This window comes from Elephas maximus, chromosome 8 (genome assembly GCF_024166365.1).
Source record: "Elephas maximus indicus isolate mEleMax1 chromosome 8, mEleMax1 primary haplotype, whole genome shotgun sequence".
Classification (NCBI taxonomy): Eukaryota; Metazoa; Chordata; class Mammalia; order Proboscidea; family Elephantidae; genus Elephas; species Elephas maximus.
The window spans coordinates 10,958,354-11,535,069 of record NC_064826.1 but is presented as its reverse complement, the minus strand read 5'-3'; the positions used below and the strand labels follow the sequence as shown (position 1 = coordinate 11,535,069).

Genomic DNA, 576,716 nt, shown 5'->3' with positions numbered 1-576,716 from the left:
AAACTGGTGACAGGCTGGATTTGGTCCACAGGCTGTATTTTGCTGAGCCCTGGGTTATAGCCAAAGCAATTATCATAGGAAAATTCTTAGCATCAAATACTTAAGTCATTATGAAAATAAATTGAACAGTCAGCTAAAAAGGCAGAAAAGCAACAAAATAAACCAAAAGAATGCAGAAGGAAGGACTTACAGTGATAAAAGTAGTAATGAGGCTTCGATAACAGGAAAACGGTAGAACCAATACATCAAAAATCTGGTTCTTTCAAGGCAGGTGGGGGGAGGGGGCAGAGATAAACCATCAACTGTCTAATTTTTAAATAACACGCAGTAGTAACCATCAAAACAAGAAATTTAAACCTTCACAAAGATGACTTTATAAAAATGGGTACAGATAAATTTGAAAATTGATGATGAAAGAAATCATTTTATAGGAAAACATAATTTAGCAGTATTGACCCCAGGAGAGAGAGTAAGCTTAAGTACACCAATATCCATAGAAGAATGCTGCAAAATGACTGTTCTGTACAAAAGTACCAGATCCCAGATGCATTCATAGATGGAATCAGATAATCCCCAAACCCACCCACTGCCATGGAGCTGGCTCTGACTCATAGCAACCCCATAGGGTTTCCAAGGCCATAAATCTCTGTGGAAGTCTTTTTCCCGAGGAGCCACTGGTGGTTTTGAACCTCTGACCCTTCTGCTAGCAGTCGATTGCTGTAACCACTGCACTACCAGGGCTCCTTCAGATAACCCCAGTGCTCCATAAATCATATTCAAAAGGAAGGAAACATCTAAACTTCTAAATTCTTTTTGTGAGGCAATTATTGATTCCAATCCCTGGCAAATAATTTCACAAAAATAGAGAACTAAAGACCGATCTCACTAATGACTATATTAATATTAATATAAAAATCTTAAATATGAGAAAGCAGAATCAAGCAACACACAGGGATAAAAAATTTATCCTGACAAAGTGAGATTTATTCCAGGAATGCAGGGGTCAATATTTGCTTTTAGAACCTAGGGAAAAAAATCACATAATTATCTCCATAGATGTAGAAGTAATCTGACAAAATTTAGCTACCTTTCGTTAAGAATAATCAGTAAAATAAGAATTTATATATACTTTTTTATAAACATGATGAAATAGATTTTAGCCCCAAAGCAAGCATTTTTTCTTCTTCCCACGTCTCCTCTCCCTAGTAACCATCAAAGATTGTTTCTTTCTGTGTGTAAACCTTTTCGTGAGTTTTTATATTAGTAGTCTTGTACAGTATTTGTCCTTTTGTGATTGAGTTATTTCACTTAGCATGATGTCCTCCAGACCGATTCATATTGTGAGATGTTTCACGGATTCATCGTTGTTCTTTATTGTTGCATAGTATTCTGTTGTGTGTATGTACCATAGTTTATCCATTTATCTGTTGATGGGCACTTAGGTTCTTTCTATCTTTTAGCTACTAGAAATCATGCTGCAAGGAACATGGTTGTGCATATGAGCAAAGCAAGCATTTTCATGGGGGAAACCTTAGAGGTTTTTCCTGTAAAATGAAGAAAAAGACAAGCATGCCCAGTGTCTCCACTCTTTTCACATACTGGCTAAGAGAAAGCACTTAGGGACATAAGAATTAGAAAGTAAAAGGTAAAACAGTCTCTTTATTTAGGTGATACGATTATATGTCTGGAAAACTTAAAAAGAATCAATGGAGCTACTACAAATAATATCAAAATGTAACGAAGCAGGATATAAACTTAACGTACAGAAATCAGTGTGGTTGTTAGGTGCCGTCGAGGCAGTTCCAACTCACGACCGACCGCATGTACAGCAGCACAATACTCTGCCCAGCCCTGTGCCATCCTCACAGCCGTTGCTGTGTTTGAACCCATGGTTGCAGCCAGGGTCTCAATCCATCAGGTTGGAGCTCTTCCTCTTTTTCAGTGACCCTTTACTTTTCCAAGCATTTTGTGCTTCTCCAGAGGCTGGTCCCTCTGATCCCATGTTCAAAGTACATAAGACAAGTCTTGCCATCCTCCCGTCCAAGGAGCATTCTGGCTGTATTTCTTCGAAGACGGATTTGGTCGTTCTGGCAGCCCACGGTATAGTCAGTATTCCTCGCCAACACCTGTGTGATGAAAGCTGTCAGGTACTTCTAAAGGAATGGAACCAAATGAAAAGGCCTGTCTCGTTCTTGAATAGGAAGGATAGGATATCGAAACATACTATAGAAGTGATGCCTGGAAAATAGTGTATGTGGTACTGGTGAGTTAGTATACAGACCCAAGGATCATGAGAGGAAATCCAGAAGTAGGCCTGACGTGTATGAAAATTTAGTATATGATAAAAGCTGCACCTTAAAGGCAGAGGGGAAGAGAAATACTCTTTTATTAAAAATTTTTTTGTTGAAAATAAACACAGCAAAGCATAATCAGCATTTTCTACATGTGCAATTCAGTGACATGGATTGTATTCAAGTTGTGAGACCATTTTTACCCTCCTTTTTGAGTTGTTCCTCCTCCATTAACATAAACTCACTGCCCTCTAAAGTTCCTATCCAATCTTTGAGTTGCTGTTGTCAGCTTGATCCCATACAGGTAATTCTTAAAAGAGCACAATGGTCAAGGCAGACATTTTTTTACTAATTCAGCTAAACTGTTGTTTGGTTTTAGAAAGACTTCAGGTGATATTTTTGGTTTAAGGTTATCATCTCAGGGCTGTCGTTTTGGGGATTCATCCAGCCTCCATGGCTCCAGAAAGTCTGAAGTCCATGAGAATTTTAAATTCTGTTCTGCATTATCCCCCTTCCACACTCTGTTAAAGACTGTGTCTTTATAATAGATTTTATTATCTGGTAAAACAAGTACCCGTGCAAACCCCAACCTCGTTACTCTTCAGAAATGTCTGTTTTTATCTGTTTGTATTATCATACAAATTTTAAAATCTACTTGTCAAGTTCCACAAAAAAAGCTGATGGGATATTGAGAGGGATTGTGGGAAATTGGTAAATCAATTTAGAAAGAATTTATATGTTTGTAATGTTGGATTTTCCAATCCACAGCGGAGATAATATCTTATTATTATTTTTTAATGACTCATTAAACATTTATAATTATTCCCATAGGGATTTTGCACGTTTTCTCTTAGGATTTTTCCTAAGTACTTGCTAGTTTTTGATTCTGTTATCATTGGTATCCTATTTTTATTTCATTTTTACCTTTTTGTTCTTGGTAACTATAAATACAAATGTGTTTCACATATTTCTCTTGAGCAACTTTGCTGAATCTTCCTATTTCTAGTAATTGCTCTGTCGTTTCTCTTTGGCTTTTCTGTACATGGAGTTGTATCATCTATCAATAAGGACACTTTTTATTTCATCATTTCTAATCCTTACACTTTCCTTCCTTCTTCGTGCTTCACTTTGTGGACTGAAATATCCAGTACATTGTTGACTAGAAGTGGTGCCGGTGGGCATCTTTGTTTCCTTTCTCAGAATGCTTTCAAAAGTACATTAAATATGAAGCTTGTAGGTTTTTTTTTAGCTAGCTTTTATAAGATTACAGGTGGTTCCACTTATTCCTAACAGACACAGAGGTTTATATATATATATATATATAAAATGAATTTTTTAATCACCTTTTTTGCATCAAATGATAATAATTTTCTCCTTTAATCTGTTAAGTGATGAATTCTAAACATTGACTTTCTGATAATAAATAATCTTGCAATCTTGGGCTGAAGTCCTGTGTACTTAGTGCTGGCATGTTATCCTTTTTAAATGTTGCAGGATTTAGTTTGCTAATAATTTGTTTGTTCTTTTGCTTCCTTGTTTATGAGTTATGTTGGCCTGTGGCTTTCCTTTTGTATACTGGCCTTGTGAGTTTTTCTGTAGGTTAGAGGTATGTGAGTTTCCTAAAATGAATTGTAGAGTATTACCTTTTTCAGCTCTCTGAAGGAATTTGTGTAGGATTAGAATTAAGATTGTTTCTTTTTGAATATATAGTAGCAATCAGGGCCTGAGCTTTTCTTTGTGGGTAGATTTTTGACGCCTGATTCACTTACTTTCATTGTTGCTGTTAGGTGCCCTCCAGTGGGTTTTTACTCATAGTAACCCTATGCATAAAGTAACTAAACACTGCTGAGTTCTGTGCCATCCTCACAATTGTTGCTAATCTTGAGCCCATTGTTGCAGCTACTGTGTCAGTCCATATTGTTGAGGGTCTTCCTCTTTTTCGCTGACCCTCTACCAAGCCTGATGTCCTTCTCGAGGGACTGATCCTTCCTGACTAACATGTCCAACGTATGTGAGACATAATCTTGCAGTCCTTGCTTTTAAGGAGCGTTCTGATTGCACTTCTTCCAAGACAGATTTGATTGTTCTTTTGGCAGTCCATGGTATATTCGATATTCTTCTCCAACACCACAATTCAAAAGCGTCAATTCTTCAGTCTTCCTTATTCGTTGTCTAGCTTTTGGATACATATGAGGTGATTGAAAACACCATGGCTTGGGTCAGGCGCACCTTAGTCTTCAGGGTGACATCTTTGCTTTTCAACACTTCAAAGAGGTCCCTTGCAGCAGATTTACCCAATGCAATGCGTCCTTTGACTCCCTGACTGCTGCTTCCATGAGTGTTGATTGTGGATCCAAGTAAAATGAAATTTTTGACAACCTCAATATTTTCTCTGTTTATCATGATGTTGCTTATTGGTCCAGTTGTGAGGACTTTTGTTTTATGTTGAGGTGTATTCCATACTGAAGGCTGTAGTCTTTGACCTTCATCAGTAAGTGCTTCAAGTCCTCTTCACTTTCAGCAAGCAAAGTTGTGTCATCTGCATAATGCAGGTCATTAATGAGTCTTCCTCCAATCCTCGTGCCCTGTTCTGCTTCATATAGTTCAACTTCGTGGATTATTTGCTCAGCATACAGATTGAATATGTTATGTGAAAGGATATAACCCTGGCACACACCATTCCTGACTTTAAATGATACAGCATCCCCTTGTTCTATTCGAATGACTGCCTCTCTCTTTTTTTTTTTTAGTTTATTGTGCTTCAAGGGAAAGTTTACAAATCAAGTCAGTCTCTCATACAAAAACTTATACACACCTTGCTATGTACTCCTAGCTGCTCTTCCCCTAATGAGACAGCACACTCCTCCTCTCCACCGTGTATTTCCCGCATCCATTCAACCAGCTCCTGTCCCCCTCTGCCTTCTCATCTTGCCTCCAGACAGGAGTTGTCCACATAATCTCATGTTTCTACTCGAGCCAAGAAACTCAATCCTCACCAGTATCATTTTCTGTGTTATTGTTGAGTCCAGTCCCTGTCTGAAGAGTTGGCTTCAGGAATGGTTTCAGTCTTGGGCTAACAAAGGGTCTGGGGACCATGACCTCCGAGGTCCATCTAGTCTCAGTCAGACTGTTAAGCCTGGTCTTTTTATGAGAATTTGAGGCATCCCACTGTTCTTCTGCTTCATCAAGGACTCTCTGTTGTGTTCCCTGTCTGGGTAGTCATCGGTGGTAGCCGGGCATCATCTAGTTCTTCTGGTCTCAGACTGATCGAGTCTCTGGTTTATGTGGCCTTTTCTGTCTCGTGGGCTCATCTTTACCTTGTGTCTCTGGTGTTCTTCATTCTCCTTTGCTCCAGGTGAGTTGAGACCAATTGATGCATCTTAGATGGCCAGTTGCTAGCTTTTAAGACCCCAGACGCCACTCACCAAAGTAAGATGCAGAATGTTCTCTTAATACTTTTTTTTATGCCAGTTGACCTAGATGTTCCCTGAAACCATGGTCCCCAGACCCTCATTCCTCCTACCCTGGCCTTTGAAGCATTCAGTTGTATTCAGGAAACTTCTTTGCTTTTGGTTTAGTCCAGTTGTGCCGACCTCTCCTGTATTGTATGTTGTCTTTCCCTTCATCTAAAATATTTCTTGTCCATTATCTATTTAGTGAATACCCCTTTCCCTCCCTCTCCACCCTTGTAACCATCAAAGAGTATTTTCTTCTGTGTTTAAACTTTTTCTTGAGTTCTTATAGTAGTGGTCTCATATATCCTTTTGCAGCTGACTAATTCGGAAGACCGAAGAAGAATTGATGCCTTTGAATTGTGGTATTGGCGAAGAATATTGAATATACCGTGGGCTGCCAAAAGAACGAACAAAGTCTGTCTTAGAAGAAGTACAACCAGAATGCTCCTTAGAACCAAGGATGGTGAGACTGCGTCTTACATACTTTGGACATGTTGTCAGGAGGAATCAGTCCCTGGAGAAGGACATCATGTTTGGCAGAGTACAGGGTCAGCGGAACAGAGGAAGACCCTCAATGAGGTGGATTGACACAGTGGCTGCAACAGTGAGCTCAAGCATAACAACGATTGTAGGGATGGCTCAGGACCGGGCAGTGTTTCATTCTGTTGTGCATAGGGTCGCTATGAGTCAGAACCTACTCGACGGCACCTAACAACAACAATTTCACTCAGCATAATGCCTTCCAGATTGCTCCATGTTATGAGATGTTTCACGGATTCATTGTTGTTCTTAATCGTTGTGTAGTATTCTATTGTGTGAATATACCATAATTTATCCATTCATCTGTTGATGGGCACCTTGGTTGCTTCCATCTTTTTGCTATTGTAAACAGTGCTACAGTGAACATGGGTGTGCCTATATCTGTCGAATGACTGCCTCTCAATGCATGTACAGATTCCTCATAAGCACAATTAAGTGTTCCAGAATTCCCATTCTCTGCCGTGTTATCCATAATTTGTTACAGTCTACACAGTCAAATGCCTTTGCATACTTGATGAAACACAGGTAAACATCTTTCCAGTATTCTCTGCTTTCGGCCAGGATCCGTCTGACATCAGCAGTGATACCCTGGTTCCACGTCCTCTTATAAATCCAGCTTGAATTTCTGACAGTTCCCTGTTAATGAACTATTGCAGCCACTTTTGAATGATCTTCAGCAAAATTTTGCTTGTATGTGATATTAAATGATATTGTTCGATAATTTCTACATTCAATTGGATCACCTTTCTTGGAAATAGTTATAAATATGGATCTCTTCCAGTTGGTTGGCCAGGTAGCTGTTTTCCAAATTTCTTGGCATAGACGAGTGAGCACCTCCAGCGCTGCACGTGTTTGTTGAAACATCTCAGTTGGTATTCTCTCAATTCTAGGAGCCTTGTTTTTCACCAGTGCCTTCAGTGCAGCTTAGACCCCTTCCTTCAGTACCATCAATTCCTGGTCATATGTTACCTCCTGATATGGTTGATCGTTGACCAGTTCTTTTTGGTATAGTGACTCTGTGTATTCCTTCCATCTTCTTTTGAGGCTTCCTGCATTGTATAATCTTTTCCCTGTAGAATTCTTCAGTATTGCAACTCAAGGCTTGAATCTTTTCAGTTCGTTCAGCTTGAGAAATGGTGAGGGTGTTCTTTCCTTTTTGTTTACTATCACAGGTCTTTGCACATGCCATCATAATACTTTACTTTGTCTTCTCGAGCGCCCTTTGAAATCTTCTGTTCAGCTCTTTTACTTCATCATTTTTTCCCTTTGCTTCAGCTACTTGACATTTAAGAGCAAGTTTCAGAGTCTCTTCTGACATCCATTTAGGTCTTTTGTTTCTCTCCTGTTTTTTTAATGATCTCTTGCTTCATGTATGATGTCATTCCAGAACTCTTCTGGTCTGTAGTCATTAGTGTTCAACATGTCAGATCTGTTCTTGAGATATTCACTAAATTCAGGTGAGATGTATACTTTGGCTCTTGTGGACTTGTTCTAATTCTCTTCAGTTTCAATTAGAACTTGCATATGAGTAATTGATGGTCTTGCCTGCAGTCGAGCCCTGGCCTTGTTCTGTCTGATGATACCAAGCTTTTCCGTTGTCTCTTTCCACAGATGTAGTCAGTTTGATTCCTGTGTGTTCTGTCTGGTGAGGACCATGTGTATAGTTGCCGTTTTATGTTGGTGAAAAGGGTATTTGCAATGAAGTCGCTGGTCTTGTAAAATTCAGTCATGTGACGGCATCATTTCTATTAGGCCGTATTTTCCAATTACTGATCCTTTTTTGTTTCCAGCTTTTGCGTTCCAATCACCAGTAATTACCAGTGCATCCTGATTGCCCATTCAATCAATTTTAGATTGCAGAAGCTGGTAAAAATCTTCAGTTTCTTCACCTGTGGCTTTAGTGGTTGCGTAAATTTGAATAACAGAGGTGTTAAATGGTGTTCCTTGTAGACATATGGATATTATCTATCACCAACAGTGTTGTACTTCAGGATAGATCTTCAGATGTTCTTTTTGACAATAAGTGCAATGCCATTCCTCTTCAAGTTGTCATTCCTGGATAGTGGACAATATCATTGTCCAATTCAAAATGGCCAGTACCAGTCCATTTCAGCTCAGTAATGCCTAGGATATTGATGTTTATGCATTCCGTTTCATTTTTGATGATTTCCCATTGTCTAGATTCATACTTTGTACATTCCAGGTTCTGATTATTAATGGATGTTTGCAGCTGTTTCTTCTCATTTTGAATCATGCCACATCAGCAAATGAAGGTCCGGAAAGCTTGACTCCATCTACGTCATTAAGGTCGACTCTACTTTGAGGAGGCAGCTCTTCTCCAGTCATATTTTAGTGCCTTCCAACCTGAGGGGCTCATCTTCCACCACTGTATCAGACAATGTTCTGCTCCTATTCATAAGGTTTTCACTGGATGATTCTTCTCAGAAGTAGACCTCTGGGTCCTTCTTCCTAGTCTGTCTTAGCTGGAAGCTCAGCTGAAACCCGTCTGCCGTGGCTGACCCTGCTGGTATTTGAATACCAGTGGCATAGCTTCCAGCTTCATAGCAACACACATGCCCCCATAGTAAGACAAACTGACAGATGCCAGGGGAGTTGCAGTTACTTTGAGGGTTTATATATAAGACTTCTCAGGTTTTCTTTTTCTACTCGAGTTACTATAGTAAGCAGTCGTCCCCCCCCCGCCCCCCAAATTTGTCCATTTTATGTAAATTTTTTTTTTTTTTTGGCACAAGTGTTTCATAATATCCTCTTAGTAATTCTTCATATCTGTGTTTTCTAAAGTGATGATGTCCTCTTTTTCATCCCTGGTTTTCTTTGAATAACTACATTCTTTCTGTTTTGTTTTATTTTTTTTATTTCTTTGATGTATTTTAGTATGCTTTATCAGCTTTCTTGAATACATATTTAAGACTTAGCTTTCAGCTCATTTTTCTTTGAAGTATTTGCATTTAAGGATATAAAGTTCCTTCTGAGTGCTGCTTTAGCTACTTTGCATAAGCTTTGATAGGTGATATTTTTGTTACCATTTAGGTGAAACTTTCCCAACATTCATTTCTGTGTTTTAATTTCCATTCATGAGACTTTTTTTTTGTTTTTTAAGGGGATTCTCTATTACCTTCATCGTGCTCAGGGAACACATTCTGGTTTTAGTCCCTTGAAATATATTGATTGCCTTATTCTTTGACCTACCCCCCAAAAACCCCGTTGACTTCGAGTTGATTCCAACTCATAGCGACTATATAGGACAGAGTAGAACTGCCCCATAGGTTTTCCAAGGAGCAGCTGGTGGATTCGAACTGTGCCACCAAGGCTCTTTGACCTAATGTGTGGCCAGATTCTTCGTGTTTGTTTCATATTCGTTAAATCCTTGAAAGGAATTCATGAGTTTCTGCAGTTGTTGGGTACAGTGCATTACATATACCCCTGGGGCCAATTTTGTTAGTTATGCTGTGCAAATCTTTTATCCCTTTATTTGTGTGTGTGTGTGTGTGCGTGCGTGCATGCGTGTGTGTTAAAATCTTCTGTTATAATTGTAGATTTCTTTATGCCCCCTTGTCAGTTTTTCCTTGATATATTTTGAGATTATGCTTTGAGATAGATCATTGTTTTCCTGGTGAATTCAACCATTTGTCAATATGAAATGACCCTTTTTATTCCTTTCATTTATTTTTTTACTAAATGTGTTTTAACTGCTAAAATACAGTATTATTTTGGTTAACATTTTTAAGGTATATCTTTTTCATATTTCTGATTTTGATCTTTGGTATTTTTTAATAAGTATGAAAATTTAAAAAAAATTACAGAAAGGTTAAATATTTGGAAAAATAGAATCGTGCATTAAATATCCATATACATACTGGCTAGTCACCTCAATTATTAATATTTTGCTATATGTTTTTGCTGCCATTTTAAAGCAAGTCACAGAGAACATATTTCATCCTTAAATACTTTAGCATGCATCTCCAGAAAATAAGGACACTCATCTTGATAATCCCAATATCTTTATCACAGTTAACTAAAAAATCGCTATTATTTTCCAGTATTTTAATACCAGCCCATATTTACATTTCCCTAATTATTCCACAAAATGTCCTTTTTAGCTGCTTTATTAAAACCAGCGTCCAGTCAAGTACTGTGTATAAAATTTAGCTATTATGTGTCTTGAGTCTTTCTTAATCTAGAAGAGTTTCCTTTCTTTACGTGGTACAGACTTGTTGGATAGAACAAATCGGTTGAATTATAAAATATCTACATTCTGGATTTCTGTGATGTTGCCTTATATGCTCCTCTAAGCTGGAAGTTAAAAGCTTGATTAAATTCAGGTTAAACTTTACTTGGTGGTGATACCTCATGTTCCCATCTAGTCGGCTCTGACTCATGTTGACCTTATGTGTAACAGGACAAAATGTTCCCTAGTCCTGTACCAACTTCACGATTGTGGTATGTTTGAGTCCATTGTTGAGGCTGTTGTGTCATTCCATCTCATTGAAGGTTTCCCTTGTTTTCGCTGACCCTCTACTTTGCTGAACATGATGCCCTTTCTAGGGAAGAATATCTCACAGAAGATGCTGTGTTCTTCATATTGGCTCACATTAGTAGGCATATGAGTGAGATGCGCTGTAAAACGGTGTCAAGGCTGACCAGCCAGAATGCCTATTATAAACTTAACGCTTTTCTCTTTGTGAACTAGTAAGTAAACTGTGAGCAATCCTTGGGGTCCGTGTAACTGCCCTGTTCATCATCCGTTCCCTAACGGTTTTAATATTATTGAGGCTAAATCGGTGAATCATTTTCTTCATTCGAGCTGCAAAATGGTGATTTTTAAAATTCCATTGGCTGCATTCTTCTGTATTACAGAGTTCTTCGTTGACTGGATGTCTTAGTCCTCTAGTACTGCTATAACAGAAATACCACAAGTGCATGGCTTTAACAAAGAGAAATTTATTCTCTCACAGTTTAGTAGGTTATAAGTCCAAATTCAGGGTGTCAGCTCCAGGGGACACAGCCTTCTCCCTCTGTCAGCTCTGGAAGATTACTTGTCATCAATCTTCCTCTGGTTGAGGAGCTTCTCCGCCACAGGGACCCTAGGTCCAAAGGACACGCTCTGCTCCTGGTGCTGCTTTCTTGGTGGTATGAGGTCCCCAACTCTACTTGCTTCACTTTCCTTTTTATGTCTCGAGAGATAAAAGGTGGTGTAGGCCACACTCCAGGGAAACTCCCTTTCCTTTGGATTAGGGATATGGCCTGAGCAAGGGTGTTACATCCCACCCTACTCCTTTTTAACATAAAATTACAATCAATAAATGGAAGACAACCAATGAATATTGGAAATCATGGCCTAACCAAGTTAATACACACATTTTTGGGGGGACATAATTCAAACCATGACACTGGGTTTCCTACTTCCTGATAAGATTGTAGGATAAATGTGTAATTCTCGCCTCGACAGCAACGGTTTGGTTAGTTCCTTCTAATTATTAATTTAGGAGCTCTGGTGGCACAATGTTTAAGTGCTAGGCTGCTAACCAGAAGGTTGGTTGTTCGAACACACCGAGCACCTCCACGGGAGAAAGACCTGGTGATCTGCCCCTGTAAAGATAACAGCCTAGAAAACCCTATGGGGCAGCTCTGCTCTGTCACATGGGGTGGCCCTGAGTCTAAAATGAACTAGACGGTACCCAACAACAACAATTATTGTTATTTTTCAGAGATACAAAGTTCAGATCATAGTCACTGCCACTGTGGTTTGTTTTTTGAGTATCGTATGAACTCATGGATTATTATTTTTTTTAATATTAAATACATTTTTATCAGTTGTTTTTCCTTTTGATTTTCAAATTGTCCCAGTTTGACACAACCCTGTTTCTCTTTGTTCCTTGCCTTCTAGCAGAGTGAGATGCCCCCGCCTCACCATGTATTTATTTTCTCTGCTACAGACTTAGGTTGAACTGTTTCTTCCCTTTAGTTGGGGAAGGGAGTGGTATTTGGAAACCAGATGACCAAGATATTCCTGGAATGTGATTGCCTCTAGGCCTTTTGATTTGACAGAATTAGGAAGTGATTTTTAAAAAAATTCATGAGTTCATATTGATAATTCCAAGTCAATTTTATACTTCATGGTTTTTACTTCTTTGGTTTCATGTTTGAATTTCTTTTTCAATTACAGGGATAAGTTTGGTCCTGATAATATTAACACAAATAATGTGTCTGTATTATCTACAGTAAATATGTTTGTTTCATAATAGTGGTACCAAATTATCAACAACAATAAATTTAGAGTGTAGTTTAAGATTTCTTTGCAGTTTTTGTCAAAACAAAACAGGAAAGACAAAACCAACAACACACTAAATACAAATATAAATGGCCCTCATGAATAGATGGTGTCTTAGTTATCTAGTGCTGCTATACCAGAAATACCACAAGTGGGCGGCTTTACCAAACAAATTTATTCTCTTAGTTTAGGAGGCTAGAAGTCAGAATTCAGGGCGCCAGCTTCTGGGAAAGGCATACACTCTCAGTCGGCTCTAGGGTAAGGCCCTTGTCTCCTTTCGACATCTGTGGGCCATGCATTCCTAAGAGATCTCCATGTATCTTGGTATCAATTTTCCCCTGGGTCCAGGAGGCTCCCAGAGCAGGGACCTTGAGTTAGAGGGATGCGCTTTGCTCCAGGGTCGTCTTTCTTGATAGTGAGATCGCTTTCCTCTCTGCTTCCTTCTCTCTCCTTTTATCTCTTGTAAGATAGAAGGTGTGACTCGGGCAAGGGTATGATTTAAATAAGGGTGTGACTTAAGTTAGGGTTTGATTTTAGTAAGGACGTGACTTCAGTCACTTCCCCTTGTAAGACCGTGACTAAAAATACATCCCACACTGATCCTGCTCCATTAACATATAAAGGTTAGGATTTACAACACTTCACAAAATAGAGAGTAATTACATCAGATCACAAAATGGAGACCAACCATATATACACTGGGAATCATGGTCTAGTCGGGTTGGCACATATTTTGGGAGGCACAATTCAATCCATGACAGACAGTAACCTTGTAATAAGGGAAATGCGAATTAAAACTGTCCTGAGGGGGCTATTTTTCACCTACCATCTGGGCAAAAATTCCGAAGTTTGATAACATACTGTTTTTGTAAGGCTTTGAGGAACTGGATACAGTCGTAACATTTCTAGGGAGGGTGTACTTGGCAGTTTCTAACAAAATGCAAATGCTTTTATTCTTTGACCTGCAAACCCACTTCTTAGAATCTATTTTAAGGGTGTACGTGCCACTGGAATAAAGGGACATGTAGACAAGGTTATTCATTGTGTCATCATTTGTAACAGCAAAAGATTGGAAATAAGCCATCAGAGGATTGGTTATATAAATACATGCAATCCACACAATGAGGAAAAAAGAAAAATGAGAGAAGATCTATGTATCGCTGTGGAGTGGTCTCCAGGATATATTGTTAAGTGAATAAAAGCAAGCTACAGTACAGTGTATATTGTAATTTGCTACTCTCTGTGTAAGACAAAAGAAATGAGAGTATTTAGTCATTTTTGCAAAAAGAAATTCTGAGGAAAGAAAATAATGCTAGAATGATAAACCAGGAACTAACGGACAGAACAAGGGGATACTGATTGGTTTAAAGTCAGGAAAGGTGTGCATGATGGTTGTGTCCTTTCACCATACCTACTCAATCTGTATGCTGAGCAGATAATCCGAGAAGCTGGAATACATGAAGAAAAATGGGGCATGAGGATTGGAGGAATACTCATTAACAACCTGCATTATGCAGATGACACAACATTGCTTGCTGAAAGTGAAAAGTACTTGAAGCACTTACTAATGAAGATCAAAGACCACAGCCTTCAGTATGGATTGTACCTTGACATAAAGAAAACAAAAATCCTCACAACTGGACCAATGAGCAACATCATGATAAACGGAGAAAAGATTGTAGTTGTCAAGGATTTCACTTTACTTGGATCCACAATTAACAGCCATGGAAACAGCAGTTAAGAAATCAAACGATGCATTGAATTGGGTAAATCTGCAAAGGACCTCTTTTAAAGTGTTGAAAAGCGAAGATGTCGTCATGAAGACTAAGGTGTCCCTGATCCAAGCCATGGTATGTTCAGTTGTATCATATGCATGTGAAAGCTGGACAGTGTATAAGGAAGACTGAAGAAGAATTGACACCTTTGAATTGTGGTGTTGGCAAAGAATACTGAATATACCATAGACTGCCAAAAGAACGAACAAATCTGTCTTGGAAGAAGTACAACCAGAATGCTCCTTGGAAGCAAGGATGGCGAGGCTGTGTCTTGCATACTTTGGACATGTTGTCAGGAGGGATCAGTCCCTGGAGAAGACATCATGCTTGGCAAAGTACAGGGTCAGCAGAAAGGAGAAAGACCCTCAGTGAGGTGGGTTGATACAGTGGCTGCAACAATGAGCTCCGGCATAACGATTGTGGGGTTGGTGCAGGACTGGGTGATGTTTCATTCTATTGTGCATAGGGTTGCTGTGAGTCGGAACCGACTGGACGGCACCTAACAACAACAATAACATAGGGAAGTTGTGTAGGGAGGATGAAAATTGTGGAATAGAGATTGAAGTGAGACTTCTGGTGTACTTTTTAATACTGTTTTTGATTTTTTGAACTGTGTAAATGTTTTACAAACTCAAAAACAAATGTAGATCAAAAGGAAAAAGTAAAATCTAAAACTAAGAATAAATGAACTGTAAACCTAAAAATACATCAGATTGGCAGCGTAACAACGTATTGTTGAATTTTTATTATCCAGTCTGACAGTCTTTCAAGTAGTACATTTTAAAATTTACATTTAATGAGCATTTGTGTTTACATCTGATATCTCTGTTTCTTTTTGCCTTCTCTGTTACCATCTTGGAAACCCTGTTGACATAGTGGTTAAGAGCTATGGCTGCTAACCAAACGGCCGGCAGTTCAAATCCACCAGGCGCTCCTTGGAAATTCTATGGAGGCAGTTCTGCTCTGTTTTATAGGGTCGCTATGAGTCTGAATTGACTCGACGGCGATGGGTTTGGTTTTTGTTTTTATTGCCGTCTTTAAATTAGTATTTTTTGGTTATTCCATCTTTTCCCTCTATTAATTTGGAAATTACATGCTCTCTTCCAGTTCTTTTAAGCCCTAGACATTTCAGCACACATACTTAAATTTATCAAGGTCTAAAGTTAAATCAGTGTCTTCACCCTCCTGAATAATACAAGACCTTTAGAACAGGGCAGACCACAGCTGCAGGACAGATCTATCCCACTGCCTTTTTCTTACAGCTTGAAAGCTGAGAATGGTTTTTATATTTTTAGATAGTTGGAAAAAAACTATACATATAATATTTCATGGCACATAGTAATTGTATAAAATATGGATTTCACTGCCCATAACTAAATTTTTATTGGAAGAGCTGTGCCAATTTGTTTATGTGTTGTCTATGGCGCCTCTTGCACGACAACAGCAGAGTTGAAGGGCTGCCTTAGAGATATGGCACCCCATCACTGCACATGGCTGCTCAGTGCGCCACAAATCACAGTGTAGCAGTTACACTGACTCCATTTTGAATGACACACGTATTGCCATGCTATGAACCAGTATTCATATTTTTATTATCAGTGCATATTCACCATGTTGAAACAGGGAAGTGGAATGTCACATTTCTGAGTGACAGTGGAGTGTTTGTATTATTATGGGATACTATAAAAAACTTGTTGCTGTCAAATCGATTACGACTTCATAGTGACCCTAGAGCTTTGTTAAAATAATGCAATATGCATCAATTTTCTTTCTTTTCAGTCTTTAAAGATATTTTTGCTGTGTTTAGAATTCTAGCTTGACAATTACTGTCTTTTATCACTTGGATGATGTCTTTCTGCTATCTTCTAACCAGGACTTCAGACCAGTTCTGCCCAGTTCAGTCCTTGCTGAGGAAGCAAAACCAGAACAGGAAAAATTATGTGTCAGAGCCCTTCTAGAAACTTAATCTCTGCTTTAGAAAACAAGGGCAGCATATGTGTTGCATAGTAACTAAATCTCTGTCCTGTTGGATTTTGAGCAGAGTAGGAAATACAGCTGCTCTGCTCAAAGATGGCGGCTTACTGCACATTCTGCTCTCCACATTCCGGCCAATATCCCATCTCCCACATCAGGCTTCTAAAAGGGCCCACAATTGTCTTTCGAGTCTCCCATACCAGGGCTTCAACCTTTAACCGTTCCTGTTCACTCGTATTTTAAAACTTCGGGTATGTGCACATTTCACTTCCTTGGCTAGGGCTGAATCCATCCAAAGCCCTGCTTCTAGCTTCCATTGTTGTTGATAAGAAGTAGGCTGTCAGTGTTACTTTGTCTCTTTTGACGATAACCTTGTTTTTCTTTACCTGTAAAATTTTCTCCTTTGTCTTCTGTTTTTGCAGTTTCAGTGGAATATATCTAGATGTTGGGTTTTTGGTTTTTTTTTTTTTTCTATTTGGGATTTATTCATTTTGAAAAATACATAGGATTTGCCACTTCAGTTCTACAAAATTCTTGTCTGTTGTCTCTCAGTTGATTGTTTTGAGTTGATTAAATCCTTGATAGACATTCTATATGCCTGTTTCTGTTTCTGGGCTCTTTGTACCATCCCACTATTCTGTATTTTCATCCTTACAGGAATACTACCCAGTCTTACTTTCCTAGGGCTGCCATAACAAAATACCACAAAGTAGGTGACTTTAAAGAACGCAAAAATGTATTTGCTTCACAGTTACAGAGGCTAGAAGCCCAAATTCAGGGTGTTGGCAGGACTCTTCTCTTTCTGTTGGGTTCTAGGCGAAGATGCTTCTTTGTCTCTTTTATCTTCTGTAGTCCTGGGTGTTTCCAGGCATTATGTGGCTTGCAGATGAATGCTCACATGCTGTCTTCCCCCTCTGTATGATTCCATTTCCACATCTGACCTTCTCTCTTATACAAAGCCATAGGGTTGGATTAGGATTAGGACTAACCCTACTCTGGTATGACTTAATTTAATCTAACTGATTACATCTGCAAAACAAAACAAACAAAAAGAACCCGTTTTTCCTGAACAAGGTCACATTCATATCTTTTGGGGGGGGACACAATTCAATCCATTGCAGTTAATGTAGCTTTATAGTAAGTCATGAAATCAAGTAGCATAAGTCCTCCAAATTTGTTCTTTTTCAGATTGTTACTTGCTGTTTTTGGTCCTTTGCATTTTCATATAAATTTTAGATTCTGCTTGTCAGTTTCTACAGAAAGCCTGCTAGAGTTTTGATTGAGATTGGATTGAATTTCTAGATCAGTTTGGGGAGAAGGAACATCTTAACAGTACTGAGTTTTACAACCCATGTTAATGTCTCATTGTATTTAGGCTTGCTTTAATTTTTGTTTTGTAGTCTTCACTATACAGGACTTGCACATATGTTTTTAAAAATTTTCCCTAAGTATTTCAAGTAGCTTTTTTATGGATCCCTTAGTCTTTTTTTTTTTTTTTTAACACACAGTCATGTCACCTGTGAATAAAAAGTTTTACTTTTTCTTTTCCATTTTATTTGCCTTTTCTTTCTTTATCTTGCCGTTCTTATTGACCAAAACAGCTTTGACTAGAAGTGGTGTGTTCCTGATGACTGCAGGAAGCATTCATTCTTTCACCATTAAATACTACATCAGCTGTGGGGTTTTCACAGATGGCCTTCATCAGGTTTAGGACGTTTCTTTCTATTCCTGGGTTGCTGAGAGTTTTTATCATGAATAGGTGTTGACTTTTTCAGATTTTCACCACCCCCCCTGGATTTATTGAGGTTGTTATATGGCTCTTCACCTTCATTTGATAATATGGCAAATTAATTTATTTGAATGCTCAACCAGCCTTGTATTTCTGGGATAAACCCTACTTAGTCATGATGTATTATTCTTTTTATATATTTCTGGTTTTGATTTTCTAGTAATTTATTAATGACTTTTTGAAAAAATCTTTATTCATGAGGGATAAAACCCAGTGCCGTCAAGTCGATTCCAAGTCATAGGACCCTGTAGGACAGAGGATATTGGTATATAATTTCCTTGTAATCACTTCATCTGGTTTCAGTTTAGGGCAATACTGGCCTCATAAAATGAGGTGGGAAGTGTTCCCTCTGTTTTCTAAAAGGGTTTGTTTATGTTTGGTATTATCTTTAAGTGGTTGATATAATTCATCACTGGAGCCCCCTGGGCCTTGACTTTTCTTTGTGGGAAAATTTTTAATTATGATTTCTTTAGTTCAGGGCTGTTCAGGTTTTCTCTTTCTTCTTGAGGTTTTGGTAATTGTGTCTTTCAAGGAGTCAGTCCGTTCAAGTTGTTCATAATATTCCTTCACTACGTTTTTAAGGCCCTTAGGATCTGTAGAAATATCCTCTATTTTTAGTCCTTATTTTGGTCATTTTTTTTCTTAGTCTGGCTGGAGAGTTATTTTTTCTCGTTTTCTATTTTATTGAGTTCTCTTCTTTATTTCCTTCCTTCCACTTTCCTTGTCGTTAGTTTACTCTTCTTTTCTAGCGTCTTGAGATGGAAGCTTAGACTCTTGGGTGTTCAGACCTTGCCTTGATGCATGGGTTATTTGGAAGTAAGTGGCTCAGTTTCTGAATATTTGGGATTTTCTAGATTTTTCTGTTACTGATTTATGAGTTGATCTAATTGTGGTCATGGAACATAGTTTGTATGTTTTCATTCTTTTAAATTTACCTAAACTTGTTTGTTTTGCCCTGCGTGTGTTCTCTCAGTGAGTATTCCATGCACGGCTAAAGGATGTGCATTCTGCCAACGTAGGCGAGTTCTTTAAATGTCAGTTGTATCCAGTTATTCTTTTCTTCAAGTCTTTTATATCCTTACTGGTTTTCTGTCTACCGCTCTGTTGATTATTGAGAGAGGAGAATTGAAATCTCCAACTATAATTGTGGATTTACCTGCTTTTCTTTTCAGATATATCCATTTTTATATTACGTATTCTGAAACTTTGTTAATTAGGCACATGCACATTTAGGATTGTTATGTGTTCTTGAAGAACTGACCCTTTGTCATTACGTGATGTTTCCATTTTATCTCTGGTAATAGTCCTTGTTCTGAAGTCTACTTTGTCTAATATTACTATAAGCTCCTCTATGTTTCCTATGAAAAACTGTCTTTAGAGTGGGTTTCTTATAGACAGCATTCATTTGGGCCTTTTGCAGGGCTTCCAACTGGTTTATTCTGGTTCAGCCTCCTGCTGAGAATTTGCGTTTCTACTCCATATACAGTGAATCAGATATACATTATATGTATATATGAGAATCACCTGGGATCTTGTTAAAATGTGGATTCTGATTCAGTGTATCTGGGGGTGGAAACAGAAATTCTCAGCAGTGGGTCAGATCAGAGTGAACCAGGTTTAAACCCTGGTTTTTTATTGTACAGTAAAACTTGAGAAAGCTGGAGCCTGTGTAAGGCAGAAAGAAGGAAAACTCAAATATTTTCCACTAATAGAGAGCGATGGAAAAGTGGTAAGACTGTACCCCGTCAAAGGTGGAAAGCTTGGGAGACCCAGAAGAGAACAAAGCAGCCTCTTAGAGTTCTGCTGTCTTGGCTTTCACTGTATATGCACGTATGTGTGTTGAGTAACCATCCAGCAATGATGTCGACAGGACCATGGACAGAGCACTAGTTTGCATTGTGTAGCTCTTTTTCTGCAAAGATTTTGAAATATAGTTCCCTGACTGGTTCTGATCTATCTAGTGTTCCTTTCATCTATCCACTCGTCCATATGATCCACAGTGTGTAATACTGTTGTTGTTAGTTGCTGTCGAGTCTATTCGAAAGATGATGCCCTACTTGCATTTCTGATTTCACATTTTCGCTTTTCAAAAGGGGGAGTTGAATTGTTTTCACAGTATTTCCACAGTTTCCGGGACAGCATGTCAAAAGACTCATCCTCGTCATATAGGCATTCCAACACTTACTTTTTCACGTGTGGTGCCTGGTTTGTCTTGTACTGAAAAGATACATCTGGGTCTTGGGAACAAAGTATGGGTAGGGACACAGATCGGGGATTCAACATTTAGGTACCGTGAATTAAGTTCCGATTATTTCCTGTTAGGTGGAGATTCACCTCTGCCTCAGAGTGCAATTGTAGCCCCAAGAGGCAATACTTTGAGGAAATCGGGTAGATGAAGTGTTGCTGTTCCTTCTGGAAAGGGCCAGCCCTTGTTACCTGAAGGCATTTACTCCTATAATCCTCTAACAATCCTGCCTCACGGTTGTTCTAATGAATGTTAAGTATTTAGTACAATAACTGGAACATGGCAAGTTTCAATATGGTAGCCATCCTCATCATGACTATCCTGTATTACTGTTTTACAGAAGAGGAGACAGACTTCAGAAAGAGCCCTGGTGGTACAACAGTTCAGCACACATCTGCTAATAACCAAGAGGTTAGCGGTTTGAACCCACACAGTGGTTCCGTGGGCAAAAGACCTGACGATCTGCACCTGTAAAGATTTCAGCCTATGGACAGTTCTACTCTTGTCACATGGGTTTGCTATGGGTCGGATGCTAGTCGAGGGCGTGCATCAACAATTGTGTGACCATGGGCAAGTCATGGTGCTGAGTTCCTTAATATGAAAATGGGAATGATACTTAAGCTGGCTTGCCGGGAGGGTTGCTTGTCCTCAGGCTGTTTTCTAGCTCAGATGAGAGCTCTGGCAGAAGCTAGCTGGTCTCGGGCAGGACCCCAGGCCTCATTTGTATCCGCTCACCCCCACCTGACTCATAGTGACCCTATAGGACAGAGTAGAACTGCCCCATACGGTTTCCAAGGAGCGGCTGGTGGATTTGAACTGCCAGTCTTTTGGTTAGCAGCCGTAGCTCTTAACCACTGTGCCACCAGGGCTCTAGGGTCTTTGTGAGTTGGAATCGACTTGATGGCAGTTTTTTATTTTTTAGACCCCACCTGCCCTCAGGCCTGGTTTGGTTCAGGGAAGATAGATGGGCTGAATTCAGTACTGGAGGGGAACTGCTTCCTGTTTCCTCCTTTCCAAGCAGGATTTTGCGTTAACCATTTCTTTGCTTTTCTTTATAGTTTTATCAGCTGTGTATGCTTTCTGATACAAGATTTTATTTGGATTTGACCATTTGGGGGAGGGGGGGATTTAGTCATGTTGGGAGCCCTGACGGCACAGTGGTTAAGTGCTTATTTGGAAGTAGTTCAAACCCACCAGCTGCTCAACGGGAGAAAGATGTGGCCATCTGCTTCGCAAAGATTAGCGCCTTGGAAGCCCCGTGGGGTGGTTCTACTCTGTCTTACAGGGTCGGAATTGACTAGATGGCAGTGGGTTTAGTTTTGGGGGGTTTTTTCAGTCGTGTTGATATTTGTAGTTTAAGTGCATTAATTTCTATTGTACAGTGTTCCATTACTTGACTATTCCACAGTTTTTTGTCTCACTATTGTTAGACATTTGGCTTGTTTCCAGCTGTGTGCTTTACAAAAAATGCTGCTGTGCCCGTTGTTGCACGTGTTCTCTGCCGTGGAACTATAATACTTTCTCTGTGGTGGCATCGTGGATCACAGGGTATGTGAATTACAAGGGAGTTTGTTCACTCACTCAACAAATACCTATTGTTGGTGCTTTGTGCTACTGATGAACAAAACCAACAAAAGTCTCTGCCCTCCTGAAGTTTATGTTCTGCTGGTGATAGCCAAACAATAAACACTAAAATAAGTAAGTTTGTTTCAAGCTAGTTAAATAAATAACATAAAGAAACAACTATGGCCATTAAGTACACAGTGATGAATGATGAAATTCAAAATGTCCATACTTCTGGGAGAATTTTTTCTTTATTCAGATTTTAATTGCTCCAGTTTCTGGGGGGCTATATTCTAGGTGCTGCCCACTTCCAGTTTGTTTGGAGGAACCATACATGTACACAGACTTGGAGGAATAGAAATTCCATTTTACCGCTAACTTTATGGGTAAAAAGGTATCGTTGAGTTAGTATTTATTTGGGTTCAAATTAGCCTAGATGAAATTCACCAACATGTACAAATGGGATTCTTTGTAAATTCATGGACTGACACCTGTCAGAGTAGTGGTGTGGTCTATTATCCCATGGTTGGCTAACCCGGTTTTTGTAAAGTGCAGTCACACACAAGGCATGGGCTTGTGTGACCGTGGTCAGGGTCACCAGATTCTCTGATCTCAGTCTGCTCATCTGTGCGATGTGGAGAAATCAGTGCACACCAAGAGAATGTTAAATGTTAGTTCTTTTTAGCCTTTTCCTAACTTTGGAGATATTTATAGTGTCATAGGAAGATGTGGAGAGGTCCCATGTACCCTTTTTTTCTGTGCACCCCATTTCCCCCAGTGGTTACATCTTACATAACTACAGCACAGTGGCATCTGCTGGCATGGAGCCGTTACGGTCTAAAAGTTTTCTGTCTGCTACATGCTACATGGTCCTTGGGCTAGAGAACAGGCTTGTGGTGATTTTCTTGTCATTTGCACCTGTTGGCATTTCTGGGTTATCAGTTTCATGAGCACTCAGTCTGGGATATATGAGGTTAAAAGAAAGCCCAGGAACCTCGCCACCATGTGGGCCTTTGGGTCCTGAGGTCTCTGGCAGGTCTGCCTTCTTTCCACCTTTCAGAGTCGTCTTATGTTTCTTTTATATATGTGTGTGTGTGTACACACACACGCATACACTCACAGACACCTATAAACATACACACACTGTCTAGAGTTTTTAGCTGCACTTCGCAGGAAGAATAAAGAAAAATAGGTTTACTTTGTCTTTTCTGAAGTAAACCAAACCCAGTGCTGTCGAGTTGATTCTGACTCATAGCAACCCTATAGGACAGAGTAGAGCTGCCCCATAGAGTTTCCAAGGAGCACCTGGGAGATTTGAACTGCCGACCCTTTGGTTAGCACCCGTAGCACTTAACCGCTACGCCACCAGGGTTTCTTTCTGAACTAAGCACCTTTAGATATGTTTATTAGGTTATGTTTTCTTTTCTGTGAAATACATCCTCATATCTCTACAGATTTTAAGTATTAATTGTTCCTCAGTACTTGGTGTTGGCTATGTCTTCTCCCAATCTGGGGTTTGCCTTTTTACTTTTTTCATGGTACTCTTTTCACTAACTAGTCCTTTACTTTGATATAGTTGAATTTCTTAATCTTTCTCTTATGGCTCTGCTTTTTGTTTTGTGCTTAAGAGGTTCATTCCTGCTCTAAGGTCGCACAGATATAATCCTATATTGCCTTGTGCAAGTTTTAAAGCACTTAATCCATCCAAAATTACTGTTTTTCTGGATGGAGTAGAGGGAGGATCTGATTACATTTTCTCCCCCACGTGGATAACTAGTTGTCGGCGCATCGTGAAAAGTCCACTGATTTCTGCGGCCACGTCAGTGGTATATAGTGTGCATGTGTGTGAGCCTTGTCTGGGATCTGATCTGCTCCATTTTTGTTTATCCTTACACAAATAACACACTGTCTTCATTGCAGTCACTTTATAGACTCTCGTTGTCTAATAGGCATGCCCTCCTCCACTGCCCAGCTTTTAAAAATTCCGTTGAATTTCCTGTGGGGGTTACAATTAGAACAGCTTTGAATTTATAGATATGTTTGGGGAGAATTGGCATCTCTCCTGTCAGAAACTTTTTTTTTTTAAAGATATTTTAAAATAGTTTTAGATTTAGTTTAGCATTTTTTTTTTTCCACAATGGCCTTGCACATTTTTTAAAAATTTATTCCTAGGTACTTTATATAATTGTTTATATTGTCAAATGGAATTTTTTTTTCGTTAAAATTTTTGTTTGCTGTTTGCATATATACCTGAAATTGACCTTTAGATTTTTTTGTGTTTATTCTTAAACATATCATTTTATAGAAAATATATCTGGAACCTTTACTGTGGTCTCCTGGGTACAAATTGCAGCATCATTCGTAGTTATTAATTATTTATTGTTTTTACTAAACACTAACTATGAAAGATGATCTTTTTTTTCCCAAAGGAACATGATTTACAGTTGTTAAAGAGGAACAGAGAGAACAGTATTTCTTATTCTCTCATGGAGATTTTAAATAAAACGAGTATGTCTGTGTTCCACTCCCAGAAATCCTGATTCCATAGGTCTCGAGAGAGAGACCAGCATTCTCTGTTCTTTTAAAAATGTCTCATGTCATTCTCTACATCCGTGTTAGAAAATCACTGCTAGAAAAGATGCAAACATTAAAAAGTAGCCCATGGGGATGTTTCTTTGCAGGGGCACCTCATTTCAAATTGTGAAGGTGTGTGCATTGTTTAATATAATGCGTCTGTGATATATTTAAATAAAATTCACATATCTACGCATACTGAATTGCTTTGTGTTAACTGATAGCAGTAGGAATTTGAGGAGATTGGGCATTGTAAAAGAGCCCAGTCACAGTGTGGATGGATGTGATGGTTTAGTACTCAGTATATTTGTATTAAAACTTAGAATGCAATTTTGTCTTTCCCAGTTGGAGTCATTCGTTGTCCAGTTTGCAGTCAAGAATGTGCAGAGAGACACATCATAGATAATTTTTTTGTGAAGGACACTACTGAGGTTCCCAGCAGTACAGTAGAAAAGTCTAATCAGGTAAGTACGTTGAATTTTGAAACTTTGGCCTCCTCCTCCTGGTGAGGCGGCCTAAAAGCTGGAGGACTCTAAAATAAAGGAGTCAAACTTTAGACCGTCGTAGTTTTGAAAAGTGCTGGGCTGCTAACTGAAGATCAGCAGTTCAAACCTGCCAGCTGCTGCTTGGGAGAAAAATGTCGCAGCCTGCTTACTTAAAGATTTACAGACTTGGAAACCGTATGGGGCAGTTGTGATCTCTCTGTCTTGTAAGGTCACTGTGAGTTGAAATCAACTTGATGGCAATGGGTTTAGTTTGGTTTGATTTTATAGAAGGAATAATAATGCCAACTTAATAAGTAAGCAGTGCCAATATAGAGACCCCTGATTGCACATCTGCCCCCCTGTGCCCCCCAGAAAAAAAAACTAAAGCAAACTTGTTGCCATTGAGTCGGTTCTAACTCATAGCGACCCTATAGGGCAGAGCAGAAGTGGCCCGTAGAGTTTCCAAGGAGCGCCTAGTGGATTTGAACTGCCGACCTTTTGGTTAGCAGCTATAGCTCTTAACCACTACGCCACCAGGGTTTCCATGGCTTCCAGAGATACCCTTTATTCTACACTTGGCATTTTTTTCCTCATTTTTTTTTTTTTTGTACTTTTACTATTTATTAATTGGATATTTATTTCAAACTCCTTTTCTCATTTTTTTTCTATTTTAATGATAAACTCTATAATGATACATATGAAAAACACCATGTCTTTGATTAGTTATGTTTCTGCATTTTCAAGAACGTCTTCTTTTCTACATGTGATTACCTTGAAAGTGTCGTTTAAGAGAGACAGCTTTATACCCTTATACAATCAATTAAGGAGCCATGATGACGAAACTGTCAGGTGCTCAACTGCTGAGATTTGTGGTTTGAACCCACCAGCCACTCCAAGGGAGAAAGATGTGGCAGTCTGCTTTCATAAAGATTACAACCTTGGAAACCCTATGAGGTAGTTTACTCTGTCCTATAGGTCGTTATGAGTTGGAATCAACAGCACCCAACAATAATAACAATAATCAGTTAATTTTCAGTACATCCATGTTTATTTACTCTGCTTCTGCTGCAGAAACTTAATAGGGAAAAATTATAATCATTTGAACTAGAGAGTCTGGTTGTTGTTGTTGAGTGGGGATAGAAGGTACTATATCTGGTGTGGGACTAGAGTACACGTCAGGGTGTGGTAGGATGAACTGGAGCTGGGAAGCATGAGGCAAGAGGTGTGAGAGCTAACCTAGCATGGAGGGAATAAGGAACGGAAGGGGCCAAGTGACAACCCATGCAGGGTGGATATGCCTGATCGGATGTGGGGGGTAAGAGACGATTGGTTTAAACTACCACTACCAGGATGGTGGAAACCCTGGTGGCAGAGTGGTTAAGAGCTACCGCCGCTAACCAAAAGGTTGGCAGTTCAAATCGACCAGGTTCTCCTTGGAAACCCTGGGGGGTGGTTCTGCTCTGTCCTATAGGGTCGCTCTGAGTCGGAATTGACCAGACGGCAGCGGGTTTAGGAGATGATGATAGCAGGTTTAGGAGACTTACAGAGCAGGTATCCTCAGGGATCAGACTGGAGCTCTTGAGAGAGTTCATAGCTGGAGGTATTTTTATTTTGTTTTAACTTTTTTTGTGGGTAATTTCGAGCATTTACCAAAAAGCATTCCCAGATATCCATCACATAGCTCAGCGGTCAGCAACTCTTAACCTATGTCCTGACACTACCCCTACCACCCCACCACCGCTGAATTATGGTGAAGTTAATCCCAGACATTATATCATTTCATCCATAAATATTTCAGTCTGTGTTTCTATTAAAAAAGGGTCTTTCTCTCATAAACATAACTGCCATATCAGTTTCATATGGAAGAAGTTAACAGTAATTCCTTAATATTATCAAACATCTGGATAGTGATCAATGTCTCTAATTGTGGTAATGGTGTTTTGTTTTTTTTTTTCGGTTTTGTTTTTGGTAAAACCATAGTTTGTTTCTGTTGGGTGAACTGGGTGGTTCAGTAGAGTTACTCTTAATCTTGCTAATTCCATCTCCATAATATCATTTTCCAGGCTTCCGTCTCCTGTATTTTGTAAGCTGGTAATGAAAGTGTAGAGTTGTGTTTAGATTCAGGGTTCTTTGAGGGAGGAAGTGTAAGAATATTTTCGTCATGTGTGCATGTGTGTTTCCATCAGGAGATACATGATATGATGTCTTTTTTTCCGTGATACTGATGACCATTAATGATTTCGCCAAGATCCCTTATTTCATTGTTGTTGTTAGGTGCTATCTAGTTGTCTCTGACTCATAGTGGCCTTGGGTACGACAGAACGAAACACTGCCTGGTCCTGCTCCATCCTCACCTTCGTTGCTATGCTTTAGCCCGTTGTTGCAACCGCTGTGTCAGTCCATCTCATTGAGGGTCTTCCTCTTTTTCACTGACCCTCTATTTTACCAAGCATGATGTCCTTCTCCAGGAACTGGTCCCTCTTGATAACATGTCCAAAGCATGTGAGATGAAGTCTCTCCATCCTTGCCTCTAATGAGTATTCTGGCTGTACTTCTTCCAAGACAGATTTGTTTGTTCATTTGACAGTCCATGGTATATTCAGTATTCTTCACCAAGCTTATTTCATTAGGGCTTTGAAAAATGGTGATGTTCTCATTCTGTCATTCCCTTTACTTCTTACCTGGAGTAGGGAGAGAAAACTTCCTTTATCAGTTTTTTGGCTACCCTAAGGTATAGTTTATACAGAAAAGGATTCTTTCCCTTTAGTTACCAGTTTTTAGAGTAGTGAATTTTTTAGCATCCTTCTGGGGGTGACCAATGAGGTAGGTCTCTCTGTGTGTGTATGCATGTGCGTGTATGTATGTATATTATTTCAAACTCATGGATTTTTGAAAAAAATATGTTGTGGTTGTTATTAGTATTCAAAGTGTACCGTCTGGGCAATGGGAGCCTCACGTTGATTCCTGAGTCCTTCTGATCCAGCTACAGTAGTCACTGCTGTCTTTCTTGCTTTCTGTTTTGACAAGATACTGTTCATTTTTTGCGATAGACCTGAAACCAGCCATTTCTCCAAGGAGCTCTGTTCCCTTTTAGTGGGAAATGGTAATTGGAGACCATAATATGGATGCTGGGGGTGCTCCTTGCCATTGAGTTGGGCATTTTTCCTGATCTTCCATGGGAATGATCTAATGAATCCTTTTTAGAACAAAAAGAAGTATAGGGTTTTACTTTCTTGATTTTATATTTGTATCTCTTCTCTGCTGGAAATCTGGGTTCTTAATGACATGGATATATTCACTTTATACTACAGGTATACCCAGTATCCTCTTGTATGTAATGTTGTTGTTTTAGCTGCTGTCCAGTTGTCCCCAACTCATGGCGACCCCTCCCATGCTCAGTGGGATTAAACTTTATATATGCATAGGGTTTTCATTGGCTGACTTTTTAGAGGTAGATTGCCAGGCCTTCCTTCCTAGTCAGTCTTCATCTGGAAGCTCCCCTGAAACCTGATAACATCACAGCAACGCACAAGCCCCCACTGACAGACAGGTGGTAGCAGCACATGAGGTGGTTGGCCAGGAATTGAACCCAGGTCTCGCACATGGAAGGCAAGGATTCTACCACAGAAATTCTACCACAGAAATACCAGTGCCTCATTGTATATAAACGAAAACCCGTCGTCGTCAAGTCGGTTCTGACTCAGCTACCCTATAGGACAGAGTTGAGCTGCCCCATAGGGTTTCCAAGGAGCGCCTGCTGATTTTGAACTGCTGACCTTTTGGTTAGCAGCCGTAGCTCTTAACCACTACGCCAACAGGGTTTCCTTATTATATGCAGTACTGTATATATATGCATGTGTGTGTATGTGTGTGTGTATTTGTTGTTGTTATACATATATAGTTAAGGTTCAATCTGGAACCATTTTAATTCTTAAAACTAAGAATTGTTCCCCTGAGCAGTCTGCTAACTCAGACCTGAAGCCATTCCCAAAGCCCAGTTTTCAGACAAGATTAGACAGGCCTATAAAATAAAAAGTAACACATGTGAGGAATGTGCTTTCTAGTTCAGTCAAATCTATGAGACCAAATGGGCAGATCCTGTCCAAAAGTAAAATGAGAAGGCAGGAAGGGGCAGGAACTGGACAAATGGACACAGGGAACTCAAGGTGGAAAGGGGGAGCCAGCTGTCGCGTGGGAATTGCAACCAATGTCACAAAACAGTATGTGTATAAAGTTTTGAATGAGAAATTAATTGGAGCTGAAGGCTTTCACCTAAAACACAATAAAGTTAAAGAGAAAAAAAAAATTGTTAACCATCACAGAAGTAGCAACTGAGGAAGCAGCCAAGGGAACAAAGGCAAAAGGTTGGAATTATTAAAACTTAGAAAGTTAGAGCAAGGCCCTGCTGGAACTTAGACTCAGACATCTGAGGAGGCGTTACCGTTCGGCACTGGTGTCTCAGGACATGGGACTCAGACTTTCGAGTGATGGTTTCCCTGAAGTTGGCCGCAGCAAAGCTCCTTCTACAAGTGTGGGAAAAATGGCAAACTAGATGTGGCTGCTGCTGTAGGAAGGAGCTGCTGCTGCTGGGGTGAAGAAGCATCGATGGACTGCTGCTCAGAAACTGCAAGGGCTTAGGGGGCCAACCGGAAGGCAACCTGGAAGGTCAAGTCCCCTGCCCTTAGGCCTTCCGTCTCCCACAGCACCAGCCAGCTGGTGAACCATGGCGGTGGTTTGCAGAGTCCTAGTGCCTGCATCACAAAACAGCTTAAACAAGAGTAGAGTTGGTCCCGAGAGTAGAAGTTATGGAGCTGTTTCTGTCAAAACAGAGCAAGCAACGTGGCGTGGCAATCGCTGCCGGGTACACTGGGGGATGTTCAATCAAATCAGCGTGTTTCAGGCTGCTCAGAAAAAATAATCCTTATCTCTGTGGTAAAGCCACCCACTTGATAGGCACTCATTGGTTTCAGTTTGGTTTTGGTGTTCAGGGATTTTTAAAAAGGTTTTAAATTTACATTTGTATAACTTACATGTAAAACATTTATATGGTTCCAAAATAAGATCTAAGAAACAGTGTATCCGGAGAACTCAGACTTCTGCCTTTGCCCCCACTACCTTATTTCTTCCCTACCTTACAGGGAACCATTTAATTTTTTTACGGTTTGCCCTTCCTTTTTCAACATTTTTTATGTGTAATTTATTTATAATTCATGTAATTTTAAAAATAAAAGCAAATATGTATATATAGTTATCCATTCCACCCCATCTTCCTTAAACAGTAGCATGTTTTTTATATATATATATATATATAAAATTTCCACCTTGATTTTTTGTTCTCTAACTGTATGTACTAGCCAGATCTCTCTTTACAGTATAAATGGAAGATTCCTCCTTCATTTTTACAACAGAGTAGAGATTACATTTTTAGGTGGGATCTTTATAGAAGGTGGTAGTTGACACTGAGTAGATGAGACCAATTTCCAGGGAAAAGACTACTGAGATCTAATAAATTGACAGCACCTGACGAGGATGAGAAGTGAGTGGAGGATCCAGAAGGGGCGTTGGGAGATAAGTGGATGGGGAGGTAGAAGGGAATCTAGGTGATTTCTAGAAAGCAGGAGCCAGTGGTGTCAGATGAAGTTAGCAAGGTTGAAGATGGTAAGAGCTGAGAACAGGTAGCCTTTGGTTTGTGGAAATGTTATCCAGGTATCTGGAATTTGGTTACCACAAACCACTGAGCGAGTGAGGAAACAATTCCCGTTCTTTTTACTCAACCACAAATGCTGTCATGAGCACTCTGTAGATGGTGTATGACCTCAGTGCCCGTTCTCAGAGGGTAGCATCCTCATCTGCACAGGCACAAGCCAGAAGCAGAGGAGCCAGCTCCGCTACCTCATCTGCCGGCCTATCAGTGCAGCCGCCTAAGTTGCTCCCAAACTGTCCTCTTCTCTTCAGCTCCGCTTCCTCTACCCTCACCTAAACCACCAACAAAGCCACTTGACTCATCTCGATGCAGAAACACTTGCCCTTTTTTTAATCTTTTTTTCACACTGCAACCAAAACAATTTTTAAAATGCAAAGCTGGCCACCTCACCTTATTTAAAAACTTTGAGTAGACTTACACAGTTCTCAAAAGACCTGCTTGATCCTGCCCCTGGCTGCCTTCCCTGGTGTAAGGGCTCTGTCTGGCCGGTCTTCGCTTTGGCCTCCACTTCAGTCATGCTGACCTTCTCTCCGTCTTTGAACCTGCCGTGGTCCTTCTGCCCTTTGTACTTGTTGCTATCTGCCAGAGAGGCTCTCCATCCAGGCATTGACACCCAACCTTCAAGACGAACGTGACCCCGTTAGGGGTTCGCCTTCCTTGGTAATCCTTCCTCTGCTTTCCCCAAGCCTCCACACCCACTGACACAAGCTCAGCTCCCCATCATGTGCTCATAGAGCTTGTACGTTTCCTTTAGGGTACTTCTCGGTTTGTAGGTTGATACATACCAGTGTGAGTATTCCAGTAATGTCTGTCCGCCTCACACTTGTGAACTGTATATAAAATTGTCTATTGAAAGGGTGATCTTCACAACTGCTCAGTACAATTGTATTATCACTCTCACTTTAGAGATGAGTGAGTACTGTAAGTAACGTGCCCAAGACCACTCAGCCAGTAAGTGGGGGACCTGGGACTGGAACCTGCACTCCACCTGTGAGACTAGGTATCACAAGGGCAAGGACCATGTTTGCTTTTCCTGATTGTTGTATCCCTAACACTTAGCACAATGCTTGGACTATTTGACATACTGAACTAAGGAGAAGATGTACTTAGATTGTTGCCTATTCACAGTATTTCCATTTTATACACATGTATGTAAAAATATATAAACATTACTTATACAGTATATATTATATAATCACTGTGTGTCTGTATTATAAATATTTAACTATATTATAAATACTGTATATACATAAAATTTAACACTTAATGTCAGTTTAAACTTGTAAACACTATTAAGATAGCTGATAGAGGCAAGTATAGTTGGTAAATTCATTTATGTATGACTAATGGCGACCAGCTCTTCATTTTCCCTCAAAAATTCCTGTGGTGTGTTCCTTTTATGACCAGGTGTGTACAAGCTGTGAGGACAATGCAGAAGCAAATGGGTTTTGTGTGGAGTGTGTGGAGTGGCTCTGCAAGACCTGCATCAGAGCTCATCAGAGGGTCAAGTTCACAAAAGACCACACTGTCAGACAGAAAGAGGAGGTGTCTCCAGGTAATCAGTTAGTGCTGTTTTGTTTTTTTTTTTTTCCTCTTCTATTCCTTCCACCTTCTTTTCTCTCCTATACTGATTTGTTATGATACATTTGTAAGTATTAAATACAAAGGAGGTCTATGCAATAGTTGAAATTTGAGTAGTTACAAATGTTGGTAAGCATGGATGGATACAGAGTCGGCCTGCCTCACCGCACACGTCCAACCCTCCTGCCCCTGTAAACGTCTTGACTTGGTGTGAGCGCACAGCAAATGAAACAGAAAGTTCCCTTTTAAAAGGTTCGCTCTTCTTTTTTCCTTTGTCTCTTAAGATGACAAGGGATAGGCTTAAAGTACAGTTTTACAGCTCTTCCTTCTGATATTCTTGTAGTAAACTAGCTTCATGATACACCAGAGAAGCTTTTTATAGAATTTTTTAGTTTCTGGGTTTTATTGTATTGCTTTTAATGTAAAGTTCATTAATATATTTTTGCTTGAAAATTATTTTACTTTTTTTATTCATTGAGTCAACTAGTGTTTGTATGCCTACTCCGTATTCCAGGAACTTTGTTAGGTACTGGGGATGAAAAGGTGAGTAAAACAGATCCTCCCTGCCTTCTGGGAGTTTACAGTGTAACCAAGACTAGAAGCTCATAAGCAATCACAGTTTGGCCTGAGGAATTCTCCTGGAACAGATGTTAGGACGGCCAAACTCAGAATTGGGACTCAGTTTCAGGCTGAATCTGTAACTCGAGGATGAACGGAAGCTCGTCTGAATCTGTAACTCGAGGATGAACGGAAGCTCGTCACGTGAAGGAGAGGGTGGGGAAAACGATGAGCTCGTGCAGACGTGCAAGGGGAGAAAGCTGGGTGTAGCTGGAGAGCGGCTGCTAGAGGAGGGCTTGTGAGGTGACATGAGTCTGGAGACAGGAAAAGGGGTGTAATTTCTGAGGACCCGGATGAAGGAAGACACTGAAGGAGAAGGCCAGGTGTGTGTGCAGGCAGGTTTAATAGATGAATGCTAGAAAGACATCTGGTACTCTGTAAAGTCGGACACCTGTGGAAAATGAGAGCAGAGGAAATGGCATTCCAAGTTCAACATTGGGTGAATGTTTGAAATCACCCCAGTTGAAAGAAGCCCCAGCTCTGGAAACAGAAGGATTGCCTGGGAACATTGAGGTTACATTTGGAATGTAATCCATTAACCTTCCTCCGGCAGCCTCAGCAGTCGAGGTGTGGGTGTAGAGAAGGATTGGACTTATCTAGGGTTGGGGGTTAGCTGGACAGGTGTTACAGAAGCTCAACAGAGTAAGAGATGCAGATCATGGCATGTGCTAAATGAAGGATTCTCGAATTTTAACTGGAGAAAGGAAGGAAGTGGAGCGTGCTAGTCAACAGGGTAGAAGGAATGGTTAAGGGAGCAGAGATATAATTGAGGAATAGTGAGAGCAGTAACCAGGGACTGGAAGGTTAGAAAGTGGAAATCATTGGAGTAGCATGCTTCAATTTATGATTATAGTAGTGGAACAGTTACTCAGTTATGAACGCTGAAAAATCTGGGGTGTGACCGTGGAGTAAGTAAGTAGCATGAGGGGCAGGTCTCTGGAATGAGAATGTCTGACAGGCTTGTCTTCCTATAGAATCCACGTGCCTTCATCCAGGGTGATGATGAGATTTAGGATTAGCAGGATGACTGCAAGTCAGGACCCAGACCAGTTGATAAATACAGGAAATCTATAAATGGAAGAAAATATTATTTACTGTCTAAACCAGGACACCATAAATGATTATTCCTGAACCGCAGGCACAAACCAGGATGTCCTTGCAAACTGAAGATGTACACACTCTCTCTGTGTATGATGCCCAGGGGACACAGGCAGTTCTCGAAAACTGACATCATAAAGAACAAAAATGGATAAATTTTCCTATTAAAAAATTGTATGTATGTTTGGAAAAATCACATAAATGAAGTCAAATAAGCTGGAAAAAATATTTCTGAACTCCTTTGGCAGATAATATATCAAATATATTTACATATCAATAAGGAAAGACAATTGGACAGAATAATAGCAGAGGATATGAACAGATAGTTCTAAAAGCAAATAGAAATAGCTGATGAATGTGAAAAATTTGTTCTCTCAGCGATCAAAGAAATGCATTTGAGACAGTGAAGTCTTTCTGTGTTTAATCCTATCAAATTGGCAAGGTTGATTAAGGAATACCCCATTGTTAAAAACACAGGTAGCACTATAAATTGCTACAGTTTTTTGAAGGACCATTTAGTTTTGTCTGTATAAACTACCCTGTGACCCAACAATTCTACCATAGGAATTTATCTTATGGAGACATTGCAATGATTTATAAATTTCATGTTTATTGTAATCATACAGTAGCGATAAATGAGAAATATCCAAACATCTGCTGTTGCTGTTGAGTTGATTCTGACTCATAGCGACCCTATAGGACAGAGTACAGCTGTCCCATAGGGTTTCCGAGGAGCTACACCCAGCTTTCTCCCCTTGCATGTCTGCACGAGCGCATCATTTTCCCCACCCTCTCCTTCACGTGACGAGCTTTTCCATTCATCCTCGAGTTACAGACTCAGCCTGAAACTGAGTCCCAATTCTGAGTTTGGCCGTCCTAACATCTGTTCCAGGAGAATTCCTCAGGCCAAACTGTGATTGCTTATGTGCTTCTAGTCTTGGTTACACTGTAAACTCCCAGAAGGCAGGGAGGATCTGTTTTACTCACCTTTTCATCCCCAGTACCTAACAAAGTTCCTAGCGGATGGAATATTCATTTGGTGAAATACGATACAGTTAATAGGAATAAAATGGGTGTATGTACTAACACAGAAAGATGATTAAGAAAAAAATTCTTGTATGACAGTAAGTATATAGTCCCATGTTTTGCCCCATTTATCTACATATAACTATATACATAGAGGAGCGTGGTGGTGCAGTGGTTAAAAGCTCAGACTGCTAACCAAAAGGCCGGCAGTTCGAATCCACCAGCTGTTTCTTGGAAGCCCTATGGGGCAGTTCTCCTCTGTCCTTTAGGGTTGCTTTGAGTTGGAATCAACTCAGTGGCATCGGGTTTGGTCTTTTTGGTTTGAATATACATAGAAAAACAGCCAGAGGAACATACGTGTTTCTTCATAGTAGTTAATGTCTGCAGGTGGGATTATTTCTGAAATGTTCCAGCTTTACCTTGAATTATTAGTTAGGTGACTGGTGTTTACTGTTTTACTGTTTAATCAATTGTTACATCCACTTATATTCTGATTTTTCCATTTAACATTATAACCATTTCCCAGTTTTATTCCTACTCTGGAAAACTATTGAAAAGTCACATGATGACTACAGAATACTAGTGAAAACCGATTATTTCTGTGTTGATGGGTGCGTTCTGTTAGGATTTTGCATTCGTCAGGAAATAATTTACTACCCCTTCTATATGTTTTTATTAGATTTTCTGAATTGCATTTAAAAACAAACAAACCTAGGATTGACTCATCCTTGTTTACCAGGGTTATTTTCTAAGACTTTAATTCCGTAAAGCATCTTTTAACCACACACTTAGCCCTGTCCAGGTGCTTTCATTTCCTCCTGAATTAAGGTGGATTTCTGCTTTGGAGCATGAAAAGCTCACTTAACCTTTTCCTTCTGAAATGCTGAAATACTTAGCCTTTGCATTTGTAAAACCGAGTGGTAATTATCCTGTAGGTGAAACTGTTTGTAGCTCTTTTATATCTTAAGGAGTTTGAATTTAAGTGGACAATCTCATAGTATTCAATTATGTTAATTTCCTTCTTTTTTGTCACCCATTATTTCTACAGAGGCAGTTGGTGTGACCAGTCAACGACCAGTGTTTTGTCCTTTTCATAAAAAGGAGCAGCTGAAGCTTTACTGTGAGACATGTGACAAACTGACGTGTCGGGATTGCCAGTTACTAGAACATAAAGAGCATAGGTACCAGCGTCTTTGGCTCTGTACAGAGAGGTCCCTGATGCAGTTTTATGAGGGCTAGAGGAGGACTCCAGAATGGCAGCGGCAGTCTGCAAATATGTTTTGTTTGGCCAGCGTTGTGTTGGCCTACACCTGGGTTTCTCAAACTTAGCACTGTTGACATTTTGGGCCAGATAATTCTGTGTTTTGAGAGGTTGTCCTGTCATTATAGGATGTTTAGCAACATCCGTGACCTCTGCATCCTAGGCGCCAGTAGCATACCCCTAGTCGTGGCAACCAAAAATGTCTCCAGATAATACCATATTTTCCGGGGAACAAAATCACCCGCATTTGAGAGCACCTGACCTACACCATGCTTTAAACTATGTGGAATTAGTTTCCAGTGTTTTAAAATGAGATTTCACATTTTTTAAAAATGTAGATTTCTGGCCTTTTTTTTGAGAAAATGGAAAGTTTTGTAGCCCCGGGTCCATACACTTCCATGTCAACATTTGGCTTCAGTTGACTTGAGCAATCTTTAGAATGGGACATGGCTTTTTCAGCTCATAAAAGTATGTATAATTACCAAAGTAACAGAGGAGGGAAATGAAACCATTAAAAACAATCAGTCTAAACATAGCCAAAAAAAGTGAGGAAAAAGAAATAGAGAAGAGATGGAGTATAATAAAGTCTTAGGAAATTGGTAGGTGTACAAGTATATTAGTAATTTTAGGAAATGTAAATGGACAGACTGTTCCAAATTAAAAGATTTCAGGCTGGATAAGGAAAAAAACAAAATCTACTATTTGCTTTTTATAAGAGAAATATCTGAAACCTAGGTATTTAGAAAGGCTGATGGGAAAAGATGTGCCATATAAGCATTAACCAAAGGACAGTTGGTGAAGCAAATAAAATGGACTTCTAAGGCAAAATACACTGTTAGAGATAAATGGGCAGCCCTGGCGGAAACCCTGGCGGCATAGTGGTTAAGAGTTCGGCTGCTAACCAAAAGGTCGGCAGTTTGAGTCCACCAAGTACTCCTTGGAAACTGTATTGGGGCAGTTCTACGCAGTCCGGTAGGGTCGCTATGAGTCGGAATTGACTCGGGACAACAGATTTTTTTGTACACACACGCACACACACACACACCAAACACACACACCATACACACACTAATTAAAATGACATCGTGTCCTTTATTTCAAACTGCCGACCTTTTGGGTAGCAGTGAAAAAAAAAAAAAAAAACCTGAAACCTGTCCTGTAGAATTTCCAGGGAACGGCTGGTAGAGTCATACTGCTGACCTTTTGGTGAGCAGCTGTATCTCCTAACTACTGCATCACCTATATATATCTCCTGAAGACATTTTTGAAAATTAAAATATGTTAATAAACTTGGAAATGTTTATGTGAAATGGAAAATTTGTAGGAAATATAGCTTACCAAGACTACATAAGACAAAATAGAAAACCAGAATAATTATTGAAATTAATTTCATAATTTAAAACTTTCCCACAAATGGGAAAGTCCCGATAACTTTACTGACATTCTACCAAATAGTTACAGTAAAAATAAGACCTTTCTCTACACAAACGTGTTCAGAGAGTAATAAAAGAATGACTTCCCTCCATTTGTTTTATGAAGCCAGCAAACCTTGACACCAAAAACTGTGAAGAGGGAAGATATTATGAAAATGGAAAATTACAAGCCAGTCTTCAGTCATGAAATATGAGAAAATAAAATCTAGCAATATATTGTAACTTTTAGACAATGTAATTACAACCGAGTTGGCTTTATTTTAGGAATGCAAGTTTCATTTAGCAGTTGAAAATCATTCATGTAATTCATCATATAAAAAGAATAGAGGCAGAAAAAATATTCAATAAAAATTGACCATTCATGATCTAAAATCTTAGCAAACTAGAAATAAAAGGGAATTTCCTAAATCTCATAACGACTATTTCTGAGAAGAGCTAGAAAACATATTAATGATGGAATATTGAAAGCTTTCACATTGAGATTAGGAAGTTTAGTAAGAAAAAAAAATCCACTCGAGTTGCCTAGGAAAGAATTTTAAATGTCATTCACAGATGATAAGGTTATGTACAAAGAAAATCCACTGGAAATATTGATTGGGTGTCTTTTTCTAACTCTGGCAACCCTACTTATAATACTTATTTAATTATACTTAACTACATTTTTAAAAATCACGTTATGTAAAATGTATTAATTTAGGAATACTATATTTCTGTGTTGGGAAACCCTGGTGGTGTAGTGGTTGGCAGTTTGAACCACCAGGCACTCCTTGGAAATGCCATGGGGCAGTTCTACTCTGTCTTATGGGGTTGCTGTGAGTTGGAATCGACTCGATGGCAACGAGTTTGGTTTTTTGGGTTTATATTTTTGTGTATTTTACGAAAAAAAAAAAAAAATCAAATTCTCTGTATGTGTCTTATACATACATCCTTAACTAGTTTTCCAGAGCAAACATCTTCACTTTCAAGTTAAGTAATTTTAAAATAACGATCCTGTTGGCTTGGAGCTTCACCTAAAGGCACAAAATCAGGAGGTCTTTTTTTCCCATTTATCACAAAGACCTATATTTGCGACCTCAACAATACCTGTTGTTTTCGAAAAGTAATCTTAAATGTTTATTTATAGCGTCAAACTTTCAAGATCCTAAAATTACAAAATAGTTAAAGTCAATTGCATTGCTATCGAGTTGATTTCAACTCTTAGTGACCCTATAGGACAGAGTAGAACTGCCCCACGGGGTTTCCAAGGCTGTAAATCTTTATGGAAGCAGACTGCCACATCTTTCTCTCACAGAGTGGCCAGTGGGTTTGAACCACCAGCCTTTTGGTTAACAGCCGAGAGCTTAACCACTGTGCCACCAGGGTTCCTTTAATAGTTAATACCAAAAAAACCAAACCCAGTGCCGTCGAGTCGATTCCGACTCATAGCGACCCTATAGGACAGAGTAGAACTGCCCCATGGAGTTGCCAAGGAACGCCTGGTGGATTTGAACTGCCAACCCTTTGGTTAGCAGCCATAGCACTTAACCACTATGCCACCAGAGTTTCCTTAATAGTTAATAAATCTCCTTAAGTATCTTCTACTGCTTTTTGCCAGATCTGCCAAGTGTGCTCTGTAAATGTCTAAAACTATGAATAGTGGGTGTATGTCTTTCCCAAACTCTCAAAATAATTTAAAGAGGGTGCAGAAATAACATATCTCAAAGACTTCCTCTTTCTTAAGGGATAATTTTAAGAGGAGGGAAAAACCTGCCTTATAGTGTATATTTGTTACTTTTAGAAGATTCCTATTTATGTCCCTTAAGATCTTATATTTTTCACTAAGCATTTTTTCATTGCTTTTGGACTTTTCCTCATTTTACACAGATATATTTGTGTGAAATTAATTTACTTATTTATTTCTTCAGATACCAATTTATAGAAGAAGCTTTTCAGAACCAGAAAGTGATCATAGATACACTAATCACCAAGCTAATGGAAAAAACAAAATACATAAAATTCACAGGAAATCAGATCCAAAACAGGTACATTTATATTTATGGTATTGTAATAAATCATTTTCTGTAATGTGTTGAGTACATTCACTCTCAGAACAGGGCATTCTCCTTTACTCACAGTGAAGCAGGCTAAGCGAGCTTTCAGATGGCTCTACGTAACACATGAGTGATAAGGCTTTGCCAGAAACTCTGTTTTTGGAATCTTTGGGCTAGAAAACATCCTTTTCAGCCATAAAATCTCAAAACTAATAGGATAATAAACTGTATTCAGTAACAGTTTATTTATATGGTAGGTATTGGTAATCTGTAATTATCTGATGTTTTCCAATTTCAAAGAAAGCCAGGATTTAAAAACAAAATCAGCTGTTTTAGGCAGTAATATGAAATACTTTAACATTCAATTATATACTTAATAGCTATTTTAAGGATTGCTCAGATTTGACGTGCTGCTTATCTCTGGGCTGTGAGCTTTTTTTTTTTTTTAATTACAGCGAGGTAGAAATTTTAGGATACCATGAGACAGAGGCCATTAAATGGTTTCGCACACCTTTTATTCCTTGTCAGATAAAATATTTAGAGGCGTTTCCAGATATCACCTGCAATGCGTTTTGTCCTCCAAGGAAGGAAATATCAACTATCTAGAGCTTCTTGTCTCAGAATTCAGTGACTGGGGAGCGAATCACTACCCTCTATGAGGGAAAGCTGCTGTCAAGCTCCACAGTGACATTTAATGACAACTTTTACACATCTGTGAAATCCCATGGTCCCTTTCTTTTGTTGTTTTGCATGCAAAGGGAACATGCCACTGCCTAAATAGGTCACAAAATGCTCACTACAAAGAGCATGAACAAAGAGGCCTCAAGTAGGAAATTTGAATACTGTTCATTGGGACAATTATGTCCGCCTTTTGTGGTCTTCCTTAGGTCCGATAATTGTAATCTGTTTTTCTTATCATTTTGTAGCATGGCCAGGTTCTAAATTTGGAGAATTTTTTCCAAAGAATTCTCTTTTATTACTTGATTTCCTTAAAGGAGAATCTTCCGTCAAATCTGTTGCCTGGAAACAGCTTTTAAGCCTTGATCCAAAAAACTATACCATGAAGTCACCTTCGAACTAAACAATTTAGTTCATTTAATAAAGATTGTTCATCTTAAGCATTGTGCTCTTTTAAAGAAATATCTATATGAGATCAAATTGACAGCAGTAACTCTTAAAGCAGAGATGAGAACTTTAAGGAGCAGAGTCTCAGTGAACGGTGGTGAAACAGTGTGGTTAGAGATAGTGAGAACCGTGACACAACGTGAAGCATGTAACCATCGTCCTTGAACTAACTGCACATATAGAAATTGTGAAGGGATAAGTATGTTTTGTTCTCCATGTTTTCACCAAAAATAAGAGATTCTTATACATAACCTCTTCTCGATGCCCTGTTGTTATATCTGTTTTTACACGTTGCAGTAAAAACAGTTTTATTGTATGTCTTTTAATTTTTCTTATTCTTCCTATCAGCCCTTGTTTCTTTTCACCTTCCTCTTTCACCTCTCTTTCATTCGCATTTTACAAAATAACCTTTCTCTTTCGTATAACAACTATAGTTTGCCAAATATTGTTTCCTTAATCAGGATATAATATTTTGCCAAATAATTGATAGGTTTAAAAAGTTTTGTATCTGAGTAGCTGAAAATTCGTAATGAATATTTATTAAATGAATTAGGAGAGATAACTATAGGCATTTCTACCCTCTAGTGACAAAAGGTAGTAATTGTAAAATAATTAATTTTAAGTAAAACTTCCACCCTTAATGAAATTTACCTTTCCACTTTTTTTTTTTTTAACCTTTTCACTAGCGTTTGTGGTATAAATACGCATCTAGGTTCACATTTTTTGCGTACGGGTGTCCATTTGTTCCAACACCGTTTGTTGACATGACTATCCTTTATTTAATTGTCTTGGTACCTTTGTTGAAAATCATTTGCCCACGGAAGTGTGAGGTTGTGCCCTCAACATTTTATAGTCTTAATTCTGGGCCTTGCTGTTCTGTTCCGTTGTGTTTTTGTTAGTACTCCACTCTATTTATTACCTTAGCTTTTTTTTTTTTAAACAGCAGTAGTTTATTATCTCATAGTCTTGGAGAATAGTAGTCCAAATTCATGCTCCCTCTGAAACCTCTAGGGAGAGGATCCCTCCTTTGTCTTTTCTAGATGTTCCTTGGCTTGTGGGAATATCACTCCAGTCTCTGTCTGTCCTCTCTCTGTGTCTGTTTCTTCTTCTCCCTTCCTGAGTTGTTCCTCCTCCATTAACGTGAACAATTGCTTCCTTTGCCATGAGACTGGGTCCTGGCTACCATTACTGAATACCTTGACTGAAAATTCTCTAGAAGAATTCAGATCAGCAGGGGAAAATGCAGAACAGAATTTGAAATTTACAAGGACTCCAGACTTTTGGGAGCCGTGGAGGCTGGATGAGCCCCTGAAACTATAGTCCTGAGATAATCTTTAAACCTTAAGCAAAAAATACCCCTCTTGTCCTCTTAAGGCCAAACAGTAGTTTAGCTTAACTAGTAAAGAACGTCTGCTTTTTAAAAACTATCCTTATAGGATCAATTGATGACAGCAACCCAGGAAAGATTAGATCGGAACCTTAGGGGGAGGTAAGTTTATATCAATGGAAGAGGAACAACTCAGATGACCATAGTTTTTTTATTAAGTCTTGAAATCTGATAGTGTTGAGGTCTCCAGATTTGTTCGTTTACTTTTTTAAATGATTTGTGTTGCTTTTACAAAATAATATATTATCATCCTGTGGAAGGATTTTGGTTTTTTAATTGTATTAATTGCTCATATCTTTACAGCCTATTTGTAAAAAAAAAAAAATTTGTAGAAGGTTTAAATTTACTGGACTGATTTATTTTGCTATCCATCCATTTTTATGTATTGTAAACATGACACTATTTTCCCCTTGTTCATCCTATCCTTCCATCCCCAGGATTTAAATGAGTTTTTTGAGGTCTGTTGCTTCCCAAGTCTGTCTAGTTTCCTTGATCCTGGAGCCAGTGTTGAAGTCAAACGATTATTTTTGAAGAATTCCCAGCAGAAAACAAAGTCTGCCCTTTTGGTCTTAAGTTTTGGAGGATAACTATGGCAGAAGCAGATAGGAGAAATGAAGCTTTTATCTAATCTCATAATGATTGTTGGGTGCTTCATTATTCTTTTTTACTTCTTAGCTGGAGTGAATACAATAGAACTTTTTCACAACCATGGTTTCATCATCTTGTTTATAAATCCTGTTTTTTAGTCCACCCCCTCATCCTTTTAGGTATTGATTTTCCTCAGTGTCATCATAATCTTCCCACCCTGTATTTTCTTAAAATATATTCATTCTCTTTCAGTATTGTACATTGTGATTTGAAGTTTGAATTCAGTGACTATGTCTTTCAGAAGAATTCTGTTTTTCCCATCTCATCTTCAAGAAAGCAGTTTAAACTGAAAGACCTTCAGAAATAGCAGAGCTTTTCAAGGCTGAAAACATTTTGGTGTACTTTAGACATTAAAAAAATCAATTTAAAATATTGTAAAACAATTTCCTGCCATAAATTTTAGATGTTTTTCCCTCTTTCATTTAATTTTCAGAATAATTGAAGTAAATCAGAATCAAAAGCAGGTGGAACAGGATATTAAGGTTGCTATATTTACACTCATGGTGGAAATAAATAAAAAAGGAAAAGCTCTACTCCACCAGCTCGAGGTAAGTCACTGCCGGTGAGGCAGCACGTTGCAGCTGTCTCGTGCCTTTGTGGATTTGAAATCAGAGCCTTTTAACATTTTTAAATCTTGGTTTTTTTCTTTGTAACCTTGAAGCCTATACATTTTTGCACATAATTGTTTCTTTTTATGATTCGACAATATTTCTTCCTCCAGTCCAAGTTTTTATAATACACTAGGAATGTCCTGATCCACCCTGTTGACTTCGTAGCACAAAGCGTGGCGCCTTGCTTGGAGGAGCTCAGTGAACGGAGGCATGAAATCATGTCAGAGATTGATTGACGTTATACTACTTTGTCATCACCGAAAGGGTGTAATTGAGCAAAATTTTGTAGAAAGATACACTGACAAGTTCACTACACTTAGTTCTCAAATCTATACATTTAACCTTGTGAGAAATTAGGTAAAAGGATATGGATCCTGCCCTCAACATTTGATAGTCTTTTAACTCTGAAGTAGCACTTGAGAGGCCCACAGCTTCAGCAGATAGTCGTTCCTCACAGCAGGCAAGAAAAACATGACTCTCTGCTTCTTTATATGTGTTCAGGTCAAGATCTAAGGCTAACGTTTGGCTTAAATAATAGGAATTCACAACTTTCACATGGCATATGAACATAATAGTAATTACATGGTCTTTTAGCATTCTTTTAATATATTGATGCAAAAAGAATTCACAGTGAAAAAGCCACTTAGAATGAGAAGAGAGTAAAAGAATTCTAATGTTTAAAGATTTTTTTAAGGCTCCTAGAAATAATATAGTTCAACCTCCTCGTTATATTATAAGATCTCTGTCAGAAAGCTTTATCCATCCCAGGGAAGTGTGGTTGCTAAGTGTACCCATGGCTTACGACTGGGAAGGAAAGTGAGACTGAAATAATTCTGTACTCTTGTGGAAGCAGATGCTTGTTTAGTGAGGAAGTATTCTGGGCAGGAGGAATCAGACCCTAATTTACAGTAACTATTTTTTCAAGGTTCTGTGATTTTTTTTTCCCCCAATAAAAACATCTGAACAGAAGTTTTTAAGTTTTCAAAGCTCTGCTAAAAATCAGACATTTTGCTTTGCCTTCCGAGAGATGAGCAGTGCACATAGTACTCTGGCTCTTTTTCTAAACTTAACTGTACATGAGAGTCACTTGCAGGGTTTTCAGAAAGAGAAAAAAAAGAATATGCCCAGATCCTAGCATCTTTAGGAGTGAACTTGGTAATCATATGATTTGTAATCGACTTTTATGGTAAATAATTTTCACAGCACCTTTTAAATCTGCTCTAGACCTATCCTCCTGATTCACAAAACACTCCTTTCAGGCAGATGAATAGAACCGTTTTCATCTGCTAAGACTCACGAGAAATCAGCTTCAATAGTTATCTTAGAAGACCAAGAAACTAGGGCTTCTGAATCTCAATTTGCAACCACCCCAAAGGCAACAGAATTTCTATTCTTTATAGACCATTTCCAAAGAAACACTCTTTTCTTTTTCTCTCTCTCCTCCCCTCTTCCTTCATATGTATGAGGTTTAGTTTATTTTTTAAGCTGACTTGTTATATTAGGTTAGCAGCGCCTCTTCTTCATTTCCCTTCCCTGGCCTCATATTCTTTGTACTTAAATGGATAGTAACAGATTAGTTTAGTGATGTCCATAGTGAGCCAGAGCTTCCTCAAAGAGCACATTCAGCAATGCAGTAGGGTGCAAGAGAAATCCTAGATGTCTTAATTTTTTGTAGACTTTATTTTTTAGAACAGTTTTAGGTTTATAGAAAAATAGTACAGAGAGTTCCCATATGTCTTAGTCATCTAGTGCTGCTGTAACAGAAATACCACAAGTGGGTAGCTTTACCAAAGAGAAGTTTACTCTTTCACAGTCCAGTAGACTAGAAGTCCACATTCAGGGCGCTGGCTCCAGGGGAAGGCGTTCTCTCCTTGTCAGCTCTGAAGGAACGTCCTTGTCATCAGTCATCCCTTGGTCTGGGAACCTCAGGTCCAACGAATGCAGTCTGCTCCTGGTACTGCTTTCTTGGTGGTATGGGGTCGCCCTGTCTCTCTGCTCACTGTCTCTCTGCTCACTTCTCTCTTCTATATCTCAAAAGTGATTGGCTTAAGACACTACCTGATCTCATAGATCTCATCAATATAACTGCCACTAATCCATCTCGTTACATCATAGTGATAGGATTTAGAACACATAGGGGAATCACATCAGATGACAAAATGGTAGACAGTCATACAATGCTGGGAATCATGACGTAGCCAAGTTGACAGACATTTTTAGGGGACACAGTTCAATCCATAACACCATGTACAGCCCCCCCACCCCAGTTTCTCCTGTTACTAACATCTTGCATTAGTTACACTTGATGACCCAGTATTGATACATTATTAACTAAATTCCTTAGTTTAAGGTTCACTCTTCATGTTGTACAGTTCTGTGAGTTTTGACAAATGCATAATGTCATGTATCCACCATTACAGTATCATGCAGGATAGTTTCACCGCCCTGAAAATGCTGTGCTCCACCTGTTAACCCTTCTTCTCCCCCTGGAGCCCTGGCAACCACTGATCATTTCATTATCTCTATAGCTTTGTCTTTTCCAGAATGTCGACAGCTAGAATCGTCCAGTATGAGGCTTTTTCAGCACTCACTTTTTTACAAAGGTCAGGAATAGTCTAATAGGCGAGGCATCTTCTCTCTGAACGTACATTAGATATGACAAAGCCACTGACTGCTGCCAGTCCGTTACATAGACAGACTCACTGCAGTTCTTCCCTTAAGTCACTTTTGTGCATGTATGTTTTCCAGCCTTGGAGTTGACTAGGGCCAGGGTCTTGGCTTTTTATCAAAAATGTAAGTCCATGATGGGGTGTAGCGTTTTACTTTTAAACTTTTCTAAGTTGTCTGAGCTCATTGAAAGCCCTATTCTCTTCCTCCTTCCTTTGGCCAGTCAAGTGTGAAGTTTTTGGATAGGAGCCTTTAACCCAAGTCCAGTGCTCTCGGGAAGGTTCTCTGTTCTGCTCTTACATAGCTTTTCATTGACTCCCAAGGTAATTCTCAATAGACAGAAATAATATGATGCCTTTTTACGGCATACAAAGGGGAGTGTCCTGTACCACATGGTGCAACTTTTGGCACAAACTGCTTACAATGGGGACTAGAATGCCTAAAAGGTAAAATCACGTGATTGAGCAAGTCACGTGATCTGATAACTTTACTGGATTGTGGGTTGGTGCACCTGGTTTATATTTCCGAGTACTGAATTGGGCACATTTGCTCTGTCAGGGCTAGTCCATGCTTTTGGCTTTTTTGTACATTGGGAAGAGCATCAGCAGAGACCTTAGCCCCAGAATATGTCAGACCAGACCTTGGGACTGGGGTTGGGGGGTGTTTGCGACAGTGTTTGCTGCAGTCAACGAGATCCTTTGTACTAAGGGGGGAATATCCGCTAAGAGTTTCTGTCAGTTGCATCCTTAGAGGTGGTGGTTATTCTAATTTGGTAATCTGAAAATGACAATTAAAATGTATATGCGAAAACTAATTTTGAGAATTATCTTGTTTTCAGAGTCTTGCAAAGGACCATCGCATGAAACTTATGCAACAGCAACAGGAAGTGGCTGGACTTTCTAAGCAGTTGGAACATGTCATGCATTTTTCTAAGTGGGCCGTTTCCAGTGGCAGCAGTACAGCACTGCTTTATAGCAAGCGCCTGGTAAGACAGACTAAGCGTGGTACTTAACGTGCCGTAAAATGGCAGAAGGGAAGAATGGAGTCATTGGAATACTCAAAATTCAGAACTGTACCTTTCGTGGTTTTAGTCTGTTTCTGCTTAAGTGTCTTATTTGTTTCTAGTTTTAATGAATCAAAATATTTTGGTTTTAAAAATACTTTTAGCTCACAAGATTTAGAGGTAACTTTGATCTGTGATTTTCAATCCTGTTTTGTTCTTTTCCAAGTCATCACTCAGTCTTAGTAGCAATTGAACTTAATACAACAATAATGATAATAGTAGACATTACTGAGCACCTATAGTGTGTCACCCACATGTCTGTCAGTTTGTCGTACTAGGGGGGCTTGCGTGTTGCTGCGATGCTAGAAGCTATGGCACCGGTATTCAGATACCAGCAGGGTCACCCATGGAGAAGAGGTTTCAACTGAGCCTCCAAACTAGGACTAGGAAGAAGGACCCGGCAGTCTATATCTGAGAAGAATTAGCCGGGGAAAACCTTATGAATAGCAGCGGAACATTGTCTGGTACAGTGCCAGAAGATGAGAGCTCCAGGTTGGGAGGACAGTGGGCTCAAGCATAACAATGATCGTAAGGATTACACAGGACCAGGCAGGGTTTCGTCTTGTGGTACATAGCATCGCTATGAGTCAGAACCGACTCGGCGGCACCTAACAACTACCATAGTATGTCAGACACTAATTCTAAGCAATTTCCAGGTAATATTTCATTTAAAACTTTATGTTAGTGCTATGAAATCAGCACACTTATCCATCCCCATTGTACAGATGATGAAACTAAGGCACTGAGGGAAGTAACATGCCTAAGGTAACACAGTAAGGATAGCCAGGACTATGACCTTAAGTCCCTTGTCAGTTCTCCATTACTGACTGTGGACAACAGATAGTGCTGGCGATTCCAACCCCAGCTGTTACAGGGAAGTGACTGTGATTTGGTGGACTATTTTGCATAGGAGTCACTGGTTTAGTAGGTCTGGGGTGGGGCCCGAGAGTCTTCCTTTCTAACAAGTTCCCAGGTAATATTGATGCTGCTGGTCTGTGGACCAGGCTTTGAGTAGCAAGGCTCTGTCTAGAAGAGAGTTAGCTGTTGGAAACCAAGCCCTAAAAACATCCTTAAAACTTCTGCTTTACTTCTATTTTTTTTTTAAAGATTCAACAGAGATTTACACTCTGAAGTCCAGTCAGGATCTCCAGATGAGTTTTCTGTTACCTACTCTAGTTTTTGGAATCAAATGACAGAAATGTCCTATTATGGAGAACTGTGTTCCCCAGAAATATGTGTTGTAAATGCTAACCTCTGTGCCTGTGGTTATAATCCCATTTCGGAGGGGGTTGTCTTTGTTACATTAATAAGACGGGATTAGTGTAGGGTGTATCTTCAGTCATTCTCTTTTGAAATGTGAAAGAGATAAAAACCAAGCTGAGATGGGTGAGATAGCTGCCAAGACACGTGAAGACCTTCAAGGAACTGGAAGCAGAAGCTGAAGAGGCGAGGACTTTCCTCCAGAGCCGACAGAGAGAAAGCCTTCCCCTAGAGCTGGCCCTCTGAATTTGGACTTCTGGCCTCCTGAACTGTGAGAAAGTAAAGTTCTGTTTGTTAAATCCACCCACTTGTGATATTTCTGTTATAGCGGCCCTAGATGACTAAGACATTTCCTATGACCATTTTTTAAATAAGAAAATGTAGTTCTGAATACTCTTTTATAAACTAGGTTCAAATACTGAGTGACTTACAATATTGATTTGTAACTGTTTCTAGAACTGTTCCTAATCCTGAATTACATTCAACTTTTAGGATTTTTTTTCCCCCCTTTCTTTCATAATTTTCTGTAATGTAGTCTCTCAGTCTTTTTAGTATGTTCATTGGGCTTAATGAAAAACACCTACATAGCACATACCTTCCCTGTTACCTACATTTTTCTGAAAGTCAAACAGAAAAGGGGTGGATGGAGAAAGAAAATTTTTTTCAACTAGACTTACAATGAATGTTTTTGGTTGTGTGTGTATAAGACTGCATATTATTTGCACAGTCAGATGAGGATTCAGTGACCTCCTATCAGTTTAAAACTGGTTCTGTAATTGTGTATTTCTTCTTTGTATCTCATTAGACTTTTTGCTCGTAGTGGTAGGCACTTTGTTTCCCAATCATTTGGCATACAGGAGATCAACAAAAGATGGCTGGAAAAAATGAGAAACCAGATGTCATCTATTATCAGAAGCTAATAGCAAAGTGTAGACAAAACCCCATGTTGTTTTACAGAATTGTAAACTCAGAAGTGTATTCTTTTTAAAGCTTAATTTAACTTACATAGAAAGGAGACAGCATATAGTATTACCATTACAAAAGCTGTTTTGACACCTTTTTTTTTTTGTCTTTTCTTTTTGAATAGTGTCTAAGTTTTCAATGTGAACCCCGGGTTTAACTTCAGGTACATCTGAAGGGATTAACATTTTCATGAATCATTATCTTTTACACTAGCCAGGCTTTATGACTTCTCATAATTGTCTAAAACATGCGTCAGGAGTTTTGGCAAGCGTACTAGTTTACATTTTAGGTGGGTAATAAAACGTTTTGATAGCAAAACAACCCATATATCTTTATATTGAATAGCAGTAAAATATGGCACGAAAATGTGTTACATAAGATACGGAGCAGAGTTTGGCCAAGTTTGACGTTACTTTTAGACTTTGCCATGACTTAATTAACATAGAGATCTTAGCTGTCTAAGTTATAAACTCTGACTTCTAGCTTCTCATCAGCAAAAGAGAAGGGATTTACAGTATAGTACGAAGCACTTACTGATGAAGATCAAAGACCACAGCCTTCAGTATGGATACACCGCAACATAAAACAAAAATCCTTACAACTGGACCAATAAGCAGCATCATGATAAATGGAGAAAAGATTGAAGTTGTCAAGGATTTCATTTTACTTGGACCCACAATCAACACCCATGGAAGCAGCAGTCGAGACAATTGAAAGACATTGCATTGGGAAAATCTGCTGCAAAGGCCTCTTTAAAGTGTTGAAAAGCAAAGATCTCACTTCGAGGACTGAGGTGTGCCTGACCCAAGCCATGGTATTTTCAGTCTCCTCATATGCATGTGAAAGCTGAACAGTGAATAAGGAAGGCCAAAGAAGAATTGACACCTTTGAATTGTGGTGTTGGCAAAGAATATTGAATATACCGTGGACTGCCAAAAGAACGAGCGAATCTGTCTTGGAAGAAGTACAACCAGAATGCTCCTTAGAGGCAAGGATGGCGAGACTGCGTCTCACAGACTTTGGACATTTTGTCAGGAGGGGTCAGTCCTTGGAGAAAGACATCATGTTTGGTAAAGTAAACAGTCAGCAAAAAAGAGGAAGACCCTCAATGAGATGTATTGACGTGGTGGCTGCAACAGTGGGCATAAACATAGCAATGATTGTGAGGATGATGCAGGACCAGGCAGTGTTTTGTTCTGTTGTACATAAGGTCACTATGAGTCAGACCCAAGTTTATGGTACCTAACACAACAGCAGTAACACTTATTTATTTATGTATGTATTTACTTATATGATTACAGACTCATATATTCCTGTTTAATTCAGTGGGCTGTAATTCATTATTATCATTATTTTAATATTCAAATTAATATTTAGGAGCCCATTTAGGCTGGATTGTGGTCCTTTTGGTGTGTCCTCTTCATTCTCTTGAGCATATCTGTACTTTCTAATATCCAGGCATATCTTGGACTTTCCCTCACCCAGCCCTGGAATTGGTCGTTTTTTTAGGGAGCTCTAGCTCTTTTCATTGGAGAATGGTATTTAGAAATCAATATTTGGAAGTACAGTGTGCTCACTGCTGAGGTATAGCATATAAATATTTGTCTCATAAAACCAAACCATTGCTGTGGAGTCAATTCTGATTCATAGCAACCCTATAAGACAGAGTAGAACTGCCTCATAGGGTTTCCAAGGAGCACCTGGTGGATTTGAACTGCTGACTGTTTGGTTAGCAGCCATAGTTCTTAACCACTACACCACTACGGTTTCCATTTGCTTCATAGCTTCTTCTAATTAGAGCTGATTTCCTTTAAAGGATGTACTCACATTTCTGATTTAGTGTTTTATTTCTTGGCAAGAAAGCTTATAATATTTAATTTCCATACTATAAATTATAAGGTATTCAAACTACTGAGTCACTGTGCCTGAGAGGCTAGGGGAATATATTTTTCTTTTCAATAAAAAATGATCAAACATTTTCCCTTTCCATCATCCTTTCCTGGCACAGAGGTGTCAGCATGGTGACTGAGGATATAAGGTAGTGAAGAGGGCTGGGGGCCACAAAGAAGCACGAAATGGGTAGCCAGGGGGGTGCAATAGTGAGTGGGGACTACAAAGATGGCATCAGAGACAGCCACTGTGATTTGGGTTTGGGTTACATTAAGCAGATAAGTAAAAATATTGAGGCTAATGGTATCCAGGTTTCTCACTACAAAAGAAAATGTTTAGAAAGAAAGGGAGAAAGAGGGAAGCTAGCAAGTCCTGAGGTATGTAGAATTGGAATGGAGGATTGTCTTAGTCATCTAGTGCTACCATAACAGAAATACCACAAATGAGTGGCTTTAACAAAGAGAAATTTATTTTCTCACAGTCTAGTAGGTTACAAGTCCAAACTCAGGGTGTTGGCTCCAGGGGAAGGCTTTCTCTCTCTATTGGCTCTGGAGGAAGGTCCTTGTCTTCAATCTTCCCATGGTCAAGGAGCTTCTCAGGCACAGGGACACCAGGTCCAGAGGACGTGCTTTGCTCTTGGGGCTGCTTTCTTGGTGGTATGAGGTCCTCAACTCTCTGCTTGCTTCCCTTTCCTTTATCTCTTGAGAGATAAAAGGTGGTGCAGGCCACACCCCAGGGGAACTCCCTTTACCTTGTATCAGGGAGGTGACCTCAGTAAGGGTGGTATTACAATCCCACCCCAATGCTTTTAACATAAAATTACAATCACAAAATGGAGGACAGCCACACAATACTGGGAATCAAGGCCTAACCAAGTTGATACATATATTTTGGGGGGAGCATAATTCAATCCATGACAGGGATATAAGTGTGAACGCAGGGTTTTATTTTATACATATACAAATAGATCGAAAAATGGCATATGTGTGTACATAAGTTTATATGCTACACTTCAGCACAGAGCTCACTGTGCTTTCAGATACCATCCTCCACTGAAAAGAGCCAGAGCTCCTTAGAGAAATTACCAATTCCAGGGCTGGATGAAGGAAAGAACAGGATACGCCTGGATATCTTATTACACCAGAAAGTACAAACATGCTCATAGATGATGGAGATGTGCCAAAAGAACCAGGATCTGGCCTAAAGGGGCTCCCACTGGAAAAACCAGGAACAAATTTGAGTATTGATTAAATAATGATGATAATGGATTACAACCTATTGAGTTAAATAGAAATATGTGAATCATAAATAAGTAAATAAATGGGGGAGAAGTTTATGGCAGAATGTAAATTCATAAGTGTAGAAAGAGTGATGGACATAGAGAATTTCATTAGATCACTGTTTTCAAGGTAATTCAGGAGGAGTGGTCCATGAAGAATGGAATATTCATCAAACCTTGGGATACCTCTGCATAAAATATTAGTCTGTTACAAAGGGAAAAAATGAAGAATTTAAGGGGGAAAAATCAGGCAGCAAAATGACCATGTGATAAAGATCATGTCACCAGTGGGGGACCAGATGACCCCCTGTGTTTGTGATGTGCTGCGCTGAGAGAGCACATTGTCCTTTCTGTGATGTCCTGATGAGCCTGCCTTACCATAATCTGATCTTGAGGACCTGTCATCCAGATGCAGGCTGAAGGTCATCATCTTGTATAAGGCCTGAGCTTTTTAAAACCACCAAGGACACGAACGACAGGGAAAGACTGACGAACTGAGGTGACTGAAGAAAGGAGGAAAAACTTAGGGAAAGGAACATTTATTGAGTGGTTGCTGTTTACTAAATACTGCCACATATTCTACATAGTCCCTAAATAAATTATGTTTTACTCAGAATTAATTTATTAGAGTTCTTTGATAGGACTTAGCTATTAAAAAGTTTTTTGCTATTAAAAGTTTATTTACTCATCAGTTATTTGTTGAACACCTGCTATATGCTAGCCGCAGCCTAAATGCTGAGGTAATAGTAAACAAAACCTCTGTCCTAAAGAAGCTGCATTTTTGTCAACACCACAATTGTTAAATATATAGATTGTTGCCTGCCACTAAATGCTCTGGAGAAAAATAATCACGGAAGCATGTGGGAACATCAGGGTGGATGCTGTACTTTTACATAGGGGCCGTCTATCTAAAGAGAGTGATTAGTGAGGAAGCAAAACACCCAGGTATCTGGGGAGAACATTCCTGGCAAAGCACACCACAACTGCAGAGACCAAAGTGGAGTGTCTGTGAGGTACACAGGAAGGGCACCAAAGGAACTGGCACAGAGTGAGTGGACAGAGAGGTAATGGAAGGCCAGACAGCACAAGCTTTGTAGTTTATTATGAGCAACATGGGAAACCATCGGAGGGATTTGAGGGGAAGAGTGACATAATCTGTCTTCTATTTTAATACAGTCATTTTCTTCCGGCTGCTATGTTGAGAGTAGGCTGTTGGTAGCTGAGGGCCAGAGAGAAATAAGGGAGACCATTAGAACCTCACTACAATAATCCATTGCCTGGTGGCTTTTCCAAGGTGATAGCAATGGGGTTGATGAGAATTGGTAGAATTAGCCATATATTTTAAGGTAGAACCAACAGGATTTGCCGGCAAGTTGAATGTGGGGCATGAGAAAAAGAAAGTCAAAGGCTTTTACCTTAAGCAGTAAGAGGAATAGTATAGCCAATAATTGAAATGGGGAAGACAAGTAGACTTGGGAAGAAAAGATTATGAGTTCTCTTTAGGGCATGTTAACATTTGAGATGCCTGACCAAACGATAGCTTAGCTTAACCAGTAAAAAATAGTCTATATTAAGCATTGCGCTCTTTCGAGAACTATCTGTATGGGACCAAACTGATAAGAGCAACTCGAAAGATAGAAAACTCAGTGGGTAGTGAGTTTATGTTAATTGGGAAGGAACAACTTGGAAAAGGAGAGTGAGAATGGTTGCACAATTCAAAGAATGTAATCAATGTCACTGAATTGTACATGCAGAAATTGTTGAATTAGTGTACGTTTTGCCGTGTATATCCTAAACAACAACAAAATAAGAAAATTTTAATTTTTTTTTTTTTTGAGATGCCTGCTAGACATGTCAAAATATAAAATAACAAGAATCTGTAATGAGAGAAAATGATAGAGTTTTACAGAGGATTTGTTACAGCTGAAGCTGGGCAGCACTTGGTAAAATAACAAGTGCTCCAAAGTCCAAAAGGGGAGAGGAATTTTTATATGGGAGGGCTGGGGCTTACACATGAATCACAAATAACCTTTCATAATATCAGTTAATCTACAGACTTTATCTGGGGGCAAACTGCATAGGCAGTTTCCTGAGAACACCCTTACATGAACATCTTTTTTTGGGAACATTCTTGTCATTCTCTTTCCAGAGCATTCTTATCATTTGCCTGCATACATCAACTATAAGCATTCTTTCTGAGAACAGAACATTTTTATCACAATCTTAAGTAAGCATAACCACATACTTGGTCGCTCAGGGAAGGGGGTTTTGGTGCAGCTATTTTTTATTCCAAAAGCAGAAGCAGGGGTCTGGGGTCAAAGGGGTAGTTTGATTCAGACCTGTATCAGCCACTGTAGTCATGCCCAGTGCCTCCATTTTAAGGTGTTCTTACACATTTACCGCTTCTGATCATGAACCTCTGTAGAGATTCCTTGATCACAATTGTAAGAGTGCGTTTTTCTGCATGGGCTTACTCTATGGGTGCTTTTCTTCTGTACTTATATCATAGACAGATAACCCTGCTTCAGCATGGCCCATAGCTCAGACCCTGCTTCTGTAATCTTCTGGTTGGGACATGTGTAGAATAAGGCCATATTTAGAGAAACAACTTGGCGTTTCTAAAAGACTTACTCTAAAGCGAGAAAGTGGTCTTTTTTATAAACTTGGTTTTTTAAGATACATTATTTTATGCATTGCCTGGGAAAACAGCAGCTCGATTACAAATGTTGGAGAAACGATGCATATAGTTAGTATTTGATTACTCTAAAGAAAATTATTACAGCAATCAAGGTAATCAATTTATGTCTTTAATAAAGAATGTAACTAAGAGTTTGTACCATTAGGTAACCAGCTAAAAATACCAAGAAAAGGAGGCATAGGAGGTATTTAATGAAGCCATGTAGCTTTTTGATGAGTTTTTCTGGTATCTTGTTCTATTTCTCTTGTAGTATTGACCTAGACATGATAGCGATGGCACAGATTTTTCATTAAGTATGTAAGAAAGCTAAGGTCCCTAGAATTCAGCAACATGCATGAGGTTTTGTTCTGTGATCTTGGGATTAGCTGTCTTCTTCAGATGTCATCTGTTTCTGTTTCCTGGGACATTTGAATGTAATTTTTAGGCCTCCAGAAGGCTGGCTTATCCAAAAAAGGAGTTTTGGCTTTCTTAAGATGAGATAAATGGATCCAAATTCTAATTCTTTCTAGTTCGGCTGCACATAGGTTGGTGAGAAGAACGAAGTATGGTCATTCTGATAAATCCGACATAGTTCATTTTAGAAATACTTTGGTCTGGTGTTTTCAGTGTATCAGTAAGGTAAAACTTATCTGCAGATGACAACTTTAAAAATGGCCATGATTAAATCTAATAATAATTCTTGAAAGTGAAAGACTTCATGGTAATTAACTATACAACTAATGCAAAGCTAAATAAAGCCTATTTCAAAAACACTTTAGATGAAAATAACTTTACACATAATGATTAACTTTATTTTCATGTTTCAGATATAACACATAATAATCTCGAGATATAATACAAAGTAGCCGGGATATGCTAAGAATATATTAAGATTTTTGAGTCTCTAATCATCGAATAGTAAGTTATGTGAACTCCTTAGTTAAAAACATTGACTTGAATGATGCTTTGCTTTTGGGGCAGATTGCAAAAAGAATAAAATGAACTCTTCAACCTAGTAATCAGGGAAAATTTTATCTCAACAGTGAAAAACCTAATTCTTTATATGCTATTTCACATTAAAGCCCTTTTTTTAAATTCTCTTGAGTGTACCCATCAAACCTTTAGCTGCAGTAAAAAAGAACTTCAGCTACATCAAACAAATTCCTCTTTAATAAACCTTCCAGCTTTCTTGTCTTTGTTATATATCTCGCATAGAATAATCTTCCAAGTGGCAAAAAAATGAACACATTCAGTATTAGACCTAAATATATGTACATATACTTTTTCTCTGTGTCATTAGTTTAGCCTTCCTCCTTTAGCATAACATTTCCTGTAACTTTCTACTTAACCTTTTACACCTTTCTATATCCATCCACATTCTTTTTCTATGCTTTTCTCTTTCTTGGAACAACCAGTCTCTTTCCATGAGATTTGGAAACTCCTTTTAAGATGGCATACTATAAAACCTAAAAACTTCTGTCATAACAAATTCATTTTCATTAATTCCTGGGAATATTAGGACAATTCAGTTTATATAAGAACTTACTTATCATTAAATTAGTCAGAGTAAGTTTTTTGAAGAAATATAATCTAATTTAATAATTCATCCAGAGATAGGAAATTATATTTTCTTAACTCTGTCCTTTGCATGTTCTATGGGATCCTTTAGAGAAGCATTTTAGAATAATTTGCCCTTCTTTAAAGCCTTGTTATACTAATTAAATAATTTATCCTTTTTTTAGTGCAGTTTTTAAATAGACTGATCTATGTGACAGTTTCTCAGAACAAGAAGCAGTGTTTCTTGGAAAAGAGCTGAGATTTTTAGACAGCCCTATGAAAAAATATCAGCAATGGCCTTCTACCTGATGCAAAATAGAAGAAGAAACAATGTTTTAGACTAGAGGCAAGCTTTTTAGAACAAAATGAAGTAGAAAAACTATATAAATTAATTGGTCTGTGAGACCAGCTCAAAAATTAAGCTTATACAATACCGTATAATACAAAGAACCCAGTTTCTTAAAGTATATACAGTAATTCTTAGATGAGATAGATTTGGAAAAACAGGTTCTAGATAAACTCATTAATTTTCCAGAGTCTCAAATGGAGGGATTTTATTCAGACTTTTTAACAAAAACTGAATATCAAACAAAAGTTCCCCAGAGAAGATAATGCAAATGAAACTCATTTTTCCAGAGTGATCACTGAGATTTTTAATTGTTTCAAGTATATTCAGTATATAGTGTTTTTGAACATGAACTGAAAACCAGTGTCCGCATAAGGGGCGAAATCCGGGCTCATTTATCAAGGATGTTTTAAAAGTATAAAGTTAATTCACAGAAATTAGAGTCATCAATAAACACATTTGGGGAAGTTCTTTCCTTACTCATCATAAGGGCAAGAGTAATTTGAGAAGCAGCTTGTTCAGCTGCCTTGTCTGCAGAATTGTTTCTCTTAATTTTCTCAGTTTTAATTATTTTTGAAGGTCAGAAAAATCTGGGGAAAATTGGCAGAGCCCTCAGTCATTTGTGGAGCCGGTCTCCACCATTTCAAGTGCAAGCAGCATGGGTCCAGCCGTTTGCCAGGTAACACAGAGGCAGCCCCTCCAAATTTAGTTTTGCCCGTACTATTGCAGTTGCTTATCTTGGTGGGGCAGTTATAAGAGAACTCCAGAGAAGAAGGTCTTTAAGATCTCTTCAAGACCGCTCAACATAAACTATCTTGAAGGGCTTTTTATTCTTCTTTTTTCCCCTGTTTTAACTGGGTGTTTTCAGTTCTCAGGATTCAGAAAGCTGTTATATGGGAATCTAAATTTTCTCAGTCCTGTGACCCTTCTATTTCTTGTTTTTTTGGCTTGAGTCATATCTTTCATTCCCAAAATACAAGGGACTTTCCTCTACCTGATTATCATGCGGACTAGTTGGTATAAATTAGGTAATCCAGGCTGGTGGTGGTGGTAGGTACCGTTGAGTTGGTTCTGACTCATAGCGACCCTGTGTATAACAAAACGAAACGCTGCCCAGTCCTGTGCCATCCTTACAATCACTGCTATGTTTGAGCCCGTTGTTGGAGCCACTGTTTCAGTCTCCTCATTGAGGGTCTTCCTCTTTTTTGCTCACCCTTTACCTTACCAAGCATGATGTTCTTCTCTAGGGACTGGTCCCTTCTGGTAACATGTCCAAAGTACATGAGATGAAGTCTTACCATCTTTGCCTCTAAGGAGCATTTTGGCTGAATTTCTTCCAAGGGAGATTTGTTTGTTCTTCTGGCAGTCCATGGTATATTCAATATTCTTAGCCAACACCATAATTCAAAGGCATCAGTTCTTCTTCAGTCTTCTTTATTCATTGTCCAGTTTTCACATGCATATGAGGAGACTAAAAACACCATGACTGAGACTGGAAGGACCCCGGAGGTTATGGCCCCCAGAGGTCATGGCCCCTGGACCTTCTTTTAGCCCAAGACTGGAACCATTCCCAAAGCCAACTCTTCAGACAGGAATTGGACTGGACTATAAAATAGAAATTGATACTGGTAAGGAGTGAACTTATTGGCTAAAGTAGACACATGAGACTGTGTGGGCAGCTTCTGCCTGGAGGCGAGATGAGAAAGCAGAGGGGGACAGGAGCTGGTTGAATGGACATGAGGAATACAGGGTGGAGAGGAGGAGTGTGCTGTCACATTAGGGGGAGAGCAGCTAGGGTTACATAGCAAGGTGTGTGTTTAAGATTTTGTATGAGAGTCTGACTTGAATTGTGAACTTTCACTTCAAACACAATAAATAAATAAATAAAAAGAGAACACCATGGCTTGAGTCAGGCACACCGTAGTTCTCAAAGTGACACTTTGCTTTTCAACACTTTTACAGCAAATTTGCCCAATGCAGTGTGTCTTTTGATTTCTTGACTGCTGCTTCCATGGGCGTTGATTGTGTATCCGAGTAAAATGAAATCCTTGACAACTTCGATCTTACCATGATGTTGCTTATTGGTCTAGTTGTGAGGATTTTTGTTTTCTTTTATGTTGAGGTGTAATCAATACTGAAGGCTGTAGTCTTTGATCTTCATCAGTAAGTACTTCAAGTCCTCTTCTCTTTTCACCAAGCAAGATTGTCATCTAAATATTGCGGGTTGTTCATGAGGCTTTCTCCAGTCTTGGTGGCACGTTGTTCTTCACACAGTCCAGCTTCTTGGATTACTTGCTCAGCATACAGATAGATTAAGTACAGTGAAAGGATGCAACCCAGATGCACATTGTTACTAATTTTAAACCACGTGATATTCCTTTGTTCGAACTACTGCTTCTTGGTCAGGTTCCTCATGAGTATAATTAAATGTTCTCAAATTCCCATTCTTCTTAGTGTTATCCGTAATTTGTTATGATACACACAGTTGAATACTTTGCATAGTCGGTAAAACCCAGGTAAACATCTTTCTGGTATTCTCTGCTTTCAGCCAAGATCCATCTAACATCAACAATGATATCCCTTGTTCCATGTCCTTTTCTGAATCTGGCCTGAATTTCTGGCAGTTCCTTTTTGATGTACTGATGGAACAATTTCTGAGTTACCTTCAGCAAAATTTTAATTGCATGTGATATTAATGATATTGTTTGATAATTTCTACATTCTGTTGGGTCACTTTTCTTTGGAATGGGCAGAAATACGGATCTCTTTCAGTTTATTAGTCAGGTATTTTTGTCTTCCAAATTTCTTGGCATAGATGAGTGAACACCACTAGCGCTGCATCCATTTGTTGAAACATCTCAATTGGTATTCCAACAATTCCTGAAGCCTTGTTTTTCGCCAATGCCTTCAGTACTATCAGCTCTTGATCATATGCTACTTCCTGAAATGGTTGAACATCAACCAATTCTTCTTGGTGCGGTGACCCTGCATATTCCTTCCATCTGCTTTTGATGCTTCCTACATCATTCAATATTTTGCCCATAGAATCCTCCAGAATTACAACTTGGGGCTTGAATTTTTTCTTCAGTTCTTCCAGCTTGAGAAATGGCTGAGTGTGCTCTTCCCTTTTGGTTTTCTAACTCCAGATCTTTGCATATTTCATTATAATACTTTGTATTGTCCAGCCACCCTTTGAAACCTGTTCAGCTCTTTTACTTCTTCATTTCTTCCATTCTCTTTAGCTACTCTATGTTCAAGAGCAAGTTTCAGGCTGGTAAGTTTCAACAAGAATCTTAAATTCTTCATCATAACAGGCATTTCTGTTTACTTGGCTTTAAATTACTCACAGACAGATGAACAAGCAAACAAACTAATCAAAATAGGTATCTTACTGGAACTGCTTAACCCAGGAGCCTGGGTTCTCTAACTTACTGCATAGAAAGTGAACCAAAAGAACTGAAAGTAGACACTGATTTAGTAGAGTGTCATTAGGGAGCTCAAAGCAAAATCCAGATACAAACAAAACCAGAGTTCTTGACCATGTAGCAAGCCAGTGTTGTAGGAAAATCAGCTGCTTTCTTGGATTTTGCATACCCTATACTGAGACAGTTACAACAAACAAACTTTTACTTGAAAAGTCCAAAACACATCCACAGTAAAATTTGAAAAGCTTTGACGCAAGAAAGCAGAGCTTGAATTTTAGGAGTTACTTACCTTAGGACGACTCTAAGAAATCAAGGAAGTGGAGACCAGGTCCTGGTCCTCAACGTCTCGGGATCGTGAAAGATAATGCACCTTTGGAATGTCAAATTTCTGGCACCAAATATGTCAAAGGGTATGATAACACTTTGTATTATTTTAAGGAAAGAAATGATAGCGTTTCATTGAGGATTATCAGCCAGTGCCAGGGCAGCATTTAGTAAAATTCCAGGTGCTCCAAAGCTCAGAAAGGGGGAGAGGGTTTTCATGTGGGAGGGCCGGTGGTTACACACGAACCACAAGTAAACCCTTCACACTGTTGGTTAATCTGCACACTTCCTGGGGTGACTGTAACCAACTCTTAAGACTCATTCTTACATAAAAATCTTTTTGGGGAACATTCTCATCATTCTCTTCACAAAACATTCTTATCATTTGCTTATATATGTCAGTTTATAAGCATTCTTTTTGAGAACAAAACATTTTTCATCAGTGATAGTAAGCATAACCACATAACTTGTTCATTCAAGGGGGGAGGATGTACCTGTTCTGAAAGCAAAAGCAGGGGTCTAGGGCCAAAGAGGAGCTTGATTCAGACCTGTGTCAGCCGCTCAGTCACGCCAGGCACCTCTGTTTTAAGGTGCTCTTACACAGACAACCAGGCAGAGCTGTTGATTAGGCAGTTGGAAATGCAAGTTCAGAGGAGATACAAGCTAAGGAACCATTTAAGTATGTGACTGGAAGAAATCGATAAAAGTATGTGAGTGGAGGTAAGAGAGAGGGGGCCTTGGCCGAGCCCCAGAGCTTTCCAATACATTGAGATATTTGAGAGAAGGGACCCACTGCAGACACCATGACGGTGCCATGCCCACAGGCTGGTTACAAGGGAGTTCAAAAAGAGCTTTCCACTGGAGCCTGTGATAGTTAAAGCTGGGCCATCATTCTCAGTGGTTTGGCAGTTATGATATAGTCTGGCAGTTGTTTGATGAGGGGATCACTTCCATGATGAGATTTGATCCAGTGTGAACACCTTCATGATAGGATCTGATGTGACTAGCCATTCAGTTGAAAAGGAGTTCCTTGGGGATGTGGCCTGCGTTGAAGGTAAATGGACTCTCTGACAAGGCTCGCGGGCTCTTGCTCACTCTGGATCCTGCAGCTGGCTCCTATTCTTCTGACCTCTGGTTCTTGAGATTTGAGCTAGCAGCTTACCTGTGGTCTTGCCTGCCCATCTTGGGATTCATCAATCTCCGCAGCCTGTGAGCAAGAACCTTGCTCTCCGGTCTGCCAATCTTAGGTTCACCGGCCCCTGCAGCTACATGAATTAGGAGAAGCCTGCAGCCTGACCTACATATTTTGAAAGTTCCAGCCTCTACAACTGTGTGACCCATTTCTTTGATATAAATCTCTTTGTATAGATATATGTGTTCCTGGTCTTGTTTCTCTAGAGAACCCAGCCTAAGACAGAGCCCAAACCTGTTCTTAGTGGCTGGAAGAGCAGCAGCTAGTGAAACAGGGAAGTCATGAGATTTTGGTGACCTCAAAGCCAAGTGAAGGGAGTTTTTCCATGAGGGCAGAATGAATGGAAAGCTTCTGGAACCCAGATTGGAGTGGTTTCAAAAAAGAATGGATGACAGTTGATACATAGTAATGTACTGCATAGTGTCCACTTGGGCAACAGCTAACTGTATATATGTCCGTGGTCCGGCCCGCTCCCTTCGGGGGATGCCCACAGCTTGACTCGGCAGCGAGCCTACCCTACCACTACCCCACCTGTGGGAACAGGCACTCCTGCTGCTGGAGGGGTGGGCACTCAATTCTGCTCCCAAGCGCCCGAGGTCACCAGACATCACGGGGGCCCTGCCAAGGCACGGCTGCCAGGTTGCCAAAACCACTACCCTAGTGCCCTGGCCTGCCCCAAGCCTTCCTGCCGTGGCCTTAATGGGTCCGTAGAGCTGCAGGTGAGGCGGGACCCAACACTCACCTGAGGAGTCTGCTGTGGGAGGTGCTCAGGCCGTGCGCCCTGGAGCCCAGCATCTCTCAGATCCAGGTGCTCACACAATGTCCAAATCATGTAAGGTCCTATTTCACAGAAGGTATCATGGACGTTAAGCGATGCATGACTGTAGATGAGTCTTTTGAAGAGTTTTGGTTTAAAAAAGAGCAGCAAAAGGGGGCAGTTGATGCTGGGGGAAGAAAAGTCAAGAGTTTTTGTTTTTAGCTGGGACACAAAATCAAAACCTAGTGCCGTCAAGTCGATTCCGACTCATAGTGACCCTAGAGGACAAAGTATAACTGCCCTGTAGAGTTTCCAAGGAGCACCTGGAGGATTCGAACTGCTGACCTTTTGGTTAGCAGCCGTAGCACTTAACCACTATGCCACTAGGGTTTTGTTTATATACTGATGGGAGTGATTCAGTAAAATGGAAAATTGGTGATGCCGGACAGAAGAACATGATGAGCAAAGGTTTTGAGTAGCTAAGAGAGGCAAAAGAATGTTTTAGCTGGAAGTGTGCACGTTTCCTCAGGAGGGAACACGGATGCTGGTAGGTGGTGGGAGTTTGTGTAAGGTCCCTGGCTGAGTAGGCAAGAGGGTCAGAGGATTGCCTTTAGCTGGAAATGCGAACATGGATGCTAGTAGGTGGTGGGAGTTTGTGGAAGGTCCCTGATTGTTACTGTTTTCTCCCTGAAATAGTAAGGCCATCAGCTGAGATTGGGAGTGTGTAGGAGATATTAGGGACTTGGAAAGAGAAAAGAAGGTAGGAAGTAGTAACTTAGGAAAATAGTGAAGTGAGTGAACTGGGCAATGTTGTATTAGGCAGTTAGCCAGCGGGCCCCACCTGAGGTGAGTGGTCACGGGCTGTATCAGCCAGTCAGCCTGCGGGGCCCACCTGAGGTGAGTGGTCATGGGTTGTATCAGTCAGTCAGCCTGCGGGGCCCACCTGAGGTGAGTGGTCACGGGCTGTATCAGCCAGTCAGCCTGCGGGGCCCACCTGAGGTGAGTGGTCATGGGCTGTATCAGCCAGTCAGCTTGCGGGGCCCACCTGAGGTGAGTGGTCATGGGCTGTATCAGCCAGTCAGCTTGCGGGGCCCACCTGAGGTGAGTGGTCATGGGTGTATCAGCCAGTCAGCCTGTGGGGCCCACCTGAGGTGAGTGGTCATGGGTGTATCAGCCAGTCAGCCCTGTGGGACCCACGTGAGGTGAGTGGTCATGGGTGTATCAGCCAGTCAGCCTGCGGGGCCCACCTGAGGTGAGTGGTCGTGGGTGTATCAGCCAGTCAGCCTGCGGGACCCACCTGAGGTGAGTGGTCATGGGTGTATCAGCCAGTCAGCCCTGTGGGACCCACCTGAGGTGAGTGGTCATGGGTGTATCAGCCAGTCAGCCTGCGGGGCCCACCTAAGGTGAGTGGTCATGGGTGTATCAGCCAGTCAGCCTGCGGGCCCACCTGAGGTGAGTGGTCATGGGCTATATCAGCCAGTCAGCCTGCGGGACCCACCTGAGGTGAGTGGTCATGGGTGTATCAGCCAGTCAGCCTGCGGGCCCACCTGAGGTGAGTGGTCATGGGCTATATCAGCCAGTCAGCCCTGTGGGACCCACCTGAGGTGAGTGGTCGTGGGTGTATCAGTCAGTCAGCCTGCGGGGCCCACCTGAGGTGAGTGGTCATGGGTGTATCAGCCAGTCAGCCTGTGGGGCCCATCTGAGGTGAGTGGTCATGTGTTTGCAGTAAGAGCACTTCCTATATCAGTCCAGTTACATCCAGGCCAAAGCTGGGTTTTACCAGAGTTGTTTATTCTGGAGAGGGAGGGAATTGGGTATGTGAGAGAAGGAGGAGCTGAAGGTATATGCAAGAAAATGATTATGTTGATTGACCCTGTAATGGTTAAGTGCTTGACTATTTGCTGAAAGGTTGACAGTTTGAACCCATCCAAAGGCACCTCGGAAGTAAAGCCTGGCAATCTGCTCCTGAAAGCCTTGAGAACTCTATGGAGTGGTTCTACTCTGCACACGTGGGGTCACCATGAGTCGGAATCAACTCCATGACAACAACGAGGAGGAGTTGAAGGACAGAGGGGAAGGGTAAGAAGGTGATATTGCAGGACAGGGAAACTTTGTAAGAGCAAAGGCTTACAGGACCCAGTGGGATTGTAGGACTGCTGGTATTTGGGCACAAGGGGAGATGAGCTTCAAAGAAGAATGGAAATTAAATTCACCATGAATTATGACAGGAGTAATGTTGGCGATGGTGAGAGTGAGCCAGGGGCTCAAATCTTCAAGGACTGAGGGAGACTGGCCGGGGGTCCAGTGAGGGCTGCGGTGTGGAGAGTGGATGGCTGGTGTGGTATGATGATCTGGGGTTCAAAGCTGGGTGTTTTCAGGGAGGCGGTAGGGACAGCAGCTGTGAGGAGCTGAGACCAAGGAGGGTAACTGCAGGCCTGGGCCCTGTCCATCCTTCTGTGTCCTGAGCAAGGAGGTTGATTTGTATTCTCTGTCACCCACTAGCCCCTAATCTAAATTCTGAATCCTTCCTTTGAAAGGGTAAGTCAAATGAAAGAGCAAGCTATATTAAATTTTTTATTTTTACAAATACTTGAGTTGGTGCTTCTGTGAAATTTTACTAATAATTCAAAGTACTGACTTCAACCTACCTCTCACTTTAAGGTACTTTTTGGTTTTATATTCAACAGTAGGACTGAGTTATACCATAAAATTTTTGTTTTGGAAAGAGAAATTATGTTGTATGTCCTATATGTGATTGTATCACCTATATGTGATTGTTTGCTATGTGTTGGCGTACGCACCGGAGACCATTTTTGTGTACTTACTAGACACTTCATAAGTTACTTGCCTGATGAAGATATTGATGCTTCATTGTCTCTCCTTTCTTCTAGATTACGTACCGGTTACGGCATCTCCTTCGAGCAAGGTGTGATGCTTCCCCAGCGACCAACAACACCATCCAGTTTTACTGTGATCCTAGTTTCTGGGCTCAAAATATTATCAATTTAGGTAGGCCGTTGTCTACTTTTTCTCAAAGTGTCATTTGTTTATGGAACCCTTAATGGTTATGACATGATACTGACATGTGTTCCCCTCTACCCCCCAGATGTGTTCATTATCTTGTTTTAAAGGCATGTCATTTTTGCTAATACTTCATTAGCACGCAGGAGCCTGTGTGTGTTTGTCTCTCTCTTTCTCTCTGTCTCACACACACACCCGACCCCTACGTGTATGGATAGAAGATAGGAAACATCTTTTATACTGACCTACAGAGTATCCCGGCTTAAGGATTTGGGAGTTCTTTTTTTCATGGAGTCCTGTTCGTACCGTTTGCTTGAGATATATCAGAATGGATTAACTTTTTTTTTTTTAGTTATAAACCTCAGTTTTAGTATTTGTGTGTACTTTTTCTTTTAAATAATACTGTGTTTAAGGTTAAAGTTTACACAGCAAATGAGGTTCCCATTTAACAATTTCTACACAGATTATTCAGTGATATTGGTTACACTTTTCACAGTGTCAACATTCTCATTCATTCCATTCTGGTTGTACCATTTCCAGCACTCTAGTCTCCTTGCCCCCTTACCTCCTCCTCTTTGCTTTCAAGCACTTTTTGACCATTTAATCTCCTATAAGTGGTTTTTGAAAGCTCATTACTCAGGGGTGATCAGAATGGGTTAACTCTTGACTGCCACAGAGATAGGATTTGGGTGTTGGTTTTCAGAATTTTTTGTTGTTGTTAAATAGTGTTTCTCATCCTCTTAAAGGCTTATTCCTTAGATCCGCTCACTAGGGGCCTGAGTGGTTCAATGGCTTTATCTTGCTTAAGGAAGACTCCACCCCCAAACTTTTTTCATTTTTGCCTGTCGGGTAATAATTATGTATTTATTTTTCAGTGTCCTTGTTGAAATGTAATAAATATTTAGAAAAGTGCCAGGCCGCAAGTACAGAGCTCACTGGGTTATCACAGAGAGGCAGCCGGCAGAGAGTTCTCACCTCAGCTTTCTCACCACGTTGTTTGCTGAGTAGAAACAGTCTTAATTTGTTGCCTCCTTGATTTCTTACAGGGAAACTGTGACAAACAGAAATTTAAGAATTCCGTATATATTTTTAAAGAGTCCTGGTGGCACAGTGGTTAAGCACTCGGCTGCTAAACGAAAGTTTGGCAGTTTGGACCTACCAGCTGCTCCGCGGGAGAAAGATATGTCAGTCTGCTTATGTAGAGATTTATGCCTTGAAAACCCTATTGGGTAGTTCTGCTCTGTCCTGTAGGGTCGCTATGAGTCAGAATTAACTCGGTGGAAGTGGGTTTGGTTTTGGTTTATATGTTGTTTGTTCATTAACAACCAATATTCCCTTTTATGGCTTTTTTTTTGGGGGGTCTCATTTCTTTTCAGGGGTAGTTGCTCTCTCATTCCCAAGGCTAGATTCTGGGCGGGAAAGAATGGCTAGAGTGCCACTGCTCTCAAAACACACCAGAAAATGAAAAATGTGTTTATACACAGGAAGAGCAAAAAAGATACAAAAAGAAAAGGTGATAAGGAGATTCCCGCAGGGCGTGTAGAAGTACATGCAGCAATCTCCCTGCAGGCGCAGGTCAGGCCCCTGGAACCACACACTATCACCTCCTTCACTAGAGAAGTATCTTGGGGGAGTTACAGAGCATGTTTACAAGTCACTCTGCCTCTCACCACACGCTTCCTACCACCACATACTCAGCTATACAGAGAACCCATCGCAAGTGTCAGCCCACCCGGATAGCCATGTATGTGGACGTGTGCACTTATCAACATACCACTTACAGTATGTAAATGCACCCGCATGTAGACACAGGTACATTTAAGAGTTACTTTACAACTCTACACACATAGATGGGTATAGTTTTAGACAAATCGACATCATGTAGCATCTATATCAGCCCCCCCACCCAAAAAAAAAAAACAGGGTCTCTTATTGTAAAATGGTAGGAGTAGTATCCTCCAAACCTGTCTGACCTCATGGGGGATAATGAGAAACACCATCAGCACACAAGGTGGAGGTCAGACATACTTCCACCCTCCAACCTTTGGACTTATTCTAACACCAGTCGGGCCCCCCCTAGCACTCTTCGCTTCTCTTTTGAGTTCAATAATCTTTTGTAATGGCCACAGAGAGCTCACAGACCATACTTACAGTTAAGGGGTTTATTCAGGAACAGGGTATAACTCAGGATCAAGATTAAGAGGCTGCAATTTAGGATCAGGATTAGGAAGCCTGTAGGCAGTCTCCCTTCCTCAGTGCAGGACAGTTCTCTCAGCTTCTCTCGGCCTTGTGGGCCTCCTCTCAGCCCCCTCAGGACAGGCTCCTCTTGTCCTTGCCATCTGTCACCACTGCTCTGCCTCAGGGCCCCTTCTGGGCCTGTCACTGTCTTAAGTGTTAACAGCCCTTGACCTGTGTTACAGCTTTTTTAGGAGGTTCCTTGCCTCCTTTCTGTCTACCTCTTCTTTCTTCTCTATTGCTTTTTCTCCTTTCTGCTTCTTCCTACTTCCTGTCTGAAAAACCTCTTTGGGGTTGGCTGCATATATACCCAACTACTTGTCAATTTCAAGACATAGCCCTCACTCTAGGGCCACGAACTGATCAATTCGCTCTCCAAGTGACCAGTCCCCTCTTGGTAGGCCATAGGCACTCCATATGCATAGCCTATAGTCACTCCAGTTGCATAGTATATTGACCACTCTCTGCATACCAGTCACAGAGGAGGTTGCAGCCCAGGACCAGATGAAAAGTGTCAAACTAAGTAGTTTACAGTTTACCCAAAAAATGTAACAAACCCTTGGGTAGAAAACTAGGGCAAGGAGAACTCCTTAGGGCTTAGGGGGAAAAACTCTTATGCTGTTTTTCCAAAGACCCAAGGCAAAAAGGCCAATAGAAGAACTCATTTCCCCACACTGTTGAGATAAGTTAATAAGTAGAATAAAGTTAAACACATTCTTTACGGTGCACCTCTAAGAGCTGTCATTGCACAGAGCCAGTCTCCAAAAGGAGACAGTTCCCAGGCTTGTCTATTCAAGCCTTCTGGGAATCATCGTAGAGAGGAGCCAGGGAAATACCGGCCTAGGTGAATCTTTGCTTAATCTCTTGGCATCTGTGGTCAAAACATTAAATTGTTTTTCTGAACCATGGGTCCTTTCTCTGTAAAAGAGAATTTAGCAAGAATATACCTATGTATGGATTGTACTTCAACATAAAGAAAACAAAAATCTTCACAGCTGGACCAGTAAGCAACATCATGATAAATGGAGAAAAGATTGAAATTGTCAAGGATTTCATTTTACTTGGATCCACAATCAACACTTGTGGAAGCAGCAGTCAGGAAATCAAATGACATATTTCATTGGGCAGATCTGCTGCAAAAGACCTCTTTAATGTGTTAAAAAGCAAAGATGTCAGTTTGAGAACCAAGGTGCCCCAGCCATGGTATTTTCAGTTGCCTCATATGCATGTGAAAGCTGGACAGTGAACAAGGAAGATCAAAGAAGAATAGATGCCTTTGAATTGTGGTGCTGGCAAAGAATGTTTAATATACCATGGGCTGCCAGAAGAACAAACAAATCTGTCTTGGAACAAGTACAGGCAGAATGCTCCTTAGAAGTGAGGATGGCAAGACGTTATCTCACGCACTTTGGACATGTTATCAGGAGGGAGCAGTCCCTGGAGAAGGACATCATGCGTGGTAAAGTAGAGGGTCAGCGAAAAAGAGGAAGACCTTCAAAGAGATGGATTGACACAGTGGCTGCAACAATGGGTTCCAACATAGCAATGATTATGAGGATGGTGCAGGACTAGGCAGTGTTTCATTCTGTTTGTCCTATGAGTTGGAACCAACTCAACAGCACCTAACAACATACCCGCCTGTCACAGTGCCTGACACATAGTAGGTCTTCAGTGAATGAGAACTCTACTTTTTACAATACATAGGCTTACTAAGTCAGAAACAATTCATGGAGTCTCTACTGTTGAAGAAGATATTCTTTGCCTTATGCTTCTATCAAACCTGTCTGTCAAAATGTTCTCTAGCAGAGAACTCCCAGGGTATGAGTAGTGGAGGCACAGGAGCTTGGGAGATCACCAGGTGCCGGTACTACAGAGTCAGAATACAGTGCTGGATTGTGTAGATCAGTGGCAGTGCTTAATTTTGATGTACAATAGCAGTTCTCAAAGTGCAATCGGAGGCCTTTTCAGGGGACCACAAAGTCCTCCCTTCCCCAGCTATGTGTCTGCGTGAGGCTTGGTTTTCCTCATCTGTCCCAACCTAAGCATTATATTATGGCAAATAATGCTTTTAAGGGTGCAGAAGGGGACCCTGAGACCAAAAAGATCCTTGGCAGTTCTGAAATTCAGCAAAAATAGCCTTATAACAATGTGGTATTTTACTCACTGTCAGAAAAACCTTACGACTTGACCTTTTCTCTCTAACCAGGTTCTTTAGTAATCGAAGACAAGGAGAGTCAGCCACAAATGCCTAAGCAGAGTGCTGTCGTGGAGCAGAATCCACAGCCACCAGGTGGCTTATCTTCAAACCAGTTATCCAAGTTCCCAACACAGATCAGCCTAGCTCAGTTACGACTCCAGCATATGCAGCAACAGGTAATGGCTCAGAGGCAACAGGTGCAACGGAGGCCAGCACCTGTGGGTTTACCAAACCCTAGAATGCAGGGGCCCATCCAGCAACCCTCCATCTCTCATCAGGTAAATTTGGAAGCAGGCCTGTCCTAACTTAGATAATTACAGTGCAATTGTGTTCAGCAGCTCCTGACATAACCAAGACAGCCACCATCCATGCTTGAAATACGAGTTGTAAAAACTGATCACATTCCAGACCCCTGATTCAACCTGTACTTTTAGCCCTTCTCACAAAGGGTTTTGCGGTTTAGTTAACCAGTGCCTGTATTTCCATCTCATCTTCATTGCCCTCAATTATAGCAGGGGGATGAATGTTTGCATTCCATGATAGTCCATGCCTGTGACTACGGACAGGAACATTGGGGTCCCTGTAACTCACGATCTTTTTGTAGTGCTTCAGAACGACTAAGACTCGCTGTGCATTCCCACTGGGGGTGCGCTGTGTAGAAAGCACATTGCATCATAGGAGCCGAGGGCAAAGTGAAACAGACAAGGCCGGGAGTATGGTGCTTTCAGCAAGCTGCCTCTCCTTCTAAGCACATATTGCCTGGACCGTTCTGCTTTTTGCTAAATATGAAGTGTCTTGTTAACTTTGAATCCAGTTTTTGAAGATAAAGGCTTATATACTTTTGCTAAATAGTTTAACAGTCCCACTCAGGTTAGGTATAGGACCGTTTTTGTTGTTGTGTGCCATCGAGTCGATTTTCGACTCATAGCCACCCCATGTAACAGTAGAACTGCACTGTAGTGTTTTTGTAATCTTTCCGGGAGCGGATCAGCAGGTCTTTTCTCCCGAGAGCCGCTGGACGGGTTCTACCCGCCAAGCCTTTGGCTAGCAGCTGAGCACTTAGCTGTTGCTCCACCAGGGCTCCTTTTAGATATAGGCGTACTTGTATTTAATATAGGTTTAGTAAGGTATATAAAGTCTAATTAAATAAATCTTTATTTCAGTGACATTTATTAATTTATACTCTTCCTGTTTTGAGAGTGATTTGAAGTGGCTTACCATAAATGGGACAAATGAAATGGAACGGGGTTTAATAATAGAGTCAAATAAAGTGTACAGACCTAGGCTAAGGATTAGAACTATAAAAAAAGCAAAAAGGAAATACGTTGAGTTGTATAGATATTGCTATCTAATAAAAAGGAAACATGCCGGTTAATTAGGGGAGGAACTTTTTTACTACTGTTTTACCAGCACTAAGAAGAATATATAATGAAAAATCAATTAAATGACATGATAGCATTTTTTAGCAGTTTTACAAAACATGGAAATGGTCATCATAGGACACTTATTTCAACCCTCAGTAAAACTTGCGGGCATATGTGGACCCTGGTCTTGTTAAGTCATGTCTGTGAGCGCCTGAGGTAATATATTTGAGTGTCTTGGCTTTCGAGTGATTTTATGAAGAAGGCATGTGAAAAGGGGCAATTAGCATACCACCCAGGTTACTCCTCTCGAACTTCATTTCAGTCCAGGTTTTTACAGGAAGTAAATGGGAATCCATTTAAGATGCCTTTGGGGAGCATGTTGTGGGCGGGGGATTTTACACTTTAGATGTCAGGAGTGCAACTGGCAGAGCCAAAATTTTAGGAAAATTGAGGAATAATATTCTCATAACTACCTTTGCAGACTGCTGCAGATAGACTCCAGAGAGTAATTTTTCTGAGGAGAAAGATGAAGAGGAGAAAGAAATAATTAATGTTTGTTGAGTGCCTACTGCTAAGCTAAGCATTGGCACGTATTAATATTTATTTCAGGTGTCTTAGAGATGACAAAGTGATTTTTACTTAGTAGCTCACTAACCAGAAAGGGATGCATCCATCATTTGTGTTAAGTGCCTTTTCACGTATAAATGAGGAAGCCAAGGCACTTGATAGACACGGTGTGACTTGGTCACATTCTCATAGTTGTTTACATGAGCAGTGACAAAGCGGAAGTGACCTGAGCCTGTAGCCTGCCTTTCTCAGGAGTATGCTTGCTTTTGATCTTATTTTCAGTCTCTGGGGTTTAGTGCTGTAATCTACATAATGTACACGGCATCTGTTTTTCCCACTTAAAAATAATTTTTGCATCTTGGGGTCATTCACTCGTATAGTGTTGTTTTTCTGTCTCCTCGCTCTGACTCCTGGACCCCCTTTTACACTCTTGTCTCTCATTTTCTACCCACTCAGATGTTTTTCACCCCTCGGCGTGCCCTCTTGTCGACTTCACTCTGCCCCACCCACCTACATTTGTAGTTTCCTACTACTTAACGTGCACGTGCACGTGCATAGGGGGAATGCCTTCTGTGGGTGGGTGTGTATGTTGCGCCTGGCTTTGTGGGTATGTGCATATCACAGTCTACATCTGTCCACAGGACACAGATACACTGAAAGGTCTGCTCGGAAAATCTCTCGTAATAGCCTTCCTCCTCCTGTGAAGGCCTGACTATTCTGCATGGTTACAGAGTTGGGCAGTAACTGGTGGAATGCTTAGTTATGTGACTGAGTGCGCAGACATGGCAGACGATGTACGTCTGTTTGTTTAGCAGGAGGTGGCACCGTTACAGAGCACCGTCAAACAGACCATTGTATACACGGCTCCCAGCAACAGTTTTCGCTGTGGAGGTTTTCTCGTTCATCCGTGCACAGGAATGTCCCTGGACAGTGGGTGGATCTCAGAGGGCATCTCCTATCCTTCGTGGTTGTCACACAGTGCTTGGGAACTTCTGACCTAGAATCAAGTCAAACCTGTAATCACAGAGGAGGACTGAGAGCGCTGAGGAGGACAATGAGGACTTCACACCGATTTGCTTCAGCGCTCAGTTATTTGTCAGTTCTCTCCCTTTTTGCCTTCTGAGTCTTGCAAATGAATTGATTCCATTGAATCAAAGTAGTACTAGTTTTGCTGTTTCTTTTAGACTGGTAACTGGGTCCCCATCTTATCCCTTCCAGTTACTTCCCTTATCATAGGGGTTCTTAGGAATTAACTCTTATCAACTCTACCTGTTGAGGAGAGAAAAAGTTTCACCTTACATTTTACCAGGCTGTGAACACCCTGCTGGCGGGGCCCATACCTGGTTCCCCCTCATCTAACACACCACTGCAACTGTTAACGGCACCAAATGCCATTTTGTTGACTGAGTCAGTACAGAAGCCTCACCCTGGCTAGAGATGTGAGGTTAGAACAGGTGAAGACTTGGGTGGCCGTCTGTACTGTCCTTCAGGCCCACTGTGGGTGCTTGTCCACTCTTTCAGTGTATCCCTAAGAAAAATTGATGAGTTTTCCATTCTTTCCATTTTGTTTCCCCAGCTATTTTATATTATTTCTACGATACAGCATTCTTTAAGTCATACAACTTTTATAGTAGAATCAAAAAGAATTGCTGTGGCTTCAGGCTTATGCTTCTGTGAAGTTTTAGAATGATCTCTTATTATTATTTTTCCCTAATAATGTTTTTATACTCTTCACCGACCAAACTGCAATTGGTCTGTAATTGCTGGCCACTCGTGAAAGTTACTGTGAACCCAAACAAACAAACAAAAAACAGACCCGTTGTTCAACTCATAGCGACCCTACAGGACAGAGTAGAACTGCCCCATAGGGTTTCCAAGGCTATAAATCTTTACAGAACCAAACTGTCACATCTTTCTCCCTCAGAGCGGCTGGTGGGTTCGAACCACCAGCCATTCAGTTAACGGCTTGACCACTTAACTGCTGCACCATGCGGGGGCTTCTAGGGTGTACCCAGTACCAACTAATTTGTAAGAGAGGGAAAAAAGAAGCAGTTGCCCCAGGTCAAGAGAGTGAATTCCCAAAATGAGAAGAAGAAGGAAAGCGGGGAGGCCTATACCCTACAGCCACCTGCCTTCACCGTGTCCAGGTTTAGGTGTTGTTACTTCCATCTTAGATTCCTCATTTGAGAGGAAATAGTTGTCTCTCTTGATCATATACAGTTGTGAGCACATATACTGAAACGGACTGTTGCCTTTGCAATAAATTGCCAGCCATGAAAGGAAGTAGAGGAGACTGGCATTCAATGTTACCTTTTTGTAAAACTCTGGTCTCGGTTTCCAGCTGGCTTCTATGAGTAAACCAAGTAGACTCGCCTGCCCAGCCCTGCCCAGGTCTGATTCCCACACTCAGCCCTGCTGTCCTGTAATCAACCACTATTGCCCTTGGAGGGTTCCTTTTCTAAATCTATTTTCTTTAGGAAGACTTATCCTCTAAGCTGTAATTAGTCGGCACCTTAGTCAACAGCCGGCTAATGCCAGAACAAAATTAAAAAACCCATGATGTGGCAGCCTAGATTGGGATTAAAGTCTTGGTGTACTGCCTTTTACGAGCTGTGTGACTCTTTTCAAGTTATCTAAGGTCTCTGATCTTTAGTTTCCTGATACTAAATGATGATAATAATGTCTGCTTCATAGGGCTGAATGAGATGATACATGTATAAAATGCTAATCGCAATGCATGGAATATAGCTAGATCACATTAAGATCTCAAACTCATTATTTTTAATGTTTTTAATATCAAGTCATGATTAATGAATGAGTTGTGGGTTAAGAGCGTAGACTTTGCAGCCAGACTGCTTCAGGTCAAATCCCAGCTCTGTTGGCTACTATCCTTAGTAATCTTGGTCAAGCTCCTAAGATTATCTATATTGTAGATTCCTTCTCTGTAGAACGGAGAGAATAATCCCCAGCTCCTGGGACTGTTGTCAGGACTAAATAGGTTGATGCACATAAAGCTCTTAAAGCGGTACCTGGCACTCGGAACAGCCTGATAAATGCCAGCAGTTATTACTCTGCCCTAACTGTGCTAGGGGCTTCGAGAAGGGTAACATCAAGGATTTAGAAGTATACCAAAGACAAGTTTTACCTACTTCCCAACATGGCCTAGGTCTAATCCTGGTGGTATTGTTAGGTGCTACTGAGTCAATTCCAACTTGGTGACCCCACGTGACAGAGTAGAACTGCCTCGTAGGGTTTTCTAAAGGCTGTAAACTTTACAGGAGCAGATGGCCAGGTCTTTCCCCTATGGAACTGCTGGCTGGGTTTTAACTGCCAGCCTTTCGGTCAGCAGCCAAGCACCTAACCATTGTGCCATCGGGGCTCCTTCCAATCCTGGCACAGCCTACTTATCTTTAGTTAGCAACTGCTTTCCCAAGGCTTCTTCCTAAGAAAAAATTTTTTTAATTGCTTGTGCCAATTTTAGGAGTTTGTGCTCTGCCCCCTCCGCAGTACCCTTGTCGCAGTGTTGATAAAGTGATTCATCTGTGGCAGGGTTCATGTCTTTCTGTATAAATTGATAAAATAGAGTTCTCTGTGACCTGTCTTTCAGGAGATAATTATTAACAAATTGGTTTAATCTCTTTTTTCCAGCAACCCCCTCCACGTCTGATAAATTTTCAGAATCACAGCCCCAAACCCAATGGACCAGTCCTTCCTCCTCACCCTCAACAACTGAGATATCCACCCAATCAGAGTATCCCCCGGCCCGCAATAAAGCCCAACCCTCTGCAGATGGCTTTCTTGGCACAGCAAGCCATAAAACAGGTATGTGTCTGCCTCCTCTTCTCAGGTGTTTATTCTGCCTCCAGATCCCATGATAGTGATAGATGAAGCAACAGGTTAGGACGAGCAGAACAAGCTTTCTTATTTCTTATTGTTAACAAATGTGACTTTCAAGGTTTATTACAGATGGACCTGTAGAGACAAGAGAAGGGTCCTGGTGCTTTGTGACTGACCAGGGAGATCGAGCCACTTATGTTGGCATCACAGCACACAGTCACCAGTGAGTCGTAGGGACTGAGTTTATTTTTGCAGTAGTGTTGTGTAACTTTTAGGTAAGTTCATTAAAATACACACAGAAAGAGCATAGCGTTGGATTACGGGTTACAGTCCACAGAAGGGAATAATAAATACATCTTTAAAGTATTTCAAGGAGACTTTCTGGAAACAAACTGTGACACAGTTTCAATATGAAGCATAGATAAACCTGATAAGGTTTAAAATTATGTTCTTGATGTCTTCAGGTAAAATTTTTTCTAGATTTTATCTGTTCTTTATAAAGGTAGAAGTTAAACCTCTGCGCTCTCTTCGTAGATTGCACTTATGTAATGTAAAGCACTGTGTTTTTCTCTAACGCTGCTGATGGAGACCCTTTTCTTCCCCCCTTGCTACCACAGTGGCAGATCAGCAGTGGGCAGGCTGCCCCATCGACTGCCAACAGCACGTCCTCCACCCCGTCCAGCCCCACCATCACCAGCGCAGCCGGGTTTGATGGAAAGGCTTTTGGTTCTTCTATGATCGATTTGAGTTCACCATTGGGAGGGTCTTACAATCTTCCTTCTCTTCCAGATGTAAGTATACACAAAATGTGAACTAGCCATTTCCTTTGAGAATTTTAAGTGAATTTGGATCTGGTAAAAGGCGTGGGTGTGCTGGATTAAAGGACAGAGACGCCAGCATACTACAGAATGTCTTCCAGGGCACCAGAGTTAAAAGTGTTTGTAAATGAATGATTGTAATGGTGGGTTGGTGGGTCGTGGAGGCTAAGTTGAGAAAGGAGGGAAGTGAGGCCAGAGGAGGAAGTACTAGACAGCTGAATTGCAGGGATGTGATATGTTAAAATAAGCTTAGGGAGGCTTGAAATTAAGGAATCAGGAGAGGAGGCAAGTTCAGTAATAGAAATCAAAACATTTTTCTGAGAGATCTTGGTGACCAGTACAAAATCATCTCTGATTTATTTTACGCTTAAATTAAATGTATTCACTATGTCAGTACTTTTTTTTTTTTAATCTTTTCCTAAGGCAGAAAGATATAACATTCTGTAGATAGATCTTTATACATAAGTTGACACTTGTTTTACCTTTTCTTATCCTGTGTATATACACAGTGTGTATATAGGTATATCCACACACACACAACCAAACGTTAAAAACTTATCTTGAAATATCTTGTGTACGTTATTTGGAAGGTATGGCCTATAAGATTGTTAAAGAATGTTTTTATTTACTTTAAAAATTGTTTTTCAAGTTACTGAGATCAACTAATATTTCCTAATACTTGCATTGGTAACCTTTTCAGATTTCATTTCCGTTTTACCATTTTATGTACTTTAAATGGGTAGAGTGCGTGTATTTTTTCATGCATAGGTGGCACATAGGAAAACTTGTCTCATCCCTACAGTTTTATTTTAGTTTTTATGATTGACTCCATAACACAAATAATTTTCCTTAAGAACTACACAAATGCAGTTACTCCAGTACTTTTTATACTTTCCGGAAAATATTGGACAAGATAATTGGTGGTAAACTCGAAAGAAAATTAAAATGTAAATGACCTTCTGTACTAACCCACAGAATAAAAGAGGGCCCGCAGAGAGCAAAACTTTCCTGCTTTTCTCAACTGAAATTCCTCATCTGAACCCCAGAATAAAGAAAATGGTTTGACTTCATCTAAAGTACAATAAAAAAAAAAGAGAGAAATAAAAATAGAAAAGTGTGAAGAATAAAAAAAAAAAAAGACTTAAGAGATATATCAGCCAATCATATCAGGCCTATAAACCTTACTCAAATTATAAAAAACACATGACAAATAAATATGAACACTGACTAGATATTTTCTGAAGTCAAAAAATTATTGTTAATTTGTCTTGGTGTAATAATAATTTTCTGGGTACATTAAAACAAGAGTTTCTAAAAAAAAAAAAAAAAAACAGAAAAGAAAGTGGTTTGAATGACTGTGCTCAGTCCTCCCAGGACCAGCACATTCTAGAGGGCAGGCGGATAGTTCATTCCGCACAGTCACCGCCGCAGGTGGAAGACTTTACTCTCCCGCAGAATCCTGGCTGAGGTGGGCTGGAGCTGCTAGGGGAGGGTGGAGCTGGATTTTCATCACGTTTGAGAAAGGCTGGAGCTGCTAGGGGAGAACGGAGCTGGATTTTCATCACGTTTGAGAAAGGCTGGAGCTGCTAGGGGAGAACGGAGCTGGATTTTCATCACGTTTGAGAAAGGCTGGAGCTGCTAGGGGAGAACGGAGCTGGATTTTCATCACGTTTGAGAAAGGCTGGAGCTGCTAGGGGAGAACGGAGCTGGATTTTCATCACGTTTGAGAAAGGCAGGAGCTGTGTTATGGAAGAATCATGCTGGATTTTAATCGCAGAGGTGTTTTTGGTCAATTTGGTGCATTTAAGGCATAAAAGGATGTTTGCCTCGAAAGCATTAAACTCTTAGTAGAACTTTATCAGTGCTCTAGACTGGTTGTGAATTAGGAAAGAAGTGTGGTCTATATACTTGTTACGTTAAAGCAAGACTCTATAAGAAATCAATTTTTTTTTTCCAAACAACGATAACGAGATTAGCGTCCTAGGAGTTCGTTACACATGAATTTGCTGCATCCATCTAGTGCTTATCCAAAGCATCAGTTCTCAAAATGCAGACCAAGGGTCTGGGGGGCCCCTCAGACCCTTTCTGAGGCCCTTCCAGGTCCTCCCTGTGTGAGGCCAGCTTGTCTTCACAATCTTCAACTAAAACCACACTGGCCGCAGATGGAGCACAGAAGCAGAGAGGGGCCCAGCTGGCTGCTGCTGAGCCAGACACAAAGGAGAATGTAAAACAGCTTTTCTTCTCACCAAGCTTTTTTTTTGGTTGTTTGTTTAAATACAGCTATTTGTGTGTGTGTGTGTGTGCTATTTTTAAATAAGTTAATAAATAATTTTTTAAATTTTAGTTTTAATTTTTATGAGCATGAATAGAGTTCTGAGACCCAAAAGCTTGAGAACCGCTGCCCTGAATTTTGAAAGCCAGTGAAAGTAACTTGTTTATATTTGTTTTATTTGGGGTGAGAAGAAACATTCAAAATTCAAACTAATGAAGTTTGTTTTCGTGAAGATTATATTATCATCATTTTCTCAACCTGGTTTTAGTAACCTCTCAGGACTGGCCACAGCTAACTAAGCAAGCTCGTTTGACAGGCAGCCCTCTGGTGTCCTGCGGCGTGGCCTCAGTTTACTAAGGTGGAACATTAAGAGTGAGAGCAACTGTCCAAGGTTGTTTATGGGGAAAACATGCGCCAGAACTTCTCAAACATGAGCCCTGGCGGCGCAGTGGTTCAGAGCTTGGCTGCTAACCAAAAAGTCAGCAATTTGAATCTACCAGCTGCTCCGTGGGAACTCTATAGGGCAGTTCTACTCTGTCCTGTAGGGTCGCTGTGAGTTGGAATCGACTCAACGGCAATGGGTTTGGTTTTTGGTTTTGGTAGTAATTAAGTTATTCAAGTCTTATAAATTTAAAGTAACTTTTCACCTGCAAAGTCAGGATGCCCTGAAATAACTTCTTTTCTTGTAAGATTGACTGTTCGAGCACTATTATGCTGGACAATATTATGAGGAAAGATCCCAACATAGACCACGGCCAGCCAAGACCACCCTCAAACCGCACCGTGCAGTCACCGAACTCCTCCGTGCCGTCCCCTGGCCTGGCAGGTAGAGTGGGCGCCGCTGGGTTTTGTGAATGTTTCTGCAGCTTCTGCTCTGCAGATGGGAAGCGGATGTTCAGCTTGTTCGCCTTTTCAATCTCAACACAACTTAGAGGCCTCGTAGCACTTCCAGGAGGAAATTAGCTTACCGTTACGCTTTCTCTTTATTGTAAGTTTCCTGCAATGTGGTCTCTTTCTGGTTATAATTTACCTGAGTCAAAATTTATTCACACCAGAGCACAGCGAGATTACTCTCTTGGTGGTTTTGTTTGATGTTTGTGTTTAAGAACTTTTAGCATGCTTTATGCATTTCCTTCGAGAGAGGAGCACTCCAACTAATGCTACTCCTGGTGACCTTGGAAACACAGGTGCTTTAGACCAAACTAAGGAAGAAGGAGAATTTTTCTTACATCATTCACCAATCACATGAACATAATAGGCAGTTACAGAATTATGAAGATGCTTATCTTTAAACTAAACAGAATTTTCAATCTGACTAAGCTAAAACCAAACCAGTTGCCCTCGAGTCGATTTCAACTCATAGCGACCCTATAAGGCAGAGTAGAACTCCCCCATAGGGTTTCCAGGAAGTGCCTGGTGGATTCGAACTGCTGACCTTTTGGTTAGCAGCCCAACACTTAACCGCTACACCACCAGGTTTCCATCAATCTGACTAGTAGTCATAAAAAAAGAAAATCAAAACAAGATATAATTTCTGTTTGTCAAATTAGCAGAGATTTAAAAAGTGAAAATACTCTGTGAGAATGTGATGAGAGCAAGAGGCTTCTCATCCATAGCTGATGAGAGTATAGTTTGCTTGGCAGACCATTTCTGGAAACTATTTAAGCAATATTACTAAAGCTAACATTTATCCAGGGCACGGTGGTTAAGAGCTTGGCTGCAAATCAAAAGGTAGGCAGTTTGAATCCATCAGCCACTCCTTGAAAACCCTTTGGGGCGGTTCTTCTCTAGTCCTGTAGGGTTACTGTGAGTCACAATCGACTTGATGGCAACAGGTTTGGTGGTGTTTTGGAATTACCTACCAGGCAGTAGGCCGAATGCTTTGTATGCATTACCTGGTAGGATACTTGTTTCAAAGCCTTAGAAAATGTATGTACCCTTGAACCCAGTAACTCCATCTTACTATTCTTACTATAAGGAAATAATTAAAAGCTGGACAGACCTTTACGTGCAGAAAATATTTGTCAAAACACTGTTTGCAGTAGTAGAAAATTGGAAACAATAAAATTCCAAATATACAGGTATAAAAATAAAAGATTGTGTATCCATAAATAGAATATTACTTAGCTGTTGGAAGAATGTTTAAATAACAAGTTTCTCACAATCGATGGCTGCCCTGACAGGGAGCACAACAGAGAACCCCTGAGGGAGCAGGAGATCAGTGGGATGCAGACCCCAAATTCTCATAAAAAGACCAGACTTAATGGTCTGACTGAGACAAGAGGAATCCCGGCGGTCATGGTCCCCAAACCTTCTGTTGGCACAGGACAGGAACCATTCCCGAAGACAACTCATCAGACATGAAAGGGATTGGATAGTGGGTAGGAGAGAGATGCTGATGAAGAGTGAGCTAATTATATCAGGTGGACACTTGAGACTGTGTTGGCATCTCCTGTCTGGAGGGGGGATGGGAGGATAGAGAGAGTTGGAAGCTGGCAAAATTGTCACGAAAGGAGAAACTGGAAGGGCTGACCCATTAGGGGGAGAGCAAGTGGGAGTACGGAGTAAGGTGTATATAAACTTATATGTGACAGTCTGACTTGATTTGTAAACGTTCACTTGAAGCTCAATAAAAGCTAATAAAATAAAATAAATAAAATAGCAAGTTTCTAATGGCATGTTTATAGCAGACTGTTCAGTGAGAACTAGCATACAGAATCATACACTAAATACAGTGTAAAAGGTGTAAATGTGTGTTTCAAGCTGGAAGGAATTATATGAATTTTTGCAGTGTTTCGGTAAAGGAGTTATGGATCACTTAAGTTTTACTTTTATGTCTTTTCATGGCTTTCAAATATTCTAAAATGAAGCATGTGTTACTTTATCATTAGAAGATAACAGCCGTTGTGTGTGTGTGTGTGTGTGTGTGTGTTTTTAAAGGAAGTTCTCTAGAGTTTCAACTAATGAAATGGAGTTTTTTTCACTTTATCACTTCTATCCTGTTAGTCATCAAACCCTTTAAACATTTTCACTTTGTGTCTTACTTACTTAGTTCTGCTATAACAGAAATACCACAAGTGGATGACTTTAACAAACAAATTTATTCTCTCACAGTTCAGGAGGCTAGAAGCCAAGTTCAGGGTGTCAGCTCTAAGGCTTTTGTCTCTTTGTCAGTTCTGCAAGAAGAGCCTTGTCTCTGAGCTTGTGCTCTTGGGCAATCTTCATATGGCTTGGCATCTCTCTTCCCCTGTCTCCGCTTCTGCTCACTTCTTTAATCTCTTTTATATCTCAAAAAAGATTGACTCAAAATACACCCAACACTAATTCTGCCTCATTTACATAACAAAGACAACATATTCCCTAAGTGGGATTGTAACCACAGACATAGAAGTTAGGATTAACAACACATATCTTGGGAGGACAAAATTCAGTCCATAACATTTTGAAATTTCTGTTTCCTACTTGGCATTGTATTCCTGCTGTCACCATTTAGTTTGGGCCCTCATCACTTCAGTCTGGGGTTAGTACAGCAGTTTCCCCTCTTTTTCTTGGCCTGGTGTTAACTCCAACTTTTCCTTCCTCGAATCTGCACTCCTTCAGAGCACAGGTTGTTTATCATTGTTTTCGTGGCAACCGTCCAGTACCTTCCATTTGTTTACAGCTACAAGTCTGAGTCTCTCTATCAAAATCGTCTGTTAATTGGTCTCACTATACTTGTGTAGTTTTCTTTCTTGGACTGCTTCCCTATCAGCCCCACCATTTTTATTTTCTTCTACAGCTTTTATTGGTACGAGGGTCCTCACTGAGACCTTACTTTGATCACTCTCACACAGGAGGCATTTGGCAATGTTGGGAGACATTTTTGATCGCTACAGCATAGGGTGGGTTAGTGGAGAGATACTATTAGCCTGTAAGAACTAGTAGAGGCAAAGGATGCTCTGTGGGACATAGGACCATCCTCCCCCTCAAACTCAGAATTATCTGGCCCAAAATATCAGTGGTGCCAAAGTCGAGAAGCCTTGCTAGTTTAGTTTTGCAGAACAGAACAGACTGTGTTATGACTGTATTACATAATTGCATGATGTGCCCAGTTTGAATGTAGTGCTGAGTGAGTATATTCTGTGAGAACTTGGTCCATGATTCCTCATTCATTTGATGACTGTGTGGTTCCCTCCCACAGGGCCTGTCACTATGACTAGTGTCCACCCCCCAATACGCTCACCCAGTGCCTCCAGCGTCGGCAGCCGAGGAAGGTAACTAACTGACCTTGTTCTCTAGTACGTGACACTCTCCACTAGCCTTCTCTTGCCAGTGCACAACATGCTTTGGTACTCTATATGTTTTAAACAATTTCCTTTATTTTTAATTTGCATATTACATTTAATAAATTAGTTAAGGGATTTAAAGTATGAATTTACCCTTAAAGATAGAATAATATTTGTCTATATGTTGATCATAAAATGCAATGTTTGACGGTAGCATAATAAGGGAAAAGTCAAAATGAAATAGGTGTAACACTGTACAGTATAGAGACACTCGCAGATGAAAACTTAGGGGAAAATCCAAAGAAACAATAATTTTATGCTGATTTTAATACTCTGACTTTCTAATGATCAAACATTGGCTATATAATAAAAGAAAAAAATTACAGTTGTTGAACTTCTAGTTTTAGTTATTGCCTTGGCTTCTCCCGCATTATACTTGAAAATATCTGTTAGTGAACCCAGTTCATACTTCCCTAATCATATGGAAGGAACATCCTCCAAGGGAAAGTATTTGCCTTTAATCCCAGGAGAACACAGTGACCATCTATAAATGCCCCATTATCCTCTTTAAATAGCAGCACACCAGTAAATGACAGCCCTTGCTAATTGTCCTCAGACTTAGATTGTGACAGCAAATCATTCCAGTGAGCCTGGAGTTCTCCATCACTGACCAGAGAGGGAAACAGAGAAGCCTCAAGAGGATGCTAGTTCTAAAGTACTCAGTCTGATTGCTCAATTTTGCAGCCCCAGAATATGGAAATCAGTTTTATTTCAATTCAGATTTTATTTAACTGTCTTTCCAGATGTATAATGTAACTACTTAGATAGGTTTACATGTAAGCCTGTATTATCCTGAATGGCACTTCGTTTGCGTCTAGCCTCTTGTACTTCGGTTATGTGTAGTTTATTGCCCATGCAGGCAGTTATCATTATTGTGAAGCTGTAGCACTCTCCGATTCTCACCTCTCTTCTCTTACAGCTCTGGCTCTTCTAGCAAGCCAGCAGGCGCCGACTCTACACACAAAGTCCCAGTGGTCATGCTAGAGCCGATCCGAATAAAGCAAGAAAACAGTGGACCACCACCTGAAAATTACGATTTTCCTGTTGTTATAGTGAAACAAGAATCAGATGAAGAATCCAGGCCTCAGAATGTAACTATTCACGTCAGTGATTATAATGCTGTTCTGGTTGAGGGGTCGGGCGAGACTGTGAATACCTCTTCGTAGGCAGAAGTGTTAACACTTAAAAGCAGAGAAATAGCACAAGGGTTGAAAGAACAGTTGAGGAAATCTCTTAGTAAAGCAAATGAAAGGACAGAGCGATGGGAACATGAGAGAAAAGTTAGGAAAATCAGAAGCTCAGATGAGGACTTTCAAAAAAGAGAATACATAAGACAGACGGAAGGTAGTTGCCAAAGAGATAATATAAGAAAACTTCCCACCACTGAAGGGCGTGAGCACCTGGATTGAAAGGACCTGCCAGGTACCAGAACCATACATGAAAAATACAATCCATCATAAATTCCAGAATGCTAGGGAACAAGAGACGATTCTAAACGCTTGCAGAGAAAAGAACACCTTATATAAAGATCAGACATGATAATGGCACCAATTCTGAACAGCAACACTAGAAGCTGGAAAACAGTAGAGAAATACCAAACTTGTGGGAAAAAAATACTGTCTAACCAGAATTCTATACTGGGCAAATTCCCTCTCATGCTTGAAGATTAAATAAACATTTTCAAGTATGCAGAATCTTATTTTATTTCCACGCATTCATTTTCAGGAAGATATTTGACAGTTTGCGTCATCAAAAAAAAAAAAAAGGTAAACCAAGAAGGAAGAAGACATAAGATCCCAAGAGTGGGGTCTAACACAGAAGGAGACAAAGAGCATGCATGTCAGGGTGGAAGGAAGACCAGCCTCCAGACCACAGCTGCCCCGCAGGCAGTAAAGAGGCCTCCAAGCGGATGCCCCGAAGAGGAGTAAAGGGCATTAAGAAGCATTGTACATCCCTGTTGGAGACTGTGAGAATGAGAGGTTGTTAGGTGCCATTGAGTTGGTTCCGACTCATAGTGACCCTATGTACAACAGAACAAAACGCTGCCCAGTCCTGCACCATGCTTAAAATCATTGGTATGTTTGAACCCATTGTTGCAGCCACTGTGTCAGTCCATCTCACTGAGGGTCTTCCTCTCCTTCGCTGATGCTCTACCCTACCAGGCATGATATCCTTCTCCAGGGATTGATCCCTCCTGATAAAATGTCTAAAGTATGTGAGACCTAGTCTCGCCATCCTTGCTTCTGAGGAGCGTTCTGGTTGTATTTCTTCCATGATGGATTTCTAAGTTCTTTTGGCAGTCCGTAGTATATTCAATATTCTTTGTCAATACCACAATCCAAAGGCGTCAATTCTTCTTCAGTCTTCCTTATTCATTGTCCTGCTTTCACATGCATATGAGGCGATTTAAAACACCATGGCTTGGGTCAGGCACACCTTAGACTTCAAAGTGACATCTTTGCTTTTCAGCACTTTAAAAAGAGGTCTTTTGCAGCAGATTTGCCCAGTGCAGTACATCTTTTGATTTCTTAACGCTGCTTCCATGGCTGTTGATTGTGGATCCAAGTAAAACGCAATCTGTGACAACTTCAATCTTTTCTCCATTTATCATGATGTACCTTATTGGTCCAGTTGTGAGGATTTTTGTTTTCTTTATGTTGAGGTGTAATCCATACTGAAGATGGTGGTCTTTGATCTTCATCAGTGCTTCAAGCCCTCTTCACTTTGAGCAAGCAAGGTTGTGTCATCTGTGTAACGCAGGTTGTTAATGAGTCTTTCTCCAATCCCGATGCCCCATTCTTCTTCATATAGTCCAGCTTCTCAGATTATTTGCTCAGCATACAGATTGAATAGGTATGGTGAAAGGACACAACCCTGACGCACACCTTTCTTGACATTAAACCACAAAGTATCCCCTTGTTCTATTTGAACAGCTGCCTCTTGATGTATGTACATGTTCCTCATGAGCACGATTAAGTGTTCTGGAATTCCCACTCTTTGCAGTGTTATCAGTAATTTGTTATGATCTGCACAGTTGAATGCCTTAGCATAGTCAATAAAGCCTAGGTAAACATCTTTCTGGAATTCTCTGCTTGTAGCCAGGATCCATCTGACAGTGGCAATGATATCCCTGGGTCCACATCCTCTTCTGAATTTGGCTTGAATTTCTGGCAGCCCTCTGTCTGTATACTGCTGTAGCTGCTTTTGAATGCTCTTCAGCAAAATTTCACTTTTATGTGGTATTAATGGTTTTGTTTGATAATTTCCACATTCGGTTGGATCACCTTTCATGGGACTAGGCATAAATATGGATCTCTTCCAGTCAGTTGGCCAGGTAGCTGTCTTCCAAATTTCTTGGAATAGATGAGTGAGCACTTCCAGTACTGCATCCATTTGTTGAAACATCTTAATTAGTATTCCATCAATCCCTGGAGCCTTGCTTTTCACCAGTGCCTTCAGAGCAGCTTGGATTTCTTTCTTTAGTACCATCAGTTTCTGATCATATGCCACCTCTTGAAATGGTTGACCGGCGACCAGTTCTTTTTGGTATAGTGACTCTGTGTCTTCCTTCCATCTTCTTTTGATGCTTCCTGCTTCATTTAATAGAGATAGGTACCTAGAAAGAAAGCAAATGGAAAAAAATGAGGTCATATCAACTCTTAGTAAAAACAAAAAGCTATTCATAAAAGGAAATGTAGTCTTACTCCGTTCTGTGGTTCTGCAGTGAACAGTATTTACAGTCACAAAGTGTAGACCCTAATATAGATGTAACTAAAAACTGATCTAACCAGAATATAACCTGAATGTGCATTTAACCAGGATTGAGATTTTCACTCTACTTGACCAGTACAATAGAGACAGTGATCAGCTGGAATAGATGCTAGCCATAAACAAAAATACTGGCCCCTACCAGCTAAAAAACCAGTGCTTGATTAAGCCTGCTGACAGAATGGGATGAGCTGAGAGTGTGTGCACGTGTGTTAGGAAGGAGGCGGAGGGGAGAGTGTCAGCAAGCAAAAACAATCTTCTGTGGTAGGAATCCAGCGTAACGGCTAAAACTGAAAAACAAAGAAATTGCAGTGGAAATGCGTTATAGAAATTTGGAGGTAAACAGTAAAAGGAAAAAGGTAAGTGATTTGAAAATGTCTTCCTCCAGGAAATGAGATTATATGCCCATGCTTTTCACTATATCTACATTTATAACTTTGAAACTTAAAAATATATGTATTTGGAGGAGGTAACAGTTTTTGTTACTAATTTGAAATTTTCACCATTCTAGGCTCCAACAAAAATTTTAACTTCATTCTAAAGTTATTAGTGTCCTTTGCAGGGGTGATTCGCTTGTAAGAATTAAGACACCGTATCTTTCTGTGAACAACAAGAAGCCTACACTAGGCATAGTTTGTGTTTAGGTGTAGTGTTTGTGTCTAAATATGATGTGAATTAACAGCCCCACTAAAATCTATTGAGAGTTCATGCAGTTGACTTCCACACTGCTCACCCAGTCTCCAGAGTCTATAGCCATCAGCAAGCTCAAGCGTTTTCCCTCTTCTAGCTCCACCCCCTTATTACCAGTTGCCTTAGTTATCTAGTGTTGCTATAACAGAAATACTGCAAGTGGATGACTTTAACAAACAGAGGTTTATTTTCTCACAGCTTAGGAGGCTAGAAGTCTAAATTCAGAGCACTGGCTCTAGGGAAAGGCTTTCTCTGTGTTGGCTCTGGAGGAAGGTCCTTGTCTGTTCAGCTTCTGTTTCCTGGTTCCTTGGAGATCTCCATGTGGCCTGGCATCTATCTTACCCCTTCTCTACTCTGCTTGCTTGTTTAATCCCTTTTTTGTCTCAAAAGAGATTGACTTGGAATGTCAAATGGTACAACCACTTTGGAAATCAATTTGGTGCTTCCTTAAAAAGTTAGAACTACCATACGATCCAGCAATCCCACTCCTTGGAATATATCCTAGAGAAATAAGAGCCTCAACACAAACAGATATATGCACACCCATGTTTATTGCAGCACTGTTTACAATAGCAAAAACATGGAAGCAACCAAGGTGCCCATCAATGGATGAATGGATAAATAAATTAGGGTATATTTCACACAATGGAATACTACGCATCGATAAAGAACAGTGGTGAATCTGTGAAACATTTCGTAACATGGAGGAACCTGGAAGGCATTACGCTGAGTGAAATTAGTTGCGAAAGGACAAATATTGTGTAAGACCACTATTATAAGAACTTGAGAAATAGTTTTAAACTGAGAAGAAAACATTCTTTTGTGGTTACGAGAAGGGGGAGGGGGGGTGGGAGAGGGGTATTCACTAATTAGATAGTAGATAAGAACTACTTTAGGTGAAGGGAAAGACAGCACACAATACAGGGGAGGTCAGCACAATTGGACTAAACCAAAAGCAAAGAAGTTTTCCTGAATAAGCTGAATGCTTCGAAGGCCAGCATAGCAGGGGCAGGGGTCTGGGGACCATGGTTTCAGGGGACATCTAAGTCAATTGGCATAATAAAATCTGTTAACAAAACATTCTGCATCCCGCTTTGAAGAGTGGCGTGTGGGGTCTTAAACGCTAGCAAGCAGCCATCTAAGATGCATCAATTGGTCTCAACCCACCTGGATCAAAGGAGAATGAAGAACACCAAGGACACAAGGTAATTACGAGCCCAAGAGACAGAAAGGGCCACATGAACCAGAGACTACATCATCCTGAGGCCAGAAGAACTAGATGGTGCCCAGCTACAACCGATAACTGCCCTGAAGGGAACACAACAGAGAACCCCTGAGGGAGCAGGAGAGCAGTGGGATGCAGACCCCAAATTCTCATAAGACCAGACTTAATGGTCTGACTGAGACTAGAAGGACCCCGGTGGTCATGGCCTCCAGACCTTCTGTTGGCCCAGGACAGTAACCATTCCTGAAGCCAACTCTTCAGACATGGATTGGACTGGACAATGGGTTGGAGAGGGATGCTGGTGAGGAGTGAGCTTCTTGGATCAGGGGGACACTTGAGACTATGTTGGCATCTCCTGCCTGGAGGGGAGATGAGAGGGTGGAGGGGGTTAGAAACTGGCGAAAAGGACACGAAAAGAGAGTGGAGGGAGGGAGCGAGCTGTCTCATTAGGGGGAGAGTAATTGGGAGTGTGTAGCAAGATGTATGTGGGTTTTTGTGTGAGAGACTGACTTGTAAACTTTCACTTAAAGCACACTAAAAATTATTTAAAAAAAAAAAAAAAGATTGACTCAGGATACACCCTACACTAATTCTGCCTCGTTAACATTACAAAGATAGCCTATTATCAAATGGAATTATAACGACAGGCATAGAGGTTAGGATTTACAACACATATCTTTGGCAGTCATAATTAAATCCATGATGCCGGTCTCCTGTTGTGATGATATTTTTCAGTAGAGGTCCTTGTCTTCTGTGTCTTTGGGGACCACTGTAGGTAACAAACATATTCTGCTCTCATGCATATTCACAGACTCCTTTGACACAAGCAGAAGGCCACGAGAGAGCAGTCTACAGCTCAGAATTGCCATAGGACTAATAAAAATACTGATTAAAAAATATGTGTCTCTGTATACTGTTCCCTCTTTCCACTGCAGACCAGCTATCCTAGAAGCATCCTCACCTCTCTGCTCCTGAACAGCAGTCAGGGTTCTGCCTCTGAGGAGGCAGCCCCCAGGTCAGATGCTCCAGACAGCACGGGAGACCAGCCTGGCCTCCACCAAGAAAGCCCTTCCAATGGCAAGTCCCAGTGGCTGGACACCGCCCAGAAGTCACCCCTCCATGTTGGAGACACGAGGAAAGAGGACGACCCCAACGAGGACTGGTGTGCAGTGTGTCAGAACGGAGGGGAGCTCCTGTGCTGTGAGAAGTGCCCCAAAGTGTTCCACCTGTCCTGCCACGTGCCCACGCTGGCCAATTTCCCCAGGTAGGAGTGCTGCTGCCCTCCCACAGCCTCTCGCTGTCAGTGAGAGCAGCAGTCAACTTCTGGAGATGATTGTGACGCAAAACCTGCCCATGCATTCCACGGGTCCTACCTGCTTCCTTTGCTTCTCTCCAGAAACTGCTCTGTCATGAGCAGGAAAACAGCAGGCCCTTTACGTTCCCACACGGAGTTAGGTGGGACGGTGGTCCTCAGACCTAACAACTACCACAGCTATTGAATCTTATTTGTCAGGCATTGAGCTGTGTAATTGACAAATAATCTCAGTTCAGTTCCCAAACACACCGAACAAGATGATGATAAAGACCCTTGGGTTGATCTCTCAGTTCTTTAATGGTTTTACTTTTTAAAAATTTCGTGCGTTTTTCGTGAATCATTTGAGAAGCAGTGCTATTAACACCTCACGTCATCCACAGTTTCACCTGTGTTTTTTTTATTTGCTGTATGTGTTTTATACATGCATCTCATGCCTCCGTAGCTAGACCATGCTAACTGCTTAGGCCCTTGCGTTGTATTTCTCCTGCTGTTTCCACATGCTGCTGTGCGCATAACAGATGTGCGCTAAGTGCTCAGTAAAGAATCCATGCCAGACGCATGGTGCTGTAGGTGGGGGGTGGCGGAGGTGGTGACGAGAACTGATGCCTCAGGAACTCATTAGCGCATTGTTCCCCTGCAGCGGAGAGTGGATTTGCACTTTCTGCCGAGACTTATCGAAACCAGAAGTGGAATATGATTGCGATGCTCCCGGTCACAGCTCGGAAAAGAAGAAGAGCGATGGCCTTGGTAGATTAATGCCAATTGATAAAAGGGTAAGTTCCCGAGCATTTCCAACCTCGAGTGTTCACCAGTTTTCTGTTAGATTTGTGATGGTGATGCAGGTGTGCATTTCATCACAGAAGCAGATGTTCAGTCAAATTTCATACTGATTTCCTTTTTTGTTAGAAAAAAATAAACACTGCTATAGGGTCGCTATGAGTTGGAATCGACTCGAGGGCAGTAGGTTTTTTTTTTAAATACGTGTTTTGGAAACCCTGATGGTGTAGTGGTTAAGTGCTACAGCTGCTAACCAAACAGTCAGCAGTTGAGTCCGCCAGGCGCTCCTTAGAAACTCTGTGGGGCAGTTTTGCTCTGTCCTATAGGGTCGCTATGAGTCGAAATCGGCTCGATGGCAGTGGTTTGGGGTTTTTGGTTTTATACATGTTTTAGAAAAGTTTAAGCTATTGTACCTGAACAAGATGGAACAAGTAATTTTATGTGACCTGACTTTTGAATTTAGTCTCTCATGAGTAAACTTTATTTTGTTTTATTTCTACCACAAGTATGTTTCTTCCTCAAAATTTGTTGACAGTCGGCAGCAAGGAGAGATGGATTTTTCTATTATACTCTTCCTCAAATTTCTTTCACCATAAGGTACTAGGTTTATACACCAAAGCCAGTTAATATATTTAACTGGAATTAACATTTAAAGCTACTAAGTCAACACCTTTTTATTAATAAATAACCTCCTTTGCTAAGTTATTAAGTAGAACAGCCAGTACAACAGTTGTCATGCAGGAGGGGGACCAAACGCACACACTGCAAGACCTGCCCCGGGTCCACTGGCGCCCAGGCTGAGAAGCCACAGAGCCTTATCCCCACCCTCCCACCCCACATTCCACAGCCTCCGGGCACTCCATGGGGAGACCTCGCACCTGGATCTCTGAGTACATGCTTCTTCCTACATCACCTGTAACTGATGCACGGTATACAGACTGGAATGAGAGGTGGAAATTTGTTTTTGAACTTCAGATGGGTTTCTAGTGACACTGTTTCCTGGTTTAATTACAGGGACTGCTCTCAGCGATCACATACTCCCCAAACTGCCCACCAGTACAGCTCAGGAGAGCAAAAGTCCAAGCGTCCTAATTTTTCTTCTATTCGTCGTGTTTTCATTTTTATTCTGGTACTCTGAGACCTTTGAGATTATTATTAAAAATAAGCTGTGGCTTCATGGTTTTTGTTTATTTTTTGTTCTGTTTTAATTTTTATTTGTTTATTTTTGCTTAGAAGTGTGAACGGCTACTTTTATTTCTTTACTGCCATGAAATGAGCCTGGCTTTTCAAGACCCAGTTCCTCTAACCGTAAGTATTAATGATACTTTGTGCTTTTTTCACACATCGCAATGACTTTTCTGAAATTTGATTTATGAGAATCTAGTTTCTACACCATTTTCCAGCTGTTGGTTAATTATATCTAATTCAAACCTAAGAGGTTATTAGTATATAGTGAATGCTCTGATCCTAAATAGATACATTTTAACATTACTAATTGGCCCAAAACTTCCATTCATTCTGATCTTATTGATGTTGCCTAACTATTCCCTGGAACGATTTCTATCAGTTTTTTTCCCCTCAGGAGGTATAGGCATAACCTAAGCTGTTGGAAAACTTCTTCATTTGAGATAAAAGGCCAAAATTCTCTGTACCGTATTTTTACACAAATAACGTGCCTTCTGTGTGTGTTTGGCAACCACACCCTTCCCCCTTCGAGGTATTTTCATAAGCACCTCTATGCCATTTTTTTTACATGTTGCTATATAAAAAATTAGCATAATGCACTTATGAAAATACTTTTTGGCGGGGGGGTGTGGTTGGCAAACAAAGGTAGAAGGCACGTGTTACTTGCGTAAAACGCAGTACTTATCTTGATTTATAGGCCCAGATCCATTGCCATCCAGTTGATTCCGACTCACAGTGACTCTATAGGACAGAGTAGAACTGCCCTATAAGGTTTCCAGGGAGTGGCTGGTGGATTCAAACTGCTGACCTTTTGGTTAGCTGCCGAGCTCTTAACCACTTTGCCACTAAACGCAAAACCAAACCCACTGCCGTCGAGTCAATTCCGACACATAGCGACCCTATAGAATAGAGTAGAACTGGTCCATAGAGTTTCCAAGGAGCGCCTGGCAGATTCCAACTGCTGACCACTTGGTTAGCAGCCGTAGCACTTAACCATTATGCCACCAGGGTTTCCACTGTGCCACTAGAGCTCTTTTATAGACCCAGAATTCAAGAAATAAGACGATTTTAACAATGGATAAATGTGTGTTAACACTGACTTCAAAAGGTCCACATTGAAAGTTTGATACGAACTTTATTGCGTGGTTTTAGAGCGCTGGAAAGGGCCTACTAGCCAAAATATACTCTCCTGTTATTTTCTGATGTCTGAAATTCCTGAAGAAATTATTACTAAATTTATTCTACAGTTTGAAAAGTTTAGAAACTTAATGCCAGATGAGAAAACTAGCTTCGTAAATATACTGAGCTGGTAACAGTCAACTACATTCTTGAGAACAAGTTTTGAGAAGGTGAGATGAGGAAAGGAAATAAATACTTCCAGGGGAGGGGCCTTTTACGCCCAAAGAAGAAGGAGAAAATAAGCCCAAGGAAAGAGCCTTGTAACGCCAGTACCAACGCTGTCTACTCAGAAGCTCTTCCTAGTACCAACAGCAGCGGCAGCAAAATGGGTCCCTTTTTCTTGATAAATTGTATCTCATTATAAAATCCTGTAAGGTTGTAGGATTATCGTGTTTGGAGTATGAGGAGGCAAGGGTTCAGCGAGGTTAAGTATCTGGCCCAGGGTCCTGTTGTTGAGCAGCAGAGCTGGGGCCTAACCCAGATGCCAGTCCTCGTTCTTCCCCTCATGTGCTAACGGGGCAGCAGAAGCATGTCACATCTGTACTCTTTCTAGTAATTGCCCTCTGCTTCATCATGAAGACAGAGAATAGAGGTTTAAGAGGGAAAATGTGAAGACAAGTTTTTCATTAAAAATAATTGGCAAAAAAATTTTAAAAGGAATGACACAAAACATTCACTAATGTGGGGGAAGCAGTGGGCACTTGTAAGTGTTGTTGGATAGGTTTCCTTACCAAGGACAGAATAATGCAGAGAAGCAGTGAGAACAATCTGACTTGTATACACGAGAAGTAGGATTTATTTAGGACCAGGTAGAAGTCCGTTATTTGTATTATAGCATCTCATTTATTTTGAAAGGTGCCTGATTATTACAAAATAATTAAAAATCCAATGGACTTGTCAACCATCAAGAAAAGACTACAGGAGGATTATTCCATATACACAAAGCCTGAAGACTTTGTTTCTGACTTTAGATTGATCTTTCAAAACTGTGCTGAATTCAATGAGGTGAGAGAAGAGGGGAAAAAACAAACCTGCCATAGCAGTGTGAAAGTAACCTGCAACCAAACGCCATGTCGGCAAATGAGGAGACCGAGATACCTATGCTAGCATAAATGTCCAAAAGGTCGCCTCTGTCAGATGTAAATATAGGAAGATTTTATCTACATTTATATTCAAAGGTGTATTGTATGGTGAGTGGAAATGTAAATTATAGCTGATAGCTTGTAGATAATTTAGAAAATAGTTTCATCTAACCTAGAAGGATTATTATTCTACCCTTATTTCTTGAAATGTAGCCCTTTCAGACTTTAGTCTTCCTGATGCTGGTCTTGAAATATTAAGATGTGGTCCATGTGGCTCTAATTTAAAAATCTTTTATCTGTCCATTTACCTAAACATCTGACTGACCTACAGCCCTTTGTGGATGGTTTGATCTGTGTGTTGGTTACTCATCCTGAGGACCACATTTCATTTCATTTGTTCTAGAAATACCTGTTCCATGGTTCTGGACTGTGGCATCTCTTTGATCTCTCTTTGGAAATCCAGGCTTACCACTGCTACCTCTTTTCACAATAATCCTGAGAGGCCAAAGCCTGTTAGTCACTCGTTGGCTGACTTTCTCTAGACTTTTTCCAACTCTAGACTATTAATTTGTTTTATATCAATTACTAGAAAAATGCATAAACATTTTTCCAAAACAATCCACTCACATTCACAGTCTCCAGAGTCACAAGCATGCTGAGGGAACAAGAGTGTGAGAGATTCATTCCTTGTGCTGAGTGGCAGTTTTTTTTGTTCGCTTTTAATGCGTGGTTGGTTGGTTTGTTTTAATTCATGTTTTCCTTTTCATCCAACAGCCTGATTCAGAAGTAGCCAATGCTGGTATAAAACTTGAAAGCTATTTTGAAGAACTTCTCAAGAACCTTTATCCAGATAAAAGGTTTCCTAAGGTAGAATTCAGGAATGAACCAGAAGATAATTTTAGTGATGATTCAGACGATGACTTTGTACAGCCCCGGAAGAAACGCCTCAAGAGCATCGAGGAGCGCCAGTTGCTTAAATAGGCAGCACCACTGTCATGTGCTGCACTTTGGACTGTTTTCGTTTGCGGTTTCAAGAACATTTTGTCAGTGATTACAACATTACAAAGAAGAATTTGTGACCACTCTGATCTCTAAGTTTTTGATGTTTACTAGACTTTGATTTGCTTAATAATCCATTTCTTTTAACCTCTTACGAAGGAAGGAAGGGAGAGCGAGAAAGAGAGAAGCATCAACAATGAAATAAAAAGACATTTTTCCCACTTCTTGGATTTCGAAATGGCAATCTGGGGCTATAGCTACTATAGAAAGGAAATAGACTTCGTATAAACTCTTAAGTTGAAGTTTTAATGTGGTTTGAATGTGTGTGTTAATCCATTTTTAGAAAACTAATACCACTACCCATTAATGACGGCCCGACCGTGTGAGTTCGGCGAGTGGTACTGAGAGCAGTACTCTGTGAACGTGAATGGTATGAGAGTTGTATCCCGGGAAGCCGATGGTGCCACGAAAGGGTAGATGAGATGCTGTTAAGAAGGCACCTAATAGTATATCATGTAAGATGGCAACTGTATTAAAGAAAAATCAGGAAAACAAATGTTTGGTTTTTGTTTCTACCTTGTATACAGAGGCGTTTTGTAGAGCAGGTTTTCGAGGCTGTTTTTTATATGTTTCTAAAGCTAGACTTTCTTTAGCTTCGTCCACGGAGGAAGTCAGCGTCCACACGTTTGGTTTTGCTGTGTATCTCTGTGTGGCTGGTTGGTTGGTTTTTAGCTGTGCGGGTGGTCCTAAGGTCACCACAGTCCTTGTCGCAGTCTGACTTTTGGTGGAGCCACCCTAAGTTCCAGATGCAGCCATGGGTGCTGTACTTGCTGTGAGGGTTCTTCATCAGATTCCCTTTGGGTATTAAATATAAGTTGCCCTGAAAGGAACTAGTTTCTGTGAGTTTCAATTCGGAACGAAAGTGTGTTGTGGGATTTGGGAGCAGGCAGTTGGGGGAAATTATAGTGAAAATTAAGTGTTGTCTGAAGTATCTGTTTCCTGTTTTTAAGAGTCAGAGTTTCAGATCGAACCTTTAGTCTGCCTTAGCTCTGAGTGTCATTCTCCCGATAAACAGACACAAAGGGTTCATCTTCTGAGGGCAAGGCCAGTGCTTCGTGGGCCCGGCCCAGCTAGCGTGGCTGACTGACGGCACCTAGTCCTCTGAGGGCAGGCCGGTGCTTCGTGGGCCCGGCCCAGCTAGCGTGGCTGACTGACGGCATCTAGTCCTCTGAGGGCAGGCCGGTGCTTCGTGGGCCCGGCCCAGCTAGCGTGGCTGACTGACGGCATCTAGTTCTCACCCTTGTTGCTCATTGCTTCCCAGGATCGTGAACCGTCAAGGAAGGGAATTCGGTTAGTGGAGGAGAAGAAAATTGCTGTTCCATTTGTTAATCAAACATTTGACTAAATATTTATGCAGGAGTATTTTTAGTTTGCCAAAGGAAACCTTTATAAAACATTAGTTGACTGAAGGAAATTTCTTTCTCCTGGCCGATAGAATAGAATAGAGCTGACGTGAAAGACCGCCAGCCTCTGGATTGTCTCGTCTCCCGTTAACTCATTGCTGAGGACTTGCTCTTACCCACATGGCATCACTTCTTAAAATGGACAGCTTGCAGATATTCTATAACTAATTCACTGGGTTGTCAGGTACTGCAGAAGGTCAAATACAAGGAGAACATAACTTATTCGCAACCGTTTCCCACTTTCTATTTAGACTTAGGTCTTGTCCAGTATGTCAGTTAAGTATTCACTGTTAAAGTCTCAGTCACCTTTCCAAATGTGTTGTTTCTTGTTGTTGTGCTGTTTTGAATATGCGTCTGACATTTGTTCTCCAAAGACTATTTGAACACATTTTGATAACAATGCATATCGTTTATTAAAAAAAAAAAAAAAACTTTGCCATCGAGTCAATTCCAACTCATGACGGCCCTGTGTACCTTTAAATTGTCTTTTTTTGCTGAAACATCTTTAGCACAGCAGCTATGGACCTTTTGCTAATAAGTTTATTGTTGATATCTTAGAATACTGTTCTTTTGTCAATTTGTTCTTCCAGACTTGTCCCTGGGCTAAAACAGAGCAACACAAATACATTATTTTGAGGAGCATCCAGAAAGGAGGTAGAAGTTAAGAGAAGAAAAAATAGTTTCCTAAATGGTACTGAGCCAGAATTTCTACCAGTACCCAAAACTTTCACTGTTACATTCAGTGCCGTGTTACGCTTTTTAGTCAGTATACCTGTTTCACCTTCCACACTTTTGCTGAATGAAAGGCAGTTGAGAACCATCTTTCCTGTAATTGTATGTAATATAAATGACCATGTTAAAAGTAAATGTCTTGGGTTTCTCTCTCCAAATAGCCTGTTTATAATGGTGTTTAAGATTAAAGCTCTGTTACCTTATTAACAAGTACCCACGCCTGGGTGAATCCCAGCTAAGTAGCCCTTAAATTCTGATAGCAGTCAACTGTGAGATGGCCCTACTGTTGTACCCCATGACCATCGAGATCTAGAGCACATCCCCCAGAAAGCTCAGGATGACTCAAGCAATCCTCACTGAAACTTAAGCACCCCATTCTTTACTTACGATCAGAAGCTCTGGGAGAGCCCCCATAGGCTTTGGACTAAGAGCCCTTGTTGCCGCTGTCATAGCTGCAGGTCCACCGTTGCTGAATGTGGCCACACCTTGGCCAAGGCTATGAACAGGCAGATGTTTGGGCACCAGGGTTTGCCCAGTTCCCACTCCTGATGAGCTTTCCCGGTGCTGGCAGTGAGGAAACCCAGGTGCACTCCATTGTAGGAATGGACCGAGGTGTACCAATAAGGAAACCCAGGTATACATCATTGTAGGAATGGTCTGAGATACATTGTATTAAAAGTAGAGAGTATTTTACATTGTCATATGGCAGTACAGTTATTTTGCCCTTTGAATTAACAGGCTTTGCTTGTCTTTTCTGAATGGAGGGCAGGAAAGTGGAGGCTACTAAAAGAAAAGAAAAGTGTCCCCTCCCCAGGGAAGTTTTACTCTCTTCCAAGCTGAAGGATAGGCTGTACGTTATACTACCACACAGTAATACAGGTGTAACCTGACTCAGGAATGCTTTCGAAAAGGTTAACTCTGCAGTCCAAAGGGTGAGTATGTACACAATTGCTCGGCTTATGAATTTGCATTTCAGAGTGCTTAAACTTTAAATTTGGGTTCCTTGGAGAGACACCTAAAGGAGAAACTCTTCCTTTTACCGAGGCCTGATCCACAAGCCAGTGTGAATCCCAAAAGTAGGTTTCTGCATGTGAAGAAAAGGTGTTTAGGTTTAAATTGCAGATGTACTCGTTATCTGTTTATCTGTGTTCCTTATGAATGAGAGAAACAGAGTGGTCTGGTTGGCCATTAAAATGACAGACATGACCGTGATGAGCGCAACCATCTCATTTCTTATTGAAATTGAGCCCTTCCGTGTACATAATTTATAACCTCATGCAAATGAATACTTGATATCTTTACAAACGTTTATTAACCTTCATCTGGGGTATCATATTCACATGCTGGTGACTCGTGTTCCTGAGTGAGGAGCATGCTAGGCAGTCAGATCATAGAGTTCTTTCTCCATGAAGATTCTTCTTGTTGTAAAGGACATCTGAGGGCCGTAGTCTTTGTTATCTTTCTTCCTTTTTTTAAAAAATTATTTGGTATAGACTGGTGCATTGGTGTTAATAAAAACTAACTGATGGATTTTTACTGTGTTTTACCGATAAGGATTCTTTCCTGGCAAGATTATTGTATGTCACTCAGCAGTATCTTGACTAGTTTAAGAGTCCCTGTTGCTGTCTTTGTGTATTCCTCTAGCCATAATATTGATACACATAGGGACTAGCTAAACCAAACCAACTCCATTGCTGTCGTCGATTGCTACTCATAGCGACCTGTAGTACAGAGTAGAACTGTCCCATAGGGTTTCCAAGGAGCAGCTGGTGGATTAGAGCTCCAACCTTTTGGTTAGCAGCTGAGCTCTTAACCACTGCACCACCAGGGCTCCAGGTACTAGCTACTAGTTCATAAATTACTGTACTAGGAAAAGATTCTCTTATTATTGTAACACATGTATTTCAGTTTTCTCACCAGTCTTGAAGGATAAGCAAAGAAGTAATTTGACAAGCAGGAAGGAAAGTGGGTGATATCTTCCATCACTGATTTTTTTTCCCCTAAGGGAAACCAGGCCCTGAAAGTGGGAGAACCAAAAATGTCAGGGAAGATTCCACTTGTCTGTGATCCATGGGGGTGGGACAGGCGGGAGGGGAAAGACCCAGCGTGGGGACTTGTGCAGGTCATTCTGAAGCGTGCCTGTGTTAATGTCAGCTATAAAGCTTGGACAGTTTTAATTTTCAGAAATTATAACTACTATTTTTTAAAATCACTTTTAGATATCTAATAGCCTTTACTTTGGTGGGGTGGAGACAGCCTTCTCTTTGATTGTTAAATTAGCTTTTAAATAGCATAATTGTTACCACAAATCTCGGATTTGAGCCGCCTGACGCAAAGCCAATACTGAGACAGGAGGAAGTAAGCAGCAAGAGAGAACGCCGGTGTCCAAGAGACAGAGGGGGTTAAATTTCTCCCAAATTCTGTCTCACTCTAAAGGGCTAATGGGAGGGCTTTATAGGGGGAAGGTCAGGGTTACCGAATGTTTTTAAGCACGTAGCCCACAGATGGTCTTATACATCACAGAACAACTACAAGAAACTCTTTATTAAACTAAAGATATGCATATCAGACATCTGGACTCTAATCTGTATGTTTGGAACAGGCTGAAAAAAACTTAAGTAAGAATCTCGGCTAGTGGAACTGCTCTGCCAAGTCCACTCTGACTGAGATAAGGAGCAAGAAAATTGCAGATCAAAAGCGCAGGGCAGCCTTCCTAGCTGCCATCCTGCAGGCTGAAGGCCGTTTTTCAAAAGAACAAAGAGGAGAGAGACCAAGGCCACAGGAGCTAAGAGAGCTCTACACCCCTTTGGAAGAGACCAGTGCAGCTGGTGCAAGAAAAAATGCTTAGAGATTACTTAGAGCATCATTATGGCGTTAGTTATGTCAAACTCTCAATCACCCATTTTGAATAGGAGGAAACATGTCGTAAGGTATTAGGGTCACAGGACATTTTCAATTTTGAGATGCCAGTAGGTTTAATTGGGGGGAATTTCAGAACTAAAATTAAGTGCTCTATAATCAAATTAAACTTAAATTACTTCTACTCTCATGATAACATTTGACTTCTGGTAAAGTTTACCATTTGCAAAACAAAGCTCAGTCATGCTTATTAAGAGTGGAACAGGCTGCTCAGCCATATCTTGAACAGAACCTGCGCCATTTTTCAAAGACTAGAGATTAATTAGGAAACCCTGGTGACATGGTGGTTAAGTGCTACAGCTGCTAACCAAAGGGTCGGCAGCTCCTTGGAAACTCTATGGGGCAGTTCTACTCTGTCCTGTAGGGTCGCTATGAGTAGGAATCGACAGCACTAGGTTTGATTTGGTTTAGAGATTACTCACAGCTTATACAGCTATACTAAAACAAACTAGAAAATATATCCCCTCTAATATTAAAACACTAAAGAAAATATATTTTTTCTACTTCATAATTAAGTCCTATTTTGACTCCTCCAACAACCCTTCCTTGGAAGTTAGAAGTAAAATATTTAACAAAGTGCCATCCTTCCCACATTTTCAACTGTGGTGTGGAAGAAAGGCTACTTTAACATCTTCTAACATGTATCAGGATAGTCGTGAATGTGAATTCTTTGCCCATATTCTAAATTGTAGGTATTAATACCTTTAACCCTAAGACAAGTGACCCAGAAAATTCAGTCAGGAATCTTTCCATTGCAATGGACTGAAACTCAGTTGTTTTGGAGGGAGGGGGGAAATGGAGTATACTGGTCCCCCAGGGTTGAGGGGTGGAGTATACTGGTCCCCCACGGTTGTGGGGTTGGATGGGGTATACTGGTCCCGAGGATTGAGGGGTGAATGGAGTATACTGGTCCCCCAGGGTTGAGGGGGGTAGAATATACTGGTCCCCCAGGGTTGAGGGGGGTAGAGTATACTGGTCCCCCAGGGTTGTGGGGGGTGGAGTATACTGGTCCCCCAGGGTTGTGGGGGGTGGAGTATACTGGTCCCCCAGGGTTGTGGGGGGTGGAGTATACTGGTCCCCTAGGGTTGAGTCTTCTCCCCTGCAGTGTGAAAGCATTGATCTGAAGAGTGGCATTTTCCAGAGAATGCTGGGGTGTTTGTAACGAGAGGAGGGAAGAACAGATACGAAGCAGGCACCAGGCTTTGACAATGATGCCGGTAAAGCTCATCCTCTGAGGGGTTTACTAATGAGTGTGTGTTTTTAAGAAAGCCCAGTAACAAAAAGCCCCAAACGTAAGTTTTGGCATTCATACTACAGAAGGGTTTTTTGCCATTACTATGCTTTAAAGAGACTTAAAAAAAAAACCAAATCCGTTGCTGTCAAGTCAATTCCGACTCATAGTGACCCTGTAGAACAGTAGAACTGCTCCCTAGGGCTTCCAAGGAGTAGCTGGTGGATTAGAACTGCCGACGTCTTGGTTAGCAGCCATAGCTCTTAACTGCTACACCACCAGGGTTTCCTTAAAGAGACTTAAGGGAATCAAATTCAACCCTTCTGAACTCTATTGGATAAAAAGCAAAATGTGCTTGTACAGAGATTCCAGTTCTGTCACTGTTTTAATACCCCAACCAGGATTGTCTCCAGGTCTTTTGGTGGGCTGTGAAACCAATCCCAAAAAGGGCAAGTTCTCACAGATGAGTGGCTTGACATTTGTTGGCTTTATTTTTCACTGATGACTAATACTGAGAAGTAGCATAAGCAGCATATGAGTTACTGAAGACGTCTCAAATTCAGTGCCAAGTAAATTATGTTAGTAGTGTTTGCTGTAACTCACTTAGATCTGAGGAAGCCTGGGCGTGAAGCAGTGTGGACATCAAGCTCCCTGAGCCTGACACTCCACAGACACTTGGGTGTGCCCGTGGTTGTCAGTGGGCTGTGGTTTTCAACCACTCCTACCTGTTGATTTTCATTATAAATTGATGTTAACCTCAGCTTTCAATTTTCAGTTAAGATTTGTGGTAGATTGTTTGGCTAACCGTATACGTGTAGCCAAAACATCTTTGCATCAAAAATACTGTGGCCTAAAATCTCATAACTGGACTTCGAGATGGGCCCGCACACCATGGCACATAGGCCAAGTGTAGCTGTGGGCTGCTCTTGTGCAGCCTGAGAGCTGAAAATGGATTTTAAACTTTTAAAGGGTGTGGGAGTGTGTGTGTGTGTGTGTGTGTGTGTGTGTGTGTAAAATATTTACTCTGGCCCTTTACTGAAATAGTTAAATGACTTTAAGACATGTATGCCCTGTGGTTTAAATGCAGTCATCACTCGCACCCTTGGTGAAGCAGTACATGGCCATGTCATTGGAGTTGGCAGAGAGTCCTTTTCCTGGTGGCAGGAGCAGGTGCACAGCCTTGGGATCCCCAACCTCATGGCCTCAACAAGAAGCCTGAACAACAATAGAAGAAATGAAATGTAACTGTCAAAGCCTTAGGTCTTTTCTGTCCACAGCCACCTGACTTAGGAGGGCCACTTGCACCCATGTGGCGTCTCGAGCATTCCAGGTCATCTGTGACACAGGAAAACCCGCTATGTTCTTGCGTCTTCATCGCAGCATGACAATCAAAGATTACTCCTTAAAGTAATGAAATTAGAGTAGAAATAGAGAATACCTGGAAGAAATTAGTTTATTTCCAGCTTCTTGGTATATACAAAGGTCATGCTAATTTAAGCAGATTATTTTATTAATAAGAAATTGTGGTTAATAGACAATGGAGGCCACAGTTGGAATGAATATGCTAATTAATTTCAAACATAATGCCCATTCTAGTTGGCTTGAAAGGCTTGCTGGTACCAGCTCAAGTTCTTGCCTCAGCCACAAAATTTCAGCACAAATGTATATGCATTTTGTTAGATTCAGTATTTATTCATATGAAAGTTAGCAGAGTAGATATCAAAGGAGAAAAGCCACCCTCTCCCCACCCATCTCCCACTTTTCCAATCTTAAACTCTGTCTTACAAAAGTTTTTCATATTGTCTCCCAGGGAAGAGTCAATATATAGTTTCCTACCGCATCCCCGTATTAGCTTCATTTGTAAAAAATGCAGGATCACTTTCTTGATTACCTAGTAGCACACAGAAAAATTAAAAAAAAAAAGTACCAAAGCTCTTTGTGAAGCCTAAAATGTTTTTCTTCTCTGGTAGGCAGTCTGCAGGCCTTCATTTAATTTGCTAAGGGAAAAAAAGTGATTTAATAAATTAATACGTTTTATAAATCTGTTTATATTCAGCTGTCTGACACTGTAAACTACAGAACTAGCAATAAAAGATTGGTCACTTAATACATTTGCAAGGAATTAAGATCCTAGCATTTACCTTTGTGTACCTGAAAATGCAATGCTAGCTGTATATTCAGTTACTCTAGTGCAGTACAGACATCATTTAGAAAAATTCACGTTTAAACACCCTCTCGCCAAGAGTTGGTTGGGACTGGGCTGAAAAGGAATTTCATAGAGTAGTGTAAAATGGAACCAATACCACTTTTAAACTCTTGGCCAGGTTGGCTCACCCAGCCCAATTATCGGGACGCTGTCTGCATGTTGTTGGAAGGGGAAGAAGATTTTGGCACACTCCTTTAGCCAGGTGGTTTCATAAGTGTTCACAACACTGCAAGGTACACCTTAGACCTTTTTTGCAAAAGAGAAATAACTCATACAGCGATTCAGTTCCAACCCGAGAATCCTATGTCTACACTTCCACCGTGTTACTGCAACCTTGTCAGTCTTTAGGTTCACGACATTTTAGAGTGAGAACACAACATTTTTAGGAATCATCTGGTCAAACTTCTTTCAAAAATGTATTTCTTCAGTTTGTCTAAAGACAGGTAGCAGAGCCTATGCACTTGTATTTATTGAATCAACATGGGAAAGTTGTAAGACAGTGGCCCTCAAAAGACTTTTAAGCAGACATGCAATATTATTTTGCCAGGGTCCTAAAAAGTATGTTCCAGTCAACAGAAGAGGAGAAGATAGTCCTTAATAAGGGAACTTGAATTCGAAGTCTGTGGGGCACACTAGATGGTGAGCCAGGCTTGTTCTATAGGTATTGTCACTTGTAATACTACCTAAAAAATAAAACTAGCCTGAAAAACTGGAAGGGAGTGCAGAGTCATAAGGCCGCTCGACTGGTATGTTCCTTTACACAAGTCACCTGGCCTCCCTGTGCCTGAGCCTCCTCATTCGTGTAAAGGGGGTGATAACCCTTGTTGAAGATCAAAGGAGAAAGCATAGGAATCATGTCATTCTGACTCTGGCTTTCAGAGTGAGTGGGTCACTTCTCCAAGCAGGGAGGCTGCTGGATTCGTGGACACATGACATGTCAGCTAACCAGTGATTAAAGTGCACATCGCCCTGAAGATAAGAAAAAAATGGAACAGCACGTTTGGACAGAGGGCAAAACCCGTCAAGACTGACGTGGTTTTCCTTTACTCAGTAGTGCCTGCCTTACCTGTATGTACTCACAGCATAGTGCCCGTGCACCCATGCAGATACATGTCCACAGTACACTCTGGGTGGGACCTGGGAGCTGGCGAGGGTCGTGTTCAGCCACAGCAGTGTCCTGGCCCCCCACGAGCCTCATTTAGAGGTGGCTGAGGACAAGCCTAACTGCGCACCCTCCCCAACGCCCCCTGCACACACGTGCTCCTGCGCAGCAGCAGCAGCAAGCCTGTGCTTGGTGTCAGGAACGCAGCCGGTGGCCGTGCTCTGAGCTGACCCCTCTTCACTGACACAAGGGCAGAGGGGTGGGAGAGGCCTCTCTCCGACAACCTTGCCCTTGCAAGCAAGCCTGACATTTGGGGTGTCCCTTCGTGAAATAGAGGGAACAGGCAGTGTCCACTGGCCCCTAATAGCGTTGGAGGGCAGCTGGTGCGGCACGCGATGGTTAAGCGCTCTTGCTGTCAACCAAAATGTTGGGGGTTCAAACGCACCCAATGGCCCCGCGGGAGAAAGAACTGATGATCTGCTCCTGTAAAGGTTTACAGCCTTGAAAATTTTATGGGGCAGTTCCGTTGTGTCACATGGGGTCACTATGAGTCCGTATCGACAACACCCAACAACATCCTTTCTCGGACAGCGGGTGCTGTGAGGGGAAAGAAGCCAGCTGATATGTGGAGACCTGCCATCCTAAGTGTGATGCCCTTGGCCATCTGCTCCCAGGCCACCTTCCACTCTGCAGTGATGCTACCATCCAGAGGGACAAGTGGAGGGAAGAATGCCACAGCCTGACAACTCTCACCCATCCTCATCCCTGTTATTCAGGTCACAGCTTCTACAGTTAACAGAGCTTTGGCTACTTTCAATGTCAGTGCCGCTCAAAGCAACATGCAGGAAGAAGCGGGCACCCCAAAAGGAGCGTGACAGGCCTGCTAGTTAAGGTCAATAGTCTGTTCACAAGTCTGCTGATAAGAAGGCTGTCCACACCAACTTCCTTTCCTTGGGTCAAAGCGGTGGCTGAGAATCAGCATTCCTCATGTCACTTACCTGTAGGGCCCGTCCTTTGGTCTCAATGGGGAGGGTAAATGCAGAAATGGCGCAGATCACACAGACGGACGAGAACAGACACACGGCCCCCAGGAACGAGGCACTCATGAGGACCTACAAGTCATAGGGAATGGCTCCATTTATCATAGCCCAAGCCACCTCTCACTGAGCCTTTAGGTCAAAGGGAAAACAAGGATCCCCCTCCCCCAAATACATCCATGAGGTCCTAGGCAGCCACAATGTAACAGCATCTTGGCATCTCAGGTCTGCGATTTGGGCTGAGCTGGGGTGGCCATGTTGTGGCTTCCTCCACGAGCTGGGACTCACATCACCTTATGCCTCTTTTACACCCACCCCTCAGGCATCTCCAGTGGGGCGTCAGCATCTCCCATGCCATTTCAGCTTGCTTAGCTTCTAACCCTCTCACTCCATGCTATGCCCCCACAAACACCCATGCTCCCCCTCAGTCCCAGCAAGATGAGCCAAAAGAAAGTGTTTTGGGGAGAGCTGTAATCTCCAAGTCTCTGCAACGATGACCAACATTTCTCGTCTCTGTTCAAAACACTTCATGCTTGACAACCAATCAAACTTTCTGCTGTGTGGCTGTTTTTCTGCATGCAGTTGGATTTCTGCCTATCCATACATGTCCTTTGACCCGGCCCTTCTCTCCCTGGTCCTGGCTAGTTTGGATGTCTTCTCATACTGTGGTTACCCCCAGACTATGCCCAAAGTGGGCAGAGCAAACATGGTAGTGCCACTACTCTCAAGGACTGCTAACTGAAGTGACTTAAGAAATGGCAGAGCTCTCTAGACACGGAATATGATATTGCCATTTGGAGAGACCTTCAAAATCACCTGGTCTGGTCCAGCCTCCTCAATTTACAGGTAAGCCTAGAGCAGGGGCTAAATGATGGCTTGTCCAAGTCACACCCAGGTCCCTGACACAAAGCATAGCGTTCTTAGCACCACTGGGTTCCCTAAGATCTGCAGTTGGGAGCTCAACCCCTGTGTATAAGGCCTGCTGCCTTCCCCATCAGCAAATGATTCCACGATATTAACATCATTATCTATTTTGTAGTTGAGCTAACAAGTGATAATAGGTACTACTCTCTGATCCTGTCTCCAGAAATAGATTACAAATTTCCCCAAACAGCAGCTTCTATAACTAGCACATATATGTTTGCTTCTGGAAGGTTGGAGAATGAGACTCGGAGAAGGGGTAGAAACCACAAGAAGCCAGGCAGTTTCAGCCACAACCAAACCATGACATGGTTAGGCATGTGGCTGGACTCTGCCATTGCTGCCACCTGTTACTGGACACTGGAGCTCTGGCCACCACCAGAACAAACTCTAAACTATCACCATGTCATGTCCTTTGCACCAGATTCGAAGTCCTGGGTGGTGTGGGGCCCTGGTGGATGGAATTTAGGCCACATAACTGTTACACTGGCCAGGGTCGGGGAGAAACTGCTTAGTCTTGTTGTTGGCTTCCCCCAAGGGAGGCAAGGTTCCACTGCCTACCAGGACCAGCAAGCCAGTATAAGTGTCACTGGATATCCATCCAGTAAATTCCTTTTCTGCCTAAGTCACCAAAGGCAGCTTCTATTGTTTGCAAACAAGAACCCTGAGTGACACCTCATTATAATAACGCTGGGGCGGGGAGGGGGGCTAAATGCAGATTCCCAGGCCCCATGCCAGACTCAGTATATCAAAAGGAAAGAGATCTGTTAATCACTGCTTTTAAAAAGCAGCCCGGGCCAGGGACAAAGAGGGACATCAGAGAATGATAAAAGAGTCAATCCAACAAGAAGATGTAGCAATCCTAAATGTTCACGTACTAAGCAAAAGAGCTTCAAAATTTCATTCAGCAAAAACTGATAAAACTGGAAAGACCAATCCACATGTCATTGGAGACTTCGACAGCACTCTCTCAGCAACTGATAGGACTATTAGAAAGTCAACAAAGATCTGGAAGAACTTACCACCACCATCAGCCAGCAGGACCTTACTGGCATTGATAAAACACTCCACCCAGCAATAGAATATACATTCTTTTCAAGTGCCCAAGGAACACTAACCAAGCTAGACCACATCCTGGGCCATGAAATGAACCTCAACAGACTTAAAAGAATTGAAATCACACAGCATGTTCTCCAACTAGAATGGAATCAAACGAGAAGTCAATGGGAAACGTAGCAGCGAAATCTCCAAATACTTCTAAATCTCCTGCGTATGTGATTCCCTGTTGGTGTCACCTCCTGGAGGCCCCAAACTGATCCATAAGGTATTTGGGTAAAGAAGTTGGATAAAAAATTAAATATTAAAAATATTCTCTATAAAAAATGAATAGAAAAATTATTCATTTAATGTGCCGAGTGCCCACTATATGCCAGGCACTGTAGTGGGAACCAGGAACACAACGGTTAGTAAAACAGGCACACATCCCTCCCATCCTGGGGCTTAAAGTTTATTGGGAGAGAGAAATTTTAAATAGCCCCTCAAATTAAGAGGCAATTACAATCTGACAAGTGGAATGAAAGAAAACTTAAAGGCGTCGTAAGAGCTCAGAGCAGGGAGGTCAGCCTCAGTCTAGGCCAGGGAGGGCTTCCTTAAGGAAGTGATGAGTCATAGCCAACTAGAGGGAGAGATGGGAGAGGGGCCAAACTAGCAAGTGAGAAAACCCCAAGGAGGAAATAACTGGTGCTTTGGATGAACTGGAGTTCCGGGGTGGTGTAAAAAGGTTAAGTGTTCAACTGCTAAACCAAAAGGTTGGCAGTTCCAGCTCACCTAGGGGTGCCTCAGAAGAAAGGCCTGGTGATCTACTTAGAAAAAATCAGCCACTGAAAACTCTCTGAAGTTCTGCCCTGACACACAGGGGGTCGCCATGAGTTGGAGTTGACTCAGTGGCAGCTTGTTCGCTTTTTTGGTTTGATAGACTACAAGAACAAGAACGTCTACAGCTAGTAAACGTGGGAAAGAGTACAAGATGGGAGCCTGATTACTAGAGCCCTGCAGGTCATCTTGAGGATTTTGGTCTTTTTCTATGACGAAGGGGAAAAGGATAAAGAGTGATCAGACCTGCATGTATGCAGGAGGAAAGTAAGTTGAAGGGGAGTAAGAATACACAGAAAAAGGCCAGTTAGTGTGCTGTTTTAGCAGTCAGTGGAACAGTGATGCTGGTGAAGGACATGGAGATAAGATGAGTGAATCAGGATCCATTAGAAGGTTAAACCCACATGGTCTGGGATTGAAGGTGAGGATGAGACAGAAGGAAGTGGAGAAAGCTCACTCCTAGCTTGGACAGCAGATGAAACTCTGGCAGAGGATGGTTTTGGGAGAACCGTCATGATTTTAATTTTGGACATGCTGAATTTAAGATGCTTTTGACACATCCAGGTGGCACAGTAGTTAAGAGCTCGGTTGCTAACCAAAAGGTCAGCAGTTCGAATCCACCAGCTGCTCCTTGGAAACACCATGGGGCAGTTCTACTTTGTCCTGTAGGGTCACTATGAGGTGGAATTGACTTAACAGGCAATGGGTTTGGTTGTTTTTTTTTTTTTTTTCTTTTTTTTGGTTTGACACATCTAAGTGAACATGTAGAGAAGACAATTAGGTATATGAATCTGGAGCTCAGAAGAGAGGCCTGAGCAAGAGATATAAATTGGGGAGTCATAAGCATATAGTTGGTAATTAAAATCCTAAAAATGGATGAAATCACCTATATGAATGGTAGACTAAGATGAGAATCTAGTATTGAGCAATAAGAAACTGCCAACAAGTAGAGGAAGATATGCCACAAAGACATTGAGAAAGAGCAGTCAACAAGGTACAAGTGCAAGGTGGTGGGAGCTTGGGAAGAGAGTGTTAGGGAGGGCAGGGCCACCCACCCTTACAGTGGGTGATAATTGGTTGCCATCATGTTGATTCCAACTCATAACGACTGTATAGGCAGAGTAGAACTGCCCCATATGGTTTCCAAAGAGCAGTTGGTAGATTCGAGCTGCCAACCTTTTGGTTAGCAGTCAAGTTCTTAACCACTGCACCACAGTGGGCAAGGAGGTCACAGGAAATGAGGTTGAAAGGACCACTGGACAGAGACTGGGAGGTCACTAGGGACATTATCAAGGATCATTTGGTGGGATCATGCCTGCAGCCAGGCTGGAAACGGTGAAGGAGGGCGGGGAGGGGAGGCGATGGGACAGCGAGGAGAGGAATCCTTAGAAATGGTTTGGGTGGGAAGAGGAGGAAAGAACTGGTCATCAGTCAAGTTTGTAAGCAAATTTTCCCTAAATTAATCCACACATTTAAGGAATTAACAATTAAAATCTTTCTAGGATCTGGGCAGGCAAGGAAGGCAGATCACAAATAAATGATTCTAAGACATATCTGAGAACGCAGAGCAAGGAGCTAGACTCAGAAAGACAGTTTTGAAAACGGACTATGAATCTCATTAGATTCATAGAGTGATGAAAAGAATAGAACAATGAGAGACCCAGACAGATCAATGGACTAAAACAGTGAGGTGAGAAACAGACCAGGTGATGGTGGAAGAAAAATCAAACAGACACTGCAAATTCATAAGTACAAATGGATTGGTCAATAGTGTTGGAACAAGGCCTGCCATTCAGGGAACCATAGAGCTGTTTCCCATGTAGATCGCACACTGACAGGAACCCCGATGGTCTAGGGCTGATGTCTCAGATGCATCCATGTTGTGAGCATTGGCTAAGCTGCATTTATGACTTGGACACGTTTATGTATGTTATACTTTCCCAAAAAACAAAAAAGAAGAAGCCACAGAAAAACTGGAAGAAAAGCTATAGATTTGCATAAACCTAATCACAGAACCCAGAAATTATAAAGGAAGAGATTGATAAATCTGGGTCTCTGTAAAGTTAACCTGGGGGTGCAAATGGTTAAGCGCTCAGTGGCTAACAGAAAGATTGGAGGTTCGAGTCCACCCAGAGGTGCCTTGGAAGAAAGGTCTGGTGATTTACATTTGAAAAAGCCATTGAAAACCCTATGGAGCATAGTCCTACTCTGACACAAATGGGGTCACCATGAGTCAGAAACAACTTGATGACAGCTGGTAACCACAAATACACAAATGGACAATCACAGGGAATATCTGCAATATCCCCCATGTGTCTGTCAGTTTGTCATACTGTGGGGGCTTGAGTGTTGCTGTGATGCTGGAAGTTATGCCACCAAATCAAACAACAGTAGGGTCACCGATGGTGGACAGGTCTCAGCTGAGCTCCCAGACTAAGACGGACTAGGAAGAATCCAGTGGTCTACTTCTGAAGTGAATTAGCCAGTGAAAACCCTATGAATAGCAGCAGAACATTGTCTGGTACAGTGCCAGAAGATGAGCCTCCCAGGTTGGAAGGCACTCAAAATGCAACTGGGAAAGAGTTGCCTCCTCAAACTAGAGTCAACCTTAATGACGTGGATGGAGTCAAGCTTTCGGGACCTTCATTTGCTGAGGTGGCATGACTAAAAATGAGAAGAAACGGCTGCAAACATCCATTAATAATAGGAATGTGGGATGTATAACGTATGAATCTAGGAAAATTGGAAATTGTCATAAATGAAATGGAATGCATAAAGATTGATACCTAGGCATTAGTGAGCTGAATTTGGACTGGTAATGGTCATTTTGAATTGGATGATCATATAGTGGGTCCGTGGGTTATAGTCTACTATGCTTGGAATGACAATTTGAAGAGGAATGGCATTGCATTCATTGTCAAAAAGAACATTTCGAGATATATCCTGAAGTCTAACACTGTCAGTGATAGAATAATATCCATATGCCTACAAGGAACACCAGTTAATATGACTGTTATTCAAATTTACTTACCAACTTCTGCAGTCTGAAATTGATGGAACATGCAATCAGGATGCATTGATAATTACTGGTGATTGGGATGTGAAAGTTGGAAACAAAGAAGAAGGATTAGTAGTTGAAAAACTATGGCCTTGGTAGTAGAAACGATACCAGAGATTGCATGGTAGAATTTTGCAAGACCAAAAACTTCTTCACTGCAAATACTTTTTTTAACAACATAAACCTTTTTTCTATTTGGACCTTGCCAGATAGATTACAGAGGAATCAAATCGACAACATCTGTGGAAAGAGACGATGGAAAAGCTCAATATCATCAGTCAGAACAAGACCAGGGGCGGACTGCAGAACAGACCATCAGTTGCTCACACACAAGTTGAAAATGAAGAAAATTAGAGCAAGTCCATGAGAGCCAAAGTATGACCTTGAGTACATCCCAGCTAAATTTAGAGACCATTTCAAGAATAGATTTCATGCACTGAACACTAATGATCGAAGACCAGACAAGTTGTGGAATGACATCAAGGACATCATACATGAAGAAAGCAAGAGCTCATTAAAAAACAGGAAAGAAAGGAAAGACCAAAATGGATGTCAGAAGAGACTTTGAAACTTGCTCTTGAACATCAAGTAGCTAAACTGAAAGGAAGAAATGATGAAGTGAAAGAGCTGAACAGTAGATTTCAAAAAAGGTGGCTTGAGAAGACAAAGTATTATAATGACATGTGCAAACACCTGGACTTAGAAAACCAAAAGGGAGAAACACCCTCAGCATTTCTCAAGCTGAAAGAACTAAGGAAAAAATTCAAGCCTCAAGTTGCAACACTGAAGGATTCTGGGGGAAACTATTAAACAGCCCAGGAAGCATCAAAAGAAGATGGGAGGAATACACAGAGTCACTGTACGAAAAAGAATTGGCCGATGTTCAACCATTTCAGAAGGTAGCATATGATCAGGAACCAACGGTACTGAAGGAAGAAGTCCAAGTACTGAAGGCACCGGTGACAAATGAGACTCCAGGAACTGACAAAATACCAATTGAGATGTGTCAACAAACAGATGCAGCGCTGGAGGTGCTCACTCGTCTATGCCAGGAAGTTTTGAAGACAGCTACCTGACCAACCTACTGGGAGAGATCCGTATTTATACCAGTCCCAGGAAAGGTGATTCAACCGAATATGGAAATTATTGAACAATATCATTAATATCACACGCAGGTAAAATTTTGCTGAAAATCATTCAAAAGTGGCTATAGCAGTATATCGACAGGGAACTGCCAGAAATTCAAGCTAGATTCAGAAGAGGACATGGAACCAGGGATACCATTGCTGATGTCAAATGGATCTTGGCTGAAAGCAGAGAATGCCAGAAAGATCTTTACCTGTGTTTTATTGACTATGCAAAGGCATTCAACTGTGTGGATCATAACAAATTATGGATCACGTTGCAAAGAATGAGAATTCCAGAACACTTAATTGTGCTCATGAGGAACCTGTACACAGATCAATGGGCAGTTGTTCAAGCAGAACAAGGGGACACTGCATGGTTTAAAGTCAGGAAAGGTGTGCGTCAGGGTTGTATCCTTTCACCATACCTATTCATTCTGGTGGTGTAGTGATTAAGTGCTACAGCTGCTTAACCAAAAGGTTGGCAGTTCAAATCCACCAGGTTCTCCTTGGAAGCTCTATGGGGCAGTTCTACTCTACTCGCTATGAGTCAGAATTGTCTTGATGGCAATGGGTTTTTTTTCTTTTTTTAATCAATCTGTATGCTGAACAAATAACTTGAGAAGCCGGACTATATGAGGAAGAACAGGACATCAGGATTGGAGGAAGACTCATTAACAACCTGCGTTATGCAGGAGACACAACCTTGCTTGCTGAAAGTGAAGAGGACTTGAAGCACTTACTGATGAAGATCAAAGTCCATAGCCTTCAATATGGGTTGCACTTCAGCATAAAGAAAACAAAAATCCTCACAACTGGACCAATAAGCAACATCATGATAAATGGAGAAAAGACTGAGGTCGTCAAGGATTTCATTTTACTTGGATCCGCAATCAACACCCATGGAAGCAGCAGTTAAGAGATCAAAAGATGCATTACGTTGGCCAAATCTGCCACAAAAGACCTCTTCAAAGGGTTGAAAAGCAAAGATGTCACCTTGAAGGCTAAGGTGCTCCTGAGCCAATCCATGGTGTTTTCAATCACATCATATGCATGTGAAAGCTGGACGATGAATAAGGAAAACCAAAAAAGAATTGAAACCTTTGAATTGTGGTGTTGGCGAAGAACACTGAATATACCATGGACTGCCAAAAGAACGAACAAATCTGTCTTGGAAGAAGTACAACCAGAGTGCTCCTTAGAAGCAAGGATGGCGAGAATAGGTCTCACAAACTTTGGAAATGTTGTCAGGAGGGATCAGTCCCTGGAGAAGGACATCATGCTTGGTAAAGTGGAGGGTCAGTGAAAAAGAGGCAGACACTCAGAGAGATCGATTGACACAGTGGCTGCAACAATGAGTTCAAGCATAACAATGATTGCAAGGATGGCGCAGGACCAGGCAGTGTTTCATTCTGTGGTACATGAGGTTGCTATGCATCAGAACCGACTTGTCAGCACCTAACAACATTTGCAATATGTCAGAGAAAAACGCTTAAAATCCTTTATATATATGAAGGCCTCTTACAAATCAATGCTTCAGGAACCAAAGTGAAAAATGGGCCAAGGGCCTCAATGGGCAAGCTAGAAAAGATAAAATGGCCAATTAAAATACTAAAAGAACATTCAGTATCATTCCTAATCACAGAAATGCTAATTATAATAACAAAGAAATATCATTTATTGCCAATGAGATTGGCCGAGATGGAAAAGACAAACAAAACCAGCTGGCAAACATGTAAAGCAACAGGACTTTCACACATTGGTACAACCTTCCCAAAGAGAATTTTAGCACCATGTAGCAAAATACTAAAATAAGCAGACCCCTTGACCTACCAACCCAATTTCTAGGAATTTATTCTAAAGAGATAACTGCATAGTTGGATTAAAATGTAAGCACCAGGATGTTCATTACTGTTGCTTATAATAGACAAACATCTGAAAGAGTCTAGATGTTCACTAATAGTGAGCTTATTAGGTAACTGGGAACTAATTTTTGGATATATATAAATGGAATATCTTTCATCATTAAAAAGAACTTGTGTTTCATGCTTATTTACCTGAAAAAAAGTCCACAAAATATTGAGTGCAAAAAGCAGGTTATAAAAATAAATGAGCTATGATCATTGTTGTTGCTAGGTACCGTCGGGTTGGTTCCAACTCACTATGCACAACAGAACAAAACACTGCCTAGTCCTGCACCATTCTCACAATTGTTGCTATGCTTGAGCCCATTGTTGCAGCCACTGTGTCAATCCATCTCTTTGAGGGTCTTCCTCTTTTTCACTGACCCTCTACCTTACCAAGCATGATGTCCTTCTCCAGGGATGGATCCCTTCTGACAACATGTCCAAAGTATGTGAGATGTAGTCTCGCCATCCTTGCTTCTAAGGAGAATTCTGGTTGTACTTCTTCCAAGACAGGTTTGTTGGTTCTTTTTGCAGTCCGTGGTAATTCAATATTCTTCACCAACACTACAATTCGAAGGTGTCAATTCTCCTTCAGTCTTCCTTACTCATCACCCAGCTTTCACATGCATATGAGGTGACTGAAAACACTATGGCTTGGGTCAGGACCACCTTAGTCTTCAAGGTGACGTCTTTGCTTTTCAACACTTTAATAAGGTCTTTTGCAGCAGATTTTCCCAATGCAATATGTCTTTTGATTTCTTGGCTGCTGCTTCCAAACTATGATCATATTTGGGTAAAAATATATAAACATTTTTATATACATGTTCATAGAAAGATATATTGAAAGAGTTTCAAAAAACATGTTTATCTCTTAGTAGTGAGAAAATGAGCCCTGGTGGCGTAGTGGTTAAGCAGTCTGCTGCTAACTGAAAAGTCAGTGGTTCAAACCCACCAGTCACTCCTTGGGAGAAAGATATGGCAGTCTGCTTCCATAAAGATTTACAGCCTTGGAAACACTGTGGGGCAGTTCTACCCTGTCCTATACGGTTGCTATGAACTGCCTCAACGGCGACAGGCTTGGTTTGCTTTGGTAAATAGTGAGATATTAGATGTTTTTTAACCCTACTGTAATTTTTTGTTTTCAATGTGGAAGAAAAAAACCAAGTGTGGTCAAAATTGCCTTTAAAAATCTCTTAAATCACCCAAAAGCCAATAAACACAAACTCCTTTATGAATCACACTTCACATACAGTTTCTCAACAAGTCCATCTCTCAGAGGAAGTCATGGAACTACTGAGTGGGTGTAGTTTTCATTCCTATCAATTCGTGGCTTTCTCTGCCATCTCACCATTGCTTCACCAGGCTTCTCCGCTTCTGGAGAAGGGCAGGCATTTGATAGAACAACAGAACCATTGCTCGGCTGCCACACTTAAAAACTAGGGCGGGTTTCCTTCGGGAGCAAGGAAGAATGAAGAAAACTAAAGATACAATGGAAAGATTGCTCCAAAGGACTAGTGGACCACACATACCATGGCCTGTGCCAGGCTGAGTCCAGCATAACTAGATGGTGCCCAGCTACCACCGCTGACTGCTCTGACAGGGATCACAATAGAGGGTCCCAGACAGAAAGAAAAATGTAGAACAAAATTCTAACTCAGAAAGAAAGACCAGACTTGCTGGCCTGACAGAGACTGGAGAAACCCTGAGAGTATGGCCCTCAGATACCCTTTCAGCTTAGTAATGAAGTCACTTCTGAGGTTCACATTTCACCCAAAGATTGAACAGACCCATGGAATACAACAAGACTGAAGGGGTCCACCAGCCCTGGGGCAGGGACTGGAAGACAGGTGGGAACAGGAAACTGGTAATAGGGAACCCAGGGTTGAGAAGGGAGAGTGTTGACATGTCGGGCGTTGTTAAACAATGTCATAGAACAATGTGTGTACTGTGTGATGAGAGACTAGTTTGTTCTGCAAACCTTCATCTAAAGTACAATAAAAAGAAAAACTAGGAGGGGTTCGAGACCCTTGAGAGAGAGGGGTGTCTCATCCTTATCTATGATGGTTTCTTTTTTTGTGCAGAAATTTAAATTTGTTATACAGTCCAACTCAGCATCTTTTCCTATAGCTTCATACTAAACAGAAAGGGTTCCCAGAATTTCTGAAATCTCCCTTCACTTGGCAATGTGAAATTATTGTTGTTAGTTGACATCAAGTCAGCTGAACTCATTGCAACTCCATGCATAACGGAATGACACGCTGCCCAGTCCTGCACCATCCCCAAGATCGGACCACCGTAATCCACAGGGTTTCTACTGGCTGGTTTTTAGAGGTAGATTCCCAGGCCTTTCTTCCTAGTCTGTCTTAGACTGGAAGCTCCACCGAAACCTGTCCAGCATCACAGCAACATTGACAGACAGGTGGTCGCTGCGCATGAAGTACATTGACCAGGAATTGAACCCAGGTCTCCTGCATGGAAGGCACCAATTCTACCCTTGAACCACCCCTGTCCCTCAGTTACAAAGCTCATGGCAGCAAAATCCCTCCGTTAAATTGTGGTAACTGCATTTTAGAGTCTGCTTGGCCCGTACAGCCCACTCTTCATTCTCTGAAATGGCTCCCTCCCCCGCCCCCCCCAGCCAGCCTCCCCCCGCCCCCCCAGCCAGCCTCCCCCCGCCCCCCCAGCCAGCCTCCCCCCGCCCCCCCCAGCCAGCCGCATCTGTACGTGACCCTGACTATTGGCCACAACTGATGTAGCTCACGCATGGACAGTGGCCAGACCTGGGCAATCAGATCCCTTTCTAGAGATTCAGAGAGCTTCTCAGTGTCTTCTGGGGGCTGGACCTGAAGGTGTGCTTGGGATTTGGGGCTGCTACGCACACAGGTGAGCAGGGCACTGGCCTTCAAGGAGAGGGGAAGAAGAGAGGCAGAGGTGAATGGCCCCAGCCCCGGGCAGACACGGGAGGGCAGGGCCTGGGTTCCTGGCAGCCTCTGCCTCTTGTGCCCCACCTCAGGGCACAGCCACATTCCTGCCTCTGCCCGGCAGCCGACTCAGGTGGTTTCTGTTTCAGTGGCCAAAAAGGATGCAGGGTCCAGGCAGCAAAACGTCCAGCCTGCTGAAGAACCATGGCCCTGTGGGTCATCTCCGTCTCCCCTCCTAGACAAGGCTTTGTCCACGATCCCAGGTCACCCTGGATTTTAAACCACCTGTGCTGGGTTTATCCCGCCCCATGCCACCTCGCTGAGCCTCAGCCCAACCTCCCTGCACTTCCTGCTGTTTCTCAGCCATGCACCTGGATGGCGTCAGGGTTGGAGACCACCGTCACTCAGCCGCCCAAGCTCCCCAGGTCCCCCAAAACAAACTCGGCACCCAGTGCAATGCATCCTACTGGCAGAATGGCAGTCTAGAAGCCTGCGGCATCCATTTAGCTCCTCTCCCTGCCCAAATTCACCAATGGGAAAACGGCACATCAAGAAAATTCATTAAGTCAACAGAAATCCTTGAGTAGAGCCTTAACCTGCAGAGACCCTCCCCGGGGGGGTGGGGGGAACCATTACCGTCAAGTCAATTCCGACCCATGGCACCCCATGTGTTACAGAATACAACTGCTTCATAGGGTTTCCTTGGCTGCAGTCTTTACAGAAGTAGGTCGCCAGGCCTTTCTTCTGTGGTGCTGGTGGGTGGGTTCAAACTGCCAACCTTTAGGTTAGTAGTTGAGTGCAAACCATTTGTGCCACCCAGGGACCTTTTCTGCAGAGACCCAAGGCTCCTCTGTCCCCACCTCCCTGAGCTGTACCTGAGATATAAATGGCGCCACCATCGCACCAATGCGACACAGGGAGCCGCTGGTTCCCATCCCCAAGGCACGCATGGTGGTGGGGTAGACCTGGAAGGGCAGAGGCAGAGGGAGCACCAGTTAGTGAGTCTGCACCTCTGCTTCCCCGAGTTCTCCCCTTCCCTTCACTCCCGGGTCAGGCTCTGGACAAAAAGGTAGACTCCTGAGTCAGACAGAAGATTCCCACTTCAGAGCTATGAATGTTGTGGAGCTGCATGAAGGCAGTTTGACTGAGTGGAAAGAAAACCCTCCCCAAGTAACAACAATCCCATGAAACCTTTAACACAGATACAGTGAAAAGAATGGACTAGAAGGCCAAGAAAAATGACTACATTCTACACTGTTCACCTCCTTCTCTTCCAATTCATTCGGCTCTTGGCCCTTCCGTATCTTACGGCACGTTCTACTTTCTTGCTGCCACATTTATTTTTATAAATTTATAGTATTTTATACATTTACATTTATAGTAAAACCTCACTCATCTCTATGTTACCACTTAGGAGGAGCTGCGTGTGTCTGTTCAGGGTGATGAAAATATTTTAAAAAGAGTGGTATTGGTTGCACAACTTGGTGAATGTAACTAATGCCAGTGAATTTGTCCACTTAAAATTGGCTAAAATGGCATATTTTATATTACATATCTTTTACCACAATAAAGATAAATGACAACAATTTATCCTTAAAATGGAACAGAAACCAAAATATTCCCTGAAGTCTTCTTAAAACCAAACGATAGTTTAGCTTAACGAGTAAATAATGTCAGCCTTGAGCACTGTGCTATCTCAAGATCTATCTATATGGGATCGAACTGTCAAGAGCAACTGGAAAGATTAAATGGGAAATTTAGAGGGCAGTGAGTTAATGTTTATGGGGGAAGAACAACTCAGAGAAGGAGGGTGAGAATGGTTGTACAACTGGAAGAATGTAACCAACGTACTGAATAGTACGTGTAGAAACTGTTGAATTGGTATATGTTTTGCTGTGTATATTCTCAATAACAACAACAAAATACAATTTTTTAAAACATCAACAGAAGCCAAGTTTTATGGATTGAATTATGTGTCCCAAAAGTCTGTGTTGTAAATCCTAACCTCTATGCCTCTGGTTATAATCCCATTTGGGAGTGGCTTATCTTCGTTACGTTAATGAGGCAGGATTAGTGTCGGATGTATCTGGGAATCAATCTCTTTTGAGATATAAAAGAGATTAAACGAAAGCTAGCAAGCAGAGATGGGGAAGAAAGATGCCAAGCCACATGAAGATCACCCAGGAGCAGAAGCTCAAAGATACAAGGACATTCCTCCAGAGCCCACAGAGAGAGAAAGCCTTCCTCTAGAGCTGACACCCTGAACTCGGACTTCTAGACTCCTGAACTGTGAGAGAGTTCTGTTTGTTAAAGGCATCCATTTGTAGTATTTCTGTTATAGCAGCACTAGAACTAAGACACCAGAGATGCGTTATTTATGGACAGACGCCCTCCCTAGGGACAGAAGAACACCCTCCGAGTTGCCCACTTTGCACGGCCTGCTGGAAGAAGCCGCTTCTCGGAAACTGACCTCCGCAGTGTAGATGTAGATGGTGTTGAAGTTGGCGGCCACCAGAGCCCTCAGCATGAACAGGAAGCCAATCAGGCCGGCACTAGGGGACAGGAGGGAGGTCATGTGAGCAGCATGGAGGACCCCATGTGGCCCCGTCCAAGTGCATTACAGATGCCAGGACACACTTCAGAGAACCCAGATCCCAGGGGAGCGCTGCTTCTCCACTGGCCTGATCTCGTGGTCCCAAAGCAAACACCTGACCCAAACCTTCCTGCAAACCTCCTCCCTGTCCTCTCCACTCCCCAAATGTGCCATCCCAGCCTCAAAAGATGGTGCTTACAATTTGCAGAGTAAATGGTATATATTAGAGTTGAGGCCACTCTAGGGTTGCAAAATAAGAGTGAAATGAATTTTCACACCACAGATATATTATATCGCTAAACTCCCTTGTATTGGTCCACACAATTTGGTAAACAACCAGAGTCTTGGTTCTCCAGGAAGCTGTACCGGAAAACCCTAAATGTTTTGGTGGTAAAGTGAGTCCACCCACATTGGCACCCATCCTGTGATAGCTGCAGAGGGGTGGGGCCATGGGAAGAGGGCGTGGGACCTGGGCCAGGCAAGACGGCTCTAGTACACACAGCAGCCCCGGTCTCTACTGCCCCTGGTAGGAGGGACATGCCCCAGCCCCTTCTGAACACCAGGGGTCAGGAGACCACACTGAAAGCTCAGTTGTTGTGCAGACCCCTGAGACAAGTACCTTGAAGTGCAGATATTGAGGAGCAGGAAGAATAAGGCAGTACACCCCATGGTGATGGAAAGGCTCAGCCGTCTTCCCAGGAAATTGATGCCCAGAATATTTAAAGGATTCACTAGAAAGCAAGCAACAAAGACAATCCCAGTACCTTGAAAAGCAGGAAGCATTTATCAACCCTGGTGTGGGGCCATTCTCAGCATTTTGCAAAGAGGCCACTTCATCCAAACACCAGGAGTGTTGCAGCCGGAATCCAGTCAGATTTTCATCAACTTCAAGCCTCCTTCAAAGCAGTTTTCACACACAGGTCAAAGGATGACAAGCCCCAGTGTGTGCAAAGGCTTTTGTATGCCCAGGTGGCTGATTCGATTATGTTTTACCTGGTGCAGCTGGGTTGATTGTGACTCATGGCGACTCCACGTGTGTCAGAGTAGAACTGCGCTCCACAGGGTTTTCAATGGCTGATTTTTCTGAAGTAGATTGCCAGGTCTTTCTTCCCAGGTGCCTCTGGGTGGACTCAAACCTCCAACCTTTGGGTTAGCAGCTGAGTGCTTAACCCTTTGCACCACCCACAGACGCCATTATATCCTGTGGGCCTATTGTAAATCGTCGACTTGATAGACCTATATTTTAAATGTTGTTACACCGTTCTGAATCAAATTCAAGGTGCTACTGATTTTTTTTTTTTAAATAATATTTTATTGTGGTTTCAGTGAAGGTCAGGGGCTGCTGATTTTTAAGTACCATTATTTTATGTCTTGAAGTCCCTGGGTGGTGCAGTTAAGTGCTTGCCTGTCCACTGAAAGGTTGGAGGTTCAAGTCCACCCAGAGACACCTCAGAAGAAAGGCCTGGAGATCTACTTCTAAAAAATCAGACATTGAAAACCCTGTGGAGCACGGTCCTACTCCTGTGCACACAGGGTCACCAGCAGTCAGAACTGACTTCGTGGCAGCTGGTTTATTACATACCTACTAACACAGAAATACTGCTGCCAGTTAAAGTCTAAGAAATGATTGTAAGACACATTTTTTTTTCCAGTTAAAGGTAATGTATTATTCACTACTATTGTCATCACCATTATTATTAGGTATAATAGAAGCACTTCCATGTAAGGGAAAAAATCTCACTTGAAGGTGACATTATTTATCCCTTGAAACAGCAGACTCTCTCTTAAACAACCCCCACTGGCCCCGTTTGCCAAATTAATCAGTGCTTTTTATTCCCTCTAGCCAGACTACTTACTAATGCCCACGGCACACTGCAGGCTCACAGCTAGCGGGATACTCCTTAGTACGCCTGAGTGCTTCTGGTCCCACTCCTTGTACGTTTACCAAAAGTCAGCGGTGCTTGTACCCAAACCAGCTATACTGTTATTATAATTACAGAATTTTATTAAGCAATATGTAAACTGATTAACTATAAGTGCGAAAAAAGATGTGAACATTTCTATGTAAAGTAATTGAGATACTTTGGAAAAACTAGATGAAGACGAGCCACTAAAAGTATTGCCCAATTTAATTGTCTGTGAGATATCTGTTAAGGACTGGGGGAAAGTCTGCAGTATCTGGAAGACCTCTGCATACGGATTGTTCCATAAACATTCTTAGTGTCTCATTCCATTAAACACCTAGATGGTAAATCATAAATGGTGCAATGTGGGTGTGGTTTATACTAGAGTTTCCTATCAGTAGATTTATGCTTAATAAAAGGCAGGCCATATCTATATATTAAAAAAAAATCAAATGAATGTTTCAGTGTATATCATTTAGATTGAAGATAAATTTAAGATACGTATATAACATTTTTTACATTGCCATTAAAAACTGACTGACATTCTCAAATTTTCTTTTCCAAAAAATTTCCTCTCTTAAGTGAGAAATTGTTGTTGTTGTTAGGTACCATCGAGTTGGTTCTGATTCATAGTGACCCTATATACTATAGAACGAAACACTGCCCGGTGCTGCACCATGCTCACAATCTGTAAGACACACTTTAACACAGAGATGTTAAAATGTGAAAAAAAAAAAAAATGCATCTGAGAATTGGTAAAACGTGGTAATTCAAAGCTTCCCTCTCCAGACTCCCCTGCCCCACAAAAATCCAAGCTGGAAACATGCCACATGATGTGAGGACCTGCCCAGTCCTACTTGGCAGGAGCCGTGTCCACGGCAGGGTTACCCCTCTGTCCCCTGAGAGTCTGAGTTGCACCCACCCCACCCGAAACCACGGCCCCCTGCCTGAGAGAGAGACACTTACGTGCAATCTCGCCAATGGTGCTGATGATCATGGTGCGGTAGTCGGAGGGGGCGAACAGGTGGCAGTAGCAGGGACTCTGGCTCTCCTCCGAGTCCCCCACAGTCATGGCTACCTCAGACTCTGACTGCGAACCGCACACCAGGTCCCTCTCCAGCAGCTCAGCGCTGGCCAGGATGACGCCATAGTAGGCGAAAGAGATCCCCAGCCTGGAAAGGAGAGAGGGGCATTGTTGGGAAGAGCTGACGCCAAGCCTGAAGGATGGTGTATTCGTCTCCCAGGGCCGCTGTGCCAAGCACCACAACTTGGGGGACTTGTCAGGGCCAACATGTATTCTCTCACAGTTTTGGAGTCCAGGAGTCTGAAATCAGGGTGTCAGCAGGGCCATCCTCCCTCCGAAGGTTCTAGAAGAGGATCCTTTCTGGTCTTTCTCAGCTTCTGGAAGCCCCAAGTGTTCTTTGGATAACGGAGCCCTGGTGGCACGGTAAGGAGCCCTGGTGGTGCAGTGGGTAAAGGGCTTGGCTGTTAATGAAAAGATTGATGACTTGAACCCACCAGCTGCTCCGCAGGAGAAAGATGTGGTAGTCTGCTTCTGTAAGGACAACAGCCTTGGAAAACCTATGGGGCAGGTCCACTCTGTCCTATAGGGTTGCCATGAGTCGGAATTGACTCAATGGCAACGGGTTCGGTTCCGGTGTTTGGTTCCTTGGCCTGCAGCTGCAAGACGACTCCATCGTCACATGGCCTTTTTCCCTGTGTCTCTCTCTGTGTCTCTTCTCTCTTACAAGGACACCACTCAGATTGGATCAGGACCCACCCCCCTCCAATATGACCTCCAGGTAACTGATAACATCTTCAAAGACCCTATTTCCAAACAAGGTCACTTTCACAGGTACCAGGGGCTCGGGGGACACAGTTCAATCCTTCACAGTTGGGGGTGCCATGAGAGGCACGGATGTGCTGGACGGCTTTCCAAGTGGAAGGCAGGGTGCAGGGAGGTGAAGGTGAAGGAAAGCTCAGCTCACACACCAGGGAGAGAGCGGAGGACAGAGTCCACTGGAGGGGTCGGCTCTGCAAGAGCAGGTGGGACTAGATGGTGGAAGGCTGGCACACCGGGCTGCGGAGGCTGAAGTCTGGTTCTTTTCCAGTTTGACGTCTTAACACACACTTATCAGCTCAGTTCTGCAGGTCAGAAGTCCGTGAGCTCAGCTGATTTCTCTGCTCCAAGTCTCACACAGCTGAAGTCAGGTGTAGGCAGGGCTGGTTCCTCTCCGGAGGAGAATCCTTTCCAGGTTCATTCAGCTTATGGGCAGAATTCCATTCCTTGTGCCTGTGGGGGACTGGTCCCCATGTCATTGCTGGCTGTCGACCAGAGGTGGCCTGCATTCCTTGGCTTGTGGCCCCTTTGTCTTCAAGGATAGTAACCGTAGGCGAGTCTTTCTCATTCTTTGAACCTCTCTGACCTCCCTTCTGTTTCATCTCCTGCTTTCTTTTCTACAGGGTCTCTCTGATTCCAGCCAGAATCATTCCTCAGCTTTTCTTTTTTTCTAATCTCTCAAGTGATTAGATTGGGGCCCACCCCCCATAATCCACATAATCCAGGATAATCTCCGTTTTTCAAGGTCCCTTCACAAGAGTACCTGGATTAGTGTTTGAGTGAATAACCCAGGGCAGGAACCCTGGGGGGACACCTTTAGAATTCTGACCACCATAAAGTGTCTTCAAGCAGGCCATGAAAGCCACTGAGGGTTTCTGCTTTTGCTTTATATTTTCTTCTTATCTTTTTTCTGTCCTTTAAGAAATATTTTTATTGAGGAAGCAGAGTTTCCAGACTAAGACAGACTAGGAAGAAAGGCCTGGCGATATACATCCAAAAATTAGCCAGTGGAAACCCTATGAATCCCCATGGCCCAGTCTGAAACCGATTTGGGGGATGGCGTGGGACCAGGCAGTGTTTTATCTCGTTCTGCATGGGGTCGCCATGAATCAGGGGCCAACTTGACGGCAGCTAATAACAACCCATTGACCCTTTGCCATTGAGTTGATTCCCACTCATGGCGGCCCAGTGTGTTACAGAGTAGAACTGGTCTCCATTGGGTTTTCAGTGGCTAAAGTTTTTTTTTTAATGTTTTAGAAGCAGATCGCCAGGCCTTCACAGAAATTTGTATGGCTTTTCTAGTTTGCTCAACAGAAAGGTTAGTCTGAAATGGCCAAGTCAGGCATTTCTGGAAGCAAAACTCTGGAAGTTTTTGAATCACTGACCAGCTTTGGTAGAGTCAAGGGAGGTGGCCGCCAGGGTAGAGTTTGGAGGCTGCCGCAGCGAAGTCAGGAACTCCCATGGCAAACAGAAGAAGAGCAAGCATCTCAAAGGCTGCAGAGAAATGAGGTATAGAGAGGGCCCCAGGGGCTGACCCATTGGATTTGAATACTGGTGACTTCCAAAAGTTCATTTCTGGCACGTGACGAGGACGAAGACCAGGCTGCAAACCCTTCAGAAGTGAGCACATAGCTTGCGCGAAAAATTAAAACCTGGTGTGGACACCTGGGTTTGCTCGCACTCTCTCTTTTTTTTGCAGTTGGTGGAATGTTATGGATAGAATTGTGTCCCCCAAAAATATGTGTTGTATATCCTAACCCCTATATGATTATGAACCCTGGTGGCACGGTGGTTAAGCACACTTGGCTGCTAACCAAAAGGTCAGCAGTTTGAAATCACCAGTTGCTCCTCGGGAGAAAGATATGGCACTCTGTTTCCGTAAGGATTGAAAAAGCCTTGGAAACCTGATGAGGCAGTTCTTCTCTGTCCTATAGGGTCGCTATGAGTCACAATTGACTTGACGGCAATGGGTTTGGCTTTGGGTTTATACCTATGGTTATAATCCCATTTGGGAATGGTTGACTTTGTTTTGTTAATGAGTCAGTATTAGTGTAGTGTGTGTCTTGAGTCAATCTTTTTTGAGATATAGAAGAAGATTAAGCTAGAGAGCAGAGATGGGGGAAGAGAGATGCCACGCCACATGAAGATCACTAAGGAGCCAAGGAAGAGAAGGTGAAAAGAGACAGGGACCTTCCCCCAGAGTGGACAGAGAAAGAGGCTTTCCCTAAAGCCGGTGCCCTGAATTGGGATTTCTAGCCTCCCAAACTATAAGAAAATAAATTTCTTTTCATTAGAGTCACCCACTTATGGTATTTCTGTTATAGCAGCGCTAGATAAGTAAGACGGTGGTGTTAGCAGAAAGGTAAGACACTTCTGGAGGTAATCTTTGGAGCCTGGCTTCATGGTTTTCTCCCTAGTAGCACTCAGAGTGGATTTATATACAGAGGTTTTCTCCAGGTGCCTGTTTACTTAAAAATAGTTTGGAAATAATTCCATTCTTACCATATGACCCAGATCTGCAGTGTGGTCCGCAAATATTTGGCATTCAGTAGGTCGGCAAATCTTCCTCTTTTGTCCTGGGGTAAGGAAAAGGGAAAGCAGAACTCATTTAGTGGGTGAAGGGTGAGCTAAGGTAGCCACCCCAGTATTTTAGATCATGTTGTTGTGTGCCATGGAGTCAATTCCAACTCATAGCGACTCTGTAGGGCAGAGCAGAACTGCCCCATAAGCTGCGATCTTCACGGGAGCAGGTCACCAGGTCTTTTCTCCCACGGAGCGGATGGTGAGTTTGAACAGCTAACCTTTCCAGTTAGCAGCCAAGCGCTTAACCACTGCACCACTAGGGCTCCTTCTTTAGATCATACCATGGAGTGAGATAACTCTCAGCTCCCCTGAGAACAAGTCACCCGAACCTATAGATGTTTGTTTTTTACCGCCTCGGCCCATCAGCCTTGCACAATTATGATTGCCACTGGCAAATACCAAACCTCATGGAACTCAGGATTCTAATCCCTTCCCTCTTCCCCTTTTCACCAGTGCCGGCGGAAGGGTGGGGGCTGGCGTGGGGAAAAGACGGGGTGGGCACATGAAAAGTAGCTGACAGGGAATGGTGGCCCTTAATCCTGAGGGGAGATTATTTTAACATGAATATTAAAAAGAAAAACCTTGTATTAAAAATATATATATATGAGGCATGTGTAAGACAGAAGAATGGCGTACATTTAGAAAGGGACAGAATGCCCAATTTCTGTCTGTATCACAAAGGGAGTAGTTTAGTTTTTACCTATAGCAGGCGCCTAATGACCATTTTTGGGTAAAAATAAATAAGGATGGGTTACATGGAATTGAGCAGTCATGGGTTTTTCTGTGAAGCTGGGGATGCTTCGGGGGTTACAGGTGGAAGCTAGACTCCCGAGTTTGGCACCAGATATCCTGGAGTTTGCTGCCACAGAAAGTCGGAGCTTGAAGGGACCTAGAGGCCTTTTGCTCCTGTGGCTTTGGGACTCAGTGTCTCAAGGTCACTGTGGGTGAGGTGGATCTACAGACACTCCACCGCTCTGTTCTACGTCTCGGGGCTACGGTTCCTCCTCGTGCGGAGCCCTGTGATCAAGTCCTAGCTCCCCATTTTCCGATACAGAACATGTGACCCAGAGATGGTAAGTGACTTGCCTAAGATCACACAGCCAGTTGGAGGCAGAACCAGCCTAGAGCCCAGGTCTCTGGAGCACCAGTCCTAGGTCTGGCCCATCCACCTCTCAACCATGTCCCCTTGGGTTTAGACGTGACTGTGGTCCCCAAGTCATATGGGGGTTCAGAAAGCTGAGTCTACAAAGAATCACAATCATAAACTTTATGCTGATAAGTCGGGTGGTGCGAGACCATTGGCCTCACTCCAAATAGGTGGGCCCCCTCTCACCTCCTCTGTGGTGTGGCCGACCCCAGCTGGTTCCCAAAATCATCTCCACGTCCTCACTGTGAGGAGTCCAGTCCAGCCTCCTGTAGGTCTGCTGACATGGCCAGTCTGACCAGCCCCTCTGCACACTTCCCTCCAGGCTTCCCTAGCTTCATTCTACCTGCAGCACCCTTTCCCCCCAACAGGGCTCACTCCCCTTCAGGGCACTATTCCCATCCCGTAGATCCCCAGCAGGTGGCGCAGACCACACTGCTTGGTCACTGTCTCTGTTCTGCTCGCACAGGCCCAGCTGTCTGCACAGAGCTGGCTCCCCACATCTGCAGTTGGTACTGTCGTTGATTCTCTCATACGTGACTCTGGCCTCTAAGCAGATTGTCAGTTCTGAACCGTTTGCCTTCAAGTCGATTCCAACTCCTGGCAATCCCACGTTTCCCGTGTTTCAGTGTAGAACTGTGTTCCACAGGGGTCTCAACAGCTGTAATCTTACGGAAGTAAATCACCAGGCCTTTCTTCCATGCCACCACTAAACACTAAAAAACACTAGGTGGATTCAAATCCCCAACCATACAGTTGATGGTTGAGTACAAACCGTTTGTGTTACCCAGGGACCTGAGAGTCTGGAAGGCAGGGTCTACTGCTTGTGGCTGTGTATCCACAGGGCCTTGCTCCATGGGTGATGGTGGGGAAAGATAAGACCACTTAGTGGGCATGATGGATGGAGGCTGGAAGCTGAACGCTTGAGGAATAAGCAGAAGGAAGAAGGAGGCAGGAAGAAGAGAGGAAGGAGGGGAGAAAATGTGGAGAGAAGAGGGGAGAAGGAGGGGCTGGAGGGGGGGAGATGGGATGTGGAGGGAGGAGGCCAGTTGGAGGAAGGAGCATGGAGGAGGCAAGAGGAAGACTGAAGAGGGACAATGCTGGATGGAACAGTGTGTGGATGGAGGAGGAAGGGAAAGGAAGGAGGAGGGGACACCCTTCTGGGCCTCAAGGTCTCTAGTAATGGAATTACAACTACTGGGTCCATTTCACAAATACACACCCAAAATGGGGGAGCTTGGTCCCCCATGCTCATGCAGCTCTCTGTGGTTTTCAGTTAATTGTCTCTACTAAGTTTTTTTTTCTCTTTGAAACCATCTTTATTTTTTATACTGCTGACCTCAAAATTTCCTAGGCACATAAAGATTTTGTGCCAGTCTTTACAAAGTGTAAATAACTTCTTTCATTTAATCACAGTTGTGTGACAACCAATTAGCCCCATACCGTCTTTTGCCCAATAAGATGTAGCTGTCAGCATCTTGGTAGGAAGGCTCAAGATATCCAAGGCTATCTAATAGCAGCCTCCAGAACTCTGAACCCTCAATAGCTACTTCCAAAATTCAGAGAATAAATTAGAATAACGGAATCATCCTTAATTTCTTGGAAGAAAGCTCAGGTGTCTTGTTCCACAATTAGATTTTGAGAAATGCGTAATAATTAGGGGAAAACACCCCATAAAGCAAGATGAAAACACCCGAGCAGGACACAGTCAGTAGTGGTGACGATCGCAGAACATGGCGAACGTGACCAATGTTGCCTGATTACACATGGAAAAACGGTTAAGATGGCAAATGTTTTGTTATGTGCATTTTACCAGAGTTAAAAAAAAAGATTAAATAAAATTAAAAATCTACTTCCTCAAAAAAGAAAAAAAATACGATTAGGAGTTTGCAGAAGGTCTGGGGTATTGTTGTTAGGTGCCGTCAAAGCGGTTCCAACTCACAGCAACCCTACATACAACAGAATGAAACACTGCCCAGTCCTGTGCCATTCTCATAATCCTTGCTATGTTTGAACCCATTGTTGCAGCCACTGTGTCAATCCATCTCATCGAGGGTCTTCCTCCTTTTCACTGACCCTCTACTTTACCAAGCGTGATGTCCTTCTCCAGGAACTAGTTCCTCCTGATAACATGTCCAAAGTATGTGAGACAAAGTCTTGCAACCCTTGCTTTTAAGGAGCATTCTGGTTGTACTTCTTCCAAGACCGATTTGTTCCTTCTTCTGGCATTCAGTATTCTTCGCCAACACCATAATTCAAAGACATCAATTCTTCTTCCATCTTCTGTATTCGCTGTCCAGCTTTCACGCGCGTACGAAGTGATTGAAAACACCATGGCTTGGGTCAGGTCCACCTTAGTTCTCGAAGTGACATCTTTGCTTTTTAACACTTTAAAGAGGTCCTTTGCAACAGATTTGCCCAATGCAATGCGTTGTTTGATTTCTTGACTGCTGCTTCCATGGATGTTGATTGTGGATCCAAGTAAAATGAAATCCTTGACAACTTCAATCCTCATGATTTTTGCGTTGTCAGTGAGCACACAACACCTCACCGGTAAAATGCCCAGCACCAGCCGGGTGCAGTGGGATTGGCAGTAGTTTGTCATCACTGGTGTCCAGGGAACCAATCAGGAATGCCCAGAGCAGCCCCCTGGTATCTGTGTGGGGGACACTTGAGGACTGGACACTCAGACATGAACCGTCCTGGGTGGGCCACAGGCTCCTTTGGAGAGGGAGGTTTCTGTGGAAGGGGGTGGGCAGGGCAGCTGCTGCTTGGGGCATCGTCTCAGACCCAGAGCAGAAGCAGGGTCAGGAACAGGCACACCCATGGCTACGCCAACAGAATATCAGACTGGGTGGGAAAAATAACACCAGCTCTATATTTATAAGCAGTATACTTAAAGCAAAACAATACGGAAAGGTTAAAAATAAAGGGCTAGAAAAAGATATGCCAGGAAAATACTAGCCAAAGCCAGTTTAGACATATTAACATGAGAGAAAATAGAATTTATGGTACAAAGCAGAGTGGGAATAAAGACATACTTCAAATAATAAGACTAATCCATGCCCCAAAGAGCTCAAGCATACATTAAGATGCAACAAGAAGCCAGCCTTAAAACACATGGAGCAAACTGTCAGAACTATGAGGAGATATGGACAAAGCCATCGCCTTGCTGGGGAACTATTACCTCAAGCAGACAAAATCTAGTACAAGTATCAAATATTTACGCAACAATTAAATAGAAATATATGTATGTATACTCACACACACACACACACACACACACACACTCGTGCATGTGTATGTTGTTACAGAGAAACTGTAATGCGGCTTTAGAATAAAACAGAAGGCTTTAAAAGCAGTCCAGACCGGGAACAACGCGGCTCATGAGCGTGAAACCACAAATCCGAGTCTCAGTAACTACACCAACCTTTTTATAGGGTTTAGACAAGGAAGAGGGCTTGTGCTATTTTGATTGGTGGTTAGTGAGGTAAGGGGACTAAGAATGTGTTACAGAAGTTAATCACAGGAGTTACAGAGATACCAAACTATAGGCACAGGATGACATGTCATAAAACTTGGTTTAATGAGAAGTGTCTCTAAGGGAGGTTGGGGACCAGACTGATGACGGACATTTGGTGCCAGGACTCTTCTTCTCAGGATTGCTCGTGTAACCAAAATCTGTGTAAGCTACTCGGGGAATTTCAGATACGGCTAACTCCAAGGTCCTCTCAGAACACTGCTATCACATCTTTGTCATAAGGAAATAGTTTCTGGGCCCTCTGTACACAAAATGCTCCTATGTCAATATTATCTTTTCTGAGTGCTTTGCTTTTACATCTCAACCTTGGCCCAGGGGAAACATTCTCCTGTGTTTCCATGGTTGCTAAACAATTAAAAGAGTTTAATGATAGCATTGTGAGCACTCTGGGTTGACTCAGTTAATTAAATAGGGAACCCCGGGCAGGCAGGTAAAAAGACCAGTTTAATTCAGCAAAAACTGGGTTTAATTCAATCATCTAGTCCTGGTCAAAAAAAAAAAAAAAAAAACCTTGATAAACTTCTCCTTTACAATGTATATACACACACACACATGTTTAATGAGAACATCCATTTTTTTTTAAGCACACGTGAAACATAAACAAGAAGTGGCTCTGTAAAGGACAAAAGAAAAGCCTCAATAAATTCCAAATATTTGATAACATCTTCTGACCAAAATCCAATTACACTGGAAACAATAACAATTAAAAAAAAAAAAGTTAGTTAAAAGATAACTCACTGTTAAAGACAAAATAATAATGGAAATTATGAAATAGAAATAAAAATACTCTGTAACAAAACTTTTTGAATGCAGCTTAATGGTTTATTAAAAATCAAAAAGACTAAAAGTAAATGAGCTAAGTTCTAAACTCAAGAAGCTAGAAGAACAAAAGAAAGTCAAACAACACAGAAGAGTAGAAGTTAAAGAGACAATGAAAAAATCAATAAAGAGAATCAGTTCAAAAAAAGTTTATTCTTTGAAGTCTAATAAAACAGACTTCTAGTAAGAGGGACTGAGAAAAAAGAGAGAAGGCACAAATAAACAACATTTCAGATGAAAAACAGTACATACTTACAAAGCAGAAAGTTTTGAAACTCCTAAGAGACCACTCAGAACAATTTTACATCAATAACTTTGAAAACTTAGATGAATTGGACAATTTTCTAAAAAAAACTATAGATTACTAAAATTGACTCAATCAAAAGATTAAAACATAAGCAGACTATAAGCTTAAAATAAATTGAACCAATATTGGAAACACTCCCCTCCCAACTTGTTAGTCGCCATGGAGTGGACTCTGACTCACAGCGACCCCACGTGTTACAGAGTAGAACTGCTCCATAGGGTTTTCTTGGCTGCAATCTTAATGCAAGCAGATTGCCAGGCCTTCCTTCCAAGGTACTGCTAAAAAAAAAAAAAAAGGTACCGCTAGGGGGGTTTAAACCACCAACCTTTAGGTTAGTCCAAAAACAAAAACCACACCCATTGCCATCAAATCGATTCTAACTCACAGCAACCCTATAGGACAGAGTAGAATTCCCCCGTAGGATTTCCAAGCCTGCAGTCTGAGGCAGTTCTACCCTGTCCTATAGAGCCGCTATGAGTCAGAATTGACTCAGCCGCAAAGGGTTTGGTTTTTTTTTAATCTGTACGGAAGCAGGCTGCCACATCTTTCTCCCTCTAAGCGGCTGGTAAGTTCGAACTGCCAACCTGTCAGTTAATAGCTGAGCACTTAACCCCTGCATCACCAGGGCTCCTTTTAAGTTAGTGGTCACTGCAAACTGTTCGTGCCACCAGGGGTCTTCTGTAAGATTACAGCCTCTGAAAACCCCATGGCCTGCGGTTCTACTCTGACACACGCGGGGTCGCCATGAGTCAGGGGTGACTTCATGTAACCAGATTGGTTTTGGGTTGACTGTACCCCAGAGTCTATGCTCCTAGCCCTCTGCCTCTAAGGGCAGGATGAGAAAGCTCAGGTCCTCTGGCCGCTGGCTCCCATGACTCCATGTGGGACCAAGCCAAGCCAAGCCAGTTGCCGTGGGGTCGATTCCAACTCACAGCAACCCCATATGACAAAGTAGGTCGGGTGGGACGCCACCTGGACATCTGTCACTCACCTGCACTGGCTCCACCAGCCTGCCCTCCGGCATGACCGAGCTGTTCGTCCTGGCAATGCGCTCCAGCGTGGCCAGGGCAGCCTGGGTGTTCCCAGTGGAGACGTTGAAGCGAGCCGACTCAGGAATAAACTGCACGGATCACAGAGAGCTTCAGGATCCAGCTCCAGAGACCCCAGGGCCTGACAACTGCTGCTGCACACATTCCCCAGACGGGAAGGGAATGTGAGAGCTTGAAGGCATAAAACACGCAGGCCTTCTAGAATTGAAGCTGGTTTAGAACAAACATGGCCATGTTCTGCTCCTGCCATCCCATCTGGGAGAAGCACCAGGCTGGTACTGAGCTTCTCACCTTGTTAACAGGATAAAGTCTTACAGCTAGGTGGTGACGCCCGCTGCCCCAGGTCCCCAGTGCCCACTACTGCTCTGCCACCAAAGCCCCTTGCCAGGTCCCCAGCCTCCCCATAGTGCAGCAGCCCAAACGTCAACAACAGAGGGGCCCCCGAACCCATGCTGTGAGGCCTTGGTCCTCACTCCAGGCTAGTGTTGTTCGGTGCCGTTGAGTTGATCCCAACTCATTGCGACCCGATATGATAGAGCAGAACTGCCCCAAAGGGCAGATCGTCAGCTCTTTCTCCTTTGAGCTGCTGGACCACCAGGGCTCCCTCCTCCCTCCATAACTGTTGCATTTCTTTTCTTTTCTTTTTTAATTGTGCTTTAAGGGAAAGTTTACAGTTCAAGTGAGTCTCTCATATAAAAACTTACACACACCTTGCTATGTACTCCTAGCTGTTCTCCCCTTCGTGAGAGAGCACACTCGTCTCCACCCTGTATTCCCCGTGTCCATTCAACCAGCTCCTGTCCCCCTCTGCCTTCTCATCTCACCTCCAGGAGCTGCCCACATAGTCTCAGGCGTCTACTTGAGCCAAGAAGCTCACTCCTTACCAGTGTCATTTTCTGTCTTACAGTCCAACTGTTGTATATTTTGAGCATCACACTCGGAAAGCAGGATAGGCCTCCCCTGGAGCCGGGAACCTGAGACTCAGCGTGGATGGCTCCCTGCCCTCGAGCCTCATCCACTGGGGACCACTGGTTTTTCCTCAGAAGAGCCTCACACACACCCGCCAACAACACCTCCACCCCACTGCATCAATCGTGGGCAGGGCAGGTCCTCACCACCTCCCACAGGGACTGTCCCCATGGTCTTCTTACTGCTTCCAGGTCCTGGTCGGGCCACCCTCCACCCAGCGGCCCCTGCACAGACACTATCCCCTCCTTAAACATCCAGGCCCCCCGCCCAGGTCTGGCCGCAGGCCTACCTTCCCAGCCCACCCTCCACCAGCACCCCCTCAGCCATCCCAGCTCCATCTCCTCCCCAAACGTGTCCTGCATCTTCACACCTTCATGAGTGGGCTGGGGTTTACCCTGCTGTGGATAGCTGCCCTCATGTCACCCCCCAGACTCATGGCAACCCTGTGTACAACAGGACGAAATACTGCCCGGTCCCGTGCCATCCCTGTAATTAATTGTAGATCTGGGTTTTCACTGGCTGATTTTCAGAAGTAGATCACCAGGCTTTTCTTCTTAGTCTGTCACAGTCTGAAAGCTCCGCTGAAACCTACTCGGCACCATAAAACCATTAAAACCTAGCCCACTGCCGTCAAGTCAATTCTGACTCATAGTGACCCTATAGGGCAGCGTAGAACTGACCCATAGAGTTTCCAAGGAGCACCTGGTGGATTTGAACTGCTGACCTTTTGCTTAGCAGCTCTAGCACTTACCCCATACGCCACCAGGATTTCCATCACCATAGCAACACGCAAACCACCACAGAGTGATGGGTGGAGGCTGCACAGGGCGTCTCCCACATGGAAGGCAACAGCCCTGACTGTAGCTGGGACAGCATTTACCCAGTGCTTTCTCTTCACATCCAGCTTCCACTGATTGGCTGGGAGCTCCTGGGTGGCATAAACTGTCTTCTGCCTCTCTTTGGCCTAGGAACCTAGTACTGAGCCTGGCACTTGCTCAATGCGAGTGTGACGAACTAAAGGGTAAGCTCAAGATTCAAAGTAATAGTGATTTTTTACAAGGAACTGACAAAGCTCAATAGCTAACACATACTGAGCACTTATGCTCCATGGGCTACTTGGGGAAAGGAGCCCTGGTAGCACAGTGGTTACGCACTCAGCTCCTAACCAAAAGGTTGGCAGTTCAAACCCACCAGCTGTTCCTTGGGAGAAAAATGTGGCAGTCTGCTCCTGTAAAGATCACAGCTATGGAAACCCTATGGGGCAGTTCTACTCTGTCTTACGAGTCACTGTGAGTTGGAATTGATTTGACAGCAGCAGGCTTACCAGACAGCTTGGGGAGTCTTACATGTTATCTTTATCCTCACCACAGCCCTGTGAAATACACACTATGCATTCGGCACTCAGGAGTGGACTGACTTTCCAGGCGCTGGTGCTGAGCTCTGCTCTAGACAGCTGGCTCTGGAGCCAACATACTACACTGCCCCCTAGAGGCCAGAGCAGGGAAAATGGGACACCCAGTTAAACCAGGTATGTACCATGTCTGGTGTCGGACAGTGGAGTCCTACATGTAGATTCCAGAAACCCCGTTGAGCGCACAATTACAGGCTCCACATGTCTTCAGGTGCCTAGGCTTGGAAACAAATCACGGAGGCAGAGCTCAGGGTTGAGGGTCCCACTGTGGGTGCTGCCGGCTGGACAGCAGTGCCATGTGTGTGCTACATCAATGGAGACGGGAGATCCACTCGGAGGAACAGAAGGCTGTCTGAGTCACAGCCCCAGCGCACCCTCTAACCTACTGCCTACAGGACAGGGACCCCCAGACAGGGCTCCAGGCCAGGGGTCGGAAGACAGAGTGGAAGGTGTATGTGACGGTTAACGCGATGTGTTGGCTTGGCTGGGCTAATGCCTGGTTGCTTGGTTAACCATTGGTCCAGATGTTGCCCGGAAGGCGTTCTGTAGATATGCTTCACGTTTACTACCAGCTGACCTCTAAGGGAAGCAGATTACCCTCCAAAATGTGAGCCGGCCTCATCCAATCAGGTAAAGGCCCTGAGAGCAAAAACTGAGGTTTCCCCGAGAAGGAAGGCATTCTGCCTGGACTGCAACATAGAAACCCTGCCAAGTTTCCAGCCTGCCAGCCTGCCCTGCAGAACCCCGACTCAAGACTGCCTGCTGTTTGGACTCGCCAGCCCCCAACAACTACGTGAGCCAATTCCTTAAAATAAATCTCTCCTCTCTCTCTCTATTCCCTCTCCCTGCAGAGAAAGAGATGTATCTCCCATTGTTCCTGTTTCTCTGGAATTGCTATATTTAGAGAAAGGAAGGCTTGGAGGGCCCTAGATTATTTGATATTTAAAGGACTCTCGTGGTGAAAAATAGACCTCAGGTTTTCCGGAGAGAAGGACTAGAACAAGCAGGTAAAATTACAAAGTAATAATTCCACTCAATTTAGGAAAGGACACTCCAACAACCACAGCTGCCTGGAGGTGGAATATACCGAGCTGGGAAGGTCCCGGCAGAAACCTGCTGCCACAGGGAATGCCTGCTTTTGGATAGATGACCACTAAGGTGCCCCTGGATGGTGCAAATAGTTAAACTCCTGACTACGAAGCACAAGGTTGGAGGTTCAAGTCCAGCCAGAGGTATCGTGGAAGAAAGATCTGGCCATCTACTTCTACTATTGAAAACCCTATGGGGCACTGTTCTACTCTGACATACATGGGGGTGCCATGAGTTAGAATCTGCTCAAGGGCAACTGTTTTTGCGTGTGTGTGTGTGAAAGCCCCTCTGAACTCTGGACTTCTTTGATTCCACGGGGTAGGTGACACAGAACAGTAAGCAGAGTTCTACTAAAAAAAAAAACCCAAAAAAAACCAAACCCAGTGCCGTTGAGTCGATTCCCACTCATAGCGACCCTATAAGACAGTAGAACTGTCCCATAGAGTTTCCAAGGAGCTCCTGGTGGATTTGAACTGCCGACCCTTTGGTTAGCAGCCGTAGCACTTAACCACTACTCCACCAGGGTTTCCAGAGTTCTACTAGAACCCAGCAATTCTGCAGCTGAGGAGCTTATAGATTCGCGGGCAAGCAAGAGGCCACCAAGTAGGTATGAGGTGGCTGAGAACATGTAAAAAGCACCAGCCGGTGGGCACTGGAGATCCCAGAAGGGCCAACACAAAAACCTCCAGGATTACACGATGTATATGAGGCAGGCAAGGGAGGCAAGCTGGTTGGGACAGACTGTTGAGTGAAGGGAAGGGGTGGACAAGAGGAGGATGTTTGTGGTCCAAAGGCCCCTGGGGCGCTGGAGGAGGCACCAGGACCGCAGGAGCATCCTCACCTTGAAGACCATGATGAGGATGATGCCGGGGATGGAGGCAATGCGAATGAGCCAGCGCCAGCCAACGGTGGGAATGACCACAGACGCCAGGCCAATGATGAGCAGGGAGCCGGCAAGCCAGAACACCTGGGGAGGAACACAGACCAAACCCTATCAAGCTGGCTGGTGGGTCCTCTCTCCAGCCACTCTGCCTGCATTTTACCATGCGGATGGTCTGCTGAGAGACCATGGATGCAGGGGTGCCCGGTGCAGGTTCTACTCCTGGTACAGCTACCAAGATCCCCACCTCTCCACCCATCTCTCTATCCCATCCCTCCACCCACCTATTCAGCCACCTCTCCACCCACCTCCCCACCCCCCACCCACCTCTCTATCCCATCTCTCCACCCACCTATTCAGCCACCTCTCCACCCACCTCACCACCCACCTGTCCATGGCTCAACTTGCTTGTCCACACAGGGGACCGCCAACTAGAGTAAAGTCACCAGAATCAGCGATACCATGGAGGGTTAAAATCTGGGCCTGACACAGTCTCAGATGTTGGGAGTGCCCTACATTTTTTTTTTTTTTAACATTTATTTTCTTGAACAGATAATACATTCTCATGGTTTTTAACTCAAAAGGTACAAAGGACAACACAGAAAATCATCTCCCACTCCTAACCCCTGCCATCCAATTTCACTTGCCAGAAATAATCAATTAACCAATATTACCAGTTTCTTGTGTATCCTTTCAAACCATTCTAAGCATATACATGCTAACAAGGATACATATACAGTCCCTAGGTGCTGTAAAAAGTTAACATGCTCGACTGCTAACAGAGAGGTTGCTCTTTGGAGTCTACCCAGAGGTACCTTCAAAGAAATGCCTGGTGATCTACTTCCAAAAAATCAGCCGTTGAAAACTCCATGGAACACAGTTCTACCCTGATCCACATGGGGTTGCTATGAGACAGAATCAACTCCCAGGCAACTGGTTTTATATATATATATAATAAAAAAACACACACACATATATTTATTCTGCTTTTTTTTTCACAAATGGTATTATAGTACACATATTGCCCCACATTTTGCTTTTTGTACTTAAAATACTCATCCTGTGGGTCATTTTATATGTGTGGCCAGGCCCCATGGGTTGGGAAGCAGAACGACTCTGAGTGTTGAAGTGAGCACTATTTTCCCCATCTGAAGATGGTGTGGACAATGGCCCTGTACCACCTGAAGAGATGGAGAGAGGGTGCCACGATAAAAGACCCTTCGGGAGGATTCAGCACGGGAAGACTATTTCATCACCAAAGGAGTCTACGACAAAAGTAAATAGCTGGAGTGTACATTCATTCAACGAACACACAGAAATTAACGGTTGAGCTCTTGCCGTAAGCCACACTCCATCCAAGGCGCAGAGAACGACTCCATCCAGAGAGCTCAGGCCTGCTGTCTACCGTGTGTCCTGTAGAGAAGAGTTGTTTCAGGAGGACTAACTGCTTATTTAAGGAGCCCTGGAAACCCTGGTGGCGTGATGGTTAAGTGCTACTGCTGCTAACCAAAACGTCGGCAGTCTATGGGGCAGTTCTACTCTGTCTTATAAGGTCACTATGAGTCGGAATCGACTCTACAGCAAGGGGTTTTTTTTTGATGGCACAGCTTTAAGAGCTTGGCTGCAAACCCAAAGGTTGGAGGTTCAAACCTACCAGCTGGATCGCAGGAGAAAGATGTGGCAGTCTACTTCCCTAAGGATTAAACCAAGCCAAACCTATTGCTGTCCCGTCGATTCTGACTCATAGCAACCCTATAGGACAGAGTAGGACTGCCCCATAGGGTTTCCAAGGCTATAGTCTTCATAGAAGCAGGCTGCCACATCTTTCTCCCAAGGAGCTGCTGGAGGGCTGGTTAGCAGCTGAGTGCTTAACAACATCAGGGCTCCTTGTGACTTATGATGTTGCTTATTGGTCCAGTTGTGAGAATTGTTGTTTTCTTTATGTTGAGGTGTAATCCATACTGAAGGTGGTCTTTGATCTTCATCAGTACTTCAAGTTCTCTTTGCTTTCAGCAAACAAGGTTGTGTCATCTGTATATCACAGGTTGTTAATGAGTCTTCCTCCAATCCTGATGCCTCATTCTTCTTCATATAGTCCAGCTTCTCGGATTATTTGCTTAGCATACGGATTGAATGTTGCCGTTGTTTTTAGGTGCCGTCAAGTTGGTTCTGACTCATAGCGACCCTGTGTACAACAGAATGAAACACTGCCTGGTCCTGCACCATCCCCATAATCATTATGTTTGAGCCCATTGTTGCAGCCACTGTGTCCATCCATCTCATAGAGGGTCTTCCTCTTTTTTGCTGACCCTCCATATTACCAAGAATGAAGTCCTTTTTCAGGGACTAATCCCCGCTGATAACACATCAAAAGTATCTGAGACATAGTCCTCGCCATCCTTTGCTTTTAAGGAGTGTTCTGGTTGTACCTTTCCCAAGATAGATTTGTTCGTTCTTTTGGCAGCCTGTCGTATATTCAATATTCTTCACCAACACCACAATTCAAAGACGACAATAATCCGTCGTCTTCCTTATTCATCATCCAACTTTGACATGCATATAGGTGATTGAAAGAAAACACCATGGCTTGGGTCAGGTGCAACTTAGTCTTCAAGGTGACTTCTTTGCTTTTTAACAATTTAAACAGCTCTTTTGCAGCAGATTGCCCAATGCAATGCATTCTTGGATTTCATGACTGCTGCTTCCATGGGTGCTGATTGTGGATCCAAGTAGAATGAAAACCTTGACAACTTCAATCTTTTCTCCATTTATCACGATGTTGCTTATTGGTCCAATTGTGAGGAGGTTTGTTTTCTTTATGTTGAGGTGTAATCCATACTGAAGGCTGTGGTCTGATCTTCATCAGTAAGCGATTCAAGTCCTCCTCACTTTTAGCAAGCAAGTTTGTGTCATCTGCATATCACAGGTTGATGATGAGTCTTCCTCCAATCCTGATGCCCCGTTCTTCTTCATATAGTCCAGCTTCCCAGCTTATTTGCTCAGCATATAGATTGAGTAAGTACAGTGAAAGGATGCAACCCTGACACACACCTTTCCTGACTTTAAACCATGCAGTATCCCCTTGTTCTGTTCCAACGACTGCCTCTTGATCCGTGTACGGGTTTCTCATGAGCACAGTTAAGAGTTCTGGAATTCCCAATCTTAATGTCATCCATAATTTGTTACGATCCACACGGTCCAATGCCTTTGCATAGTCAATAAAACATCTTTCTGGCATTCTCTGCTTTCAGCCAGGATCCACCTGACATCAGCAATGATATCCCTGGTTCCACATCCTCTCCTGAATCTGGCTTGAAGTTCCTTGTCAATGTACAGCTGAAACTGCTTTTGAATGATCTCCAAAAAAATTTTACTGGCGTGTGGTATTAATGACATTGTTTGATAATTTCCACATTCTGTTGGATCACCTTTCTTGGGAATAGGCATAAGTATGGATCTCTTCCAGTCAGTTGGGCAGGTATCTGTCTTCCAAATTTCTTGGAATAGATGAGTGAGCACTTCCGGCGCTGCATACGTTTGTTGAAACATCTCAATTTGTATTCCTTCAATTCCTGGAGCCTTGTTTTTCACCAAAGCCTTCAGTGCAGCTTGGACCTCTTCCTTCAGTACCATAGATTCCTGATTATATACTCCCTCCTGAAATTCTTGGACATCAATCAATTCTTTTTGACTTTGTGTATTCCTTCCATCTTCTTTTTCTTTTTTCTCAACACAGGCATAATTTTCTATATTTAAAAATATTAGTGACACCTACAGTATACACTCATATCACATATTAGTTAATGGCAGCTACTTATTCTGCTGACAGTTTTTTTGGAACATAGCTCAGAACAAGAAAATAAACATAGAAAATCTCTGATTGGTTAAAAGAGACTGTGTCAGTCCATCTTGTTGAGGGTCTTCCTCCTTTTCACTGACCCTCTACCAAGCATGACGTCTTTCTCCAGGGACTGGCCTCTCCTGATAACATGTCCAAAGTATGTGAGACAAAGTCTTACTATCCTTGCTTCTAAGGAGCATTCTGGCTGTACTTCTTCCAAGACAGATTTGTTTGTTCTTCTGGTAATCCATGCATGGTATAGTCAATATTCTTCACCAACACGATAATTCAAAAGCACCAATTCTTCTTTGGTCTCCCTTACTAATTTATTTATTTTTTAAATTAATTTTTATTGTGCTTTAAGTGAAACTTAACAAATCAAGTCAGTCTCTCATACAAAAATTTACATACACCTTGCTATACACTCCTAATTGCTCTCCCCCTAATGAGATGGCACAGTCCTTCACTCCACTGTCTCCTTGTATCCATTCAGGCAGCTTCTGGCCCCCTCTGCCCTCTCATCTCCCCTCCGGACAAGAGATGCCAACATAGTCTCATGTGTCTACTTGATCCAAGGAGCTCATTCTTCACCAGTATCATTTTCCATCCCATATTCCAGTCCAATCCCCATCTGAAGAGTTGGCTTTAGGAATGGTTCCTGTCTTGGGTTAACAGAAAGTCTGGGGACCATGGACTCCAGGGTCCTTCTAGTCCCAGTCTGACCATTAAGTCTGGTCTTTTTACGAGAATTTGGGGTCTGCATTCCACTGCTCTCTTGCTGCCTCAGGGATTCTCTGTTGGGTTCCCTGTCAGGGCAATCATCAGTTGTGGCCAGGCACCATCTAGTTCTTCTGGTCTCAGGCTGATGTAGTCTCTGGTTTATGTGGTCCTTCCATCTTCTTTTGATGCTTCCTGCGTCATTTAATATTTTCCCAGTAGAATTCTTCAATATTGCAGCTCAAGGCTTGAATTTTTTCTTCAGTTCTTTCAGCTTGAAAAATGCTGGCATGTTCTTCCCTTTTGATTTTCTAACTCCGGCTGTTTGTACATGTCATTATAATAGTTTACTTTGTCTTCTCAAGCTGCCCTTTGACATCTTCCATTCAGCTTTCTTGCTTCGTTATTTCTTCCATTTGCTTTAGCTAGTCAGCATTCAGGGTCTAGTTTCAGAGTCTCTTCTGACATCCGTTCTGGCCTTTTATTTCTTTCCTGTGTTTTTAATGAGCTCTTGCTTTCTTCATGTATGATGTCCTTGATGTCATTCCACAACTTGTCTGGTCTTCGGTCATTAGTGTTCAGTGTGTCAAATCTATTCCTGAGATCGTCTTTAAATTCAGGTGGGATATACTCAAGGTCATACCTTGGCTCTCGTGGACTTGTTCTTACTTTCCTCATCTTCAGCTTGAACTTGCATATGAGCAATTGATGGTCTGTTCCACAGTCGGCCTCTGGCCTTGCTCTGACCAATGATATTGAGTTTTCCATTGTCTCTTTCCACACTTTGCAGTCTATTTGATTCCTACGTATTCCATCTGGTGAGGTCCAGGTATACAGTCACTGTTCATGCTGTTGAAAAAAGGTATTTGCAATGAGGAAGTCGGTGGTCTTGCAAAACTCTATCATGTGATCTCTGGCATCGTTTCTGTCACCAAGGCCATATTTTCCAACTACTGATCCTTCTTTGTATCTAACTTTCACATTCCAGTCACCAGTAATTATCAATGCATCTTGACTGCATATTTGATCAATTTCAGACTGTCAAAATTGGTAAAAATCTTCAGTGTCTTCAACTTTGGCATTAGTGGTTGGTACATAAGTTTGAATAATAGTTGTATTAACTGATGTTCCTTGTAGGTGTATGGATATTATCCTATCACTGACAGCATTGTACTTCAGGATAGGTCTTGAAATGTTCTTTTTGACGATAAATGAGATGCCATTCCTTTTTGATTTGTCATTCCCACATAGTGGACCATACCATTGTCTGATTCAAAATGGCCAATATCCGTCCATTTCAGCTCACTAAATGCCTAAAATATCGATCTTTATGCATTCCTTTTCATTTTTGACAACTTTCAATTTTGCTGGATATATACTTTGTACATTCCACACTCCAATTATTACTGGGTGTTTGCAGTTGTTTCCTCTCATTTTGAGTTGTGCCGTGTCCACAAATGAAGGTCCCAAAAGCGTTAGTTCGTCCACAGCATTAAGGCCAACTCTACTTTGAGGCGGTAGCTCTTTCCCGGTCATGTTTTGAGTGCCTTCCAAGCTGAGGGGCTCATCTTCCAGCACTATATGAGACAAACATTCCACTGCTATTCCTAAGGTTTTCATTGGCCAATCTTTTTCAGAGCCAGGCCCTTCTTCCTAGTCTTTCTTCGTCTGGAAGCTCCACTGAAACCTGTCCACCAAGGTGACCCTTCTGGTATTTGAAATACCAGTGGCTTAGCGTCCTGCATCACAGCAGCATGCAGGCCACCACAGTATGACAAATTGGCAGATAAGCGGTGGCCACAAAGATTACAGCTTTGGAAACTCTATGAGGTAGTTCTACTCTGTCCTACAGGTTTGCTATGAGTAGGAATTGACTTGACAGCAAAGGGTTTGGGGGTTAATTACTTGTTTATAGATTATTAACCACAGAGTCTAAAAAAAAGAAAGGACAAAGAACTTGAGTTGTCCCCCCACCCTGTTGCTAAATATGCCCTAGAAGATAAATTCCCATGAAACCCAGCTCCTGTCCTCTACCACGCTGTGGGAAGATTTCTACAGGGTTGGCCACCCAAGGAGTGGGCCATTATCATTTGGCTTTGAATACAACCAAGGAAGCAATGAAGCCCAGGAAGAATGCCAAGGTAGGAGGGACAGGTGAAAGAGAAAATGCCCACCGATGGGCTTCAACAGGATCTCACTCATTAAACAACATCAAGTGTAAAGTGCAAGCACTAAGTATTAAAGTTGGCATCTGTCTTCACGAAGTTCGGAAGGAATGTGAAAAGTTAACATTAGTGTTTCTTAAAGGAGCTCTGGTGGTGCAGTGGTTAAGCACTCGGCTACTAACCTATAGGTCAGCGGTTCGAACTCACCCAGCAGCTTTACCAGAGAAAGAATTGGCAATTGGCGATCTGCTCTTTTAAAGATTAAACCCCTTTGCCAAAGAATCCATTCTGACTTATACCAGCCCTATAGGACAGAGGAGAACTTCCTCTTATGGTTTCCAAGACTGTCACATCTTTCTTCCATGGAGCAGCCGGTGGGTTTAAACTGCTGACCTTTTGGTTCGCAGCCGAGCACTTAAATCTCTGCACCACCTGGGCTCCTTCCCCATAAAGATGAAACCACCCAAACCCAAACACATTGCAGTCAAGTCAATTCCAACTCATACCTACCCTGTAGGATAGGGTAGAGCTGCCTGTAGTATTTCCAAGGAACAAATCTTGTATGGAAGCAAGCTGCCACATCTTTCTCTTAAGAAGTGGTTTCTTTGATTAGCAGCTGAGCACTGAACCACTGAGCCACCAGGGGTCCTTCCCATAAAGATTACAGCCTAGAAACCCCTATGGGGCAGTTCTACTCTGTCATAGGGTCACTGTGAGTCAGAATCCACTGAACGGCACCTAACAACAACAGTGTTTGTTAGGTTCTTTTAAATTTTGTTTTCCTGGTATGCTGCCTAAGTTCATTGTCAAAAAATGTAAAAATAAATTTACAAGTATTCTCCTACTGTTTTATTTACTATCAATTGCACAGTGCTCACTGGGAAGGGTCTTCTCTTCCCTGGACTCTCTGAAACGCCAGGGCTTTGTGTAGTGATGGTATCAAAGATGGTGCACCTAGATCGACATATCTTATGGGGACGCAGATTCTAATCAAGAACCATCTGGGGACAGAGAAGGGCTTGGAGTTTACCTGTTTTATCACCTGGATAAATGGTTTAGCTGGGGGCTGGAGAGGGGGGCAATGATCTCTCAGGCATGGTCTAGTTATCGACTGGCAGACTCCAGTATCCCTGAAAGGGAGGCCACCAGTACTGCGGCGTCAACTCTAACTCTTGGCTACCCCATGAGTGTCAGATGGAACTGTGCTCCATAGGGTTTTCAATGGCTGTGTTTTTTGAAAGCAGACCACCAGGCCTGTCTTCAGATGCACCTCTGAGTGGATTTAAACCTCCAACTTTTAGGTCAGCAGCCATGTGTGTTAACCATGCACCACCCAGGGACTCCTGGAAGGGTCAGTATTACTAAAAGGGTGGTAGTTGTGCCCCTGCCTCCACTATTCATCACAGTTCAATGACATTGCCCTGAAGGAAAGAGAGAAGGAGAACCTTTTGTTAAAAATAAGATTTCCACAAGATTAAATCTATATATGACTCATCAACTTTATTTGCATTTCATGAACTGGGAAGTGTCTCATCTGGAAGTCAGCCAAGAACTCCAAAGGATGAATGGATAGGAAAAAAGTTATATAGGCAAGGTGGTATAAGGAAAAGGAAGTAACACTGGGCAAAAAGTGATTGGCCAGTTCTAAGGTACTTTCCTTATATGGCGTGTTGGGAACTTTTCAGAGCCAGGTCATATACCATAGCTGAGGCAGGCAAGCAAATATTGGCTGACTTAGATCTTGGCATCTGGGAAGGCCAGGCATGTACAGGAAATACAAAGTTAGGTTTCAGTTTGCTGCCATGGGGCTTAGCATAAATGACTCTATCTTAAAAAAAATCTTGGGCCTAGTAAAATCAGGTCAACACCACTTAGACCCAGAGTTCTGGGGCTTCCTTTGCGGGGTTGACCTCGAGTGAAGCCAGCTATGGGCATGTTTCTTGGGTGCAGAAGAAGGAGTTGCTGCGTTCTAAATAGCACTATTGGATGGCAGAAGTTCTGGACGTACAAACAATGGAACTGGACCTCTGGCTTCAAGTATTCCCAGTGTTCTTTGGTTGGAGCCAAGTACTACCGGTGTGTTAACCAAAGAACCATCAACAATTGACCAAATGCCTGGCTGGCAGAAAAACCATGCCTGTCCTATCCTATAGGATGCAGAACGCTGGATGGAATTCCCATTTTACCTTACCTGAGACAAGGGCAGCATGTAGCCTCGATATTTTGTGGGCAAAAACTCAGTCTTTATAATTAGCCTAAACAGAAAGGGGGAGAAAAACACGAGAATTTTGTTTTTATAAAACCAAATAATGGTTTGTTTTTAACAATCATAATTTTTCTTGTCACAGGGATAAATAACTCAAGAACATAGAAGTTCTAAGCAAATATGTAGAAACCAGAGATTATTAATGGTTACCAGGGGTAGGAGGGAGGGGGAAGCCTGGAGTTTTCGTTTGGGGAGCATTGAGTTTGTGGTTAACATAAACCATGGGGTGGTGGGTTATTTTGGAAAAAGACAGCGATAATGGTGGCACAACATGAAAAATGTAACCAACGTGTTAATTGAATAGCAAACGAGGAAGCTGTACTGGCAAATGTTTTTTGTGTGTATTTTCACCACAATAAAAAATAAATCAACATATAATTGTTACAGCTAATATCCATATACAAGAACAATAAGTAAACTTAACAACTGTTCCTCTGTTTACACGTCTGTTGCCAAATTTATCTGAAATCTTCTAACATAATAATAATATTGAAGTTGTTAGGGATTTTATTTCACTTGGATCCACAATCAACACCCATGGAAGAGCAGTCAAGAAATCAGACGATGCATTGATTTGGGCAAATCTGCTGCAAAAGACCTCTTTGAAGTGTATTAAAAAGCAAAGATGTCTGGTGAAGGGTAAGACAGTACACAATACTGGGGAAGCCAGGACAACTTCTACAAGGTAAGGTCATGGAATCTCCATAGACACATCCCAACTCCCTGAGGGACTGAATTGCTAGGCTGAGGGCTGGGGACCATGGTTTCAGGGAACATCTAGCTCAACTGGCATAACAGAGTTTCTAAAGAAAATGTTCTACATCTGACTTTGGTGAGTAGCGTCTGGGATCTTGTAAGCTTGTAAGCAGCCATCTAGGATACTCCACTGGTCTCACCCCCTCGAGAGCAAGGAAGAATGAAGAAAACTAAAGACACAAGGGAAAGATTAGTCCAAAGGACTAATGGACCACATCTACCACAGCCTCCACCAGACTGACTCCAGTACAACTAGATGGTGCCCGGCTACCACCACTGACTGCTCTGACAGGGATCACAATAGAGGGTCATGGACAGAGCTGGAGAAAAATATAGACCAAAATTCTAACTCAAAAAGAAAGACCAGACTTCCTGGCTTGGCATAGACTGGAGAAGCCCTTTGAGCATGGCTCCCGGATACCCTTTCAGCTCAGTAATGAAGTCACTTCTAAAAGGTGAAGAAAAAAACAAAATGAAACTAATGGGACACTCCAGCCCTAGGGTAAGGACTAGAAGGCAGGAGGGGACAGGAAAGCTGGTAATAGGGAACCCAAGGTTGAGAAGAGAGAATGTTGACATGTCATAAAACAATATGTGTACTAACTGTTTAATGAGAAACTAGTTTGTTCTGTAAACCTTCAATCTAAAGTACCATTTAAAAAAAAAAAGAAAAGGTGTCACCTTGAAGACAAAGATGTGCCTCGCCCATGTCGTGATAATTTCAGTCACCTCATATGCATGCGAAAGCTGGACAATGAGTAAGGAAGACTGAAGAAGAATTAATGTGTTTGAATTATGGTGTTGGCAAAAAATATTGAATATATCACTGACTGCCAAAAAAAAAAAAAAGAACAAGCAAATATGTCTTGGAAGATGTACAACCAGAGTGCTCCTTTGAAGCAAGGATGGCAAGACTTGTCTCCTGTACTTTGGACACGTTATCAGGAGGAACCAGACCCTGGAGAAGGACATCATTCTTAGTTAAGTAGAAGGTCAGCAAAAAAGAGGAAGACCTTCAAGGAGATGGACTGGCACAGTGGCTGTACCAATGAGCTCAAACATAGCAAAGATTGTGAAGATGGCACAGGACTGGACAGTGTTTCGTTCTGCTTTGCATGGAGTCACCATGAGCCAGAATTGACTCAACAGCACCTGACAACAACACCAGGTTAAGAGATATCAGCCTATGAAAACATGTGCCAAGCCCGATTTACTTTTCTAAAACGTACTTGGACAATTAGCACACACCCAAGAGAAGGCAGGAGCCCTGGTGGCACAATGGTTAAGAGCCTGGCTGCTAACAAAAAAGCTCAGCAGTTCAAATCCACCAGCTACTCCTTGGAAACTGTATGAGGCAGTACTGGTGTGTCCTATAGGATCGCTATGGGTCAGAGTCAACTCGGTGGCAGTGGGTTTCTTTGTTTTTTTTTTTTAAAGAGAAGGCAAATAGTTTCCCTGAATAACGACTGTCATGACACTGATTTCTAGTTTATTACATGTTAATTTTGTGCAGAGGAGAATAAATAGAATCATATTCCATTGGTTTTCCAATTGCTCTTCTCTGATGCAGTTATTAGCAAAAGTTTGGGTTGTTAACGTACTCATTGAGTTAGTTCCTAAAGGATGTTTCAAAATCCAACTTAACTTCTACTCCTCCAGGACCCCAAGGTTCAAGAGACACTTAATTGGTGCCTTAGGGAAGAGCTATTCTTCCTGTAACACGGGAAGGTAATAATTAGGTGCTTTTTTTTTTCTACCTTTACCCTGGTGGCGTAGTGGTTAAGTGCTACAGCTGTTAACCAAGAGGTCGTCAGTTTGAATCCGCCAGGCGCCCCTTGGAAACTCTATGGTGCAGTTCTACCCTGTCCTATAGGGTCATTATGAGTCAGAATTAACTCGACGGCAGTGGGTTTGGTTTGGTTTGGTTTGGTGGCATCTCCTGATGGAGCCTAAGGATAACTTGCACCAAATCACCCAAGAGAGAAAGGCCTAAGGGGCCCATTTAAGGGAGGCACCCAGAGACCAGCACATTTAGCTTAACAAGTCTGGTGCCATCTGCACAATAAAGCACTCCTGGGAGGCAGAAGAAAGAGAAGAAACATCACAGCTACTTCAACAGTGTCCCACCCTGTTCTGCAAATTCACTTTGATGCAGTCTTGAGGGACAGGACCCCAAAACCCACTGCCGTTGAGTCAATTCCTGCTCATAGCGACTCCACAGGGTTTTCAAGGCTATAAATCTCTACGGAAGCGGACCGCCACATCTCTCTCCCATGGAGCCACTGGTGGTTTCGAACCGCCAACCTTTTGGTTAGCAGCCGAGGGCTTTAACCAGTGCACCACTAGGGAGAGGACAAGGGTGTTTTCAAATGGTTATTTCTAAATGTTACAAGGACTTATGGTCAAAGCTACTATTATGACGAATTCTCAAGAAATTAGTAGCTTGTGTTTGCGTTGACGTTTTTGGTACGTACTTAATATGGTACTTTTTGTTAGAATCTAGTCTAACCAAATGTCATTCACCTAGAAAATAATGATTTTTAGCTAAATAACAGATTAGCTCATAAAATAAAGAATATCACCTGTGAGCACTGTGCTCCTTTAAAAAATCACCTATATGAGACCAAACGGCCAACAATTACTCTAAAGCAAAGATGAGACAGTAATGGGGCAGGGAAACTAGAGTACTGGAAACGGAACGATCTGAATGGAAATGAGAATGATGACACATTGTGAAAAATGTAACCAATGTCACTGAACAATTTTTGTAGAAATTGTTAACTAGGAACCTAATTTGCTGTATAAACTTTCACCGAAAGCACAATAAAATGTTATTTAAAAATAATAATAATAGTGATTAGTTTCAGGAACATGGATTTGAACACATCCTCAGTCTAGCACTCTGCTGGCCTCAGCATCAAGCATCGTTCGTTGAGCAAATCGCTCCTAGTGGAAGAAGGACCACCACTTTAGGATTTGTAGCTCATTGCCGATGGCGTTGATCCAGTCACCATGGCATACATGTATGCTTAAGCGTCTGTGTGTATACACTTTTCTCCCTCAGGGTTGGAAGGGGCCATCTTTACCCTTGTGAGTGGCCAGACACACCACAGCCCACCATCGTCCGCAGGAAGACAAACCAGATGTACGAGGGAGAGAAAGAGGTCAGCAAGGAGAAGTAGGCACCCCACAGGAACGAGATGAACAAAATCTGAAGAAACAAAAGAGGACTTATTAATGGGACCTGTCTCAACTTGGGGGGGGGTACCCTAACTTTCAAAGATGTCTACATAGAACGTATTATCTATATATCATTAACATTACCAGTTGCTGACGAGTCCATTCCGACTCATAGCGAGCGACCCTATAGGACAGAGTAGAACTGCCCCATAGGGTTTCCAAGGAGCCTCTGTTGGATTTGAACTGCCAACCTTTTGGTTAGCAGTCTGAGCTCTTAACCGCTGTGCCACCAGGGCTCCATTAGCTATATGGGAACAGAAAAGCAAAAGTCATAGTCCTCAGACAATGGCTTCATGCTGATGAGAACCTGGGTGAGGAACAGAACCTCCTAGTTTCTATCCAGATATTTGCTTCTGGGAGGAGCTCATCGATAGCCAACACACAGTGCAATACAGGCTAGTCTGTTGTCTCAAAGGAGGCCCTGGTGGGGTAAACAGTTAAGGCGCTTGATTATTAACTGAAAAGTTGGAGGTTTGAGTCCACCCGGAGGTACCTTGGAAGAAAGGCCTGATGATCTATTTCCAAGAAATCAGACATTCGAAAATTCTGTGGAACATAGTTCTATTCTGAAGCCCATGGGGCCTCCATGAGTCAGGACTGGCTGGACAGTCATGGGTTTGGTTTCTTGTCTGAAAACCCAGACCTTCCAAGTTCAGATCAGTCTTCAGACCTGCCCAACTGACCCTACCCTCATGGAGCTGGAGCTTGTCAGAAGCACACTGAAGCACCGTGTCTGTTAATTCTGACTCATAGCCACCCTATAGGACAGAGTAAAGCTTCCCCATAGAGTGTCCAAGGAGTGGCTGGTGGATTCAAACTGCCAACCTTTGGTTAGCAGCCAAGTTCTTAACCACTGTGCCACCAGGGCTCCAGGACGAACATAAAGAGATTTTTTTTTAAAGACACTTGCTTTTTTTTCTAATAATAATAACACAGTTCATAGTAGAAATTTTGGAAAAATCCAGAAAGAATTAAAAGGAAAAATCACCCTCAATCCTATAACCAAGAGAAAACACTGTTAACACCATTTTATCCTATTTTCCAAGTTTGTAAGGAAAAACATATTTTTAATGCCTGCAAAATGCCCCAGTGGAAATACGTACTACTGAAATGTCTTTAACCGCTCCCCTGTTGCCAAACACAGAGGTTTCACGTTTTCTCACCGTTAGAATAAATTGTGGTGCAATGGTTAAGCGTCCGCTGCTGACTGAAAGGCCAGAGGTTCAAACCCATCAACAGCTCTGCAAGAGAAAAGACCTAGCAATCTGCTCCCATAAAGACTACGGCCTAGGAAACCCTATGGGGCAGATCTACTCTGTCTGATACGGTCGCTGTGAGGAATGGACTCAATGGCACCTAAAAACAGGCTAAACTGTGATGCTATCTCTCTGCATATTATCTTTGTGGCTCCTCTGATGATCTCAATAGGCTAGATTTCCGGAAGGCAAAGGATCAGATTAGGAGAAAGAGGTGTTTTCAAGGCTCCTGATTCATACAAGGTCTCTGGATGGCACAAATGGTTTGCTCGTGACTATTAACCAAAATGTTGGAGGTTCAAATTCCCCCAGTGGCACCATGGAAGAAAGCCCTGGCAATCTCCCTCCAAAAATTCAGCGATTGCAAACCCTGTGGAGCGCAGCTCTGCCCTGATACAGACAGGGTCACCACGGGTCGGAACTGACTCCATGGCAACCGGATTTGGATTTTTGATTCGTACTGCCGAGTTGATCATCAGAAAAATTATACTGCTAGTATACAAGGTACATGAAAATATCCACTCCAGCAGTGCAGGGGTCTTTAAGTTAAAGAAAAATTCCTTATGGCTTTGATATTTGAAATGGATTTGATAAGGAAAAATCTCATCTTGCTGTATAATTTTGCTTTCAACAACAATTGTGATTGCATATCTTCCAAGGTTTCTCGGCTATTCGCATTGTTTGTTATAGAATCCCTGTTCTTGCTTTTCACGTGGTTTTCTGAGATACTCATATTTTCATTTTAATTTTTAAGAGTTTATGATATTTATTTTATGTACTTTGAAAGATACAGCCAATTCTATTAATGTTTTCCTTTGAGGTTTATCTCTTTGCATTTCTGCTTAGGAAGCCCCTCCCCTTCAGAAATCAGGCAAGAAAAGAGAGTCTTGAGTTTGTCATCAGAAGACATAAGTTTATGTCTTGATATTTAATCTGAGGAGTCGTGTGAGTTGGAGCGAGTTGTTTATAGTTCCAAAACCATCGCGAAGTTAACTAACACACAGCTGCTTATGTTTGTCGCTGCTGTTCTTGTTAGTTGCCACTGAGTCGATTCAGACTCATGGCGACTCCAGGTATGCAGAGTAGAACTACCCCAAAGGGTTTTCAAGACTGTGACCTTTTAGAAGCAGATCGCCGGGCCTGCCTTCCAAGGCACCTCTGGGTGGGTTTGAACTGCCAACCTTTTGGCGAACAGTCGAGGACTTAACTATTCATGCCAGAGCAAATTCCCATCCAATGGGTTTAATATTGTATCCATGCATATCCATCAACTCCACACCTAGACTGCTGGAGCTCGGGTGTGGGGCCAGGTACCTCAAGAAGACAAGCCCAGAACTGAGGAACGCAGTGTCAAAGGAAATCTCCCCGTGTTCTGCCTTGGGGAACAGCAGAGAAATGTCCACTAAGGAGAAACAATAGTGATTTTGCCACGGGAGAAAATTTCTGATCATACTCCAGGGCCAAACCTACCTTCCTGCGACCATATCTGTCCGCCAGGAGGCCAAAGAAGATGCTGAATACCATGTAGCCAAAAAACACCATCTGGGGGACGGGGGAGAGAAAAAAAAATGACTCTCCAAGCAGAGCATTTACAATGTGTTAACTTACTACACTAAGCATTCATCCTTCTTACCTGAAAGTAGACTGGAAAATGGATGAAGGTAGAAGTTAAAGATTGGGGGTTCACATGTCCCTTTCCCCCGACTTCTGGTTAACGTTTTCAAGACCTCAGAGTCTGAGGGTTAAGGTTTTTGTTGCTGATTCCACACCGAGATATCCCGGAGCAGGTAACTGCTTCTCTCAGATCCAGGAGGATGGATTTGGCTGGTGGCTCAGTGGTTAAGAGCTACGGCCGCTAACTAAAAGGTTGGCAGTTTGAATCCACCAGCTGCTCCTCGGAAACCCTATGGGGGCAGTTCTACCCTGTCCTATAGGGTCCCTATGAGTAAGAATCAACTTCATAGCAACAGGTTTTGGTTTGGTTTTTCTACTCAGATAGATAATTGCAGATTTCCATTTTACTTTTTTACAAAAAATCCATGCTCTGCCTTATTCCACACACGACTTGAGGCCCCTAGAAGCCATCTTCCTTTATGTTGTTATGTTGTTATAGGTAAGTATAAACTTGAAACACCAAAACCAACCATTGATTAAAACAACTCTGCAAAACAAATATAAATCCTACAATAAACCTACCCTGATAAAATTCAAGGGTCGGCTAAGATGCCAGGTCCCTTTGTGGCACAAATGGTTTGTGCCCAACTACTGACCTAAAAAGATCAGAGGTTTGAACCTCCCATTGGTATCACAGATGAAAGGCCTGGCAATCTGCTTCTGTAAAAGATGATAGTCAAGAAAACTCAATGGAGCAGTCCTACTCTGTAACTCATGGGTCGCCATGAATCAGAATTGACTCGATAGCAGTGGGAGCAGGTGTTTTTTTTTTCTTTGGTTGCTCCAATGGCTTGTCCCACCCTGATAATATTAAGGGCCTGCCATGATGGTAGCACTTTAACTCAGCTGAGCTGTAATCTGATGTCTTCACCTTGACGGGACTTGTTTTTCTACATTCGACTAGTTCCAAGTTTCAGACTTTCTTCCTCTCCAGCAAGATCCCTGACAGACGCTTTGAGGGTAATCAAAGGAAAGGTGTCAGCTTGCCTTTCTAACTCTCTTTCAGTGAAAAAGCTGTTTCTTCTTTGCTGCTTTGCTTTCTTATCTTTTCCTTCCCTTTTCCTTCCCAAGGAAGAGTCAAACATATTTCTTACTCCCCCGCCCCCAAAAAACCACTAAACCCACTGCCATCGAGTCAAATTCCAACTCATAGTGACCCCATAGGACACAGTAGAGCTGCCCCGTAGTGTTTGCAAGGCTGTAATCTTTATGGAAGCTGACTGCCACATCTTTCTCCCTCGGAGCAGCTGGTGGGTTCAAACCTCAGACCTTCTGGTTAGCAGCTGAGAACTTAACCGCTGCACTACAGCACTCCTGTTGATTCCCCAGGGAACTCTAAAAGCCATCATGTCTATTCTTGAACCACGAAAGCTGAGACGTCACCCCTAGGACCATGTTTTCTAGAATAGGAATTGGGAAGAAAAAAAAGTCAGTGATTTCCGAACGTTTGTCCTGGAAAGATGCTGCATCATAATAAAATGTAATCGGTCTTCAGAAAATGGTAAAAAATAAGAACGATGCCACATGTTTTGCATAAATCTAAATTTGTTAAGTGCAAAGGGCTCTCTTAATTTTGGGATATTTTATTCCTAATTGTTGATATTAACAGGTCTCTCTTTTTCTGACAGGATGGTGGGGGGCAATGGCAGGATTTTCTTCCTCTTTCTCCTTTTCTTTCAATGTCCTTACTTGATTAAAAAAAAAAAAAAATGCCAGCCTTATGTCAGTCACTCAATTTAAAAAAAAAAAAAAATTTACCAGTTGGTGAAGCCCCAAATTTGGGTGCTGCTGAAATTAACTTCTATTGTTGAATTACAAATTCTCAAACATTATTTAATCATTATATAATGTTTTTCCTTGTTTTTTATGGTGGATTTTGTTTTAAAGTCTATTTTATCTGAATTAGTATTGCCGGTCCTGCTCTTTTTTGGTAGCTGTTTGCTTGAAATATTTTTTTCCATCCTTTGATTTTTAATATATTTATATCTTTGTTTGAAAGATGTGTTTTTACGTTCAGTGTGATTATTGATAGGTGTGACTTCATTGCTGTAAATTTGTAGTGCTTTTTTTTTGTGGTGGTTATGTTTTCTTTGTTCTTCTTATTCACCTATGCTGAGATCCTTTTGTTTGTGGATTTTTTTGTTTGTTTTTTTCATATTTATAGATTTTGTGTTTACTGAGACTTTGTTTTTCTTCTTTACTTTGATGAGTAGGTTTGTTAACTTTAAATTTACCCCTAACTTCCTAAGTTTAAACCAATCTTTTATTACTTGATATCACCTTGACTTCCTCCACATTTGAAAGTTCTATACATATACCCTTTATTCCCTCTTTTATTTTTCTGACATTGTTGTTATTTACAGATTGACCTTTCTGATTCCCTGTTGTAAATCTTTTAGTTTTGTTTTGTTTTATCCTGGAGATTTCATTACTCAGGTTGGTATCTGGCTGATACTGTCTTGCGTCCTAGATTCAGGTTGTTGTCTGATGTTGTTGGTACTCTAACCAAAGGACTCTCTCTAATAAATTCTTGAAGTTTGGTTTGGTTTTTACATATTCTCTTAATTTCTGTTTATCTGGAAATATTCTAATTTTGCCTTCATATTTGAGTGAGAGTTTTGCAGGATATATTACTCTTCGTTGGCAATTTTTTCTTTCAAGGTTTTATGTATGTCATCCCATTGCCTCCTTGCCTGCATGGTTTCTGCCAGTTAATCAGAGCTTAGTCTTATTGTTTTCCCTTTGTATGTGACTTCTCGTTTTTCTCACGCTGCTCGCAGGATTCTTTTTTTGTCTTTGATTTCAGCAAGAGTGATTATGATATGTCTGGTGGTTTTCTTTTGGAGTCTATCCTACATGAGGTTCATCGAGCTTCTTGGATGGTCAGCTTTTCATCTTTCATCATACTAGGGAAGTTTTCTGTCAGCAAATCTTCAATGGTCCTTTCTGTGTTTTGTTTTCTCCCCCTATTCTAGAACTCCGATCACACACAAATTTTTGCTTTGATTGTATTCCACATTGTTTTCAGGGTTTCTTCATTCTTATCTCTGATTTTTTTCCTCAAACAAATTGGTAGCCAAGGATTTGTCTTCAACTTCACTACTCTTGACTTCCATTGTTTCAAATTTGCTCCTAAAGCTTTCTATGGCAGTGTCCATTTCCGAAATCTTGTTTATTTTTTGGATTTCTAGTTGCTGTTTCATATGATTTCTAGCTGTTGGTTTATTTTGACATTTTGTTCCTGTATTATTTTCCTGAATTCTTCCATTGCTTTGTCTGTGGTTTCCCTGATTTTGTCTATTTTTTCCTTATTTTTTTCTGTGTTTTTCTTCATCTCTTGGAGAGCCTGAATATTAAAGTTTTAAATTCCCTATCAGGTAATTTCAGTGTCTTTTCTTCTACGGGAAAGTCATCTGGTGTTTTATTTTGGTCGTTTTCTGAAGTCATCTTCTTCTTCTTTTTTTTAATATGTTTTGATATTGTCTGCTGTCATTAGAACATTCGGGAATTTTGTTGGTTTGTTTATTGATTGTAGATTTGATTGTTTTATCCAATTTTTTTCTCTTATTTTGTTATGTCTGGGCAGATGGCCTGGGCATACTTGATTGCTTGCTCATCTGTGGGCATGATGCTTCTCATCACCTTGTCCATGTGGGCAGGGTCAGCTCAGCTATGGTGCAGCTGGGCAGGTCCATAAGAAGGGGAAGTGTGGGATGGGTCGTTTGCTGCACGAATTGGGGCTGACAGGGTGGTTGGGGGACAGTGCAGGTCAGGGTCCAGTGGTTCCTGTCAGTGCTGCTTGGGAGCATGTGCTCAGCCCACGGTACAGATATGCAGGAGGGAGGGGAGAGGATGTGATATGTGCAGGTAAGTGGATGAGAGAAAGAAGAGAGAGAGAGAGAGAAACAGGAGCAAACAAACAAAAAAAAAGGAATTAAAATTGTGGCATGGTAGAATTCAGCTGGTGGGGACAGAGCAGATCTTTCTAGGCTGTGTGCTGGTGACTCTCTGGCCAAGTGGTGTGGATCAGCTAGATAGGCAGGAGAAAGGAAAGGAAAGAAGGGAAAGAGGGAGACGAACTAGCAAAAAGACAAAAACAAACAGAACAACAGCAACAACAAAAGTAAATAAATATGGTGCTGGGGAGCTGGCCATTGGGGGCAAGGCAGAACTGGGGTGGTGCTGAGCTGATGTCTCTCTCACTAGACAGCATGGTATGGCCCATCAGGAAAGGGCAGAGGCAGCACAGGGCCTAGATGGGAGGGAGAAGGAAAAGGGAGAAGGGGAAAGATAAAGAAAAATAAAAAATATGACACTGAGGGAGCCAGCCTGTGGGGGGTGCACAGACCTGGGGAGGCTGTGTGCCAGAGCTTCTCTAGCAGGGTGGTACAGCACAGCCTGTCAAGAAGTGGGGGTGGCACACAAGGGTAGGTGGGTGGGAGAAAGGAAAGGAAGGAAGGGAGAGAGAGAGAGAGAGAAGAAACAAAAAAAGCAAAACAAAGAAAAAGAAAGGGAAAAAAATTGGCACCAAGGGAGCCTGGAGGTGGGGGTGGCATGGACCCAGGGAGGCTGTGTGCCAGTGGCTCTCTAACTGAACGATATGGCACAGCCCATCAAGAAGGGGCAGGGACCACACATGGGGCTAGCTGGGCAGAAGAAATGAAAGAAAGGAAGGGAAAGAGAAGAAACAGAAAAAAAAAAGTGGCACCAAGGGAGCTTGCCAGTGGGAGTGGCACAGACCTGGGGAGGCCATGTGCCAGTGGTTCTCTAGCTGAGTGGTGCAGTTCAATCCATCAAGAAGGGCCAGGGATGGCACATGGGGCTAGCTGGGTGGGAGAAACTAATATACAACAACAGAAGATAAGTTATATAACTGGGATCTTCTGAAAGTTAAACACTTATGCTCAACAAAAGACATCACCAAAAGAGTAAAAAGAGAATCTACAGGCTGGGAAAAAATTTTTAGCTGTAACAAATCTGACAAAGGTCTAATCTCTAAAATTTATAGGAAAATCTAACACCAATACAACTAAATGATAAATATTCCAATTAAAAAATGGGCATAAGATATGAACAAACACTTCACCAGAGAAAACTTTCAGGCAGCTGACAGGCACATGAGGAAATGCTCGAGATCACTAGCCATTAGAGAAAAGCAAATCAAAACTACAGTGAGATACCATCTGTCTGGGTCATCTAGTGCTGCTATAACAGAAATACCACAAGCAGATGTCTTTAACAAAGAGATGTTTATTCTCTCACAGTCCAGTAGGTTAAAAGTCCAAATTCAGGGAGCTGGCTCCAAAGGAAGGCTCTCTCTCTCTGTTAGCTCTGGAGGAAGGTCCTGGTCATCAGTCTTCCCTTGGTCTGGGAGCATCTAAGCACAGGACACACTCTGCTCCCAGCGCTGCTTATTGGTGGTATGAGGTCCCCATGTCTCTCTGTTCGCTTCTGTCTTTTGTATCTCAAAAGAGATTGGATAAAAACACTATCTAATCTTGTAGATCTCATCAATATAACTGCCACTAATCTATTTCATTACATAGGATTTACAACACATAGGGAAATCACATCAGATGACAAAGTGGTAGACAATCATACAATACTGGGACTCATGACCCAGCCAAGTTGACAGATATTTTGGGGGGATACAACTCAATCCATGACACCATCTCACCCTGACATTACTGCCACTAAAAACAAACAAACAAACCAGAAAATAACAAAAGTTGGGGAGATTGGAACTCTTATATACCACTGGTGGGAATGCAAAATGCTACAACCATTTTGGGAAACCATATGGTCCTTCCTTAAAAAGCTAAAAATAGAAATACCATATGATCCACCTATCCCACTCCTAGGAATATATTCTAGAGAAATAGGAACCATCAAAGAAATAGACATATGCATACCCATGTTCATTGCAGCATTATTCACAATAGCTAAGAGATGTAAACAACTTAAGTACCTATCAACAGATGAATGGATAAACAAACTGTGGTACACACACATAATGGAATACTGCACAATGATAAAGAACAATGATGAATCTGCAAAACATCTCACAACGTGGATGAATCTGGAGAGCATTATGCTGGGTGAAATAAGTCAATCACAAAAGGTCTTATAGTACAATTATAAGACCACTATTATAAAAACTAGTGAAAAGGTTTACACACAGAAAGAAACAATCTTTGATAGTTATGGGGGACGGGAGGAGTGGGGATGGAAAAACATTAAATAGACAATTGATAAGTGGTAACTTTGATGAAGGGTAAGACAGTACACAACACTAGGGAAGTCAGTACGATCTGACCAAGGCAAGATCATGGAAGCTCCACAGACACATCCAAAATCTCTGAGGGACTGAATGGCTTGGCTGAGGGCTGAGGACCATTATCTCAGGAGAATCTAGCTAAATTGGCATAACATAGTTTAGAAAGAAAATGTTCTACACCCTACTTGGTGAGTAGCATCTGGGATCTTAAAAGCTTGTGAGTGGCCATCTAAGATACTTCACTGGTCTCACTCCTTCGAGAGCAATGAAAAACAAAGAAAGCCAAAGACACAAGGGAAATATTAGCCCAAAGGACTAATGGACCACATCTACCATGGCCTCCATGAGACTGAGTCCAGTACAGCTAGATGGTGCCCAGCTACCATCAATGACTGCCTTCCGAGGGATCACAATAGAGAGTCCTGGACAGAGCTGGAAATAAACGCAAACAAAATTCTAACTCACAAAAAAAGATCAGACTTACTGGCCTGACAGAGACTGGAAAAACCCTGAGAGTATGGCCCCCACACACCCTTTTAGCTCAGTACTGAAGTCATTCCTGAGGTTCACCCTTTGGCCAAAGATTAGACAGGCCCATAAAACAAAATGAGACTAAATGGGTGCACCAGCTCAAGGGCAAGGATGAGAAGGCAGGAAGTGACAGGAAAGCTGGTAATAGGGAACCCAAGGTCAAGAAAGGAAGAGTGTTGACACTTCTTGGGATTGGCAACCAATGTCACAAAACAATATGTGTATTAATTTGCTCTGTAAACCTTCATCTAAAGCATAACAAAAAATAAAAATAAGGGGTGCTGGAACAACAACAGACAGACAAATGGAACAGAATTGAGAACCCAGATATAAATCACCCAGCTACCAACACCTGATCTTCTACAAGGGCCTAAAGTGCATCAAATGGGGAAAAGGCAGTCTTATTAACTAATGGTGCTGGCAAAACTGGAAGTCCATCTGCAAAAAAATGAAACAGGACCCATACCTCACACCATACACAAAAACTAATTCAAAATGGATCAAAGACCTAAATATAAAGCCAAAAACCATAAAGTTCATAGAAGAAAAAAATGAGATGAATGCTAGAGGCCCTAACACACAGCATTAACAGGTTAAAAACCATAACCAACAACACACAAACTTCAGAAGATAAGCTAGATAACTGTTATCTTCTAAAAATTGAACACTTATGCTCATCAAAAGTCTTCACCAAAAGAGTAAAAAGAGAACCTACAGACTGGGGAAAAAAAATTGGCTGTTACAAATCAGACAAAGATCTAATCTCTAAAATGTACAGGAAAATCCAACAGCTCTACAAAAAAAGAGACAATCCAATTAAAAAATGGGCAATGGAAATGAACAGGCACTTCACCAAAGAAGACGTTAAAGAGGTCAACAGTCACATCAGGAAATGCCCACAATCACTAGCCATTAGAGAAATGCAAGTCAAAATTATAATGAGATATCATCTCGCCCCAGCATTACTGGCGTGAATCAAAAAAACAGGAAATAACAAATGTTGGAGAGGCTGCAGGGAGCTCAGAACTCTTATGCGCTGCTGGTGGGAATGCAAAATGATACAACCATTTTGGAAAACAATATGGCACTTCTTTAGAAAGCTAGAAATAGAAATACCATGTCCAGTAATCCCACTCCTAGGAATATGTCCTAGAGACATAAGAGTCATCACATGGACAGATATATGCACTCCCATATTCACTGCAGCATTATTCACAATAGCAAAAAGATGGAAACAACGTAGATGCCCATCAACAGATGAATGGATAAACAAACTGTGGTATACACATGTAATGGAATACTACACAGTGATAAAGAACAATGATGAACCTTCGAAGCATCTCATAATGTGGATGAATCTGGAGGACATTATGCTGAGTGAAATAAGTCAATCACAAAAGGACAAATATTGTATGGGAACACTACTGTAAAAACTCATGAAAAGGTTTACACACAAAAAGAAACAATTTTTGATGGTTATGAGGGAGGGGAAGGGATGGAAAAACACTAAATAGACAATGAAAGGTAAGACAGTACACAATACTGGGAAAGCCAGCACAGCTTGTACAAGGTAAGGTCATAGAAGGTCCATAGACATATGCAAACTCCCTGAGGGGCTGAATTACTGGGCTGAGGGCTGTGGGGACCATGGTCTTGGGGAACTTCTAGCTCAACTGGCATAGCATAGTTTATAAAGAAAATGTTCTACATTCTACTTTGGTGAGTAGGGTCTGAGGTCTTAAAAGCCTGTGAGCGGCCATTTAAGATATTCCACTGGTCTCACCCCTTCGGGAGCAAGGAAGAATGAAGAAAACTAAAGATACAACAACAACAACAAAACCCCATTGCTGTCGAGTTGATTCCGACTCATAGTGACCCTATAGGTCAGAGTAGAGCTGCCCCATAGAGTTTCCAAGGAGCGCCTGGTGGATTTGAATTGCTGACCTTTTGGTTAGCAGCCATAGCACTTGGCCAGTACGCCACCAGGGTTTCCAAAGATTAATCCAAAGGACTAATGGGCCACATCTGCTATGGCCTCCAACAGAATGAGTCCAGAAGAACGAGATGGTGCCTGGTTACCACCAATGACTGCTCTGACAGGGATCACAATAAAGGGTCCCAGACAGAGCTGGAGAAAAATGTAGAACAAAATTCTAACTCAACAAAAAAAGACCAGACTTACTGGCCTGGCAGAGACTGGAGAAACCCCAAGAGTATGGCCCCTGAACACCCTTTTAGCTCAGTAACGAAGTCACTCCCAAGGTTCACTCTTCAGTCAAAGATTAGACAGGCCCATAAAACAAAACAAGACTAAAGAGGCACACCAGTTCAGGGACAAGGACTAGAAGGCAGGAGGGGACAGGAAAGCTGGTAATAAGATTAACCAGTTAGCAAAGTACACATGGGCTTATAGTAAGGTAAGCAAAGTATGAACAGGCTTAATTGTGTTTACTTAACAATCTATAGTGCGCAATTTCACGTAAGTTTCACCACGTCTTTGAATGAATTTCACAGGTGAAATTGTGGACGATAGTAAGTAAACACTAGTACGCCCGTGCATACCTTGCTTATTGGGTACTCCTCCCCTGGGCACCAACAGGAAACAACATAAATGCCGGTGCTGCAAACACAGAGACTGTGCCACCAGGGATACAATCCTGGGGCCATGACAAAAGCGAATGCTGCCCCTGGATGTCCAGCACCCTCAGGAACGAAGATGTGCACCCATGAGTCAGCTTGGGGTGTGTAGTTATAGTTTAGTTAGTTATTAACTACACGTAAAGTCACAGCACTCAGCCCAAAGGGACAAGGGAGGATAGCGACACTTCCTAAATTGAACTATGTTTTAAAGGTGTGTGAAGGAGCCCCCAAAATCTAGGTGCTTGGCGTAAGGAGAGGTTTCTGCCAAAGATGTAGCCTGGACTCCATTTTTTGTTGTTTACTGCCTATTCCAAGCTAATCTCAAAAGTCAGCAAGCCAGAATACCTCAGGAAACCTTTGGGGTCCCATCCCCTTCCTTCCTTTCACAGCATGCTCCTAGGAAGGTACTAACTCAGGCTGGCCCCCCAAATATCCATTGATTAGCATGAACTTAACCATCTCAAGCTTTATGATAAACAAAACAATGCTTGAGGGATTTCATTATTGTCTGGTGTCTGTTAAAGCATGATTTTGTAAATGTCAACCAATCAGAATTTTTCCTTGTTAAGTTCCTGAATTTCCTGTACTTAAACTCTGTGAAAAAACCTTTCACCTGAGTACTTCTGTAAATTCTCACAAAGTGCTGCCTGATCTCGATTGCTTTATTCCTTCATTAAAACTCTTTGCCTTAATCTTAACAGAGATTCCAGTTTGCTCTTTGACAGTTGAAAGAAAATGAAAAAGAGTGGAGTCACTTAACTACAAGCCCAAGTCAGACCTTCAGTTTTTTGTTTGCCTGTTTTTAAATATTTTCTCTTTTCTAAAAGTATCAGAGGCAGCTTTAAAAAAAGGGGGGGGGGGGGGAGGGAGTGGGGCGAGTACAACAATTTCAAATTTTAAAGAGGGGAATGGGGCTGAGAGCAGATTTGAGGCAGAGATTGGACATAAGCCTGGGTTCCATGTTTCTTAGCCTCCAAGACACAGAGGCAGCACAAATGGGCATTGAACACATATTAGCTGAGAGGAGAACTCAGATTATCCCCTTGTGTGAGCAGATACTTATGAGGGGGAATTCTTCCTGGTACCCAACACAGGTTAAATTTGACATGAGTTAAGGGCAGGGAGTGAGAGCAGAACTATTCACCGTGAGAATATTCCCTCCCCAGCAGCTCCCTAGCAGCTCCCCAGCAGCATCAAGGGATGCCCCTTTGTCCACCCCCATAATGTCTTCCAGCATCCTCCACTACCCATTCCAGAACACACCTGTCCCTCTCCTATATGCCCTCAAGGCCTCTGCCAGTGATGATACCACCCTCCATCCTTCACAGTCCACCCACTTCCAGACATCCTGCTCTTATAGCGAGGACACTATCGGCTCATGGTATTTCCTTTCTAGTAAGTTCTACCATTGTGTAACCGACTTTCAATACCCAAGTAAACCAAGCCTCCACTCCTCACCTTGTGGCTCTTTGACCTCCTCAGCTGACCTGGCCACCTCAGTTGACACTGCCTCCTTTCCAGAAGCACACTCTGACACTTAACCTCTGCCACCACCTCCCAACTGGTGTTCCACCCTCCAACCTCATCTTCTCAGGGCTCTTAGAAAATCAGCCTTGTCCCTCCTTAAAGCCCTTCAACAGCTCTCTATCATCCACAGCCATGGCTTCCAACATTTCACATAAAAAGAGCCTCTTCCAGATAAAAAGAAACTTAGCAGAGCTCTACAGGCTAGAAGCTTTAATATCCATTTGATGAGAAATACGTAATGACTATGAAGTCTATACTGCTTTCACACAAAATTGCTATTTGTTAAACAAAATGATAATTTGAAAACGAGTAATACAAAGAAGGAGAGTCAGGACTAGGAGGAGGATACGGAATGTGTGGCTAATCGCCTCCATGAACAACTGCCTCCTTTGCCATGAGACCAGAAGTGAATGGTGCCTGGCTAACATTGCTGAGTATTTTGATCAAAGATTCCATAGAAGAATCCTAATGAAAAGGGAGGAAATGCAGAAGAGAATTTCAAATTCTCACGGACTCCAGACTTTCTGGAGCCGCAGAGAGTGGACAAACTCCTGAAACCATTGCCCTGAGATAATCTGTAAATCTTAAGCCAAAAGTAACTCCTGAAGTCATCTTAAAACTGAGAAATAGTTTAGCTTAACTAGTAAAAAAGGTCTGCCTTGAGCATTGCGCTCTTTTAAGAGCTGTCTATATGGGGTCAAATTGACATCAGCAACTTGAAAGATTAAATGGGAGCCTTAGGGGGCAGTGGGTTTATGTTAATGGGGGAGGAACAACTCAGAAAAGGAGGGTGAGAGTGGTTGCACAACTCGAAGAATATAATCAACGTCACTAAATTGTACATGTAGAAACTATTGAATTGGTGTATGTTTTGCTGTGTATATTCTCAATGACAACAACAAAATAAATAAAATTTAGAAAAAAAAAAACCAGTAAGACATGTGTGTGCCAGATATTTTTTATCAAGTCTGTGGATGATGCTGGGAGAAAGTGTGGACTCTCGCCCCAGCTGGGGAGCAGTGACCCACAGAATGGACTCCATGAGCAGACTATGAGGTGCTCTGGCCCCTGTCTGTGTCTCCAGCCCCCTTCTCACTTTCCATTTAAGCAGCGTGCAACTGCTTGTGCGCCCCCCCACACACATACAACACATATGCACACGTACACGCACACGCACACACGGTGCTGGCAAAGAATTGGCACTTAAAAAATGCTTTTGAGGGAACAACAGATAATATCCTTAATTCCACTTTAGAGCAAAACTTCATGTGTAATTCATAAGGCTGCTTCAGTGGCCTTGGAGGAAAGTCAAATGCACGACACAGTGCAATTCAGCGCGAGTGGTTTGGTGGTTGGTTAAGTCACCAGGGTCCAACTAGGTGGCCTCGTAGTGAATTCACTTAAGCCATGGCTAGAACCTATGGTTTAGGGTCAATTCTTGTTTGCATTTCTCTCCACGGGGCTCTTGCTCAGTCCAGTGTTACACTTTACCTCGGGGAAAGGGAAAGGGGAGAGAGCTCTGAAGGCTAGTTTCACCCTGCAAACCCATGAGCTGTGGTAGCCAGCCCACCAGGTGGGGAGGTGTCCTGGGCTCTCTGCCCTGTGAGATGGAGAAGCAGAGTGGAAGTTCCCAGCCTCAGCTGGCTCCCCAACAGCACAGGATGCAGGTACTCACCGTGGTCACCAACGCCACCTGCCAGTTCTCCAGTTGCCATTCACAGCGGATAACGGGGGACACCACAGCTATTAGCATGATCTCCATGGCCTCAGCAACCTTAGAGAAAAATGTCATGACTCAGGGCTGGTTTGCTACCATTTCTTCCCCGATCTCCCTGTCCCTCGTCCTCCCTACCCTCATTTATGAGGTGCCTATTGTGTACCCAAGACCCTAGGTGGAGTAAATGGTTAAGTGCTCAACTACTAACCTAAAGGTTAGTGGTTCAAACCCACCTACTGGAGACATGGAAGAAAGGCCTGGTGATCTGCTTCCATAAAGATTACAGCACTCCAGAAAAAGGTCTTAGAAGACCATATAAAAGTCCTGGCCACTGACTAGGCTGGTGGAGCGACCGGGATGCTGTTACATACATCCCAGTCACGTGAGGCCCTGAAACCTGCCTACTGTTCCCACTGCCTCTCTTATTTTCTTGTTTTAAATAATATTTATTGCATTTTTGGTTAAATTTTACACAGCAAATTAGGTTCTCATTTGACATTTCCCACACAGATTGTTCACTGACATTAGTTATATTTTCCACGATGTGTCAACAGTCTCTTTAATTGCATTTTGTTTGTCGCATTGCCAGTGCTCTAGGTTTCCTGTCCCCTTATCATCTCATCATGCCTTTAGGGTAAATGCTGACCTTTCGATTTCATGCAGATGGTTTTAAGCAGAGCATGGTTCCTACAGGTAATATCCTTTATTTGTGTGCCAGTCTGCTATTGCGCTAAAACGTGATCTCGGGGCATAGTTTCAGTTCAAGGTTTAAAGAGTATTTCAGGGCGATAGTCTCATAGAGTCCTCTGGTCTCCACTGGTCCAGTTAGTCTGGACTTTTTTTTTTAAGAACTTGAGTTTTGTTCTACATTTTTCTGACATTCTATCTGAGACCATCTATTGAGACCCTGGTCAGAATGGTCTGTGGTGGTAGTCGGGCATCATCTAGTTCTTCCCCACTGCCTTTTCACAAGTGCCTGACAGGAGCCTGCCATGGCCCATCCCTGTCCACGCATCTGATGAGAAGACCCTGGTCCACAAAGCATCGTCCTACGACCAGGGAAGGGATTTGGTTTCCACACCAAAATAAATAGTGTTGTTTTCCTTTGTGTGTGTGCAGGGGGAAGGGGAGGACTGGTAAAGACCCTTTCTTAACTGGGGGCTGGGAAGAATTGAAACAGCCCTCAAGACACTCAAATCAAACCTGAAGCCATTTTGCACCAACATCAAGCGTCAAAGTGCAGTAGACATACAACCTCCATGGACTTGGGTCTGAAGATGGACACAAGGGGGTGACCTATCTAGTAATACATAGTGCTGACAATTATCTTTTGGAAAAGAGTTGAAGAGCACCCTATTCCTAATCCAGATAATATCTCATGGAGATGCTTTTGAGTGGTTGGTTTGGTTGATTTGGGAAGGTAAAAAAATTCTACATTGACTTTTCATTCAGTGGAGGATTGTTATGGAAAACAGGGCTCACATATATTTGAAAGAGAAAGAGACACCCTAAAACAGAGAGTTTCTAATTTTTTTTTTTTTAGCCTAGGGAACATTTCTCCTAAAGAAACAATACTAGGAGACCAATTATGCAAAATATAAGTGGAGATGTTTGGTTGGCGGTAGAAGGCAGTGGACAGCAAAACCCTACAATTTACCCCTACTTGTCCTTTGAAATATAGGGTCTTACAATTTTTGGAGTCTATATGCTAAAAAAAAAAAAAAAAATTTTTTTTAGCATAGACCTCAAGCACATTATACACAAAGAAAGCAAAAGATCGTTAAAAAGATAGAAAAGGAATAAAAGGCCAAAATTTATATCAGAAGAGACTCTGAAACTTACTCTTGAATGTAGAGTAGCTAAAGTGAAAAGAAATGATGAAGTAAAAAAGCTGAATAGAAGATTTCGAAGTGTGGCTCAAGAAGACAAAGCAAGGTATTACAATGAACCGTGCAAAGACCTAGAGTTAGAAAACTAAAAGGGAAGAACACACTCAGTATTTATCAAGCAGAAAGAACTGAAGAAAACTTTCAAGCTTCAAGTTGCAATAGTGAAGGATTCTACTGGCAAAAAATTGAAGGACTCAGAAAACATCAAAGAAAGTTGGAAGGAATACACAGAGTCACTGTACTAAAAAGAATTGGTCGACATTCAACCATTTCAGGAGGCAGCTTATGATCAAGAACCAGTGGTACCGAAGGAAGAAGTCCAAGCTGCACTGAAGGCACTGGAAAAAAACAGCGCTCCAGGAATTGATGGAATACCAATTGAGATGTTTCAACAAATGGATACAACGCTGGAAGTGCTTGCTCAAATATGTCAAGAAATTTCAAAGACAGCTACCAGGCCAACCAATTGGAAGAAATCCATATTTATGCCCATTCCAAAGAAAGGTGATCCAATGGAATGAGGAAATTATCGAGCAATATCATTAATATCACATGCAAGTAAAATTTTGCTGAAGATCATTCAAAAAGATTGAAGATCTGCCAGAAATTCCAGCTGGATTCAGAAGAGGGCGTAGAATGAGGGATATCATTGCTGATGTCAGATGGATTTTGGCTGAAAGCAGAGAATATCAGAAAGACGTTTACCTGTATTTTATTGACTACACAAAGGCATTCAACTGTGCGGATCATAACAAATTATGGATAATATTTCGAGGAATGGGAACTCCAGAACACTTAATTGTGCTCACGAGGAACCTGTACACAGATCAAGAGGCAGTCTCTGGAACAGAACAAGGGGATACTGCGTGGTTTAAGGTCAGGAAAGGTGTGCATCAGAGTTGTATCCTTTCACCGTACTTAATCTATATGCCGAGCAACTAATCCAGGAAGCTGGAGTATATGCAGTAAAACTTGGCATCAGGACTGGAGGAAGACTCATTAACAACCTGTGATATGCAGATGACACAACCTTGCTTGTTGAAAGTGAATAGGACTTGAAGCACTTACTGATGAAGATCAGACTGCAGCTTTCAGTATGGATTACACCTCAACATAAAGAAAACAAAAATCCTCACAACTGGGCCAATAAGCAACATCATGACAAATGGAGAAAAGAGCGAAGTTGTCAAGGATTTTATTTTACTTGGGTCCACAATTAACATCCATGGAAGCAGCAGTCAAGAAATCAAATGACATATTGCATTGGACAAATATGCTGCGAAAGACCTCTTTAAAGTGTTGAAAAGCAAAGATCTCACCTTGAGGATTAGGGTGTGCCTGACCCAAGCCATGGTATTTTCAATCATCTCATATGCATGTGAAAGCTGGACAATGAATAAGGAAGACCAAAGAAGAATTGACACCTTTGAATTATGGAGTTGGAGAAGAATATTGACTATACCATGGACTATCAAAAGAAGGAACAAATCTGTCTTGGAAGAAGTACAGCCAGAATGCTCCTTAGAAGCACAGATGGCAAGACTTCATCTCACGTACTTTGGACACGTTTCCGTGGGGACCAGTCCCTGGAGAAGGACGTCCTGCTTGGTAATGTAGAGGGTCAGTAAAAGAGAGGAAGACCCTCAACGAGATGGAGTCACACAGTGACTGCAGCAGCGGGCCCAAACATAGTGACAATTGTGAGGATGGTGCAGGACAGGGCAGTGTTTCATTCTGCTGTACATAGATAGGGTCTCTAGGAGTCAGAACGAACTCAACGGCACCTAACAACAACAACAGCAGAGAACTCACAGTGTAGATGTAGAATGTTCTACACTGTACTGTTGGTTGTTACAAAAGTTGGGGGAGGATGAATCTTGCCTTTCTCTCTTTCTATGCTAGACCGCCTCCCTAGAGAGCAATGCTTCTGAGAGATGTAGCAGAACTTGTCAGGTGCTGCCTCCAGCTCATGTTACACAGGTTAGCTGAGTGGGGAAGGTCAGAGCTCCTTGGTGTTTACTCACTGCTCTCCCTCTTAGGTATTCTTACTCCCAGACCATTGTTATGTTGACCACTTGTCCTAGATGTTCCATTCTATCTCATTATCATTATACATCTTGATATGGGTTCTTCACATACTGTCACTCCAACTATAAAAGGAGAATGTAGCAGTGGTTCTGCACTTGTACTTCACACTGTTGGGGAAAGCTCTGGGGCTGTAGTATTCCACTGTGTGTATGTACCATAATTTGTTTACCCACTCATCTGTTGATGGGCACTTAGGTTGTTTCCATCCTTCTGCTATTGTGAATAATGTTGCAATGGACATGGGTGGGCATATGTCTATTCGCGTGACAGCTTTTATTTCTCTAGGATATATTTCTAGGAATGGGATTGCTGAATTGTCTGGTATTTCTATTTCTAAATTTTTAAGGAGGCATCATATCGTTTTCCACAGTGGTTGCACCATTTAACATTCCCACCACCAGGGCTGTAATCTTTATAGAAGCAGACTGCCACATCTTCCTACTGCTGAGTGGCTGGTGGGTTTGAACTCCTGACCTTTTGGTTGGCAGCTGAGCACTTAACCATTGTGCCCCCAGGCTCCTTTCTTTGCTCGAAATAACAGATGGTAAATAATAAGTCTTCACTGGTGTCTGTTAAAGAATCCGGAAATCCGTAATTACAGCAAATGACCCAGTTGATTCTTGGGCACCATATGTTTTGAGAACTATTGTGTCAAATATTACATAGAACAAGGCCATTGTTTTCTCCTCTCCTCCCAATACCTTGATTTAAACCAATTTTTAAATGAGTATTGAATTCCCAGAACTTAGAGACACAGATATTCATTTGCTCATAATGGATCACCTGTGTGGGGTTCCTCCTCCCTTTCACATGCCTTAGCCCCTGGATGGACCACCAAAGACTGGAGGTCAGGAATAGGATTGCGTGTCCAATGATGTAGCCAGCTTTGGGGTGTGAAATGATCACCAAGTGCGCTCACCCCAGTGCTGCCCATGATCAGGAATAGGGCGATGTGGAAACGCCCGAACCCAATGGTCTCCACAGCATCCTCCACGGTGAAGGTCTTTGGCTCTAATGAGGAAAGACAACATGAAAGGAACAGCTTCCGGTGGGAAGGGGATGTGTGTGGAAGTATTGCTCACACGAGGAGCAATAATGAAGGGTGTTGGAAAGCCAATTCATTATCCTCAAAACTAGTAAATACAGGGAGGAATTAAGCAGCAGCTTGAGTGCTGGAGACATCTGTGATACGCTTACCTTTGGGCTGTGGCTCTGGGGCTGTCAGGCTCAACTTCCGAAGGCTAATGATAGTGACCGGCTCTGTCTGCTTGGCTGCCATCTTGTTAACGGTTCAAATTCCCCACACAGCTTCCCTGATTGAAGTGAGGCTGGGAAGAAAGAAAAAAAAATGATGGTTACTGAGAGATATTATATGGCAGGCACATTACACAAAGAATTTCATTGAATCTTCTGTCAGACATTGGGCTAAGCTTCTATGAACTAATTCCTTTAACCCCCACAACAACCCTCAGAGCTAGGTACTCTTATTAGCCCCATTTTAGAGATAAGGAAACACAGCCACACAGCTAACAAGTAGCAGAGAAAGAATTTCAACACAGAGCAGCCACGTGTAAATGAGGGTACAAACACTTACCTCCTAAGATTGTAGTGTGGGTTCAGTGAAATTTTGTGTGTAGTGTGCCTGCCATGTAACAGGCACTCGGTAACCATTATGTTTCTTTCCTTCCTCCCTCCCTCGCTTCCCTCAGAGAAAACAGCTTTTGTTACAGAAAAATAATCATGTTAACCAGCAGTTCATATCTCTCTGTGTCCTAGATTTCCAGTATGCACTTACACCCATTGCTTTGTTTAATTCTGACAGAAATCTGCGGCACCTTGCTCTTTACTCCCTGCCCCCCCCCTTTTAAATTAAAAACAGATTCTTAAGCCGAAAAATCAAAAGAAAAGAAATCTGTGTACCAAGTTGGTGGCCCAAACACCCAGAGAAAAAGGTTTCAAATGACTTTGAGACACTGTAGTTTAACTGTAAGGAGCCCTGGTGGTGCAGTGATTAAGTACTTGGCTGCTAACCGAAAGGTCAGTGGTTTGAACCCACCAGCCGCTCAGTAGGAGAAAAGATCTGGCAATCTGCTCCCGTAAAGATTACAGCCTAGAAAACCTTATGGGGCGGTTCTACTCTGTCACATGTGGTCACTATGGGGTAAAAGTGACTTGACAGCACCCAACAACAACAGCAACAGTTTAACTGTACATTGCTAGCAGGATAAAGGGAAATTCTGACGTTCTCTATGAATTAACTGGGTGGCACACAACAACAACAAACTCTTCTCAGTAATTATATCATTAGTATTGGAATCACCATTTTGATACTAGTACATATTATATACCGTAGGGTAAAACAAGTGTGTAATTATGTTAATATTATCATTGTTGTTAGTAGCCATCAAGTCAATTCCAACTCAGGGCAACCCCATGTGTGCCCAGTAGAAGTGACCCGTAGGGTTTTCAAGGTTGAGAACTTTCAGAAGTAGGTTTCTTCCAGAGTGCCTCCGGATGGGTTCAAACCACCAACCTTGCAGCTAGTAGTCGAGCGCTTAACTGCGCTTAGGAACCAGGATTTTAAGATACAAATATAAAATCAAAGTTATGTAAAAAACCATGCCATCACAATTTTGAGTCGGAAATGCCAATACGAATTCATTATATATATGTTCATTTTATATACCTGTGAAACCCTGTTGGCTTAGTGGTTAAGTGCTATGGCTGCTAACTAAAAGGTCAGCAGTACAAATCCACCAGGCACTCCTTGGAAACTCTATGGGGCAGTTCTACTCTGTTCTGTAAGTTCGCTATGAGTCAGAATCAACTTGATAGCAATGGGTTTTGGTTTCATACCCTATCTCGATCTACAAGAAAAAATGACCAGTGAGCACACATCGTTTCCTTTACCATTTCCCCCAGAAGGATCTCAGGCACCTTGGATAAACGGCTGACTCCAGATCTGCGGCAAGAAATGTACAAATTGAGCCTGGAACATCTTATCATAGCAGATAGCAGTGAAAATAGCAAAGCCTACTTAGGTTGTAAGAAAAGATTACAGAATTCAACTCGAAAAGGCTCCCCCTGTCCTAAGATGGGACAATTTGAGCACCAAAAAGAATAATGACTGCAAAGTATTGAGATACATTGAAGATATGAAAATCCATTTGTTCGTAAACAAAAAAACAAACCGGTTGCTGTCAAGTTGATTCCAACTCATAGCAACCCTATGGGACAGAGCAGAACTGCCCCACAGGGCTTCCAAGGAGCAGCTGGTGGACTCATATTGCTGACCTTATGGTTAGCAGCTGAGCTCTTAACCACTATGCCACCAGGGCTCCCATTTGTTCATAATGATACTAAAATGAAAAACTCATTGATCGCCTTTGGAGAATGCTAAGAAACCAACCCATTATTCTGAAGACTAGTAAATATCTTGCCTTTCTTGTACAGATGTCTGCTCCTCAGAGTAACCAAACAGTTGGTGAAAGAACATTACTCTCCATAGAAGAATTTCGGCTAACTTATGCAGAACGAACGATGGAATAAAATATCACTATTTTGCAACTCCGAGCAAAATAATGGACCTAGGCAATGATCATCAATTAAGTGAAAGGCTGATGGAGAATTCTACCAATGGACAAGACTGATGCAACACCTGAACCCAGTGAAAAATCCTACCACCACTGAAAGAGAGCCAACTAACATTACATGGCTCCTGATGTGATATGATAAGAAGGAAATAGACAACTTTTCCAGTGAAGGATTCTCACAGAAAGAAATTAAACCCGAATCTGAGCAAGCTTCAGGATCTATCCACCAGTATACACAGGAGATGAAGAAACTTGTTAAACTACACCAAGTGGATACAGTAAGAAAAATCTAGAACGTGGAGAATTCTATAGGATAAATGACCTAACTTCTTCAATAAATAAATGGCAAGATAAAAGAAGGAAAGGGGAACCAACAAACTAAAAGAAAAGAGACAAATCAACTAAATTCATGAACGGGTCTTATTCAGATCCTCATTTTAAAAAAACAACTAAAAAAAAAAACCAGGAGGGCAGTAAGAAATTTAAGCAAGTTTGGAAGTCTGATTATATTAAGGGATAATAGTGACATTAGACGTCACAATGATATTAAGATTATGGTAGTAGCGACCATCTAAGATGCATCAATTGGTCTCAACCCACCTGGAGCAAAGGAGAATGAAGAAAACCAAAGATATATAGTAAAGATGAGCCCAAGAGATAGATAGGGCCACATAAACCAGAGACTCCATCAGCTGAGATCAGAAGAACTAGATGGAACCACCGATCCCTTCTGTGACAGGGAACACAATAGAGAATCCCTGATAGTGCAGAATAGTGGGATGCAGATCTCAAATTCTTGTAAAAAGACCAGGCTTAATGGTCTGACTTAGACTAGAGGGACCCTGGAGGTCATGGTCCCCAGACCCTTTGTTAGCCTAAGATTGGAACCATTCCCAAAGCCAACTCTCCAGACAGAGATTGGACTGGACTATAAGATAGATAATGATACTGGTGAGGAGACACATGAGACTATGTGGGCAATTCCTGTCTGGAGGCAAGATGAAAAGGAAGAGGGGGACAGGAGCTGGTTGGATGGACACGGGGAATACGGAATACCTGGTGGAAAGGCGGAATTTGCTGTCTCATTAGGGGGAGAGCACCTAGGAGTACATAGCAAGGTGTGTATAATAACTTTTTGTATGACAGACTGACTTGATTTGTAAACTTTGACTTAAAGCACAAGAAAAAAAGAAAGAAGGAAGGAAGGGAGGGAGGGAGGGAAGGAAGGAAGGAAGGAAGAAAAAGATTATGGTAGAAGAAAAGAATCCTTATTTTTACTACATCAAAAAAAAAACATACTACATACTAAATACTACATACTACAGTATTTATAGATTAAATGATATGATGTTCGAGATTAGTTTTAAAATAATGTAATGGTAAGATGAGAATAGCGTGCAGAGGAGGTAGATAGGTATATAAATGAATAAGGAATGGTCATATGTTGCTAATTATTGAAGAAGGATGATGGATACATTCAGGTTTATTTTACTATCCTCTGGGTCAGAATTTGACTCGATGGAAATGGGTTTTTTTTTTTTACTGTTGAGTAAAGGAGTCCCTGGGGAGTGCAAAAAGTTAAGTGCTCAACTATTAACCAAAAAGTTGGCAGTTTGAATCCACCCAGAGGCTCCTCGAAAGAAAGGCCTGGCAATCTACTTCTGAAAGATCACAGCCATTGAAAACCCCATGGAGCACAGTTCTACTCTGACTCACATGAGGGTCACCATGAGTCGGAACTAGCTTGATGACAACTGGTTTGGTTTTTTGGTCTTACTTTTGAGGATGTGTAACATTTTTCGTAATGAGTCGTTCTTTTAAAATGAGGTTCAGAGATGCTTAAATAACTTTTCCAATGTCAGACCACTAATAAGTAGCAGAATCAGAACTCAGACAAAGGTCTCCTCTTCCCAGAACATGAAAACAGCCACACGGCAGTTACAGAACAGCACATCAAAGCCATTAATGTTTGCTAAGGGCCGGCTCTTCATCTAGTGTGTGGGGACACCTGTGGAGACTTCAAAGGGGATTCTGACATGTTCCCTGCCCTAATCTAGATTGTATGAAAAAAAAAAGACACGTGAAAACTACTATATTGTAGTGTAGATGTTATCTGTTTTCTTAAAACACTGTCACAGAGACACAAATATTCCCATACAGGAGAGAGATCAATAATGCTCAGAAATAAGTCCATGAAATCCTCTCTCTTAAGGGAGACTATGAAAAGTCGTTATTTTCACATAGCAGTTGTTGTTGTTGTGAGGTGCTGTCAAGTAGGTTCTGATGCATAGTGACACCATGTACAACAGAACGAAACACTGCTCAGTCCTGCACCATCCTCACAATCTTTGCTATGTTTGTGCCCATTGTTGCTGCCACTGTGTCAAGCCATCTGGTTGAGGGTCTTCCTGTTTTCCACTGTCCCTCTACTTTACCTAGCATGATGTCCTTCTCCAGGGACAGGTTCCTCCTGACAACATGTCCAAGGCACAGGACACCAAGTCTCACATCCTTGATTCTAAGGAGCATTCTGGCTGTACTTCTTCCAAGACAAATTTGTTCATTCGTCTGGCAGTCCACAGTATATTCAATATTCTTTGCCAACACAATAATTCAAAGGCATCAATTCTTCTTCAGTCTTCCCTATTCATTGTCCAGCTTTTGCATGCATATGAGACAATAGAAAATACCATGGCTTGGGTCTGGCACCCCTTAGCACATAGTGGAAAGAGTAAAAATAATTGGTCTCTCGGCCCATCTGGGGGCCTGAAAGTCATGAAGACAAGCGAGAACTACTACTGCTCCATTTCCAGAATTGTCCAAACATTCTTTTGAGGAGTGTTATCTAGCGACTTTTAAACAAAGTAGTTAGCATAAATATTACCTTCTTGTGATATTATAAAAGGGACATCTGTATATATTAATTATTGGCTATGACTGAACATCAAGTTTCTAGATGGAAGGATGGACTATTAACATAGATATAATGTAATCTTAATCAAAAGCTGGAAAATGCTTCACTTGTCATTGGACCAAATAATGACAATCCACCAAAGAATGTTTGTGTGACAGGAATTCAAATGGCTGGTTCAAGTTAGTATATAGAGGACGCATGTTGACCTCCTACAGTCTGACCGAATTAAAAGAGTTCACCAAGCATCCGGTAAAGTGGAAAAAGAACGACCACTTACACATCCTTATGAAATTCATGCCAATCAATGTAAAGAAAATTTTAAGAAAAAGTGGAGAGAGTGAGGCAGACACACACACACACGTAGAGAGAAAGAGAGAATAGTTTGCCCAAAAATGAATGAAAATCACATTGGCACTAAACTTCTCATCCACACAATACTGAAGGTTCGAAGGAAATGGATGGAAAAAAATGACTTTAAATCTAGAATTCTATACCCAAGAGAATTTTTATCAAATGTGAGCACAGAACAAACATTTTCAGACATGCAGAACCTCGGAGGTTTACCTCCCATGTAAGGATGTATCCCAGAAAACAAAGGAAGGAGACAAGAGAAGGGAAATACATAGACTCCAGAAAATAGAGAGTTGTAAAAGAAAATCTCTGGATAACAGCACGCAGAAGGCCAAGAGAGCAACCAGTGCAGATTGGAGTAAGAGAATAGAAGGCCTCAGGGACTTCATGAAGTAAGCAGTATAATTGAGAGAATGGAAAAACACAAGGTAAAAATAAAGGCATATAACGATTTTGACAACAGGGAAAAACAAAGACAATTAGAAACTTTATCTAAAACAAAGAGTTATACAAGGATAAACAAAACAAATGTCACTTCATATTTGAGTTTAGAAACTTTCAGCAACAGTTGTATTTCAGCTTTTTAAAAAGAGAACTGCAGATGGACATCAGTAAAAACAGCAGAGTCAAATAAAACCCAGTAAGGACTAAAAATTCATAAAAACAATGAAAAAAAATGGCAAAAATGATAACAGTCCCCATTTTTAAAACTGAAAATTAACCGAAGATTATACCAACCCAAGGAGAGCTTATTCAAGAAAAACAGCTGAATCTCAATACAGACAGTGAGGTTTGTGGTGGTTTAACTCGCGCTAGTCTCATCTCTCATTCTCCGGCCATAAAAAATAACAGCCTGCATTCCTAAGCAGTCTGGCAGCCACTGGAGGGAAGAGAATAAGATTAAACCCGTACCAAACAAAACTGGTTGCCGTGGAGTCAAGTCCAACTCATAGCAACCCTACAGAATAAGACTGGAGCTCTTTAAAAGACTCATTAACAATCTGCATTATGCAGGTGACACAACCTTGCTTGCTGGAAGTGAAGAGGACTTGAAGCACTTATTGATGAAGATCAAAGACCACAGCCTTCAGTATGGATCACATTTTAACATAAAGAAAACAAAAATCCTCACAACTGGACCAATAAGCGACGCTATGATAGACGGAGAAAAGATTGAAATTGTCAAGGATTTCATTTTGCTTGGATCCACAATCAACACCCATTGAAGCAGCAGCCAAGAAATAAAAAAACCCATTGATTGGGCAAATCGCATGCAAAAGTCCTCTTTAAAGTGTTGAAAAGCAAAAATGGCACCTTGAAGACTAAGGTGCGCCTGACCCAAGCCGTGGTGTTTTCAATTGCCTCATATGCATGTGAAAGCTGGACAATGAATAAGGAAGATTGAAGAAGAATCGGTGCCTTCGAATTACGAATTACTGTGTTGGTGGAGAATAGTGAATATATCATGGACTGCCAAAAGAACAAACAAATCTGTCTTGGAAGAAGTCCAACCAAAATCATCCTTAGAAGAAAGGATGGCAAGACTACATCTCAAATACTTTGGACATGTTATTAGGAGGGATCAGTCCCTGGAGAAGGACATCATGCTTGGTAGAGGATCAGCAAAAATGAGGAAGACCCTCAAGGAGATGAATTGACGCAGTGGCTGCAACAATGGGCTCAGCATAACAAGAATTGTGAGGATGGTGCAGGACCAGGCAGTGTTTCATTCTGTTATACATAGGGTTGCTTTGAGTAAGAACTGACTCAACAGCACATAACAAAAACAACACTCTCAAAGAATTATCATTATTTCACCTGTCTGGTGGATCCCTGGAAGGCTCCACCTGCAAAACTGTCTTATTTGTCTTGACTTGAAGCTCACCCCCTGTAAAAACCTTTTCCCTGGAGGATATTTTTTTAAAACATTTATAGGTAAATTTCTTAACTTTGCAGCTCCCTAAGGCAGTAAATAAGGCAGTAAATAACAGTTGAGGCAAACAATAGACTAATAAGAATATTAAAAGGAAAAGCTGAAGAATGAGATGTACGTAAGGACTTTGTAAAGATTCAACATATTCCTGGCAATCTAGAAGGCCACATGCATGCATAGGGCTGTGCAGGTTCTCAGGAAAGACCTGAAAAAGCCCTAAGCTCTCACCTTTGGCTGACCTTGAGGCTCTATACAAACAGGAAGTCAAGGCTAAGACAGAGTTGTTCAACTGCCTGGCTAAGTGTTGAAAACGTGAGTCAAAACACACACAGAGCTCCTCAGCAAAGACTAGATTTATTGGTTCCAGGCATTTAAGGAAATCTCTGTCGAATTCTTAGCTGACTACTAAGCGAACCAAGCAGAGACTTCAGTGGCTACACAGGAAAAAGATTACAGACTTCACAGAATTCTTTCAGAAAAGTCATTAAACAAACAACAATGACCTTAGCAAGAGCAACAACAACAAACCCTGGGGAGGGGAAAAAATAAAATTAATATTGAAAACGTCCAGTTTCCAAAAAAAGTTATATGGTATGCAAAGAAAGAAGAAAGTGTGGCCCTTACATAGGTGAAAAATATCAATAGAAACTATTCTTGAGGAAGCCTACATGGTGAATTTATTAGGTAGAGACATTAAATCAGCAATTTTAAATACGTTCAAAAAGCTACAGAAAACGAAGTCCACAGAACTATAGGAAGGTATGAGAGCAATGCTTCAGCAAATGGAGAATATCAATAAAGAGAAAAAATTATAAAAAAGAGAGAAAACTAATTAGAAGCTCCAGAGTTAAAAATTAAATAACTGAAATGGAAAATTTACTAGAGAAGCTCCACAGCAAATGTGAGCAAGTAGAAGACGAAATCAGTGAACTTGAATTTAGATCAATTGAGATTATCCAACCTGAGGAAAAAAAGAGAAATGAACAGTCTAATAGATTTGGGGGAACATTATCAGGCATACCAACAGATGCACAATGGGAATATCAGAAGTAAAAGACAGAGAGAGAGAGAGAAAGGGACAAAGAGAATGTCTGAAAAAATAATGGTCCCAAATTCCCAAATTTGATGAGACACACTAACTTCATGTAGGATAAACTCGAAGAGATCCACACCTAAAAAAAAAAACACCTAGACACATCATAATCAAACTATCAAAAGACAAAGAGATAATCTTGAAAGCCACAATAGTGGAGCAACTCATCAGGTAAAAGTGATACTCAATAAGATTAACAACTAATTTCTCATCAGAAATCATGAGGGCAGAAGGCAGTGGGGATGACATATTCAAAGTGTTGAATGGAAGAAAAGAAAACTCTCAACTAAGAATTCTATATCTGGCAAAACTACCCTTTAAAAATGAAGGAGAAATTAAGACATTTCCAGATAAACAAACACTGAGAGACTTTGTTGCTAGCAGACTTATCCTTCAAGAATTGCGAAAAGGAGTCTTTCAGGTTGAAATTAAAGGACACCAGACTGTAACTTGAATCTCCAAGAAGAAATAAAGAGCACAAGTAGTGGTAACTACATAGGTAAATATGTAAGACAGTATAAATGTATTTTTCTTTATAATTTTTTTTCTACTTTGGGCTTTATCATAAAGCAATAATTATAAATATGTGTTGATGGCCATACAATGCATAAAGATGTAATTTATGACAATAGCAGCACAAAGGGGGAGTGTGGAGCTATATAGGATCAAAGTTTCTATATGCTATTAAAATTAAATTGGAATTAACATAAACTAGTTATAGTTATAGTTAAGATGCTTGTCATAATCTCAATGGCAATCACTAAGAAAATAACTGAAAAATATATAGTAAAATAAATAGCAACAGAATTAAAATGATACATCAGAAAATATCTAACACAAAAGAAAACAATAATGGAGGGATAAAGGAACAACACCAGAAAAGACATGACATATAGAAAAAATAGCAAAATAGTAGGAGTAAATCCCACCTATCAATATTACATTAAATGTAAATGGATTAAATTCTCCAATCAAAAACCAGAGATTAGAATGTGTTTTTTTTTTTTTAAAAAAAAAAAAAGACCCAACTATATGCTGACTTGAAGAGACACACTTCAGATTCAAACACACAAATAGGTTGAAAGTTAAAAGGTGGTAAAAGATATCTTACTCAAACAGTAACCAAAAGGAGCCGGGGTGGCTATGTTAATATCCAATAGGATATGAAAGTAAGTCAAAAAGTATTGTTACTAAAGTTCCAGTTCATACATACATGGGTTTATTCCAAACAAAACATGTTTAAACATGTCTCTGATCACTGGATGGTTGCCGATTTCTCTCAGTAATACACTGGTCTTAGTCTTATTAGAGTGCCTTCAAAAAAAAAAAAAAGGATAATTTTTGTGCCATGGAAAATAATGATTTTGAGGTCAGTTCTAATATCAAATTTTTAACAAAACTCAAGTGGACATCTTTCCAAACCATTGAAGCTTTGCAATAAGTTTATGAGATTGCTGCCCCATATAGAACAACAGTTTCTAGATGGATCAAGCATTTTAAGGAAGGTTGAGAAAACCTCAAAGATGAGCCAAGAGAGGGAAGACTGCTTGGAAGGTTATGGCAACTGTTTTTTGGGATTCCAAAAGTGTAATCTTGCTAGATTTTCTCAAAGGACACAAGATGATCACAGGGCTTATTATGAAGAAGTTTTAAGAAAATCGAAAACTGCATTGGTGAGAAAAAAGCCAGGAAATTTGCACTGAAGAATTTTTTTCCATCACAACGCACCTGCTCATTCATGGAGGGTAGCAAGAACTGTCCTACCAGAATTTCATTGGGAAATCTTACCCCATCCACACTACAGTCCCGATCTTGCCCTTTAGATTTCTTTTTGTTCCCAAAACTCAAAGAACATTTAAAAGGAACACGATTTGAGTCCCTCAAGGAAGCCAAAACTGTCACTTTGACATGAAGTAAATCTAAAAGTGCAGAATTCTTCAGGGAAGTGTTAGATAGATGAAAACACTGCCTTCAGACATGTATAGACCTAGATGGAGGATATGTCAAGAAACAAAAGCATCACATTTTGATATTTTTGTTTAATAAAACTTTTTATGATTTTGCAGCAATATTTTTTACTTGCCTTCTTAGACTTTAGGACAAAATGATGAATGCAATGCCATTCCTCTTCAATTTGTTGTCAATTCTACTTCTAAGTATATACCCAAGAGAATTAAAAATCTACATCCACACAAAAATTTGTACATGAATGTCGATAGCAGCATTATTCATGATAGGTGAAGAGTGAAAACAACCCAAGTGTCCATGGATTGATGAATGCATAAACAAAATGTGGTCTACTCATACAATGGAATATTATTCAGCTATAAAAAGAAATGAAGTTTTGATACATGTTATGACATAGATGAACCTTGAAAACATTGTGCTAAGTGAAAGAAGTCATTTGCAAAGACAACATATTGAATGATTTCATTTCTATGAAATGTCCAAAATAAGCAAACTTATAGAGACTGGAAACCCTGGTGCATAGTGGTTAAGAGCGATGGCTGTTAACCAAAAGTTCAGTAGTTCAAATGCTACTTGGAACTCTAAGGGGCAGTTCTACTCTGTCCTGTAGAGTCGCTATGAGTCGGAATCAACTTGATGGCAATGGTTTGGTTTTTTTTTTTTAATAGAGACAGAAAGTAGGTTAGGGTCACCAGGGGCTGGGAGGAGGAGGGAATAAGAAGTGACTACTAATTGGGTACAGGGTTTGGGGGCAAATGTTCTGGAGTTATTTAGTGATAACAGTGGTACAACCTCGTAAATATACTAAGAACCACTAAAGTGTACACTTTATAATGGCAAATTTAATGGTAGGTGAATTATATTTCAACTTTTAAAAAGGAAGAAATAAAATGAGGAACGCAAATAGTGGCAACAGACTTAAAAACCGAAAGTATTAGAGAACAAAGTAATTTCGTTTGGTGAGAAATTTTTTTTTTAATCCCAGTAAATTCATTTTCATTTCTGTTACTACTAAAATGATTAGCAATAAGTTTAATTTATGAACACGAGGTCTCTCCCATCACTCCAGTTTTATAGCTACTCATAACCATCTAAACATGGTTTACAATTTTAACAAACATAAAGGTTTAGAGGGGGTAATAAAACAATTGCCAGCAAGAATCTCTTAGTCTTTTTATACTCCAGGGCAAGAAACCAAACCCTGGAAATCTGCCACTTATTATTGAGCAGAATAAGTTTCTAATTTGGAATAAGCAGGTGTTCTAGCCTGATTAGTTTCTTTCTGGGTCATAAATATCCTGCATACTTCCCTTCTCTTATCAGCAAAGAGGAATGATTTATCACTTAGTGTCTGGAAAAAAGCTACTAAATCCAAAATATTTGTTTCCTAGTTTCTCTGGAGTTAAAGTTGATCCCTTTAAGACGAAAAGTCACATTTGTGATTTTCACATTTTTTTTCTTGACTGAAGAAGGGATTCCTGATTGTGTTTCCATAATACAAAGTAAACTAAAATATGGCATGATCTTAGGCAAATGATAAAATATTAAAGAAAAGAACTACTTCTGCTCATGACCTCGGATGTTAGAGAAATACACGTAACCTTGGCCTACAACACCTGGTCCTGGCGTGAGCAGTGTTTACTCTGTGGTCAAAAATAAAATGCTGCTTATTCATTTTCAGATTTAGAGTCAACATTTGAATAAAGCACATAGACTTGATTGTAGTTTCAGAGCTGAATGTAAATGCTAACGCTATTGATGATGGAGCAGCAAAACTGCATCTGACAAAGGTGAGAGGTGGGCGTCCCGAGGGAAGGTGCAAGGACAGGAGGAATCCTAAAGAGTCTATTTACCGACTGAAAAAAAACCAAAACCAAACCCACTGCCGTGGAGTCAATTCCAACTCATAGCGACCCTATAGGACAGAGTAGAACTGCCCCACAGAGTTCCCAAGGAGCACCTGGTGGATTCAAACTGCCAAACTCTTGGTTAACAGCTGTAGTATTTAACCACTACCCCACCAGGGTTTCCATATTTACTGTCTAAAGCTTACAAATTGAGAACTAGAGCTGTAAGTATACTACTTATAATTACAAAAAATAAGCCACAAATTATAAGAAAAATATTAAGATCCTAATAGATGAACAGACAAATTATATAAATAGGTAATTCACAAGAGGATGTATGAATTGTAAACAAAACCCTTGGAAAAATCTCCATCCTCTATAATATCTGAAAAAATTATAATAATAAAAAAATCTTGAGGTATCATTTGATACCTATCAAATTAATAAATGAAGGAAGGAAGGGAGGGAGGGAGGTACAGAGGAAAGAAAGGAAGGAAGGGAGGGAGAGAAGAAGGGAGAGAATGAAGGAGGAAAGAAGGAAGGAAGGGAGAGAGGAGGGATGGGAGGGAGGGAGGAAAGAAAGAAAGAAGGGAGGAAGGAAAGAAAGAAGGAAAGAAGAAAAGAAAAAGGAAGGGAGGAAGGAAAGAAGGAAGGGAGGAGGAGAAAGAAGGAAGTTGGCCTGATTCCGCTTCCTCTGTCACAGTTTCCTCATCTGCAAATCAATAGAATACTTGCGGCCCTTGGGAGAAATAGCTTGCTGCCTACCCACCAGCATCTTCCCTTGTGCCTTGCAGAGGGGAAAGGCCACTGAGATGCCCAGGGTGGCTGTTGGGAGGCTCTCACGTGTCTCTCCCCTCTTCCTCCTGCCACTTCCCTTGATCAGAGATGGGGCTGCTGTAGCCCAGCAGGCCCGCTGTTTCACAACACAAACGTGAAGAAGATGGAAACCTGGAAACCGGGCTGGTCTGGCAGAGCAGAAGGTAGGAAGAGCCTGGCTGTTATGAGCGGTGAGTCCTCCAGCAGCCCTGGACCGCTTGCCTTCGGATGTCTTCTACTTGGGAAAAAAAAGCGCTCCCTTGTTTAAGCTGCTGTTACTTCTGGTCTCCTTACTTGCAGTCGCGTGCAGTTCCTAACTGATAAGCTTCCTCTAGAGTATGTCGTCAGCTTTACGTGAGACCATGTTTGTGGAGCGCAGCATAGTGCCCATTTGTCAGAAGCTCTCATGCCAGCTTGTACTATCGTTTGTCCTTCATGAATAAAGCTACCAACAGAATTCTAAATTCTGCCGCAATCACAAACCAAATGCACCTTGGCAAAGATTTTAAGCATTTTTTTTTTATGGAGTTAAGCATTTTTTTTTTTATGGCGCTCTCCCCAGAGCATTTATTGCCAATATTCTGCTAACATTGAAAAACATTGGGGCCAGATAAAAAACTACCCAAAGGGAAAAAAGTAACCTGTTTCCTAAAATGGGTTGCTTTTAATTCAAGGAAAAATTTACCAGGCAGCCCTAAATGTGCTACATTCACAATGGAAAATAAGACTCGAAACCTCTCCAACCGAGGAGTATAAGACCAACATGCCCCTCAAACCAGTCACCTCTTGCTTAGGAGAGATGCAACAAAATGGATACTTCTCCCTAAAAATGTGTCTGTTCCTGTGCATGGCGTCACATTGCAAACTCAGTATATTTTAGAGGAAGGAAGCTTCCAAACTTCAATTCTTCCAAAGGAGTAGTTAGTACAGAGAGTGGGCATGAGATGAAAGGGCTGGCAGTGATGTGTGACCGTAGGGGCAAACCCCACCACCATGGCAGGGCTCAGTGCCTGCCAATTTCAACATCAATCTTCATAATGCACAGTTCTTGAAGAAAGTCAAAGCCATGGTGGGCTTCCCACTGTCAGAGGAAGTTGCCAATGGATGGAAGAAACAAATTTACAAGTTTACCTGCAACCTGAATGTCCTTACTCGTACCTATTAGGTTATACAGGTTCTTCAATAACAGGATTCCTTCGGCGGGCATACTAGGGGTTAGGGAGAGCATCGTTGAAAGGGGATTACGAGGATTTGGGCATTCATGTCTGCACATTGTAAAGTCATTCAAAGAGTTGTTAAAAGGCCACTCAATGCCAACTCAAAATTAGTTACCAGACACGGAAAGCATTTCTTAATATGTTTTAGCCAAAAGTTTCATAAAGGACAAAATGGGTCACGGAGAAGGGTATGAGGAACATTTCTGAGAGAAAAAGCTTGTGATACCTGCTCTGAAATAGAATGTTGGAAAAGCTGAGCTGACATCTGTTCTATGCACAGATGAATGAATGGACAGACAGACAGATGAATGGATGGATGAAGAAATGGAAGGACGGATGGATGGATGGATGGATGGATGGATGGATGGATGGATGGATGGATGGATGGATGGATGGATGGATGGATGGATGGATGGATGGATGGATGGATGGATGGATGGATGGATGGATGGATGGATGGATGGATGGATGGATGGATGGATGGATGGATGGATGGATGGATGGGTGGATGGATGGGTGGATGGGTAGGTGGATGGATGATGGATGGATGGATGGATGGATGGGTAGGTGGATGGATGATGGATGGATGGATGGATGGTCTGTCAGACCAACGAAAGAAAAGAGAAAAAATGTGGGATTACTTCACATCTCTCATCCCCAGTTCCTCAGGATCTGCAATTCAAAAGGAAACCACGATATACCTTGAGAAAACTTGATAAAAACTGAAATATTGCGGATTAACTCTGAAACTCAAAGACACAGATGGGATTCAAGCTTCATTACAACAAATTCTAAGGGACTGTCTGCCACTTTATTGTACAGTGTGTTGCTGCACTGAACTTTTAGCTGTAAATAATTGGACCTCTATGGATCTTTGGGGAACGCTGGTGGAGTAGTGGTTAAGTGTTATGGCTGCTAATCAAAGGGTCAGCAGTTCGAATCCACCAGGCGCTCCTTGGGAACTCTATGGGGCAGTTCTACTCTGTTCTATAGGGTCACTATGAGTCAGAATCGTCTTGATGGCACTGGGTTTGGTTTTTTTTTTATGGATCTTTGTTAAACTGAACTCTTTGTGTGTACTATGTAATTTGTTTTTGCAATGTCAGCAGCGAAAAGGCTAAAATTTTCATATTCCATCTATCTTCAGCTAAGCATTAATAGTCAAAGGCCCATAAATAGCAGAAAAAATAAACCCTGATACATGTTTCCCATAAGAGAATTTCTTACCTCTGTATATCCCTTGGAAAGTGTTCCAACTTCAGGCCCTTTTGTTCCTCTTTACCGTGGCAAAGTCCTGTACTGAAGCTGGACCGTTGCTGGCCTCTTAGGGCTGTAGCCTCGCCTTCCCCAGAAGCCTGGCCCCCCTCGTCTTGCCCTACCCTTTCCCCTCAAGTCTGTGAACAGGATTCTTTAAGGAACACCCTTGCATCCTGGGAAAGTGAGTGACAGCTAGGTCACACCCCTTCTCGGCTGCCCTTCACCTGATCCCCTTTATTATTATTTTTTTTTCTCCTGAACATTTCATTGTGGCTTAGGTGAAAGCTTGCAGAGCAAATTAGTCTCCCATTCCATAATTTATAAGCAGATTTTTTCTTAACATTTGTTGCAATTTCCTTAATGTGTTAGTGCTCTTCCCATTTCTGTACTGGGGTCCCCATTTCCATTCCCCCAGCTTTCCTGCCCCTCCTGCCTTCTGAACTTTGCTTTTGGGCAAATACTGCCCTTTTGGTCTCATATGGTTGATTGTTCTGAGGAATTCATTCCTCACTGATGTTATTGTTAGCTTTATAGGCTTGCCTATTGTTTGGCTGAAAGGTGATCTCTGTGAGTAGCTTCAATTCCAAGCTTGAAGGGTGTCTAAAAACCATAGTCTCAGGGGTTCCACTAGTCTCTCTCAGACCAGTAAGTCTAGTCTTTTTTTTTAATTTGAATTTTGTTCTACCCTTTTCTCCCACTCTGTCCGGGACCCTCTATTGCGATCCCAGTTGGAGTGGTCAGTAGTGGTAGCCTGGGCCCATCTAGTTCTTTTGGTCTCAGGCTAGAGGAGGCTGTGGTTCATGTGGGCCATTAGTTCTTGGACTAATTGTTCCCTTGAGTCTTTGATTTTTTTCTCTCTTCTTTGCTCCTGATGGGGAGAGACCAATACTTGTATTCACCTATCTCTTTTTAAAGGGGAAATGATACCTCTCATAGAGAAAGGCTGCCAAACCTTTGAAGAAATTAGTGTGCTGTTCTCAGGAAGACTGGAGAATTTCTGAAAGAGTAGGAAACTAGGCAAGGGGCAGAGGGAAGATTTGCCCTTTAAAACATTGTCTTGAAACCATCACTATGTTTAGGATTAAAGGGTAAGAGGCTGGAGATCTATCTAAGCCTAGAATAGTACTTTTAGATAGCTGTTGAGAAGGGGGCAGTAGTCAGCAGATAAATTTGAAGCTACCCAGTGACACTGGAATGGAATTTACTGGACTTCCTATGTTGCTGTTGTTAGGTGCCATCGAGTTGGTTCCAACTCATACTGACCTTATGTACAACAGACTGAAACACTGCCCAGTCCTGCGCCATCCTCGCAATCATTGCTCTGTTTGAGCCCATTGCTGAGCCACCATGTCAATCCATCTAGTTGAAGGTCTTCTTCTTTTTAGCCATCATTTATATAGTGCTTTAGCTGGTTCTTTCACTCAGTCTACACCATTGAGTGAGTACCTCTCCATGCCTGGGGCTTTCTAGCCCCCTTCCACATGCCAGAGATGTCACGATCACTATCCCCATTTTGGCTTTGAGGGAAACAACTCCACTACTTGCTCACTGGTGTACAAGGGGAAGTATCAGAGTTGGGTCTCAAACATAAACATCTTCTGACTCCAACTTTCCTTCATGTGCCCAACCTGTTTAAATCAAGACATGAATATTTGTTGAACAACTAACACGTACCTTAAACTGCACCCGGCACGAGCTTGCACTGATGTGAAAGGTGACCTGGATGTTCCTTTGGGCAGGAGTGGTGGCACCCCCACAGGCACCAGCCATCCTTGCTACAAGGCAGGCAGGTGGGGGCTAAAAACACAGAGGCCATTCTAAAAGGTGATTTTGAACTTGGAAAGGACATCTGGAATCTTACTAACCAGGCAAACCTGTTATAAGACCCTGTGTGAAAGTACTTTGTAAAGTACACTGCAAGTGTTAATTATACTTAATTCCACCAGCACAGTTACCATAGAGATTATAATTGACCTGGATAAAGGCCATTCAGAAAAACAGTCAATAGAACTTTTGTTATCCCACACCTGGCTATTAGAGTTTCCCAATCCAGGCGCCCTAATAGATGACTTTGAGGCTGATGGGCCCAGAGGGTAATGGGCAGAATACCTGGCTGTCTCCCTCTGGGCACGCCATTTTCCAGAACTTATTGGAGCCTAGCATCTCCTTCTTCAGCTACTCCAGCACCATGTGCATGGATAGGAAACAAAGTCCCCAGTGATGTCATGTTGTCAGACTTCATTCCACTGGATTTAGCAACTGCAGAGAGCCACCACGGGGGCAGGCCCTCCCTCCACAGAGAATTTGACCCACTCTTCCTTGTCTGGAGTAAAAACTCATGAGAAAGTTCCTAATCTTGTAACACTAAGCCCAACAAAGGAAAAAGTTGTTTGAGGAGGGGGAAAATGAGGAAAGAAAATGAACATAACTCTTCTATGGGGTTAGTCTGCATCGCCCTATTGCTCAGCTTTGGCCTGTAATCATCAATACCAAATTCGAAGGGATAATTTTGAATAACAACGTCTCAAAGAAAAATTGAATGACCCACATGTTTATTTTCTTGAATGTAATACTTAAAATATTGTCAGAAAACATCAAGTTAGCAACCAGCCCCTCCAACCATATCTTAATCATTTTATTATTTGATCATTAAGACCACACATAAGGTCAAAGTACTTGTTCTATGACATGGTTAAGTCATATCAATACCCACAGCTTATGACCAATAATATATGGCTTCATGCCTCAGATCAGCCGAGAACGATCACGCATTGAACACCTGGCACAGGCTGGCATTCAAGACAAGACTGACTTCCTTCTCAGGCACAGAGGGTGGTGCAGGAGATGGGGTGGCCACTGGACCTGAAGTTACTCCTCAGCTGTCCCATCCAGGATGCGTTTAAAGGAGAATGGAGAAAACTTGTAACCAGCCCCAACATAGAACTTGTTCTGGAACTCCACCCTGTTGTTGGGGGGCAAGAAAAAACAGGATTAAACAGAGCAGCTGGAAGCCAGCGGCTCAAGGGAAGAAGCAGAACATGGGGGAAATCCAGGTCAGCAAGGCAGGTAAGGGGAAGGCACCCAGGCTGACGGCTGCCACCAGAATCCCGAAGCCTCCAAGGTCTTAAGTCGGCCCTTCTCTTGCCTCCCTCCTCCCACCTTCCCTTCCCCTCCTGCAAGAGGTGGGACCCCTTTGCAGTAAACAATGTGGCCTTTGGTCCTGGTTCCTGAGAGCAATGAATGGAGGCTGACCCAACCAAGAGGGACCACCTGGGGCCAATGTTGACTAAGCCTCAGGAGGCGAGATGCCACGTGGGAAGGCCTTGGAGGACAGAAGCTCAGAGGAGCTTCCTGGGTGGAGAGAGCAGACATCTGCTCTTAGAGGGGTGTGTGCGTCCCCTGGTGACATGGAAGCTCTGTGCTGAGACCACTCCCTGACTTCACTCTTGTGTTTATATCTTATTCCTTCCAGATAAAAGTCTATGAGTCAGTTTGAGGCATTTCAACTAAGAATAGAGAAGTGGCCAGTGCCTGCTGACCCAGCCCTGGGTGAATGGAGATGCAGGAGGAATGGCTGCCCTGGCAGCTGGGGTCTAATTGACCAGGAAAGGGGAACTGAGATTTCCTTGGATTGGTTTGATATCAAGGATTCCTGGTGGCACAGTGGTTGAGCGCTCAGCTGCTGACCGAAAGGTCAGTGGTTTAAACCCACCAGCTACTCTGAAGGAGAAGAGAACTGGTGATCTGCTTCTGTAAAGACTACGGCCTTGGGAGCCCTGTGGGGCAGTTCTACTCTGTCCTATAGGGTCACTATGAGTAGAAATCAACTCAACGGCACACAATAACAGCAATGGTTTGCTTTCACAAACCTCCTCACCCCACCCTTTCCCACTCTCAGCCAGTGACCTCCTCAGCCACTGCACAACTCCTCCCTCACAGGATGAGCCCCCAGGCCCCACCACTAGTGGACGCTGTCACTGGGTAGCACCATGTGTGGGAAGGCCCGAGGGATGATGGATTGTCACCATGGGGCATGCTGTTTTCCATATTCAAAATTCTTGGGAGAATGCCAGAAGCCTACACAAATGTTCTCACATCCATAAGGCTGGTGACAGACAGTCGTTTTCACAGCATCTCCTATGAACGTCCAGGGCCCCCTCAGGTACCTTCCTCCCTGTTTATACTTTCCAGAGAATTTAGTACCTTGTTCTATCTGTGTAACTCCTGCACTCAGCAACAAGAGCCAAACATCCAGATTTGCATCGTGCACTATTTCAGATCTGCCTATTTCAGATCTGCCACCCTACCAACAGACTCCCTGGGCGGCACAGTTAAGCACTTGAATACTAGCCGAATGGCTGGGGTTCACATCCACCCAGAGACAGCTTAGAAGAAAGGCCTGGTGACCTGCTTCTGAACAGTCATAGCCTTAAAAACCCTATGGAGCAGTTATATTCCGCACACATCCAGTCGCCATGAGTTGGAATCAACTTGTTGGCAACCAGTTACAGCAACTACGCTGGGAAGCCTCACTTATTCTGAAGGCAATGATAATAAGTGAATGTTTATCATTGAAAAGGGAAGGGATGAACAGGAATGGACATTTATTACACAGCAGCCACTAGACCTGTGTGGATGTTTACGCATGCCCCATCGTTTAACACTACACCAACGGATGACTAAACCAAGGCTACAAAAGGCTGAGTTACTCAGGGCACTCGGCAGGTCAGGATCCGAGCCCAGCCCACGGCCCCCTAGCCATCCTCTATCCCTACAGCACACCCTCCTCACCTGACCTCAGCCCAGCCCGCGGCCCTCCTTACCAGTGGAGTCGCAGGGCATGAAGGAAAGCAGAGAGGCCCTCCATGATGAGGAGGATGGCGACCGTCAGGACAGCAAATATGGCAAAAATGATGAAGACCGCAATGAGTCCTCCCCACCCATCCTGACGAAGGCCAATGTTCATCACCATGGTCCAGAGCACTTCAGAGAGTTCTGCAAGAGGCCAGAGGAACATTTTCAATGTCAGGGTTCATCTTGTAAACAGAGTATTCTGTACTATAATCCAGGGCCTGCGGATGGGATGAAGAATGTTGGATGGGAGATCACCGGGATTATCCGGGGGGGGCATGAAATCACAGGGGCCTTATAAGATGGAGGATCAGAGAAGAAGACGTGAGGGGGATGCTGAGTTTGTAGTGATGTGGGTCTATGACCAAAGGAAGTGCGGAGACCTCTGGAAGCTGGGACAGCAAGGACACATTTTAAGTTCATAGTCATTTGTCCGGCAGCCATAACTAAACCTAAGCCCATGACCATGGAGTCGATTCCAGCTCATAGCAACCCTAGAGGACAGAGTAGAATTGCTTCCATAGAGTTTCCAAGGAGCGGCTGGTGAATTCCAGCTGCCAACCTTTCAGTTAACAGGGTGGTTCTTAACCACTGGACCACCAGGACTCCTATGGCAGCCACTGAAAACTAAAAAAAGGATAATCATTTCACCAACATAAAACCAGATGTACTGGGCAAAGGCACCTCTTCCTAAGAAAGAAAGCTGGCCAGCAAAACCCAGAGCAGGCAGCTTCCCTGTACAGAGGCACTGCTTGAGTTTCCCGTGGACACCTGACCATGACCCCACAGGCCCCCCGACTCACGGGCATGGGCCAGGCTCAGGGCCCAGAGGCGCAAGTAGGAGGCAGTGTTAGAGATGCAGCCCAGGCAGTACTCGATGGTGTGGATGGCCTGGTGGACAAAGATGTCTCCAAAGTTGAACTGGAAGAGAGAATTCTGTTAATTAAGTACTTTATACACCAAAGGCATTACAATCCATACACAGATACACTTACAGCCTAACTAAAAATAAAACAAAAACTCAAACTGCCATCAAGTCAATTCCAACTCATAGAGACCCTACAGGATGGTGTAGGACTGCCCTATACGGTTTCCAAGGCTGTAAATCTCATGGAAGTGACTGCCACATCTTTCTCCCACAGAGCAGCTAGTGGGTTTGAACCACTGACCTTTCAGTTAGCAACCAAGTGCTTAACCACTGCAGTCTAACTAGGGGGAAATAAATATTAATGTTGTTGTTGTTAGTTGCTGTCAAGCTGATTCCAATTCCAGGAACATGGACCCCACTTGTGCAAAGTAGAACTGTGTTCCATAGGGTTTTCTTTGGGAAACATCTCCATTTGGAAATAAGAAAAAAGAAACTGATGAGGAAACAGAAGGTCAGAGAAGCAAGAGGAGTCATGTGGCCACAGGGTCACAGGAGTCAAGGGTAGAGAAACATCGAGGAAAGGATGGAGACTAGAGAAAAGATAAAATCAACACTTTGCGATTCAGCAAGGAAAACCACCATGAAGAACTAAAGGGGTGGGGAGGGCAGAGATGGAGCAAATAGGTCAATAACGTCAAGACCACGTTGATCAATAATGTCAAGGTGGGTAAAGAACCTGAGGGGAAGCAGGGTCGAGCCTACTTTTCTCTCAGGATAGAGGTCCATGGAGCCCTGGTGGTGCAGTGGTTTAAGAGCTCAGGCTGCTAACCAAAAGTTGGCAGTTCAAATCCACTAGCTGTTCCTTGGAAACTCTATGGGGCAGCTCTACTCTGTCCTATAGGGTTGCTATGAGTTAGAATCAACTCAATGGCAATGGGTTTGGTCTGGTTTTGGTATGGAGACCCATGCACAGTTGTATGGAAGAAAGGAGTCTATAAATGGAAACTGAAGGTTTCCCAACAAGGTCAGCCAACTATGGAGGAGGTAGGAGGGAAGGACAGGGGTGGAGATGGGCTGGGTAGATACAGAGGGTGTGAGAGGAACCAGTGAGGGAGGTTGTACTGGACAGGCCGGGACGGATGGGTCAGAAGATGTGGGGGGAGGAAGACTGGTAGGTATTGAATTCTAAAACATGGCAGCAGGTCTAACAGACTCGGTTGTTAGCCACTAACCTGGGTTACTCTTGTCACCTTGAAAGCTTGTTGGAAAAATCTTCCATGGTCTAGATTTTTCACTACTTCTAAGTGACCATTCATTAACTCAAGTGAATTAATTTTTATAGTAATTAACACCACAAATGGAACTACTTACGGCATCACTCTGGCCCTCAGGGGAGCCCAGTCCCCATACCAGAAATGGAGTAGACACCAGTTAAAACCTGCAACCTGGGGTGCAGAATTGGGGGCGAGCTAAATCATCCCATGAAAACAGCCAGCTGCCTTCACCTGGGAAAATGTGGCACGTTTTCCTGAGCGGAAGTGGCTGCCCTTCGACAGGAACAGGCAGAGGGAGGCAAGGAAAGAAAACAATCTGTGAGGCAACAACTCTCCAAAGATGAGATAAGTGAGCAAAGTCGGGGAAGAGCCAGGGTTGAGGTCAGAGAACAAAGAGGCTTTAGCAGCTGTGCAAGGGAGAAGGCTGAGAATAAACAGCCCACATTTTGCTTCACTCTCCATGGCTATATCTGGATTCTGTTCTCATTGTTTGAAGGGAAAGATCACAATAAAATTAACAGGCTCCCAAGGTACCAATATGAGCCAGGAGGCCTCAGTTATGCTGGAATTTTCTACATCACTGGATCGAGGCTGACATTCACCCCACACTCACCTACACAGCAGCACCTGGGCTAAAATATTAAAACACTTCCATGTTGTTGTTAGCTGCCATCAAGTCAGCCTCTAGCTCATGGCAACCCATGCACGACAGAACAAAACACTGCCTAGTCCTGCACCATCTCCATGATTGGCTGGAGACTACACTGTGTGATCCATAGGGCTTTTGTTGGCTGATCTTTGGAAGTAGGTTACTAGGCCTTTCTTGCTAGTCTGTCTTAGTCTGGAAGCTCTGCTGACACGTGTCCAGCATCATAGCAACACGTAAGCCCCCACCGACAGACGGGTAGTGGCTGCGCTTGAAGTGCGTTGGCCGGGACTGGAATCCAGTTCTCCAGCATGGATGGCGAGAATTCTACCACTGAACCGCTACTGCCCTCCAGTTCTCCCACAGAGGTTTGTGAAGAGCTGTTGCTCTGACCCGCTCAGATGTTCCTTGACCTCTTGTGACTCAGCAATCACAGGACTGCTGCCCAGCGGGGACCTGCTCTATGGCCCATGCCCATCTGGCACATAGGTGCCCACACTCTATGCTTGTCCAATGTTTTGAATATCACCCTTGATTAGATCCCACTTCTAGAATCTGTACAAACTGGGAAGTCTTCCTCAGGTGTCCAGTCCCAGGTACCTCTCCCTCGTGGTCGTCCTGGGCTCCCTCATCACCTGCAGGAGTCTTCTGACTAGAACTGATGGAGTAGCTTGAGTTGTCACCTTCAACGATCTCTGTGGAGTCTCCTTGGACCATGGATGCCTGCAGCTGTCACCAAGTGGAAGAAATGAAGAGAGCACTAAATTCATCCTTAAAATGACCACAATGCTATATAATATGAAATAAATGTCCTTGCTGATTATTAGCTACGTGCCAGGCACTGTTTGGAACTCTGTATGGGTTATCTCATTTAGCCTTCGTGCCAATCCTTGAATGTAAGCCCCGTTATCATCCCATTTTACAGCAAAGTTAAACTGCAGTCCAGAAAGGTTGAGAAATGCGCCCAAGATCAGTAGAAAAGTTTTCTCATATGAAAAGAACCACCAGGACCCTAATAAGCAGCCTAAGAAACCAAGCCCAAGGAGACAAGCCCCCAAGCAGTCTTTGGGAGCTCCTGCGGCTCAGCCACGTTAAGAGGTATCATCTGAGGCGGTAGACTAAGAAAATCTCTCTCCTTCCTTCCCTGGAGCGCAAGCCATCCAGAGGAGAAAAGAGGGGAAATCAGCCACTTTGAGTTCAGCAACTGTTTCAAGAGCTCTTGAAACAGCCAGAAAGCTATTATTTTAGAGTCCTGGGACTCAGGTGAGCCAGCAGTCACCTGGCCCTCACCTTTGGGCCGGTTGAGTTCCTAGAAAAGAGAATTGCACCGATTTCTACAAACAAGTATCTGCTACCTTCCTTTGAAACACCTGGTCAGCCATTTGAACAACTCTCCACCTCAACACTCCTTTACCACTTTGGCCTCTCATCAGTGAACTAAACAAGAAGCAAGTATTCTTTGCTTGGACTTCCTATTTATTTATATCCCACATAAATTATATATCAGATAGGCTTTAGAAGGAGTCCAGACTGGCCTGAAATAAAGACAGTGGGAGGAGAAAGAGTGAAACTAGAAGAAGGGTGCCACCTAGGGACAGACTGGATCCCTGTCCTTACCATCTTCCAGGTCAATATCCAACAAAGATTTTAGAAAAAAATAGGATTTAATCGACAAATATCTACAATCATCTAAGACATACGTGATCTCAGTACATTCCACGTAATCTTTTGCGATAGTGGAGGGAAGAGGAGATGGTCATCCAAAATGGTGTCTGTGTGTCATTTCTAGACCCTCAATGGGCCCTGGAAGGCTGTTGCATGTCGTGGAGTCGATTGCAACTCATAGCGACCTTATAGGACAGAGTAGAACTGCCGCACTGGATTTCCAAGGCTGTGATCTTTACAGAAACAGACTGCCACGTTTTTCTCCCTTGGAGCACTTAACCACTGGGCCACAGGGCTCCTCTTGCAAGATGAACCTTCCTAAATTCTATCTGATTTAAGCTGACTTTAAAGCTCTTCTGCCCACCCCCACCCCCACCCCAAGTTAATTGGAGGCTCAGGAGCAGTTTAAACAAAAGGAGGAAATGAGCTTGAACTGGTATTTGACAATAGTGAAAAATCACCACTAAATAAGAACTGACGATGTTGAATCTGCTCACTACTTGAGTTCCTGCACACAGTCTGTGACATGACAGAGTAAGATCTCCCAACCTGAGAACGCTGATGCAAAACAACATGTAATGTTCAAACTAAAACTTCAGTAAGATACTCTTATTTTCAACTAATAAAATTATTTCAGATTCCTAAACACTGTTGTTGTGTGCTGTTGAGTCGATTCCAACTCTTAGCAACCTCATGTGACAGAGTAGAACTGCCCCATAGGGTTTACGAGAGGAGATCGCCAGGTCTTTTCTCCCAAGGAGCCGCTGGTGGGTTTGAACCACTGACCTTTCGGTTAGCAGCCCAACGCTTAACCACTGTGCCACCAGGGCTCCTAAAAAAACACAAAAAAAACCATTAAATATCACTAGAGTCAGCGTACACACACACAGCACCCTTTGAGTACAGTTTGCAGGGCCCGACAGTTAAATGCGCTTGTCCGTAATAAAGCACCGTTGTTGTTGGCTGTCAACAAGTCAGCCCCTGAGTCATGGCGACCCTAGGCACAACAGACAAAATGCTGCCCAGCCTGTTCCATCCCCCTGGACCGTTACAGACCAGACCCTTGTGAGCAGAGGGTATTCTTTGGCCCGAAGTAGATCTCCAGGCCTTTCTTATTCTGTCTTAGGTCTGGAAGCTCCACTGAAACCTGTTCAGCAACACACAAGTCTCCACCGAAAGATGGCAGTGGCTGTGTACGAAGTGTATCTGCCGGGAATCGAACCTGAGTCTCCCACATGCAAAGCGAGAATTCTACCCCTGAACCACCACTGCCCCATAACAGAGCATTAGGCTGGGAATAAGAAGGCCTAGCGGAAGAGTTGAACTCTACAGAGGGGAACATGCTTGGGGCAGGCTGGTCGTTCAGTACTTTCTCACCCTCTCTGAGGCTCAGCTTCCTGTGTAAACCCCAGACTTCTATTTCCAAGCAGCCCACGTTTCTACTCCCAGCGAGTGAATGGAAACCAACGGTCCTTACCTGGGCTTTCCGATGGTTGGCTCTAAGAATAAACGGCTTGATCAGAAGCATCCAGGGCACAGAAATCAGGGCCATAACAACAAAGAAACTCTGGACTTCTTGCTGCAAAACCAAAATGGTAAAGTGCTCTATCATCTCAGGGTGACACAATGAGAAAGATTAATACGGGTCGTTTCAGTAGCACCTGGTTCGGAAAGAATCTCGAGAAGCCCATTCACCCTCACATCTGGGATAATTCTTTCACATCTGGAAGATTCCAGTCTCATGGCGCCCAGTGTCCAATACAAAGGAGACGCTGGAAGCTCTCTGTCTTTATCCTTTACTCTCTAAACAAGCCCCTGTTATAGGACCACATCGTATGTAGTCAGTCCTTTGAGGAAGAAGAACTCATGAGACACATCATAAAGGCAACATTATTTTTCTCTTTTCCTGTAAACCTGTCCCATGAACAGTTTTCCCTGGTCCTGACAGGCCCCATGACTCCAGTGGTCACTCTCTTAATCAAAAGTCCTGGGGTCGCTTTAAGTCACAGATGTCATCTCAGTCAGTAATTTTACGTCTCCAGCACAAGGTAACCATGTGCGCGCTCTTGTTCTCTCTCTTAAGAAGTTGCTCACCATCTTTGCCTGCCTTTCACATCCTCCACACAGGTGAGTTACCTGGTAGGTTCTGGGATGCCCACTCCGAACACAAACTCTCTCTCTTTCGTGGCCTCTCACAATTCCCTTTGGAAAGAGGAATGGACTTCATGCATCTGCCGAGACCCAACAGGACGCCCCTTTTGGCTCCTGTTACATATTTCCTTTCGCATTCTTGAGCCCCATCACTTTTTGTATATACTCCTAGTTACCAGTTTGAGGAGCCCTGATAGTGCAGTATTTAAGTGCTCTGCTGCAAACAGAAAGGTTGGCGATTCAAATCCACCAGCTGCTCCAAGGGAGGAAGATGTGGCAGTCTGCTCCCAGCCTTGGAAACCTTATGGGGGCACTTCCACTCTGTCCATGGGGGCGCTCTGAGGTAGAACCGACTCCATGGCAATGGGCAGTTACCACTTTGGAGGGGTTACCCGGAGCTGCTATTGTCAAGAACCAGGAAGCCTCTGAGGGCTTGGCCAGAGCTATTAAAAGGAGTGGGAATGGGTGCTGGATTCTCCACGTTTCTCCTACTGTTCTGACCAAGCTCACAGTGAATGCCAGGAGACTATTTATGACCCTGATTGTAGTAAGATTTACTGTGATAAACGTGGAAACACTTTATCTGCTCAATCTTACACCCTCACTTCACTTTTACATGCTTGAAAGAAGGAGGGAAGTCACAAGAACATACTTGGAACTTGCCGACTCCAGTCACCCCACCGCCTCATTTTCTTCTGAATGTTTTCACACAACAATGCTGCTTTCCCTCCTGACATACTAGCAACCCGAGACCTGTGTGTATTTGTAGCTCTCCTTCTGTGAACGCAGCCTGGGAAAGGGCTTTGTTTCCTAACTTACATGGTCTCTTCCAGTGGCATGACCACAGGATGTGGTGAGGGGAAAATTCTAGCCGCGTCAAGATAATTAATCTTCACACTAGAGAGTGGAGAACTCCACCAACTCTAGCAAATGTTTCTGGAGGAAAGAATTTGTAAAGTATTCACTGTGCAGTGGCCAACCTTCCAGATCTCAGAGGAACCGAGGACTTAAGTCTTAAGGGGAGGAATTCACACATGAAAATATTTGGTGGGTCCTTTTTTTTTTTTTTTTGTCTAGGAGAGAAGGCTCCTTTGGGAGATCCAAATAACTTTCACTTGTGCATCAAATAATAATAATAAAGACCTGTCGTCAAGTCCATCCTGACTCCTGGCAACCCCATGTGTGTCAGAGCAGAACTGTGCTCCACAGGGTTTTCGACGGCTGGTTTTTTGGAAGTAGATCGTTAGGCCTTTCTTCCAAAGTGCCTCTGGGTGGACTTGAACCTCCAACCTTTTGGTTAGCAGCCAAGTGCGTTTATCATTTGAACCACCCAGGGACTCATCTGAATGACTAAGTCCTCTTAATACATTCATTTAATGCCAACAGTCTACGGATGGGCAAGGTTACCGCCTATGTCTGACTGAAACTGTGGCCGTTGCTGTTGAGTCCGTTCCAACTCCTAGCGACCTTATAGGACAGAGCAGAACTGCCATATAGGGCTTCCAAGGCTGTTGTCTTTATGGAAGCAGACTGCCACATCGTTCTCCCATGGAGTGGCTGGTGGGTTCGAACTGCCATCCTTTCGGTTAGCAGCTGACTGCTTAACCACTGCACTACCAGGGCTCCTGTATAATTGGAAAAGGGGCAGTGAAGTAATAGGTGGGATACCAAAGAAGAGCTTTCAGGGTGTATTTCTTCTCTGATTACTAGCTAAAAATCATTCCCTATGAAACTTATCATGAGGCATTTTTTTTCCTAATTCTTTGATGCACCTTAGGTAAAAAGGAGAACACAAATAGGAGTCAAACCCATGAGAATGTGCACAGGAGAAGCATGGCTGTAACTATGACATCCTGAACAGGTAACACCTGGCAGGTACCCTTTGCACTTAAGGTCACCCAGTATCATGCAACCCGCCCTACAACTTGATCCAGAGGAAACAGAACCCATGGCAGCGGTCCCTCCGTCAGTGAAAACCTACCTCCAACAGTATGGCCACGTTAGTCATTGGGAGAGGCCAGCAGAAAAGAACCGTTTCTGTTACAAAGAACTGCTCACGGGTTATTTTTATATCCAGCTCCAATGGGACCCACCCACCGCCTCACAGCGACCCAGCAGGACAGAGCAGAACTGCCCCACAGGGTTTCTAAGGCTGCAATCTTTACGGAAGTAAAATAGTCCCAATTACAGTTTTAAAAATTGTTTAGAAGTTTTAACAATTTTGGTGCTTATAAAATTATGTACCAAACCAAAACCAAAACCCATTGCCATCAAGTCAATTCTGACCCATAGCCACCTGGAGGACAGAGTAGAACCGCCCCACAGGGTTTCCAAGGCCACCGTCTTTACGAGAGCAGACTGCACATCTTTCTTCCCCAATGGGACATTTTTACCAAATAAAGTATTAACTTGATAACATGTCTGAAATAAATTGAAGAAATCTTAATGGCAACACGATCCAAATGTTGGGATCTACTGTGCACGGAAGAAGGGTAAATGCCATCTCCGGCTGGAAAGCGGGCGTTAGCTCCGTGGTTTTCCAGGCACTCGCTACTCATGGAGAGGGAGACTGCTTTTTCTAATTCTATTTTCGTTTTTCATGAATATTAACTAGAGTGTATTTCTAGAATAAAAGACTACTACATTTTAGGTGCTATTTAGAACACCTAAAACGCGTTTTGCATTAAGAATAAAATGCTGAAAGAAAAAATGTTATTTAAAGTATCTAGAATGCTGTTGAGGTGCTGTGTAGAGCACCTCCACCATTGGCAGTCCCTGGGTGGTACAAACACTTAACATGCCTGACTGCTCACCACGAGGTTGGAGGATCGAGTCCACCCAGAGGTGCCTCAGAAGAAAGTCTTGGAGATCTACTTCTGAAAAATCAGCCATTGAAAAGCTATGGAGCACAGTTCTACTCTGACACACGTGGGGTCGCCGTGAGTTGTAATCGACTTAGCAGCAGTTGGTTCTTTAGAACATTTACAGCTTCAAGCCAAATCAACTGCAAGCATTCTTTTTTTTTTTTTTTCTTTCGGCTCAGCCAACGTAAAAGCCAGTTTTCACCACGAGCCCCACAGCAATACCCCTCTCGTGTACCACACCCCAGCGTGGCCCTCGACACTCGCGCGTTCATTTGAGAAGATCCTCTTTAATTTAACAACTGAAGGCCCTTGGCTGGGCGCTAAGATGGCTCTGCCTTTGGGTCAGCTCCTCTCCGCAGAGCTCAGGAGGATGGGCAAGCTCTGCCATAATCGTGTGGGTAAAAGCAAGAGGACCAGCCATACCTGGTGTTTGTACAGGGGCCTGTTCGCACGGTCGTCGTAGTTAAACAGAAACATGTTAATGAAGTGGATGAGGATGCTCGGGGCGTCCTGGGACACGTGGACATCAAACTGGCACCATTTGAAAATGATCATGAAAACCAGGTATCCAAACAGGCACAGGATAAAAATCATCTCAGGGATAAATTGCAGAATGATGTTGAGCACTTTTCTGAAGAATCTGCGGGTGGAAAACACACACAAAACAGATCACTAAAACCAAAAAACCAAACCCGTTGCCATCAAGAGATTGACTCATAGCGACCCTATAGGACAGAGTAGAACTGCTCCATGGAGTTTCCAAGGAGCGCCTGGCGGATTCGAACTGCCGACCCTTTGGTTACCAGCCGTAGCACTTAACCACTACCCCACCAGGCTTTCCCAGATCACTAAAGGAGGCATTGAAAACCAGTTGTTATGGAGTCGACGCCAATTCATGGCAACTCATGAGTGTGTCAGAGTAGAACTGTGCTCCACAGGGTTTTCAATGGCTGATTTTTCTAAAGTAGATTGCCAGGCCTTTCTTCCAAGACACCTCTTGGTGGACTCAAACCTTTCATTTAGCAGCTGAGTGTGTTAGCCGTTTGCTCCACCCAGGGACTCTAAGCGAACATTAAAAAAAATAATAAACCCACTGCTGTCCAGCCAATTTCGACTCATAGCGACCCTACAGGACACAGCAGAGCTACTCCGTAGGAGCAGCTGGTGGATTTGAACTACTGACCTTTTGGTTAGCTGCTGAACACTTAACCGCTGTGTCACCAGGGCTCCAAGAACATTAGCAACTAATTATTCTCCCCAAAGCAAAACTGTTCAGTTTTTGAACACTGCATCCACTCCCCTGCAAACAGCAAGCATACATGGAGGGAAAAGAAGAGAAAGGGGAGGGCTTTGCACAAAAGATCCAGAGAGAAGCAGGGTTTAGAAGGGAAAGTCTGAAGCAAAGGTCATGTCCGCAGGGAGATGGGTAATTTGGCCTCACGTGCGGAAGCAGCTCACATGAACATGTCGAAAGGCAAAAGAACAATGGGACTCGAAGGCTTTTCTCCTAAGAGTGCTCCAAGACAGGGGTCGGCTGACTATGGCCCACGGTCTAAATTGAGCACACCACCTGTTTTGTACAGTCTGCAAGCTGAGAATGGATTTTACATTTTTAAGTGGTTGAAAAATAAAGTTTTGTGACATGTGAAAGTTATATGCGGGAAAGGCGGAGAGGAGGACGTGGTGTTTCAGGGACATTGTGCTTCTGTTAAGGGTGACAAAAATTTGGGGACTGTATAAGAGTGATGGTTGGACAACATGCTGAATGTAATTAAGGTCACTAAATTGTACACGTGAAAATTATTAAAATTGCAAAATTTTGTTGCATATATATTTCCCACAATTTTTAAAAATGAAAAAAAAAAAAAAAGGCTTTTCCTTCTGCTGTGGCAATTGGCACTGTTCCAGGTGCCAGCTGCCCACAGCCTGGGTCCTGGATAAGGGAAACAGGAGCAGAGCCCCAGCGGGCCAATCATGGACATGTCATTGGGGCTGTTTGTTACTGTATAATGACCTAATCCATTCTGACTACTGCATTCCCATTTTACAGAAGAAAACAAGCTTGGGGATGTAGGAGTTAGAACTGGGGCTTGAACTTCTGGCTCCAAACCCTGTACCATTCCTGTGGCACAACGCTGCCCCCATCCACTCATAACCAGCATGGTGGGTGGGATTTCAGCCACCTTGTTCACAAAAGGTGCCACCAAACAGGACATTTGGAGCTGTTTTCAAACATGTATACCTTCAGCACAAGTAAGTTTTAGAACCTCTTCAGTGATGGATCTTGATAGAAGGAAAGGAAGGAGTAGACATGACAACATTAGCAACCAAAGAAGGGAGTCAGAGGGTGCTGCCAGCTGGAAGGAATGACACCAAACGGGAGTCAGAAAAGGAGGGCACCTTGGCCAGAGTTCACCACACTCCCATTTGCCCACCAGTGGATGGGCCTTTCAGGTTGGAAGGACACAACCTGACCCACAAATGTTTCTGGGTTGGGGGGTGTATTCGCCTTTGAGAAGCTCAGCTTAGAAGAAGCAGAGCTGCTATTTCCAGCAAACCTGCGTGTCCTGGCTCAAACCAAGACCCTGGGGAAGCACCCTTTCTGGGAAGACTCTTGCAGGGCCACACAGTGCTCTGTGAGTACTCAGCCTCGGTTTGGCCAAACACACAGAAAGGGACTCATGAAGCTTACATGTGATTGAAGAGGCTGAGAATAACCCCAAAAACCATGTGGACAATTCCCAGGATGACGGACATCTTCATTTTATAGGAGTTCAAGAACGTTAGCTTGTTTGAAGCGAGGTTCCAAACCTGGATGGAAACACAACACGCACATGAGACCAGAGTTCAGAAATTCTACTGGCATGGAGGCGACAGCTCCGTTTTCGGAGGCAGCCACAGTGCAGACTCCCTTTTTAGCATCAGCCTAGATCAACCTGCTGAGGGGGCTCAGAAAGCCCCAATCAGTGCACTTTATGAATTTTCACCAAAAGGTTCAGTGAACAAATAGCCATTCCTGAAGGAGCAGGGGCCATTCCTATTTGAGGAAAATAGCAAGTTGCTGGAAGAAAACTGGGGTTAAAAATCCTACGTGGTTTTTTTTTCTGTTCTAAATGAAAGGCCATTCTGAAATGGTCCGATCTTATCTTCGTGCCTTGCCATATCTACCTTCCAATCAACCCGAGCATTTCTTTATTTATTCTTAAGATAAAAATTCTACAGGACACATACACACATACTTGTGGTCAGGAACTATGCCCTGCTGGCTGGTTCTTTCTTTACAGTGTCCTGAACCACAGTCAACTGGACAACCACTAAGAAGGCTGTTGGGAAAGTGGCGGGTTGGGGAGGGGGAAGGGCTAGTAAGAGCTGCCAAAACACAAGAGGGCTGCTCCACCCTCCCCCTGCTCCTTGACATCTGTTATGGGTAATTAGTTAAGATGAAGTCATAGTGGAGTAGGCTGGGCTCTAATCCAATATGGCTGGTGTTCTTATCAGAGAGACACAGAGACAGATACAGCAGGAAGACAGCCACGGGAAGACAGAGGTGGAGACAGAATTACGCTGCAGGTACAAACCAAGGAATACGTGGGGGCTCCCAGCAGCTGGGAGAGACAAGGAAGGACAGCCCTCCTGGCACCTTGATTTTTTTGGACTTTGGTCCTCCAGAACTGTGACAGAATACAGTTCTATTGTTTAAACCACCCAGCATGTGGTGCTTTGTCATGGCAGCCCTACTGGGCAAATACAGCATCTAAACTGCTCCAGACTTGCCCTCTCCCCCCTGCATTTCCCGTGGCCCAACTGGTTACAGAGTACAACTGCCCCATAGGTTTCCTAGGCTGTCATCTTTACAGGAGCAGATCACCAGGCCTTTTCTGGTGAGTTTGACCGCTGACCTTTCAGTCAGCAGTTGAGAACCATCGCACCAGGGCACCTTACCAGCACTTTTTTAAAAACTCATTGCCTAGGACTTAACCCCTGTGCCACCAGGGCCCCTACCAGCATTTCAGACCCGGCCAAATCCGATGAACTAAAGGTGTTATAAATGTGAAGAACCAGGCACATACTAAGCTCTTTAATTGTGTCTATCTCATTTAATTCTAACAAAACCTCTATGAAATAGTTATGATGTGCCCATTTTACTTGCCTACCCTTATCTCAGTGAGATTTACACAACCAGGAAGAAATAATGGCAACTAAAATAAATGCACAGAGCGTTTCCCACGCTTATGCACCGGAACCTGTTCTTGGCGTTTCACATGTAAGAGTCACCCCGTATTCTGAGCAACCCTATGAGATAGGCTGTGATTATGCCCATTTTACAGGTGAGGAAACAGGCACAGAGAAGGTGACTTGCTCAAAATCACATAGCTAGTAAACAGAAAACCTGAGATTAACACAGGCAATCTGACTTCAGACCCTGGTCCTTAAAACACTTAAAAAAAAAAAAAAAAAAAAACTTTGTTAGGGTCAATCAAGTATAAAACATTCTTAAAAAAAGAAATAGATTAGGTACAGAAGTTGCACAGATGGGGAAAGATCGATGCCATACGGAAATGGCCCAGGAACCAAGGAAGGCGGGTTGAAGGAGGCAAGGATCTTCCCCTAGCTTCAACAAAGAGAAAGCCTGCCCCTAGAGCCGGTGCCCTGACTCAGATTTTTAGCCTCCTAAACTGTGAGAAAACAAATTCCTGCCCTTTAAAGCCAAAAAAAAAAAAAAAAAAAGAAGAAGAATATTAATAGAATTTTGTCGACCTTGAGGAATCCCTAGACGCCTTCTACCGTACTTCATATTCTACCTTAACCCTTAAACATTCTATCAACTTGGATGAAGACAGGTAAAGCATCTCATAAAATCTGCGGAGAACAAAAATTTGATAAAGTTTCATAAATCAAAAATATTTCAGAACTTGAAAATAACAGGTCAAAACTAACAAAATGAAATTTTAATGGAAGTCAGTATGAAGTACCACACTAAGGATCAAAAAGAAAACTGGTTGGAAGTTCAGAGTGCGGCAGATCTGGCAAAATGGCGGTCATAGAGGGTTGGAATCTGCTTTTTTGTTAAAGGCAACCTTGTGACAAGGTACTCACATATCTGATGCAGCCTTCAGCAGAATTAAGAGAACTATTGTACCCAGAACAAGAGTGTCACTGGTACCATACTGGATCTGATTACATCTATTCTATTCAACTCTGGATTCTCTAATTAAGGGACACACTCACAAACATCCAAGGAAAGGAGAGTAGAACGTGGAAGGGTCTGGAAACCGTGTCAAGAAGAATAACTGAAGGAATCTAGAAGGAAAACAGGAGCCAACCAAGAAAAGGCTTTCATGAGAACAAGAACTTAGACTAACTCTGAGAATCTTTAGAGGTTAATACCAATGAAAAGAAGTTACCAAGAAGCAGTGTTGGGTTGACTTTTTAGATGAGTCCGTAGCAATTACTGCCACCCCACAAAAAATGCATTGCTTTTTTAAAGGTATCTGCCAAAGATGTGTGAGTCATATTCCTGCAGTGGGGAGAAGGCTGGGTTTAACGATCTAGTAATCTTTTCTAACACTCTATATTCTACAAGTTTATTTTTCTTTAATATTTACATATAAAGGATAGCTTGTTCAGCCAAGGAGGCCTGGTGGCTCAGTGGTTAAAGAGCTATGGCTGCTAACCAAAAGGTCAGCGGTTCAAATCCACCAGCCACTCCTGGGAAACCCTGTGAGGCAGTTCTACTCTGTCCTAAAGCGTTGCTATGAGTCAGAATCAATCTGCAGCGATGGGTTTTGTTCAGCCACACCGAATAAAGGAGCCAGCACAGGTCCTCAGCAGTCAACACATTTAGAGCTTAAAAAATAACATTGGCTTGGACAAGATGTTTGGCAAATCGTTTTTTTCTAAAGATCTCAAATTTAATTTCTCTGGAAAATAGATGTAATAATACCTGTCCGTGGTCTACTTACCGAGAGAGAGGGAAGAACACAAGGAAACCAAACGTAATCAATTTTTGCCTGAACCTGTGTCTATGGTAAATTTCATAGCCCACCGCCCCCCGGCCAAAAAAAAGTATAAAATATTCAGAAACCACCTTGAAAAGTCCCAGCTGTAGCGAGGTCCAAATATTTTAGCAGGAGTCATAATTAGATACTGAACTTTAAGTCAACAAACCACACTTCAGAAATTTATATTATGTAAAAATTAAACATCTCATTTGTACGTAATGTGAATGCTAACATACACACAGAAGCTGTCTGGGGCAAGCAGAACTGGGCAGACAGTGTTTGCTGATGGACCAGATAAGGACTGTGAGGGAGAGGAGCCCTGGTGCGCAGTGGTTAAAGCACTCGGCTGCTAACTGAAAGGTTGGCAGTTGGAACCCCCAGCCGCTCCTGGGGAGAAAGATGTGGCAGCCTGCTTCTGTAAAGATGTACCGCCTGGGAAGCCCTGTAGGGCAGTTCTGCTCTGTTCTATAGGGTTGTTAGGAGAATCAGCTCCACGGCAGTGGGTTTTTGAGGAAGAGAGAGGGTGGTAGGAGCCATGAGATTTAAAGCAAAGGAAGGTCATCTAGACTGTAAAGCCACCCCTGGGACTCCATCCCCATCTCCCGCCCCCCACTGCTTACTAATCATGAAATTCCTTTGCCCTATAAGATAACAACTTGTATTTGTTTGTTTTTTGTATTTGTATTGGTTTTGCACTTTGTAACCTACAAACGCATTTTAAGGACATTACCTCGTTCAAGAAAACTTAGAATATGAACGCTCCTGGGTGTGTGACCCCAGCACTCCCCAGCGTGTTTTCTCCACTTTCAAAATGGGTGACTGAGAGCTTGACATAACTACTGTCATGACAAACCTGTAAGTTTCTCCTTCATCTGCCTGCCTCCTCCTACACATACCTCTGTTAATGACTTTGTTTTGACCAAGTGTTAATGACTTCATTCTTGTTTTAAACTGAGGCAAATAACCTTTTGTTATGTCTGACCACCTGTGGCATACAACCCCCACAAGAAAGTTGGAGCCCAGGTATTGGATATGCATATCGTTAGCCTAATAAAGCATGTCTGGCAGGTATCTTTTGTCACTCTCCTGTAAAGAATGGCCCCTCTTGAGCATACCTCTGGCCAAGTAACTACAAAGACACTTCTAACCCTTGTAAAATCCTATATAAGCTCTAACATAAAACTTCTCTTTGGGACTCCATAGAGACAGCCTGTGTTGCTGCTGGGTCCCCAGGGATGTAGGCATCTCCTGAATAAACTTTCTCACTCTTTCTGACCTGGAGTATGTTTCATTGGCTCAACTGCTCCAGGGTGCAGACCCTACTCAGGTAACAGGTGGCAAGTATAAACAAATCCCGGGTGACACTTTCAGTTTCAGTAAGAGAGGAGAGGTGGGAAGACAGAGGGAGGACCCTGGAAAACTGAGGGGAGAAGATCCACAAGATGGGAGAGGCCAGCAACCCACTTAGAGCCAGAAGAATGAACAGGGCTGTCTTGGAAGAAGTCCGGCCTGAATGCTCCTTAGAAGCCAGGATGGACAGGTCATCAGGAGGGACCAGTCCCTGGAGAAGGATGTAGAGGGTCCATGAAAAAGAGGAAGACCCTCAATGAGATGGACTGACACAATGGCTGCAACGATGGGCTCACACACGGCAACAATGAAGATGGCGCAGGACTGGGCAGTTTCATTCTGTTGTACACGTGGGGTCGCTAGAAGTCGGAACCAGCTGGATGGCACCGAACACTGAAAATGGTTTACTCCTGAATCCCTGGGTGGTGCAAATGGTTAAGCACTTGGCTGCTAACTGAAAGGCTGGCAGTTCAAATCCACCCAGAGGCACCTAGGAAGAAAGGCCTGGTGGTCTGCTTCCAAAAAATCAGCCATTGAAAACGCTGTGGAGCCCAGTTCTACGCTGACACACATGGGGTCTCCGAGAGTCGGGTTAACTCAGCAGTGTGACCCCAATACCCCCCAGCATATTTTCTCCTTTTTCAAAACGGGCAACTGAAAGCTTAACATAACTAAGGCCATAGTAAATCTGTAAGTTATTCTCCCTCTGCCTGCCTCCACACATACCTCTGTTCATGGCTTTGTTTTGACCAAATGTTAATGACTTTGTTCTTTGTTTTAAACTGATGCAAATAAACTTTTTTTTTTTTTAATAATTTTTATTGTGCTTTAAGTGAAAGTTTACAAATCAAGTCAGTCTGTCACATATAACCTTATATACACCTTACTCCATACTCCCACTTACTCTCCCCCTAATGAGTCAGCCCGCTCCCTCCTTCCAGTCTCTCCTTTCGTGACCATTTTGCCAGTTTCTAACCCTCTCAACCCTCCCATCTCCCCTCCAGACAGGAGATGCCAACACAGTCTCAATTGTCCACCCGATACAAGTAGCTCACTCTTCGTCAGCATCTCTCTCCAACCCATTGTCCAGTCCCTTCCATGTCTGATGAGTTGTCTTCAGGAATGGTTCCTGTCCTGGGCCAACAGAAGGTTTGGGGACCATGACCACCAGGATTCCTCTAGTCTCAGTCAGACTATTAAGTCTGGTCTTTTTATGAGAATTTGGGGTCTGCATCCCACTGTTCTCCTGCTCCGTCAGGGGTTCTCTGTTGTGCTCCTTGTCAGGGCATTCATCGGTTGTGGCTGGGCACCATCTAGTTCTTCTGGTCTCAGGATGATGTAAGTCTCTGGTTCATGTGGCCCTTTCTGTCTCTTGGGCTCATAGTTGTCGTGTGACCTTGGTGTTCTTCATTCTCCTTTGATCCAGGTGGGTTGAGACCAATTGATGCATCTTAGATGGCCGCTTCTTAGCATTTAAGACCCCAGATGCCACTTTTCAAAGTGGGATGCAGAATGTTTTCATAATAGAATTATTTTGCCAATTGACTTAGAAGTCCCCTTAAATCATGGTCCCCAAACCCCGGCCCTTGCTCTGCTGACCTTTGAAGCATTCAGTTTATCCCAGAAACTTCTTTGCTTTTGGTCCAGTCCAGTTGAGCTGACCTTCCGTGTATTGAGTGTTGTCCTTCCCTTCACCTAAAGTAGTTCTTATCTGCTAACTAATTAGTAAATAACCCTCTCCCACCCTCTCTCCCTCCCCGCCTCGTAACCACAAAAGTATGTGTTCTTCTCAGTTTATACTATTTCTCAAGATCTTATAATAGTGGTCTTATACAATATTTATCCTTTTGAATCTGACTAATTTCACTCAGCATAATGCCTTCCAGGTTCCTCCATGTTATGAAATGTTTCACAGATTCATCACTATTCTTTATCGATGCATAGTATTCCATTGTGTGAATATACCACAACTTTGCAAATAACCTTTTGTTCCCTCCGGACTACCTGTGGCGTACAACCCCCACAGGAAATTTGGAGCCCAGGTGTTAGGTATGTGTCTCTTTAGCCTAATAAAGAAATGTCTGGCGGGGGACTACAAAGATACCTGTAACCCTTGTAAGATTCTGTATAAGCTCTAATGTAAAATTGCTCTTTGGGGCTCCATAGAGACAGCCTGTGTTGCTGCCGGGTCCTGGGTGATGTATGCATCTCCTTAATAAACTTTCTCACTCTTTCTGACTTGGAGCGTGTTTCATTGGCTCGACTGCTCCAGGGCACGGACCCTAATCAGGTAACAACAGGAACTGGTCTGTTATTTACTCAACTGTCAACAACCAAAATTGAAGTCTCAGGTTCTCTCTCACAAAGGCAGGGTAGAAGAAACACTTATTGGCAGCATTTGCCAAGTTCATTTCTAGACCTCTCATCTGGAGCACGCGGCTGCCACCTAGTGGTGATGTGCAGAGCTTACCATGAATGGCATGTGTCTGCCCAAACCAAAAACACAAACCCACTGCCATCTAGTCAATTCCAACCCATAGTGACCCAAAAGGACAGAGTAGAACTGCCCCATGGGGTGTCTCATCTTTACAGAAGCAGACTGCCACATCTTTCTCCCACAGAGCAGCTGGTGGGTTCAAACCGCCAAGCTTTTGGTTAGCAGCCGAGCACTTAACCACTGCACCACCAGGGCTCTTTTTCGTGTGTCTTCCCCAAACCCCTTTAAGTCTAAAGCTGTGCAGAAAAGCACCTTTGTTTTTCTTGGCTCGAATCCTGGTAAGTAAGGCAGACTTTTAAACATCTCCATTGGATGAAGGAAGTAAGCATAAACCCTCTGATGGGAAGAAACCAGTTAATGAGGTTTTCTAAGGGAAATGCCACAAATACAGTCATGCAAACACAAAGCAAACAATAAATAAAAGCACATATTTTTTTTTAACTTTTATCAGTGTTATGCAGTGAAATAAAGCAAAAATGAAAGCAAATTTATATTTTTCTAAGAAAAAGGGAGATCTGTTAGCCACTACAAGAAAATCCCAAGGAAAGGAACTTAATTAGGGTGCTAAATGGCTTATTTAGTATGCACACTTCCTGGGCATCCAGGGGCCTTTTAAAGAGGGAACGATTATCCAGCAGGGGTATAGCTGGTAGAGAAGATATTGGTGGTGGAGAATAAGGCAGCTGGCTGGGAACTGTGTGGAAGATGACCCAGGGCTGAGTAGAGGAGAATAAGGCAGCTGGCTGGGAACTGTGTGGAAGATGACCCAGGGCTGAGTAGAGGAGAATAAGGCAGCTGGCTGGGAACTGTGTGGAAGATGACCCAGGGCTGAGTAGAGGAGAATAAGGCAGCTGGCTGGGAACTGTGTGGAAGATGACCCAGGGCTGAGTAGAGGAGAATAAGGCAGCTGGCTGGGAACTGTGTGGAAAATGACCCAGGGCTGAGTAGAGGGTGTGGGGAAGGTCTTCACTGAGTCCAGCTCTGTACTGCCAAAACTGTGATACATGTTATTATTTCTCAGCATACATATTGCTGATTTGATAGGTTCTGGCACTTTCTCTCTCTCTACAGAGAGATCTCCATACAAGACATTTTTGTTGCTGTTTTTATTCTTATATAAGTTTATTATTACTTAAAGTGGACGACAGGTTTTTAATATATTATTAAATTTATGACAAGCACCCAGAAAGAAAGTCAGAGAAAATGTTCATTTTTTCGTTTGTAAAATGGATCTTAAACCGTGCAAAGAAGTGACTTGCTAAACTTTATACAGCACCTAGGTGTCTAAACCAGTTAGAACCCAAGATTCCTGACTTGTAGCTTATTCTTCTTCTATTATACCACTCTGACATTCTATAATAGGCGCTCAATAAATCATTGAATGAATGACGAACAAGACATTTTATAATAAATATTTAACCCAAGAAGGCGTTATTACCGGGTCAATCCCAAACGGGTATGGGTTTCCAGAGTACACTCCCGGGACGGCCGGGTCCAGTTGCAGGAGGGTATTTGTTTCCAACACTTGGCTACTACAGAAGGAGAAAGGACAGAGAGCAATGGTCAGCCGGATGTCAGGGGAGTGGCTACAGTGCTGTCAGCTGTGAGCTCGAGGCCAGCCCAACCCTAACTGCTGGGAGGTGCATCTCATTAACCCCACAAATGAAAGTTCCAAATCTGCCAAATGCCTAGTGTTGTCCTAGGCACCAAGGCCACAGAAGTCACAGCCTGTCCCCAAAGATCTCACAGGGGGAGTTTCCAAGAGCCCTCACTGGGATGAGTGATGAAAACGGACAGTCACAATGCATCAGAGAGGAGGTCAAGGGTAGGGAGGAAGGGGGCTCATACAAAACTACAAGACGCAGCCCAGGGCGGCTACCAACAGGTGAAGGATAAACAGGATGCGGTGTATCCCTAAGTCTTGGTTTCCTGGTGCGGTTGTAACGCAGATACCAAGAGCAGGTGGAACTCCCGGGCCGTATCATAACTTGATGTTCAACTGTTTGAAGACCACAGTGGCTGCACCATTTCCCAATCCCATCAGCAATGGGCGAGGGGGCGAGGGTCCCAATCTCTTTACATCCGTCCCCTTTGCTTTTCAAGTTGGGATCAGCCTGCTCTGAACAGCCAAAGAAATGCCCTTGTGGAGAGTCTGAATACTAGGCACCAGGAACCTGTGCAGTTCAGCCTTTCTTAGAGCAAGCCTTTGGCCTGCACTTGGACGGTCTAGGTTCCCAGCGAGAGCAAGACGTGTGTCAAGCGCCCCCTTCTCCATGAAGCCCCGCCTCTATGGCTCCTGCCAGCCCCCCCAGTTTACGCCTGCTTTATCCCTTATTGGCACAACAGTGCCTGGCGCGTGGCATGGGCGTCACCAACCAGCTGCTGTGGAGTCGATGCCAACTCCTAGCGCCCCCGTGTGTGTCAGAGGAGAACTGTGCGCCATAGGGTTTTCAGTGGATCACCAGGCCTTTCTTCCGAGGCGCCTCTGGGTGGACTCGAACCTCCGAACTTTTGATTAGCAGCCGAGTACATTAACTATTTGCACCACCCAGGGGTTCCATGTGCTTCATATTGCATTTTAATTGAGCTCAAGTTTTTAAAAACACTTCCATGTATTACAGTTGCTAGCACAGTTACTGAGGAAGTGGCACCAGGTCTTGCCCTCTATAGACGGAACCTGTGGGTGCACCTCTGAGCAGACCCAGGTGTAGACGCCCCCAGCCCTGAAGACCTTCACAGGAGCCACGTGGACCGCCAGCGAGTGACCCACTCTGTCTGTAAACTTACTTCCATGTGCCGTTTCTGAACATGGGTCGGACGCTCCACGAAGAGCCGAAGATGTTGAAAGACTTGGCGAAGCAGTCGTTGTAGATCAGGCCAGTGTAGATGGAGAAGACGCCCATGAGTAGGATCAGGTAGCGCCCGTAGAAGAAGGTGTTCCAAATCTGGCCTCAAAGAGACAGAGAGGGCGGTCACCAGTGGCCCTGAGTCAGGCCCCAGGGGGACGTCTCCAGCAGAACCACGTAGCCGCAGCAAGACTCCTAGGGCCCCATAGAGAGAGCCCCGTGCCCATGGCAGCCATCAAAGCAATCCAGATAGGAAGAGCATGCATGTCACATAAATGAGCCACAGATGGCCTCTGGGCATGGGCTCCAGGTTAATTTCTTCTTAAGCAGAGTGATGCCCCTTAGCTCCAAAAGCCAGCTGGCACCAAATTCAAACTTTTACATATTCGATTGCTTTAAAAACACCCCAAATAAGTAGCTTTTAACCATTTAGAGCCTGCCTGCTTTGCACACCCCACGAAATTGTGCCCAATATCTGCTGGCCTTAGGTAAGATAAACCCTTCAGTCATAAGGACCCCAGTTCACTGCTGTCCTCAGGAGCTCATTGACCCAGAGACTCCCCACCTGCTGCAGAGGACTGCCTAGCCAGGTGAGCCCCACCTCTGCCTGCCCACTCCCCCGGGAGTAACCTTGCCCTCTTCCCTTCCTGGTGGCCTCCTCCACATGCTGCTTGCTTTTGGAGGGGCTTCTGCTGTGTGTAGCAAGAGGGACTGCCCCCTTCATGTAGCTACTTTCAGCACGTCGGCTCCAGTAAATAGCTTGCTGTGCAACATCGCCATCTTTTTTTAATTGTATTTTAGATGAAGGTTTACAGAGCAAACTATTTTCTCATTAAACAAATAATGCATATATTGTTTTGTAACATTGGTTGCCAACACCACAACACGTCAACACTCTCCCCTTCTGGACCTTGGGTTCCCCATTCCCAGCTTTCCTGTCGTCTCCTGCCTTCTCCTCCCAGCCCCTGGGCCAGTGTATCCATTTAGTCTCGTTTTGTTTTATGGGCTTGTCTAATCTTTGGCTGAAAGGTGAACCTCAGGAGTGACTTCAATACTGAGCTACACGAATGTCTGGGGACCATACTCTTGGGGTTGCAACATTGCCGTCTTGTGATCCTATCTTTTTCCTTGACCAGCCCCGTGATCCCAACCCACGAAGATACATAGCACAAGTTTCCTGAGCTCTTAACAGAGACCCAGAAAAGTCCTAGGCTGGTATGTGGAAACCAAAACACATAAGCCATGTACCGCACAAATGCGAGCTGTTAATAACAGGAGAAAGGTGGATGGGGACAGAAGGAGTATCTGGGAACCCTTGGTGCTTTCTGCACAATTTTCCTATAAACCAAAAACTGCTCTGAAAAATTCACCGATTAGAACATACACACAATCTTCTCTTTAAAAACATCCCTGAAGCAGCTGCTGAGGCCCCGTGAGCTCAGGAAAGGACATGAATGTGGGCAGCTGTTGACTCCAAGGGACAAGACTGAGCTGGTCACAGATGGCTGGTAGGTTTTACGGCCAGTGGTCAAATCTTTACTCATTTTGTCATTATGCTTGCGGAGCACAGAAAACGCCTTCCTGCAATACCAGAATCCATGTGTATCGACGGTCCTAAGATGGCTGAGTGTAACTTCGAGAGCGCTGATGTTTATTAAGGGAAATCACATCTGTCACGGAAAAACTGCATTGGTCACGATGAACCCACTATGACATCACTGAACTAGCTCAAGTTACTTCCACCCGTGGTAACAGAGGGCCAAAAAAACCCATTGCCATTGAGTCAATTCTGACTCATAGCGACCCTACGGGACAGAGCAAACTGCCCCACAGGGTTTCCAAGGAGCACCTGGAAGATTCGAACTGCTGACAGTTTGGTTAGCAGCCGTAACACTTAACCACCGTGCCATCAGGGTTTCCAGCAAGGGGTAGATACCCTTAAAATGCAGAACACAGCTCACAACTAAAAGCCGGTTTCCGCTTTGTAGGATGTATTAGACAATCGACATACAGGACTCTAACTCATTAACTTGGAAACACTGCAGACTCTTGAGTGTCTCAGCCTTAACCACGTTCTTTGGAGGAGACCTCGTGGAAAGCAGAGAAACGTAAAGCCTGGTGGCAAGGATAAGACACTTAGGATTTCTCAGGGTTTTACAAGAACGCAGGCCAGGGGCTCTGCCATGTGAAAATTATTCCTGATACAGTCGATCCTCATTATTCGCGGATACTCCCTAGGGCTTATGTGTAACCCCAACATCAACACTCACGGCAGTGAGAAGAAAAAGAGCGGGGGAGGGCTTAGTTCTGTTTGGAAAAAAAGGGAAGGGAAACAAACAAACAAACCCGTTGCTGTCCAGTGCATCGCGACTTATAGCGACCCTACAGGACAGAGTAGGACTGCCCCACAGGGTTTCCAACGAGTGGCTGGTAGATTTGAACCGCCGACCTTTTGGTGAGCAGCCAAGCTCTTCACCACTGCACCGCCAGGGTTCCAAAAAAGGGCAGAGACCCCACCTTTCGTAGAGCATTCACTTTAGAAAACCAGTAACTATCAGTTCTTTCTCTGCCTCCCTGGCATGTATGTAAAATTTACGTTAAATGAGCCTCTTGCCACTTTACAACCCAGGAAGTTTTCTCCAGGGCCTGAAATGTGATCCATCTCTGACGTGCCATCGGTCAAGGAAGACAGCACCCATATCTCTCAGGTTCCTGGGAGGATGGGTGCTTAACTTCAGCTGGCGCTTGGCTCCTAGTTGCAAATCTACCTCTGTCATGAAGATATGAGAAGTTTATTTTGTCTTTGGATAAACACAATTAGCAAACACAGGTGAATTTAGGATGAACTATGCATGATTTTGTTTGGTATGTGTGACACACGGTTCGGTCAAGTCTTCTTACCTGGGGACTAGTTATCACTTATCTTGAGAACATGTATGAATGGGTTCTATCTGCTTGGCTATATAAACCCACTGAGTCGATTCCAACTCATAAGACAGAGTAGAACTACCCCATATGGATTCCAAGGCTCTAATCTTTACGGAAGCTGACTGCCACATCTTACTCCTGCAGAGCTGTCAGTGGGTTTGAACTGCTGATCTTTCAGTTAGCAACCGAGCACTTAACCACTGCAACACCAGGGCTCCACTTGGCTATATAAAAGGATAAAAATTCATTTGTCTTCGCAATCTCTACAGCGATTGCCTGTGATGCGTATTACTTTCTTGTTTAATGCTTATTCAATAATAAAACTGTTTTCTTTCTCCTCTAATGTTGTGGAGAGTTTGGGTTAGCAGAAGATTTGGGTTTAAATTACGCCTCCCCAACCACGTACAGACTGGTGAGAAGTCTGAGTCGCCCAATGCAGCACGGCCCCTACTTGAGGTGGAACAAGGAGACAATCTGCCTTTTTGTTCAGCTCGAAGTCAATAGACAAGCGTATTTTTTGTAATCTAGTTAGTGCTACATTTTTCATATTTTTGTTGGTGATTTCACTGACTAAAATGGTCCCAAGCATAGTGCTAAAGTGCTGTCTAGTGCTCCGAAGGCTGGGAAGTTTGTAATGGTCATTACGGAGAAAATGCATCTGCTAGGTGAGCTTCGTCCAGGCATGAGTGACGGTGCTGTTGACCATGAGTTCAGTGTGAGTGAATTGACAGTGTGTATTCAGTAAGATGTCTTTAAACAGAAACACACAAAAAACAGGGTTCTATACTGACCAGTTGATGAAAATGTTGTGACCAGAGGCTCACAGGAGCCTAACTCAGCATTTCCTCTGAGGCGCTGGCTCAGTGTTTGTGAATTCAGTGTTCACGGTAGATTTATAGAACATTACCACAAATAACAGCAACAATCACAAAGAATGAGAATCAGCTTATTTTAAGCCCAAAAAGTGGGCTACGAATGAATACGCAATATTTGATCCCAATTTTTTAGACTTACTGTTTGTGTATACAGGCAGACCTGGGATTACGAATGAGTTCCATTCCTAAATCTGTCTTTAAGATGAATTTATACCTAAGTCGGTACAGTTAGGTACGGTTTGTATCTAATGTCAGTTAGTCAATTGTTTGTCCTAGTATATAGCATATTAATGTGTTTTTCTATGCATAAAAAACATTAAAGAAACAGACACACTAAAACATCTTTAACATAATAGTGATAATAATAATAATGTTTTGATGAGCATCACAAAGAAGCACCTGTTTGATATGACAAACCATTGTATGTACCTCAAATTTTTAATATAATAGGCTTTACAGTGGTTAATTCATTACTACAGGCTGTACATAAGTCAGACATTCACATTCGTAACCTGGGGGACGGCCTGTATGCAGAAAAAAAAAATTAGAAAGACACACAACAATGTTAACTGTGATGTTCTCTAGGTGTTTAGATCGTTATAAAAAAAACTAAACCCATTGCCATCCAAGTCAAGTCCGACTCATAGCAACCCTGTAGGACAGGGTAGAACTGCCCCATAGGGTTTCCAAGGAGCAGCTGGTGGATTTGAACTGCCAACCTTTTGGTTAGCAGCCATAGCTCTTAACCACTAGGCCACCAGGGTTTCTGAGATTGTTATAGGTTCCAAATGCCTACAATCAACATGTAGTGCCTTTTATAATCAGCAAAAAAAAAAAAAAAAACTGCTTTAGAAAAAAAGATAAAGAAAAAGGAACTCATGTCAGAAAAAAAAAAAAAAAAATTTTTTTTTTTGTTCCATGCACAAAAACAGAAACAAACATCTAAAGGGGCTACCTTCAGCCAAGCGTTTTATGTTGAATTTTGTCCCTTTTTTTCAACATTCTGTCTTTCGCTGACTTTTCATAAAAACCTGGTATTTCCACGGTGAAAACAAAACACATGTTTTTACTACTCAGTTCATAAGTCAAGGAGACAGGGCAAGACACGTGACGGACACCCACCTCATTGTCGGACTTCTGGGAGAGCAGGGCCCTCTCGTTAAGGACCATCCACAGGGCTGCCAGCAGCATCACCACCCCATGCCCGCAGTCCCCGAACATCACAGCGAACAGGAAGGGGAAGGTGATGATGGTATAGGGAGCTGTGGAGGTGAGACGACAGCCTGAGTTCTCCAAGCATCCACTGGGTTCCCTGACCGAGATCTCTCCCTCACATTCCAGGACCCCATGCTGGGTTCCCTGTGTCCTGACTCTGTCTGCCTTCACCAAGCCCACCCTTGACCCTTGTTTGCTTCCACATACTTTAGCTTATCGGGTGTCAGAGTAGACTGTGCTCCTTAGGGTTTTCAGTGGCTGATTTTTCAGAAACAGATTGTCAGACCTTTCTTCTGAGGCACCCTTGGGTGGACTTGTACCTCCAGCCCTTCAGTTTAGCAGCTATGCACGTTAACCATGTGCACCATCCAGGCACTCCTAGCTCATAGCAAGTGGGTGTTATTACTCCCTTATGACAGCTGCGGTAACTAACTGATTCTTAGAGAGGTTAAGGTTAAATGACTTGCCCAAGATCAGGAAGTTTGACAGGATTTAAAGCCAGGCTTCTATCTCCAAGGGCTTCCTCTACTCTGTCCACCACCCTCTCCTGTTTGTTTCTGCACCTTCACTTGTGGCGCACACCTCCAGCAGTTACTCCCAGGGACTCCCAGCCCCAGGGCCTCTCCACCGCAGGTCGTGTTTAGGCTGGGACTCAGGCTGGTGAGGAACAGCACCAGGCACTGCTTGGCTAAAGGACATCTGGTCTAGTCCGGGGCCCTGCAGCTTAGCACCACTGAGAACCGAGCCTTGTGACCCACGTTCTATGTGCTCCCGCCTCTCTCGCACAATAACCACAGCAGCCCTGGGCAGCACAAACAGTTAAACTCGAGGCTACTAACCAAAAGGTGGTGCTTCGAACCCACCCTAAGGTACCTTGGAGGAAAGCCCCGGTGATCTGCTTCCAAAAGCTCACAGCCTTGGAAACCCTACGGCGCAGTTCTATCGTGCACGCATGGGACCCCGGGAGTCAAAGTCAACTCGATGGCAACTGTTTGGATTTTTTTGGTTTTGTGAAGACAACTGGAGGTGGCCCTTGGTGGACACGCAAAGGAAACTCCAATGCTGGCTGCCTGGCAAGCCTGCGTCTCAGGGAAAATTGATGAAATCTGGACAATGAACTAACTTTCCAACAATCAGTATTTACAGAAGATTTTGCGTGGCATTAAGAAATCAAGCAAGGTTTTAGGAAAGTCCAGTTTTCACCAGTTCACCTCCTTGGTCACCTCGGGGGAGATCTCACCCGGCTTCCACTTCCCAGCTGCCCAACTGTGCCACAGACGTGTAGGATCCTGCTACCTGGGTTTATCTCCCGGTAATTGCCGACGCCATAGGCATCCACGATGTTCTGGAAGCCAGCTGTGAACTTATTGGTCCTGTTGAATGTGGGAGGAGCAGTTTTAGATGGCACTGTTGTCAGGATTGGGGCCATGGCCGAGCCGCTTTGTTCCTGCAGGGAGAGAAAGGGGCAAAATTTACTGTGAGAGGAGAGCCCAGGGCTCCTACCACCCCCACTGAGGGAACATGGGACAACCCTGGCCCTCTCTGGGACTTGTGATCTGTAAGTGGGTACCGTCCATATTAGTTACCCAGTGCTGCTGTAACAGAAATACCACACATGAGTAGCTTAAACAGAAATTTATTTTCTGATGGTTCAGGAGGCTAGAAGTCCAAACTCAGGGTACTGGTTCTCAGGGAGGGTGCTCTCCCTCTCGGCTCTGGGGGAAGATCCTTGTCTTTTTCAGCTTCTGTGCTGCCAGCGTTCCTCAGTTCCTTGGTGACCCTCCCTTGGCATCCATCTCCCCCCGAACCCCTTGGTGCTTCTTCTGAGTCGAATCTGCTCTTTTTATGACTCAGAAGGGGTTAGGTTTATGGCACACCCTACACTGACATGTCCTCCTTAACGTAATGAAGAAAACCCTATTTCCAAACAATATCACATCTACAAAGGAGCCCTGGTGGCGCAGTGGTTAAAGCGATCCACTGTCAACCAAAAGGTCAGTGGTTCTCGGGAGATAGATGTGGCAGTCTGCTTCTGTAGAGATTTAAAGCCATGGAAACCCTATGGGGTAGCTATGAATTGGAATCAGCTTGATGGCAAATGGGTTTTACAGCCACAGGTACAGGGGTTAGGATTCCAACACATATTTGGGGGGACACAATTCCATTCATAGCACCTGCCTACTTCTTATCTAACTTACCTTGCAGAAGGCTGTAAGGCAGTTCCTCCTTGTCTCCGGTCCCTCTCCTGTGAGTGTGTTTGTCACACCCCAGTCCCCGGCCACCTGCTTTTCACTTTCTCTCCACGTCCCCATCAAGAGCTCAGCCATGCTCCACTTTTTTTTTTAATTTAATAATTTTTTTTAATTGTGCTTTAGGTGAAAGTTTACAGCTCAAGTTAATTTCTCATACAAAAATTTATACACATATTATTATGTGACCCTAGTTGCAGTCCCTATAATGTGACAGCACTCTCCCCCTTTCCACCCCGGGTTTCCCATGTCCATTTAGCCAGCTCCTACCCCTTTCTGCCTTCTCATCCCACCTCCAGACAGGAGCTACCCATTTAGTCTCGTGTATCTACTTGAACTAAGAAGCGCACTCTTCACGAGTACCATTTTATGTTTTATAGTCCAGTCTAATCTTTGTCTGAAAAGTTGGCTCGGGAGTAGTTTTAGTTCTGGGTTAACAGAGTGTCCAGCAGCCATGGCTTTGAGGGTTCCTCCGATCTCAGTCAGACCATTAAGCCTGGTCTTTCTACATGAATTTGAGTTCTGTACCACACTTTCCTCCTGCTCCATCGGGGACTCTCTGTTCTGTTTCCTGTCAGGACGGTCATTGGTGGTAGCTGGGCACCATTTAGTTCTTCTGGTCTCAGGCTGATGGAGTCTCTGGTTTATGTGGCCCTTTTGTCTGTTGGGCTAGTATTTTCCTTGTATCTTCGGTGTTCTTCATTTTCCTTTTCTCCAGGTGAGTTGGGACCAGTTAAGGCATCTCGGATGGCTGCTTGCAAGGTTTTAAGAACCCAGATGCAACACACCAAAGTGGGATGCAGAACATGTCTTAGTAAACTTTGTTATGCCAATTGACTTTGATGTCCCCTGAAACTGTGGTCCCCAGACCCTCACCCCTGCTACTCTGTCCCTCAAAGTGTTTGGTTGGGTTCAGGAAACTTTAGGATTTGGTCTAGTCCAGTTGTACCGACTTCCCCTGTATTGTGTATTGTATTTGCCTTACCTAAGATCGTTCTTGTCTACTACCTAATTAGTGAATTTCCCTCTCCCTCCCTCCCCACCCTCATAACCATCAAAGAATGTTTTCTTCCGTGTTTAAACATTTTCTTGAGTTCTTATGATACTAATCTCCTACAATATTAGTCCCTTTGTGACTGACTAATTTCACTCAGTATAATGCCTTCCAGATTCATCCATGTCGAGGTGTTTCGTGGATTCATCGTTGTTCTTTCTCATGTGTAGTATTTCGTTCCTTACCCCTGCCCGCCCCTTTTTGTGCTTCTTCTGTGTCTAATCTGCTCTTTTTATAACTCAGAAGTGATTAGGTTTAGGGCACACCCTACACTCAGGTGTCCTCAGAATGTAGAAGCATGAAGAAGAACGGCGTATGAAGTACATAGTGCAAAGAAGAATGGGGCTTCAGGATTGGAGGAAGATGCATTAACCACCTGCGTTATACAGATGACACAACCTGGCTTGCTGAAAGTGAAGAGGACTTGAAGCACTTACTGATGAAGATCAGAGACCACACCCTTCAGTACGGATTGCACCTCAATGTAAAGAAAACAAAATCCTCACAACTGGACCAATGAACAACATCATGACAAACAGAGGAAAGATTGAGGTTATCAAAGATTTCATTTTACTTGGATCCACAATCAACACCCATGGAAGCAGCAGTCAAGAAATCAAAAGATGCATTGCATTGGGCAAATTGGCTGCAAGAGATCTCTTTAAAGCGTTAAAAAAAAAAAAAAAAGATGTCACCTAGAGAACTATGATGCGCCTGACTCAAGCCATTGTGTTTTGAATCACTTCATATGCATGCGAAAGCTGGACGATGAATAGGCAAGACCAAAGAAGAATTGATGCCTTTGAATTTTAGTGTTGGTGAAGAATATTGAATGTACCACGGACTGCTAAAAGAACAAACAAATCTGTCTTGGAAGAAGTACAACCAGAATGCTCCTTAGAAGCAAGGACGGTGAGACTGTATCTCACATACTTTGGACATGTTGTCAGAAGGGATCAGTCCCTGGAGAAGGACATCATACTTGGTAAAGTAGAGGTCAGTGAAAAAGAGGAAGACCCTCAATGAGATGGATTGACACAGTGGCTGCAACAATGGGCTCAAGCGTAGCAACAATTGTAAGGATGGCTCAGGACCGGGCAGTGTTTCATTGTGTTGTGCACCAGGACTCAACAGCACCTAACAACAATAACAACAGTACTCCATTTTGTGTATATACCATAATTTGTTTATTCATTCATCTGTCGATGGGCACCTTGGTTGCCTCCATCTTTTTGCTATTGTGAACAGTGCTACAATGAACATTGGTGTGAATATATCTATTCATGTGAGGGCTCTTATTTCTCCAGGATATAGTCCAAGGAGTGGGATCTGGATGGTATGGTACTTCTATTTCTAGCTTTTTAAGGAAGCACCAAATCGATTTCCAAAGTGGTTGTACCATTTTATATTCCCACCATTGGTATATAAGTGTTTCAGTCTCTCTATAATCTTGCCAACATTTATTATTTTGTGTTTTTCAGATTAATGCTAGCCTTTTGGGGTGAGGTGGTATCTCATTGTAGTTTTGATTTACATTTCTTTAATGGCTAATGATTGTGAGCATTTCCTCATGTATCTGTTAGCTCCCCGAATGTCTCTGGTGAACTGTCTGTTCATATTCTTTGCCCATTTTTCAATTGGGTTATTTGTCTTTTTGTTCTTGAGATGTTGCGGTATCTTGAAGATTTAGAGATTAGACCTTGATACAATATGTAGTAGCCAAAATTTTTTTCCCAGTCTGTAGGTTGTCTTTTTACTCTTTTGGTGAACTCTTTGGATGAGCATAGGTGTTTAAACTTTAGTAGCTCCCAGTTATCTAGTTTCTGTTCTGGTGTTTGTGCATTGTTAGTTATGTTTTGTATTCTGTTTATGCCATTTATCAAGGCTCCTAGCTTTGTCCCTATTTTTTCATCTATGATCTTTATCATTTTAGGTTTTATATTTAAGTCTTTGATCCATTTTGAGTTAGTTTTTGTGCATGGTGTGAGGTATGGGTCTTGTTTCACTTTTTTGCAGATGGATGTCCAGTTATGTCAGCACCATTTGTTAAAGAGGCTGTCTTTTCCCCATTTAAGGGACATTGTGACTTTGTCAAGTATCAGCTGCTCATAGGTGGTTGAATTTGCGTCTGGATTCTCAATTCTGTTCCATTGGTCTATGTATCTGTTGTTGTACCAGTACCACGCTATTTTGACTACCATAGTGGTATAATAAGTTCTAAAATCAGGTAGTGTGAGGCCTCCCATTTTGTTCTTCTTCGGCAATGCTTTACTTATTCGGGGCCTCTTCCCTTTCCATAAGAAGTTGGTGATTTGTTTCTCCATCTCGTTAAAAAATGCTGTTGGAATTTGGATTGGGATTGCATTGTGTCTGTAGATCGCTTTGGGTAGAATTCACATTTTCACAACGTAGAGTCTTCCTATCCATGAGCAAGGTATGTTTTTCCATTTATGTAGGTCTCTTTTGGTTTCTTGCAGTAGTGAATTGTAGTTTTCTTTTTATAGGTCTTTTACATCTCTGGTTAGATTTATTCCTAAATATTTTATCTTCTTGGGGGCTATTATAAATGGTATTGATTTGGTGATTTCCTCTTCAAAGTTCTTTTTGTTGGTGTAGAGGAATCCAGTTGATTTTTTTATGTTTATCTTGTATCATGATACTTTGCTGAAATCTTCTATTAGTTCCAGTAGTTTTCTTGTGGATTCTTGGGGGTTTTGTATGTATAAGGGCATATTATCTGAAAATAGATAATATTTCTTCTTCCTTTTACTTTTACTTCTTCCTTACCAATTTGGATGCCCTTTATTTCTTTTTCTTGCCTTATTGCTCTGGCTAGGACCTCCAGCACAATGTTAAATAAGCAATTCTGCTTTCTTATTTCACTTTCTCTTACATAGGCCTGAACCCGTTGCCATCATGTCAATTCCAACTCATAGCGATACTATAGGACAGAGTAGAACAGCTCCATAGGGTTTCCAAGGCTGTAACCTTTACAGAAGCAGACTGCTACATCTTTGTCCTTGCTGGTGGGTTCAAACTGCCAACTTTTCCGTTAACAGCCAAGTGTTTAACCACTGCAGCACCATGGCTCCTTACATACGGCCCAACCCTCCCCAAACTTCAATTCTACCGTCTACTTAGGACTCCCACTGTTACGGATTGAATTGTTACCCCCAAAAACATATGTTGTAAATTCTAACCTCTATGCCTGTGGTTATAATCCTATCTGGGAGTGGGCCACCTTTATTAATGAGATAGGATTAGTACAGGGTTGTCTGGAGTCAAGATATAAAAGGAGCAGATTAAGGAAGCGGAGATGCAGAATAGAGATACTAAGCCACATAAACATTGCCCAGGAGTAGAAGCTCAAAAGAGACAATAGCTTTCCCCCAGAGCCAACAGAGAAGGAAGGCCTTTGACTAGAGCCAGCACACTGAATTCAGGACTTTTAGCTTCCTAAACTGTGAGAAAATAAGTTTCTGTTGTTAAGGCCACCTACTTGTGGTATTTCTGTTATAGCAGTACTAGATAACTAAGACACCCACCAACCTCACAAAATACAAAGTCTGAATCAGACTCACTGACATTCCCTAAAGCCTGGTTCTCCCTCGTCCTCCCTGCTTCTGCTACGAAACTCCACTTCCTAGACTCTTGGGACGATGGAGCCATTTGGCCGGTCCCTTTCCTGGCTACAGTCAATCACTGGATCACCACATCTTGCTGGTTCTGCCTTCTTCTCTCCCCTTGCCCACCCACTCTGTTCTCACAGCCCCACCCAGCCACGCCTGATTTCCCTTCCATTGAGCTGTCATTCCAGGTGGCTTAGGAGCCCCTGGGTGGCAAAAATGGTTAAGCACTCGACTACTAGCCAAAAAGTTGGCAGTTCAAGCCCACCTAGAGGTGCCTTGGAAGAAAGGCCTGGTGATCTGCTTCTAAAAGTTCACAGCCTTGAAAACCATGTGGAGCAGTTCTACTCTGCACACAGGGGTCATCGTGAGTCAGAATTGACTTGATGGTAACTAGCAACAACTACATGGCTTAATCATTCTTTGAAAACACAAAACAACTTCTACAACAAAAAGACAAATAATCAAATTAAAAATGGGCAAAGGATATGAACAGACATTTCACCAAAGAAGACATTCAGGTAGCTAACAGACACATGAGGAAATGCTTGCGATCACTAGCCATTAGAGAAATGCAAATCAAAACTATGACGAGATACCATCTCATCCTGATATTACTAGCACGAATCAAAAAAAGAAAAAATAACAAATGTTGGAGAGGCTGCAGGGAGATTGGAACTCTTATGCACTGCTGATGGGAATGCAAAATGGCACAACCATTTTGGAAAACGATGTGGCACTTCCTTAGAAAGCTGGAAATAGAAATACCATATGATCCAGCAATCCCACCTAGAGAAATTAAAGCCATCACACAAATAGACATATGCACAACAGAGCAAAATACTGCCCAGTCCTGTACTATCTTCACAAGTATTGTTATGCTTGAGCCCATTGTTGTAGCCAGTGTGTCAATTCCTCTCATAGAGAGAGGGTCTTCCTCTTTTTCGCTGGCCCTCTACTTTACCAAGCATGTGGAGGAATGGGATACTACGCAACAATAAAGAACAATGATGAATCTGTGAAACATCTCACAACAAAGATGAATCTGGAGGGCATTATGCTGAGTGAAACAAATCAATCACAAAGGGACAAATATTGTATGAGACCACTACTATAAAAGCTCATGAAAAGGTTTACACACAGAAACAAACAATCTTTGATGGTTATGAGGGAGGGAAGGGGTGGGGAAGGAAAAACACTAACTAGATAATAGAGAAGTCATCACGACTTAACCTAGGCAAAGTCATAGAAGCTTCACAGACACATCCAAACTCCCTGAAGGACTGAGTTACTAGGCTGGGGGCTGGGGACCATGGTCTTGGGGGGCATCTAGCTCAACTGGCATAACATAATTTATAAAGAAAATGTTCTACATCTTACTTTGGTGAGTAGTACCTGGGGCCTTAAAAGTTCATGAGCACCCATCTAAGATACTCCACTGGTCTCAACCCATGTCAAGCAAGGAAAAAATGAAGAAAACCAAAGACACAAGGGAAAGATTAGCTCAAAGGACTAATGGACCACAACCACCACAGCCTCCATCAGACTGAGTTCAGCACTAGATGATGCCCGGCTACCACCATCAACTGCTTTGACAGGGAGCACAAGAAAGGGTCCCAGACAGAGTGGGAGAAAAATGTAGAACAAAATTCAAACTCAGAAAAGACCAGTGAGAGACTAACTTGAATTGTAAACTTTCACTTAAAGCACAATTTAAAGAAAGAAAAGAAAGAAAGAAATCAAAAGGCACATTGCATTGGGCAAATCTGCCGCGAAGGACCTCTTTAAAGCATTGAAAAGCAAAGATGTCACCTTCAAGACTAAGGCGCGCCTGACTCAAGCCATGGTATTTTCGATTGCATCATATGCATTCGAAAGCCGGACAATGAATAAGGAAGACTGAAAAGAACTGAAACCTTTGAATTGAAGAATATTGAATATACCATGAACTGCCAAAAGAACGAACAAATCTGTCTTGGAAGAAGTACAACCAGAATGCTCCTTAGAAGCAAGGATGGCGAGGCTGCGTTTTACGTACTTCAAACATGTCATCAGGAGGGATCAGTTCGTGGAGAAAACACAGGGTCAGTGGAAAAAAGGAAGACTCTCAACGAGATGGATTGATACAGTGGCTGCAACAATGGGCTCAAGCATAACAATGATCGTGAGGATGGCGCAGGACCAGACAGTGTTTCCTTCTGTGGTACCTACATAGAGTTGCTACGAGTTGGATTCAACTCGACAGCACATAACAACAAGTCAAAATAGTGGAAAGATTTTCAAGTAGTATTTTTAAATCATTAAGTTATAAATAAAGTTGACTGTCTTCTACTAGATTTTTTTAGATGGAGAAACCCTGAGAGTATGGCCCCTGGACACCCTTTTAACTCAGTACTGAAGTCAGCCCTGAGGTTCACCCTTCAGCCAAAGATTAGACAGGCCCATAAAACAAACAGTCCAAACACATGCAGTTCAAGCAGGTATATAAGACTAAACAGGCACACCAGCCCAAAAGCAAAGATGAGAAGGCAGGAAACTGGACAAATGGAAATGGGAAAGTCAGGGCTGAGAAGGGGGGAGTGTGGACACATCATAGGGTTCGCAATCAAGGTCATAAAACTATTTATGTATTGTTTAATGAGAAACTGATTTGCTGTATAAACTTTCACCTAAAGTACAATAAAAAAGTAAAATAAAACACAAAACAAACAAAAAGCACTACTTTCTTTATGTTACTCTTCTGCTCAAAATCTTCAAAGGTTTCCTATTGCCTCAAGAACAAAACCAAAAAGCTTTAGTCTTGTCATCAAGGTGACTTTACAATATTGACTTAATCCTCTGTTCACACCTTCACCTGCCCCACCTTCACTGTGGAAATGAGCCAAGCTCAGCCCACTGTAAATATCCCTGCTTCTTCGCCTTTGCATTGGAACCACCCCTCAGAGCTGGAACACTCCCCTAGCCACCTCTCTTCCCCACTTTCCCAAGTCCTAATGATTCTCCAGGCTGGTCCCCTGGACCCTGCACCTCGGTGGGATTCAGCCCAGCCAAATGATGTCCACCACCAGCTGGTGAGGTCCAAAGCCCCTTCTAGGCATCAATCTTCCTACCAACCTCATGAGATGGGTATCCCAAAAGCCCCACTTTACAGAGGAGGAAACGAAGGTACAGAGGGGTTAAGTAACTTCCCCAAGGTACACAGCTGGAAGGAGAGGAGTGTATTACTCTGTTGTTATATGTCTTTTCATGAGTGTGATTATGACCTTCTCGAGGACAAGGACTGTGGCTTCCTCCTCTCTCTTTTTTTTAACATGGCTTCCAGTAGTAGACGTAAAGACTGATATAGAGGAGCCAGGAGTCAGAGTGAATTCGACAGCAACTGGTACTGGTACTGGAGTAGGTCTTGTTTGCTCATTGTTGAGGATGACAATAACAGTACCAATCCCCTCACACTTCTCCCCCTGCCCATAATCATCCTCAACCTTCCACCCTTCACCACATCTTCTGCTCCCATGGGACCTTGCATTGCTTTCTGGAGAAATACTTCAGTTACTTCAGAACTGGGTTGTTGTTAGGTGCCATCAAGTCGGTTTCGACTCATAGCAACCCTGTGTACAACAGAATGAAACATTGCTCAGTCCTGTGCCATCCTCACAATCGTTGTTATGGTTGAGCCTCACACCCCCCACCAGGTGCTGGCTCTGGGTTGGCCTGCTCCTGCTCACTGGCTACTCTCCCATGCTCAGCTCAAGGGTCACCTCCCCAGGAAGCCTCCTGCCCTTCCAAGTCAGGGTCAAGTGCTCCGTCTAAGTACCCCATCTAGTCAGTGCACAGATGGTGATGTGGGAGTGCTTTAGTGTGTGCGGGTGATGAGGAACACTGGATTCAAATCCTGACTCTTAGGTGTGGGACTGAGATCATGTTCTACTCCCTGTGCCCCAGGGTCCTCATCTGTCCCGAAGGGATAAAGATGGCACTGGCCTCCCAGTCATGCTACCTCTAGGACTTTACTTTCTGACTCCCCTTCCCCACCTCCCAGCCCCATCTTCCCATGGCATTCAGGGGAGCCTGCTCAATGCCATCTGGTCAGAGGGGCCTCCTCTGGTGACAGCCCCCACTCCTCGCCTGCCCCCACCCATTGCTGCTCAATGCCATGTTCATCATGGACACACTGTCCACCTCCCTTTCTAGGAAGCTGATCAGGCGGGGCCACGGCCTGTAGGCAGTCCCATTCGGTTCAAGGGGTACAGTGAACACCATCCACGAGATGGATGGAGAAAGCTGTGAGAATCAAACAAGGTCAGGATCCCAGTGCCAAGCCCAGCGGCTGGCCCAGAACGAGCAGTAAACAAGCAGTCTACATGTCTGATCACCGTAACAGGCCTGGTGGTGGTCTTCCTAGTGGTGACCTCACTGGGGGTCTGCAGCCACACCAGCAGAGGGCTGGCACACTGTGCTCAGTGCCCTTGCTGAAGATGAGAGAAGTGTTGGAGTGTGTCTATGGTGTGTTTACCTGAGCCCTGTGATCCTGCAAAACATTGAAGGTTGAGAAATCTCCCACCCTTTTGTGTTCCAGAAAACGGCTCAGGGCAAAGAGCCCCCTTTTCCGTAGGACTTAGATAAGACTCGTGATGCCTCTTGTTCACCATAACAAGGCCAGACACAGACCTTTCAAATTCCCATTCTTGGCCTCCTAGATGATTAGCTGAACTGCTTGTCTCCACTGATCAATCAGAGCAAAATGCTTGTCAACCAGACTTTACAGAAGCTTCTTTTCTTCCCCCAAGTCCTTGAACTGTGGCCCACCCCAGCCTGCGCCAGCACACAGTCCCTCCTTAAGGGTGAGACAGTTGGCCTCAGTGTAGAACATTCTGTTTTATTATCTGATCACATCAATCTCTCACCCCACTCCTGACAGCTGGTTCTGCCCAGTCTTGTTTATTCTCATTTCTGTAACAGAAAAATCCTTCTTCCCTAACTCTTTGTTATGGATTGAGTTGTGTACCCTCCAAAATGTGTCAATTTGGTTAGACCATGATTCCCAGTATTGTGTGATTGTCCACAATTTTGTCATCTGATGTGATTTTCCAATGTGTCATAAATCCTATCTCAATGATGTTAATGAGGCAGGATTAGAGGCAGTTACATTGAGGTAGAATGCAATCTACCAGATTAGGTTGTTCTTGAGTCAGTCTCTTTTGAGATATAAAAGAGAGAAGACAGGAGAGAGGAGAGGGACCTCATACCCCCAAGAAAGTACTGCCAGGAGCAGTTTGTTGTTTGAACCCAGGGTCCCTGAGCAGAGAAGCACCTAGACCAGGGGAAGAATGATGAAAAAGACCTTCCTCCAGAGCCAGCAAAGAGGGAAAGCCTTCCCCTGGAGCTGATGCCCTGAGTTTAGACTTCTAGCCTCCTAGACTGAGAGAATGAATTTCGGTTCATTAAAGCCATCCACTTGTGGTATTTCTGTTATAGCAGCACTAGATAGCTAAGACACTCTTGCAGATTTCTGAGATGGAAGCATTCTCCCTGTTGCAGTAGTCTTTCCTTTTGAATAAAGCCTCTCTCCATCTAAGTCTGGATTTGTTTTTATTTCATAAGTTGTCAACTACTGAGAAACAAAGGAGCTTCTATTATGTAAACGTTACGGATTGAATTGTGTCCCCCCAAAAGTAATGTGGAAGTTTTAACCCCTGTACCTGTAAATATGGAGCACTGAGGGTGTTTTTGTGTTTTTTTTGAGGGTGTAGTGGTTAAGAGCTCAGCTGCTAAACAAAAGGCCGGCAGTTCAAATCCACCAGCTATTCCTTGAAAACCCTATGGGGCAGTTCTCCTCTGTCCTATAGGGTCACTGAGAGTCTAAATCGACTAATGGCAACAGGTTTGCTTTTTGTTGTTGTGGTTTCTTCACCTGTAAATATGATCCTGATTGGGAATTCTGGTTTCCTTTCATTATGTTAATGAGTTCATACCAGAATAGGGTAGGTCCAAAACTCAGCCCCTTCTGAGTGATCTCTTATAGAAAGAGCAGAATAGACACCCACAGACGGGGAAGACAGGCACCATGTAAGAACCTGTCTACAAGCAAAGGAACGCCAAGGATCGCCGGCAGACACCAGAAACTAGGAGAGAGGCCCACAGAAGGAATTTTAGCCTCCAGATCTGTGAGAAAATAAATCCCTGTTGTTTAAAGCCACCCTCTTGTGGCATTTTGTTATGGCAGCACTAGGTAACCAAGACAGTGCCCTAAACCAGTTACCATCAAGTTGACTCCAATTCACGGGGAGCCCATGTGTATCAGAGTAGAACTGTGCTCTGTACGGTTTTCAATGGCTGGTTTCTCAGAAATAGATTGCCAGGCCTTTCTTCTGAGGCACCTCTGGGTGGAGTCCAACTGCCAACTTTTCGGTTAGCAGCCAGGCATTAACCACTTGCACCGACCAGGGACTCCACAGTGCCCCAGCACTGGGTTAAGAACTGAAGACACAAAGACGAATCCTACCACCAAGTCACTCACAACGTTCATCTGACTCAGCAGGCCTGCCGGCTCCCAGGTGTAGGGGGGCTGACAAGGCAAGCTTCCCCCACCACTCACCGTGCCCTGCTCTAAGGCCCTCTGGATGCGCGCGGTATCCGCCACCGGAAACCAGACCTCAGCGATGAGGCACTGCTGGGTGACGTCGATGTTGCACAGGTTCAGGGTGTGGTAAATGGCCTTCATCTTCTGCACCTGGATGGCCCACGAGTGCCAGTTGGCAGCCACCTCCTGCAGCAGGCGTTGGCGGTGGGACTCCGTTTGGGTGATCACCTAGCAAGGCCCAGGAGAAACAACACACAGAGAAACAGGGAGTGTGTGGCCATGTTTGCAACAATGTGGTGAAAACGGAGGCATGGCAACTTCAGCAGTGCCCTCGCTCTGGGCTCCCCGCTCTGGGGCAGCTCTAGTCTGGCAGTTAAGTCTGAGGAGCAATTCATCCCCCTACTAGAGGTTAACCCCTCGGGCAAAGATCGTACCTTCCTCATAACCAGGAACCGTGGCTGTGGAGTCAGCTCAGACTCCTGACAACCCCGTGAGTGTCAGAGTAGAGCTGGGCTTCACAGGGTTTTCAGTGACTGATTTCTCAGAAGCAGATCACCAGGCCTTTCTTCCAAGGTGCTTCTGGGTAGACTCAAACCTCTAACTTTTCAGTTAGCAGCCAAGCTCGTTAAACACTGGCACCGCCCGAGGACTCCAAATTCCTCATTGTCTCACCAAAATGCTTCACGTACATAACCCCTCCAATATATGGTAAATGAGTGAATGAAGGAAGGAATGAATGGCTGACTTGGCCCACAGAGAATTTATTTAATGGAGGTTGATATTATGTTATGGGGACCAAACAATTAGAGTAAGCTCACCCAGTAACATTTACACAGGGCTGCCCAAGTCATAGTCAACATAACCGTAAGTTTAACATAATTTGTTTTCCATCCTCCTCATGAAGTTTTTAAAAACCCAAACCTGGGGAATTTGGATAAAAGAACTTCAAGGGTAATTGGTTCAGGGAAATAAAGTCTTCTTGACAGGAGACAAGGAAGGGGGAGGATTAAATAATGAAATTAAATACATATATCCTGTGGAGGTAAAGATATCTGTCAGCCTGAGAGTTTTTAAACGCACACATTCACACCTAATTTCCAAACCAGCTCACTGAGGATCTAGAACTTTGCTGACCTACATGGTAGCCACATGCTAAATTTAAATTAAATAAAATTTAAAAGTCAGTCCCTCAGTCACAGTAGCCATGTGTCAAGTGCTCCATAGCCACGTGCGGGCATGGCTACCATATTGGATGGAGCAGGTTACACAACATTGCTGTGACCACAGAAAGTTCTATAAAACAGTACTGAATATACAATTTGAAGTAGGCCCAGCTCCTTTTAGCAATGACTTTCAAAGCTGCTGTGTATTAAAGTGTTCTAATCATTTTTTTTTTTTAATCATAAGAGTGTTACCTGCCACCCTGAATGACTATGACAAGAAGACTTTACACGAAGACATGAATTTGGGGTGTCTTCCATCGCATGGTGGAATCACACCCATTATTTTTTACAAGAGTAATTGCTCAGCTCAAATGACTGGGCGGTTCAGTGGAAAAGGAATTGGTCAAGCTGGTTGTGCAATTAAATTGGCCAGTTAGTTGTCTCAGGGATGCGGCTGAGGCCCAGGCTGTCAATAAGGGCTTCCTTTGACCAGACGGGAGCCCTGGTCCCAGTGGTCAAGAACTTGACTGCTAGCCAAAAGATCGGCAGTTCGAATCCACCAGCCACTTCCTGGAAACCTTATGGGGTAGTTCTACTCTGCCCTATAGGTTCACTGAGTCGGAATCGACTTGATAGCAACAGGTTTGGTTTTGGTTTTGGCCGGATGAGGGTGGCCACCTGGAGGCTGATTAAGGCTGTGGTAAGTCTAAGCCTAGGCAAAAAAAGCATGACTGAAGTGAGGAAACATCACTGCGACTTCCAGCTCATTGAACACGGAAACCTCTGGAGCAGCAGCTGGAAAAGACAGCAGCCTTCCAGCCACCTTCCAGCACAGGCTGAGGGGACTTCCTTGGAAAGGGCAGAGGGAGTCCCCCTGCAGCCCCCACCCCAATCATGCCCCAGCCCCAGCAGGACAGGACTTCACACTCACAATGTTTAAGTCTTCCAGCCTCGTGTTGACCTCAGCCAGCACCCCTCTGCGCTCCGCAGCAGGCTCTGGACAGGGGTATATGGTGGCTCGAAACCTGTGTTTGATACATACCCAAGGCCACATGTGAGTTATCCTGAAAAGAGTCCTGCACCCCTTTTCTACTAAGCCATCAGGTGCTGACTTCAGGGGGATGGCAGCCTTCTAGAACAACCGCCTCCTTGGTAATGAGCAAGTGAGCCCCAGTCATAAGAATTCCTAATGATTCACTCAAATGTTACTTAAATCTGTCATATGAATGAGCTTCACTCAAACCAGAAAACCTGTGAGCTATTACATAAAGAAGACTGCAGGCTTGTCTTGTCTCTTCTTTCACCCAGAATTCATCCTTGTAATAGTGTCCATCTTTACTGAGCCATTTCTGCCTACAAGGGGCTGGATATGAGGCCATTCTGTAACCTCAGAAAGAACTCAGCCACGCATTTGCCTATTCTTTAGCCACTGATGTGTCAGGGGCCCTGGTGGTGCAGTGGTTAAGTGCTTGGCTACCAGCCAAAAAGATGGTTCAAACCCACCAGCCATTCCAGGGGACAAAGTTGTGGCAGCCTGCTTCCGTAAAGACGACAGCCTTGGAAACATGATGGGGCAGTTCTACACTGTCCTGGAGGCTCCCTGTGAGTCAGAATCAACTCAAAAGCACTGGGTTTGGTTTTTCCGTTTTGGTTTGGTTTGGTTAGCCACTGATAAGGGGTTTCATTGTTGTTAGTTCTGACTCATGTCGGCCCGGCCCCAGGTGTGTCAGAGTAGAACTGCTTCATAGGGCTTTCAAGCCTGTCACTTTCAGAAGCAGATGGCCAGTTCTTTCTTTCAAAGACCCTCTGGTGGGTTCAAACCAGCAACCTCTCAGCTAGTAGTCAAGCATTTAACTGTGGCACCCACCTGGGTGGACTCCAATGACTCCAATAAGGGGCATGAGAGGGAATAAACAGAAAGGGTCAAAATGCCTACCTCCAGTTACCTTTACAGGTGTTTACTCAAGTTCTCTCCGGTCTAGTCCCTCAGGTACTAAAAGTCAGCTGCGCTTTCAGCACTACCTTGTCAAATGTGGGGGAGTGATCCTAAAATCCTAACTGGTCGAAGAGACCCCAGCCAGGTGTGTTTGGCATCCAATCCCGACCCAAATGCTGACAGGACTGCCAACAGCCCCTCTTACCCATCACAGATCTTCCTGATTTTCTGCCTCAGCTGCTCTCCTTGGTAAAATATGATGAATATATTCTTTTTGATTTCTTCTTTCTGGAAAATCAGAACAAGTTGAAAACAATAATTTTCTGTCTAGTTAGAATACAATAGGGAAAAAAGTACAGTCTTGTTTTTAAGTTTCACAAACATAACATAAAATTGGAAAAATTCAACTTCCCCCCAGTTCACTCTGGCTCATAGTTTATTACAGTTGGTGGCGAGTCCAAGGACGGCGACTGTACAGGGCCTCAGGGAGGCCACTAAAAAAACCAAACCAAGCCAGTTGCCGTTGTGTCAGTTCTGACTCAGGTTGTGTCAGAATTTAACTGTGTGTTGGAGAACTGTGTTCCGTAGGGTTTTCAAGGCTGTGACCTTTGGGAAGTATATCACCAGGCTTTCTTCTGAGGTGCCCCTGGGTGGACTCAAACCACCAACCTTAAGGTTAGCAGCTGAGTACCTTAACAGTTTGCACCACCCCTAAATCCTTGTCATTCCAGGTGTGTGGTCTGTTGACTGGTAGCACAGCGTCACCTGGGAGCTTGTTAGAAATGTAGACCCTCAGCATGTACCCCAGAGCCCCTGAGTCAGAATCAGCATTGAACAAGGTCCCCAGGTGGCTCGTGAGCACTAAAGCTGGAGAAGCTCTGGCCTAAACTGGTCACTTGTTCTTCATAATGACAACACGCTGTCCTCTAGTGGTAAACTGAGTTTCGTGGGGGAACGAACCAATTGTGAGGTGGTAGCATGGCGTAGTAGTTAAGAGTTTGGCTGCTATCCAGAAGGCTGGCAGTTCAAATCCACCAGCTCCTCCTTGGAAACCCTATGGGGTAGTTCTACTCTGTCCTACAGGGTCACTATGAGTCCGAATCGACTTGATGGCAATGGATTTTTATATATATATATATATATATATATATTTTATATATATGTTTTTTGGGGGCGGGGAGGAGCAAGAGTCAGAAGGAGACCTGGTGGTGCGTTGGTTAAGAGCTCAGCTGTTAACCAAAAGGTCAGTGGCTTGAAACTACCAGCCACTCCGGGAGAAAGGTGTGGCACTCTGCTCCCGTAAAGATCACAGCCTTGGGAACCCTATGGGACAGTTCTGCTTTGTACTATGGGGTCACTATGAGTCAGAATCAACATGATGGCAATGGGTTAGCAAGAGTCAGTCCTTGAAACGGTTAAGCTAACTACCCAAAAGGTTGGCACTTGGAACCGACCCAGCTGCTGGTCGGGGGAAAAAGGCCTGGCAATCTGCTCCCATAAAGATCACAGCCTAGGAAACCCTATGGGGCAGTTCTACCCGTCACAAGTGGTCGATATGAGTTGAAACGACTCCATGCCAACAACAAGCAAGAGTCAGCCCTCAAATCAACTTTCAAATGTGAAAGAGGGAGAGAGAGAGAAGGCAGGAAAGGAAGGAGGGACAAAAAGAAGGGAAACAGATATTAGCATCCCAGGACTAGAGCCTGCGTTTGGGAGGAGAACAAAGCCCTGTGGTGAGGACTCTAGGAGACTGACAGTCTTCTGCAGCCGGAGATACCCACGGTGATGGGCTCCTCCAGGGACACGTCCATCTCAGTGAACTTCAGGTAGATGTTTCCTCGACAAACACGCCACATCAGCCTCTCGAAGGCGGCCATCCTCTCCCTGTCTATCACACCGGTGGTGAACCTGGGGGTCACAAGAGATAACTGCTGAGGAACTGAGGTGGATGCAGAGAAGGCCATGCAGGACAAAGGACGTGCAGCCCTAAACCCAGGGGCACTCCGCTTTGCAAGGAGGAAGTAACTGGAGACCACTCTACCCAGACCAGAGGATTCCTGAGGGGCCACCACCGGCCACCTCACGCCCCAGCCCAAATTGCCACAGCTCTCTCTGATCTCATGTTTCCTTTGAGATTTCCTGGATCGTGTAATCACCCCAATACAACACATACACTTATTTGCAATTAAAGATATGATAGACCATCACAGCATTGTAGCTAAAGGAAGCAAAGTTTTAAAAATCTTCAACGACAGTCTCCGAGCATTTGCGCAAACACACGCATTGACTTCTTCTGTCCATCTCTGCTTTCCCCACCATCCAGTTCCCTGGATGAGTTCTGACCCAAACTTCTCACAGTAACCTTAAAAGGGGTGCCGTCATTGGCCTGTAACTTTAAATGTATGTTCACCAGATATTACCTTCTGAACACATTTTTTTTATTAATATGTTTTTTCTTTCTATTTCTAATTCAATGCCCCATGTATGGCACATTTAATATCTATTAAATGAAAAATGAGAATTCCCAAACTCTCACCTTTCAGAAACACTTTAAGATTAACCAGTGTTAACTTGGACATTGAACGGAATCCCATTATTTTGAATCAACAGTATTTTTACGGGGATAAGCACACCATATTCCTGCTACTTGTTGATGATTTGAGTATATAACGATCCCATTTCTATTTACATTTAAAAATTCAAACTCCAAATATAGTTTATTATCAAAGTAGTATTTTAAAGACAAGGAAAAAACAAATCCCACAAGCCTTGTTCCAAAGCTAGGGAAGAGTTGAGAACGCTCATCTAAACATTTCTCCCATATCTTTCCCATGTAGGGGCAATACAAACATCGTACTCCTCAGGCTCAAGAACATCCAGTATCCTCATTAACAAGAAGCTAGCACTACCTCTAGCCCCACCAGAACTTCTCAGGTTACAACTGAGTTTATTACCGTGTGTTATTGTTAGGTTTGGGTGAGTCAGCCTCTGATTCATGGCAACCCTATGCACAATGAGATTTGGCCATTGTGCTCCATACAGTTCTCGTTGCCTGATTTTTAGTAGCAGACTTTCAGGCCTTTCTTCCTAGTGCTTTTTAGCCTAGAAGCTGCACTGAACCCTGTTCAGCATCATAGCAACACACAAGCCTCTGATGACAGATGGGTGGTGGCTATACATGAAGTACAGTGGCTGTGAACCTAACCCAGGTTTCCTGCATGGAAAGCCAGAATTCTGTCGCTAAACTTCCACTGTTCCTTGTTGCTGTGTGGTGGCCTTATATTCACGTGACATAGGCCTGGTTCTAGTGGCTATTTGTTCACCCAAATCATTCGCTCAATAGGAAGTCTACCAGGTGCCAGACTTGGAGCTGAGGACCAGGGATGTCAATATGCAACTATGAGAGCACAAAGTTAGATTGCTACGGATTGAATTACCCCCAAAATATACGTTGAAACCCTAACCCCTGTACCTACCTGTGACCATGACCCTGTTTGGAAAGAGAGCTTTTCCTTTTGTTATGTTAATGCGGTTATACCAGAGTGAGGTGGGTCCTAACTAAACTTAACCCCTTCTGAATGATGTCTTCTAAAAAGAGAAAAGAGACCCAGAGGCACACACACAAGGGAAAGACAGACGCCACGTGAGGCAGATGGATCTACAAGCCCAGGGACATCAACGGTTATCGGCAGCTACTACAAGCTGAAAGAGATGAAGAACTTCCCCCTAGAACCACACCCTGAATTCAGACTCAAACTTTCCAGAACTGTGAGAAAAGAAATTTCTGTTTTTTAAAGCCACTCACTGTGGCATTTTTGTTACAGCAGCTATAAGTAACGAAGACATGCACTAACCCCAGCTTCCCAGGCATCGCTGCAGGTGAAGTTTGCAACTCCAGGAGATTCGAGGTGTCTTCCATAAAGAAATCATCTGCTAGGTTGGTTTCAGCCTGGAAATCAAAGCACCACCGCTTTCATGCACGTGGACTTAGGCTACCTGAAAAGCACCCACACCTCAAGATCTTGCCTGTTTTGAAGAAGCTTTGACTTTCCACAAGTAGCTAAGAGGCTGCAAAAAGCAGGGTGCGCCTTGACCAAGCAGAAAGCATCCTTATCTCTTCTTACAAAAGTCTGCCCAAGGAGAACAGTGGGATACAGACCCCAAATTCTCATAAAAAGACCAGACTTAATGGTCTGACTGAGACTAGAAGAATCCCGGCGGTCATGGTCCCCAAACCTTCTGTTGGCCCAGGGCAGGAACCATTCCCAAAGACAACTCATCAGACATGGAAGGGACTGGACAATGGGTTGGAGAGAGATGCTAATGAGGAGTGAGCTGCTTGTATCGGGTGGACACTTGAGACTGTGTTGGCATCTCCTGTCTGGAGGGGAGATGGGAGGGTTGAGAGGGTTAGAAACTGGCAAAATGGTCACGAAAGGAGAGACTGGAAGGAGGGAGCGGGCTGACTCATTAGGGGGAGAGTAAATGGGAGTATGGAGTAAGGTGTATATAAGTTTATATGTGAGAGAGACTGACTTGATTTGTAAACTTTCATTTAAAGCACAATAAAAATTATTTAAAAAAAAAAAAGAGAAAAAAAATGCATGAATATGTAATAAACTTGTCCAAGAGGTGATTCCAAAAAAAAAAAATGTCTGCCCAAACTGGCCGCTCTGCACCATTCCGACCTCCCTCTCTGTTCGAGCTGTTTCAAGCACATGCTTTCGATTCCCCGAGCCCCTCAGCTACTCCTCCTGCAATACTCTCCCCCTCAGCAGTGGCCTAGCCACAGGACAGAAACTGAAAAACTAGTTCATATTCCAAGCCAGTCTGTTTTCAATAGGAACTTTTGAGGCTCTAGGAAATGGCTCTCTTCATTAAAAAAAAAAGCAGCCCCCAAATAATGACCTCAAAGAAGTCCTGGGTTTTCTTCAGGAGATGTTTGAATTCCATCAGTTGTAGGAAGTTTTTCTTCAAATCTTGCTGGTTGTGGTTGGTTTCCTGCAACTCCCTTTCTAATTTTTCCAGAATAATCTACACAGGAGAGAGAAAAAGGTAAGCCAGGCAGAAAGTTCGATGACATTCTTACCATATGTTAGCCCCAACAAATAACTAAAAATCAAATTATTCAGTTCGCCATAATGTAGCTTAAAGTTGAGCGACCCGTTCAGTCAATCTGATCATAGAGGGACAACTCAGAGCCACCACACACTCTTTCTAGGGCTCCATCGCCAACTGGGGAGGATCAGAGAACACGTAGGGTGGGGTGGGGGGCGAAAGGCAGCTTTTTGGAGAAGTGGAAGCAATTCAGAAAGCCACATATCACATGTCTCTCCTCTAGACAGGAAAGATACAGAGGGAATTTACATGTTGAGAACGCCTTCTGCCCAAACACATTGCAATGATGGATAAAATATAAAAAGAGAAACACAGCATCACCCTCAAACCACCACCACCAACTCTGAGCCACAGTCTGGAGACTCAGATTAGACCAGTGACAAAGGGTGACACAGCAAGAAGACAAAGCTGAAAACACAACTCTTCTTTCCAGAAGGAGCGGACAAACAGGACTGAAAAAAACCCATTGCCATCGAGTCAATTCCGACTCATAGTGACCCAAAGGACAGGGTAGAACTGCCCCGTAGGGTTTCCAAGGAGTGGCTGGTGGATTCGAAATCGCCAACTTTTGGTTAGAGCTGAGCTCTTAACCACTATGCCATGAGAGCTCTGCAAACAAGACCAGGCCTGTGAAATCTAACGGTAAGAAAAATCGCCAGTGGATGCTTGTACGCACGATGAATGTAACTGGCGTTGCCGCAAGACTGCTGAATCTGCAAATGTTTTCTTATATATATATTTCACCACCTTTTGAAACTGACTGAAAAAAGGAAAATCATCAGCAACATCACCAATCGGAATGCAAAATCATATCCGGCAAAATTATTTTTACAGAATAGTCGGGAAAAGATTTTAGCTTTTTAGAATGTTTAAAGAGATACATGAAGGCTTTACTAAAAAGAAAAATGAATTATGAAACAAACATACTAAAATGAAAGAACACGTAGATATAAAAAGAGACTATTCAGAAATCTTGGAAACATAAAATATAGTTATTGAAATGGAAATGAGATCAACCATACTGGACACAATTTGTGAATGCAATACTGAAATTTAAAGGAAAAAATTTTAATATAAAAAATAATTTATCCAAAGTTTCATCAATAATAGACATGATTAATATAATTGCTATCACTAAATCGTACTCCTGAAAAATGTTGAAATGGCAAATGCTGTGTTATATACATTTTTATAACAACAAACAAATAATAGAGTAGATACAGTGTGGTCTATAAAAGGAATAAAAATGAATTAATTTCGGAATCATGCAACAGTACATTGTTCTTGTTAGGTGCCACAGAATGGATTCCAACTCATAGCAACCCCGTGGGACAGAGTTAGGGAAGCAGACTCCCACATCTTTCTCCCTCGGAGCCGCTGGCGATTTCGAACCACTGAGCTTTCAGTTAGCAGCTGAGCACATTCACATTGTGCCACCAGGGCTCCAAGAACACCGTAAACCAAAGCCATTGCCATCGAGTCTATTCCAACTCGTAGCGGCCCTAAGGGGAGAGTAGAACTGCCCCATAGGATTTCCAAGGAGTGGCTGGTGGATTCAAACTGCTGACCTTTTGGTTAGCAGACATAGCTCTGAACCACTATGCCACCAGTGTTCCAAAGAACACCATACCCGCCTTTTATCTTACAGTGGGTAATGGGCATCTGGTGTTTGCTATATTATTCTTTACACCTTACACATGTTTTATAAAAATTCTGCTATATCCATTCAACATTTAATAAAAGCAATTAAAAACAAATCCGTACTTAAACACATGGTCGTGAAACTATAGAACAAAGACAAAACTTTGATGTCTATCAGGAAAAAAAGACAGGTAATCTAAGAAGGAACAGTAACTGAACTAGCAGCAGATTTGATGAGAAAACTTTACGATTACATATGTATCTTGAAATACTGACTCCGGTGTAACCATAGGGTGTCCATATGGCAACCATAATCCGTAGCTTTCAAACCAAGACAGCAGTGGGGGCATGGAGGGGGGCAAAAGTTGGTGGGAAGGGCTAGTAAGTATTATAAAAAAAGGAGATAAGGGAATAAAAAAAAAAAGAAATCCGTTACCACAATAAATGGAAATGGATTAAGGTCACCTAAGAAAGAGATTATCATGCTAGATATTTTTTAAACCATATAAAAGCCCATGCTTACCAAAGTGACAAGATATGCACACAAATGCTATCCATCACCCCGCCATAAAAGAGCATATTAATGTCAGACACAATAACGTATTTAAAACTTTTTTCCATGGAAAATTTCAAACACACAGAAATGGAGAGAGCTGTATAATGAACTCAATATGCCCACACCCAGCTCCAGTCTCATCTCACTCCTTTCCTCTCAGAGATTATCACTATCCTGAATTTTGAACACAGACTAAAAAAAAATGAAATCTCCATTTCTTAATCATTTGCTCTATCCACTCAGTAGAGATCTGGTTGCTGTCAAGTCAGCCCTGACTCGTGGCAACCCTGTGTGTGTTGGAGTAGAACTGTGCTCCACAGTGTTTTCAAGGGCTATTTTTTTAGAAGTAGATAACCAGGCCTTGCTACTGAGGCCCATCTGCTGGATTCGAACCTCCAACCTTTTGGTTAGCAGTTGAGTGTATCACATTTTGCACCACACAGGGACTCCCATCTACTTAATGATTTCATTACAAATAGTGCTGCATTATTTAGTGATTTCATTAAAAACATTTTGGAAAAAAACATATTTTGAAGAACAGTGTAATATCTGGAAATGGTTTATAATGTAATTGTAAATGCAAACAGTAGAAAACTATAATGTACATTATGGCTATAAGGGAAAAAAAAAAAACATTACCGTCGAGTAGATTCCAACTCATAGTAACCCTATAGAACAGAGTAGAACTGCCCCATAGTTTCTAAGGAACAGCTGGTGGATTCGAACTGCTGACCTTTTGGTTAGCAGGCGAATGCTGAACCACTGCACCACCAGGGCTCCTATTATGGATATGGAGTTATATAAAAAATATAGGGCAGTCTCTGCTAGGATGGTGGGTTTGAGGATGGCTTTTTTTCTGAATTAGTACTTCCTCTAGGATTGTTATGAAAGCCTCTTCGGAAATTGTACAAGGCAGGGGCCTGAGCCCATTGGCGCCCTTGCCAGAAGGATCCTCTCCTCTCGGAATTCAGGAGGGGCCTTTAACCACCAGATCAGGCACATCAGTCAAGCAAGCAACCCCAGTGATCAACGGCAAGCCAGAGAGTTCTCTTATAATCTCTTGTTTTAATTTCATCTTTACAGTCAATACTCAGAAGAAAAACTTCTGGTTGCCCCTTGTCCAACACTGTTTGCACAGAAGCACAGGAGTATGCCATCAGCTAATGGGTGAATTGAGTTTTTAAATTCATATCCGAAATATACAACCAACTCAATTTGGAAGCAAAATTACCTGTGGCTGGTTTAACAAAATCAAGGGAATCTATATGCTTGTCAAATTCTAGTGAAGTAACAAAGAAGAGCGAGCCCTGGTGGAGCAATGACTAAGCGCTTGGCTGCTAACCACAAGCTCGGCAGTTTGAAGACACCGGTGGTTCCACAGGAGAAAGACCTGTCGAGCTGCTCCTGTGAAGATTAAACCCACTGCTGTTGAGTCGACGCAGACTGACAGCGACCCTATAGGACAGCGTAGAACTGCCCCATAGGGTTTCCAAGGCTGTAAATCTTTATGGAAGCAGACGGCCATATCTTTCTCCTGCTGAGTGGCTACTGGGTTCGAACTGCGGATCTTTCAGTTAACTGCTGAGCTCTTTAACTTACAGCCCAGGAAACCCTATAGGGCACTTCTACTCTGTCCTATGGGGTTGCCATGAGTCAGAATCAACTTGATGGCGCGTAACAACAAAGAAGAATGTTGATGGCAACAACAAAGAAGAATATTCACAATTATTCCAACTATGTATCCATGTATCCTTCAATATGGATTACACCTCATTATAAAAAAAAAAACAAAAATCCTCACAACTGGACCAATGAGCAACATCATGATAAACGGAGAAAAGATTGAAGTTGTCAAGGATTTCATTTTACTTCGACCCACAATCAAAAGCCATGGAAGCAGCAGTTAAGAAATCAAAAGACGCATTGCATTGGGCAAACCTGCTGCAAAGGACCTCTTCAAAGTGTTGAAGAGCAAAGATGTCACCCTGAAGACTAAGGTGCGCCTGACCCAAGCCATGGTATTATTATTATTTTTTTTTTTTACTGTGTGGTTACTTTTATATGAATCTCTAAAAAAGACAAATGAAAGAAAATCAGCGATTTCCTGGGGAGAATTGACTGGGATGGGACACAAGGGAACATTTGGAAAATGTTCCATATCTTGAGTATAGAAGTAGTTACACAGGTATATAAATTTGTCAAAACTCATTGAAAAGTACACCTAGCAATACCTTCACTGTATGCAAATTGTACTTAAGTTGATTAAAAAAAACATTTTTTTGTTAGTTGCCATCAAGTTGGCTCTGACTCATGGGAACCCCATGTATAACAGAATGAAATGTCACCTGGTCCTACATTATCTTCATAATTTGGTATGTTTTAATTCATTATTTCAACTATTGTATTAGTCCATCTCTTGGAGGGTTTCCCTCGCCTTCGCTGGCCCACGCTACTTTACCAAACATGATATCCTTCTCCAGTGATCGAGCCTCCTGATGACGTGTCCAAAGTAAAAGAGTCAAAGTCTTGGACAATATTTTGTGATCCATAGGGTTTTCATTGGCTAATTTCCAGAAGTATATCACCAAGCCCTTCTCCCTAGTCTGTCTCAGGCTGGAAGCTCCATTGACACCTGTCCATCAGTGTGACCCTGCTGGTATTTGAAGTACGGGTGGCATAGCTTCTAGTGTCATAGCAGCACTCAAGCCTCCCATATGACAAACTGACAAATGGGTGGCAGTTAAAAAACATAAAACCTATGAGTATTGAATGTAGGAAGAGGGATGATTTTTGTACAAGCTCAATGTTTTACTGTGAAGTGAATAAAATAAATTTTAGATGGTGAAGTATGGAGGACAAGATTTGTTTGGTGTTATGGAGAAGGAGGGCACTTGAGGTTATCTCAGGGCTTGAGGAGAAGGAATACGGAAAACACCCAAACCTTGAGCCCATCAAGGAGGAAGAAATTTAAATACAATAAAGTGAAGAAGCTACAGACTTATAGCACACATTCTTCTGATTTAGACCTTCCAGAGAAACTTTTTGTAGGGAAGTTTAGATGTCCAAAAAAGAGTTGATTATCAAGAACTTCAGGTTAGATCTGGATACGGCAGAAGTCAATGGATGTGCTAGATCAGTTCCCCATGGGGAATTAAAAAAAAAAAAGATTTCAGGGCCTTACTTCTAACAATTCCAAATCTTGGGAGAGTCCTGAAATTTTATTTATTTATTTTTAAATAATTTTTATTGTGCTTTAAGTGAAAGTTTACAAATCAAGTCAGTCTGTCACGTATAAGCTTATATATACCTTATTCCATACTCCCACTTACTCTCCCCCTAATGAGTCAGCCCGCTCCCTCCTTCCAGTCTCTCCTTTCATGATGGTTTTGCCAGTTTCTAGCCCTCTCTACCCTCCCATCTCCCCTCCAGACAGGAGATGCCAACACAGTCTCAATTGTCCACCTGATACAAGTAGCTCACTCTTCATCAGCATCTCTCTCCAACCCATTGTCCACTCCCTTCCAAGTCTGATGAGTTGTCTTTGGGAATGGTTCCTGTCCTGGGCCAACAGAAGGTTTGGGGACCATGACCGCCCGGATTCCTCTAGTCTCAGTCAGACCATTAAGACTGGTCTTTTTATGAGAATTTGGGGTCTGCATCCCACTGTTCTCCTGCTCCCTCAGGGGTTCTCTGTTGTGCTCCCTGTCAGGGCAGTCATCGGTTGTGGCCGGGCACCATCTAGTTCTTCTGGTCTCAGGATGATGTAAGTCTCTAGTTCATGTGGCCCTTTCTGTCTCTTGGGCTCATAGTTATCGTGTGACCTTGATGTTCTTCATTCTCCTTTGATCCAGGTGGGTTGAGACCAATTGATGCATCTTAGATGGCCGCTTGTTAGCATTTAAGATCCCAGACACCACACTTCAAAGTGGGATGCAGAATGTTTTCATAACAGAATTATTTTGCCAATTGATTTAGAAGTCCCCTTAAGCCATAGGCCCCAAACCCCCGCCCTTGCTCCGCTGACCTTCGAAGCATTCAGTTTATCCCGCAAACTTCTTTGCTTTTGGTCCAGTCCAGTTGAGCTGACCTTCCGTGTATTGAGTATTGTCCTTCCCTTCACCTAAAGTAGTTCTTATCCACTAACTAATCAGTAAATAACCCTCTCCCACCCTCCCTCCCTCCCCACCCCCCGTAACCACAAAAGAATGTGTTCTTCTCAGTTTATACTATTTCTCAAGATCTTATAATAGTGGTCTTATACAATATTTGTCCTTTTGAATCTGACTAATTTCACTCAGCATAATGCCTTCCAGGTTCCTCCATGTTATGAAATGTTTCACAGATTGGTCACTGTTCTTTATCGATGCGTAGTATTCCATTGTGTGAATATACCATAATTTATTTAACCATTCATCTGTTGATGGACACCTTGGTTGCTTCCAGCTTTTTGCTATTGTAAACAGTGCTGCAATAAACATGGGTGTGCATATATCTGTTCATGTAAAGGCTCTGATTTCTCTAGGGTATATTCCGAGGAGTGGGATTTCTAGGTTGTATGGTAGTTCTATTTCTAACTTTTTAAGAAAACGCCAGATAGATTTCCAAAGTGGTTGTACCATTTTACATTCCCACCAGCAGTGTATAACAGTTCCAATCTTTCCGCAGCCTCTCCAACATTTATTATTTTGTGTTTTTTGGATTAATGCCAGCCTTGTTGGAGTGAGATGGAATCTCATCATAGTTTTAATTTGCATTTCTCTAACGACTATTGATCGAGAGCATTTTCTCATGTATCTGTTTGCTGCCTGAATATCTTCTTTAGTGAAGTGCGTGTTCATATCCTTTGCCCACTTTTTGATTGGGTTGTTTGTCTTTTTGTGGTTGAGTTTTAACAGAATCATATAGATTTTAGAGATTAGACGCTGGTCGGAGATGTCATAGCTGATAATTTTCTCCCAATCTGTAGGTGGTCTTTTTACTCTTTTGGTGAAGTCTTTAGATGAGCATAGGTGTTTGATTTTTAGGAGCTCCCAGTTATCTGGTTTCTCTTCGTCATTTTTGGTAATGTTTTGTATTCTGTTTATGCCTTGTATTAGGGCTCCTAACGTTGTCCCTATTTTTTCTTCCATGATCTTTATCGTTTTAGTCTTTATGTTTAGGTCTTTGATCCACTTGGAGTTAGTTTTTGTGCATGGTGTGAGGTATGGGTCCTGTTTCATTTTTTTGCAAATGGATATCCAGTTATGCCAGCACCATTTGTTAAAAAGACTATCTTTTCCCCAATTAACTGACACTGGTCCTTTGTCAAATATCAGCTGCTCATACATGGATGGATTTATATCTGGGTTCTCAATTCTGTTCCATTGGTCTATGTGCCTGTTGTACCAGTACCAGGCTGTTTTGACTACTGTGGCTGTATAATATGTTCTAAAATCAGGCAGAGTAAGGCCTCCCACTTTCTTCTTCTTTTTCAGTAATGCTTTACTTATCCGGGGCTTCTTTCCCTTCCATATGAAGTTGGTGATTTGTTTCTCCATCACATTAAAAAATGTCATTGGAATTTGGATCGGAAGTGCATTGTATGTATAGATGGCTTTTGGTAGAATAGACATTTTTACTATGTTAAGTCTTCCTATCCATGAGCAAGGTATGTTTTTCCACTTATGTAGGTCCTTTTTAGTTTCTTGCACTAGTACTTTGTAGTTGTCTTTGTATAGGTCTTTTACATCTGTGGTAAGATTTATTCCTAAGTATTTTATCTTCTTGGGGGCTACTGTGAATGGTATTGATTTGGTTATTTCCTCTTCGATGCTCTTTTTGTTGATGTAGAGGAATCCAAGTGATTTTTGTATGTTTATCTTATAACCTGAGACTCTGCCAAACTCTTCGATTAGTTTCAGTAGTTTTCTGGAGGATTCCTTAGGGTTTTCTGTGTATAAGATCATGTCATCTGCAAATAGAGATAATTTTACTTCTTCCTTGCCAATCTGGATGCCCTTTATTTCTTTGTCCAGCCTAATTGCTCTGGCTAGCACAATGTTGAATAAGAGCAGTGATAAAGGGCATCCTTGTCTGGTTCCAGTTCTCAAAGGCAATGCTTTCAGGCTCTCTCCATTTAGAGTGATGTTAGTATAGATGACCTTTATTATGTTCAGGAATTTTCCTTCAATTCCTATTTTGCTGAGAGTTTTTATCATGAGCCATGGTATTTTCAATCGCATCATATGCATATGAAAGCTGGACAATGAATAAGGAAGACCGAAGAAGAGTTGACACCTTTGAATTGTGGTGTTGGCAAAGAATATTGAATATACCACGGACTACCAAAAGAACGAACAAATCTGTCTTAGAAGAAGTACAACCAGAATGCTCCCTAGAAGCAAGGATGGTGAAACTGCGTCTTACATACTTCAGACATGTTGTCAGGAGGGATCAGTCCCTGGAGAAGGACATCATGCTTGGCAGAGTACAGGGTCAGCAGAAAAGAGGAAGACCCTCAACGAGGTGGATTGACACAGTGGCTGCAGCAATGAGCTCAAGCATAACAATGATTGTAAGGATGGTGCAGGACCAGGCAGTGTTTCGTTCTGTTGTGCACAGGGTCGCTATGAGTTGGAACCGACTCGACGGCACCTAACAACAGCAACAACATGTATCCATGTGAGGCTGAACTACATTTGTATACATCTATGAAGACAATTTATCACAACAGATTCAGTGTAGAGGCAGATGTGAAGCCAGCTGTCTCCCATTAAGCCAACATTTAGGAAATTTGCAAGCAATGCCACTCTTCTCACTCAAGTTTTTTGTCTTGGAAGATACGGTTCTTTTCCATGTTTAAAATGTTATGTTAATGTGTTGTTGTTAGCTGCCATCCAGTGGCTCCTGACTCGTGGTGACCCCAGGCATAAAGGAATGAAACATTGACCAGTCCTGCCCAGTTAACATGGAATGGGTTACTACTGTTATTTTTAAATGAATTAATAAATAAATTTTAATTTCTACTATTATGAAGATCTACAAACATAACTTACATAAATAAAATTCTTTGGTATCACCAATAATGTTTAAGAGTATAAAAGGGTCTGAGACCAAAAACTTGACAACTGTTGAATTAGAGGATAAATTTTGGAAAAGTAGTTTTGATCTTCAGCCAGGGAGGTTGAGAAGAATTGGGTATTCATGTGCCTTGGGATAGTCAGAGGGTTTATAGGGCAGGTGGGTATTAAGCTGGGTCCGGAGGCATGGGTGGAATGGCGAGGAAGGTGGGAGCCAGGGAAAGCTCGCTAGGGAGGAAGTGCAGCAGGAGAAACGGCCCAGAGTTGGAAACGACCTCAAGGCCAGCAGAGTCCAGTCCAGAGGGGAGGAAGTGAGAGTAGGACAGGCCAGGGAGGGCAGCTGTAGTGGCAGGGAAGGGGTCGGCTCTGACATAGTAAGAAGGAAGCCACTGCACGTTTTTGAGCAGGGACATGACCAGGGAAAGCAAGTTCAGTGCTGAACGATTCAGTGATTGCAGGCAGAATAGATTGCAATGGTGATAAGGAAAACTGGAGAGCTGAGAAAACTTCTGCCAACATTCAGAAGTAAGATTAGGTTAAAAGCAGAAACTGGAATGGCGTCTCACAGTGCACATGAACAGATGAACGTTCAGGTAGCTGAGGGGGATAAAAGGTGAGTGACAGGTGATTAACAGGCCTGGTATTAGAAGATTGCAGAGAAAACGGACATTGGGGATGACTTGGGGGAGGTCTTATTCATATTGGTTAAAGAGATTCTCCAAAAACATCCAGACTTTGATGTGACAAGATCCCCAGACATATGGAGTTGGCAGTTCCATATCTAGAGTATCAAGATTTGCACTACAGATGGCTTCAAGAATTTCAAGAATTTTAACTTATCTTCATGGAAAAAAAAAAAATACAGATAATACTCAGCTCAGTGAAGCTCTCTCCTACCTGTCCATCTCCCTTGGTGAGTCCTTTCTCCTTCGAGGAAAAAAAAAAAGAAGCCCTCCATATTCCACCTCTCTGACTTCCTCTCCCACCATCAGCCACCCTGCTCTGCAGGCTCCTTGCAGGCATGTACCAGGTTTCATTTCTCTGAGCTTCCTGGCACATAGTAGGTACTTGGTGTTTTATTAAAAAGACAATGAAAAAGAAGTAGAGAGAGGAAGGGAAGCGAAGGAGGGGCTACTAGAGAACAGGAAGGAAATAGAGAGAGGAAGAAGGGGGTCACTAGAGAACAGGAAGTAAGTAGAGAGAGGAAGGGAAGGAAAAACGGGCCAACCAGAGAACAAGAAGGAAATAGAAAGAGGAAGAAAGGGGCCACCAGAGAACAAGAAAGAAAGAGAGAAGAAGGGAAGGAAAACAGGATCACCAGAGAACTGAAAGGAAATAGACTGGAAGTGAAGGAAGAAGGGGGCCACCAGGGAACAGGAAGGAAGAAGAGAGAGGAAGGAGGACTCACCAGCCATAAAGTCCTTGGTAAAATCAAAGCGTTCCCTTTTCACAGTGGGCCTATAAGAAAGCCAGCCTGAGCAGAAGCCTCAGGCTACAGTGGATCCATTTCATCAACTGTGTCCCACCAGACCACTAGAAAACAGCCCATCATGCTAGCATAGGGCCTGTTCAGTGGCATCATATAGACAAGGCTTCACAGCCTGGATGAATCTTACTTTATCAAGTGAGGTAAACTTTGCCTAGGGCTGTGTTGAGGCAGGAAAAGAGCTCTCCCTGGATGGGGCAGTGTGGCCCCAAGCACTGCATATTGAGATTTTCCTGTGGGGGTAACCCTGGAAAGTGGGCAACCATGTTATCATCTACCTTGGCACCTCAGCAACTGGGTAAAGGATCTGGGAATAGCTCTCAGAGCTCCCAATGAGTCAGCCTTCGTAACTGCCCTTACAAGATGCTGTGGATCAAACTGTGTCCCCCAAAATATGGGTTGGAATCCTAACCCTGATACCTGCAGATGTAATCTAATGCAATGTAATCACTTTCCACAATGTAATTTAATGTAATGTAATCACTTTCCATAATGCAACCTAATGCAATGTAATGACTTTCCATAACGCAATGTAATGCAATCACCTTCAGTAACGTAATCTAATATAACTAATCCATTGTGGTCATACCAGTGTAGGGTGGATCCTGAACCTAATCACTTGTGAGTTATACAAAGAGCAGCAGAGACACAGGGACACGAGCACACATACTGGGGAAGACAGATGACATGTGAGGCTCATCTGCAAGCCAAGGAAAGAAGGGGTACCCAGGGCTACCAACAATAACTGATTTGGATTTTTTAGGTCCAGAACTGTGAGAAAACAAATTTCTTTTCTTTAATGCCACCCTCTTGTAGTATTTCTGTTATAGCAGCACCAGGAAACTAAGATCCCAGAGAAGAACTTACCTCCAGGGTAATCATCTCCCGTGGGAGAGGGGTCGGGGGATACTTCTCAGGCACTTGAATCGCAATCTCATTTTTCATCTCATCTTCCAGAAAACCTGACGGATGAAACCCCACCAGACAGCCCAAGATGACTACAATGTCTCAAGCCTAAGAAATAGGGCCAAACCAGACAGGACAGGTCAATTACAGCCAGAGGAGGTGCCTAAGTTGCTCCGGACCTGTCATGGTACCTGGATCCCGTTCCCAAACTCCCCACCCCCACCTCCACGATCCTCTCAAAGAGCACTACGAATAGAGGCACTTTGTTATTCAAGCCCCAACAGTAGGCAGGAAAATAGCTTACGGAGGATCCTCTCCAGCGACTCACACCTTCTGACTTCATTCACGAATTTCCTTTGGAAGCTGTTCACGTTCATGTTCAGCTAAAGAAGAGTAAAAACCCACAAAGCAGACTTAAGTGGCAACAGCTGCCAACATATTTCCTTTGGTTATCGTTGTTTTTTTTTTAATGCTGAAGACTGTTGATGGAATTGTCTTAGAAAAAGGTTTTCACACACTTGTGGCAGGCATGTTACAAGCCAACCACACCTTGGAATTCTAACACTCAGTTTCCCAAATGCCTTCACTCTGGTTCTCCCACTGCTAAGATAGACGAAGTCATTCCCCCTCCAAGGTTTCCTTACTTTTAGTTAGCACATTTGCTATCCAAATGAGCCTGTGAAATCCCCAGTAGAGTCAGGAATATGGCAGGACTTTAAAGACAGTCCAGCCATTAACACTAATGCAACATCCCCACATGGGAGACCCTCAGGCCAGCCCACCCCGCTGAGGACCTGCCTGGGTCAGGTCCTGTACTAGGAACTGGAATGCAAAGATGAACAAGATACGATACTTCCCTGCGGGGGCTTAACTTTGACCTCGACTTGAAAGAGGAAGGGCGAGTTTCCTAAATTCAACTCAGTAAGGGTTTGGAAAGGATCGCTGGCAACCCTCAAGACAACCTGTCCCTAGAATGTCACTCTAAACTCCAGGAGACTTTGTTCTCGGCCTGACAGTCAAGGAAAATGGGCTTCTGTTCTCAGAACAAGGTTTGGAAATCCACATGCCCAGGGAATGTGTCCAATGCTTTAAAGACACAGCACGGAAAATAAAATGGGATGGTGCCGAACATGCAGAGACTCCATTAGGGCTTGGAAACCCTCCTACAGGAGACAGGTTTGGAGAGCGGGAGAACATAGCCACAAACTCCTTGCCCAAAGCCATCACAAATTTTAGCCAGGACTGCTGTCGTTGTTCTTGTTGTTGCCATTGAGTAGGCTCTGACTCATGGTGAACCTACATACAACAGAATGAAATGCTGCCCAGTCCTGCACCATCTTCACGATCATTGTATGTTTGAGTCCATCGTTGCAGCTGTTGCTTAGCGCCTTCTCATCTAAGGGGCTCCTCTTCCAGCTGTATCGGACAGTGTTCTGTTGTGATCCCTAAGGTTTTCAAGGGCTAGTTTTCGGAAGTAGATGGTCAGGCCTTTCTTCCTAGTTGGTCTTAGTCCGGAAGCTTCACTGAAACCTGTCCACCTTGGGTGACCCTGCTGGTATTTGAAATACTTGTGGCATAGCTTCCAGCCTCACAGCCACAGGCAAGCCACCACAGAATGACAGGCTGACAGGAGGGTGGTGGAGCCAGAAGGACTAGAAGCTCAGAATTCCACCTCTTCCTGCTCAGGACAGCTCACCTGCAGCCTGCCCTTTGTTCACCACAAAGTGTTATTGCAAAAGAGTTGTCTCCCCCCACCCCAAACCGCTGCTGGTCTCCAAAGAGCTCAGGACTTACATCTTTGAACTGAACCAAGCCCAGCTCTCCCAGCTCAGCCACGCAGCAGTACGCAGCCTCCACCTGGAGAAACAGCTGTGACAAGCACATCTCCTCACTGCGAAACACAGACGCCATCTTGGTCCAGCTTGAGTCTGCAGGCGGAAAAGAGGGAGAAGTTTAAGGAAATAATGGTGTGGAAACCTTAGGATGAGACTTTTTTTAGTTGACTGAAAATCAAATAGGAATCACTCCTGATGTATATAATATAAAAAAATAAAATAAGATAGCATTTTTCACCATGTATCAGGTTTTTGTTTTTTTTTTTTTTTTAATCAGGTTGGCGGAAACCCTGGTGGCGTAGTGGTTAAGTGCTACGGCTGCTAATGAAAGGGTTGGCAGTTTGAATCTGCCAGGCGCTCCTTGGAAGCTCTATGGGGCACTTCTACTCTGTCCCATAGGGTCGCTATGAGTCAGAATCGACTCGAAGGCACTGGGTTTTGATTTTTTGGTATCGGGTTGGCAAAAGATTAAAAAATATGATTAAAGACTCATGTTCTGAAGGGTATGAGGAAACAGGATCTTTCATACCCTGGTAGCTAAAGTATAAATTTGCACAGTTTCTTTTAGGCAAGCAATTTGTCCATGTCTTTCAAATTTTATATTTCTTATGTTCTTGATCCAGGACCCCCACGACCAGTTTATCCAGGTAAATCAATATGCATGGAAAAATGCATGCGCAAACATGTTTCTTAGAACATGGAGTATGCCAGTAATAACAAGTGAATCTCATACAGTTCTCCATCCGTAAAACCAAACCAGCTGCCCTAGAGTCTTGTCCAATTCATGGTGACCCCGTGTGTGTCATAATAGACCTGTGCTCCATAGGGTTTTCAATGGCTGATTTTTCAGAATTAGATCACTAGGCCTTTTTTCCAAGGTGCCTCTGGTTGGACTTGAACCTCCAACCTTTCACTTAGCAACTGAGCATATAAAACCTTTGCACCACCCATGGATTTCATCAATAGGGGAATGATTAAACTGTAATTCAACAGAACACCATGCAGCCCGCAGGAGTGAAATAAATCTGTAAGTCCGGTATATGGAAAAAGGATATTCATCTAGGGAGAGAAAAACAAACGCTGTGAGTCAGATCTCCCAAAACTGTACCTGCCAGACACATTTCCACTGGCATTCTTAAGTATCGACACAGCCGAGACTCATGGTAAAATAACTAAGACACTCTGAGAGGTGATCAAAGACGTGGAGACTCAAACTTCACAAAACGGCCAACAGGTTCCAACAGATGTATGTCCAAAGTTTAACCTTGAGACAGGGTCAAGAGCCATCATCTTCACAGATGGCAAAGCATCAGCCCCCTACCCGTCTACACCCGCGAGTCAGAATTAACTCGATGGCTACTAACAACAACAGCATCTATAGCCAGAGATCTGAGCTGAGGTTGGAGTCCTCCCAATGATGCAGATCGAATGTCTTCCAGAATTCTATCTATCCCCCAAACCAAAAAACCAAACCCGTTGCTGTCAAGTCAATTCCGACTCATAGCGACCCTATAGGACAGAGTGGAATTGCCCCATAGTGTTTCCAAGGAGCATCCAGTAGATTCAAACTGCCAACCTTTTGGTTGGCAGCCATAGCTCTTAACCACTATGCCACCAGGATTTCCATCTATCACCCAGTCATCCCCAAAAGTGAACCACCTCCATGTCTGCTAGAACAGAAGCCAAGGAAGGAAACCTGGCAGTGGCTGGAAGAAAGTTAAGATTATTCTCATTGACTAAATTGAAGGACTCATAAAACCAAGGGGAGGGTGTCTGCAAAGACTCTTAGACTTCCCACCTGCCAAACCAAATGGGTTTTCCCAGAGTCCAGCCTTCGAAAAGAACCATACCTCCAGAGTGGGCCTGCTCTCTCATTTCTTTTCGTAACGTATGGCTTGGCCCCTTCTCCCCAGTTCAAATCACTTGTCCCCATTTCCTTCAGGAGTCTCAAGCCCTTGGCCTGGCCAACAAGAAGCACATGGCCTACTTCTGCCCCCCACCCCCAGCTCTATCTCTCCAGCCCACTGGCTTTCTCACCCCAGGGTCTTTGCCCATGGTTTCCCCCTCACCTCCATTTGATACCTCGGACTTTTCCTCCACACCCTCCCACAAGCCACATAATCCTACCATCCTTCAAGTGTCAGGGCAAGGATACTCTTCCTCCCATAAATCTTTCCTGAGCACCCCACCTCTACCCACGACCCCTCCACCCTCCCACCCTGTAAATTAAGCCCCCTCCCTGGGTGACGCAAATGGTGTGCACTTGGCTACTAACTTAAAGGCTGGAGGTTTAAACCCACCAGCAGTGCCACGGAAGTCAGGCCTGGCAATCTGTAAAGATTACAGCCAAGAAAATCCTATGGAGCTCAGTTCTACTCTGACACACATGGGGTTACCATGAGTTAGAAGCAACTCGACTGCAACTGATTGTGTTTTTTGGTCTCTCTACCCCCAGAATATCTATCAATCATTTGCCATGACTTGTCATATTCCCCACTCGATGGTAAATCCACCATGTGGGAACTCTCTGGGGTTTTCCCTCTATCCCCAGTGCAGCTCAATATTGAGCACCAAGTGAGTTTACTTGTCTAGGTGATAAACAGCTCCCCTGTTGACACCAAGATGAATCAAAACTTTTCATACTGCCTTGCTGATACATAAGGCAATATTTTCAAATAAAAGAAACATAAGCTATTATCTCAAGCTTCCCACAGAACCAATGCACAGCAGAAAGACCATTCTTACCCTGGCTGGTCCAGGCGGGTTCTGGGCCGGGGTCTGCAGCTGGCAGAGGGGCCACGGCTCCAGTGGCTTTTTCCTCCAATCCACAGGGCTAAAGCCCTGAGTCCCAGTGGCCTGTCTCTCTGAGTGTCTGGCTAGTGGCCCAGGGCCAAGTGGGACTGGCCTGGCTGTGGGTTCTGCAGCCAGCTCCCTCTCTGTGCCCAGAACCTCTGTTGTATCAACACTGGCCTGTTGTAGGTGAGGACAAGCAGGCCCCACCCAAAGCTCCACCCACCTGTGTCCACTGCAGACACAAAGTCTCTCACTGCCGGGGAGCTGAGGGTCAGGGAGTGTCTTGAAGCCTCAGGGGCCTATAGACAGCATTCCAACGTACCTACCAGGCAAACCAAAACACAACTTCTTTTCCTTGTCAGAGCAAAATTATGTTAAAACATAATTTGGGGGAAAAAAAAAATTCCCACTTACTATCTCATTAACAACTCTTCCCACAAACACTCCGTTTTCAAAGGAGACAGGACAGAAAAATCCTTGTAAACCTTCAATGGCTAAAGTCAGCTTCCGAATGGCCCATGTAACATGACCAAAAATAAAATAAACTAACAACTCTTTGCCATCGACTCATAGTGATCCTATAAGACAGGGTCAAATGTGGCATTTACTCCCTTTGCTGAGGACATCAGTGGTTCAGTGGTAGAATTCTTACCTTCCATGTGAGAGACTCAGGCTCAGTTGCCGACCAGCACACCTCACGGGAAGCCACTTCCCGTCTGTCAGTGGAGGCTGTGTGTTGCTTTGATGCTGAACAGGTTTCAGTGGAGCTTCCAGACTAAGATGGATTAAGAACAAAGGCCTGGTGATCTACTTCTGAAAATCAGCCAATGAAAACCCTATGGACCACAATGGTTCCCTCCCTTGTGTGTGGGGCGGCCATGAGCAAGAGGCCTATTTGAGAACAACTAACAACAACAACAACCCTTCTGTTACTGAAGATAATGATCTTCTCCTTTTATTTGGAGGAAGGGTAAGGGCAGAAGAGAGAGCCATTAAACACGTGCGCACTAACCCGAGCCACTCTGCAACGGCCATGTCCACATTAACGAGCTTGGTCTAGCAGTTTCTCCAAAGAAGTTGTGCAGATCACCCACCCACCCACCAGGGGGTGCTGTAGGGTGAACCCCAGAATGAGGGGGGTTGATTTTTTCTTTTTACTTCTTAGTATGTCAAAATTAAAATATTTGCAAAAGTACAGAGAAGAGCATAGAGAACCCCTATGTACACAGCAGGCTGCTTGAACAATTGTTGAATTTTGTATTCTCTGTATTCACACCCATGTCGCCTAGGTACCCAGGGATTATTTTGAAGCAAATGTCTTCCATCATGTTATTTCTTTCACAAGATCTCAGTATGTTTCTCTGAAAGAGGAGAATTCTTTTAACAAATGTGTCGATCCTATGGTCACATCTAAAAAAAAAAAAAATCAACAATAATTCCTTAGTGTCAAATTATCCAGGAGAGAGTAGAACTGCCCCATAGGGTTTCCCAGGAGCGGCTGGTGGATTTGAACTGCCATCCCTTTGGTTAGCAGACTGAACTCTTAAGCACCACACCACCGGGGCCCCAACACCCAGCTAGTATTTCGATTTTCCAGGTTGTCTGAGATTTGCATTTTTAATGAGCTCCTATTTGGTTCCTGTGCATGATCCAGTTAGAACCTTTGTTTTTGAGACTGTTGCTAGCTGCCATCCATTCGTGGCAATCCCATGCATGATGCAACAAAATGCTGCCGAGTCCTGCGCCATTCCCACGATCGGTTGTAGATGGAACTGTTGTGATCCATAAGGTTTTTATCGGCTGATTTTCAGAAGGAGATCACCAGGCCTTCCTTCCTAGTCTGTCTTAGTCTGGAAGCTCCACTGAAGCCTGCTGGGCATCATAACAATACCCAAGCCTCCACTGACAGACAGGTAGTAGCTGTGTATGAGGTGCATTGGCCGGGAATTCGAACCCGGATCTCCCTCATGGAAGGCGAGAATTCTGCCATGGAACCACTATTGTCCCCTGCTACTGAGACACAGGGTGAAAAATCAAACTGCAGCTTGTGAGAGGCAGGGAGGAGCAGGGCGCAGGCCGTGTGGGGAAGTCCAGCTGAGAAGGTGCGCGATTGTGAGCCTGGGAGAGTGGAGCCGGGAACCACAGAGGAGCTAGTAGGCTGCAGCTGGGCCTAGAGGAAGGGTGCTGCATGGGTTTCTCAAGAAGCAGAGCTCCTGCACCCAGCCCCTCCCTGCAGCCCATCCACCAAGAGCCCAGCATCCCCAAGCAATCTTCCGAAGACTGAACTCGGGATTCCCAGTGCAGAGCAGGGAGATTCTAGCTGAGAACTGCAAACAGAATCACCAGTGTGGATTCTGCCTCCCATTTCAGGTGAGCACTGGAGGCCAGAAGAGCGCTGGCCCCCAGTCGGGGCCTCCTTCTCCTCTCCCCTCCCCTGGCCCACCTCTCATTCTGCTCTTCACCCCCACTTGGGTTTGCTGTGTCTTCGCCCTGTCAGCGGGTGGGGTAAGACATCTCAAATGCCCCAAACAAAAAACAGTTGCCATCTAGTCAATTCCAACTCACAGCAACCCTGAAGGACAGAGTAGAACTGTCCCACGGGGTTTCCAAGGCTGTAATCTTTACAGAAGCAGACTGCCACATCTTTCTCCCTTGGAGCAGCTGGTGGATTTGAACTGCCAACCTTTTAGTTAGCAGCCAAGTGCTTAACCACTGCACCACCAGGGCTCCTTCCCGTAAAGATTATGGCTAAGAAAACCCTATGGAGCTATTCTACTCTGTCATGTGGAGTAGCCATGAGTAGCAGCAGAGCCCAAGGCAACTAACATTATCAAGTGCATATTATTAATAAATCATTATTAAAAGCAGATTCCCAGGTTCTGCCCTTAGAGATTCTACCTAGAGGGTCTGGAATGGGGTACAGATATGCACATTTTAGCAAGTGTCTGGGGTTTAATGCTGATCCAGGGCCTGCACACTGAGAATATGAAAGTACCAGAGGAAAGGATATTTTAGTGGTTTGTTTGGAAACCCCGGAAAGATAGTGGTTAAGAGCTCTGCTATTAACAGAAAGATCAGCAGTTGGAATCTACCAGGCACTCCCTGGAAACTCTTTGGGGCGGTACTACTCCACCCTATAGGGTCGCTATGAGTTGGAAAGGATTTGATGGCAAAGGGTGTGGTTTTTTTTTTTTTTACGGGGGTTCGTTTATATTTTCATAAAGTTCCAGTCCAAGGTGCAAAATGTCAGCACACTCACCTGATGCAGAGAGGGTGTAAACCACTGCAATCTCTCTAGAAGGCAACTTAGCATGCCTTTTGGTTTGACCCAGTCATCCCACCATTTGTTTTAATCCTTAAAACAAACACAAATTTGGCTACAACAATGTCTGTAGAACTGTTTGTGATAGAATGTATTTGGAAACCACCTAAATTCTTTGACACATTCAATAAATACTGAAAGCCTACTCCTTTCTGTACTCTGAGGATTAGGAAGTAAAGAAGCGACAAGACCCTCCTCCACAGAGCTCATGTTCAATGGACGACGAAGACAGACAGTGGAAAAGTAAAGAGGTAAATAAGCAAGATGAGCAGATTACAAAAAGTGCAATTGTTAGAGAATTAGAACTAGAGAAATGGAGGCTTACTTCAAGTAAGTGGTCAAAGAAGACCTCTTTCAGGAAGTCCCATTTGAGCTGATCTTAGAAAATTAACATGAGCCAGTCCTGCAAAAGGAAGCTGGGGAGAGAGTATCCCAGGCAGCGGGATCAGCAATACATGGGTGGGTGTGATGTCCTCGTCTAAGCGATAATCTACGCAGTATTTGCTGTGTGTTGGACATTGTCCTAAGTGAACTCAGAACACATTGAAACCCCTTCATGTATTGACCCAGTTAATCTTCTCAACTCTATGAAGGGGGCGGTATTCTTATTCTCATTCTCAACCACTGTGATCTTTAGGGCTTCCATTGGCTGACTTTTGGAAGTAGATCGCCAGGACTTTTCCTAGTCCATCTTAGTCTGGAAACTCCACTGAAGCCTGTTCAGCATTATAGCAACATGAAAGCCTCCATTGACAGATGGGTAGTGACTCTGCATGAGGTGCACCGGCCAGGAATCAAACCCAGGTCTCCTGTATGGAAAGTAAGAATTCTACCACTGACCCACCACTGCCCCCAGGGGTAAATGATAAGACTTTGGGAAAAGATTTCTAATTACAGGTAGGTGGGTTGGAGGGGAGGCAAGAGAAGCCGGGAGACAGTTATGAGGCTATGGCAGTGGTCTCGGCAAGGTGACAACCAGCCCACTCCATTACACAACCACAGGGCATTATGGGTACTTTCCACTTTGTCACGCAGGATATTTTTTTTGTCATCTGTGCTCAAAATCCCAAATCAGATCAATACTTTGAAGGAAAAGGATAGCAGTTCAATGTGTCATTAGGTCTGGAGGAAAGCAACTTTCCAAGAGCAGAATCAAGCCCCCGTGTTTTCCTCAAGAACATTGCTTTTGGCAGCTAGTGCTTGGTACCAGGGCTCCCACTCTTGACAGGAGTCTAGGGCACGCTGCCAGTTAAAGCTGTTTGACATTTGTCCATGCGGATCTGGCCTGGTACTTCTGTGCCCTGAGGACTTTCTGTGAAATGGCTCTTTGAAGCTTAAGAGATGAGGGCTCCCTTGTGTCCCTTCAAGTGGACACTCCTTTAGACAGAGGCCCCCTTTGTTCTCGTGTCCTCATTCCGGGATTACGAAGATACTGAGCATAACCACGTGTTCAGCCGCACAAGATCAATTTACAGGAAATCATCATTTTTAAAATGAAAACGGATACCTGGGGAGCAAGCTAAAAGGCTTGCAAGGGATTTAATCCACAAATAATAATCCAGCCAGGAAAGTAACAGCTTCATTTTCTAAAAACAGTGTCTGTTTTCCGAACTGAAGTCCTGCTAGATTTCCTTCAATTGAATCATTGATTCTGCCGTATCCTGTCTCCACCACTGACCTCACACTGACCCAATCACCATCCACAGTCCTCCTCACCATCCGCACTAACAGAGAAGGTGCTAGAGGCAGAAAGAGAAAGATTTGGGGTTCCTAAAAAGAGGGGGAACAACATTGTACTTCCTCCTCCACAACCACGCACACACACATGCACACACACACACACACACACACACACACATATATGCACATACCTATCTCATCTAAGGTTTCACTTGGAAACACTTCCTCAGCTGTTTGCCTTTTCTGTAATAATATTTACTCTGTAAACTCTTCTGCGAGTTTGTTTTCAGCATGAACTTACTAGCCCATTTCCCTCCTTCCCTAACACCCTGTTTTGTACAGTCCAGTCACAGACTTGTACAGCCAGAAGAAGACTTAGCAATCACCTGTCCAACACACTTACATTGTTGTTGTTGGGTGCTTTCCAGTCGGCTCTGACTGAAGGCGACCTCATGTGACAGAATAGAACTGCCCCATAGGGTTTCCTAGGCTGTAACGTTTAAGCAGTCCTGGTGACACAGTGGTTAAAAGCTCAGCTGCTAACCAAAATGTGGTCAGTTTGAATTCACCAGCCGCTCCTTGGAAGCCCTATAGGGCAGTTCTACTCTGTCCTATAGGGTCACTAGGAGCAGAAGCGACTCGACAGCAAAGCGTAATGTTTATGGGAAGAAGCCCTGATAACTGAAAGGTCGGCAGTCTGAACTGACCAGCCAAAAGAAAGATCCGGCAGTCCACTTCGGTAAAGATTTACAGCCTTGGAAACCTTATGGGGCAGTTCTATGGTCTTATAGGGTTGCTATGAGTCAGGAACAACTTGACTGCAATGGGTTTCATTTGGGATCTTTACAGGAGCAGATCAAGGTCAGGTCTTTTCTCCCACAGAGCCACTGGGGGGATTCCAATGCCAACCTCTCCGTTAGCAGCTGAGCACTTAACCACTGTGCCACCAGGGCCCCCTTCCCTTACTTTAGAGACAAGGAAACAGAAGCCCAGGTTGGTGAATGACTGGCTGAAGGCCACTCAGCTAGTTAGTGGCAGAGGTGGAGGAGGAGGCAAGGCTACCGACTGTTGGGGTCTTTTCACCATGACTGCAGCTTTCTGGCTTGTTTCTCAGGGACTTAACGCCTCTTTGTGTTAAATAACAACCATTGAGGTGACTCTGATTCATGGCCACCCTGTGTGTTACAGATTAGAACTGAGCTCTTTAGGGCTTTCTTGCCTCTAATATTTAAGGAAGCAGATCACCAGGACTTTCTTTTATGGGACCATTGGGGGGAGTCATGTGCAAACCATTTGTGCTACCCTTCCCCTTGTGTTAGGCACTAAAAAGAAACACTGCTAGCAAAATCCCTCCTAGGGACAATTTACCCCTCTGGAGAGTCCAGAAAACCCCAGACAAAGGTTTTCCCACAAAGTATTGAAGGCATCATACCTAGTTTTTCTCCTGTGACCCTTCAAAAGTCCCCACCATATCCCCTGGTTCCATCACCACCAAGGTTAGGTGGCATCTCCAAGGCCACGCAGGCATTGAGATATGAGAAATGGAATACAGGACCCCTGGCTTGGGGGGTTGTGTTGACCCTTGGGGGCTGTGGGTCATGAAGAAAAGAGAAGACGAGGGGGAAGAGAGGAAGAATGAAAGAAAGTTATAGAAGAGCAGGAAGGACACAGGAGGAGAGAAGTCAGACGTTGGGAAGAGAGGGCCAACAATCCCTGGCTCCGCCATCTAGTCCTTTTCAGTTTCATGTGGACAAAACTAGAAAAACAAAAAAAGCTCGTCAAATGTTTTTCCAAAGCACAATGCTTACTTCCCAAAAACCTTAGCTTAACATTACTCTTTGAGAACATACACCTCTGTTTATTAAACAAAATATGAAACCTGACCACAAGCATTGATGTGCCAACAGAAATATTTTGCATAAATGGTAAGACCAGAATCACAGGGAGCCAGAAAGTGCCAATCACAGAGTCACAGAACCTCACTTCCAATCGTTTATTAACTTCACCTTAAAATGCCCTTGCCTGTCTGATGCTAGTAACTTGCTAACTTTTGTAGCCCTGCTACCATGGAAGTGGCTGCCTTGAGAATTTGTGAGGAAGCTGTCACTTGAAGCATTTAATAGAAGAACAAGTAACAACCTTGAGAGGCAGGAGAGGTCAAGTCCAGCAGCACCAAACTCTATATTCACAAGCCTGGCAACCTGCTTCTGGAAGGTCACAGCCTTGAAAACCCGATGGAGCAGTTCTACCCCGCACACGTGGGGTGATCATGAGTCAGAATTAGAATTTAAAAAGATGTGAAGAAAGATTGGACAATCTGAGAGATTATGCCTGTTTCCTCCATCATAACTGTGTTGCTTGCCTGTGAAATGCTCTTTTAAAAATGTATTAACTTGGTTTCGTTTTCTGATTATAAGAGTAATACAAGTTCACTGCAGAAAATTGGAAAAGCATAAAGAAGAAATTAAAAATCACCCAAAACTGTACATCCTCGATAGAACCACTGCTAGCATTTTGATAGGATGCTTTCCAAACTTTTCCTTTGTAGATGTGTCTGTTACAAAACTAGAATCATGCTGAATACAAGACTTCAAACCAGTTCTAAATGGTTCAGTCATGGCCGACGGAAACAAAGGCAGTGACTGCAGTACCACAGCAAACAAACCTCTTGCACATAGCCTTTTGACCAGAGTAGGAAACAGGCAACAGCGCCCCAATCAAAGATGGCGGCCTACTGAGCTGCTTTGAATTAATGTCGCTCTTCACAGTCCTGTCAATAATCCAACCTCCCGCATCAGGCTCCTTAAAGTTTCCAATGTGGGAAATTGGATTATTGGCTCCTGAAAAATACCTGATGAAGGAGATTCAAAGCCATTGAAAACCCCATGGAGCACAGTTCTACCCTGACACATGTGGGATCAACTTGACTGCAATTGGTAAGTAGTGGTAAAGGAAGATGAGCCCACAAAAAAGACTGAAAAGGAGCAACTAGAGAGGAAGTTGCGAAACATGGAGAGTGTGCAGTATTAGAAGCCAAGGGAAGAGAGTGTCTCAAGAAAGCAGCAGTGAGAAGACAAAGTAAAGTATTATAATGAAATGTGCAAAGAACTGGAGATAGAAAACCAAAAGGGAAGAACATAATCGGCATTTACCAAGCTGAAAGAACTGAAGAAAAAATTCAAGCCTTGAGTTGCAATATTGAAGGAGTCTACAGGGAAAAGATGAAATGACTCAGGAAGAATCAAAAGAAGATGGAAGGAATACACAGAGTCACTGTACCAAGAAGAATTGGTCAACATTCAACCATTTCCAGAGGTAGCATAAGATCAAGAACCGATGGTACTGAAGGAAGAGGTCCAAGCTGCACTGGAGGCTTTGGTGAAAAACAAGCCTCCAGGAACTGATGGAATACCAACTAAGACTTTTCAACAATCTGAGGTAGCACTGGAAGTGCTCACTTGTCTATTCCAAGAAATTTGGAAGGTAGCTTCCTGGCCAAACAACTGGAAGAGATCCATATTTGTACCCATTCCAAAGAAAGGTGATCCAACAGAATACAGAAATTATTGAGCAACGGCATTAATATCACACACAAGTAAAATTTTGCTGAAGACCATTTGAAAGTGGTTACAACAGTGCCTCAAGAGGGAACTGCCAGAAATTCAAGCTGGATTCGGAAGAGGACGTGGAACAAGAGATACCATTGCAAATGTCAGATGGATCCTGGCTGAAATCAGGAATACCAGAAAGATGTTTATCCGTATTTTATTGACTATGCAAAGGCATTTGACTGTGCAGATCATAAAGAATTATGAACAACATTTCGAAGAATGGGAATTCCAGAATGCTTAATTGTGCTCACGAGGAATCCGTACATGGATCAAGAGGCAGTCATTTGAACAGAACAAGTGGATATTGTGTGGTTTAAAGTCAGGAAAGGTATGTGTTAGGGTTGTATCCTTTCTCCATACCTATTCAATCTGTATGCTGAGCAAATAATCCAAGAAGCTGAGCTATTTGAAGAAGAATGGGGCGTCAGGATTGGAGGAAGGCTCATTGACAACCTATGTTATGCAGATGACCCAACCTTGCTTGCTGAAAGTGAAGAGGACTTGAAGCACTTATTGATGAAGATCCAAGACCACAGCCTTCAGTATGGATTACACCTCAACATAAAGAAAACAAAAATCCTCACAATTGGACCAATAAGCCAAATCATGACAAACAGAGAAAAGATTGAAGTTGTCAAGGATTTCATTTTGCTTGAGTTCACAATCAATGCCCGTGGAAGTCAAGAAATCAGACAATGCACTGCTTTGGGCAAATCTGCTGCAAGATATCTCTTTAAAGTGTTAAAAAGAAAGATGTTACTTTAAGGACTAAGGCGTGCCTGATCCAAGTCATGGTGTTGTCAACTGCCTCATATGCCTATGAAAACCAGACAATGAATAAGGAAGACCAAAGAAGAGTTGATGCCTTTGAATTACGGTGTTGGAGAAAAATACTGAATATACCACAGACTGCCAGAAGAAGGAACAAATCTGTATTTGAAGACGTACAGCCAGAATGCTCCTTGAATTCAAGGATAGCAAGACTTCATCTCACATGTTATCAGGAGATACCAGTCCCTAGAGAATGACATTATGCTTGGTAAAACAGAGGGTCAGTGAAAAATAGGAAGACCCTCAACGAGATGGATTGACATAGTGGCTGTAATAATGAGCTCAAACATAGCAATGATTGTGAGCATGGCACAGGGACCAGGCAGTGTTTCATTTTGTTGTACATAGGGCCGCTGTCATGGATTGAATTGTGTCCCCCCAAAAGATATGTCTACTTGGTTAGGCCATGATTCTCAGCATTGTGTGATTGTCTTCCATCTTGTGATTTTCCTAAGTGTTATAAATCATAATCTCTGCCCATGGTTAAAAAGGATTAGGGTGGGATATTACACCCTTGCTCAGGTCACATTTTCCTGGGGTGTGGTCTTCGCTACCTTTTATCTTACAAGAGATAAAAAGAAAGGGAAGCAATCAGGGAGTGGGGGGTCCCATACCACCAAGAAAGCAGCACCTGGGGCAGAGCAAGTCCTTTGGACCCAGAGTCCCTGCTCGGAGGAATTTCCAGTCCAGGGGAAGACTGGCGACAAGGACCTTTCTCCAGAACCAACAGAGAGATGAAGGTTTCCCCTGGAGTTGATGCTCTGAATTGGGACTTCTAGTCTAGACTGTGAGAAAGCAAATTTCTCTTTGTTAAAGCCATCCACTTGTGGTATTTCTGTTATAGCAGCACTAGATGACTAAGACAGTCACTATGAGTCAGAGTTGACTCATGGCACCTAACAACAACAACAACAAATGCATATGGGAAGAACCCAGAAGTGAAAGAGGATAGACAAGAAAAACAAAGAAAGAAAGAAATAAGAGGTGATGGGAGGGGGAAGAATGCTCCCAGTGTGGTAGGTTAGGTGATTTGAACCAACTCTTTGAGGACTAGAAACCTGGGGAAATATGAAAACCACCTCCATGAAGGCATAAGAGGGCTGACCAGGGTCTGGGGAGAGCACAGAGGCACAGGTTAGTGTGCCTGGCTTTTGAGCTGCTTTTTCCCTGGAGTCACTTGCTAATTCAGGAGAGGACAGCTGAAAGACTAAACAATTTCTTTCAAAAGCTTCTCAGGGATGGGGGAAGTTCAGGGCGCTTCCTAGGAGATGCCTCATTAGGCCCTCTTGCTTTGCATTGGGACTCCAAAGGGCTGCCCCATTGAAGGAAAGGTGACCAAAATAAACTAACCGTTACAAAGCCTGCAGCTTAGCACTGATCGTCTGAACTGCTGAGACTGGATTGACGTGGTGCCAGGTGGCCATGCCCCTGAACACTCGGTTAAAGCAACCCCACCCCCACAAAAAAACTAGTACCTCTAGAGGAAGAGAACATCATCCTAGGTCTCAAATTATTTCTATAAACAATTACGTGTAATTATAATTTTGCACACAATAAAAATAGCCAGGTATACAAGGAAACACAACAACCTGATTGAAAACCAGCAAAAATAACAGACAACAGCAACAGACCTCAGGGTGTGGGAGGGGCATGTCCAAATAGCAAAGTTATTAGTCATAGATTTTAAAATAACTATGCTCGCTCTGTTAAAGAGAATGAAAAACAGGACTGAGAATCTTGGCAGAGGGCAACACACTGTTAAAACAAAAATCATATTAAGCCAATAATAGAAATTGATTGACATTTACTTAATATATGATTTTCAAATCAGCATAACATTTCAATTGAAGAGTCAAACATGTCCTGAAGATGACAGAACCCTGGAACATTATTATACCAAATCTCATCAGCATTGACATGGAAAAAAGGGCCAGGACAGAACTGATAAACAAATTTGTGGTCAGGAGGAATTTTCATACAACATTCACTTGAAGAACAATTGAAGTAATTACTGCTTTACCCTAAACGTTGCTCCCAGTCTGACCACTGGTGTTTGTTTCCCAAAATTGACTGAATTCTCCAAAAAGAGCACAATGCCCAAGGCAAAATGGTCTTACTAGCTTATCCAGACCATCCTTTGGCTCAAAAGTGACTTTGAAGAAGGAGTTTCTTCAAGGCTCAAAGCTCAAAAGAACAACTAAGGTCAAATGGCCTGAGTGGTCATCACAACTTCATGGACCCAGAGATCTGGGTTCCAGGAAAATTAAAACAGTTTCTCGACACTCAACACTATTATAAAAAAAAAAAAAGAGAAAGAAAGAAGAAAAGAACAAAATGGAAATTCTAGAACTGAAAATGCATAACTGACATATAAGTGAGGGGCAGTGAGTGAGTTTAGGCTCCTCCACAGTATAGTGCTGCTCAGGTCCAGATATGGAGGCTTCAGGCCCATGAACTCCTTAGACTGAATTAGTTTGTGAACAAATATCTTGGATGAACTCCTTTCCACAAGCAGAAGTGTATTCAGGCCATACTTCTCAGAATGGATTTTGGATCAACTTGAGATGGAAGCCCCAAGCTTTAGACCCATGGTCCCTCACCAGTGACGGAGAGGGTGGAGGGGCCTGTCCACATCACACAGTTAAGCAAAGGTTAAGTGTCTGGCTGCTAACTGAGCAGTTGGTGGTTCAAACCCACCCTCCACTTTCTCTAGTGGAGAAAGGTCTGGTGATCTGCTCCCTATGCGAGAGCCCTAAAATCAAGACATTGACCATAATAAAATGACCGGCCCAAGCCTGAGTTCAGACTCCATTTTGATTAAAAGTTTAAGTTCTGCTTTAAAAAGAGTACAACTTGACCTCTGTAACTTTCCACTGTATCCTGCAAAATGAGGTCTCTGTATGTAACTCAGGAAATGCTTTTCTCTGTGGTTAAGTTAAGAACCGATGTCAGCAGAGCATTCTTAAGGGGTCTTGACATAGATGGCTTATCAAAAATCTCCTGTACGAGCGGCCCTCAGGAAATGTTTTGCCCAAGGTGCTGTTTTAACAGAATGATTTCCCTGGCATGGTAGAGGCTTCTATCTGAAGTGTAGGCCTTGCTCCATTTTGTCTTAAGATTTACTTATACCTTAATGTGTGACTTATAACTACAAGATGGAAATTTTTATAAGACATTGTGCAAACTAAATGTAGGCTATGCTAAATAATATGGTTTTGCTTGTCTTCATTTTGCTTACACAGATGCTCCAGGAAGTATGTAACTCTAGTGGCTAGTGGATTCTCAGAAAATGCCCCTTGACAAATGTCTTTACAACGTTGTACTTTTCCATGATCTTATCTCTACTGATGTTAAATGTAAACCAATCATGTTTTAGGCCATAAAGTTCCCAATTTCTACAGTTTTTGCCTTTATAAGCACTTGTGAGGATGAGCTCTGGGGAACACTTGGTAGATTTCTCTCTCTGCCCTGTTTCCTCAATTCTAGAATTGTAATAACCTAGGTAAAATTCTTTGACCTAATTTTACAGACTCAAGTTGTGCTCTTTGACATTTCTTGGCATAGTCGGTAGAATTTGAGTGTGTCTTACCAGTGACAGCCCTGAAGTTGGGATCTCAGAGCACCACTGCTGGGATGAGCCTTTGAGCTCATTTGTCTTCACAGACTCCTGGGTGTTGTCCCAGCCAAGCCCTCTCAGTTCGAACTCTGCTCTCTGTGTAGAGTTTGAGCTTTGTTGTTGGCTTTCTTTTCTGCTTTCATTTTCAGTTCAGCACTGAATATTTTGATGAGTTCATGGCCAAATTAAGTTTGGTTGGGCTATTTCCGTGCAATGTCTCAGTCCATTAAGGTTGAACTCACCCTATTCCTAAAGTACACATTAAGGTTTTGGCGCACATTCAGATTTTGGTGTGCATCCAGGTTTCAGGGTACGTTGAGAATGGGGTCCCATTAGCACATGGAAATTCACTTTTTAGTAAAATGGAGCATGTCAGGTCAAAGGACTCAGCAGGGTCACTTTTGAGCATACCAGCCACTTACATGAACAAACATTTTAGTCCTTGTACCTGTTTGTTTCTGGATTGCTGGCATGTTTTACTAAAAACAGTTTAGAAAATCAACAGCTACCATGGGACTTTTTTGAGCTAGATAAATTAGTGTTCTTGTGTAATAATTTGGAAGTGAAGGGCTCCTGAATCAGATGAGTACAATGGGATGCCTATTTTTGATTGGTATTTGGAAGTTGTTAAGAGACGTTCAGAAAGTAAAATTGTATCCTTGCAAAAATATTGTTTCTAAGTTGACTGAACAGAATAAAGAATTAAAATGTCAAGAATCTGCAGCTGCTCCCTCTGCCTGTACAGTGGCAGTTTCTCTTTATCCTCCCTATCCTCTTATTCTTCTGGAAATATTTAGTCCGAGCTACCCTTCCTTCCTAAGGGATCAGCAGAAGAGCAATTAAAGAAACTCACATTTTCTGCTATACTTGAAATGCCCTTGAATATAAAATACCTGGAGGAACCTAAGAAGCCTCCAAAAATTACTTTTCCTTCTTGGTCCAAAGCTTAGCTTCACTCTGTAATAAAATAATTCCCCAAATTGTGCAAAGATCCTCGAAGATATAAGAATGAATTTAGAATTTTAATCGAGACATATGATCCTAGATTATCAGGTTTATGTCAGTTATTACATGTATTAATGGGACCTACAGAAGCCCAATTACGGATGGAGGAAGCTTAAAGGAAATACCCAGATAGACCTTTAGTCATGGGAGCAATTGTCTCTGGGTTGAGTTGGTAAACCAGGCTAAGAATGTAGCTAGAGATCTTTTAAATGCCACCTTCAAAGTATTTACTAGAGAAACAGACTGGGCAAAAGTTCAGAGTTGTATGCAGGAAAAAGATTAGAATGTCTATAATTGTTGGGGTCAGTTAACAAAATTCTTTGCTGAACACTCTTGATTAGCCACAAAGGAAGAAGGGGCTGAAATAGATTTCAACTCCATGCTTTTAAATGGTCTACACCCAGGATTGTCTAAGTTAGTAAAATGCCATAGACTAGACTGGGATACTGTTCTTATCACAAAAATGACCAGCTTAATTTATAAACTTTCTCAGGTTCTAGAACTAAAAAAAGAATTAATGTTGCTGCAGTTGCAAGAAGTGAAAACTGGCCCACACCCTCTGCCATTGGGTCAAAAGAAAACTCAAAGAAATAACGAGTCCAGGACAATGATCTATTTCTACTGTAAGATACGTGGACACTTTAAGAACGATGACATAAAATTGAAAAGTAAATGAAACAATTTTCTATCAAACAGACCCCACTTTAAAACCAAAGAGATGATACTGGGGCTTTTCCAATGGTGAATTTAAATTCTCAAGAGGAAATAACTATTCAGGTTAATGGGTGGAGACCCTTGTAAATTTTTAATTGATACTGGTATCACAATGTCAGCTATAAACCCCACAAGTTTACAAAAGCCCTCACCCAGAGTACTCAGACTTCAAGCACTCACAGTGACTCAGTCTTTCCCAGTCTCAATTTCGTTAGCCCCTATACAGGACTTACATACCTTTTTCCTTAGTGACAGCACCCCAATGAAGCTGATAGGGAGAGATACATTATCTAAATGTAAATGTCATATCCAGTTTAATGAACAAGGGGAGGTGTTACTAGAACTTCCTAACAATTATCATGAAACTGAAGAAGCCTCAAGAGAGGAAGCTTTTTGCTGTTTTCAAGCCCTTACCCTGCCCCTACCCGAATGCAGTCCTTCTTCTTCTTCCACTCCCTTAGATTGCTTTTCTTTTATGCCAGGAACCCTATGGGCTACTACTTCCACTGATGTCTGGTGCTGTCGGCAGACCCTAACAAGATTTAAATTGACACATCTAAGCCTTTGCTAGAATTTCTCAATATCCCTTAAAAATGAGGCAAAGAAGGGTCTGGCCCCATAAAAAAAAATAATAATAATAATCCATGTTTTTCTTGCAAAGGGTTTATTAATCGCCTACATGAGCCCTTGCAACGTTCCTATTTTTCCAGTCAATAAACCAAATAATTGAGGCTGGAGGTTTCTTCAAGACTTATGGGCCATTAACAATGTTGTTAATCAAAACAAGATGGAAGGAATACACAGAGTCACTATATCAAAAAGAATTGGTCAACATTCAACCATTTCAGCAGGTAACATATGATTAGAAACTGATGGTGCTGAAGGAAGAAATCCAAGCTGCACTGAAGGCATTGGCAAAAAACAAGGCTCTGGGAATTGACAATATATCAATTGAGATGTTTCAAAAACAGATGCAGTGCTGGAAGTGCTCGCCATCTATGCCAAGAAATTAGGAAGACAGCTACCTGGCCAACCGACTGGAAAAGATCCATATTTATGCTTATTCCCAAGAAAGGTGATTCAAGCAAATGCAGAAATTATTGAACAATATCATTAACATCACATGCAAGCAAAATTTTGCAGATTATTCAAAAGTGGCTGCAGCAGTATATCAACAGGGAACTGCCAAAAATTCAAGCTGAATTTAGAAAAGGATGTGGAACCAGGGATATCATTGCTAATGTCAGACAGATCCTGGCTGAAAGCAGAGAATACCAGAAATATGTTCACCTGTGTTTTATTGACTATGCTAAGGCATTCAACTGTGTGGATCATAACAAATTATGGATAACATTGCAGACAATGGGAATCCCAGAACACTTAATCGTGCTCATGAAGAATCCGTACATGGATCAAGAAGCGGTCATTCAAACGGAACAGGGGGATAGTGATTGGCTTAAAGTCAGAAAAGGTGTGCGCCAGGGTTGTATTCTTTCACCATACCTATTCAATCTGTATGCTGAGCAAATAATACCAGAAGCTGGACTATATGGAGAATGGGGCATCAGGATTGGAGGAAGATTCATTAATAACCTGCATTATGCAGATGACACAACCTTGCCAGATGGTCCCCAACTGTCCCTTGTGGATAATATCCAGGGTCTTAAAGGCATATTTTAAACAGGTGACCATCTAATACACAGAGGAAAATAAAATCTATCAGTCCATGCAGAAGAAAGAATTCTTACCATGGTGATCAAAGGATGGCCACGGAATCCCTTGATCAAAAGAAGGGAATATATGAGAGCCCTAAAATCAAGACACTTGACTAGGGTAAAATGAATAGCCCAAGTCTGATTTCAGACTCCATTTTGATTAAAAGTTTAAGTTCTACTTTAAAAAGAATGCAGCTTCCAAGCTCTGTAACTTTCCACTGTAACCTGCAAAATGAGGTCTCTATATGTAACTCAGGAATCATTTTTCTCTGTAGTTAAGAAAAGGTGTCAGCAGAGCATTCTTGAGGGGTCTTGACACAGATGGCTTATCAAAAATCTCCTGCACGAGCGGCCCTCAGGAAATGTTTTGCCCAAGGTGCTGTTTTAACAGAATGTTTTCCCTGGCATGGTAGAGGCTTCTATCTGAAGTGTAGGCATCACTCCATTTTGTCTTAAGATTTACTTGTGTTTTAATGTGTGGCTTATAACTACAGGATAGAAATTTTTAAGACATTGTGCAAACTAAATGTAAGTTATGTTAAATAATATGGTTTTGCTTGTCCTCATTTTGCTTACACAGATGCTCCAGGAAGCATATAACTTCAGTGGTTAGCGGATTCTCTGAAAATGCCCTTTGGCTCCCCTTCGACAAATGTCTTTACAGCCTTGTACTTTTCCATGGTTGTGTCTCTACTGATGTTAAATGTCAACCAATCATATTTTATGCTGTAAAGTTCCCCATTCTTGCAGTTTTTGCCTTTATAAGCACTTGTCAGGATGAGCTCTGGGGAACACTTCGTAGGTTTCTCTCTGAATTGTATTAACCTCAATAAAACTCTTTTCTTCGATTTTACGAAGGCTCATATTGTGCTCTTTGACATCCCATAAAGATTACAGCCTAGGAAACCCTATAGGACTGTTCTACTCTGTCTCATGGGGTCACTATGAATATGAAAATTGACTCACAACAACATAGGCGGAGCTCATTGCAGGACACAGAAGGGTGGTTTCAATATTTTGTACAAAAAACCACTGTGCCCTCTCCTTTTCTTTTTCTAATGAAATCTTATTGGTGAAAACAGGTAAAATTGGAGACAGCCCCATGGTCCTGGTCACCTCACTCCCAACCACTCCCATGGAGCCTGGTGACAGACATTGTGGTCTGGGTTTTTTTAGTATCTGTAAACAGATACCTACCCTAACCATTTTAAAAAAAAAAAAAAAAAACCTGAGAAACTGTACAAAGAACATCTAGCTCTGAGCAGTGCAACTTCCTGGTATACCGTCCAAAGTACCTGAGCAGGTTCCTGAGTGAGGTGACCCCAGTGTGGAGGTACTATGCACAGAACTGGTAAGTACAGCTCATAAAAATAAAGAATATAAATAATAAAATAGAAGTAAATAACAGTAGCCCTTCCTTTGGGAATCAACGAATGGTCAATCGAGTTTATCCTATTTTAGAAGAACAAAGTCATTTCATCTGTTGATGAGACTGTTAGTCTTTTAATTCCCCTGCAAACAGCTAATCCGAAACAATCTCAAATCATAGCATGTCAAAAAGAAGAGGAGAAAGGAGTCCCTTGGTGGCAAAAACAGTTAAGCACTTGGCTACTAAACAAAAGGTTGGCAATTCAAAACCTCCCAGAGATAGATGTCTTAGAAGAAAAGACCTGGTGATCTGCTTCTGAAGACTCAGCCATTGAAAACCCAATGGACCACAGCTCTACTCTGACATACATGGGGCTGCGCATGAGTGGGAATCACCTTGATGACAAGTGCAAGTTTCCTTCAAAGAGACCCAGGGTGACAGTTCGACTTAATAAATAAAAATTACCAAACAAAAATAAAGTTAATAAAAATAATAATTAGGACAAAAAGAAGGGAAGGGAGATGGGACACCAGCAATGTGATTTGATGCTGTCAGCTTTGATCAGTGGATGCTCCAAAAACCACCATCACTGCAACCCTAAACAGGGCCGTTTCAAAATCTATGTGTGCCCCAGGCTGTCGTGATTTTGGAGGCCATGTTCTGTTCCCGTAAAACATATTAAAATGCACTCAACATCCTACATCCAGTTGTTTTTGTTTAAATGTTTGAAATAGATTTTATAGTTTTGCTTTCGAAATAATAACTTGATTTCACAGAGTTTTATTGCTTTTTACTGTTCATATTTTTGGTCTGGTAATATCTTTTCCTTCCTTTTTTCTTTTTTTTTTTAATATCTTTTCAGGTCTCAAACAACTTTGAGACTCTTAGAAATCTCATAGGCCCCAAGCACTGCTCTTTTCTCTGGTGCCTAGTGGTTAAATCAGTCAATGGCTTCTTGCTTTCTTCATGTATGATGTCCTTGATGTCTTTCTACAACTCATCTGGTCTTCGGTCATTAGTGTTCAATATGTCAAATCTATCCTTGAGATGGTCTCTAAATTCAGGTGGATGTACTCAAGCTCATATTTGGCTCTCCTGGACTTGTTCTAATTTTCTTCAGCTTCAACTTGAATTTGCATATGTGCAATTGTTGGGCCGTTCCATAGTCTACCCTTGGCCTTGTTCTGACTGATGATATTGCACTTCTCCACCATCTGTTTCCACAAATGTAGTAGATTTAATTCCTGTGTATTCCAGCTGGTGAGGTCCATGTGTATAGTCGCCATTTACATTTTTTAAAAAAGTGTTTGCAATGAAAAAGTCATTAGTCTTGCAAAATTCTATCATGCAATCTCCAGCATCATTTCTATCATCAAGGCCATATTTTCCAACTACCGATCCTTCTTTGTTTCCAACTTTCACATTCCAATCACCAGTAATTATCAGTGCATCCCAATTGCATGTTTGATCAATTTCAGACTGCAGAAGTTGGTAAAAATCTTCCATTTCTTCATCTTTGGCCTTAGTGGTTGGTTCGTAAATTAGAATAATATCATCTTAACTGGTCTTCCCTGTAGGCATGTGGATATTCTCCTATCACTGACAGCATTGTACTTCAGGATAGATCTCGAAATGTTCTTTTTGACAATATATGCAACGTCATTTCTCTTTAATTTGTCATTCTTGGCATAGTAGACCATATGATTGTCCAATTCAGAATGGCCAATACCAGTCCATCTCAGCTCATTAATTTCCAGGATACCAATGTTTATGCATTCCACTTCACTTTTGACAGTTTTTGATTTTCCTATATTCATACTTCATACATTTCATGTTCTGATTATTAATGGATGTCTCTTTTCATTTTGAGTAGTGGCACATCAGAAAATGAAGGTTCCGAAAACTTGACTCCATCCACATCACTAAGGTCAACTGTAATTTGAGGAGGCAGCTCTTCCCCAGTCATCTTTTGAGTGTCTTCCAACCTGAGGAGCCCATCTCCGGGCACTATATCAGACAACTTTCTGCTGCTATTCCCTGGCTAATTTTTTTTTTCAGAAGTAGCCCCCCAGGTCCTTCTTCCAAGTCTGTCTTAGTCTGGAAGTTCAGCTGAAACCTGTCCACCATGTGTGACCCTGCTGGTATTTGAATACTGGTGGTATAGTTTCCAGTATCACAGCAACACGCAAGCCCCCCCAGTATGGCAAACTGACAGACGTGTGGGGGCCATAAAGATTACAGCATCAAAAACCCTATGGGACAGTTCTACTCTGTCCTATAGGGTGGCTATGGATCAGAATCTTCTCAAGAGCGATGATTTTGGGAGAACTTTACAGGGGCTAGCACATTCCGTGCTGAACGTGAATTACCCCATTCAATCCTCACAACTTTGAGATAGGTGCTGTTGTCCTACTGCCTCTCAGAAATGGAAACTGAAGCTTGGGCATATTGAGTAACTTGCCCAGGGTCACCCAGCCAATAAGAGGAGGGAGTGGAATTCGATCCCAGGCTGGTCTGAGGCCACCCTCACCCCAGTTAAAAATCTTGCCTCCATCCTGGATTCTGGCCTCCTCCTTGGTGAGGTTTCTTTGATTTCACCTCCTTAATGCCTCTGGCTTCTGTTCCGCCTTCTCCATCCTCAGTTCAGCTTCCTCATTTCAGTTCCTTGTGATCTCTGGCTGGGATCATTGCAATAGCTTCTTAGGGGATCTCTTTCCGACTCTAGGCCTGTTCTTCTCAGATTCATCCTCATGTTTCTAAATACAAATGTGTCCACAGCTGTAAGTCCCTTAGACATAGTGCCCCAATCACATGCCAGATAAAGCCCAATTTCTTTTGTCTGGCATTCAAGGCCTGGTACAATCTCTTCTTAGCCTAGCTATATAAACCGCAACCCCATCCTATGCTTCTGGGCCTGTTTTTATTAGCTGCCATTGAGTCGGCCCCCCAAAAGGTCCCATGCACAACAGAAGGGAGCAGTTGAGGATCAGAACTCTGTGATCCATAGGGCTGTCAATGGCTACTTTTCAGAAGTAGATCACCAAGCCTTTCTTCCAAGTCCGTCTTGGTCTGGAAGCTCTGCTGAAACCTGTTCCGCCTCATAGCAACATGAAAGCCTCCACTGATGGATGGGTGGTGGCTGTGGTTGAGGTGCGTTGACCAGAATTGAACCCAGGTCTCCCACATGGAAGGGGAGAATTTACCACTGGACTACCACTGTCCCCAATCCCGGAATAATAGAGTATTCATGACTTCTGGAATGAGGGGCACAAGTTCATGCCTTGGAGGCCTTGCACATACCATCCCCTTCTCCTCCTCCTGTGCCTGTTGAACCACACACCTTTCAAGTTTTAGGTCAAAATATCACATCCCTTGTGAATGTTCTCTGAATCCTCTAGCCCGCAACCCTCTTCCATGGTTTTCTGGTTCTTTGTAGAAACCAAACTTTCTGCTGAGTCAATTCCGACTTGTAGCGATCCTGTAGGACAGAGTAAAACTGCCCAAGGCTGAAATCTTTAAAGGAACAGATTGCCAGGTCTTTTTCCCAGAGAGCCGCTGGATGGGTTTGAACTGCCAGGGCTTAACCACTGCACCACCAAATCAATAGCCAGCCTAAATGTCACTTCCCATATGACTCTTTCCCCTGAGTCTCTCCATCAGACTTAATCACTCTTTCGTGTTCCCATAACTTTCGAAACCAGTCCAGTTGTCAGTGTTTATAGGCCTATAGGGTTGCTATGAGTCAGAATCTACTCGAAAGGAACAGGTTTGGGTTTATTGGTTTTATATGTATATGTACACTTATACATACCTTTTGGTTAACAGCCAAGATCTTAACCACTCCATACGTATGTCCTGTTGGCACAGTGGATAAGGGCTATGGCTGCTAAACAAAAGGTCAGCAAGTTCAAATCCATCAGTCGTTCCTTAGAAACCCTATAAGGTCACTATGAGTCCAAATCAACTCGACAGCAACAGGTTTGGTTTTGTTTACATATAGAGAGAGGAAGAGAATGAGCACCTTAGGGGATCTCTCTCCAAATCCAGGCCCGTCCTCCTCAGATCTATCCTCATGTTTGTAAATACAAATGTGTTCACATCTGTATACATATATATATAATACCAATTGCTGTCGAGTTGACACCAATTCATGGTGCCTCCGGGTGTTTCAAAGTAGAACTGTGCTCCACGGGGTTTTCAATGGTTGATTTTTTGGGAAGTAGATATCCAGGCCTTTCTTCTGAGGCACCTCTGGGTGGATTTGAACCTCCAGCCTTTTGGTTAACAGCCGAGTGTGTTAACTGTTTGCACTACCCAGGGATTCCCATAACTTATAGAAGATGACCATTTTTAAGTCTTACTATATTGTACCAAGGAGCCCTGGTGGCACAGGGGTTAAGAGTCTGGCTGCTAACCAAAAAGGTTGGCAGTTCGAATCCAGCAGCCACTCCTTGGGAACCCTATCGGACAGCTCTACTCTGTCTTATATGGTCCCTAAAAAAAAATTTTTTTTTTTTTTTTTTATGAGTCAGAATCAACTCCATGGCAAAGTGTTTCGGTTTGTTGCTGTTGTTGTTACATTGTGTCAAGATTCTTTCTTCACTGTTGCTCTCACTGCTGGACTGTGTTCCTCAAGGGCAGGGAACATGTCTCATTCACCTTTGGGTCTAGGCTGATGCCTTTCCTATACGTGGTGGGTTGTCAATAAATGCTTCAGACTAAAAGCAGAGCTGCAATCAAGCTACTACTCAGCTCAAAATCTTTACAAAGCCTCCCCATCACCTGCTGACTTTGTTTCAAACTCCTCAGCCCGTAATTCCAGGTGCTCAACCTCCTGGCTGTTCATTTGCACCCCAGCCCACCCTTCTCAGACCACTTGTGCTCCGGGCTGCAGCCACAGTAGACTTCTGAGTCCTTTCTCGCCTCTGGCCTTAGCTCACCTGTCACTTCTATCTACAAGGCTGTCTTCTTCTCTCTGCCTGTCAAACTCTTACCCAGCCTTCAAGACCCAAATCAAACACCCTGTTCTCATGAAGCACCATTTGGCAAAGGTGCCCCTTTGCTGCTCAGACCCGAGGCCCTCTGTCTCTCCCGAGTCCCTCCTGAAACGCTGCTCTGTGTCTCAGTGACCTGTGCTCGTAGGTAAAGCACTTTGGGGACAGGTATTCCCAGATTAGCATGGTGCAGTGTGCAGAGCAGGTGCTCAGCAAATATTGAATGAGGTGGAAGAGGGACTCCATCACCATGCCTACAAATTGAAGAGCCAGCAAGGAGCAGCAGGTAGGACTCTCCTCTTCCTCCCACCCTTCTCTCCTGTTCTCAGTAGGGACAAAATTTGAGTTTAAGGAGGAACAGCATAAATTCTCCCTCCTCCTCCCCCTCTTCCCCAGCCAACAGAGTTGACTTTCCTTGTAGGGAGGTCAGAGCGAGGTGTGACAGTCAAGTTGCCTTTGCTCCACCCCCTCTCTTTTCCCCAAACACAGAGCAGAAATTCACCTGAGACAGAGAACAGAGCTGTATTCAAACTCCTGCAGGGCGAGTGTCCCCAGCACAGCGCCCTGTTCACACAGGTCACAGCACAGTACTCAGCTGACCTCCACGGAGATGGTGCAGACAGCCGCCTGCTTCTCCTGCAGGAAGAGCCTCGCCTCTGTGACCCGGGCCACAATGACCCTCAGTCTCCTCTTCGTCTCCTTCTACTCTGTTTGCTTAGCAGGTAGAGTTGCGAGCTTTATTCCAAACCCTGCTTGGAAGAGGGAGGGAGGGAGGAAGAGAAAGAGGGAGGGGAGAAGGGGCAGGACTTTTTGGTCAGGACTGGTCCTTCACAAAGAAAAGAGGAAACAGAGGTGGTGGGGTTGGATGGGGCACCTTACATTTACCAAGATCAAATACTTAAGGTTCATCTAGGACAGCAATAGCCACCTAGGCTGGCCTTTGCCTCAAGCAGAGAGGAAAAAACAATTTGCAAATCTCCCCCATCAGGGGACAAATTGGCCTGAAACCATCTTTGGTCTGTAGTATCTCCTGGCTCCCTCCTTCTCCCTTCCCGGGGGGTTGTGGTTCACAGCCCCTCCCTTCCCTGAGGTCCCTTCCCTGCCCCCTTACCTCCTCTGCACCCTTCACCCACCTTAACGCCAGGAAAACTGTCTGTTCTTTCTCTGAGACACTCAATGTTGGGTTACCGCCCCATCTTCCTGTGGAGTCCAGGGGAGTTGTGTGGTGTTCCTGCCTTTCCCAGGTTGTACTCTTCGCGACATGGATGGGGACCTGAACTACACACGCCTGCTCCTGCTTTTTGCCCCCACCTTGATCTTGCTCCTCCGCCCCCCTCAGCCTCAGCACACTGCCCCAGTCCCTGACAGCCTCTCCTACTCTCCAGCTATCCCCCAAGCCTGGGTCTGCCCCTCTCAGCCTCAGCCTCTCCTGGAGCCACTGAGCTTCAACTCATGCTGGCTTCCACAACCACCTAGCTGTGAGACCGTGAGCAAATTGCTTAACCTCTCTGCGCCCCATTCTCCTTATCTATGCTGTTGTGCATCATCGGGTTCACCCTGACTCATAGTGACCCTGTAGGACAGAGTAGAACTGCCCCATAGGGTTTCCAAGGCTGTAATCTTTATGGAAGCAGACTGCCTCATCTTTCTCCAGAGGAGTGGCTAGTGGGTTTCAACTGTCAACCCTCCAGTTAATATCCAAGCGCTTTAACCACTACACCACCAGGGCTCCTTTCCTTATCTATCCAAATCCTGTTGCCGACAAGTCAATTCCAACTCATCGCAACCCTATAGGACAGAGTAGAACTGCCCCATAGGGTTTCCAAGGGCACCTGCTGGATTCGAACTGCCTACCTTTCTGGTTAGCAGCCAAGTTCTTAACCACTGCACCACCAGGGCTCCTTCTCATATACAGAGTAGAGATAATCAAAGTTTTTAGTTATAGGGTGGTTGTAAAGATGAAATGAGATAACTGCCTATAAAAAAACTTAAAATAGCACATGGTAAGCAAATGAATGCTAACAATTATGGTTAGCGTGTCCATTACATTTTCTAACATCACCCCTCCCCAACAAAAGTGCATTATTGCTTTCTGTTTACCCTCGCACATAGGAACGATGGAGAGGATGGTGAAGGACCAGGCAGTATTCCCTTCTGTTGTACAGAAGGTCGCTATGAGTTGGACTCCACAGCCCCCAAGACAACAACCTTCACAGTGCCTTGCTTTTGTTAAGGGCTCGAAAATTGGACAATTTTAACTGCACTGCATTGTTGGGTCTTCCCGGTAGCCTCTACTTTGGAAGAGACCCCCAACTTGGGTCAGTCCCTGGCTGGCTCTGCTGATGAGGAAGGAACTGTTGTTAGCTGCTACCAAATCAGCCCCCAATTCATGGCAACACCATGTACAACAGAATGAAATGCCGCCTGGTCCTGCAGCAACCCCGTGGTCAGTTGCAGATCAGAGCATTGTGCTCCACGGGGTTTTCACTGGCTGATATTTGGAAGTAGGTCACCAGGCCTTTCTTCCCAGTCCATCTTAGTCTGGAAGCTCCTCTGAAAGCTGTTCATCATCACAGCTGAGGACAAGCCTCTACTGACAGACGGGTGGTGGCTGCTCATGAGATGCAGTGGCGGGGAATCGAACTGAGGGATGAGGCTGATGTTTAAATTCTTAGGAATTTGCAGCTGGGCTGTTCAGTTTGAACCACAGAAACTGCTGATTTGGGACCTGTGAAAATGGCAATCTCATATGGGTTTAGCCCAATGTCATTGTTAGGTGCCATCAAGTCAATTTTCGCCTCATAGCAGCCCCATGGGTGACAGAGTAGAGCTGCCCCATCACGTTTTCTTGGCTATAATCTTTACGAAAGCAGGTGGCCAGGACTGTCTCCTGTGGAGCCTCTGGGTGGGTTTGAACCACCAACCTTTAGGTTAACAGCTCTTTGCTTAATCATTGTTCCACCAGGGCTCCTCTAATCTAACCCTAACCCTAGAATCCAATTAAACAGGTTTTTTTCAACTCACTTGCTCTGTATAGGAATCACTTACAAGACATGAAATGAAAGTCAGGGTCAAGGAGGTTATTTGGGTCATAAGGAAAATTCAAGTGTGGAAGAATCAATTTCACCAAAGCAAATAAATACCAAGCACTAAGCCATTTAGCTGTAAATAATTTACAGTTAGCAGTCAGATTGCATCATGGTAATTACAGGACATTGCAGTGGCGCCGGGGTTGGGTGGAATAAAATTAGTCTAAACAGCCATTTTATGACCTTGGCTGAGGAAGAAATTTCTCCCTAGCGGGTCCTGCTATGTAACAAGGGCCTTTGAAGGACATGTTGACTTTCAGTGCAGCCTTAAGAGTTTTCAACCATTTCTCTGGCTTGGTTTTGTTGTGTCGTGTTTTGTATTTCCAAAAAAGCAGATTTCCAGAAAGATTCTCCAAAATGGACCTCTTGGTTTTGGTCTACTTAGATTAAAAACCAGTCGCCGCTGAGCTGATTCCCACTCATGGCGACCCCGTGTGTGTCAGAGTAGAACTATGCTCAGTACGGTTTTCAGTGTTTGGTTTTTCAGAAGTAGATCGTCGGAACTTTCTTCCAAGATGCCTCTGGGTGGACTTGAGCCACCAACCTTTTAGTTAGCAGTAGAGCGTGTTAACTATTTGCACCACCCAGGACTCCACTACTAAGATTAGTGCTGTGTAACGGAAATTTCTTTGATAACAGGATATCTGCGCTGTCCAATATGGTAGCCACCAGTGGAAACCGTGATGGCGTAGTGGTTAAGAGCTATGGCTGCTAACCAAAAGGTTGACAGTTGGAATCCACCAGTTGCTCCTCGTACATGGATCACTATAGGCTCACTATGAGTGGGAGTCAACTCGACAGCAACAAGTTTGGTTTTTGTTTTTGTTTTAGTGTCAACTGAGCACTTGAAATGTGGCTAATGTGACCGGGAAACTTAATGCCTATTTTTATTTCATTTCAATAAATTTAAGTCTCTGCAAATGACCAGTGGCTACTCTATTGGACAGTGTGACTTAGACCAACTATCTTCTTATTCTCAGTTATGGGAGAGAACATGAGAAACGGCTTTTCTTCCTCAGAGACCCTATGTTCACCTCCACAACCCCGCCCCGAAACTCTGACAGAACTTGAAGAATTTCTGCTCACGTTCTTTTCGTCTTCAAGCTCCTTGCTCGTCAGCCAAAGGGCAATTCTAAGTGCTGAGTGTTCTCGCTCTCTGCAGACTTGCTTGTGTGGGGTTTAATTTCTTTCATAACTATTTGCCTGGGTAGCAATATCATAGTTGAAAGGAATAAAGAATCAAGGTCGGATTTCGGTGTTTGTTTGTTCAAGTGTCTGGAGTGAATTTTTTACTTATAAAAAGACATTTGAGTTCAGTGGTTGTTGTAATATATACTGGAAAAGCCACTTCTATCCACATGAAAAGCAGCTAAAGTGGAGTGTTTGGGGAGCTACACAGCAGGCCCTCCATTCCTGAAGGGCAGTGAGGAAGGGGCGCTGAATGAGAATAGAAGGAGCATTCGCTTTGTTGAATAAAGCCTCAATATACCTATAATTGGAAACCCTGGTGGTGTAGTGGTTAAGTGCTACGGCTGCTAACAAAGAGGTCAGCAGTTCAAATCCACCAGGCGCTCCTTGGAAACTCTATGGGGCAGCTCTACTCTGTCCTATAGGGTTGCTATGAGTTGGAATCGACTCGACGGCAGTGGGTTTGGTTTTTTGTTTTATACCTATAATTGGAGCCCTAGCGTCACGGTGGTTAAGAGCTCAGCTGCTAACCAAAAGGTCAGCAGTTCAAATCCACCAGCCACTCCTTGGAAACCCTATAGGGCAGTTCTACTCTGTCTTAGAGGGTTGCTGTGAGTCGGAATGACTCGACCTCATGGAGTCGACTCTTACTCATGGTGACCCCATGTGTGTCAGTGGACAACTGTGCTCCACGGGGTTTTCAGTGGCTGATTTTTTAGAAGTAGGTCATCAGGACTTTCTTCTGAGGCACCTTCAGGTGGGCTCAAAACTTCAACCTTTCGATTAGCAGCTAAGTGCCCTAACCATGTGCACCACCCAGAGACACCTATACCTGCAGTGGCACTTCCTACAATGTTCACCTTCATAACACTGCTGATTTACAAAAAAGATGGCAGACTCTGCTGGGAACAGCCTTTCCTTCTGCCTGACACCATCTCTTGTCTTCCTTCTAGAAGCAAACAGCAGCAACTCCTCAGCCGTGACCGACCCTCAGCCAGACCCCGGGACCCTGGAGCAGTGCCCCAGTAAGCTCCTCCTGCCCACTGCCTAACCCCAGAGCTGGCCGGGACGGGGGGGCATAGGCCTTCTGGCTTCGTCAGGTGGTGGTGTCGTGGCGGAGTGCCTGCCTGGTGCACTTTGTTCATGGGCCCCCAGAAGTGTGTACGGAACATGTCTAAGAAGCTACCTTGGCCTCAGCTAATCCAAGGTCATAATCTTTGGCACAAGTGGCTTTAATGACCCAAGAATGCTTGCAGAAATTTGGAGTGGAGAGATCACAGAAGTCAGCTCATCCAACTTCTTTCCAGTGCAGGAGCCTGTAGGGTTGCTATGAGTTGGAATCAACTAGATGGCAACCCGTTTTGTTGTTGTTGTTGTTGTTGTTGTTGTTGTTTTTCTTTCTTTCATGCTCTACTCAAATACTTCCAGTTGCAGGGAACTCAGTACTGTGCAAAGCAACCCCTCTTCCCAGTGTGTGTCACAGTAGAACTGTGCTCCACAGGGCTTTCAATGGCTAATTTCTTGGAAGTAGATCACCAAGCCCTTCTTCCAAGGCACCTCTGGATGAACTCAAACTGCCAAATTTTCAGTTAGCAGCCCAGCGCTTAACCATTTGCACAACCTAAAAGATCCCTGGCTGTTTGCTCTAGGCTACTAACTGAAAAGTTGGCGGTTCAAATCCACCCAGCAGCACTGTGAGAGAAAGGCCTGGTGATCTGCTTCTGTAAGATTACAGCCGAGGAAACCCCACAGGGTGCGGTTCTACTCGGAAGTACATGGGGTCACCATGAGTCGGAATTGATGGCAACAGGTATTTATTTTTTAAGTGAATGTTAGCGCCCAGGTTATCGCTGCTGTTGATAATGTCGGTTTTAGACAAGGGGCTGGGGGCTGGCGTCATACTTCCTTTCTCTCTCTTTCCCTCAGCTGTTGACTTCTGCCCGCTTGCTGCCCAGTGTTGCCATGCGGGTATGGATGAGTACGGCTGGATCGCGGCTGCCGTGGGCTGGAGCCTCTTGTTCCTCACCCTCATCCTGCTCTGCGTGGGCAAGCTGATGACACTCAAGCCCGACGATCCCAAGGGCCTGCCGTCCTAGCTCTGAGCCGACTCTAGGAAGGTCCAGGCCACCAAGCTAAGGACAGTGGGGTGGATCATTGTGCTAGTGTGCTTTCTGCTATTTTAAAGTTGTGCAACTTTCAGCTTCGGTTAGTTCTACAAAGGAAGAAGATTTTTTTTTTTTTTAATAAGGAAAGGCCGGTGTTGCCGTTGGAATGCTGACCTCCTCCAGGCCCCAAGAGGGCGCTCAAAAAATACACGGCTTCTCACCAAAAACAGGCTCTTTGTGTTGGTCAAGGGCATCACTGTGGTTTCCGAACATGAAAATCAACTTCAACCCTCCACCTTCCTCACCACCAAATCCAGTCAACACCCAGCTCTTGTTCTTTCCTCAAGCCATCTCCCACGGTTGTCTTGTCTCCCCGTTCTCACCAGCAGCACCCCTTCACTACACCTTCTGTAATTGTTTCTGGAATAGTTCATTAGTCCTTGCTGCCTTTGGGGTCTTCCTCCACAGCCTGCCCCTCCCATGGCATCTGTTACTCCTGCCTAGCTCCTTCAGTGAAACAATGAAGCTCCTCCCTGGTGTGTAGTCCTCTGTACGAGGTCAACCTCTTTCCAGGCGGACCTCCCAGCGTGTCCTGGAGTGGAGGCTCTGACTGGTTGCCCTGACCCCTCCTCATCCTGGCCTCCTCAGCCTTCCTGCTGCCATTCCTCACTCTGCTTTCCAACCCCACCTCAAGCCTGGCTCAAAGGTGTAGGGTGGGTGGGGGGGGTGGGAGTGGGTGGGGGGGTGGGAGTGGGTGGGGGGGTGGGAGTGGGTGGGTGGATGAATGGATGGATGGACGGATGGGTGGATGGGTGGATGGATGGATGATAGGTGGTGGGTGGTTGGGGGGAAGGATGAATGAGTCCTTGCCTTAGATGCACTTATGATCATCACTGCATTCAGAAGCCCCGTTAGTCTCCAGATGGTTGAACTAACCAACCTCCATGGAACAAACTGGCTGGTCACTGCTCCCCCAGCAAACCGCAATCATCACACATAACATGGGGGACAGAGCCGTTGCTGTGAACTCTAGGGGGAGGGGAGGCTGGAGGAATCTGGGCAGGATATCAGAGAGAAGAAAGGACAGAAGGACTCTTTCTTTAGAAAACAATGTCTGTTCCTTGTAAGGAAACATGTATTTACATTGGATGAACTCTAAATAGTCCTAAGACAAAAAAGAAAAATGAAATAGAGGAAACGTTTTCTAGGGGTGGGAATGACTCAACTGCCAACTGCTCTTTCAGAAAATCTAGGTCAGTTTTCCAGCCAATGGGAACTGGAGGGATACCCCGGCTCATCCTGCTGCCTCCAAAGTGCCAGATAATTTCTATCTCAGTGGTTAATTGGTACAACGCGGTGGACATGTTGTTCTGAGTGTTGAATGATCGTGTGTCCTGCCTCGTGCACGGCTGTTGATTTACACATGAGTACATGTTCCACTTGTTCAGAAATTCAGGGAAAGAGTTCCCACAACATGTGGTGGTTTGCTACCTTAGAGATGATAAGGTTAAGTAGCACACTTTGATTTAATATCTGCAAACATTTTTCAGATAAAACAACACTACACAGTGTAAAGAGCAGTCAAAAGGAGGGTGGGTGATTAAGATTTACTTCTGGCTAACGCAAGCAGAAGCAAGTCACTTTATCCCACTGAGTTTCAACTTTCTAAGAGGAAAATATAAGAATTGCACCAAACTGGTGGTTTCAAACTTGGTTAAAAAATACATTGAGTTATTTGAGGTGCTGCCCGGAAATGGGGTGGGCGTGAGGTCCACCTGGTCAAACAGACATGGTGGCTCTTTGTTGTTGTTGTTGTTAGTTGCCATCAAGTCAGCTCCAACTCATAACAACCTTATGTATAACAGAACAAATCTTTGCCCAGTCCTGTGCCATCTTCACGATAGTCGGTATGTTTGAACTCATTGTTGTGTCATTGTGTCAATCCATTCACTGAGGGTTTCCCTCACGTCCACTGGCCCTCCACTTTGCCAAACATGACGTCCTTCTCCAGAGGTCAGTCCCTCTTGATGACATGTCCAAAGTAAGTGAGTTGACATCTCAGACAATATTCTGTAACCCAGAGGGTTTTCACTGGCTGATTTTCAGAAGTAGATAGCCAGGCCTTTCTTCACAGTCTGTCTCAGTCTGGAAGCTCTGCCGAACCCTGTCCATCATGGATGGCCCTGCTGGTATTTGAAATACCAGTGTCATAGCTTCTAGCATTGCAGCAACATCCAAGCCACCACAGGACGACAGACTGACAGACGGGTGGTGGTCATGGCACTTACCTCTTATATGTTGGACCTCCGTAAGACAATTTCACTTGCTCTTCACAAACTGGCTGAGGAGTCTGAGGTCCCCTCCAGCTTTGTGAGATTCTTAGGCGACATTCACATACCTTGTGTGTGTAGTTTCTGCCACATCTCATTCAGGTTCAGGAATTTCGGAACTGCTTCCCTTTCATCTGCACAAGACCAAATCCAAACAATGGCTCCTGACTTGGAGATTGGCAGAAGGAGAGAAAGATGGTTATATCTTTCCACATTATGTCTTCCAGATGCTGCTTCTCAGATTCCTCCTCAGCTCGAACTGTCTTTATTACAGTCCAGCCAAGATCATCAATAAATAAAGCAGGGAAAGCCGGGGGAATCAAGCAACAACTTCGAGGGATCTAAGAGCTTCCTGGTAGAAAGCAACAGGACCTCCCGAACAGTAGATGTGCTTATATTTTTAAATTTTGCCTTTGGTGATTGATGCTTACCAATGAACAAATTTTGGAACTAGATAGTGGAGACGGTTGTGCAACATTCTAGATGTAACTCATGCCACTGACTTGTACACTTAAACGTGGTTAAGATGGCACATTTTATGTTATACCTATTTTACCACAATAAACAAAAAAGTTACACAAGTATGCAACTGTTTTCATTGGTTCAGCAAGTGCTACCAATACTTGCTGGTTTCTTTTTGAAAGTTTGTATTGTTATAAGAAATATATGAAGAACAGAATAACTAAGTTATACTTGGACATGCTGGAATCTAATGTTCCTTTAACAACTGATTGACAAGTATCAGGAGGGTCTTAGTACTCCCGAGAAGAGTGATATTTTAGGCGTCAAGTTAAATACCTTTGGATTTCAGATTTCAAAAATACTGTTCATAAAGTGATAACTCCTATACCTTGTGTACTAGCACCAAATTTTAAAGCCTAAATTATTTTATCAAGTTCATTCTTAGGATCACCAAATAAATTAAAATTGCAGGGCACGTTTACTCATAGAACTGTACTCATTTATTATTTATTACTATTATTATTTTTAGTTTCTCATTCAAAAATTTATATACAAATTATTTTGTGACCTTGGTTGCAATCCCCGCAATGTGTCCCCACTTTCTCCCTTTCCACTGCGAGTTCCCCATGTCCATTCGTCCAGTTTTCCTGTCATTTACTATTTTTTTTAATCTTTTTTTCTAATTGTACCTTAGATGAATGTTTACAGAACAAACTAGTTTCTCATTAAACAGCGCACACATTGTTGTATGACATTGGTTAAAAACACCACGACATGTCAACATTCTCCCTTCTCAACCTTGGGCTCCCTATTACCAGCTTTCCTGTTACCTCCCACCTTCCAGTCCCTGGCACCATCTAGGTGTACTGGACTCAGCCTGGTGGTGGAGGCTGTGGTAGCTGTGGTCCATTAGTCCTTTGGAGTAATCTTTCCCTTGTATGTTTAGTTTTCTTCATTCTCCCTTGCTCCCACATGGGTGAGACCAGTGAAGAATCCTAGATTGCCACTCACAGGCTTTTAAGACCCCGGACGCTCCTCACCAAAATAGAATGTAGAACATTTTCTTTATAAACTATGTTATTCCAATTGAGCTAGATGTTCCCTGAAACCATGGTGCACACAGCCCTCAGCCTAGCAACTCGGTCCCTCAGGGAGTTTGGATGTGTCTGTGGAGCTATCACGGCCTTGCCTTGTACAGATTGTGCTGGCTTCCCCACTATTGTGTACTGTCTTACGCATCACCAAAATTAACCCTTATCTATTGTCTATTTAGTGTTTTTCCATCCCTACCTCTCCCCTCCCTCGTAACCATCAAAGTTTCTTTCTTTTTGTATGTAAACCTTTTCGTGAGTTTTGACAGTAGTGGTCTCACACAATATTTGTCCTTTGTGACTGACTTATGTCACTCAGCATAATGTCCTCCAGATGCATCCATGTTATGAAATGCTTCGCAGATTCATCGTTGTTCTTTATCGTTGGGTAATACTCCATTGTGTGTACGTACCACAGTTTGTTTATCCATTCATCTGTTGATGGGCATCAGATTGTTTCCATCTTTCTGCTATTGTGAACAATGCTGCAATGAACATGGGCATGCATGTGTCTACTCATGTGATGACTGTTATTTCTCTAGGTTATGTTCCTAGTAGTGGGATTGCTATATCACATGGCATTTCTATTTCTAGCTTTCTAAGGAAGCAGCATATCGTTTTCCAAAATGGTTGTATCATTTTGCATTCCCACCAGCAGTGCGTAAGAGTTCCCATCTCCCTGCAGCCTCTCCAACATTTGTTAGTTCCTGTTTTATTGATCCGTGCCAGTAATTCCTAGTCATTTATTATTTTTATTGGACACATTTATGGTATACACCAAAGTTAGAGCCAGCCTTTCTTCCCATGAGGTTTTATCCACTCATCACCTGAACTTCTGCATCCTTCCTCTTCTGGGCCTCTCTGTAGAGGGTGTGGTTAATCCTGCCTCTCCATCCACAGCTGCCTGTCATTGTGCACAAGATCTGTGCAAGTGCCCCGTGGTTTCAGCTTTTATTCTTCCTTGCCCCCTTGCTCCCCACCCCGCCCTCAGGAACCATATGAGTCTTTGTATGGTCTCTTTAAAATATGAGGTAACTTTATCAATTTGGGTTTATTTAATTTGCAAATATTCACTGTCATCCTGCTGCTTGCTTTTTTCACTCAGTTGTATGTTTATAAGATCTAATTACGTGGCTAAGGAGCCCTGGTGGCGCACTGGTTAAGCACTTGGATGTTAACCAAAAGGTTGGCTATTCAAACCCACCAGCCACTGCACAGGAGAAAGACCTGGTAATCTGCTCCCATAAAGATTTCAGCCTAGAAAACCCTATGGGAGAGTTATACTCTATCTTATATACTCATACATGAAGAAAGCAAGAGGTCATTGAAAAGACACAAAAGAAAGAAAAGACCAAGATGGATGTCAGAGGAGACTCTAAAATTTGCTCTTGAACCTCGAGCAGCTAAAGCAAAAGGAAGAAATGATGAAGTAAAAGAACTGATGATTTCAAAGGGTGACTCGAGAAGACAAAGTATTACAATGACATGAGCAAATAGCTGGAGATAGAAAACCAAAAGGTAAGAATATGCTTGGTGTTTCTCAAGCTGAAAGAACTAAAGAAAAAATTCAAGCCTCAAGTTGCAATAGTGAAGGATTCCATGGGGAAAATATTAAACAACGAAGGAAGCATAAAAAGAAGATGGAAGGAATACGCAGAGTCATTAAACCAAAAAGAATTCATCGACATTCAACCATTCTAGGAGGTAATGTATAATCAGGAACCGATGGTACTGAGGGAGGAAGTCCAAGCTGCATTGAAGGCATTGGCGAAAAACGAGGCTCCAAGAAGTAATGAAATATCAACTGAGATGTTTCAAAAAACAGATGCAACACTGGAGGTGCTCACCCATCTATGCCAAGAAATATGGAAGACAGCTACCTGGCCAACCAACTGGAAGAGATCAATATTTATGACAATTCCCAAGAAAGGTGATCCAACCAAATGTGGAAATTATAGAACAACATCATTAATATCACACACAAGCAAAATTTTGCTGAAATCATCCAAAACCAACTGCAGCTGTATATCAACAGGGAACAGCCGGATTCAGAACAGCATGTGGAACCGGGGATATCATTACCGATGTCAGCTGGATCCTGGCTGAAAGCAGAGAATATGAGAAGGATGTTTACCTGGGTTTTATTGACTATGCAAAGGAATTCAACTGTGTGGATCATAACAAATTATGGATAACATTATGAAGAATGGGAATTACAGAATACTTAATTGTGCTCATGAGGAACCTGTACATAGATCAAGAGACAGTTGTTCGGACAGAACAAGGGGATACTGCGTGGTTTAAAGTCAGGAAAGGTGTGCATCACAGTTGTATCCTTTCACCACACCTGTTCAATATGCATGCTGAGCAAATAATATAAGAAGCTGGACTATAGGAAAAAGAACGGGGCATCAGGATTGGAGGAAGGCTCGTTAACAACCTGTGTTATGCACATGACACAACCTTGCTTGCTCAAAGTGTAGAGGACTCAAAGCACTTACTGATGAACATCAAAGACCACAGCCTTCGGTATGGATTACACCTCAACATAAAGAAAACAAAAATCCTCACAACTGGACCTATAAGCCACATCATGATAAATGGAGAAAAGTTGTGAAGGGTTTCATTTTACTTGGATCCACAATCAACACCCATGAAAGCAGCAGTCAAGAAGTCAGAAGAAAATCGATTTGGCGCTTTCTATAAAGCTAGAAATAGAACTACCATACGATCCAGCAATCCCATTCCTTGGAATATATCCTAGAGAAATAAGAGCCTTTACATGAACTGGTATATGCACACCCATGTTTGTTGCAGCACTGTTTACAATAGCAAAAAGATGGAAGCAACCAAGGTGCCCATCAACAGATGAATGGATAAATAAATTATGATACATTCACACAATGGAATACCACGTATCAATAAAGAACAGTGGTAAATCTGTGAAACATTTCATAACATGGAGGAATCTGGAAGGCATTATGCTGAGTGAAATTAGTCAGTTGCAAAAGCAGAAATATTGTATAAGGCCACTATTATAAGAACTCGAGACATAGTTTAAACAGAGAAGAAAATATTCTTTGATGGTTACGAGAGAGGGGAGGGAGGGAGTGTGCGACAGGGGTAGTCACTAATTAGGTAGTAGATAAGAAGTACTTTAGGTGAAGGGAAAGACAACACACAATACGGGCAAGGTCAGCACAACTGGACTAAACCAAAAGCAAAGAAGTTTCCAGAATAAACTGAATGCTTCGAAGGTCAGCATAGCAGGGGCTGGGATTTGGGGGCCATGGTTTCATGAGACATCTAAGTCAATTGGCATAATAAAATCTATTAAGAAAGCATTCTGCATCCCATTTTGGAGAGTGGCATCTGGGGCCTTAAATGCTAGTAAGCAGCCATCTAAGATGCATCAATTGATCTCAACCCACCTGGACCAAAGGAGAATGAAGAACACCAAGGACACAAGGTAATTATGAGCCCAAGAGATGGAAAGGGCCACATAAACCAGAGACTACATCAGCCTGAGACCAGAAAAACTAGATGGTGCCTGGCTACAACCAATGACTGTCCTGACAGGGAACACAACAGAGAACCCCTGAGGGAGCAGGAGAGCAGTGGGATGCAGACCCCAAATTCTCTTAAAAAGACTAGACTTAATGGCCTGACTGAGACTAGAAGGACCCCAGAGGTCATGGCCCCCAGACCTTCTGTTGGCCCAGGACAGGAACCATTCCCAAAGCCAATTTTTCAGACAGGGATTAGACTGGACAATGAGATGGAGAAGGATGCTGGTGAGGAGTGAGCTTCTTGGATTAGGTGGACACTTGAGACTATGTTGGCATCGCCTGCCTGGAGGGGAGATGAGAGGGTAGAGGGGGTTAGAAGCTTGCAAAATGGACACCAAAAGAGAGAGTGGAGGGAGGAAGCAGGCTGTCTTATTTGGGGGGAGCAATTGGGAGTACGTAGCAAGGTGTATATAAGTTTTTGTGAGAGAGGCTGACTTGATTTGTAAACTTTCACTTAAAGCACAATAAAAATTAAAAGAAGAAGTCAAAAGACACATTGCATTGGACAAATCTGCTGCAAAGGACCTCTTTAAAGTGTTGAAAAGCAAAGATGTCACCTTGAAGACTAAGGTGCATCTGACCCAATTCATGGTATTTTCAATCACATCATACGCATGTGAAAGCTGAACAATGAATAAGGAATACCGAAGAAGAGTTGATGCCTTTGAATTGTGGTGTTGGTGAAGAATATTGAATATACCATGGACTGCCAAAAGAATGAACAAGGCTGTCTTGAAAGAAGTACAATCAGAATGCTCCTTAGAAGCCTGACAACAATTGTGAGGATGGCGCAGGACCAGGCAGTGTTTCAATCGAGTCACTATTAGTCAGGACCAGCTCGATGTCACCTAATAACAACAACAACATGAGTCAGAATTGAGTCGATGGCACACAACAGCTAAGCAGCTATATACAAATAGTCTATGAGTCCCTGAGTGGTCCAAACAATTAACATGCTTGGGTGTTAATGAAAAGTTGGAGGTTTGAGTCCGCCCAGAGGCACCACAAAAGAAAGGCCTGGTGATCTCCTTCTGAAAAATCAGCTACCGAAAACCCTACGGCGTGCAGTTCTACTCTGACACACATGGGTAGGCGCCAATTTATCGAATCCCGTTTTATTTTGAATCTGAAGACAGCATTGCTATTGATTTGTATCTGAGCTGGTGTTTTTCTTGTAACATGACATTTTAAAAAAGGTTGGCTATAAATAAAATTCTAGCAGCATGTACTTTAGCTGAATTAAAAAATAAAATCTAACAATGGATTACTACTCAGCCAGCGGGAGAAATGAAGTCTTGATACATACCACAATGTGAACGGGGCTTGAAGATACTATGCTAAGTGAAATAAGTCAGTCACAAAAGGACAAATGTTGCTATCACTTCACTTACATAAAAAGAGAAGAAAAGGCAAATGTATAGTGACCAAAGTTTATTAGTGCTTACCAAGGGTGGGAGGGAAGGGAAAGGGGGTTATTTTTTATGGAGTAGTGAGTTTCGGTTCATGGTGATGGAAAAATCTCATGAAGGGTAGGGTTGCACAGCTGATTAGTGTAAGTGCTGTCAATAAGTTGTGTGATAGACATATTTACAACAATGACATAAACCAAACACTTCACGAGATTTGGTTCCTGTTTTGGAGGTTTAGGGTCATGGTTTCATGGGACATCCCAGTTAATTGGCCTAATAATGTGTTTAGTGCTTCTGTTCTACCTCCTAGTTTGTTGCGTAGTGCCTCAGGTCTTCAAGGCTTGCCAGTAGCAATCCAAGGCACAACAATTGGTCTCTAGTCCCCTGGAGCAACTGAGGAAGGAAAAGAGTCAAAAATAGGAGGATAGGAGCCATCACACAAATAGACATATGCACACCCATCTTCATTGCAGCATTGTTCACAACAGCAAAAAGATGGAAACAACCTAGATTCCCATCAATAGATGAATGGATCAACAAACTGTGGTACATACACACAATGGAGCATTTCGCAATGATAAAGAACAACAATGAATCTGTGAAGCATCTCATAACATGGATTGCTGGGCTGAGGGCTGTGGGGACCGCGGTCTCGGGGAACATCAAGCTCAATTGGAATAACATAGTTTATAAAGAAAATGTTCTACATTCTACTTTGGTGAGTAGCGTCTGGGGTCTTAAAAGCCTGTGAGTGGCCATCTAGGATTCTTCACTGGTCTCGCCCATTCAGGAGCAATGAAGATGAAGAAAACTAAAGATACAAGGGAAAGATTACTCCAAAGGACTAATGGACCACAGCTACCACAGCCTCCACCAGACTGAATCCAGTACAATTAGATGGTGCCCGTCTACCACCACTGACTGCTCTGACAGGGATCACAATAGAGGGTCCCATACAGAGCTGGAGAAAAATGTAGAACAAAATTCTAACTCAAAAAGGAAGACCAGACTTGCTGGCCTGACAGAGGCTGGAGAAACCCTGAGAGCACCGCCCCTGGACACCCTTTCAGCTCAGTAATGAAGTCACTGCTGAGATTCACCCTTCAGCCAAAGATCCGACAAGTCCATAAAACAAAACGAAACTAAAGGGGCACACCAGCCCAAGGGCAAGGACTAGAAGGCCGGGGCGGGGGGGCGGTGGGTGGGTGGGGACAGGAAAGCTGGTAATAAGGAGCCCAGGGTTGAGGATGGAGAGGGTTGACATGTCATGGGGTTGTTAACCAATGTCGTAGACCAATAGGTGTACTAACAGTTTAACGAGAAACCAGTTTGTTCTGTAAACCTTCATCTAAAATACAATAAAATATATAAAAAAGAATAGGAGGAGGATATGGAATGTGTGGGTAATTGCTTCATGAACAATTTCCTTCTCTGACATGAGACCAGAAGAACTGGGTGGTGCCCGGTTACCATTACTGAACATTTTGATCAAAGATTCTATAGAAGAATCTTTGATCAAAAAGGGGAAAATGCAGAGCAGAATTTCAAATTCTCATGGACTCCAGGCTCTCTGGAGCCATGGAGGCTGGATGAAGCCCTGAAAATACTGCCCTGAGATAATCTTTAAACCTGAAACCAAAAATATCCCCTGAAGTCTTCCTAAACCCAAACAATAGTTTAGCTTAACTAGTAAAGAATGTCTGCCTTGAGCATTGTCCACTTTTAAGATCTATCTATATAGGATTGAAGTGACAACTTGAAAGTGACAAAGTGGCATATTGAAAGATTAGATAGGAACCCTAGGTGGCAGTGAGTTTATGTTAACAGGGGAGGAACAACTCAGAAAAGAAGGGTGAAAATGGCTGCTCAACTCAAAGAATGAAATCGTTATCATTGAATTGTACATGTAGAAACTGAATTGATGTATGTTTTTGCTGTATTTATTCTCAACAACAATAAAATAAAGTTTAAAAAATTAAAAAGAAAAGAAAATGTTCTCCCCCGTGACTATAACCCTGGCTCTGGGCCAGAATCCTAACCTTCAGACATGCCAGGTTCCTGCCAGGCTTGGGAAGATACGGAGAAAATGCTGTTTTCAAAAGGACAACTCTGTGACTGACTTTTTTTGAGATGTGAGACTGGGGTGCATTTTTTTTTGCAGGAATGAACCAAAACGTAGATGCTACCGTTCAGCTCTGGAAGCCTGTCCCAGCAGTGAGAACAAAGAACAGGACTGCGGTTGTGAGAACGGCTTTAACACTGTGACCTACATGGCCTATCCCAAGGATATTTCAGAGCTTTCTTATTCTATAAAACTCTAGAATATAAATCCAGGTAGGCAGGAGGTTTTAATAATTTTAAAAATTATTATTTTTTAATATTTCGAAATGATTTTCTCTGCTTTGTCATGCCTTTGCAGAGCCCACTCTTCCCAGGGACAAATGGGACCTTCCATCGCCTCCAGCATCTCCAGTTTGCGTTCAGAGCTGGCCTGCTCCATCCATCTCTCCTGGAAGCTGTTGAACTGGTGTATTTCCTGCCATGTATATTCTCAACAACAGCAACAAAATAAAATCAATTAAAAGAGGAAAAAAAAAAAAGACCATGTGGATTAGATGCAAACACGCCTCACCTCCTAAAGGACCCACAGGTGACTCACTCTGGAAAACTTCTGAGGTCCCTGGCCATTCAGGTAGCCCTGGTGGGACAATGGAGCCCTGGTGGTGAAGTGGATAAGTGTTTGGCTGCTAACCAAAACGTTGGTAGTTCGAATCCACCAGCCACTCCTTGGAAACCCTATGGGACAGCTCTACTCTGTCCTATAGGGTTGCTGTGAGTTGGAATTAACTCAACGGCAATGGGTTTGGTTTGGTTTTTTTTTTTTTTTTTTTGGTGGCACAGTGGTTAAGTGCCTGGCTAGTAACCAAAAGGTTGGTGGTTAGAACCCGCCAGTCGCTCCGCAGGAGGAAGATATGGCAGTCTGCTTCTGTAAAGATTACAGCCTTGGAAACCCTATGGGGTAATTCTACTCTGTCCATAGGGTCATTATGCATCAGAATCAACTAGACCACGACAAGTTTTTTTTTTAGGGCCATTAACCTCAGAAGGGGAAAACTTAATGACCCTGAGAGGGCTGTGCTGTGGAGAATAGCAGACACTGCCGAGATGCTGCTCCTGTCGCCCTCCGTCTGGTCCGTGGGTGGGCAGGACATGTGTTAGGGAAAGCCATAGGCACACTTCATTCGCCAGATGAGGTGATTCTTCCAGTCCCAGAAGGCACCTCAGCAGACAGTTTTCATGTGGCCCCTTAAAGGCATTGGTGTGCCGAAGGCCCCTGGTTATCTAGCACTGAGCAGGGGCTGGAAGACTGAATACCACTTTCTGGGCCAGGCCTCCAGGCCACCAAGTCCTTGACCTCAGCTGCAAACACCAGAAAGCACTTGCAAACTCCCATGAAATGCACTCCATCGTCTGTTTCCACAGATGTAGTCGCCTGGATTCCTGTGTATTCCATCCTGCAAGGTCTACGCGTATAGTTGCCGTTTATGTTGTTGGAAAAAAGGTATTTGCAATGAAGAAGTCGTTGGTCTTGCAAAATTCTATCATGCAATCTCCAGTGTCGTTTCTATCACCAAGGCCATATTTTCCAACTACCAATCCTTTTCTGTTTCCAATTTTCTCATTCCAATTGCCAGTAATTATCAATGCGTCTTGATTGCATATTTGATCAATTTCAGACTACAGAAGTTGGTAAAAATCTTCCATTTCTTCATTTTTGGCTTTAGTTGTTGGTCTGTAAGTTTGAACAATAGTGGTATTAACTGGTGTTGTGGCTGTATGGATATTAGCCTACCACTGACAGCATTGTACTTCAGGATAGATCTTGAAACGTTCTTTTTGTTGATGAATGCAACACCATTCCTCCTCACTTTGTCATTCCTGGCATAGTAGGCCATATGATTGTCTAACTCAAAATAGCCAATGCCAGTCCATTTCAGCTCACTAATGCCTAGGATATCAATCTTTATTCATTCCATTTTATTTTTGATGATTTCCAATTTTCCTAGATTCATACTTTGTACATTTTAGGTTCTGATTATCAATGGACGTTCACAGCTATTTCTTCTCATTTTGAGTTGTGCCACATGAGCAAATAAAGGCTGCACAACCTTGACTCCATCCACGTCATTAAGTTCGGCTCTACTTGGAGGAGGCAGCTCTTCCCCAGTCATCTTTTGAGTGCCTTCCAACCTGAGGGGCTCATCTTCTGCCACTATATCAGGCAATGTTCCACTGTGATTCATAAGGTTTTCACTGGCCAATTTTTTCAGAAGCAGACTACCAGGTCCTTCTTCCAAATCTGTCTTAGTCTGGAAGCTCCACTGAAACCTGTCCACCAAGGATGACCCTGCTGGTGTTTGAAATACCAATGGCAAATGTTTCAGTATCACAGCAACATGAAAGCCACCACAGTATGACAAGCTGACGGACACACGGTGGCTCTCACAGCCTAGGAGGCTAGAAGTCCGAATTCAGGGCTCCAGCTCCAGGGGAAAGCTTTCTCTGTCAGCTCTGGGGGAAGGCCCTTGTCATCAATCTTTCCTTGGTCAAGGAGCTTTTCCACACAGGGAACCCGGGTCCAAAGGATTTACTCTGCTCCTGGTGATACTTTCTTGGTAGTATGGGAAAAAAGACCCACCTGTATTTGTACTATTTTAGCTTTCAGCCATTCTTTAAAATCAAAAACTCCTTTTAAGAATTTTTTTTTACAACAATTTTGGAATTGTAAAATGCTAAATGAAAGAAACCACTGGTTTGATGTGGATACCCACATCACAGAATCATAATCTCAGTACTTAACATAGTTTTTCCGCAAATAACGCTCACCTTCTACGTTTGTTTGCAAGTCACTCCCTCCCCCACAAGGTATTTTCATAAGCACCTCTATATTAATTTTTTACATGTTGCTGTAAAGAAAATTAGCATAGTGCGCTTATGAAAATACTTCATGGGAGGAAGGAGTGGTTGCAAACAAACGCAGAAAGTACCCACTATTTACATAAAAATACGGTACACTAGTGTATTTTGAAAATACTGATGCAACCACTCTGCCCCAGCCACTACGACACAAATTGACACTATGTGTTTTCAAGATGGAGCTCTGGTGGTGCAGTGGTTAAAGCACTTGGCTGCTAACTGAAAGGTCAGCTATTTGAACCTACTGGCTGCTACGTGGGAGAAAGATGTGGCAGTCTGCCTATGAAAAGATTACAGCCTGCATTTTACACTTCTGTAATGCTATACTTCGGCACAAGAACAACAAATAATAGTTTAACTACACAAAGGAGGTGTACCCAGCCTGGCTTTTGACTGTTTTCAAGTTTTTACACTAGAGAGATCATGCCCACACCACCCCCATTGATTCCAGAATGGGCAGAAGGGTGTGCCAAGGCAAGCGTGGAGAGCTGTTTAGAGAAAGTTACTGGATAAATAGATCATGGTTCAAGAACAACAAAAACATTTCATTCATCTAATTATCTAACTCAGGCACTGCTGAGGCTAAAGGATTGGTTTTCTCGTAATTGTTTTTCTTTTTACCTTAAGCTGTGCTTGGCAGGTGCAAAGTGGAAGGGGGAAAGGAGTATAAGAAATGCCAATTATGGTTCAAATTTGGATTTATTGCAATCCAGGGTTGAAGTTCTGGGTGTGGGACCAGGCTGACCTTTCTTACAAGCCTCAGTTTCTTGTTTTAATTGTACTTTAGATGAAAGTTTACAGAACAAACTAGTCTCTCATTAAACAGCTAGTACACATTGTTTTATGACATCAGTTAACAACCCCGCGACATGTCAACACCCTCCTTTCTTGACCTTGGGTTCCCTATCACCAGCTTTCCTGTCCCTTCCTGCCTTCTAGTCCTTGCACCTGGGCTGGTGTGCCCCTTTAGTCTGTTTTATGGGCCTGTATAATCTTTGGCTGAAAGGTGAACCTCAGGAGTGACTTCATTACTGAGCTAAAAAGGTGTCGGGGGGGCCATACTCTTGGGGTTTCTACAGTCTCAGTCAGGTCAGTAAGTCCAAGCCTCAGTTTCTTGAGTAGCTCCTTGCTCTTCTATCATTTGAAACCTGTTTACATTCAGAGCACATAAAACCTGTTAGGGTGATGAGTTCTACCGGTTTAGTCTCCGCTGTTTTGTACTTCCTTTCACTTTTCTAAGTTTCAAGGCATTCTTATTTTCTTGGGTTTCATAAACGACTCTCTGTTTACCCTATTAACTACCTTTCAAGATTGTATGGACTTTGATCTTCTCATGTATCTTTCTAGACTGTAGAGTTCTAATCTTTTAATTCCAGAATGCTTCTGCTCCTAGTGGACGCATCGATTTGATTAGTGGGTAGGAGGCAGCATCAGTAAATGTGAAGGAGAACTATTCCACAAATTCTACATGCTGAATAGAATACTCCTTGCTGTCGAGTCAATTTGGATTCATAGAAGCCAATAGAATAGAGTAGAACTGCCCCACTGGGCTTCCATGGAGCAGCTGGTGGATTAGAACTGCTGACCTTTTGGTTAGCAGCCAAGCTTATAACCACTGCAGCACCAGGGCTCTGCTGAATAGAATGCTTTCAAAATGAAAGTACAAGGTGTTCTCACAAGGGACACAGAATGAGAGAACTCTCATTCAACTTTCATGTTTTACGAATGATAAAGCTATCATGTTGTGAAGGAAATAAAAGGAAAATATTATTTTGACACCAACTCATAGCATTTATTGACATTTCCATTTAAAATGCTAGAAAGCTGTATAAATTGTAAACATGGAAACCAAACACTCGCATAAATTATTTCAAAAACTACAGCACATTAGAAAACAGTGCAGCTAATTGAAGGGTAGAAACATAACCAAGGAGGAGGGATTCGACTACTAAATCATACACCCATAACTGAGACTTAAGTGCCCCTTTGAAACCAGCAAACCATGATTGTCAAATTCAAGTTGCAGTATTGATGCCACTTGGGGCCTCAAATTACTCTGCACATTTTCATATGTTAACACTCATCATCCGAGGATGGGTGCAGGAGAAGTCAGAAGAGCATGGACTTTGACAAAGTAGGAGGAGACAAGACAGCATCCCAGAGCTCCTCTGCTGAGCAACCTTCCCTGTAAGGGTAAGGCCAGCCCAGTCTCCATGCTCCCCAGATGATGGGAGGAAGGCAAAGCTGAGAGAGTTTCTACTCCCCTTTCCTGAAATGAGTCCTCTGACGCATGGAGCAATTGAGTAAATAAGTGGAGCCTGGGCTCCTCTGGCATCTTACTCTTCTTTTTCCCCACAGCTGCAGGAGGAACAATACCGGGTGTCTGGCTTGAGCTTAACCCTGTACTATTCCTAACTTGCACACTTAAGAAGTCAGCATGTTATGAATACTTAGATTTGGTGGGCATGAGAAAAGACTATTCATGCTGCTCTCAGTTGTCCAGAAAGTTTGATGTAATCAGTGACCATGCGACTCAAGTCATTTGAATCTCATCTCTGTCCCTCTACCTACTCACTGTTTCTTTGTGATGTGGCCCCAGCAGAGAAACCAGAGGAAGAAGGAAAAAATTAAGGAGCCTGCAAACTTACCCTGTGGGAAACGAATTTGGACAGTGCATCAGATTAAGACATTCATTCCATCTCTCACTTTCTCACTGGTTCCTAAATTGGTTTCATGTTTCCAAAAGCATTTACCACCCTTTTCTAAGTTCCAGTGCTGTGGTGTGTTGTCAAGACAAATGGTCAAGTGTACTGTTACACTCACAGGTATGGAATGAGGATCGTACCGTGGGGGTTAGGTTTTCAAGTCTTTGTTATAGGGAAAGGAATCTAAAATCACCTCCAAGAAAATCAGCAGAAATCTGAGATGTGGCACTCCCTATTAAATTTCACGAGTATGTCACAGCAGTTTCTCATAGAAACGCCTCTCAACTCTTGCAAGAATACCAGTTAACATGGCGGATTAAGCTTAAAAACAAAGTTCTGTTTGCTGTCCCAGGGAAATGGGTTTTTTGTTCAGGTTATCTGCAGGTATAGAAATGGTATTCTTCGTGCTCCTGGCATGGGACAGGTGTGCAGGAGCAGGCTCTAGAGACTGGCCTTGGAGACTTGCTCTGGAGGTAGATACGAAATGGCTGAAACTCTACTCGTGCTAACCTCAGTGCGGTAGTTAAGACTGGAGCCCTCCTGACCCCGGCCTGGAACTTTCACCAGCTTGCCTTCCAACCAATTCACATTCATGTCTACGAATCTACTAAGAAAGGAATTACAAGAGAAGTGCATGTAACAGTTAACTCATGAATGACTGTAAATGCCGATCCATGTCCGAGGGGCCGGCTTGGCCCCTGGGACACTCACTAAGTAAGCCCTGACCCATACCTGGGAAATGGAGGCTCCTAAAGTTTGCTATGACTTTTTCTGCCCAAAGCCTCTCAGGTGTACCTTTGCCTGTGCTTGAATCACACACGTCATGCCCTGAAGGCTCTTGGTGCCAAGAACCCACTTAGCCTGCTGCTGAAAAGCCACATGCCACCAAAATCAACACACACTGAAATTAAACACGATCTGCAGAAAAATGTACAGGTAGCTGTAAAGAAGCAAAATATGTTTATTTATAACTCACTATATTCCCCAAGAACTTAATGGAGCCAAATGGCCAACCACTGAGACCTACTCTAAGCAATAAGTCAGTATAACCCTCATCACATTTTTCATACTTTACACTTAATCCTTCACCAGTTATGGGTGCTCTCCCCTTCCCTCTTCTAGACTGGATCTCTTCCTCTGCAGACCTTCTTCATAGACCTGGTCACTTTCTCGCTGTGTTACTGCAAATGTATCTTCATGGCATAATGTCCTCTTCATCTAAAAATTCCTGGACAACGTGGTTAGGGATTCTGTCCCCATATTGTGGCAGATAAGGATGAAGTCCATTCAATGGCAGCATCACCCAGTTCCTAAATCTGTCCCAGGTCCGCTCTCTCTCTTCCCAGCCATCCCACCATTTGCTTGGGCAGCTCATGTCTTCATTAAAGTAGCTTTTGAGGTTGACTTATCCCCAACATCCTACCACTTGCCATCAATTCACCTCACTAAGGACCTGATACACTTGTGTACTTTCAATAAATGTTGTTGATATTTAAAGTCCTTGGTTATCTGTACCTTCCATCTTTTTTCATACCTAGCTGTATTATCTACTTAGATCCTAAGATCTCAGAAGAGAAGACAGGATCTGGGTCTGCTGATTTATTTGGTACCAGAAGCAGAAGATTAGGAGCAGAGAGATGATTAGTAAATGCTGTTTGAAAGATAATGGAGAAGGAAGTCAGTTCAGAGCAAAACAGAGGTGAAGACGAGGAGTCACAATTTGATTCTGGTCCTGCTCTGGTGACCTGTATATGAACCCCTTCACTAGTAGACCATAGCTCATCAAATCATCCCAGGGCATCAACATACACAAAACTTTACATTTTTCACAGTGCTTTACACTCCTTCAGGTCTTTCACACACATGCTCACACCTGAGTCTCACACCTGTGACACTGTGAGGTGGGCAGGTATGTTCGCACTTGGCTGATGGTGAGAATGAGGCTCAGAGAAGGGACCTGACGCACCCAGCAAGCACCAAAGTGGGCTCTGAAAACCATTTCTCCAAACCATCTTCTCTAAAATTCTGACTCAAATGTATAGCTTGTGTTACCACGAGAACTTTTAAAATAGGAGAAAAGAATAAACATAAAATATAACTCTTAGTTTTAGAGTGCTTACATAAATGGCACTCCAAAGCCACACAAGATCAACGAGATGAACTTTCTTTTAGGTAGATCACACCACTTTTGTTTCTGAAGACCCGTTTTGGTGTGGTTCTATCTACTACGCTAGTTGGTTTTGAGTTGGGGGTTTGGAAAATTGTTGCAGCAGATGTTTAAACGAAGCAACGCAAGCTGGTTATGTTTTATGACCAATACGATAGCGGTGTTGGTGATTCAGTGGGCCTGCTCACACCAAACAACCCACCACTGGTGGTTTATCAATGGCATCTTTGGTCTTGACAATCTCTTTTAAAGCGTGTCTGTTAAGATACACCAAGAATAAAAATACAGGTAGAATCCTTTTTTGCTAGTTTGACAGGCATCAACACTGCTGTTGCTTTCGACCCTTTTAAACACAGAGGCCATTTCCGCAGCATACAGGAAGACACCATTTTAGTACGCTCTACATGCAAACAGGAAGCTGAGCAGAACAGGAAGCGGAAAGGGCTGCATTTATTCCACTCACTGTTGCAGGATTTGAATTCACTGCACGATGTTCATGAGAAAACACTGCTCAGAATCTGAAATTCTTAATAACAAACTCAGGAAACCTGGTATTTTCTGAGCAACAAGCCAAGAGAATCCTCCACTTTGGGGAAAGTCTGATATTAAACCAAGGCCCAGAGAGGTAAGAAATCAAGCCCAGACGGGCCTTTTCTCCACCCTCTTTGGGGCCACTGAGGAGTGCCTAAAAAGGAGTTTCCATTGCTTTTTTTACTATTCTTGAGTGTCGGAGTCTGTAGCACCCCTTGCCTTTTAGAGGTGTACAGATGAAAAATGGCTACATTTTAACTCCCCAGAGCCACTTTCCCTGGAATGTAAATCCTAACTCTGCAAAACAGGCTTACAAACTGAACCCAACGATTACACTTTGGAACCCCACTTCAGCTGTTAGGGTTCTCACTACTTGACACAGACACACAGGTTTTGATTAATCAAATCCCTCAATTCTACTGGCTTATTTTTTGTTTAATTAAAAGTATTGGATGATCTAATAAACAGGGACTGACTGTAGAAATCTGTTATCTAAGATGGTTACTCTTCTGTGTTTCTCTCAGGTGCCAGCAAGCAGAATGGCCTGTGGTCATTAGGTCCCTTACTATAATTTGGGGAGTGGGGACACGTTTACTTCACATGTAACTCACCAGTGAGCTACCCCCCTCTCTCAGGCCCAAAGTACCTCAGATGGTTCTAACAGCCCCTCCACAGAGCAAGGAGGAGTAAAAGCAGAAAAAAGGGCCAGCACTCTCCTCCTGTGGCTGTGGTCTCAGCGCTCTTCTTTACACTTCTTGATTCACTATGGAGAGGCTGACCTGAAAATCCAGTTTCACAGCAGGTCTTAACATAAGGACTATGACAACCAGTGACTCCCTCACGAATAAAAATCTGGTGGCCCTAAGAATCTTTATAAGTAGTTTTTGCTCACCCTAGATTTCTCTCAAATATAACCTGTGAGAAACTCCTCAGCCATACACAAGGATATAGGCTAGTCCCCCTCGAAAGCCTCTCTCCACAGCACTGGCCTTAATCATGATATGTGCTGACATGGGATGCTATCTGTCCACACCCAATTAACAAACAGAAAATACAATTAAGAATGGAAATCTAAACTTCAGTATGTATTTTGAACAGCCAAATAAATATTAAGCTTCCCCCACCCCAAATCTGGGTTGTTGTTGTTTTTTGTTTTGTTTTTCGTTTTTTTTCCAGAACAGAATGAAACCTTCAACAAATTCTTCCACGGAAAAAGCCGAGGTTTCGTTGCGTGGACGTGAGGGTGAAGGCGCCCTTGGAGTGGTAGCACCAGAAGGAAGAGAAGGAAGGATGTGGCAATGGCTTCATGTGGGATCTCAGGTTCGTACAACCTATCGTTTTGGTTTCTCACTAGTAGCTTTTTAAAAAAATTCCCAACAGTCTATTATTATTCCGGTTGTTAATGTGACTATTAAAATAAGTTCCTATGGAGAAACAGAGGGAAATCAAGCTGTTCATAAAATGTCTTCATATGTTTCAGAAAACAAAACAGCAGTTTCCTCGTAAAAATCAGTTGGAGTCACATCCCCCCCCCGGAAACGCGCGACTCCCCGACCATGACACCGTCTACGCGTTGTGAGCTTTTGTCTTTAAAGAGGAGACTCGTTTAGTCATGTTGTCAGCTCGGGGTCATGTCTTGTCTTTCACGAAGTGCTGCTGGCTTTTGGCCAAACGTTCAGTTCATTCCGATGGAGCCAAGTGGCCCTAACGTTGTCCTTGTAGTAATGCCAGTACCAAGAGCTGATGAAGGACTCCCGGCTTCTGAAACGCCCCCGTTGCCCCAGGTCGCCACCCCGCCGGGAGGCGTCACTGCCCCCCCGAGTGCCCCCCAGCTGACCCCTTGGGTCGTGCTTCCACAGGAAGCGTTAGGCGGCAGACGGGGCCATCAGCTGTGGAAGCTCTGCACGGCGGTCTGTTTCTGGGAGAGCCGCAGGAGCTCCTCGCGGATGGCCTTGATGAGAGACGTGGAGGAGTGGCTGGGCTGCAGGTCCTCGGCGGGGCTGGTGGCGTAAGGCAGCCCGGGGCCCTGCGGAGCCCTGTGGGCCAGGTTCCCGGGCGGGGCGGATGGCTCCCTGCCCGAAGTCCTTGGCACCTGAAACAGCGGTGGAGAAGAATACTCTTGATGTCCGAGCATGTGAGGCTGAAAAACATGGCAAACGTTACTGCACTTCTTACTTTGGAAGAGGCAGGAAAATAAAGTCAGACGGCGTAGGGTCAACTCACGACTCCCCGCCCTCCCCAGTCTCCCACCCAAGAGCTCTGCCCTCCTCAGGGGCCCCCGGAGATGACAGGTTCACTGTGGAGAGCTTGTTCAAGGGAAAGAGGGGCAATAAGGAAACCCTTGCAGTTAACTGCCAGGGGCTCTGGTGCTGCAGTCATTAAGCGCTCGGCTGCTATTCAGAAGGCTGGCGATTGGAACCCACATCTTGCTCCGTGGGAGAAAGATGTGGCAGTCAGCTTCCATAAAGATTTACAATCTTGGAAACCCCATGGGGCAGTTCTACTGTATCCTAATGAGTGAGTCACTATGAGTAGGAACTGACTTCATGGCAATGGGTTTGGTTGGTCTGTTTGGAGTTAATAAGTTGTTATGGCGACGCCATGTGTGCAGGGTAGAACTGCTCCAGAGGGTTTTCAAGGCTGTGACCTTTTGGAAGGAGATCGCCAGGCCTGTCTTCTGTGGTGCCTCTGGGTGGGTATGAACTACCAACCTTTCACCTAGTAGTGAGCGCTCAACCATTTGCAATGCCCAGGAACTCCTGACTTAACAACTGCTTAGGAAATATTTGCTTAAAGACAGACAGATGAATGAATGAGTGGCCAAGTAAGTGAATATTCTAGCTCTCTCTCCATTGGCAAATCCCTGTCCACTGTGTGTGGAAGGGGGTGGGTGCAGATAAGGGGCAAGCCTGGAGCTCCAGGCCCAGAGGGAGAACGGGAAAGGACTCGAGGAGTTGGGAAGGAAGGGAGGTTAGGGAACACCCTGTGGGATGAAAGGTCAGAAGGGGAAGGCTGAGACCTGAAGGAGGTACACCTCACGGGGTGAAAGGTCAGTAGGGGAAGGCTGAGAGCTGAAGGAGGTAAGCAGATACTGACTGTGTGCCCAAGTCTGCCCCCAGAAAGATGAGGCCTTCCAGAATGCAAGGTCTGCTCCCTCCCGCTCTGGGTGGGAGGAATCTGCCATCTAAAAACTGCAAGAAAAAAGAGCTGAGGGAGATTAAACCTCTTTTTATGTAGGTTTTAAAAGGGATCTCCAAAGCAGAAGGAGCTAAATGAAGTCATTATGTCTGATTTTTAAACAATGACCCAAACACCAAATGCTCACAGCTTCTCTCCGCCCGGCTTCGTCCTCCCCTTGCGTGGTCCATCCTGGCCCCCCGTACTGGCCGCCCCGGCCTGGCGGGGCCTCCCCGGGCTGACTGCCAATCCCGCTTGCAATCCCCACCTGCGTGAGGTGCTGGATCTGGGAGCCTGGAAGGAAACACAGTGGAGGCAGCCTGGTCAACTGCTATAGGACGGTAAGACTGCCATGTCTGAACACTACACATCCTTAAGGACCAGGGGTCACAAGCACCCTTCAGACATGGCACCAGTTCTAACCAACTGACCAACTTCTTGTTGGTGAGTCGATTCCGACTTGTGGTAACCACATGTGTGCAGAGTAGAACTGCTCCATAGGGTTTTCAAGGCTGGGACCTTTTGTAAGCAGATTGCCAGGCCTGGCTTTCAAGGCACCTCTGGGTGGGTTCGAACCACCAACCTTTTGGTTAGCAGTTGAACCTTAGAGAATGACATTTCCTCAAGAAAAGCAGACTGTGTGTCTCCTTGTTCATGGGCTTTTACTTCCCTTGAACACGGAGGCTAATGATGGTCTCATTTTCCTGATCAGACATCAAAGGGCTACGGAGAAGGGGGGTATTAGAAGGCATTTCCTTTCATTTCTGTAGAGGTTACAAGTAAGGATGACCTTATTTACTCAGAAGAAAGGAAAAAAAGGTTCTGGAGCCATAGAAAATGCTGAAACCTGGCTCCTTCTTGATTCCACCTTGGAGATCCACAACGTACTTTTTCTTCCCTAAAAGGCAGGACGTGTATCTATTTGAATTCAGAATACTGAGGTACGTTTTTATCACGCTCACCTTGTTCCCATAACCTGGCTACATTACAATTAAATGTTTAAATCCACTTACCAGCCTCGTCCCTGAGGCATATGGCAGCAAAGCTAGAAGGCAGTCTGGCATTAATGCCCCTACACCGACATGCTACTGCTTCACACGGATATGAAAGTCATTCTTTAAACAGCATGTGTTTCTCCCTCATCAACTTCTAGCCCCTGGGGATATCCCTACACTGCAAATTAGGGAGGAAAAATGTGGTCTCTAAGCACTAGGAAATAAAATGCTAATACCAAAAGCCACTGCCATAGAGTCGATTCCAACACACAGCGACCCTATAGGGCAGAGTAGAACTGCTCCACAGAGTTTCCAAGGAGCGCCAGGTGGACTTGAACTGCTGACCTTTTGGTTAGCAGCCAAGCTCTAAACCACTGTGCCCCCAGGGCTCCAAAATGCAAAGAGGGTCATCAAATTCAGCCTTGATTCAGACAGTCGCAGAAGTACTAGCCGCCCTCTCCATCTTCAAGACCACTCCTACCCCAACTGTCTAATTAACAACCTCAATTAATTAAATGCATTAGGGAAAGAAAACACTCCCCGGTGGTTTTATCAGGATATTGTATTCCTTGCCTGGGGCTGCTGTACCAGAGTACCACAAAGTGGGCGGCTTAAAAAGGAAACTTATCTTCTCGCAGTTCTGGAGGCTAGAAACCAGAATTCAGGGCGTGGGCAAGACTGCTCTCTCTGAAGGCTCTGGGAGAAGATGGCTCCTGGTCTCCACCAGCTTCTGGAGAGCGCGCCCTGGCTTGTGGCAGCATCACTCCCTTCTCTGCCTCGTCTTCACGTGGCCGTCTTCCCTCTGTGGGTCTGTGCCTGTGTCTTTGTTTCTCCTCTTCTTATAAGGATACATGCCGTCTAGGATTAGGACCCACCTTACTGCAGTGTCACCTCCTGTGAACTAATTACATCTGCAAAGACCCTATTTCCTTCCAAACAAGGTCACATTCACAGGTACCAGGGTTAGGACTTTAACATATCGGTTTAGGGGACACAATTCAACCCACAACAGATTAAAAAAAAAAAAAAACAAACCCCGTTGCCATCGAGTCAGCTCCAACTCATAACAACCCTATAGGACAGAGCAGAACTGCCCCATAGGGTTTCCAAGCAGCAGCTGGTGGATTCCACCTGCCGATCTTTTGATTAGTGGCCGAGCACTTAACCACTGCGCCAGCAGGGATCCACGACAGATACATAGTAGTGACTAAAGGTGAGGAAGCATTGTCCAGGGTACTGCCAGCAATGCACTCGCTGGAACGTTTGTAGTTACAGAAAATCAACTTAAAACTATCAGGACTTATGGGTACCGTTGGCTCACCAGTCGTGGTTTGCGCAAGTCCTTGCATCTTGCGAAGAGCTACAAATACAGCACAGTACCCCCCATTTACGAAGGTGCAGACACCCGCGAAGAGAAAACGGCAGCCGTGGTGTGCTAAAGCAGAAGCAGCAGCTGCAATCAAAACTCAGACGCGGTTTTTTGTCCTACTATGTTCACCTCCCGACACAGAACAGCCTCCCCCAGGACTCCGCACAGAGCCCAGCTGTGCCCCAGAGAGCCCTCTGTGCCCAGGAGATCACAGAACAGCCTCCCCCAGGACTCAGCACAGAGCCCAGCTGTGCCCCAGAGAGCCCTCTGTGCCCAGGAGATCACAGAACAGCCTCCCCCAGGACTCAGCACAGAGCCCAGCTGTGCCCCAGAGAGCCCTCTGTGCCCAGGAGATCACAGAACAGCCTCCCCCAGGACTCAGCACAGAGCCCATCTGTGCCCCAGGGAGCCCTCTGTGCCCAGGAGATCACAGAACAGCCTCCCCCAGGACTCAGCACAGAGCCCAGCTGTGCCCCAGAGAGCCCTCTGTGCCCAGGAGATCACAGAACAGCCTCCCCCAGGACTCAGCACAGAGCCCAGCTGTGCCCCAGAGAGCCCTCTGTGCCCAGGAGATCTGGTCTGTGCGCCAGGGAGCCCAGTTGTGCCCCAGGGAGCCCGGCTTGCCCCAAGGAGCCTGGCTGTGCCCCAGCAAGCCCACTATACCCCCGAGAGCACAGCTGCACCCCAGAAAGCCCAGCTGCACCCCAGAGAGCCCGGCTGTGCCCCAGGGAACCCAGCTGCCACCAACTCTGCTCACCTCTGTGACAGCAGGGAGGGGCAGCAGGACTTGGGCACAGGGGCATGAGCAAAGTGCCAGGGATATAAGTAAGGGGAGGACATGACCTTGGGAGACCAACAAAGGGAGAAGGAAAAGAGAGGGAGGTGAGCTTTGAGGAAGAAAGAGCAGCTGCGCCCTTCCCAAGTGACAAATTAAACCAAAAAGCTCCCTGCAACCAGGGCCCAGCAACTTTAAGAGCTGCTTATAACAAGCCAGAAAAGCACCTTTCTTAAAACAACAAACACTTGTTTTAATGCCTTCAATGGGCTGAATAGCGTCCCCCCAAATTCACATCCACCTGGAACCTCAGAATGTGACCATATTTTGAAATAGAGTCTTTGCAGATGCACTTAGTTAGGAAGGGGTCATACTGGAGTAGGGCAGTCCCTAAGTCCAATGATTGGTGTCTTCTAAAAAGGGACACAGATACACAGAGGGGAGAAGGCCACGGGAAGACGGAGGACGTGAGGACTGGAGTGATGTAGCCATAAGCCTAGGAGGACCGGGAGCACCAGAAGCTGGAAGAGACAAGGAGAGATCTTCCCCAAGGGCTTTTGGAGAGCACGTGGTCTTGCTGGTACCCTGGTTTTCGATCTCTAGTCTCCAGAACTGTGAGACAGTAAACTTCTGTTGTCCTAAGCCACCCAGTTAGTACTGCTTTGTTATGGCAGCCCTGGCAGACTAGTGCAATGCCTTATCTGTGCTCAGACACAGATCTCTCAGTTCACGGTAAGAATTTAGAAAAGTCATCCCTGGGACAGTGTGCTGCGACTTCCCCTGAAGGGCCTGCTTTTCAGCGGGAGATTCAGGCACAAGGCAGCGGGAGATGTCTTGGGGACCTCATCCAACACTGCCCCTACGTCTCTACCAGCACCGCTTTCACCAGCGGCGGGAAGGGGCGCAGAGACACGGGGGAGTCTAAAACGTACTCTTGCAGGCTGTAGCCAAAAGCACACGTCCTCCAGTTCAGGGTGCAACCTGAGGGGCCCCGCGTACCTGTGGTGCCCCCGACAGGCCGGGGCCGGGCCACTGACACCACGTCCTCTGAGAAGATTCCGCGGGCGGCGAAGGGCGCTTCCGCCTGGGCCTGCACGGGCTCTGGGGGCCCCAAGTCCGGTAGCAAACCGGGGCCAAAGCTTGGCCTGAGGGCAAAACACACCCATCGTCAGCGCTGCATTTGACCCTGGTGTTTGTTAGGTCCACCCGCATTCCGCAGAACCGGAGAGAAGAATGAGGACAGATTTGTCCTGTCGCGCGTTAGCTGCTTCTACAGACACCCGCGCCCAGGGCGCAAGGATTTTTTCCATTTGTTCACTACGCGATCTGTGGCACTCACAAAGGAGCCCGCACAGAGCAGATGCTTGGCAAATCTTTGTCTGATGACTGAATATACATATTCATTAAAGAATAAAAGAAATGCTTTCATTTACAGGCTGAAAGAAGGCACAGGTGAAGTTCCAGGACCTGTGAATCTCTGTTGTTGTTGCCATCCAATCAGCGCCGACTCACGGCGACCTATTGTATAACTGAGGGAAATGGTGCCTGGTCCCGTGCCATCTTCATGGATGCGGGAATGTTTGAGCCTATTGTTGAGACTATTGTGTCAGTTCACCTCATGGAGGGTTTCCCTTGGTTTCGCTGACCCTCTACTTTACCAAAGGTGCCTTGGTGGCGCTATGTTTAAGCACCCAGCTGCTAACTAAAATGTTGGCAGTTTCAACCCACCCTATCGGCTCTGTGGGAGAAAGACCTGGCAATCTGCTCCCATAAAGATTAAAGCCTAGGAAACCCTCCGGGACAGTTCTACTCTGTTACACGGGGTTGCTGTGAGTCGAAAATTGACTCAACCGCCAGCAACTACTTCAATGGCCCTGATGTCCTTATCAACAACTCAGCAACTGCTCTCTGCGTTTAGCCTTTAACTCTGGCATCTGACAACAGTGGGGATTCTCAGCCTGGGCTGCACATTAGGGTCACCTAGCGAACGTCGAAGAATCCTGGTGCCTGGGCTGCACCCAAACTAAAATGGAGCCCCTAGAATAGGTGGAGTGCACGGCATTTTAAAGGCAGTGAAACTGTTCTAATTTTCACACAAACGCTCAATTTTTTTACAATGGCAACAGACTCACTTCCTTTGTTTGCGAGACCAAAAACCAAAACCAAACCATTTGCAATCTAGTCAATTCCAACTCATAGCAACCCTACAGGACAGGGTAGAACTGCCCCATACGGCTTCCAAGGAGTGGCTGATAGATTCGAACTGCTGACATTTTGGTTAGCAGCCGTAGCTCGGTGTAGCTCTAAACCACTGTGCCACCAGGGCTCTGTTTGTGAGAGAGTGTCTGCCACACACTCAAGTCTCAAGAGCCATCATTTGTCTGCCAGTTGTTCGTTCCAGTAAAGGCACCAAAAGGAGTTAGTTCAGCTCCGTTCTCAACTCAAACAATCCAATGAGCACTTTTCCTTCATTATGTGTGTTCAGCACAACTTCCTTCCACATATGTCATCGCACAGCCTGTTAAAAACTCAAAGGTCTGGATTTAATAAAATTAATAATTTCTACCACTTCATCAAGGACGTGCTAAAATACAAGTGTCATGTTTTTTCTTAGCCACACTTGCATAGCAATACAATGACCACTTGCATAATTTGGTGCCACTGTCTTGATTTATTCTAACACACCAGCAGTTTTACCCACACTTGCTTTTGCACCTCAGTATGATGAAAATCTACTGAGGTGCTTGGAAAAGTAGAAGGTCAGCAAAAAAGAGGAAGACCATCAACAGATGGATTGACACCGTCACTGCAGCAGTGGGATCAAGCATCACAACGATTGAGAGGACGGCGTAGGACCAGGCAGCGTTTTGGTCTGTTGTACATAGTGTCACTATGAGTCAGAACTAACTCAACAGCACCTAACAACAATGAAAAAGGCAAATACAGGCATACCTCGTTTTATTGTGCTTCGCTTTATTGCGCTTCTCAAATATTGCATTTTTTACAAATTGAAGGTTTGCGGCAACTCTGCGTTGACCAAGTCTATCTTCAGTGCCTGTAACATCTTAGTGTTGTCATTAGGTACTGTTGAGTCAGTTCTGACTCGTAGTGACTCTATGTGTAACAGAACGAAACATTGCTCAGTCCTACCATATCACAATAAACCATTGTCATCAAGTCGATTCCGATGCATGGCAATCCTATAGGACAGAGTAGAACTGCCCCCTTAGAGTTTCCAAGGCTGTAATTTTTATGGAGGCAAATTACATCTTCCTCCCACGGTGCAGCTGATGGGTTCAAATTGTCAACCTTTGGGTTAACAGCCGAGCACTTAACCACTGCTCTTTATGCTCACATAGTAGGTATGTTTGAGCCCATTGTTGCCAATCCATCTTATTAAGATTCTTCCTACTTTACCAAGCCTGATGTCCTTCTCCAGGGAGCCCTGGTAGCACAGTGGTTAAGCACTCAGTTGCTAACCGAAAGGTCAGTGGTTTGAACCCCCCAGCCACTCCATGGGAGAAAGATGTGGCAGTCTGCTCCCATAAAGATTACAGCCTTGGAAGCCCCATGAGGAAGATCTGCTCTGTCCTACAGAGTCTCTATGAGTTGGAACTGACTTGACAGCAACGGAACTTCTTAATATTATAATGAAAATAGTTTTGACCACACAGACCCCCTGAAAGGATCTCAAGGACACTCCAAGGATCTGTGAAGCACACATTGAGAACTGCTCTTCCAAAGGAATTCAAGAATTAAAAAAAAAAGACAATATAGTCTATTACAGCTGTTTGTACATGACCGTCAACCAGTAATGAAATGGATCAAACCAGCTGATGAAAATGTATAGTGTTCTTTCTTCTATAGCCTTATAGTTTGATGTGTCTCTTTGTAAACCAAATATAGTTGTTTTTAATACAATCTAACAATTTATGTCAGTTATTTGAAAAATTTTGTTATTTACATTTAATATAATCACTTATATATCTGGATTTAAATCCCTACAATCTTATATTTGCTTGTCCTCCCAATTAAATGTTACTTTTTTCTCATTCCTTGTATTCTTTTGGATTGGTTTTTATTTTTTTATTGTGATTTAGGTGAAAGCTTGCAGAGCAAATCAGTTTCTCATTTGTATTTTAACTGTCTAAAGTTTCTCAATAGACAGTTAAGAATACAAATTGTTTTGTGACATTGGTCACCAACCCCACAAATGTGTCAACCTCTCCCCTTCTCCACCCCAGGTTCCCTGTTTCCTTTCATCCAGTTTTCCTGTCCCTTCCTGCCTTCTCATCTTTATTTTTGGGCTGATGTGCCCATTAGTCTCATATACACAGTTGAACTATGAAGCACTACCCTCATATGTGTTATTGTTGGCCCTATAGACCTGTCTAATCTTTGGCTGAAGAGTGAACCTCAGGAGTGACTTTAGTACTGAGTTAAAAGGGTGGCTGGGTGGCCTCTGAGGTCTTACCCAGTGCCGTCAAGTCAATTCTGACTCAAAGCGACCCTATAGGACAGATGCTAGCAAGTGGCCATCTAAGATGCATCAATAGGTCTCAACACACCTGGATCAAAGGAGAATGAAGAACACCAAAGATGCAAGGTAATTATGAGCCAGAGACAGAAAGGACCACATAAACCAGAGGCTGCATCAGCCTAAGACCAGAAGAGCTATATGGTGCCTGGCTACAACCGATGACTGCTCTGACAGGGAGCACAACAGAGAGCCCTGGAGGAAGCAGGAGAGCAGTGGGATGCAGACCCCAAATTCTCATAAAGAGACCAGACTTAACGGTCTGACTGAGACTAGAAGGGTCCTGGTGGTGACGGTCCCCAGACCTTCTGTTAGCCCAAGACAGGAACCATTCCCAAAGCCAGCTCTTCAGACAGGGACTGGACTGGACTATGGGATAGAAAACGATACTTGTGAAGAATGAGCTTCTTCGATCAAGTAGATACTTGAGACTATGTTGCCATCTCCTGTCTGGAGGGGAGATGAGAGAGCACAAGGGGTCAGAAGCTGGCCAAATGGACACGAAAATAGAGAGTGGAGGGAAGGAGTGTGCTGTCTCAGCAAGGTGTATATAAATTTTTGTACGAGAGACCCTTGATTTGTTAACTTCACTTAAAGCACAATAAAAATTAAATAAAAAAAAGGGGGGGGTGTCTGGATGACACACTCTTGGGTTTCTCCAGTCTCTGTCAGACCAGTGAGTCTGGTTTTTCTTTTGTTTTGTTTTTTGGTGAATTTGAATTTTGTTCTGCATTTTTCTCCTGCACTGTCCAGGACCCCCTATTGTGATCCCCACTAGAGAAGCCGGTGGTGATAACGAGACACCATCTAACTGTTCTGGACTCAGTCTGGTGGAGTTTGTGTAGTTGCGGTCTATTAGTCGTTTGGACTAATCTTTCCCTTGTATCTTTGGTCTTCTTCATTCTCCTTTGCTCCAGCTAGGATTTTCCCAGTTATCTTGATATTTAAACATTCTTTTAGTATTATTTTAGGGTTATCCTAAAAATTATACCAGGGTCCTTAACTTACTACAGTCTAACATAAATTAGTACTTGTACATCTTTCTAGACAAACCAAGGACCATTGGACACCTTAACTCTATTCACCTGCTCCTGATTCACATGCTATCATGTCACATGATTATTTAATATTTACATAACATTATTGTTTCTTTGGGGCCCTGGTGGCATGGTGGTTAAGAGCCTGGCTTCTAAAGAAAAGGTTGGCAGTTGGAATCCACCAGCCGCTCCTTGGAAACCCTGTGGGGCACTTCTACCCTGTCCCATAGGGCTGCTATGAGTTGGAAGTGACTCAACGGCACCTAACAACAATGACAACAATTGTTGCTTTATACTGTTGTTCTTCATTCTTTAATACATCTTCAAACTTCTATCTGAGATCACTAGGCCCCTCCGTAGTTTTTTTAGTGGGATTGTAAATTACTCTTTCATGGAAATGTCTTTATTTCCACATCCTTCTTAAAGGGCATTTCCATGAGACATGGAATTCTAGGTTGCGGTTATTTTTGTTCAGCCCTATAACACCCACCAGGAGACTCCTTAGGCTCAACTACACTCTGGGCATCAGACTATTGGGGAGGACCTAGAACAGGAACAACAGCTTGCAACTGGGCAAATGTTCCTCTTCTGTGAACACCTGAAAGCAGTTCAAGTGACAGGAAACAAGATCCACACCAGTTGAGCACTGGCTGATGTCTTATGTCCCACAGGAGTCAATATCTCTCTCCCTTTTTTTAAAAATGATTCATTTTATGTGTTGTTATTGTTGTTGTTGAGAATATACACTGCAAAACATACACCAACTCAACAGCTTCTCCGTGTACAATTCAGTGATATCAATTACATTCATCGAGTTGTGCAACCATTCTCACCCTCCTTTGCTGAGTTGTTCTTCCCCCATGAACATAAACTCACTGCCCCCACAGGTTCCTAACTAATCTTTCAAGTTGCTGCTGTCACTTTGATCCCATATAATAGATCTGAAAAGAGCACAATGCTCAAGGCAGACATTCTTTACTAGTTAAGCTAAACTGTTGTTTGGTTTTAAGAGCACTTTGGGGCTATTTTTGGTTTAAGGTTTAAAGATTATCTCAAGGCAATAGTTTTAGGGGGAGGAGTCAATATCTCTTGTATCAACTCTGTAGACATAGCTTTTACAGTTCCTGCGAAGGACGTGCCCAGCCAAATGACTCACTGTGTTCCGAAAGCCCAAGTTACAGCTTTTTATCAGGTATTTATGGTTCACACATATAACTCCTGCACAGTTGTAGTTTGCCAATGAGGAATCCTTTTTATCACTAGTTAAGTTGCCGAGTAACATAGTTGACATCCTTTTGACTGGTTGGACAGTTAATGAAACAAAGGTCAAATTCTCAAGCAGAAGGAAAAATGGTTTTGTTAAACCCATTGACCATATGCTCTTTAGCAATATCGGTTGTCTTCCATTTTTCATTGTTTCTATTGATATATCAGCTGTCATTCTCTAGGCTCCATATTGTAGCCCCGAAATTACTGGATTTTGGCCCCAGAACACTTCACTGCCTTGCTAGCACTCACTCTCTCTCACTCTCTCTCTCTTTTTAGTACCTTGCCCAGCTTTTCTAATTGCCTTCACCAGGAGGCGGGTCCAAATTATCCAGTTTGGCATTACTGGAAGTAGAACTTAAATTCCATCTTCTTCCCTACTTTTTTGGTTAAATCAGTAGAACATATAACTCTGAATCTGAACCTACTTATACTAAGAAAAATGAGTTTATAAAATTGAAAAAACAACTATGCAAGAAAGTCATAAAACATGTCCATCAAAAAACCTTACCTTGGCAGTGGGCCTGATGGGGGAGTCATTCCATAGTCTTCATATCTCTGCAGAAAAGAAGATTAATATTTAATACTTATTATAAAGTGACAACAGCAAAAGTATAAATTTAGGTTTGCAGGATCAACTTTCAAGAGAATTATTTTCTCATAAAAAATGAGCATGCTAGTGGGATATTCTGTCATCAAGTAATACTAGATGTTTCAGTTTGGGGAACTGAGCTACCAGGATTTAGGGGGGGAAAAAAAATGAGTAACCTCTAGACCTTTCCGTCTTTTGTATAGTGTAACTAAAAATATGAATAAAAGACAGGCTTTCTGTGCCTGCTCTTGCCTACAGCCTCATTTTCTACAAACCTGAATCTCTGCTAAAAGGGAAGGCCTAGGTGGCCACATTTAGCACAAGTGATGCTGCCAACATGGCCCCAGTGACCACCAGACCCAGTGAGTATCCAGCAGCAATTCAAATCAGATCAAGAGCTATGCAAGCACTATACCATGTTGTAGAAAGAGAAGGGACACAAAGAGAGCCTGAAATCAGGGAGACCCTTAGAGATGACGCAAGCTCCAAAGAGGCCCAGCTCTACTTCCTACCCTAAGTTCCACCTCTTTTTACTTGAGCTAACCTGGTTTTAACCTGAGTGGGTTTCTGATCCTCACAACCAGTGCTCTCAGGATATAAAACAGTACGGCATAAGACTCAAAGAAATACACATCTAAGAAACCTGTTGCGTTCCTCACGAAATCAAAGTATTCTAACCCTAATATGCATGGCATTCTTATTTCAGTATTTCTTGTCAACAACTCTGAACTGTTATCTTAGAATCAGATATGTCAGCAGAACACTAACTCTGGGTAGAGACCATCCAGCTCCAGTTAGATTGGACGAACTGGCTGTCCAGGATGAGGTGCTCCAAGTTAAGCACTAAGTCAGCCTTGTTGTGGGCCAGCTCTAATTATCAGATATTTGTTTTCTAAGCTGCCATCGACTCAGTATTTTGTACTAATCACTGCATGTGTGGTGCAGTGGTTAAGAGCTTGGCTGCTAACCAAAAGGTCAGCAGTTCAAAGCTACCAGACACTCCTTGGAAGCCCTATGGGGCAGTTCTCCTTTGCCCTACGGGGTTGCTATGAGTCAGAATCAACTCGGCAGCAACAGGTTTGGGTTTGTTTTGGGTTTACTGAATGTGTATTAACTCAAACCCACCATAATACTAAAATGTAGGACCTGTAGTTTTACACAAATAACCCATGCCCTCTACGTTTGTTTGGTTGGCAAATAAAGGTAGAAGGCGTGCGTTATTTGCATAAAAACACGGTATTGCTACCTCTGTTTTGTAGCTGAAACTAACTGACAAAGAAGTCAAGTAATTTCTTCCTAATAAGTCTGCCTCCACAGACCACGCCCTTACCACTACCCTGCACCATTCTGGTCCTCAACATCAGGCTTTCCCCTGTGAACAAATCTCTGTTTTGTGGGGGGAAAGCAGATGTTCTGGAATCAGACAGACTGGCCAGCCTACTTAATTTCCCTGGGCTGATTTTCTTATGCCAAGAAGGATATAATGATTTCTACCTTACAGGGTTCCGAAGGGATTAGTAGATATGAAACTGGGGTCCAGTTACTTCACCTTCTGACCTGCTCTGCTCCCAACCCCATGGCAGATGGAGAGAGATAAGGACCATTTAGAGTTCCTTCACTGAAGCAAAATAAACTGACTGGGATTATGGAAGAAGGGAGGTGTAGAAGGAAAAGGTACTTTGATTCTTTTTCCAAATAGTAAAAGGGAAATCTGAGACTGGATAAAGATTATTCATGATGGCTTTTGTGCTTTCAGTAAGTTTGGTTTATTTAAACATATTCATACGCAAAACAAAACAAAAAGATCAATGCTTAAGAGTTTACTTCTCAGGTGCAGTGGTTAAGGGCTTGGCTGCTAACCAAAAGGTGAGCAGTTCGAATCCCTATGGGGCAGTTCTACTCTGTCCTATAGGGTCACTATGTGTCAGAATCGACTCAGCAGCAATGGGTTTTAGGTAGTAAGTAAGAGGAGTCCCTGAGTGATGTTAACAGCTGGGTGCTTGGCTATCAACCAAAAGGCCAGCCGTTCGAATCTTCCCAGAGGCACCTCGCAAGAAAGCCCTGGCAATTTATTTCTGAAAGATCACTGCCAATGAAAAACCTATGGAGCACAGGTCTACTCTGAAACATATGAGGTCACCGTGAGTCTGAATCAACTTGATGCCAATGGGTTTGTGTGTGTGTGTGTCTAAGTTATAAACTCAAAGAAAAACAGTGCAAAATAGCCGTCCACTCTTTTTTGTATTATTGTAGTGCTACGCATGTCAAATCTGCTGTAGTGAGTGCAAAAACCCTAATTTTTCTGGAGATTTAATTCCCCCATGAAAAAGTTAAAAAAAAGAATCATGGAAAGAAGGGCAGGCACTCACTTTAAATTGGCATACACCTATACAAAAGTTTGGGAGCAAAATGGAATGATAAGGATTGAATCAACTATATCAGTAAAAATCCCTTCTTCACGCACCTCCTCTTTCTATTCAATATAAAACACAAGGCAACAGAGCTGGAAAGGAAAATCGCATGGTTGGTGAAGCCTGTGGGGAAGCAACTGGACAGAAACCTCTGCTTGTAACACTTAACCCAGGTGTCCACACCTGCTCCTGAGAAGCCCACCCAGACATGATTTACCTCTATTCCGGGAAGCAGCAATACAACCGACCAAGTGCCCTGACTCACTAATGCATAACTAACCCATTGCCGGTGATTACATCCAACTCATAGCAACCCTACAGGACAGAGTAGAGCTGCCCCTTAGGGTTTCCAGGGCTGAAATCTTTACAGAAGCAGACTGCCATGTCTTTCTCCCAGGGAACAGCTGGTGGGTTCGAACCACTGACCTTTCGGTTAGCAGCCAAGCGCTTTAACCACTTTGCCACCAGAGCTCCTTCAACAGTTATTAAAATCCGCTCATCGAGTCAATTCGACTCATAGTGACCCCAGAGGTCAGAGCAGAACTGCCCCATAGGGTTTCCAAGGAGCCGCTGGTGGATTCGAACTGCTTACTTTTTGGTTAGCAATGAAACACTTAACCACAGTGCCACCAGGGCTCCATTGCATAACTAAAAAACACCCTTAAAATGGCAAAAAGAAAAAAGGAGCTTGAATGTCACCAGACAGTAAATAAAAGCTCACGTGGTAATTGCAGGCACTTAAAACTCACATTCCTGTGGCTTCACGGTAGTCAGAGGAAGCAAATACAGGGCGGTCAGGCTCCTCGTTGTAATGAGCAGTGACTTTACAATCCACTCCTAGCATGTTGAGATCATATTAGATAAGCCCAGGTACAAACCGGGATTCTGGTCTTCCACTGGGTTAAGCTGCTACCATTCTCATCAAAATACACAAAGGCAGCCCATAAGTCCACCAAGAGAAACCACTGAAAAACAGCGTTTATAAAAATCTTGCTATGGATTTGTATTTTAGGTTAAGATGGCTGTTGCGTGCTGTCGAGTCGATTCTGACTCACAATAACTCTATAGGACAGAGTAGAACTGCCCCATAGCGTTTCATAGGCTGTAAGTCAGAAACGACTCGAGGGTACTGGGGACTGGGTTTAATCTTCACAGAAGCAGATTGCCAGGTCTTTCTCCCCCAGAGCCGCTGGGTGCGTTCGAACAGCTGACCTTTTGGTTAGCAGCCAAGTGCTTAACCACTGCACCACCAGGGCTCCTCGTTAAGGTTAAAGCATTATCATGCAATTTTCAATCCCCAACGCCTATGAAAAATGAATAACAATAATAAATGAGTTTATAATAATATATAAATAGTACTAAGTAACTGGAAACCCTGGTGGCGTAGTGGTTAAGAGCTATGGCTGCTAACCAAAAGGTCGACAGTTCAAATCCACCAGGCGTTCCTTGGAAACCCTATGGGGCAGTCCTACTCTGTCCTGTAGGGTTGCTACAAGGCAGAATCGGCTCAACAGCAACAGGTTTGGTTTGGTTTTGGTTAATAAGTAATTAAAATAGTAACACAAACCTGTCAAAAACTACTGTTAAAATTACTATATGATCGGTATGGCAAGGATGTGGAGCAAAAGGAATTGGTGTGAATGCAAAACGGTACAGCCGCTTTGGGAGACAGTCTGGCAGCTTCCTACAAAGCTAAACACAGGCTGACCATACAACCCAGCAATCCCATTCCTAGGTATTTACCCAAATGCCCTGAAAAACGTCTGTCCACATAAAAGTCTGCACATGGATGTTTATAACAGCTTTATTCGTAATTGCCCCAAATTGGAACTAACCAAGATATGCTTAATCAGGGAATGGATACATAAACCATGGTCCATCCATACAATGGAGTATTATCCAGCAGCAAAAAAGAAATGCACTAACAATCCACAAATACCTGGAGGAAACTTCAATACGTATTTCGAAGTGGAAGAAGCCAGTCTGAAAACGCTACATACTGTACGGTCCCCCCATGTGACATTCTGGACAAAGAAAAACTATAGAGGCAGTGAGATCACTGGTTGCCTGAGGTTCAGGGGAGGGAGGGTGCAGCGATCTGGAGATATTTAGTCTGAAACCAAGAGAAAATAGTACTAGTGTTGCTTCTCCTTGTCTGGAGAAGGTACATTTGAAATGAAAAAACTGACTTAATATGGAAATAAGTGAATAAAGGACAACAAAGGCAGATGAAATGCTAAAATGCCAAGTCCCAAGATGAAAATGGCTGTACCTGCCTGGTGTCGCCGGGCTGCCTACACTCCCAGACCCCCAAGGGCCCCTCCGGTGCTCAGGTGGCCACACTAGAAGTTAAACGATTTGGGCACAGTCTAAGCTACATCCTTCAAGCAGACATCAGCGAGAATATGGCTCGGCGGTTACTCCACCTCCATTTCACAAAATTGTAAGCAACCCAGGAAGATGCTTCCCTAAAATCAAATCTTTCCCCTAATCCTTCAAGAAAGAAAATATCTGAGCTGCACGTGAGAACGGCTTCCCGCATTAAGAATTAACGTTTTTTCCAGTTGCCTTCAAGTCGGCTCTGACTCGTGGCAACCCCGTGGGTGTCAGAGCAGAACTGGGCTCCACAGAGTTTCGCGATGGCTGGCTTTTTGGAAGTAGATCACGAGAACTTTCTTCTGAGGTGCCTCTGGGCAGACTTGAGCTTCCAACCTTCGGTTAGCAGCCAAGTGTGTTCACGGTTTGCATCACCCAGGGACTCCAAGAGTTAATGTAGTAGGAGATCGTAAGAACTAAGACCCATCACCTAAGCTTTAATTCTCATCAAATGCAACCAGAGTGCTGCAGGAACCCCGAAAGTGAAGTAGTCAGGCAACAAACCCACAAACCTTGCCCATGAGAGGACTCACGCTGCACGGGTTGTTGGCCGACTGAGCCGGGCTGTAGAAGGGCCCCCACTGGGTGGTTCTCCTTTCTTCCCGGGAAGGGGTGCTGTTGACAGGCAGGCCGGCAGGGAGCCCAGGGCTGGCACCCGAGGCACCAGCTGGCTGGCTGCTAGGGGCCACCAGGGCGAAGGCGTCGTCCAGGAGGGAATGCATGGTCTGGCGGGCCTCCTCAATGGATGGCTGGGGCGGGATGTACTGGGAGGCCGGATAGGGCAAGCCTGGGTACCGCCCCAGCTCAGTTGAGGACGCTGTCTGGACTTCTGCTGGAAGGTCAGGATCAGACTACGGGGGCAACACCAGAGAAAAGAGGAGTCAGATGCATGCTTCCCTGGGAACCCTAAAACAAACCCCAAGGAGCAGAGTGGTCTTGAATAGGCTTCTTGGACATCTAGGAAAAGAAGCAAAAAATGACAGCTGACATTTCATGGGAACTAAAAGCTTGCATCAGGAAAAAAAGGGAAGAAGTAAAGATATGCAACAATCACTTGTCCAGTAAAACTCAATGATCTGCAATGCAGTGCAGAACCCAGAAGCACACATTTTTTAAAATTTTTATTGTGCTTTAAGTGAAAGTTTACAAATCAAGTCAGTCTCTCACACAAAAACCTGTAGACACCTTGCTACACACTCCCAATTACTCTCCCCCTAATGAGACAGCCCACTCTCTCTTTTCGTGTCCTTTTCGCCAGCTTCTAACCCCCTCCACCCTCTCATCTCCCCTCCAGGCAGGAGATGCCAACATAGTCTCAAGTGTCCACCTGATCCAAGAAGCTCACTCCTCACCAGCATCCCTTTCCAACCCATTGTCCGGTCCAATCCATGTCTGAAGAGTTGGCTTCGGGAATGGTTCCTGTCCTGGGCCAACAGAAGGTCTGGAGGCCATGACCACTGGGGTCCTTCCAGTCTCAGTCAGACCATTAAGTCTGGTCTTATGAGAATTTGGGGTCTGCATCCCACTGCTCTCCTGCTCCCTCAGGGGTTCTCTGTTGTGTTCCCTGTCAGGGCAGTCATCGGTTGCAGCCAGGCACCATCTAGTTCTTCTGGTGTCAGGATGATGTAGTCGCTGGTTCATGTGGTCCTTTCTGTCTCTTGGGCTCGTAATCACCTTATGTCCTTGGTGTTCTTCATTCTCCTTTGATCCAGGTGGGTTGAGACCAATTGATGCATCTTAGATGGCTGCTTGCTAGCGTTTAAGACCCCAGACGCCACTCTTCAAAGTGGGATGCAGAATGTTTTGTTAATAGATTTTATTATGCCAATTGACTTAGAAGTCCCCTGAAACCATGGTCCCCAGACCCCTGCCCCTGCTACACTGGCCTTCGAAGCTTTCAGTTTATTCAGGAAACTTCTTTGTTTTTGGTTTAGTCCAATTGTGCTGACCTCCCCTGTACTGTGTGCTGTCTTTCCCATCACCTAAAGTAGCTCTCTATAGGGCAGTTCTACTCTGTCCTACTGGGTCGCTATGAGTCGGAATCGACTCGATGGCACTGGGTTGGTTAAAGTAGCTCTTACCTACTATCTAATTAGTGAATACCCCTCTCCCACCGTCCCTCCCTCCCCCTTCTCGTAACCACAAAAGAATGTGTTCTTCTCAGTTTAAACTATTTCTCAAGTTCTTACAATAGTGGTCTTATACAATATTTGTCCTTTTGCAACTGACTAATTTCACTCAGCATAATGCCTTCCAGGTTCCTCCATGTTATGAAATGTTTCACAGATTCCTCACTGTTCTCTATTGATGTGTAGTATTCCATTGTGTGAATATACCATAATTTATTTATCCATTCATCCGTTGATGGGCACCTTGGTTGCTTCCATGTTTTTGCTATTGTAAACAGTGCTGCAATAAACGTGGGTGCAAAAGCGCACATTTTTTAAAAAGCCCTTGAGCAGCCACAAAAAATGTCTCAAACGATATATACTAAAAAAATCTAGTCACTTTCCTTACATACAGAAACCAAAAAGCAAAGCAGTCTGTCGACTATTAACTGTAGAAAAAAATATGCTCCCAATGGACCACAAAGTTACCATTGTATTATAACTATATGTCTAGGTATGTGTGTGTGCATAAATACAACACCTATTATAACAACTTCTTACTACACTAAATGTTGTTGTTAGGTGCCATTGAGTTGGTCCCGACTCATAGCAACCCTACAGACAACAGAACAAAACACTGCCCTGTCCTGCGCCATCCTCACAATTGTTATGCTTGAGCCCACTGTTGCAGCCACTGTGTCAATCCATCTCATTGAGGGTCTTCTTTTTCGCTGCCATTCCTTCTACTTTACCAAGCATGATGTCCTTCTCCAGGGGCTGATATTTCCTATAGTAAACAGTAACATTTCAGGAAGCATTTGTCTTTAAAATTGAGGAATCTCTGGATGACATGAATTACCAAGGGAGGTGTAAATTATGTTCTCCGCCCACTATTTAGAGGTCAGGAATATAAGTAACACATGACGAAGATTTTATTTTTAGAGCTTCTTTCCTGATAACTGCTTTAACCAAAACCCAAAACCCACTGCTGTGAAGTTGATTCCGACTCATAGCACCTGGTGGATTCGAACTGCCAACCTCTTGGTTAGCAGCTGTAGTACTCAACCACTACGCTACCAGGGTTTCTTATGAGCAAAATAATTGCCGCAATATACACTGGGTGAGCTGTAAGAGCCCAAGAAGTGGACGCAGTGCAGGAAGGGTCCTCTCCAGCCTCAGTGGCTCCACAAGCCCAAACGTCAGAGTTACTACAACTGGAACATCGAAAAGGGAAGAGGTTCTGCACAAAGGGGTGACCACATGCTCCATGGGAGGAAGGGTGGGCTCCTTTTTTCTAGAATGGTTCATGGGCCCAGTGGTTCGCAGTTGAGTGTGGCGGGTTGGCTCAATCCACTGAAGGGGTCAAGGAAGACAGTCTCACACCTGCACGTCTCTTACAAAGAAAAACTCCATTCCACTGACACATTGCTCATCTTGGCCAACGCCTGGAAAATGTTTCCTTATGATTATGGTCTGTCCAGTGTCGGATCGGTTATTATTCAGGCCAGCATCAAACATTAGGGGCAGCAGTTGCTGAACTCCAAACAGAGGGCAACCACACCACAAACCAGCAAACCCACGAACAGCCCACACACCTGTGGTGCTTGGCCTGATGAAAGTAGATAGCCAACGTTTAAATATCTGGAAAGTTCATCGAGAACTCAGCTGTCTGGATTCTCTAGACAGAGCCTGGCATCAGGGGCCCTCACTCCAACACAGACACACCCAGCCTGTTGAGCAGTGACTGGCCTCAAGGGATGGGGCAGGGGTTCTGCTGTTCACCACAGCCCCCACCTGGCACTCCTTGGAAACTCTATGGGGCAGTTCTACTCTGTCCTATAGGGTCGCCATGAGTTGGAATCGACTCGACAGCAATAGGCTTGTTTTTTTGGTTTTCTTCCACAGGGTACTGTGAAAGAAAGAGTCATAGCTGCTGGGAAATGAAGGATAAGAAGGAGCGTTGCCCCTGCTTCTACTCACTAGCCTCCCACAGGAGGGTCTGGAAGTCTCCTGTGAGACAAAGAGGGAAGAAAGAAGGCTGCTGTACCCAGGAGCCAAGGGTACAGCCATCCCAGATGGAGCCAAACACCACAGCCGCTCGAGACAAGGTGCAACAGCGCCATCTACTGTGGGGATGGCCAGCAGCGTTTCCAGCTGAAGTAAGACACCACGCTGGAGATTCTATCCGGCAGGAAAGTGTCTGGTTTGCTGCCCTTCCATTTCTCTGATTCACACCAGTCCTCTTGAGTAGGTCATGAAGTCACAGTCAGGCTTCCAGACACAAAGATGCAGTAGGCTGGTTGCTCAAGGAAAAGCCTGGTTCTTTCAGATGATCACACCTAGCTGATCTTTAGCCCCGATGTAGGTACAGCGTTTGGCACGTTTGTGTATTTTGCGCTAGCCTTTCAGCGCTAGCTCCTTATGTAACATAGGAGAAAAGCACAAACCTCAAGTAAGAAATTGCTGACCAAATAAGCTCTATCTAAAGTCAAAAGGAGCCCTGGTGGCACCATGGTTAAGCGTTTGGTTGCTAACCAAAAGGCCAGCAGTTCGAATCCACCAGCTGCTCCTTGGAAACCCTATGGGGGAGTTCCACTCTGTCCTATAGGGTTGCTATGAGTTGCAATCGACTCGACAGCAAAGGGTGTGCTTGTTGCTAAACAGTTTCTCCCTGGACAAGAGGACAGGATGCCCCCGTGGGGCTTTCCGGGAGCACCATTCTCGCAGTGTTCTGGAGTCAGCTGCATCTGGCGCTCCCCTCCAAGTGGGGTGTCTCTGTCTGTATTTCTCAGGGCCCCTCAGTGGAGTCAGCTTTCTTCCCTACTCAGCGGGGTCTGTGTGTGTGTCTTAATGCTATCAGTTCTGCCTTTAACATTTCAAGCAACTCTGTGCCCCTTTCAGTTTGAAAAATGTTTCATTTATTTCTTAATTTCCATTAAGCCCTATCTTTTTCCCATAAAAATATGCATATCAACAAATGTGATATCTTTTTAGTGGGGTGGGGTGGGTAGTCAGAGCTCAAACACCATAGAGATATCGACATAGCCTGGAGGCTATATCACATAGAGATATCAATCTATAGATAGATAGACAATATCTGTCTCTGAGAGTCGGGGTGGGGACAAAAACTTAAACCCCTCCTGCCACCAAGAAACCCTGAACAATGCTCTCTAGCGGAGGGGGTGGGAAGGTTGGACAAGGGAACTTTCTGGATGTTTCTCTTTTCCAATTATTCTCAGGAAGTTCTCATTCTAAAGCTTGAGAACAGGGCTTGAATACAGAAGGGGAAAACCTGGAGTGTGTTTCCAGAGCCCCCCACTTATGTGACTGAGGGCCCACCCAAGGAGCAGGCCCACCCCGACCCCGCTGGCCTGAGGCGCTGGTCCAGACGTCGCCGGCACCCCAAGCAGCAGCCAGCGCTGCTCATCCCCTCTCTCCCACCCATGCGCCTTCCCAGGAGCCCCCACCCGCCCACCCGCGCCAGATGGAGGAGCCCGCGGACGCACCGGGCACCCGATGTAGGCCGAGTTGTGCACGCCGGGGGGCCGCTTGTAGGTGCCGTCACTGTCCGTGGTAATGAGCCTGTCTTTCTCAGCGTCCGCGGGGCAGCCGTTGACCTGGTGCTTCCGGCGCGGCTTGGGAGACCGCTTTATCCGCGAACTGCCGGAGACAAAGGAGTTACCTTCACAGAAAGAAGCCTTCTTGCCCCAGCTCATCCACTAAGCGCTGTTTCCTGAGGACCGATGAAGTGCTGGCCACATGGCCAAAACCCCACAGATATTAAAAACCCTGAGAGGAGGCGTCTGCCCGCTCACGGCCTACCTGGGCAGTGAACACACCTGGAGCACAGAGAACACAAGGCCACAGGCCATCTCTGCATTATCTGGCAGGTATGTCTAGAGGAGGGAGCAGGCATGGAGAACATTGTGGCTGCTGGAGAACCTGGGCCAGGTCCTGAGGGTGGGGAGGGTCTCAAGGGATGGGGGGTGTGGGAAGAGGACTAAGAGGCAGGCCCTTCACGCCCGGGGCCAGGCGGGAACACAGCAGGGGACCATTTGTGGAGGAATGGTTGTGTCCTGGTGGGTGGGAATCAGCTGGGATGAGAGGCAGACCCTCCCCACCCCATGGGAATGCAGGTTCCAAGGGGCAACCATGACGCCAGTGCAGGTCCTGATCAGAGAAAGGCATAAAGGAGGGCAGTGACTAAAGAGTATGGACCTGTGGTAGGAGGCAGAGGACTGGGAGACGAGCGGGGAAGGCGAGGCCCTAGACTCGGAGGATGGCTGAAGGGACAGACAGGAAGGGGCCAGCCAGGAGCCCGCCTGGGCGGTGACACTGCTGTTAGCTGCCGCTGAGGCGACCCCAACTCATGGCAACCTCATGCAAGATGCATGGAAACGCTGCCTGGTCCTGTGCCATCCATGTTTGCTTAGGGACTGGGCTGCTGTGCTCCACAGCATTTCACTGGCTGGTTCTCAGAAGTAGGTCACCAGCCTCTCTTCCTAGTCTGTCCTGGTCCGGAAGCTCCACTGGAACCTGTTCAGCATCATGGCAACATGCAAGCCTGCACTGACAGATGGGTGGCGGCTGAGCATGTGGTACACTGGCCAGGAATCAAGCCCGGGTCTCCCACATAGAAGGCAAGAATTCTACCGCTGAACCACCACTGCCCCCAGGTAATGGTGTAGAGAGGAAAAAGCGGGGTGAGAGCAGGGGGGGTCAGGAGGCATGGGAGGGTCTGGCTGGACAAGGAGGGTGTGCCGGCCATTTAGACATGCTGAACTTCAGAGGAAATGAAGTCCAGGGGGAATGCCTGGAGACACCCAGAGACCAGGCTCGAAAATGAGAGGCCGTTCCACACAACGGTGAGGGTGGAGATAGAAAAGATGACCCAAGACCTACACATCGGCGCTATAAACTCTTCAGCTGATTTCTACAGAAAGGAGAGGCGCCCTTTGAACACGGGAACGCAGCTACAAGGTGTCTCCACCGACCCAGTCCACCTGGGACACCCTAAGAGCCGCCCAGTCCCCAGCCCCGCTGCCGGACCCACCTCTTCCTGGGCTCGATGAACACGGAGGGCACGCTGGCCGTGGGGTCCAGGATCTTGTCGATCTGCATCTGCGCGCGGCGGTACACGCGGTGGCGCTCCCGGGTGTCGCCCGAGGACAGGTCGTCCACCACTGGGAACTCGTAGTGCCCGCGGCGCTTGGCACGGAGCCGGATCTTGTTCCGATGATGCTCGATCTCCGACTTGTGCCGCAGGGCAGTCTGAATCTGAGGAGGTGACAGCGAAGGAGGGATGAGCGCTCCCCGCGGGCTGCGATGCGCCCTCAGCGCGCCCTCGGAAGGTCCTATGTCTCTAGAGGACTGCCTGAGGCTCTCCTCCGTGCTAAAGCTAAAGAGCTTTATTCCAGCACTGCGCTGGTGTATCTGAGGGGGAGGTAGTGTTATCTCCCCACAAAGCAGAGGCAGATAAAGCCTTTAAAATTGGTTTTTACTGGGGGCTGGTCACTAAGCTCTCTCAGCCGGTCGCTGTCAGTTGCTGGCCAGTCAGCCCCCACTCAAAGTGAGCCCACGTGTCCGAAGTAGAACTGCTCCATCGGGTTTTCAAGGCTGTGACCTCTCAGGAGTAGACCCCCAGGCCTGTCTTGCCGGGGGCCTCTAGGTGTGTTCAAACCACAAACCTTTAGGTTGGCAGTAAAGCACAAACCACTTACCCCCTGCCTGGCACCATCCAAATCCCACCCTCCCCAAAGGCAGGTGGGTGTTCAGCATAAACCCTATTGTCTGTACAGACAGTGTAGGTCTGGTGAGCCACTCTCATCAGTTAGGGCGATGGGAACCCTTCTGAAATCCAAGTTCCCAGACACCAGCCAGGGCAAGCAGGCCCGCAATGAGAGCCGCCTCAGCCCTGCGCTGACCTCACCGTCTTGAACAGCACTGGTCTAAGAAGCCAAGGGGAGTCTTTAAGGCTAAGAACACCTGTCAGCTGCTCATACAGCGAGGAACCTCTGTCTCTGTGACGTTCACTCATGTTTAAGCCCCGAGCACGGCAGAATATCAGTCTTCCAGGAACACACTTTCTTTAAAGGCAAATACCTCCTTGTTAATTTTGTTGGTTTCCGCCACTCGGTCGCCCGGTACCGGGTGCTGGGTGGGGGGAGCCGGGATGGGCTGCATGGCTATCAGCTGGATCTTACTGGGAACCCGGCGGCTGGCCTCGGCTGAGTGGGAGATCCTGTCCACATGCTCAAAGATGGAAGCTGAGGAGTGCTGCTCGGTGCCTGAGCCGGCTGGGGGCGGCCCTAGACGGGGAGAAGCAAACAGCAAGTCACCCCAAGAAACAGGGTTATTCCTATAAGGAATGGGTTATTCCTTATAGAATCCTGGGGAGGGGGGCCTGACCAAAAATACACCCCCACTCCAGGGGCAGGATACTTGAAACCTCACTGAAAAATAAAAACCAAAACAGACCAGCTGCCATCCAGTTGACTCTGACTTATAGCACCACCATGTGTGTTCGAGCAGAACTGTGCTCCATAGGGTTTTCAGTGGCTGATTTTTTGGAAGCAGACCGCCAGGCCTGTCTTCCAAGGCACTGGTGAGTGCGTTTGAACTGTCAAACTTTCAGTTAGCAGCCAAGCACTTAGCTATTTGTGCCACCCAGGACTCTGAAACCCCACTATTTGAGGTTAAATTTTCTGAGCGAAATATTGTCTTCTTCAGCCTCGTGGTTGAAAATACAAATACCCTTACAAAAGATGTGATGAAATGATGATGACGTTTTATGCCCCAAATGGCCTGGTTTTGTCTAAACGGGTTTCACAGTCTTCAGGAAGGAAAGATCAAGGTCAGGAGGGGCCTGGAGTTGCTCAGTTAGTCAGTAAGCAATTCATAGAAGTTTTAGGGAAGACATTTCTAGAAGCTGTGAGCTTCAGCTATCCTGTGGGAGGAGCTCCCTGGAGCAACTGAACATAGTTGCCAAGGAAATGCTGTACTGCTGGGAAAAAAAAGACAAGGGGACAGGGGACACGTAGGCCTTGATCGGTTAACAAGGAGCACGTTTGGCTTTTAGTTCTGATGTAGAAAGACAGGGACGCTGAAGAGGCATGAGAAGAAAAAGTGCTGCCTACAGGGAATTAGTTGCCCCTTTAAGAATCGATGAAGAGTTGCTGAAAGAAAAAGTCCTACAGAGCTAGTTAGCCCTGCCAAGGTCACCAGAAGCCCCTTCTGATAAGCCTCAGACAGTCCCCAGAGGCTCTGGACCCCGCTCTACAGCAAAGGCCAGTGGGGCCCCAGAAGGAGTGCAAGCCTGCAGAGGCTGGACTCTTTCCCGCCTCTGTGTGTTGAATTGTGGTAAAATATATATATGTATATATATATATATATAATATATATATATATAACACAAAATTTTCCACTTTTAACCATTTTTAAGTGCACAATTCAGTGACATTAATTACACTCACCATGTCACACAACCATCCACCAGCACCAGCTGCCGTCGAGTTGATTCCAACTCATGGCGACCCCATGTGGCTCAGAGTAGAACTGCTCCACAGGGTTTTCAGTGGCTGGTTTTTCAGCACTAGATCACCAGGCCTTTCTTCCGAGACACCTGTGGGTGGACTCAAACCTCCAACTTTTTGGTGAGCAGCCGAGTGCGTTAACCTTTTGCGCTACTCATGAACTCCCACCCAACCAACACTATTGTCTATTTCCATACCATCTTCATCACCCCAAAGGGAGATTCCGTACCCGTTAACCAATAACTTCCTGCGGGGTAAAGAGCTTAACTTCACCCAAAGAATTTGGTCTTTGTCCTTTGTTGCTGAGACACCCTCTAAAACCTTGGAATTTCCCAGTGAGTGATTGAACCTCCAGAAGGTTTATGCTAATGAGGTGACCAGATGGGGGCTGGCCAGGCCAGAAAGACCACCTTGTGATATCAGGTGACATCAGGGAGGGACTGATTCAATGAATGCCGCCTATGCAACGAGGCCCCAAAAAGGCTCTGGACACAGAAGCTCCATGGGCTTCCCGGCTGGTTAAAGACATCGATCCATGTGGGAGGGTAACACGTTTGCGTTGGGGACCCTCCCAGACTTCACCTTACGCATCTCTTCATCTGTGTCCTTCTGGCTGTAATAGAGCTGTAGTCATAAGTTCTGTGAGTCATCCTGGTAAATTATTGAACCCAAGGGAGCAGTAGGAGCGTGCAGGTCAGACGTGAGGTGGCTGTGGGGACTCCCAAGCTTGTGAATGGCATGTGGGCATCTTGGCAGGCTGGAGGACGGTGCCCATTAGCTTGTGAGCTCTGACCCAGCTCCAGGTGGCTGAGGTCAGAGGAAGAAATGCTACAGGTGCAGCTGGTGTCAGAACAGAAGTGGAAGTGAGGGGAACAGGGTTGACAATATATTGCTTTGAATTGATCATCACATTGGGTACCAGAGGAGTAGGATTTGATATCTTAACATTTCCCATCCACTTTTCCTCTCCTAGCTCTGCTAACCACTAATAAACTCTGATCTCTATGCATTTGCCTATTCTGGATATTTCATTGAAGTGGAATCATACAATACACCTTAGTGCTCACTTAACGCCTATCTCATTATCCAACACTTCGCATTTATGACAATAATAAAAAATCTACTATCCGACTATTTTGCACATTAGTGACATACATCTGGCTGTAATGAACACCAAGGTGGGAGGCAAGAGTAATGCTGGCAGAGACAGTTAAGGTTGTGTCAGCTTGGCTGGGCCATGATTCTTAGCAGTTTGGCAGTTATATAATGATGTAATCTGGCAGTTATGTAATGATATAGTCATCTTCCATTTTGTGATCTGATGTAGCCATCCTCCATTTTCGCATAATGCTGATTTTCACGTAACAACCTGGTCTTTGGAGCCTAACCATGTCGATAAGTGAGGAGTGGGTATATATGTCCTTTTGCATCTAACTTACTTCAGTCTGCATAATGTTTTCAAGGTTCATTCATGTTGTGGCATGTGTCAAGACTTCATTTCTCTCTGTGACTGAATAATATTCCATGGTATGGATAGACCACATTTTGTTTATCCATTCATCAGTTGATGGAATCTTGGGTTGTTTCCACCTTGCCGCTAATGTGAATAATGCTGCAATGAACGATGGTGTGTACGAACCTGTGTGAGCCCCTGCTTTCAATTGCTGGAGTAGGTATATACAGAAATTGTTTTTAAACAAAAGCCTGAAGGCTTACAACCTCAAGTGTAAGTGAAAAATATAAAGGGTTTACCTCAGTGTAAGAAAAGGTAAAAATTTCAGGCCAAGCAATAAGAAACAGTAGTCCATATTTTATATACAGAATACACTTCAGTGATATGTAAGTCTGTATTTCCTCTCAACTTTAACACTGCCCGTTGGTCATCCCAAGTGGTAACAAACTATTACAGAACTATTGGAATGAACAATGACCCTGAGTGAGAAGACATGGTCGCCTGGGTCTGACTCTTCTCAGGCTTTCTCTCCCTGACCCAGCCCTGGAGGGACCTGACCATGTGTAGGAGGCAGGTAGAGCCAGGTGGCACCCAGGGTGCCTCATGTTGCAGGCACCATGCCTAAGGATCATTAGCTTCCGCAGACAGGCTGGCCAGGCTCCCCCAAACTTACAGAGTAACAGCAAATGTCACGAAGGGTCGCTCATTAAGCGACTGATACCTGAGGGAAAGATCATGTTCCCCCGGATGAGTTAAAAGACCAGGTGCATGATACTGTAATGGCAGGCACGTGACACGATGCTGTGCACCACAGAAGTGGACCCTGGCGCACACTGTGGGCTTTAGTTAATAATTACGCATCAGTGTCAGTTCACCGTTGTGACGGTGCACTGCAGGAATGCAAGATGGGAACAACAGGAAAAACTGTGCACAGGGTGGAAAGGAGCGTGTGGGAACTCAGAGCTTCCTGCACAATTGTTCTGTGAGCCTAAGACTGCTCTTTAAAATGTTGTCATTGTTGGGTGCTCTTGACTCGATTCCAACTCAGAGCGACACCATAGGACAGAGCAGAACTGCTCCACAGGGTCTTCTAGGCTGTAGTATTTATAGCAGCACATCGCCAGGTCTTTCTCTTGCAGAGCAGCCGAGTGGGTTCGAACCTCCTACCTTTCAGTTAGCAGTCAAGCACTCAACCAATGCATAACCAGTGCTCCTTCTCTAAAAAATAAAGTCTATTAAAGTAAGAAGGGGGAAGAAAAAAAAAACAGGTGGCAGACAGCTGGAACGAAAACACAGCAGAAAAAGCACTGCGTTGTTGGAAACCCTGATGGCGTAGTGGTTAAGAGCTATGGCTGCTAACCAAAAGGCTGGCAGTTCGAATCCACCAGGAGCTCCTTGGAAACTCTACAGGGCAGTTCTACTCTGTCCTATAGGGTCACTATGAGTCAGAATTGACTTGATGGCAGAGAGTTTTTGGTTTACTGTGTTGTCAGCCCTGGGAGTGGGGGACCTAAGCTGCAGCCTGGAACTGGGTCTCTGTTCACTCCCTGTCCCTCCTCGTTCCCCCACCATAGTGGTCACAGGCCCCCACTCTATAATTCACCAACGGCAACCTGAGAAGCAGGGACACAGGCTCTAGGCTCGCTCCACCGAGCTGAGGGGCTAAGTGGGGCAGGAAAGGAAGCAGCACGTAAGCCGTATGTTCCTCACTGCCAGGGCCCAGCCCTCTGAAACGGCTAGAAAGAGGGCATTTGATTCGTTTGCTTGTTTTCCACAGCAAAGGAAAAACTGGGTTAGTTCCATTTTTTGCTGTCCGTTGCACACACTTTAAAAACGGCCTGGACAATCACGACCAGCAGCACAGAGTATGCTGGACACCTAAATTAACGCTGTGCAAATCCCACCAAAAGGCAGGTGTGGATTTCGACTGACGCTCCTTTCCCCTCCAATAAAACAAAAAAAGGCAATGATGGAAACTGCAGGATAGGACAATGGCACCAAAGCAGATGACAGAGCGAATGGCTTATGGAAGCACCAAAGCGACAGAATATCTGAGAAGAAACATGATTCCATTGTTGCTGTTTGTTGCTGTTGAGTCAGCTCCGGCTCACAGAAACCCCGTGTACAATAGCACAAAACATCACCTGGTGCTGTGCCACGTTCACAGTCGCTGGTACACTCCAGTCCGTCGTTGCAGACGCTGTGTATTTGAACGCCTTCCAACCTAGAAGGCTATTTTCCAGCACTTTCTTGGGCAATATTCTCCTATGATCCATACAGTTTTCACTGGCTAATTTTCAGAGGTACATTGCCAGGCCTTTCTTCCTGGTCTTAGTTTGAAAGCTCTGCTGAAACCTGTCCACCATGGGTGACCCTGCTGGTATTTGAAATACTGGTGGCATAGCTTCCAGCATCACAGCAACACACAAGTCACCACAGTACAACAGACTGGTGGATTATTTCATTATTGCCACATAAATGTCAAACTGCATCATGATGACTGCCTATGACCCGTAATTATATTCTGTGAGGCAGAGGGCACACCACCTTCTCTCTGTCACTGTGTCCCCAGCACCTAACGCCACAGAGCCCTTCATAAGCATTCGCTGAGTGGATAACTAAACGACTAGCCACCTCAGCCAAGTTTATAAACTTCTACTCTGAAGGGGCCTCTGCGGATCTCATTCCATGGAAAGATGAGAACCCTAATGGATGGCCTCAATCATTCTACAGATGGGTGCTCCAAAACGACCTGAGAGGGCTCTGATGGGACATGGACTGACGCCCTGCAATGCCATTAACACCATTCGTTTGCTTTGCAAACTCTTTAGCACATGCAGAAGTAAACGTCAGCTGAGTTACTTAGTTACATTCTACCACCTGGAATTTGTGGAATTCAAATTAAGGAAGTTTCAACTACTTAAAAAATCACACACTTGCACACACGCAACCCAAGGAGAGAATAAAGGAGGTGCTCAGCGTTTTGTGGGCCTCGCCTACCTGGTTAATCCCTGAAGACAAAGAGCAGAGGGAGGACAACCACAATTACGGCGGCCATGGCAAAATAGCACCATAGTATCCCAAATGTCACTGCCTCCACTCGAGGAAGGGGAGCGACTCCCCACCTCCGCTCTCTCTTCACTTCTTTGTAAGGTTACCCAGTACAGGCGGTGATGGTTCCGTGGTAGAATTCCCAGCTTCCACGTGGGACACCCAGGGTCAGTTCCTGGCCAACGTACCTCACGTGCAGCCACCACCCGTCTGTTGGTGGAGGCTTGCATGTTGCTATGATGCTGGACGGGTTTCAGCAGAGCTTTGAGACTAAGATAGACAAGGAAGAAAGGCCTGGTTATCTACCTCTGAAAATCAGCCCACGAAAACCCTCCAAATCACAATGGTCCAATCCACAGCCAATCATGGAGCTGGTGTAGGACGAGGCAGCTTTTCATCCCACTGTCCCTGGGGTCACCATGAGTTAGGTGCCGGCTCAAAGGCAGACAACAATGATGTGGCTTATTTTATCTGCGTAAATAATCTCTTCAAGGTCCTAGATGGTTGTAAGGGTCACACACGGTCCAGTCACCTTCCAAAAATGGTCAGCTCTGATGGAACTCAAACACAACTTCGAATTTACCGAAACTAAGACAACAGTCTTCCCTCGGCTTCCACTACAAGGCGGGCCCTTAACGCCAGATGAGACTGGTGACAGCAGTCGTTGAAAGCCTTGCCAAGGAGTCACAGGACCACCCACTGAGGAGAGGGAACCCTGGTTCCAGGGAGACACAGAAGAATGTGCTAGAACGGCCCTCGAGCAATCTCCTGCCTCTGTTAATTTTCACCTCATTATGCCGTGAAACAAAGGAAGGATTCTCATGTGAATTACAAACTAATCCAAAAAAGCTATGAGACAAACTCAGAATCTTCCTTAGAGTGTACTGAAGTTCCACGCGAGCAACGGAATACCTTCGTGACGGCGTTAAAGCCAGATGATGGGCCTCCTTATAAAAAGTAAATGTTTTAGAAGTGAATTGATATTTGTGGTGAGAACACTGCAAACTCTGCCTCTAAAATATGGAAATAACAAACAGATTCTGGGGTCGCTTTAAATTACAGTAACAAGCATCGTGAGCCTCTATTTCTCACGGAAACATCTAGTCCACCTCTCTCCGTCCACAGCCAACTTTTGGCCCCCAAACTGGAAGAGTATAAAAAGCTTACTACTTGAATTTTGAATCTATATTGAGAGTGCTGTTTGATTTTTGGTAGCCATATAAAATATGCCGGTTGTAATACTGTCAGCAAGGAGCTAAAAGCAAGATTTTCTCAGAGAAGCAATGAACAGACGCTGAGGAAATCTAGAGCTGATTTTTTCCCCCGATATATTTCTTTCCCAGAATCAAAATTAGATTTTAAACTTGACTACCTGAAATAGTACACCTGTTACTAAAGGGCTAGGTAATTTTCAAGGTTCTGTGAAGCTGGATCCAAAGAAAAAAGCCTATCCCCTTTTTCTAAGGGGCACTTCTTTAGCAACATAAAGGAACCAACTGGAAGGAGCTGGAAGGAGTCTCAAAGGCGGGCTGGTTTAGCTCCACCAGGGCCCCCAGGCTAAGTGACTTTCTAGGCCACAGCCTGTCAGTGACAGAACAGGCCCTCTAGCTGCCATCTGGACTTTGTTCATTTTGAGAATATAGTTTGTTCTGCACTGTATTTTCATACAGAGAAACTTGTGGTTAAAAAGTGTAAGTATAAAAATTGCTATTAAAAATAATATCGTGGTAGAAAATATTTGGGAACCTATATTTGATAAGGCTTTAATACCTAGAATATATAAAGAACTCCTTCAAGTCAAAAACAAAAAAATAAACAGCCAGTCAAAAAAAATGGACAAACGACTTGAACAGGCATTTCACCAAAGATGATATACTAACAGCCAATAAGCACATGAAAAGATGTTTACATCAACAATCATCAGGAAATGCAAATTAAAACCACAATATGATACCATTTCACACCCACTAGGTTGGCTATCAGGAGCCCACGATGGTTGACAGCTTGGCTGCTAACTGTCCCTATGGGACAGTTCTACTCTGTGCTGTAGGGCTGCTATAGTTGGAATTCACTCTGCAGCAATGGGTTTGGTTTTTTTGGGTTATGATGGCTATTATCAGAAAATAGTAAGTGTTGGATGTGGAAGAATTCGAACCCTCATCTATTGCTGGTGGAAATATAAAATGGTACAGCTGCTATGGAAAACAGTTTGGTGATTCTTCAAAAAGTTTAACATAGAATTACCATACGAATCAGCAAATTCCAATCCTAGGTAGCTACCCAAAAGACACGAAAGTAGAGACTCAAACAGATACTTGTGCACCATGGTTCATTGCAGCATTACCCACAATAGCCACAAACTGGAAACCACCCAGGTATCCACCAACAGATGAATGGATAAACGCAATGTGCTCTGTCCACACAATGGAATATTATTCAGCCTGCAATGCAATGAATTACTTCATATGGCCCTTCTAGTCATAGCCTTTGTAACTCTCACCAAATGACTGGGTGGGACTACGCAAATGAGGTGCTTGTGACCACCAAGGGGATCGGACAGCTTGCTAATAATGTAAATGAGGGGGGCATGGCACCCTTGTGGGGGTGGGACTATGCAAATAAGGTGTATGGAAACCTAACAAAGGGATTGGTCAGTTTTGCCATCCTGCTAGGCTTAAAGGGGGATACAGAGAGAAAGAGATTGAGAGAGAGAGTCGCTGTAACATGGAAGACAGAGAGAGGCAGCAGGACCAGGAGACCGGCAGGAGACGGTGTGGTCGGCTTCCCGGCCCATGGAGCAGAGAGCTGAGTGACTTTGGGCACAAGGCTTACTGGCAGAGTGGGGTGCCTCCGGGCACTTAACAGCAGTGCTAAAAGAGCTTTGTAACACTTGCCCGAGTGGGGCAGAGGCGGGCTGAGGAGCTGAGGGCCAGAGAGAGACCTGCCTGAGGACACAGCTGAGAAGAGGCTGTCCCGATAGAAGAACTGTACCCTGAACATTCCTGAACATGAACTGTAACCTGTTACTTCCCTAACAAACCTGACAATCATGAGTATTGTCTGTGAGTTCTGTGTGGCCACTGCAATAAATTATGGCACCCAGCAGAGAAGTAGAGAGTGCCGTGGGAGGGACGGCTGGTGTCAGAATTGGTAAAAAGGTTGGAGAGTGGAGGGATGTCTGACCTCCACCTCATAGGAATTAATCTTAGGCTGTGGATCTTGATTCTCCTTCTCCCTCATGAAGCTAGAGGAGATCAGACGCACTCCCCCCAACGCCATTTTTACACAGCCATAAAGAGAAGTGAAGTTTTGATAAACACTATGACATGGATGACTCTTGAAAACATTATGCAGAGTGAAATAAGTGAGATACCAAAGGACATATGTTGTGTGATTCCACTTCTATGAGATATCTACAACAGGCAAATGCAGAGACCAAAGTTTATAAGAGGTTACCGGGGACTGGGGAGAGCAGGGAATTCTTGCTGAAGGGGTATTGAGTTTCTGTTTGGGGTGATAAACTTTTGGAAATCCTGGATAGTGGAGGTGACAGCACAAACGGGGAATGTAATTAATGTCACCAAATTGTGCACTTAAAAATGGGTAAAATGGCAAATATTTTGTTATATACATTCTACCATAATAAAACTTAAATAAAAAAAAAAAAAAACCCAGCAAAACCTGCAAAAGCCAGAGCTTTTGTAAGGCGGAATCCTGTCAGAGAAGGAAAACTCATTTTCCACTAAAACAGGCAATAGAAAAATGGCAAGACTGCACCCTGTCAAAGCGAGAAAACTTGATAGTCCCGCCCCGTTCCGGCTCTCTTGGGTTTCACTGTACTATCCTGTGGCACCCCACTTATCTTTGCATTACCGAAACATGACCCAGAAATACAGACACAGGACGAGCAAATACAACCGCCGTGCTGGCACATTCACGGAACGGAACCTATTAAACTAAAACCTGCTACCTGAATCCTCCCAACTCTAGGAAGACCTGGGCTTGGTTTTATGGCAGGGCATGAGTTTCACAGTAATTCCCTTTAGAATGGGAGGGAAGCTCACTTTATACCTGGACTGCAAAGCCATGAGTCCCTGGTGATACAAATGGTTAACACACACACAGCTGCTAACTGAAAGGTTGGAGGTTTGAGTACACCCAGAGGCACCTTAAAAGAAAGGCCTGGTAATCTACTACTGAAAAATTGGCCACTGAAAGCCCAGTGGACGACTGGTCTCTTCCTGTCTGGAGCAAAGGAGAATGAAGAAAACCAAGGACTCGAGGGAGCAATTAGTCCGAAGGACTAAGAGGCCAGATGAACCACAGCCTACAAGACCCCGAGACCAGAAGAACTAGATGGTGCCCAGCTACCACTACTGACCACTCTGACTAGGATCACAAAAGAAGGTCCTGGACAGAGCAGGAGAAAAATGTAAAACAAAAAATAAAATTCACAAAAAAGACCAGACTTATGGGTCTGACAGAGGCTGAAAGAACCCCCAAGACTATGGCCCTAAGATACCCTTCTGACCTGGAACTGAGGCCATTCCCAGAGACCAAACCACAGACAGGCCCATAAAACAAACAGGAACACCCGAGAAGAACATGTTCCTCAGAACAATCAATTATATGAGATCAAAAGGACAACATTTGCCCAAAAGCAAAGATGAGAAGGCAGGAAGGGGGAGAAAAACTGGATGACAGGAAAAGGGGAACCTAGGATGGAAATGCGGAGAGTGCTGGCACACTGTAGGGAAAGGAACTAATGTCATGGAACACTTATGTACAAACTACCAAATGGGAAGCTAATTTGCTCTGTAAACTTTCACCTAAAGTACAATAAAATTAAAAAAAAAAAAAAAACCTATGGAGTGAGACAACTCAGTCAATTGGCATAATATAGTTTATAAAGTTTATGTTCTACATCCTAGTCTGGTGAGTAGCGTCTGGGGTCTTAAATGCTTGCAAGCAGCCATCTAGGATACAACTATTGGTCTCTACTTGTCCGGAGCAAAAGAGAAAGAAGGAAAAGCAAAATTCGGAGGAGGGACCAGTTTACAGGACTAATCAGCCTCATGAGCTGAGACCAGAAGAGCTAGATGGTGCCTAGCTACCACTACCATAAGTTTTGATCAGGACCACGATAGATGGATCCTGATAGAAAGGGAGAAAAATGTAGGACTGAACTTCAAATTTTCAACACCTCCAGACTTACTGGACCCACTGAGACAGGAGGAATCCCCAAGACTATTACCCTGAGATACTCTTTAAGCCTTGAACTGAAACTATCCCCTCAAGTCACCTTTTAGCTAAATAGCAGGTTAGCGCCTAGTAAAGATTACCCTTGAGTACTGCACTCTTCAAAAAAAAAAAAAAAATTTATGAGACCAAATGATCAACAAATACTCTTAAGCATAGATGAGAAGGTTGGGGAGCAGTGAGACTAGGTTTGTGGGAACAGAACAACTAGAATAGAAATAATGTGAATGTCCATACAATGTGAAGAATGTAACCAATATCAGTAAACAACAGGTGTAGGAATTGTTGGTTGGGAATCTGTTTTGCTTTGTAGACTTCCACTGAATATATAGTAAAAAAAAAAAAAAATTTCTTTTTTTAAACCTATGGAACACAGTTCTACTTTGACACACATGGAGTCACCGTGAGTTGGAGCCGACTTGATGGTAACTGGCACTGGTACTGCCCTGTACGAAGCTATAGCTTCTGGCTGCAAATGCAAAGATGCTAAGCCACCTGATCACACTAAAGGATCTGCAGGAAGGTGAGCTGGGAACAGGACCAGACAAAATGGGCTAAGACCTGTGAGAAATAAATAACAGCTTTCCGACAGGGTCAGCCGGGAAATATTTGAGTGGGTTCCTGAGAAGGTGGCCACTGAGTCTTGGAGGGGTTTCTGAGCCTTGGCTTCAGTTATACGATTCCTTATCCTTCAAGGAAGAAATTGTTAAGACTCGTCTAGGGTGAAACCTGGCTATTAACCACAAACGTACCTCAGTGAACCCTAACATCTAGCACAGACACCGATATAATGCTCAATGGTAACCATCAATGCTGAGAAATCCTCCACACAAACGACGAATGTTCATCTCACAGATTTTTTTAGAAAAGGTTTAGTATGTGAAGTGGGGTACACCCCAGCCTATCAGAACCCCAGAATCACCACGTTCAACGGGGAGAACGAGAAGAGTCACCGACCGCTCTGGGGGCCGCGGGGTGGCCTGCCGTTGCTGACTGCTCCGGGGGGCTTGTCTCCCACCTCCCTCTCACTGGGCTCCTCACTGACAGTTGAGTCGGCATCCGAGGAAGAAACTCTGCAGACAGAAAACAAGTTACATGTGTAAGAGGGACAACGGCCTGCACACCAACGTTCATCACAGCACTTCACACAAGGGCCAAGAGGTGGAAACCACCCAAGTGTCCATCAACAGGTGAACAGCTAAACAAAATGTAGAACACACACACAATGGGATACTGCTGAGCCACAAAGAGAATGACATTCTAATACACGCCGCAACATGGATGAACCTTGAAAACATCATACTGAACGAAATCGGTCAGTTGCAAAAGGACAAACCTCACTTAGAGGAAACAAATATATAGAAACCAAAGGTTATTAGTGGTTCCCGGAGGTGGGTGGGAGGGGAAGGAGCAGTCACTGCTTAGGGGGCAATGAGTTTATGTTCACGGTGGTGGAATGATATGGAAAAGATTAGAGAGAATGGTTGCACAACTGGAAGAATGTAATTAATGTCACCGAATTGTACATGTAGACATTGTTGAGTTGGCAGATTTTTTAAATGTATATTTCACCACAGTTTAAAAAAAAAACTAAAAATTAAGTTAAATTTTGCAAAAGAGAGAGAACAAAAGGAAGTGACTGCGTGGATTTGGATGTGAGGTCAGGCTTCCAGACAAAAGTGGCAGCAATGAAGTGGCACCAGAATTGCTTCTCTGCGAGGGTCACATTAAGACGGCAGAGTCATCTCTCGAAGACGGCATTATACGGCTCACTAAGTAAATGGCTCCACAGGGGCATTGCAGCAACTGCCGGAAAACCTGGCACCAGACTGGAAGGTGGTCCCTCACCTACATGGGCAAGTCCAGTTCTGGCCCTGATCATTTCACCACCAGCAGTCTGGGTCCACCGTGAGCTGGGCAGAGGGGACCCGGGGTTCAGGCCTAGCACAGGGTCAGCCAGGGCTGCAGAATCCTCAGGACAAGTTCTGTAGTCACCCTGAGAGCTCCCACCCACGCTGCAGCCCCCAAATAACTCCCGATCTTGGGGGAAGCCTACACTCACAGTCCTAAGGCAATGGCCGCTACCGAGACCGACTACATATATAAAAAGCAAGACTATTGCGGGACTCAGGTTGTACTTGTTGTTGTTAGGTGCTGTCAAGTCAATTCTGACTCATAGCGACCCCATGTGACAGAGTAGATCTGCCCCACAGTGTTTTCCTGGCTGTAATCTTTACAAAAGCAGATTGCCAGGTCTTTCTCTCGAAGAGCCACTGGGTGGGTTTGAACCACCAATCGTTTAGTTAGCAGCCAAGCGCTTATCGTTTGTGCCATCAGAGCTCCTTGGACTTGCATCAGACTAGTGAAAATTCTTAATCAGTTATCACCCCTTCTCTTTGGGCTTCCTGACTTAAAATGCAATGTGAAATGCCAAGACTTCCGGTGTCCCTTTGCAATGCTAAAATGTTATATTAACCATGCAGACCATGGAGATTTTGTGGCTAAATGTATAGAGACTAAGACTGCCAGGAGAGAAAAAATAATCTATAAAATTTTGCTACCTTATTGCATAACCTTTACTGGTTTCATTTATTCTTAGCCCGGCAAATAATTAAGCAAGTAACATCTCTCTACATAATTCATTTTCTTTCATTAAAGATCATACGCTAGCACGTATTCTTAAAAGTAGGCCATCACCATGGGGTGGGTTTCCTGGCGACTCAGAAACCATGACACTGTTCTGAATGCTGATACGATCACGTGCTTTTTCTTAGCAGAAAGTAACCAGGGTTGAGCATTCAAAAACTCCCAGCAAGGCTGATAACGCGCACCTTCCGCAGCCAAAGCCTGGTGGTGCTCTGATCTAATGTCCACTTGACAAAATCTGATTCTGAACTTGAACTTCTTCAGCACAGCCCCGGCCCTTCTCCCAGGATCAGAGGGAGAGAAGAGACTTCCAGGAGGCTGTCACCAAGTGTCCTTGATTTTGATCAGAGAGATGGAAATGAAGTTTGGGGGTGGGGAGCTAGGTGGAGAGGAGGCGCTAAAGGGTCCTGTGCTAATGTGCTAACTAGGGGGACAGCAGGCAGTGGGAGAGAGCAAAGCAAGAACAGGACAACACAACGAAGGTCCCCTGCAGACAGATGAGTGATGTCCCGGGCAGCTGCACCGTGCCAAGGGCAGAGACACTACTACCTGCCAAGCACCTTTTATACGTTATTTCTGATATTATCTCCAGAGGGTCTGGTATGCTCAGAATAAAACCCAAAAGCTGGTCCAGCTGTAATCAAGCCCTGGGGGGACCCCAAAGTACCCCAGAGTGCTCCCTCACCTTAAACACTCTTGGGAGAGAAATCTACCCTCCCCTTCAGCATCCTTTATTGTAGTTGTTAGTTGCTGTCAAGTCAATTTCGACTCGTGGCGACCCCATGCATGCAGAGTAGAACTGCCCCATAGGGCTTTCAACGCTGTGACCTTTCAGAAGCAGGTCACCAGGCCTTTCTCCCAAGGCACTGCTGGGTAAGTTCAAGCTGCCAACCCTTCTGCTAGTAGTCAAGTGCTTAACTGTTTGCACTATCCGGGGGCTCCTTGGCATCTTTACAGGGGATCAAAACCAATCTTGGGCTCAGGGGTGACCTTGGGCAAACCATCGTCGACTCTAAGGTGGAAGACTCAGGACAGAGCTCACCATGAGTCCTTCAGGTATTGGAAACTGAGAAACTAAAAGAGAAACACACTTGGCAAGGAGGGAGCTACCCAGATGTCCAGGCCTACCTTCCTCTGTGGCGGAGGCTCTTGGTGGGAACCTTGGCCTGGGGGCTGGGCACGTCTCCATTCTCGGAGGGTGGGGTGTGGTCCTTCACAGGTCCTGGAGGGGGCACTGGCTCGTGGATGATCAATATGTCATCTTTATTGTGCTGGCCCAGGTGCTGCTTGGCAAAATCAAAGCCCTTCACACTAGGAATCTGCAACTAGAAAACACACACACACACAAACGGACAGTAACTCCAGAATCCAAGGACTGTAACAGAGGGCTGCTGACACGAGGAGCACAACTTCTGACCCCGAACTGTATTTGCAATTCACCACCCACTTCAACAGCGATCTCCGGAACGCCGACTGTGTGCCGGGTACTCTTGCTACCCAGGGTCGGAGGGAACGAAAGAAGCTTTGCCGCAAGATTAAACAAGGGCACCAGCTGCCGTCGAGTCAACTCTGGCTCATGGTGACCCCGTGTGAGTCGGAGTAGAACTGCACTCCATAGGGTTTTCAATGGCGGATTTTTTGGAAGTAGATTGCCAGGCCTTTCTTCTGAGGCACCCCAGGTGGACTTGGACCCCTAACCTTTTGGTTAGCAGCTGAGCACATTAACCGTGTGCACCACATAGGGAAATAAACTGCAAATAAACAGTTGCCCCAATGGGTCTCCTCAAAGGAGCCTCATGTACAGACCAACGCTCCCCAATCAGGCTGTCTCCCACACCAGGAGACCAATCAGTCAAAACACAAAGGCCAAACAGGCATAAGGAGCGACTGTAGACAACCCACTGCACAGCAGTGAAAGGTTTTGTCTTATTTGTGCTAACTTTCCGCACAGGTGGGTGAGTGCACCAGCGGCTGAGATCTGTACTCTAAAAATCTAGGATAAATGCCAAACTGATTCACGCCAGCAGAGGGTGATAAAAGTCACCGCGAATATAGTTTACAAAGATGTTGCCTGGAAACAGAAGGGGCAAAGACTGACGTGCCTGTATTTTCTAAATCAATGAAATAGAAGGTTGTGTTGCCTGAGCAGGCACCTTTGCCACGTGGGCAGTCTGGGCACCTGCCCGCCAATGACGAGCCTGGGCTTGCCCTCCCTCCCTCCACGGCCCCCGCCTCAGCAGCCACCAGGATGTGTCTATCCCCTCACCCTCGAGACCTCACCTGGGCGACCTGAACCCCCGGGGTACACAAACCCTTCCTGGGAGAGTGCAGGCCCAGATGCTGAGCTCCGGATTTTTCCGAGAGCGTGCCTGCTGCCACCGTTCTCTTCCCCACTCCACAGAGGGCAGGAGGCCCACCTCTCACCCAGGCAGGCTCAGCCTGAGGTATAGAAACCTCCGGGACAGCGAGTAAAAAAGGCAATTCAAAAGGCTGGTGCTGGCCGACTCCCTCAGTCCAGGCACAACAGACCCGTGGCTGGGTTCTCTTCCCTTCCCTAGCTCATACATACTCCCTTAAGGTTGGTGGTTTAAACCCACCCAGCGGCTCGGCAGCAGGAAGGCCCGGCGACCTGCTTGCATAAAGATTACAGCCTGGAAAACCCCATGGGACAGCCCTACTCTATCCTGTGGCATTGCTTTAAGTCGGAATCGACTTGACGGTATTCAACAAAAAAGGAGAAAAAAACGAAAACCAAACCCGTTGCCACTGAGTCGATTCCGACCCATAGTGGCCTTATAGGACAAAGTAGAACTTCCCAAGGAGCAGCTGCGGGATTTGAACTGCCGACCTGTTGGTTAGCAGCCGAGCTCTTAGCCCCTGTGCCACCAGGGAGAAAGTGGTTAAGAACTGGGATTGCTGGGCCCACGTTGGGTTGACGTGAATCAGACGCTCTGGAGAGGGAGGAGGCAGGAGCAATGGAAGCAGGTCTTTTTGTTCCATCTCTACTTTCTGGACCAGTTCTTTAAAAAACGTCCTTCGAGTTAAGTCTGGCTAGTCCCATGCCTCCAGCGTCCCCACGCAAAGGAGGCTTCAATCAATGTTTTAGAGAAGAGTCAGGGTGAATCAGGGCCTTCAATATTCACACAGGGACACAGTTATTCCTGAAGGAGGGTGCTCTTTTGTTCCCTCTTTCCTTAATATCTCACAGAGGCAACAGGCCACATGATCCGTGCCCCACTGGAATAAGCTGTGCATGACCTGAGAGGCCCAGTGGAGCAGGTCAGCCAAGTAAAAAGACCAGAAGCCTGGCGAAGTTTAAAGCATGTGGGCCGTACACACAGTGCCACCCAGATGGAGCAAGACACAGGGAAGACCCCAGGACTTAGGTCAGCCTGGCCCGCTGGGAAGGAGCAGTTAAGATAACAATAGACACCACGGAGCTGAATAAACATCTGCAGCCACAAAGGGGCTGCCATTGCAAGCATTTGTTATTGGATCGTGTGGTTCATGAAAGGCCACCATAATCGCCTTAAGGTTCCCGTTTAGGGATCGAAGCTGAGGCAGAGTGACTGCCGGCTGCCTGTGTGCGGTGGGGCCCAGCACTGTGGTCCTGGGGCTTGGAGGAGTGTCCCCACTCACAGGACAGAGCAAGACCGGGTCAGCAGGTGAGCAGACTGGAGGAACGTGGTGAACTGGGACACGATGGGCGTCACAAGGACCCTTGCAGAGTCCAGCACCGCCAGCAGGGCCTAGCGCAGTGTGGCTGAGATGAAAGGAAAGCCTCTCCAGCTTCTCTTCAGGTCCTCATCCACACGGCCTCCCCAGGTGACCCTTCCAGACAGAAACATGTCCACAGTGCTCCTCTGCTGGCCAACCCCCGAGGGTCCCCACAGCCCACAGGCTTTATGGATTGCATTGTGTCCCCCAGAGTGCATGTGGGAATCCTAACCCTATACCTGTGGGTGTGATCCCATTTGGAAGGAGGGTTTTCTCTGTTATGTTAGTGAGGGCAAAGCAGCGACGGGTGTATCTGACACCTAAGCACTTCAGAGGGGTAAAAGGAGCATGTCCGACACAGGAACAAGCACACACGGGGAAGAGCTGCCACACGAGGGTCAACAAGGAGCCCGGGTCACCAGGGCAACAGACGCTGAAGGGCCTTCCCCCAGAGCTGACAGAGAACCTTCCCCTATCACTGGTGCCCTGATTTCAGACTTTTAGCCTCCTGACCTGTGAGAAAATTAATTTCTGATACTTAAAGCCACCACCTGTGGTATTTCCGCTACAGCAGCACCAGTGCTAGGCGGTAAGACAGCACCCCTTCAGGATCTGGCCCTTGCTGACTTCGGGGCGCCTTGGTCTGCATACAACCTGGGCTCCACGTTTTCTGAACTCCTTGCCACTCCCCTTGCCTGGGCCCACTTCACCTGGCTTCCTCTCCCCAACCCTTAAGCTTTAGGCCAAACGTTCCTCCCTCTCCAAAGTTGTTCCTGTCCCCACGGCCTACAGGGGCTGGCTTCCCATCCCCCATGCTCCCATAGCTCCCTGTGAGTCGGAGTAGAACTGTGCTCCACGGGGTTTGCAGTGGCTGATGTTTAGGAAGTAGATCTCCAGGACTTTTGTCCAGGGCACCTCTGGGTGGACTCGAACCTCCAGTAGCCGAGTACTTAACCACTGTGCCTCCTAAACAGTTGCTGTCTAGCCAACTCCGACTGATGGTGAGCCCATGAGTGTCAGAGTAGGACTGTGCTCCACAGGGTTTTCAATGACTGATATTTCAAAAGTAGGTGGCCAGACTTTTTAAACCATTAACTGTTTGCACCAGCCTGGGACTCCCAGATGTACTCAACCAAAAACAAACCTTTTGCTGTCGAGTCGATTCCAACTCATATCGATCCTATAGAACTACAGGTTAGCAGCCGAGCACTTAACCACTGTGCCACCAGAGCTCTTCTATAAGAAGGATAAGGAGGATACAGGGCTTTTTTTTCCCCCTATATTATTGGAAGTAAGAGCACCCTGCGGCAGACAATGGAAGAGTTCCCTTCTAGCTACAAGGGGGAGGGGTGTTGGTTTTAAGTTTCCAGATGTCTGTAGCTCTGGGACTTGCGAAGGGATTTCGGAGAGCAGTGGTGAGTGGCGTCAGGGTGTGGAGAGAGCAGAATGGAGAGAACTAAAGCAGAAAGCCCCGCAAGCAGGAAAGACGCTGGGGGAATGAAATGCCTACGTTTGAACCAATTGACGACCATCCTTTTCCTATTAACCAACACACGACAAGGTCGACTTGGCATTTACTGTGTCATCAACACAAGAGCGAGGTCCGGAAGGGCCTGCGGGGCTATGCCTTCCCAAAGTCCGGGGAGACAGTCCTGGTCTGGGGGCATCCCCCACACAGACCTTCCCTGTAAATATGTCATTAACATCGATGCACAAATCCTTGTAGCACCTGAAGGAAAAGAGCAACTCCAAGGGCCGGGAGTTCCACCTAAAACCCTTTCCACTTGGGTGGCACAGAGTTTGCACTCGACCACTAACCTAAAGGTGGGTGATTCTAATCCTTCCAGTGGCCCTGTGGAAGAAAGTCCTGGCAACCTGCTTCTGTAACGATTACAGCCTAGAAAACCCTATGGAGCACAGTCCTACTCTGTAGCATGTGGGGTCGCCAGGAGTCAGAATTGATTCGATGGCAATGGGTTTTTAGGGGGCAGGAGGCACAAACCTATTTGGAAACTAAAAGTGGGCAAAGGAGCAAACTTGGGGGATACCCTGGTTTGAAAGCAAGAGATGTTGCCCTCTGGGAGTTCACTGAAATAATAGATAATGGGTGGGCTTCCCCAAGGAGTGTTTATGTTAGAAAGTTCAAAACACAAAAGATCAAAATGTAACCTTCTACACTTGGTTAAATCTCCCTAAAACAATATTCTTTTACCAGAACAAAAACATTTCCAAACCCATTGTTGTTCTTACCACAATGAAATTCACTCTATGAATCATTTAGTATACCAAGTACTTCCTTCCACAACGTTTCCGAGCCATTCACTAGCACGGCACCAACAGCAATAAAGCGACCTCAGCAGACGACGTAAATAGTAAGTGAATCTAGGTAAGAGGTATTATAGCAACGTATAAAGTGTTTCTAATAGAGTTGATAAGCATAAATTTGCAATCTAATCAAGATTTTGCCTTTTGTTGTTGTTGTTTTTAATTCGTAAGAACAAATAATGCCCTTCATAGCAAGACAAAGAAAAAATAGACTTGCTGTTGCATTTGACAGGTCTAGGTTTATAATTTGCAGAATTTTTCGTACCAAGACAATCAGCGGCAAGTTAATAAAATTAAAAGGTTAATAGGGCAATTCTTTATTCCGTGTTCTTTTGCCTCTTGCTTGCTTTTTTTAAAAAATCCAATGTTTAAAGTGAGCCCTCTAAATTTGTAAGACGCACAGAGGACTGTCATTGTTACCTGCCACCAAGTCAGCCCGACACATGACAAACCGATGCACAGTAGAATGAAACGCTGCCGGTCCTACACAGCCCCATGATCAGTTGCCAACCAGACCATTATGATCTATAGGGTTTGCACTGGGTGGTTTTCAGAAGTAGATCACCAGGCCTCTCTTCCCAGTCTGTCTGAGTCTGGAAGCTTCGCGGAAATCTGATCAGCACCACAGCAACGTGCAAGCGTCGGCTGACAGCCAGGTGGTGGCTATGTGTGAGGTACACTGCCAGAGTTGAACTCGGGTCTCCTGCGTGGAGGGTGAGGATCCTGCCCCGAACCACCATAGAGGGTCTATGTTGACAAATACGGCAGCCTGGTCAGCACACACTGGCACATGGCCTGTGCTAAATGCCTGCAGCACATGAACCTGTCCCCAAACCTCCAACCTTTCAGTTAGCCACACAGAAGTGCCTCAGAAGAAAGGCCAAAAATCAGCCATTGAAAACCCCATGGAGCACAGTTCTACTCTGACACACATGGGGTTGCCGTGAGTCGGACTCGACTTGATGGCAGCTTTTTTTTTTTTTAAGCGGATCAGAGTTCATGCATAGATAGAATGGACATAATCTCCCAACTGACCTTCCCAAAATAAAATCACAGTAGAACCGAGAACGTACAGCATTGCTAAAGCTTTACACAGCCTTGGGTTCTTGGAATACATTTAATACTACAGGTTAACTGGGGCTTCAGTAACCAGACACGAAGGCAAAGGGACACCATCGTTAAAGCCAAAAGATTTCGTTAACAGCCCTCTCCCTTGTCCTTCAGTACCAGGAGCCCAAACTCATCCACCCGTGGTGGTTAAGACTGTGTCCACTGGACTGGGCCATGATTCTCAGTGGTTTGGCAGGTATGCTGTGGTTTGGCAGTCATGCAATGATGCAATCACCTCCATGATGAGATCTGATATAATCTGATTACCTCCATGAGGAGAAAACCCTGGTGGCGTAGTGGTTAAGTGCTACAGTTGCTAACCAAAACGTCGGCGGTTCAAATCCACCAGGCGCTCCTTGGAAACTCTATGTGGCAATTCTACTCTGTCCTATAGGGTCGCTATGAGTCGGAATGGACTCGATGGCAATGGGTTTTTTTTTTCTCCATGATGAGATCTGTTGTGAGCAGTCAATCGGTTGATAGGGCATTTCCTTGGGGGTGTGGCCTGCATCCAATATAGATGGGCTTTCTGGCAATGCTCACAGGCTTTTCCTTGCTCTGGATCCTGCATCTGGCTCCTGTTCATCTGACCTCCAGCACTTGGGACTTGAGCTACCAGTTTACCTGCCTCTGCAGCCTGTGAGCCAGTGGCCTGCCAGCTTCCCTGCCAATCTGGGTTCATCAGCCTCTGCAGCTACGTGAGTCAGGAGCAGCCTCCAGCAGGACCCACGGACTGGGGACTCTTCAGCCTCTACAACCACATGAGCCATTTCCTTGATATAAATCTCTCTTGTGTGTGCTTTCTCTCTCTATATATATGTGCATAGGTGGCATAGTGGTTAAGTGCTACGGCTGCTAACCAAAGGGTCGGCAGTTTGAATCCGCCAAGTGCTCCTTGGGAACTCTATGGGGCAGTTCTGTCTCATAGGGTCGCTACGAGTCAGAATCGACTCAACGGCACTGGGTATACACATACACACACCGGTTTTGCTTCCTAGAATACCCAGCCTAAGACACTGTCCCTGCCCCTGCCCCCCTCCAGATGGTACGTGTGAACACTGGGGTTTGCACCTCTTACCTTCTGGCGCTGCTGAATGTTGGCCACGGTGTCAGGCTGGAAGTCCAGCTTGTCCGTGCGGCAGAGTTTCCAGTAGAGGATGACCAGGATCACTGTGACCACGAGTACCGGGATGACCACGCCCACGATGACCCAGAGGTTGTTGCTTTGTGACTCCATGGACGGCCTCCTCACTCTGTCCACCGCTGCAGGCAAGGAAGAATGAGCTGCCATGAGTCCTTGTTTATTCAAAAACCGTATCCAGCAAACATTCATTGGGTACCTACTGTGTGCCAGGATTATTCAGGCTATCTTCTTTTGAGTTAATTCTGTGAAGTTTTATTTTTTAGGAAGGTGGCCACTTCTTTTATACTTTCAGATGTATTGTTATGAAGTTGTTCAATGGTGTTCTCATCATTTTTTTTTTTAATCGTGGTAAAATATATATAACAAAACATTTGCCTTCTCAACCATTTTTACATGGACGATTCAGTGACATGAATTATGTTCACAAGGTTGTACACCCACCACCACTCTCCGGTCCCAAGTTTTTCCCTTACCCTTAACAGAAAGTCAGTGCCAGTAAGCAACAACTCCCTTCCCCCTCCACCCGCCCCTGGGGACCGCTAATAAACATCTGTCTGTTCTAGGTATCACTTACAAGTGAGAGCACACAGTATTTCTCCTCTTGTGTTTGCCTTACTTCACTCAGAATGACGTCCACAATTCCTTCTTAACTCATTTACTGACTGCCTTTTTCTGTGGAAGGTCCCTGTCAGCTCAGCTCAGGACAACTGGTCTCCTAATCTCCAAATCCCGTTACACCGACCCTGACTCCTGTTGAACCTGCAGCCCCTCACCCTTCTGGCCCTGGATGATCGTGCCTGGACTCCTCGTCCTTCTGATTGCCTCCTCAGCCGGGCTCACCCCTCACAGGACCCAGCACCCCTACCCCAAAGGCTCCAGTCACAAAGCTTTGGAAACTAAAATGCACCCCCCTCCCACATTCTTTAAGGCCACCCCGTGAAAATGTCTCCCTGACACGCCCACGGCTCCCTCTTCTAACTGCTTTTGTACTGTTGTCTTTGCCCTGCAAATGGAAACTTACTATTCTTTTAAATGCATTTTATTACAGAAATTTATCATCTTGACATGCTCCACGCCTCTGCTCATGAAAACTGCCACAACTAGAAGTCTTGTCTTTCCAAGAGCATCTTGGTCCCCGTGGGCAGGGACTGGCTTATGCTCTTTTCATCTCCTCTGAAGGTAACACCTGCTATAGGATCCAATTGCAGGGGCTCAGAAGGTTAACCACGGAAGAGATTCTTGGTGCTGGTTTAAGTTCAGGTAAAGGCCTGAGACCTGACAAGGGGGAGCCGGCACACTACGGACACACACCAGGAGAGAGGGACAAATGACAGCAGAGCCTGCAGGACATGCTCCAAGTGCCTTCTTGTTGGCGTTAGTTGCTGTCAAGCTGATTCTCACTCATGGCGACCCCATGTGTGCAGAATAGAACTGCTCCATTGGATTTTCAAAAGGAGCCCTGGTGGCGCAATGGTTAAGTGCTCGGCTGATAACCAAAAGGTGGCGGGTGGGACCCACCAGCAGCTCTGGAGGACAGAACGCCTGGAGATTTGCCCCTGTGAAGATTACCGCCTAGGAAACCCTCTGGGGCAGTTCTACCCTGTCATACAGGGACTCTATGAGTCAGAATCAACTTGACGGCACACAACAACAACATCATAGGGTTTTCGAGGCTGTGACCCTTTAGAAGCAGATTGCCAAGCCTGTCTTCTGGGGTACCTCTGAGTGGATTTGAACCACCAACCTTTCAGTTAGTAGTCGAGTGCTTAACTGTTTGCACCACCCAGGGACTCCCAGAAGACACAGAGAAGGGTCAAAACTAGGCCCTGACACTGGTATCCTGGAGGCTGCTTCTGGACTGGCCTGCTCTTGGCCGAGCTTCCTCTCCCCACCACCCAAGATCCCAGTATGATCCGAGGACCAGAAGAAGGTAGGGAGCAAAAGCAGATGGAAGTAGACTCAGGCTTGACCATGGCCCGATGCAGTCAATCTTTTATTTCTTTTATATAGTAGTAAAATATACTTAACAAAACGTTTGCCATTTTAACTATTTTGAAGTGCACGATTCAGTGGCATTAATTACATTCACCATGCGCGATCCATCTTTTTTTAAAAGATAAAGTGTGTAACGATTAAACGCTCAGCTGCTCACCTAAAGGTTGGTGGTTTGAACTCACCCAGCAGCTCCATGGGAGAAAAGACCTGGAAATCTGCTCCCATAAAGATTACAGCCAAGAAAACCCTGTGGGGCAGTTCTACTCTGTCATATGGGGTCACTATGAGTAAAAATTGACTTGACAGCACCCCACAACAACAGCAAAGTGCTTAACTGGCGTGGGGTACCTGCCGTATAGTCAGAAACGTCATATAGGTAGAAATGTAAATAAAGGCTCTGTTATTCTCACTTCTTTGAAACAGAATAATATGCCATTGTATCTCAAATATATGAACACAAGCCACCAAAGTTTCTTTGCTTAAGCGCTCCAGTCATCTATATAATCAAGAAGCGGCCACCAGCCCTCATGCTGGCTGCTTCAAGGGACAAGTACAGACTTCACAAGGAGCCTTCCACGATAGAGGATAATTTCGTAGCTGTCATTTTTTAAAACTGCCTTTGACTCCTACGCGCTCTGTATAAAGCATTTTTCCATATTCTCTGATTCTTGAATTCTTTCTAAACATTGACTTATCTCTACCGCTGGAAACAGGTTTCACCGCATTCTTACTGGGACTGCTCTCTCCATCTCAGAGAGAAAAACACTGACATTAAAATAACAGTCGGACTCAACAGATGGGTCTTGATCAAAAGGAGGAAAAGCGTGGAACAGAACTTGACGCTCACATGGAAACCAGACTTACTGGAGCCGCTGAGACCGGGGGAACCCCCAAATCTAATGCCCAGAAAGAATCTTTAAACCTTGAACCAAAACTATCCCATGAAGCCATCGTTAAACTAAACAAGTTCAGCCTAATTATACACAATGTTTGCCTGGAGCATTGTGCTCTTACTAAGAATGATCCACATGAGTTTAAACTGATAACCGTCCATCTAAAGCTGCGATGAGGACTTAAGGGGCAGAGAGCCTAAGTTAGTGGTGAAGAAACCGTCTGGGTGGAGACAGTGGGAATGTGACACCATGTGAAGCAGGTAACCAGTGTCACTGAGCTGTTCATGTAGAAATCGAGAATGGATGTATGTTTGGTTGTGTATATCGCCACCAAAAATAAATGAAATATATTTTTTAAAAAAAACGCCTGACTCATGAAGGTGTACTTAGAGAAACACCCTCATCTACGCCTTTCCTGTTTCTTAATTCTAAATATAGCAAATCTGTGACTTGGAGAAGAAAGTGAGGTGCTGAGAGGAACCACTGAAAGGGGGTCAGGAGTCAAGCGCCTGCCAGTAATAATAAAGAAATATCAAAACACCTCTTTCCAAATTGTGGAGCGGTGTGAGGATAGGGTGGGGACCGAGGATGGAAAGGGTGAGGACCAAGGACTCTTTGTGTTAAAGACCTTGGAGGAGCCAATAAACCCAGAGGCCACCGCCCGGTTTCCTGTATGACTCACCGTCCCCACCGACGTTCAAAACAGGACACACACAATTTTGGAATAAATACAGAGCCAACACCTCATTTATGTAAAACAAATTTTAAATAGAAAAGTAGTACAGGAGGAGGGGAAAGATATTCAAGTTAATTTAAAAAAAAAAGTTGTTATTGTGTCAACTCCAACTCATGGTGACCCCATGTGTATCAGAGTAGAACCGCTCCACAGGGTTTTCAATGGCTGGTTTTTTGAAAGCAGATTGCCAGACCTTTCTTCTGAGCTGCCACTGGGTAAACTCAAACTGCCAACCTTCTGATTAGCCACTAGCACGTTCACTGTTTGCACCACCCAGGGACTCCTGAAAGGGTGGGCAAAGAGCAGGACTGGTTTTATAGCTCCATCCAGGGACATTATGAATAAAATGACAATACGGGTGTTGTCACATGTGATACAAAATGCTAGGCAGAAAGACAGCAGTGAGCAATTGAAATCCACAATAAAGAATGTCTTAGCATTTAATTACATAGGCTGAAGACATTAAATCTATTATAAACCAAAACCAAAAACCAAACCCTTTGCTGTCAAGTTGATTTTGACTCATCGCGACTCTATAGGACAGAGTAGAACTACCCAATAGGGTTTCCAAGGAGTGGCTGGTGGACTCAAACTACAGAACTTTTGGCTAACAGCCAAATGCTTAACCACTGTGCTACCAGGTCCCCAAATCTACTATATATACATAAAAATGCTCTAAATTCAGAGCTCGCTGTCAGAAAAATCTGGTCGTTGACCCTGCCACAGCACAGAAGACCGCATAGGGCCAGGCCTTGTGGACTTACGTTGAGCAATGGTGCCTTGGATCCGATAACCCAGGATGATGGCAGCTCTCTGGACATCAATCTTGTTAATCAGGTCTGAAGACTTGACCGCACTGAGTCTTTCTCCGTCTCGATCCTCCACAAAGTAGATGAGCTGTACTGGGTGGTCGTCTCCCTCCAGCCTGGACACGTTCACCACCTGGGAGACAAGAGAACATCCCCAGCATCTTAGAGGCTCCTGCTTCCAGACGAATCTTGGGGCACTGAGTCCCCACGCCCTCAAGGCAGGACTCCACCCTGGTTCCCATTTCTGAAATGCCATAGCTCTGGGTATCTCTTTTCCCTAACTCTACAAGTCAGCAGTTGCCAGAGAGGAAAAAAAAAAAACCCAAAGTAATATCATTCGCATTGAGACGGAAAGAAATAATAGCGCTGACCCCTCTGGGCATCTACAGTTTAAAAATAGGCCACTGTTCAGTTCAAAGGCATCTCTATTTTGTGCCCTTCCTGCCAGTTTCTCAAAGTGAAGATGATTTGGGGCAAGATGAGACAGTGGGAGAGGTGGGAGGCAGGGAGAATGGCGAGCTGGAACAGAAGGCAGAAAATTTTCCACTTTCTGGTTTCTTAAGGTCTCTTGCGGCTTAATCATTTATTTCTGTGATGTTATCAATAGTACTTAGCATTCCATAAAACAGAATGCATTTTTTGGTAATTAAAAAACACCATTCTTTAAAAAAAATAAGGTTATCTGATAGTATGGCAACTCAGAATTCTTAGCTGTGCTGCTCCCTGAGGTCTCCTGTCTACCAGCCGCTCCCTGAGGACGCAGGAAATGTTTGTCTAGACGCTAGTCGAACTGAAAGGCTGCCACACTGGGTGGCTACCTAATAGAGCAATCCCTATAAAATGGAATTTCTCATAGCGACCCCATTTGCCCTTCCCCTCCTCCCAGAACCTTTCTGGCACACCTGCACCACGTTGTTCCCTGAGGCCATGGTGGCCCTTCTCCACATCCGCCTTCTCGAGAGAACCTCGCTGAGCAGCTGGGCCAGCTTGCGCTCCATCTCTGCTTGGAAGACTTCATTCTGAAGCTGCTTCTCAAAGACGCCCAGGAGGACTGCGTTTAGGATAAAGTACAAAGACCCCACAATAAGCTAGCTAGCGGTGGAGGAGAGGACATGCGTGTGTACGTGCGTGTGTGTATGTTTGTGTGTGCATGTGTGTGTGCCTTGCGTGTGTGCATGTGTGGTTGTGCGTGTGTGCATATGGGAATGTGTGTGCACGTGCCTGAGAGCGTGTGTGCCTGTGGAAGAGAAATTAATCCAGAACTACTCTAAAATGCCAGTGCCTGGAGAGGAGACTTTCAAAGGTGCAAAAGGTGAACACGAACGGAATGTGGGAGAGGCAGGGAAGGGCATTTCCCAGACCTCATCTGCAGCTCTGCTCTCAGCGTTACAAAGTCTGGTGGCCAGAAGACCCAGAGACTCAGCACTGCGGAAGCTTTGGAACTAAAAGTTCCTAACCGAGATGAGTCGCTTCATCTGCACGTATCTCAAAACTGTGAGAAGAGTTTGAGTTCACATCTTGACTGAAGACTTGGACTAACAACCTAGCTAGAGGTCAGACTGCCTGTCTTCAGGTCTGTTCTAAACAGACAGGAGCCTGTCAGCATGGTACGGAGGAAAAAAGCAGGTGGTTTGAGGCCAGAACAGGTTCAAATCCCCTTTGAGAGATGACCACAGGCAAGTCACTTACCTGCTAGGAAAACTCTCTGGAAATGTGGCCAACACAACTGGCTGGAGGTTTACATGGGACGGTGTGTGTTAGCAAGAACGTATGAGGCTCCCAGTAACTGGCAACCATCACTACCGTGTGTGCTTGTTCCCCACGCCACTTACTGCCCCTAGTACCCACTGGGCCCCTGGGAAGTGTGTGACCATCTCTTCAGCTTTCTGTATCAGGCTAGAAAGCCTTCATCTGAAATGTCCTTGCTCTGAATATCTGACCCAGGCCTCCCAGACAGAAAAGCTTTTCTGCTCACTGTGCTACCTTACTGGTTCTTCTAAAACCAAACAAATAGAAATTTTAGGAAAAAAGAGATTCTTGCTTCTGAACTTCACGCTGTTCTAGGTCAGAGGATGGCCAGCTGCTATCAGACTCTGCCCTGCACTTAGTGCCTGAATTTTAAAGGCAAGCCAATCCTTTTTATGTCATAACTCAGTGGGACAGATTCCCACAGCCAACTTTCCACCCCTTCCCGTCATTCTTTGCCAAGAATTCAAGGTACATGTTGCCCTGAATTTAGATCTTAGAAACAGGGATGCCATCAACCTCAATTCCCCTGCACAGACTGCTTTCTCTGAAGGCTCCCCAAACATGACGTGAGGTCAGCATACCTGTTCTTACCCAAGAGGACTTCAGCAGGTGCGACAAGTTGAGCTGTGGGTACTGGAAGGCTATAAAAAGGAAAGAGGTAGGAAAGGAGGAAAATCTATAAAAAAAAAATGTTTGCAACAGTTGGAAAAGTACTTGTTCTGGGGAGTACCTGGTAAGTTGTAACACTGTCTCTCTGACAATATTTGCCCCTAAACAGGGAAGTGCAAAATGCCACACAGACGTGAGGATACGGGCAGTAAGCAGTTTCTGAGCCCCCGAGTCTTGGGGAGAAAGAGGCAGGGAAAGGAATAAAGGGCCTGCCCACGCTACCTCAAGGACATGCTGCTCTCACACAGATCACCCACCATTTCCCTCTCGGTGTCTTTTTTTTTAATGTCCTTGTTCCTGAGCAAGGAGTTTTCACCATGTTCCTGAGAACCTCAGGTTCCCCAGCGATGACGCAGGCAAAGTGAGCATTTGTCTTCCTTGGCTGAGATGGTCCTGGTCTATACCTGTTCTCCCAGCACCCTTGTGGTGGTTGTTGTTATTATTATTATTTTAGCCATACATGTACTGTGCATATCTGAAAGCTGCTATTTGTGAATCACAACTTTATTCCTGTCGGCTTTTGCATGTTACAAGTTATTCTTTATCATTTAATTAGCAGCACACTGAAATACACTAAGAATCATTAGACCATTTGGCTGCACCATTTTGAAAAAGAATTTGAAGATTTTTTTTTTTTTTGGCCTGTCTTCAACTCTAGAATCTACTATTTTTCTTTTTCAGTAACAGCTTTATTGAGGTATAATCCACATACCACAAAATTCACCTATTTAAAGAGTACAAGTCAGTGGTTTTTAGTACATCCACAAAGTTGTGCAATCACCACAACCCGTTTTAGAACATTTCTTCACACACCCCCCCCAAAAAAACACGCCCCATTAACGGTCATTCTTCTTGTCCCTTTCCCCCACCTCCCAGCCCCAGCCCCAGGGAACCATGAGTCTGCTTTCTGTCCCAATGGATTTACCTATTTTGGACATTTCATATAAGTGGAATAATAAATATACGGTCTTTTGCGACTGGCTTCCTTCTCTTAATATAATGTTTTCAAGGTTCATCCATGTTGTAGCATGGATTAGTACTTCATTCCTTTTTATGACCGAATAATTATAAGCTACTATTTTTTAAATGGAGCCCTGGTGGTGCAGTAATTAAGTGTTTGGCTGTTAACCAAAAGGTCGGCAGTTCAAATCCTCCAGCCACTCCTAGGAAACCCTATGGGGCAGTTCTACTCTGTCCTACAGGGTCACTATGATTCAGAATCGACTCAACGGCACTTAACAACAAGTTTTTAAATAAATGCCCCCCTCTTTGCTATTTGTACTGGGAATCTAATTGTTTTAGCCAGGAAGTAAAGATTTATTTGTTTTCATTGATTATTTTGCTTCATTTTCAAATTTACACACAGAAGAAGTCACACTTTTTGACATGCAGTTTTATGGATTTTGACTAATGCAGAGTCATGTAACCACCACACAATAAGGAGACAGAACAGTTCCCTCATGCCCCCAAAATTCCCTTCTGCCACCCTTCTGTAGCTTGGTCAAGTAGAGGGTCAGCGAAAAAGAGGAAGACCCTCAACGAGATGGACTGACACAGTGGCTGCAACAATGGGCTCAAGCATAACAACAATTGTGAGGATGATGCAGGACTGGGCAGTGTTTTGTTCTGTTGTACGTAGGGTCGCCATGAGTCAGAAAAAACTTGATGGCACCTAACAACAACAACAAACCCTCTGTCGTCAAACCCTCCTCCCACCCCTGACCCCTGGTAGTCACAGATCAGTTCTCCATCCCTATAGTTCTGCCTTCTCCAGGACTGGTGTACTGTATTTTTCTTCTTTTTTTTTTTGCATGCTTTTTAATAGTGCCTAACTGAATCTGTGAAGCTCTAATTTTACCTGATTCACATTCTAGGGTTCAGCCAAGGATTGCATTAAAAAAAAAGGAGTTCCAGCAATGAAAGCTACATGCACCCACTTCCCTGGGGCTTCAAAGCAGCACGCGGTACTCACGCTCGGCAATCTGCAGCGCGGGGTACCCCAGGTAGAAACTGAACTCCACGACACTCAGGTTCCGGAGCAGCTCGCTTATTTCAGACCCGTTCAGAAATCCTTGCGAGGTCTTAACAGCAAAGATGATAGTCACTGGGCCCCGCCGGAGAGCTAGCCTTGAAGACCCCACGGTAATATTCAAGATCTGAAAGACAAAAGTCAGAATGAGCTTCTAAAAGAAATGAAAACATTCAGCTAAAAACCTGTTACTTCTCCCTCACGATTTCTATCACTAATTTTTTTTTTTTTTTTAGAAAGAGGTAAAGCTTTAAAAGGGTGAATAACTGGCTTTACAACCTGGTTTCCTTTTTCAATATTTTAAATTGATTGAAATTATTTTTCGCATTCAGAAATGAATGAAGCACATGTATATACAGCCCCTCCCCCCCGAAATAACAATAAGCTGGACAAAAGGCAGTAAACCCACAACAGCAGTAAGAATGGAAGGAAATCAGAGAGTCTGTCAAATTTGTGAAAGATGGAGAGAGAATGGGATTATGCTGATATAAACCAGAACAGAGGGAATCGAGACCCAAAACATACACAGGCAAAGACCGCAGCAGAACTGAAAGCCATTCTCCCAGGGGGCACCCAGAGAGTTCCCATGGTGGAAATCAGTCAGAACTGAGACAAAAGTGGGCTACAGAGCCGTAATCGGGATAATTAATTAAAGGATTGTCTACCAAAGAGCTGAGTCAATTGCCCCCACCCCTTTCTTTTCTAACTGCCACACCCAGGCCCACACAGAGGCGCTAGCAGCCACCACAGCTTGGCCCAGGGTAACCTGATGAGTGGCTCTCTGAAGACGGTGAGCTCCTGCCTGAGAGGGGCCTAATGTGTATTCAGCCCGTAAGCATGAAGCTGGGCAGAGTAAGATAACTATGGTGCTCACAACAGACAAAGAAAAAGGAAAAAAAGAATGAGCAGCTTGGCCTAGAAAAATACACCAACGTGTTCTATCCCCAGAGTAAAAACCTCCTTATTCTGACATTGGTTAGGGGGAGATCCCAGTCTGCCTATCTCTGACCATGCACCAAATTGAGAGAGAAGCCTGCCACCCACATACTCTGCCCATATACCCCGTGCTCCAATCAGTTCTCCCAGCAGGAGAGTGGGCTGTGTAGGAACAGACCCCACAGCTGAAGGGAAATGCCAGACAAGCTGCCATACTCAACAACCTGGTCCATAACTACAACCAACCAGTCAAGAGTCTCCAGACAGTTACAGAAAACTAACAGCACAAAAGAGAAGGACCATGAGCAACACAGAGGATGATGAGCACAGAAAAAACAAAAATAACTTAGGAAACGGAAGGCAATTTATTAAACACTCTAATTAATGTCCTCAGAGCATGGCCTCTATGAAACAAGGAAAGGCTACAGTGAAAACAGAGCAAAGAACAATTCAAAAAAGATTGCTAAAAAAAAAGTTAAACAAATGCTAAAAAACATAAGGGACACAGCTGAAGGCTAAATTAATGACTTGGAGGAACAAGTGTAGAAAGTATGTGAAAACAGAAAATAAAAAAAGACAGATGGAAACTATGAGGAAAAAAAAAGAAATATGGATGAATGAATCCAAGAGGGCCAAAATCTGCTTAGCAGGAATTACGGAAGAGAGAACATAGAAAATAAAAAGTATCAAAGACATTTAAAAACTAAAGCAATTTCCATAATACATATAAAGCCTGTCCTTTGATTAGTAGCTATAGTCTTGTTTTTAGAGTGAGGCACTATATTCCATAATATTCCATAATTTGAAAACTCTACTGTGTAGTTAGACATTTCCGTGTTGGATATTTAAGTTGATACCGTTCTTTTTGGAACATTTTTGAATTTTCTGCATATGGTCATCTCTTTCAGCTCACTGTATCCAACTCCCTCCGCAGTCTTCAAATACCAGCGGCCCATTCTCACTACGTAGACTCTATGCCATGGAAAGAGACCAACCCTGACCCACATGAACACAGTTCCCTTCACTGGAGGGAATAAGTAAGAGCTAAGCGTGTCTCAGGTGAAGCAGGATGGAACGATTTCCTTGTTAAAAGGATGCAGCTTTGTTCTCCGCACTCGGGGACATTCTCACCTGCACCGTGAGGTTATAGGTGCCTGGGTGGTGCTTCCTCACTTCCGACAGCGCGGCCATCAGGCCTTTCTCGATATGCTGGGTGAAGTTGCAGAAGCCGGTGTCCACGCTCTGAGGCACGAACTGAAGTACTGAAAAGAAGGAGAATCCATGAACTGGGCATTTCCTTAGGATTAAGGAAAGAAGAGAGGGAAAAATAGGGTCTAACTCAACTAATTCACCCACAGCAGGGTATTCAGTGACGTGACGTTGTATTTACATGTATCCCATCATGTGAACATAGGAAGCCAAGTTTGCACCAACGGAATATACATATGCAGTGTGAAAAAAGTTGCCATCGCATTGACCCTGACTCATAGTAACCCCCACGCGTGTCCGAGTAGAACTGTGCTCCATAGGGTTTTCAATGACTGTGATCCTTAGAAAGTAGATCTCCAGACCTTTCTTCCAAGATGCCTCTGGGTGGACTCAAGCCTGCAACCTGCAACCTTTTGGTGAGCAGCCAAACACATTAATCATTTGTACCACCCGGGACTGACTCCATGCAACGTGAAAAACCAAAAAACCAAACCCATTGCTGTTGAGTCGATTTCAACCCATAGCGACCTTAGGACAGAGTAGAACTGCCCCATAAAGTTTCCAAGGACTGTCTGGTGGATTCAAACTGGTGACCTTTTGGTTAGCAGCGATAGCTCTTAACCACTATGCCACCAGGGTGACTTATATTATTTTAAAATGTGCAACACGCCTAAGATAACAATCTGAGCATCAAAAGATGCAACTAATGAAACATTATAAATATATATAAATTCACTAGTTCATAATGATATTAAGAAGCCATTAGGGGCTGCAGGAAGGAGGACATGGGGTTATTGCTTAAGGGGGACTGATTCTCTGTTTTGATGAAAACGTTTTGGAGATGAACAGTGGTGATGGTAGCACAACGCAGTGAAGGTAATTAATGTCGCTAAATTGTACACATAAAAATGCTTAAAATGGCAAACTTTTTATTATATATATTGTACCACAACAAAACTTAAAAAAAAAAAAAAGACTTCATTAGTTATCATTAGAGGTTGCTAGGACATCGGTTTATTACCCTGAAAATTGATACATCAAAGGAAAGAAACAAGCATTTATTCTGCCTTCCTGTATGAGCTGTATTCCATGGTAACCAAATACTTGATTAAAAAGAAAAAAAAATTCTCTTTTATACCAGAATTTCAGCTAATAAATGCAGAAAGAATGACGTTGTTGTTCGTGTTGTGTGCCAATGAGTCGATTTCAACTCATAGCAACCCCACGTAACAGAGTAGAACTGCCCCATAGGGTTTTCTAGGCTGTAATCTTTGTGGGGCATCAGGATTGGAGGAAGACTCCTTGACAACCTGAATTATGCAGATGACACAACTTTGCTTGCTGAAAGTGAAGAGGACTTGAAGCACTTACTGATGAAGGTCAAAGACCACAGCCTTCGCTATGGATTACACCTCAACATAAAGAAAACAAAAATCCTCACAACTGGACCAATAAACAACATCATGATAAACAGAGAAATGATTGAGGTTGTCAAAGATTTCATTTTACTTGGATCCACAATCAACAGCCATGGAAGCGGCAGTCAGGAAATCAAAAGACACATTGCATAGGGCACATCCGCTGCAAAAGACCTCTTTAAAGTGTTGGAAAGCAAAGACGTCACCTCAAAGACTAAAGTGTGCCTGACCCAAGCCATGGTGTTTTCAATCGCTTCATATGCATGCAAAAGCTGGACAAAGAACAAGGGAGACTGAAGAAGAACTGACACCTTTGGTATTGACAAAGAATACTGAATATACCATGGACTGACAAAAGAACAAACAAATCTTTCTTGGAAGAAGTACAGACAGAACGCTCCTTAGAAGCAAGGATGGTGAGACTACCTCTCACATATTATGGACATGTTGTCAGGAGGGATCAGTCCCTGGAAAAAGACATCGTGCTTGGTAAAGTAGAGGGTCAGCGAAAAAGAGGAAGATCCTCAACAAGATGGATTGACACAGTGGTTGCAACAATGTGCTCAAGGCTAACAACAACTGTGAGGATGGCGCAGGACCAGGCAGTGTTTTGTTCTGTTGTACACAGCATTGCTATGAGTTGGAACCGACTCGACGGGACCAAACAACAACATTTTGGGGAGCAGATTGCCCAGTCTTTCTACCTTGGAACCACTAGGTGGATTTAAACTGCCAGCCTTTCTAGATTTGAACCACCAACCTTGTGGTTAGCAGCCAATTGCTTAACCATTGCACCGCCAAGGCTCCTTGAAAGAATGATTAAAAAAAAAAAAAATTGCCGTCGAGTGGATTCCAACTCATAGCAATCCTACAGGACAGAGTAGAACCATCCCATAGAATTTCCAAGGAGAAGCTGGTAAATTCAAACTGCTGACCTTTTGGTTAGCAGCTGAGCTCTTAACCACTGCGCCACCAGCGGTCCTGAAAGAATGATAGGATTAGCAAATCACCACTGTGTAACCAGCAATCATCATCAGATGCTAAACCCACAGACAAAGTATTGATGGAAAACTGTGGAATGGAGGGACAGGCTGAGACTGCATGGCGTCTTTTCAGCATCTGTCACAGTAGGACAACCACACCTACGTGCCTCCTGATGCAGTATACAGAACCACCCAGGAAGTATTCTTGCAAAAGCAAACAAACGCAAACAAAAACTGAACCTGCTGATCAAGCTCTGGATTGGGGAAGTTCAATAGGACTTTCTGCAATGAAGAAAATGTCCTAAATCTGGGAGCCACTAGTCACAGGTGACTTCTGAGCACTTGAAATGTGGCCAGTATGACTGTGGGACTGAATATTAAATTTTATTTTATTTCAATTAATTTTAAACTTAAAGAGCCACATGTGGCTGATGGGTACCTCACTGGCCAGTGCAGCTCTGGCTTCAATTATCAGTGTGCAGGGACTACAAGGGAGAGAGGAACAGGCTAAACAGCACCACAAGGGAGCAATCAGCCAAATACAGATCGTATAGTTTTTCCTATAAATCAACGACATTCAAAAAGAAGGTGAGAAGATTGTTCCAGAATGCAAGGGACGTAGTGACATAAGAATGAAAACAATATATGCAAACCAACCTAATTCTTTTTCCTGATTAGGGAAATCTAAATAAGGCAATCAAGGAAATTAGACGATATAAAAGAATCGCTGTTAATTCCACCAGATGTGATAATACTATGCAGATTTTAACATAAAAAACAAATTCGTGTCAGTTAGAGGTGAATTCTTCAGTGTTTACAGGTGAAATGGGGTGATGTCTGAGATTTGCTTTAGAACATTTTTTGTTACTGTTAAGTGCCGTTGAGTTGATTTTGACTCATAACGAACCCATATGACACATTCTAGCTTCCTCAAAAAAGCCTGTAGATAGATGAAACAAAATTGGTAAGAGGTTGATAACTTTTTAAGTTTAGTGATGAGTATGTTTTGTCTTAATATGCTACTCTCTCTACTTTCATATATGTTTGAAAATATCCCTAATGAAAAGTCAAATATCCTTAAGGAATAATTGTTAATATCAGGGAGTGTGATAACTATATTGTGGATAGGTGTGTGTGTGTGTAAACACACGCACATACACACATGTATTATATTACATATATGTAAAAAAACAAACTAAACCCATTGCCGTCGAGTCAATTCTGACTCATAGCGATCCTACAGGACAGAGTAGAACTGCCCCACAGGGTTCCCAAGGAGCACCTGGGGGATTTGAACTGCCGACCTTTTGGTTAGCAGCTGTAGCACTTAACTACTACACCACCAGGGTTTCCTATATGTGTATACATACAAAAGACAAACAAACCCATTGCCATTGAGTCTATTCGGATGCATAGAGATCCTATAGGACAGAGTAGAACTGCCCCATAGGGTTTTCAAGAAGCAGCTGGTGGATTTGAACTGCCGACCTTTTGGTTAGCAGCCGTTGCACTTAACCACTGTGCCACCAGGTCTCCCTATATACATATATATAATTTAATAGTCCTTATTTTTTTTATTTTTTTATTTTTTATCTTTTAGAGGCACCAGCTGAAATATTTATGGATGAAATACGATGGCTGAAATTTGCTTCAAAATATGGGAGGAGGGCAAGCAGGTAGCGCATGTGTGCATGAAACAAGGTCGGCTAGGAGTTGATAGTTGTTGAAGCCAGATGATGGGTTTGCGGAGTTCATTATACTATTCTGTGTGCTTTTGTATATGTCTGAAATTTTCCACAGTTAACATAGCTTGTTAAAAGTTAAGTAATAGGTTTTTTTAAAAAAAAAAAAAACACAAAAGTTTTTAAATCTATAAAAAATAAAATTCTATTTACCAGTCAAAACGACTATGTATTCTCACCTGTTTGGACTTGGAACCTGGAGTCGGGCACAGAGAAGGAAGGTTTTACAGACAGGATTAAAGGGGTCTGGTCGCGCACAAGCTTACTACTTATAAGCACATTTATGACAGATATTGCCGTGTAAATGAAAGGGCCGGATGTCACCAGGAAAGTGAAGTCAGGGAATATCTCATAAACCTGTGAGGATAAAAATACAAAGGAAAATAATTACCATCAAGTTCGAGATGACCATAATTCAAACTTAAAAGATGCTGTACTGGGTAAAAATAAAAACTGCAGGTCATTTGCAATGAAGAACCAGTGCTCTATGGATAATCAGAATTTTTCCACACCTGCCAAGCTTTTCAAAAGCACAAAATTACACCATCCAGGGCAGCGAGAAAGAAGAAGAGTCAATGGTATGGGCTGAATGAGACATTACTCACACTGAGTTATGGAGAATTCAAGACATCCGTTATACTTAAAGGAGCCCTGGTGGCAAAGTGTTAAAGTGATAGACTCCTAACCTAAAGGTTGGTGGTTCGAAACCACCCGCGGCTCCGCAGGAGAAAAGATGTGGCTGTCTGCTTCCGTGGAGACTCACAGCCTCGGAAACCCTATGAGTAGGAATCAACTTGACAGCAGTGGGTTTTGGTTTGGGTTATACTTAAACCGAATAGAAGGGCACATTCATGCTACAGTGTGGCTCTGTCCAACAGAAATATGATGGGAGCCACCTACGCAATTTTAAAGCTTCTAGTAGCCACACTAAAAAACATAAAAAGAAACAGGTAGAATTAATTTTAAATATATTTTGTTTAATTTGAAATATTGCTTCAACATGTAATCAGTGAAGAAAAGTTAATGAGATAATTTACATTCCTTTTTTTATACTTTGAAATCCAGTATGTATTTCAAACTCACAGAACACCCTTTTTGGATGGGCCACGTTTCACCTGCTCTGTAGCCCCACGTGGCTCACAGTGGCTCTCTGGCGGGCAGCGCAGGTCTACAGTGTGGCTTTCCTGAGATCACCAGGTAGAGGAGGTCCTAGTGAGGGATTCAGTATACAAGATCTGAAGTCTACATCCACCTCACCAAATGTACAGAGAAATACATATGTACCACATTTTTTTCACAAATAACATGCCCACATAAATAACACACCCACACATATAATGCACAGAAATGATGAAATTAAGTAAAACAGTTTTGGCACAACATGTCTGTTATTTGCATAAAAATACACTTGTCATTTTTGGGTGCCGTCGAGTCGGTTCCCACTCATAGCGACCCTATGCACAACAGAACAAAACACTGCCCAGTCCTGCATCATCCTTACAATCGTTGTTATGCTTGAGCTCATTGTTGCAGCCACTGTGTCAATCCACCTCATTGAGGGTCTTCCTCTTTTCCGCTGACCCTGTACTCTGCCAAGCATGATGCCCTTCTCCAGAGACTGATCCCTCCTGACAACATGTCCAAAGTATGTAAGACGCAGTCTCACCATCCTTGCTTCTAAGGAGCATTCTGGCTGTACTTCTTCTAAGACAGACTTGTTCGTTCTTTTGGCAGTCTGTGGTATATTCAATATTCTTCGCCAACACCACAGTTGAAAGGTGTCAATTCTTCTTCGGTCTTCCTTATTCATTGTCCAGCTTTCACATGCATATGATATGACTGAAAATACCGTGGCTTGGGTCAGGCGCACCTTAGTCCTCAAAGTGACACCTCTGCTCTTCAACACTTTGAAGAGGTCCTTTGCAGCAGATTTACCCAATGCAATGAGTTTTTGATTTCTTGACTGCTGCTTCCATGGCTGTTGATTGTGGATCCAAGTAAAATGAAATCCTTGACAACTTCAGTCTTTTCTCCGTTTATCATGATGTTGCTCATTGGTCCAGTTGTGAGGATTTTTGTTTTCTCTATGTTGGGGTAAAATTTAATTTAACCTCTAATCCTTTCATGTAAATCAAGAGAAGCGAAATCGTCACCCCAAACTCTGCCACCTCTGGTCTTAGATCAACGGCAACAACAACAAAAAAAAAACTGTTGCTGCGGCAGCCATTCCGACTCATGGCCACCCCAAACATTACAGAGAGCTGCTCCCTAGGGTTTTCATGGCTGTAATCTTTATGGAAGCAGATCGCCAGGACTTTCTAACATGGCATCACTGCGTGGGTTCGAACCACCAACCTTCAGGTTAGTAGCTGAGAGCAAACCACTTGCGCCACCCAGGCTCCGTGGGTCTTGGACCAGCCCCTTCTGTGTTCCAACTCCTTCAACACATCGTGGCTGGTGGACCACGGCTGGCCTCACTGGGTCAGGAAAGGCTTGCCTGATGAAGTGACATTTGAGCAGAAAAGGAATGAGCAGGTGTTAACCAGGAGAACGGATGTCAGGAAGAAAGAGAATGACTCAATGGCCATTCTAATTTAACCTGCACACAGCCCGGGCCTCCACGTCCCCCGTCGTATTAGACGCAGACTCCCGTGCCGCGGGACTCACCTTCAGCTCCACGGCCCGGTTGAAGTGGACGCGCAGCACCTCTTTGATGGATGTGATGATGTACTCCTGGACGGCTCTTCGGGCCAACACTGCGATTCAAGCCAACCACAGTGCATTAGTTTCACTAGAAGAGCACAGTCATAGCACGTCTGACCCTCAGGCAGCACCTTGGCTGGGCCAGTGTGTGCTAGTAGCACCCAGCACTATCTTGTAAAACAAGGTCCAGACTGGGAAAGGGCAGTTTAAGAATTAACTGCTGCTAGCTTTTTTGTTTTTAACGACCTACAGAAGACCAGCAGTGGAGATTTGAAGTTAGGAGGGAAACTTTACAGCAGCAGCCCAGCAGGCTAGGAGAGCCCTCAGCTCCCTATGCCTCAGGGATGAGGTCGGGAATTAGCTGTGACCCACCAGAGCTAAAGAGCAGCTAGCTGTCAGTTGCATCCAAGCCAATGCCGGGTCTTTTCCTGGCTTTACCCTGTTAGGGACTGAATTGTGCCCCCGACCAACCCCCCTAAAAAAAAAAGACGCTGAAATTCTAACCCCTATACCATGTTTGGAAATAGGTCTTTGAAGGGTTATCATTAGGGTGCCATGAGGCCACACTGGACTGGGGTGGGCCCTAATCCTGTATGACTGATGTCCTTATAAAAGAGGAGAGACACAGACAGGGAGGCAGAGGAAGGATGCCACGTGACACTGCAGCTGCAAGCCAAGGAACACCTGGAGCCACCAGGAGCTGGGAGAGAAGCCTGGGGCAGATTCTTCCTCAGAGCCTCGGAAGGAATCAACATGGCCGACACCCTGGTCTGGACTCTCAGAACTGTGAGATGATACATTTCTGTTTTCATAAGCCCCTCAGTTCGTGTTTCTTTGTAACCGCAGCCCTAGGTAACTAATACAGCCCCTAATGACAAAACACGAGGCTTTAAAAACTCTAAGCAATAATAGTTTAAAAGACTTCAAGATGCTACTCGACAAAACTAGATTAACATCTTTCTCTAGAAAATAAGGTCTTCCACCTCCACTTTTCAAAGCAGTGAGTGACGGGTTTTCACCACTCATCTTGGGAAAGAAAAGACCTTCACAATTCTTATGTATTAAAATTCTGTCGGAAATAAAATATTCCTATTCTAGCCATGTTTAACTTTTTTTTTTTTTTACACCTAAAAGTTCTATCAAAAAATGTGTACTAATCAATAAGTCTGTTTCTCCGTGTTTAATAAGTGTATCACCATTCCCCGGTCTTTTCCCTATTATTCTTGCTTTCCTCTGCCATAAATTTCTCATAATGCTGAATTAGAAAATGGTTTTGTTTGGTTTTCCATTTCCTCTTCTTAATTCTTAAAACTAATGCAATCATTCTGCATTCTTCATTCCTGCGAATGACCACAAAAGGGCTGTGTGTATTGATTTTGGGGTGACAAATTTTAGCAAGTAGGTGAATTTGAAAATAGAGAATCCATGAATAATGAGGACTGGCCGCATTCACTCACACAGAACTCGGCTTCAACCATTCTTATTATAGCCTGTCTTAGTCATCTAGTGCTGCTGTAACAGAAATTCCACAGGTAGATGGCTTTAACAAACAGGAATTTATTTCTTCACAGTAAAGTAGGCTAAAAGTCCAAATTCAGGGCTTCAGCTCTAGGGGAAGCCTTTCTCTGTCAGCTTTCTCATCAATCTTCCCCTGGGCTAGGAGCTTCTCCTCGCAGGGACCCCAGGTCCAAAGGATGCACTCTACTCCCAGCACTGCTTTCTTGGTGGTGTGAGGTACACTCCTCCCCCACCCCTCTGCTCACTTCATTCTTTTACATCTCAAGAGATTGTCTCAAGACACAATCCAATCTTGTAGACTAAGTCCTGCCTTACTAACACAACTGCTGCCCATCCTCCCTCATTAACATCATAGAGACAGGATTTATAACATATAGGAAAATCACGCGATACGATACCAGGAATCATGGTCTAGCTAAATTGATACACACATTTTTGGGGTACATAATTCAATCCATGACACAGCCCCCAAGGAAACATGCAACATGGCCCGTTACCCATCCCCACTAGACCTGAGGCTCCTTGAAGGACAGGACCATGTCTTATTCATCTGTAGTCCTTTAAAGCTTCTAGAAGCACCTCTCACATACAAAGTACTCAATAATTATTTGTTTCATGAATTAACAAGAAGGTCCCCAGTTGGTGGTTGGTACAAATGGTTGTGCTCAATTACTAACCTAAGGGTTTTTGGGTGAGGGGCAAGGAGAGCAAAAGCTCAAGCTGCTCCAACATCTGAGGGTATAGCACCACCCTAGTGAGTGGAGGAGCCATGGTCCCCCCACGAGGAATGGAGAAAAAGACCAAGCATGGTTTTCTCTTTCTCCTTCCTCACCCCTTCTTTTCCTCCTTCCTCTCTTTTCCTCCCACTTTACTCTGATCCATCTTTCCTGCCATTTGTTTCTACTCCCCAGTCCCCACTTCGACCCAAACCAACACCCAAGGCAGCTACTCATCCATACTAGGTTGTATTTAAACATATACTAACAGGCCACAAGCTGTCATGGACAACAGAAGTCATTTCTCATGAAGAAGAGGTGGATACGTTTACTAAACACGGAGAAACAGGCTTATTGATTAGTACACATTTTTTGGGTCAAGTGGGCCCCAGTCATGGGAAATTATCCTTGAAAAGAGTCTATCTTGTGGGCTGTGGCTAACATGGCTAAAGTAGCCCACAACTGCACAAAAAAACTCCTGCGTGGCTGACTAGTAACTCTGGCTGCAGATTGAGAGCAAGGTCAGAGCTGTGACCGAATCCAGACGCTATGTCGTCACTTCATTTTTCCTCCTCAGGAGTCAAGTGACATTTACAGGAATATGTAAGGACAAAGCACCCCTCCTTTAAAGGAAAAGAATAGCAAACGAATAAGAAATTGCAAGGGTTGCCCTTTTCGTTTGCTCAACTCATCATTTGAACTAAACATGAAAGTCCCATTTGTTTTAACCATGCCGTCTGTGCACACACTGTAACAGGACACAGAGGCTACCAAGAACTTTTCAGGCTCGTTTTAATCTTTAATGCATTCTTATGGCTACTACTCACTGGTACATAACAGTCTGTGAGTGCTCCTTGTGAGCAGGCCCTGGGCTAGGTATTTTACATGCATTAATGCATTCAAATCTTTACAATAACCCAATGAAGTAAGTGTCACCATCATCCTTGTTTAATAAATGAGGAAACTGAGGCTTGGAGAGACTAAATAACTGCCCATAGAATTCATAGGAGGTAGGCAAAGGCAAAGAAATGAGGACCACCACCCAGGGATTGTCTGACTCCAAAGCCTATACTCCTATCCACTATGCTATACATCTCCTAAGCTTTTCATATGGGGAAAAACAAAAGCAGTTGTCATGGCGTCAGCTCTGATCCATGGCAACCCTACATGTGTCAGAGACAACTGTGCTCCATGGTGTTTTCAATGGCTGCGTTTTCAGAAGTACACTGCCAGGCCTTTTTTTCCCAAAGCACCTTTGGGTGGACTCGAACCGCCAACTTTTCGGTTAGCAGCCGAGCATGTTAACCGTTTGCACTACCTAAGCACCCTAAAAGGATCGCCCCAACCAAGAGAAGTGACTTTAAGCAGGCGACCTTACCAGCTGTGATCAAATAGGCATCAGGAACTGTGATATCACACATATATGGTGGCTTGGTGGGGATCAGCGCTGGTGTGTCAACCACGGCATCGGGAGTGGTGGTGGTCCCCGGAGGAAGAGACAGCAGGGGAGGGGCAGTAGGGCCCTTGTGGGGATTCTGACTTGTAGTCTTGCTGCTCAGGGTGAGGGTGGGGTCTACAGTGTGAACAGTAGCAGCACTGGAATTAGATGTGCTGGGTTCAGTGGAGGTGTTCACTGGTAAATCTGTGGGCACGAAGGATGTGCCCACAAATATTGGCTCTGTGGGGAGAGATGAGGGGGTCGCCTCAGAAACAAATGAGGAAGCTGATGGCAGGTACATGTTTGTTACTGACATCGTCATGGTAGGAACGATGGTGGAAAAAGATGGCAGGACAGACACGGGGTGATCTGTAGCGCTAATGTCATCATTGTGAGGCGTGGGAGTCCAAAACAGAGACGACTCAGTGAACGTGGGTGGAGCATGAGAAGCAGTCAATGGTGATGTTAAGAGAGTCCCATCAATCGCAAGGTCAAAGATAGAACTAGAGGGTGCCAGTGTGGTGACTGCAGACTCCTGGGAAATGAGTGAAAACTCAAGACAGGAGGTAGTTTCAGTGAAAGCTGAGGTAAAATGAGTGTCAGAATCTGTCGGCGAAACCGTTGATGCTTCAGAGAACTTAAAAGAATCAGACGGGAAACTCGACAGTGGTGGCATTTCAGAGTAACCAGGTAGAAAAGTGAATGTGTTTGAAAGAGGGTCTGAACTTGGCCAGAGCTGGGAAAATCCAAGGTGTGTGGAATTAGGGACAGAAAATGGAGGTGACTGCCAACTGACAGAGGCAGACGATGTAAATGCCTCCACCAACGTAGAAAACGCCTGAGAAACAAACATCGACAAATCACTCGACATCACAGATGTAGACGCCAGAACTTCTGAGGATGAAGATACCAAGCTGCTGAACTCCGGTGGAGGTGGCGAGAAAAAGCTGGATGGAAAATCCAAAACACTCTCAGTTCTGTGTTGGGAAAAACTGGGTGGTTCTTGGTCGGAGAAAAACGAAGATGCTACTGAAGGAACCAAACTATAGGGTGTGAAAAGGTTTGAGTCTGTGATAGCAAGCGACTGGGTGTTTTTATTTGCTGTGACGGAGAAAGATGAGTCAAGGAAAACACTGGCAAGGTCTGAGGAAAACACAGCTACTATGCTGGATGGCATGACTTCAGTTTCCACAACCGAGGAAACGCTGAAGGACGCAGTCTCGAGTGATACTTCGACAGACGGGTGGTCATGGGGAGGAGAAACGTGTGTGGACACAACACTACTCATGTCTGCCTCAGCTGAGGCACCAAGGCTCGGTTCTAGGATTCCCACAGATAGAGAAGAAAGTGAAACTACAGGTCTTAAGGGGAAAAGTGTATTAAATTCTTGAGGATTCTCCTCAAATTCGGAGAAGTCAGCTGTTGCTATGCTGCCCAGTGGAGTGAGGCTGCTCGCTTCCGATATGGTCGAACACAAAGTCTCGGGGCCATCCCCTGAGCCCACATCTTTCTCCAGGAAGCTTGAGGATGGAGCTTGCTGAGGTGAAGACAGACTGCAGGACACACACCACGCGTGCAGTTCGGGTGAAGGTGTGGGGCTCAGGACAGGCATGTCGACCACATCACTGGGGGTCACCGAGTTCCCAGGCAATTTGGACATTTCACTGGAGTTGGTAAGAAGAAAGCGTTGATCCGAAACATCAGCTGATGGAGTAGAAAAGGGTACAAATACAAAAGGGGCTGAAAACAAAGCAGAATCTGTGGGGCTGCTGAAAGCAAGGGCTGTGTTTACCACAGGTGTGGTCGGGTATACTGATGGAGATACGGTGCTTTTTAGACCTCGACTCAAAGCGGTGGCCACCTCAGCATAGCCGTCTGTACTGGCTGTCAGGGCCTGCTCAGGGAGCTGCGTGGCCTCCCCCAGGGGGAAAGATGGCTGTTGAGTGAGGTCATAGCCTACTGTCTCAGGCACTGGAGACGGAAAACTCCAGGGAAGGTTTTCTGCATTCTTCACAACTGAAGCCACAATCTCGGGCAAAGTCCTGCTTGACTGGGGCCCAAACATGTCAGTGGGATAAAGCACCAAATTCCTGCTCAGGGTTGGACCCCAGCCCTCGGAAGTGGGGAAAGCTGACGCAGACAGGCGGGGACGATGGGGGGGTTCGGCATCTGTCTGGGGCGGCTGTGTGGCATGGTGCCAGGCGGATGCCACCTCTTGGTCGTGTAAAGAAATAAGGGGTAAGGACGGTGTCGGCACAGTCTCTGGCGCGTCTGTTGGCAGCCCGAGGGGGCTGACTGTGAGGTCCTGTGCAGAAGGCAGTGCCCGTGAAGTGGTCCAGTGGGCATCTGGCAAAAAGTTATCCATCTCGTCGTCATCTGGGGCCACCTCGTTGCTCCTCGCCGACACATAACTCACCACGAAGACGCTGGGATCTGCTGAACTCTGGGCCACTTCTCCTTGATTAAAAAAGGTGCTATGAAAAGAGGTGGTGGGCAGAGGTGATGCGACACGGGGAGAGCTGCTTCCCGGGGGCTCTACAGCAGGTTCTGTTAAGGCCACATGTGCAGTGCTGTGCACTGTGCTGCTCCCCAGCATGGGCTCCATGGAGTGTGATGAGAGACTGTGCAGCTCCAGGGGAGGCTGGTCCACTGAGGAGACACAGGTGGTTAGTCACAACACAGCCAAAGTCCCACCAGTAGCACCCTGCTTCAGACATGAAATCTGCCCATTCCACACATGGCCATTTACTGTAAACAGCCCCGGTTCACAGTCAGAAGTTAGTGTGACAGCTAGGTTTAAGCCAGAAATTACCAGAATCACCACTGGGACAATGTGTGCAGGTATTCATAAATTTGGGCCGCACCTTCACTTAAGCTTTTCAGTGGGTGTGTGTTTGTGTGTGAATATGTGTGTGGTGTGTATGTGTATATGTGATATGTATGTGTGTGGTTTGTATGTGTGTGGTGTGTACGTGTGGTGTGTGCGTGTGTGGTGTGCATGCATGTGGTATGTCTGTGGTGTGTGTGGTATACATGTGTGTGGTGTGTCTGTGGGGTGTATGTGTGTCATGCGTGTGGTGTGTATGCGTAGTGCGGTGTGGATAGTGGGAAGTATGTGGTGTGTTTGTGATGTATGCGTGTTTGTGGGGGGTGTGTGGTGTGTATGTGTGTGGTGTGGATATATGGTGTTATGTGGTGTGCATGTGCGTAGTATGTGTGTGTTTGTGGTGTGTGTGTGATGTGTATATGTGGTGTATATGTGTGTTTGTGGTATGTATGTTTGTGGCATTGTGTGTATGTGTGTTGTGTGTGTGTATATGTGGTGCATGTGGTGTGTCCGTATACATGGTGTGCGTGTGTGTATGCGTGGTGTGTATGGTGTGTGGTGTGTGTGTATACATGGTGTGCATGTGTGTATGCGTGGTGTGTATGGTGTGTGGTGTGTATGTATATGAGGTGTGTGGTCTGTGTGTATGTGAAGTGTGTGTGTATGTGTGGTATGTGTATATTTGTCGTGTGTGTATGTGTGGTGTGTGTACACACTGACATATATACTTTCTAACGGCTTACACTCATGTCCGCAGAACTGTGGAATACTGGAAAAGGAGGAGGCCTTAGCAGGCTGTCTCATCCACACTCTCATTTATCACAGGAGGAAAGAGGCTCAGAGGAGGTCAATAAATCAATGACAGGACCACTCGCTGGTAAGAGGGGAAGCTGGAACGAGAGCGTGGGCTGGCCTTGACCCTGAAGCCCACGCTCTTCCTTTTCAGTGATCAGAAGAGCTGTCCCTAAGAGAAACGCCCACAACAACGCTGACAGCATCACTCACTACCAGGGAAGGGTGCTCCCAGTTGCCCAGGTGTCTCCCAGACCCAGTGGACAAGGCCATACACCAATGTGGGCCCCACACTAGCTCTGGGTCTGGCTTTCATCTCTCCCTGCCCCCCTCTCAAGCCTCCTCAACTATGGTCTGGACAAATGAGCGCCTGTATCTAAGTGCTCTTATTATTTACCTGTCACGTTCCAAGTTGGATAAAAGTAAACATGGTAGTTATTACCACTGCAGTAAAGTAGCCACTATTCTTTTCTATAGTAAAGGCTGTTGGTGTTGTCGGGTGCCATCAAGTCGGTTCCGACTCATAGTGACCCCGTGTGACAGAGAAGAACTCCCTCGTAGGGTTTTCTTGGCTATAATCTTTATGGAAGCAGATCGCCAGGTCTTTCTTCCACAGAGCTGCTGGCTGGGTTCTAACCGCCAACCTTTCAGTTAGCTGACTGCTTAACCACTGCAGCACCAGGGCTCCTTATAGTAAAGGTTAAAGTGCTATATATTTAAGAAGTAATAAAATCACAATTCTGTCAAACTATACAGCATATAGAGCTGAGAGTTTTCCTAAGGACGAATCATTTTATGCGTCTGTTTAAAAACTCTGCTATGACATAATTTGTTTTTAAATATAAGATCTGAGAAAGGAGCAAGGTCTCTTTCTAAATGAATCAGAAACGGTCTGTAAATGAATCAGAAGACTGCAACGGATAAAACAGCCAAGAGAAGCATCAGCGAGCGACTATGATCCCAAGTATCTGATGCAAATTAGAATAAAACCCACTCTGCCTTCCAAGGACAGGAAACAGGGAAGGAAAGGTGATCAATGGAAAAAAACTCTCCTGTCTAGAAAATGTCCAGTCACAAGGACTTCCTGTTGAGAAATGGGAGGGGTACCAGGCAGAAATGCTTTTTTTTCCTTTTGGCCAAGCCTCAGGAGAGAGGAGCATGCTCTGATGAGACAGCAGCTAAAATGCCACAGGGAATTATTTCTTTGCTTAATTCAGGAGGAGGCTGGAAAACCCCGTGAGTCTCCCTCTCAGCATAAAAGCATCAGGGACTCCAATTTCAAGCCCTGGAGATCAATTTTCAAGCTCTAAATGTTGGTTAAGCAGAGAGCAAAAGGTTCTCTCTTTAAGAGAAAGGAAAGGGGTTGGAAGGGCTCCAGAGCTTCTCAAACGTTTCCCTGCGTGTGCAGGCACCTTTTTGCAGGTCTGGGGGTGCCCTGAGCCCCACTGCTCCCAGGAGATGCCCAGCTGTGGGTCTCCAACCACACTTTGAATAGCAAGCGCTGAGGCCCTGCAGCATACCACACATATCATTGGGCGCCTACCATGTCTTCACCACCCATCTGTCAGTGTGTCCTACCGCGGCGGCAGGGGCGGATTAACCAGTAAGCAAGGTACACGGGGGCTTAATTGTGTTTATTTACCAACCTGCAGTGCACAATTTCACATGGGTTTCACCACATCTGATTTTTTTTGTCTCCTGCAGTCACAACACACCACGTGTAGCCTAATCACTCCATTTAATTAAAATGTTGACGATATTAAGTTGAAAAACAGGTGAAATTGTGCACAACAGATTAGTAAACACAAGTAAGCCGAGCGTACCTTGTTTATTGGGTAATCCATTCCTGGGTGGTGGCTTGTGTCTTGCTTTGATGCCAGAAGCTATGCCTCTGGTATTTCACATACCATCAGGGTCACCCATGGTGGACTGTGTTCAGCGGAGCTTCCAGACTAGAACAGACTAAGAAGAAAGGCCCAGCGATTCACTTGTTATTAGCCAATGAAAACCCTTGGGATCAGAACAGAATATAGCTGTCATGGGTCCCGTGAGTCGGGGCTGACGGGGTGGCAGCTAACAAAAACCACCACCACGTGTCTTGACCTGTCCGGGCTCTGACTGCACTGTAATTAAAAGAGCAGGAATTGCCCCCTTCTCTTTCCACAACACCGGATTTGCAGGGATTAATGACACAGGAGGAACAAGCATGGAGGAACTCGCCTGCCTGTCTTAAATTCACACAAGCAAGACAATTTGGTGTTTTTACTTTTTTTTTTAAGTCCTATTTTTCTACCTGGAAATCTTTCCTAAATAGTCGATCATAGAATCTTTGTTCAAGCCAAATAGACCCCTTAAGACCGAGGCCAAACTGCTCTCATTGCAAATGAGGCTCAAAGGGTTTCAGCTGACTTGATCAAAATGACACCCACGGCAGAGCTAGCGCCAAGGACAGGTTCAGAAGTTCTCAGGCAGGAAGTGCTCTTCACAACACCCCAAAACTAAACCAAACCCACTGACGCCGAGTCGATTCCTACTCATAGTGACCCTATAGGAGAGTAGAACTGCCCCATAGGGTTTCCAAGGCTATAAATCTTTACGGGACCAGACAGCCACATCTTTCTGCTACAGTCACAACACACCATGTGTAGCCTAATCAGTCCATTTAATTAAAATTGTTGAAGATATTAAACTGAAAAACGTGCCAGGTTGTATAATATTGTAATTAAATTGAAAAAACATTATGTTAATGAATCTATGTTGTGGGTTGAATTGCTACCTCCAATGAGAAGTGCTAACCCCTGGACTTGTGAATGTGGCCTTGTTTGGAAGTAGGGTTCACGCATATGCAATCAGCAATAAAGCAGCTAAGCAATTAAGTTGATTCATTTAACACGAGGTCACACAGGAGCGGGGTGAGCCCTAACCCAATATGACTGCTGTCCTTATATAAGAGGAGAATAGACACGGAGAGAGAAAACAAAGGCAGACATGGGAGTGATGCTGCCACAAGCCAAGGAGTGCCTGGGGCTACCAGGAGCTGGGACCCACAAGGATGGATCCTCCACTAGAGCCTCCAAAGAGAGCACCTTGATTTCGGACTTCTGGCCTCTAGGGCTGTAAGAGAATGTGTTTTTGCTTGTCCTAAGCACCCAGTTTTGCTATGGCAGCCTGGGACATGAATACTTTATGCAAAGGCATGCTTTGGGGCCTGTGAGGTCTCCTGTCTACCTGATAACAGTTCACAGCTGCAGGCCTGTGGCCGGAAAAACAGCATCCTCTGAGGGCTGGCCTGCGAAACCCAAAGGACAGCAGTGTCAAAACCCTCCAAAGAGCTTTAACCCAAACTGAACCATTATTGTTGCTTCTTTGCTAAATTGTGGAGTTTCCAAAACGTAATGAGTTATTTCAAATCCCTGTGGATGTCAAATTAACAGCAAAACAAGATCCCCTAGAATTTCTAAGAGTTTAAAAACAAAAGCAGACAGATAATGAAACCACTACCCCAAGTCAGCAAGTCTCGAGCAACTCTTGATTCTTCCTCTAGCTCTCAGGGTGCCCGAGGAGGATTTCAGTGCCATTATTAAAATCATCCAGAGCAGCCAGGGTGGCGCAAACAGTGAGGTGCTCACCTACTAGTCGAAAGGTTGGAGGTTTAAACCCACCCAGAGGCACCTCGGAAGATAGGCCTGGTGATCTGCCTCTGAAAGATCACAGCCTTGAAAACCCGACAGAGCAGTTCTACTCTGCACACACGGGGTCGTCAGGAATCGACTGGATGGCAACTAACAACAACAACAAATAAAATCACCCACCACCTCCCCTTCTACCTCTCTCGTACTTTCCTTCCTGGTTTAGAAAACAGGCTCTTTCTTTCTCCAGCCCCAACAACATGCCTTCTACCAGGTTACCCTCTCCTCCAGCTGGTACTGGTTTGTTGCGGTCAAATGTCAAATAGATAAGAAACACGATTTATAAAAATACACATCAGGTGTGTAGATAATCCAGTAGTCCCCCCCCTTATCTTCAGGGGATACGTTCCAAGACCCCCAGTGGATGCCCGAAACCACGGAAGTACCAAACCCTATATAAACTGTTTTTTCCTATACGTACTTATCTATGATAAAGCTTAATTTATATATCAGGTACAAAAAAAAAAAAAACAAATTAGGTACAGTAAGTGGTTAATAACAATCACTAATAATAAAACAGAACAATTATAACAGTATATTGTAATAAAAATTATGTAAGATAAAGTGAGGGGAATGACAGAGGCATTTGGCTACTATTTCTGGACCATGGTTGACCGTGGGTAACTGAAACCTCGAAAAGCAAAACCGCGGATAAGGCGGTAGGGAACTACTGTAATACAAAGAACACCTGAGTACCCACTACTCAGTTTAAAAGAACTCTTACCTTCAAAGTCCCTGCTGCCAGTCACCTTCCCTTCCACTGAGGTAACCACTACCTTGAATGATGCATTTCTCAGGACCTTGCCTTTCTTTAGCCTTACCACGTGGGTATATCCCCAAAAAGGCTATCCTTCAGCTTTGCATGTTTTCAAACTTTATGAGAATGAAGTTCAACTGCGTGTATCCTCCTGCAAGTTATTTTTTTCACTCCGAATTGGTTTTTCAGATTCATCTATGGTTTTTTCCCCTAGGTGTAGCCTTAATTCACTCATTTTCACTGAAATATGAATTCCATCGTATGAATAGACCAGTATTTGTCCATTCTACTGTGGGTGGACAGTTGGACTATTTCCAGTTTTCGTTATTACAAACGTTTCCGATACAAACTTTCTAACCCATCTCCTGGAGCACACAAAAAACAACGGTTGTCATCAAGTCGACTCCGACTCATAGCGACCCCATGTGTTTTCAGAGTAGAACTGCTCCACAGGGTCTCCATGGTGTGACCCTTCAGAAGCAGATCGCCAAGCCTTTCTTCCAAAGTGCCTCTGGGAGGATTCAAACCATCAACCTTTCGGTTAGTCACCAAACTTTCGGTTAGTAGACAAGTGCTTACCCATTTGCGCCCCCCAGGGACAGCTCCTGGGGCACATACGTGTCTATGAGGTATATATGTGTGTATGTGTAACAGCCAGATCAAAGGATATGTTCATCTGCAACTTTGCAAAGTGTAGAACCACTTTATGCTCCCACCAGCAACACATGGGAGCTTGATTCCTGCAAATCCTAACCAAGCGTTGGTACCCTCTCCCCACCAACATTCACGGTTTACCAATCTGGCTGGTGTGAAACCTTGTGGTTTTCATCTGCCTTTCCCTGATCATAACAGGCTGAGCACCTTTTCTGTGTCTGCTGGCCTCTCCAGAGCCTCGTCTAGTGCCTTCTCAGTTCTGCTGCCCATTTTTCTATTAAGTTATAACTTCTCCCAGGTCGTGACTTGTTTGATTCCCTTCATTGTGTCTTTTGATGAACAGAAGTTCTCATTGTTAATATAGTCAAATTTATCAATCCCATCTGTTACTTTTTGAGATTCTCATGTGTCTGCCTTAAGAAGGAAGGTTAAAGAAATCCTTCCCTACAGGAAAAAGCATGATACTCTCTTATATTCTAAAAGTTCAAAGGTTTTGCCTTTCATGTTTAAAGCAAAATGTGCCTGGAGGTATAAGGATGTGTGTGTGTGTGGGTATGTGTGTGTGTGTGTGTTGGTGAGGTGTGAGTAATGATAAGGGTGTCCTAGACCAGTGTTACTCAAAGTGTGGTCCACAAGCTTTCTGTTTCTGGTCTGCAATGAGATAACGTGCTCAAGCCAGCATGGAAATCAGAGAGTAGGGCGTGCTACAAAAATGTCAGCTCAACTAGACTGCACGCTCCCTGAGGGGTTAATTCACACTTGGGTGCACGCTCCTTATCTTGCCTTGTATGAAAACAAGGGTTCACAGACCAGGACTTTTGAGGACCCCGTGGAGGGAGAGAAACAGGTAACAGAGGCCCCCCGGAGGACACAGAAGGGGAAGTAGAGGAAAGATAAAGATTTCAAGATGGCGCCAGAAAGGAAATGGCCTTTAATCCTCAACTGGAGGAGAGACTGAGAGGGTAAGTGTGGAGATGGGCAAGTTTCACAGATTTGCTGGTGAAAATTTAAGGGAACTCTGGTCAGAGGTCGCCTATTTATATGGTTTTTCCCCTATGAAAAATGAGGCCAGGACATCCACTGAGAATGGGTGGCAGAGGGCTGCAGAACAGTGATATATGGACTGGACATGGAGGAGCAGGAGAGGGAGCTGCCTGCAGCAGTGGAATGGGGTTGCCTCGCCAGGCTTTTCTACAGGAGCTACAGTCTGAAACTGTCCCATGTCAGGAAAAACTACTGCTGCCAAATCAGATTCTGGAGCTCCAGCTGGACCCAGGGACTCACACCAAGGACGATCCGAGACAAGCTCTCTGCACAGAAAAGCCTCCGCTAAGGACAAATGAAAAGCCACTGGTTGGGTATTCCAAATATTTTAAGATCACAACTATTTAAAAATTTCTTTTAGAAGTCTCACTATAACATTCTTTGTTTCTCAACTTTTATTACATCACCAGAACAAAAACAAAACAAAATCCATTGTCTTCAAGTCAATTCTAACTCACAGAGACTCTATAGGACAGAGTAGAACTGTCTCATAGGGTTTCCAAGGAGCAGATGATAGGATTTGAACTGCTGACCTTTTGGTTAGCAGCTGAGCTCTTAACCACTGTACCACCAGGGCACCTTATTATGTCACAGCCAACATCAAAATGCCTCAATTGCCATATTTCTCATCTTTCCCAGCTGACTCAAACAAGCGGCACTGTAATGGATAGAGATTGCTGGAAACAACAGCCTGGAGCCCTTGGGTCTCATGTTGGTCTACCAGTTGCCTTCGCACCGACTCCGACTCATGGTGATTTCATATGTGTCAGAGTAGAGCTGTGCTCTATAGGGTTTTCACCCAAACCAAAAAACCCATTGCCATCAAGTCGATTCCGACTCATAGCAACCCTATAGGTCAGAGTAGAACTGCCCCATAGAATTTCCAAGGAGCGCCTGGTGGATTTGAACTGCCAACCTTTTGGTTAGCAGCTACAGCACTTAACCACTACACCACCAGGGTTTCCACAGGGTTTTCAATGGCTGATTTTTCAGAAGTAGATAACCAGGCCTTTCTTCTGAAGTACCTCTGGGTGGACTCGAACCTCTGACTTTTCGGTTAGCAGCTGAGCATGTTAGCCATTTGCACCACCCAGGGGCTCCCATCCTAGTCTACCCCCAAGACAATTAGCTGCCAACTCTGGGTAGCTCACTTCGCATTCCTGGGTCTCCTCCATTCCCTGATCTGCTAAATAAGATCTAGAGTTCCTGAGAAGTACTACCTGAAACGTGGTTGTTTAAGTGTTGACCTTTCACGTACAGAACTGAAATGGGACACTACACTTCTGCTGTGGGTTTTCTCGTCAGGCTTCCTTATGGTTTGCAACAGAAACAACTCTGACTAACAAAAGCAGGAACGGGGCTCAATGGAAGGATACCTAAGAGTCCACAGAATGGATAAGAAGCTCAGGCTCAGAAAACAGGCAAGAGCCAAGTGAGGCTGGGCAGCTGAGACCCCGTTGGGGTCTCACCACCGAGGGTGCCATGGCTGGAACTGCCACTGAGCAACTGCCAGTGTTCTCTTGGCTCCTCTGCTGGGCCTGCTTCCTGGCATCATGCCCTCAATATTCCAAGTCGGGGGGGGGGGTGGGCGGCATGTTCAGCTGGCCAAGCCTAGGTCACATCCACATTGCCCCGTCAACTCAGTGGCCCTTGGATGCTCACACAACTAGGAAGTCCCTAGAGGAGAAAGAGCAGCATTGCCCCTCAAGATGACAAATGACTACTGCAGCAGTAGTGGGGGACTCCAGTTTGGGCTGCAAAAATCCCAACTAAAAGCGCTGCTATAATCTCAGCCAGAGGGGAATCAACAGGGCCAAGGGCCCCAAGAACAGAGCACAAGATGACAGAAACAGGTCCTCTTCTACTTCTGACATGCTCTGTTTCCCTGGAGAAATCCCTCATAATTAGTCACGCTTCCCACTTCTTGTCTAGCCCTGGTGCCACAGCGGTTAAGAACTCGGCTACTAACCAAAAGGTTGGCAGTTGGAATGTACCAGCCACTCCCTGGAAACCCTATGGCGCAGTTCTACTCTGTCCTATAGGGTTGCTATTAGTCAGAATTGACTGGACAGCAATGGATTTGTTTTTTGTTTTTTTTTCCTGTCTAGAGGTGGCGACACAGATGACAACTAGTGATTTCACCAGTACATGAACAGATGAACCAGCAACTTCAGAAAACAACCACTGTAACAAAACTGAAATAATGGTATAGCAAAGCTTTTCACAAATCCATACTATTATGGACAGCCAAAAGTCTCACATACTTTGGACATGTTATCAGGAACGACCAGTCCCTGGAGAAGGACATCATGCTTGGTAAAATAGAGGGTCATCGAAAAAGAGGAAGACCCTCAGTGAGATGGACTGACACAGCGGCTGAAATAATGGGTTCAAACGTAGCAATGATAGTGAGGACGGCGCAGGGCCAAGCAGTGTTTCATTCTGTTGTGCACAGGGTCGCTGGGAATCGGAACCAACTAGAAGGCACCTAACAATGACAACAGCATAATATTATAGTTAAAACTTCAGAATAGGCTTCATCTTGGGACTTGTTATTGTTACGTGCCTTCAAGTCAGTTCCGACTCATAGCTATCCTATGCACAACAGAACGAAACACTGCCCGGTCCTGCGTCATCCTTACAATCGTTGTTACGCTTGAGCTCATTGTTGCAGCCACTGTGTCAATCTACCTCGTTGAGTGTCTTCCTCTTTTCCGCTAACCCTGTATTCTGCCAAGCATGATGTCCTTCTCCAGGGACTGATCCCTCCTGACAACATGTCCAAAGTATGTAAGACGCAGTCTCGCCATCCTTGCCTCTAAGGAGCATTCTGGTTGTACTTCTTCTAAGACAGATTTGTTCATTCTTTTGGCAGTCCATGGTATATTCAATATTCTTCACCAAGACCACAATTCAAAGGTGTCAATTCTTCTTTGGTCTTGCTTATTCATTGTCCAGCTTTCACATGCATATGATGGCGATTGAAAATACCATGGCTTGGGTCAGGCACACCTTAGTCTTCAAGGTGACATCTTTGCTCTTCAACACTTTGAAGAGGTCCTTTGCAGCAGATTTACCCAATGCAATGCGTCTTTTGATTTCTTGACTGCTGCTTCCATGGTGTTGATTGTGGATCCAAGTAAAATGAAATCCTTGACAACTTCAATCTTTTCTCTGGCCTGAATTTCTGGCAGTTCCCTGTCAATATACTGCGCAGCCGTTCTTGAATGATCTTCAGCAAAATTCTTGGGACTTAGGGATTCACTATTTCTTGGCGTGATTTTCTCACCTGAAGATATTAAAATGCTGGTTTCATTCAAAGCACAGGACAGAGTAAGCACCGGGAGATGTTTGGCTTGGCCTTGTTCTTTCCTAAATGAAAACGCCAACTTCTTTCCCCAGCCTGGAAGGCAAGCCTGTTAGCACTTTAAGTAACCAAAACAAACTACGCTAAAAACTCAACTCACTCAGAACAAAGGCAAAAAAATTCTCAGTCCGCCATCTGCATCTAAAATAATTTAATTCAAGGCACAGTCCCATAACAACGGGAAAAGGACACTGCGGGATTGGAGATAATCTCCCATCTCCGGTTGCACTCGGAGCTGGAACAGCACACGCACCCCCCAACAAAGCATGAGGTGGCACTCTCCTCCCAACCCAGCAGCCACCGATTTCCACACAGACACAGACGTGGGTCCCCGGAGCCGCACCGATGGGTCCAATTCCAACAACAAACAGCTTGTGCTACAGGCTGAAGTCCTTAACTCGGCTCTAACTCTGGCTTTGGTTTTCTGTCAAAGAAGCCGGAGGCGTAAAAGAGAGAGGGGCCATGGCCACCAGAGGCAGCAGCCTGGACAAAGGTCCCAAGACAGGACACTGGGGGACACGAACAGTAGTCACTCCACTTGGCCGGACAGAAGGCTAGAAAAGCTGGCCGAGGGTGTGAGAATGGTAGTAGTCAATGGGAAGCCATTGAGTATTTTTAGCAAAGCACCCTTTGATCAGTGTTTGGCTGCAGAAAAATTAACTTGGCGGAGTGGAGAGAAGCATCCAGTGGCAACCCGTGGTAGGCACACACAGCAGATGGGGAAGGAGGAGGAGGGCGTGATGGAATAGTAAGTACAAGACCTCAACTCTAAACCTTAGCAACTGATGCGATGTGTGGATAAGAAAGAAGAAAGAGTCAAAGATTAGATTAGCGTCACAGGCTCAGCTGTTCAGTACACATCTCCACTTGAGTATCTAGCGATCCCCTAAAACAACCCAGGTGCCCCCTCATATGCTCATTAATAACTCATTCCCACAGCCAGGCTTTCCTAGTGCTGGTGGTTCCCCAGTTTCTCCAGCCGCCTGCAGCTCCTCTGTCTGGGCTTGGAGCCCTGCCTTGCAGAGTGTCCATGTGAGGTCCAGCTTTCTGCATGGAGGAGGTAGATATTCTAGACTTCAGGCACCGACCCCACTCCTCCCTCACTCTGAGTGTGTTGCGAGAGACAGGGGAGCCCAAAGTGTCCAGAAGCATCCCTTCAATAGCAAAGACTGGATTCTTCTAGAAGCGCCCATACAGTGGCATCGTAAGCCCCAAGTAGAAATGGTGGTGGGCCAGCAAGGCAGAGCGCCTCCAGAAGGACAATTCTGACCTTGGGCAGAGGATCACAGGAGCTGCCCAAGGGAAGCCATGCTGAGAAATGCCCCGAGCAGAGGTGTGTTCCTGGCCATGGTGGCCCTGCTCTCTCCCCAGAGGCCAGACCCCATGCTCAGCCCTGCAGCCTCCTCTGGCCCCGAGCCCATCTGAGTGCTCTAACATGCGGAGCTGACCAATCCATTCCTGTGCATCTGAGGTTCACCTAAAGGAAGGAAATAAAAATCTATAACCATGTCACCCTCGTCTGAAAATCCTTCAATGGCTCTTAACTGTCTTCAGGAACACAGAGTCCTCAGCTGACACACACAGCCCTCAAGTCTCCATCACTGTCTGTCCACACTGTCCTCCACAACCAGCCAAGCTCTCTGTCCTTCATGCTTGTGCAAACGCTGTTCCCTCCTTGGGAAACCTGCCTCTCTTCTGTCCCTAACCCTAGCGTGCCTCCAGGCCCCCCCTCCACCCACATCTTCCCTGGAACCCTGCGCATGCTTGTCCAGGGAAACTTACATTGCAATTTGCAGTTTGCTTATCTGCCTCCCCCAGGAGATGGTGGGCCACTTGAAGGGAGGGCTCTATCTTTCAACGGTGTCACCCTTGTCTAGCCCAAAGTCCAACATGCTCATTCATGCAGTCAATCAGTCATGCATTAACCCAACAAACATCTACTGCCCAAGTGAGCTAGGTACAGGGGACACCGTGTTAACCAAGACAGAAAGCCCCTGCATGGACTTCACAGTCTAGAAGAGGAGACAGCCAATAATCACAAATTGAGAAGATAGTTAACAAAATGAGCAAGGGGCTGTGGTTGAGAAGATGGACAGGAAGGTCAGGGAAGGCGACCCAGAGGAGGCGATGCTTGAGCTGAGGCTGGAGGGTTAAGGAGCCAGGAGAGAAAGACTGAAGGACTCCTCCAAGCAGAGGGGATGGCGTGCGAAATGGCCCGAGACAGGGGAGATTCTGACAGATGTGGGGATAGCTGCTGTGGACAGTGCAGAGCTGTCAAGGTGAGCCTGGCTGGTGAGGCTGGCGCGGACGGCAAGGAGCCCATTCCACGTGAGTACAAGTGTGATTCTAGCGTTCAAGAGAGCAATTCCAGCCAAGGATACCGACTTGGTGATAATCTGCACCAAGCTAATCACTGAAGTCACTGAGGAAGAGAAAAGAAAAACAGTCTGACTTCCAACCCCTATTGCGCTACCTTCATTAGGGTGGAGAGAGGACCTGGGGTTCCCAGCAGTCAGAAGGGGCCACCTTTAGCGATCATATCCAATCAAGTGCTATTTACATATCCTCCTTCAATCCAATTCAGTCAAGCACACAAATCATTCCCACCTTTATTTCCATTCACTGACAACCGCTCCCATACCCCTTCTTCTGCCTGCTTATTGGTACGAAGAGCCTGCTGATTAGCAATTATCCATAGCGTTAACTCTCTAAGTATCCATAATTACGATTTCTCTTGGCTTATCTGAGCACTCCTTGTGACTCCAGGATAAGGAGGAACACAAACTTAATATAAATACTCATTTGCCAAGAAACCAACCAGATCAAATGCGTAGATAAGCCAAAACGCAATTCCCCAAAACCGAGGTTCTACTAGTATGGCAGGTTCCATAGTTGTTTCTGTTATTTAAAGTAAAATGTTAAAAATGCCAAAACTGGTTTATTGTTGGCATTTAAACTTATTATTTTGAATTTTCAGACATATATGACAGCTGAGACTAGAACGCATGGCCAACCTTCAACACTCTCAACTTTCTGCCATTCTCATTTCATCTCTCCCCACCTCCCACAAGTTTGTGTTTTAACCGAAGGTGAAGCAAATGCCAGACGCCATTCATTTCACCAATAAATACTTCAGTATCTCTAACAGGTAAGGACTTTTACAAATCATAACTGAAATGTCATTATCATACCCAACAAAATTAAAGATAATTTCTTAATGTCATCTAGTTGGACCCCTAGTGGTGCAGTGGTTAAGGATTCGGCTACTAACCAAAAGGTCAGCAGTTCAAATCCATCAGCCACTCCTTGGAAACCCTATAAGGCAGTTCTACTCTGTCCTCTTGGGTTGCTATGAGTTAGAATTGACTCAACAGCAAAGCGTTTTGGTCACCTAGCTGTCCAGTCCACACTGTCTTCATCAGTGGTCACAAAATAATTTTGTACAATTGCCTTTTTTCAAATCAGGATCCAAAAAAGGTCCACATGTTGCTTTGGTTGACACATCTCCTAAGACTCTTACTCTGTAACAGTCCCCCTCCTTTTTTTTTAAGCTCTCACTGTTCATTTGTTGAAGAAAAGTGGTCATTTGTCCATGTAGAAAGCCTACATTCTGTGTTTGGTGGATATAGTCTCACGGTGTCATTTAACATGCTCCTCTATCCCCTACATTTTCTACAAACTGGTAGATAGAGAGGCTTGATTAAATTCAGGTTCAATATATTTGGCAAGAATACTTCATAGGTGGCACTTTGTATGTCTGTTCCGTGACATCAGGAGGCGCTAATGCCTGGTTGGCCCACTTTTAGTGACACTGAAATTTATCAGGGCGTTTTGGTAGTGACAGTCTGGTCCATCCCCCATAAGGCTTCTCAGTCAACTTTCCCCCTTAATGATTAAGTGTCACTGACAATCATTGCTTACGTCCATTATTCTATTAAAAAGGCTGGGCTTTTTAAAGAGTGTGTTAATTACCCTATTTTTACACAAATAACGCCCAGCCTCTGCACTGGTTTTCTGGCTGCACCCTCCCCTGCCCCGTTGAGGCACCCTTACAAATGCTGCCATGCCAATCCTCTCTTACATGTTGCTGTAAAAAAAAAAAAAATGAGCATGGCACACTTACGAAAATACCTCTTGGGGCAGGGAGGGCATGGTCAGCAAACAAACGCAGAAGGCGCGCATTATCTGTGTAAAATACAGTAAAGAGATTCCAAAGCTCAGAGATACAATTATGGAAAGAATAATAATTATTTGGCATCTGAAACAATAACTTATGTGTGTTTTAGAACACTTCATAAGCCGCTTGATTAGGAATTCAATACAAAGATCCTGATTTCTGTATTGTTCTTTAGAAAGGCTACACATAAATTGCTGACTCTATAATGTATTAAGATAAAGCCCTTGTCTCTCTCTTTTTCTCATTCTCTCTATATATACATATCTCAAATTTCCAAAAAAGGTAGTGAGGACAGAATACAGAAGATCTTGGAAATGATGACAATTATGAAGAGGAAGGGGAGGAGGAAATGGGAATGTCAGAATATTTCCCCAGAAATAGCTTTATTTTAGGCCCTTTCCAAAGGCTGAATTAATGAAGCACTAAAATGCCCTTAAAACACGATGGTTAAACAGTCCCCATTTCTGCTCCTTCCCAAACCCCTTAACTAGAGCTTCTAGAAAAGAGCAAAAGAGAATCTGGGTCCTTTCCTGCCCTATCCCACACTCAGAGACGTGTGAATAACAGCGTGGTGCCCGTGAGAACAGAGCAGGAACCCCGCCCCCCAGACAGAGTCTGGCTAATGCCCGGGCATAATCATTTAATGCCCCTGCCGGGAAGGGCTCTATTAATAGCCAAGCCTCACGGCGCCTACGTTTTTTCTCCGGGTTAGGGAACTTCCAGTTCACACAGTAATGAGCTCTCCACTGAATTTCACCAGCCTGGTGGGAGGCATGGGGGCAGGGGGAACAGCTGCCAGCGGTCAACGTTCAGGTCAGGAAGACGAGGTGCCCCAACCCATCAAAGAAAAGAAAAGAAACTAGTTCAGGTCAGGAAGACGAGGTGCCCCAACCCATCAAAGAAAAGAAAAGAAACTAGGAAATATTAAAAATGTTGCAACAAGTACAGTGGTATTGAACCATATGCATGAAAAACGCTGTACTGTTCTCTATAGATATATGTGTGTGTGTGTATTTACAATAGTTTTTTTTTTTAAGGATTAAAGGGGGATTTGAGGTAAATTCAAGGGAGAAAGATGTAGCAGTTTGCTTCCATAAAGACTACAGCCTTGCAAACCCTATGGGGCAGTTCTACTCTGTCCTATAGGGCCTCTATGAGTCAGAATCACCTTGAATAGCAATGGGTGGTGGGTTGAGGAAAATTAAAGGAAGCTTTTGAATAATAATTAAAAAAAAAAAAAAAGTTGCATCAGTCAGTTTAGAGGCCTGTAGGCTCCTGTCAATGAAAACTACTGCTCTGGCTCGCTTCATCATTCCACATAACAACCCCCAGGACAAATATCGTTATTCTCCTCACTTTCACACTGAAGAAAATGAGGTTAACTTGTTCAAGATCCCACAACTAGCAAGTGGCAGAGTCAAGACTTGAACACAGGCCCGTCCAAGGCCGAGACCCTTGCTTTCTCTACAGCGCCACGCCACACCTCTCTTGGAGGCAGGTACCTTGAATGCTACCTGAACATCCTCAAGGGAAATGTCTACACGGTTGTTCTTGAACAGCTACACACAACAGTCTCCCTATTACATAAAAAAAAAATAGCAAGCAATAATTCTACATGTTAACCATAACTTCCCAGTCTGAAAAGAGAACAAGACTGGCTGAGTCTTACCCCAGCCAGATCCGCTTAGGAAGTGTGAACCAAAAAAAAAAAGAACCAAACCCACTGGCATCCAGTCAAGTTGATTTCGACTCAGAGCGACCCTACAGAGCAGGAGGAAGCGTGAAGCAATATTTAAAACGGCAAACTTAAGAAGACTTCAGAGGACATTTTTAGTTTAAGGTTTAAAGATTATCTCCAGGCAATAGTTTCAGGGGGTTCATCTACCCCCATGGCTCCACAAATTCTGGGTTCCATGAGAATTAGAAATTCTGTTCTGTATTTTCTCCCTTTTGATCAGGATTCTTCCATAGAACCTTAGATGAAATGTTCACTAATGGTAGCCGGGCATCATCTAGTTTTTCGGGTCTCATGGCAAAGGGGGCAGAAGGAGGGTGAGAATGGTAACCCAACTTGAACAATGTAATCAACGTCACTGAATTGTATATGTAGAAATTGTTGAATTGAACAGAACCATAATGGAAATAATGAAAATGCTGACACATTGTGAAAAGTGTACCCAATGTCACTGAATAACATGTACATAAAAAAAAGAAATTGTTAAATGAGAATCTAATTTGCTATGTAAATTTTCTCCAAAATCACAATAAAATATTTTTTAAAAGAAATTGTGGAATCAGTGTATACTCTGCTGTGTATATTCTCAACAACAACAAAATAAATAATTTTTTTAAAGGACAATACAGTAAAAATTGTATCTGGGCACTAAGGCCTTAGGGGCAGGAGGCTAGCTCCTGTGGTCACTGTTCCCCACCCCGCCCCATGCCTGAACCAGGACAACAGGCGGGGGCTGCCCGGGAGCACCTTGTACCTGGGGAAAGTCCAAAGGGAGGGTGCAGGAAAGAGTGAGAATATTTCCCAGAGATGGGCTCTCCCAGGCCTTGGAGTCTGCTCTTTGGCCTGGTAACGCATTCCTTGCCTTACCTGCAAAGGTAAACTGGAGGCTGGGCCAGAAGCAAGAAAACTTGACTTTGCAAAGTTTTTGACATTGAAAGCTTTTAAAATATAGATGATTCTTAGGAGTCACTTACTGCATATAAAACCCCAAAACCAAACCCATTGCCGTCAAGTGGATTCTGAGTCATGGCAACCCTGTGGGACAGAGCAGACCTGCCCCGTAGGGTTTCCAAGGCTATGATCTGTCCAGGCGCTGACTGCCACATCTTTCCCCCATGGGGTGGCTGGTGGGCCGAGCCCTTAACCAATGCACCACTAGAGCTTTCCTGCCTATAAAGGGAGTTTAATAGTGTACTCATGGTGACCCCACGTGTGTCAGAGAAGAGCTGTGCTCCACAGAATTTCAGTGGCTGATTTTTCATCTTTTTTAGACTCTTACTCTTTATTTATGACATATCTTCCACATCCGTGACTGTCTTCATCAGGAGTTCTTTGAGACGGTGTCGTCAGCCTTGGCCAGCCAGGAAGTGGAGTCATCTGATTCACCCATTCTGCGGATGGCCCCACAAATAGTGTAGGTCTTAAACTGGCAGTCGAACCTGCCAGTGGCCTTGTCAACCTCAGCCACGTTCTGTACCTGTGGTTAAGGAGCCCTGGTAGCGCAGTGGTTACGTACTCAGCTGCTAACCAAAAGGTCAGAGCTGCTCTGCAGGAGAAAGATAAGGCAGTCTGCTTCTGTAAAGATGATAGCCTTGGAAACCCATGGAGCAGCTCTGCTCTGTCCCATAGGGTCTCTATGAGTCGGAATGGACTCAGTGACAACTGATATAACACTGGTTATAATCCTGTTTGGGAATGGGTTTTCTTTGTTATGTTACTGAGGCAGTATTGTGTTGCATCTGTCTTAAATCCATGTCTTTCGAGATATAAAAAGAGCAGGTTAAGCAAGGAAGCAAGAAAGCAGACATGGGGGCAGACAGATGCCAGGCCACACGAAGATCACCATAATCGCCAAGGAATCGAAGCTGAAGAGATGAGGACCCTCCTCCAGAGCCCAGAGGAGAGAAAGCCTTCCCCTAGCGCCAGCGTAAGAAATGATGAAGTAAGAAATTATATCAAACAATATCATTAATATCACACACAAGTAAAATTTAGCTGAAGATCATTCAAAAACAGTTGCAGCAGTACATCGACAGGGAACTGCCAGAAATTCAAGCTGGATTCAGAGGATATGGGACGAGGGATATCGTTGTTGATGTCAGACAGATCTTAGCTGAAAACAGAGGATACCAGAAACATGTTTAGCTGTGTTTTATTGACTACTCAAAGGCATTCAGCTGTGTAGGTCAAAACAAACTGTGGATAATATTTCAAAGAATAGGAATTCCAGAACAATTAATTGTGCTCATGTGCAACCTGTACATAGACCAAGAAGCAGTCATTCAAATAGAACAAGGGAATACTGAGTGGTTTAAAATCAGGAAAGGTGTCAGTTATGGTTGTACCCTTTCACTGTATTTATTCAATCTGTATGCTGAGCAAATAATCCAAGAAGCTGTACTATATGGAGAACACAGCATCAGGATTGGAGGAAGACTCATTAACAACCTGCATGGTGCAGATGACACAGCCTTGCTTGCTGAGAGCAAAGAGGACTGGAAGCACTTATTAATGAAGATGAAAGACCACAACCTTCAGTATGGTTTACACCTCAACATAAAGAAAACAAAAATCCTCCAACTGGGCCAATCAGCACATCATGACAAATGGAGATAACGTATCCAAAGGATGGTGAGACTACATCTCACATACTTTGGACATGTTGTCAGGAGGGATCCGTCCCTGGAGAAGGACATCACGCTTGGTAAGGTAGAGGGTCAGTGAAAAAGAGGAAGACCCTCCATGAGATGGATCGACACAGTGGCTGAAACAATGGGCTCAAGTATAACGACGATTCTGAGGATGATGCAGGACCAGGCAGTGTTTGGTTCTGTTGTGCATGGGGTCACTATGAGTCAGAACCAACTCGACAGCATCTAACAACAACATCCCAATTTAATGAGCCCTGGTGGTGCAGCGGTTAAGCACTCAGCTACTAACTGAAAGTCTGGCGGTTCAGACTCACCAGCAGCTCCTCAGAAAGGCCTGGTGATCTCCTTCCGTAGAGATTACAGCCTACGAGACCCCAGGGGGCAGTTCTACTCTGTCACATGGGATCACTATGAGCTGGAATCGACTTGACGACACCCAATAACAATATGTCTTCTATCAATTTCACGTGTTTAAAGCATGACCTCACTCGTACCCAAAGAGCGTGCTTGCTTTCTGGCCACCTCCATTTTAAAACCAGATCACCGACAGGTTTCTTCCAAACCTATAAAAATCATACTATAAAACAGACCAGCTTTTAAATAAGATTACAAATGTTTTTCTTTTTTTGGGTATGATGTGGCAATTTTTAAGTATACCCACAGTCCAGGTCAGTAGCAAGCTTGGCACGTTGTTACTGTTAGTTCTCGTTGAGTCAGCTCCAACTCATGATGACCTTATGTATAACAGAACAAAACACTGCCCAATCCCGCGCCATCTTCATGATCGTTGGTACATTTGGGCCCATTGTTGAAGCCACCATGTCAATCCATCTCACTGAGGGTTTCCCTTGTCTTCACTGACCCTCCAGTTTACAAACATGATGTCCTTTGCTAGTGATGGGTCTTTCCTGTTGACATGTCCAAAGTCAGTGAGCTGAAATCTCACCATCCTCAAACTGAAGGAGGATTCTGGCTGTGCCTCCTGCAAAACTGCTAAGTTTGGCACAGACATGTTTCGGCTGGTGCCCTCATCTCTGAGCCTACTGATCCTGCTCTCCCCAGCCCCGTGCCCTTCTCTGCCTCTCATCTTTGCCCTCCCCTCCTTCACTGATCCAGTGTAGCATAATAATACTAAACTGAATTATATTTTACATTCATTGCTGTATTTACTGAATGACATGTTGTATTCTCTGCTTTTAAATGCTGTTGTAATTTGTCTTTTAAGACATTGTTTTCTACTTGTATGTAACCCTTGGTTGATTTCTCCCCCTTCGGAGTTTGTGGCCTTGAAGAGAAAGAGACTCTTGATGACTGGTGCTCTTTAAATAAGGAGCACAGGGAACCCTCAGTGAGCATTGAGACCCTTCTACAGTCAGGATACAATCCCTCCTTCTTCTGCTTGGCTACAGGAGGCAGGAAGAAAAGTCTCTCACAGACCCAAGATATTCTAAAACGAGAACTTTAACTTAAAAAAAAAAAAGTCTTATAGCACCACCCATCTGTCAGTTTGCCGTGCCTTGCACGTTGCTGGGTGGTGGAACCTATGCCACTGGTATTTCGAATACCAGACGGGTCACCTAGGGTGAAGTTTCAGCAGAACTTCCAGACCAAAACAGACTAGGATAAAAGGCCTAGAGATCTACTTCTGAAAATTAGCCAATGAAAATCCCATGGATCACACAGAATATCATCCCATATTGCACTGGAAGATGAGTCCCCTAGGTGGGAAACCAAAACCAAAGCCAGTGCCGTCGAGTGGATTCCTACTCGGTGAGAAGGCACTCAAAATACTGCGGTCACAATCCACTGGAGGAAGCCAAGGATAGCCAAGATGGCGAAGGACGGGGAAACGTTTGGTTCTGTTGTGCATGGGGTTACCACGCGTGGGAGCCAACTCCACGGCCACCAGAACAGTTGTGTGCAATCCTAGCATGAATGCAGAGGCCCAGAAGCGCAGAGAACCGGCCACAAATCCCGGAACCGCCCACGCAGATCTCTGGGAGGTCAACACACCAGGCAGCCCTGAGCGTCCGAGCCAACCCCCTGGGAGAGGCCTGTGCCAGACCACGAGAGCAGTGCGCAGACCTGAATTGGGAAGACTAGGGCCAGGCCACAATTCTCCTAATTAATGCCACATTTTGGGGGAAGATGGCTAAGGCCATCTCATTTCAAGATCTGCACAAAAACAAGCTGCCACAGCAACATAAGCGAACGCCGTGGTGGTTTCCATAGTGCTGAGACGTGCGCGCTGCGCATGCTCATTGAATACTTCCCCTGTTAGACCTCAGGGTCTCGAGCGCCCTGGGGAAGGACCCGAGGTGGCTATCTGAAGGGCACGTGACGTCCTGCTTCTTGATCTTGGTGTTGTTAACACGGTTGTATTCAGTTTGACGAAATTAATAGAGCTGTATACACACGTATGATATGCGTGTCTTTCTGTATATGTTCTTATTTTTTAAAGTTACAAATAAAAGGTATATTTATAAAATTTCAAAAACTAAATTTTTATCAAACTTGCAATATATGTAATATGCTTCTAACAGATTCCGTTTGTAAGCCCCTCAATTCAGCTAGTCCAAAAAGTAAATTTTGCCTATAACCATGCCTCTAGCCTTACTAAACCAGGTGCTGTGGAATCGATTCCAATTCGGGGAGACCCTATGTGTGTCAGAGTAGAACTGTGCTCCACAGGGTTTTCAGTGAGTGATTTTTTTTTTTTAATAATTTTTATTGTGCTTTAAGTGAAAGTTTACAAATCAAGTCAGTCTCTCACACAAAAGCCCATATACATGTTGCTACACACTCCCAATTACTCTCCCTCTAATGAGACAGCCCGCTCTCTCCCTCCACTCTCTTTTCGTGTCCTTTTCGCCAGTTTCTAACCCCCTCCACCCTCTCATCTCCCCTCCAGGCAGGAGATGCCAACATAGTCTTAAGTGTCCGCCTGATCCATGAAGCTCACTCCTCACCAGCATCCCTCTCCAACCCATTGTCCAGTTCAATCCATGTCTGAAGAGTTGGCTTCAGGAATGGCTCCTGTCCCGGGCCAACAGAAGGTCTGGGGGCCGTGACCACCGGGGTCCTTCTAGTATCAGTCAGACCGTTAAGTCTGGTCTTATGAGAATTTAGGGTCTGCATCCCACTGCTCTCCTGCTCCCTCAGGGGTTCTCTGCTGTGTTCCCTGTCAGGGCAGTCATCGGTTGTAGCCGGGCACCATCTAGGTCTTCTGGTGTTAGGATGATGTAGTCGCTGGTTCATGTGGCCCTTTCTGTCTCTTGGGCTCATAATTACCTTGTGTCCCTGGTGTTCTTCATTCTCCTTTGATCCAGGTGGGTTGAGACCAATTGATGCATCTTAGATGACTGCTAGCTAGCGTTTAAGACCCCAGACGCCTCAGTGGCTGATTTTTCAGATGTAGATCACCAGACCTTTCTTCTGAGGTGTCTCTAGAGGGGCTCAAGCCTCCAACCTTTTCATTAGCAGCGGTGTAGTGAATCGTTTGCACCGCCAAGGGACGCCTTAGTTTTTCTGCTCTTCAAGAAAAAAATATGCTTTGTGAGCCTTAATTTGTGTGATTAGCTGAATTCCTGAAAAGCTGTATGGAAATCACATCTGGAATCTGAATTCTATTGTAAATGCCTTAGGGGACGCCTGTCATTTAAAGACTATTGAGTACAATGATGGCTTCCAATGTATCTTTCACATCAATCATCACCCTCCCAGGAATCAAGTTAGCTTATAAAGGGCCCTTCTCCCCTGCTGCTCCCAGGCACTGCTGAAGGCAAAGGCAGCCAGCCCCCCAACCCCCCAGCTCCAGTGTTTCCACCATTGCTGGGTGAACGCTCTCCTTATGAAGCTTGCCGGCTCTACCCTGGAATGAAATCTTACACTCACAGATAACCTCTCCTTCTCCGCAGAATTATCAACACCATCTGACACGAGGGCTCCTGCCACCTTCACCCTCGCTCAGCCTGTCTCTGTCACCAGCTGCCTCTCCATTGTTCCTTCATCCCCGGGGTTTCCCCCACCCACACACCCTCCCCTCTGGTTGCCTGAATCCAAACACAGAAGGCTCCCCTTGCCCGTATCTTCTCCCTTGCCTTCAAGCATCAGAGGTCGTCTCTCCCTGAGCCATTTCTTCCCTTGCTCAGCTGCTGCCTCAGCTGGTTTGCGTTTTCCCTGCCTTCCCAGTACAGCCCCTGAGGCACAGTGACACCCTGCCCTGCCCTTTCTCTTGGATGGGTCTGCACACCCAGGCTGGTCCCACAGAGCCTGTTGATGTCCATCTTTGCGGTTCAGCAGCATTCAAGTGAACAACTGTGTTGTTGTTAGGTGCCATGGAGTCAGTTTCAGTTCACAGCGAAGTGACCCCATGTGACAAAGTAGAACTGCCCCATATGGTTTTCTTGGCTGGAATCTTTACGGGAGCAATTGCCAGGTCTTTCTCCCGAAGAGTGGCTGGGTGGATTGGATACATCAACCTTCAGTCAGCAGTTGACCTGTTTGCCACCAAGCCTCCTTAGATGAAACTATTCCTGCCTTAAACAATAAACTCCCTTGTTAGATGACAACATCTGCTTTTCCCAGTGATTAACAACTCGCTAAAACAACCGCAAGTTTCACAGCCTCATCTACCTGAGACCAGAAGAACTAAAAAAGATGGTACCTATTTACCACTACTAACCACTCTGATCAGGGTCACAATAGATGGACCCTGATAGAGTGGGAGAAAAGTGTGGAACAGAACCTCAGATTCTAAAAAAAAAAAAAAGGCTTACTAGACTGACTGAGACTGGAGGACTCCCTGAGACTACTGTCCTGAGATAATCTTTAAACCTTGAACTGAAACTAGTCCCTGAGGTCACCTTTTAGCTACATGACAAATTGGCTCAGAAAGAATATCACCCATAAGCACTACAGTCTTTTAAAAAATCACCTATGTAAGACCAAGCAGTCAGCAAATACTCTAAAACAAAGATGAGAATGTAAGGGGGCAGGGAAACTAGATTAATGGAAACGTAACAACCGGAACGGAAACAATGAGCATGTTCATGCCTCGGTGAAGAACGTAAGCAATGTCACTGAACAATTTGTGTAGAAATTGTTGAATGGAAATCTAAACTGCTGTGTAAACTTTTACTGAAAACACAATGAAATATTATATTTAAAAAATAAAAAATCAGCACAAATTTTAATAAAGTACCAAAAACCTACCCAGTCAACAATTAAAACAAAAAAAACCCTACCCAGTCATTTGCCTTGAGTTACTCAGGGACCACCCCAGCTAATAAAATGCTAATTTGGTAAATGCTCCTAAACCAAGGGAAACACCATTCACCATGATGGGCAAATCCCATGACTGAAGAGCATCTCCTAGATGTCCACCCAGCAGCCAAGAGTTCAGAGGTGCCCCGTGAAGCGATCTTGAAGAGTTAACCTTTATAAACGTCACAGAACACAGCTGCTTTGTTTTCATCAGTCTAGCCCCCGGCCACGACTGTTGTGCTGTTCTTGGGTGTGACCCCACGTGACAGAGGAGAACTGCCCCATTGGGTTTCTGAGGGAGGAGGTCACCAGGTCTTTCTCCCGGGAGCGGCTAGGTGGTTCAAACTGCCACCCTTTCAGTTAGCAGCCGAGTGCTAACTGTTGCAGCACCAGGGCTTCCATCCATAATTAATACATGTTAAAAGATAGACTCTGGAATCCGAAACACTGGATCTGAATCTCCAAGCTACCTCTATTGCTGGCGTAATCAATCTTATCCTCAGTTTCCATCTACAAAGTCAGGATAAGAACACATCCCTGGCAGGGTCATTATACAATTAGATGAGATAATGGAAGGGGCCAACGGTGGCTGGGTGTTGGAATCATCTGGGGTGCTGTAGAGACTACCCGTGCTTGGGTCCCACCCCTGAGATTGTGACATAAGCTTACTGGGTGTGGTCTGGATGTCATTGATGTGTCAAGGTCAAAAGCCCCTGGACTGACACGGGGCAAACATTCCAAAACAGTCAGCTGTTAGTATAATTATTAACGATATGGTCTAGAAAAATAAGGATTTGAGGTTCGATGTCTAAACACGATTAGACACATAAAAGAAACCAGGCTAACAAGTGAGCGTTTTAATAATCAGGAACTCTAAGAAGGTAGCAGAACTACCTCTCACATACTGTGGACACGTCAACAGGAGGCTTCGGTCCCTGGAGACACACCATGCTTGGTAAAGAAAAGGGTCAGCATAAAAGAGGAAGGCCTTCAAGGAGATGGATTGACACAGTGGCTGCAACAATGGGCTCAAGCATGACAGAGATTGTAAGGATGGCGCAGGACTGGGCAGTGTTGGGGTCGCTATGAGTCAGAATCGACTCGATGGCACCTAACAACAACAACAAGAGGGAAACACAGGTTGAGGACACTTTAAAAACATACTTTCTTATCCCTGCTCTCCTCAGCTAGAAAAATCAGGGAAAATGTCGCCCCCAGGACTAAAGTGAGAATTCGACATATCAAGTGACGTTCATGAAGGTCATTCAGAGTTAAGCATTTGTTGTTAGATGCCGTCTAGTCCATTTTCAACTCAGAACGACTCCATGTGACAGAGTGGAACTGCCCCATACAGTTCCCTAGGCTGTAATCTTTACAGGAGCAGATTGCCAAGTCTTTCTCCCTCGAACCTGCTGGGTGGGTTCAGCCGCCTACCTTTCGGTTAGCAGCCAAGCGCTTAGCCGTTGCACCACAAGGGACCCTTAGCTAAGCAGTCCGTTGATGTTACCATCCAGTTGATTCCACCTCACAGCAACCCTGCAGGGCAGAGTAGAACTGCCCTCATGGGGTTTGATCTTTACTGAAGACGCCAGGTCTTTCTTCCTCGAAGCCACTGGTGGGATCCAACCACCAACTTTCAGTTAGCAGCCGAGCACTTAACCACTGTGCCACCAAAAAGGAAACCCAGTGCCTTCAAGTCAATTCCAACTAATAGTAGAACTGCCCCATGGGTATCCAGGGAGCAGCTGGGGGATTTGAACTGCCAACCTTTGGTTAGCAGCCAAGCTCTGAACCACTGCACCAGCAGAGCACCTTCGTTAAGCAGCAGGAGCTGTAAATCGGTGAAGTGAATTCCCAGGGCCTGAAGCTCCAGCCAGCTGCTAATGTAACCATCACCTGACGGCCTTGTTCAGCAGCACTTTTATACTCTAGTCTAGAAACGCATTTCTCACACACTAGAATTTGCACTCGGCATCGGAGACACTCACCCTTGCTCATACCACTCATGTCACTTTGTGATCACCTTGAGAAGATTTTCAGATCCAGAGGAAGAGTGTTCTAGAAACGCAGGTCTCTATGAGGCCTTTCAGACAAGGGTCACCCACCCCTCCCCCACCACTGCCAAAAAACACCACCACGAACAAACTGAGAAACCTACAGTGAAAAACAAAAGCATGAAAGAGATGAGTGAAGTAAAACCAAGACCCGTGTCCCCCAAAAGTGTATGTGAAAGTATCCCCAGGACCCTTGAATGTCGCCTTGTTGGAAATAGGGTCTTTAAAGATGAAATCAAGGTAAGAGGAAGTCTTTAGGGAGGGCCCTGAGCCCAATGACTTATAAGAAGAGACGAAGACACAGAGGAAAGATAACCACGTGAAGATGGAGATATTCCCTTTTGGGAAAATAGCGTAAGTAAGTTGTTAAGGAGGAACCATGGTGGTGCAATGGTTGAACACTTGGCTGCTAACCAAAAGGTTCGTTGGTGATTCGAACCCACCCTGCAGCTCTGAACGAGAAAGACCTGGCAATCTGCTCCCGTAAAGATTACAACCAGGAAACCCTATGGGGCAGTTCTACTCTGTCGCATGGAGTCACTGCGAGTCAGAAGTGATTCAATGGCACCCAACAACAACAACAATGTTGTTAAGGAAGAAATGCAGAGGTCCTGAACTGGGTAGAGTGGGGAAGTGTTAGGGATTAAATTGTGTACCCCATAAATACGTACTGAAATCCTGGCCTCTATAAGCTGTGAATGCAATGTTATGTGCTATGATGTAGTCACCTTCCATAATGCAGTGTAATGTAATATAATCAATCCACTGAGGTCATACCAGTGCAGGGCGTGTCCCAAACCAAATCGCTTTGAGTTATCAAAAGAGCAGCACAGACACATAGGCACACACACACAGGGGAAGACAGATGCCCTGTGAGGGTCACCAAGGAACCAAGGAACACCCAGGGCTACTGACATAAGGAATCAACAGAACTGTGGGAAAACAAATTTCTGATCTTTAAAGCCTCCCACTTGTGGTATTCCTGTCACAGCAGCGCTAGGAGACCAAGACAGGCATAAAGGGAGATTGGACTGGAAGGTAGGTAGGCACTTAGACTCCAGGGGACCAGAACTGCCCAGTGAAGCGTTTGGATTTTATTGAACAAGGTGGCCAGGTTCCTCAGCACCCACCCATCCTTTTGCAGTGGGGGAAATTTCCCGGCCTCCTGCCCCAGCCATCGGGTCATTTCCCCGGGAGGCACTGCTGCCTCCATTAGTTTTTCACATGGGTTCCCCTAGGTGTTGTCTCATATACACCCTCCCCCCATTCCTGGAAGGAGATTTGGACCAGGCAGAGCTAGTGTCCTCCTGTGAGAAGGTGACAGGATGCAAGAAGGGTAGGAAGACCTGCGTGGGCAGAACAGACTGAACTGGAAGAGGAAATGCGGGCGGAGATGGGGAGCAGGAACGAGCAATGGTGAGAGCAGCGCCTGGAAGGAAGAGCCATAGGCCAAGAGAAAGAGGGGAGAAGCAGTCAGGAGCTCTAGAGCCACAATGCCGCAGAGGCTGACGGTGCCCAGGAGACAACAGGAAAGACCCCAAACAGTACTCAGGTTAGGTCAACGCACAGATGACCGCCGAGAAGTGCCTCTGGGTGGCGTCCGCATCTGTTCATTCAAACACTGATGGACCACCTACCACAAGCCAGGGACAGTTCTTGATTTCCAGGATCCACAGATAGCTCAGACACTGTCCCCGAGGTGCACGCAGTCTGGTAGTAAAAACACATGTATAAGTAAACCTCTGTACTATAAGGGCGGGACAGTGGTGACACACGATGGATCCAGCTGTGGCTCAAAGAGGGTCCAGGAAGAGCACCCTTCGAGGGAAAGACGGCTCAGGCTGGGCTTTGAAGGTGAGCAGATGGAACACTCCAGAAAGAGCCCTGTGTTCCTTCCGCCTTTATCCTTTTGCACCCACATCACGTCACTGGTCCCAGAAAATACAGTGCAGGCCCATTCACAGCCCCTGGTGTGGGAACACCCCCAGCGCCCTCTACCTTCTGACACCTGGCCCTGGTCTTCAAAGGTGTGCATCAGGCAGTGACCCCTCTCATGGGCAAATGCGTGTTCACGCACAAGAGAAATGTGATAAGGCAAAACCCAACAGAGAGCTGGGAAAATCAATCGTCAGGGCCAGGGACACTCTTTTTAGAAAATTTCTGAGTTGTATAAACTGTAAATCTGTTTCTAAAAATCCCAACATAGAGGACACATTTTGGAATAGTAACTCCAGACAGCATTCTGTCATGTAACTGTATGTGTATACACACACGTTTACACTCACATGCTCACGCTCCCACGTATACACACTCACACATATGCTCACACACACACTCACGCACACGCTCACACACACACGCTCACACACACCTCTCACAAGCTCATGCTCACAAATACACACACACGTTTACACACACATATACACTCACACACACGCTCACACTCACACGCTCACACACACATGCTCACACACACACAGTATTTTTTTGAAGTCCCCATTAGTCCCCGTCTACAAACCTATCCTAAAGGAAATAACCAGGAAATCAAAGATCTATGTACAAAGAGGTTCAGCATAACACTGTACACAACAGCAAAATATACAAACATGTATCTATGTAATTATGGAGCTATATAGGAAGCCACTGGGTGGTGCAAATGGCTTGTGCTTGACTGCTAGCTAAAAAGTTGGCAGTTCAAACCCACTCAGAAGTCGGACCTGGCGATCTGCTACCAAAAATCCTATGGACCAGTTCCGCTCTGTACGCCTGGGGTTGCCACAAGTTGGAATCGACTCGACAGCATCTAACAACGTGGACATATATGTATATATATAAAAATATAAAAAATATATATTCCCAAATAATTGAAAAATGTTTTGAAAACTTCTGCCATAGTATACAAAGGAATATTATGAATCCATTAAAAATTTTTTTTTTTTAGAATATTTAAAGGCATGAAACCAAACCAAACCCATTGCCACCGAGTCAATTCTGACCCGTAGTGACCCTATAGGACAGAGTAGAACTGCCCTATGGGTTTCCAAGGAGCGACTGGTGGATTTGAACTGCCGACCTTTTGGTTAGCAACTGTAGCTCTTAACCACTGTGCCACCAAGGCTCCTTTAAAAGTGTGGAGAATGCTTCAAATCAAATGAAAAGTGCAAGAAACAAAATTACATAGAGAGTATGATCCCACTTTATGAAAAAAGGAAAGTTAATTATTTGCACACGGACGTGCATTTAAGAACAAACTAGGAAAATGCATGTCAGATTATTCATGAAATAATTCCTGCTGGGTGGTAGAAATGGTGATGTTTATTTTCTTCCAAATATATGTCCATACTTTCCAGACAACCTATACACGAGCACCTGAGACAAAATAAACCTCTTTTATTCCAACAGAGAGGGAGCGGACAATGCAGGGAGCTCAGAGGCTGACCCAGGTGAGTTTGAAATGATAGCCGACCATCCACAGGGACTGACATTCAAGGAGCAGGTGTGGGATGAAGATGGATGCTGGAGGTTCAACCATGTGGAGGTGGTCCCTGAAGCCAAGACAGGGATTAGGATCTTCAAGTCCTCCATACACACCTTCGCGAGAATCGAGAGGATTCTGAGCTGGGATCCAGGCAGAGGAAGGAGGTCAGAGGCAGTGAGAGAAAAGGAAGCCCAGCTTTGTAACATGGCTCACAGGTCCAGGGTGGGGACAGAGGACTGAGGTCACCAAGTGAGTCATTATATACTCTTGTTCATTCACAGAATAACTCCTTCCTTCGATCATCTATTCAGAGATCCAACAAACATTTCCTGAAGTGTCCTCTGTGCCAGGCACGGTACTGGTGCTGAGGATACAAAGTTGAACAAGGCAACGTCTCTGCCCTCAAGGAGATCCTGACCTAGTTAGGGACAATTCTAGCACCGTGTGGTCAGTTCTATAATGGGGTGCATATAGGTGGAGCGTGTCTATCTTAGTCATTTAGTGCTGCTTTAACAGAAATACCACAAGCGGATGGCTTTAACAAAGAGAAATTTATTCTCCCACAGTCTAGTAAGTTACAAGGCCAAATTCAGGGCACCAGCTCCAGGGGAAGGCTTTCTCTCTCTGTAGGCTCTGGAGGAAGGTCCTTGTCATCAATCTTCTCTTGGTCAAGGCGTTTCTCAGGTGCAGGGACCCTGAGTCCAAAGGACACACTCTGCTCCCGGCGCTGCTTTCTTGAAGGTATGAGGTCCCCAACTCTCTGCTCTCTTCCCTTTCCTTATATCTCTTGTAAGATAAAAAGGTGGTGCAGGCCACAGCCCAGGGAAACTCCCTTTACATTGCATCAGGGATGTGATCTGAGTAAGGATGTTACTTCGTACCCTAATCCTCTTTAACATAATCTAATCTTGCCTTATTAACCACAGGCAGAGATTAGGATTTACAACACACAGGAAAATTACATCAATCAAAATGGAGGACAACCACACAATACTGGGAATCATGGCCTAAGCAAGTTTACACATTTTTAGGGGGACACAATTCAATCCATGACAGCATCAAAATCATTCTTGTATTTCCAGAAGGCCTGGGCTGAGATTTTGAGGGAGGAGTTGGTGTTAATTGCCATCAAATCGGCTCCAACTCAGAAGACCCTATATACTTAGAAGAAAATACATAGAATGAAACAGAATGAAACGTTGCCTGGTCCTGAGCCATCTTCACAATTGTTGGTATGTTTGAGTCCACTGTTGTGGCCACTGTGTATTTTGAATGCCTTCCAACCTAAGGGGCTCATTTTCCAGCTCTATATTGGGGGGTACAATTAAATTCATAACAGAATGTGGAAGAGAACCCGGATACCAGATATGTGAGTGAAACCCTCTTGGACCTTCAAGCCTGCCCCACTACCACCAAATGCAGGCAAGTGAGGGACCCCCAAAACAACACGGTGCAGAAGAGTCACCCATCCGAGCCCTGTCCAAGTGACTCACCCATAGAATCATAATCAATCATTATTGTCTAAAGCCACTGGGGTGATTTGTTACACAGCAATAGAAAACTGAAGCCATGCTCTCCTTCAGAATTAAAAAATGTTCCTTCTTATACCCCATCTTAAAACAAAACATCCCCACAGCTCTTTGATCCTACATCTGCGCCCAGGTACTGCTGTCTTTCTATCACCACTGCATCATTTGTTAACGCACGCACACATGAATGGATGACCTTTGTGATGGTTCAGACTGTGTGTCAACTTGTCTGGGCCATGATTCTCAGTGTTTATATGTGCTCACTCCCATGAATGAATCTGCTGTGAGTAGCCAATCGGTTGAAAGGGAGTTTCCTTGGAGGTGTGGCCGAATATAAGCAGACGTTCCGGCTCTTTTGCTCTCTCTGGATCCTGCGGCTGCCTCTTATTCATCTGACCTCCAGCTCTTGGGACTTGAACTATCAGCCTATCTGCAGATCTTGGGATTCATCGATCTTCACAACCTGAGAGCGAACGGGAGTCCTGCTCTTTAACCTGCCAATCTTGGGTTCACCAGCCCCCGTGGCTTTGTGAATTGAGAGAAGCCTCCTCCATCCTGATCCATAGACTTGGGACACTCTAGCCTCTACAATCACATGAGCTGTTTCCTTGATATAAATCTCTCTATATACAAATTTACATGCTTTACTGCTTTTGCTTCTCTAGAGAACCCAGCCTAAGACCACCCTCCATACAGCTGTCTGCAGGCATGGACCCCGGCCCTGGAAAACCCATGACAATGATGAAAAACAAAACATAGGATCCAGGTAAGCTAAGTTTTCAGAAAGAGACAAAATGCCAAAGGTGCAGGAAAGAAATGAAGGGAAGGATCAGCTCAGGGGAGTCAGAAACCACAGCTGATGGCCGCTGAGGTTTGGGGGTGATATGTTTCCGCAGTCTATCTCGTTTATCCTGACTGATCAGCTCCGTACCCTACAAGTAGATGTTATTTTCCTCTCAGAACACTGGAAAAGGGAGCAGAGGAATTAGAAGGTTATTAATGAGTAAAGTCAATATAAGCTGTGATTAAAAAAAAAAAAATTGAAGAGTTGCTGGCCTGAGATTTCTGGCAAGTATTTAGAAGGTTAAACTTTAGCACCAGATCTAGGCAAGAATTCAAGGCACTAATATGCTCCGTTTTATGAGGCACTAAAAAGACCCAAGGGGCAGATAAAACAATGGAAATAGGTCAGCTTGGTGCACCGGAAGGGTTTTGAACAAGGTACTCATTTTAAGGCATCAACTTCCTCCCACCAGATTGTCAAAGTTAAGGAGAAATTGACTTTGGATCAATGGCACACAGCTAATTTATTAACAAAGAGGATGTACTGCCAACCACATGCTTCGCTATCAGCAGTAAACCCACAGAAAACAAAGTGAAAATATTATCTAAACCAGAGGGCTGTGATCCAGGACATAATAGAAGAGAAAATGCCCTAAGAAAATGTCACTCACCATTAAGAAAAATATGATTGCGTGTTCATGGCTCATAATATGAATTTTAACTGTTTAAACTTTTTAATCTGCTGAAATGAAACAAAATGGCACCTCCATACAAAGTGTAGTTTTCGAAGGCCAACTTAACCAATGGAAACCCTGGTGGCATAGCGGTCAAGTGCTATGGCTGCTAACCAAAAGGTCGGCAGTTTGAATCCACTAGGCACTCCTTGGAAGCTCTATGGGGCAGTTCTACTCAGTCCTATAGGGTCGCTATGAGTTGGAATCAACACAACAGCAACAGGTTTTTTTTTTTTTTTTCAGGCTTACCCAATACTTAATGAGTACCTTGTTATGTCAGGCCTGGGCACATAGTGGGGGGTTCTGACCAGGACAGTGGGCTGGCCAGAGGCCACAGAGGGCTCTGACTGAGGCTGTCTACCCACAAAGCTCATGCCACCAATCCTGGGAGTGGGCTCCTCAGGATTGGTGGCATGAGCTGAGACAGCTGCTCTGCAGCATGAAGCCAGAGGAGAGAAACCCTGGCTGGGGGTGCACAACCACCTCCCAGGATTAGGACGGCTCCTACTAGCTCTGTGACCTTGGGCTTAATTTTCCTCATCTGTAAAATGGGGATAGCAGTACCTGCCTCACAGAGTTGTTGTACAGTTGAAACGAGGCTCGCTGCACCTGGGACCATGTGACCAGCACCTGTGGTTGTTGAGTGTTGGCATGATTCCCCGGTCCGCCCTGAGAAGTTGTGCAGGAGCAGACCAGAGAAAGGACCAGAAAGGGGCCTCCATCAAAGAACTGAAACTATAAAGAAGATATTTTCCATCCGTGAGTTTGGCAGAGATAATAAAGATCGGCAATACTCTGTACTGTGGAGGGTGGGAGCAAACCCTGGAGCTCTGAGTCACTGCTGGAGACAAGACAGGTGGCTTCAGCCTTTCTAGGGAGCAATTTGGCAATATGGATCAGGATTTAATGTGCATGCTCCCTAGGCCAGCAACTCTGTTTCTGGGAATTTATCCTGAGGACATCATCAGAAAAGTGCGCAAAGAGGTGTGTACAACCACGCTCCTAGCAGTGTTCTCTGTAAACACAAACATTGAGGGACACCCAGCTATCCATCCACAGAGGATGGTTGATAAAGTACAGACCAGCCACAGCTTCAAGGAAGATGGTGACGGAGTTGGCGGGGGGTCGGGGGGTGTTTGTATGTCCTGAAAGATCCGACAGAGTGAGCTGTGGAGCGGATGAGTCACCAAGCAGCAAGGAGAGGCCAGGGTTTCCCTGTTCTGGGTCCAGGCTGGAGAGTGGCTCTTTATACTCTACACTGCAGATTGGTGGAGTGGGCTCTGTGGACACAGAGCCGCAGTCGGAGCCCAATGTGGCCCTTGGCCGCCCCCCTCCCCGTGTGTGTGCATGTGCGTGTACACGTATGTATGTGTGTGTATGTGCGTGAGGAATGTCAGAATGGCTATCTCCGAGTGGTGGGATTTGGGGGTGACTTTACTTTCTGATGTGCACCTTTTGTACCATCTGAGAGATCCCTTAGGTGGCACTAGTGGCTTGCACTTGACTGCTAACCTAAAGGTTGGCAGTTCGAACCCATCCAGCTGCACCACAGAAGAAAGACCTGGCGATCTGCTTCCATAAAGATTACAGCCAAGCAAACCCTATGAAGCAGTCCTGCTCTGTGACACACGGGGTCGCTATGAGTCAGAATCAGCTCCACAGTAATGGGTTTGGTTTTTATGGGTTTCTGGTGCCATTTGAATTCATTCAATAAGCAACACATCTTACATCTGAAGCCTCATGACATCATCTCTCTACTGAAAACGTTCCAATGGCAACCCACCTCACACGGAATGAGAGCCTGAGTCCTTCGAGGGCCTGGGATGCCCCCGCACCCACGTCCCCTCATGCCCAGTTCCGTCCCTCTCCTGCCCTCTCTGTCAGGCATGCGGGCCCTCCCCACCCCCACCACCTGGCTCCAGCAACTTCATTGGAAAACCGATACCTGAATGGCTCCTCCATCACCTCCTTCAAAACTTAGCTGAAATGTCACCTCAACAAGGCCTTCCTACCCAGCCAGACAAAAGCTGCAACTCCTCACTCCCAAACCCTGTATCTGTTCCACGTCCTCCCAGCACTTACACCTAGTAACACACCGTGTAACCAACCAACTTTGTGCTCCAACTATCCCGAGGGCCTGGCCTGGGGCCTGCAGGACTGGGCAGTTTGCTGAAAGGAGGAAAAAGTCCCCTGAACACAACAAACAAAGCCTCTGTCCTCGTGGGGCTTGAAATCCAAGTGGGAAGGGCAGAATAAGCAGACGGGCACATACAAGATGGTGATAAAAGCCATGGGGGGAAAACAGAGCAGGGCCTGGAGGGTCAGAAGTGCAGAGGAATTTGCTATTTTTCTTTAAGTGTTTCCTAGGGAAGGCCCCTCTGATAACGTGAGACTGGAGCAGAAACCTGAAGGAAGCAGAGCAGTAAATCGCGTAGATAATATCTGAGGTAAGATTGTTCTAGGCAGAGGGAACAACAAGTACAAATTATTGCAATGAACACATATCATTTTTAAAATCAGGAAGACTATTGTCATCTTGAAAATGCACCAAAATATTTGAAAGTCCAATTCCAAGAGCTAGAAAGAAGAATCTGATTTTATAAATTCCTAAGACTTCCGTTGTCAGCTGCTGTCAGGTCGGCGCCCGACTCATGGTGACCCCTACGCACAATGAAGCAAAAGGCTGCACAGTCCCGCGCCGTCCCGTCATCCATCGGTTGCGATGGGCCCATTGTGATCCATGAAGTTTTGTTCTTTTTAACACTTTATTATGGTTAGGTGAAAGTTTACAGAGCAAATTAGTTTCCCATTCAGTAATTTACACATACAGCTTGTGTGACATTGGTTACAAACACCTCAGTGTGTCAGCCTTGCCCTTCTTCCTCCCTGGGTTCCCAATGGCCATTTGCCCAGCTTTCCTGGCCTACCATCCTTCTGATCTTTGCTTTTGAGCAAATATTGCCCTTTAGATCTCGTATAGGTGATTGTTCTGAAGTATACCTTCCTCACTGGTGTTACCGTTCATTCTATAGGTCTGTCTGTTGTATAGCTATTATGTGATCTCCAGAAATGATTTCAGTTCCAAATTTGAAGGGTGTCTAAGGGCCATAGTCTCGGGAGTTCCACCACTCTCTATCAAATCAGTAAATCTGGTCTTATTACTGAATTTAAATTGTTCTGCAGATCTCTCCCACTCTGTCCATGACCTACTATTGGATCCATAGCATTTTCATTGGCTGATTTTCAGAAGTAGATTTCCAGGCCTTTCTTCTGAGCCTGGAAGCTCCACTGAAACCTGTCAGCATCATAGCAACATGCAAGCCTTCTCTGACAGACAGGTGGTTGCCGTGCATAAGGTGTCTTGGCTGGGAACCGAACAGGGTCTTCCTCATGGAAGGCAAGACTTTGACCACTTCCCTCCCTAACACTTTACTCAATAAACACTGCCATCCCTAAGACTCTACTCAACAACCCCTGCCCTTCCTAAGACTCTACTCAACAACCCCTGCCCTCCCTAAGACTCTACTCAACAACCCCTGCCCTCCTTAAGACTCTGTTCAACAACGCTGCCCTCCCTAAGACTCTATTGAACATCTCCTGCCCTCCCTAAGACTCTACTCAACACCTCCTGCCCTCCCTAGGACTCTACTCAACAACCCCTGCCCTCCCTAAGACTCTACTCAACAACTCTGCCCTCCCTAAGACTCTGTTCAACAACCCTACTCTCCCCAAGACTCTATTCAACAACCCTGCCCTCCCTAAGACTCTACTCAACAATCCTGCCCTCCCTAAGACTCTACTCAACAACCACCACCCTCTCTAAGACTCTATTGAGACTCTATTCAGGCCCAGGCTGATAACTCCAACCCATTCCTACAGCCTTCTACCCCAGCCCAGTCCTCTACCCCATACTCCCTTGGGTCAGAGCCAATGGCAGGGGCTGAGACTGCTGTCCTAGTGCCAGCTGCTGTCTGCCCCCTCCTGACCTGGCCTGGGCCGGTCTGCAAAGACACCTCTCCAGCCCCACCTGTCACTTGCCCAGCCCCCAGCCCCACACCTGTCCTGTGTTCCTGCCAGCTCAGACAAATGCTCATTCCTTCCCTCCCAGCTAATTCCCACCTGTCCTGTTTCAACACTTGTTTGCTTCAGCTCCACCAACTCCAGGTTCTTCTGCAATGCTGGTAGTCACCGGCCCTGACTCCTGCTGAGATCAGGTCAGGGAAATCAAGAACCGGACAAAAGGCTTCCAACACTCAGCCTCTGTGGGGACACAGGCACAGGGGCAGTCATCCCTCAGTCTTCCCATCCCACTGGAAATCTGGTTGAGCTGCTAAGCATTAAGGGCTCCCTGCTCATTAGGTAAAAAAAAAAAAAAAAAAAAAATCTTTCAAATGCACCCAACTTCAGTGAGAAATTGGCTGAGCTGAAGCTTCCCAGCCTTAGTGTGCATCTGGGGGCTCTTGTTAAAATGCAGATTCCAGTTCAACTTAAGATTCTGCATTTCTAACAAGCCCCAGGTGATCCCAATGCTGCTGGCCCAAGACTACATTGGGCAGCAAAGGCCAAGGAGATGTCCCACCTGTCCCCAACTGTCCCCCATGCTTTCCTCAAGTCCCCCTCCAGCTGGCTTCACATGATCACTGTTTGGTAAATTTGCGGCTCCTCTTTTGAAGGCTCCCACAGTCTTTACCCAGGCTGCCCGGCTCCACAGTTAATCCCAGCACACAAAACCACAGGTGATGGAGGCTTCCTTCCAACGGGCCTAAGCAAGAGGAAGAGAACAAAGAAAGGAGCAAGGAGAGTCTGCAACCAGCTCTACAGGGCTAGGACCTCGTGTCAGTCACCAGGAGCTGGAGCCCTCCGAGCTGCCCTGCCCGCACCGATGTGTGCCAGTTGACAGCCCAAGACCACCGCCGCCTCTGTCCTCACCAGGCTCTGGGCCACCCAGGGCTGCAAGGGGCAAGCAGAGAGCTGCCCACTGGCCTGCTCCCAAGCCAGCCCGTCCAGCTTCCACTGGGCCTCTGCCACTGCCTGGCAGTTCTCATTCTCTTCTGATTCCTGTGAAGACAGCTGTATTTTCTCGAGCTCCAAGTCCACCCCGCACTTGGCCTCCTCTCAACACATTTCCTCACCTACTGTCCTCCAGGAATAGTTAGCCACTCCCACACATCTCTGTCCCCAGAACCAGCCTCCTCTCTCTCCCTCTGTTTTCCTCCTCTCTAAAATCAATCCCTCCACTCTTGGGCAAATCTGCTGCAAAAGACCTCTTTAAAGTTCTAAAAAGCAAAGATGTCACTTTGATGACTAAGGTGCATCTGACCAAGCCATTGTCTTTTCAGTCACCTCATATGAATGCAAAAGCTGGACAACACAAAGTAAGACAGAAGAAGAATCGATACGTTCAACCTGTGGTGTTGGCGAAGAATATCGACTATACCAGGGACTGCCAGACGAACGAACAAATCAGTCTTGGAAGAAATACAGCCAGAATGATCCTTAGGCGTGAGGATGGCAAGACTTCATCTTGCTTACTTTGGATACGTTGTCAGGAAAGACCAATCATTAGAAAAGGGCATCATGTTTTGTACAAGGGAAACTCTCAATGAGATGGATTGACACGATAGCTGCAACAGTGGGCTCGAGCATATCAGCAATCATGAAGACGGCGCGGGACCGAGCAATATTCCCTCAGTTTTACATACAGTCACTATGAGTCAGAGCCAACTGGACAGCAATTAACGATACAACAGCTCTTGCCCCAGATCCCATCCCTTGCAAACCCCTGACAGACTTTGTTCCTACCCTTCCTGCCTCCCTTTTCAGCTATAAGACTTTTCTGAGAAGCTTGTTGAACATTTCAGAGATACAGACCCTCGGGCCCCACTTGTTTCAGTAGGTCTAGCTTGACTATAAGGAGCCAAGGTGGCACAAAAGCTAAGCTGTCGGCTGCTAACCAAAAGGTTGGCGGTTGAAACCCACCAGCCACTCCAAGGGAGAAAGACCTTGCGATCTGCTCCTGTAAAGACTACAGCCTAGGAAATCCTACAGGACAGTTCTACTGTGTCACATAGGGTCACTATGAGTTGAAATTGACTCAACGGCACCTGACAACAACAGCTTACCCATGAGTCTGGGTGTTTAATGTACCCCAGGTGGTTCTGATCAGGTGGCCCTCACACTATCCTTTGAGAAACCGTTTAGTACACACCTTCCCCTCACTTATTAGCTACCTCAGTACCCAACATTTTGAATTCACAATATAGTAAAAAATCTACTATTCAAATATTTTGCCCATTAATGACATATATCTGGCAGTAACGAACACTGAGGTGCAAGGCAAGAGTAATGCTGGCAGTGATGGTTAAGATTATGTGTCAGCTTGGTTGGGCCATGATTCTCAGTGGTTTGACAGTTATGTAATGATGTAATTTGGCAGTTATGAAATGATGTGGTCATCTTCCATTTTTCGATCTCACCTGGTCATCTTCCATTTTCTCACCACACCAATTTTGCATAATGACCTGGTCTTTGGAACCTAACCATGTTGATAAGTGACGAGAGGGTGTAGTAGCATTTGACAGATGGATGGCTCACTTTCAGATAAACTCTTCCACTTCCCCTGACTTTCATGACACTCTTGTGTCGTGAGAGTCAGTTTCCTTTGTGGGCCCGCTTCCCTTCCCCCTGCTTTAATATCAGTTTCTGAGACCTCTGTCCTTGGTCCTCTTCTCTCCTCCTTTAACATGCTCTCCAGTGTCTTCTAGGTCTGTGACTTCTACTACCATCAAATGCATCCATTTAACACACTTTTTTTTAAATGTGCTGGGTCTGGGATGGATGGATGGATAATGGATGGATAGACAGATGCACGGATGGATAGATGGATGGACGAATAGGTGAATGCATGGATAGATGGGTGGTTAGATGGATGGACAGATGCATGATTGAATAGGTGCATGGATGGATGCATGGGTGGATGAACAGATAGATGGATGGACAGATGGATAGATGGATGAATGGGTGGGAATATTCAACACAATTAACAGCAGGTGGGGCATGAGCAGGGACCAATTAGGAAAGGTGCTTTTCTAAAGCAGAGTCCTGAGGTTCCTGCTGTGCTAAGATTAATCTTTCAGGCTGGATCATCAGTTGCCAGGGAGACAGGGGGAGGAATTGCTGGGGGAGGCTCCTGAGGGAGGGTAGGGAGGTCCAGGGTCCTTTAAGGGGGTGGGGGAAGGATGATGTACCCAGCATAAAAGAACAGCTGCCATCAAGTCAGTTTGGACTCAGAGTGACCCCATGTGTGTCAGAGGAGAGCTGTGTTCCACAGGGTTTTCAATGGCTAGTTTTTCAGAAGATGGCCACGCCTTTCTTTTGTAGCACCTGTGGGTGAACTCAAACCTCCAAACTTTCAGTATTAAGCATTTGCACCACCCAGGGATTCTGTGAGTTAACCCTGTTTAGTGTAGCAGCTATTTAAAACTGGTATGGTAGTATGGTGGCACAGTGGTTAAGAGCTCAGGCTGCTAACCAAAAGATTGGCAGTTCAAATTCACCCGCTGCTTCTTGGAAACCCTATGGGGCAGTTCTACTCCATCCTATAGGGTCGCTATGAGTCAGAATTGACTCGACGGCAACAGGTTTGGGTTTTTGTTTGGTATGGTAGTATTTCAGTATTTTAACAAGCAGCCAAGTGTCAATAATGAATGAATGGGTATGAATCAGGGCAGGTCAAGATAGAGAACCATCCTGTTCTGAAATTGTCTGGCCAGCTGGGAAAGGTCTCTCACAGACCAGTCACGTAGGTTCAGTCTAAGAGAAAGGTGTATCTCAAGGTCTCTGAAGATCAGATGAGCTCCAGGGTTGGTCTGGGCTGACTCAGGCTCCAGTGCTCCAGCAGCGCTTCCTCTAAGAAGTCTGGAGCAGCAGGCATTACCTCTCAGCCCAGGGCTTCTCCAGCTGTAAATGTGCGTGTGAAATCACCCGGTAACCTTGTTAAAAGCTGATTCTGATTCAGAAGGTCTGGGGAAGACCTGAGATTGTGCATTTCTAACAAGCTCCCAGATGGCCATGGTGCTGCAGGTCGGGACCTCACACTTTAGCAGCAAGGTTAGATTGTCAACAGTGAGAAGAAGCAACAGGTGAGCCATGACACCAACAAGCCTACTGCACCAGGGAAGGAGACAGGGAAAAAGAGTAGACAAAGAGAAACCAAAGTGTGTGCGTTGGGGGTGGAGGTACAGAAGGGAAGGACAAACAGAAACAAGAACCAAAGGCAGTGCTAAGAGTGAGATACCTCCTACAGGCCATTAGCCGAGAACTCCTACAGGCAGAGAGCCACACTCACAAGCACCCAGTAGTTGCTGCCTATAACAAGTGTATTCCAAGGCCCCCAAGTACAGACTGGAACTTTCATCGTTGTTGTATGCTGTTGAGTCGATTCCAACTCATAGTGACCCTATAGGACAGTAGACCTGCCTCATAGGGCTTCTTAACCTGTAATCTTTACAGAAGCAGTTCACCAAGTCTTTTCTCTAGTGGAGCCGCTGGTGGGTTCAGACTTGAACTATAAGAGCTAAAAGGGCACTTAGAAGTCATCTCACCTAATCCTTTTCTTTCATTGATAAGGAAACCAAGGACGAGGTAGTTTGTCCACAGTCGCAAAGTAAGTTTCTGGCAGAAAGGAGCACACCCAGGTTTTCTAACACACCGTTCAGTGTGCTTTCCAGCAAAGCAGGCTGCCTAAAGACTCAGGCAGAAGTCATGGCACCATGAGCCCGATGACGGTGGGGGCCGGTCACAACCTGACAACAAGTAAGATCGGCGAGACCAGCATCTTCCTAGCTGGGAGCATCAACCAGGTCTTATTATACTGACAGTAACTGACCACCTCTCTCGCCCAGAGCACTGGGAGAAGCTGTGGCTCCCCGTCCCTGGTGACTTTTAACAATTCTCTGGCTGGGCTCTGTTTTCTGGATTAAGTGAGGCGTTTCCCAACAAGGGCTGTGGCACTGTTCCCATGTGGCCAGGAGTGAGAATTTAGGATCAAGTCCCTATGCCCTTTTCAAAACAGAGCCCTAGTGGTGCAATGGTTAAGCACTCGGTACTAACCAAAATGTCAGCAGTTCAAACCCACCAGCAGCTACACGGGAGAAAGACCAGGCCATCTACTCCCATAAAGATTGATGTTGTATGCCATCAAGTCAACTCTGATTCATAGCGACCCCATGTGACAGAGCAGAACTGCTCCATAGGGTTTCCTGGGCTGTAATCCTTACAGGAAGGAGCCCTGGTGGCACAGTGGTTAAGTGCTCGGCTGCGAACCAAAGGGTCAGTGGCTCGAACCAACAGCTGCTGCTTAGGAGAAAGGTATGTCGGTCTGCTCCCATAAAGGTTACAGCCTTGGAAACCATATGAGGCAGTTCTACTCTGTCCTGTAGGGTCGCTATGAGTCAGAACTGACTCAACGGCAATAGGTGTAGATAATCCTTACAGGAGCAGATCACCAGGTCTTTTTTTGCGTGGAGCCAAAGGTATATTTAAATTGCCAGCCTTTCAGTTAGCAGCTGAGTGCTTAACCATTGTACCACCAGGGCTCCTCCCTTAAAAATTAAACCCACAAGCAAACCTGTTGCCATCAAGCCACAAAGTATAACAAATATTCACCTCAAAATGGTCAATAATAGCACATTAAGCAAGGCAACATTTTAACATGCCACAGACATAAATGCAATAAAAATAGTTACAAACAAAAATAAAACAGCAAATTTTGCCAATCAAAATAACCAAAGACTTCTGAATTTCAAAAGGATACAAAATTTAAAAGAAAATCCATTGGAAGGGAGGACTGCAACAAAAAGAAGGAAAAATGGTTACCATCATTGGTATATAAAGAAAGATTTCACCCTGAGGGAGCAGGAGAGCAGTGGGATGCAGACCCCAAATTCTCATAAGACCAGAGTTAATGGTCGGACTGAGACTGGAAGGACCCCGGTGGTTATGGCCCCCAGACCTTCTGCTGGCCCAGGACAGTAACCATTCCCAAAGCCAACTCTTCAGACAGGGATTGGACTGGACAATGGGTTGGAGAGGGATGCTGGGGAGGAGTGAGCTTCTTGGCTCAGGTGGACACTTGAGATTATGTTGGCATCTCCTGCCTGGAGGGGAGATGAGAGGGTGGAGGGGGTTAGAAGCTGGCGAAAAGGACAGGAAAAGAGAGAGTGAAGGGAGGGAGTGGGCTGTCTCATTAGGGGGAGAGTAATTGGGAATGTGTAGCAAGGTATATATGGGTTTTTGTGTGAGAGACTGACTTGATTTGTAAACTTTCACTTAAAGCACAATAAAAATTATTTTAAGAAAAGATTTCATATACATAGACCATGACAATAAATGAGCCAAAAAACAGAAAATTCAGAATAAGTACAAGTAGAAAATAAACATAAAAAATATTCAACTCAAAAGTAATCCAGAAATGTGGACTAAGATAATGTATTACAAACTTAGGAAAGCCTGGTGGCATAGTGGTTAAGTGCTACTGCTGCTAACCAAGAGATCGGCAGTTCAAATCCACCAGGCGCTCCTTGGAAACCCTATGGGGCAGCTCTACTCTGTCCTGTAGGGTCGCTGTGAGTCGGAATCGGCTCCATGGTGGTGGGTTAGTAATGCTGAACTGTAACAGGCACCTTATAACCTGCCGGGGTTTATTTCAGCATCCCAGCTTTCAGAACATTGATTCACTCAACAGCCATTTTCTAAGCACCTACTACGTGCCCAATACTCTGTAAACGAAACATGCAAAGATCCATGTTACATCCTATATCTCTTTGTAGAAACGTAGACTAAAAAAAACCCACACAAAGAAATACAGACACATCCTTATCTACATAGATACGCACCGGAGCATTATTTATTACAGCCAAAAAAGCTGGAAATAAGAGAAAGAAAAAGTAAATAAAATTATTAGGATGGAAAACTGTGTATTCAAGTAGTCTTTAGGGAATGGAAAAATGCTTAAGTAAAATATTGAGTGAAAAAAAACAGTCAACACCATGGTGCATAAACTTCAATCCTCGTGTTATTATTATTATTATTTTTTTTAATGCTAACATACAAAAAAAAAGAAAAGGACAAAATTCTTTACAGTGCTGTCTGTGGGTTGCGGGGTTATGGGTGACTGTTTTCTGTACCTTTTACTGGTTTCCAAAATTCTCTGCAAAGATCTCACTTTCACGATAATTATTATTTTAAGAAAAACTTGCCCCTGAGTAAGAGGTAGATATGGAGAAACAACTCTTTCTTCTTGTATTTTGGATGTCGGGCCTCCTAAAAGTGCTGCGTTCAAAATCAAGTCCAAAGCTTTACAAGTTGTTTCCACAACATGAACAGTCAAAACCAAACTTATAAACGTTAAAAAAAAAAGGCGGGGGGAGTGGGGTGGGGCTGAGAGACACATTCAAAAGCCGAATGAGATAGACATACACGAGAGATCAATACAACGTAGAAATTTATATAAAGACTGAACTAAGGGAACAAATTGGAAGGTGGGTTCCATCTAACAGAAGTTAACGCGAACAGAGCAACCTTCTGAAGACGGAGATGGTTTTCAGAAGGAACTGCCACCTAACACGTGATACCCAAAAGACCAGAAACCAAACCCGTTGCCATCGAGTCGATTTCAACTATAGAGACCCTATAGGATGGGGTAGAAATACCCCATAGGGTTTCCAAGGCTGTAAATCTTTATGGAAACAGACGGCCACATCTTTCTCCCACGGAACGGCTGGTGGGTTCAAACTGCTAATCTTTCCATTAGCAGCTAAGCTCTTTAACCACTGCGCCACCAACTCTCCAAAACCAAACCCGTTGCCACTGAGTCGGTTCAATTCTGACTCATAGCGACCCTATAGGACAGAGTAGAACTGCCCTATAGGGTTTTCAAGGAGTGGCTGGTGGATGCTAACTTCCCGCCTTTTGGTTAGCAGCCAAGCTCTTTTTTTGTTTGTTTATTGTACTTCAGGTGAAAGTTTACAGATCAAGTCACTCTCTCATCCGAAAAGCCACACACACCCCGCTGTGCACGCCCAGCAGCTCTCCCCTTAATGAGACAGCGCATTCCTCCCCTCCACCCTGTATTCCCTGTGTCCATTCAACCAGCTCCTGTCCCCCTCTTCCTTCTCATCTCACCACCAGACAGGAGTCGCCCACATAAACTCATGTGTCTACTTGAGGCACGAAGTTCACTCCTCACCAGCATCATTGTCTATCTTATAGTCCAGGCCAATCCGTGTCTGTGGAGTTGGTTTGGGGAATGATTCCAACCTAGAGCAGCCAAGCTCTTAACCACTGCACCACCTTGCCATTTTCTGATGAGCACTTTAGAGTCACCCCAGCAAGGCTCAAGGCCCCTGCTCTGCTGATGGAAACACAACACGAAGGACGGCAGCAAGGGGTCCCGGTGGCCCAGGGGAGATGTGGGCCAAACAACTGAAGCTCAGCTCTCTCCAGGGCAGCAGCCACTTGCCACCCCAAGTGTCGTCCCCGTGGCCTAGCTACAGTAGGACACTCTCTCCATCAACACTGCTCCTCACAGCCAACAGGAAGTGGGTCAGGAGCCACCATTAGAGGCCTCCCCTGAGGACCCCTGCCCAGCAGGTCACTCACGGCCTCCCATGCCCAGGACCTGGGTTCCTTGTCCATGCTGTGCTCTGTGCTTCCAACTGGATCCTTGAGGACAGGCAGCCACTTCTGAAAAGATGTCGGCTACTTTGTTAGTTCCTATTGTATTACCCAGCCTGGAACCAGCTGTACAAACCAGCCAAAAAAAAACCCTATTTGTTGGCCAGTCCATTCTAACTCATAGCAACCCTACAGGCCAGAGTAGAACTGCCCAAGAGGGTTTCCAAGACCGTAATCTTTATGGAAGCAGATTGCCACATCTTTCTCCCTCGGAGCAACTGGTGGTTTCCAACCATTGACCCTTGGATTAGCAGCCAAGTACTTAACCACTGTATCACAAGGGCTCCTTGTGCGCAAGCCAGAGGAGCCCAAAACACAAAGTAATAATAGGCTGAGGTTGTTTCTCTGATATCAGTTCTAGAGAAAGATAGTCAATTTTGTGTCTCCAGGTTAAATACGCACCACCGTTCAGTCAGTTTGTCATACTGTGGTGGCTTGCATATTGCTGTGATGCCGGCAGCTATACCTCTGGTATTTCAAATACCAGCAGGGTCACCCATGCTGGACAGGTTTCAGCAGAGCTTCCAGACTAAGACAGACTAGGAAGAAAATCTTCTGAAAACCCGTGGATCACAACGGAACATCGTCTGAGACAGCATGGGAAGATGAGCCCCCAAGGCCGGAAGGCACTCAAAGTACACAGTGGCTGCAACAAAGGTCTCGAGCAACAACTGTGAAGATGGCGCAGGACTGGGATACGTTGCGTTCTGTTGAACAAGGGGTCGCCATGAGTTGGAGTTGACTCGACAGCAACTCACAACAATAACAAAAACAACAAGTTGAATATTTGTATTGGGAGCTACGGTCGAAAAGGAAAAGGACTTATAAAGTGGAGAAAGTTGTGGAGGACTAGTACAAACAGCTATACTACTTGTTTTAAATTTTTTTAAATAATTACTTATATTCTTCACAACACCTACAGTAGGTCCAGATAGCAACTTCCACCTGAGGAAGCAATAGGGTTCAGACTTTAACTGCATAGACTTTGGAGCTAAACCAGCCTGGAGGCAAATAAAGTCCTGGAGCCTTAGTTTCCTCATCTGTCAAATGGGGATGATAAGTGACTAAATCATGTGTATAAAATACAGCACCTGGCACACAGAAAGCACTCAGCAAATGGAAGCAATTAGATTGTGAGTCCCACACCAGAAGAACCCATTAGTCTCCATGGGCTCTGTTTGTTGACTAAAGCCAAGGGGACCTTCATCATTATCTCGTCTCCCAGACAGCCCAGGGTCTCCCCTCCTCTGGACGCCCAGGGCTGGAGCACACAGCCAGGGAACAGGACTGAGACCTCACGTGCTGGGTGAAACAGAGCTGTTTGCACTCTCTCTCCACTGCCTAAAAGAGACCCATCTGTGTACCCCAGCTCTGGCCCAGCTCCCTGGGGCAGGGATCCAGCTAGGCGAAAACTTTGTGGAGGTCCCAGCTGCGTAAATGTCTACAGGTCAAGAGCAGTAGGGAGTACGGTCAAGTGGTAACTACGTACCAACACAGCTGTGACCTTGAGCAAACCCCTTCTGCGCCTCGGTTTCCTCTTTACTATAAGTGGGTACATTCTCGGATCTCTGAAGTCCCTTCCTCTGTGTGGCACTGGTTACAATTCTGACAGTGAGATCCAAACATGCTCCATGTCCTTCCATGCCCTGTGGCAGGCCTTTGATCCCTTCTATGAGAAGGGAGGATCAGAGTAGCTTGTCTTGCTTTCTGGTTTTTGTTCTGGGTAGGGACGTTCTCCACCCCTGGCTGGCCACCCCACCTTCCTGGTCTCCCTGACACTGGTCAAGTGTGTGTGCCGGAGAGGTCACTGGCCTAGTGTGTGTCAGCCCAGAGACAGTTCCAGACCAACAGTCACCCTGTGTGTACACCCAGGGTGGACAGACAGCACCTCAGGAAGCAACATGAAGTCCATCGTTGGCAACAACAAATCCCACCCACAGCTTCTTTATAAACCAGGCATCCTCACTCCTGCTCACGAGCAGTCGCTCAGTTGCCTCTGTTATAAAAGCAGCCCTTCTCCTTTCATGCCCTGACACTTAGAATCACAATATTTTCATAGTCCATTGTACTAATCATGCCTTTGCAAAAACCAGGCGACGCGCTGTTTCTCTGGAAAGAACCGTGGCCAGGGCGCTTTCCAAGAGATTGTCTTTGACTGTTCTTTGTGTCCCGGTGCATGGGGTGGGGGGACCCAGCCAGCCTGCCCGCCTCTGGGGGTGCAGGGCCACTTAGGGCAATGCACTACTGTTTGCAAGCACACATATGTGAATGCGCCCCTACGCCCCGACAACAAAGTATCCCAAACCACATTCAAATCGTCATGCACGAGCACAATTCCAGCGCCTGCATCTTGCCGGGGAGCAGGCACATGCCGAGGGGAAGCCGCCGGCTCCAGGGAGCGCAGGAGGAAGGCTCTGCAGCCGTTTGGCACGACTGGCCCGAATCCGCCCTCTCGCATCTTCTGGATGGATTGTCCCCCGCCTTTATGCGCTGGGCCCGAGGGGAAGCGAAGCATCTCGAGAAAAGAGGGCGCGGGGGCCGCGGAGAATAGAGGGGCGGCGGGGGCCCGGATTCGGAGCTAACGGCGACCCGCGGGGTCCCCGGCTTACCTGGCGCGCACACGGCCGGCCGGGCCAGCAGCAGCAGCAGCAGCAGCAGCCGGAGGCCGGCGGGCAGCAGCCCCGGACGGCGGGCGCGGCGGGCGGCAGGGCCGGGGGGCCCCGGGTCCGGCGCGACCCCGCCGCGGCTCCCCGCCGCCATGGCCGCGCCTCGCTCGGCGCCGCGCCGGCTCGCCGCTCGGTCTCGGCCGGGACGCGGCGCTGCGGCGGGGACGGGCCGGAACCGGGCAGGCCGCCCGCCCGCCCGCCGGCCTCGCTGCGCCCTGAGCCCGAGCGCGAGCACCCCCTCCCGGCCGGCCGGCGCGGACCGCCCCGGATCGTCCCCGGGCCCGCCTCCAAGACCGCCTCCGGGGCCGGGCCGCACCTCGGGGCCCCGGGCCGCGGGCGGGGACCGGGCGGCGACCTGCGGCCCCGCGCCCCTCCCGGGCCTGGCTGCGGGCGCGGCGGCGGCTGAGCGCCTGCGCTGGCGGGACCGGGGGACGCCGGTCCCCCGGGCGAGGGGCAAACGGCGCGGCCGCTCCCCAGGCCTCAGTGTCACGCCGCCCGGGCGCCCAGACCCCGGACACGGTAGTGCTCAGAGGGTCGCCTGGAAGGGCCCTGCAGCCCAGGCCCCTTGGTGGGAAAGCGCGCCCTTGGGTGTGCAGAGAATGGCTGGGGACCCGCGTTTGGGGTCGGAGCTCCCTGGGGGAAACGAGGCAAGTGAAGAGGGACCCCTCTGTGCGCCAGGACCTGGCGAATGCCAATGCGTGTTCATTCCCTGGAGAGAGCGGCGCTTTTAAAGGGCTTGCAGAGGGAATTGGCAGTTTGGGACCGTGGTGTTCTGCTGGAGCGCTTGTACCAGGCAGGGTCCAAAGGCGTACGTGGGACACTGTCTCATTATCCAGAATACCGTGGTGGACAGTGGGAAAGGTGAAACATGCACATGCAACACTAGGACCCCGGTGGCCCTGCAGTCCAGTGCCCTGCCAGCCTGGAAGTTCCACTTCAGATGGCTGGAGAATCAGTAAGGGCTCTTCCCCAGAACAAGACTGGGGACACTCCTGTTAGATTCAAGGAAGATAATGGTGAATAAAAGTTAAATTTCGCTTCTGTGGGTGTTCCCAAGGACAGAGTTCCTGGATGGAGTTAGCAGTTGATTTCCTCTCTGGTAAAGCACAGGGCTTTGCCATGCCTGGTCTCCAGCTCCACACTCTTACATGGAGACCTGCCTGTCTTAGCATGTCTGGTCCCTGGGCACCTGGCCCTAAATCCACACCAAAAAAAAACCGTTGCCATCGAGTTGATTCTGTCTCATAGTGACCCTATTGGACAGAGTAGAAATGCCCCATTGGGTTTCCAAGGCTGGAAGAAGTACAGCCAAAGTGCACCTTAGAAGCAAGGATGGCGAGACTATGTCTCACATACTTTGGACATGTTATCAGGAGGGATCAGGCCCTGGAGAAAGCATGCTTGGTAAAGTAGAGGGTCAGCAAAAGAAGAAGACCCTCAAGGAGGCTGCAACAATGGGATCAAACACAGCAAGGATTGTGAGGATGGCCCAGGACTGGGCAGTGTTTCATTCTATTGTACATAGGGTCACCATGAATTGGAACCAACTGGACAGCACCTGACAACAACAACAATCGTCGTAGAAGTCGACTGTCACATATTTCTCCTGCAGAGTGGCTGCTGGGTTCAAACTGCCAGTCTTTCGGTTAGCAGCCAGGGGCTTAACCACTGCACCACCAGGCTCCTTGGCCCTAGATCAGGGGTCTTGTATTGATGCTTTTCTTCCTCCTCTGAACTCATTGTGTAAACACCTCATTTAACCACAGACCGCTGCCTTGGAGTGGTTCTTGAATTGTCCTGTGGCTTATTTTACCTTTTATGAATTTGTGTTTTGCCTCCCATCCAAATTAATATGAAGTCCCAAGATGAGGTCACCCAGCTTAGGATTTCCCATGGTGCCAGGTCTCCCTTATGATACATTTGTTGATCTGAAAAGAGCATCCGCTCCCCCAGTGAGGAAGTCCCCAGCCGGCACCTCTGGGAGCCTCCCTCCACTGGCACCCACATGTCAGGGGACAGGGCTTTCTCCTCCTCATGACGACGCAGGGAGAATGGAATATTTGCCCAGTCCTCAGGAAGGGTTTGACATCAGTCGGAAATAAAAGTGGCAACTTCAAGGTATAGAAATGACTCATGGCCATCAACTCTCCAAGGAAAGTGAGATCCCCAGGGTCCCATAGTCTCCGAGCGCTAAAGGCATAAAGCTTAACATTACCTCTGTTAGGATTTACAGCATTGTGCCTTGGTGTCTTGGAAAATGCCTCCCAGGCTGTAATAGTCCAGCGGGGAGTGTGACTTGGATTGAAGAGGGACCAGTGGGAGAGGTAGAGGGATGTGTGTGTGTGTCTGTGTCTGTGTGTGTGTGTGTAGACGCTCTCCCATGTATAAGCACACACACCTACACACATTTGTGTCTGAGAAGACAAGGCCTTATGGTACCCATTCCAAATCATGCAGCAAACAAATCTAGCGAACCCTTCTGAGCCCCTACTACAGACCTGTTATTGCTATGGAAGGACATAAAAGAAATAAAAGATTGGCTTCTAGAGATTCTCTCATCCTGCCTTCATTTTATAGATTGAAAACAAAAAACAAGCCAGAGGGGCTTGTTTATTTCCCTAGGGCTCAGCCCAAACTGGAATTCTCATCTCCTATTTTCCAGCTAAACCTCACAACCTCTGGGTGAGGGGAAATTAGCCTCAAAGGACCCGTGGTATGGTTTGGAGAGAGAGGGTGGATGTATGCTTTCCTTTCTCTTGGGTAAATACCTAAATGTATGCTTAACCACAGTGCCCAGTAGGCAGGAGCTGCCAAAAATATCCACAGAATTTAATGAAAGGACCTTAAAGACATTGATCTTATTTCATATAATCCTCATAGCAACCTCCAGCTAGACAAAAGAGGCATAATCAAGCCCATCACACAGAGAAGAAAGACTGAGGCCTGGGGATGGGGTTGAGCATTTTGCCCAAGTTCACAAACATCTACTGGCAGAGCGGAGCTCAGAGAGCAGCTCCCTGCATCGCTAGTTCAGAGTTCTCAGAACTATCCCATTGCCTTCCAGCTGTCCTCCACTGCTCCATTTGTTGGTCCTTCGTTCCCATCCCCATTCAGACTGCCCCAAGGACCGAGGGCCCAGGGCAGACTGCAAAGGGAGGCCTTCACACTGTGTATCTAAATAGCAGAAAGCTACATGCCAAGCAACTATGGAATAAAGTATGTTCGAGCCTCCTTCCTTGACAGATACACCAGGTTCAGGTGCAGGACCCTCTGACTCCTAGGAGTTCTGAGCAAAACTTGGCAGCCAGGTGTCTCTGGTCCAGCTGGATGATCTGCTCTTCCCACCCAGGGTCTAGGCATCCGTTCTCTCTGCTTCATGTGCACAACTGTAGACACTTGCTGCATGCCCAAGCTCCACCCCTCCCCTGACAGCCTCCACCCCTCAGCCACTCTTGGAATCAGGAAGACTCACACCAGCTGTGCAGGCCACCCTGGGAGGACAGACTTGCAGAAGGGGCCACGCAGGCCCTGGAGGTAAGCCTGGGCCCAGCTGTACAGGGGATTCTGGGGTGTTGGGTACCTGAGAGGTCCCTGGATGGTGCAAATGGTTTGCACTCAGCTACTAACCTAAAGGTTGGTGGTTCGAACCCATGCGGTTGCACTGCAGAAGAAAGGTCCTGGTGATTTGCTTCCATAAAGACTATGGCCAAGAAGACCCTATGGAACACAGTTGTGCCGAGCACAATACGTGGGGTCGCCATGAGTTGGAGTTGACTTAACAGCAATGGGTTTGGTTTTGGGTACCTGAGCCTGGGGGAGGTGGGCTCCTGGTGGGGTTCTCCTTGCCCTGTGGGGAGAGGTGCAGTAGGATGAAGCCTGGAGTGGGACCCTCTAAAGCTAGGGCTCATTTCTGCCTAGATCTAAGGGTGGACTCCACCTCACTGATGGGATTGTAAAATGGTACAGCCTCTCTGGAAAACTATTTGGCAATTTCTTACAAAGTTACTCTTCCCAAAAAAAAAAAACAAACCTGTTGCTGTCGAGTTGATTCCTACTCATAGTGACCCTACAGGGTAGAGTAGAACTCCACCACAGGGTTTCCAAGCTGTAATCTTTACAGGAGCAGATGGCCACATCTTTCTGCCACGGAGTGGCTGGCAGGTTCAAAGAGCCAACCTTTCAGTTAGTTGCTGAGTGCTTAACCACTGCCCCACCAGGGCTCGTATATATGTGTATAGTTATGTGTATGTGTGTAAGTATAGGTATATCTGAAAGCATATATATATATACATGTATTGTGTGCTGCATATATATTCATAGATATAATGAAGCACATAGAGGACACAGTTATGGATAATTCTTAGACATAACCGACATAACCAAACACCTCACAGGATTAGTTTACTGGATTTGAAGGCTTAAGACCATAGTCTTGTGGAACAACTCAGTCAATTGGCATAATACAGTTCATAAAGTTTATGTTCTACATCTTAGTATGGTGAGTAGTGTCTGGGGTCTTAAAAGCTTGTGAGCAGCCATCTAAAATACAACTATTGATCTGTACTTGTCTGGAGCAACAGAGAAAGAAGGAAACCAGAGACTCAGAGAAGAAACTAGTCTACAGGACTAATAGCCTACCCGAACCATGGCCTTATCTATCCTGAGACCAGAAGAACTAGATGGTGCCTGGCGACTACTGCTGATCAGAGACTCAATAGATGGACCCTGATAGAATGGGAGAAAAATGTAGAACAAAACTCTAATTCTTAAAAAGTCTAGACTTACTGGACCAGTAGAGACTAGAGGAGCCCCTGAGACTATCTCCCTGAAATACTATTTAAACTTGGAACTGAAGCTACTACCGGAGGTCACCTTTCAGGCAAATAATAGATTGGCTTATAAAATAAACAATAACACCTGTGAGTACTGTGTGCCTTTAAAAAATCATCCACCTGAGTGAGCTTCCTGGATCAGGTGGACACTTGAGACTATGTTGGCATCTCTTGCCTGGAGGGGAGATGAGAGGGTAGAGGGGGTTAGAAGCTGGTGAAATGGACACGAAAAGAGAGAGTGGAGGGAGAGAGCTGGCTGTCTCATTAGGGGGAGAGTAACTGGGAGTATGTAAAACCCAAACACGCAGTGCTGTCGAGTCGATTCCGACTCATAAGTACGTAGCAAGGTGTATATAGGTTTTTGTGTGAGAGACTGACTTGATTTGTAAACTTTCACTTAAGGCACAATAAAAATTATTTAAAAAAAAAATCATCTACATGAGACCAAACAGTGAACATTTGGGTGCAGGGAAGCTAGACTAATGGAAACAGAATAACCTGAACGGAACAAGGATAAAGTTGACACACTGTGAAAAATGTAACCAATGTCACTGAACAATTTGTATAGAAATTGTTAAATGTGAACCTAATTGGTTGTGTAAGCTTTCACTGAAAACACAATAAAATAGTATTTAAAGAAAAAAACACGCACACAGAAGACCTCTGAGAAAGCAGAGCCACGACCCCACGTCCAGCCTCAGGAGAACGACTGGATCAAATTACAGCCCAGGGGCAGATGGCGTGTTGTAATGCTGTTACAGTAACTGGAGAAACAGCAAGTGCTTGGGTTACGATGTTAAACGGGAAAACAATGAAACATAAAATGGCTGATAAAAAACAATGTCTGTGGCTGGGAAGGAAGTGTGCAAAACTTAATATTGTTTTATTGAGATAATAGGATAATGAGCATTCTTTGCTTTATATTGTCTTTTCAATAGAAAGTCTTTAGCAGAAGACAACAACGTCTTGTCTTCCTCCAAGAGGAGAGAAAACGAGCAGGTGAAGATGGGTCAGATGTAGACCATTGGTGGTCTCTGTGTGGCTTGTCCCTCTTCAAGACCTAAGTCTCCATGTTAGACTGCAGGGTTTGGAGTATAAATATGAAAATCCAAACAAGGAAATCATCGGTACGAGCTACAGTAACCCACCCATTGCCATCGAGTTGATTCTGACTCATAGTCTCATAGCCACCCTGTAGGACAGACTAGAACTGCCCCATAGAGCTTCCAAAGAGTGCCTGGTGGATTTGAACTGCTGACCTTTTGATTAGCAGCTGTAGCAGTTAACCACTACACCACCAGTTTCTATGAGCTAATAGTAGGTAGGTATAAAAATGGCATGGTGGGGGCAGTGTCTGACCTCCTCTAACTTCATGAGGGGGAGAGAGAATCAAGATCCACAGCCCAAGGCTGAGTGCTATGAGGCCGAGGGCAGACATACCTCCTCTCCCCAAACTTTTTACCAGTGCTGACACTAGCCGTCCCTCCCACAGCACTCCCTACTTCTCTGCTGGGTCCCATAATTTGTTGCAATGGCCCCACAGAACTCACAGACAACACTCACTATTATTGGGTTTCTTAGGGAAGTAACAGGTAATTGATAATCCGCATTGGCACACCCATTGTAACCACCTTACACTATGGGCCGGGAAGCCCACCACACTGTACCATCTTTTGGTATTCTCCTGGTTCTGCTGCCATCGTTTCTCTGCTGCCACTTCTTGCCATCTTTTGCTGTCTCTGGTGTTACAGTTTTCTCTGTCTCCTGGGTCTAGGAGGTTCTCAACACAGGGATCCCAGGTCCAAAGGACACGCTCACTCCTGTCTCTTCTTCTTGTAGTAAAGTACTCCCTTTCCACCTCTGGGATGGCTCAGTGTAAGCCTAGTGGGATGGCAAAACTAACCAATGCCCTCATTAGGGTTCCATACACCTTATTTGCATGGTCACACCCCCACAAGGGTGCCATCCACCAACAAGGCAGGAAATGAACTTGGCTAAGATCCTGATTTTGACTTTTGGCCTCCAGAACAGTGAGTCATTTGCTCTCATGTCCTTAGTGGGTACCTCTGAGCAAATGGTCTCCAATGACCACTCACTTGTGGTATTTCTGTTATGGCAGCACTAGCAAACTAAGACAACTAGGGAGGACCTCCCTCGGTACAACCCTTCCTATTGAGAGGGGAGCCAGAGGAGGGAGCCATCCTCAGAATGCCTGAGACCAAAACCAGGGTTCTTGTCCTGGATGGGTTGGGCTGCAGATCTCTGCCCCCCTTGCAGAGTTTGATGGCATTAATGGCAATTGAGGCCATTTCTGAGGAGAGTTCCAGACCTTGCTTCTCGGTCTGGTTTCCCCACCTCCCCACTACACACCCCCAACCTGCCCCAGATCACCTGGCTCCATCCTCTGCCCAGACTCTCCGTGGCCATTTTCTATACTAGCCCCAAGGCCACGGGCAGCATCCTGAGGCAGCCAAGAGTCCACATTCGAATCAGCTCAACAGTTGGCAGAAGCTATTTTTAGGATCCTCCTTGCTCGCTGGCATTAAACTAACTGCAACACACACGACTGTGTTTTCAAGCTCATCGATTCTGGCTCAAGCTCAGAAGGAGAGTAATAACAACAGTCTAGTTCAGTTCCTTGTGCTTCCTTCTTGTCATGCATTAGCGCCAACTGCATGAGCCTTGCTATGGATTGAATTGTGTCCCCCCAAAATATGTGTTGGCACCCTAACCCCTATACATGTAGATGCGATCCTGTTTGGAAAGAGGATTTTTGTTACATTAATGGGGCCATTTCAATGTAGGATGTGGTGTAAACCTAATCGCTTTAGAGGTCTACAAAGAACAGAGTAGACACAGAAGACAGCACTTACGGGGAAGGACAGAGGCCACGTGAGGACCACCAGGTTATGCCCAGGAAGAGATCCCCACAGCCATGACCATGACATGGACTTCTAGCCTCCAGGACTAGGAGAAAGTACATTTCTGTTCGTTAAGGCCACCCACTTGTGGTATTTGTATTACAGCAACACTAAGGGACTGAGACAAGCCTTATAAATAAAGCCAAACCCACACTAGCTATATGTGCATCCTAACTCCCTGCTTCTCCAGAAAACGTTTCTCGCTCAGATCTCTAGCTCATCACCCTTCCTTGGGCAGTGACACCTGTCCGGGAGACCCTGCGGCTGCATGCTCCACTCTTCCAGGAAGCCCTCCCTGATCCCCTCACTGCATCCGTGGCCTTCGACTGTGCTAACTCGTGTCGGTGTGTCACCTCTGTTACTGGTCTTCATGGGTCCACTCCCCCACCAGCTTGTGAGCTCCCCAAGGGCACAGGCCTTGTCATTTTGTCCCTTTATTCCCCAGGGGTTTGTGCGGTGCATGGTAGGTCATGGGGCTCAATGAATGCTTATTAGATGAATGATGGGAGCTCGAGAACCAAGCTCCAAGCCAGGACATTCCTCATCTCACCCCCTGCCCACCTCCCAAAGCAGAGAATTAACCAAAGGGAAGCACGTGTTTGTCGCTGTTCTTTGGTCCCGTGGCCAGAGGGAAGGGGTGGGCGTCAGCGTCTACGAGTAACTTCTCAAACTTCAAATATGTCACATTGCTTGATCCCTCAGCCAAACACCATTAGACACCAACCACAGGTTGCTCGAGAAGTACAAAAGATCACTTCAGACAGGACATGAACTTGGCCTTGTACAGAGCTCGGTTCACTGCAGTAATTGACATCAGCAAACCTTTATTAAATTCAGCGAACTAAGGCACTTCACCAAAACCGAGAAAGAACAGCCTCTGCCCTTTGGAAATGCCCGTCCCCAGACAAATGTTGGCCAATATTGAATTTTTTGTGACTTATTTTTAAGTATATCGATTTTATTTTTGTTGTTGAGAATATACAGAGCAGCAGTACACTGATTTAACAATTTCCACACGAACAATTCAGTGGCACTGATTACATGCTTCAAATTGTGCAACCATCCTCACTCTCCACTTCCAGGTTGTTACTCCCCCATTAACATAAATTCACCGCCGCTAGGTTTCCTATCTAATCTTTCAAGGCGCTGCTGTCAGTTTGATTCCATACAGGTAGATCTTAAAAGAGCACAATGCTCAAGGCAGACATTCTTTACTAAACTATTGTTTGGCTTTAAGAAGACCTCAGGGGATAATATTCATTTAACGTTCGAAGATGATCTCAGAGCAATAGTTTCAGCAGTTCGCCGATCGTAAATCCTATACTTGGTTCCTGGTAACCAGTGATACTATGGCAAACAAACTCTGTATCTGAGTATCCTCACCTGTAAAACGTGACTGGTAGTAATAGTACCTACCTTGTCGCACCCTCGGCTTGCCCAGTACCGTGTGCCCTCAGCACTCTGAGAATCAGCCTGGAATTGGAGGTTCGGGTGCGAGTGAGGGGCTGCCTCTGCCTGAGACAAGGGCCAGGGTTGAACACGGCTGCCATCATCTCTGCCCACAGAGGACACCTGAGGGTGCCTCGTGCTCAGAACACCAGGGGAATAAGAAATAAAGGACATCGAAGACAAAACATCTGCCATGGAAACAAACGCCTCATAAATATAAAAAACAACACGCCAAAAGCCCCCCATCATCCTTCAGGTAAAATCCCTTCCTTAGCACACCCTGCAACGGTTCTCAGACTCCTGCCAGAAGTCCAGTCACCGGGGCCATCCTTCCACCCCTGAGTGACCCAGACCCTGCCCAGGCCCCTGACCAGGCCTGCCCACCTGCCCTGCGCCTCCCCCTCCCCTCCCCGATGGGCCCCTCCCTGACAGCCCCGCCCCATCTAACTGGGCCCTTCCTGTCAGTCTCCTTCCTTAGCTCTTACCATGATCTGAAGCTGCGTGGCTAATTCCGCGTTTGGTCTAAGCCTGTCTTCTCCACAAAAGCAGAATCTCCACGAGGACCAAAACCAGAAACCAAACCAGCTGCTGCTGAGTTGATCCGACTCATAGCAACTTCACAGGTTTCAGAGTAGAACTGTGTTCCCTAGGGTCTTTGATGGCTGATTTTTCAGAAATAGATCACCAGGCCTTTCTTCTCAGATGCCACTGGGTGGACTCAAACCTCCAACCCTTCAATTGGCAACTGGGTTCGTTAACTGCTAGCACCACCCAGGGACTTCCAGGACAGAGACCATTAATTTTTATTGTTGTTGCTGGGTGCCGTGGAGTTGATTCCAACTTACGCAGCCCCATGTGACAGAGTAGGACTGCTCCATAGAGTTTTCTAGGCTGTAACTTTCTTTGTTATTATTGGAATAATAACAATAGTAACTACCTCATGGGGTTAGATGCAGATTAAATAATTTGATATGCATAAAACCAAAAGAAAAAAAAAAAAAAACCCACTGCCATCGAGTCGATTCCAACTCATAGTAACCCCGTAGGACAGAGTAGAACTGCCCCATAGGGTTCTCAAGGACTGGCTGGTGGATTCGAACTGCTGACCTTTTGGTTAGCAGCCGAACTCTTAACCACTGCACCACCAGAGTTCCAATATGCATAAAGCACTTAGGAAATAGGCTGGCACACAGCAAGCTCAATGTAAACCAAAAAAAAAAAAAAAACCCCAACCTGTTGCTATTGAGTCAATTCCGACTCATAGTGACACTATGGGACAGAGCAGAGCTGCCTCATAGAGTTTCCATGGAGCGCCTGCTATTATCACTGTTCGCCACCATCTGCCCAGTGCCTGGCACACAGTAGGTTATCAGTAAACAACTAAATGAATGAGTGAATGGATGGATGACTGTATTTATATCTATCAGGAAGTTGTAGTAATGTTTTGATCTTTTTCTTTTCAACCGCTTTTTGCACTGATGAAAATCTCTAAGTGTTCTAAACAATTATGATCCAAACAAACCAATACCCAAACTCGATGCTGTCAAGTCGATTCCAATTCATGGCAACCCATGGCAACCCCATGTATTATAGAGTAGAGCTGATCCATAGAGTTTTCTTGGCTGTAATCTTTACAGAAGCTTGTCATCAGGCCTTTCTTTCAAGGAATCTCTGGGTGAGTTCGAACCGCCAACCTTTAGGTTAGCAGCTGATCACAAACCACTCGTGCCACCCAAATAATTATGATGATGTTGTTGTTGTTGTAGGTGCCACCGAGTTGGTTCCAACTCACAGCTATCCCATGTACAACAGAACAAAACACTGCCTAGTCCTACACCATCCTCGCAATCATTGTTGTGCTTGAGCCCATTGTTGTACCCACTATGCCAATCCATCTCATCGAAGGCTTTCCTCTTTTTCGCTGGCCCTCTACTTTACCAAGCATGATGTCCTTCTGTAGGGACTGATCCCACCTGATAACATGTCCAAAGTATGTGAGATGTAGTCTCGCCATCCTTGCTTCTAAGGAGCATTCTGGCTGTATTTCTTCCAAGACAGATTTGTTCATTCTTTTGGCAGTTCATGATATATTCAATATTCTTCACCAACACCGTAATTCAATTCTTCTTTGGTCTTCCCATGCATATGAGGCAGTGGAAAATACCATGGCTTGGGTCAGGCACACCTTAGTCTTCAAGGTGACATCTTTGCTTTTTAACACTTATTTTGCAGCAGATTTGCCCAACACAATGTGTCTTTTGATTTCTTGGCTGGGTGCTGATTGTGGATCCAAGTAAAATGAAATCCTTGATAACTTCAATCTTTTCTCCGTTTATCGTCATGTTGCTTATTGGTCCAGTTGTGAGGATTTTTGTTTTCTTTATGTTGAGGTGTAATCCATACCAAAGGCTGTGGTCTTTGATCATCATCAGTTAATGCTTCAAGTCCTCTTGACTTTCAGCAAGCAAGGTTGTGTCATCTGCATAATGCAGGTTGTTAATGAGTCTTCCTCCAATCCTGATGCCCCGTTCTTCTTCTTCATGTAGTCCAGCTTCTCTGATTATTTGCTCAGCATAGAGACTGAATAAGTATGGTGAAAGGATACAAAACCCTGACTCACACCTTTCCTGACTTTAAACCACTCAGCATCCCCTTGTTCTGTTTGAAAAACTGCCTCTTGATCTATGTTCAGGTTCCTCATGAGTACAATTAAGTGTTCTGGAATTCCCATTTTTTACAATGTTATCCAAAATTTGTTATGATCCACAGAGTCGAATGCCTTTGCAGAGTCAATAAGACACAAGTAAACCTCTTTCTGGTATTCTCTGCTTTCAGCCAAGATCCATCTGACATCAGCAATGATATCCCTGGTTCCACATCCTTTTCTGAATCCGGCTTGAATTTCTGGCAGCTCCCTGTCAATGTACTGCTACAACCATTTTTTAATTATCTTCAGCAAAATTTTACCTGTGTGTGATATTAATGATATTGTTCAATAATTTTCTGCATTTGGTTGGATCACCTTTCTTGGGAATAGGCACAAATATGGATCTCTTCCAGTCAGTTGGCCAGGCAGCTGTTTCCAAATTTCTTGGCATAGACGAGTGAGCACTTCCAGCACTGCACCTGCTTGTTGAAATATCTCCGTTGGTATTCCATCAATTCCTGAAGCCTTGTTTTTCACCAATGCCTTCAGAGTAGCTTGGACCTCTTCCTTCAGTACCATTGGTTGCTGATCATAGGCTACCTCCTGAAATTCCTTTTGGTACAGTGACTGTGTATTCCTTCCATCTTCTTTTGATGCTTCCTTCATTGTTTAATATTTTCCTCGTAGAATGCTTCAGTATTGCAACTCAAGTCTTGAATTTTTTCTTCAGTTCTTTCAGCTTGAGAAACGTTGAGCGTGTTCTTCTCTTTTGGCTTCCTAACTCCAGGCCTTTGCACCTGTCATTATAATACTTCACTCGGCCTTCTCAAGCTGTCCTTTGAAACTTTCTGTTCAGCTTTTTTTCTTCATCATTTCTTCCATTTGCTTTAGCTACTTGATGTTCAAAAGCAAGTTTTAAAGTCTCTTTTGACATCCATTTTGGCCTTTTCTTTCTTTCCTCTCTTTTTAATGACCTCTTGCTTTCTTCTTGTATAATGTCCTTGATGTCATTCCACAACTCATCTGGTCTTTAGTTGTTAGTTTTCAATGTATCAAATCTATTCTTGAGATGGTCTCTAAATTCAGGTGGGATATACTGTCATGAATTGAATTGTGTCCCCCCAAAATGTGTATCAGTTTGGCTAGGCCATGATTCGCAATATTGTGTGATTGTCTACCATTTTGTCATTTAATGTGATTTTCCTATGTGTCGTAAATCCTATCTCTATGATGATGAGATGGAATTAGCGGCAGTTATGTTAATGAGGCAGGACTCAATCTACAAGATTGGATTTTGTCTGGAGCCAATCCCTTTTGAGATATAAAGGGGAGAAGTGAGCAGAGAGACTAGGGGACATCATACCACCAAGAAACAAGAGCTAGGAGAGTAGTCCATCCTTTGGACCCAGGGTCCCTGCACTGAGAAGCTCCTTGACCAGGGGAAGGTTGATGACAAGGACCTTCTTCTAGAGCTGACAGAAAGAGAAAGCCTTCCCCTGGAGCTGGTGCCCTGAATGCAGACTTTTAGCCTTCTAGACTGTGAGAGAATAAAATTTCTCTGTTAAAGCCATCCACTTGTGGTATTTCTGTTATAGCAGCACTAGATAACTAGACATATACTCGAGGTGGTACTTTGGGTCTCGTGGAGTTGTTCTAATTTTCTTCAGCTTCAACTTGAACTTGCATATGAGCAATTGATGGTCTGTTCCACAGTCAGCCCCTGGCCTTGTTCTGACTGATGATATTGAGCTTTTCCATTGTCTCTTTCCACAGATGTAGTCGATCTGAATTCTGTGTATTACATTTAGCGAGGTCCACGTGTGTACTCACTGTTTATGTCATTGAAAAAGGTATTTGCAATGAAGAAGTCACTGGTCTTGCAAAATTCTATTGTGCAATCTCCAGCATCATTTCTATCACCAAGGTCATATTTTCCAACTACCAATGCTTCTTCTTTGTTTCCAACTTTCACATTGCAATCACTAATAATTATTAATGGATTCTGATTGCATGTTCAATCAATTTCAGATGACAGAAGTTGGTAAAAATCTTGTTTCTCCATCTTTGCCATTAGTGGTTGGTACGTAAATTTGAATAATAGTAGTATTAACTACTCTTCCTTGTAGGCGTACGGATATTATCCTATCACTGACAGTGTTGTACTTCAGGATAGATAATTATGATGGTGACCAATTAATTCATAGTTCATTTGATGCTGGCTTTGTTTTTAAAGACAGAGACACCAAGTTAATGAAATATCTACCTGTTTCTAACTTCTGAGGGTCTTTCAATTATTACACAATGCCTTTGTAGTGCCTATAAGGTCATCTTAAGATGCTTGCTACCCGTTCTGTTGATGTGATGTAATGCACTCTTAGTTTTCTTTGTGAGCTGCTCGTCTTGTATTTGGAGATAAGTTGTATTTACTCATGATGGTATGTAGTGTGCTGTTTCAGTACACTGGTTTTAGATGAAGACAGACCTGACTTCAAATGCCCACCTTACCACTTAACTGTAACTTTGGGCACAATTTTCCTAAACCTTGGTTTCCTCACCTAAAAACGGAAATGTTAATATTTACTTCATAGTGTTGTATGAAAAGAAGTTAGACAGCCAGGTAAGTCACTCCGAATTGCAATTTGCATCTAGTTAAATACGCAGTGACACCAAGTATTATTGCTAGATTCTTTGCTGGAGTTTTAAGAATTTTGCAACTACCTTCATAAAGGATGTTGGCTCCTTTTTCTTTCAAATATTTTATTGTGTTTTAGGTGAAAGTTTACACAGAAAATTAGGTTCCCATTTAACAATTTATATACAAATTGTTCAGTGACGTTGGTTACCTTTTTTACAATGTGTCAACATTCTCAACATTTCCATTCTGTTTGTTCTGTTTCCATTATTCTAGCTTCCCTGTCCCTCCTTGCCCCCTCAACTTTGCTTTAGGGTAACTGTTAGCCATATGGTCTCATATGATTGATTGTTTAAGGGAGCACAATACTCGCAGTGTTGTTGTTTATGGGCCAATCTATTATTTCACTGAAAGGCAACCTCTGGGAGTGGCTTCAGTTCCACGTTCAAAGAACATCTTAGGATGATAGTCTCACGGGGTTCCTCTAGTCTCTATAGGTCCAGTAAGTCTGGTCTTTTTTAGGAATTTGTATTTTGTTCTACATTTTTCTCTCATTCTATCTGGGACCTTCTATTGTGTCCCTGGTCAGAATGGTCAGTAGTGGTAGCTGGGCACTATCTGGTTCTTCTGGTCTCAGTTTAGAAGAATCTGTGGTTCATGGGGGCTATTAGTCCTGTGAAATACTTTCTTCTTTGAGTCTTTAGTTTCCTCATTCTCTTTTGCTCCAGACAAGTAGAGATCCGTAATTGTATCTTAGGTGGCAGAATATTGGCTTCTAATAGCAAATTTAAGGCATTTTCCTTATCACCATTAAGAATAGCGCCTATTCAAATCACAGAATTAATTTGGGATCATGCCACCTTTTTCATTTTTCTGAAAAGAACGTTTATATTTTTATTACACACTGTGGAAATCTCTATTGCTAAAGAAATTGTTTTCAGTTGTTTTCTTTTTAAGAGAAGCTTTAGGTTCCTAAATAAAGTGGCAAAGAGCTAGGCTTTTCCTCCTGAGAACGTCCACCAGCAGTCGCTCAGGTGTGGGATTACCTGTTACTAAATCATGGCAGGGTAATCATTGGGATAAACTCTAAGTAGTCCTATTTGTGCGTTTCCCACGCATCCTACTGAGCACAGTGATGGCCGGGATAGCCAGAGCTCTGTTCCAGCTTTTTCTATTGCCTGTCATTTTTAAAATGTTTATTACGTTTATCAAAGCAGTACATACAGGCAAGTAATTCTTTTTTTTAACCATATACTTCTACAAGCTTTTTTTTTTTTTCTTGGCAGCCATGAATCATTTATTTTAAATCTCTGACAGAATGAGTGAATTAATACAAAATACACTATACAAAGTGGAAGTATGAAGATGAGTTGTCACTATTATTTTGAGAGGCAATAATGAGTCATCTAAAACCCACCTGCAGCCAGCTGTTTAGAGCACAAGGACTCCTTTAGCCTAGCAGGAGAATTCTAAAGGTAGTTGCAAATTATGGCTTAGCCATTCAGGGAGAGACTGGCTACACCATCAGGCTGGCCCCACCGCTTCTGTGTTCTCTGCTTCCTGACCACACTAGCCAGGCTCATTCCGCAGCAACAACCTCATCTCACTGAGAAAAATAAATGCAACAGGACAGGACTTCCTCCTCCTGCCGACGCCATGCCTACCGGTAGACTCACGCACACCCATATTCCAGGCTTTCCCTCTGGTTACAACGGAACAAGCACCCATGATCTTATCAAGGTGAACCCTTCCACCTGGGCTTTGGTTCCCAAATGTCCCTGCTGGCCTTCTTCCATTATCCCTCTTTTCTTGCCTCAGTATTTGTCACCTCTTCCCTTGGATTACGTGTGGTAACTTTTCTTTTTTCTGTCTTTTTTTAATTGTGCTTTAAGTGAAAGTTTACAATTCAAGTCAGTTTCTCATGCAAAAACTTATACACACCTTGCTATGTACTCCTAGCTGCTCTCCCTGTAATGAGACTTCACACTCCTTCTCTCCACCCTGTATTTCCCGCATCTATTCAGCCAGCTCCTGTCCCCTCTGCCCTCCCATCTCCCCTCCAGACAGGAGCTGCCCACATACTCTCATGTGTCTACTTGAGCCGAGAAGCATACTCCTCACCAGCATCATTTTATGTCTTACGGTCCAGTCTAATCTTTGAAGAGTTGGCTTTGGGAAAGGTTTTAGTTTTGGGCTAACAGAGAGTCCAGGGTCATGTCCTCTGGAGTTCCTCCAGTCTCAGTCAGACCATTAAGTCTTGTTTTTTACTAGAATTTGAGATTTGTACCACACTTTTCTCCTGCTCCACCAGGGACTCTCTGTTGTACTTTCACAAGATTTTAACAAAGAAAAAAGGAATCCTCTGCTTCCCCCGTCTCAGCTCCAGTTGTCACTTGCCAGAGGCCACGCTGTTCCTTTTGCTTTATCTTTCCACACTTCTGCTGCTATGGTTGGATTTTTTCAATATCAGAGATTTTCTACTTATTACCTACAACTGTGGAAGATGAAGATTTACGTCACATACACTCACTTTTCTTAAACTTCCCCCATCCTCCCAAATTAGTTATATCCCCATTTCTTGTTGAAAAATCTGCAGTGTTTATGCTATCGTGAGCATGTAAACATAATCCACAGTTAAATAATGGCATGTGCTCTATATTTTTCATGCCTTTTAAGTTTTACTGTGGTGAAAATATACATAAGAAAACACATGACATCTCAACAGCTTCTCCACGTACAGTTCAGTGACGCTGATTACGTTCAAGTTGTGCAGCCGTTCTCAACCCCCTTTTCTGAGTCATTCCTCCTTCATGAACAGAAACTCACCGCTCCCTAATTAAAATCTCCCTCTTTCCCCCTCTTTGGTTCCTGTGTATTTGCTTATTTGTCCTTTTGTGATTGACTTATTTTGCTCAGCATGATGTTTTATTTTCAAGGTTCATCCATGTTGTGGCATGCATCAGGACTTCATTTCTCTTTATGGCTGGGTAGTATTCCATTTTTTTTAGTATTCCATGATGTATACAGACCACATTTTGCTTATCCATTCGTCTGTTGATGGACATTTTCGGTTGTCTCCACCTTTAGGCTATTATAAAAAGTGCTGCGATGAACATTGACATACAGGTTTCTGTTGGGGTTCCTGCCTTCACTTTTTCTAGGTATTGACCTAGGATTGGGATTGCTGGGTTATATGGTAGTTGTATGTTCAACTACCAAACTGTTTTCCACCACTTTACATTCCCACCAGCAATGGATGAGGGTTCCAATTTCTCCACAACCTCGCCAACACCCGTTGTTTTGTTTTTGATCATTGCCATTCTAATAGTGGCAAGGTGGTATCTCATTGTCCTGTGTACTCTAGTTTTTTATGACTTCTGTTTGAACGATTGACTTAGTTTTTGTTTCTTTGCTTAGCTCTTCCATGGACCCATCACTAATTCATCACCAAACTTTCCACCAGAAGTACAAGTCTCCACTTAATAAATCCAAAAACATATGATGATTGTCAGTTTCTCTTCTTCATCTGTGGTGACATCCCTCCCACTCTCTGCCACCCACTCCTATAGCTGGACTGGCTGCTCTCTGGGCTCGTGGAGGAAAGTCCTCTTGGACTGCCCTCAGATCACAGAAAGCACACCCGTCAGAAATGGCTCAGCGGCACGTTGAGGAGAAGCAGCCACTGTAGGACACTCAGCCAGGAGCCAGCCAGTGCATTTTAGATAGCAAAATGGTCTCCACTTTCCTCTGTATTCTAACCAAATATTCTAGTTGAGTAACTATTGATAACTAAGACAGTAGTAACTGACTTAAATGGAATGAGCTTTGTATTACACCATTGAAGCCAACATTTTATAAGAATGCCCCCATAATTCCTGGTGCTCTTCAACACGTGTAAACATATGTTACCAATTGTCTGTGTGTATATATATATATACACACATACACATATACGTATATCTTTACAGATACATGCCAGCTACGTAAAGCTTTGAAAAGACATGAAACAAACTTTTAAATGTTTTCAGATTTATTTCATTTTTATTCTCTTTCCCTCACTGCCCATATACCCATACATACGCACAGCAGAATATATATATACACAGTCAGGCGCAGGTACCCAGATAAACAAACCTTTGCCAGATTTCGTTTTATGAGCTCTGTAAATCCTCTAACCAAAAAAAAAAAAAACCCTTTGCCATCTAGTTGATTCCGACTCATGACAAACCCATGTGACAGAGTGCAACTCCTCCAGAGGGTTTTCTTGGATATAATCTTTATGGAAGCAGATCTCCAGGTCTTTCTTCCATGGTGCCGCTGGGTGAGTTAGAACCGCCAACCTTCACGTTAGTAGCTGAGTACAAGCCACTTTCGCCACCCAGGGGCCATAAATTCACCAATCAACGTGAAAGTGAATTCCTGGTGAATTCCACTTGTACCGTTGATGTAGAGACCTTTCATCCACAGACACCTCTCCTCTCATTTTCATCGTCTGACTCTTCTGTCTAATGCGGGGCTGGAAGCTTGGCCAGCCCACAGCCAAGCCCAGCCCACCACCTGGTTGGTGTTTGTGAATAAAGCCTTGGTCTCAGGACCCTTTCCGGGAGCTTCCCTACCGTCTAAGGCTGCTTCCCTGCTACAACGGCAGTAGCCGCAGCAGAGACTGTATGGGCCACAAAGCCTGAAATATTTACTAACTAGCCCTCTACAGAAAAATTCTGGCAACCCTGCTCTGACAGGAAAAGGGTGTATTACTACCCTTACTCCGCTGACATTCAGCTTGGCCCCGGACTTGCAGGGCCTCCAGGTAGGATCATACATCCCACGCTGTGGATGCTTGGTGGCCACATGCCCTCCTCTGGCCACTGCTGTGAGCAGGAGCTTAAACAGCCGGTCTCTGGTTTCCCCACCAAGATGAAACTGACCGTGATGGGCACACACCCAAGGGAGGAATAAATCTTTTGTAAGCTGTGAGACCTGGGGGTCGTTTGTTGCTGTGATATAACCTATCATGATGGTATGTCTCTCTGCTGTGTCTGAGCCCTGCTTGTTCTTGTACTTTGGACTTGGAAAGGCCTGAGCCCACGTCAGATTCTCTTCAAAACCTTCACTGGAACCTGTCCATGCATGCTCACTGCAGCACTTTTCACAGTAGCCGAAAGGTAGGAACAATGGAAATGTCTATCAACAGATGAATGGACACACAAAATGTGGCATATATACACAATGGAATACTAAAACCCAAACCCACTGCCCAAGTCGACTGAGACTCATAGCGACCCTTAGGACAGAGTAGAACTGCCCCCATAGGGTTTCCAAAGCTGTAATCTTTACAGAAACAGACGGCCACATCTTTCTCCCTTGAAGCTGCTGGCAGTTTCGAACTACCGACTTTGTGGTTAGCAGCCTAGTGCTTCCATGCCACAACATGGACGAACCTTGAAAACATCGTGCCGAGCGAAGTCAGTCAGTCGCAAAAGAACAAATACTGTATGATCTCACTTACATGAAATAAACAAATATATAGAAACCAAGGATGAGTAGTGGCTACCAGGGGTGGGAACAGGGCGGAAAGGGGTTAGCTTTTGCTTGGGGGCATTGAATTTCTGTTAATAGTGGTGGAATGATTTGGGAAAGGATAGTGAGGAGGGTGGCACAATTTGAAGAATGCGATGAATGTCACTGAATCATACACGTAGAAATTGTTGAGATGGTGTATGTTTCGTTACATGTATTTTCACCACACACATACAAAGTCAGAATCTCACCTGGAAGGAAGGAGAAGATGGTGGGCTATGCTGCCAGAGGAGGGGCCGTGACCCAGAGGAGGAACAGAACAGCCTGCCCACAAAGCCCAGCAACCTCCCATCACCATGCCTGTCCTCAGGTGTGGACCATCTCAGCCACCAGGTGAGTGTAGGTGCCCAGCACCATAACCCCTTAGAAAACACCTGATTTCCCTCCTACCCATCTCTCTCACCTGATAGGTGGGCCCAGGCAGGGTGTGTGAAATGGGCTGGAGTAGGTGCAGAGGCTGTTGGCTCGAGACGTACGGGCTAAGAGGCAGACATGGTTGAGGACAGCAGGATTCAGATGTCAGGAGCCCCAACTCCTGGAGATGCCAGAGGGAGACATGTGAACATATGGAGGCAACAGGCCAACTAAAGAAGAGTCCATCAACAGCCTTATGAACGTATCTGCCCATTCTCAGGCTATAGAAAAGTATACACCAAAGGAAGACATTTCTAAGTTTTCTTTGGCCAGACAGCCCCTCTAAACCTTGAAAGCACATATAGTCAACTCAGAGTAGCAGATGTGTCTTCATTAAACTGAGAGCTTGCTATGGATGCTGGAGGGAGGCAGTGCCTCTTCTGAATAATGCAAAAATTGAGCGAGATAAATATCTGGGAGTGAGCTCTTGGGAGGTACCATGAGAATAAAAAACTACTTTTTTTTTTTTTAATTAACTTTTATTGAGCTTCAAGTGAACGTTTACAAATCAAGTCAGATTGTCACAAAAAAGTTTATATACACCTTACTCCGTTCTCCCACTTGCTCTCCCCCTAATGAGTCAGCCCTTCCGGTCTCTCCTTTCGTGACAATTTTGCCAGCTTCCAACTCTCTCTATCCCCCCATCCCCCCTCCAGACAGGAGATGCCAACACAGTTGCAAGTGTCCACCTGATATAATTAGCTCACTCTTCATCAGCATCTCTCTCCTACCCACTGTCCAGTCCCTTTCATGTCTGATGAGTTGTCTTCGGGAATGGTTCCTGTCCCGGGCCAACAGAAGGTTTGGGGACCATGACCGCCGGGATTCCTCTAGTCTCAGTCAGACCATTAAGTATGGTCTTTTTGTGAGAATTTGGGGTCTGCATCCCACTGATCTCCTGCTCCCTCAGGGGTTCAAAAACTACTTTTGTAAGATGAATGCATGATTAGTTCACAAAAAACTGACCATGGAAATGTAAAGCAAAGAGGAAATCTCAATAAAGATAAGCCATCCGAAACTGCACAAATTTCATCGTGTTATTGTATAATAGGCTATAATAGTCTTTGATGTGTAATAGGTAGAAATTAGCATGAACATTTTTCTAGATATCTGCCATGGTGGTTAAAGTTGTGTGCCAACTTGACTGGGCCGTGATTCTCAGTGGTTTGGCAGTTATGATGTAGTTTTGCAGTGTATAATGATGTGATCACCTCCATGATGATCTGTTGTGAGTAGCCAATCAGTTGAAAGGGCATTTCCTTAGGAGTGTGTCCTGCATACAACATAGGTGGGCTTTCTGGCAAGGCTCCTGGGTTTTCTCTTGCTCTGGATCCTGAGGCTGGCTCCTGTTCTCGAGACTTGAGCTAGCAGCTTACCTGCCATCTTGCCTACTGATTTTGGGATTCATCAGTCTTTGCAGACTGTAAGCCAGAACTCTGCTGTTTGACTTTTCAATCTTGGGTTTCCCAGTCCCTGCAGTTACGTGAATCAGAAGCCTCCAGCCTGACCCATGGACTTGGGACATTCCAGCCTCTACAACTGTGTGAGCCATTTCCTTAATATAAGTCTCTCTCTATATATATACGCTTTACTAGTTTTGCTTCTCTAGAGACCACAGTCTAAGACGATTGGTGTCAGGAGTGGGGTGCTGTTCTAACAGATACTTAAAATATGGAAGCCGTCAGAACTTCCTCTACCTAAGAAAATAATAAACTAAAAGTAATACTGCATTCCTGGAGGGATCACAGAGATTACTGCTACCATCAAAGACTTGACGGATGCCGGGGTGGTGATTCCCACTGCATCCACATTCAACTCACCTATTTGGCCTGTGCAAAAAACAGATGGATCTTGGAGAATGACAGTGAATTACTGGAAATCAGGTGGTAACTCCAACTGCAGCTGCTATTCCAGATGTAGTTTCATTGCTTGAACAAATTAATACATCTCCTGGTACCTGGTATGCAGCTGTTGATCTGGCTAATACCTTTTTCTCCATACCTGTTTCAAATGACCACCAGAAGCATTTTTGCCTTCAGCTGGCAAGGCCAGCAATACACCTTCAGTGTCCTACCTCAGTGCTATATCAACTCTCCGCCCTATCTCATAATTTAATCTGCAGGAACCTCATGCCACCGAGAATAAAGAACCAGAAGGGGAGTGTGTCCTTTGGACCTGGGGTCCCTGCGCTGAGAAGCAGCTAGACCAGGGGAAGATTGACAACAAGGGCCTTCCTTCAGAACTAACAAAGAAAGCCTTCCCCAGGACTTGGCACCCTGAATTTGGACTTCTAGCCTCCTAAACTGTGAGAGAATAAATTCCTCTTTGTTAAAGCCATCCACGTGTGGTACTTCTGTTATAGCAGCAATAGATAGCAAAAACATCTGCCCAGAAGAATCTCTAAGGAAACAAGATGTGTTCTGTGTCTTTTATCAGAACATGCTTTATAACACATGCTATAGAAGTTGTCCTGAGAGGCAATTCCCATGCTGAGGATGAGTATAAACTGGTAGAGAAACTCTGGAAAATAATTTTGAAATACATTTGAGGCTTTAAAATATTCCTATCTTCTGAGGGCACAGAATATTGTTTCTAGAAATCTATTCTAAGAAAATAATCAGAAACACAGACAAAGATTTATGTGCTAAGTGCCGCAAACAATAAATATCCAACAATAGACTATGATTAAGTAAATAATACACTAAAATGTAATACCGCCATGCAATGTAGTAATTGTGAGTGTTTTCAATTATGTAGGAAAATGCTTACAAAACAGTATTAATCCAAAATAGCATAATATGAAACTGCATTAATAGTATGCCCTCGATACTTTAGAATATGCGCATGCCTGAAACCAGAAGTAGATGGTGCCCAGCTACCACTAATGGCTGCCCTGACAGAACACAGCAGAGAGTCCCTGACGGAGCAGGAAAAACTGGGGTGCAGAACTCAAATTCTAGTAAAAAGATCAGACTTAAAACCATTCCCGAAGCCAACTCTTCAAACAAAGATTAGACTGGACTATAAGACATAAAATGGTACTCATGAAGAGTGTGCTTCTTAGTTCAAGCAGACACACAAAATTAAATGGGCAGCTCCTGTCCAGAGGTGAGATGAGAAGGCAGAGAGGGACAGGAGCTGGTTGAATGGACACGGGAAACCTGGGGTGGAAAGGAAGAGTGTGTTGTCACAGTATAGGGATAGCAACTAGGGTCACATAACAACGTGTATACAAATTTTTGTATGAGAAACCAACTGGAGCTACAAACTTTCACCTAAAGCACACTACAAAAAAACAAAAAAGATGTGCATGAGACTGGAAAAAATATCATAGAATACTAACAGTGATTATCTCTACCTAGAGGTATTTTCCATAACAGTATATTATTATATTTCCAAAAAAATTTCTTTGGGAAATATGCCAAAAACATAACTTGTAGAGTACTTCAAGAATATAGTAGGATATTGTATTTAAAATAACAATATTATAAATCAATTTTTTTAGCTCTAAAAAGTACTTATAATAAAACTTATACTTTAATACATTGCAATAAAAATAAAAAGGAAATTAGTGCATACATGCATAAAATATAAATGAATTTTATTTATGAATGTATAGATGTATAAATTTAAAATAAAAGGTACAAAATAGGAAAAAAATACATGAAAAGAATATATGCCATAATCAAGCAGGGACTCTAAGAGTGTTTTTCATATAATGAAAACCATTAAAATAGTCATATTAGGTGATTTAAGCAATAAAAGTTATATGATTATATCGAAAGATACCAATGCTACTAAAAGTTTCTAGCAAACGAGAATAGATGTTATCACCCTTATTATATTAAAAAATATTTGTTTAAAACCAACAATTAACTTCATATTTAATGAAGATATATCAACAGCTACCTTTTTAATCACAATTTTATTTAACATAAAAACAAGAAATACATTAGAAAATACAAATTTTCTGCAGCTGTGATTTTTTATTTAGAATAGGCCATCTAAAACTGTTAGTACAAAGACAATTTAGCAAAAGATAAACATTTTAAAAATTAATAGCATTCTAGTAATAGAGATTCCCATACTAAGTAGCAATATATGTATAAAAATACCCAAGAAAGACTAAATACAATAAGGGATATAGAAGACCCAGACAAAAACGGGAACAAATTACACTGAAAGAAATGAAGAAACACGTCAGAAATGAACAGACCTAATTCCTCAACATGAAAGATTAGCATCACGGACGTGACAAGTGTTAAGGAGCTAATTTATGGATCTAGTGCAATTTGCATTAAAACAAGTTCCTTGGGGAAAAAATGATTTTTTTGAATATTAAAAAAAAAAAAGTACAAGAACAAGGACGACCAGTATGACACTGGTTCAAAAATATTCAAAGACAGAGTTCAATTCGTTATATGGCAAGAGATATTTACGAAGCTTGGTGGTGGTTAAGAGCTACAGCTGCTAACCAAAAGGTCGGCGGCTCGAATCCACCGGCCACTCCTTGGAAACCCAATGGGGCAGTTCTACTCTGTCCTATAGGGCTGCTATGAGTTGGAATCAGCTTGACGGGGAAAAAATCTCCAACCCTGGGTAACCAATTTGATATAGGGGATGAAGAGGAGGATGAGAATAAGACGATTTTCAGTTTTTTGGCTTGAGTCATTAGGTGGATGGTGGTGACACTCAAAACTAAGGAAGCAGACGGAGGAATGAGGCTGCAGGGAGTCAGGAACTCAATTTAGCACATGCGGGAGCCCAAGATATGCAGTTCCACCATGAGCCCCAACAAATTCGCAAAGAATTAAAGACAGCTTTTATCTCCAACTCTAGAGTGATGATAGCCCTCTAAGAACTGAGTCATCAGAAGGAAGAGAAAGATAGACAGTTTCTATTATATAAAACATTTTAACAGCGTGAATACCAACAGAACTAACGTTAAAACAGAACACAGGTAGTCCCCGACTTACAATGTATTTGAGTTGCAACGAACCACACTTACGACCGTCCTTTTTTTTGGTACATCTTATCACTGGTAATATGAACTACATACAGTGTTGTAGCATATAATTTGCTGATGTTATCATTCTCATGCCAACCTCCAAAGACAAAGATCAGATTTACAAAGATAATGATAATAAAAGGCAATAATAACGAGGAAAAAAAAAATGAGGTGTTTGACTTACATCAGAACCAACCTATGACAGAGTTGTTGGCAAAAAACCCTGTTGTAAGTTGGGGGCTACAGTATTATAGAACTGAATAAAATATTGCCACAAATATTACAAAGGGCTAATAACTTCATATATCAAAGCAGAATTATAAGATATATAAAAAGAACACAATAATGTAAAAGTTCACCAACTCTCCCGATGTTGAGGGGATATGCATTAATACCCTACACTGTTCCCATTAAGGATTTAAGATGGCTTACAACGAAAATGGGAAGGAGACCTGGTGGCGCAGTGGTTAAGCACTCAGCTGCTCACAGAAAGGTTGGTGGTTGGAACCCACCAGTCGCTCTGTGGGAGAAAGATGTGGCAGTCTGCTCCTGTAAAGGTTTACACCCTTGGACATCCTACGTGGCAGTTCTACTCTGTCCTACAGGGTCGCCATGAGTCGGAACCCACTGGACAGCAATGGGTTTGGTTTTTTGGTTCCTACAAGTGGAAAAACGATAAAATGTAGATAATAATAATAGAATGTAAAAATAATTTTTACAAAAATGAGCACCAAGGTGAAATCAGGACTAGGAAAAAAGAAACAAAATCCGCAGAACAGGAAGGCTCAGGAGCACTGTGGTAGACGGCCAAAGCGAAGAGGTCAACAGAAGCTGGGCCACTCCTGCATGGGCAGGGGAAAACACAGCAAGTTCTCACTTTAAAAAAAACTGTACACCCCTCCCCATAGAAAAGACTGCCTTTCACAGTAAAAACTGTTCTGAATTAAATAAATTCAGCTTTATGAAAAACTCACTACACTGTCCCTAGGTCTCAAACATTATGATTGAAGGACGGTTAAAATTATTATTTTTTTAAATACTTTACACACTGACGTTGGTGAGTATTATTACTGCAAACACAGCAAAGGATTTCAGAAAGCTGCTTTTTTGAGGGAACCTTTATGAAAACAAAGGATAAAACATCTACATGTACCCCATGAAGGCCTCTGGGTGGGTGGGGAGGAGAAGAGGGAGGAAGGGGGATGTCACAATGACATGGGTGAGTATGCATGACTCTAAGGAGTCCTGGTGACACACTGGTTAAGTGCTCGGCTGCTAAAAGAAAGATCAGCGGTTCGAATCCACCAGCTGCTCCACGGGAAAAAGATGTGGCAGTCTGCCTTGTAAAGATTCAAAGCCTTGGAAACACTTCTCTGTCCTGTAGGGTCGCTATGAGCTGGAATGTACCTGACGGCAAGGGGTTTCAGGTAGGTAGGTTTCCGGTAGTCCATCCTGATCCATGGAAAGAGGAATGGATGGACCACACGAATACAAGCTACAGCAGGCAGGCTTTGGTGAACATTCCCCAGGAGATGGAAAGCAGACAGACTGAGGTAGTACTGTTTGGTGAGAGCCCAGGGTCCATACGTTCTGTCGTGCTGGCTGAGGATGGAGCCACCAAAGTTGGATATCAAGGAGCAGAGAATGGTTGCACAGTCTCGTAGGAAAATAAAGAGCCTAATTAAGGACCACCTCACACAAAACTTTTTTTTTTTTTTTTTACACCAGCACAATGAAGGGCCCCGGGAGTAAACGGACATGTCAGAAATGCACAAAATAAAGACATTCAGAAATGAGAAACACAGAAAAATACTGCTCACATGTAGATTCAAAGAAATGCAAATTAAAAGACAGTGTCATCTTAGCACCTGTAAGTAAAAGGATAATTCAGAAATTCAATCTCCTGGGGACTTCCAGAAAAGTGATATTCAAAATCTGTGAGAAAGAATCTAACTACCCCAGATAAGGGAACAGTTTGACGATGAGATATGACCTTCATTAAATGCATCCGTGGCTAACAATGATTACGTACGATGAGTGTGAACTAACGGAGGCAGGCACTTATGGAATGGCAGGAAGTAAAAACGAATAGAATACGAAGTGTCTGTGCCCCCAGTGACCACAGTGTAAACTGGGAGCTGGGCGCAGAGAAGTGCTGGCGGGATCACAGAGCACTGTCCACAGAAACCTGCCCTGTCAAGAGCCCCCGGCGCGGCCAGGGGATGCACACAGGGGCTGCAGGTGGAAGCTGCTGTCTTCTGGGCTTGCCCTGGACCAACCCCGTCTGCTTCCAGACTCACCCCTCTCTGTCCACTCAATGTCCAGCTCATCCGCGGCCACCCACCCTCCATTTTATACCCTGGATCGGACACCTTCTTCTCCATCTTCTCTAATTCTCACAACTGCCTGTGAAGAGGGGTTCTTAGGACTGACTGCACTAAATGATTAAATGAATGAACGGTTACAAATTAAAGCTGAAAAGAAGCCTCGTTTTCAGACCTTCCAAGCCCGACAAGAGTCTTCTTTTTCACCAATGCCCTTAGCGTTTACTTGGGCCTGGCTCCTTGGCTGCAGGGACAGAGAACGGAGGGCTGGCCTCTGTAGCCCCAGCTGGGCGCGCGCCTCGTTTCTCGGGGCCCTGGGTACGCTCGGCAGCAGCAGCTACAGCAGCTGAACCGTCTACAAAGAAGAGAGAGAAGTGAGCTTTCCCAAGACATCCTTTTCTCGTTTTATGGTGGGAGCATCAGCCCAGCTAACCAGACCTCAGACAAGACTCCCAACACCCTGGATTTGGAGAGCTTGAATCTCCATGGTAAGAAAAAAAAATGCATCCACAGCAAGGGGAAGTCACTATTGCGTGGTTAGGAGACACCCAGGAAACGAGACCAGATGAAGGCAACGACAGGCCCTAGACATGGTAGCAGCAAGAAAGGCCTGGAAATCTACTGCTGAAAATCGGCCCATAAAAACCCTATGGGAGCACAGTTCTACTCTGACACACGTGGGGTTGCCATGAGTCGGAGTCGACTGGTTTTATATCGTGAAATGCTGACTGTCCTAAGCTTTCCAAAGAACAAAGTGGCAATTAACACATGAAGTGCTTTCTCCCCAGACTCACTTCCAAGTCACTGTTCTCTGCGGCGAGAAATCCCGAGCCCACCCCAGATGCTCTTACCCGGATTCTCAAACATATTGTGCAGCTTCATGTGCTTGTACGTGGCGACAATCTGGAAGTTGACGACACTTGGCAGGTTCAGGCCCTGGTCCTCAATCATCTGCAGGGCATTGGCGTGGATAAGCTGGTGGGACCGTTTGCACTGCTGAAGCCTGCACTCCCCCCTGACAAAGGCTTTACACACGTGAAACTTGTTGCATTTGTCCTTGAGGCTGCAGTAGCCATGCAGGGCTTCACCTTTGTTGTAGAGCAAGCAGACCTGGCACAGAAACAAGGCCACGTTAACCTTCACTCTCTCTTTAGTCACTGCACTCCAGCCTCTCCAGCTAAACTGGATGTAACACGGCATCTCCTGATTGTCAATGGCTGCTAAAACCACTGAGTGGAGAAAGGCTGCCAGATCATATAATGGTACTCCTGCCCAGCACCCTGTCACTGCCATGACTGTTGGCGCTAATGACTCCCAGCTGCTCCTCTTACCCAGGACCCTCGCTAACCCACCCAAGAAGGGAGCGTTAGGGAAGAGCCATCGGCCGGCCTCAAGCACGGTGCAATTCTGCTGAGCAACTTTTGCTCCCGAATCCCCCATGGATCAAGTCTAGGCCAGCCTTTACCTTGCTTGTGGCGTTTCCTCCCCTCCATCCTGTTCCCTCTCTGCCTTCCAGGGTTTTCTGGAGAAGCCTTCTCTCACTAAGTCGCATGCACCTGAATCCCTATCTCTGGCTCTGCTTCCGGGGAAAGCAACCTGAGACAGGAAGTGTGAAGGGGAAGGCAACACTTAATAATTACATCGGGACAAGTAACGGGGACCAAGTCTGCCCCAGGCGAACCAAGAACCCACTGATGGGGAACTTCATGGTGATGGATCAGGCTGTCAACCCTGACAATCTTAACATCACACACACACACATACACACACACGCACACAGAGAGAGAGAGAGAGAGAGATGACCAGACACTCTACGCCTCCTGCTGTGATGCAACAGGAAATACAGCTGTCTCGGTTTAGCACTGACAGTCCTGCGTCCCAGGAAGCCCCTCAGTCCCAGGCACCCTGGATGGTTGTCATGCTAACGATGCCCCACATATTAAAAACCCTGGCAGTAAAATCAAATCTAAGTCCCAAGAGACCTCCAGACCCAACAGTTTACGGTAAATTCAGAGGGCAGAGGAACACGTTAAGTGATATTACGGGCAGGCAGCCAGCCAATTCCCCAGTGTGGGACTCAGGTCACGAACATCCTGTTTAAGACAAAACAGCGTTCTACCTACAACTGTGATGCCAACTTTCTAAAGTGAGCTTGTAATTTGAATGCAATTCCCACCCCCTCTTCAAAAACTAATTTCATTAACATCTTTTCAGGAATTGAAATGATTCTAGAGTTTATCTCAAAAAGGAAACAAGTGAGAATTGATTAAACAAAACAAAAACAATTGAAAAAGAAGAACAGAGACTTGTACTACCAGATACTAAAATATAAACTATTTCCATTAAACAGTGTGATGCTGGTACAAGAATATCCGGGACACCAAGGACAACAGATCCTATGCTAGACCTAGCCCCAAATTAAAATAAGCTGTTCCTTGAAGATCTGAAACAACTCTACAAAAAAAACTATATGAGCCTGGTGTTTTCTTTGTAGAAGACTTTTAACTAATGCTTTGGTTTTTAAAAATGTTTATAGGACTATTCTGGCTTTGTATTTCTTCTTGAATCAATCTGGATAAGCTCTGTATTTTTCTAGGAATTTGTCCATTTCATCTAAGTTTTCAGATGTACCAGCATAAAATTTAATGTACTTGTACCTTACTATCTTTTTTATTAGGTACAGTATCTATAAACCAAAAACCAAACCCGCTGTCGTCGAGTCAATTCTGACTCAGAGCAACCCTGTAGGACAGAGTAGAACTGCCCCATAGGGCTTCCAGGGAGCAGCTGGTGGATTCAAACTGCTGACCTTTTAGTTAGCTGCTGAGCTCTTAAACGCTGTGCCACCAGGGCTCCCAGTATCTACAGCTGTCGCATTTTCCTTCACAATATTTATTTATTCTATCCCCTCACCTTTTTTTTCCCCTGATCAACTACGGTGTTGGCGAAGAATATTGAATCTACCATGGACTGTCAAAAGAACAAACAAATCTGTCTTGGAAGTACAACCAGAATGTTCCTTAGAGGCAAGGATGGCAAGACTGCATCTTACATACTTTGGACATGTTGTCAGGAGGGATCAGTCCCTAGAGAAGGACATCATGCTTGGCAAAGTACAGGGTCAGCAGAAAAGAGGAAGACCGTCAATGAGGTGGATGGACACAGTGGCTGCAACAATGAGCTCAAGCATAATAACAATTGTAAGAATGGCACAGGACTGGGCAGTGTTTGGTTCTGTTGTGCACAGGGTCGCTATGAGTTGGAACTGGTTCGCTATGAGTAGGAACTGACTCGAGGGTAGCTAACAACAGCAGCCATGGTCTGGTAACTAACTCCCACAAAACAACTGGGTGGGCCTATGGAAATGAGATGTTTGTGGCCTTCCCAGGGGATTGGACAGCCTGTTTATAATGTAAATAAGGTGCATGGAATCCTAACAAGGGGATTGATCAGTTTTGCCAACCTGCTAGGCTTCAAATGAGCCAATCTCAGAAGCTGGAAGGGGGGCCTTACTACCAGCAAGAAGAGCCAGGAGCAGAGTGTGTCTTTTGGACCCAGGGGCCCTGTGCTGAGTCTCAGCTCCTAGACCCAGGAGAAAGAACTGCAACACTGTAGGCAGCAGCGGTGAAAAAGAGCAAGAACCAGAAGACCAGGCAAGGTGGCCCACGGAGCAAGAGCTGAGTGCCTTCGGGCAGGAGGCTTGCTGGCAAGTGGGTGCCTCTGGGCACTTGGCAGAGCTAAAGAGCTTTGTCTAACACTTGCCCAAGCAGGGCAGAGGCCAGGGCTAATAGGAGCTTGTCCCTAGGAGGCTGAGAGGAAGCCTGTCCCTAGGAGGCTAAGAGGAGACCTGGACGACCGAGAGGTGGTGTACACAGCAGGGAGAAGGCCCTCCTTGCTGGCATGGCCAAGGGGAGCTGAGTGCGCACCTGCACTGAAGAAGGGACTTTGCCTACATGCTTCCTGATCCTAATCCCGAGCTGAACCTATTACTTCCCTAATAAACCCCATAATTGTGAGTATGGACTGAGTTCTTTGGCCATTGCAATGAATTATAGAACCCAGCAGAGAAGCTGAGAGTGCCGTGGGAGGGGCGGGTGGTGTCAGAATTGATAAAAAGGTTGGAGAGAGGAGGTATGTCTGACCTCCACCTCACAGCAGTCAGCCTTGGGCTGTTGCTGATGGTGATTCTCTCTCCTCCCCTGAAGCTAGATTTTTATATCAATTTTACCAGGTTTGTTTATCTTATTGGGTCTTTCAAAGATGTAAGTTTTTGTCTTTAATTCTCCCTACTGGGTTTTTATTTTCTATAACATAGATGAGGCCTGGGAGCATGGTGGTTAAAGTGCTCAGCTGCTAACCGAAAAGTTGGTGGTTCAAATCCACCAGCTGCTCCTCGGGAGAAAGATGTGGCAGTCTGCTCCCATCAAGATTACAGCCTTAGAAACTCTATGGCGCAGTTCTACTCTGTCCTGCATGGTTGTTATGAGTGGGAATCCACCCAGTGGCAGTACATTTGGGCTTTTTGGTTTGGTTTATATCATAGATACCTACACTTTTCTCTAATATTTCCTTCTTTCTACTTTCTTTGGGTTTACTCTGTTGGTTTTTTTTCCCCCGAACTTCTTAACTTGAATTCTTTTTAGTCTCTTTCATTTTTTCTAATATGTACACATAGGGCTCTAATCTTTCGAAGTATTTCATTAGCTAATCCCACACTTTTGATTAGGTAGTATTTTCATTATTATTCAGTGGTATTTTCAATATTATGATTTCTTCTCTGACCCATATGTTACTTAGATATTCCATATTTTAACTTCCTGATGTATGGGGATTTATATTTTTCTTTTTGTTATACTGACTACTAACTTACTTGCATTGTGGTATGAGAAAGTAACACAAATCAATTATTAGAGATTTGTTGAGACTTGCTTTATGGTCTAATGTTTAGTTTTTGTTTTCTTTTGTTGTTGCTATTGTTGAGAGTATACAGAGCAAAACATACACCGATTCGACGACTTCAGCACGTACAATTCAGTGACATGGATTACGTTCTTCGAGTTATACGACCATTCTCACCCTCCCCCTGAGCTGTTCCTCCCCCATTAGCATACACTCACTGCCCCCTAAGGTTCCTATCTTTCCAGTTGCCGTTGTCAATTTGATCCCATATAGATAGTTCTTAAAACAGCATAATGCTCAAGGCAGACATTTTTTACTAGTTAAGCTAAACTATTATTTGGTTTTAAGGGATAATATTTGGTTCACGGGTTAAAGATTATCTCAGGTCAACAGTTTCAGGGGCTCACCTAGCCTTCATGGCTCCAGAACGTCTGGAGTCCATGAGATTTGCAATTCTGTTCTGCATGTCCCCCCTTTTGATCAAGGTTCTTCTATAGAATTTTTGATCAACTGTTCAGTAATGGTAGCTGGGCACTAAGGCTTAGTTTTTATAAACTTTCTATGTGTGCTTGAAGAGAACATATACTGTGTAGGGTTCTATACACATTTTCTATGTCTTTACTAACTTTTTGTCTGCTGAACTACCAATAATTGAAAGAAGTATATGGAAATCGGGTTCAATAACGGTGAATTTGTCATTTTCTCACTGCGAGTCTATCAGTTGTTGCTTTGTATACACTTGCTGTTGTTAGTTGCCACGGAGTCAGCTCCAACACATGGTGACCTTAGGTGTTTAACGGAAGGAAATGTTGCCCAGTTCGGCACCATCTACAAGATCATTGGTTTGAGCCCATCGTTGCAGCCATTGTGTCCATCCATCTCATTGAGGGTTTCCCTCATTTTCTCCAGCCCTGAACTTTACCAAACATGATGTACTCGGAACAAAGCCCTGGTGATCTGCTTTCGAAAGGTCACAGCCATTGGAAACCCTACAGAGCACAGTTCTACTGTGCAACACAGCAGTGACCGTGAGTCGGAAGTGACGCCGCGGTAACTGGTTTTTAGGACAGAGTCATGGTGCTAGATTAAAAAATGTAACCTTTAATTAGTCATCTCTCCTTGCAATATTTTCTCTTGGGATTCCTATTTTGCTTAAAACAAAAAAAAGCCTTTGTGTATAATATCTAAACAGAAACAAACATACTAATTTCACCATTATTGCAATTTGAATGGGTGCTTTTTAGGCATATGGAACTAAACATGCTGTTTAAAGCCACTAAGTATCTAAAGCCAAAAAAAAGTAAATGAGAAAAAAATAATTGTACAACTGTGGCAAAAAAGAAAGGGGGGGGAGGTTTATATCATTATTTAATCTCTCTAAGCCTTTTTTTCCTCACCAGTAAAAGGGGGACAGGTTTAAATCATAGGCTATTAATGAGCTAAGGTATATGCGCAGTCCCTGGATAGTGTAAACCGTTAATGCACATAACTGCTAACCAAAAGGTTGGAGGTTCGAATCCACCCACCGGCACAGTGGATAAAAGGCCTGGCAATCAATGTCTGAAAAATCAGCCACTGAAAGCCCTGTGGATCACAGGTCCACCCTGACACACATGGGGTCGCCATAAGTCGATTTGAGGGCAACTTTTTTTTTTAAGATGTGTGAAATGCTTAGCATTCAGTAAGGAGCACTAAAAAAAACAAAAGTCACTGTTATTATTTCTACACCACACAGGCCCATCACTGCCTATTCATCAAAGCCCAATAAAGAGACTCCACAAAGGTCAGCATGGTGCTGTGGCCCCACCCACACACCTCAGGCTGTCCTCTGTGGGCTGAATCTTGTTCTCTCTCACCTCACCCGAGGGGGCTCCTTGGCAACTCACCTCTGGTAAAAGGCAGGGGTCGTTCTGCAGAAGCAGGATCCGAAGCTGGGCCTCATTGAGGCCAAAAAGCCCGTGGTTTTTCAGGACTTGAATGTTGCCAGGTGTGTGGATATCATGGGAAAGGGTACAGGTAGACCTGGGAGAAGACAAAGCTCTTCTTCAGAGGCCCGGATGAAGGGGCCAGTCTGTCAAACTTCATGCCTAGGGCAGTTTCCAACTGACATTTTCTGTGAACCCACAAATACTACAGCCTTTTATTAAACACCCTGGAAGGTGCAAACAGTTAAGCACTTGGCTACTGGTAGAAAGACTGGCGGTTTGAAAAACTCCCAAGTGCCTCGGAATAAAGGACTGGCAATCCACCTCCAAAAGGTCACAGTCTTTAAAATACCATGAAGCAGTTCTACTCTGCACACATGGGGTCACTGTGAGTCGCAATCCACTCACAGCAACAACAACAAAGAAGCCGTGTTGAAGCAACTCCCTCCATTTTAAATGAGGACGCTTTAAAGTTAAGGGCACCCGTCCCCCCCACCCTACCTTGACCTCAGGTAGACACCGCAGGGGCTGCCCTTGGCCTTCTCCACCCCCAAGAGCTACCACACCCACAGCTCACCACCTCCGCCCTGGGGGCTACACAACAACAAAGGAAGTCGCTGCGGTGTGGCGTGTCCAATAGACAACCCCAGCTCCAGAAGCCACCAGACCCAACCTCCTCCGGCCCCCCTGCCCTAACGTCTCCACTTTCTCGGGATCAGACTAGCTCGAGGTTCCCAAACCCGCAGCCACAGGCCAGCTCTGCGGTTACAGGGGAATGGGCGGTTTCTGGGAACAGGGGCCATGGCTCCCCTCGGGTCCCCAAAATGCCCCAGAAAAGGCCCCTGGCATAAAGGAACGCAGAGTTCCACTCCCGATTAACCCGGCCCTGTAGTGGGGGCCCCAGGGCAGGGGCGGTTACAAAATCCAGAAGGGGAGGCCATGCCCCTCCTTCCGCAGCGGACCTGGGAGGCAGGGAAGGCTTCCCCGGACCTGCAAGGGTGGCAGACGCGGAGATCCCCCCAGACCCCTCCGAGTGGCCAGTTCCCCTTGCGCAGGTCCACGTTCCCCGCTCACCAGCAGTCGCGGTGCGGGCACTTGCCCAGCATGTGGCGGCGGCAGAGGTGCAGCTGGTCGCAGGCTGGGCATTCGCCGCGCTGGTAGCGGGCGCAGAGGCGCGCGGCGGACACGGCCACCACCCTGCAGGCCGCGGCCGCGTCGTCGCCGCCGAGGCCCTCGGGTCCGGCTGCGTCCTGCAGCAGGAGGCCCTCGGGCCCCGCCACGTCCTGCAGCAAGAAGCGCTCGGGCCCAGCCGCTCGCAGCACCGCGCGCAGCTGCGCCTCCGACAGCTCCACGTGCGCGCGGAGGTCGCGCAGGAACATGCGGCCGCCGTGCGCGCACAGCACCTTGGTGAGGAAGGAGCACAGCGTGGGCTCCGCCATGCCGCCCGCTAGGCCCACCGACTCCAATCGAGCGCGCAGGCTCCTCCCCACCAGGGCCGCCAGCGGAGGGACCCGCCTGCGAAGGAGGGGCGCGGGGCGGTGGCCTGGCTCTCGGTGAGGGGGGCCGGGGCCTCCCCACACGGAGCTGGCGGGGACAGTGGGTACCCCCGTACGGGGCCCCGCGGAGACGGCGGGGCCACCCCACACGGAGTCGGGCAGGGACGTTGGGGTCCAGCCCTGCACAGAGTCAGAGAGGGGCGGTGGGGCCCACTCCTACAGTCAGACAGGGAAGGCGGGGGCCACCCACACACGGACTCAGACAGGGACAGTGGGGGCCAACCCGCACAGTCAGGGACGGTGATGTCCCCCCCTTCACAGTTAGACAGGGACAGTGTGGTACCCGCAGCCATGGGGACAGGCAGGAATGGTGGGGTCCACCCACCCAGAGTCAGGCAGGGACAGTGGAGTACCCTCGGACATGGGACCAGGCAGGGACGGTGGGGTCCCTCCAACACTGAGTCGCCAGGGAGGGGCTTTCACCCCAGGACACCAAGCCAGGCAGGGACACCTGCTCTGTGCTAGGCACCCTTCAGGATGAGCACATGCTTTTAGGGATTTTAATGGTGGGAATCAACATGGCTTGAGACCCCGCTTTGGACTTTTAGCCTCCATAACCATGAGAAAATAAGCTTCTGTGCTTTAAAGCCACCCACTTGTATTTTTCTCATAGCAGCACTAGGCGACTAAGACACCAGCTGCAGCTTCATCCCCCCATCCTGCCTTGCCCTGCAGTGTGCTAAATAAAGGCTGCTGCTCCCTGGTCAGGGAGCCCTGGAAGGGAAAACCAAAAACCAAACTCACTCATAGCAACCCTACAGGACAGAGTAGAACTGCTCCCTCAGGGCTTCCAAGGCTGTAATCTTTACAGAAGCAGAGGACCACATCTTTCTCCTGTCCAACAGCAGCTGAGCCAGTGACCTTATAGTTAGCAGCTGAGTGCTTTAACCACTGCACCACCAGGACTCCACTGGAACAGAAAACTAGAAGGGGCAAAACACATTATCTATCCCCCACTCAATTAACTGGAGTCTGTGGTCAATTATCTTTTTGGAGATACCTAGGAGAGCAAATAAAGGCAGCAGAGCAAAGTTGGTATGAATTCCTTTTTATTAAACGATCTGAAATTAAGCTTGAAGAGGAACAAGAGGAAATACAACTATTGAAATATAAACAGTTGCACTTAATTTAGTCCACAAAATTTGTAGGACACACAGAGAATCAGGCACCAAATTTGGGTAGGCTTTGGGTGTGGCCAGACCTAGACTCTGCCCGCATGGGGCTTACATTCTAAGGCAGAAAGCAGACAATTCATGTTACATAAATGCTAAAAATGAACAAAGCAAGGCGCAAAATATTTTAAAAACCTGCGGTTTGGGAGACAAGGATCTGAAACCTAAAGACCTCATGGAAGTAAAACCAAAAAAAAGAAAATACCAAACTAGTTGCCATTGAGTTGGCATCATGGCGACCCCATGTGTGTCCCAGCAAAACTATGCTCCAGTTTTCAACCCCTTCAGTAGATTCCAAGGTGCCTCTGGGTGGATTCAAACCTCCAGCCTTTCCACTAGATCATCGAGTTAACCATTTGCACCACTGAGGGGCTCCCTATGGAAATAACAGTTAAGCTAAGGATGCCACAGGAGTCCCTGGGTGATGCAAACAGTTGATGCACTTGCGTGCTAACTGGAAGCACCGTTCTACTCTGACACCCATGGGTCGCCATGAGTCAGAATCAACTAAATGGCAACTAGTTAAAAGATTAACTTAGGTATTAACTAGGTCAGTGGTTCCCGCCTGTGTAGTTTGGAAACTGATGGGCGTATTGCTGGTTTCACAATCATGGGGGCCATTACTGGCATTGAGTGGATGCAGCCAGGGGTAACAGATGTCCTGCTGCATGTGGGCTGTTCCCACACAAGGAAGAACTGTCCCGCACCCTGTACGACTTTCGAACATCTGCCAGGACATCTATGTAGGACCTGCAGCTCGTCTGAGAGGATATAAGCCATCAGGATAATCTGGCTTGTCCTGTTATCCTTATTTCAGTTAAGGTTAATTTCGCACTTTCCCTTACCATAGACAGATAAGGTATATGGTGTTATGACGTACCCTGATACTGGATTCTCTTCTAGTCTTTAATCTTTCACTTTCCTATACTTCTTAATAGGGCAGCCTCTTATCGACTCTTAAATGCAATCCTGTTCATTACAACTGGGGTAAACATATGGCTATTCCATGATGTTTTACAGCATAGTCATACCTGAGCATTTACATACTGAAATTTATACAACTGTCATTACAAATTCCTTTCCTTGACTTCTCTGTTATAATAGACCTTGGGCATTAAATGGATTTTTGTGTGTAAATAGATTATATCACCTATGAATTATCACAGGACAGCGAGAGAATGTCAAAAAATATCTATTTTCTAAAAAGGACCAATAGGTCTGCTGGGATTTGTGGTTGCCACCGTGATGGGGATGGGGGTGCCCTGGCATTTAATGTGGGGGAGCCAATATGGATTGCTGAACATCTTGCAATAATCATAAAGAGTGATTCTGTACCCTATACGAATCTGGAATGTCTTGCTGGACATTCTTGTATGACTAGTAACTCGCCTGCAAGAACATCATAGCTCCACGTGTTCTCCACTTCGACAGTCTATACATTTTCTTGCATATTACCTTTATTTCAAGTAAGGTTGTTTCGTTCATTTATCATATAAAAATAAGTATTATCACATGCAAATAAATTATTGCATCACTGGTTTTTATTCTAATGTCCGCTCGTATCCCTACTTTTTGATTTTCCCAATTGAGCAAAACAGCTTGAGTTTCCACCTTCTTTGAAGTACACGTTTATTCACTAGGCGCAGATGTCAGCACCTGACTTCTGCATACCCTTTATTTCCCTGTTATATTGAATTTAGTTCACTTTCAGTTTATTTGTAAAATTACGTGTGTTTTTAGGTCAAGTATATTTCCTATGACTTGCATGTCAGGATAATAAAGGCAATATTACAAAGCCGTTGTCACTAAAAAGGAAAAAAGGCAGGCGTGCTAGGTGAGAATCACTGACCTAGGTGAAGAGCGGGGCGCCAAGGAGCTGACAGAAACAAGAGGGGTAGGGTAGGGAGGGAGAGACCATGTAGGGCTATGGCCATGACTTTGAACTTTATCCTAAAGGCTTAATCGTATTTATGTTTTTAAAAGACCATTATTAAGTATATTTAAAAAAATGACCATTCTTTCTGCTAAATAGAGAACAACTTAGAAGCAGATAAAGAGATGTTTACAAGGTAAAACCGGGTATGGGGACTGCTTGGGGAGAGGGGGGCTCTCAGAACACTGAAGGAGGCACAGGTTAGTTTAAGGGTAAGCCTCATCTGCTGCATCGAACGACTACAATAGCACTCGGGTTTATAAGTCATGCTTGTATGAATCTGGTTACTGAAGCTCAGTCTCCTGCTGAGAAGAGACAACATTTCTCAAAACACCTGGCAATGTGGCAATCCCCCCAAAACATGGACACGCCATGAAAGCCTGATTTGAAAAAGATTTCCTCTCTGCAATCATATTAAGTAGAAGGTAAATATCTCCATTGCCATAATTGTACACAGAGCCCTATGGGCAAGGAACTCCAGCTGGTTGCTTCTCTCTGGGCCATGCTTGGCAGCTTTTTGTTGCATACCAGAAGAGTCACCTATATGTGATCTATCCCCTAAATAAACTTCGAGATAAATAAATGTGTGCCCAGAAGGTTTCACCACAAATATACGACACAGTATTGTGGTATGTCTATAATCGCATTTTAAATAGCCTTTTTTTCCCCAGTTTGCCCCTGAGCATTTTCCCCCCAGTCTTTCAACCTTCCGTCTAAGGCTGTAATGTCTTCTGTCCTTCTTTCAATAGGTATTTTTAGAATTTCCCCAAATTTCTTAATTTTCATTCAATTTAACCTAAACAAAACCACACTGTACAGTAAATGAAGAGAAAAGGTTGTTACGATAAAAAAAAAAAAAAATTAGAAATCAGCCTGGACAAAATTGCATCTAAGACAGTGGTTCCCAAGCTTTGCTACACGTGGGATTGACCTGGGATCCATAAATAATACTGCTGCCTGGCTCTTACCTGCGACCTTGTGATTTAATGGATCTGGGCACCGAGATCAAGAGATTACCAGGTGTTATAGATTCAGTGTATCCCACATGAATTTGGAGACCATCTCAAGTATAGATTTGACACACTGAACACTGATGACTGAAGATGAGACAAGTTATGGGATGACGTCAAGGACATCATACATGAAGAAAGCAAAAGGTCATTAAAAGACAGGAAAGAAAGACCAAAATGGATGTTAGACTTTCTAAGACTCTGAAACTTGCTCTTCGATGCCAAGTAGCTAAAGCAAATGGAAGAAATGATCATGAAAAAGAGCTGAACAGAATATTTCAAAGGGCAGCTTGAATAGCCAAAGGATTATAACCAAATGTGCAAAGACCTAGAGTTAGAAAATCAAAAGAGAAGAACATGCTCAGCATTTCTCAAGGTGAAAGAACTGAAGAAAAAATTCAAGCCTCGAGCGGCAATATTAAAGGATTCTATGGGCAAAATATAGAACACAGGAAGCTTCAAAAGAAGATGGAAGGCATACACAGAGTCACTGTACCAAAAAGAATTAGTAAACGTTCAACCGCTTCAGAAGGTAGTATATGATCATGACCCGATGGTGCTGAAGGAAGAAGTCCACGCTGCACTGAAGGCATTAGGGAAAGTCTCCAGGAATTGATAGAATACCAACAGAGATGCTTCAACATCTCAGCGGATGCAACACACGAAGTATTCGCTTGTCTATGCCAAGAAATTTGAAAGACAGCTACTTGGCCAACTGACTGGAAGAGATCCATATTTGTGCCCATTCCAAAGAAAGGTGATCCAATGGAATGCAGAAATTATCGAACAATATCATTAATATCACACACACGTAAAATTGTGCTGAAGATCATTAAAAAATGGTTGCAGCAGTACATCGACAGGAACTGCCAGAAATTCAAGACTGATTCAGAAAACATGGAACAAGGGATATCATTGTTGATGTCAGATGGGTCTTGGCTGAAAGCAGAGAATACCAGAAAGATGTTTACTTACATATTATTGCCTATGCAAAGGCATTTGACTCTGTGGATCATAAAATCATCGCAAATTATCGATAACACTGTGAAGAATGAGAATTCCAGAACAATTCATTGTGCTCATGCAGAATCTGTACATAGACCAAGAGGCAGTTGTTCCCAAAAAACAAGTGGATGCTGACTGGTTTAAAGTCAGGAAAGGTGTGTGTCAGGGCTGTATCCTTTCACCGTATCTATCCGATCCATATGTTAAGCAAATAATCTGAGAAGCTGGACTATATGAAGAACACAGCATCAGGATTGGAGAAAGACTTATTAACCTGCAATATGCAGATGACACAACCCTGCTTGCTGAAAGTGAAAAGGACTTGAAGCACTTACTGATGAAGATCAAAGATGTCAGCCTTCATACGGATTACACCTGAATATAAAGAAAACAAAAATCCTCACAACTGAACCAATAAGCAACATAATGAAAAGCAGAGAAAAAACTGAAGTTGTCCAGGATTTTATTTTACTTGGATCCACAATCAATGCCCATGGAAGCAGCAGTCAAGAAATCAAATGATGTACTAGGCAAATCTGTTGCAAAAAACCTCTTCAAAGTATTGAAAAACAAAGATGTCACTTTGAGGACTAAGATGCGCCTGGCCTAAGCCATGGTATTTTCAATCTCATCATATGCATAGAAAGCTGGACGATGACTAAGGAAGACCGAAGAACTGACGCCTTTGAATTGTGGTGTTGGAGAAGAATATTGACTATACCACGGACTACCAGAAAAACGAACAAATCTGTCTTGCAAGAAGCACAGCCAGAATGCTCCTTAGCAGTAAGGATGGCGAGATTGTGTCTCACGTACTTTGGACATGTTGTCAGGAGGAACAGTCCCTGGCAAGGGACATCATGCTCAGTAGAGGGTCAGCAAAAAAAAGGAAGATCCTCAATGAGATGGATTGAAATAGTGGCTGCCACATAGGTTCAAACGTAACGATTGTGAGGATGGCGCAGGACTGGGCAGTGTTTCGTTCTATTGTACATATGGGTCGCTATGAGTCAGAACCAACTCGATGGCACCTAACAACAACAATGGATTGAATGGAGCCTTGGTGGTACAGTGGTTATAGTGCTTGGCTGCTAACAGAAAAGTCAGCAGTTCGAGCCTACCAGTGGCAGTCAGCAGTTTGAACCTACCAGCAGCTCCTTGGGAGAAAGATGTGCCAGTCTGCTTCACTAATAATTTACAGCCTTAGAAACCTATAGGACAGAGTACAGCAGTTCTACTCTGTCCTATAGGGTCGCTATGTGTTGAAATTGACTCGACGCCAGTAGGTTATGGATTGAATCGTGTCTCCCAAAAAGGTATGTTGAAGTCCTAACCCTGGTACTTTTGAATGTGACCCCGTTTGGATATAGGGTCTTTGAGGATGTTATCTGTTCGGTGAACATGAGGTCATATTGGAGTAGGGTGGAACCTATTCCTATGTGACTCGTTTCCTTATAAAAGAGGAGAGACACAGAGACAGGGAGACGAAGGAAGGACGCCGTGTGACACTGCAGCTGCAAGTCAAGGAATGCCGGGAGCCACCAGAAGCTAGGAAAGAGCATGGAACAGTTTCTTTCTCAGAGTCCTCAGAAGGAATCAACAAGGCTGATACCCTGATCTTGGACTCCCAGCCTCCAGAGCTGGGACAATGAATTTCTGTTGGATAAAGCCACCGCTTTCTTATGGCAGCCCTAGGCAATGAATACACCAGGCAACTCAAATATGCAGCAAAACTGGGGAACCATCAATTGAAGACATACAACCAGGTGTGGAAAATGTAAAAGTGTAACCATTATCCGGGCAATTTGGTTCTGTAAGTGAGCAGAACATTGTCCGCTATGATGCCGAAGTCATCGTGTCTAACTAATCACACAGGCTTTGTCTGTTTCAGTATACTCAATCACATATTCTGGGTAGATCTGATCTTTCTGAAAGATGATGAAAATCGAGGGATTCAACCTTGTATCCACACAGCTGTCATACCGAGTCTCCGGGTCAGAAAATCGGGGAGGAGGACATGTGTATGCCATATTTCCTTCAATGAAATCCCCAACCAGGACCCGGGCTACAAACATAACCACGTTTTTGTCATCACACAGGTAATTTTTGTGGGAACAGATGGCTTCTTTGGCAAAGTAATTTCCTAGAAATAATCAGAGAAAAAGAAAATCAAGAATTATTATAAAAGAAGCTTCTGTAGTTTCTAAGAATATTTACATAGGATCACCTGATGACTGTTTACTAGACATACGTCACCATTACCTCGTTGCTGGGCGCTGACAAGCTGATTTTCAACTCATAGAGACCCTATAAAACAGAGTGGAACTGCCCCCATGGGTTTCATAGGCTGTAAATCTTTATGAAAGCAGACTGCCACATCCTTCTTCCAAAGAGCAGCTGGTGGATTTGAACCACTGACCATTTGGTTAGCAGCCAAGTGTTTAACTATTGCACCTCCAGGGCTCCTTAACATTCCCTTACAGAAATTTATAAACCTTTCTTTAAAACATGGGTGGTGGCTGCACGTGAGGTACATTGGCTAGGAATCAAACCCCAGTCTCCCGCATGGAATTTGCGAATTCTACCCTTGAACTGTATTGTAACACAGGGATGCCCTCTGAGTTACGCAGTGACTAGGACTATACTCTTACACTAGTAGCTCCAGAATGAGAAAAATTGTTATGTTACCATGTTCGTGTTTTGCAGATTTTTTTTTTTTCCTCACTCCTCTCTGAAAAGCTTCTTGCTGCCTGCCTCTAACATTTCTTTGCCTGACTTCTGAGAAAAAAACACTGCCTACAAAACAAGACTAAATAGACTCTGAGGGGCTCCCAAGCATAAACATACATGATCTTCAGTAGAGGAATTTTATAACCACTCCTTAGACTATTCGTAACATCCCTATTCACTTTTTCACATTCTTACCTACATTCCAGAAAGCTAGCATTATGAGATAAGTGAAATTTTCTCAGTTATGCATGTAAAAGCTATAAAAGAAATGCTGTGGAATTATCAATAAAAAATAGATTTGACCTAAAGCAAATGGAATGAAATCAATAGGCATTTCTATTCCTTTTTTCCCCCTCCCAGGGGCATTATTATTGCTTGATAAGAATTTGCTTTTTCAAAATCTGAAGATAGTTAATGGCACTGAATTACTTTTATACTTGTTCGACTGAATTTTTTTATTTTGAGAGGAAGTCTAAATGCTGATTTGAATATTTGATGACTTTGCTTATCAGTGTTAACTGACTGAATCAAAGACTTGTGAAACCAATGACAAGATGATTCTTTAGATGGGTATTAAAGAGCTTTGGAGGATGTCTTTATCATTGTCCATTCGGAAAGGAAAGACCATTACTGTAAGTAACTTCAGGGGGTTTTACATCGAGCTTATATAATTTGCAGTGTACATCTGCTTCAGTGACCAACCCTGAGACCCAACCTTGCAGCCCACTCTCTGAAGACCTGAACTATTTTGCTGTTGCAAATACCCCTCTCAGGGAATAGACCTCCTGAACCCCAGCATCCTCTTCATCCCCCCCTGCCACCACGCTGGCCCAGGACAACCTCATTTCTGACCTGGACTCTTGATGTATCCTAATTGGCTTTTCCACCTGCAGTCTGGGTCATTTCCCCTCCTAAAGCCATCAGGTGGTGACCAGTGCCCTTTAGATAAAATCTGTCCCCTAATAGGGCTTCCAGGATCTGTCCCTAGCTTACACCTCCAGCCTCCTCTTTTGTCGCTTCCACTGCATGACTTCTGCCAGCTCCTGAAATGTGCCGTGCTGTCTCCAGCCTCTCTTGGTCTTTGCGAAGCTCTTGTCTTCCCTAATCACTCTTCTCCCAACTTTGTTTGTTTTGACCTAGCTATCTTTTTTTCTGTCCTAGAGATCTTGCTTCAGTTTCATTAACATGCCGCTTTTCTGTACCCTACTTTGATTCAGTTTTTCATTCATTCAATAAACTTATGTACCAGGATCATTTGTCAAAACATGGCACTTTTTTTCCATGCAATCCTTTATACATAAGCAGCCTGGGTGAAGACTGCAGACAGCAGATGGAGTGGTTTGTAAGGACAGGCAAGAGTGGACATGAGTCAGGAAGACCACAGCCAGAACTGGGTGATGACTGCAGACTGCAGATAGAGTGGTTTGCAAGCATGGACAGGTATGGACATGAGTCAGGTAGACCATGGCCAGAACTGGGTGATGATTGCAGACTGCACATAGAGTGGTGTACAAGCACGGGCAGGCATGGACATGAGTTAGAAGACCATGGCCTGAACCAGGTGATGACTGCACACTGCAGACAGAATAGTCTGCAAGCATGAGCATGCACGGACACGAGTCAGATAGACCATGGCCAGAACTGGATGGTGGCTGCAGACAGCAGGCAGAGTGGTGCGCAAGCACAGGTGAGACTTTTGGCCACTTCTAGAAAAAGTAAAAGTCCAGAGCAATGCTAAGTTCCAGCATCGAGCCACAATCAGTTGAAGCACTATAATGGGGACATTTCAGGTTAATGTGAGCTTGTTTTTCTCCCCGTGACTGCTGTGATGGTTAACTGTATATGTCAGCTTGGCTAGCCTATGGTTCCCAGTTGTTTGGCCAAACACTAGACTAGATGCTGATGTGGGGTAGTTACATGTGATGAAGTCAGCTGGCCTAAATCAAAGCAGACTACCTTCCATCGTATAGTCTGCGGTTATTAGTTGCCTTTGAGTTGACTCTAACTCATGGCAACCCCATGTGTGTGTGCAGAATATAATTATTCCATACGGTGTTCATGGCTGTAACCTTTTGGAAGCAGATCACCAGGCCTGTATTCTTAGAAGCCTCTAGGTAGGTTCAAACCACCAGCCATTCAGCTGGTAGTTGAGTGCTTAACTGCTTGGGCCACCCAGGCTCTAACGTAAACTCATGTAATGTAATCACCTTCCATAACGTAGTCTAATGTAATGTGATGTGATCAGTCCATCAGCTGAAGGACTTAACAGCAAAAAGGAGGTTTCCCAAGGGTGGACTGTGATTCTAGACTATAAACAGGCATTTTGGCAGAACTCCCACCTCACTCTTCCTGTCACCTGACCTACGGATTTGGGACTTGCCAGTCCCCCACACTCGTGTAAGCCAATTGCTCAAAGTAAATCAATCTCTCTTTCTTTCTCTATCAGTGATAACATATATATACATATATATACATATATATCAACGATTCTGTTCCTTCGAGAACCCTAAGACAACTGCTAAAGCCTAGATATGCTGGTTAACACAAAATAATCACATACATCTTAGAGTAAAAACATATTCTAGCGCCTGCCTTACGACTCCCCTAATTAGGCTTCTCTATTCCAGCACAAACCTTTTCCATATTTTTTTATTTTTATTTATTTATTTTTATTCCAGCACAAACCTTTTCCATATTTGGTGTCATGAGTTCCATGTAAGGTCCAGTCAAAGTTATTCGCACAGATAGAATCCATGTGGCTGCGGTTTGTTGCATAAAAGAGGATTTTTTCATTGGCATTCTTCATCTTCGCTTTTTTCCTAACATTGGAAATGAGAGATTTAATACCGAGAACTCCCGTCTTCACTCTGGCTAATAACATTAATCCCAGCTAAAGTCTACCCATGGTCAAATTTTATTGTACCAGCTTTCAGAATGGAGTTATGAACATTAAGACAGTAGCTGTGAAAAAGTACATTTATAAAAAATTTTACCTAGTAGACCTATAAAATTACTGAATTGTGAAATTATAAAGCCAAAAGAGAGAAGCTTGGGGTTTACACAATGAAAACAAAACTAGAGATCGAAGAAACTGTTGATGACTAAAATAAATCAGTGAACACAAATCTAAAAGAAGGGACCTTAAGTGATTCATTCTAACTTTATGTAAGGAAATCAGCTCAAGTGGCCACCGACCTTTGAAAAGCATCCAACAGCTCTGGGTTATGGATCTTCCTTATCTTTTCAATCTTGAAATTTTTCATGGAGGCTTTAAAACTCTCACTTATCATGGTATACTCTGGAAGTCGCTCACTGATTATTGACAACTAAAAAAAAAAAAATTTTTTTTAATGTGAAGGAAGGAATATTTCAAGCATGGTATATCCACACGTGTGGCCTCCTAGGCCGTGGAGAATCATTTCCAGGCCTCAATGGGATCAGCAGTTGGGATAAGCTGGCTCAGGGGTGCCACCTCTGGCAGCTCTCTCCAGGAATGCCCAGACAAGCACCAGCAGCTGTTCGTTCAGGAAGACGTAAGGCCAACACATTATGGCTATGGAAGGCAAAGGGAGGCACCACGTATGTCACTGACTCCAGTGATATGGTGAGTTCCTGGCCTAATGTTCCAAAACCAGGGCAGGGTCAGAGCTGCCTGCAACCACGGCTGGAGCACAGTGAGGGGGCAGACCACATAGGGATAATTTCACCCAACCATGTGGATGGGGCACCATTTGTCTGACTTCCATAGAAACCTGCTTTTTAACTCCAACTAATAGGCTGACCAAGAGGCAGTTGTTTGAACAGAACAAGCGGACACTGCATGGTTTAAAATCAGGAAAGGTGTGTGTCAGGGTTGTATCCTTTCAGCATACTTATTCAATCTGTATGCTGAGCAAATAATCCAAGAAGATGGGCTACATGAAGAAGAATTTGGCATCAGGATTGAAGGTCGACTCATTAACAACCTGGGATATGCAAATGACACAACCTTGCCTGCTGAAAGTCAAAGACCACAGCCTTCAGTATGGATTACATCTTAACTTAAAGAAAACCAAAATCCTCATAACTGGACCAATAAACAACATCATGAAAAACAGAGAAAAGATTGAACTTGTCAAGGATTTCATTTTACTCAGATCCATGGTCAACGCCCATGGAAGCAGGAGTCAAGATATCAAACGATGTATTCCCTGGGGCAAATCTACTGCAAAAGCTGTCTTTAAAGTGTTAAAAACCAAAGATGTCACTTTGAGGACTAAGGTACATCTGACCTAACCCATCATATTTCAACCACCTGATATGCACATGAAAGCATGCACATGAATAAAGATTGAAGAAGAGCTGATGCCTTTCAATTATGGTGTTGGCAAAGAATATTGAATACACCACGGACTGCCAGAAAAATGAACAAATCTGTCTTAGAAAAAGTACAGTCAGAGTGCTCCTTAGAAGCGAGGATGAAGGGACTTCGTCTCACATACTTTGGACATGTTATCAGGAGGGAGCAGTCCCTGGAGAAGGACATCATGCTTCGTAAAGTAAATGGTCAGTGAAAAAGAGGAAGACCCTCGATGAGATGGATTGACACTGTGGTTGCAACAATGGGCTCAAACACAACTACGACCGTGAGGATGGCGCAGAACCGGGCAGTGTTTCATTCTGTTGTATATAGGGTCGCTATGAGTGGGAACTGACTCAACAGCACCTAACAACAATGGCCAAGTCACTTTTACTCTCTGAGTTCCAGTTTACTTGTTCTTAAAATAATCCAAACTGACCGCCCTTGAGTTGATTCCGACTCATAGCAACTCCATGGTTTCCAAGGCTGCAAATCTTTACGGAAGCAGACTGCCACATCTTTCTCCCTTGGAGCGGCTGGTGAATTTCAACTGCGGACCTTTCAGTTAGCAGCTAGGCGCTTTAACCACTGTACCACCACGGCTCCTGTTCTTAAAATAGAGATACTAGTTCCATTTATATAAAAAATCCAAAATAGGTAAATCCATGGAAACCAAAGAAAGGTTAGTGGTTGCCAGGGATCGGGGGGGGGTGGGCGGAAAAGGGGGATTAACTGTTTAATGGCTTAATAGGATCGGGTTTTCCTTTAGGGCCTATGAAAACTGTTTGGAATTGGAACTAGATACAACATACTGAAATTAATCAATGCCACCCAATTGTCCACCTTAAAATGGTTAGTTTTATGTTATGTGAATTTCATGTCAATTTTTTTTAAAGTAATATATTTAAAAAATAGAGGTACTAATATCTATCTCACAGGTTTTTTAAAGGGTCTGTCCCAGTGAGCTCATGTGTGGCTGAGCTTGTACAGCCTGAGGTGCCCAACAGGGTTGGCTGTTCCTGGTGAAGGAGAGGAGCAATGTCCTCACCACTGGGACTTCTTCCTTTAAATCTTGATCCAAGAGTTCTGGAGGCAATTCATTCCTATGAACAGGCAAATACACACTCTCATACCAAAGCACTCTTCCCCACCTTCAAAAAGTTTACCCACTGAAGTACAAAAAAGCCATTACCTTATAGCCATTCGGGAGCAAGGGGGGATGGTCCGAGGGAGGAACGTTTGAGGTGACAGGCTCGAGTCGGGATGGTGCCAGCTCACAGCTACAAATAAGAAAGAGTAAAGATTGGTGGCTTGGCTCCCTGCTCCATATGCCCAAGGGACATTCTATCCTTAACTTCCAGCCACGCAGCCAGGGCCTCCTTTGGAAATTCAGATGTTCGTTTCTGGAATTTCCTTTGGACTACCTCCCTACATATGCCTGGCAGAGATGTAGCAGTGTTGTTGTTGTTAGGTGCCATCAAGTCAGTCCCAACTGATAGCAGCCCTATACTACAGGGTTTCCAAGGAGCTGCTGGCGGATTTGAACACCCGACCTTTTGTTTAGCAGCTGATTTCTTAACCACTACACCACCAGGGCTCCACATATGCCTAGTAGAGATGTACCAGGAATTGTGCTTAAAAAAGCACTCACCAGTAAAGTTTTTACAGGAAAAAATGGCGGTCGAGCTGGGCTATGCAGATGCTGGGCCCATGGGAACAATGATGCAGACGTTTCCAGACAGGGGAAAGAGTAGATGGACAAGTGTGAGACAACTGTGACATATGTAAAATGTTGAGACAGACCATGGGCCAATGACATGAGATACCTGGAAATGCCACAAACCAACATCTTCTCTCGGCAACGTCCATGCACAGAAAGAACGATACAGCTTGGTGTCAGAAAGCCTACACTCTTTTTTGTTTGTTTTTTGAACACTTTATTGCTCTTTAAGTGAAAGTTTACACAGCAAATTCATTTCCCAATCAATAATTTACACACAAATCGTTTCATGACATAGGCTGCTATTCCCACAATGTGTCAGGACTCTTGCTGTTTCCACCCTGGGTTCCCCATTTCCATTCATCCAGTTTCCCTGCCCCCTCCCTGCCTTCTCATCTTTGCTTCTGGGCAAATGTTGCCCCTTCGGTCTCATATAGTTTATTGTTCTAAGAAGCACATTCCTCACGGTTCTTGTCATTTGTTTTGTAGGCCAGTCTATTATTTGGCTGAAAGGTGGCCTCCAGGAGTGGCTTCAGTTCCCACTTAGAAGGATGTCTTAGGGCGATAGTCTTAGGGGTTCCTCCAAGCCTCCAACAAACCAGTTAGTCTGAATTTGAACTTTGTTCTACATTTTTTTGCCCATTCTAACTGGGACCTTCTATTGTGATCCTGTTCAGAGCAATCAGTAGCAGTAGCCGGGCACCATCTAGTTCTTCCGGTCTCAGGCTAGAGGAGGCTGTGGTTCATGTGGGTCATTAGTCCTTTGGACTAATTGCTCCCTTGAGTCTTTGGTTTTCTTCACTCCTTTGCTCTGGATGGGAAGAGACCAATAATTGTATCTTAGATGGCCAATCGAAAGCTTTTGAGACCCCAGATACTACTCACCAAACCAGGATGTAGAACATTATTTTTAAGAACTATGTTATGCCAGTTGACCTAGATGTCCCTCAAGACCATGGTCCTTAGCTCACTCCCACGAGGTGTTTGGCTATGTCTAAGAAGTTTCCACGCCTGTGCCCCCTATGTGCTCCATTATATATATGAACAGACATGCAGCACATACACATATGTATATAGGAATAGCCACAACTGCACCAACTTATGCACGTGGGTGTACTCCCGTACGACCTCCCATACCAACTTAGCATACGTATCTATCTATGTACCCACTCACAAATTACTGGTTGTTATTACTGCTGTTGCAGGATTGTATATGTTATAGCATTTACTGTCGTTGCCCTTTATTCTTATGTGTCACTTAGTGTCTTCCTCTGCCTTGGTCAGGCTGTGCTAACCTCCCCATATTGTATAGTTCACCAGAGCTAACACGTGTCCACTATTCTAGTGATTCTCTCTCCCTCCCCCTCCCATCCTTGGTAACCATCAAAGAACATTTCTTTCTGTGTGAAAACCTATTATTGTCTTTTTATAATGGGGATCTCATACAATATTTGTCCTTCTATGATTGACTTATTTCACTCAGCATAATATCCTCCAGATTCATCCATGTTGTGAGACGTTTCATGGATTCTTCATGACTCTTCATCATTGCGTAGTATTCCATTGATATGTACCACAATTTGTTTATCCATTTATCCTTTGATGGACATCTTTTTGCTATTGTGAATAATGCTGCAATGAACGTGAGTGTGTATGTATCTATTCACGTCACTGCTCTTGTATCTCTAGGATACATACCTAGGAATGCAACTGCTGGATTGTATGGTATTTCTATTTCTGGCTTTTTTAAGGAAGCGCCATGCTGTTTTCCACTGTGGTTATACCATTTTACATTCCCACCAGCAGGTCATGAAGAGTTCCAATCTCCCCACAACCTCGCTAGCATCTGTTGCTTTCTGTTTTTTGGTCAGTGCCATTGTTGCCAGGGTGAGATGGTATGTCATTGTAGTTTTGATTTACATCGCTTTAAGGGCTAAAGGTCACAGGCATCTCTTCATGTGTTAGCCACCTGAATGCCTTCTTTGGTACAGTGTCTGTTCGTGGCCTTTGCCCATTTTTCAACTGGATTGTATTTTTGCTGTTGAGGCACTGAAGTTTCCTATAAATTTTAGAGATGAGACTCTTGTCAGATATGCCGTTGCAAAAATTTTTTCCCAGTCTCTAGGTTCTCTTTTTACTCTTTTGGTGAAGCCTTTTGATGAGCATACATAGTTAATTTTTAGGAGCTCCCAGTTATGTAGCTCATCTTCTACTGTTTGTGCATTTTTAGCTATGTTGGATAGTCTATTTATGCCATAAATTAGGGCCTCTAGCTTTGGCCCTACGTTTTTCTTCCTTGAACTTTATAGTTTTATTTTTCTGAACTTTTTTTCGGACTTTATAGTTTCAGGTTTAACATTTAGGTTTTTGATCCATTTTCTGTTGGGTTTTGTGTGTGGTGTGAAATGTGGATCGTGGTTCATTTTTCTGCAATTGTTATCCAGGTTTGCCAGCACCATTTGTTAGAGAGACCATCTCCTCCCCATAGAACTGCTACAAACTACAGGTCTTATTTTTAAGATCAGCTTTGTTGCTTTAAGGAAATACCGTTTAAACAAAATTTGGTAAGACGTCCTGCCAGAAACATTTCAATGAATACGAAATAGTTAAACCAGTCAATCAGTTGCTGCCAAGTCGACTCTGCCTCCTGGGTCTCCCATACGTGTCAGAGTAGAAGTGTGCTCCGCAGGATTTTTAATGGCTGAGTTTTCGGTACTAGATCGCCAGGCCTTTCTTCCGAGGCACATCTGGGTGGACTTGAACCTTCAACCTTTCAGTTAGCAGCTGAGTGCTCAACGGTTTACACCACCCAGGGACTCCAAGAAGCAGCTATGAAGATCTCATTCATTAGTTGAATGCAAAGAGCCCCCCTAACCTCTTACTCAGCTTTTTTCCCCACCTACACTTGTCACTAACTGAAATAGTTACTTACATTGTCACATCCAGAGGAATGTAAACTCCAAGAGGACATGAACTTGACTCCTCCCTCCCCCCAACACTGCACTATTCTCACTTTATTAACTTGAATACTAAAAGAACTGGAAGGAATCTTAGATAGCTAGGCCCATCAGATTCTAACTCTTGGGAATTTGAATGAAGAAATTCAGAGAAAACGAGGCAGTGGCAGGAGGTGAGGCTGGAAGGATATGCAGATTAAAAGTAAGTTGAGGACAAACCACAACTACCACGGCCTCCACCAGACTGAATCTAGCACGACTGGGTGGTGCCTGGCTACCACCACCACCTGCTCTGACAGGGATCACAATAGACAGTCCTGGAGAGAGCTGGAGAAAAATGTAGAACAAAATTCTAACTCACAAAAAAAGAACCAGACTTACCAGTCTCACAGAGACTGAAGAAACCCTGAAAGTACGGCCCCCGGACTACCTCTTAACTCAGTACTGAAGTCACTCCTGAGGTTCACCCTTCAGCCAAAGGTTAGACAGGCCCATAAAACAAATAAGAATACACACAGCTCAACCATGTATACGAGACTAAATGGGCACACCAGCCCAGGTGCAAGGAAGAGAAGGCAGAAGGGGACAGGAAAGCTTGTTGTTGTTAGGTGCCATCAAGTCGGTTCCAACTCATAGTGAAACACTGCCAAGTCCTGAGCTGTCCTCACGATCGTTGATATGCTTGAGCCCACTGTTGCAGCCACTGTGTCAGTCCACCTCATAGAGGGTCTTCCTCTTTTTCGCTGACCATCTACCAAGCATGACGTCCTTCTTCAGGGACTGATTCCTCCTGATAACGTGTTCAAAGTATGTGAGACGTAATCTCACCATCCTCGGTTCTGAGCAGCATTCTGGTTGTACTACTTCAAAGAGAGATTTGTTCATTCTTTTGGCAGTCCATCATGTATTCAATATTCTTCGCCAACACCATAATTCAAAGGCATCAATTCTTCTTCAATCTTCCTTATTCACTGTCCAGTTTCACATGCAAATGAGGTGACTGAAAACACCACGGCTTGGGTCAGGTGCGCCTTAGTCCTCAAGGTGACATCTTTGCTTTTTCACACTTTAAGGTGATCTTTTGCAGCTAATTTGCCCGTTGCAATCTATCGTTTGACTTCTTGATTGCTGCTGCCATGGGTGTTGATTGTGCATCCAAGTAAAATGAAATCCTTGACTTCAATTTTTTCACTGTTTATTACAATGTTGCTTATTGGTCCAGTTGTGAGGATTTTTATTTCCTTTATGTTGAGGTGCAGTGCACACTGAAGGCTGTGGTCTCTGATCTTCATTAGTAAGTGCTTCAAGTCCTCTTCACTTTCAGCAAGCAAGGTTGTGTCATCTGCATAACACAGGTTGTTAATGAGTCTTCCTCCAATCCTGATGCCCCGTTCTTATTTAAATAGTCCAGCTTCTCGGCTTATGTGCTCAATATACAGATTGAATAGGTATGGTGAAAGGATACAACCCCGACGCACACCCTGCCTGACTTTAAACCACTCAGTATCCCCTTGTTCTGTTCGAACAACTGCCTCTTGATCCATGTACAGGTTCCTCATGAGCACAATTAAGTGTTCTGGAATTCTCATTTTTCGCAATGTTATCCATAATTTGTTATGATCCACATAGTCGAATGCCTTTGCATGGTCAATGAAACACAGGCAAACTTCCTTCTGGTGTTCTCTGCTTTCAGCCAGGATCCATCTGACATCAGCACTGACATCCCTGGTTCCACATCCTCTTCTGAACCCAGCTTGAATTTCTGGCAGTTCCCTGCTGATACACTGCTGCAGCTGCTTTTCAGTGATCTTCAGCAAAATTTTACTTAAAAACTTTACAGGAAAATTTTTACAAGAAAGCTGGACAAATGGAAATGGGGAACCCAAGGTCAAGAAGGGGAGAGTATTGACACGCCACAGGGTTGGCAACCAATGTCACAAAACAATAGGTGTATTAATTGTTTAGTGAGAAACCAATTTGCTCTGTAAGCCTTCATCTAAAGCACAATAAAAAATAGTAAGTTAGTTAAGCTTTAGCCAGAGAGCAGAACATATAGGGTCTATGGAATATGCATAGGATCACTGAGTCTGTTAACGGCAGAGGAGGGAAGGTTGTAGTAACTGCAGTGCAGCTAACACAGAACGTATCCTAGGTGCCCTGATGTGCTGGCCACTGTCCTGTCTTGCACGTGCAAATCACAGCACCCCTGGGGAAGGTCCACAGTTAACGTCTGTTTTATAGGTGAGGCGCTGCAGAATGGTGAATGTGTCCAAATCCACACAACCAGCGGAGCCTCGTGTGTTGCTGTGATGCTGAGCAGTTTTCAGTGGAGGTTTCAGACTAAGATGGGCTAGGAAGAAAGGCCTGGCGATCTGCTTCTGAAAATCAGCCCTTGAAAACCCTATGAATCACAGTGTTCTGATCTGCAAGCCATTGTGGAGTTGGTACAGGACGGGGCAGCGTTCCGTTCCACTGTGTTTGGGGTTGCCATGAGTCGGGGGTTGGACGAGTCCACGGCAGCTAACAACAACTGCACGTAGCAGAGAGGACTCTGACTCCAGGCCATCTAGATCTGCGACCCCAGGTGGCTCAGATTCTAAAGCAGAGCCGGGACCAATCCCCATTCCTGTGGCCCCGCTATAGCTCAGCTGCCACTCTGGGATTCCAGTAAAATGTCGCTTCTCTTTAACTTCCGTTTTCATGAAATACATTGAATTCTTATAACTAAGAAATCCTAATTAGAACACCTCAATTTACACATGGAGCCCCGGTGGTGCAGTGCTTAAGAGCTATGGCTGCTAATCAAAAGGTCGGCAGTTCAAATCCACCAGCCGCTCCTTAGAAAGCCTATGCGGCAGCTCTACTCTGTCCTACAGAGTTGCTACAAGTTGGAGTCAACTCGACGCCAGCAGGTTTGGGTTTTGATTTACAGGTAATCGATCACAGATCACCCAGAAAAAAAATAATCAACTCCGAACATTTTGATGAATAATGTAGATTTGACTGATGGTTTTATGAGTCAACAGAAAGGAGTTATACTGAACCTCCACTCCAAAACAGCAAAACCCCCCCAAATCCCTTTAGTCAACTTTACCTTTCCCAAAGCTGTGCTCACGCAGCTGCCTCATCCCTTCTTTCTCGCTAAAGCTGTCCTGGTCCGCCTCCCACATGCTCCACCACCCCCCCATAAATCCGCACAGCAAAATGAAATCTACTCAGGGCCCCACCACAGAACAAAACCCAGTAAAGGTGCGTGTGATGGCTTCCTAGGCATATACCGCTGAAATATTCAGAAACTCGCTCAAGTTCCACCATGAATAAGGGAAACATAGGTTTCCTGGTCTAGTATTATCTCAACCACACCATGCCACCTTACAAAGCACCTGATTCCCCGGTAATGTGGAAGGAAGTAGCAGCGTCATGCCAGCAGGAACTTTCTAGAACACGGAGTCCAGAAACATGAGGGCTCCGATGTGGTCAGAGCATGAACATCTCAAATGTCTGCCAGAACACGGAGCATCAGGACACTTACCCTGGCCCTTTCAGAAGCTCCTCCACATCCTGGGAAGACACAAATTGTGGCCTTCTGGCAACATCCTTTTGAGTCTTGGAAGCCGTGTTTGTCTGAATCATCCCTTTAGACAGAAAAAAAAAACAAAACAAACAAGAATCAAAAATTAGTCCTAGGAAATGACTTTTCGTTGGTTTGCGCTCAACTACTAACCTAAAGGCTGTCGGTTCAAACCCACGCAGCGGTGCTGCGGAAGAAAGGCCTGGCAAGCTGCTTCTGTAAAGATTACAGCCAAGAAAACCCTGTGGAGCACTTTACTCTGTCACACATGAGGTCACTATGAGTCGGCACTGACTTGACAGCTTAAGTTTGTTTTTTTGTGGTTTGTAGTTACAGGAAGTACATCGGAGATTGTTTGGATGGGGAGGGACAGTGCGTGTGTGTGTTGGGCAGGCGGGGGGGCCCTGACTGCAAAGGGCCAGGAGCTGACTTTTTGGACTGGCGGGAATGTTCTATATCTTGATTAGGGTGGTGGTTACCTGCACTTGTCAACATGCATCAAACAAGCACTTAAAACGGATACATTTTATTGCAGTAACTTACACCTCAATAGAGTCAATTTAAAACAAAATACACAATAAAACAACCTGATAAGCAAATCACAACGCAGTTCATGCCACGAATCTGCTTAAAACCTTTCAGTGGCTTGCATCTCAGAAAACACAGGTAGTCCCCAATTTAAAACGGATTTGAGTTACAACAAACCACACTTAGGACCGTCCCTTTTTTGCTTGTATGTTTGGTAAATCTTATCGTTAGTAGTCTGTATTACATACAATGCTGAAGGGCGTAATTTGATATCGCTGATGTGGAACTGGTCATAGATCACAAAGAAGGGGAATTAACAGATCAGGACTTACTGGATCTTGAAGGGGAAAGACATGCTCTTTTCAGCAAGAAAACAAATAACGAGGCAGAGGAAGGAGAGAAGTTGTCAAAAAAATTTACACTGAAAGGATTAGCTGAGATTTTTTCTAAACTAAATCAGGGGCTTCGGTTGCTTGAAAACATGGGCCTAAACGCTGACCGCTTTGCTAAAGCAGACGGGCAGATTCAAGAATGAGGGAGATGTTACCATGAAATATATGAAGAAAAAAAAGAAAAGGACCATACAGACAACACTCACTAATCTTCTGGCTAGAAACGCCATCCTCATGCCCAGGGATAATCCAGATGGTCCAGAACCTTCTACAAGTGGAGTCATTACCAAACTAAAATCAAACCAAACCCATTGCCGTCGCGTCAATTCCAACTCGTAGCAACCCTACTGCACGGAGTAGAACTGCCCCACAGGGTTTCCAAGGAGCGCCTCGTGGATTTGAACTGCCGACCTTTTGGTTAACAGCCATAGCACTTAACCACTACACCACCAGGGTTTCCAACTGACAAAATGCCAACGTCATCCAACTCTTCTTCATCTTTGGAGTCAATTTTTATGATTTATGTATTTTATATGGATGTATAAAAAAACAAAAACCAAACCTGCTGCTGTTGAGTTGATTCTGACTTACAGTGACCCTATAGGATCGAGTAGAACTGCCCCCATAGAGTTTCCAAGGAGAACCTGATGGATTCAAACTGATGACCTTTTGGTTAGCAGCCGTAGCTCTAAACCACTATACCACCAGGGTTTGTACGTATATATGTATTGAAATATACCTGTAAGTTTATATGTAGTCTTTCCAACCCCCAAAGACAAAGATTGGATTTATAAAGATACTACTAATAAAAGGCAATAATGATGAAAACAAACAAAAAAAAGGGGGTACTCAACTTATGCTTCAGAACCAACTTACGACAGAGTTGTGGGAACGGATCCCCACCGTCACTCAGGGACTGCCTGTCCGACTTCCAGGCTCTGCCCTCATCTCCTTGTCTGCAGACGGCTCACTGCTTATTGAAACCTCCAGCTTGTCTGCCCCTCACAGCCTGAGCCCCAGCTAGTCCCTGGAGGGTCCTGACATTCGGGCAGGCACTGGGTCCCTCCACCCCAAAGGCTCCTCCTCAGATAAAAGCCCACCCCCCGCCCTTCACTGCCTCACCGCCTTGTTTTAGTGTCCTCACAGCTGTTATCCATTTCCGGACCTGCCTTATTTGCTCAATCGCTTACTGTCTATCACCCCCCTCTAGACTCCAGAGAACACGTTCCCCACAGCAGCGCCTGCACCTAGAACAGTGCCTGGCACAAAGCTGGCCCTCAAATATTGGCTTCCAGAACCACAGAACACACGTGTGCTCTAGAAAGGAAACAGAAGAAACGTCCTGGAATGCTGCATAACACTCTGAACTGATTTCCAGGAACCAAGTTAACAAAAGTAACTTGGTCAAATGGCTCCCGGCTCAGGAACAAGCTACTTTATTTCTTGCCTCTCTGCCACTCCCAAATTGTACAAACAATATAATACCACCAAGAAATTTTTTCCAAATGTAAGTTATTTTTAATTCTACTATCCAATACAACGAAGCCCTGGTGGTGCAGGGATTAAGAGGTTGGCAGTTCGAATCCACCAGCCGTGTCTTGGAAACCCTATGGGGCAGTTCTACTCTGTCCTATAGGGGTCGCTTTGAGTTGGAATCAGCTCGACGGCAATGGGTTTGGTTTTGGGATCCGATATAACAGATTTTCATTCTTCTCCATCGTCTTCCAATCCTGGTCCATAGGAATACACTGTTGCAATCATAGCACTTGGTCAAAAATTCTAACCTTTCCCATTTTAGATATAACATGCAAACAGAAAGCTGGGTAAACATAAATGTGGAGTTCTGCCTTTTTCTTTTAACAATATCAAACAGCTTTGGCTACATGGGGTTGTTTTATTATTATGGTGATAAATATATAGGTAACAGGACATTTGTCATTTCAACAATCTTCGCACGTTCAGTGACATCGATTACGGCCCTCATGTTGTTTAACCACCGCTCTTACCCCCTCCCAACTTTTTCCATCACCTTAACAAAAGCTCAGAGTCCCCTAAGCATTCACTGCCCCCCTGCCCCCGCCTCCCACCTGCCCCTGGTCACCACTTATCTACTTTGGTCTCTATATACTTGCCTATTCTAGATATTTCACTAAAGTAGGATCGTACGACATTTGCCTGTTTGCGACTGACTAACTTCACTCTGCATCATGTTTCCAAGGTTCACCCGTGCTGTGGCCTGTGTCAGGACTTCATTTCTCTTCACAGCAAAGTAATATTCCTTTGTACCAATACACCACATTTTGCTTATCCACGCATCTGTGGATGGACTTTAGGCTACGTCCACCTTTTGGCTATTGTGAATAATGCTGCAATGAACACTGGTGTACAAGTATCTGTTTGCGTTCCTGCTTTCAGTTTTTTGGGGTATATGCCTAGGAGTGGAATTGCTGAACTGGATGGTAGTTTTATGTTTAACTTTTTGCAGAACCGCCAAACTGTTTTCTGCTTTGGCTATATAAACCCGTTGCTGTTGAGTCGATTCCAACTCACAGTGACCCGATAGGCAGAGCAGAACTGCCCCAAAGGGTTTCCAAGGAGCGCCTGGTGGATTCGAACTGCCGACCTTTTGGTTAGCAGCCGAATTCTTAACCATGACGTGCCAGGGTTTCCTTTTGCCATACAGTTTTCCTGATCATAACTGTTAACTGCCCCAAGCTCCCCTGAAATGTAATACTCGGATTGCTTCAGTCACTACCCCACGGGTACACAGGCTGTCACAGACTTCAACAAACATCACCATGCCCACGGCTGTGTTTCTGCTGGTGGGCTAGTTCCTTAGAAAAGTACCTAAGAGAATGAAAAACAAGCGTCTTGATATGTATTGCCAGGTTGTTTTCCAAAATGATTAGTGTGATCGTTTTTCAAAGCTGGGTTACTTAAGACCCACCAATTGGTACAAGACTCAAATCTTATGCTAAAAAAAAAACAAAAAACACTGCTATCTAGTTGACACTGATTCATGGCGACCCCACGCGTGCAGAGCAGAATTGTGCCCACAGGGTTTCAGTGGCTGGTTTTCTGGAAGTAGATCACTAGGCCAGGCCTTTCTTTGAAGGCACCTCTGCGGGGACTCGAATCTCCAACCTTTCAGTTCGTAGCTGACTGCCTTAACTGTGGGTACCACCTGGGAATGGCAAGGCCTCAAGAAGGTTCTCATTGACCTCTCATCAAGGACCTGCAGGGCCGGTCCTGAACGAGTATGGACCTGGTCATGTGCAGGAGTGTCCCAGAGCTGCAGCACATGGGATGGTGTGTACAGAGAGAGGGCAGGTCCTGCTTAGGGTTCTACTAGAGATAACAAAAGGACCAGGAGAAGCTAACCAGAAGCCCTTGGGCCTTTCCATGGCTGCTCAGATAAGCACTGTGGAAGGCAGCACGCTGTACTCAGCATCATAGATAAAACCACGGACCCAGAGGATGATGCCTAAAAGGAAGAGCCAGGTCCCGCCACTCTGAAGGCACCCAATGCCCCTGCGGTGGTCATCGGGCCCCTGAAGCCTCTGCCTCCACCTGAGAAGCGGCCCACCTAGAATCAGAGACTCACAGCAGCACCAGAGGAAACATGCCCAGAGATCACGGAGCCCAATGCCCCCATCTTAAGAGTGAGGAGACCGAGGCCCAGAGAGGCCAGTGACATTCCCAAGTTGAACAGCAAGTGCATGTCTGAGCCAGGACCCAAGGGCAGGCCTCACGGCCACTGGCTTCCACTAGACTGTGTGCCTTGCTAAAAGGAATGAGGCGGAAGGAGGGCAGCCCACCCTGATCCTGGGACAGCAGGCCTGTCCACTCTGCAACCACCCCACTTACACCCTTCTGCTGGAACAGAGCGACACCCACCGCCACCAAACACAAAAGCTCACCTGGGAAACTCAGTTCGTACTCCTCTGAGCCCGCCTTAAACTGCACGATTCCCCGTGGGTAGGAGAGAAACAGGGACTCCACGTAGGAAGAGGTGATGTTTGAAATCTGCTGATTATCTTTCTAATTAAAAAAAAAAGCAAGTAAAGACTTCAGAGCAGGCTTTTCAGAAACCTCTGCCATTTTATCTGATGTATTTTTATTTCAAGCCTGGAATCTGAACAGGAGCACATTTGCCTCCCAAACCAGATTCTCAGGACTCCAGGCTGAAGCCATGTCACGACCCTTTGTGGCCCACTCTCTGATGGTGCCCAGGAGAGGGCTGTCTACACTGCAGAAACTGACCATATATATGTTTGATAGATGTCTGAAAAATAAAGCTCTCTGCAATATTCCTCTCACCTTCCATAAACGTAAGCCAAGGGTACAGAGCTACCTGCACGCCCCTCTCAGTGACGGGCGTCTACAGTGGCTACGTGACAGAACCCAGCAATCTTCTCTTCACAAAGCGTGGCCTCGGGGGCTGTCTTCACCCAGCACAAGACAAGAAAGCATAGTTAAGAGCCGTGAGCCAGGGGCCGACTTGACAGCAGCCAACAACAGCCATTACTTAGGGTTTATCACGTCTGTTTCCACCAGGCACCTCACGGAATCACTTTTACCGAACTGCACTCTGGTATCATCCTTGGCTGGAACCGAAGGCCAATAGGAAAAGAACCCACACAAAGCTCAACACCACGGCTTTCCCGGTGTTCAGCAAAACCCTAGCTCTACAGAGGTGCTCCACAATCCCCCACAGAAGGAAGGAAGGGGGCCAGGAGACAGACCGGACTTTGAGCCCCTATCCCATTGCAACAGGGCAGCTCTGCCGTAATCTCGTTTGCTTATTTAGCATTTCTGGGAACGATTATCTCCTAAAATGTATCTGCTGTTAAAACAGTTTGGAGACCACCGTGCGACTGTATTGACAGAAGGACTATTGTTGAGGATCTTTCAGTAAGTACCGCACACACTGTTCCTTCTATGTGACCCCGTAGGAGACGTTTATCTCAGGCCTCGCTAACAGGAAACAGCTGCACCTCTCCTGAGCGACTGGCGCGGTTTTATCACAGAAGCACAGGGAATCAGGTAACAGACTGTACTTCCCTCTTTGCTTTGGCAGCTGGGCAGCTCAGAGCCAAATTGATGATGCGTGTGCTGGTCTCTGTGTGGAAGCTGGCATGTCCTTGCCTCTACTTCATCTTTGGCTTCATTTTCGTTTCTTGTTTTGTCTTGTCTTTCTCGTCACTCCGGTGTCACTGAATGTGTAAGAACCCCCTCCTCTTTTTCTAATTCTTTGAATTGGAAAAAAAACTCAAACCAGTTGCCATCGTGTTGACCCTGACTCATGGCGACCCCATGTGTGTCACAGTAGAACTGTGCTCCACAGGGTTTTCCAGGGTTGAGTTTTTGGAAGATTGCCAGGCTGTTCTTCCAAGGCACCTCTGGGTGGACTCGAACCTCCAACCTTTCAGGTGGCAGCCAAGCATGTTAATTGTTTGCACCTGAACAAAAGCCACAACAGTGGACTCAAACATACCAACAACCATGATGATGGCACAGCACTGGACAACGTTTTATTCTATCATACATAAGGTCACCATGACTCAGACTCAACTCAACGACAATCAGTGAAAATAATATGAAGCAAAGGAAAGAAGAGACAGATAGAAGCTCTGCTCATCTAACTCCTACCTCCTTTTATTATGTGCCCTCTCTGAGTAAGCCTAGAGCCTTTGGTTCCCGTCCTTCAGTCAGTCTTCTGACGTTTCACCCCCTTTCCTGGCTCAAAGCAGTGGCCTTGGTATGTCTATGTACAAATTCATAGGAAGCTATCTCAAAGTTCCACCGTGTCCCTGACAGTGAGGAGAGAGGGACATGAGACAGAGCCATGTGTTTACAGTATACAAGAACCATTCCTCTACCACGTCCACTCTCCATGGGTAACTAACTATACAGGCTTCAGACATTTTTTTTTCTAATAGTTTTCTTTTTGAGTTAGCCAGTTTAAACAAGCACCTCCCATGAGGAAGAATGGTATTCACCTTTTCCCCATATTGAATCCAATCACCAGACTTGTCTTTCCAATACCAAATCCATTTTGTGGCAAAGACAGACGTGACCGACTTCGTGCAAGATGAGGGGGTGGAGAGACGTCGGATGGGATGGAACTCGCAGCTCATTTCCTGGAAACTGATGTTATGACTCCCTACAGAAAAGCTAAGAGAGAAAAGTTTACAGTTAGCCAAATGCTACGCTGTTCTCTGGTTTCTACAGTCTGGTCTTCCCTAGCGAGAGCACCAAATTAAAATTTCAGAGCTGACAGGAATCTTTGCAATTTTTTCTACAGCTTCAGGTTATTATGCATAGAAAAACATAGTGAGATGAAGTAACTTGCCTAAGCCACATATTTGATGGTATCACAAAATGTACTATTCTCTCAGAAAGTATTCCCAAATCAAGTTGTGCCAGGTGCCTCTCTCACAGACGTAAAGTTGAGTACCCAGAATATAAAATAGAGATTGACTCGATGTTAAAAAGTTACTATGCATCCGTTGCATGTAGAACTCAGAGCTAGTCGGTTTTTTAATTATTTAATGACCGAGCTAACTCCAGGGCTCCTCGGGCTAACCCTAAGACATTCGTTATCAACTGTGACCCGAGACCCCTTCAGCGAGTCTACAAGGTCACAATTACTTTCATAACACTGTTAAGACATTATTTGCCCTTTTCACTTTCTTTCTCTCATGAGTGCACGATGGAATTTCCCAGAGGCTACGTGTTGTGTGATTTCACAATGAATGGAACGCAGCAGCAGATATGAGGACCCAGTTATTTTCTACTAAGCCAAGCGTTAAAGGGATTTACAAAAACATAAAACAATGTCACTTTCTCAGTAATTTTTTTGGTGTGGGAAAATACAGGTATTTTGCAGAAATACATGTTATTCATGTCGACTGGTAATAGGTGGTTTTTTAATGAATTAATAACTGTTTCATTTTTTCTCATCTTTAATTTTTAATACAGTCAATATTGATAGCTATAATCCACATAAATAAAAGCTCTTTGGGGTCCTCGATACATTCTAAGAGCGTAAAGGGCCCTGAGACCAAAAGGTTTGAGAACTGCTGCTCTAAGAAGCACTTCCAGATCTAGGATTCTCAGCCAGGAGCAATTTTGCCTCCCAGGGACATTTGGCAATGTCTGAAGACATTTGTGGTTGTCACAACTGGTGGGAGCGGGAATAGTGTTTACTGGCTTCTAGTGAGTAGAGACCAGGAATGCTGCTAAACAGCCCCCACAACAAAGAATTAAATAAAAAAAAAAAAACCACTGCCATCGAGTTGATTCCAATTCATAGCAACCCCATAGGGTTTCCAAGGAAGTAAATCTCTTTGGAAGCAGGCTACCACATCTTTTTCCCGCACAGCCGCAGGTGGCTTCGAACCGGTGACCTTACGGTTAGCAGTTGAGCAGTTTAACCACTGCACCACCAGGGCTCCTAACAAACAATTACCTGGCCCTTTAAAATATCAATATTGCCGAGGTTGAGAAACCCCGCTCTAGGTTTACCTAGGGAAAAAAATACACCTACAGACAAGACTGGAAGAAAGACCTGGCAATCTACTTCCCAAAGATCACAGCCGTTGAAAGCCCTGTGGAGAACCGTCCTGCTTTGACACACACGGGGCCGCCCTGAGTCAGAATCCACTCGACAGCAACTGGTTTGGCTTGGCTTTTATTGGGTGGCCCCAACAGTTAAGTGCTCAGCTGCTAGCCAAAAGGTTGGTGGTTCAAGTCCTTCCAGAGGCTCCTTGGAAAAATGGCCTGGTGATCTACTTCCGAAAAAATCAGTTATTCAACCAATTGGACAACAGGTTTAGAAATACGGCAATAGCTGACGTCGCCCTCTAGGGGTAGAGTGCAGCAACACAGGACCCCTACCAAAAACTCACTGAATTCACGTATGATGAAAATTATGTAAAGTTTTCCCCAAAGAATTTCCTTATAAGACCAGGATGCATCTTATAACCAGTGCATCGCTGGTAAATATGGTCACATGTGGCACCACCATAGGTGCCATCGAGTCGATTCCAACTCCCTACAGTACAGAGTAGAACTGCCCCATAGGGTTTCTAAGGTGCAGCTAGTGGATTCAAACTGCCAGCCTTCTGGTCAGCAGCCAAGCTCTTAACCAGTACACCAGCAGGACTCCATCCCCATTTTAGCTGTGACAAAAACAAAAAGGTATGTCATTCTCTTGGATACCTCTAGGATAGAGAAAATAGCCAAAATGAAGGTGGAAAATGCTCAAGCATACCACACAGAAGAGGCCCAGGCGGTGCAGTGCTTAAAGCGCTCTGCTGCTCACTGAAAGGTCTGCTGCGCACCCACCAGCTACTCCGGGGGAGAAAAATGTGGCAGTCTGCTTCCGTAAAGACTTACAGCCTTGGAAACCCTATCAGGCAGCTCTACTCTGTCCGGTGGGGTCACTGTGAGTGGGAATCGACTCAATGGCAATGGGTTTGATTCTTTTTTTTTTTTTTTACTACCACACAGAATTCTGCACTAGAATGTGTTAAAATTATGGAATTAATGCAAAGGCCATTCTGCCCTAAATCATTCACAAGTTCTAGGATGAGCTGATAGGAATACAAACCAACCTCTGCATCGTGTGTTTTTCTGCAGGACACACGGACAAACATTAACTGAACAAACAACCGCATCACTGTTTATTTCAGCTGAGTATTTTTTTAAGCAAATATTCCCCAGACCCCTAGTAGCGGCCTGGCTCTGTGCTACTTCAAATCCACCCTGCTTATGTTTCTTCTTCATTAACTCGGCAGAGCATTGGCCATTTTTATCTCTAACATGAATGGAATTCTCGAGGAAAATCATGTTTTCTTTGCCCACAAGCCTAGCACTATGCAATCCTTGGACGATGTCATGGACCTGGCAAGCCAGAGCACAGCCACCCACTTACATGGAGTTGTTTGGGTCACAGTAGGCCTTCTCGATTTTCTCCATGGGCTGAAGGTCAATCCAGGTGTTTGAAAGCAGAATCTGCCACCGGTAGGGCAGGTGGAAATGAACTTTGCTGCACTTTTCTACAAAGACAAAGAGGAAGTCTGAGGGCCCGCTGAGCAGGAGCTCTGACAACGTCAGCCAAGTTCACTGCCGGCCTTCCTCATCGAGGCCTGCTGTTCCCACTCTGCCGCCAAGTACAGTCCCTTTCTGCCTTTGCTCCTGCCAGCCCTGCTCACACGTCCCCATCCAGTATCCAGAGTCCCGGGTGGCACAAATGGTTAACACCCTCAGCTGCTAACTGAAAGGTTGGAGGTTCAAGTCTATCCGGAGGTGCCTCAGGAGAAAGGCCTGGTGAGCTACTTCTGAAAAATCAGCCATTGCCAACCCTATGGAGCACAGTTCCACTCTGACACACATGGGGTCGCCATAAGTCGGGGTCTACTCGACGGCAACTGGTGACTGGTACCCAGCCACCAGGTTCCTTTATCACCCATCACTCTGAATTTTTTTTTTTTTAATCTCTAAAGACAGATAATTTAGAAGCAACTTGAACGTGTCATCCCAGTAAAATCTAGGAGACTCCATCTCAGCAGAGATGCTAGCAATGGAACGACTAAGTCTAAGGAAGCCCAATGCAGTTTAAAACGGAATTGAAGATTCCTTTTATAATAGAGCCTCTTGCGAGGCAGTCCCTAGGCCAGGCATGTCTCATCACCCTCAGTGCCACCCTTGGAAGCAGGTAGATGAGGGAACTAAAGCTCAGGGAAGAAGCTACCGTGGAACCCAGGTCTGCCTGACTCCAAGCCACAGCTCTTCTATGAGACCACCTGCCTGTTACTCAGTTTCTGTTGCATTTTTTCTAGGGGGAGTCTGGGGAGGGAGTACGTTTTCTTTAAAAGTTATCTGAAGGTAATAAAAAAAAAGTTATTAGAAGCTTATGGTATTAAAGACATTTGTTTCAAAGCTGCATAAAAACAGCCTGGGCTAGAGTTGAAGATAAGTATATACAAAGATGTTCATCACAGCATTGTTTATAACAGTAAAAAAAGAAACTGGAAACATAATAGTTAACAGTGGGGATATAGGCAAATACTTAATGGCATATCCACATGATAGTTTATAAACCATTAAAAATGTTTACAAAGAATGTTAAATGACAGAGAAATATTCAGGATATAATTTTTAAAAAACAAGATATAAAACTGTATGCCCTTGTATCCCCAAAATTTTGCAACTAAAAAAATTGAAAAATGGGAAAGAAAAGCACCAAAATGCTAGCAGATTGACTGCATAGTGGGTATATGGGTGATAATAATAATTATTTAATATAAATAATTTTAAAATTATTTTTTTGGTAACTGGTAGAATTTCTACACTTTCAACAATAAAAGTAAACCACAATAATTTATAAATACGTTGTTTAAAAAGGTTAAAGACCTTAAAATGACTTAGGGAATACAGAGTCCTCCTGTTGAGACATGTGGTCAGTTCATCATAGACCATGAAGGTAAGTGGTCCGCAGACCACGCAGATAATGCCAGACACGATGTCACGGCTCAGGATGGAGGGCAAGAGCAGAAAGAGGCACACGGGTGAGGGGACAGCACCGTGGAACACATTTCCACAGGAAGCTGCTGGGAGGGGACAGTGAGCTGGTGACACACAGGACAGGGTAAGGACAACCGCTAAGAGGCCACTGGCCCAGAAGAAAGACTACGTCTAAATCACGTCAAGAAATGAACTTCAAAAATCTGTCTGTTGGGAGAAATAAGGAGAGTCGGGGATAAGAGGAGGAAATGGAACGCACGGCTAATTGCCTCCATGAACAACTACCTCCTCTGACATGAAACCAGAAGACCTGGATGGTGCCCAGCTACCATTACTGAACGTTTTGATCAAATATTCTATAAAGAAATCCTGATCAAAAGCAGGGGAGAAAATGCGGAATAGAATTGCAAATTCTCATGGATTCCAGGCTTTCTGGAGCCATGCAGACTGGATAAACCTCCAAAACTATTGCCCTGAGATAATCTTTAAACCTTAAACCAAAAATATCCCCTGAAGTGTTTTGTAAACCAAACAATAGCTTAGCTTAGTTAGTAAAGAATATCTGCCCTGAGCATTGTGCTTTTTTAAGATCTATCTATATGGTTTTGTGGGTTCTATATGGGATCAAACTGACATCAACTCAAAAGGTTAGATAGGAAGCTTAGGGGGCAGTAAGTTTTAAGGGGGGAGGAACAATTTGGAAAAGGTGGGTGAAAATGGTTGCACAACTTGAAGAATATAATCAATGCCACTGAATCGTACATGTAGAAATTGTTGAATCGGTGTATGTTTTCCTACGTTTATTCTCAATGACAAAAAAAATAAATTATTTTTTAAAAATCTGTCTGTTATTATACTTTGGGTTTTGTTTCATCTGTTTGCTCTTAGTACATGAAAAGATAGTTCCTGACTAAGTAAAATGCTTCACTATGAAGGTTTACAAAAGACTTCAGAGGATATTTTTGGTTTAAGATTTAAAGATTATCTCAGGGCAATAGTTTTACAGGAAGTCTGGAATCGGTGAGAATTTGGAATTCTATTCTTCATTTTCTCCCCCCTTTAATCAGAATTTTTCTATTTCTAACTGGAAAAAAAAAAAGATATAATATTATGCAGTGATGAAGAACACAGGCTGATAGGACAATTTAAGGTCAAAACCCAACGGGACTACTTTTGTACGCCTCCAGTTTCCGTACCAACGGCATCTACCTCCAGGGTTGAGGTGAGGCTTAAAGAAAGCGCACATGCTTGCACGTGGCGTATACTAAATGCTCAGTAACTGTTGGCCGTATTATTATTAATTAAGTTTCTGCTCATGGAAAGTCCTTAGGGTACTCACTATTAGGCTGACAGCCCTTATACAGATAGTCAAGACAGATTTCTTCTGAGCCATCATCTATCTTGGAAGATGTGGTACTGGTGACATTGGATGAGGAATCTACAGAAAAAAAAGGACGTTGTATGTTGATATCAGTGTTTAGACCAAAAACCAAGACAGCTGACCTCGCAACAGGATAGACTATTTGAAGCTGGGACAATGCTCAAGGAAATTCCCGTGATTCATAGGCTGCTCATGAGTGCCTACATAGCCTTTCCATGAAAGGAAACACGTGACAGTGCTATTTACTTCTTAAACCACCCTGGAACTATTCCTCTTCTCAATAAATGTAGCAGCTTATTCCATTGCTTCTCCTGGGCATTCCTTCCCCACCTTCATGTGTCCATCTCCTCAACAATACTACCCCTTAACCAAAACCCTCTAACTCTAAGCCCTAATAACTGCTGGTGAGTGTTCAAGGAGCAACCTCCAGCCACCGCCCCCTGCTGCTGGCTCAAGACATGGCAGCCCACCTTTGCTATAATGACTTACACAGAGCTGAGTCTTGGGTCCTCCTTGTTGTAAATCCAGCGGCAGGGGTCACAGAGATGTGGGCAGAGCTGTGACCACCAATCCCACAGGCTATAGCTCTGTCGCTTGAGGAAGGTGATACTGTTGGCGGACTGCTGACTTGTGCAGGGGCCGTGGCCTCCCCAGGCTTGAGAAAGCCCTGGGTTCTCTGACTCTGACTTTCAGAGGCAAACACATCTTTATCATCTTTGGCTGCCACTCTTAAGCTGGAACTAATGGCACCAGTTTTAGCTCCATCTGTAGTCTTATCTGTCACTTTCACAGAGTCATTCAGCATGTTGGGGACATACTTGGTAGACCAATACGTGTTCGGATAAGTATGACCACTCACAAATACCATGTCTGGATCATCTTCTGCAATTTTGCCAGTGGCTTGTTGATTCCCACGAGAGGTTCCGTTGTCCGGGGTCGTGTGTAACGATTCTTCTCTCTGTCTACTGGCTGTGGTCTTGTAACTTGAAGATCTTGTGGAAGATGGATCTGTGGCCGTTTCATCAACTGTCTTGTTAAAAAAAGAGAAATGTGGGACTTTGTGGTTTCCACTTTCACCCTTGATGTCCACGCAATCTGAGGAAAACAAGCTTGTGATTTTTAGTGGGAAGGTGCCTGGTGGACAATGAGAAAACACACTCTCTCTCCCGGGGCCTTGGCCGTTCACACAGGACGTGGGCTCCTTCTGGTTGGAGGTTGGCATTGAATCAGAAACAGGACGAGTGTTGCCTAGATTCCCATAAAAGAGACCCTCTCGACTGCTGTTCTCTGAAAACCTGTGGTTTGCTTCCATTTGACCGGTTCCTGCAAAACTGGTGGTCTTGGGTGAGACTGGGGAAGGCGGAGAGCTATCCTGACTCCCAAGATGCGTGAATTCGTGGGCGAGATCCTCCACAACCACGTCGTCCGGGGGGGGCCTGCTGCTGGTTATATCAGGACTGGACGTGCAGGACCTTTGGCAAGAGGCATCAGCAGGTGGAAAAAATTCCTGATGGCCCTGAAAAAATCTGTCTCGACTTTTGCTTCTGTCTCTGTATCCCACATCTCGACGATTTGAGGGAGGGGCTAGGAAAAGAAAAACGAAATAATGAAAATTAAAGGTCACATGACTGAGTCTGTGCCACCATTCCTCACCTTAGTGTTTCCAGGTTTGCTATCCAAGTTTTATCACAACTACGTGGTCCATCCACTCACCCAGGAAAAGCCAATGTTGCTGGTACTCTTCCTGCTATTTTCTTCAGTGGGGCTCATTATTTCTAGGAAATACCCACTAAAATTATAAATATTATGAGCTTCACAAAGGTCTTCTGGAACAACCCCCAACTTCATCCTAATGTATTATTTATTAAATTTGCACCGGATTCTGTTTGCAATGTTTTACTTAAGGTTTTTATATCGATGTTAATAAATAAAGTTCATCTATACTTTTCATTTTTATGTGTTTTCATAGTTTAACATCGATACTGTACTTACTTCATTAAAAACATGCTTTTTTAGGCTATTGAGCCATTTAAACAGATTACACGTTCTAGTTTGGAAAAAAGGCCTGGCAATTTGCTTCCGTATAAAGATAGCAGCCAAGAAAACCCTGTGGAGCAGTTCTACTCCATGACACTTGGGGTCACCATGAGTCGGAATCCACTCCATAGCAATGGGTGTGGGGGTTATTTTTGTCACTGATGTTTTTTGTTTTTTAGTTTGGTCTATAAACATCTTGAGGAAGGGTAGTTAATAATGAAGATGGAGGGACCCTGACATTCTCATATACTGTGAAGAACATCAAACCATGGCCTAGGACAAGAGTCAGACCTTGGTTCTTCTCTGGCTTCTCCCCTGAGACTCAGAGGCGACCCTCAAGCCCCAAAACTCTTTGGTGGGGTGTCCACTGTTCCCTCATTTGGATCCATGTGGTGAGTGGATAGAAAACCCCAAAACCCATTGCCGTTGAGCCAATTCCAATTCATAGTGACCCTATACGACAGTAGAACTACCCCATAGGGTTTCCAGGGCTGTAATATGTATGGAAGCAGACTGCCACATTTTCCCCCACAGAGCAGCTGGTGGGTTTAAACAGCTGACCTTTCTGTTAGCAGCTGAGCACTTAATCACTGCACCACCAGGGCCCCTTCAAGTGGATGGAAGGAGGGGGCAAATCAGGGAAAACTTCCCAAGAACCATTTTGATTCTGCCCACATTGTGGTATGAGTGTATCCTATAGTTTAATACTTAAAATACTTAAAAAAAATGAAACTACATTCTGAAGGCCTGACTATTTGAACTCGACATTTTTTCAGATTTTTTCAGGAGTGAATGAGTGTGTGCGTGTGTGAGGTGTGAGGTATACGTGTGAGCGTGGTATGTGTGCTTGTGTGAGGTGTGTGTGTGCGAAATGTGTGTGAGGTGTGCGTGCGAAGTGTGTATGTGGTGTGAGGTGTGTGTGAAGTGTGCATGAGAGGTGTGTGTGTGGAGTGCATGTGAGGTGTGCGTTGTGGTGTGTGTGTGGAGTGCGTGTGAGGTGTGCATGTGGTGTATGTGTGTGAGGTGTGTGCGTGTGTGATGTACGTGTGGTCTGTGTACGGTATTTACAGGTGTGAGATTTGTGTGTGCACACACTCATTCACTCCTCCTAACCTCAGAGAAGGGTGTGGCTCATCAAGCTTATAGAGACTGACTCCCACCGGATCCCTGCTTTGTCTCTTTTGAGTTTCGTCCTGGCCATTAAAGCTTGGGCACTGGGGGGCTAGATGAAGGTATCTGAAAAAAACGTCAAGTTCAAACAGGCAGACCTTCAGAATGTAGTTTCATTTTTTTAATGTGTGTATGGTATGTGTGCTTCTGAGGTGTGTATGGTGTGGTACGTGTGTTGTAAACCCAACCCACTGCCGTCGAGTTGATTCTGATTCATAGCAACCCTGTAGGACAGAGTAGAACTGCCCCACAGAGTTTCCAAAGAGCGCCTGGTGGATTTGAACTACTGACCTTTTGGTTAGCAGCCACAGCAGTTAACCACTATGCCACCAGCGTTACCTATATGTGTTATATGTGTGGTATACGTGCGGGATATGTACGTGAGGTGCGTGTGTACATGTATGTGGTGTGAGTGTATGTGTGATATTTACGTGTGTGAGGTTTCTGTGTCTGTGTGATGTGCATGTATCTGAGGTGTGTATAGTGTGTGTGTGTGGTGTATTTCTGTGGTATGCACACTTGTGAGGTGTATGTGGGGGTGACTGGATGTGTGCGCAGCTCCTGTGGGGAAGGGGAGGAAAAGAGGCCCTTTCTCTCACCTCCCTCTTACACACACGGAAACCCTGGTGGCATAGCGGTTAAGTGTTATAGCTGGTAACTAAGAGGTTGGCAGTTCAAATCTGCCAGGCGCTCCTTGGAAACTCTATGGTGCAGTTCTACTCTGTCCTATAGGGTCGCTATGGGTTGGAATCGACTGGACAGCAGTGGGTTCTCTCACACATACAATGTTATGGGTTGTAAATCCTAACCTCTATGCCTGTGGTTATAACCCATTTGGGGAGGGGTTTTCTTTGTTATGTTAATGGGGCTGTATTTATGTAGGGTGTGTTTAAGGTGAAGCGCTTTTGAGATATAAAGGGGCAGATTAAGCAAGTCCCCCACCTCTCCTGGCCGGCGGGTGCTTCCGGCCCCGGGCGTGCTTGCTGTTGAGAATGTCCTGGATGTTGCGCACCACGTCGACACTGAGCCCGTGCTCCCACATGGCGGCCAGCACCTTCCGGTCCAGCAGGTTGTGGGAGCGCAGGCAGTTGGAGTAACTGCAGTTCCCGCGGGTGAAGTGCTCGCAGATGTGGAGTCTGTCACAGGGCGGCTGCTGGCTGCAGATCTGCTGCCGGCCCTCGCCCTTATAGCTCTTGCATATCTGCAGAAGAAGGAAGGAAGGTGAAGTGCTGTTGGGTGCCTTCGACTTTGATTCTGACTCATGGTGGCTCCATGTGACAGGATAGAAGTGCCCCATGGGGTTTCCTTGGCTGTAGGTGGGGTGCCGCTGGGTGGGTTCAAAGCACCAACCTTCAGGTTACAATCAAGGGCACACCGTTTGTGGCACCGAGAACCTTCTTTCATCTGTAACCTTTACTTAATTGGTATTTTCCTAACCCACCCTCTCTTGAGACTTCATCACACTAAAGCCAAGAATCCCTGCACGTATTATAAACCAAAGAATGTACGTGTGGCCCGATCACAAACTGGCCCCACTTCTAAAGGACTCACCTTGGCTTAAATGACAACATTCCAGAACCTATTCCTTTTTTCCAACTAACGCTCTTAGGGCTTCTTATGAGTGGAGACTGCTCTCTTTCTCAAGTTGAAGTCCGGGGCATCTCCTCTCGAGTGCCAGGCTCCCTTGTGCAGCCACTGGTTTTCTTCCGATTAAAATCTGTTATGATTTCTGTAACTTGACTCCAGAATCTGTCATTTAACACCGCTCACACCAAGTTGTTGAGCAGATCAAATATAACACGTGAAAGTGTTGTGCAAAACATAAAGTGTGATGTAAGTGCTTAAATTGTTAGATGAGGAAGCCCATATCATAAAGGAGTGAGGAACGTGAATTTCAGGCATCTGAAAATTTATGCAAACATTTGTACGTTGTTTCAATAGACTCTGAGCACATCAGATCAACAAGGTTCATCACGAGCTGGGCAGGCAGCAAAGACAAGGATTCAGACTCCAGCAGCAATGACTTCGACACTCACACAGCTTCTAAAACCCGGTTCAAACAGACACACTTGCTACAGAGTCTATGATCTAGATTGCCGACTCTGCTTTGCCAAGAGTAGTCCCTGGACCAGCAGCATCAACACCACCTGAGCACTTGTCAGAAGTGCAAACCTTCAGGTGCCATCCCAAACCTGCAGAGTCAGAACCTGCTGAGGTGGGCTTGTGATGCTGTCGGATCACCTCGCTGTTAAACGTATGCATCTAGAATGCTTTTTACACTGCTGTGTTTTCGTAATGCTTCTAAACACCTATGTATAAGCTGCTAATATGTATACTTCTACAATGCTTTTTACACAGTTGTGATGTTTCATAATGTTTCTAAAATCGTATGTATAAATCACTTATAAGGTGAAGTTAGAAATAGAGAAGCCCTGAACTTAGAAAAAGGAACACATGTATTTCTGTAATGCTCTCTAACCATTAACGGTAAGTTGTTAGTTGTTCAAACATTGGAAACAGATAAAATGTGTCATAAATAACTTTCTGAAATTGGGCTATGCACCTGCAAACACTGTGAGAATGGAATGTAGCATTAATCAAATCTCTGTAAGTTAGCAAAACATAAGTACGTCACTAAGCCATTCCCAGAATTTTTCATTAATTAACTCACCCTTGAAACATATGTCATAAACAAGAACATAAATATGTCATGCCCTAACTCGCAATAATTCAAATTTCTATAAATTAGCAAAGCATAAATATGTCTTAGAACAATGCCCTTAACTGGCCACAAAACACACCAATTATAGTTGAACACGCAGCACACATGGTATATAAACCCTGGATTTCTGCTCATTTTTGGAGAAGACAGAAGCAAAAGGTCCCACTGCCTTTCTGTCTGAAGACCGAGAGCCTGCTGAGATAGAGCTCAAAACAACTGACCTCGGACCCTACCTACGGGAGACCTCCTCCGAGTTCGAGGGGTGGTCAAGTCTTCTCCCGAGACGCTCGTAAAAGGTAAAAGCCTGAAGTCTAAAGATTTGGACTCCAACATTTAAACTAACGTTGTACTTGTCAATTCTGATTCTCTGATGTTAGATGAATGTCTTGAGGTCTTACTTGCGCACCTTGCCATGACCACCTTACAATAAACTAAATGAGTTTGTGCATGACAAACCCGAGCATTTCTTCAGTTATTCTTAAGATTAAACCCTCCAAGACAGGTGGGCCCAGCAGTCCGTGCTCTACCAAGCTCAACGAGACTCTGACGTGGCTCAGGTTGGAGAACCACATTCTCAGAGGAGCTCTCTCCCAAAGGAACATTCAGCAATTTCACAAAGGATGCTTAGGTTAACATTCCTACTCACAGGCTGGTGTTTAAGCAAGAACACTACTGTCCTAATTAGGCCAGGACAGAGGAAAGCATTTCTTCTGGTATTAAGCAGGTATGGTCCCTGGGCGGTACAAATGGTTGTGCTTGACTCCTAGTCTAAAGGTTGGCGGCTCAAACTCACCCAACATGCCTTGGAAGAAAGGCCTAAGGCTCTTCTTTGTGAAGATTACAGCCAAGAAAAGCCTATGGAGCAGTTCTACTGTGTAACACGGGGGGCCACCACGGATGAGTCAGAATTGACTCAACCAGAACTGGTTTGGTTTCGGTTTTTTATATACCAGGAAATCGGGTTTACCCAACACTCTCGGTTCTTACCAGTCAAGGCGAAGTGAAAAAGCATGAATATGTTTAAGTTTTCGGAGGGCAGGGATTGTGTCTGGTCCACTGCCACCTCCATTATATAACATGCCGCTTAGCAGGCACTTTGAAGTATCAGCTGAAGGCACATAAAAACAAACAACAAAGGAAGCAGACCTGAAGACCTGAAGGGGTTGAATGCCTTGTCCAAGATCACACAGGTTGTTAATGGCAGAGTCAAGACTGCTGAGAGACACAAAAAGTACGGGAGCATTCCCTGTGACCTCAAAGGTCCTTGTCCCCACCCCACACCCAGCTGTTCCACCCCTCTCTTACACACATGAGGTCACCATGAGTTGGAACTGACTCTATGAAACTGGTTTGTTTTTTGTTACAACAGCTTGTTGTTATTGCTCAGTGCAGTTGAGTAGATTTTCGACTCATAGCAATCCCGCGTGAGAGCGTAGAACTACCCTACAGGTTTTCCTAGGCTGTAATCTTTACAGGAGCAGATTGTCAGGTCTTTTCTCCTGCAGAGCCATTGGGTGGATTTGAACCGCCAACCTTTCGGTTGGCAGCCAAGTGCTTAACTGTTGCGCCAACAGGGCTCACTTACAACAGCTTAGCCTATACCAAAACGTCATCTTCCAAACCTCTTCTCCAAGTCCACCTCTCCCACAAGGCCACCCGGATGCAGGGCATCAATCAGCCCTTCCACTGTCATATCTTCAGATTCTACTTGCTCACACAGGGTTTCCTGGCAGCCTGGTGGACGAGGCATTCCAGACTCAACTTCTTACAAAACCTCAAATGGGAGGGAAATTGCTGGAATCGCTGAGGTCACTCAGCAGCAGCGTGAACTGCCACCTGGACAGCCCCGGTGCTAACCTTCATCTCTCCTAATGCTGCTCCAGCCTCTCTCCCACACGACACTGTGAGTAACCTTTCCCCTGCTTCCTCACAGAAGACCCATAACTTACCTCAGGCATAAAAAACGGGTCACTTTGGACGAGGAGCACAGCTAATTCCTCTTGGTTAAGTCCAGAAAGCTCATGGTTCTTCAGGACTCTGAAGTTGTCTTCTGAGAGGACCTCGTGAGAATATTTACATAAATTTCTGGAAGAAAACACGGCAGTTGTCAGTGTACCCACTTCACAGAAGAAGAAGAAATCTCCCGTTTAACTTTGTCACGGAAGAGCAAAGCCTATGCCCTTTGATAACTAATACCAGTAGGTCCTGCTTAAAGCACGCAGAGTAAAAAGTTAAATTTATGACACTGACCGATGGGGCGGGATGAATATTTTCCTCACAAATTACACACGTATAAAACTCCTTTAAAATCAGGAAAGGCGGGTATGAGGGTTGTATCCTTTCACCATACTTATTCATTCTGTATGCTAGGCAAATAATTTGAGAAGCCGGACTCTATGAGGAAGCAGACGGCATCAGGATTGGAGGAAGACTCTTAACAATTTGCAATCTGCGGATAACACAACCTTGCTTGCTGAAAGTGAAGCGAACTTGAAGCACTTGAAGACCAAAGACCACAGCCTTCAGCATGAATTACACCTCAACATAAAGAAAATAAAAATCTTCACAACGGGACCAATAAGCAAAGTGTAAACATGCCTAAGTTTTTGGAGGGCAGGGAATGTGTCTGGTCCACTGCCACCTCCATTATGTAACACGCCGCTTAGCAGGCACTTTGAAGTATCAGCTGAAGGAATGTAAAAACAAACAATGATTGCTCATGGAGACACAAAGAATAATTACAATAACATACCTATTGATTGACAGAAATATCAACAGGAAAATAGAATTCCATTTATCAAGCATGTTAATTACTCAAAATTTGTGGAACAATAGTGAAGTACTCAGCTGCTAACGGAGAGACTGTGACCGATGGTTCATACCCAACCAGTGGCCCCACGGGAGAAAGACCGGGCCATGTGCTCCTGTAAAGATTATAGCTCACTGCACAGTGTCTGGGGTCTTAAGAGTTTGCAAGTGGCCACTCAAGGTACAACAATCAGTCTCTAGTCACCCCAAGCAACAGAGGAAACAGAGTCACGAATAAAAGCAGGAAATAGAATTTGTGGCTAATTGCCTCCAAGAACAACTGCCTCCTTTACCAACAGACCAGAAAAATTGTATGGTGCCCAGATACCACTACTGAACACTTCGATTAAAGATTCTATAGGAGAATCCTGATCAAAAGAGGGAGAAGGCAGAACAGAATTTCAAATTCTCATGGAATCCAGATTTTTGGAGCCATGGAGATAATCTTTAGACCTTAAACCAAAAATATCCCCTGAAGTGTACTTAAAATCAAACTTTAGCTTAGCTAGTAAAGAACGTCAGCCTTGAGCATTGTGCTTTTTTAAGATTTTTTTTTATATCAGGAGCCCTGGTGATACAGTGGTTAAGAGCTACGGCTGCTAGCCAAAAGGTCAGCAGTTCAAATCCACCAGCCACTCCTTGGAAACCCTTTGGGGCAGTTGTACTCTGTCCTGTAGGGTTCCTATGAATTGGAATCAACATGACAGCAATGGGTTTTTGGTTTTTATATGGTATCAAATTGTCAAGAGCAACTCAAAAGATTAGATAGGACGTTAAGGGGGCCGTAAGTTTATGTAAATGGGGGAGGAATCACTCAGAAAAGGAAGGTAAGAATAGGTTGCACAAGTCAAAGGCTGTGATCAACGTCACCAAATTATACATGTAGAAGGTGTTGAACTGGTGTATGTTCTGCTGTGAATATTCTCCACACCAACAACAAAAATAAAATACATTACTTAAAAAAAAAAAAAAAAAAAATTACAGCCTAGAATACCCTATGAGGCAGTTCTACTCTATCGCACAGGATCACTATGAGTCAAAATCGATTCAACAGCACCTGACGACAGCAACGTCATGATTCTTCTCCAGCTTTCACACCAATGTACACCTTATTTTGTGTGACTACAAAGGAATGGAACAGCTCTTAATTGTATATTTAAAACAAATCTACAGGGAAAAAAAAACAAAACATGAAAACCCAAGACATTTGTGACTTAAATCAGCACGGTCCAACAGACCTTTCTGCGAAGATGGAAACGTTCTATAATCGGAGGTTTCTGATACGTGAGCCACTAGGCACAGGTGGCTACTGAGCACCTGAAGTATAGTGGGGGAATTTACTTTATTTAACTTTAATTAATTTAAATAGCCACTCTTGACTAGCAGCTACCACACTGGACAGCGAAGACTTCAACAATCGCTATGCAGAGTATGGTGGAAGAACCAGCAGCATCGCCACCCCTCGAAGCTTGTCAGAAATTCAGAATCTCAGGCCCTACCCTGGTCCTACTGAATCAAAACCTACCTTTCAACAACGTCCTCAGGTGAACCCTATTGTTGCTGCTGTTGTTAGTTGCCGTGCAGTGAATTTTGACTCATGACGACCCCATGTGTGTGCACAGGGGTGTTCAAGGCTATGACTTTTTGGAAGCAGATAGCCAGGCCTGTCTTCTGAGGCAACTCTGGGTGGGCTCAAACTGCCAACCGTTTGGCTTGTAGTCGCGAGCTTAGCCTTTTGTGCCACCCAGGGACCTCTAGGTATGAAACTGACATATGCTTTTGTTAATTTGCACTTTATCAGAGGACTGGAATGTTATCAATTATTGGCTTGATGTTTATGCTTCCCTTTATATCCTTTGTTGAATCGAGAACAGGTGCCGACCTCTTTATATGTTTTCGAATATGCACCTTTACCAGCCTCGTTTAGTTCAAATAGTATTGCCTTTTTTTTTTTTTCCTTTTTATCAAGGATTTATTGAGATGGTTGTTGCTGAGTTTTTAATATGCTTAGGTTTTTCCAACTCACCATTCATAATTTAGCCTGCTGTTTAAATACTCACCAAATTAATTCAACTCCACAGCTGGATAATCATAATATAGCCTTTTGTTTCATGTATAAAGGAGATACTTTCTATTTTAGTTCTTTGAAACACCTGGAGATTATTACAATACACAGGGTCAGAGAGGGACCTCAGTATCTCATACAAAGTTTTCTCAATAACATCTATTAAATATGATTTCTTATTATTTTGTTATCCTGGACTATTGTATGTTAACTTTTAACAAGTTCAGAGCTACTGGAATCCCTACAAGGAGACCTGGTGGTGCAGTGGTTAAAGCACTCAGCTGCGAACCAAAAGGTTGGCAGTTCAAACCCACCAGCTGCTCCTGGGAAGAAAGATGTGGCAGTCTGCTTCCATAGAGATTTACAGCCTTGGAAACCCTGCGGCGGCGCAGCTCTACTGTCCCACAGGGTTGCTGTGAGTAGGAATTGACTTGGCTGACAATAGCTTTGGTTTCGGTTCTGGAATCCCTACTGTGTTTTATCAATCTGCTGTTCTGCTTTGAATCCAATGCCGTATAATTTAAAAGTCACTTGCATCACATTTTGCATATTAACAGAATACCATATCAAGGGCTCGATCCTTTGCAAAAGACTCTTTAGCAGGCTTAGCTGTTGCTGACTTGTTTAGTCACTGCCCAGTCAGCTCTGACTCACGGCTGCCAAAGTGTGCAGGGCAGAACTGCACTCTAATCGGTTTTTGAGGCTGTGACGTTTTTCCGAGGTGCCCCTGCGTGGGTTCAAACCACTAACCTTTCAACCGTTTTCGCCACCCAGGTCATTGCTTAACTATTAGTTCCTCTATGTAAGTTTTGGAGCCCTGGTGGCACACTGGTTAAGAGCTTGGCTGCTAACCAAAAGAGAAAAGGTCAACAGTTTGAATCCACCCGCCACTCTTTGGAAACCGTATGATGAGGCAGCTCTACTCTGCCCTGTAGAGTTGCTATGAGTTGGCATCGACTTGATGGTAATGGGTTTGAATTTATATATAAGTGTGTGTGTTATCAGACTTTTGTCAATTTCCATAAAATATCATATTGAGGACTTGTATTAATTCTATGAATTAGATTGGCTGTTAGGGATGTCATCTTAAATACATAAAATCTTCTGATTCTGCAGCAGAAACTAGCTCTCCATTTATTCAAGTCTTGTCCTATCTTTCCTATTAAGATTTAAATGTTTACCTTTAATACTCTCTTTCGTTTTCTAAAGATTAAATATTATCTCTTGCCACTATTGTTTTTTAGTTGTTTTGTCATTGGTAAACAGAAAGGCAAAATGACTTTGCAAAATTATTCTATTTAAATTGATAGTTTTTTTTTTTTTTAATGTAAACGTCTAGAGTTAATTTTTAAAAAGTCATTTATTCCGATGCTGCCACAACGGCTGCCAGCGTAGAAAACATTTCTGTAACTCTGGAGCTGCCTTCAGATCTAGCTGCAGAGCCTCCTAGGAAACAAATCAGAATGACCCGCTCTGTCAGCCCTGGCCAGAGCCTCGAAACCAAGCCTGCCCTCCCCCTGTACCCAAGCTTGAGCATGAAGTCAACGGCAGGCAACAGCCCCTAGCCCAGCCTTTTCCCCAGGCTGGCCTCTCCCTGCTTTCTCCACCGCTGCCCTTCGCTTCCCTTGCCTGTCTGGGCCCCTTGATAAGGCTGCCCCCAGCGCTCTGCTGCCTCTGGGTTCCTCCTAATGGCTTCCGACCGCTCCCACCAGCCCCACCACCCAGAAGCCTCACCAGCTGGGTGGGCTAAAGACTCCACCCCACAGGAGGTGGCAGTTTAAGTTAGCTACAGATACCATAATACTTTTTTTTTATTTGAAAACAAAAAACAAAAGCAACTCAATCTGGAAAAGCAAACAAAGTCAGATAGATCTGAAACTTTTCCAAGCCAAACAGAAAAAACAAATGTGCTGTTCTGGATTATTTCCATGGGATGGGAAATTGAGATCTTACAAAGGGTGTCGTTGTTATTGGGTGCTGTCGAGTCCATTCCAACTCACAGTGACCCCTGTGACCGAGCAGAGCTGCCCCACAGCATTTCTAGGCTGTATTTGTCACGGAAGCAGATCACCAAGTCTTTATCCTGAAGAGCAGGCGGGTGGGGTTGAACTGCCAACCTTTTGGTTAGCTGCCCAGTGCTTAATCATTGTACCACCAGGGCTCCTTAAAGGGTATAGCCAAAAAAAAAAAAAAAAAATTTCCTAGCAACCCTATAGGACAGAGTAGAACTGCCCCATAGGGTTTCCAAGGAACAGGTGGTAGATTTGAACTGCTGACCTTATGCTTTGCACCCAAGCTCTTAACCACTGCACCACCAGGACTCCTTAAAGGGTAGAGCAGTGACACAATAAATGATAGAATACTTGTTATGATTAGAGTATGGGAAACAGGCTCAGGGTCTTCCTGAGTGCTTGACAAAAAGTTGTGACTTAGGTTTAAGGTAGCCTGAGCGTCACACTTTATTCTGGTCACACCATCTCAGCTCCTGGTCCCTAATATTGGCTAAGGGACTTAAGCTAGTACTGTGAATGTCCCCATGGCCTATGGGGGCTCACTAGGCCAGTGGTTCTCAAGGTGTGGGCCCCAGACCAGCACCACCAGCATCACCTGGGGGTTGTCAGAAGTGTAAGTTCCTGGCCCCTCAGACTACTAGGGGTTTCTCAGAACCATTTACAGAGTTCGTCAGAACAAAGATTGCTGGGTCCCAGCTTCAACCCCCAAAACCAAACCCACTGCCGTCAAGTCGATTCTGACTCATAGTGACCCTATAGGGCAGAGTAGAACTGTCCCATAGGGTTTCCTGTAAATCTTTTTCTTCCACCGAGCAGCTGGTATGTTCGAACTGCCAGTCTTTTGGTTAGCAGCCTGGCGCTTAACCACTGCACCATCTAACCACTGCACCATCGGGGCTCAGGCCCCACCTCCAGGGCTGGTAAATCAGGAGGTCTGCAGTGTGGGGCCCAGAATTTGCATTTCTAACAAGCTCCCAGGTGACGACAATGGGTCCAGCGGAAGGGTGGTGGGAGGCTACAGGACCCCCCCCCCACCACCTCCCAATACACAAAAAAGCTAGCCTAGAAGCCATTCTGAACCCCCAGGGGCCGAACAAGTGTTACGCACACTGGGAGCTGACCAACTTTAAAGAAGAGCAGAGATGGCCTTGAAAGGGGCGGAAAGACCTCCCTTTAGGGAATTTCACGCCCAAAGCCTAAAAGCACATGACCTTTTTCACCTTTCCCTTCCAGCCACAGGGCAGAATGTGATTTTAGCCCTGGCCACCAGTCGTCCGCCCCACACTGGTGAGGTGTCAACAGCCGGCTGGCAGACAGCATGACTCAAATCACCACTGCACGGTAATCGCCGGGGCGTGTTTCAGACACCTGAGCCGGGGCTGTACCCTCGGAGGTTGACTTAATTTGACAGAGAGGCCTCAGGGGATTCACCTGTGCAGGCAGCGCTGGGAGCCCCAGTTGGACTCCAGGTTCTAGTTAGCTCACCTCAGCACTCTTGAACTTCACAAGTCAGTAAACACAGGCCAGCCCGGGGCTCCACACCCAGGCCAGCAGAGAGACGATTCCCTGAGGGGAGAGTCTTATTTTTTTGACGGTAATCAGTGTTTCAATACCCTTTCCTCCTCCCCTCACCCCACTGCTCCCAATGCCTAGTTGGGTTAGATTAAAAACAGAAAGATCTTTGACTTGTACAGAAAACAGGAAATAACTCACCACGACAGAAGCCAGAAGCCAGGTAAAAAAGGAACCCAGATGTGCGAAAGATACAATCTATAAAGTATTGGTCTAAAGATTAAAATGTCAGCCATCAAAAACAACCCCAATGAAGTATTACCTTTAAGCCACAAGCCTCCCCTATGCGTTCAGAATTCTGATGCTCAGAATTAAATCACCAGGTTACTAGGGGGTGGAGGACTCAGTGAATCTGGAGCCCCTATAAAATGGGACCACAGGACCCGGGGGCACAAAGAAGGTAAGCCCAGCTGGCTGCTGTGACATGGGTGAGTCAAGGCTGCATCTTGTAGGCTACCTGGACACCGGGTGCCGAGGGCAACATGAGGTGCCAGGCCCGTGGGGGGTGAGGAAGGTGCCAATTTTATACTGGTTCCAAGGGTGGGGAGGGAAGCGCAGGTGCCCCCCCAAAATCCTCTGTTTTGCGGCCGATCTCCCCAGTCTTGACTTATTCCTCAAGTCCAGCCCCTAAATTCATGGTTCCTAAGCTCTGCTGCACATTAGAACTACCTTGTCAGCTGCCATGGAGGCAGCCCCAACCCATGGCCACCTTATTCACAATGGACTGACTGAAATGCTGCCTGGTCCTGCTCCATCCCCAGGATCGGTTGCTGATTGGAACTTTGTGATCCCTAGGGTTTCACTGGCTGATTTTCAGATGTAGATTGCCAGGCCTTTCTTCCTAGTCTGTCTGAGTCTGGAAGCTCCGCTGAAACCTGCTCAGCAGCATAGCAACACGGAAGGCCCCACTGTCAGGTGGATGGTGGCTGTGCACAAGGTGCATTGGTTGGGACTTGACCCCAGGCCTCCTGCACACAAGGCGCAAATTCCACCACTGAACCACTAATGTCCCCTTAGAACCACCTCAGGACTTTTTAAAAACTCCCAACGCCCAGGTCCCATCCCTGACAAATGAAATGAGAATGTTAGGGTGGGAGCCAGGCGGCGGTATTCTGAAAAGATTTCCCCACGTGATTCCAAGGGGCAATGAAGTTTGGCAGCCACTACCCAAAGGCCACAACAACAACAACAAAACACCAAACCCACTGCCGCAGAGTTGGTTCCAACTCATAGTTGAGTTGGAACTCATAGCGACCCTACAGGACAGAGAAGAACTGCCCCATAGAGTTTCCAAGAAGCATGTGGCGGGTTTGAACTGCCAACCTCTTGGTTAGCAGCCGTAGCACTTAACCACTACGCCACCAGGGTTTCCGGGCCACAACAGGACTGAGGAAACGCGTAGGAAGTGAGAGAGTGAAGGGTCAGAGGTGGGGATGAGGTTGCCACATTCTTCATGACGCAGAGAAAGTGCGTCACACAAGCCTCCTCTCCTCTCCCGTGGCCTTGTTCAGTCTTACACTTCCCAACACAAATCCCTCCGGAATTTGAAAACATTAAAATAGAGAAGAAGATTAGCTGGTCAACTGCGTTTGAGTGGTCCTTTAGTGAAAGAGGAAGTGGTAGATGCCTCCAGAAGATTCTACACTGTCTGTGATGCAGCATATGTGCTCAATAAATATTTGTTAATTAGATGATTAAGAGTGCCAAGGGTTTCCTGCCTTGTGATTCCGTCATATAAGGCAACAGATACGTCCTCGTAGCCCTTAAGACAGCCATGCCTCTTAAACTCACGCTCACTCCGCATTAGCGAATCTGCTTCTCTTTTTCTCCCTCACCCCAAGTCAAATGAAACCTCGCGTTAGCAATCTGCCAGAAGTGACCCCCAGCTACTGCCTATAAGTGTGGTTTCTATATCCCTACAGCAGAATTCTTTGGGGTGACGGCTGAAAGGCAGATTCCCGAATACCAACGCACAACTACGGAAGAACCAGAATTTCTGATGAGTGCACTAGGGATGGAAACCCTGGTGGCATAACGGTTAATAAGCTCTCCCAGGTGATTCATGTGCACATCAAATTCTGAGAACTACTGCTCCACAGCTGGCTGACTATACCCTAAGGCTGATCCATTAGGGTGTGGGAAAAAAATATTAGAACTTCTCTCTCTCTACACACACACACACACACACACACACACACACATATATATATATATATGGAAACCCTGGTGGCGTAGTGGTTAAGTGCTGTGGGTGCCAACCAAAAGGTTGGCAGTTTGAACCCACCAGCTGCTCCTTAGAAACCGCGTGGGGCAGCTCCACTCTGTCCTATAGGGTCGCTATGAGTCGGAATTAACTCGACGGCAACAGGTTTGGTTTTATATATAGACATATATATGTATGTACATATACATATAAAGTAAAAAACTAGGCCTTGCTAATAATTGACAAAGGAGCCCTGGTGGCACAATGACTAAGCGTTCGGCTGCTAAAGGTCTAAGTTCAACAATTCAAACCCCAGAGAAAAGACCTGGCGATCTGCTCCTGTAAAGATTACAGACTAAGAAACCCTGTGGGGCCATTCTACTGTGTCTTGTAGATAAGTTCATTATGAGTTGGAATTGACACAAGGGCACACAAAAACAACAAATAATTGACACAACAGCCACAACAATGGGCTCAGACATACCAATGACCGTGAAGACAGCACAGGACTGGGCATCGTTCCTTTCTGTTATATGTAAGGTTGCCACGAGTTGGAGCAACGATATTCAAAATACAAGTTAAGAGTTGTATGTTACAGAATTTATAAATAAACACACACACATTGGGAGGACCTGCTCAAAACGCTCTTCAATGACAGGGATCAAGATGTTTGGAAGCCACCACACTGGATGACTTCTCTTAACCTAACGTCTGAGTTGGTCTGAAATGTATTAAAATCTCTTCACTCTATGGGAAAGTTAACAGATCATGAAACGGGGCTCTACTCTCTCCTCCCAACCTGAGTATAGCTCCCCTGCTCCAACTTGGTTAAATTGATTTCTCACTGGCCTGAAATCCTAGAACCTTCTGGATTCTTTTACTCCCTTCCCATGCCTGTCTTGGGGCCTTTGTCTATTCCAATGTAGCCTGTAAGTAAAGATCACAGATAAACCGGTTGCCAGCGATTCCAACCTGTGGCAAACCCACGTCCTTCAGAGTAGAACTGTGCTCCATAGGGTTTTCAATGGCTGTGATCTTTCGAAAGTAGGTGCCTGAGTAGACCAATCACCAACCTTCTGCGCTTAACTACTTGCGCCACCCAAAGATCAAAGATCCCCGTTTAGGTGATCAGGACCAGTAAGTAAATTAGAACCATTCTGTGGAAGGAAAACAAATCTATACTTCTGTCGAATGTTTCATTTTGCTGTCTCTACATGATGTAAAAAGCAGAAAATATTTGTTATGGGATGTTTACATGTCACCATTTAAGTTTCATCATGGACCACGGCATCACATATACTATCAACCTGTGTCTTCGCTTAATTTCTGCAGAAACCACAGAGATTAGAAGTCAAATTTGATCAAATTAAAAGGAAGCAAATTTGAGAAGAAAGTAAAATTTCCCAGGTGATGTCTATGATGCCATATGCCTTTCAGTACAGCTCAAGGGCACTGCGGTTAGTAACGGAGTGAACGTCCAGCAAGCCGCCTCCTAGACAAATACACTCGAACAAAATGTTGCACGCAAAAGTAAAATGTCGATCCAAAAACATTATGAAAGTGTGAAAGAAGCCAGGCACAAAAGGCCACATTTTGTGTTTCCATTTTTAGGACACCTCCAGAATATGCAAATTTATAGAGACAGAAACCAAAGCTATTGCCACTGAGTCGATTCCAACTCATGGTGACCCTATGTGTTCCAGAGGAAAACTGCCCTCCATAGGGTTTTCAATGGCTGCTTTTTCTGAAGTAGATTGCCAGGCCTTTCTTCCAAGCCACCTTTCAGTGGATTCGAACTGCCAAAGCTGAGTGCTTAACCATCTGTACCACCCAAGGACTCCAAAAGGCACTTATTTACATGTATATTCTTGGCAGCATGGTTTATTATAGACAAAAATGGGAAATAACTCAAATGTCCATTGAGGGAATAGATAAACTGTGGTATAAATCATGGGATAAAATACTATACTACTATGAAAATGAATGAACTAGATCTTTATGTACCCATGTGACTAGATCTCAAAAATAAAACATTGAACTGGGAAGCCAGCACAACTTGTACAAGGCAAGGGCATGGAAGCTCCATAGACACATCCAAACTCCCTGAGGGACCGAATTACTGGTCTAAAGGCTATGGGGCCCACGGTCTCAGGAACATCTAACTTAATTGGCATAACATAGTTTATAAAGAAAATGTTCTACATTCTACTTTGGTGAGTAGTGTCTAGGGTCTTAAAAGCCTGTGAACAGCCATCTAAGGTACTCTGCTGGTCTCACCCCTTTGGGAGCAAGGGAGAATGAAGAACACTAAAGACACAAGGGAAAGATTAGTTCAAAGGACTGGTGGACCACAACTACCACAGCCTCCACCAGACTGAGTCCAGTACAACTAAATAGTGCCTGGCTTAATGCTCTGACAGGGATCAAAATAGAGCATCCCAGACAGAGCTGGAGAAAAATGTAGAACAAAATTCTAACTCACAAAAAAAGACCGGACTTACTGGCCTGACAACAGACTGGAGAAATCCCAAGAGTATGGCCTCTGGACACTCTTTCAGATCAGTAATGAAGTCACTCCTGAGGTTCAACCCTCAGCCAAAGATTAGACAGGCCCATAAAACAAAACGAGACTAAAGGGGCACACCAGCCCAGGGGCAAGGACTAGAAGGCAGAGGGGACAGAAAAGTTGGTAATAGGGAACCGAAGGTCGAGAAGGGAGAGAGTTGACATGTCGTGGGGTTGTTAACCAATGTCATAAAACAATATGTGTACTAACTGTTTAAAAGGAAACTAGTTTGTTCTTTAAATGTTCATCTAAAGTATAATAAAAAAAAAACTGAAATAAAACTTTGAGTAAAAATTCTAAAACACAAAAAACAATCCTACATTTTGTGACTGGATACAAATATGTACCAAACCCAAAATCAAATCCATTGCTGTGGAATCAAAAGAACTGTCCATAGGGTTTCCAAGGCTATAATCTTTGTGGAAGCAGACTGGCACATCTTTCTCCCTCAGAGAGGCTGGTGGGTTCAAACCACGAACCTTTGGGTTAACGATCAAGTGCTTTAACCACTGTACCATCAAGGCTCCTTTACAAATACATAGGTGGGGGAAATAGAAAAACACAGATGAGAAGGATACACACCAAAATCAGATTGAGGCTCCTTCTGGGGAGGAAAGGGAATGACTGGGTAAGGGGGAGGGAGGAAGAGGACCTTACTTACATGCTTGTTATGTTTTTATTTTATTCTAAAAGATACAAAGCAAAAATGAAAAATATAAACATTTATTCATTCTGAGAGGTGAAGTACTCTGATGCTTGTGACATTAGTCTTTGCACTTTTTGATATTTTTCTCAATTTATAAAAATGTCAGCTATTCTTCTTGCCACCTTCCCTCCACCACCCTGAGTTTCAATTAACCAGAAGGGAAAGATATACAAACAGGAAGGAGCCCAGAGGAAACACCCACATTGGCAGAAACCACAAAGCAAGTTGAAGACACTCAGCCTACTTTAAAAAGACAAAAAGAAGTTATGCTTGCAAAAAAGTAACTTGCATTAAAGGAAGATCACACTTTCTACAGCTACTTGACAACTCAAATACTGGTTAAGCAGACATGCAGGTCTGAGCTCAAACACCAATGGCCAGCTACCAGCTACGTGACCTTCTACTAAGTGTCTAAATATCTCTAGGCCTGAGTTTCTGAACATTAAAACGGGGTTTATAATACCTATTTCAGGAGCTGTGATAAACACTGCCAAGTACTTATCATAGTATTTGCTATATGGTTATTTGATCAAAAAGTGGTAGTTATTGTCTGTGCAAGAACTAGGCTTAGAGCTCCGTACGTGGGCACACATTTCAGCAGAGCAAATAGAAAGATCAGAACTGATGCACCAAGACAAATAGTTACCTAACACTGAAGCATGCCCTGTTCTCAACTAAAATTTATAGCTAAAAGCAACGCAAGACAAAAGAAGGGAACCACGGAATAGATGGAGTTCCTGGGTGGTGCAAATAGTTAACGCGCTCAGGCTGGAGGTTCAAGTTCAGCCAGAGGTGCCTTGGAATAAAGGCCTGGCAATCTGTAGCAAAAAAATCAGCCATTGAAAACCCTATGGAGCACAGTTCTACTCTGACACACATGGCGTTACAATGAGTCAGAGTCGACTCAATAGTAACTGTTTAAAAAAAAAAAAAAGGATAAGAGAAATCCCATCCATAAATACTAGCGCTGTAGTAAAATGTTTTAAGTCTGGCAAAAGGCATGCCCTCATCATGTGAACAGAGAAGTTTCCTGCCTGAAAGGCAATCTAAATCTGGGTATCAAATAGGTCAATAGATCCCATTAACCAGCAACCCACAAAGTCAGTCCTTACATTCCCATGTGTTCAGGCTGTGTTTTATAAGTTGCTACGGAGGGGAGAATATTTTAAAACATGCTTGGAAAAACACATTTTCTATGCTCTGAGGCAAAAAAAAAAAAAAATTTCCCAGAGGTCCCCAATGAGAAAACTATATACATTAATGAATTAAAAAACTGTAATTTTCAAGCTCAAAACTGATGTAAAATAAAAAATATGACTAGATCAATAAATGTAAGAAATAAAAATTAATCACTCTACTTTAAAAAAAAGAAATGACTGTAATGAATTCCCTGGAGAGTCCACCCAAGCTTGCATAGACAAATGATACCTATATTACATACAAAAAAAAAAAAACAAACCCATTGCCATGGAGTCAATTCTGACTCATAGTGAGTCTATAGGACAAAGCAGAACTGCCCCACAGGGTTTCCAAGGAGCGGCTGGTAGATTCGACCTGCTCACCTTTTGGTTGGCACCACTAGGGCTCCAGGCATTATATATACTCTTATAAAATAAAGTTCAATCTAACAACCCAATTTATGAGTTAAAAATGGTTTTTATGTTTCAAACTAGGCCAAAAAAAAACTCACCATAATAAAATTCATACAACAAAAATGAAAATGTCTATAGATACTGTGTGTAACAAATAGAAATAATGTTTCTAAACATACTGTATATCTAACATACTGAAACAATGACCAGTTATGTCTGTGTAGATTTTTTCTTAAAAACGCAAATCTGGATATTAGATGATGTTAAAACAGTAATTTTTTAAAAAGCAATAATTGTACTAGGGTTATGTTAATAAATATAGTCCTTATCTTTTGTTGTTGTTGTTTGTTGCCATCAAGTCTATTCCAGCTCACAGAGACCCCAGGTGTGAAGAGTAGAACTGCTCCATAAGGTTTTCAATGCTGTGGCCTTTCCGAAGCAGAGGTGCCTCTAAGTGAGCTCGATCCACCAACCTTTTGGTGCCAACCTTTTGGCTAGTGGTAGAGCACTTAGCCATTTGGGCCACCCAGGGTCTCCTCCTTGTCTTTTAGAAGTGCTTACTAAAGTATTCACAAATGAGGCGATTTCTGACAATTGCCTTAAAACAATCTATAGTAGTTGGGAGCAGATACGGGCAGAGAAGAATAAACAAAACAAAATTGGCCATATTCTGAGAACTGTTAAAGCCAAATGATGGGTACACAGGGGGTCATCATTCTCTTCTCTCTACTTTTGTATATGTTGAAAAACACCCGTAGTAAAAAATCAGAAGATTGAAAAATATATTTAAAACAAAAAGACAACATTAGTTGGTAAAGAATTTTTAGTCATTCACCTTAAAAACAGAAAAACAAAGCCTCCCAATATGGTTATTCAGTATAGTGCTAGAATGTTCCCTCTGCTACGCTCTCCTCCTTAGTATTTCCTTCCCTTTCCGGACTGAGATGACTCCCTCTATAAACGTAACTTCCAGCATCTCAGAAACAGACTTCCAAATTGTTGACTCACAGCATGCTAAATTCTGAGTTTTTAAAAAGGGAAGGATACTCAAGCACTTTTTTTTTTTTTTTAGAGTGAGCAGAAAGGTTTTTTGCTCTCAATAAATACATTTTTGAAAATATCTCCTCCATCTTTTATCTAAAGCATCTATCTTCTGTACATTTTATTACACATATTTGGCGGTACACGATCTAAAGGTTTTTGTTAACAGGAAGTTCGTGAGCAAAGTTTGATGACCACCATTTTGGACACTGGGACACCACTTAAGGTGTTTATGGAAGAGCCAAGAAAGAAAAACACTAATCAGGAAAAAATAATTGAGCAGAAAAACATAGGGTTAGATTAGATGAGGGAATCGACTGTAGCCAAAAGAGCCTTTTGATTACTTCAACGGCGCCTTCATTCAGAAGCAAGATGGGTATCGGAGACTTCCGAAGGAGGAGAAAAGGTTTAGATCGGGTGGAGGGGATTGTGGAAGACCCTGCCTGGAGTAAAGACGATGAGTTTGATCAGAGTATTGGCAGGGTGCTCAGGAACAGCTATTCCACGACCCTGGGAGATGCGGAGCCTGGACGGGGTAGAAAGGCCTGCACAGTGGGTCTATGTTTGGAAGCCATCTTCGTAGACAAAACCGCTAACCCAAGGGAGTGAGCGCTCTTAGGAAGAAACCTTCAAGACCTCTAGATCAAAAGACTTACCCCAACCTTGGGGCACAGCTGTTGTTATAAGGCATAAAAGACCATGTGGAACCAGAAGCAGCTACGTAAGAGGTAACCCGCACTGTTTCAAAAGACCAGTTTAAGACAGTGGTCCCAAAAGGGAGTGGTCAACGGTGGGGACAGACACTACTCAGAGACGAGGGCGAAGGGACGCCAGAAGACGACGCTACATCATCGGTAACCTCGAAGGGGGCCACTCCGGTCAGCAGGTGGGGACCGGCCCCAGATTTCATAAAAGTGATCACAGGGGGTTGGAGGGGCTGAGACTGGAGGGCCAAGCAGAGACCCGAAGGGAGCGGCGGTGGAGAGGGATGGGGGTGCGTGGCGCGGCTGGGGTGCTGGGAAGACCGTCACACGTCTAGGGAAAGACTTGAGATTTTAGGGAGTAGAGGCATTTTCCTTTCTTCCCAAAACCGCCTTCAACTTCCCCAGGCCCTGCCTGGCCCAGAAAGCACTTTATTCTTAGCGGAGGGGAGGGGGGGCTAAGCGCACTCCACCTGGGCAATATCGCGTTGGCCCTATTGGAGGCAAAGACTGGAGGCACTCGCGGGAAGGGATCGGCAAGAGCGGGTGCGCGGCCAGAGCAGAAATGCTCCTAGGCGAGCAGAGAAGAAAGGGGCTGGTGGAACAGACTGTCGGGGTGCAGAATCCCGGCGAGGGCGCGCCCCTCGTGGAACAGCGGCCCGTCTTTCTCCCCCACCTTAGGACACTCACCGCTGCGACTGCGAATAGTTGCACCGGCCCAGCAGGTTGAGCTTGCAGAGGTGCAGGTTTTCGCAGGGTCTCTGGCAGAACTTGCGACGGCAGACCCGGGCTCGAGTGGTGGCCACCACCCACCGGCTACCCTCGGTCTCCTGGACCACGAAGCGGTCGGGCCCGGCCGCTTGCAGCACCTCGCAGAGCTGCTCCTCAGATAGCGCGATCTCGCGGAGCAGCGCGTCCAGAGCCATGCGGCCCTTGTGGGCGCACAGGATCTTGGTGATGAAGCAGCACACCTCCGGGTCGGCCATGGCCACGCCGTTGCCGCTTGGCGGCCGGAGCCTTGCAGACACTGAGCGCAACTGACCGCGCTTGCTCCCGGAGAATCGAAACCTACAAGTCGCCCTCCTGGCGCGCGGGGCGGGGCGCCCCTCCCCCGGGCTCAGCGCTTTCGGTTTCCAACTCGGCTCTTGGGTGGAGGCCGGATACCACCGCCTGGGTCGTTGTGTAAAAGTCGAAGGCGATGGCCACCGAATGGCAAGCAAGTGACCAAGCGCGGGAAAGCCTGCGTAGACGCAGCGCCTGCCCGGCGGCCTCTCTCGAGTCTGGGCTTGGCGAGGATGATCACTACGAGGCTTGTCAGGACAGAAGAGAAACTGAAAATGAGCTCGGGGATTTTTATGTGCCAGTGGTGAATGACGCGGGTCTTGGTTCCTCTCGCTCCCCACCCCACTCACTCATCCCGGAACGAGCAAACCCTGGTGAGAGCAAACCGTGGTGAGCGCCTCCTCCGAGCCCGGCGCGCTGACTCCGGAATTGTAGCGAATCTGCAGGACAGCTCCACGGGTTGGTTGTTACTACCCTCCCTCTGTAATTGAGGAAGTAACTTGCACAAATACGCACTGCCATCAAGCCGGAGCTCGGGGATTCCCCATATCTCCCCCCAGTCCCCAGACCGTGGTCTGCCTGGTCTAGGAGCCATGTGTACTTTCCCTCAAACCACCGTGCGCCCTTAAAGAACACCGACTGTTCTCCCTTTCCCTCTGTTTTGCCTTCTTACAAACGTTTAGAAGAACCACTTCTTGATCCCGTCTTTCTTGATTGTAATTGCTAACAGCAGGGCCCCAGACCCGACTTAATCCCCCTGATAGAAAGAAGTCATAGGCAGGCACGCTTAGACATACCCCAAGGCTTCAGATCTGCCCCTCTCTTTAGGTATTTGGACATAGGCCCTCCTCTCTACCCTCCACCAATGAATGGTTCATTGATCAGACAAGAAATAGACCTTTAAAAAACACAGTAGAATTTGGTTGCCATATTAGAAATTCTTCTGAATCACAAATTGAAATTCTCTTCCGTTTGGTAATTGGGGTAAATGGACAGTGTCTCTCAAGAATAGAGTACTTTGGTGCAAAAACCATCCAGACATGGGGCCCAGTAGGAGTGAGGAATCTGTCTTCTGACTTCCTGGTTCTTCTGGCTACTGCTTCCACACTTGTCCTTTAATCCCCTTGGCCTTATATGTGGTCTGAGAGGTTCCCAGGGATGTGGGCTTTCACTACCAAATCAATAAAGTTGAACATACTTATTGAGTATCTTCCATGTGGACTTTACATTAGTTCGTCATTCTGAACATACAGAAATTTAAGAAATAGTCCCTGCCACTAGAGTTTGTGTTTGGGAAAACATTAAAATATAAGGGAATCAGGGACTAAATACTGCCATGGATATATAGAAGATCAGCGAATGAAGAGTCCAGTTTGGCTAGAGTGGTTGGGAATAAAGATACAAAATCCTCCTCAATTTGAAACCACACAGAACTAAGTAAGGAGGGTGGGAAGGCAAAAAAAAAAAAAAAGACAGACAGACATTTGGGGGAACTTTGAAATATGTGCTGTGGCAGTCTGAGTTCTCCAGGAAGCAGATACTGAGGTGAAGTTAGGAGGGCAAAAGATTTACAAGGTGGAATCCCTAGGTGACGCGAACAGTTAAGCACTCCACTGCTAGCTGAAAGATTGGAGGCTCAAACCCACCAGAGGTGCCTCAGGAGAAATGCCTGGCCATCTGCTTCCAGAAAGTCACAGCCTGGAAAGCCCTGTGGAGCAGTTATAGTCTGCACCATGAGTCAGCGTCAACTCGACAGCAGCTACCACCACCTCCTGCAAAAAAAAGAAAGCAGAACTGGCCCGTGGGCTTTGTCACGCTCCACAGGAGACCTGACGAAGTCTCCGCCTGTCCAGCCCGAGAGCTGGGAGCAGAAGTCTGATCTTGTGCAGAAGTGGCGAGGGCCTTGTTCCACGGCTCTGCTCAGTCATGGCAGAGGCCACTGGAGAAAACCGCGACTTCAGTTTGAATGATGGGCTGGATCTACGGAGTTAAAACTGAAAGCTGTCAGCTAAACACACTCCTGCCACTGGGCAGCAAGCTCTGCCTCAGAGGCGAATCCGAGTGATACGCTGGCTCCCTGGTGTCCACCCTGTGTACCACGCGGATCTGTTTCTCCATCTGTGTGCAAGGAAAAGCTCCTTCAGGGCTCAGATGGGCCTCTCTTCCTGAGAGGAAAACTTAAAAGAGAACTCTAGCCCTTTCACTCTGATTTTCCGAGGCCAGAGCTGGTCCTCATCATATCCCTCCTCCACTATCCATTCTAATACCCCTCACCCTCAGCTACCACCCCAGCTGATCACAGCAGCTACCTGGTTGTTTTTAGTTGCCATGGAGTCGATTTGACTCATGTTGTTCTTGTTAGGTGCCTTGGAACTTGTTACGACTCATAGTGACCCTGTGCACAACGGAACGGAACACTGCCTGGTCCTGTGCCATCCTCACAGTTGTTGCTATGCTTGAGCCCATTGTTGCAGCCGCTATGTCAATCCATCTTGTTGAGGGTTTTCCTCTTTTTTGCTGACCCTCTACTTTACCAAGCATATGTCCTTCTCCAGGGACTGGTCCCTCCTGATAACATGTCCAAAGTATGTGAGACGTGGTCTCACCATCCTTGCTTCTAAGGAGCATTCCAGTTGTACTTCTTCCAAGACAGATTTGTTCCTTCTTTTGGCATGGTATATTCATTATTCTTTGCCAACACCACAATTCAAAGGTGTCAATTCTTCAGTCTTCCTTATTCATTGCCCAGCTTTCGCATGTGTATGAGGCGATTGAAAACACGATGGCTTGAGTCAGGCACACCTTAGCCCTCACGGGGACATCTTTGCTTTTCAACCTTTGAAGAGGTCTTTTGCAGCCAACTTGCCCAATGCAATGCGTCTTTTGATTTCTTGGCTGCTGCTTCCATGGGTGTTGATTGTGGATCCAAGTAAAATGAAATCCTTGGCAACCTCAATCTTTTCTCCGTTTATCATGATGTTGCTTTATTGGTCCAGTTGTGAGGATTTTTGTTTTCTTATGTTGAGATGTAATCCAAACTGAAGGCTGTGGTCTTTGATCTTCATCAGTAAGTACTTCATGTCCTCTTCACTTTCAGCAAGAAAGGTTGTGTCATCTACATAACACAGATTGTTAATGACCCCTATGTACAGAGTAGAACCGTGCTCCATAGGTTTTCAAGGTTATAACCTTTTAGGACAGGTCACCAGGCCTGTCTTTTGAGGCATCTCTGGTGGGTTCAAACTGCTTTTGACTAGTAGTCCAGTACTTCACCATTTGCACCATCCGGGCACTCCGGTTACCTGTTTGGGAACACCAAATATCGCATTTCTGAGGGCTCTGAGTACCTGGTCACCACTTCGTTCTCAGGCCAGTGTTGGTGCTTTTGCCATTCATAGCCACAGCTGGGCAAAGGGGTACCAAGCAACACCAAATAGGTCTTCAGAGCATCGCACTTATTCCTCCCCGCCCCCATTATATAACATCAGTCCTACTTTCTCCTGCTGGCAAGGGTCAATTACCTTCAATAAGACGGCAATTCCTTTCCTTACCTGCTAGTCTCTGATTCAAGGCATATGCCACATCCTGGAGAGGTGTCATCATTGCAGTGTATGGACTCCAAGATGGTATTTCAGCTGCTTCTTCAACTAGTTGTTCCAATTGTTACTATCCAGTGGCTTCTGGGTGGTATATGTGATACATCTACTGGATCTCACGTTCATGGTCCCACACCCCCACTTCCTTTGCCATGAAGTAAGTCACCTGGTCAGATGCTGTTATGTGGGATTCCATGTCTGTGACTCAGGCAGTCTTTAAGTCCCTAGAGATTGGTGCTACTGAGGCCCCATGGGCAGGAAAGCAAAACTCATATCCAGAATAAGTATCTGTTTATGTGAGAGCAAACCCCTGCTCCTTCCAGGCCCAAAGACCCAATGTAGTCTACTTGTTACTTGTGTCCTTAAGGAATAGAGCTCAGCGTTTGGTCTCCGTGGCTGGCAGAATGGACCTTCAGAGGTGGCAGTAGCTATCTTTGCTTTGGTAAGTGGCAGACCATGCTAGCATGATTCATGCAGAGCCTCCATTTCTGCCGCCGTGGCCACTTTGTTCTTGTACCCGTTGTGCAGCAGTGGGGAAGAGGGACCCTGTCAAAGCTGAGCAACATTAACCAGCCCAATCATGTGGTCTGGCTGGTGCCTCTTCTGTAACAGAGGCTTACTAGTGGACCCTGCCATGCGCCACAAACAGCTTCTCCCCACTCCCATGTCCATTCACATGCCTCTACCTCCTTGTCTCAAGTCTTCCAATCGTTTGCCTTTCGGGCCCGAGCTGCCAGCCAGACCTGTCATCACTGCCCATGAGTCTGCATACGCTCTAACCTTCGACCACTTCTCCTTCCACACAAAGTGGATGACCAGGTACACATCTCAAAGCTCTGCCACCGTTGACAGTGTAATGCAACCACCTTCTATTTTCAACCTGTACCCACACACTGAGCTGATCCATCCATAACCCAAGCTTGGTCTTTTTCTTTCTCTTTTAGCTGGTTATATGGGGACCCCACCCCCCAATATGGCCATAGGTTTAAGCTGGGAAAAGGGTGCTGGTGACATGGAGATTTGGGCTACATGTTCACGCAGCTTGCTTGTACCCTCTGGTTGTGCTTGTTCTCAATCTCAGATGTACTGATTTCATTTTATGATGGCTTGATGCTGGGCCTGTCCCACTTTATGACTTGATGTGTCCAACAGGACCTAGCTCACGGTGGCCAGTGTCATATCCATGCTCATTCGGTATCTCTACCAGAGCCTAGTAGCAAGCCAGAAGCGACTTTCCAAAAGGAGTGTAATTCTTCACCCCAGTTGACGTGACCTTTTTCCAAAATTCCAGGGGTCTGCATTGTGATTCTTGGGGCTTGCCATAAACCCCACACTACATAGTTTTCTATCCCTGACACCTCCAACACTATAGGCTCTGATACATTGCATAGTCCAAGCAGAAAGTCTGTTTGTATTGCAGCCTGGACCTGCTGCAGAGCTCCTTCCTGCTCCAGGCCCCACTCAAAACTGTCAGCCTTCCATGTAACTCAATATACGGGCAGCAGTAGCATTCTTAGGTGTGGAATTGTTTCCTCTAGAACCCAAAGAGACCTAAGAAGGCTTTGTGCTGCCTTCTTTTCAGTGAGCAACACGAGATGCAGCCATTTGTTTCTTACTTTGGAGAGAATGTCCCAGCATGCTGCTTACCACTAGGCCACTTAGTAAAGAAGCAGGTCCCTGAAACTTCACAGGATTTGTCTCCTACTCTCTGGAGCACATGCATCTTACCAGGGCCTCTCCTGTGTTTTCTACCTCTTTCTCAACATCATGAGATCATTGATGTAATGGATCGATGTGATGTTATGCAGGGTGTCCAGATGTTTTAGTTCTCTTTGGACTATGTGTTATAACTGAGAACTGAAGAATTATAGCCCTGCAGCTAATCTGTAAATATTTCTCATTGTCCACTCCATGGGGATATGAACTGTTTCTGATACTCTTTATTGATTGAGATTAAAAAAAAATGCATTTGCCAAATCAATGGCCATAAACCATGAGGCTGCATTAATCTGCTATAAGAAAGATACTATATCCAGAAGAGCAGGTATGACCAGGCTACCACCTAGTTGAACCTGCAGTAGTCTGCAATCATTCTCTAAGATCCATCCAGTCGCTGCAGAACCTACACTGGCAAATTAAACAGAGATACAATAGAGACCACACTTCTTCATCCATCAAACATTTAAGAGTGGTACTAACTTTGGCATCCCCCCACCCTGAAATTCAGTGCTGCTCTGTGGTTACTAAATTGGCCAGGGTAGTGGACTGTGATACACTTTCAGATGCTTCCACTTGGCCTTCCTCACCATGATAGCTCTTACCCTACAGATCAAGAATGAGATGTGGGGTTAGCCCAAGTATGGCAATCCAAATTATACCTTTGGGGTCTGGGAAGATGGGTCCACTATAAGTTGGACCTTGGACAGGACTCCATTTGCCCTCACTCTAAGGAGGGTGCATGAAAATGCTTCAGGTTTATGGGCATCCATGTCAACCCTATGCCCAACAGTCATCAAAATATCTAGGTATTCTCCTTTTCCCAGGGTTCTGTCATTAAAGAAAATGTAGGTGTCTTTGGAGAAGGAAGAAGTATTACAATCCATTCTTGCCAGAGTGTGGTAGGTCCTGTCACCTGGGAACCTGGCCACCTCTTCAGTTATTGGGTCCTGACTGGCTCAGGCACGGAAACTGGAAAAGGAATTGTGACTTTTTATTGGAGGACCGTCTTCATTGTCCTGTTTATCCATTCTTGTACTTTTTTTTATTACACATACTAAGCAGTGCTTTGCTGGACACCCATCTATTTTGCTCCTAGGGAAACCATGCTCTATTCACAATCTCCACAACTCTACAGGCAGAGGCGTAACTAAGGTCTGGCAGGTAGGGCACATGCCTTGGGCACCGCTTGAGGAGGGGCACTGGTAAGCAGTTTCTATTGGCCATCATAGTTTCCACTGCCAGCTGTGAGAGACCATTCAGCAATTTAACACTAATTGCCATACGTGCAATTTCCATAGATAGGCCCCTGTGATAGCTAAGATTGTGTGTCGACTTGGCCAGGCCATGATTCTCAGTGTTTATGTGTGATCACCCCCATGATGGGATCTGCTGTGAGTTGCCAATCAGTTGAAAGGGAGTTTCCTTGGGCATGTAGCCTGCATCCAAATATAAGTGGGCATTCTGGCTTTTGCCTGCTCTGGATCCTGCAGCTGGCTCCAGTTCATCTGACCTCTGGTTCCTGGGACTTGAGTTAGCAGCTTATCTGCCGATCCTGGGACTCGTCAATCTTCACAGCCTATGAACAAGAGCCCTGCGACCCGACCTGCAGATCTTGGGTTTGCCAACCCCTGTGGCTACGTGAATACGAAGAAGCCTCTGTCCTGATCCACAGACTTGGGACGTTCCAGCCTCTATAATAGCGTGAACCATTTCCTCTATATAAATTTATATGTTTTACCGGTTTTGCTTCTCTAGAGAACCCAGCCTAAGACAGCCCATTTCTACAGGTCAGGACCCTTTGGCTGCCCCTCTGATTTTCCGTTGTACTAATTATAAACCCCTGGCTTCTGCAGTTAAGTGCCATCTCTGAATGTCTGTTGTCAGGGTCCTATCATCCTGACTGCTATCAGTGAGCCAAGTTTCATGACAGTCCCTCATGGGCCAAGGAACTAGGTTTCACTTATTGTATCTGGTTTTTGAAAATAATCTGAGCAATTAAAGTGCTCTTTGTTTTCCAAAATAGCCAGACAATTAAGGGCTACACAAACCCCATGCCTGGTGAACTAACTTCAAGAAGGAAGGGGTCAGGCATATTCATTGATTGTACGATCATAATTATGTATTAAGGCCCCAGTCATGACTATCCATTGAGGTCCCAATGACTGGGGGACTCTGGCCCTTGGAGTTCTCTCTTTCGGGCTTCCAGGATTGGTGAGAACATCCATACAGGGGTTGGGTGCTACATGTCCCTGGGGACAATGGAGGCCTCATGCTGAGAACTCTCTCAGATCTTTTCCTGATGTGTCTCTACACATGTATCCTTTCTGGTTATAATAAATGGGTGATTGTAAGTATATGGAAAGCATATAAGTATATGGAAACCCTGGTGGCACAGTAGTTAAGAGTTTGGCTGCTAACCAAAAAAAGTCAGCAGTTCGAATCTACCAGGCGCTCCTTGGAAACCCTATAGGGCTGTTCTAGTCCTTCCTATAGGGTTACTATGAGTCAGAATCAACTTGACAGCAATGGGTTTGGTTTTCTGGGGGGTAAGTATAGGTAACAGTCTCCAGTGAGTTTTGTGAGTCGTTCTAGAGAATTAGCAAACAAACAGGGACAATGAGACAGCAGGGGCTGGCAGTACTCAGTCAATCTGTGTAGACCCGGCTCTGGGTGGCTGAATGATAGAAACAGCTGCACAGGCAATCAATGAAGAAGGACAGAGTCTTTCTAGCTTGTGACCTAGTCCCAGGGAACTAGAGAGAGAGAGGGAAAGGGAGGCCAGCTAGTCTGAAGTGCAGAGAGTTATAGACTCCTGAGGCTACAGCTGTTCCCCAGTGATCTGGCCTCTGGTGGCCAGGGATGTTTTGACCCAGCTCAGGATGGCTAAGGATGAAGTCTGTGCTAACTCTGGATGTTTAGGATCTGAGAGAATTTTTGCTGCAGAAGTGGCTGACGATGAGGTGTGGAGATGTGGAAAGGTGAGGCCTGGATCCACTTCAGCTGGAAACTGGATCCCTTCTGATCCTACTTTGCCATGCAGTTAGTGATAAAGGTGGGATTCGTCCACTGTGTCCCTTTTGTACTGCAGTTGTTAGTGTTATCTTTGCACCTTTCTTCCATCAATGTGTCCTACTGGAGAGAGTCACCACTGAATGTCTTAGCGATGCTGTGGTCTCTCTCACCAGAGCATTTCTGATGGCCTTGATGAAGCACGGTTCTTCTGGGATGTCCTGTGAAACATAACCCTCTGCTGGATTTACTGACCTAACATAACTATTTCTGAGTCTTCTATCCTTTCTTTCACTGTCTGCCGTGGCAGTTAAGGCATTTCAACCTCACTGTCTTCATGAGTCATCACTTTCCCAGGCTTTGAGGAGCCACCTTAGCAGCAAGTTTGCACCATCCTCTGGTCCATGCCAGTATGCTGAAGTTTGTGTCTTGAGAGAGAGTTTCCAAGTCAATAAATAATCCCTTATTTATCTTACATTCCAGCTCACTTGATAGAGCAGTTTTTTTAGAATGGTAAAGTTGGAAATCAAAGTATGCACAATAAACAGAATCATTGAGTACAGAACACTCGTTTTAGAGAATTTACAAGGAAAGGTAATGAAAGAAAGGGAACGGAAGGGAAGAGAAGGAAAAAGAAGAAAAAGAAATAAAAGTAATTATTCAGGTAGCTAGAGGGTGAATTTTTTGTCTGCTTGTTTATTGCTGTTGTTTTACTGGGCGATCTGGGCATATGTGAAAGTTTCAAAGCAGTAAGTCTAAAAAAACACAAAGCTGAAATTGCTAGGGTGCATTTGTGTGATATAAGGCCCTATGACTCAGGTGCACCACCAGTCAGGGAGAGAAGCAAAACATACACAAGGCAGTGATGAGTCAGCTTACTGAGTCATAGAAATTAAAAGCACATAAACATCTGAGGGTTGAGTCAGATGGAATGTCCAAAGTCCATGCCAACCAGGTGATATACAGGAGCTATGGAAGTTGAGACACACACTTGTCAAATGGCCAGACAGTCAGGGGAAGGCAAAGGCAGGGAGTAGGCACAGGTGTTTTCCCTAGCTTGAATCTCTGTAACACCAAGGTTCCCTAGAAAGTACTTAACTGGGAAGGATGAAGGTGTAGGTACATGTGGAGGGGTTCACTTTAGAGTGGAGAAGGGACATACCACTCTTTGAGGACAAATTTAAAGATGTTGATTTGGTGGTGCTAAAATGAGGAGCTGCAGGCTGTAAACCTTCCTCTAATACTGGCCCAAGAGCAGAGGCAATGAACATGAAGTAACCCAGGGGTAGGATCAATGTGGTGGAGGCAGCCTGATGTGGTAGCTAGCTGGCCCCACTGGGTCTTGCCCTTGTGGTACTCTCGTGTGGTGAAATGAGATACTTTAGGTGGCCTTTTCCCTTGGTTCTTTGGAAAAACAGCTTGAGAAAATTTTCCTCTAAATCCTGAGGAGTTACCTTTGCCCTAGTTTTCTACCCGAGAGGATTTGTTACATTTCCTAGTAAACTGTAAATGAGGATGGTTTGATATTTTTTGCCTGGCCTTGGGCTGAAGCCTCCCCTGTGATTGGTATGCACCTTTCAGGGATTGGTCAATAGACTATGCAAATCAAGTGACTATGGATTATGTAAATGAGGTGACTGTTGCCTACTACGCAAATGAAGTGTGTGGCTTACCCAGAGTGGATTGGTTAGTTTGTAGCCCCGTAGGGGGAGGGGAAGGTCAATCCTTAAAATTGACAAGGAGGTGTGTACATAAGCAACTGGCCTCACAGAGGTTTAGCAGACAGAAAGCAGAAGGAAGAAAGAAGAGAGAAGCAGAGGAGGCAAGGGACCTCCTAAAAGATCTGTAACACAGGTCAAATGCTGTAACATTGAAGACAGCAACAGGCCCTGAAGGGGCCCAGCAGCAGAGTCAGTAGTGACAGACTGCAGGGCCAAGAGGGGCTTGTCCTGAGGGGCCTGACGGGAGCCTGTCCTCAGGGGGCCAAGAGGAGACTGTCTTCAGGGGGCCGAGAGGAGGCCTACACAGCCGGAAAAAGCAGAAAGAGCAGTCCTGCATGAAAGAAAGGAGACTTCGCCTGCACGCTTCCTGATCCTGATCCCAAGCTGTACCTCATTATTTCCTTAATAATCCACTTAACTGTACGTATGGTTTGTGAGTTCTCTATAGCCATTGTAATGGATTATTGAACCCGAAGAGAAGTAGACAGTGACTTAAGAGGAATGGCTAGTGTCATAATTGGTAAAAAGGTTGGAGACTAGAGGTATGTCTGACCTCCACCTCATGGGATCAACCTTGGACTGATCTTGATTCTCATTATCACCCCCCACCCGAAGTTAGACAGGTTCTGATGCTACTACTACCACCACCATTTTACATCTTCTGTAGTCCCCTCTCACCCTGAATAGGGCTGACCTATGTAACCGATAGAACATTATGGAAATGACAGTGTTACTTCCAAGACTAGGTCACAGAAACATTGCAGCTTCCTCCTTGTTCACTCTTGGATCACTTGCTTGGGGGAGACCAACTGTTATACTGTGAGGACACTCATGCAGCCCTAGCTAATAAGAAATCTATAGGTGATAATTGTTGAAGTTGGCTGATTAATATAGCTAGAATGTACAAAGAGCTCTTACAACTCAACAATAAAAAGACAAATAATCTAATTTAAAAAATGGGAGAAGTATTTGAATAAACACTTCTCCAAAGAAGATACACAAATGGGCAAGAAGCAAAGGAAAAGATGCTTCGCCTCATTAATTATTAGGATATGTAAATCAAAACCACAATGAGACACCACTTCACGCCCTCTAAGACTGCTATAATAAAAAGGACAGACAATATGGACTGTTGAAAACTGGAGAAACTGGAACCCTCGTATATTGCTGGTGGGGTTGTAAAATGGTGCAGCTGTTTTGGAAAACAGTTTGCCAGTTCCTCAAAAAGTTAAACATAAGAGTTACCATATGACTCAGCAGTTCCACTCCTGGGTATGTACCAAGTGGACTGAAAAGACATGTCCATGCAAAAACTTGTACATGAATGTTCACAGCAGCCAGAAATGGAAAGAATCTGAATGTCCATCAGCTGATGAATGGATAAACAAAATGTGGTACATGCATACAAACCTAAAAACGCATTGCCACGGAGTCCATTCCAACTCATAACAACCCTATAGGACAGAGAACTGCTCCATAGGGTTTCCAAGGAGCAGCTGGTGGAACGAAACTGCCAACTTTTGGTGAGTAGCCACGCTCTTAACCACTGCGCCACCAGGGCTTCACATACATACAAAGGAATATTAAAACCAAAAAAACCCCAAACTCTCCAAAAAAAAAAAAACCAAACTCTTCGCCATCACGTTGATTCTGATTCATGGCAACCCCATGTGTTACAGAAGAGAACTACTCCACAGGATTTTCTTGGCTGTAATCTTTAGGGAAGCAGCTCACCAGGCTTTTCTTCTGCCAGCACTGCTATGGTGGGTTCTAACCACCAACCTTCAGGTTAGTAAAAACTAAACCCATTGCCATCGAGTTGATTCCAACTCATAGCAACTCTTTAGGATGGAGTAGAACTGCCCCACAGGATTTCCAAGGAGTGGCTGGTGGATTCCAACTGCTGACCTTTTGGTTAGCAGCCTAACACTCAGCCAGGTTAGTAGTCACATACAAATAGTTTGTGCCACCTAGGGACCTAACTAGAATCTTACTCAACACAAAAAGGAATGAAGTACTAATACATGCTACAACATGGATAAACATGGAAAACGTGCAAAGTGAAGGAAGTCAGCCATAAAAAGCCACGCATTGTATGACTCTATTTTAATGAAATATTCAGAATAGGAGATGAATTTTTTTGTTTTGTTTTTTGTATAGAGACAGAATGTAGATTAGTGGTTGCCAGAGACTGGAGGGAATGAAGGACGAGGAGTCAATGCTGATGTGGAGGGTTTTTAGGGTGATAAAAATGTTCTAGAATTAAGACGGTGGTGATGGATGGGGACTCTGAATATACTAAAAACCACTGAATTGTTGACTAAAACGGTGAACTTTATGGTATGTGAATTATCTCAATAAAGCTGTTATAAAATATGTAGAACACTGCTTCAGAGAAGGACAAAAATAATTTTGTTTTAAATTCAACCAAAAACAGGGATATTTATGAAATTTGATACTAAAAGAATTATAAGGACAGTGCTTTTTTATTTGAATTTGTGCATCTCTGAAATTTATTTATGTGTCTGTATCTGTCTCTGTATAGTAATGGTTTGGCGTACATATTTTTAAAATATATGCATCAGTGAATTAAGGTATGTAGTCATTCTTTTTAAGGAGCCTTGATGGTCGTGCAACGGTTAAGTGCGAGGCCGATCTGCAGAGGAAAGACCTGGCAATCTGCTTCTGGAAAGATTACAGAAAAGAAAAACCCTACGGGGCAGTTTTACTCGGTCACATGGGGTTGCTATTCGTCGGAATCAACTCCATCACCTAATACCAAGTCATTCCTTGACCCTCCAGGTAATTGCGTGGAGGAAGGACGAGGGCTTGAGCACGAGGAAGATGAAAAGTATCTAAGAAATCATACCTGGCTTCTATGGGCTTATGCAATACTTGAGTCTGCATAGTGCTAGCAGTTATTCAGGGTGGTACTGTTATGCAATTCAACCATGCCACTGTTGCTGACGTGAACTTGGCGAATCACGTCACTTCTCCAGGTGTTAGCTCCTCCGTTCGTTCGTTCTGAGGTTGGGCTGGATGTCCCTTCCACTTTAACGTTCCACGATTTTCATGATCTGGAAAACTTCTCTTGGGGTCGCGTTTCCTGGGTTCAGAGCAAGACATAAACTGAGTCGTCCCATCAACATTTATTACATTTTCTTATTGCGAGTGGGCGTATCTATGGAAATCAACCGTCTTCTGGTGCGTTCCTGCTCCTAACACCACCTCCCCAGGCAGAGCAGGATTTCTCCCCCAGCTTCCGCTACCAGCTGAGACAGACGTCACGTGCCAGGCAGCGCCCGGGGGTTGCTATGGAGCCCAACGCGGTCCAAACCGGAAGTGGTTCCTGGAAAATTACTTTCCCAAGAAACTTGCGTTTGAAAATAATGCCATTGCATTTGAACACAATACTATTCTTCCTGCAGTAAACCCAGAAGTAGAGACAGTCAAACTTTCGCTCTGGGCAGAGATAACAATGCCCTCCTCCCGAGCGGGGAGCGTCCGCTGCCCGCGGCCGAGGCCGAGCAGAACCAAGACGCGAGCGGCTCCGGTTCCCCGACGGGCGAGTCTCCGGACGGCCCGGCCTTCCGGCGGGGTTGCCTTGGAAACGGAGTGCGCTGAGTGGATGCGGCGACGCCCCGAGAGCGCGGCTTTGCTGTCCGTCTGCGGGACGGGCTCACGGGACCGACGCGGAGATGGTTAGTGGCTCTGACTGGTGAGGGAGGACGTTGAGTAGGCTCCGTGGCGGGGATTACAGGTTCCCCCGACACTTCTGGGCTAAGCCCGGGAGTGGGTGGGTGGGCGTTCCCCTGCTCTCCCCGGTTCCCGCGGGCACGGGGGTGCGGCTGTAGATACCGTGGTGCTTTCTCGTCTCCGGCTTCTCCCTGGCCCCCCACACCTGAGCTGCGCGTGGGGCGGCGAGCAGGCTAAGGGGAGCCTGAGAGGACAGAAGCCTTGAGAAAGCATTCCCTATCCTAGTCTAACCGGAGAGGAGGAGGAGAAGTTGAGAGTGGCAGTTTGGTTCAGCTGAAGGACAGCGTGGTGGCCCCTTTGGTCAAATATGTGTGACAGTAAGCTTCCCTGGGGTTCGTTCTTAGGGACTTGGCGTGTAAGTCCTGGAGCTGTCACCTTCAGTTTAAAACTGGTCATCAGAAGGGGGTCGTACAGCCGTCCTTGTTTCTCCTACAGATGCTCTCAAGGGCCAAACCTGCTGTAGGTGGGGACCTACCGCACACTGACAAAAGAAAGAAGAAAGGTAGGAAGATTCCAAAACTAGAGGAGCTGCTTTCTCAAAGAGATTTCACTGGAGCTATTACCCTACTGGAGGTAATGTCCAAAGAAGGTTGCTTCTTAGGAGGTGAATACCAGAATATAGATGAATGGCTGGGTGCATGTTGGTTGCTATGCTGTCAAACAGGTGGGTGTATTCTGGAGCTTGTTCAAGGAACCCCTGGTAAATCTTGGATTGACCAGTGGCTGCGGCAGTGGGTGCAAACACGGCAACGATCGCGAGGATGGCGCAGGACTGGGCGATACTTCGTTCTTTTATACATGGGGTCCCTGTGAGTTGGAGCTGACTCATCGGCACCTAACAACTACTTGTAAATCTAGTCAGGTGTATTAAATGCCTCTATATTTTTAGGCTGGATTCTTCATCAGCTAGAGTACACATAATCGTAAGGACTCCTCAAGAAATCATTTTAGTTCATCTTTAATCAGTTTGATAGTTAGCTTGGAAATTGCACCTGACAAGTTTAAGACATATCTATTATGTGTAAAAATTTTTGATCAAATTTAAATAATTCTACCATGCTTATGGTTTAAAAAATTGTACCCTCTCAATATATTTCACATCTCTATGGCCGTAGTTCTCAACTTTTGATACATGTCAGAATCATCTAGGTTATTTGTCACAGTGTAGATTCCTGGGCTCCTGCACTAGGGGTTCTGAGTCCTTAGGTCTGTAGTGGCACTCAGGAATCTGCTTTTTCAGTAGCCTGTGTGCTTCTGAGGTCATGGTCCAAGGAGACTACACTTTGAGAACCTGCTCTGTGGAAAGGGCATGTTATAAGCATGTGAAGAGGTATGCCACAGCAGGAGGAGTTCTGGAAGGGGCGTGTTATAAGCATGTGAAGAGGTGTGCCACAGCAGGAGAAATTATGGAAAGGGTGTGTTATAGGCGTGTGAAGAGCTGTGCCACAGCAGGAGGAGTTCTGGAAAAGGCGTATTATAGGTGTGTGAAGAGCTGTGCCACAGCAGGCGGAGTTCTGGAGACGGCATGTTATAGGCGTGTGAAGAGGTGTGCCACAGCAGGAGGAGTTCTGGACAGGGCATGTTACAGGCGTGTGAAGAGGTGTGCCACAGCAGGAGCCGTTCTTACTGCATGGCTGTGCAGTCATTTCTCCACAGCACTGCTTCTGCCTTACTACTCTGACTCAACAGTAATTGTTTTCGTTAGCTTTACATACATTTTTTAGTCACCAATGTGTAGTCCTATATCTCTGCCTAGTGCTCTTGTGTTAAACACATTGTTTAATCTCTTCGGTGTCAGTTTTCTCATCTCTAAAGTGAGAGAGTTGACTTAAGAGGGCCTTCTAGCTCTGTAAGTCAGGGGGCCAAGTGCTGTGTGGATGACTGGGTTTTGTCGGTTTCTGTTTTTCTTCTCTGTTTCTTTAAGGCAGTGGCCACGTTTTCCTTGCTGTGTTGTCTTGGACTGACTTAGTGGGTAGGGAGACTTTGCCCTGGGCTTACCTTCCCAGGTAGCCAGTGAGAGTGCCAGGCTGTGAAAGGAAACTGCTGTGGTTTGGAGTGAGGACCTCTCATGAGCTTTTCTGTGGCTTCAGGGAGTTTCTGGGGCAAATTCAAGGAAACCTCAAATAACATCTCCAGACTTAAGTCACTGTACTCAAGTTCATAGCATTTGGTGATACAATTTCTTTTTCAATTGTACTTTAGATGAAGGTTTACAGAGCAAATTAGTTTTTTATTAAGCAATTAATACATGTATTGTTTTGTGACATTGGTTGCCAACACCACAACATGTCAGCACTCTCGCCTTCTTGACCTTGGGTTCCCCGTTACCAGCTTTCCTGTTCTCTCCTGCCTTCTTGTTCTTGCCCTTGGGTGGTGTGCCCGTTTAGTCTCATTTTGTTTTATGGGTCTGCCTGAAGAGTGAACCTTTGGCTGAAGGGTGAACCTCAGGAGTGACTTCAGTACTCAGTTAAAAGAGTGTCTGGGGGCCATACTCTCAGGGTTTCTCCAGTCTCTGTCAGACCAACAAGTCTGATCTTTTTTGTGAGTTAGAATTTTCTTCTGCATTTTTCTCCAGCTCTGTCTGGGACCATCTATTGTGATCCTTATCAGAGCAGTGGGTGGTAGTAGCCGGGCACCATTTACTTGTGCTGGACTCAGTCTGTTGGAGGCCATGGTAGATGCGGTCCATAGTCCTTTGGGCAGATCTTTCCCTTGTGTCTTTGATTTTCTTCATTCTCCTGGTGATAGGATGTCTAATGTGGAGTTGGCTACAGCAGTAAGTTCTTGTCCCAGACAAGAAGGTGTCAAAGGAGTGTCTTCTGCGTTTAATGGCGGAGCCATGTAAAGCTCTGCAGTGATGCTCTGTAAAGATGTGTGGCTCACTGTTCAATTTTTCACCCGCGCTTTTCATTTATCACCCTGCAGAGTGAAAAATCGCACCTCTGTGGCAATTCAGACTCTGCTTCAAGGTCTCCTTTCCTCCAAAGCAGGACTTGTTTTGTTGAGCCTGAGGAATTCATAAACATGTGCTCATGGTGGACATAAATGAGGCCAGTCTTCTGCACATCCTTAAGTCTTGTAGGCCCTGGTAGGCTAGCCTGTTCAAGGGTAATAGAGTGGTTTAAAGGCTCGTCCTCAGTGGAAAGCTGTAAACTAGGAATAACTGGTGTTTGTGCCAGCGGGACAGATACAGAGCGAGGGTGAGTGCAGCAGAGCATGGAGGGACAGGGCCGGGGCCTTGGAGTCAGACCCTAAGGTGAGCCTCCTGCCACCCACTGCTGCCTGTGGCCTTGAGTTCATTGCGTAATCTCTCAAACCTCCAGTCATGTAGCGTTAAATATCTCCCGTAGGTTTTCTGCTCCTCATCTTTCACCCAGATTGTTATGAGGGTAACTGTCTGGAGTAAGGTGTAAGTAAATGCTGTGCAGTATTTGAAGATATAAATTTCTTTGATAATTACGCTCAGTCCTATAGGTATAAGTTTAATGGAAATGAGTATTATTTTGCTTCTGGTACTTACAATTTCATATCATTCATCAATAAATTAACACAGAATTTTTAAAAACAGTTCTTTTTTTTATTGTGCTTTAAGTGAAAGTTTGCAAATTAAGTCAGCCTCTCGTACACAAACTTATACGCAGCTTGCTGTGTACTCCTAGCTGCTCTCCCCACACTCCTCGTCTCAGCCCTGTGTTCCCCGTGTCCATTCAGCCAGCTTCTGACCTTCTGCCTTCTCAGTTCTCCTCCAGACAGGCGCTGCCCACAGAGTCTCATGTGTCTACTCGAGCCAAGAAGCTCACTCCTCACCAGCATCATTTTCTGTTTTATAGTCCAGTCCAATTCCTGTCTGACGAGTTGGCTTCAGGAATGGTTCCAGCCTTGGGCTAATGAAGGATCTGGGGAGCACCATCTTTGGGGTCCCTCTAGCTTCAGTCAGACCATTAAGTCTGGTCTTTTTACAAGAATTTGAGATCTGCATCCCAGCGTTCTCCTGCTAAAACAGTTCATTTTTAAACAAGAATTTTAAGAAACCTGTTTCTTAAACAATACAAAATGTTTTACTAATTTTTTTCCATGACTTTTTAATATGAAGTTCAAGCGTCATGTTGGGGAGCAAGAGGAAAACACTGATTTGTGGATTGGGTACTGTGCGTTTCACCTGGGCGACTACAAGAGAGCTCTGGAGGTGAGTGAATCAGTCTAACAGGAGCATGTTTAAAAAGTGGTCCAGCTTTCTACTACAGTGATACATGCGTGTGGTAAAATTCAGATGATATCGAAGGGTACAAATAAAAAGGAAGAGAGCCACCCTACCTGCCTTCCCAACCTCACCTCTCTGTAACAGAGCAACCACAGTTAACAGTTTTTGTGATGTATTGCTTCAGAAGTCCTCTGTGTGTGTTCAAGCATATCTTGTTTGCTTTTTGTTTTTATGCGTATATAATAATGAGATTGTAGAACATATTAAGTAAATTTTTAAGTAAATCTTCAGGAGAGGAAAAATAAGCCATTTAAAACAATTTTATTGAGGTAAAATATGTATAATAGAAAGTTCATCATTTTAACCATTTTTAAGTGTACAGTTCAGTGGCATTATTCCCATGTTGTGCAGGCATCATCACTGTCTATTCCCTAAACGTGTCCACCAGCCCAAACACAGACCCAGTGCCCCTTCTGCAGGAACTCCCATTCCTTCCCCTCCGGCCTCGGGCAGCCTCTGATAAACTCTGGTCTCAGTACATTTGCCTACTGTATGTATTTCATGTAAGCGGGACCATACAGAGCCTGTTCGTTTGTGTCTGACTCATTTCATTAGCAAAACATTTTCAAAGTTCATCCATGTCATAGATAGCATGTGTCAGAATTTCATTTCTCTTATGGCTAAAAAAATAAGCCATTTTAATAAGAACTTTGAAGAGTCTTTTCTCAAAAGAAGTTCATTTTTACTTTGCTTCATTATTTCTAGACATAGATAGGAAAGATTATATTATCTGTCTATTTTTGCCAGTATCATTGTTGTAGAAGTTATTTTTTCCTGGTCATGATATACCCTACCCATTTACAGTGATGAATCTGTAAGATGATGGGTCCAAATCTAGATAAAATTACAGATGGTCTATGTCAAGCAATTCGTAATTCATAAGTGAAATTGTGAAAAGTGAAACATTTTCCACATACTTTTACTCTCAAAATGCAATTTAAGGATAGTTGAAGAATCCTTTTCAAGTCTAGAACAGTAGAGGAGCATGTAATAGTCCCTAAATATCAAGTTGCCTGATTTCAGCGAGAAATCCTCTTCTGTTATAGAAGAACGGCCCACTGATTGCTTTACTGTCAAAACAAGATCACTGTTTAATAAATATATTTCAGGAATACGAAAATGCGACCAAAGAGGAAAACTGCAATCCTGAAGTCTGGGTGAACCTGGCCTGTACCTATTTCTTTCTCGGGATGTATAAGCAAGCCGAAGCAGCTGCATTTAAAGGTAAAATGGGCCCTCTTAATATCTGATATTCTTCACTCAAAGTCACAGTCATTTTGGAGGGTTTAAAACAATTCATTTCCTATTGAGGAAAAAACAAGTGATCTTAGAAAGCTTAAAAAAAATATTGAAAGAATATTGGATTTGAGCAACTTAGTGTTTAAAGAGAGAGTTTATCTCCCCCCCCCACCAAAAAAAAAAAAAAAAAGCTACAGTCAAAAAGGAGAAGGGTGAGAGGGGGAAAAGGACAAGTCCTCTTTCTTAGGCCCCGTTGTCGTGGGAGCTTCATCCTGTGGGCAGAAGGTGGGTGTAATTGTTCAAACACTGTGGGTTTGATAGTTGTTTCCCCCACCTCTGAGCAGGAAACCCAGTAATTTCAACCTCAAGAAGCCAGACTTCTGCTTGTCAGGACAGTCACCTCAGAAGAACTGCACCCAAATTTGCAAATAAGAGTAGGGCAAAAGGGAGAACGTAGGAGAAAAGATCACGGATAATTAGAGTGCGAATCAAAGGAAAGAAAATGCAGGGCACGTGGACAAGGGAGTGTTTGTTAGGCAAGAATGTATCCCAGGGGAGAAGTCATAGAGAATTAACTGACATATGTATGTTTGGAAACTGTTTCAGCTCAAATCCATGAAAAATGTGGAACTTGAAACCTTTCTTGATTTGTACCCAAATTGTTTCATATGTATTAGTGTGATTTTTCCTAATTTAATTGTAATGTTCTTTAAGTTACTTTATCTTACATTCCTGAGACCTTATCTCATTTTACATAAAACAGTGTTATACCCATGGATGGTGATATATCTGTCAAGGTATCTATTTCTGTTTCTGTATATATATTTTTTCTTTTTTATAGATTGGCATATGACTTTTTGGTTGTCCAGAATTAGGAAACTTCTCTAAGAGTGTTAAGGGGATTTGGAAGTTGCATGGTGTTAACCTCTTTGCCTGGCTACCTGTGGTACATTGTCCTTGTAGAAGATCTGTGGAACAGAGGCTGGGCTAGTCTTTAGGAAAAGATGGCAGTGTGATTGTGGAAAAGATTTCAGAAAGATTTGACCAGGAGTACTTGGGAAGAACAGCTGACTGAGAGGGAGTTCATACATACCTTGAGATGACCGTCGCTGTCTACCCCCAGTGTTTAGATCACAAAGGTGGGCTGCTTTATCACTCTGTGTGGAGTGCCGTACTGTGGGTCACCACAACAGAGCCAGGCAGAACCAGAGGTGTGGAGGAGCAAAACCTTAGAACACTTTTCGTCTGGTTCTTGGTGCTGTTCTGCTACTGCAGCTTGAGACCAGACCCAAACAGTGTATGTTACAACAGGCATAACAGGATCAGAAGGGTAAAGATTTGGGAAGACTGGGTCTCATTTCATTCCTTCAAGGGACAAAGTGCCCTGGACTCTTCAGTTCTTGAAGAAGCATCTTGGTAAGCGGTTTATATTTCTCTTTCAGCTCCGAAAAGCCGACTCCAAAACCGCCTCCTCTTCCACTTGGCCCACAAGGTACGTGTGCTCATGCTTTTTAAAATAGTTTTCTCTTTCTTTTTTCTTGTTTCCAACAACGATGAAAGATAATTAACTAGCAATTCTTGTTAACGGTATTTCTAGAACGAGTGCAGCTAAGTTTTATAGAATTTTCTCCCCCATCAGCATTCTTTATTCTTTTAATTTATTCAGAGATGTTAGATTTTAGTTTGTGTCGACTGTGCTATTGTCTCTTAGGAAGCAGACTCAAAGATATCTTGTCCTGACTCCTGGAAATAAAGACTCACTGGTAGCAATAACTTTGATCATCATCGTAAGATGATATTTTAAATAATGTATTTTTTGAAATTATAAAGTTTATATATATTTATGCTGTTGAAAAATATAAAGAAGCAGGAAAAAGACAACATCCACTATATCCAAAGATAACTACTTTTCATCCTTTTGGTATATTGTATCTTCTTTTAGAAACCTTTTCATATCCATATTTATCTCTTTGCTTTACAGATGGGACTCATGCTGAATATATATTATTTTGCTTTTTTTTTTACTTGCTCTCATACCGTAAGTGTATTCCTGAGCCACGAATAATCTCAAAAATATGATTTTTAAAATTGCTTCATAACATTTCATCAAATGTATGTGCCATAATTTATTTAACATTTCCCAGTTTTTTAACCTTTAGGTTGTTTTAAAAATTTAATCATAAAAATACCATTCTGAACATCCTGGAAATGGAATTACTGAGTTAATGGATATGAACAACTTTAAAGCTTTTAATTCATGTTGCTGAATCGCTTTACAGAAAGTTGTCTAATAGCCCACAGGCAGTATTTGAAAATAATGATTTTTTGTATTTAAAATTTCAGACCATAATTTTTGATTTGTCTTTCTTTTTGGTTCTGTCAATTTTTGGTTTGTATGTTTTTTTTAGACTGTTATTAAGTGCATTCAAATTTAGAATTATTATGCCTTCCTAGTGGGTTGAAGCGTTTATCATTATTAAATGTCCTTCTGTCTCTAAAAATTCCTCTTCATTTAAAATCTACTTTGTTGTATAGCCACACCAGCTCTATTTCGGTATTTACCTACTGTATCTCATTCCATCCTTTTGCTTTCTAAAGAGCCCTAGTGGCACAGTGGTTAAGTACTCAGCTGCTAACCAAAAGGTCGGCAGTTCAAGCTTCCGTAAAGATTACAGCATCAGAAACCCTGTGGGACAGTTCTACCCTGTCCTGTAAGGTCACTATGAGTCAGAATTGACTCGACAGCGAGGGGTACTTTCTACCTTTCTGTTTCCCTGTGTTTAAACTGTCTCTGTATAAACAGAATATGAATGAGTTTTGTGGGGTTTTTTTACCCAACTAGAAATCTTCATGTTTTAAACTCCAGTATTTAACCCACTTATTTACCTTAATGTAATTTTTCTGGGTAATTACTAATCTGGTCGGCTTTATAACTACCATCTTACTATTTGTTTTCCATTTACCTCAACTTGTCGGTGTCCCTTTTTCTCTCCTTTCTTGTCTTATTTTAAATTGATTGTTATTTATCACTCCATGCTTCCCTCCCATTAGCTTGTTAATTATATATACTTTTAAAAATACTATTTTAGCAGTGACCCTAGCGTGTGCCTTTTACATACTGAAGTTTAATATCAGTTAGTGCTTTTACCACTTTCTGGACAATTCAAGGACCTCAGAACATTTTAATTCACTTGCCCCGTCCCATAGCTCACTATGGGTGGAATCAACTCAACGGCAACAGGCTTGGGTTTTTTTTTTTTTTTTTTTAATCTTTTGTGCAGGAGCCCTGGTGGTTCAGTGGTTAAGTACTCAGCTGCTAACCAAAAGTTGGTGGTTTGAACACATCAACCACTCTGCGGGAAAAAGACGTGGCAGTCTGCTTCCGTAAAGATTTACAGACTTGGTAACCCTATGGGGCAGTTTCTACTCTACTATCGGGTAGCTATGAGTCAGAATCAACTCTATGGCAGTGGATTTAGTTTTTGGGGTTTTTTTTTTTTTTTTTGGTATCTTGTGAGCAAATCTGAAATGCATTATAATTCTCTATTTCTGTGTAACACCACAGATACAATTATTATTGTTTTATGCTGCCAATATTTACACTTAACCGTATTTATCTTCCCCATCGTTCTTCATTTCTTCCTGCATCTTTGTACTTCCATCTGGAATAGTTGCCTTATATTTGAACTTCCTTTAATATTTTCTTTAGTGTAGATCTGCTAGTGATGAATTTTCTCACTTTTTGTCTAAAAGTGTCTTTATTTCACCATCATTTTTGAAGGATGTTTTTCTGGGTGTAGAGTTGTGGGTAGGTAGTTGTTTTCCTTTAGCGTTTTCAAGATGGCACTTTATTGCTTTCTGCCTTCCACTCTTTCTGCTGCGTCTTATTGTTGCTCCTTTGAAGGTATTCTTTTTTTCTGACTGTGTTAGAAATTTATTCACTGTCTTTGATTTTTAGCACTTTTACCGAGAGATGCCTAGATGTGATTTTCTTTGCATTTATACCACACGGGGTTCTTAGCGCTTCTTGAATCTGTGGCTAGATGCCTTTTTTTCAATTTGAGGAAATCCTTTCCTGTTCTCTGTGCAAATTTCGCTTCTGCTGTATACTCTCCCTTCTTTCCTTCGGGGACCCCAGTTACATGCATGAACCTTTTCTTATGTTACAAGTGTTTCTTTAATCCTTTTCCACGTTTTCTGTAGAAATTTCTTGCAGTTTATGAAGCTTCTCTCTTTAGTGTTTTTAATCTGCTGTTAAACTCATCTATTTAGTTCTTAATTTCAGCAAATGTGTTTTCAGTTCTAGAATTATTTTATTCTTTATTACAATTTCTAATTTTCTGTTAAAATTTCCTGAGTTTTAATTTAAATTCTTAAAAAATATTGATAAGAGTTTTTTCAAAGTCCACGTCTAATAGTTCTAGTAACTGCGTCTCCTGTCAGCCTGTTTCTGTAGTCTCTTCCTTCTCTTCTCTTGGTTTTCAGGCAAACAGTCTTGTTCCTGGTATGCTTGGAAATACTGCGTTGAACGCTGGCTCTTGTCTGTGGAAATATACAGAGAGATCATGAGACTGTGGATGATTTTATTTTCTTCCAGAGAGGATGTACTTTTCCTCACAGGCACTTGTGATAGGGAGAGATTACCTTATTACTGTCAGGAATTGCACGAATTTAAAGGTGGCCTTCAGTCTTCTCAGAGCTGGTCTATTTCCGTTTCCCTCCTACTTCTGAGGTATCTTTTCAGAAGCCCCAACTGAAGCCTTGATGGTCCCTGAACATTTTTGTCCATGAAGCCCGTAAGACTTCGTGAAACTGCTTAGTTTTCAGCATCTTAGCCACTAATTGAGACTTGGCAGCCGCTTTAAGAGAAAAAGCCGAACTAAATACCAGGCTCACCTCTAGCACTTTCCTTCTCTTTAGTATCTTAGCATTTGAAGTCCTTACTACCTGGGCAGTGCTCCATCTCCTTAAAACAGCTTTTCAATGTTTTTCAAGCTTTTCTAGTTCTTGGTGGGTGGGCTGGATTTAGCCAGCTATACTACCATTAATTAGAAGTGGAAGTAAGTCTGCTGCATATAGATAGCTACCATCATATTTTGCTTTCTTTTCTTCCAGACTTTTAAAAATGTGTATCTCGTTTTTCTGTGTATGTAGATTTATCTTACCAAACTGAGATCATAGTATATTCGCTGTTTTATAAACAGCTTTTCACTTAAAAGCGTATCATGAACGTTTTTCCACGTCACTGGATATTCTACAGAAGATATTGTAAGTGTAGTTAAAGGGCTGGAAATGAATCACGGATGTATTTCTACAACAGTGTACCAAATTTTAAAAAATTTAAACAATAGGAGGTGCCATACAGACATTTGGATTTCTGGCTTCTTTTGAAAAATTAGAAGATTTGAGAACACTGAATTCATATTTCTACTCTGAACAATCGGTTGAAGCTGAGTAATGGTGCCACCTTTCACAGACATGGGTTTTCTCCATGGGCCCTAGTCCTGTGCTGCCAGTGGCATCTTAATTTGGAACCTTACTTCTACACTTTGCATTTTAATACACTTAGAGTGTTCCATCTAATAGACGTGCCATAATTAATAATTTCCCTACTGTTGTGAATTTACTTGTTTCCAGGTTTCATCATAGTGAAATAATGATATTTGGAGCATGTTTCCTTTTTTTTTTTGGCGTTTTATTGTTTTTTTTTAATTGTACTTTAGGTGAAGCTTCACAGAGCAAACTAGTTTCTCATTAAACAATTAATACACATATTGTTTTGTGACAGTGGTTGCCAACCCCATGACATGTCAACTCTCTCCCTTCTCGACCTTGGGTCCCCCATTACCAGCTTTCCTGTCCCCTCCTGCCTTCTCATCCTTGCCCCAGGGCTGGTGTGCCCCTTTAGTCTTGTTTTGTTTTATGGGCCTGTCTAATCTTTGGCTAAGGGATGACCCTCAGGAGTGACTTCATCACTGAGCTGTAAGGGTGTCCAGAGGCCATACTCTCGAGGCTTCTCCAGTCTCTGTCAGACCAGTAAGTCTGGTCTTTTTTTGTGTGTGTGTGAGTCAGAATTTTGTTCTATGTTTTTCTCCAGCTTTGTCCAGGACCCTCTATTGTGATCGCTGTTAGAGCAGTTGGTGGTGGTAGCTGGGCACCTAGAGCATGTTTTCTAGATGTTTATCATTAATTAAACAAAATGAAGGAGGATAAGAAAAGTTAGACTCAAAAGGAACCTTTCCAGTTTAGCCTTCAGAACGTAGAAGCTGCATTCATTTGCCTATCACATCAAGACAAGATTTAAATAATACTTATAAAAGTGTCTAAAATATCAGTTATCAAACTGGAAGTCAGCTTCAGAGTTAATTTGTGTGTGTGTGTAGAGAGAGCCTTGTTTTAAAAAAATTTAAGTTTATAAGTCATTCTCTACACCAGGTGAGAGTAATCTGTATATTAAGGGTCACTCTCAAAGAGAATACATCTGTTCTACCCCGTGTGTAAACAAAAGGCAGCTATTATTTCAGAAGCACTTAGCAAAATATGCATACAAGGTTGGTGTCTTGGTTATCTAGTGCTGCCATAACAGAAATAACACAAGTGGATGGCTTTAACAAAGAGAAATTTATTTCCTCACAGTAAAGTAGGCTAAAAGTCCAAATTCAGGGCCTCAGCTCTAGGGGAGGCTTTCTCTCTCTGTCGGCTCTGGAGGAAGGTCCTTATACTGGATCTTCCCCCTGGTCAAGGAGCTTCCCAGGCACAGGGACCCTGGGTCCAAAGGACAGGCTCTGCCTCTGGTGCTGCTTTCTTGTTGGTATGAGGTCACCCTCTCTGCTAGCTTCCATTTCCTTTTATCTCTTGAGAGAGAAAAGGTGGTGTAGGCCACACCCCAGGGAAACTCCCTTTATGTTGGCTCAGGGTGTTACAGTCCCACCCTAATCCTCTTTAACATACAATTTCAGTCACAAAATGGAGGACAACCACAGAATACTGGGAGTCATGGCCCAGCCAAACTGATACACACATTGTGGGGTGGGGAGGCATAACTCAATCCCCGACAGTTGGGGTAGAACTCTGACAGCCTACAACAATGTATAGTAACTGAAAAGTGGATGAAAATACTTACAACAGAAAATTAAAAACTATTCACTACACCACATCACGAGAAATACATTTTGATTCCATCTGGCCTCCGAAGAGAAAGAAATACAAAAGCACAAATAAGAATTGTTAAGAGGCCAAGAATAAAGAGACACAGAAAAAAGGAAAGGGAGAAGATACAAAGAGAGAAACAGAAAAGAAAAAGGAGGTAAGAGAAAGGGAGCCGCAAGTAATTTGTGTTAGCTGTAATCTCAAGGCTTTCTGCTGCCACGGCTGTGCTTCCACAGGCTGTTTTCGTTCTTGCCCTGAAGGAACCATGGGAAACGGGGAGGAGACAGAGACACGGAGGGAGGAGGAGGCGGCCTTGGCACCTCTCTAACATGGGCGGGCGTTGGTTTCTATAAGTGTAGGCCAATCATTTTAAAGTTCTTTTCCTCTCTCTCAATTTTAGTTTAATGATGAGAAGAAACTGATGAACTTTCATCAGAATCTTCAGGATATCACGGAAGATCAACTCAGTTTGGCCTCAATCCACTATATGAGATCTCACTACCAAGAAGCTATCGATATATACAAGCGAATACTGCTAGATAACAGGTCTGTGTCCTTTTTTCCTACTCAAAATCACCTTTATTCTGTTAGTTTCTCCCGCACCTAGTTTGGCTGAGGACCCAGTGCCAGCATGTGCTCAAATCTGCATAGTCAGTGTTCTGGTGAGACCAGGAACCCCTCAGGTAGTGTCTAGATCACAGTTTCTCTACCTTTCTTTTCCATATTGTCCCTCGGAGGAACCTATTTAGACATTTTTCTCTAATTGTCCCCCATAAAATTTTGATACCACAAATATACAGTACATCTGTTTACATGGTGTATGTATGTGTATCTCTGCTTTACACATAAAATGAGTACAGTTTTTTCACATACCCCGCGCCCCCAGACCACTTTCACCCCTTTGAGGGTGACATTGTCCCTGCGGAGAGTGAATGAGCTACGTGTCAGTCTCAGTGTTGTGGACGCGGAGGTGATTTGCCGACAAAATTAGAAATTGACCATCCTGAAGAAATAACATTCCAGCTTTACATCACTGACCACTTAGCCTCTCTCCTGCTCCCCAGACAATGCCATAGGCCTCCCTTCCCGGACCTTTGCTTTACCTTCACGGCCTCCACCTGTCACCTTCCTGGTCATCTAGCCCACCTGGCCTCTCTGGCCATCTGCCACGTGTTGTGTGCTTTTTTGTGTTTATGCTCATTCTAGCATGTATTAGTTTTTTAGCATGAGCAGGTAGAAGCTGAAGTTTTCCCTTTCTTCTCTATTTGTTGTCTTTTACTCTATTTCTATTGGAACAGCAAAATACTACAATGAAAAAAGAGAAAAATTGCAGTGATTGTATCTTGCCTTTACTTTCCTGTCCATCTGAGCCATTGAAAAAAGTCTTTGTAGTTTGACAACACTTGTTGAAGTAGACTTAAACTGTTAACCCTTAATTCTTGCATTTAATAGGGAATACCTTGCCCTCAATGTTTATGTGGCCCTCTGTTACTACAAGTTGGATTATTATGATGTGTCTCAAGAAGTTCTGGCTGTTTACCTTCAGCAAATTCCTGATAGTACCATCGCTCTCAACCTGAAAGCCTGTAATCATTTTCGCCTTTACAACGGCAAAGCAGCTGAGGTAGTCATGTTTAACGCAGAGCTTTTAAAATACCATTTATTAGACTAAGGAACTTCCCTTGTGTTAGTTTGTTCAGGGTTTTTATAATGCTAAGATGTGAAATGTTAACAACATTATGCATTCTACATCTACTGAGATGATCATATAATTTTCTTTCAATCCGTTATTGTGGCAAGTAACACTGAGATATTTTCCATTGTTAAATTAACTTTGCATTGCCATGATACACCCAACTCGGTCATAGTGTAGTCTTCTTTTTACATATCACGGGACTCACTTCACTAATAGTTTATATAAGAGTTTTGCATCAATACTTACCAGTATTATTCTGTAATTTTGGTGGGGTTTTTTTTGGTATTGCTTATATCAGGTTTTAGTACAAAGATTATATTAGCCTCATAAAATGAGCTGGGGGAGGGTACCATATGTTTCTCTTGTCTGGAAGAATTTGTATAAGATTGGCATGATTTCGTCCTTAAATGTTTGGTAGAATTTACTAATAAAGCAATCTAGGCTTAGAAGGTTTTAAGTTACTAATGCAATTCCTTTAATGGTTATAGGACTAATTCATGTTTTCTCCTTTTTCGTGTGTCATTTCTGGTAGGTTGTATTTTTGTAGGAGTTTAACCATTTTATTTACATTTTCTATTTTTTTTAGTGTTTCAAAAAACCAACTTTTGGTTTTGTTAATACTCTCTTTTATATAAATGTTTTATTTTTGTTTTTGTATTTATGTTATTTCCTTCTGTTTTTTTCACTGTTTTGCTTTATAATTTTTTTCATCCTTAAAATGGATGCTTAACTTACTAATTTTCAGCCTTTCTTCTCTAAAATACCTTTTTTTTTTTAACTTTTATTGAGCTTCAAGTGAACGTTTACAAATCAAGTCAGTCTGTCACATATAAGTTTACATACATCTTACTCCGTACTCACACTTGCTCTCCCCCTTGAGTCAGCCCTTCCAGTCTCTCCTTTCGTGACAATTTTGCCAGCTTCCCACTCTCTCTATCCTCCCATCCCCCCTCCAGACATGAGATGCCAACACAATCTCAAGTGTCCACCTGACATAATTAGCTCACTCTTCATCAGCATCTCTCTCCCACCCACTGTCCAATTCCTTTCATGTCTGATGAGTTGTCTTCGGGGATGGTTCCTGTCCTGTGCCAACAGAAGGTCTGGGGACCATGGCCGCCGGGATTCCTCTAGTCTCAGTCAGACCATTAAGTATGGTCTTTTTATGAGAATTTGGGGTCTGCATCCCACTGATCTCCTGCTCCCTCAGGGGTTCTCTGTTGTGCTCCCTGTCAGGGCAGTCATCGATTGTGGCCGGGCACCAACTAGTTCTTCTGGTCTCAGGATGATGTAGGTCTCTAGTTCATGTGGCCCTTTCTGTCTCTTGGGCTCTTAGTTGTCGTGTGACCTTGGTGTTCTTCATTCTCCTTTGCTCCAGGTGGGTTGAGACCAATTGATGCATCTTAGATGGCCACTTGTTAGCATTTAAGACCCCAGACGCCACATTTCAAAGTGGGATGCAGAATGTTTTCATAATAGAATTATCTAAAATACCTTTTAAGATTATAAATTTTTCTCTAACTGTTGATTTAGCTGCATTCCAAGTTTGAGCATCCAGTATAACGTCTAATTTCTAATATGAGTTGTTATTTTGTGTTAATTAGAAATATGCATGCTAATTTTCACATACATGGAGAATTTTCCAATTATCTTTTTGCTAATGATTTATAGTATAATTGCATTATAGTCTGAGAGCATATTCTGTATGATTTTATTCCTTTGATATTTTTTGAAACTTGATTTATAGCTCCAGTATATGGTCAGTGTTTCTAAGCTTTCTGTGTATGCTTGAATAGAAGGCATGCTTTGAAGATATTAGTGCAAAATTTCTTATGCGTTGATGAAGTCAAGTTAATTTTTTATGATGCGTAAAAACTTCTGTAAGTTATTAATTTTGTGAAGTTTGCTCAATGTCAGTTACTTAGAGAGGTGTGTTCAAATCTCCCTCTATAATTGTGAATTTGTCTGTTTCTCCTAGTTCTTTGCATTTTTGCTTTATGTATCTTTGAGCATGGTTTTAGGTATATAATTTTAAATTGTTACACCCTCCTGGTGAATTGAAGCTTTTATCAGGATCCTTTTTTCTCTAATTATACTTTTGTCTTAAAGATATTTTAGATGCCGTTAATGTGGTTATATCAGTTTTCTTTTGGTTTGTATTTTTAGGGTTTTTGTTTTGTTTCTTTTTTTTACCATTCTTTTACTTTCAGCCTCTTTAAGTGTGTCTCTTGTGAAATGTACTTGGATTTTGTTTATTTATCCTGTCTGTCATGAGAATCAAATGAAATAGCACGTTAATTCTTTGTAAACTTTAAAGTATTGTGCAGCTGTGTGGCATAAGAACTATGCAATTACCATTTTCATAAGCCTTTCCTTTTTCAATTTCAGGCAGAACTCAAAAGCTTGATGGACAATGCTTCCTCTTCCTTTGAGTTTGCTAAAGAACTCATCAAGCACAATCTGGTGAATAACAGATTCCAGTTTCTTCACTGACTTGAGTCCTAGCCTGCTTTGGTACCTCCCAGCAGTTAGGAGGATGAATAAAGGGAGCTAGCCAGCAGATAGTGCTCTAGCCAGGGAACTCCCTGCTGTGGAGGAGAGAAGATGGGTTTAAGATAGAATTCCTTTCCTCAAGGAAATGCTTATTGGGAGGACAGTAATACATACATGAAGTGTTTAAAAGAAGCACAAAAAAGACACAGAGGTTAGGATTTACAACACATATTTTGGGTGGACACAATTCAATCCATAACAGTAGACATTTTCATTTTTCCTTTTGTAATACTGTAGTTTTTTTCCCCAGTGAACGCATACGACTATTACAAATTTTAAAAATCTGGAAAATATTGAGGCAATAAAAATCTTGCTCAGAGTATAGACTTTCAAAGTTAACGTGAGGTCAAAATCATGCACTAGCTTGGTAGCTTTGTGCAGGTCACTTGACGTTGCTGAGTCTCAGGGCCTCGTGTATGAGAGGGGGAAATCACAGCACCGACCTTATTTCTCTGTGAGGGGTAAATGAGGTAACGGGTAGAAGGCGCTTCTTTGCCCAGTGCCTAGCTCGTAGGAAGCATTTGGTGAGTGGTGTAGTCCTCACTGCCATCCTGTGGCCTCACTCAGAGCTGCATATGTGGAGCAAGAGGACTGAGGACAACTGTGGGATTTGGGCTGACAGGGGTGATTTGTGACTTCTGAGAGTGTGTTTACTGGTGTGCTGAGAGCAGAAGCCCATTTTCTGGGGGTCAGGGAGCGAGGACGAGAAGAAAGGAGAAACGGTTAGCCACATATTTTAGAAGTGTGGCTCTGAAAGAAAGAAGAAAAATAGGGGCACTTTGCAGAGGGAACAGCAGGACCAAGTGGAAACTCTTTCAAGAGAACCAAAATCTTTACGTAGGGTTAAAGTTGAGAAGAAGGGACCAGGGCTTCAGGAGGCTTGAGTAGGCCATGGTTCAGGGAGAGCCAAGGTGCTGACGAAGTTAGAGGTCATGAGGTCAAGGGGACAGAGAAAGGACTTAATCTTGGCAGAAGGGAACATTTCAGATAAGGAAGAACAACAAGAACAACAAAAAGTTGAGCAAGTTGATGTTTGAGGTAGGAAGAGGAGGCGAGATAGTTCATGCCTGAGGCCTTGATTTCTGTAATTTATTTGTGAGGTCACCCCAGCGCCTGTTACAGTACCAGCTACGGAGTAGGCTCCAATGAGTATTTACTGAATTAATGAAATGACATACTATCTGCTATGTTAACTCATTCAAATCCTCAGAATAGCCCTGAAAAGAAGACGTTACTTATGCTGTTTAGAGAAAGCAGGCTCAGGAAGGTTATGTAAATTCCTTTATGGAGTTTTTAATGTAGAATATCTATCTAGAAAAAGTTCCATCAGTTGCTGAGTACCATAAACAAGTTTCCTGCAGTTGTTACGAGGAGAAAGGAAAGGTCTGCAATGAAAGTGATGTTTTTACTCTGTTGCTTACAGCTATTGTAATTTAGATAAGGCTGACCTTCAGTGAGGTCAAGGCCACGTACGTATATAAATTTCCCAAAATATATTCGCTCTTTCAAAAAATATCACAGCGCCTACTGTGCTGGTCACACATCTAGGGGTTACGCGTATACACAGTGACTACAAAGTCCCCTGTCACGTCGGGCTTTATGCGGTGTGTGTAACCGATAAACTGATAAAGAAATACGAAAAAGAATGTAGTGATAAGTGCTATGAATAAAAATAAAGACGATGCCATAGAGAGTAATAGTGGAGGTAGGTTTTAGATAGGGTGAAAAAGAAATATTTAAATATTTCAGGGCTGTTAAGAAAAATCAAAAGTAGAGGAGAGGGAAAGAAGAGAGGGGCTAAGAAGCACAGGAGATAGTTTGACCAGTAGAGAAGTCAGCAAATGATGAAAGCTGTCAAGACGCGTTTGATTCCCAGAGGTGTGTTAGCTGGATGTCATGCTCCTAGTTATCTGCGGCAGCTCCTTTAAGCATTTCCACTGATAAGTACGTGCCTAATTATTGCCATAATCACACAGTTTCTCTCTCTCTAGGTTGTTTTCCGGGGAGGTGAAGGGGCTTTGCAGGTTTTGCCCCCACTGGTTGATGTCATTCCTGAAGCAAGGCTAAACTTAGTGATTTACTACCTTCGCCAAGGTAAGAAAAGGCTAAACTTAGTGATTTACTACCTTCGCCAAGGTAAGAAAAGGCTAAACTTAGTGACTTACTACCTTCGCAAAGGTAAGAAAAGGCTAAACTTAGTGACTTACTACCTTCGCCAAGGTAAGAAAAGCTTTCTGGGTTTTACTTGTAACCAGAGGTTTTAGAACATCTGATCTCTGAGTGGAGCCCTGGTGGCAAATGGAGCCCTGGTGGCTCAGGGGTTAAGAGCTTGGCTGCTAACTGAAAGGTTAGTAGTTCAAATCCATCAGCTACTCCTTGGAAACCCTATGGGGCAGTTCTACTCTGTCCTGCAGGGTTACTACGAGTCAGAATTGACTCTATGCAACAGGTTTGGGTTTTTTGGAATCTCTGACTAGGGGCCCTGGTGTTGCAGTTGTTAAGAGCTCAAAACTGCTACCTGAAAGGTTGACAGTTTAAACTCACTAACTGCTCCAGGGGAGAAAGATATGACAGCCTACTTCCATAAAGATTTACAGCCTTGGAAACCCTATGGGGCAGTTCTACTCTATCCTGTAGGGTCACTATGGGTCAGAATTGACCCTATGCAACAGGTCTTTTTTTGGTTTTAATCTCTAAATAAGTAGCCCTAGTGGTACAACGGTTAAGCACCTCATTGCTAACTAAAAGTTGTCAATCTGAACCTACCCAGTAGCTCCATGGGAGAAAGACCTGGTGATCTGCTTCTATAAAGATTATAGCCTAGAAAACCCTTCGGGGCAGTTCTACTCTGTCCTGTAGGGTTGCTATGTGTCAGAATCGACTCAAAGGCAATGGGTTTTGGTTCCATATTTGCATCAGGTTCACGGGACAGAACAAATTCAGTAGTGCTTATTTTTTATACCTTTACTCTTTATCCTCTTTTCTGCTTCCAACCTTCTTCTCCCTCATTCTGGTTTTCATTTTTCCTCTGGTTTTCCAGTCCTTTGCTCTCTACCCCTCTTCTCTTTCAGTTTTCCCTGCCGATCCATTCAGCTTCTTCATTCTTTTCCTGGTTCTCCGTTATGTATAATGTACATCCCACTTTGGTTTTTTTTTTAATCATTAATATGTTTTTATTTGCTCTGATTTCCTTCCTGTTTCTCTGTACCTGTGGCCTCTTATGAGAAAAGTTACGATTCAAAGAGAATTGATAGTTATTGCCCCTAAGTAAGGTTAAAATTGCTAGTTACATCCCTAAACGGTCCTTTATTGTATGGTTATGGGCCCAGGGGAGTAACTGCCATGTGTCTGTGAGACACTCTTGTCAGGGACTGTCGACTCACAGCATGGGGGACCACAGGCTCACAGTGTGGACCTTTGTAGGTGCATGGTAGAAACTACCAGAAAACATATTCCTCATCAAGGGAAATGCAAGTGTTTAGTAAAATAAGAACTTGAACTTGCAAAGTTCTCTCTCTGAGATAGGTGTATAAGGAAAAAGAAATATGCTTTTGAACAAGAATTTAAAAAATAGCCTATATATTTTATAAATTAATGTTTATTATGAAGTTTTTCAAACGTATACAAAAGTAAGGAAAATAGTGTAATAAGTACCCAAATGACTTTGTAATAGTGTAATAAGTACTCATGCCAGACTCTCCAGTTTTCAAGATATGGCCAGTCTTTTTCCATCCATCCCCCATTTTTTGTCTCTGAAATGTATTTTTTTTTAATAGTACTTTACTGTGTTTTCCGTGTAAGTTTACATAGCAAATTAGATTTCCGTGTAATAATTTCTATACAAATTGTTTGGTGACATTGATTTCAGTTTTTACAATGTGTCAACATTCTGATTTATTTCGTTCTGGTTGTTTCATTTCCAGTAATCTAGTTTCCCTGCCCCCTTACCTTCTCATCTGTGCTTTAAAATAGTTGTTGACCATTTGGCCTCATGCAGATGATTTTTTAAAGGCGTACCGTTTTCACAGATGATATTCTTTATTTTATGAGCCAATCTGTTATGTAGCTAAAAGGTGACCTCAGGGGATAGCTTCTGTTTTAAGGTTTAAAGAGTATCTCATGGCAATAGTCTCAGAGGTTCCTCTAGTCTCTACTCCTTTAGTAAGTGAGAATTTTTAAGAATTTGAGTTCTGCTCCAATTTTTTTTCCCCTTCTATGAGAATCCATCTATTGTGGCTGTGATCAGAATGGTAGGCAGTAGTAACCAGGCACCATCTAGTTCTTCTGATCTCAGGGTAGATGAGACCATGGTTTGTGTAGAGTGTTGGTCCTATCGAGCAGTTACTTCTCTGAGGCTTGCATTTCCTTCTTTTTTTTTTTTTTTGCTCCAGATGAATAGAGACCAATAGTTGTATCTTAGATGGCTGTCCACAAGCTTTTAAGACCCCAGACACTACTCACTAAACTAGGATGAAGAACATAAACTTTATGAACTACATTATGCCAGTTGACTGAGCTGTCCCACAAGAGTATGGTCCTAAGGCTTCAAACCCAGAAAACCAATCCTGTGAGGTGTTTGGTTACATGTAAATATCCGTAACTGTGCCCCTGCATGGTTTATTATGTTGTTGTTGTTGTTGTTGTTAGGTGCCGTCGAGTCGGTTCCGACTCATAGCGACCCTATGCACAACAGAACGAAACACTGCCTGGTCCTGAGCCGTCCTTACAATCATTGTTATGCTTGAGCTCATTGTTGCAGCCACTGTGTCAATCCACCTCGTTGAGCATCTTCCTCTTTTCCACTGACCCTGTACTTTGCCAAGCATGATGTCCTTCTCCAGGCACTGATCCCTCCTGACAACACGTCCAAAGTATGTAACACGCAGTGTTGCCATCCTTGCCTCTAAGGAGCATTCTGGTTGTACCTCCTCCAAGACAGATTTGTTAGTTCTTTTGGCAGTCCATGGTATATTCAGTATTCTTCGCCAACACCACAATTCAAAGGCATCAGTTCTTCGGTCTTCCTTATTCATTGTCCAGCTTTCATATGCATATGATGCGATTGAAAATACCATGGCTTGGGTGATGTGCACCTTAGTCTTCAAGGTGACATCTTTGCTCTTCAATACTTTAAAGAGGCCCTTTGCAGCAGATTTGCCCAGTGCAATGCATCTTTTGATTTCTTGACTGCTGCTTCCATGGCTGTTGATTGTGGATCTGAGTAAAATGAAATCCTTGACAACTTCAATCTTTTCTCCATTTATAATGATGTTGCTCATTGGTCCAGTTGTGAGAATTTTTGTTTTCTTTATGTTGAGTACAATACATACTGAAGGCTGTGGTCTTTGATCTTCATTAGTAAGAGCTTCAAGTCCTCTTGACTTTCAGCAGACAAAGTTGTGTCATCTGCATAATACAGGTTGTTAACGAGCCTTCCTCCGATCCTGATGCCATGTTCTTCTTCATTTAGTCCTGCTTCTCGTATTATTTGCTCAGCATACAGACTGGATAGATATGGTGAAAGAATACAACCCTGACGCACACCTTTCCTGACTTGAAACCAATCGGTATCCCCTTGTTCTGTCCAAACAACTGCCTCTTGATCTATGTAAAGGCTCCTCATGAGCACAATTAAGTGTTCTGGAATTCCCATTTTTCGCAATGTTATCCATAATTCGTCATGATCCACACAGTCTCATGCCTTTGCCTAGTCAATAACCGTACACACATTTTTTGGTTGTTGTTAGTGTTGTAGCAGAATTATATTTGTCATGTCTTACCTGCTGACATGTTGTAAAGCAAATTCCAAACTAATTGCCATTTCACTTCTACACACTCTCTCACTCTCTCACTCTCTCTCTCTCTCTCTCTCTCACACACACACATACACACACACACACACACACGTGTCTTTTTAAAAAGGTAATTTTTCTTCTATAACCCCAGTGCCATTATCACAGCCAACAAAGGTAACAATAATTCTTCTTTGGAGACCCTGGTGGTGTAGTGGTTAAGTGCTACGGCTGCTACCCAAAAGGCTGGCAGTTCGAATCTGCCAGGCTCTCCGTGGAAACTCTACAGGGCAGTCCTACTCTGTCTTGTCGGGTCGCTATGAGTCAGAATCGACTCGACGGCACTGGGTTTGGCTTTTTGGTTTTTGTGTAATACCCAGTTCATATTCTTGAACATTTTTGTAGGTGCCTCATGGCTTAATATGAGTTTTCTAAGGACATTTGGTTGTCTTTAGGGTAAGTACTCAGTGTTGAACTTGACTGACAGCTAGAGGTCAGGTAAAAACATTGCATTTCCAGTGAGTGCTTGCGTAGTGAAGGGGATTGTACCTTTTGGTACTTCTTCAGAGGAGTTTGCTAGACCGCAGACTACGTAACTACTTACTTCTCATATTTCAGATGATGTACAAGAAGCTTATAACTTAATTAAGGACCTGGAACCTACTACTCCACAGGTAACTGAGAATGTTTTATGATGTTTTTCCTAACCAAGTTTTACTGGAAGTCAGTAGACCTTCAGGAATGTAGGGAAAGGCGTGGCAGAGGAGATCCCTGCTTGTAGAATGCCAGGAAGGGCCCGAAATACTGACCTAGACTGCCGTGTCCCGGTGTGGTGGTGCTTTTGATGTGAGAGTGAATGTTCTGGACTTCTCGATGTTTTAAATTCCCTTCTTTGTGGTCATTTCGTCAAAAGGGTCGAGTTTGAAAATACTCAAATCTAGCATTTTGTTGAAACTAACAACTAGGTGCATGCAGCTAGTCCTTGACTTACGGCATATCCAAATGACCATGAAGTGTGCTTATGGCCATCGCGCTTACGACCGTCTGGTTTTTGTTTCGTTCTTGGGTACTTCTTACCGTTAGTAATATCTACTACATACGGTGTTGCAGCATGTAATTTGCTGATGTTATCACTTGCATGCCAACCCCAAAGGCAAGTAAAGATAAGATTTATAAAGATACTGATAATAAAGGGCAATAATAATGAAAACTAAAAAAAAAAAAAAAAAAATGAGGTATTTGTATTAGGTCAGAACTGACTTAGGACAGAGTCTTCGGAACGGAGCCCCCTTGTAAGTCGGGGACTAGCTGTATACTTATCTCACTAGGGTACTTTTCTGTAACTTGTCCTTCTCCCCTGCTGGACTGTTAACTCGTTGCAGTCAGGGACTATGTCTGTGTTGTATGGCCAGCACTAAGTACAGCGCCTGGTACGTAGTAGGTATTCCAGTTATTGAGTGAATGAATGAATGAAAAAGTTTCCAGGCCCCACGGGGTCTGGTCAGGCATATTTCTCAAGCATATTAAAAGCTGCAGCACCTTGCATGCTGTTCTTTTCCTGAGCCCTCCGCAATAAAATTAGCGCTCGCATAAAAATTGGGGGAACTGCTGAGGAGGATATTTATTAAAGACTTGAACCAAGTCAAAAAGATAAGCCCCAGTGTTCCAAAGGAGAGCCTTCCTTACACATGGGAAGCAGAGGATTTTTCTCTGAGGGAAGGGATCACCAGGAAGAGAAAATTATTATGTAATTGGCAGAGGAGAATAAGGCATATGATGTGGCCACAGGGAACGGCAGTGCTGATAAATGAGGTGATAAAAATTATTACTTAAACATTTTACTGTTGATTTTTCCCATTGGATTGGAATAAAACAAACCTTATCTCCTGGAAGTTTCCACTGTGTAATTTCTGCTTAAGAATGAGAATTTACAAACGTGGTGGATTCTGTTATATGGACACGTGCCTCCTGGGAATTAAAGGGAAAGTCTCCTAATTCTGTCATTTTATCCAGAGAGAGAATAGAAAAAAGAGACTCTGGGTAACTTTAGCTAACACATACCAAGTATTACTGAGTTGACGCAAAGGTTTAGCACGAAAGATACCTCATAGTCCTACATTCCTCTCAGATTAATCAGTGTTTTTCCATTTTCCAGGAGTATATCCTCAAAGGCGTGGTCAATGCAGCCCTGGGCCAGGAAATGGGGTCGGTGAGTCCCTGGTAGTCTATAGTTTGCAAAGTCACTGTGTGTGGAAAAGATCAAAATAAATACCAAGTGCAGTTGGCAGTAAGCTTACATATAGGCTCTTCTGCAGTTCCTTTCATTTGTCCACATCCCTCAATTCAGATGCCATCGTGAAAAGAATTGTATGTTTTCTGGAGACAAAAAAAAAAAGAGGAGAAGCATTGACTCTAAGAATTGCTGCCTTGTGTAAAAAGAACCTTACATCTGACAGCAGCGACAAATCATTGCACCGCTTCATTCTTTAATTGCAGGGCTTTTTTTTGTCTAACCTCTGGCCTCTCTAAGCTATAATTTCATCATCTGTAAAATGGGGATAACCGTTTCTCTGGAAAAGTTTTTTATAAATATCAAAACACTGTCTAGAGATAAGCTCTTACTCATCTTGATATGCTGTATTAAGTTCTTTTTGGAACAAAACCCAAACGCATTGTCATTGAATCGATTCCGACTCATAGCGACCCTAGGATTGCCAGGGAGCGGCTGGTGGATTCGAACTGCTGACCTTTTGGTTAGCAGCCGAACTCTTAAATCTTTTTATCTCCAGCTCAGTCCACAGTGCCCATACAGCCGATAGGCAGTAAATGGTTGCTGAGTACACAGTTTTATTTAATAAATATTCCTTGTTACAACGGTAGCTCCTACCGCAGGATCTGATGTATGAAAAAAGACCAGGAAATCTGTGTGGGATGAATGCGTTCACTAAGTAAAGGTACTGTTAGGATAGAATTGGGGGATTGGATTTCTTTTCATCTTTTCTGTCTGACCCTCAATTGGTTTTAATTTAGTTTCAGGTTATCAATTTCTAATTGCTTATGCTAATAAGAATTTGTATTGTTTTTATCAGCATTTAGCAAAGGTATATGTGAAATCCTGACAAATAGGTTAAAACCATCCAGTGTCATACAAATGAGATATTTTTGCCTTCTTCCTACATACCAGCTTGGCTTTGTCTTTCAGAGGGATCACATGAAGATTGCCCAGCAGTTCTTCCAGCTGGTGGGAGGGTCAGCTAGTGAATGCGGTAGGTCTGAAGTGTGTTGTTAGGAGTGTGGCTCATGACTGGATCTGAGTGTAGATCTACTGAGCACGGGCACATCGCCAGGGTTCCCCTTACAAAGTGGAGGGTCAGGAATAGGACAGAAGATTGGAATGCACTCTCATCAGCGGCTCAGCTGCAGTGGGATGAGAGAATAAATACAGGAGAATGAATGTATTCTTCATGAGAGTTTTAAAATTTTGATTTAGACTTCAGTTTTAAATGTTTTTACTGATTTATCAGTATTTCTTGATGTATTAACACCTTGTCATGTTGACGATATTTTTGTTTGGTGGATTTGCCTTTTGACTTTGCCCACAGTATTTTTTTCCTATATGAAAATATTGGAGCCCTGGTGGCGCAGTGGTTAAGATCTACGGCTGCTGACCCAAAGGTCAGCAGTTGAATCCACCAGCTGCTCCCTGGAAACTCTGTGGGGCAGTTCTACTCTGTCCTGTAAGGGTTGCTGTTTTATTTGGTTAAGTGTGTCTTTTCTATAATGGTTTCTTATGTGGGAATCAAGCTCAGAAAGTGCTTCCATACCTCACAGTTATGTAATATTCACCTCTATTTTCCACTTGTAGTCTTGTGGTTTCAGTTTTATTATTAAAATATGGGTTTCATCAATCAAGATCCCGGGAAAGGTTTGAGAACGGGCTGTATAAGGGCTGATAGCCAGCCAGTATGAGCAGCCGTGGCTGCCTGTGGTAGTTGTCTGTGGCTAACATTTATTCTGATGCATCAGAGTTTGTGCTGAACTCGTTGTTAAATATTTTTATCACCCCCTCAATATTCATTTTCTTGCAAATGTTCGGCCAACGCTGTTAATATTTTCCTCCATTTCATTCATTCATTCATGCAACGAAAATTTATTGAGGTGATGGGAATACAGCAATGAGCAAAACAAACAAAACCCCACTTTGCGGAGCTTCCAGTCTTGTGAGGACAGACAAGCAATAAACATGATAAATAAATAGACTATATAGTTTTCCAGACTGTGATAAGTGCTGTGGAAAAAAATTGAACAGGGTAAGGGAGATAGAGTGTGCCGTCGCTAAGGGTAATCCTCTACTGCCTCGAGTGAGAATCTGATGTCAGACACAAGCTGGGTCAGGGTCAGGTGGTTCCAGGCAGATTATTTCTACACTTAAGATTGGAAGTGCTGGGTTGTCCCAGGCAGGTGATGATGGAAGCCCAGCCACATCAGCTGAGTGAGCAGGTGCTGGAGCTGGACAGGAGAATCAAAGCCCCGGAGAATGACCCAGGAATCCTACAGCCAGTGTACCTGCAGGGCCTTGCTCCCCTGGGGCTCTGGGAGCTGGCCCCGGGAAGATGATTGGTCACTGAGAATACCCTGACTCCAGTATGCTGAATCCTTGCCCACCAAAAGAGACTGTAATTTCAGAATCTAGAAGGATGGGCTGGGATACATTCCTATCTCTACATTATAAAATAGCTCAGCTAAAGAGAGCTTTTAGTTACGAACATACATGGTTTCTTTTCCCCTCCATTTCAGACACGATACCAGGGAGGCAGTGCATGGCTTCCTGTTTCTTCCTGCTGAAGCAATTTGATGACGTCTTGATTTATCTCAACTCGTTTAAGGTCAGTCGCTTATATGTAATGTAAGGTGTTCTCAAAACTGGCCCTGTTTCTGTGTGGAGTTAGTGGCATCAGTTAATTCCTTAACATTATTTCTTTGTTTATCTGGTGTAACTGATGTCTTTATGTTTTATATGTTAATGCTGAATGTGACCTGTTTGGGGGCTGTTTTTCAGAGTTACTTCTACAATGATGACATCTTTAACTTTAATTATGCACAAGCCAAAGCTGCAACAGGCAATACCAGTGAGGGTGAGGAGGTGGGTACCTGCTTTTGAAAGCATCTGCGTGATTCTGTCTGAAAACGTCCTTGCTTGTTGTTTTCTCACTGAAATACAATGGTCAAGGGTAAAGGATTATTAAAGATTCCTTTGTTTTTAGGTCACATTAAAAAGCACAATGTGAGTAGACATACAGATTTCATCACCCTGTTAATCACACTGCATGTCTTCCCTTTTTTTGGTAAGTTTTACAGAAGTATAAGATACATGGAGAAAAGTGTCTGAATCATAAGTGTATAGCATAATGAACTCTCATGGAGTGAGCATACCCGTATCATCAGTGCCCAGATCGTGGGACAGAGTGTTAGCAGAACCCTGTTTCTATTGCTCTTCCATTCTCCTTTTGAGTGACGACTCCTTCCCAAAAGGCTGACCACCATCCTGATTTCTAACTCCATAGATTGATTTGTCTGAATTTGAAATTTATGTATATGAAATCATACCACACATATATAACTTCTTTGGTTCAACATTATATTTGTGAGATTCGTCCATGATGAAAGTCATCCATGTTGTTGCTTGTAGCTCTTTTTCATTCATTCTCATCACTGTATAGTTTTCCACAGTTTTAATCCATTCTTCTATAAACTGACATTTGTATTATTTCTGATTTTGGGCTATTGGAAATACTACTACTATGAACATTCTTGTACATGTCTTTTGGTGAACTTATATATGCGTTCCTATTGGCATAAAACTAGAAAAGGAATATGCTCGATACCCAGTTGCTGGGTTGTGTGGCACGTGTATGTTCAGTTTCAGTTGATGTGGCCAAATAGTTTTCCAAAGTGGCTGAACCAGCTCACACAATACCAGCAGGGTATGAGTTCCAATCACTCCACATTCTTGTCAACACTTTGTATTGTCTGTGTTTTCATTTGAGCCATTCTGGTGGATGTATAAAGGTATTATGTTACAGATTTAAATTTAAGTTACATTTCCCCGATTACTATGTTTTTTGTCTACTGACTATCCTTTTATGAAGTCCCTATTCAAGCCTTCTGCCGAAATGGTTCACCCTTTCACTTTGTTAATGGCGTCTATTGATGAATGGAAAATTTTAATCTTTATGTAGTCCAATTTTTAAATATTTTTCTTTTATGGGTAACAACTTTTGTATCCTGTGTAAGAAATCTTTGTCTACGTAATATAAAAAACTTGTTGCCATTGAGTTGGTTCCAGCTCATAGCAACCGTATAAAAAAAACCAAACCAAACCCAGCGCCATTGAGTCAATTCCAACGCATAGCAACCCTATAGGACAGAGTAAAACTTCCCCATATGGTTTCTAAGGAGTGCCTGGTGGATTCGACCTGCTAACCTTTTGGTTAGCAGCTATAGCACACCATAGCTCGTAACCACTACACCACCAGGGTTCCAACAGGACAGAGTAAATCCGCCCTACAGCTTTCCAAGGAGTAGTTGGTGGATTCGAACTGCTGAGCTTTTGGTTACCAGTTGCGCTCTTTACCACTGCACCACTAGGCCTCCAATTATGTAACGTGCTTATGTTTATTACTATCTGTCTCTTCTACCTAGAATGTAAGTTTCATAAGGACAGGGATTTTTGTCTGTTTTATGCACCGATGTATCCAAATGCCTAAATCAATACCTGCTACTTTATAGAAATTCAGTATAATTTTGTCGAATATATAAATGAATCAGTCAATCTCAGGATCATAATGCAGAGTGTTAAAAAAGTTGCAGAAGAATAGCTGTAGTATGATTTTGTTTAAAGAAAGTTCACAGTCACAAAACTGAAGGATACTGCTTAGATATGCAAACATGATAAACTGTAAAGAAACTAAGGGAGCTGTAAACACACAGTTCAGATGCTGTTCTTTCCAAGAAGGGCAGTGAATGGCATGGGATTGGGAAGGAACATACCAAAGACTTCAAAGGTAACGGCAACTTTTTTTTCCTTAAAGTTAGTGGCAGGTACACGTTTAATCATTGTTTCTTACTTTTTATTCTTTATCTGTGTTTTATAATCTTTTGTATATGCTCAGTATTTTATTAAAAAAAAAATTTTAACGAATATCGCTGATGACAGCTATTCAGGGTAGTAGAAGTGTGTTACAAAGCATAAAATTCTATTTTTATGTCTGAACTCAGACTAAAGCACTCCATTATAGCTTTCAAGTACTCCTGGGCAGTTTACAAAGTTAACACAGAGGTAATTTTATTTTAGTTACTCTGGTATTATCATCTTCCCATGGGCTCCAACGGGACTCCCTGTTGTTAGAGAGCTTACATCCTAAGGAAATGTTTGTATTACTGGTGATACTTCGAGTGGTTTCAAGAGCATATTAAAATGTGTATTCAAAGAATTACTTGAAACGGCCTCCATAGGGGAAGATGCTACAGGTTTTGTCTGGGACTGCAAAGAGTGGCAGGGATTATTTTGTTCTTTAGTACAGAGAATATAGACTCAGTGAGAATGCAGACTGTGTCATTATCGTCTCTGATTTCAAACTCTTTACTTTTCAGTAGCCTCAACATTGAAAACATAACTCTAGCGCAGTAAAAAAGACTCTGAATATCCAATACTGCTCTCACAAAAGCTTACTTCTAAAGCCATTTACGTCACTGGGAAGGCTAAGCCCTTGAATGTTTGTTCAGTATTGATTTTCTCATGGTAAAATATGAGGCCTAACCTGAGGTTGTTGGGTTTCTTAACCCCAGACATTTTTAAAGCAATAAATAAGAGCTCCTGCAATCTGATTCTGAGAAGGAATACATTTATTCAATAAATCAACCATTTACTATGTGCTGGCACTGTGGATAACCATGAACAAGACAGATACAGTCCCTGCCTTTGTGGAGCTCACAGCGTAGAGAAGGAGACAGACATTAAATAAATATTTGGTACAGCAAAGGTAGTGGCGGGGGACAGCTGACAACAGAGCAGGCAATAAGGTGCTTAAAAACCACGTAGAAATTGTGCTGTTACATCTCAGTGTAATGATGGCTGTCATGATGGTGAGCTCAGTTCAAAAAGAAGTTACATAACGCTCAGTAACTCTGGTTAGGAAGATACGTTTGTGTTCCCATTTGTTTGAAAAATATATGTTAGTTTACATATGTATTAAAAGTTCTTAAAGGATATATAAAAAACATGCATAGCGGTTACCTCTTGGGACTGGAACAGGGCAGTGAAGAAAGGTTTTTTTCTTCACATCTTTCCCTTTGAGTTTGAATCTTTTGCCAAGAGAATCTATTGGTTTTATAATTTTAAAAAGATTTAAAAATGCAAGGAAAGATACTTAGGAAGATTTTCACCAAAATGTTCCAAATGTATTCAGAGTTTGAGAATTTCATGAGCTAAGCCATAGTTATTTTATTTGGAGTATTTCATAGTCTAGTAATATTAGATAATGTGTAAGTTCAGTGTCTTGAACTTAAGTATTTTTCTGATATTTTCATTTTTGTATTCTGGGTTATTTCTGGTTAGCTTTCCACCCTTCCCTTTTCTTAGCAAACTTCATAGAATTTAGTCATCTATGTTGTTGTTGTGTGCCTTCCAAGTGGATCTCAACTTGTAGTGACCCCATAGGATGGAGCAGAACTGCCCCACAGGGTTTCCCAGGCTGTCATCTTTACCAAAGCAGACTGCTACGTCTTCCTCTCAGAGAGCAGCTGGTGGGCTCAAACAACTGACCTTTCAGTTAGCAGCCGGGTGCTGAACTGTTGTGCCACCAGGGCTCCTCTTTGTCTGCCGCAAGGCTACATTAATCATCAGTCTAAGGCAAGCTGATAATATGTATTTTTATTACAAAAGCATCTTCATGTTTATTCCCTTTCCTTCCTCCTCTTGCAGGTGTTCCTCCTGATCCAAAGTGAGAAGTTGAAGAACGATTACGTTTACCTCAGCTGGTTAGCTCGGTGCTGTGAGTCCTCTTTTAAGTGTTACAGGGAGCCCTGTTTCTCTTCTCTGCTTCATAGTCTTCTGGATGGAAATCATAGCAACCATTTCCTAATTTTATTTTATAGAATGAGTAAACACTGAAATTAAGTGTTGTTAATGCTACTCAGTCAGGGTTGCATTACACAGTGTTGTAAAAGTTTACCCTGTGATTAGTTCTGCCAGGCACCATTGGCCTAACCCTTGTAGTTCTGAAAGATGCCAAGCTCTTCCCTCAGCCCTGTCAAAGCTTCCAGCGTCTCAGTTTGCATTGGCCTTCGTGAGATGGTACTGTTACATTAATTTTACCATTTCACTGTGGTGCAGGCCGGAAAAGTGGCAAAATGCCAAAAATGTATGTATCTTATACATCATATAGCCTGCAATTTCTCTCTCTTTCTTGCTCCCTCTTCCTCTCCCTCTCTTCTTTCTCCTCTTTATTTTACTCAGAGTTAAAGTGTTCACTGAGTTTTTGTGGTTCCAGGAAGATTTTAGCAATCAACTATTCTAAGGGAGGGTAAGCTTTATGAGTAGGATTGGGTGAATGACTGGGGAGCAAAACGAGAACTACTGGGAATCAGCATAACGTATAAAGACATAATTTTGTGGACTCCTAACTGAAATAGTTCAAATATGGCAGAACTCTGATGGGAAACCAGCTTAATACCAGCCTTGTAAGCTTTCCATGTAAGACGTAGGCTACCATTACTTTATGTATTTGGAACAGCGTACCACATCCACAGACTAGCAAGATGTAGAAGTGTATCTCTTATACATTTAGGAGGCAAAAATCCTTGTTTCTTTTTGTAGATATCATGAATAAGAAACCAAGACTGGCCTGGGAACTCTACCTCAAGATGGAAACCTCCGGCGAGTCCTTCAGCCTCTTACAGCTCATTGCTAACGACTGCTACAAGGTGCGTCTGAGTGAGACCAGTGTCACACTGCTGCGCTGGCTAGATAAATCTTAGGAAAGACTGTCCTAGAGACTAGATTTACACTACTGGGGAGGGGATTAACAGGATGGTATCAGAAATGTCCATGAATGAACTGACCACAGAGGTGGGAGCCTGTCAGGTTTTCACGTGTGTGAAATAATGACTTAGAGAGGAGGTTTTCTGTTTCTACAAGAATGTGAGTCTCAGGTACCGTCCAGACAGAGGTGCACGTCTATAGTTGGCAATTTGGTTCTGAAGCTTAAGAGTGCTGTCTAGAGACATAGACTGGGAGGCCTCAGCATTTAAATAGTGACTGAAGCTCTGAAAAAAAAGTGAGATTACCCAGGAAAGAGATAAAGGGAGAAGAGCAGGGGGTTGCAGACCAAACGCTGGGGAGTACTAAGGTGCAGATGGTAGACAGCAAAGGTGAGGGAACCAGGAAAAGAGAACAAAAAAGCGTCAGAGTTTGTAAAGGGCTGGCTGTGTGGTGTGTGTGTGTGTGCGCGCATAGGGAGTTGGAGAAGCAAGGAGGAGAGGGGAGGTTGGGGTCTTGTCCTATAGATTGTTGTTGTTAGTTGCTGTTGAGTCAGTTCTGATTCATAACGACCCCGTATGTGCAGAGTAGAACTGCGCTCCAGGGGATTTTCTTGGCTGTAATCTTCACTGAGGCAGATCGCCAGTCCTTTTCTTCCACGGTGCTTACTGCTGGGTAGGTTCAAACTGCCAACCTTTAGGTTTTCAGTTGAGCACGAACTGTTTGCGCCACCCAGGGACCTTGTCCTATAGATTAAAAGCTCTTAAAAAATTAGCCTCAGGAATTCTGCCATATAACTGTACACACACATTGTGTCAATATCATCTTCCAAGGTTTGATATTTTTATAGGGTACTATGGTTACATAAGATATAACCACTGGGAAAACTGGTGAAAGGTGTCTGAGACTTCTCTGTTCTATCTTTGCAACATTCTGAGAATCTATAATTATTTCAAAATAAGTTTTTTAAAAAATAAATCAACTAGAGCTATATCCAACAACCTAGATGAATCAATGTTAATAAAAGCGAGACAAACAATATCATATAGATCAAGTTCTAAAAGAAGCAAAGCTTAATCGTATTGTCCAAAGGTGGATACATAGTTGATGAAACCAGAAAGTCAGTGAACTGATGACCATAAAAGTTGGAGTAGTCCTTACTCTGGAGGGGAAGGAGTGGGTGTGGCCTGGAAGTGATACACCAGAGCTTCTGTTTTGCTCTGAGGAGTTTGTTTCTTGACCTGGGGCGTGGTTACACTTATATTTACCTTTTAATTAGTCATTGATCTCTACAGTTATGTTTTATGCACCATCCTGTGTGTGTGTTATTTCACAATAAAAAATATTTTTACGAGAACATAGGAAAAATGAATAAGAACACCTTTTCCTGTGAGGTAGGAGCACTGGTTAAAGCAATTGACTGCTAACCAAGAAGTCAGTGGTTCGAAACTACCAGCAGCTCCACAGGAGAAGGATGTGGCAGTCTGCTTCCATAGAAATTTACAACTTTGGAAACCGTATGGGGTTGCTATGTGTTGGAATCGATTAGACAGCAGTGGTTTTGGTTTTGGTTTTCCTGTAAGGTGGGCAGAAAGGATGAATGAAGGTGTAAATATGATTTGAGCTGAAGGGAGGAAAGCGGTGTTTTCCCTGTGTGGTTTAGAATAAAGCTAAGCTAAGAATGCAGTTGAAGTCTCAAGAGATTAGCAAAGGTTTAGATCAAGAGTTATGAAAAATAGAGAAGTAACTAAACCACATCAAGTAAAAAAGATTGCCTAACAATTTGAAGCTTTCAACAAAATGGGTAACAGTATACGTTTATGATGCCCATCAAGAAAATTCATCTATAGTCCAAAGGACTAAGGGACCACAAGTACCACAGCCTCCACCCGACTGAGTCCAGCACAACTAGATGGTGCCCAAGTGTCACCACCAACTGCCCTGACAGGGATCACAATAGAGAGTCCCACACAGAGCTGGAGAAAAATGTAGAGCAAAATTCTAACTCACACACACACAAAAAGAAACCAGACTTACTGCTCTGACAGAGACTAGAGAAACCTCGAGAGTATGGCCCCTGTACACCCTTTTAACTCAGTACTGAAGTCACTCCTGAGGTTCACCCTTCAGCCAAAGATTAGACAAGCCCATAAAACAAAACGAAATGAAATGGGCATACCAGCCCAGGGGCAAAGAGGAGAAGGTAGGAAGTGACAGGAAAGCTGGTAATGGGGAACTCGAAGTCAAGAAGGGGAGAGTGTTGACATGTTGTGGGGTTGGCAGCTAATGTCACAAAATAATATGTGCATTAATTGTTTAATGAGAAACTAATTTGCTCTGTAAACCTTCACGTAAAGTACAATTAAAAAAAGAGACTAGATTTCACAGGTAAAAAAAAGAAAACTCATCTAAGCAAAATTTAATTACATTCGGCTTGCTCTACAAGGCCAAGGAAATATGTAATACATTTGGGAAAGATGTCTGTCAAACGAATTAAGTGTTGAAAAGATTTAGTTTAGTAGGCGTTCTGGGAATTTGGGCACAAGGTCAGGGCAAAAGCACCGTCTCAGGTTGCATCTGATCACATTAGCATGGGATGATTGATCTAGTCATTTATAGAATCAGTTGAGGGAACTTGAAAATATCCAGTTTAAATCACAGTCATCAGAGTGTGTTCCAGGATTACAATATAATTAGAAGAAATGACAAATGTGTTGACTATAGCATAGCTTGACTGTATGTAGAAAAAATGCTGTACTGTTGAAAACTGAATGGTTGAAGGTAAGCTGACTTCAATGGAACTCATGAACCAACACTGGGGTTTCCCTTTTTCTTGTTTTACTATGGAGTTGGGATCTGTCTACTTTGCTAACTAAAAGTGTTGTCATCACCCATGCACGTGTTTCATACAGTTCTGTTTCCTGGCGTCTTTGTTCGGTTTCATTCTCTCCCATCTTTTGGCCACAAGTATCACCCAGTACCTTCCTTTATGCAGATGGGCCAGTTTTACTATTCAGCCAAAGCTTTTGATGTCCTGGAGAGACTGGACCCCAACCCTGAGTATTGGGAAGGCAAGAGAGGTGCCTGCGTGGGCATCTTCCAGATGATCTTAGCTGGCCGAGAGCCCAAGTAAGTCAGCGGGCAGGAAGCCTGCCCTGGCCGTTTGCTGGTTCGGGGGCGTGGTCGATAATCGTTGTTTTCTCGGGTGACATCTTCTGAAAATCCAAAAGTAGAATGATGTTTTAGAATGATGAATAAAATGTTAAGGTGTCACATTTTTTAATCTGATCTTTTCCTGCAGAATTTTTTTTACTTTGTAGAACCAGATCACCCAAAATGGTAGACACTGGAGACACTGAGCATACTACAGGTCTCAAATAAGAGCAATATGCATATTTAGCACCATTTTTATGAAGGCTTTTTCACTCTCTCCTACTCTTTTCTTTGCCTGTTGGCTTTTTCTTGTGTCTTTTAATTTAGGCCTCAGAATTCAGAGTGGAGTAGATGTGCCATGAGCATAGAAGGTTGATAATTCTTTTTTTTGCTTTCTCATCTTCCAGGAAATACTGAGACATTAGATTACATAAAATTAAGTGGTTTATAGCTCCGTTTGTAACAAAAACTCAAACACTTAAAAATAAATTCAGTTTTCTAAAAATAACATCATGGAATATATTTGTTACTGGTGTGTGAATAATAAATGTGATGATTTTCTAAGTAAATAATGTGTCAAAAATGACCTTCTGCCTAGCGTCTAGTTCCAGACCTGAATAAAAGCAAAAAAGAACTTGGTTAGGGAAGAGAGGTTACGTGAGGGAATAAAGAAGTAGAGAATGTGAGAGGATCTTAGGGAAGAGAGGGGTCTGCTAAGGTAACAGGGAAGTTTTAAATGCAAAGTAGAGGGTGAGCAAAAAAGAGAACAGCCCTCAACAGGATGGAGTGACACAGTGGCTGCAACTTTGAGCTCAAGCATAACAATGATTGTAAGGACAGTGCAGGACCGGGTAGTGTTTCATTCTGTTGTCCACGGGGTTACTGTGAGTCGGAACCAACTCGACAGCACCTAAAAACACCAACAAACTAATAATTAAAACACAGAGTTTTGGCACTTGCCAAATCTTAGTCCTTAACTCTCCTCTCTTCCATATTTATTAATATTTTATTTCCCTTGAAGAAATCATCCATTCATCTGGCTTTGTAAAATTTTATAAATATGATAGTTTCAGCCAGTGTACAAAGACTGCGTTAACCAAATGAGAAATTTGATACTCAGGAGTTAAGCGACTGGTTAGTGAGGGACCTAGAATTTGAACCCAGGTCTTTCAACTCCTAGATATACCCTGTCTCTCCTTTGTCATGCAGAATGAGCATAGAGGGGGTGTTTAGGCCATGTCAGAGAGGACAAGCGGTTGATGGTAGATACAGAGATAGTGTAAGTAAACAGGAAGCACGGGCTGCTGAGAAGGCTTTCACAGAGTTTCCATTTTACCATGCCACTGTAAACAAGGAGGCTGGGAAGTGTATCACTGGCTTATGAACACACCACGGAAGAGTCTTTTACCAAAAATGCCCTATTAGAAGTCTGTGAAGAATAGTTAAGAGTTTACTTCATTTATTAATTATCATTCTTTATTGGAACACTTTGCCTTTCAAATTCTCTCCTCAGAGAGACCCTCCGAGAAGTGCTGCACTTACTGCGGAGCACGGGAAACACCCAGGTGGAGTACATCATCCGGATCATGAAGAAGTGGGCCAAAGAGAACAGAGTGCCTGTCTGAAGCAGCGGGAGGCCAGAGAGCCGGGCACCACTGGGGGCAGAGTTGGAAACCACGTTGAATGCAAGACAGGGCTCTCTTTTGCTGGCCTTGTCCTTCCTTGCTCTCCAAGCTTCAAGGTCACCACTGACTTGCTCAGACCCGCCTCCCAGCTGAACCACAAGCCTCAGCCTCTGCTGTGGCCCTGGGTGACCCTACCAGCAATAAGACCTTGGACTTCTATGGTGCCTTCCTTCCAAAAACGCTCCAAGCACTCTGATATAATTTACTTACTTTAAGGAGAACGGCATAACATTTCTTTATATTAGTGCGTCATGGTGTTTCCTCCTATCCGCAATAACAAATGTCTTTGATCCTCAAGGGTCACCATCATTCTGTCTTTTTAGTTTCAGCCATTCTGTACATTATCCTGTCTTACTGGGGAATTCTGCAAACAGTTTTATAAGGCATGTCAAACCTGGGAGAACAGAGGCTATCACTAACGGTAATTAGCTATATGGTTCCAAGAGTGGCAGTAAGATCCTTTATCACAGTGTCCAGTCATCAATAGACCATGGGTTTATGGGGTTACTCTTCAGTAATTGACTTATTGGTGATAATAACATGTCACAGTAGAGTAAGATGAGGATTACAGTTTTGACAAAGGTGAGTTCTGTGGAAAAACTCTGTGATAGAGTGACTGAAGGTATTCAGGAAACGAAGGATACAATCTCATTAGTCACTTCTCCATACATTTAGGTAATTCCGTGAGCCCAGATAACTTGTCCATACATCTAGGTAACTCCGTGAGCCTAGGTAACTTTTCCATATATTTTAGGTTAGGTTTTTTTTTAATGTGTCTTGCTGAATAAACATCAGTTTTGAAAGCAGGGCTGCAAAGATGATACAGGCGCATTTGCGGCCGTTGATGTGATGACCTAGAACATGAATGGGGTAGAGCCCGTGCAGGGGCCTTTCGTGGCCATACTCCCATCCCAAGTCATCTTCCGGCCTGTGTTTCCAAGCTCTCACAGCATAAACCTCTACAACTCACCAGTTATTTTCAGAAAATAGACTCACACATCTTTACGTACCAGATTGCCTTTGTTTCTACACCATATTGGCTTTGTTTGTTATTTCAAGGTGCCCAGTGGGACAAGTCTAGAAAGTGCAGAGCCATCCCTGTCTAGCAGAGAATGGACGGGAGGAGAAATGAAAGCGTGTTTGTAATTCCTCCAGGCACTGAAGACAGAAGGACGCTTGTAAGCACTGCATCAGGCGTCCCACTTATTCCCCCGCATCCTCCTGTGGACAAAGAAGTTGTATAGAGTGGAGATGGGAACGTGACAGGAGTCAAAACAGCCAAGGAGAGAAGATCAAGGCACTGGAGACAGCCTTGGCCTCCTGGGCAGTTGTAAGGGGGCTTGCAGCTTCACCTGGGAAGACAGCCAGCTTCCTGTCTTTTAACTTAGACCCCAGTCTAATCAGTTCAGAGCACAGGTCAAAAGGAGCTGGGCTTCCCTGCTGCCTGAGTTGTAGAGAGCAATGCCGCACCACTTCTCATATGCCACAGCTTCTGTGTCCTCACAATGCCGTTCCTCCTCCTTCAGTCATTACGGCTTCTCAGCATGTTAGGTACCAGGTGGGTCAGATCTGGGCAGGACCCGCCTTAATGTCGAGAACGCTCCTTGTGATTCTAACTTACCTCACTTAAAAGAGTAGCAAACACAATTGTGGAGAAGACTGAGATGGAACTCCTCAGTGGCTGTGGCAGTGAAATTTGTCTTCCAGTGAGTTCTGTCGTTTTCAGATTCCCAAAGCTTGGAAAGCTTTACCATGAATGGGATTTACTTCTAAATGAGCTTTTGTTGAATTGCACTCGCTGGGCTCTCTAGACATTTTCCTGTCTCTCACAAAAGCAGATATCCCAAAAATAGCAATCCCAGAATATTAACACTGTTTTGTAAAAGGTTTTTAATCTGTAGGGATTGAGCCAAAAACCATAAAGACTAGTTTAAAGAGAGACATCCTCCACTTCTGTTGTTCCTAAGGATGGCTGCTTCTGAAGTGTCCTGACAGGGTATCAGGATTGCAGAGCAGTCCCTCACGCTGTGGCTCTTACACGTGACGACGTGAGGGAGTGATGACCTGAGGGGAAGAGGGCAGTCCAGGCTTAGGATCGTATGGTAACGTGTATAGTTCACAGCATCGGTGCACTGTGTATAGTTTGTAGCATACATTACTTGCGTATGGAAAAATATCTTTTATAATTATTTTTGTACATCAAAAGAATTGTTACATTGAGCTGTAATATATTCAAATTAAAGTTCATTATTTGGTTCCTATTATGCTTGTCTGCTGAATGTGGTGAGAGAGAGCCCTGAGTATGTCATGCCCCTGCTCCCCTTTCTTTCCTGGCCCCGGAGTAAAGGGAGAGTCATACTTCTGGGCTGCACAAGTTACTCTACAAGAGATGAGAGTGGAGATTCCCTAAGACACCCTGGCCACCTAGAGGCCCATGCCTCTTGCTGGATCACATTGGGTTTGGCTCTTTGCTGAGTGATGGCCATTCTAGAAGTTGTGTGGCTAGTGCACGGTCTGCCGCCTGGCACCTGGAAGCTCTTGAATACTTGCTGGCTGGACTGGTAGAGCAGGGGACCTGTGAGACCTGACCCCGGGTATTCTGGTTCCCACCCAGTTCTTGTTTAGCGTTTGCCAGCCACATGCCAGGTGCTGTGTGTGCAAAGATGATGAGCCACGGTCTTGGTCTCAGGGCACTGGTCTAGCAGAAGCATACGTGAGAGCCTATCATGGCCTGACTGCTCTCATCAGAAGTGACAAGCATTGAGAGAGAAAATAAAGCAGTGGTGATGTTTGTTCCCATGTGAATGGGACAACTCTGGCCTCACCTGGAAGAGGAGTCTGAGTGGATCCTGAAACAACACAGCAAGCAGGATGCCCAGGCTTCTCCACGGGGCCGCACGCATAGCGGGCCTCCAAGTACACAGGAGCTGTCCTGTACGCTGTGCTGCACTGGCAAAGGTGCAAAGCAAGGCATTCTATTGCAATGGTTATATCTACTCTCTAAAGGCAAAAGTGAACTAGTGATGCAGTAGTTCCTAGATGCAGGACTCTCAATCTGATTCAGAAATAGCCGTCTCTCATGTCTCTTCTTCATCCTGCAAAATACTTGTATATACTTCTGAAGTATATGTTGTTGTTAGGTGCCGTCGAGTCAGTTCTAACTCATAGCGACCCTATGCACAACAGAACAAAACGATGCCCAGTCCTACACCATCCTCGCAATCGTTACGCTTGAGCCCATTGTTGAAGCCAGTGTTAGTCCATTTTGTTGGGAATCTTCCCCTTTTTCACTGGCCCTCTACCATCGTGCCTGGTAAAGTAGAGGGTCAGTGAAAAAGAAGAAGACCCTCAAAGAGATGGACTGACACACTGGCTGCAATAATGGGCTCAAGCATAACAATTGTGAGGATGGTGCAGGACTGGGCGGTGTTTTGTTCTGTTGTGCATAGGGTTACTATGAGTCAGAACCGATTCAGCAGCACTTAACAACAACTACTTTACCAAGCATGATGTCCTTCTCCAGGGACGGGTCCCTCCTGATGACATGGCCAAAGTATGTGGGACGTAGTCCCCCAATCCTTGCTTCCAGGGAGCATTCTGGTTGTACTTCGTCCAAGACAGATCTGTTTGTTCTTCTAGCAGTCCGTGGTATATTCAATATTCTTCACCAACACCACAATTCAAAAGCAATTCTTCTTTGGTTTTTATTCATCGTCCAGCTTTCACATGCACATGAGGCGATTGAAAACACCATGGCTTGCCTCAGGCGCACCTTAGTCTTCAAGGTACCATCTTTGCTTTTCAACA

At 44.0% G+C, this 576,716-nt stretch overlaps 8 protein-coding genes across 20 annotated transcripts in view; 3 read left to right on the top strand and 5 right to left on the bottom strand.

Moving 5' to 3' along the window:
• The window catches only part of TRIM24 (tripartite motif containing 24), a 128,314-nt gene extending 28,822 nt beyond the window's left edge, over nucleotides 1–99,492 (top strand). Inside the window, exons 2-19 of one of the 4 annotated variants that reach the window (XM_049893909.1) lie at nucleotides 24,844–24,962; nucleotides 32,095–32,242; nucleotides 36,059–36,191; nucleotides 39,609–39,725; nucleotides 43,328–43,442; nucleotides 47,011–47,157; nucleotides 65,797–65,914; nucleotides 70,368–70,534; nucleotides 75,938–76,111; nucleotides 76,744–76,917; nucleotides 79,907–80,042; nucleotides 83,397–83,469; nucleotides 84,461–84,644; nucleotides 90,160–90,488; nucleotides 91,180–91,312; nucleotides 92,550–92,624; nucleotides 94,536–94,685; nucleotides 95,537–99,492. In XM_049893909.1, coding sequence (XP_049749866.1) covers nucleotides 24,844–24,962; nucleotides 32,095–32,242; nucleotides 36,059–36,191; nucleotides 39,609–39,725; nucleotides 43,328–43,442; nucleotides 47,011–47,157; nucleotides 65,797–65,914; nucleotides 70,368–70,534; nucleotides 75,938–76,111; nucleotides 76,744–76,917; nucleotides 79,907–80,042; nucleotides 83,397–83,469; nucleotides 84,461–84,644; nucleotides 90,160–90,488; nucleotides 91,180–91,312; nucleotides 92,550–92,624; nucleotides 94,536–94,685; nucleotides 95,537–95,743 — 2,699 coding nt within the window. In that variant the 3' untranslated portion in view covers nucleotides 95,744–99,492. Of the gene's footprint in view, nucleotides 1–24,843; nucleotides 24,963–32,094; nucleotides 32,243–36,058; nucleotides 36,192–39,608; nucleotides 39,726–43,327; nucleotides 43,443–47,010; nucleotides 47,158–65,796; nucleotides 65,915–70,367; nucleotides 70,637–75,937; nucleotides 76,112–76,743; nucleotides 76,918–79,906; nucleotides 80,043–83,396; nucleotides 83,470–84,460; nucleotides 84,645–90,159; nucleotides 90,489–91,179; nucleotides 91,313–92,549; nucleotides 92,625–94,535; nucleotides 94,686–95,536 lie in introns of all 4 variants that reach the window. The other 3 variants (XM_049893907.1, XM_049893910.1, XM_049893908.1) reach the window with 3 other exon arrangements.
• A 6,040-nt stretch (nucleotides 99,493–105,532) lies between these two features.
• SVOPL (SVOP like) lies at nucleotides 105,533–172,246 on the bottom strand. Its single transcript, XM_049894606.1, has 15 exons — nucleotides 172,165–172,246; nucleotides 171,887–171,978; nucleotides 166,949–167,047; nucleotides 154,095–154,166; nucleotides 151,215–151,339; nucleotides 147,298–147,361; nucleotides 138,345–138,470; nucleotides 133,977–134,105; nucleotides 127,094–127,167; nucleotides 123,718–123,923; nucleotides 121,467–121,578; nucleotides 120,725–120,806; nucleotides 119,130–119,219; nucleotides 106,413–106,526; nucleotides 105,533–105,826 (listed from the first exon to the last, which is right to left on the bottom strand). Exons 1-15 carry the CDS (start codon nucleotides 172,244–172,246, stop codon nucleotides 105,533–105,535), a joined length of 1,761 nt encoding a protein of 586 aa, XP_049750563.1.
• Nucleotides 172,247–190,505: 18,259 nt separating this feature from the next.
• On the bottom strand, nucleotides 190,506–281,542 carry ATP6V0A4 (ATPase H+ transporting V0 subunit a4). Of its 3 annotated transcripts, XM_049894112.1 has the most exons (22): nucleotides 281,349–281,542; nucleotides 258,642–258,764; nucleotides 255,156–255,289; nucleotides 253,666–253,744; nucleotides 253,323–253,417; nucleotides 241,505–241,630; nucleotides 240,451–240,545; nucleotides 238,378–238,504; nucleotides 236,802–236,884; nucleotides 235,592–235,685; nucleotides 233,513–233,725; nucleotides 221,285–221,435; nucleotides 219,896–220,035; nucleotides 214,912–215,069; nucleotides 213,563–213,656; nucleotides 204,968–205,086; nucleotides 202,699–202,915; nucleotides 198,738–198,839; nucleotides 196,196–196,324; nucleotides 193,611–193,728; nucleotides 192,780–192,951; nucleotides 190,506–190,918 (listed from the first exon to the last, which is right to left on the bottom strand). In XM_049894112.1, exons 2-22 carry the CDS (start codon nucleotides 258,646–258,648, stop codon nucleotides 190,825–190,827), a joined length of 2,547 nt encoding a protein of 848 aa, XP_049750069.1. In that variant the 5' UTR covers nucleotides 258,649–258,764; nucleotides 281,349–281,542; the 3' UTR covers nucleotides 190,506–190,824. The 3 variants fall into 3 exon arrangements, with proteins under 3 accessions (XP_049750069.1, XP_049750071.1, XP_049750070.1); XM_049894114.1 differs by lacking the exon at nucleotides 258,642–258,764; XM_049894113.1 differs by lacking the exons at nucleotides 258,642–258,764; nucleotides 281,349–281,542 and adding an exon at nucleotides 257,942–258,195.
• TMEM213 (transmembrane protein 213) lies at nucleotides 281,267–290,129 on the top strand. Of its 2 annotated transcripts, XM_049894117.1 has the most exons (4): nucleotides 281,267–281,568; nucleotides 286,077–286,148; nucleotides 287,050–287,240; nucleotides 289,786–290,129. In XM_049894117.1, exons 1-3 carry the CDS (start codon nucleotides 281,457–281,459, stop codon nucleotides 287,217–287,219), a joined length of 354 nt encoding a protein of 117 aa, XP_049750074.1. In that variant the 5' UTR covers nucleotides 281,267–281,456; the 3' UTR covers nucleotides 287,220–287,240; nucleotides 289,786–290,129. The 2 variants fall into 2 exon arrangements, with proteins under 2 accessions (XP_049750074.1, XP_049750072.1); XM_049894115.1 differs by lacking the exon at nucleotides 289,786–290,129 and having other exon boundaries at nucleotides 281,269–281,568; nucleotides 287,050–287,922.
• An 18,169-nt stretch (nucleotides 290,130–308,298) lies between these two features.
• Nucleotides 308,299–427,923, bottom strand: KIAA1549 (KIAA1549 ortholog). Its single transcript, XM_049894605.1, has 20 exons — nucleotides 427,773–427,923; nucleotides 376,833–379,541; nucleotides 373,185–373,273; nucleotides 370,697–370,874; nucleotides 366,297–366,427; nucleotides 364,173–364,356; nucleotides 362,113–362,172; nucleotides 360,685–360,833; nucleotides 359,738–359,915; nucleotides 355,284–355,468; nucleotides 348,182–348,378; nucleotides 345,365–345,480; nucleotides 333,215–333,420; nucleotides 332,166–332,389; nucleotides 330,619–330,772; nucleotides 325,538–325,855; nucleotides 320,137–320,183; nucleotides 313,785–313,930; nucleotides 309,795–309,940; nucleotides 308,299–308,561 (listed from the first exon to the last, which is right to left on the bottom strand). Exons 1-20 carry the CDS (start codon nucleotides 427,921–427,923, stop codon nucleotides 308,355–308,357), a joined length of 5,775 nt encoding a protein of 1,924 aa, XP_049750562.1. The 3' UTR covers nucleotides 308,299–308,354.
• Nucleotides 427,924–452,282: 24,359 nt separating this feature from the next.
• Nucleotides 452,283–463,944, bottom strand: ZC3HAV1L (zinc finger CCCH-type containing, antiviral 1 like). 2 transcript variants are annotated; one of them, XM_049894287.1, is made up of 5 exons: nucleotides 463,532–463,944; nucleotides 462,419–462,554; nucleotides 456,485–456,743; nucleotides 455,809–455,988; nucleotides 452,283–454,151 (listed from the first exon to the last, which is right to left on the bottom strand). In XM_049894287.1, exons 1-4 carry the CDS (start codon nucleotides 463,894–463,896, stop codon nucleotides 455,849–455,851), a joined length of 900 nt encoding a protein of 299 aa, XP_049750244.1. In that variant the 5' UTR covers nucleotides 463,897–463,944; the 3' UTR covers nucleotides 452,283–454,151; nucleotides 455,809–455,848. The 2 variants fall into 2 exon arrangements, with proteins under 2 accessions (XP_049750244.1, XP_049750243.1); XM_049894286.1 differs by having other exon boundaries at nucleotides 452,283–455,988.
• Nucleotides 463,945–465,050: 1,106 nt separating this feature from the next.
• ZC3HAV1 (zinc finger CCCH-type containing, antiviral 1) lies at nucleotides 465,051–521,989 on the bottom strand. Of its 2 annotated transcripts, XM_049893443.1 has the most exons (13): nucleotides 521,170–521,989; nucleotides 505,163–505,298; nucleotides 501,434–501,692; nucleotides 497,774–498,868; nucleotides 497,243–497,341; nucleotides 494,312–494,435; nucleotides 491,373–491,547; nucleotides 489,291–489,411; nucleotides 484,412–484,514; nucleotides 477,395–477,482; nucleotides 475,059–475,189; nucleotides 474,549–474,682; nucleotides 465,051–471,276 (listed from the first exon to the last, which is right to left on the bottom strand). In XM_049893443.1, exons 1-13 carry the CDS (start codon nucleotides 521,463–521,465, stop codon nucleotides 470,993–470,995), a joined length of 3,045 nt encoding a protein of 1,014 aa, XP_049749400.1. In that variant the 5' UTR covers nucleotides 521,466–521,989; the 3' UTR covers nucleotides 465,051–470,992. The 2 variants fall into 2 exon arrangements, with proteins under 2 accessions (XP_049749400.1, XP_049749401.1); XM_049893444.1 differs by lacking the exons at nucleotides 465,051–471,276; nucleotides 474,549–474,682; nucleotides 475,059–475,189; nucleotides 477,395–477,482 and adding an exon at nucleotides 477,498–478,733 and having other exon boundaries at nucleotides 521,170–521,988.
• Nucleotides 521,990–535,020: 13,031 nt separating this feature from the next.
• On the top strand, nucleotides 535,021–575,159 carry IFT56 (intraflagellar transport 56). Of its 5 annotated transcripts, XM_049893130.1 has the most exons (19): nucleotides 535,021–535,287; nucleotides 535,778–535,915; nucleotides 539,436–539,528; nucleotides 540,713–540,827; nucleotides 542,285–542,334; nucleotides 542,824–542,880; nucleotides 548,392–548,537; nucleotides 549,444–549,615; nucleotides 552,076–552,150; nucleotides 554,232–554,334; nucleotides 558,651–558,706; nucleotides 560,188–560,241; nucleotides 561,235–561,298; nucleotides 562,830–562,918; nucleotides 563,092–563,175; nucleotides 567,016–567,085; nucleotides 567,910–568,016; nucleotides 571,067–571,200; nucleotides 572,738–572,930. In XM_049893130.1, exons 1-19 carry the CDS (start codon nucleotides 535,285–535,287, stop codon nucleotides 572,847–572,849), a joined length of 1,722 nt encoding a protein of 573 aa, XP_049749087.1. In that variant the 5' UTR covers nucleotides 535,021–535,284; the 3' UTR covers nucleotides 572,850–572,930. The 5 variants fall into 5 exon arrangements, with proteins under 5 accessions (XP_049749087.1, XP_049749085.1, XP_049749088.1 ...); XM_049893128.1 differs by lacking the exon at nucleotides 571,067–571,200 and having other exon boundaries at nucleotides 572,738–575,159; XM_049893131.1 differs by lacking the exon at nucleotides 542,824–542,880.
• Nucleotides 575,160–576,716: the final 1,557 nt, after the last annotated feature.

Bases quoted from the DNA above. Each gene is read 5' to 3' on its own strand.
- SVOPL (XM_049894606.1), bottom strand. From the start codon at position 172,246: ATGGCAGCCAAGCAGACAGAGCCGGTCACTATCATTAGCCTTCGGAAG. The intron at 134,106-138,344 runs GTGAGGATGCTC...TGATCCGTGCAG, and splicing joins TCCTCATCATGGTCTTCAAG to TTTATTCCTGAGTCGGCTCG. The intron at 106,527-119,129 runs GTACAGCTCAGG...TATGACTTGTAG, and splicing joins TGGCGCCATTTATATCTCAG to GTCCTCATGAGTGCCTCGTT.
- TMEM213 (XM_049894117.1), top strand. From the start codon at position 281,457: ATGGTGCAGACAGCCGCCTGCTTCTCCTGCAGGAAGAGCCTCGCCTCT. The intron at 281,569-286,076 runs GTAGAGTTGCGA...TCTTCCTTCTAG, and splicing joins CTACTCTGTTTGCTTAGCAG to AAGCAAACAGCAGCAACTCC. The intron at 286,149-287,049 runs GTAAGCTCCTCC...TCTTTCCCTCAG, and splicing joins GACCCTGGAGCAGTGCCCCA to CTGTTGACTTCTGCCCGCTT.
- ZC3HAV1L (XM_049894286.1), bottom strand. From the start codon at position 463,896: ATGGCGGAGCCCACGCTGTGCTCCTTCCTCACCAAGGTGCTGTGCGCG. The intron at 462,555-463,531 runs GTGAGCGGGGAA...GTCTTCTCCCAG, and splicing joins TGCCCGCACCGCGACTGCTG to GTCTACCTGTACCCTTTCCC. The intron at 456,744-462,418 runs GTGAGTTGCCAA...TTTCTGTGCCAG, and splicing joins ACCCCTGCCTTTTACCAGAG to GTCTGCTTGCTCTACAACAA.
- KIAA1549 (XM_049894605.1), bottom strand. From the start codon at position 427,923: ATGGCGGCGGGGAGCCGCGGCGGGGTCGCGCCGGACCCGGGGCCCCCC. The intron at 362,173-364,172 runs GTGAGTACCGCG...TCCTTTTTATAG, and splicing joins CGCGCTGCAGATTGCCGAGC to CCTTCCAGTACCCACAGCTC. The intron at 348,379-355,283 runs GTAAGAGGTGCA...TGTGTTTTCTAG, and splicing joins ACATTCAGCAGCGCCAGAAG to TTGCAGATTCCTAGTGTGAA.
- ZC3HAV1 (XM_049893443.1), bottom strand. From the start codon at position 521,465: ATGGCCGACCCGGAGGTGTGCTGCTTCATCACCAAGATCCTGTGCGCC. The intron at 505,299-521,169 runs GTGAGTGTCCTA...GTTTTCTTCCAG, and splicing joins AACTATTCGCAGTCGCAGCG to AAATTTATGTAAATATTCTC. The intron at 475,190-477,394 runs GTAATGGCTTTT...TTTTTTTTTTAG, and splicing joins TGCTCCCGAATGGCTATAAG to TTGTCAATAATCAGTGAGCG.
- IFT56 (XM_049893128.1), top strand. The intron at 561,299-562,829 runs GTAGGTCTGAAG...CCTCCATTTCAG, and splicing joins AGGGTCAGCTAGTGAATGCG to ACACGATACCAGGGAGGCAG. The intron at 567,086-567,909 runs GTGAGTCCTCTT...TTCTTTTTGTAG, and splicing joins CAGCTGGTTAGCTCGGTGCT to ATATCATGAATAAGAAACCA.
- ATP6V0A4 (XM_049894112.1), bottom strand. The intron at 235,686-236,801 runs GTAAGAGGGGCT...TATCAAACACAG, and splicing joins ATCAGGAAGATCTGTGATGG to GTTTCGAGCCACCATATACC. The intron at 202,916-204,967 runs GTAAGCTTCATG...TTCCACCCGCAG, and splicing joins CTCAGCCTCTTCAATCACAT to ATTCTTCAGAAAAGTGCTCA.